The sequence below is a fragment of the Phascolarctos cinereus genome, unplaced genomic scaffold (assembly GCF_003287225.1).
Source record: "Phascolarctos cinereus isolate Bilbo 61053 unplaced genomic scaffold, phaCin_HiC Scaffold_3;HRSCAF=262, whole genome shotgun sequence".
Lineage (NCBI taxonomy): Eukaryota > Metazoa > Chordata > Mammalia > Diprotodontia > Phascolarctidae > Phascolarctos > Phascolarctos cinereus.
The window spans coordinates 76,167,941-76,744,656 of NW_027555736.1; the positions used below are offsets into that span (position 1 = coordinate 76,167,941).

General features: G+C 40.1%; 3 protein-coding genes and 1 pseudogene across 60 annotated transcripts; 2 read left to right on the forward strand and 2 right to left on the reverse strand.

The window, feature by feature from the left end:
• The first annotated feature begins 68,220 nt into the window (after positions 1-68,220).
• SORBS1 (sorbin and SH3 domain containing 1) lies at positions 68,221-375,101 on the forward strand. 50 transcript variants are annotated; one of them, XM_078150962.1, is made up of 37 exons: positions 68,424-68,502; positions 149,439-149,518; positions 173,567-173,627; positions 202,417-202,469; positions 222,898-222,950; positions 225,513-225,581; positions 229,509-229,604; positions 231,641-231,769; positions 246,523-246,549; positions 246,662-246,777; positions 254,389-255,141; positions 255,779-256,153; positions 263,829-263,973; positions 271,683-271,787; positions 279,603-279,632; positions 283,699-283,874; positions 285,595-285,658; positions 288,169-288,243; positions 288,602-288,664; positions 301,114-301,161; positions 301,279-301,408; positions 310,131-310,245; positions 315,750-315,833; positions 322,251-322,316; positions 328,332-328,381; positions 335,939-336,111; positions 338,850-338,935; positions 343,159-343,326; positions 346,393-346,439; positions 350,052-350,166; positions 350,303-350,428; positions 351,553-351,744; positions 353,787-354,554; positions 366,699-366,758; positions 367,311-367,501; positions 368,917-369,029; positions 371,868-375,101. In XM_078150962.1, the coding sequence occupies exons 5-37, from the start codon at positions 222,941-222,943 to the stop codon at positions 371,933-371,935; spliced, it is 4,833 nt and encodes a 1,610-aa protein (XP_078007088.1). In that variant the 5' UTR covers positions 68,424-68,502; positions 149,439-149,518; positions 173,567-173,627; positions 202,417-202,469; positions 222,898-222,940; the 3' UTR covers positions 371,936-375,101. The 50 variants fall into 50 exon arrangements, with proteins under 50 accessions (XP_078007091.1, XP_020852599.1, XP_078007092.1 ...); XM_078150959.1 differs by lacking the exon at positions 202,417-202,469; XM_078150960.1 differs by lacking the exons at positions 68,424-68,502; positions 202,417-202,469 and adding an exon at positions 68,592-68,748.
• A 13,081-nt stretch (positions 375,102-388,182) lies between these two features.
• Positions 388,183-434,474, forward strand: PDLIM1 (PDZ and LIM domain 1). The gene is made up of 7 exons (XM_020996812.2): positions 388,183-388,455; positions 396,352-396,503; positions 399,941-400,025; positions 415,060-415,256; positions 426,853-427,004; positions 433,281-433,398; positions 433,940-434,474. Exons 1-7 carry the CDS (start codon positions 388,360-388,362, stop codon positions 434,124-434,126), a joined length of 987 nt encoding a protein of 328 aa, XP_020852471.1. The 5' UTR covers positions 388,183-388,359; the 3' UTR covers positions 434,127-434,474.
• Positions 434,475-481,755: 47,281 nt separating this feature from the next.
• On the reverse strand, positions 481,756-505,852 carry LOC110215468 (cytochrome P450 2C19-like). Of its 9 annotated transcripts, none has more exons than XM_020997003.2 (11): positions 505,563-505,852; positions 504,199-504,343; positions 503,633-503,940; positions 501,003-501,165; positions 498,596-498,745; positions 494,057-494,217; positions 493,458-493,634; positions 489,991-490,132; positions 485,877-486,064; positions 484,865-485,006; positions 481,756-482,311 (listed from the first exon to the last, which is right to left on the reverse strand). In XM_020997003.2, exons 3-11 carry the CDS (start codon positions 503,801-503,803, stop codon positions 482,121-482,123), a joined length of 1,485 nt encoding a protein of 494 aa, XP_020852662.1. In that variant the 5' UTR covers positions 503,804-503,940; positions 504,199-504,343; positions 505,563-505,852; the 3' UTR covers positions 481,756-482,120. The 9 variants fall into 9 exon arrangements, with proteins under 9 accessions (XP_020852662.1, XP_020852664.1, XP_020852658.1 ...); XM_020997005.2 differs by having other exon boundaries at positions 503,633-503,745; positions 505,407-505,852; XM_020996999.2 differs by having other exon boundaries at positions 505,407-505,852.
• Positions 505,853-520,107: 14,255 nt separating this feature from the next.
• Positions 520,108-520,570, reverse strand: LOC144456275 (large ribosomal subunit protein uL23 pseudogene; annotated as a pseudogene).
• Between the last annotated feature and the right edge of the window lie 56,146 nt (positions 520,571-576,716).

Here is a 576,716-nt window from a genome sequence, read left to right on the forward strand (position 1 = left end):
GAACAATAAACAGAAGCAATATTGGGGGGTATACTGCATCACTTTGATAGGAGTTTGGGAAAGAGATCAAAAATCTGGCATGGAAACATGCTTTTGTGGTGATAGGGAATTTTAACTTCAGGCTCTGCTAGAATTCTCTTGAAGCCAAATGAAGAGCAACTGATGAATGTGTGACTCGCTGAAATGAAATTTTTACCCTTCAAGAGGCAGAGGAAGCAACATGCAGAACTGCCGTTCTGGATCTGATTTTAACCAAGAAAGAGATAGCTGACATAGAAATTAGAGGAACTTTAAGGGGCAAGTAGCCATTCCATCATGGAACTTGTGGTAGAGAAGAATGCTAGAAGCATGCTCAGAACAGATTTTCAAATGATCAGTAGGTAAAAACATGTATAGAAGGAAAAATAGTTGGCAATAAATACGAAAATATAACAGAGTTCTCTAAGAATGTTAAGGTTTTAAGGCCAGAAGGAAATGAGCCTAATTGCAAGTGCTATAGACACTCAAATATATTTATTTAAAAAGTCACTTTTGCAAAAAGATCAAATTAGTGATGAGTGCTACAGGGGGATGGGATAGTAAGGATGGACAACAGTGAGAACAAATTATAGTCTAAGAAAAACGATTTTTGAACTGGGAAAACTATCAGATTTGGGTAACAAGGAGTAGAAATTCCAGGCCAATGAGAAGATGGTAAGAGGACACTACACTGCCCTCATTGAGTTAGTTAGCCAGCCCAAGGGAAGTAAAAAGGGCCTTGAAAGAAATACTACTGAGCCGCTATTGATCTTTGAAAGATCTTAGAGAAAGGAGAGGTGCCACAGACCTGGAAAAGAGCACATGTCCTGGTTTCCAAAAAGGGAAGAGGGTGTAGTCTGCAAACAGTAAGTCAAGTTGAAATCCATTCCTGGCAAAATTCTAGAACACGTTGTTAAAGGAGCGGCTTGTGAGCATTTGCAGAGGGAAGCAACGGTCACTAAAACTCAGCCCAGGCTCATCAAGAATAGGTTATTACACAACTTCATTTCCTTTTCAAAAATTTTGTTTTGAATTTAAATTTTTCTTTTTTATGATTTTGAATTTGATGGACATGAATTAACATGCTTATTTCCAAATTAAAAAATAGGATGTATATGAAAATGTAATTCTATTACTCATAACTAATTTTAAAAAATTTATAACAAATTTAACATGGTCATTCCAAACTTCTCCTTGTCTATTTCTCTGAGTTCCTTTTGTTCTGTTTGGTGTATTTTTAAATATTTCCTTTGATGTTATTTTTTTCTTTTTGGGGGGCATCATTGGTTGTAAATACTTGCCTCTACACCCTTGTATTCTCCCTCAACCCACTGCCAAAAAAAAAAAAATCAGAGTAGAGTACTGGAGTCAGTAAGACCTGTCTCAGCTGACCTGTCCTCATCTGTAAAATGAAGATAATGATAGCATCTACCTCCCAGGGTTCTTGTGAGGATCATATGAGATATTTGTAAAGCACTTAACACAATGCCTGTTACAAAATAGGTGCATAATAAATGCTTCTTCCCTCTCCTTCCCCTTGCTCCTTCTCCCTCTCTTGTAACAAATAAATGTATGATCAAATACAACAGCGACACATTGAGCACCTCTGGAAATGTCTTTGTCAAAAAGTGGAAGCATGATTCATCATCTGTCTTGTGAATTTGGGGCTGGTCATAAGAGTTCTTAATTCTTTTGAAGTTGTTTTGCTTTACGATGTCATAAATTGTTCTGGTTCTTCTCACTTCACTCTGTATCAGTTCATACTGGTCCTCCCTTTTATAATTTAAAAATTTTTATAATTCAAAAATAGTCATTAACATTTATATAATGCCTACTATGTGGCAGGCACTGTGCTAAGCACTTCACAAATATCTCATTTGATCACAGTTCAATCATATTTCATCACATTTCTATGAAATAATTTGTCCAACCATTCCCCAGTTGATAGGCACCAACTTGGTTTCTAGTTGTAGCTGGAACTATAACAAAAGTGCTACCATATGATTTTTTTTTTTATCACAGTGTCAGGCACATAAAGAAAGCTTATTGATTGTTTAATTTTCCTTTCTGTATTTCTTTGATCTATTTGTGGTATAAACCTAGTAGTAGTATTAATGTACAGTTAATGTATAGTTTAATGATTCTCGGAGTATAGTTCCAAATTGGTTTCCAATATAGTTGGACCATTCCACAGCTTTGCCAATATTGCATTAGTGTCTGCCCTCCTATAATTCTTCAACAATTGTCATTTTCCTTTTTTTTATTATCATCTTTGCCAATCTTTTGAGGGTGAGGTGGAACCTCAGAGTTGTTTTAATTTTCATTTCTCATGTTAGAAGTGAATTAGAGTATTTTTTCCATGTGGCTGAAGATAGATTAGGTTTCTTTCATTGAGAACTGCCTGTTCATAGCCTTTGACTATTTATCTGTTGGGAAATAGTTCTTCTAATATGTTTAAATTGATTCCCTCTGTATCTTAGATATAAAGCCTTGATCAGAGAAACATGCTGAAAACATTTTACCTAGTTAGCTTATAAAAAAACTACTTTCCTTCCTTTTAACTATTAGCTTTTCTTTATGCAGAAGCTGTTCAACTTTATGTATTATAATCAAAGTTGCCCATTATCTCTCGTGTTCCTCTTTATTCTTTATTTGGTCAAGAATTTTTCCCCTATTTATAATTGCAAAAGGAGATATCTTTCCTTTGTCTTCTAATTTGTTTATGCTATGCCTTTTTATGTCCGGTATTGCTAAGTTCTCTTCATTTCCACTTTTTTTTCCATTATTTCTTTTGAGATCCTAGATCTTTTGCTCCTCCAGGCAAATTTTGCTATCATTTTTTTCTGGTTATGTTAAGTAATCCTTTGGTAGTTTAATTGGTATGTTACTGGATCTTGTAAATTATTTTGGTCATATTATCACTTTATTATGTTGGTCCAACCAAGAGCAATTAATATCTTTCTAATTATTTAAATCTATTTCTATAAAAAATATATTTTGCAATGGTATTCATATAATCCTTTTTTTTGTAGGCTTACTCCTAAATATCTTATACATTCTGTAGTTAATTTGAATAGAATTTCTTTTTCTATTTCTTTTTGCTTGATCTTTTTTAAAAAAAATAAAATAGAGAATGGCTAACAATTTTTGTAGATTTATTTTGTATCTTGCTACTTTATCGAAGTTGTCATTTCAGTTTATTTTAGTTGTGTCTCTAGGCTTCTCTAAACCATCATGTCATCTGCAAAAATGATTTTTTTCCTTTTTGCCTATGTTAATCCCCTCAATTTTTTCTTATCTTACTGTCATTAATAACATTTCTAGAACTATACAAAATAATAATGGTGACAATAGGCATACTTACCTTCTTCCTAATTTGATTTGATTTCTCTATTGAGAGAAATTTCTCTATTTCTCTATTCGAGGTAATGCTAGTTCTTGGTTTTAAGTAGATACTATTTATGATATTAAGGAATGGTCTATTTTTACATGCTTTTTAATGTTTTCAACCTAAAAGGGTATTATATTTTTTCAATAGCCCTTTCATCATCTCTTGATGTAATTGTGTAATTTTATTGTTTTGTTATTAAGATGGTCTATTATGGTTATAGTTATCCTAATATTTATCCAGCCTTGCATTCTGGAATAAATAAAAAAAACACTCATAGTGTATGATCTTTTAAATATATTGTAGCCTCTTCACTAATATTTTATCCAGTATTTTTTTTAAGGCAATTGGGGTTAAGTGACACACCTAGCAAGTGTCAAGTGTCTGGTCTGAGGCCGGATTTGAACTCAGGTCCTCCTGACTTCAGGGCCAGTGGTCTACCCACTGTACCACCAAGCTGCCCCTATCCAGTATTTTTGTGTTGAGATTCATTAGAGTTATTAATCTATAGATTTCTTTTTCTGCTTTAGCTCTCCCTGGTTTAGGTATCAGTATCATATTTGTGTCACAGAAGGAATTTTGTAGGAGCTCTTCTTTCCCTGTTTTTGCAAACTATTTGTAATAACATTTAAATGAATTGTCCTTTAGCTGTTTGATAGAGAGTTGGAAAAACACACATTCCAAGCAATTATGCTTTTTCTATGAAAAGAGAATCATAGAATTTAAAAACTGGAAGGAATCCTAGGCATAATCTGGACCTTTAAAGGTAACTTTTATATTTCTCTCTTGGGCATTAGCTCTCTCTCTCTCTCTCTCTCTCTCTCTCTCTCTCTCTCTCTCTCTCTCTCTCTCTCTCTCTCTCTCTCTCTCTCTCTCTCTCTCTCTCTCTCTCTCTCTCTCTCCTCTCTCTCTACGTTTTGAGAGTGCCTAATGGATGAGGCACTGCATGTGTGAGGAACAGCACAAAGGTTAGCCTGGCCAACTGACCTCCCACAGCCAGGCATTCCACCTCCCATCTCTGTACATTTGCACTGGCCGCTCTTCGTGCTTGGAATACACATTCTCCTCTACTTTATTTAAGACTTACCTCAAGCATCATCTCCTACATGAAGCCCCTCCTGACTCTCCCAGCTCCTAGTACCTTCCCTTCCTAAGCTAACTTGTATTTATTCTTTATTTATTCTGTTTATACTTATATGTGGACATGGTTTCTCCTCCAATAGAATGTAAGCTTCTTGAAGGCAGAGATTATTTCATTTTTGTCTTCATACCTTAGTGCCTAGCACAATGCCTGGCACATAGTAGGCACTTAACCAATGTTTTTGGATTGATAAAATAGGGTTTAGTGACTTAAAACAAGATTGCCATAGTACTGGCTAGATAGCACCCATTCTTGACAGGTCACAGATATAATGAGGAATCATGGGTGGTTTATTCTAAGACAGGTGTTCTTAACCTGAGTTCCGTGGACAGATTTCAAGGAATCTGTGAACTTGAATGGGGAAAAAAAAATCACATCTCTATTTTCACTAACATTTGGTTTCCTTAGTAATCGTGTGTCTTTTATTTTATGCATTTAAAAACATTATTCTGAGAAAGAATCCATAGGCTTTATCAGGCTGCCAAAGGGTTCCATGACACATAAAACAAAAATTAAGAAACCTTGCTTTTAAAGAACTTTTCTCCTATTTCTATTATTTTTTGTTGTTATTGTTGTTTTAGGCAATTGGGGTTAAGTGACTTGCCCAGGGTCACACAGCTAGAGTGTTATGTGTCTGAGGCCGGATTTGAATTCAGGTCCTCCTAACTGCAGGGTCAGTGCTCTATCTACTGCACCACCTAGCTGTCCCCCTATTTCTATTACGAGAGGCAACATGGCTCCAAGTGGAGCCTTAGAGTCAGGAAAACCAAGTTCCTATGACCAAGTTAATAATGTGTTAACCTTGTGGAGCCTCGGGACTAGAAGATTATAGCTGAGTTAGTTGCAAATCTGCATAGGTGGAGGGAGTTTCCATAGCTAGAATTCCCTACATGATGAAATCATGGATCCTAATAAAAAACAGTTCCTACACTAATCACTGGGGATACATCTGACCTTTCCATTCATTTGTCAGGGAACAAAGAGTAACAGCTTTTCTTTCAACAAATGTTTGTGTGCTCTTTTGGAGTCTGTGATTTATTTAGTCACACTGACAGACATGAAAAGGATCAGAAAGATTTCCTGGTCTTGCAGTTTAGTGCAAGGCAGAGAACACTTGACTAGAAATGAGGGCATTTGGTGTCTGGTCCCAACTCACCTACTGAATGACTGCATAACTTTCAGCAGATCACTTGAAGCCCTGGGTTTCAGTTTCCTCATATGCTGAATGAGGGGGTTGGTCCAGATTAATATCTAGGAATCCTTCCAGTTTTGAAATTCTATGGCTCTCTTTTCATAGAAAAGCACAATTGCCTGCAATGTGTGTTTGTCCGACTTTCTGCGATCAGTTGGATCTCTGAAACCAAAATCGAAGCACCTTTATTCACTCTGTTGTAGTTGTGTGAGTTATAGGACTGTGTCCAGAAGGAAATCAGCAAACTCTCCAGGACCAGCATTACAAACTCAGATCTTGTGACAGTAAGCCTCATTCTCCCTGTGTCTTCTATTTCAGTGTTAGTAGCTTAAAACAATATGCCAGCTGCCTGGAAGGGTGACTCAATGCAAGGCGTGTTGCTTACCATCTCAACACTTGGCTGCAATAGGCTTCATTAGCTTCAATAGCACGCTGTCTGAGAGGCTGCTTGAAATGATTAATTACAATTTCAGACTGCAGTTAGTTTCTGGAGAAGTATGAGACTTAATGTCCAAATTTAAAAAAAAATTAAAGTCCAATTCTTTGGCCTTCCTAAATAAAAATAGAAGGAGCTATGATTAACTTTTAAATGTTCAGATGATTATGTATTTAATAATAGAAGCCCCCAGGATCTCTAATTTTGGTTTTAATGTACTCCTTAAACAGTCAGGAACTGCAAGCTAGAATTAGGATTGCTGTAGCTTTGATTGTACCTGGACATGCCACAGGAAAAGACTCTCTGGAACTTGTTCCAAAAATCTGACTCTTTTCAGAGAGGCCCAGATTTCAAACAGAATTCCTTAACAGTACTGGGCTTTTGAATATCATAACTTCATGTAGCAAGACACCATTCCTAGACCACGAAGTGCATCACTTATGCAATTTTCATTATGACAACTTTCCAAAATATGTTTCCTTTCATCCCACCCACAGCTCCAGCAAAATAGTCATCTTCCCCAAGAAACAGGCCGATCCATTCCTAATATTACTTTAAAAAAATTTTTTTAAGTTCTACTTGTCTTTGGACTCTGTGTGTGTGTGTGTGTGTGTGTGCCTTAGCTCATTCTGGATCTTAGCTTCCCAGGAATTAGTAGAAGAATTACTTAGCCATCCTTGGCTATATGCTCTTCCTCAATCTTCTGGTCACACACTTTGTAAATCTAACTTCATCAGAGCAAAAACTAGCCATGTTGATTTTAAATGTAAAGTTTTAAGCTTAGGTTCAAAAAATCAATTTAAAAAGTACGAGGGCAGGAGCGGAGGAAAATGTGACTTGAGAGCAACTTATCTGAAAATGATTTGTGGAGGGGGGTGATATTAAGACCAAAAATTCACTATGAGTAAACTTGTATGGTAGCAAAGAAAGTTAATGTAATCTTAGGATGTATTCAGAAAAGCAGAGTGTCCAAAACTAGAGTTAATAGTGTCATTGTATTCTGCACTGATCAAACCCCTCCTGCCAGAATACTGTGTTTGGTTCTGAGCACATTTTAGGACAGTGATCCACTGGAGAAAGCTCAATCAGACAATCAATAAACATTTATTAAACACCTACTAGGGGCAGCTAAGTGGTACAGTGGGTAGAGTGCCAGGCTTGGAATCAGGAAGACACGTGTTCCTGAGTTTGAATCTGACCTCGAGACATTTACTAGACCCTGGCAAGTCACTTAACCCTGTTTGCCTTAGTTCCTCATCTGTAAAATGAACTGGAGAAGGAAATGGTAAGCCACTCCAGTATCTTTGCCAAGAAAATCCCGAATGGGGTCATGAAGAGTCAATTATGACTGAACAACAAAAATCACCTACTATGTGCTAGGCACTGTGCTAAGCACTAAGATTATGCCATATAAGGATCAGCAGAAGGAACTGGTGATATTTCACCTGGAAAAGAGAAGACAGGTAGGGAGAACTTTGTGATTTCCCCTCTCCTGTAGCTGAGATCTGCTGTCAGTCACTGATTTAGCACTGGGGGATTTCATTAATCCCAGTGATGCCTGGCTTGGCACTTGCTGTGAGAGCCATACACTTTTAGTCCCTGTAGACCTCAACCCTGCCACAGTTCAGGCAGCAGTGGAAGACTCCTGATCTCATCCAGTTACAGGGTGAATAGGCTGGTGATGCAGACATCAAAATGGCCTTCTGTGGTTACCCAAGGGGCAAGATATTAACCTAATATATCCTGCTTCCTGTAGCAAGGGCTGAAGGGCTGAGACCACACTAGACTTCCAACTTTCCATATGCAGAAATTTTGGTGGGTAGCAGGTTGGTGGTTTATTTTGGGCCATACACATTGAGAGTACTGACCGCCAGTGTCTTTTCCTGATTTCTCTCTGGTTTTCTGTTTTAAGTTACCCATTTTCACTATTTCACCACTTCTGTTTCATGATATTATGAAATTGATAGCAAAACTACTTGTTCTTTTGAGTGATTCAGGGTTTGGGGGATTTAATCTGAGTAGATTGAACCCAAACCAGTCTTTAAAAACTTGGAATTAGCCAGAAAGTCCTACAGATACATCCCAGATCTCTCCAGACTGTATGAATCAGCAGGAATGGGTGGGTAGTGATTTGAGGAGGCTTGGAAGGAGCTTCATCATCTTATATTTATCAAGGGCCTATAATGTGTCAAGCACTGTGCTAGAGGCTGGGGATATGAGTAAAATTGATGAAAAAACATTTATTAAGTGCTTACTATGATCCAGGACCTGTCCTAGGTGCTAGAGATACAGTTCCATGAATGATCAATGATCACTAGTCTCTACTGACTAAGAGCTTACATTCTGATGAAGGTAACAAGCATCACAACTGACTCTACTTTCATCATTCTTCTGCTGTTGAAGGTGTTGCTTAGCTCCAGGGAGTCCACGTGACTCCTGGAGCATTGCAGAGCCCCAGATCCTGTCAACTTAGTGTAGTGCCTACCAGTGTCAAAGTATTGTGCTTGGTTTGGGGGATAAGTTTGCAATACTTCAAGGATCTGTCGTTTCAAATGGCGTTGATACTCTCTTCATGAACACATTTCTTTGAGAGTTACTAGAGCTGGACAGTTCTTTGCCTTGTAACAAACCTAGCTTACTAGGGTTGCTCTGAACTTGAGACTATATCTTCTACCTTGATGCATTAGCATAGACTCATCTCTATGCATGGAATGCTTCCCTTTCTCATCTCCTTGGCTTCTTTCAAGGCTTTGCTTAGAAGCCACATCCTCTATGAAACCTTCTCTGATTTCCTTAGTTGTCAGTGCTCTCTACATCCTGAAATTACCTTGTCTTGACTGACTTTTATGCATATTTTATCACCCCCATAGATTATAAGCTCTTCAAGAGTTGGATCTTTCAATCCCTCGTGCCTAGCCCAAGTTTGGCACTTAGTAGGCATTTAGTAAATGTTCATTGAATTGAATTGAACCTGGTGATAAGGCTCTCCATCACTAGGCCCATAATCAGACTGTCAGCTAAGTAGGGCCTGCTGGAGCTTATGGTTCACTGTCATGGCCTTCAAGAACCTAAGAGCATCTCTGTGACATAAGTTTCTCCATCACTGGGCCCATACTCAAAGATTGCCAGCTAGGTAGGACCTTCCAGAGGTTATGGTCCACTACCATTGCCTCAGTTTTCTCACCTGTAAATGGAGATATTCCCCAGGGTCATTGTGAGGATCAAATGGCTTAATATGGGTGAAGTGCTTTGCAAACCTTAAAGCACTATATAAATGCTAGCTATTATTATTACTTTGCTTCTCTAGGCCTCAGTTCCCAATCTATAAAATGAGGGTTGGGTATTCAATGAATGAAGGGACTCAATGGCCCTTTCTATATCTAAGTATATGATCTTATGATCCTATGAGAGATTTAGAGAGGAAGGAGCCCTACCTATGATGGGCTATTGGGGGAGGTAACACAGAGGATACCTGATCTGGACCTTGAAGGATTTCTTGAAAGGATTTTGACAGGTGAAGATGCAGACAGACCTATTTCAGAGATGTAGGATACCCTATACATATAAACAGAAATGAAAGTAGGCAGTAAAGATGGTGGAACAGCTAGCTGGCTGTTTTATAGGAGCTTTCAAAATGCTCTCTTGGGTGGTAAAAACATCTCAGATCCTGAGCTTTGTCAGAAATGCTGTGAAAAGGCTTCTTTGACAAGCTCACAGGAAGAAGGTAGGGAGTGGAGCCAAGATGGCAGATTAGAGGCAGCAACCTAGCCAAACTCTCCCAATATTGTCTTCCAAACAACTTCAAAATAATGCCTCAAATAAAATTTTGGAGCAGCAGAGCCAACAAAAGGTCAGAGTAAGACATTTTTCCAGCCTAAGACAACTTAGGAGGTCAGCAGGAAAGGTCTGTGACACCAGGGTGGGGGCTGACCCAGAGCATACATGGTGACAACACTAGTGGCAGGCCTTGGAAGCAGCTGTGATAGCAGCAGCAGTAGCAGCTTTGGGACTTCTCAGCCTAGAGGCAGTCAGGAGTTTAGACAACTGGTCAGAAAGAGATTACAAGAGACCTTTTGCTGGTACTCGGTGCAGCTGCCACTGACTAACAAATCTATTGCCCATATACAGTTCTGGGTATCACTTCTGGGTTGGAGAGGAATGTGTGTGATTGATTGGTCACAAGGGAGCAGGGGCCCTGGTCACAGTCGCAGGCCAAGAGGAGCTTTGGTACTTGTGGTTTCAGGGGAACAGGCACCCCTCCTGGGTAAAGACCAGAGCACAGACCAAGAAAGCAAGAGAGCCCCTCTCCCTGGATCATACCACCTTGGAAGAACCAAAAACTTACAGACCCCTCAGAACTAGCTCTGAAAACAGAAGCTTGAAAAAGCCTGAAGCTTGGGACAGTGTCTCTCCACCCCCAGGTGAGCAGGACCCAACTTTAACACAAAGTTCAAAGTCAAGAAATAGGCTCAAAAATGAGCAAACAACAAAAAACTTGGCCCTAAAAGGCTAGAAAGGTGGCAGAGAAGACCAAGACATAAGATCAGAAGAAGACAACAGTGTGAAAAGTCCTACAATCAGAGTGTCAAAGAAAAATGCTAATTAGACACAAGCCCAACAATATAAAGGAGGCAGTGGTCAGAAGCAAAATAGACCTTTGAGGAGGGACAGAAGAAGATGAAAGATAGGATAAATAGAAGAAAGTATGATGAAGGGAAATGCACAGTTAGTAATTGTAACTGTGAATGTGAATAGATTAAGTTCACCTACAAAATGGAAGTGGATAGAGAATGGATTAGAGACCAGAGTTCAACACACAGAGTTAAAATAAGGAGATGAAGCAGAATCTATTATGCTTCAACTGAAGTACAAAAAAAAAGCAATAATGATTTTGAAAAAACAAAAGCAGAAACAGACCTAATTAAAAGAGACAATCAGAATGATGAAGTAATATAAAAAAAATTTGCAGCAAGTTTCTCTGATAAAGGCTTCTTTTCTCAAATATACAGGGAATTGAGTCAAATTTATAAAAATGAGAGTCATTCTCCAATTGATAAATTGTCAAAGGATGAACAGGCAGTTTTCAGAAGAAATCAAAGCTATCTATGGTCACATGAAAAAATGCTCTAAATCACTGTTTATTAGAGAAAGGCAAATTAAAACAACTCTGAGGTACCACTTCACGCCTATCAGAACTGACTAGAATGATGTGTGAAAACAGGTGCATTAATGAACTATTATTGGTAGAGTTGTGAACTGGTCTAACCATTCTTTTTGTTTGTTTGTTTGTTTGTTTTTTGGGGTTTTTGGTTAGGCAAGGGGGTTAATTGACTTGCCCAAGGTCACACAGCTAGTAAGTGTTATGTTTCTGAGGCTGGATTTGAACTCAGGTCCTCCTGAATCTAGGGCCAGTGCTCTAACCACTGCACCACCTAGCTGCATCTGGTGTAACCATTCTGAAGAACAATTTGGAACTATGTCTAAAGGACTATAAACTGTGCGTGCCCTGTGACCCAGAAATATTACCACTAGGTCTGTACCCCAAAGAGATCAAAGGAAAAAGACCTATATGTACAAAAATATTTATAGCAACTTTTTGTGGTGGCAAAAAATTAGAAATTGAGGGAATGCCCATAAATTAGGGAAAGGCTGAACAAGTTGTGACACATGATTGTGATGGAGTACTATTGTGCTATAAGAAATGACGAGGGGGATGGTTGCAGAAAAATATAAAAAGACCTATATGAACTGATGCAGAACTAGGAGATCACCGTACACAGTAATAGCAACATTGTAATGATAATGAACTATGAAACATTAGCTACTCTGATCAATACAATGATACAAGATAATTCCAAAAGACTCATAATGAAAATTTCTCTCCATCTCCAGAAAAAGAACTGATGAACTCTGTGTGCAAATCAAAGCATAGTTTTCTCCCTTTGACTCAGCAATACCACTTCTAGGTTTGTATCCCAAAGAGATCATAAAAATGGGAAAAGGACCCACATGTACATAAATATTTATAGCAGCTCTTTTTGTGGTGGCAAAGAATTAGAAATTGAGGGGATGCCCATCAGTTGGGGAATAGCTGAAGAAGTTGTGGTATGTGAATGTAATGGAATACTATTGCTCCATAAGAAATGGTGAGCAGGTGGATTTCAGAAAATCCTGGAAAGACTTATATGAAATGATGCTGAATGAAGTGAGCAGAACCAGAAGAACATTGTACACAGTAATAGCAACATTGTGCCATGACTGACTTTGATAGACTTAGCTCTTTTCAGAAATATAAGGATCTAAGACAATTCCAAAAGACTCATGATGGAAATGGTATCCACATCAGAGAAAGAACTATGGACTGTAAATACAGATCAAAGCATACTATTCTCTCTCTCTCTCTCTCTCTCTCTCTCTCTCTCTCTCTCTCTGTTTCTCTTTTTTGGTTTCTTCTTTCTCATAGTTTTTTCCCTTTAGTTCTAATTCTTCTTTACAACATGACTAATGGGAAATATGTTTAATATGGTTATACATGTATAGCCTATATCAGATTGCACATCGTCTTGGGGAGAGGGAAATGGAAGAAGGGGGAGAAAATTTAGAGCTCCAAATCTTATAGAAGTGCATGTTGAAAACTAAAAACAAATATATTTTTTTAAAAGTATCATTTTCTCACTTTATTTTTCTTGCTTTTTATGTTATGACTAATATGGAAATATGTTTTGCATGATTTCACATGTTAATTGCTATCATATTGCTTGTCTTCTCGGTGGATTGGGGAGGAGCAGGAGGTAGGGAGAGAACTTGGAACTCAAAATTTAAAAAAAAAATGTCAAAAGAGAAGCTCACAGGATCCTAGATCTAGAGCTGAAAGAGATCTCAGAAGCCGTAGGGTCCAACTTCCCCGTTTTACAGATGAGGAAACTGAAGCCTTGTGGAAGTTGTTTGTCCTTTATTCTCAAAGAGGACCAATGACGTCATGAAGGTGATGTCTTGACTTGTGAGTGAATTGGATTGGAGTGAGGCAGAGCTGGGCAAAGTTGTCAGCCTCATTCTTTCCTCCAGAGTCATGCAGAAATGGGATCCCATCAGTGTTGTACCCATGCAGCCAGGTAAAGGGCAGTTAGATGGTGCAGTGGATAGAATGCTGGCTCTGGAGTTAGGGGGACCTAAGTTAAAATCTAGCCTCAGACACATGTATAGCTGTGTGATCCAGGGCAAGGCACTTAACCCTGTTTGCCTCAGTTTCCTTATACATAAAATTGTCTGGAGAAGGAATAGGCCAGTATCTTTGCCAAGAAAACCCCAAATGGGGTCACAAAGAGTGGGATAGGAAAGATGCTAAGCTCAGTGTTAGATATGCTGAATTTGAGGTGTGGGCAGGATATGGAGGATAATGCTATTTTTTTCTCCTTTTGTAAGCCCACAGAGGGATGATATGAGTATTCCTCCAAGGGGTTATAGCAGTCTTGTTTCTGCTTTCCTTTAATAGCCAGAATGGGACTCATAGTTTAGTCAAGTGCCAGTGTTTTTGTCTCTTCCTGGAAAACCAAATGAAAATAAAAAAAAAAACCACCAGAGTGGGGCCTGTGGATTTTGCAAACATTGTTGTGTTATAACAGGTTAAAACCTCTGATGTTTTCATGTCAGTCCTATGGGAGATAGCCTTCATTTTTACTCCCTAAAACTTGGAGTGATCTCGGTTTTACTTTGATAATGATGAGAAGATTGGCCATCTACTACTGAATTCAGGTTTCCTTTTATTCATCTATTTCTTTGGAAGGAGCTGAAGATCCCAACATATCAAACAGTAACTACGTCTAAGAGAGTAACTGATTTTCTTTTCTACTTTATTACAATCCCATGAAGGAAAATTTAGATAACAAAAGCCCCTTCTCCTTGCTCTTTTCCCCCTCCCTCTCCTTGTCTAACTCACACCCACAACGCTTGGTCAGCCTCTCCTTTACCTTGGCTACTTTCCAATGTCCTATTTCTGTGCTCTGGGATGGACAACCTTAAAACTTGGCAGCTGCCCAGTTATGCTTTCAGGGGGTCAGTAAAGCTACCCAAAATATCCTTTATGGGGGACATGGGGGAGTCAAAAATTTCATAATTAGATCTGTATTCTTTCTGATTAAGGGTTTATCTTATAATTGTCAAAATACAAGTCTTTAGGGTCAGTAATACATCTTTCTCAGCCCTTTACAAAGCAGTATGAATAACTGACTGCTCGTGAGAAGATTTTTTAAACTAGTATAATAGATAGAGACTGCTTTTGGGTTCCGGAGAGACATGGAATTGAATCCTACCTCCAACATTTACCAGTGATATAATCATGGGGAAGTCATACTTTCTCTGAATCTCAATATCCTCATCTGTAAAATGGGAATGATAATAAAAAGTATTTACCTCACATGTTTGGGAGGATCACATGAGATGATGTTTGTGCCAGCCTTTGCTAATCTAAAAGCCTGTATAAATGTCAGCTATAGATAGTGTTATTAAAAATGCTAATAGTGGGAGGTGGAGGCACAAGGGCCCTGGACTCTTGAGAGGATGAGGGAATAAGGAGGTAGGAGGGCTACAGAAGAGGGGTAGGGTAATGAGGGTTGGGACAATTAAATCAAAAGAACAAGAAGGTGTCGTTTCTACCCTACGGAATCCCGGGAGCAGTAGACACTGATAGCTGCTGAAATGCGCAATGTTCAGCTGACATCAGCTGCACTGATGCCTGCTATGTTAGGTCCTGTGTTCAGTGTGGAGGGAGACACAAAGGGTGAAAGAGGGTGTGATTAATTCTAAGTGATTTACCAGTGGTGGAAAGAGCAGATCAGGAAGCAAGAGAATAAAAGAGCTAGTCACCAGTTAAAAGAATAGGACTTGGGTGGAGCAGAAAACTGCTGTGTGCCCCTCATTTCTGGGCCTTGGTCTTCTCCTCTGTAAAATGGGGGATTAGATTAAATGATGTCTAAAGTTCCTTCCAGCTCTCATGTCCCAGTATTCTATTATTCTAATCCCCCACCTTTAATCCATAACCCAAGTAGCTGCAGAGTACAGATGGTTGGGATCAGAAATGAGAATCTGGGGTCCCCATTCCCCTCCCAATGGTCTGGAGTTATTAGTCACTGCTCCTTTTCCCCTTTTCCCATTTTCTTGAAGGGATAGTCTTGAAACCAATTGTTATCTTCTCTCTACTCCTAGCATGGATGACTGGGACATGCCTAGAGTGTCTTTGATGCTCCCTTCCATGTAAAAGAAGCTGGGAACCCTCTTCCAAAGGAGAGTCGTGATGATGGATGATGGATGTGGGTTGGAGAGACTTTGATGCATAGGTTGTGGTCTCCTAGCCATGTGGTTGGGAGAAGTTTTTTTGAATTGCTGCATAGCTAGAAGTAAGGGTATGTGTGGTGCTTTCATAATTTACTTGGAGACCAGAGATCTGACCTTTCTCTTCAACTGTTCTCTCTTGGTTAAATCTTTTCTCTTGGTTTTGACTCCTTCACTGATGGCATCTAGTGCTACTTGGAGACCAGAGATCTGACCTTTCTCTTCAACTGTTCTCTCTTGGTTAAATCTTTTCTCTTGGTTTTGACTCCTTCACTGATGGCATCTAGTGCTACTTGGAGACCAGAGATCTGACCTTTCTCTTCAACTGTTCTCTCTTGGTTAAATCTTTTCTCTTGGTTTTGACTCCTTCATTGATGGCATCCTATGCTCAACTGTCTCTCTCTGGGCATGGCCCAGTGAAAGCAGGGATTTTTATTTGCTTCAGCATTGATCCTTTTCTTTAGGTAGAAGAATTGGAGACTGTGAACTTGTGAGTTTTGAAAGCATGACCTTCCATTTTGCCTGGGGCATCCTGGTAGCCTGAAGTTAAATCCATGCCAGATCTTACAGCACTTCCTGCAGCAATACCTCAAGGAGTAATTTTCGACCTTTGGGACCCAACTCAATGGTAGCCGAGATGAGGAGTTATCTGGCAATCATATTGCATGTGAACATGCACTTTGGGGGACCCAGTGCTATGTGGAAACTGCTGCCTGTGCCCACTCTCCTCAGAGATCAAAGTGGCATAGGGGATAATATTCCCCGAGTTGTTTGGGGGAAATGTTTGTACTTTTATTGTTGCTATTCTTTTCAAAGTAAATATCCCTTACTGGTGTGGTGGTTAAGTGGAACTGAGGCAATCATCATTGTTGTTGAACACAACTAGAGGGAAAGCATGCTGAGGAGGTTAGAAAACAGACATCCTAACCCCCCAGAACTCTGAGGGAAAAGTTGCAGCAGGAGAAGCATTTTATAGCAGAAAGGCCGGGTGTTACCTTCCTGTGAATCAAGCTGATTCATGACTAGAGTATTCCAGCATCCAGCACTTGGTGGGGTGGGTGGAGGAAGCAATCCTCTGCCAAAGAAGTGGGGGTGGGATGGAGCACATGAATCGTCCTGAGTTACAGATCCAGGGACCTTCAGGAATACCTCAGAGTATCTCTCTCTTTTTCTTTGTTTTTCTCCTCCCCCTGTCCTTTATTCCAGGCAAATGCCTGATCCAGCTTAAGTAAAGTAACAATAATTGCATTCATTTCTTTGAGCCATTTTCCATTTATGCCTACTTGCCATGTGACACAGTAACAATTCTGCCTGGCATTCAATGTGCATTTACTTTGATGAAAAGTTCTATTTGATTCCAATACCGTTCAACTTTGTGTTTGATTATAACTCTGTTCACAGCACTCAATCTAGTTTGTTGTTTACCATCATTATCGGTAAGCATTTATTAAGCACCTGTTATGTGCCAGGCTTTTGCCAAGTGCTGGTGACACAAAAAAGGCAAAAACATGGTCCCTGCCCCCCAGGAGTTCAAGTTCTGATGGGGGAGACAACATGTAGATAACTAGGTATATACCAGATATAGATGGAAGGGAATGTCAGAGGGAAGGCCCTAGCGGATGATGGAGAGGATGGCGGACCAGGAAAGATCTCCTGCAGCATGTGGGATCTGAGCTGAAGTTTGTTCTCGTGCTTGCTCTTGCTACTCAGGTTAAAAAGTTAGTGAGAACATTAGAACCTCAGAGAGTTGAGAGGATGAAGGTTGAGGGCTGCAAGGAGAGTCAGGAGATTGGTTTGCATTGGTGGCATTGGTGCCCCCATGCCTCTTGGGGGACATCCAGGCTGGTTGGCTGTGCCTTGTAGGAGGTATGAGCTTGGAAGAGCAGAGTTCAGGGGGCTGATTGTAGGGACCACGTCACAAACTCTTGGGCTGCTGTTTTGTGGTTAGGCACAGATCCATGGAAACTGAAAGTGGGTGGCTTAGAAGACAGTGTGCTAGATTGAAGGTGGGAGTGAGTTGTTCACGGTGAACTTGGAGACAGGGTTGGGCCTCTCCACAGGCAGGCAAACAGGCAACAAGCATTTAATAAGCACTTACTATATGCCAGGCACTGTGCTAAGTGTGGAAGATACAAATAGAAGCAAAAAGAAAGATAGCCCCTACCCTCAAGGAGCTTACATTCTAATGGGGGAAGACAACAGAAAAAAGGCAGCTAAAAATGGCTGGGGTGGGGTAGAGAGAGAAGGTACTCACAATTATGGTGGTGAAGGATGGAGAGTAAGATGCTCATGGGAAGGTGGGAGGAATGAGGGGAGAAGAAACATGGCCAGCCTGGGCCCTTTCCCATAATGGAGGACCCTTGAAGGAACTCACCAATGGGAGAAGGGGGACAGCATGGCAGAGGGACATTCCAGTGTGAAAAGGCCAGCAGGTAGATGATATCAAAGCATAGCTGCTATTATGAAATCCAATTCACTCTCTTTTCCTGCCTCCTGATTTGTTTGATGACTTACTGAAGTTTGATAAATACCTAAATGGCTAGTCTGGGGTACAGTGGGTTATGGTAAAGGCTCAACATTAAGACATAAGTGGGGGCCTATAGATATGTAGTAATAGATGCAAATAACTTCTTTTATTACATAGTCTAATCAAAAGATGATCAGGGTCTAAAAAAAGAATGGTGGCTGTATGAAAGGAAATAAGGGGACAGATGTAATAGATACTATGGAGGTAGAGTAGGAAAGAGAAAAAAATCAAGGATGACTCTGAGGGTGTGAACCTAGAAGACGATGGGCAAAGGACTGCCCTACAGCATGGCCCAAATGGAGTGTATTTCTTCTTAGACTTACTGCCCCTGCAAACTTTCCTATTTCAAAGCAACTGGCATTTATTGTATGTCGGGCACTGTGCTAAGCCCTAGGGATACAAAGAGAGGCAAAAGATAGTCCCTGGAGTCTAATAGGGGTACTCAGAGGAACTGAAAAGGTCAAAAAGAGAGAGTGTATAATGGGGGTTCTTAAGCTGGGGTCTCTGAACTTAAAAAAATATAGTTCTGTAACTGTATTTCAAAATAATTAATTTCCTTTTTAATCCAATTTATAAACATTATCCTGAGAACAGATCCAGAGGTAATGATAGTAATAATAACAGCTAACATTTATTTAGTGCTTACTATGTGCCAGGCACTGTGCTAAGCACTTTACAATTATCATCTCATTTCATACTCACAACAACCTTGGAAGGTAGGTGCCATTATTATCCCCATTTTACACTTAAGAAAACTGAGGCAAACAGGGGGTTAAGTGACACACACAGCTAGTAAGTGTTGGTGGCTGGGTTTGAACTTAGGTCTTCCTACTCTAGGCCCAGTGTTATATCCACTAGAATGCCAATGAAGTCTGTGTACAAAAAAAAAAAAAGTTAAGAACTCTTGGTATGCATAGAAAAAAGAAGAGAGTCCAGGATAGAGCCTTCCAGGACACCCATAGAGATGAAGGCAGGGGGACATGGTAGGAAAAAAAAACCAACCCTGGATTTGGAGTCAGAGAACTTTGGTTCAAGTACTAGGTCTGCTACTTATAACTTATGACCTTGACTTCTCTTTCAGCAGATAAATGATCACTGTTGACCTTGGATAAAGCCAAGGTCTCAGTTGCATGGTAGGGTCAGCAGCCAAATTGCAATGGATTGAAAAGCAAATGGACAGTGAGAAAGTAGAGGCAATGATCACTTAACACCCTTTTAGACCGTAAGTTTCCTAAAGGTACTGACTCTGTCTTATTTAGATTTATGTGTCCCTCCAAACCTAATACAATGGGCAGCACAAAGAAGAAACGTAACATTTGTTGAATAAACAAATGTGTGAATAAATGAATCAAGACCCACTGTCATCTTCTTTCTGTTGGTTTATGTTGTTGTTGTTATTAACTTGTTCCTCTCCATAAATCTAGCTGACCAGAATTCTAAACTATGCATCATGGAAAGAACAGTGCAGCTGAATCGTTTTCTCCTTTGCTTTGGATAATTGCTCATCCAGCTGGAATGTTTTCATCTGCCATAGCTTACTCAGGCTGACTTGTTCTTCCACTACATTTCCCCCAAATGTAATTGTGTTGTTCAGCATATACCCTAGGAGCAGTAGGTGAGGTGGCTGACTTCCTGGATTTCCCTGTTATTGACTTAGACCCTTTGATGAGTATTTGTTGTATATTTAAGTCATCTTTAAGCTATTCATGTCAAGTCCAGTTGATAATGCTTGTTTTTTGTAGCCATACCTTTCTGCATTACAGACCTATAGGGATCCTTGGTAAGTTTCATGTAGTTACATCCATAAAGCTAATGTGCTAACCACATCCAACTATTCTGCTTCCAATTTCTCAAACTAGCTTTCTGAAAAGTGCTATTGGTATTCGAAAGAGAGTATATTGGGTAGAGTGCAGACCCTGAAGTCAGGAGAACTGGATACAAATCTCAATTCAGACTTTTATTAGCCATGTCTCTCCTTTGAGCATCATTTTCCTCACCTGTAAATTAAGGATAACAGTAGCAACACCACTTACCATACAGCATTGCTGTGAAGAAAGTTATTCACATACCCTAAGGTGCTACATGACTGAGTTAACAGTTGTTTATATAGATAAAACCCACTGCCTCAAGCTCTGAGTTTATACAGTCTAGTAGTCTTGGGGTTCTGCTCCAAAAATCATATCTTTTTGATTAGTTTTCTTGTACCCAGAGTTTCTGGGTACTTCAAAATATAATTCATGTCTAATTATCCGCAGATGTGGGAACTCCTATACATGCATATATGGTGATAATGCATATCAGTATAGGACAGCCTTTATTTTACTCTACAGACAGAATGCCAAAAACAAACAAACAAATGAAAAACATTAAGGACTCATAGTAGCCCCCATGGAGTCAACATCAAGTCCACAAGTTGGACTGAATGGATAAGTGCATGTGTAATTACAGTGCACCTCTGCTCCTTCCCCCACAAGGCAACCATTAGTGGCTTCTCCCAGGAGGATGGTAGGGAGGCTGCCATTGCCTACCTTTCTCCTTCCTCTCCCCAATTCCTGGGACCTAAGCCTTCTCTTGAGCATCGAAGTGCATAGAGGAGTGAGTGCTAGAGTTGGAGCTAGGAAGACTTGAGTTTGAATCCTTCCTCAGCTACCTACTAACTGCATAAATCTGGATAAGTCACTTAATCTCTGTCTGCCTCACTTTCCTCAGCTATAAAATAGGGATAATAAAAAGTGCCTTCCTCTGAGAATTGTTGTGAGAATATAATGAAATAATTTATGTAAATCACTTTGTAAACCTTAAAGCACTATATACACATTAGCTATTATTAGCTACCTTGTCTCAGCACAGGTTTCTCTTTCTAACTGTGTAAGTTCAGGTCTCCCTGGATCTCTCCAGAGGCTGCACCTAGGATTCTCTTTTATTGGTCCACTGTAAAAGGGGAACTCCATTCAGCAATAGCCTGATCCAATCAAGTCTCCCCCAAACACAAACTGAATCTATTCATCCTCAGGTAGGGATGGTGTAAATGAATTAACTAGTTCCCAGGCCTAGGGAGTGTAGGCCCATTCACACCCTCACAGGGGAAGCAATCAGTCCCAAACAAAGGCTTACTTCCTTTTTAACCCTTAATCAAGTTGATCCTCCCCACTACATAATTTCAGAGATTGTGCTGCCTTAGCACATATCTTTCCTGATGATAGCATATAAAGATTTGAATATTTTTCTCTCTACAAACCCCATTCATGTCTGCCAACAAATTGATGTATAGCAGATTGATTCCAATTTTTTTTAAAGCATTTAGCACTATGTCAAATTCCAGTGAATCAATGACCTTGGAGTGGACAAATGCATTAATGATTAAGCTTTCTCTATTTGCTCCTTTCTTTGCCCACAAAAGCCTCCCTCCCTTCTAGTCACCTGGTTGTGAACTGAACTTGACAGAGAAACAGCAACACACTTTGAAAGGATCCCAAGTTGAGAAGGTGCTGAGCTATCTCCCAAAGGAAATAGGAGCCTACCCATCCTCCAGGTAGCTTGGTTAAAGGGAAGCAGAGGCAGCAATAGGAAAAGATGGCCAGCAACCTGAATGTCTTGCTGAGAATTCTACACCATCTAACAGAAATGCTGGTCAAGGAATGCATGCCTCTTCTTTTATCAGGCTGAACAAGGGCCCCAGGAGCATAGGATCAGAGCTTCAGAACAATCTGAGACATTATAGAGTCCAATGGTCTCATTTTACAGATGAAAAAGATGCAGACCAGAGAGGCTATGGCTTGCCCAAGGTCACACAGAGAGGAACTGGCAGAGTCAGGATGCTTTGAATTTTGGGGGGGAAAAAAGGAACATAACAAATTGTCAGGGTGTATGTGACTGTTAGGCAGTCACACATGATGCTGATCTGGACAAAACTGACATTAATGCTAGTGTTACTAATATACATGAACCAAGAAACTCAAGGAAATAAGGACACAATGAAAACAAGAACAGTTGTTTCTTGGAAGGGCAGCATAAAACAGTGGTGCAGGTATGGGATTTACTGGGAAGACAGAAGCCGTTCTTCTCATTGAAAGCTGCAATATTCTCCACCCCACTTTTGCAATACTCCCTCTGCATATCAATGAATTGCAAACATCCTAAATTATCCAAACCTGCAGCCTAACACAGAAAAAAGACAAGGAAATTGAACAGTTCTAGGAAGATGTAGATGCTTTGCTGCAGGCAAAGTCAATGGATAAGGCTATGCAAGAAGATTTCTTTGCCACCGTAGGCAGATAAATGAGCGTTTGAGAACTCTGTGTAGGCACATTTGGCAATGGCTGTAGAAATGAGAGTGGAGGCTGTCTCGGGCTGTATGTTACAAAGATGAATTATCAGGAGAAAATTTAGAGACAATGAGCTTGGAAAAGCCTGGATGGAACAATGTGGAATCACACTGATTGTGTACTGAAGGAGACACCTCATGTGACTTTAGATGTGTCTGTTGCTGGCAAAAACATCATTCATCCCCAGTCAGACCTGATTCACATGTTTTAGGTAGGAGCCCACTTGAATGGCTCTGAGAAGAGTAAAAGGAAGAAAACATCAAAAAATGCCCCCAACATGCTGTTTCCTGTGGAAATGTGCTTGTGATTGACCTATCGAAGAGGGAACTGGAATACAAGGACAAGCTTAATACAGACATGGAGTGATCAAGGGTGTAATGAAGGCAGATGGAGCATATGAGGTAAGGAAGAAAAAAATGCACTGAATAAGTGAGGAAATGTTCAAGATAAATGGGCCAAAGAGTATGGTTGAAGGCAGGAGATGGGAGCAGAGTCTAAGAAAGTCTGAAAGGGAACATGGTAAGAGAGAAAACTGAGGAAAGATTATGAAGAACTCTGGAGGGAGAAGCTATAGGGTGTAGCTTTGGAACAAATGACTTTGAAGATTAAAAAGATTTGCAAAGATGAACCAAGAGATAGAGTAACCAGTCCTCAAGAAAGGTATACTTAGCCTTCCAATATCTCACAACTCTGCAACTGCCTACTCCTTATGAGTCAAGCAACAGCCATTTTTAAAATGCCTACTATGTGCCCTGTATTGTTTTACACATAGGGTCAGGAACAGTACAAAGATAACCAGTCTCTGCCATTAAGAAGCTTACATCCTACTGGAGGCCATTACAAATATGTAGATAAGTAAATACAGAATGCATATGAAAGAGATACAAGGGGATGTGGAGGTGACCGGCAGATGGAGGAAGCATGTAGGGGGCAACAGCTGAGCTGAACCTTGAACAGAACTAGGAGTTGCAAGAGGCTGAGGTGGAGAGAGAAAGAGCATCCCAGACTTTGGGGAAAGCCTGCATGTAGAAGCTCAGGCCAGCCTGGCTAGAGCATAGAGTATGTAAGGGGAAGTCTGGAAAGATAGGCTGGAACCATATTATGAAGGAAGAACTATTCTTATTTCTATGAGTGGGATTCAGGCTGACGACAAACCAGTCATTTATTAACTTGTGCTTGTCTTCCCATCTAGAACCAAAGCCACCATAATTGGATAGAGAAAAGCAACTTTGACTTTGCAATCCTAATCAGTTTAGCCCTCACCACTAGGGGGCAATCTGGTCACAGAGACTTGGGAAAGACAGCCTTATCCAGCAAAGGGCTTTGTAAACAAACCCATGAGACTATGGTTTGATCATGTTCTGAAAACAAAATCCTCAAGAACATAATGGTGTCTGGGTACAGTAAAATATTTCCTAGGGACCCATTTCGAAAGGCCCAAATAGGCAGTATGCCATAGTGAGGGCAAAATGCCATTGTTCTCTCTGGTAGAATGTAAGCTTCTTGAGGGCAGGGCCTGGGGTGTGTGTGGGGGGGGGGTGGGTGTGATCCCCCAGTGCATAGCACAGTGTCTTGTACACTGGATCAGACGAGTAAGTTTATTCATATAGGAAACTCCCCAGTGAAAAAACTCCCTCCCCCAAAATCTAGCCACTGCTCTATAAAGCACTGTGTAAAGTAAATTGCCTAAGATCACACAGCCTATATGTGGGACTTGAACCCAGGTTTTCTTGACTTCAAGGCACTCTTTATCCTTTACACTGGCAGTGTCAAACTCAAATAGACACAGATCCCTGTGGGTAGCATATTGATTTAGAAAACTGCGAATCAACATTATTGATGCTGTATTGAATTTTTATTTATTTTGTGAACTAGTGTTCAATTACATTTTAATTTTGTTTAGCAGCACTCGAATTCTGCTGATGCAGCAAGTATGAAACCTCTGCTCTACACTATAATGCCTTGTATTACATAGCAGGCATTTAATAAATGCTTGTTGAAAATGAATGTTCTGTCAAAAGTAGTATCAGACTTGGAGTCATAAGGCCTGATTTTGAGTCCTGTTTCTAATGCTCATTCCTTGTGTGACCTTGGCCAAGTCACTTATCTTCTCAGAGTTTTAGTTTTCTCATCTGTAAAATAGGTGTAATGCTTTCACTAAGCCAACAAGTATTTATTAAGTTCCTATCATTGACAAAGCACTGTGCTAGGTAGTGGGGATATGTTTTTTTTTTCATGACATCCTAATGGAACTTTAAATTTATTATAGGCAAAATGTACTGAAAACAAGTTATAAATTAAAGTTACAATTAAAATATTTAAAGTAGGTATGTGATGAAAAAGCTTTGTAAACTGTAAAGCTGTATATAAATAAATAGGAGCTACTTATTAATGAGATGAAAATGTCCTGGGAGTATAACAACCTAGGTTCCAAAATAGTATTAAGAGAGGTTTGGACAAATACCTAGAACATAGTCTGGGAGCCTTACCTTCCAGTGTAGTGTGAGTGGGGGTGGAATGGAGAGAGAAGTAGGTCTACAATTACATTTATAGCCAAAAGTTTTTTTGGAACATGAACAGATCCAATTAAACTCAACTGCCTATGGCCATTTAGTCTTCTGTGAGTGACAGTATTATCTCAGTTTTCAGCAGGTTGGTGGAATACCATGTGAAGATAGTCTGTAGGCAGTCTAGAGGTGGAAGTCCAGGCATCAGGAGAGCCTAGAAAAAAGTAAGAGGGACCCAGCGATTCGCATTGTGGTTCTGAGACAGTCCTTGCTGGGACCATCAGGATGAAGGCAGGCATTCTAATCCTGGAGGAAACAGAATAAAGGGGGCTTGATCCCTGGAGAAGACACTCACCATATCTAGCAGATAGCTATGTTGTATGTGTGTGCATACACACAATACATGTAAATACATACATACATACATACATACATATATGTTTATATATGTATATGGTGTAGGTAAGGATGGGGTGGGGGCAGAGTTAGCTCCAGTTAGAACTGGACCACCAACAAGGGTAACAATACTGAAGTGTTTGATCCATGGTCTTTAGCATCTCTTCTGCTGTATTAGTCCCAGAATTTAACTCTGCAAGTTGGGGTTAAATGGCTTTACTTATGGGGCTGAAGGATTATGGAGGGTCAGGGAGCCAGGGCAGTCCTTACACATTCTCTTTCAATGCTCTCCCTCTTGGGTGGCCAGTGTTTTCACATTGCCCTGTGGTGTGTCCCACTGTGGCACATGAACAGATCTGCCATCATACCATGAGAAACAACTAATTACTACAGTGGATTGAGTATTGGACTTGAAATCAGAAAGGCTCTGAGTTCAAATCCTTATTCAAGACACTTACTAGCTGGGTGACCCTGGACAAGTCACTTAACCTCACTGAGCCTCAATTTCTCTACCTGTAAAATGTGGACAATAATTGCACGTACTGCTCTGTGCTGTTGTAAAGATCAAAACAGATGACATGTAAAGTGCTTTGCAAATCTTAAAGCAATATATAAATGCTCTATATTATTATTTTACCTCCTTTACCAGCATCTCCCATAAAAACTTTACTGCCCTGTCTCCTTTTTCCTACAGGGATCTACTATGTAACTTGAATAATCTGGTAGACTAATTTAAGTTAAATCCTTCATAGTTTAATGCACCACCTTGCTCCCAAACATCTCTGCATTTTAACAAAGGTCTTCAATGTCTTAATGCTAAAGAGAGATATAGGACACAGGAAGGAAGTTCATCTTAGCCACTGGCTGGACCCATTTTCAAGTAATCAGATCCTTGGTGTGCTCCAATTTTGCAAGGGGAGAAGATTGCTTGGCAGCTCTCTTAGCCTCCCACCCCTTCAGGGAGCTGAAGACTTTTAATTATTTAAAGATCCACTGGAGATACCTGATACAAATAACAGGTGCATTTGGTTTTCTAACTATTCCTAAGGCATCTTTTCTTTACCCCTCTCCCCTTCCCAGTTTCCTTATTAGCAGGCAAATTTTATGCTTCTTGTTGAAGTGAGAGATCTTTGTCTTTTTTGATTTTCTCCCTCTTTCTATCTCTCCCTTGCAGAGAGGCAACATGGGGAGATAACAAAGAATATGGCAGTGGGGGTCCAGCCTTGCCTATTGGCCAGCTGCATGACTTTGGGTCTCTTCTTCATCTGTAAATTGAGAGGGTTGTACTGTATATGATCTGAGGTCTTACATTCTATGATTTTAAGGATGTTTTTCTTTTGCATGACGTTTTGGTTTTTGGCCTGGACCATCGCACCCCTACTGTGTAAACTCCCATTGCAACCAATCCTTAACTTACAATCTTCAGGAGCTGTCTCAGGTGCTGAGAAGTTAAATGACTTGTCCAGGTTCACACAGCTAGAATGGGTGAGGGGCAGTACTTGACCTCTGGTCATCCAAAACCAAATTCAGCCTTCTAGCCACTGTTCAACATGGCCTCTCATGAAATCCTTTTGGTCTTTTTATTGCGAAATTATAAAATCCATGTTGTTTCAAGTTGAAAATAAAAGTATAAATGAAAACTTAATAAGGAATGGGATAATTGTTCCTCCTGGCAGTGTATAAATATACCCAATATATGCTTTGTCTTTAGCATACACCAGACTTAAAGTTGCACTTGCTTAACTTGGCCAATTGTTAGTAAAGTCATTAATTAGGATCATTCATAAATATTGAGAAGCAGTTTAGCATAAGGGATTGAGAGCTTGCCTCAAAGTCAGGAAGACCTGGGTAACTTTACTTAACCTCTCAATGCTCTAGGCAACTCTCAAAATAGCAGAGAAGGTTACAGACTTTACAGACTTGGCATTGGTAGGTTCCTCATCTGGGAGCTGCCCATATCAATGAAACTATGAGTCCAATCTCTACTCCTTACAAATATTAATAGCTGTCTCTGTTTATGAACATTAGCCCATGATCAGCCATTAGCCCTGGAACAGATATGCAACCCTACATCCACAGTTTCCCTTGCCCTGGCCCTCTCTCTGTGGGTATGTCCCCTTGATTTATTGTAGGGTCCATTCTCATGGAGATGAAGGAATGTCATGAAGTCTGTACTTTTCCTTTATATCTGATCAGTGTATTGGCTTTGTGGTGGATGACTCAGAAATCTTCATATGACCAACTGTTAGATTTTTATTTGATAAGAAACCTAATAGCTAATGTCCTTAAAAACGCTTGAGATTTAAGACAAAATGTATTTCTAGTCACCTCTTTTCCAGTGGATTCTCTAAGAAGAGATTATGAAGGAACTCCAGAAAAATGTATGAAAAATTTCTGGTTAGGTAGCTGGAAACAGTTTTTTTCTATGGCCAGTTTTTGTGGCTTGAGGAAAATTAAATGCACACTTGTACTGCAGCGTCTCAGAGAGAACTAGGCTGCTTCTGTCCTGAGAACTTTGCCGAAAGGTGGGTCTTCCTTTCTCATTTGTAGCAGAAGCTACATCTATGACTGAGTCTTCAGATTCTATTTCAGCAGCAGATAGTTAGGCAGTGAATAATTGAAGATGACGGAAACTGGCAAAGTAGAGTATGATGCCCAAGGAGCTATCTTGTGTATCCTCTGGTGTAAACTTCTGAATCATCTGCAAACGGCAAGTGCCAGGAGGGGGTGAGATGTTCCTGCTCCTGACACTTGTCTTGCTCTTTCCAGCTGGATGTCCTTTGTGAAGGATTCCCAGCTCTGATGTTTTCAGACACAGCAATTGCCAAACTTCTCGGCCAGGGGGTCCGGCCAGCTCTGGATAATTCAGGATGATGGAACAAAGCTCTGGCCTGGTAATCCAGAAGCACAGATACTATGCCACTCAAGCAAGTGAGTTAAAAGAATGTAGGAGACCCTTGGCATTCACAGGTAGTCCCTGGTTTTGAAAATTCTCCTGTGCCAACCAATACTCATTCTCTAAGGGATGGCTCTGGGGCCATGTGCAAAGGAAGGTTGTGGGTGTGTGTCTGCAGGCTATTCAACAAATCTAATTCCAGTTAATTTATTCCCTGGAGGACTAGCACTTAATAAATGCTTGTTGGCAGACTGACTTGGAAGAGGGGATACCTTACTCAAATCAACCAAGTTCGAAAATCACCTCAATTATTCCACTAATTTAGAATCATCTGGGTCAATTAGCCTGTCTTTCTGGGATGAGAACATTCCCAGAAATGGAGAAGTTTAAAGCTCAGGTGCTTTAATTAGATCAATGCATAAGTCTCCTCCTTAGTACATTCTCTGTCATACTGAGGGAGAGACGGTGGCCCAGGGAGGAGTAATTTTAGAGCATGGAGCATTTAGGGAGGCCATGCCAGGGTGGGATGGGGTTTGAATTATAACAGTAGCAAGAGGGCCCTCTAGAAATGGAAGGCATAAGAAGGAAGTGAAGGAGGAAGGACTGGGAAAGAATTTTCCTTAATTTATAATTGTGAACAGGGCTCTGGGTGATAACTGATGTGCACTGGAAACGATCTCATCTATTACCAGTGGAGTTGGGATGAAGTAGAAGTAACTTCTTATCCATGTGATTTTGGATCAGTCTTCACCCTTTTTGCCACTTCTTGTAAATAAAGCCAGTCTTGTCTTCTCTAAGTCAGACTTTCCATTTTAGGCTATTTTCATTCTGACTTGTCCTATGCCTACTTTGGGAGAAATTGGGGAGAAGGGAAATGGGGTGAGAAGAATAAAGAGAAGTAGAGGTGTGAATAACCCACTCTTGGCCAAAAGGATGTCAGATACGTGGTCTGACATGACCTTCTTCCCCTTGACTGCACCCACTTCCACCCTCTATGTCACTATAATGGGTACTTGAGGAGTCTTCTACTCAAGGGGACCTCTAAAATCTTTTCCCAGCAAATACCAGAGGCTCTGACATATGAAACTTGAAAATATGTCATTATTATAAATATCTATATGAAAGACAAGAAGTGCAAAACCAAGATTACTATAATCCTTGAGGATTGTAGTATGAGACATCTAGGGAGCACAGTGAGTAGAGTGCTAGAAATGGAGTTCGAATCCAGCTTCAGACATTACTTGTGATTTGATCCTAGGCAAGTCACTTAACTTAAGTCTGCCTCAGGTTCCTCATCTATAAAATGGGGATAATAACAGAATCTCCTTCTCAGGGTTGATGTGAGGATAAATTGAGATAATATCTGCAAAGTACATTGCAAACTTTAAAGTGTTAGCTATTATTACAAAAGAAGAGTACAGATTGGTAAGAAGTAGACCAGGAAGGCTGAAGTGCTGAATGAGCCGGAACTAAACACAGGCTTCTTAAGGCTACCTTGGAGCATGAAGATAGTCAGGGAAAGGGCAGATGAGTTGTTTGGAGAATACAGTGTGATGTTCTCAGAGGCCAGATAAAGTAGAGTCAAGCCAGTTCCTCTCTTGCTTCCTTTTATACCAAAAAGGGGAAAGATCATTAAACTGGAAAGAAAATAAATACAGTAAAGAAGGATTTGTAGCCCAAGATAGGTGAGGAGTTAGGGAGCACAATGGTTCATGACTCAGGGCTCAGCTTGGTCAGGTGCCAGGGTGCCGACTGATGGAAATAGCTGGTGTGGCCTCAAGTCCACGGCTGATAATGCTTGATGAGTAATCCTGAGAGAAGTGTCAGAAAATAGAAGATAAACAAATGTCTCCAGTTTTCAAACAAGTTGCAAATGCACGATCAACTCACTGGGCATTCCCTTTGCACAAAATAGATTGTTTAGGCAAATTCTTGATCATCAGTTAACAAAGAAAGAGGTAATCACTAAAAACCAAAATGGGTTAAAAAATCCCTCACAACAATCTTATTTTGTTTTTTTATAAAACAGGTAGGTATAGCAGAAGAATGCAATAAGCATCCTTTGCTTCAGCAAAATATTTGACAAAATTTCCTATGATATCTTTTTTGGATAAGATGGCAAATAGTAGGTTAGGTAGACTAATTGCCATTGGGAACTACTGCATCCAGAATTTTTAACAATAGCTTAGCACCAACCTAGAAGACAAATCTAGGGTGGAGTGCCTCAGGGCTGTATACTGGGATTTATTCAAGGTGAGTGTCCTGTTTGACGTTTATTTTCTTTCTTTCTTTCTTTCTTTCTTTCTTTCTTTCTTTTCCTTTCTTTCTTTCTTTCTTTCTTTCTTTCTATGCAATTGGGGTTAAGTGACTTGCCCAGGGTCACACAGCTAGTAAGTGTCAAGTGTTTGGTCTGAGGCTGGATTTGAACTCAGGGCTGGTGCTCTATCCACTGTGCCACCTAGCTGCCCCTCCTGTTTGACATTTTCATCATTGACTTACGATGAAGATATAGAAGGGATGGTGAGGGCAGCTAGGTGGCACAGTAGATAAAGCTCCAGCCTCGGAATCAGGAGGACCTGAGTTCAAATCCAACCTCAGACACTTGACACTTCCTAGCTGTGTGACCCTGGGCAAGTCATTTAACCCCAATTGCCTCGTCAAAAAAAAAAAAAAAGAAGGGATGGTGATCGAATCTGTAGATGACACACAGCTTGGAGGAATGCATAATATCAGAGAGGGCAGCCTTAAGGTTCCTAATGATCTGAATACACTGGTCGAAACCAATTATATAAAAAACCAATAAGAGGAAATTTAACAGGAATAATTAAGAAGTTCTGCATTAGGGTCAAAAAATCAATTCCTCAAGTATAAGATGACAGTAACCTGCCTTAGTAGCAGTAAATGTGAAAAAAAATCTGAGAGTTTTTTTGTGGAACACAAGCCTATTATAATCCCTATAATATGATGTAGCTGTTAAGAAAACTAATACAGTCTTAGAGTGCATTAATTGAAGTATACTGTCCAGATCATGGAATATAATAGTTCTACCATATTCTGTAATAGAGTAAGTCTGGAGCAGTGTGGTCTTTTGTGGGCCCCATATTTTAAGACAAACATTTTTTAAAAAACTGGGGTGCATGCAAAGGACAACCAAGATGATGAGGATATTTAAAATCCATGTCATTAATTTCTCAACCATAGCTTAAAATACAGGAATAATGAACCCTTTGCTATAAATGTAATATGCCTACCCAAGACTGATAAAAGAGTATTTCCTTGGAGTTTTGCAAATCTAATCAAAAGGGCTTTAAACTAAAAGGAAAGGGAAAGAAGAAAACCACCTATAATATCCAGAGCCCTAAAGTAGTTCCGTAGTAATGGAGAATGAGGTCTCTAGTGGAGTGCCCCAGGAATCTGAGTTTAACTCTGTGCTGTGTAACATTCTTATCAGTGACTTGGGCCAGGAAATAGGTGGTATGCTTGTCAAATGTGAAGATGATCCAAAACTAGGAGGGATACCTAACATACCAGATAATAGAATCAGGATCCAAGAAAATTTTGATGAGCTAGAATAATGCACCAAATTAAATGAGATGAATTTTAATAGGAATTGTCAAATAAAAAAGTAATTCTGTATTCTGTGCTTTAGGCACAAGTCTGCCAGAAACAATTTTATTTAATTTAACATAATTTTAATGCCCAAACATTTTTATCTTAGAGAAAGATACTCAAACTGGCATACTTCCCCCACTCCCCAGGACATGACTTTCCAAACTAAAAAAGATTTGAAGTAACATTTATAGGAATTTGGAGCAAAAAAACCCCAATATGTTAAAATACAATTTAAAGTTAAAATTCCAGAGCAGTAGTTACTACTCAGTGCTTTCTTGGACAACTCCCCTCAAAGAATGAAACAGGTTTCTGCCCTTGGATCAATATCTTAACCTGAATATAAAAGAGGATACTCACTGCCCCAAGGTAGGTCATGGGGCCAATGTCCTTAGATGGTTAAAGAAGCAAAGATCTTATCTGGACAAGAGTTAAGTTTGGTTATCATCCTTAATCCATTTCCCAAAATAAGGCCTTAACTTTTATTCTACCTGTTTTCTTAAAGGAAGAATTCTAGAAAGGGTTTTGGCTAGAGAAAATATTTTTCTTAATAATTTCAGTTGAATGAAAAGGGATGATTTTACTATGTTTTCAAAGGATGAATAAGAGTAAATTTTTACACTTGGATTCAAGAACCTATTTTCTTAAGCACAAGGTATGTTACTCATGACTAGAAAGCAGTTCATCTGAAAAACATCTAGGGGTTTTTAGGAACCACAAAGTCTGCAGCGCAATGTGGGCATCCCAAAACCCAACACAAGCTTAGGTTACCTTCAGAGAGGTATAGTGTCCAGAACATAGAAGTTAGTCAACTAACTTTTATTGAGTGGATGCTATATGTCAGTCGCAATGCTAAATGCTGGGCAATTCCAATTCTTTCTTTCTTTTTGGAATGACATTGAGGGCATTGTATTCAGTTTGGGGAGCCACATTTTAGGAAGAACATTGATAAGCTGGAGAGCATCTGGGAAGGCCACTAGGGTGGTGAAGGACATCGAGATTATCATCACTATCATCAACAGATACATATGAAGTACCTGCTATGTGCCATCTCCTTTGTGGAGCGCTGGGAATAGAAATACAATGCATAAAAGACCCCTATTCATTCACTAGGAACTTATGTTCTAATGGTCATGCTGTATGAAAATCTGTTGAAAGTCCTGGAGTGTTTAGATTGGAGAAGAGATAAGGAGTGTGTGTGGGGGGGGGAGGGGAGGGGTTAGTTGTCTTCGAGCATTTAAATGGCTTTCATCTGGAAGAAAGACTTGAGGTATTCTGCTTGGCCCTAGAAGGCATAGCTAGGAACAATGAAAGTTACAGAGAGGCACACATAGACTTGATATAAATATAAACAATATTTACAAGTGGAATGGCTTGATCTGTAAAGTAGTGAGTTCCCTCTCACTACAAATCTGCAAAGGCTGGATGTCTGCTTGTTAAGGGATTCCTCTGAGGTCCTTTTCCACTTTGAGTTCCTGGGATTCATAAGAATAGTTGAAAGAACTGAGTATGTTTAGGCCAGAGAAGAGAAAACCAAGAAATATATCATAGCTCTTAATCAAATGTTTGATAGGCTGTCATGTAGAACACAGAGCAGACTTCTGTGTTACTCCAGAAATCACAACTAAGGACCAATAATTAGAAATTCTATAGAGGCAGATTTCGCTCCACAGGAGAAAGAAGAGTGTGAAGACTGGAGCTGTCCAACAGTCGCAGGAGCTGTCCATGACTGGGGGTATTTAGCAGAAGATGGATGACCATCTGCCAGGGAGTTTGCAAAGGGGTCTCCTAGCCTTGCCAGCAGATTGGACCAGATGATTTACAAGATTCCTTCCAATTCTGAGTCTGTAATTTAGTGATTCTACAAGATGTCAAATCATTTTTCAGACTCTGCTGTCCAGAAATATAATTTCTGCTGCCCCCTGTGGACCTAACTTTTCTCTTTTCTCCCTGATCTGGACATCATTATGTTGTTTTAGGCATCCAAAGCTGAGCAACTTTCTTCTCTGACTTCCTAGTCATTCTCTTTTTTCAGTCTTTCAACTTGGGGAAGAGGGAGGCAGAAAGGGCAATGCAACAGTGAGGGAAGGAATGATCACAGACCCCTTCATGACAGGGTAGGTCTGGGTGCTATTGACAGTAACCTCATTCCCCACCACATCCTACCTTGTAGGTGATTGTCTACTTGGCCCACCCCTAAGATAGATTTTCATGGAATCATGGAGTTAGAAGGAACCTCAGAGACCCAACCTAATACACACCTGAGCAAAGCCCCTCTTTCAACATCCCCAACAAGTGGCCCCTTGGCCTTTGCTCTAAGACCTCCAGTGAAGGGGAACCTGACATCTCCTGAGGCAGCTGATCACACTTTTGGAAGGCTCTGATTGGTGGGAAGCCTTCCTGACACCGAGTCAAAAGTTTTCTCTATGCAGTTTCTGGTCCTAGTTCTGCCCTGGTTCTTTCCTTTGTCCAGGGTTGCAGAGCATATTAATGTCAGAACTGGGAATAGGACCCAGGGATATTTATTCTCAGGCCAGTGTCCTCTCGGCTGCACCTAGTTGAGCACAGGAGGTACCTGTGGTGTGCACAGGTGACTGAAAGTTGCCTTTTTAAGAAAAGTTATGATATTAGTCATTTGAAATTTGACTCAAACTGTATTGATTTACAAGAGGTGTGTGGTAGGATTCAAAGAACATCACATTGGAAATTAGAAGACCGGGGTTCAAATCCTGACTCTGTGACTTGCTCCCTGTGTTACCTAGGCCAAATCACTTAATCTCTCTGATCCCGTTTGCTCATATATATGAGTGTTGGAGTAGATGACCTCTAAGGTGTCTTATGATCCTATGTATTTATTTCCCTGTGCCCCTTTGTAGTTTCTCTAAAGCTGACTGTCTGGGCAATTTGTTTGACTGAATTTTTCATTTTTCAACTAGCTGTTTTGGTTGTATAGACACAGCCCTCACTTTCCACATCCCCTTTCAAGTTGCTATCACCAGAACTGGAAAAGGGAAAAAAAAAGGGGCTTAAAGGAATGAAAGGAAAGGGCCTTATTTCGGTGTTGGCTACAGATTTTTTACTAAAGTTTCTCACATTGTTGAAGCTGCATGGTGTAAGGCACTGGTATCAAAATCATCCCTGCAGGCCACATATTGACTTAGTTTTTAAAAATAATGTCATCTATGTTTTATTTTATATTATGTGTTTAATTATTTTTATTATATTAAAACAATGTTTTGTATTGTATTTTATTTTGTTAAGTATTTCCCAATTATGTTTTAATCTGGTTTGGGCTATACTGGGGGGTGTTGTGGGTCACCTGCTGTCACATGTTTAACAGCTTAGTATGAAGGAAAAAGTATTGGATTTGTAATCAGAGGACCTAGATTTGAATACTGGCTCTGGTACTTACTATCTCTGTGGCCTTGGACATGATATTTCCTTTCTTTGGGCCTCACTTTCCTCATCTGTAAAATAAAAGGATTAGACTAGATGATCTCTAAGGTCCCCTAGTTCTAAATCCTATGCTAAGTAAACACTGTTAAGCCTTTTGGTGATTCTACTCCTCTATCCAGAAGATTTCCCTTGCAAAATGGTGGCTCTGCCTTCTTTTCTTTAGCCTTCTGTAATTGGTCACATCCATAACCCAACAATTTTTGAGCTCACAATTAGGTCTCAGTTGCCAGTGTTCTCACATGCAAGATTGAAATCTTTAAAAGCTCTTTTTGGATGATACTATAGGAAATGCTTGTCTCTACTGGGACTTACTTGGTTTCCTTCCTGAATTTCCATCAGCTAGAAAAAATACCACTTGATCCACCCACACAACAAGAACAAGAAACAGCTTTCATAGCACCTGACCAGAATGGAAAACCCAGAATGGAACGGATCCATCTCAAGAAGGCTTTGCTGGAAGAGATATGGGGGTTTTTTTTCATTTATTCTTAAAATCTGGAAAACCCAGAGCTATTTTGTTTAATTAATAAGTGAAGGCACAAGAACGCAAACTAGGTCCAAAATTTGCAGTTGGCTTGCACAAGCATGTCATCAGCTATTATATTAATGGAAAAAACAGAGGATGAGAAGTCACAGTGTCTTCTTAGCAAGGGCAGAGTAAGAGGAGTACCTTGCATAGAGTGGATGCTTAATTACTGTGTGGAATTGGGTTGAAGAGTTGCTTTCCTGAGGCATGACTCTCAGTCAGGATAGTATTCCACCAGGCTCCCCGAGTGTCCTCAATTCTTCCTCATCCAATTTGTTAAACTAACTCCTGAATATTGAGGACAAGTCCCTGCCTTAACAGTCCTTGGGAGTCTGTGTTTTTCCAGTCTTACATATCTCTAACCCTGCTTTTCTGTCCTATTGCTGACTCTCTGTCAGCTATGATGATAAGAGTCAGGCTCCTAAGAGATGAAGGGTGAAGCTTTGTTCCTATATGACTTGGGTTGTACCTCAAGACTCCTGCCAGAGGAAATGTCATGGTAAATCAAGTCAATAAACATCTATTAAGCACTTACTATAGGCCAATCACTGTGCAAAGTCCTGGGAATACAAACAGAAGTAAACAGAAAGACAGTTCCTGTTCTCAGGGGCTTACACTCTCGTAAGGGAAGACAACCCACGAAAAGAAGCTGAAAGGGGGGTGTAGAAGGAAAAGTAAAGTCCTGAGAGTCAGGAGTGGAGCCTACCCCTTCATTCAAATGGGGGTTCTGCCAGGAACTGATGGCAAGGGCTGTCAGGGCTGAGCAAACCTTCAGGGTGAGAAGGCCAGAGGCAGAGTGAACTTCCAACACGAAAAGGATGCTCTGCCGTGGTGGGGAAAGTCCAGAGAGAAACATCAAGGCCCCTGTCTCCTGCTCCCTTCCTTACAGACAAGAGAAGCCTTAAAGAAAGGAGCATTTTTGAGTCTGAGGGACAGTCAGGGGAGCTTGCTTATTCAAAATGTGATTGGGTCTGGACTGACTTACAGGTGGGCAAGAGGCATCAGGTCACAGTTGAACGGATGCTGTAGCAGGAGCTGGAGGATCTGAGTTCAAGTGCAATGTCTGCCACTTTCCTAAAGGTGTGACCTCGGGTAAGAGATATGAATGAGTGGGATTGGGAAGGGAAGGTGAATGAACATATGGATATGCAAATGGAAGAATTATAGGTAAATATGTAACTGGTAAAGAGAAGAAATTACTTGGATAGAGAGATAGAGAGTGAAGGAGAGAGGATGGAAAGAGAATAGAAAAATAAAAGAATAAGAGTGTGTCTTTGTGCTAGAGGAAAGGGTTCTATGGGAGCATGACAATCTGAGGAAGAAAAGTGGTGCCTCAGAAGTGGTTGGCTTGGCAAGAATTAACTGGCTCAGGGATGGTTTAAGAAAAGATAGATTGACAATAGTGTAGAAGGGTAAAGTATAGAATATAGTATGGACAATAGTATAGAAGGGGAGTTGGGATGGTAGAGCTTTCAGGGATTGGAGAGAAGAAGGGAGAGAACAAGCCTTTTTATCGCCCAGGCAAGCAAACATAGGCCAGTAAACCATAAGCTACTCAAGAAAAGTACAGTGGATAGAGCACTGGACTTGGAGTCAGGAATACCCAAGTTCAAATCCAGTCTCAGACATTTCCTAAATGTATAACTGTGGGCAAGTCATTTAACCTCTGTCTGCCTCAGTTTCTTCTCTGTAAAACAGGGATGATAATAACACCTTCCTCCCAGGGTTGTTGTGAGGATAAAATGAAATAAAATTTGTAAAGCACTTTGCAAACCCTAAAGCTCTATATAAATAACTAATTTTATTATCAAGGGCAGGAAATATTTTCGTTTTTGTCTATGTATACCCAGCACTTAGCACAGTGGCTGACACATAGTAGATACTTAATAAATGCTTTCAGATTGAATTGATTCAAAGGGTAAGGAGGCATGGGAGCCATTAATAAATATGTGTGAGTAGGCTAGTAAAATTTTGGCAGCCTGGTGAATTTTATGATGATGATGGGTCTCAAAACCATGGTCCAGGCAGCTTGAGTGCTCTGTGAGTCTAGGAAAAGATTTGCATTAGCAGCAAACAAGGCTCTTTTCTCACTTTCTCAGCACTTAACAATTTTCTCCCTTCCTTTTCAATATCCTTAGGGATGATGTGCTGAACCTTTGCTAAGAGGTGATACAGAAAAAAACCAAAACAAAACCAGGCCTCTAGCTAGCCTCAGGCTCTAGTCAGTTTTTCTTCTCATTTCTTGGACAGTGGAAGCAACATAAACCAAACCCCGGTCATCCACTAGCATCTTCACCCAGATTTTAGAGCCCTAGAGTTTTCTCCATGATAGCCACAGCCCCTCTATAAATACACTCATCCCCCTAATGTTTCTTCTCTCCCTGCAGACCCAGATTCTCACTCATCAAGCACCCTAGACAAAAAGAAGTCAGCTTCACAAAGTCTTCCAGAATGTCAAAGCTAGAAGGGACCTTAAAGATCACCAACCTTCTATTTTACAGATGAAAAAAAACAGGCCAGAGAAGAGAAATGCTTAGTCCAAGGAGATAAGACAACCATTTTCATTAAGCACCTTAAATTCAATTTTTCTTTTTCCAGAGACTTTCTGAATTCTCCAAGGAATCAGCCCCTCTCTAGCTGTCATCCTGTATCTTTGGTAATTCCATTCCACTCTTTATGAGGATGGTAAGTAGAGACATATGCCAAATACGCCAGGTTTGGGGATAGAATATTGCTCATACTTACATTTCTGATAGTATTCTCTTATAGATCAACATGGACATTGTATTTGTGTTTTCTGTGTATGTCATATCCCCTCAATAGAATGAAAGTTCCTTGAGGGCAGTCACTAGTTTTTCATTTTTGTCTTTTTATCTCCAGGGTATTGCACATAGTAGATTCTTGAGAAACATTTGTTGAATTGAATTGAACTCTCAACTAGCCCTGCAGGCTGATGAACCCCAAATCTATTTCTAGTCACCAACATCTCCTGAGGTCATCTTCAACTTTCTATTAGACATTTCCACTGGAATGTCTGGGCATCACTTCAGATTTAATATGTTGAAAATTAAGTCCTCATCTTCCTGTAAAAAAATTCTGTACTTCCCTACCCCTATTTGTATTAGGGATACTGACATTTTCCAGTCACCTAGGCTTAACATTTTAGTTTTTGTCTCCTCCCTTTCTTTTGTAATGATCCACATTTGATCCATCTTCTTAACTCTCCCTTCAAAATGTATCTCAAATCTATGTCTTCCTCTTTCTGTCCTCCTTCCTTTACCTTCCTAACTTGAACTGTTATCATCTCACATCCAGCTAGGGAAGATTGAGGTGAGGAGAAGGAGAACTCTGGGATGAGGAGAATAGTAATGGCCAGGAGAACAAGAAGGATGAGGAAATGCAGCAGACCAAGGTCATGTGGTTTTAGGGGTGCCCCTCGGTCCACCAGCCCCACACTGGCACTTGCTGTTACTATGGCCTCTGCTCTGGAGGCTGACATTATGCCCACCGCTGCTGCCAGCTGCATTTCAAGATAGCCAATTAGCAATCCCAGTGAAATCAACCTATTGAAAATGAATGAAGCAAAAATAGTCCAAGCACTCTGAGGCAATACTGTCAAATGAGATAAACAGGGCACAAGCAGCAGGAAAAATCAATGGTGCATAAGTGGTTTTTCAACCCACGTTCATTTTCCTCTGCGATGTCCACAGCATCCCTTTTTCAACATTGCTATTATGATTTGGTGGTAATCAGTTGCTTCATCTGTAAAGAAGATGGGGTCGGACTTGATGAACTCTATGGTCCATAGGAGCTCTAACAGTCAATGATTCCACGAGTGTGAATTCTTATTTAAGTTTTTCTGGGCTTGGCTAATGGTATTGCTATAAGCCCTTGGGTTTTGCTGCTAACAATTGCTACCCAGCACCAGATGTTTAGTAGGTGTGACTAGAGGCATAATCAGGATGTCTTTTACCTCAAACAAAAACAGCTGTTTGTTGGGGGCAGGGAAGAAGTGGTAGCACAGGGGAGAATCCTACTGTGAGTGCACTTAGCAAGGAGAAGGTAACTTGTTTCTTAAGGAGCCTAAACCTTGTTTCTATGAGAATTAAAAGGAAGGCAGACTACAGAGCAGAGATGTCACAGAGATGATTTCCTGAGAGTGGCAGCCCTGGTAGTTGTGCCATGACCTGTAGAGACCTGAAAGGCAAGACCGAAGAATAGCAGACATCTTGAGGAGGAAGTGCTTCACCTTACCCACACCTCCTGCCAACGTCAACATCCTCTGGTAAAGCACCGTTTGTCCTGTGCTAATCATGGCTTTGGATATAACTGAACAGTATGGCTACTTCAAGATGTGTATGAATCCAAAACAGGTAAAATAAATTAGAAATAGAAATCTTAAAGTTTCTAAACATGAATTAAGCTATTTATAAACTAACAGTCTCCATTTACTAATTGATGCTAATTAATAACATGAACTATGCTATTCCCTTGTTGCATGTGTAGATCAATCAGTCAATATTTATTAAGCATCTACTATGTGCCAGGCAGTGTGCTAAGTGCTAGGGATACAAAAAGAGGCAAAAGATAGTCTTTGCCCTCAAGGAGCTCACAGTCTAATGAAGGAGACAATATGCAGACAAATATATGCAAACAAGCTATGTCCAGGACAAATAGGAAAGAGAAGGAAGGCACTAGAATTAAGAGGGGTTGGGGAAGACTTCCTATAAAAGATGGGATTTTAGGTGGGACTTAAAGGGAGCCACAGAAATCAGTAGCAGAGTTGAGGAGGGAAAGCATTCCAGGCATGGAGGACAGGCAGAGAGAATGCCTGGAGAGGAAAGATGGAGTGTTTTATTTTTGAAATAGCAAGGTGGCCAATGTCACTGGATTGAAGAGCGTATGTCAGGGAGTAAGAAGTAAGAAGACTAGAAAGGTAGGAGGAGGGTAGTTATGAAGGGCTTTGAATGTCCTTTATTCTCTTTAAAATGTTATATAGATGGGAATGCAGGGATATAGGTCAGTAGTTGACATTTTCTCAGTCATTGCATTTTTTGGGGTGGGGGAGGGACATTAGTAAAACCTGAGATATTTCCCCTATTCCTTTGTTATCTCCCCCTTCAGAGATAGTATAAGTCCCTCAAAAGCCTCTTATTCCAGGTTAGATATCTTTTATACGAACCTGATCTAATCCTGATGTTTTGGGCTTTTTTTTTTTCTGATTTGGAGGACACGCTATTTTTACCTCCTCTATAGGAACATATAAGACTATGATGTCAGAGCCACAGCATCAATAATTACAAATGCACCAAAACTCACAAATTCAAAGCAATAGAGCCCTTCACATAAGGCATGTTCCAGGGTAGTCTCTAGGCAGATTAATGTAAGTGTGATGGCTGCACTGTCTTTAGTAGTGAAAAAAGTTTGTTGTTAAAATATCTGCAGATCTTTTCCATTTTTCTTCTGTATGTTACCTTCCTTCCATCTTCATATTTCACTGGTCTAGGGATGACTTTGTGTAGTTGAACTTCTCACCAAATTTTCTTTAAACTAGTTTTATCCTTTGTTGCTTCTCTAAATTCTGTAAGGCAGCAATTGCTCATAATCTTTCATCATCCTCCATAAGACATCATAGATAAATTTCTATTTTAAAATTGTCAAGTTTGCTCATTTAGGTAATTTTAGGCTCTTTTGGTCCTCTTGATGTAGAAATGGATTTACGGTGTTTAAACTTCTGCATAAAATTATTGTAGTATGTGTCTGTGTCTTTTCTTATGTATCTATCCATCCATATCCCACTTTTTAATCATCAGTAAGGTATTTTCAAGAGGCAGGATCGAATAATTTTAATTGTCTGCCATATGTTTTTATCACTGTATTCTTTAATCTATAATAAACAAATTTTCTTTCCTTTTAGAGCTTTTCCTTTCATTATACCAATCCCTAGCCATTCATTTCAATACTGGTTGCATCTTCTCTCACACCTTCTCAAACTCTTCTTGGTCCTGGTGAGGTAATCAAAATGCTCCTTTCTTCTTATTGTTACTTCTAGATTCTCCCTCTAAAGCAATCACGCAGCATCTTCTCTTCCTTTGAAGTTGGTCCCTCCACATTTATCAACCAATCTTAATTATGATGATTTTTATCTACTGGTCTACAAGATATCCTCCTTCCTTTCTCCATGAGTTCAATTCCAGATTCTCAGTTCCTCTTTCTACTTCAACTCATGCCCTCATACTAGGGACTTCAGCATTCAAGTTGTTGTTCATTTATTTTTCACTCACGTCCAACTCTTCATGACCCTACTTGGGGTTTTTTTGACAAAGATACTGGAATGGTTTGCCATTTCCTTCTCTAGCTCATTTTACAGATGAGGAATTGAGGCAAATAGGGGTAAATGCTCTTATCCTCGATCTGGTCATCACCCACAAGTATTCCACTTTCATGTTTGAGAACTCTGAAATCCTTTCACCTGGTCATAACCATCATTCCATCTCTCCTTGTGAGTTTTTATTTCTCAACCTATTCTTCATCCACACAGCAACTTCCAGTCCTTTCACTCCCCAGCATTTTCCAGGTCATTACTCTAGCTCTGCCTATACTGTCTTCCTTTCCCAGTCCTGAGATTTTGACTTCAGTAACATCTTCTCTCAAATCCCTTGCTATCTTGTTCACTTGCTGCTCACAGCTTGCAAAACCCCAATCGTGCATTATTACACTATTTGCCTTCTGTGTTCCTATTCCCACGCTGCTGAATGGAGTTGGAGGAAGTCACACGATCATGTTGACTTTCTCTAATTGAGTCTCAATTTCATTTACCAAAGAAGCTGTTTCAAGCATTCTGTTCTCTCCCCATGCTCTTCACAGATTCCTTCCTCCCTCTGTCTCAGCCGGAGGTCTCCCCTCTTACTTTGTTGAGAAAATTGAGGCCGTTTGCTATGAGCTCCCTTTTCTCTCTGCAGAGCCCCTTGATATCATCCTCACCAACTCTGCCCCTATTTTCCTCTTTTCCCAAAATTTGTGATGAAGAGGGGCCTTTCTCTTTGACAAAGGCAACCCTTCTACATGCACTATTGATCCTATCACCTCCCATCTTCCTCAGAATATTGTTCTACTCTCACTCCTCACATTTCTCCCTGTCCAATAGTGTCTTCCTTCCTGCCTACAAACATCCCAAGTCTCCTCTACCTGTACTCTTCACTTCTCCACTAGATCTTACCATCCTGGCTAGCTAGTGCCCTAGAGCTCTCCTCCCCTTCTCAGGTAAACTCTTTGAAAAAGCCATCTACACTCATTGCCCCTACTTCCTTACCTCTCACATCCTCCTAAATTTTCTGCAACCTGGCTTCTGACATCACTTAACTAAAACTAAAACTACCGATGACTTCTTATTTACAAAATTAGATGACCTTTTCTTAATCCTCATTCTTCTTGACCTCCCAGCATTGAAGTCACTGGAATTTTGCAAGTCTTTGCAAGCATATTCCACAGTAGACTGTATCTTTATCATCACATTATTGACTGGAAAATGTAAAAATGTAAAATATGCAAGATTCCACAATGCTTTTGGTTTTTTGATTTAAAACAAAATCATCTGATTTGGTAGAGTAAAATCCCACCTAAAAGACTATGTTCTAACAAGCTGTCAATCTCCCAGGCATACACAAAAAATACGCTAGATTCCATGGAAGATATTATAATATTAGAAATAACTGTTTGCTCTCTAATCATTAATATCAGGCAAAGCATAAAATGGGAAGATGTATTCTAGCCCAAGAATGTTTACCATTCCAATAGAGGAGATTCAGTGCAGAGGCCTCCTAAAAAAGGAATCCTTGTAGATGAATAGATTCTCCAAGTGCTCCCACTTATAGATGACATTATGTTGTATGCCTCAAGTCCTGGAACTTTGCAGAACCTCCTAGACAAGATCTATGACAGCTCAAAAGAGTTTGGCCTTACCATTCATTTAAAGTGGATGATAAATGATTGCTGTCTAGATTATGACATGCAATTAGATCGTTATAGAGCTCATTCATCAATATATGCATCTTATACTGAAACCACAAATGGAGAGAGAATTGGGTCTAAAATTAAAGGAATGGGCTAAATAGTCTTTGAGAAATTGCGAATTTTCTTCATTGAATGCCAGATTTCTCTTAGAATCAAAGGGCCAAATTTTTCTTTTAAAATGTTTAACCAGAATTGTATGGCTAAAAGTCACAGACTACTGCCATTCTGGGGGTGTACAGTTATCGGAGAAGACTAGTACCCATGGTGAGAGGGCTGCCAAGCCCTTTTCAGGGCTGCTTTCCACCTTTGGTGTCCACCTGCCACCCAACTCTCCCCTGTGGCTCCAAGAAGCTATAGCACGCGCAGTGAACACACCCTAATAAACTCTTTTAGCAGATTGGCTAAGCCAGGTTGAAATTAACTGCCAGGCCCTGGTGAGTTAGAGGGGTGTCTATCCCAAGCATGTGAAGACTTCCCCTGGCAGAATGAGGGGATGAGAACAGTTTGTTGCAGTGGAACATGAAGGTGAAGGAAGCAGGTGCTGTGGAGCACTTAGAGCTTGATTAAACATTGAAGATGCCAAGGTCATCCACTGCATCCTGAGCCATCGCCATTCATCTTGACTTTTGTCTTGCCACTGGACTTCAATGAATCTGGAAGACAGAGTAAGACCTATGAGTCTGCCTCACTTACATCCAATTTATATGCCAGTCAAAAGACATCATCCATACCATTTTGCCACTTTTACCTACCTTAAAGTCCTGTGGTGACAGGAAAGTGACAAAACAGCAGGGGTGGGTACACTGGGAGCTATAGTCACAACCCTGCCCATAGGTGGCCCACACCATGGGGTCATCTTTTCACTGGACTGAACAACAGAGGAATTCAACCTGGGTGTCTGAGCAGCCTTTATAAAGGGCCACACTGCTCATCTCCTGGCATGAGGAATGGGCTGGAAAAGGTGCCCTAAAGTTATCTGCTTCACCAAACCTAATCCTGGCCTTCTTACTGAGGCAGGCAGGGATCCCACCCTGAAATCAAAACACGCACAAAAAAATGTACAAAAATTTCTGCAAAGATGATTCTTCTCACCACCACTGCATACATGCTTATGGACAACAAGAAATCCAGTAGACTTGAAAGGTGAACATCTCTTGTTACAAGAGAACTCAGCAGGTATCACATCTAAATAGCAGCCCTGAGTAAAATAAGGCTGGCAAATGATGACCAGCTCACTGAAGTTGGAGCTGGATACATGTTTTTCTGGAGTGGCCACAGTGATGGGGAGCACCACGAAGCTGGTGTAGGTTTTGCAATCAAAACTAATCTAGTCAACAAGCTAATATGCCTCCCCAAAAGAGTGAATAGCAGGCTCATGACAAGGTGATTGCCACTTGCAGGAAATCACCATGCTGCCATCATCAGTGCATATGCTCCCAGCATGACAAACCTTGATGAGGTCAAAGAAGAATTTTAGGAAGACCTGGAGGACCTCATTATCAATGTGCTGAAAGACAACAAGCTTGTAATTCTGGGTGACTTTAATGCCGAAGTAGGCACAGACTACCAGACACGGCAGGGAGTCCTTGGGAGCAATGGAGTAAGAAACAGCAAAGCAATGGTCATTTACTACTAAAGACTTGTGGATGACTTTGTCATCACCAACACTAAAGCCTAGTGGTCAAGGTGATTCGCAGGGTAGATTAGGTTGTCAGGCATAAGAAAGGAGCCTAGTAGGATGGGCTAGGCAAGTAAAATTCAATGATGCCAACTGAGGAAGATGGTACTTAAAGCCAGGCAATTGAACTCTGACCAAGTTTGATACAAACATTACCCAGAAAGTCAGGAACAGAAACATAGGGGCTAAGGACTGAATCTCTAAAGCAGCCTCAACTTGACTCAGGTCTTCCTGACTCCAGGCACAGCACTCTATCTACTGTGACATCTAGCTGTCCATGGAAAGACGTGGGAAGGGGAAAGTAGAAGTCACTGGTTACTTTGTTCTTGTATGCTGTGCAGAATCTCAGTTTATGTGCTGTGTGGCTAAGCAGGCTGGGACTTTTTCAAACATGTACAATCTTCTACAATGGGACTCTCTACGTAGCAGACTGTCTGTCACTCATGTGATGGTTATCACTTGGTAAATCTCATTATTGTTTCTAATCTTGTTATCTTAAGTCTTTTGTACATCATAGATGGTGGTGTATAGAACTTAAATTCTCAGCATGCCTTGAAAGCATGCCAATCATTAAATACATTTTGCTATGGATGGGAGGGCCTAACCTCTAAGTTTCAGAAGTGAAACTTTACTCCTTGACTTATGTAAGCATGTGAACTCTATTTTGGTGGTCAGGATAAAACTTGGACATACCACTAGTGCTGTATGTATCATGTGTGTTACACTACTAAGTAACTGGATACATGGATCTCACCACAGGCCATTTGTAGGTGTAACTATAACTTGGAGAGAGCCAAAAGATGGTTAGCATATTGCTATTAATGTCATTTCCATTAGCGTGAGAGCTCCTTGAAGGTAAAGTTTTCGCTTTTCTGTACATCTCTACCTAGGTGGTACAGTAAAGAAAGGTCTAGGCCTGTAGTCAGGAAGACCTGAGTTCAAATTTGGCTTCAGATACTTGCTAGCTATGAGACTTGGGACAAGTCACCTAACCTCTGTTTGCCTCAGTTTTCTCAACTGTAAAATAAGGATAATAATAATAACTTCTACTTCCCAATATTATTGTAATGATCAGATGAGATAATACTTGTAAAGAGCTTCACACAGTGCCTGGAAAAGAGTAAGTGCTCAATACATACTTATGGATTGATTCATTTAAATAATATATCAGAGATTACTTCCACATCTAGGCATACTATAAAACATCCAGACCTACCATTTGTTATAAAACCTACTTTACACCATGAAAAAAAAACCTGACCTCAATCATCAGAAACTTGAAATCTGGAGGAACCAGATGAACCTGATCATTCTGGTTGTAATGATGATGATGGTGGTGATGAAGCTCATCTAGGAAACTACCAAGGTGGCGATCTCCCAACTGAAGTAATCTTTCTGTCCTCAGCTCCTTATTTAATAACTCAGGTAGACTTAAATGACCTTGTTCATGATCTTAGGGCTATTATTATTCATGGTCTTAACATCCAAATATCAAGATGAACTTTTGGCTTGAAGACTAAAAGAATGGAATTTCCTTTTTTTTTCTTTCACCTCACTTAATATATTTGTTTTTCAATTACATGTAGTAACAGTTTCAACATTCACTTTTGAGTTCCAAATTTTCCCCCTCCCCAAGACAACAAGCAATCTTATATAGGTTACATGTACAATCATATTAATTGTATTTCCACATTAGTCGTGTTGTGAAAGAAGAATCAGAACAAAAAGGGAAAACCATGAGAAAGAAAAAACAAAAAAAGAAATAAAAAAATAGTATGTGCTTCAATCTGCATTCAGACTCCATAGTTCTTCCTCTGGATGTAGATAGCATTTTCCGTTACAAGACTTTTGGAATTGTCTTGGATCATTGTATTGCTGAGAAGAGCTAAGTCTATCATAGTTGATCATCACACAATGTTGCTGTTACTATGTACAATGTTTTTCTGGTTCTACTCACTTCACTCAGCGTCAGTTCATGTAAGTCTTTCCAGGTTTTTCTGAAGTCTGCCTGCTCATCATTTCTTAGAGCACAGTAGTATTCCATTACATTCATATGCCACAACTTGTTCAGCCATTCCCCAGTAAATGGACATCTCCTCAGTTTCTAATTCTTTGCCACCATGAAAAGAGCTACTATAAATATTTTTGCACATGTGGGTCCTTTTCCCTTTTTAATGATCTCTTTGGGATATAGACCCAGTAGTGGTATTGCTGGATCAAAGGTTATGCATAGTTTTGTAGCCCTTTAGGCATAGTTTCAAATTGCTCTCCTGAATGGTTGGAGTAGTTTACAACTCCACCAACTATGCATTAGTGTTCCAATTTTCCCACATCTTCTCCAACATTTATCGTTTTCCTCTTCTGTGATATTAGCCAGATTGGTGTGAGATAGTACTTCAGAGTTGTTTTAATTTGCATTTCTCTAATTAATAGTAATTTAGAATATTTTTCATATGACTATAGATAGCTTTAATTTATTCATCTGAAAACTGCCTATTCATATCCTTTGACCATTTATTTTGGGAATGACTTGTATTTTCATAAATTTGACTCTATTCTCTATATATTTGAGAAGTGAGGCCTTTATCGGAAACACTGGCTATAAAAATTGTTTCCCAGCTTTCTCCTTTCCTTCTAATCTTGGTTGCTTTGGCTTGGTTTGTGCAAAAACTTTTTAATTTAATGTAATCAAAATTATCCATTTTGCATTTTATAATGTTTTCTTTCTCTTGTTTGGTCATAAATTCTTCCCTTCTACATAGATCTAACAGGTAAACTATTCCTTGCTTTCTTAATTTGCTTATGTTATCAACCTTTATGTCTAAATCATGTACCCATTTTGACCTTATCTTGGTATATGCTGTGAGGTACTGGTCTATGCCTAGTTTCTGCTATACTATTTTCCACTTTTCCCAGCAGTTTTTGTCAAAGAGCGAGTTCTTACCCCAGAAACTGGAGTCTTTGGGTCTGTCAAACAGTAGATTACTATAGTCATTTACTACTGTGTCTTGTCTACCTAACCTATTCTACTGATCCACCACTCTATTTCACTGTATTACCAAATAGTTTTGATGACTGCTACTTTATAACATGGTTTTAGATCTGGTAACAGCTGGCTACTCCACCTTCCTTTGCATTTTTCTATTAATTCCTTTGACATTCTTGACCTTTTGTTCTTCCAGATGAACTTTGTTATTATTTTTTCTAGCTCTATCAAATTTTTTTTGGTATTTTGATTGGTATGGCACTGAATAAGTAAATTAATTTAGGTAGAATTGCCAAAGAATCAAATTTCTTGCAAGAGGACACCAAAATATGATCAAAACATGAAACTTCTCTTGAGAAGCATAAAGTTTGAAAAGTATTCTTGGCATATCTGTGGGGATCTGAAAAGGATTGCTCTTTTACTAGGATTACAACTTGGGCATACCAAATACTGTTGCTTTTTTTGTGAATGAGAAATTAAAGACAGTAAAAACAATATTAAAAAACATTGACCTCAGAGTAAAGAAGTGAATCCAGGAAAAGTCAACCACTGATTCAGTCTTGAAAATATCATTTTTTTTAAACCACTGTTGCTCATTAAACTTGGTTTAATAAAAAAAAGTTTGTCAAGGTGATAAGATAGTACAGGCTTTCTCTGAAAAATAAATTTCTAAGACTTTGAGGTTAAAATCAAAGAAGAATGGGATGGTATTTGTGGATTCTCAGAAAAGGGAAGACAAGAAAGAGAAATGTTCTGAAGAACAGTTGAATAAAGTTAAAGAAGTAGCATGGGAGCAGGTAGGTGGTGCAGTGAATAGAGCACCAGCCTTGGAGTCAGGAGGACCTGAGTTCAAATCTGGCTTCAGATACTTAACACTTATTAGCTTTGTGACCCTGGGCAAGTAACTTAACCCTGACTGCCTCACCAAAAGAAAAAAAAAGTGGCATGATAATAACTTTTTTAAGTGACCAAATGCTTTTTGGGAAACAAGGCAGAAAATTAAAATGAAGTTGCCAATAACCTCGAAGTCTCTCAAGTTATAGGATTTAACATGCTACTCAGTATCCATTTCTTGGATTCACATTTGGATTTCTTCCCAGAAAACCTAGGTGCTGTCAGCAATGAGGGCAGAGAATGCTCCACAATGGAAAAGTGATACAAGGGTACATTGAGGGCAAGTATGCCGGCTGATTACTATTGGATGGTGAATCGGTTTGTTTCACAGGCCAAATACAACAGGAAATCACCAGTGGCTACATTTTGGGTAAGTTAAACAAGCACAATTCTGTTTAGTAAAACATGATTTTTAAGAAACATAAAACCGTAATTCCTGTGAAAATGGTAGGCATTAAACTAAATCTGAAGCTATATTTGAAAGCAGCACAAAATACACCATTTGTGCGGTTCAGTCATTTTTTCAGTCCTTTCCAACTCTTTGTGACCCCATTTGGGGTTCTCTTGGCAGAGATACTGGAATGGTTTGCCATTTCCTTCTCCAGCTCATTTTAAAAATGAGGAAATTGAGGCAAAGTTAAGTGAATTGCCCGGGGTCACATAGCTAGTAAGTGTCCGAGAGAACAGGTTTGAACTTAGGTGAGTTTCCTGAATCCAAGTCCAGGGCTCTATCCACCGTACCACCTGGTGGGTGTGATGAAAAAAAATGTTTTTGTTGCCCAATTGAATTAGAAAATTTTCCCTGACATCAAGCCTATATTTACCTCTTTGCCTCCTCAACCCATTGTTGCTAGTTCTGCCCTTTAAGACCATAGAGAAGAATCTCCCCCTGCCTTCCACGTGAGGATCCTTAACATGCTTGAACACAGCTGTCATGAACGCCCCCCCACCCCCTCAAAAAACCCATCCCAACTTCTTTTCTCAAAGAAATAGCCCTCGTTTTTTCCACTGATTGTCATTTGACATGGACTCTGTCATCCTGGTTGCCCTCCCACGAATCTTCTGTAGCTTATCAGCACGCACCCTCCTGAAATGTGGAGCCCAGAAACGAACACAAAACTGACTCTGAGGAAGGCAGAGTGGAGGGCTCTACCTCTTCACTCCTGGGAGGTAGGCTTTTAAAATAGCATCCAAGGTTACATATGCTTTTTTGACTGTATGTATGATTAAATTGTATTGAGCTTGCAGTCCACTTAAACCCCCAGATCTTTTTCAGAAAATCTGCTATCTAACAATGCCCTGCCCATCTTGTACCTGAGAAGTAGGTTTCTTGATTCTAAGTGTAGGATTTTAGATTTATCCCTCTCAAATTTCATCTTACTAGCCTGCTTACTAGAATAGATGTGATGATAAACACAATACATTTCCATAGCACCTGCAAAGTCTTTCCATACACCATCTTACTTAAGCCCCACAAGAACTGTAAGTAGAAGGTGCTTTTATTATCCTCATTTTACAAATATGGAAGTTGAGGCTGAGAAGTTAAATTACTTTCCCAGGGTAACATAGCTAGCAGGTATAAATCCCGATCTATTTGACTCCACGTTCAGGGCCCCCTATCTACTCCACTATGCTGTCTCAGCTATTCAGAAGCTCATCTAAAAACTTGCAGCTTCTCCTCCTCCTCCATTTTATTTTCCTGTACTCCCAGTTTATGTGCTCCTCATTCTAGATGCATGAATGGCTGGCATCATATAAGACTCCCTTCCACCAAGACCCTCCCTGTTTCTCCCTCTGCACCCCTCCCCCAAGTCATTTCATGTTGGTTGGGGCCCCACGTCCAGGACGTTTATGGCTTTACTTTGTATGCATGACTTTCCTGGCTGGAATTTTTATTTATGCCCGGTGGTGGAAGAAAGATTCTGGGAAGGCATTTGGTGCATTAAAATGCTGCTAGAAAGAAAATGTGAATAGTTACTAGTCGTTCAAGCTTTAATTAGCTTTTTTTAGTTAATATTGCCGTAGTATTGAGGTTCATGGATAGAAGAAAAGGAATGGAAATGTGTTTTAAAAGCTGCAATAGGCAATATGAAACAGAGATGAATGGAAGTACATTTGACAGGTATATATTATACCTCTCCCAATTAGGTACATCCATAGACAACTGAACAGTTATACCTGTGGGTCAATTAGTGGATTACTGTCCTCCCAGAAGAAGGTCTCTATGGGTGTGCTGCGGAGGTCATATGTTCGTAACCTATGCACCATTTTTATCAGTGACTTGAGTGATGAACTAGAAGGTAGGCTTAGCAAATTGACAGATGCCATAAAGCTGGGGAAGGTTAACTAATATGCATACTAGATGATGGTATCAAATCACAGACTGTTAGCAATGGATCTCAGAGGCCATTTAGTCCCGTGTACCTTAAAGAGAAATCCCTACTGTTGGCAAGTGGAGAGCTAATCTCCATCAGAAGACTTCCAGTGATGGGAAATTTACCACCACCTAAGCTAGCCAATTCATCTTTCGTACAGCTCTGGTTCTCAGTTGTTAGTTGTTAGGGAGCTTGCCCCTTACATTGGGGGCTCCATCTGCCTCTCCGCAGCATCAGTGCATTGCTCCTGGTTTTTCTTCGGGGGCTGGAGCAGAGCAAGTCTAATCCTTCTTCCATCAGACGCTTCTTTAAGTACTGAAACAAAGCGGTCGTTTTTCTGTTATCTTCTTTCCGCCAGGCTAAACATGCTTAATTTCTTCAAAACAAACTTCACAAGTCATGGTATATCCTAGGTGGATGTGCCTCCGGATGTGCTCTATCTAGGTTATAAGTGTCCTTAACGTGTGATGCTCAGAACTGGATAAATGTGGCTGATCCCAGCTTCCTCTTTCAGGATACTAGGTCTCAATGAACCCTAAAGTCACGATAGCTTTTCCTTGGCTTCCATATTACTCCTTTGAAGCATAGTGAGCTTACATTTCACTAGCCCCATTCCCTTCTTAAAACATTTAAATCAGGCCAAATTACTTTATAATATCTTGGGGTTTTATTTTTTAAAATTTACATTCTTCCCCTTCCTCCAGCCCCTCCCTCATCCACTGATGATGATGATGATGATGATGATGATAATAATAGCTAACATTGATATAACACTTACCATGTGCCAGGCACTGTACTAAATACTTTGCAATTATTATCTCATTTGATCCACACAAATAGAGGTCAAATGACTTGGCAGGAGTCACACAGCTAGTAGGTGTGTGAGGCTGGATTTGAACTCAGGTCTTCCTGACTGTAGGTCTGACACTCTATATACATAGTGTCACATAGCTGCCTTGAGAAGGCAAAAAATATAATACCCATTATACATGTGAAGTTATACAAAACCATGTTTCCACATTAGCCATGTTCTGAAGGGGAAAAAAAAGCAAAAAAAAAAAAGGGAAAAAATGTTTCAATCTGCACTCTGAATCTATCAATTCTTTATCCAGAGGCAAATGGCATATTTACATGATGAGTCCTTTGGAATTGTGGTGAATCTTTATATTGATCAGAGATATTAGGTCTTTGATAGTTGCTTATCTTTACAGTATTGCTGTTACCATGTAGATTGTTCTCCTGGTTCTACTCACTTTACTTTGCATGAGTTTATATAAGTCTTCCCAGTTTTTTCTGACACCATCCCCCTTACCATATCTGATAGCACAATAGTATTCCATCACACTCAGTTTCCAATTCTTTGCTACCACAGAAAGAGTTGCTGTAAATACTTCTGTATACTGGATCCTTTTCCTTTGATCTCCTTGTGGTGTAGAACCTAGTACCAGTATTGCTTGGTCAAAGGATATGCACAATTTTATAGCCCTTTGGGTATAGTTCCAAATTGTTCTCCAAAATGGATTGTCCAGTTCACAGCTTCAACAAGAGTATATCAGTGTCCCTATTTTTCCACACACCCTTCAACATTTGTCCTTTTCATTTGCTGTCATCTTAGCCAATCTGATAGGTGTAAGAAGTTACCTCAGGCTTGTTTTAATTATTAGTAATTAGCATTTTATGTGGCTATTAATAGCTTTAATTTCATCCTCAGAAAACTGCTTGATCACAGCATTGACCATTTATCAATTGGAGAATGGCTCCTAGTTTTATAAATTTGGCTCAGTTCTCTATATATTTGAGAAATAAGACCTTTATCAGAGAAAGTTGCTGTATATCCCCCCTCTCCCAGTTTCCTGCTTTTCTTCTAATTTTGTCTGCATTAGTTTTGTTTGTGCAAAATCATTTTATGTAATCAAAATTATTCATTATGCCTCCTGTTAACCTCTCTCTCTCTTGTTTTGTCATGAACTCTTCTTTTATCCATAGATCTGACAGGGAATTTCTTCCATGTTCCTCTAATTTCCCCTAATATCACCATTTATGTCTAAATTATATACCCATTTTGAGTTTATCTTGGCATATGGTGTCAGATGTTGGCCTATGCCTAGATTCTGCCAGACTATTTCCCAGTTTTCCCATCACTTTTTGTCAAACAGATAAGTCTTTCCCCAATAGCTGGAATCTTTGTGTTTATCAAACACTAGACTACTGTGCTTACTTGCTTCTATATAGTATTTACCTAATCTATTCCATTGATTAACCACTCTATTTCTTATCTAGCAATGAATTGTTTTAAGAATTACCACTTTGTAATATAGTTTGAGATCTGGTACTGCTAGGCTCACTTTCTTCACATTTTTTTTTTCATGGATTCACTTAGTCTTGATCTTTTGCTCCTTCAGATAAATTTTTTTTAAAAAATTACTTTTTCCAGCTCCATAAAGTAGTTCTTTGGTAATTTGATTGGCATGACACTGAACAAGTAAATAAATTTAGGTAGCATTTTACCTAAGTAAACAAATTTTAGGTAGTATTTAATAGTCATTTTTATTACATTGGCTCAGCCTACCCATGAACAATTAATAGTTCTTCAATTATTTAGATCTGTTTTTTTTTTTTTGTAAAGGTGTTATGTAATTGTGTTCATATAGTTCCTGGATATGTCTTGGTAAGTAGACTCCAAAGGATTGTGTAGGTATATAGTTACTTTAAATGGAATTTCTCTTTCCACCTCTTCTTATTGGATTTTGTTGGTAATATATGGAAATGCTAATGATTTGTATGGGCTTATCTTAAATTCTGCAACTTTGCTAAAGTAGTTAATTATTTTGACTAGTTTTTCAGTTGATTTTCTAGAGTTCTCTAAGTATATCATCATATCATCTGCAAAAAATAATAGTTTTATTTCCCAATTGCTTATGCTTTTGTCTTTCTTTTTCTTGTCTTACGCTACAGTTAGCATTTCTAATACAATATTGAATAATAATGGTGATAATAAACATCTTTGCTTCACCACTGATCTTATTGGAAAGGTTTTCAGTTTATCTCCACTATAGAAAATGCTTGCTATTGGTTTTAGATAGATACTAATTATCATTTTTAAGAAAATTTTTACTTATTCCCATAATTTTTAGTGTTTTTAATAGGAATGGGTATTTTACTTTATCAAAAGCTTTTTTCTCCATCTATTGAAATAATCAGATGACCTTTGTTATCAATATGGTCAATTATGTTTATAGTTTTCCTATTATTGAACCATCCCTGTATTCCTGGTATAAATCCAGCCTTGTCATAGTGTATCTTTGTGATATATTACTGTAGTCTCCTTGCTAATATTTTATTTGAAATTTTTATATCAATATTCATTAGGCAAATTGGTCTATAGTTTTCTTTCTCTGCTTTTTCTCTCTCTGGTTTAGATGTCAAAACCATATTTGTGTCGTAGAAGGAATTTGGCAGGCTTCTTTCTTTACCTCTTTTTTTTTTTCAAATAGTTTATACAGTATTGAAATAGTTCTTTAAATGTTTGGTGGAATTTACTTGTAAATCCATCTGGTCCTGGGGGGGGTTTTCTTAGGGAGCTCATTTATGGCTCCTGCAATTTCTTTTTCTAACAGAGTGTTATTTAAGTATTCTATTTCCTCTTTTGTTAATATAGGAAATCATATTTTATAAATATTCATATATTTACTTTAGATTGTCATTTTTATTGGCATATAGTTGGGCAAAATTGCTCCTAATAATTGCTTTAATTTCATCTTTATTGGTTGTGCATTTATATTTTTCATTTTTTATACTGGTAATTTGTGTTTTCTTCTTTCTTTTTTAAAAATCATATTAGCCAATGGTTTAATCTATTTTAATGAGCTTTTTAAATAAAACTAGCTCCTAGTTTAATTTATTTTTTTTAACTTTCAACTTTATTAGTCTCTTTTAATTTGGGGGATTTCTATTTTAGTGTTTAAAGAGAGATTTTTAATTTGTTCTTTTTCTCATTTTTTTTGGTTGCATGCCCACTTCATTGATTTACTCTTTCTTTTTTTTAATTGATATAAATGTTTGGAGATACAAAATTTCCCGTAAATACTACTTTGGCTGTATCTCACAAATTTTGGTATGTTCTTTCTTTCATTGTTGTCATCCTCTTTATGAAATTATTGATAATTTTTATGATTTGTTCCTTTACCCACCCATTCTTTAGGATTACGTTAGTTTACAATTAATTTTAATCTGTACTTCAAAGGTGCTTTATGAATGTAATTTTATTGTATTATGGTCTAAAAAAGGCTATATTTAATATTTCTACTTTTTTGCATTTTTCCATGATATTTTTATGCCTTAATACATGGTCATTTGTGTGTGTGTGAAGGTGCCATGTACTCCTTTCTATTCCCAATGTTCTCCAGAGGTCTGTTATATTTGACTGTTCTGTAATTCTATTCATCTCCTTAACTTCTTGTTAATTTATGATTAAATTTATTTAGGTCAGAGAGGGGCAAATTGAAGTTTCCCACTAGTATAGTTTACTATTTCCTCCTATAATTCATTTGACATTTTCTTCAAGAATTTGAATGCTATGCCATTTAGTGCACACATCTTCAGTATTCATATTATTTCATTGTCTATGGTACCTTTTAGCAAAATGTAGTTTCTCTGATTATCTCTTTTAATGAGATCTATTTTTGCTTTGTATGAGATCATTATTGCTATCCTTGACTTTTTTTTACTTCAGCTGAAGCATAATAGTGTTCTCCAGCCTCTTATTTTAATTTTGTGTGTGTCCTTCTGTTTCAAGTATGTCTCTTGTAAGCAAAATATTGTTGGATTCTGGTTTCCAATCCATTCTGCTATCATCTTCTGTTTTAGGGTAAATTCATCCCATTCACATTCATAGTTATGATTGTTAACTGTGTATTTTCCTCCATCCTGTCCTCTTTTATCTGTTCTCATCTTTTAAAATCTTATTCCCTTCTTAGAAGTCTGTTTTGCTCCTGACCACGGCACACAATCTACCCTCCCTCTTATCACCCTACCCCCTTCTACTTCCTTTTTTGGGTAAGATAAATTTCTATATTAACCGTATGTGTGTGTGTGTGTGTGTGTGTGTGTGTGTGTGTGTGTATCTGTCTGTCTTTCTCCACACATACATAGACATATAGATATATATCCAGATATATTGTATATGTATGCATATTCTTTCCTCTTTGAACAAGTTCAGACGACAGAGAGGTTCAAGTGTTGCCCACTCCCCCACCCTAATTTCCCCCTCCATTGTAAAAATTCTTTCTTGTGTGCCTATTTTATGTGAAATAATTTCCTCCAATTTCCTCTCCCTTTCCTGTTCTCTGTATCCTTTTTTTCTCACTCTTCCATTTTTCTTTTTAAATCATCCCCAAATCATAAACTCACACCTATTCCCACTGTCTAAGTAGATTTTTAATTGCCCTGATGATAATGAATTTCTTAAGGGTTACATGTATCATCTTCCCATTCAGGAATGTAAATGGTTTAACTGTATTAAGTCCTTCGTGATTTCCTCAGTCATGTTAACCTGTTAACCTGGTTTTTGCTTCTTTTGAGTCTTGTTTTTGAATGTCAGATTTTCTATTCATTTCTGATCTTTTCATCAACAATATTTAAAAATTTTCTATTTCATCAAATATCTGTTTTCCTCCCTATAGGATTATATTCAGTTTTGCTGGATAGGTTATTCTTGGTTGTAATCACAGCTCCTTTGCCTTCTAGAATATCAGATTCCAAGCCCTCTGAACCTTTATTAAATCTTGTGTGATTCTTTTTTTTTTAATTTTTTTTAATGTTTTTTTTTCCATATGCTTTTGAGTTGAAAATTTTTCTCCCTTTTCCTCCCCCCCACCCTCCCCAAGACGGCACACAATCTGACATAGGCTTTACATTTACTTACCCATTAAACATATTTTCACATTAGTGAAGTTGTAAGTAAAAATTAAAAGCAATAAAAGGAACCATCAGAAAGATGAAATAAAACTCAACAGAAAGTAAAAATAAGTGATAGAGATGTGACTTCCATAGTTCTTTCTTTGGATGTGGACAGCATTTTCCATCCTGAGGTCTCTGGAGATGTCTTAGATCCTCGTAATGCTGAGAAGTGTTCAGTTTAACATTCTTAGTCATTGCATAACATGGCTGTTATTGTGTACAAAGTCCTCTTGGTTCTGCTCACTTCACTCAGCATCAGACCATATAAGTCTTTCCAGGTTTTTCTGAAGTCAGCATGTTCATCATTTCTTATAGCACAATAGTATTCCATTACATTCATATACCACAACTTGCTCAGCCATTCCCCAATTGATGGGCATCCTCTCAATTTCCAATTCTTTGCCACCACAAAAAGAGCTGCTATGAATATTTTTGTACATGTGGGTCCTTTTCCCATTTGTTTGATCTCTTTGGGATATAGCCCTAGAAGTGCTATTGCTGGGTCAAAGGGTATGCACATTTTTGTAGCCCTTTTAGTTCCAAATTGTTCTCCAAAATGGTTGGATCATTTTGCAACTCCACCAACAATGTATTAGTGTTCCAATTTTCCCACATCCTCTCCAACATTTATCATTTTCCTGTTTTGTCATGTTGGCCAATCTGATAGGTGTGATGTGGTACCTCAGAGTTCTTTTGATTTGCATTTCTCTAATCAATAACGATTTAGAGCATTTTTTCATATGACTATAGATGGCTTTAATTTCTTCATCTGAGAACTGTCTGTTCATATCCTTTGACCATTTATCAATTGGGGAATGGCTTGTTTGTTATAAATTTGTCTTAATTCTCATATATTTTAGAAATGAGGCCTTTATCAGAGAGACTGGTTGTAAAAATTCTTTCCCAATTTTCTACCTTCCTTCTAATCTTAGTTGCATTGGCTTTGTTTGTGCAAAAACTTTTCAATTTAATGTAATCAAAATTATCCATTTTGCTTTTCATAATGTTCTCTATCTCCTGTTTGGTCATGAATTCTTCTGTTCTGATAGGTAAACTATTCCTTGTTCTCCCAGTTTACTTATGGTATCAGCCTTTATATCTAAGTCCTGAACCCATTTTGACTTTATTTTGGTATATGGTGTGAGATTTGGGTCTATGCCTAGTTTCTGCCATACTCTTTTCCAGTTTTCCCAGCAGTTTTTTTCAAAGAGTGGGTTCTTATCCCAGAAGCTGGGGTCTTTGGATTTATCAAATAATAGATTGCTATAGTCATTGACTACTGTGTCTTGCATATTTAACCTATTCCACTGATCCACCTCCCTATTTCTTAGCCAGTATCAAGCAGTTTTGATGATTGCTGCTTTATAATACAATTTAAGATCTGGAATTGCTAGGCCACCTTCCCCTGCATTTCTTTTCATTAGTTCCTTTGATATTCTGGACCTTTTCTTTTTCCAAATGAATCTTGTTATTATTTTTTCTAACTCTATAAAATAATTTTTTGGTAGTTTGATTGGTATGGCACTGAATAAGTAAATTAGCTTAGGTAGGATTGTCATTTTTAGTATATTAGCTTGGCCTACCCATGAGCAACTGATGTTTTTCCGGTTATTTAGATCTGATTTTATTTGTGTGAAAAGTGTTTTGTAATTGTGTTCATAGAGTTCCTGGGTTTGTTTTGGTAGGTAAATCTTGTGTGATTCTGACTGTAAATCTACAACATTTGACTGGTTTCTTTCTGTCTGCTTTCTTCCTTGACTGGAAGCTCTAGAATTTGGTTATATTATTCCTGGAAGTTTTCATTTGGGGATTTTTTAAAGGAGATGATCAGTAGATTCTTTCAGTTTCTACTGCGTCCTCTGGCTCTATGATATCTCGGCAGCATTCCTTTGTAATTTCTTGAAATGTGATGTTTAGGCTCTTTTTAAAAATCATGGCTTTCAGGTAGTTCAATAATTTTAAAATTATTTCTCTTCAATATATTTTCCAGGTCAATTGTTTTTCCTATAATACATTTCCAATTTTATTCCATTTTTTCCAGGCTTTTGACTTTGTTTTATTGTTTCTCAATATCTTATAGAGTCATTAGCTTCCACTTGACCAATTCTAATTTTTAAGGAGCTATCTTCTTCAATGGTTTTTTGTGCTTCTTTTAACAAGCTGCTAATTCTGTTTTCATAATTTTCTTGCCTTGTTCTCATTTCTTTTCTCAATTTCCCCCTGTCATTCTTATTTGATTTTTAAAACATTTTTAACAATCTCTTTCTTTAGTTCATCAAGAATTTCTTGTTGAGTTTGTTTCCAGTCTTAATTTTCCCCCGAGGCTTTGCTTGTAGATATTTTCAAGTCATTGTCTTCTTCTGAGTTTGTGTCTTGCGCTTCCCTGTCATATTAGATTTTTATGGTCAGGTTCCTTTTTTTAAAAAATTGTTACTAATTTTTTCCAGATTATTTTTTAACTTTAGATTTGATGTTAGAGTTAGGTTCTAGTCACCTTTGAGAATGGGGGAATGTCTGGCCCAATCTTCTGACATTTACGTCCTGCTATTTTCACAGTGTGAGCTTTCTAAGTTTTCAGTGCTTCCACGGTGGTATGATCTGGGTAGAGGTCTGATCATTGCCCCCTGCTTTGCACTCTGGTCCTTAACCAGGTAGGGCCTTTGCTCTTGCTTACCACTGCCACCGCTCCTCTCCACCTTGGAACTGCAACTTGGACCTGGCTGATGGACAGTGGAGCTCATAAACTGTGCTTGATCCTGATCCTCTGCCAAGTACTAGCGCAGGGATTTGTCCTTGGAAACTTTTTCTGACCAGCGGTTTGGCCCCCTTACTGTGCTTGGGCACTGGGCCCACTGGTGCCATTTCCTCTGTGCTGTGCTCCCAGCCTGCTCCCACTGCAGTGTCCACAGACCTCATTATCTGTCCTCCGAAACCATCCCAAGCCGGAAAAAATGACTCACTGTGACCTTTTTGCCGGTTTTCCCACTCACAATTCAGTTTGAGCCACTTTTGAAAGTTGATTAGAGGGAAATCTCAGATAAAATGCTCACTTCACTCTGCCATTTTGACTCTGACCCCCTTTCGACTTTCTTCCTTTTTTACAGGATGGTTGCTTAGCCCCACTTCCCTCATTCTGTACCTAGGTGGCTAAGGAGTACCATGGATGTAGCACTGAGCCTGCAGTCTGTGTGATCTGAGTTCAAATCTTTCTTTAGACATTGACTAGCTTTGTACCTCTGGGCAAGGGACTTAGCACAGTTTCTGGCACATAGTAGACACTTAATAAATGGGTATTCATTCCCTTCCTCAACTGTGTCTGTGTGGTTGATTTTTTTGAATCTAAGTGTAGGACTTTACATTTTTATTAAATTTCATCTTATTATATTCAACCGACCACTCTAGCCTGTCAAGACATTTTTGCATACTGGGTTTGCAATAGCTGTTAGGCTAGCTACTATGTGTTAAGCACTAATACTAGATACCGAGAACACAAAGACAACAATGAAAGACAACCTGCCCTCAAAGAGTTTATGTTCTTTTGGGGAAAACAACATGTAGATATATAAGTAGATACAGGCAGTTTTACAGAAGAGAGTACTAATAACTAAGGAGACCAATAAAGGTTTCATATAGATGGTGATATCTGAGCTGAGTTTTAAAGGAAACAAGGGATCCTTAGAGGCAAAAGTGAGGAGGGTGTGCATTCTAGGCATGAGAGGCAGCCCGGGTAAGATGGAGCATTTGGAATGGGAATTTTATGTGTGGGGAACAGCAAGAAGACCACCCTGGCTGGACCATAGTGTGCAGGATGAGGGATAATAATAAAAAAGCTGAAGAGATGGGTTGGGGCCAGGCTACAAAGTGCTTTAAAAGCCAACTGGAGGAATTTGTATTTAATATTTAAGTCAATAGGGAGCCACTGGGATTCACTGAATAGGGGAGTCACCTGGGCAGACACACATTTTAGGAAAATCATGCCAGCAGATGTGTGCAGGATGGATGGGAACAGGGAGAGGCTTCAGTTAGGGAGGCCAGCTAAGGGGCTATCACAATAATACAGGTGAGAGAAGGTGGCTTAAACAGAGAAGGTGAGTGTGAGAGGTGAAAGAGGGGAACAGATAGGAAAAATGTTGTGGAAGTAGAAGCAGTAAGATTTGGCAAATGATCAGATAATGGGATATGGTAGAGTAAGGATTCAGGGATGACAATGAAATTGTGAACTTGGGTAACATAACTGGAAGAATGCTGGTACTACCCTTGGCAGAAATAATTAAGGTCAGAGTTTTATCGGGGGTGGGTGGGAGAAAGATTATGATTTTCTTTTGATCATGTTGAGTTTGAGATTCCTATGGGGCATAGAATTTTAAATGTCCCATAGGTAGTTGAAGATGCTTGACTGAAGTTTGGGAAAGAGACAAAGGCTAGATATGTGGGTCTGGGAATCAACTGTATTTGGAGGGTAATTGAACCCGTGGGAGTGGATGAGGTCATCAAGTGAGAGAGAGCAGAGAAAGAAAAGAGGAGGGCCCAAGGCAGAGCTTTGGGCTATACCTCAAATGAGGAGGAATGATAAGGATGATGAATCAGCAAAAGAGACAGGTGAGGTGAAAATCAAGTGAGAGCAGTGTCAGGAAAAACTTGAGATCAAAGAATATCCAGGATGTGAGAACTGTCAGCATATCTAAATGCTATAGAGAAGTCAAGAAGGATGAGGATTAAGAAAAAAAGCTCATGTCATCTGAAAACTTGATTCCTTATATGCCTTCATCTAAGTTCCTGAGAAAAATACTGAAGAACAGAGCCAAAGACAGATCCTGGGGGATTCTGTTAGAGTCTTATCCCCAAGATGACTTGGACCCATTAGTGAGTTTTCTTTGGGTTCAGTCATTCAACCAATTCCAAATTACCTTATCTGTTTATATTATCTAATCTCAAATATCTCTTCACTGAAGCAAGGCAATCTTTTTATCTCCCTAATTGATTCCTTGTCCCATTACCCTCAGAAGCGATTTGAAAGCTCTTCTCTACTACAGCGTTCCACACCTCCTTTTCCCCCTGTTATCTCGGGACCTCATCTTTTATTTGACTGAGAAAATGGAGGCCATTTGCTATGAGTTCCCTTTCTTTTCCTTCCCTTCATCTCAAAATTGAAATCATCCTCTATTCTTTCCTCTAGTCTCTGTTAGTGAGGCAGTTTTTCTCCTTGCCAAGTAAATCCCTCTACATAAGTTCTTGATCTCCTCCCCTCCCATCTTTGCAAGCAAATTGCTTCCTCAGTTACCTGCATTCTCTCTTCTATCTTCAGTTTCTCCCTGTTCATTGGTTCTTTCTCTGCTGCTTATAAACATACCCATCTCCTGCATCCTTAAAAAACCTTCACAAGACTCTACCACAACCCTTCAATCTATCATTCTATTTTTCCTCCTTTTTTAGCCAGACTCTTAGAAAAAGCTATCTACGTTCACTGCCTCCACTTCCTCTCTTCTCACTCCTTTCAGACCTTTGCAATCTGGCTTCTAACCTTATCACTTAACTAAAACTACTCTCTCTAAAGTTATCGGTGTAACAGATCTGATGGTATCTTCTCAGCTCTCCTTCCAAAATGTCTTTGCAGCATTAGGCACCACTGACCACTCTTTCCTCTCTGGGTTGTTGTGACTCTACTCTTTCCAGTTTTCCTCCTCCACCTCTGACCACTCTTTCTCAGTCTCCCTTGCTCATTCTTCATCTTTATCATTCCCAAGGTTAGCTTCATGTAAGCAGCCCATGAATTGGAAGTCACCATTCACCATAGTTACCAGGGTAGGGGAAGCTTCCTCACTCATGGGGTGTGGGTGGGACAGGGGTGTGTCACATGTTCAAAAGATAGGAAGGAGTCTATCAAATATGGAAGATGTCTCTTTCTTTAAAGTCTATGGAATGGATGTCTCTTCCTGGCTCAGAGGCCAATTCTCTTTGACATGGGCACTCCTTGCTGCTGCCATGTTGACCCATGGTGATTGCTTTATCGTCCCAGGGGAGTTCTGCTCAGCTCCATGCATACTCAATGGAGTATGTGTTCCAAGCCAACCCCCCACTCCAGAGGTGTATGCCATTCTCTTGATCTACCAGTCTAGTAACCTTGTCAGGAAAGGAAATGAGGTTAGTCTGGCATGGCCAGCTCCTGATAAAGCTATTCTAGGCTTTTAACGATTCCTACTTCCTTGTCTAAATGCTCATAAACCATCACTTTAATAATATATCCTAGACTTTTGTCAAAATTCAAGTCGGGTTCACTGGCATGTTACTGGAAAACTCCACCCTATTCTCTTTTTAGAAAATATCTGCCCATTTCCAGCTTCAAGGCACCTCTCATTCTTTCTAGTTCTTCAAAGGTCAGTGTCAATGTCTAGTAATTACACCTGTCAGTTCTTTCAGTACTTTGGGAAGTAGTTTGTTCAGGTCCAGTGATCCGAACTCATTTGAGAACACCTAGGTCCTCTCTTTCCATCTCTTCACTGACATTAAGTTTCAAATCCTTGTTAACCATTTGTGTTCAAGCCTTCCTAGTGTAAAGATCATTTTTTGGATAGACAAACACAAAATTAATAACTGACATTTATGTAGCACATTAAGGTTTGCAAGGGGCTTTACATAAATAATCTTTTCTGTGCCTCACAACTCTTGATAGGTTAAGCATGACAAGCATAAATTTTCCCCATTTTACAGATGAGGAAACTGAGGCCCAGTGTGGGCAAATGATCACAAAGTTTGTAAGTGTCAGAGGCAGGATCTGAATCTGACTTCCTAAATGTAGGTCCAGTGCTCTATCTACTATGCTACATTGCCTATCAGAGAGAAAGAATCAAAATTGTATTCTACCTTCTCTCTGAAACACCTATTATTATCAATCCATCCACCCTGAACTTTAGTCCTATCCCATTTTTGGTCTTCCTTTTGGCCCTAACATCGATTTTTGAAAAGTTCTTTCTTTTCCTGCCTCGGTTCATCCTGAGACCATGCTGTTCATTAAAATGACTTAATTTTGCTTCTATTTGTTAAAAACTTAAGTTGTCAATAAGATATTCAGTAAATTCATCCATCAGTCTTCCCTCACCCCTTATACTTGTTATTGGAATTATTTGTATTTATGCCATTAGCATTTCATCCTTGAGCACTTCCCTCCCTATCTGACTGCCTTCTGCTATGAGGTTTTATGCCATGAATTCATACCCTTTTCCTGAACACTATGAAATGACCCCTCCAAAAATCTTGAGTGTCAGGCTTTGCCCAGATTTCTTCTCATCTATCATGAATTTTTTTCCACACAGTCTCCATCACTTCTATTCTATCAAAAAAATTCAACTTTATTCAGCTTAATTAGGTCCAGAAAAGCAGTTTCTTTCATTTCCTCTACCTTTTAAAGAATGAAATTACCAAAGGCAAATCAAGAATTCATTAGCTACTTTCCATTGGTATAGTGAAGGTTCTAATAAATGAACAAATGACTTATTAATCCCTTACTACGGGCAAAGTAGCATGCCAAGTTCTGGGGGTGCAAATAGAAAAGTAAGACAGTCTCTACTCTCAAGGAATTTACATTCTAATGAGAGATGAAAACAGATTTCAGCTGTGAGTCAGATGGCCTGTCCCATGGTCCTTAAGGTACAGTAATAAAGCAGATGTCAATGCCTCCTTTTAAATGTCATTTCTATTGAAAAAATCATAGCAGTTTCTGATGCTGAATCATTTGACAGTGCCAAGGCCTTTGGTGGTAGAAATTGGCAGTAGCCAATTGTTAGCTTTTGGTGTTGGTTTCAAGTTCACAAGCATTTATGAAGCGCTGTTTTCAAGTCACTGCTAACTATACCACTGGTTGTGATTCTACCATAGTGATTTCTCCCCAGTGATGGCTTCAGGACCCAGGCTGGAAGCAGGATCAGTGGGTTGGAGGCCACTGCCATTCCCAAGGCAATTGCCAGGTTCAGGGAATTGGGCTCTCTGTCCCAAGGTGCCTTGCTCCCTCATCTGGGCTAGTTTGCCTACTTCACAGTGAGTGATTGCTTGGCAGTTGGTAGGGATGGCTGGCACCTTCTCCACAGGAGTTGTCAGCAAGTGCAAGCTGATAGCAAGTACAGGTAGGTGAATTTGTATCAGATTGACAAAGAATTTTCCTGCAATTTGAGCTGTCCAACAATGGGACCGGCTGCCTCACAAATTGTCCTTTGTCACTGGAAATTTTCAAGGGCTGCTAGTTGGACCATCTGTCAGGAATGTTATGGACAGGATCCATTGATGTGGTGAAAGATTAGACTAGATAAGATCTAAGGGACCTTCCAGATCTTCACATTCTATGATCCTGTCAATCTCCCATTTATGACTCCCTTTCAGATTAAGTCAGCCTAACAGTAAGACTCTATTGATCTGGTCCCACCCTATGCAATCAGCCTACTCCCACTGCTCCCCAATATGAACCCTTTGTTCCAGGGGGGTGTTAGTGCCTATAATCCTTTACTCTTCTCTCTCTCTCTTAATCTCTTGAGTTCCAACCTGTCTCCTCTCTGCTGATCAATATACTATGTCCCCTTCGAGGAAAAAAAAGTGATAATATATATGAAAATACATAAAAAAGCAAAAATGCTATAGGGACTGGATATTTGATTTTACTGGTATAGGGAACTCCCACATGAAGAAACTCCCTCTGCCAGCCAGGTCAGTACCATCGATGCAATTTATAGTGTTAGAGTTATCTAGAACACTGAGAGGTTAGGTGACTCACTCAAGGTCATACAGGCAGTATATGTTAAAGACAGGGCTTGAGCTCAGGTTTCCTTGGCTAACTCTCTTTGGTCTGCTATGCTGCCTCAACCATTAACTGTAGTTTGAGTGAGGGCATTCAACCAATTCAGAATGTATGTATTGCCCAGCCCAGGGGTATCTCTCTCTCTCTCTCTCTCTCTCTCTCTCTCTCTCTCTCTCTCTCTCTCTCTCTCTCTCTCTCACACACACACACACACACACACACAGAGCCCAACTAGATTAAAATGTAATTGAGAAATATTTAACAAAATAAATAAAAATGCAATAGAACACAGATAATGTTAATATATGGTTTTCTAAGCTGATATACAATCTATTATATGTTGGTTTGGTGGACTCTGTTTCCATTTGAGTTTGACACCTTTGTCACATCCCTACATGTTTTCCACAAAAATAACACGTAATACTTAACTAAAGTTAGTCAATAAACATTTATTAAATGCCTACAATGTACTAAGCACCATGCCAAGTGCTAAGGATACTTGGCTAACGTCTAGGTAAACTATGATATTTCCCTAGCCTACCATTTAATTAAGCCTGTCAAGGATCTGCACTTTTGCTGGGTCTTAATTTCTGTGATGTTCTCAGAGAAGATGTTAAGTGACCTGCCCAGGGTCACACAGCCAGGCTGTGTCAGAGGCAGGATTTGATGAACCTAGGTCTTCTAGGCTCTGAAGCCAGCTTTCTACTTATGCCCTACTGCCTCCTAAAAGTGTTTTGTAAAAGTGTTGCAAATTGCTGTGGTCCATAGAGATAGCTGGGCTTCAGAATCCGACTTTGAGTGGAAAAGACCTGGGTTTACATCTTCTTATATTTCCTAGCTGTGTGGTCTGGTCAAGTTGCTCAAGCTCTTTTAGTCTCAGGCACTTCTCGAAGACTGTAAGTCATGGAATAGTCGGGATCTGTATTGGAGCAGGTCCTGGACCCTGGTTCTTCATTCTTCAGGGCTCCTCTCAAATTCCAGAAACCTTCCTTGGCTATCCCAATGCACTATTATTTTTAGCTCAACCTATACCACAAAATCTACCACTGACGCTCCCAATCTCTTTGCAAGCCAAAGATCTTTCAATTTCCCTAAATTCTTAAGATCATAGGAGAAAGGGAGTTCTTGGTGTGTGTTTGGGGAGGGGGCAAGGAATAGGCTGACTGGAGGTATTCGCAGAGAAATCCCTGAGCCAGGGGCAGATTAGGGATGGTAATGCCTCTGAGCCGGAGGTCCTTTATCTGTAAAATGGGGATGATATATTGGCTTGATAAATACTCGCCTCAGGGGTTGTTGTGGGAGAGAACTACATGCATTGATATCATTGCTACTCAAATGTCATAATTATTAAGTATGCCATTCTTTCTGTGGGAAATGGGTTTCCATGGAGCCCTGGATGGAATCCTGGATGTGGAGTCACAGAACTTGGTTTCAAATGCCAACTCTTTCACGCACTACCAGGACTAATGCTACTTTGGGCCTCAGTTTCCTCATTTGCCAAGTGAGGGGGGTTGGATTAGATGCCCTTCTGAGGTCCCTCGGCGCTCTAAACGTGTGTCCGCTCCAGCGCCTCTCCGAGCGTTTTCACGTCCAGCCCCTGAATGCAAGGGCAGGTCCCCGTCCCAGTCCAAGTCTACGCAGGCTTGAAGGGCCAGACAGCAAAGTATTTTTAAGAGATCCCGAGTCTGGAGCCTTCACGCCAGGAAGGAGTAACAACACCCCTTCCCTCGCTTTTATCTTTGGGGAATAAACATTAGTAGCAGCAGCCCCCGAGGAGTCTGACAATGAGCCGGGGAGGCTGGGCAGGCTCGGCGGCTTCCTCGATTCCCATTGGCATCCACGCCCCTTCCTGTCACTGCCACGAGCGGAGGAAAGGACCGACTCCTCCCGCCGGCCAGGCTCGGCCCGAGTGGAGGATTCCAGATGCATGTTAATGAGGGGGAGGCCGCAGCCGCCCATTGGCCCGCGGCTCATGTGTCGGTGAAGTCAGTTCTGTGTCACAGAAAAACAGAGCAGGGCGAGCTGCAGCATGGAGTGCTAGGGGAGCAAGGGCACGGGCTTGCATCACCAAGGTAAATCCTCCTCCTTCTGCTCCTGCTCCCGCCCCGGGCTCCTGGTTGGGCTCTGCGCGCGCGCGCGCAACTTTCCCTCGGATTACTGCGGAGGGTCCTGGAGCCCCTGGGCGCGGCCCCCCACCCCCCCAGCTAGGAATCCCTTTGTCTGGAGCGCCCGGAGGAGGTGCTTTCGAAAGGCCATCTGGTGGAGGGGACTCCAGGTCCCCTTTCCCGGGGCCACAGCAGCACGTAGTATGTGGAAAGGTAAAATGATAGCCCCAGACGGGGCTCTTCTCGGGCTGCTCCCAGGGACTCCTGCGAAGACCCCGGCCGCTTGGGGAGGGAGGGGGTGTCAGTCCTCCGTGAGGAAGGTGGCAGTGGAGGGAAATGTTCATCCTGCAAAATAGATGGGTGGGGGGAGCTCCGGAGCTCGGGAGGGGTGGGTTTGCATTGTGAAGTAAAGCTGTAGGTAGAGAATTCCACACCAGCTGCAACAGAGACCGAGAGAGGCGGAATGGTTTGGGTGGGTGGATGGGAGATTCTGGTGCTAGCATCCCAGGTGTTCATTCATCGGCGTCTCCATTGATGACACGATTGTCAGCGTCGCCTGCCCGCCCTGGGCGCTGTAAACCAAGCATGCATCCCTGGGTTAGATGTTCCTTGAATACTTTGGTGGAGCAGCGAGACAGACCGACCGACAACCGACTGGACATCAGTCTCATTGCTATCATAAAGAGCTTAGTTGCACCCCGCCTCCCACCCAGAGTCCCTCTTCCCACTTGTCGGGAGGAAAGTCTTTTTTAACAGTTCATGGAGGGGAAGAAAATAATACAACTGTCTGGATTGGCAGAGCGGCTCTCAACACAATATTGCAGTTTTCTGATGTGGCCTCCCTGGTTAAATGATAGCTCCATTCCAGATATCCATCAAAGGTTGTGTCTGACTGTGCCAGTCTTCCTACTGACATGAGCTACAGAATTCTGCAGCCCTGATGCGGCCGTTGTCATCAGATGTCTTTGAAATCCACCAGTGCATGCTTTCTTTAAGGAGGGAGAGAAATTTATTGCACTATTAAATTGCCACATAAAAGTGGAAGGGGGACCCTGCTGTGCTCGGCTTGTTTCGTCAAAAGCCAGGGTTTTCTCAGCATGTTTGGGCAGAGCCTTTGAATTTCTTGAAACAGTGAGTTCTCTATGCTCTTTTTTGGTCACAAGGCCTGCTTGCCTGAATTGATTTCTGCATCAGTAGGGAAGGGATGTATTTGGAGAGCACGGTGGAAGCTGGCTGGTGTTAAAAGGGCCCCTGACCCTTCCCTCCCTCCCCTGGAAGATCAGTGAGGACAAGCCTAGCACTTACTGGGAATAATTTTTATTTTAAGCTGCCTCTCCTAGGCTTGATCTCATGTTACAAGAGTACCATTTTAACTGGGGTGGTCCTTGCTTGGTAGTGGTAGCGGTTCTGAAGATAAATTGGTAGAAAAGAATGGGATGAATGGTTTAAGTGGATTTTCTTTTTTTGGGAAGAGGATAGGAAATGAAGACACAAGGGGACAGTTTCCCCAATTGTAAAAGAGCATTTGCTAGATCTTCACATCCTCCTGATCCAGATTTCACATTACCTCTCTGCGCCTCAGTTTCCTCATCTGTGAAATGAGTGGGGTTGAACTAGATGACCTCTAAAATACTTCCATGATTCTATAATTTTTCAGGCTTCTTTGAGTTCTAACATTCTATGACTGCCTACAGAGCTCTGTGTGTGTGTGTGTGTGTGTGTGTGTGTGTGTGTGTGTGACATAGCTGGAGAGAAAGGAGTTGTGTGGATGAGCAGACCCAGTGCCTTCTCTTCTCTGTGCACCTGGGGTAGCAGGGAGGCATCTGCTTGGTAGTTAGGGTTAGGGGAAAGAGCCTTTAAGGGGAAGGCAGAAATCTCATTCTAAGTTTGGAGCACCTGGAGATGACATGAAACCCAAGCAGTTTCCCCTGGGTAAATTAGCAAATGAAAACCTCTTTGAACCTTCCCTCACTGGTACCCTCCTCTTCCCAAAGCCAGAATGCTGTAGATTTTGAGCTGGAAGGGATATCAGAAGTCACATAGTTCAACTAAGGTTTTCAGAAGGGTGGTGATTGGGATGTTTGATTGGGGTGTGGGGAGAGAAAACATTTTGGGAGTGCAGCAGCTGGAAAGAGTGTTGGTCTTAATAGTCTAGAGACCCAGGTTCAGGTCCTCCACTCTGACACTTACTAGCTAACCCTTTGACCCTGGGAAAATTACTTAACTTTTCCAATCCAGATTCTTCAGCTATAAAATGGGGGTTATAACATTGATTAGTGGGATTATTGAAGAGACACGCTATAGAAATGTGAGCTGCTATTATTATTTTAAGAGTCAGAACAAAACAAAACTTTTCAGCTCTCCTTTCTTCTGTCCATACCCTGTCTTCCCACTACAATACAATACTGTACAGACCAGGCACAGTTAGTCCTATGGAGTGTTACATTTTGCAAGCTGGGATCAGAAAAAATAGATATTTGTTGTGCAGAATGGATTGTCATCTGATTGACTGTTACATGGAAGTGGCTTTCACATACAGAGCTCTTGTTAGCCAGGATTTTATTTGTTTAGAGACTTAAGTGGGCCTAAGCAGCTAACACCCCAGGTGACAAGAGCTCTCTCTGCCAACAGTACCCTCATTTAGGGTATTCATCTGTTCAGCCGAGCCTTTTGTCATCCTTCCTCTGTAGGAGAAAAAGTGCAGGTTGGCTCAGTGAATGAAGAGTCCGAATAAAGGAAATGTTAGCCCACTGAAGCCTTTGAGCAATAGGAGCTTATTAACATCTGGTAAAAGGATTCTCTGAGTACATAGTCTTCACCTCCCTTTCCCAGTCTGGTTATCAGGGTGATTTTATGTCCTCAAAGCTAATATAACAGCTCATCATCATATGGTACTTTTACTGTTATAAAGCATTTTACATATGTTATTTTATCCTCATAGCAGCTCTGTGACATAGGTGGTACAAACATTATATCTACCCCTCTCCCCCTAATGTTACAAATTAAGTAACAGGGGCCTAAGGAGGTGAAATGATTTGCCCAAGGGTTACAGCCAAGGACAGTGAATTTGGAGTCAGAGGATCTGAGTCTCCATCCTATTTCTTATTAGCTGTGCATTTTGGGGTGATCCCTTCCCTTCTCTGGACCTCAGATTCCTTATGTGTAAAATGAAGGCTTTGAAATGAGATGATCTCTGAGATCCCTTTGGCTAGAATCCTTCATGACTAGACCAATGCTTCTTTCTTCTTTACCTTACAGCATGATGGCTCGTTGGCATGTGATTTATCACTCAGACTGGCCTTTCCCCTGGTTAGGGTGAATGAGTGAAATCTGATTGTATGGACCCCTTGTAACCATCAAAAGAGAGTCAATAGCTGGATACTAAGGACTAAGGAAGGAGAGGAGGAAAGGGGCCTGGACTTCCAAATAAGGTGCTAATAGTATGCTTCTATTGGAAGTCAAAAATATTAAAATATGTCTTTCTTATGTGATATTTATTTTCCTTATGATAAGGTTGGAGAATTTGGGTTAGGATTGGTTCACAGAAGGTCTGAATGAGTTTGGAGTCACTTTTGACATCTCAAATTAGCCCTAGACTAGTTTGAGAAGGTAAAATGGTGCCAGGGCCTCCTCAAGAATTTGACTCAGTGGGGGCCGCATAATCATCCCTTGGTGCAGCAGTAACATGGGAAGGAACAGTTGAGGGGTGGAGTAGGGGTGCTACAATTTGATAAGACAGCTCAATGTAGTTTTCAAATCAAGTCACATTTCCTTCTTTCTATGCCCTCTAAGCTGTTGTTTTCTTTGGAGTACTCAATTTCTTAATAGAAAGCTTTCAGCCGTTGTGGGTAGGGGAAAGCTTTCTTTCCAAAGATAGAATATCAGAGATGATGGTATTAAGTAGTAGGAGCCATGGACTTGGGATCGGAAAACCTGGGGGTTCAAATCCTAGCTCTGCCATTTATGAGTTAGATAACCTTTGCCTCTTCTCGACTCAATTTCCTCCAGTGTAAAATTAGGAGTGTAGATGATCTGTAAGATTGTTGTTATTGTTCGTCAAGGAGGGTGATGGCTTGACTTGCAAGTGAATTGGCTTTAAGGGAGGCAGAGATGTGCAAAGTCATCAGCCTTTCTCCTCAGGGGTCACTGGAATCCAGTGGCGAGACATAGGTCAGGATGACCGGCAAGAGCTCCCCTTCCTCCCATCTGTAAGAGGTCATTTAGTCCCATCCCCTCATTTTGCAGATTAAGAAACCAAGTCCTAGAGAGGTCATATGGGTACTTGGTAGATGCAAACCCCCGTCTTTGGACTTTATATTTGCCACTCTGCTATGTCATGCTATCTTCCTTGTGAGTCTGGTCCTAGTACTAAAAAGTCCTCTAACCTATGGCTTAAACCAACTTGATTTGATCTACTTTTCTCTGGTGATTGCTTCCGGTAGCCCATAGAATAATTTCTCCCCATGGATTCTGGGAGGCTTAATGATAATAAAAGATAATTGAAGAGCTGTGACCCGTGCTTAATCACCTACTTATCTTTTAAAATTTTAATGTTTTACTGAAATTGGCATGGAACATCAAAACAACCTACTGAACTTGCCTAGTATCTTTTTGCATTTAAATAAATGAATCTCACATATGAAACAGCCTGACAGTCCTTCCGTGACTTCCTCCAAGTGCCCATCAGGAGTCTTTCTTTGTCCATTTATTTGCCTTCCTGTTTCCTCTTCATGGTTAAGTGTATACTGGATTCTCCTCCTGCCTTGGCCTTTTTCTGCCTTTCATGATTTCACAGATATTTCCGGATCCCCTGATTATCTCTCCAATGTTAGAGATAACCCTCTGAAGCCTGTGTGAGCTTGGTGAACCTGCAGGAACCCTCTGGCACCTACTGAGCCTGGCTCCCTTTCCCTAAGCCTGTGTCTTTTTTCTGCTTCTTTTCCCCTTCCTCTTATTAACATGAGTAATAATAGCAGCTCATGTTGCGTGTGGATATCACACTTATCACACATGTTGATATCACACACATGAGGGAGGTGTGCGTCTGTGTCTATCATCATCCTCCTTTTATAGTCTAGGAAACCGAGGGTCAGAAAGATGAATTGACTTGGCCAAGGTCCCACCACTGGGACTTGGAAGAGCCAGGATTTAACCCCAGACCTCCTGACTCCATCCTTCCTTTCATTAGCAATCTACTAGTCTGTCAGTTTCTTTTCTTCCCTCTGTGGGCTTCCTTTTTCCTCTCTCCTCCACCTGCCTCCCCTTAACTAGCCATCATATAAAATTAAAGTGTATTTTGAAGTATTTGTCATATTTATTGAATGATGCTCTAGGTTTCCTGTTCTAAATTGACCAAAGCCAAATACTATCTTTTTTTTTTTTTTGCTTTGCAACCTTTCCTTTTCCCCTCTCTTTTCCTGTGGGTCCTTGAGTCTTCCTAGAAAAAAGGCTTCCCATTCTGGTTATGGTTCAAAAGGGATGTCCTCTTCTAGGAGAAGTGCTTTTTAAAAAAATCGCTTCCTCCCACTACAACATCACTCATGCAGGTCCAGAATATTGAAGCTGTTGGATGGGGGAAGGGCTGAGAGGATACTGGGGGAGAGGAGAGGCTGAGGGTTCTCCAGTCTAGGGAGGGCCCATGAAGGCAGATTTTTGTTTTGTTTTGTTTTCTTTCCTGGCCTGAATTGGCCCCTCCAGGAATAATGGCTAATCATTCATTTTATGAAAGGAGCTGGAAGCTTGGGTGGCCAGCTTCTAAAATGGGAGCTGGGCATGAGTTAGTGTGAGGGTTTTGATGTGGGAACTCAGTCACTGTGATTGCTGTGAGAAAGGATCACAAGTACTGTGTCACCCAGGGCATGCTGACAGGGGTAGAATATTGGTAACAAGAAACAGTCCTGTGGAATGGTACAGTTTGCGAGTAGGGATCAGAAAAGATAGATATTTGTTCCATAGAATGGCTTGTCATCTGATTGTTGCATGGAAGTGGGTTTCTGATACAGAGCCTTTGTTAGCCAGGACTTCATTTATTTATTTATTTGTTTATTTTTAGGCTAGGCAATAGGGTTAAGTGAGCTAGTAAGTGTTGTGTGTCTGAGGCTGTATTTGAACTCAGGACCTCCTGAATCTAGGGCCAGTGCTCTATCCACTGCGCCACCTAGCTGCCCCTAAAGACTTTATTTGTTTAAAGACATAGATGGACCTAAGCAGAGTACACCTGGGTGACAGTTTCTCAAAATGAGAAACTAAAGGGTCAGCTAGGTGGTTCGGTGGATGGGGTTCCAGCCTTGGAGTCAGGAGGACCTGGATTCAAATCTGGCCTCAGTGACTTCATGCTAGCTGTGTGACCTTGGGCAAGTCACTTAACCCTGATTGCCTCACCAAAAAAAAAAAGCAAAAATAAAATAAACATTAAAAAAAATCAGAAACTAAAGATGAATCTATTCAACTGCTATGGCTACAAGTGACCTTTGCCTCCTCTTCTGTATTCTCCTTGCTCTTTGTTGTAAATTCTCTTTTATACTTATTCTCTACTTTGTACACTGCCTAACACTGCTCCCCTCCCCCCACTAGACTGTAAACTCCCTGTGGGCAGGGACCCTCCAGTACTTATTCAACTTTTGACCTCCCCACCATATTTCTGGCTATAGTCACAGAAGGCACTGAATAAAAGTGTATTGAATGGTGAATGTTAAGACCGGCAGTCACCACTCAGATGTGATTTGATAAATCTATTTATGGAATCCTAGAAATTTGAACCTAAGACTATTTTAGAAAAAAAAGTGATCACAAGTTCTACTGGGACAGAATCACCATAAGACAATTCAATTTCAATTAAAAACAAAACAAAAAAACATTTGTTAAGTGCCTTTCATGGGCAGCCACTGTGCTATAGGTGTCAGGGGTACAGAGACAGAAGAAGGAAATAGTTCCTGCCTTCAAAGAACTTATATTCTCCTGGTGAGGGGACAAATATAACATGTACACCGTTTTAAAAATACAAAGAATATCACAGTAATGATGGTGCAGTGGGATACAGAGCTGGATCTGGAGTCAAGAAAACCTGAGTTCATCTTTGTAATCCTGGGCGTCACTTATCTGCCTTAGTTTCTTTATCTGTAAAATGGAGATAATAATAGCACCTAAGGTTGTTGTGAGGATCAAATCAGATAATATTTGTAAAGTGCTTTGTAAACCATAAAGTACTTCATAAAGTTGTTATTGTTGTTATTATCATGACCTTAATGTTTGCAAAGTGTTTTACATATATTATCATCTCATTTGATGATATCCTAACAAACCTGACCAATCCTGTTGATGATATACTGATGAAATCCTGACCAACAGACAATTGATAGTTTAATAAAGAGAGGCAGTATAGAGTTGTGGGGGGAGAAGGGTAATGGTAAGTCAGCAGGGACCTGGGTTCTTGTCAAGTCAACTAGTGTTTATTAATTGTCTGCTAAGGCATGCAGGCTTTGCTAAGCCCTGTCCTAGGTGTGCAGTCAACTAGCTGAGTTGCTTTGAGAACATCATTTACATCTCTGAGTTTTAGCTTCTCTGTCTGTAAAACAAGAGGATTGGTCTAAATGATCTCTCAGGTTCTTTCTAGTTATTCTATTCTATTCTTTCATTGATGTAGCTGTGCTTAGTTTAAAAAAAAAGAGGGAGAAAATAAAAAGTTTGTGACTCTGGCAGAAGAACCAAAGCAGATGTGGAAACTGAGGAACATAAAAGTGAAAGCCTTTATTGGTGGCTAGGGTGGGCTGATGTATGTTAGATGGTTGTCTTATGGGACTGGGAATCTTTTATGCTTTGGCATCAATTCAGAAGATACTTATAGACAGTGGCCATAGCACTAAGGAGATTGCCGTCCCCAGATAGTGTATAATGTACGTGATTTATGGGGCCTGTGTTGTTGTGGGTTCAGATGTGATTCCTCTGAGCTAGAAATAAATGGATCATATCATCTTATACTTGGGTAGGGCTTTTCACAGTTTGAAAGAATGTCCATGCCCTTTATTTCACTTCATCCTCACAGTCTGTTGTGTTATAATAAAATTATAAGGAAGAACCAATGTGTGGAAGTTAGAGGGAGTCTGATTCCTGCCCTTCTTGAGATAAGGAAGAATTTTCCAACAGCTGGAATTCACAGAATCCCAGACCACATTGGAGCTGGAGGGGACCTTAGAAGTCATACAGTCCAACCCAGTCATTTTACAGTTGAGAGCATCAAGACCTAGGGAAACGTGGTTTGTCCAAGGTCATACCATTAGGAAGTGAAGGAGCTGGGACTCTTTCAAGTCTGGCTCTCTTCCACCAAATAACATGCATCCTCCTCTGTCTAGATGTAAAATAAGCTGTCTCATGTTCGAATGGAAGTGTTTAACCACCGGCAGGGGTAGCATCTGTCAGGGATGCTGGGGAGAGGATTCCTGCCTTGGTCGAGTGGTTGGACACGACGGCATCTAAGGTCCCTTACAATTCCAAGAGCATTTGATTCAGAGAAGGATGGGTACTCATCTCATTTTACAGATGAGGAAACTGAGGTACGAATTCCATAACTCTCCCAAGGTTTCATGGGCCAGCGTAACGTGATAGATAATTTGAATCTGGGTCCAGCGTCCTCCTCTCCCGGAGCTTTGCTGGTTAAAGGGTAGCATTTACTTGTGGCTCTTTCGAGTTGTTGTTGTTGGGTTGTTTTTTTTTTAATAGGCCACTGCAGAGTGGAAAAAAAAATGTTGGCAAGGCAGACAGTGTTTATAGAACTGACCACCTACAGAGGGAATAGTAACAAAGTGTTCCAGAGCCAGGGGTTACTTCTACAAGACCTGCTCATTTTCAAATGCCTCAGCACTTAAGCCCTCAGGATTGTATTCCGGTGCTTACTTGTACCCGGGCGGCCAGGGATCGCTCTCTGGGGCAGATGGGCTTTTCCACCAGAACCTTTATCCTTTCTCAGCCTTGCTCCACAGTCTCCCTTTTCTTATATGCTCTCTTTCCTGGGGTGTCTTTCTGGAATTCAGAGCTTCCAGTGGTGCCCTGGTCAAGGGTAGAGAGAGGAAGAGGCTCTCTTTCCTAATACTTCCAACCGAGGCTAGTTGGAGGGGTAGGGAGAGACCCAGAGGAGCTACAGTTTGAAAGACTCGAAGCCCACTCTTCTTTTACAGGGAGGAGGAGAGGTGGTGATGAGAAGGGGAGTGAGGCCAGGAAGGGGCAAGCTACAGAAACTCAGAAAATCGAGCAACTGAAAAGTCTTCTAGGTTCTCTCTAGGAATCTTGGAGGTCCCCACATTTTACTAGTTCCTTCTAGCAGAATAGAATCATTCCTTGTAGAAGAATAAATCGTTGATTTGCTATAGGCCAGTATACTTGTTGACAGATGTCCCTTACCTTTCCCTGGGGGGAGGAAGGGGCAGTGCTAGGGAAATATCTAGATGACTTACATTGGTAGAGTTTCCTCACTGCTAAATTTCCTATATCAATGAAATCACAGGTCCAGTCTCTGTTTCCTAGCCCTATGATTCCCTGGGACAGGGGAGGAGTACTATCAGCCAGTCAGTCAATAAACATTTATTAAGTGCCTACTGTGTACTGGGCACTGTGCTAAGTACCAGAGATACAAGGAAAGGCAAAAGACAGTCCCAGATCTCAAGGAGCTCACAATCCAATGGGGAAGATCATAAGTAAACAAATATGCACAGACAAGCTGTGTACGGGATAAATGAGAGATAATTAAAAGAGGGGTGGCACTTTGTGAATTCTTGCTGATTTGACTCCAGCAAGGTAGACTAGTGAGCACATCCATGAATTATCCTTCCCTTTAGACTTCCGGATGAAAAACTGATGATTAATTTAATCAGTTTAACCAAAGCCTTATGCTTTGATTTCAGACATATAAATGTTGGCTTGAGCTTGGCTTCCTCATGGGGACCTTCACTGCAAAAGTCACAGGTGAAATCCTAGTACAGTAGTTTTATTTGGTAATAGCTTGTCATCAAGCAGAACCTGTTGGCTTTACAAGGCAACAATTACCTTGTTTGTAGTCGAAACAGAAGATTGGCTGATTTGCTAATTGTTCGTTCCTGGTTAGATTCCATTTTGGCTGGGACATCCATATTATTATAAGTTCCCTGAGTCTAGGATATGTTGGGTAAGGAGAGCCCAGTGATGATTCACAAGCCTATGATCTCGGTGACCTCTTCTCCCTTGTCCCACCTCTGGGCCGGCCAGGGTTGGGCTGTCAGGCTTTCAGAATGCAAGCCGTGGTGTTGATTCGACCCTGCCCGGCTTGGGTTTGGGTTTGTTGGCCAGCTTGGGGAGAGGTTCCTGTACAGGGTAAGATTCTGGACTGCAGTATAAGACAAATCAAGAGAGGTAGCATGGGGGAGGCTAGGTGGCGCAGTGGATAGAGCACCGGCCCTGAAGTCAGGAGGACCTGAATTCAAATGTGGACTCAGACCAAACACTTGACACTTACTGGCTGTGTGACCCTGGGCAAGTCACTTAACCCCAATTGCTTTAAAAAAAAGAGAGAGAGGCAGCATGGGATGGTGGATAGGGCACTGAACTTGGACTCAGAAGACCTGGGTTCAAATTCTGCCTCAAATATCCTCTGGCTATTTATCCCAGGGTGAGTCAGTTTAACCTCATTGCCTTAGTTCCATCTTCTTAAAATGAGGGTTTGGACTTGATGATTTTTAAGATCTTTCCAGCTTGAAATCTATAATGGGGAGAGAATAAGCTTTTATATAGCACCTGCTACATACTAGACACTGTGTTAAGTGCTTTTACAAATATGATCTCATTTGATCTTCACAGCACCCCTGTAACATAGGTGCTGTTATTATCCTCACTTTACAATTGAGGAAACTGAGGCAAACAGAGGGTAAGTGATTTTGCCCAGGGTCACACAGCTAGGAAGTGTCTGAGACCAGATTTGAACCCAGGTCTTCCTGACTCCAGGCCCAGTGCTGTATCCACACTCTAGCCATGAACAATGGTTTAAGACCTAAAACCTAAGAGGGATTTTTGACGTAGAAGGCCATGTTAGAAACAGATTTAAATCTAGGGTCCAAGACCTGGCTAGTGAGAGGTGAGTACTGGACTTCACCTGCCGCAGCTCCGGACCTGACAAATGACAGGCTGTCAGGGTAGAGAGAGTTATCTCCACGTGCTGAGCTTGGATGGTCCCTCTGCCCTCACTGTTCTTCCCCGCAAAGGCTAAGCTGAAAGGGCTTTAAGAGATCTAGACATTTTCTTTGTCTGACAGATGAAGAAATGGGGTGTTGTAGGGGGAGGAGCTCTGGCTAGTTTCAAACCCTACCTCTGATACAACTTGTATGACTTTGGACAAGTCACTTACCCTGGACTAGGAACTCACATTTCTATGTATCTGATTTGATCTTCACAACAACCCTGAAAAGTAGGTGTTATTATTATTAAAATCCCTATTTTACTGATGGAGAAACTGAGGTGGAAAGAGATTAAGTGACTTGCCCAGGATCACACAGCCAGTATCTGAAGTAGGATTTGAACTCATCTTCTTGATCTATCAGCATTTTGTACCACCTAGCTACTTTCAGATTTGCTTTCAGCTCTAAATCCATAATCTTTTGAAACTGAGGTCCAGATTTGCCCAAGGTCACATCAGCTCAACCAGGCCTAGGAGTTGACTCCCAGTCTGTGTTTTTTCTGAGACAACATAGGATTAAAAAGAGACAGAGGCTGGCAGTAGAACTTAAGGATGTGGGACAGCTAGGTGGCACAGTGAATAGAGCACCTGGTGTCAGGAGGACCTGAGTTCAAATCCAGCCTCAGAAATGGACCAGCTGCGTGAACCTGGGCAAGTCACAAAACCCTGAAAGTCTCAAAAAAAAAAAAGAAAAGAAAAGAAAAAAAGAAAAAAGGAGACAAAACAAAAAATAGAACTTAAGAATATACAAAGAACAAGGTGTTCCCCCCTCCTGCATATAGATAATAGGGTCCCTGGAAGAAAGCAAGCCAGTGCTTGGCAAAAAGAGGTGGAAAACCTCTAAAATAATGGTATAAAAATTGTAGCTTGAAATCTGAAAAACCCTCAGAGTTTGCACGAGGCCATTTTAGACTTGTGGATGATTTTGTGCGTTTTTTCTCTGATATTCTTGGAGCCTGGATGGTAATCTACTGGGTAAATTAATGAGCTAAAATTGGCAGGTGTGAGGGGGTGAGGCTCCTCAGGAACTTGGAAATACTAGTCATGCCTGAGCATTGATAGAAGATACTGCTTGCCTCTAAGACAGCTGTCCTTGGGAGCAGTGGGGGTGGGGCAGGGTGGGGTAGAGGGAAGAGGTTCTGGGACCAGCATGTTTCTAATTTTCAGCTATTTGGTTTTGTCTTTCATACTTAGACCCATGGGTTATTTAAACACCTATATTGAAAGGACAATTTGGGACAAATTCTCAAACTGTAGAAGGGAGATGTTTTGGTTTTGATGTATTTATCCCCATCACCTAGCACAGGGCCTTGTAGAGGAGTCTAGGCTTGGGGCAGCTAGATGGTGCAGAGAATAGAGCACTGGCCCTGGAGTCAGAAGTATCTAAGTTCAAATACAGTCTCAGACACTATCTGTGTAACCCTGGGCAAGTCACTTAACCCTGATTGTCAAAAGAAAGAAGGAAGGAAAGAAAGAAGGAAAAGACTAGGCTTAACAGAATTGAATCCAAGGACTGCAGTTTGTTCCCTTGGAAAGTAGGAGGCCAGAGGTTTATCTCCTAGTCCCAGCTCTGTCACCAAACTAGCTGGATGACCAGGTTCCTTCCTTGTCTGTAGATTGAGGGGACTGAACTAGATGACGTTTAAAGTGCCTTCCAGCTGTAAAAGTCTCTGATTGTAGAATGGGTGCCCTTAGGATCCCCAGATTTCCTCCCCGACTGGAGATGAGTGTGTATTGACTCTAATGAGTGGTGCTAATAGTAGGCTTGTGTGTATGTGTGTGTGTGTGCACGTGCATGTTTAAACCAGTTCTTTGCTTGTTTCCCTTGTCACAATATTCATGGTAAAAGGAAATGAGAAAAGACTTCAAATAACTCATTTCAGTGTCTCCAATATAGTTATTAGTGGGAGTAAGCATTGTAACCTACAAAAGTTTCCTTCTGGCTCTCAAGTCTAGGACCCTAGGATGGGATAAACCCGTTAAAGCCAGTCCCATTCTTTTCTTCAAAAAAAAAAAAAAGGAAAGGATCCCTTCTTCTCTAACCAACTCCTCTGTCTGCAGAGATGATGTCCCCTCAACTTCCCTCTGAAACATCCCAGTCTTCAAAGGGCTTGAAAAAGAGTAATCTACTGCCTTTGATCCCTGAAGATCATGGAATCTTATAAAGAGAAGGCACCTCAGTGGCAGTCTAAACCAGCCTCTTAACTTTACAGGTGAAGAAACTGAGGTCTGGACAGATTCAGTGACTTGCCCGAAATAGCACGTAGAAGACTCCAGATTTGAGTCCAGGGCCTTGCACTTACTTATTCCTTGGAGGCCCATTCTCAGAATCCCTGTCTTCTTTCTAGGCTCAGCTCAGGTGCTACCACCCTCTTGAGAACTTTCCTGATCCCCATAGTAATTAAATGTTTCATTCCCTCCTCAGATTACTTGGTCTTTATCTTCATGGAGGTAAAAAACTACACCACGGTGCTGGGGATTCAGCCCATTGACTTCAATACAGACCTAGTTGAAACAGGCTCACCCTAACTTCTTAAGACTAGTACTACCCTTGGTGTTATTTTTAAGACTCACATGTTGCCATGAGCACAGACCAAGAGCTCTTGGGCAGTTTAATTTTTAAAACAGCTTGTTAAATATTTTACGTCTTCTAACAGCAGTGTTTCTAGAGGTGATTAATTCTTCACGCCTTAAATTAAGAACGCAAGCAAAACAGCACATGTTACCACTGTTGTCAGAGTTTGTTTTTTTATGTTTCTTGGTTTTTTTTTTCTCTCTCTGTCACTGTTGTTTATAATGGAAGGGGTTGGGAAGAACAATTTCAATGATTAGTTTGAAGTAATCAAACTTATTAAAGGCTACATGGGTATCCAATTAGTGATAGAAGTTGTATCTATTTACTGGTTTTTTCACCTGGAGCAATTCGTGTTTCCTCTTTCCACCTCAGTTTCTAGATCTGTAGAAAAGTGAAGGGGATTTATCTTTGAAGGTTTTTTCCATTAAAAAAAAATTGTGATTCTTTCAGTGACTGTAGATGGAACTCCAAGGTCTTCAGATACAATTCCCTGATTCTCCTTTAAAAGAAGAGAGGAAATTATGTGGGTTCTCACCCACTATTACCTTTGGCTGAAAGATTGGTGCAATAACAAAATAGGCTGTGTCGGCTTGCCAAGCCATTTGTAAAAGGAAGTCCAGGAAGGACAGAATACAAAGTCATTTGCAAAGCAACTCAAGATGGTATTTACATTTAGGATTTGTTTTCATTTCTAGTTCTTGGGTTTAGGAGTTAAGGATATTTGGTTCAGGGAAGAACACCAGGCTGCTGTGGCTGCAGGTCCATCGTCGTCCGTTGACAGAGCCAGTTTTGGAGCAGTTACTGAGTTTGCTGTGTTTGACAGCAGCTAACCTTGTTGTAGTCCAGGGGAGGGCGAAGAAAAAGAGCACCAAGTGGGGAAAGAGGTAGGTGGCTTGTCAGACTGGTAGGTAGAAGAATGACTTTTTGAATTGCTCTCCTCCCTTCATTCCTATGGCATTGGATTCTTTTCCCCTCTTCAAATCTCTCTCTCTCTCTCCCCTCTCCCTCCTCCCCTCTCCTCTGCTCTCCTTCTCTCCTGTCCCTTTCTCTCTCCCTCCACACTTTCTCCCTCCCCTCCCCCCTCTTCTCTCTCCTCTCCTTTTCTCTCTCCCCTCCCCCGTTCCCCCTCTCCCTCTTCCTCTCCTCTCCTCTTCTCCCTCTCCCTCTTCCCTTCCCTCTCTCCCTGCCCTCCTCTCTCTCCCCTCTTACAGCCAGTTATGAGTGTCTCTAAAGCATAGCCTGCTCTTCTATATGCACTGTTTTACTGGGTCTAATCCATTTTCATAGTTTCACCTGTCAGCTGCTGATGATTTCCAAGTCTACATGTCTAGCACTGACCTCTCACATACTCCCTATGCTTCTCACCCTGCAGGGCGTTACCATTTGGATGCTCCGCTCTCATCTTAAACTCAACATGTTAAAAATGGAATTTTATCATCTTAGCCTCCAACTTGACATCCTTTTCCAACTTCACCATTACTGGGAATAGCATCGATACTCTCTGGATCCCTCAAGGTTATCACCTTGGAATTAGCTTTTATGTCTTGGATCAGAAGTCTACAATTTATTCAGCCGGTAATAGGGAGCCATTGAAGGTGATTTTGAGTAGGAGAGTGACATATGAGGGGTATATAAACAAGATTAAATGCTGTTGTATTGTAGAAGGGATAGAGTACAGGCAGGAAGACCAATTAAAAGGCTATTATAGTAGTCTAAGGGAGAGCAGGGTCTGACCTAGAACGGTTGCAGTGGAAATTGAAAGGAGAGAATAGATGCAAGAGATAATGCATGCAGGGCATGGTAGTTGTATGGGGTGGGGTCCAAGGTGACTGGGAGAATAGTGGTGCCATTAACATAAGTAGAAAAATTAGAAGAAGCAGATTTTGGGTGGGGGGGGGAAGATGATGAGTTCTCTTGGACGTGTTTTGGTTTTTCTTTTTTTGGCTAGGCAATGGGGTTAAGGGACTTGCCCATGGTCACACAGCTAGTAAGTGTTATGTGTCTGAGGCCAGATCTGAACTCAGGTCCTCCTGATTCCAGGGCCAGTTCTCTATCTGCTGTGGCACCTTGCTGCCCCTCTTGGACATGACTTTATGACTTGCTTGATATTAATAATCTTGGCATTGTTGAAGGAAGTTATCTTTGCTACCTTTTTCAAGGAATTTTGTAAGATTTTGACATTATGTATGGGAAATGCCTTGTTAGAGGAGAGCCTTTAAGGTAGTGTTTTGCTTTACTGAAGCAAATGCTTTTTTTATAGTTAAAAAAGCAGTAATCATGGCAGGATTTTCTGTTCTCTGTATACCTGTCAGTTAATGTATAACAGTGAAGACGTGCTCCATCATAGAATAGTTTGTGAATCTACCTGATTCCTTCTTATACCTTCATCAAAGATCCCTTGATGTGTATGTAGTTATTATCATCAAGTCTTTATAGAGGTTTAAAAAAATCTCTTATGATTCAACAGTTTTAAAATATTTTCTGGGTTAATTATTTTGGTAGTAATAATGAGACCTGTGAATTTTTTTCCCCTAAGGAATTGGCATCCTCCTTTTGAGATACTTTAATAATTGATTTCTCAAAGTCTTCCAGATTATGTTCCTTTCAGCCACCCAAGGTCTTTTCTTTGTAAAGTCCAAGTACTCTCCCATCTTTGTTTTCTTTAGTATCATTGCTACTTCCTCAGGTAGCATTTTAGGGTTTGTGATGTTAGAGTCTAAGTATAGTCGCTTCATTGTCATTGATGCATAGAAGAGTTAGTTTGACAGATTTTTTTTTTCAATTTTTAAATGTTTTTTGTCCTTCTAGTTTCATCCTTAACTACTCTGAGATGATCTTGATAATTAGATCACTTCCCAAGATTTCTGCCAATTTATTCTGCTTCTCACTATTTTATGAAGCAGTATAGGTCACAGTCTCCTGTCATTCTCATCCATAAGATTTACAAATGAGTTTCTAAATTGGTGTTGAGCTTGGCTGCCATATCTTTCCATTTGGCAAGCATATCAAATTGAGGCAGTTTCTATCTAGACCCTTTTGGTCTCCTTACTATTGTGCTTTACTTATTTTTTTTAAATTGGTTTAACTTTCTTAGAAAATGGTAGCAGTCTATGAGAATGTCTGTTCTTTTATTGATTTCTCATTTTCTAGCATCAGCTATTTATTGTAAAAGGTCAGGCTGAAGTTGCCCTGGTTGCTCATCGTAGTTTTTCTCATTACTGTTCCTTCCTCTGATTAGGCATTGATTTTGATCTTTATACTTAGCAAGTCCACGGTCTTGCTGTAGACAGACGGCAGATTTAGTAATGAATTTTATATCAGTAATCTGTTGTTTCCTATTTTTTAGAACATAATTAATTTTAAATAGTATGATGTTCTTGGGAGTTTGATATGGCCAGTGCCTACTGTCTTATTTCCTGAAGGAAGTATGATGTGTAGACATGAGACTTCCTGATACGCTACAGGCCTTTGGCCTCTCTGGTTTCTTACTACTGGCCTGTGTTTTTCAACATACTTTGTACTTTCCTTCCTTAGGGTCACCTTTGACATGAAGGCACTCAAAGCATATGTTGACTTAATTTGGAGGGTCTTGCTGAGTTCTTTCTAGAATTTTTCTCTTCCTCCTTTGTAATAGATGTTGGTATTTAAGTACAATTCCTTCACGATGATCTTCTTGCAGATACATTAATACTGCAACAAGAGATAGCCGAGTGTCCTGTGAAATTGTATGTTTTGTTGCCTTTGCATGCATGATAAAATTGACTCTGCTCATTCCTTGATTTCCTTCTCCAGGGAGAACCTGTGACCTATCTTTCCATTTCACTTGCTTTTGTTTTTGGTTACATGTGTGGTGAGAATGGATATACCACCGGAAGAACTTAATCATGCCAAACTTGAGATTGTTAGTCCGATTACTCATTGGTCACTGGACAAGATCTTCCATTTAGAGTACTATCAGTTAAGTTACTACTTATAGTTGGTTGAAAGATGGATGATTCTTGGCCCTCTCACCCTGTCACCATCACCGCAGAAGCAGAAGAGGGTTACACAGTACCAACGGCCATTTTCCTTTGTGTCATGTCTTCTTGTGGCCAAAGAATGCATCACCAAGTATCCAACCTACTGGTGCTGAGACTCTTTCACTTACCTGGGCTGAGTGTAGATACGGTCTGTTGAAGGAATTGTACTCAGTGTTGACGCTGGACTTCCACTGTTTAGACTTGGAGAACCCAAGGGCAGTTCCACTTAGAGTAGGTCATTTTTCCCTCTTTCATTTTACAGGTAAGGAAAATGAGTCACGGAGAGGTTTCAATTTGCCTAAAACCTCATAATGAATTGGCAGCAGAGTTAAGATTAAAACACCTCTGTGAGCAATTTTGATGGTGAATGAGGGGAGAGCCTAGGGCAGGGGTTCTTTACCTTTTTTGCATCTTGGACCTCTTTGCTCATCGGCTGAAGCCTATGGCCCTTCTCAGAATAATGCTTTTAAATGGAGAAAACATACATAGTGTTACAAACGAAACCCATTATATTAAAATATAGTTGTCAAAATGTTTTTTAGAAAAAATTTATGGGCCTCAGGTTAAGTAATCTAGGTCTAAGGGCTTTGGGCACCAAAGATGGTAAGGGAAGGGCCTCCACTGAGGCAGGGAAAGTAGGAAGGGTTTAAAACCATTCCTTCTCCCTCCCCCCACGCCATTATACTGTGAGCTCCTTGGGGGCAGGGACTGTCTTGTTGATGTTTTTTGATTGGGGTTTTGTTTTGTTTGGATTTTGCCTTTGTATCCAGGGGCTTAGCACAGTGTTTGGATGTACTTGGTATTTAATAGATATTTGTTGACTGTCTGACCAACATGGAGCAGAAAGGGGTGACTTACGATGAGACAAACTTGCCTCCTTAACTGTTTACCTACAACCAGCTTCGACTCCAAAACTTAACAAATGCTTGTGTAATAATTGTTCTGTACATGAACACACACTGATTAAATAGTCTGGGCAAGAAGAATAATTTGAAGCAGTGATAGAAATACTCTAAGTCAGAGATTAAGACATTTCCTTTGGATCTGGGCAGCAGCTCCCCAAATCAGGATCCGGATGAATTTGTTGAATAAGGCTCATGAAAAAGTGCTTTCTGAAGGTCACACGGGTTTGGTTCCTCCAGGCGTACAGCCCTGGGGCTGGGAGGAGGAAAGCCTGAGGCTTTTCTCCCAGTATAGGTGAGGAGCCTAAGGCAAATAGTCCCCCTACTTTACAGAGTAAGTCCGTGGGCTTGGAAGAGGACTGGGAGCTAACAGCAAAAATGGTATTGAGAGTTTTGGGAACCTTGGAGTTTGGAAGGTGGGAAAGCAGGTGGGCTTTGTAATGGGCCCTGTTGGGGCTATGACCCAATGGATAAGTGTATTTCTTATGTCCCTATGGTCCCCAGGCCCAGAACCCCCAGGGAGCAAGCCAACGGGCTGGGTGGAGCTGAGGCTCAGAGTCCTTGGTTCCCATAGCTCCTATCTGTTGGTGGCAAGAGAGTAAGAATTGTGAGCCGCCCCACCCAAGGCCTCTGCGAGCTGAAGCCCAAGGCCTGCAGTGCTTTGGATGTTCAACAAGAATCCTCAGACCTGTGTGTGGCAGGTGTTTTCCCCTCCCTGTTCCTCCTTATCTGTCTATGCTGCCCGCGTTTGAAATTCTCTATTAAACCTAGTACTGAGGATTCTTGATGGGCATGAAACAATTTCCATTTGAATAACTGGGGGAAATAAGGGTGCCCCAATGTTTACACTGATGGGTGGGGTCAGTAATTAGGAGAGACTGAAGAGGAGAGAGCAAGAAAAGTGTCTAGTTAGCAAGGCTGAGTGGGAGAAGGAGGAGGATTCCTAACATCATTTGAGAAGAGGATGTGAGTACACTCTCTTATGTGAGAATCTCATGACCCAGTGGGTCCAAAGCTCTATGCTTTCAGTTGCTTCCTGTCATGATAACTAACGGACTCATAAAAGATGAAGGAACCTTTCACTAGAGGATGTTCTGAGCGTAGAGAGCATAAAGACCAGACCTCTCATTTTATAGTTGAGAAAAAAGGCCTAGAGAGAGGTCAATGACTTGCCCAAGGTCACACAACTGGTGAGTGTCAGAGTCAGCACTGACACCTGGGACTCCTTCCTGACTTCCTGCCTGGTGCATTTTCTACTATGCTGGGCTGACTCCAGTTGCATAGTTTTGTTTTAAGGTAACAATGGAAACCTTTGTCGGGAAACACAGTCTGGGCATGATTAATTCTGAAAAGGGTTTGCTCTTTTTGTGTGGCATGTACTCTCCTCCCCCCTTCATTTTAACCTTTTGAAATGCCTTTGAACCAGGAGGAAAGATTCCTTAAGACCAAAGGTTAAGACCAAAGGCATGTAACAGGGTGGAAAGGAAATGGGGAGGGGGGAAGAAAAACAAAAACTGCCAAATGAATGTTAAACTCTTGGGCTTTGCGCAGAAGGTTTTGCATTTTGTTGGGACAGGAGTTCCAGCCCAGAAATACTGATTGATTTCTCAAATATATCTTAGCCCCACTGGGAAAAGGCATATCATAGAATTCTTCAGGTGCTTGTGGGGAATTTTTATTTACCCCCTAAAGTTAGGCTGAGCAGTTGACTATGTTTCCACTCAGTCACTCTGTAACTGCATAATAGGATTTGCCAAATGCGTTTGTTGACGAGGTCAAGGAAATTTTTTTGCTATTTGCCATTTTGTGGGATAGGTTTGTGTTTGTAAAAGTAGCCCTGTAAAGGCTGTTCCTCCCTACCCCCAGTCACACAGTACATGCTATTTGGATAGCTGCTACTAGTAAATAGTGTGCCTTGGTATGTCTGGATACACCAAATGATTCTGCTTTCCCAAAGAGAACTGAAAGAAAATAGAAATATAATCCAGATCCAACTGATTATGCCTTTTTCCCATAAAACTATAACTATTTAAAAATAACAATGTAAATATTTGCACACTACACAAGAAATGTTTAAGATGGTGATAAAACAAGGTAAGGTTTAAAGACACATAAGCACCTAGGGACAAGTTGAACGCCTATGATGTGTTGGAAAGATTTTTCCACCTGGAATCAAGAGACCTGGGTTCTAATCCTGATGTTGCCAGCAACTTGCTGTGTGATGTTGGCCATTTTGTCACTTCTGTGGGTCTTTGTAAAATGAAAATCCTTTCTGGCTCAAACATTCTGTGATTTGCTATGTTCACTCAACTTTAACTGTTATTATGAATGCTTAATCTAACCTTAGTCCTTCTCACTCTTTTTCAGAGTGGTATAAAACTCCATTCAGGTCAAGTAAGCATCTTTAAATACAGCCAAGAATGCTTCTGTCTGTTTAATAACATGTCTGTGAAATGGATTTTTAAAAGGTTGCTTGGACCAGACTTCGGCTCTCACAAACAGGCATTTCTCTAACTTGAAGTTAAGATTGGTAGGATAATCAACCTCGTCTATGTTTTATGAGCATCAAAAATGGTGCTGCTTCTCCTTTACTTTCCAAATGGTCTGATGAAACATTCTGGTATTCGCTTTCCTGAGACCGACATTGTTCCCTGGAATTTAAAATAGGCTGTGAATGTGCTTGATGTCAGGAAAGATAAATCTGTAAGAAGAACTGTAGTCAATACATTTCCTTTTTAAGTAGAAACAATATAAAGAGCTTAATTCAGCACTGAATAAATCTCACTTTTGTTGCCATGATTGTGTAAAACCTGAACTGCCTAATGTTTGCCCCTAACTGTTTATATTCCCCAAATGTGATTCCAGAACTCTCCCTGGCTGAGTGCTGAAAGGAAAGCCGTTTTATTCCATGTATGGCTCTATTCTCTCAGAGCTAGAAAGTTTTTCATTGTGAGTGGCAATTTCATTTTTAGATCTAGGAACGTTCTCCAGGGTTGTAGGGAAAATGGCTCACTCATTATTACCCTGATCAGAATCAAAGAATGTTAGACTTGGAAGGACCCTTTTGTAGATCATCTGATCTAACTACTTATATTTTACGTGAGGAACCGGAGGCTTGGAAAGATGGAGCAATTTGTCCCAGATTGTACACTAATAAGTTACTTTTAGATCCTTATTGGGATCCAGCTATCTTGACTCCCAGCGCAGCATACTTGTTTTGTGACCTTGGGCACATCACAGAATCATGGATTTTCTGAGTTGCAAAGTACTTAAACAGCCATCTATTCCAACACATATCTGAGAAAAAAATCCCCACTTCGTTACATCTGACAGGTGGTCATTCAATCCTTGCTTGAAGACCTCCAGTGCAGGAGAATGAACTCTGCTGTCTCTCAATGCTGTCTGTGCCACTTTGGAGTAGCTCTGATTGCTGGGACATTTTCCCTGACATCAAGCCTAAATCTGTCTCTCTGCAATTTCCTCCAATTGCTCCTAGTCTGGTCCTCTGGGACCAAAACAGAAGAATTGTAATCACTCTTCTCCATGGGAGCCTTTCTGATATTTGAAGTCAAACATCATGTTTCCCAGAGTTTTCTAGCCATCCTTCAGTTCCTTGAAGTGATTCTCCCATCCACTCTTCTGGTTGTCCTTCTTTGGGTGTGCTCTAGCTTACCAGTATTCTTCCTAAAATGTGGTTTCCAGAGCTGAATACAGTACTCCACATGTGATCTGACCAGGGCAGAGCACAGTGGTATTATTATTTCCCTGTGTCTAGAAGGTACCTCTCTTAATGCTGCCCAAGATTGAATTAGCTTTTTTCAAAAAAAATCTTTCATAGCACATAGTTTATTCATGTTGAGCGAATCCACTAAAACCCCTAGATCTTCTTCAGATAAACCATGCCTCCCCCATCTTGAACTTTTGAAGGTGATTTGTTTGAGCCCAAGACTTTAAGCTTATATCTTTTAAATTTTATCTTGTTTGATTCAACCTTTTTTTGGATGAGGCAATGATAACTGACTGTTACATATTTCTTTAAAGTGTGAGAATACTTTGTTGCATTTAATCCCCATGGCAACCTTGTGACATAGGTTTTGTGGGCGTTATTACCCCTACTTTATAGATAAGGAAGCTATTTAGCTTAATTTTCTAGTCTTTCAACATCTTTTTGGATCTTGATGATACTACCATCCAGTGTGTTAGCTGTCCTTCCTAACTCTGTGTCTTCTGCAAATTTGAAAGTGTTCTTTCGAGCCTCAGGCTTCCCATCTATAAAAGGGGATCATACTATGCTACCTGCCTCACAATATTGTTGGGAAGATGACATGTGAGAGAATGTCCATGAAGTGCTTCGTAACTGTAAAATGCTACAGAATTTTTAGTTATTCTTTCCATTCTCCTTCATGTGATAAATTGCGCATGTTATGTTTCCTGAGTTTGAGAGACTAAACTTTCTTTAGAGGGAGTTGTTTGTAGAGAACTTCCAGGATCAGTTTGCTTCCTTCTTTTATTTACTCCAGGTGATTATTTTAAGTGCTGTATGTATTTTCATAGGAATTTAGGGGTGGGAAAGAGCCTTGCTAAAAATATGGGAAAGTACATGCACATGGCCACTCTTAAATAGTAAACTCACCTAGGAAGCATTTTCATCATGAGAAGATTGATTACAAACTTCAGGTGATGGGCATGATTGGAGTGAGATTTTGTTGATCCCTATTGGCTGCATTATATTTTCTTCCTCCTTTATTTTTTCAAGACTTTTAAAATAAAGTTTTGATTAATGATTAAAAAAACAAACATTGATGCCACTTTCTAATACCTCTCTCCTTCCCTGTAGACTCCTCCAGTATAATAAAGAGCTATAGTTAAGTAAAACAAAACAATACATTACCATATCTGTCAACATATGCCTCATTCCATAGCTATAGTTTATCATCTCTCCATTTAGAGGAGGGGGATGCATTTCACCAAGCCTCCTGAAGCTTGGTCATTGCATTAGTCAGAGTTCTGATGTCTTTGGTTGTTGCTTTACACAGCATTATTGGGCAAATCGTGCTCTTGGTTCTGCTGGTTTCACTGTACATCTTCACTTTATGCATCTTCCCAAATTTCTCTGAATTCTTCATATTCATTATTTCCTACAGCCTAATAATGTTCTATTACATTCCTATTCCACAATTTGTTTAACCATGCCCCAATTAATGGACACCTCATGTTTCTGCTATATGCTCAGCACAGGACTAGGAAAGTACTTTGGGTGGTGGGGTATTCTTATGGAAATTGGGGAGAGTACAAAAGAAGACACAGATTTTGCCCTCCAAGGAGGGCAGGGACTAGAAACCAAAATATTGAGGTTCAATCATTGTATCTGTCATCAACTAGTTGTCTACCTTTGGACAATTCAATTGACTTTTCTGCTTTTCAGTGAAGGGGTTGAACTAAAGGTCTAGCTCTAGAATTCTGTGCTGCACTGATATAAAACAAATCCCTCCCAGCAGCAATAAGGTAGATGGTTGGCTTGCCACTGTTCTTTCAAGATTCATTCAAGCAGCCAGTACTTATGATAGAACCCTAGTGAATGCCTTATCTCTAGTTCTTCCTTCCTGCCACCACAGTGCAGAGGGAGTTTGTTGATGGAGGCAGTGAGCCTCCCATTCGATGACCCTTCCCATTCACCATCTCTTTTCTTTCCCTTAGAAGAGCCATAGCTGTGACCTTGAGTATGAATTTATCTCGACTCTGTTCAGTACTGAAGTGAAAGCCATTTATTTTCTTTAAAAAAATCTTATTCTTATTTCTATCTTGTTTTTATATCACATTCTTTTCTGAATCCGTCTCTCGATTGTTCTTACTTAGAAAGCGTTTCCTTGTAACAAGAATTTTAAAAGAAAGGGGAGAAAAGCATTTTAGTAGTGTGTATCTTTTTTTGGTTCTGCTTACTTTAGTCTGCATCAGATCGTGTATCTTCCTATGATTCTCTGAAATCTTCACATTCGTCATTTCTTATGGCTCAGTAATAGTCCCTTAAAGTCACTTACTAAACTTTGTTGAGCTGATCTCCTTGGTGTTTAGTTCTCTGTTACTGCAAATGCACTGCTCAGAATATTTTGGTATATATTGGCTCTTTCTGTTTTTGATCTCTTTGGGATAAATGATCTGCAGTGGTATCTCTGGATCAATGACATGAATATTTTAATCATTTTTTTGAAAGCTTGATTCTAAATTACTTTCAAAGATTGGTTGTTATCAATTAACAGCTCCACCCATACTATATGAGTGTGCCTATTTTTCTACAGCCTTCCATCATTGACCATGTTTGTCATCTTTGCCACTTTTGTAGGTGTGAAGTGAAACTGCAGTTGCTGTCATTTGCATTTCACTCTTTCTTATGATTATTAATAGTTTACTATTCTTCTGATAACTGTTTATTCATATCCTTCCACTGGGAAATGATTCTTGGTTCTATGTACTTGCTAATACCCTGTGTATCTTGGATATGAGAGCCTTATTAGAGATCTTTGATGAAAAGATTTATTCCCCATTAGCAGCTTCCCTTTTCCTAGTCGCCCTGATTGTGTTCATGCACGGGCTTTTCAGTTATATGTAAATTAAATTATCCATTTTATCTTCTGTGATTGCCTCTACCCTTTGTTTGGTTGACAATTCTCCTCTTAGCCATAGCTGTGATAAATGTCTGATCTTGTCCTCTAATAATTTTTTTAAAATGAAAGCTGTTTGCTTATATTAAAATTATAAATAGTCACATCAACATGAGCAGGGTTGGTTAATAGATAGAAGAGGCTGGAAGCCTGGACTCAAGTGCCAGCTTTGCACTTGAGTTAGAGAATCTCGGCATTGGAAGAAACTTTCCACTGAATCCTTAGAATCATTGGAAGGGATAGCACTGGACTTTGAAACCATTTTATCCATCCTCTGCCTCGCCAAGAGTCCTTCCTCCATATTGCACTAGACAAGTGGACATCATCATTGAAGACCTCCTATGAAGGAAGTTCATGAGGCAGATAGATCATTCCATTTTTTAATAGCTCTAAATGATGGGAAATTTTTTCTTATTATCAAGCTTAAATCTGCCTCTTGGTAGCATTGGCCCATTAGTTTTAGGTTTGCTTCTGGTGCCAAATAGATAAGTCTAATTCTTCATCTAAGCTTCTTTTATGTATGTATCAAGCGTTGTGCTAGGTGTTTCAGAGATGTGAAGATAGCTATCATGACCCCTGACTCCATAATCTTCTCTTCTCTAGGTAAAATGTCCAGTGTCATTAATCAGTACTCATAGGGCGTCATCTCTACATGTCTTTAGTATCTACGGTATCTCAGTGCTTACTGGTTCTTTATGTTCTTTCTAAAAAGGAACACAGTGTTCCCGTTGTGGTCTGAGTAGGGCAGAGAACAGAGGAATTATTGCCTTCCTTGTTCTGGACATTATTGCCCTCTTAATGTAGCTGAGGATAGTATTAGTTTTTGTCTTTATCTTTATGATCTTTTTTTCCCTGCCATGTCAGTCTTTTGATTCCTACACAGGAGGATAGAGTCCTTGGAAGGCAGTAGTTGCGTGAGCTCAAGTTGGACAGGTAGATTGAAACCAAACTGAAGAGGGCCCATGAGTTCCAGGAAGTCCAAAGAGTCTGGACTTTATTTGGTAGACAGTAGTGATCTGTTACAGATTTTTGGGCAGGAGTGACAAGATTAGATCTGCTGCCTTGAGAAAATTACTACTCTAGTATAGATTGGAAGAAGAGGAGACATTCCAAGGTAGTTTAAAAACCTGTTCATGTACCTCTCCAGATTGCTCTTCTTATCAACCTTTATGTTCTCTGGCTCCATCTCTGCCTCCAGAAGCCATAATAAAGCTAACCTGACAGCAGAACACATTAACTATCCTCTCTCACTGCTTCTGGTCTGGGAATCATCAGGTTTCCTCCTGTGTTCTTCATGGACATATTTGAAATATGATCCCATCAGCTCAGTAGCCAGGGAATGTTGAGAGGATCGTCTTTCTCCACACTTTTGGCATTCAAGACCCCTCTTGGTGCTCCTTTCCAATGTGTCTCAAAGAGTCTGGATCTGTATGAAAGTGAATGACAAAGAGTAGGTCCAATAAACAAGCCATTCAGAACATGTTAGCTAATGAATTGCTCACAAATATGTGATTCCTTACATTTAAAATAGTATTCCAACCAAGTTAAAATATATGAGGGCCACTGCTGAGTACAACTGAGAATTTCATATGTTGGAGTTGGAGTACCTCAAATCATGGTACATAAGTTACTGCCTTCTCTATGATCAAGATCCATCAGCACCTAACAAGTATGACTTTTGAGAACTCATTTCATACTTCCCATAGGATGTGGAAAATACTTTTTCCTGAAGATACATCATTAGGCCTTTCTAATATGCTCTTCCAATCACCATGTGAGAGACTAATTGGTATAGCAAAAAGAGCAGTGAACTGGGAGTTTGTAGGAGCATCTCCCCACCGCTTATAACTTATTGAATCATTCCAAAAATCACTGGACATATGTATTGGCTTTAGTTTTTCGCTATTACAAAAAAAGGGAATCACACGACCAGCAAGGTGATGGATCAGATAGGTAGTGAAGTGGGTAGAACACTGGACCTGGAGTTGGGAAAAATCTGGCCCTCAGATTCTTAACGGAATGTGTGACCTTGGGCAAGTCACTTAACATCTGCCTGTCTCAGTTTCCTCATCTATAAAATGGGGATCATAACAGCACCTATTACCCAGGATTGTTGTAAGGATCATATGTGACAGTATTTGTAAAATGCTTTGCAAACCTTAAAGTGCTATATAATCAGTAGCTATTATTATTATCATTATCATTATCAATCACTTTTTATAAACTTCACGCCTTCCAAGAATAGGAATAATAGCACCTATCTCCCAGGGTTGTTGAGTTCAGGATCAAATGAGTTAATAATTATAAAGTGCTTAGCACACTTGACACGTAGTAAGCACTATATGAAAGTTATTAATATTGTTATTATTAGATTTGTAGTAATTACAGCTAAAATCACATGAGGAACACATATCGTCTTACAAGGTAAAATCCTTATGAATGAACCCTGGGGAACTTTAATACTTAGAACACTCACTGAGTGCCCCTCCCCTGGCAGCCTCCACATGCCGGAGGAGGAACATAAACAAATTTGCAGGTTTGTGGTTGGAACCCAACCCTAAGGTAGAGATCCATCATATCGAGCCAATGAGGGAAAGGAAGAAGATGGGTGAGGATTTAGCCAATGTGGGAAGCTATTTTGGATTTGAAGGAAAGGGGACTGAAATCATCTGGGGCCAGTCCTGTCCCCCAGAGATTACTCAGTACGGGGACCCATGCCAGTGAACTCTGTATCTGCCTTCAAGCTGCAGCTTTGGGAGTCTGCTTCCAGCAAAGGGAGAAGGGTCAAAAAGTAATTTGATGGGGTATACACGAAAAAGGCTGAAATACCAAAGACATCAAGTGTAAAAGCCTAGCACCCAAGTAGGTGCCAACAGAGAAGATCCTAAAAATAGAAGGAAGAGTGAATAAAAACTTAAAGAGAATATAAAATTTTCCTAGAAACAATATACTATGAAAGAAAGTGAACCAGTAGTGCCTGAAAAAAGACAGAATACTGGAACAATAATAAGAAACGCCAGAATGGTTGAAAAGTGAAGTAAAATTCACGGAAGAAGAAATTAGGAATGAATATAGGTCAGAAATTGCTGCTCTCAGTGCATCAGAAAAAACTCTAGATAGGATGAAGAAACTATTGGTATTTTTGAAGTGGTAGGCCTATTTTTCCTTTTGGTAACATCTTTTAAGAAAGTCTAGTATTAGGACCCCCATATTAAATTATACAGTCACTTTAAATCTCTTATTTTGTATTTCCAGATGGCTTTCCAAGAAGATTCTATCAATGTACAATTCTACCAATGATATAATAAAATGCTTGCTTCCTTATTTTTTGATCATTATTGAATTTTAATAATTTTAAACTATCTTTTCCAGATTGATAAGTATAAAATGCTGTCTTTTTTATCTTGCATTTCTTTGCAAACCTTTCATTAGGTAGTTTGGACAATTTTGCAAGTGATTATTAACAATTTTGTCCCCTTTTCAAATATTAGAGTCTTTAATGTTTTATAATACTGGGTTAATAAAAAGTTATCCTCCCATATACATTTGGTCGGTTTTGGTATTATAAGTTCTATTCCAGTAATCAGATCTGTTTTTTTAACCTAATATCACATAGCTTAGACAATTATTCCTTTATAGCAGAGGTTCTTAACCTATAGACCACTTCTCAGAATAATGTTTTGAAGTGCATAAAATAAAATACTTAGGGCTACAAAGGAAACCAATCATATTGAAATATAGTTATCAAGATTTTTTTTTAAAAGCAAGTTCACTGACCCCAGTTTAAGAACTGTTGACTTATAGTATGTCTTTCCTAGTAGGTTCTGAATTCGCTTGATTACTGGTTTAAAAAAAAATTGGACTCTTGTCTTGGCTCTGCTACTAACTAGCTGTGTAATCTTGGGCAAATCAATTTACTCTCCTGGGTTTCATTTTCCTTATTTTGTTAAATGAGGGGGTAGGATCACATGATCTAGGAGTTTCCTTCCAGCATTGAAGTCCTGTTTTGTTTTATATGTAGAGTCATATGAAGCTAGCCAGTCTCCAGTGATTGATTTAAATCTTGAGGACCAGTAAGTGGCATAATAAAGAGCATGTTAAACCTTCTTCAAAGTGCTCATGGTCTAATTTTGTATGTTCTATCCATCACATGAGAGCAGTAGGATAATATCTGCTTATTCCTGCTCCCCCTCCTTGCAACTTAATGACATTAGCTATAGGATCATAAATTTAAAGTTGGAAGGATCTAAGGGGACATTGAATCCAACCCCCTCATTTTACAGATGAGGAAACTGAGTCATAGAAGATTAGTGACTTGTCCAGGGTCACACAGCTAGTAAGTGTTGGAGGCAGGATTTAGACCTAGTTCTTCTTGACTCCAAGGCCATTTATTCCATCCATTATACACACTACCTTTTATCTTTCGAAGTGTATCCTGAGGACCTTCTTGTTTTCTTCAAGGTCTGCATGTTTAAGTAGGTATGAACTTCTCTTTCTATTTGGACCCTTCTGCAGGTGCCCTCATGAGCACTTGGTAGCTACCATAACCCTTTGGGCAGCTTACAGGACAGTGCTCTTGGCACTTAATATTCGATTGACAAGCTAGATCTTCTGCTAAAGTCTTCCTCTAGTGCCTCAATGAGTTGTAGTCTTGGGGTTTTTGAAGCTTATGCTGCTGGAAAGTGGCCTCCAGCAAGTCTTACCAACCTGTGAAGGCTTCACCTACAGGTCTGGTGATAGGCTGTATGTTTGTCTGTGTTCTCATGACCTATCTAGTTGAATTCATAGAGCCTCATCACCAGGATGGCTTCAGGGGGATGAATTTTTGAGCCATAGCTATCTCCAGATTTGACAGAGAAGCTGCCAAATTGGCTACTTATTGAGCTAGAGAGGAACTGGGATCTGTATTAATGGAGGGAGTAGAGAACCCTAAATTATTAAAGACATTGACAACAGCTACTCATGTTACAGGATTTGAGGTTTCTTCCTTAGACCCTAAAATTCACTGCTTTCACACCTCAGTGCCCTTCTTATTGTAGTCATGGCCCCCAGATGATGGAATTTAGAATTTGAAGCAAGTCAGCATCAACAAAAAAAGAAATTCCAGAAATGGATTTTTAAAAAAATGATATGAATCAGGAATGCCATAGAGCACTGGATAGCACTTCTGAGGTTCCTCTCAACTCCAAGATTCATTCATTTACTTAAGAAACATTTATTAAGTACTTACTGCATACAAGGCACTATGCTAGATACTGGGGATATTACACAGACACTTTCTTTAAGAAGCCTGCAATCTAAAGGGGGAAAATGTACAAAAATAACTGACACAAGAAAGACTTATCCTTTTCACTTTCTCAAAGTACTTTGAGAAATTTCAGGAGGTAGAGATCACTTTTACCTAGTGTCAGGGGTGTGTCTGGGAAATAAGAGAGGGAAGAGGAGGTACCTGTTTGGGACCTTGGCAGAAAGGAGGCACTCTGGTGAAAAAGCAATGAAGGAGAAGGCAGGAGTCCATTCCAGGAATGAATGACAGTGTGTGCCAAGCAGGGGAGACAGTAAAGGGAAGCACAAAAATAAGGTATGGAGAATAATCCAGTTTGGTTGGAACATAGGTGATGGGGAGTAGTTGGAGATAAAGCTAGAAAGGGTATACCAGGTAGAACTAGGTGGAAGGCATTGAATGTCAAGATCAGGAGTTCATTCTTCATTTAGTAGGCAATTAAGAACCATTAAAGAAAGGCAAGGCATTTTTTAAGTACTTACTGTGTGCCAGGCTTTTCGCTAAGTGCTGGGGATGCTAATAAAACCAAAAAGAAAGACAGTCCCAGCCCTCTTAATGGTTTACATTCTAAAGGCAGAAGACGATACACAAAACTGATTTAACTGGTATGGGTTTGGACAAGTCATTTCCTCATTTGTAAAACTAGAAGGTGGGATTAAGTAATCTTTAAGCTTTTTTTTTTCAGTACAAAAAAGTTTCTGTGATATGCTAAATGGGAAACCTAGTCTATTGCAAAAGTTGGTGTGAATGCCACAAAAAGTCAGTTGTAGTACCCCAAAAGAAATAGGATACCAGGGATGAAAGCCACCGTGGAGGACAGAATCAACTGGTGAGTGCCTATCTTCCTTCAATGAGCAGAAGCTATTCAGACCCACAGATCTGTCTCCAAAAGGAGTTTAAAAATGGGTTAAAATACTCTGCCAAGGGGCAGCTAGGTGGTGCAGTGGATAGAGCACCAGCCTTGGAGTCAGGAGGACCTGAGTTCAAATCTGGCCTCAGACATATGACGCTTACTAGCTGTGACCCTGGGCAAGCCATTTAACCCCATTTCCTAGCCTAAATAAATAAATAAACAAGCAAACAAATAAATAAAATAATCTGCCACTCTTTCATGTGTCACTAGCTCTAAGGACTAGTCACTAATCATAGTACTCAGGTCACCAGTAATGAGGACTGGAGATCTTCTTAAAAGGCTGTGAAAAGGAAAGCACTGGGTTAGACTCTTTAAAGCAAAGGAAAAGAACGACTCTAAAATGCTTCTTTAGCTGATGGATGAGAAACATTTTTAGTGGCCACCCTTGTACCCCTTGGCATAGTTGCCTGGCTGAAATGATCCTAGGGATGTACTTTGGTAATTGAACAGGAGGAGAAGTCACACATCCACACACAGAGGAAAAAATAATGGCCAATACAGAGGTAGTAAATAGGTGGCAAGGGAGTAGTGCAAATTCACTTGGTTCTTGGAGTGCCAACAGTAAGAGCCCCCATCTCATTCCACCTTGTATCACACTTATTTCATAGGATAGGATCATAAATCTAAGTGTGGATGGGACCTCAGTGGTTATGTAGTCCAACTTCCTTATTTTATAGATGAAGAAACTGAAGCCCAGAGAAGTTAGGGGACTTGCTTAAGGGCACACAGGTAGTAAGAAGTAGAGGTGGGACCTGAACCCAGGTGGCCTGTCTTTAAAGCAGAGGTTCTTGACCTGGTTGTGTTGTCTTTGGAAGTCTGGTGAATCAGCCAATAAAAGTTTATTTAAGTGCCTAATATATCCAGGCACTGTGCTAAATGCTGAGGCTACAAAGAAATGTAAATATATGGTACATTAAAGTTAATGGAGGTGTATTTCTGGAAAGTGGATTTCTTTCAGAATTTGTTATGTAAAGTTGAATTTTCATAATGTGAATTTATGTAAAGTGAGAACTGTCTATATATTGAAACACAGTTATCAAACTATTAAAAAACAAGTTCATAAATGCCACCAACCCTGCCACAGAGCCAATGCTCATTCCACTGTGTGGAATTGTGGGTGTTACACTGTAAATTCTTTGAAGGCAGGTCTGTGTTGTTTTTTATCTTTTTAATCTCGGTGACTTCCTAGTGCTTAGCAAAGGAGGTTTAAAAAAAATTAAATTGAAATAGAGATAATTGAGATTTGAGCTGGACCTTGAATCATAGAACCTCAGAGTTGGAAGGGATCTCAGAGGTCAACTAGTCCAACTGGTACCTGAAAAAGAATCCCGGTGACATCATACTGGACAAGTGGTCATCCCATGCAGTCTTTCTAGTTGATATGTGAAGAAGACTGAGCTTTGATGACAAGGTGATGCTGTGGACTAGCTTGGACATTTAAAGAGGAAATGCACAGTTCTAACAGGGGCGAAAAATGGTGTTCACAGAGGAAAATCAAACCTGGAAACTGTGCACAAGATGTTGAAGGATCTTTTTTTTTTTTTTTTGTCTCATTGACTTCTCCTAGTGGATGTTGGGAACCCAATTTGTCAGGTAAATGACTGCCTAAATAAAGCCTTTCTCATTTGGGTGGCTGCCTTCTCATCCTCTCCGGGGGTTAGTTTCTCTGTTTTAATGGAGCTTACTTTCTGCTGGCTGTGCTAGAACCTGAGTTCTTGATTCCCTCGTCAGCATCTCTCTTAAGACGGCATCAGAAAGAATTTTCGGCTGGTAACTGTTTTCCTGCCTTCTCCATTCATTCATCTGAGAAATATACCCCCACCGCGCACAAGGTACTAGCATGCCAGACCTAGACTTCAAGGGCAACAAATGTGCCCCAAGATCCTGACTCTGACTTCTAACAGATCCCTTGGGTTCAGTCTTGGGAGTCTTTCTCACTAATAATCTCTGTGGCTCATTGGGCGCTCCCCCATGAGACCCCCTGAAAACATCAGAATCTGGCTCGTGTCCTTGAGGCTCAGAGCCCCCTGCAAGCACTGACGGTGACAAAAACATTATTCAAAGAACAGCTCTTAATAAATGCTTGAGTGTGGACCAGGGAAGGGGATCTCTGATGAGCCTCTTTTACCAAGACACTAGTCGTAGTGCCACCCCCATCCCCAACACTCTTTCAGGTGAGTTCTTCCTCCCTTTCCCTTACAGGTTTAGTCATAGTACCTGGTCAGGGTGGAGCACCTAAGGGAGCCCCAGCTATGTAAGTAAAATTTCTGGCTTGGGTGAAGTGGCAGCATTTTCATCCCCCTTCTTCCCTGCCTTCCTCTGGTTCCTTCAGATTCGCTTGCTCGGGTGTCTGGAGCTTGGCTGTCCCTCCTGGGCGCCTTTCTTGCTGTGTGTTCTTGCCTTACAGCATAGCCTTGCAGGTCCTGCAATGCTCTGAACCCTGCCCCCCAGTTGTTCATTAGATCACAAGCTCATGGATTTAGAGCTAGGAGGGAAGTTAGAGGTTATCTAGTCCAACCCCATCATTTTACAGGTGAAGGAAGTGATTTAGTCACTCAGGTGGGCAAGCACATCCTAGCATTACCATCTTTAGACTTTAAGCTCCTTGAGGACAGGGATTATCTTTTGCCTCTTTGTTATATTCCCAGTTTAGCACATTTCTTGGCAAATAATGGGTGCTTAATAAATGTTTATTGATTAATTGACCCCAGAACTTCCTCATTCCCCTCCAGGCTGCACTCTAGCCATGAACTCACCATGAACCCCATATTGGGTACCTTTGTCTCCTTCCTTACCCCACCCCCTTTCAGATGCCTTTTATGTGTTATCTTCTCCCATTAGAATATAAACTCCTTAAGAGCAGGGACTTTCCATTCCCAGAGTTTAGCACATGCCTAGTACATAGTAAAGGCTTAATAAATGTTTATTGATAAATGCTTGTTAATGTATTTCCCCAGCAGAATGGCATTTTCATTGAGCAATCCCCATGTTCCTCATGGCCTCCTCCACCCAGAAGCACCATTTTCCTTTTCCCTAATGTGCCTTTTGGGCAGCTAGGTGGCACTGTGGATAGAGTGGCAGGCCTGGATTCAGGAAGACTATCTGAGGTCAAATCTGGCCTTAGACACCTACTAGCCATGTGACCCTGGGCAAGTCACTTAATTCTGTTTGTCTCAGTTTCCATATCTGCAAAATGAGCTGGAGAAAGAAATGGCAAACCACTCCAGTATCTTTGCCAAGAAAACCCCAAATGAGGTTACAAAGAGTTGGACACAACTGAAATGATGGAACACCAACATAGTGTGCCTTCAGCTTTCTTCCGTCTCTTGCAAAGGGAGGGGGAGAAGGGACTCAAGTGTTTCGGCATGAATCCTTTCACTTCAGGCCTGGAGCTGCTAGAATCCTTTCAGAAGTGCTCAGATTCTTGCATCATGAGTCTTTTTTAAACACATTCCTTATGCACAAAGGTGAACAGAACCTGATCCTTGCCCTCAGGGAGGCTCCAGTTCAGCAGGGGAGATAATAAGAATGGCTTACAGCCTTTTTGGTCACAAATGATATTCACATGCATTACCTCACTTGATCCTCAGCACAACCTTGGGAGGTAGGTAATACAAATATTTTTTCCATTTTGCAGATAAGGAAGCTTACCTAATTCAATGCTTCAGCAGTTCATTCTCCAGCATGTGACAAAGGGGTGGAGCTGAGAATTGAATCCTCTTCAGTCTCCCATGTCTAGTATTCCTTGTATTGTGCCCTGTTGCTTTTTAAGATAAGACATGCAGGGTAGAATGGGAAATTATAACAAGAGACAATTGATCTGTTTTAATGTGTTCCCTTTTTTTTGAAAAAAAAAAGTAGGTAGTTAAAATTTATAGTTTTAGATCTCATTTCTTTGGGAAATTTTACTTATTTGATTGTCAGATTTTGGTATTGTTTATAAGAAAATATAACTTAAAATGTAATTCAGTTCAGCAGACATTTTTTTGAAAGCACATAATCTTTGCAGAGCACCAGTGCTAGGCCTGTGGATGCAAAAAATAAAATGAAGTAGAATTTCTTGCCTTCAGAGAGCTTATATTTATTGGGGAAATATAACACTTACACACTTAATACAAGGAAAATGGAAGCCAAAGAGAACATTAACAGAAGGGGACTATCTGAGCTGGTCTCATGGAAGAGGTAGCAGCTGAATTAAGTAAGCCCTAGAGAAAGAAAAGAATTCTGAGAGACTGAGATGAGGAGGAAGCAGCTAACCCAGGACCTGACAGATAGCAGGTACCAAATACATGAATGTTGTTTGATTGGGTTCATTCCATGACTGGGGCACAGCTTGGGGGAAGGCACAGAGGAAGGAGGGAGTGAGATGGAGTATTGCGTCCAACAGATGTACATTTTGCTAGGGGTTGCAGAGAAGAGAGGGGTTGTTTCCTGCTGTGTGTATCTGAGAAGACCATGAAGAAAGGGCACCTAAGCTAAGCCTTGAATGATGACGAGCTATGGGACATATGGTTTCTTCTCTTTGATTAGTTTAGGCTAATTGAAGTTTGGACTTAGCTCTCCAAAGTAGAGAATGTTCACATTGCCTACCCACTGTTATAGCTGAGGTTGGCAAGGTCTGTTGAGACTGATTTCTTCCCATATCATTATAATTGTCTTTGAAACTCTATCCTTCCTACTACAAGCAACTAATTATCCTAGGTTCATGCTCTAGTGGACCTGGGTTCTAGTCCTGCTCTACTATTTCCTAGCAATCTATTTGACTCAATTTCAATGACCCCAAGCTTACTCATCTATAAAAATGGAAGAATACTACCGTGTACCCCTCAGGGTTTTTGTGCTTTATAAATTGTAAATGGAAGCCCCATCATTACTGGGGCGCTACTCTGCCCTTCCCCTGGCTAAATGAATAAATTAAGGAATGAAACAATGAATAAACATTCATTAAGTTTTTATTACGTTTTCAACACCGTGCTAAGTGTTGGCTCTGCTCTCATGGAGCTTACATTCCAGCGGGGGAAGACAACATACATGGAGGAGTAGGGACCAAGGATGAATATTTTGATATGGGAATTCTAAGGGAGGGTGAGTAGAACCACAGGACAACTGATTGACATGCCTTTTCTAGGAGTGCTAATGTTTTTAGCGATTGATTATTGTCTTTAGAGCCAGAGGTGCAAAGTAAGGCAGGAAGGAGGTATACACGGTGCGGTGGTTGTGGCAATAAGATGACCAGGGTGCAAGCGGTTGGCAAACAGGGTTAAGTGACTTTCCCAGGGTCACACAACTAGTAAGTGTCTGAGGCAAGATTTGAGCTTAGGAAGATCAGCTTTCCTGACTTCAAGTCCAGCAGTCTATCCACTGAGCCATCTAACTGCCCACTGGCCTCAGTAGATATGGTGAACTCTCACCAATCAAGAAAGCATAGCCATGTTTCTGTTTCCTTCATATTTCCCAACCCTAGTTTGTCTAATTTTGGCTGTTATCCCATTGAAGTAGCCAACCTAACATTGGTGAGATGATTTAAAATATTAAATGACAAGAGCTGAGCCTTTCCAAAAGATCAGCCTTGACTATATATGGTTAGGAAGTCCAAAGGAAGATTGCCTGGGGGGTATCCAGCAATCAGTTACAGAAACATAAATCCCAAGGCTGTCTTCTGCAAGTGAACTCCATATCCTTACCTGAACTGGAAATGCCCAATTGTTCATTACTTTTCCAGGCTTAGGCTCTGCAATAGGGCCTTCCATGACTTTGCCAATAGCGTTTCTTGGCAGTGTGTTCACATGAGCCTGAGACTCACTCAGTCCATTCCTTGGGTTGCTTGATATTTCTTAAGGAAGAAAAAAAACCTTTTTAAACATGCAGCTCAGGTATGAGGCTGCCAGAAACACTTTCTGGGTTAGGGCAAACACTATTCACAGCTTTTCATTCCTGGATTTTCAGCATGTCTCTGGCCGTCTTCTTCTGAGTCATTATTGCTTATAATCTCATACTTGGGGGGAGGTGTTTCCATTGTCCAATTTATGAGCAAAATCTTTCAGTTCATCTTTGACAGGCTGAATTTCCACTTTGGTTCCCACCAGACCTTGTTTATAAGGTCAGAAGGGAGGTTCACAATGTTTTAATAGCTGTTGTGGTACTACTTTTATGTGTCCTCATGTTTATATTGTATCTTGAGGTACAGTTTAACAAAGTAAGTAAATAAATGCTGTACTATGCTCCGAAAAGTTTCTTATCCCTTGGATCTGAAATCCTCTTAAATGGCAAGTTCCTTCTACCTTTCTGGGCCTCAGTATCCCCTGATGTAAAATGAGGCTTTGGGAGGATAATGAGGCAGTTAGGAGGTACCTAGGGGGTGCAGTGGATAGAGAATCAGACCTGAGTTCAGATCCTTAATTCAGATACTTATTGTGTGACCATGGGTAAGTCACAGCCTCCGTAAGCCTCAGTTTCCTCATCTATAAAATGAAGATTATAATAACACCTACCTCTCAGGGTTGTTGTGAAGACCAAATGAGAGAATTTATGTTTTACAAACCTCAAAGTACTATATAAATGTTAATTATCCTTTTTACTACTAAGAATTACAAACTTAAATTTATATGCACTTTAAGGTTTATGAAGGGTTTCCCTCACATAGCTCTGTGGGGCTGACATTAATCCCATTTTATAGATAAGGACACGGAGGCTCAGCTAAGGTGAGCACATTTCCCAAAGAAACACAGCCTAGTTAAGTGTCAGAACCAGGATTTGAACCCAGGTTCCTTGACTTCAAATCCAATATTCTTCCCACAATGCTCCATGGGGGTTGAGCCATTCCTTATGTTTTGCAGTTTTCAGGCCTCTCCCTATCTTGGCCACCCTGATGAATATCCTATAGTTTGCCTTTGATAACCCTCTTAAAATGTGATGTCCAGAGCTGAATACTTTAGTTGTGGTCTGAACAGACCAACGTAAGGCAGGACTATTACTTTCCCTGATCTGGATATTATACCACTATTAATTCAGCCTAAGATTGCATTACCCTTTGGCACTGCTGTCTCATGTTAAGCCTGTGGTTGACTAAAATGCTCCGATCTATTTCATATGAACTGTTGCCAAGCCAGGTCTCCAACACAGAGAGCTGCAGAGCTGTCCCCTGACTTGTACATATGCCAGTTAATTTTTTTTCTCACAAAGTAAATATTGGCCTTTACATTATTCCCCATCAAATTTTAGTTTTTTAGGTTTTGGCCTAGCATTCAAGACTGTCAAAATCACTTTAAACCTTCATGCTATTGACTGTGGCATTAGATGTTCCTCCCAGTTATGTATTATTTGGAATTTGGATGAAATGGCCAAAGACAGGGCCTACTTGAATGCCCTTTGATCCAGGCTGGCTTTGATCCATTCATCAGTCTTCTTTGGGTTGGGTTGTTCAATAACCTTGTGAATCTAGCCCATATTTTTCCATCTTATCTACCAAAATGTCTCGGGAATCTTCATCCAGTGTTTTGCTGGAATCTGTAAACCTACTGCAGTTCCCTGAATTGCCAATTTAATAGTTCCATTTTAAAAGAAATCAGTTCATGTTGGTATAATTTTATAGAATCAAAGAATTTCAGAATTGAAAGGGATTCTCATCATGCTTCTGGTCCAAACCAGCCTTGAAAAGGAATTCCCACTACAATATATCTGAGAAGTAATCTTCCAGTCTTTACTTAGAGACCTCCAGTGGGGTAGGATATGTGGGTGGGTGGGTGGAGGGGCGGATCCACTAGAAAAAGCATTTAATTCGTATTCTGTCTGGGCCTAACTCAGGCCGTGCCCTGGGTAGTTTATGTTCAATATTGGAATGAAATGAGATACTCATATGTAGGTTGTTCGCCAGTTAACAGAAGATTTACTTAGCTGCAGCAGGAGAATAATACTCAGCGAGCATAAGCGTTGGGTTAATTCAGCTTCGAAGCACTCCCCTGCCCCTGAGTTGCTTATCTTGTCTTCCAGTCAAGCATCAGAGTGGAGCTCCTCATGGCTGTTGTGCTCATAGGTAACTAGGAAGTGAGGTCAACAGCCTAAGCCATTAGTGTCCGGAGCCCATCAAGCATTAAGGTAAAAAAGAACCCCAAACCCTGGACTGACGTAAGGAAAGATGAGGGAGGGGGTGGGGTGCTCCTGTGTGCATTGGTGGGGTGGGCCATTGCTGGTCAGCAAAGATCACTTGCTCTGGCTGGTCTACAGGCTCATGGCCTAGAGAGCAATCATGTAGTCCTCCCTCACCAAGCATACTCTCCCCTGTCTGTGCATGTGGTGTATTTTTTTGCTGCTACAGCTGCAGCTTGGGATGACTTTGCTTCTTACTTCTGTTTCTTCCCTTGGCTTCCCACCTCTCCTTCTGTTCAGAGAAGGCCCAAACCAGGGGGACACGCTAGTGATTAATTCTACCTACCTATACTCCTAGGCTTCTGCCAAGAAGGGTGTTCTGGATCCTCCTGAATCTTTGTTTTCCTATTTGTGAAGGATGGCTGAGGAAAAAAAATCTAAACTTTTTTTTCCCCACTCAGTCCAGTGGTTTTATTCATTTGTTTGTTTTGGATAATCTTTTTTTTTTTTGGTGAGGCAGTTGAAGTTAAGTGACTTGCCCAGAGTCACCATTTAGTGAGTGTTATGTGTCCGAGGCTGGATTTGAACTCGGGTCCTCCAGACTCCATCCTATCCTCATTTCCTTCTCTATCCACTGCGCCACCTAGCTGCTGCCTGTTTTAGATAATCTTGCTTTGGGGAAAAATTTTTATTCTGAATTTGACAAATACCAAATAAAAAGAGAATTTCCTTATTCTTGTAGGACTGAAGGAGAAGATTGTACAGGAAACTGCACACTTCCATTACATGGAGTTTCTTTTCTTTTTAAAGGATATAATTAATTCAATTCATGAGCTTCTCTGGATCTGACTCATCTTAATCATGATACAGGTCTGCATTACCCTTGTCAGGGCTCATCCTCTGAGAAGTCAATAGCTTATTCTATCTGAAAGGTGGCAATGCTGGAGTAACCTCTTGAAGGTGTTTAAGCGGTTTCTTAGGTGAGCCTGGCTCAGGTGAAGTAAACTGAGTCTATGAGCTCCAGTCTTGGTAGGGATTCTATTGCCTCACCCATTGTAGCCCAAAGATAGCTTCTGTCATAGCTGATTTAGCTACCTGTAAGACTTCCTGGCTTCAGTGTTCCCCTTCCCCCATCTGCTAAGGTAATGGGTCAATTTTCTGGGAATCTAGAATCTAGTCATCTAGTAATTTCTGAATTAATTAAGGCCTAAACCTGACTAGTTGGACCTTAATCTTGACCCTAGGAAAATGCTGTCTAAAAGGAGACCATGTTAGATCCTTTCCCTAAAGCCTCAAGGCTTTTTTTTCTTGCTTCTCCTAGACTCTTTCCTATCTCTCCACCCCCATAGAATGCTACCTATTGCCCCAGACCAAATACACTGGAAGCATGGTCTTGATAACATTAGTATGCTTATATCTTTAGACGTCAATATCTCTTGCTGGACTCATTTACTCAGTCTTAGGGTTGTCTTGTCTTCCGAAAAGCTGCCCTCAATTTTTCAACCCTGCATCCTTAGCGCTGAAAACTATGTGGAGTCAAGTATGATTGGCTCACCGAAGACTACCACCCTTGGCTAAACTCCAAATGAGGGGTTCATAACCTTTTTATGTCAAAGAGTCTTGTCTGGTAAATCCTATGGGCTAAAGCAGTCTGGTAAAGCCTATGGGCCTTTTGTCAGGAATATTTTTTAAATTCCTAATTGAAGGAAAGTCTACATTTTAGCTAAGTTTAACTTTATCTAGTTAATAAAAATAAATATGTATGTTTTCTCACCCAAGTTGATGGACCCCCTGAAATCCATTCACTAACCTGACATATCTTAGCTGTGGACTCCAGATTAAAAACCCTTAGGCAAGAGGAGAGCAGCAGGGCTTCATTGTGTTCATTTAAAAAAAAAGTTTTTATTATGAATTTGACAAATACCAAATAAAAAGAAAATTTCCTTGTCCTTGTAGGACAAGAGAAGATTGTACAGGAAACTGCACATTTCCATTACATGGAGTTTCTTTTCTTTTTAAAGGATATAATAAATTCAATTCATGAGCTTCTCTGGATCTGACTCATCTTAATCATGAGCCTGCCTTCCCTTCTTCTTTTGAGGTGGTCATTAAACTTCACTGCTATTTCCCTCAGATCTGAAGAGTTAATTTGGAAAGAGGTACCCTACCAACTAGGGCTGAAGCTTCTTACTCAACTCTTTTCAGTTTCTTCTAGTTTTTCATGTTGGCCCTAGGAAAGAGGCGAATGCATTCGTCAGGAGTACTGACCACGAGTGTTCCAAATCTATCTCCACAGTTCTGCTGTATTGCCATCTTGACGATACTCACCATGTCTACCTTTGTTCCTCGTCACATCTGTCCATTATCAGTATGGTTTCTCACCTCACAAACTGGCATTTCTGTTAACTTTGTTTTCCACTTTTCTAGTGTCTCTCATTTTCTTGTTATCTTCTTTGTTATCTCTTCTTTCTCTGTTATGCTCCCATTCTTCTCAATGCTTCTACCATGAGATTGAGTTGTATTGTAATCACTAGCGAATGCAGGTATTTCTTCAATTTTGTTAGTAAATCAACCCATCAGAACTTATGGTCTGCTTATGAAGTGAAGACCTGGGTAAGACTTATGCAAACACTTAAACAAATTAATATTCATTGGGATTGTCTGAACTTCGTTTCTTCAGATCTCTTCAGTTACTTTTATCCCAGTTTAGTCTTTGTAGGTTTGGGATTTTGGGGAATTAATTTCAGGCTTATACTTTATCAGTAGCAGGTGACTGAGGGTCTCAGAATTCTGAGCAGGATCTTAAAGTATAAGACAGTTCCTGGCTCCAAGAAACTTGTAGTCCCGCTGGAGAGAAGACCACATACATCAAACAGTGATTGAGACTATGTGTGTGTAATATTGAAGAATTAATGGTGTCACACAATGGGTACCAAAGTTTCTGGGAAAGGAAGAGGTGATAGCTGGAGTCATCACAGAAGATGAAGTAGCATTTGATCTGGGCCTTATAGTATGGAAACAGAACAATTGACCTCATGATCAATTTCTCTAATGAGACATGCTTTAATTTCATATTTCTATTACCAAGGAAGAAATTGGCCTTCTGGGAAGCTAATAATAAGCATTCATCAAATTTACCAGATTTTATGTATAAATGAGTGGTGCTAGCTTCTTGTAAGCATTTCTGCAGTCTTTTCTCTGTTCATGTTTTCTCATTTAAACTGCAATACTGTGGGACAGCTAGGTGGCGCAGTGGATAGAGCACCAGTCCTGAAGTCAGGAGGACCTGAGTTCAAATTTGGCCTCAGACCAAACACTTGACACTAGCTGTGTGACCCTGGGCAAGTCACTTAACCCCAATTGCCTAAAATAAACAAACAAACAAACAAATAAATAAATGATAAGCTACACTACTGCACTGTTAAAGCCCTTTATAGGGACAGTTATCTGATAACCTTCATTCCTATCTATCCTCTCCCAAGGTCTATTTCTTACCTCTGGAAATATAGGCTGAGCAATCCAGGGATGGCACTGCCATCCATCCTGCCCAGCTTCAATTTGAGAGACCCCAGTTATAGCCAGCCAAACAGCTGGCTGTGGCATGAGAATGTGATGGGAAAAGGGATTATTCACTTATTCTGCATGAATTTTTAGGGGCATTGAAAGTAACTAAAATACCAAAATGGAAAGGAAATAAAATGAATTGATAATTGAAGGGATACAGGAAAAAAAAGGGGCCACAAATCCCACAAAGTGGTTACAAATGTGAATTAGAACAGGCTAATGATGAGCAATGAAAAATATGTAAAATAAGAGAGAGTAGGCATAAATTACTAAGAAGGCAGAGCATGAACTTAGATGCAGAAGACAATGGGAATGTTCTCCTGGAGTAGGTAGGATATGAGTTGAGTTTTATGGGAAGTCAGGTATGTGAGAGTGCTTGTAAACTATAAGCTGTTTGTACCAATGTAAGTTATTCTTCATTTATTTGAGGTAAAGTTAGGTATTGTTGAGAACATAGTGTCAAGATCACCTTTGTATAAATCACTACCTACTCTAAATCTCCATCTTCCCTTTCCCTTTATACTTGCTCACATGCCCACACAAAAAGGGCTAAATGCTGGAGGAATAGTGAAAAAAGTTTTTGTTTTTTTGCTTAGAGATTAAGAGAGGACTTGAGTTCAAATCCTAGCTCTGATACTTGGACCCTTGCATGACTTTGGGCAAATCAGTTAACTTCTCTGGGCTTCAAATTCCCCCTACAAAATGCAGACTGGACCAGATGACTTCTGAAGCCCCTTTCAGCTCTAAATCTATGCTACTAGGATGTGGCTCCATCATCACTGTTTTTGTAAAGCTCATTTGGCCCCTCTCCAGCCAGAGCTGAGAGGAAAGTGGGAAAATTAGACTGGTGCCCACATATGGCCATTGCTGTGTGCTAGTCCTGGCATTATAATGTGGGTGCCATATTGGCCCATTCATTCCCAGTCTCTCCCATACTAGCCCCCAATCAGCGTAAGTCCTGGATCAGCCCACCATTATTTGGCCTAGGCAGACTGGCAGAATGAGCCAGCTCTTGCTTTGCATTTACTCAAATGGAGTTTATGACACTGTATGCATAATTCACCATGATCATGCAAATAGGCTTGTATAAGCTCATTAAAATATTTTCATGCTCATCAAATATTTGAAGGCTTGTCACAGAGTAAAAGGATTAGGCTGCTTTAGCTTGACTTCAAAAGAAAGAACTATGAAGTTATAGGAAAGCAGATGCAGGCCTAGTATAAGGAAAACTTAAGAGTTCTCTGAAAATAGAATGAGTTGCCTCAGGGATAGTGAGCTGCCCGTCACTAGAAATCTCCAAGGTGGGTGACTATTTGTCAAGGATGTGGTAGATGGGACTCATGCTTCAGGCAAACATTGGACTAGATGACCTATGAAGGTCTCTTTCCACTCTAAGGTTCAGTTTTTACAGAAGAAAAATGCATTCCCCACTACTATTCTCCATACTGTTATGATAAAGGAAATCAAATCCTTGGTTGTAGCTTGACAAACAACCTAAATTATAAAATAATACTTGGGTTTCACTGAAAATATTTATTTTATGCAATAGACGTAAAAGGTCATTGAAGAATAGAGCTCACGACATTTCAAGTGCTATCTGTGCAGTTGTTCCAAGGTTCTGGGAGGAACCCAGAAGTAAAGACTTCAGGAAAGAAAGTTTCAGAGGAGCTTGGAAGGAGAATAGCAAGAGAGGACTTGACAGTGGGGAGAGAAGGTTAAGAAATTAGTCAGCAAACAGGTAGTCACTGTATATCAGAGAATATATTTATACATATATATGCATGTAGATACATATACATAGATGTGTGTGTATATATATATTTCTATGTCCATATCATATAGATTGTTAAAGGTTAAAACCTCATGAGCTGAACTTGACATTCACTCCAGTGATACCATCAGAGGAGCTCTCTCTTCTCACTTCTTTCTGCTGCTCCAGATTCCTAATGTTAAGTTGCTGTCTAAGAACAGTGACTCTTGATTTCCTTCTATTGCTGTTTAACCTCTTTAAGACTATATAGCTTACCCATTTGGGGAGAACAAGGTAAATCTGGTATTGTTTTGCTGCCCTTTTGGCTGACCATTTGTGGTCCAGTCATTCATTCAGTCATGTCTGACTTTTTGTGACCTCCTGGACCATAGTATGCCAGGCCTTTCTATTCTCCACTATCTCTCCAGGTCTGTCCAGGCTCATGTTCATTGCTTCCATGACACTATCTATCTCATCTTCTGCTGTACCCCTTCCTTTTTTCCTTTCCTTTTTCCTTTTCCTTTCAACCTTTGCCAAAATCAGGGTCTTTCCCAATGAGTTCTATCTTCTTGTTATGTGACAAAGCTTCTGCTTTAATATTTGGCCTTTCAGTGAACAGTCTGAATTAATTTAAGTTGGTTATTATTTTTCTTTTTTAGTCCTAGGAGGCAATGGGCAACACTGTGTAGGAAACATCTGCGATATTGTGATGTTGAATTCTTAGAAATGGGACAAATGAAGTACTCCATTGTGTTCCTTTATTGTATTTCTGAGGATAAAGCAGAAAAACAGTGTCAAGGGGTCTTCTTGAGTTCTGAAAAACACTTTCCTTTCTCCCCCTCTTCTTTAGATAATTCCAAAAATCTATAAAAGGTGAACATAGATTAGTTTTAGTTAAACTGCTTCAAACCCCTTTACATAATTCCATGGGTCAGATCTTTGTGTGTGGTCTAGCCTTTTCAAATTCTGATGAGCTTGTCAGGTTATTTTCTAGGAGGATAGATTTACAGCTGGAAGGGATTTTAGATGCTGCCAAATCTAACTCTCTTGTTTTACAACTGTAGAAACTGAGGCTTAGAGATATTAAACAATTTGCTCAGGTTTACATAGCTAGTAAGTAGCAGAGTCAGGTTTTGAACCTAGATCTTCTGATCCTGAATCCAGTTCCCTTTCTACTACATCATGATTTACTTTTCAAAGTATCTACAGTTTTTTTTTTCCCTCTCTCTTTCTCTCTTTTGGAAAGTCTGTAGACAGCTCTTCTTTTATCTTAAACTTTGATTTCAAAAATAAACTTTGAAGTTGATTTCCAACAAAATTCTGAAGTGTCTGCCTAGATAAGATTGGATTTTTAGGAATTTATTTTAATTTATTTTAACTTGGAGATGTCTTCAATTTACATACCTCTGAATTGAGGAGATGATTGGTCCCTGAACATTTGAAAGATATCAATTTCTTTTATTTTTGTTCTTCGGGAGATTGAGCAGCTGCTGGCAAAGTGAGGTTGGTTTAGTCATGCCTGATTTTCTATGTGCGGTAGAAGAACAGAACACCATGGGATGAGACATTTTAGCAGTTTTAGTCCTCTTAAATTCCTGAAGGTTGCTTTTGGCAGTATCATTTATTTCATTGTTATGAAACCTTTTCCCAAAGAAAATACTGTGCTTTAAGTGGTTGCCTCTGGTGGGAATGGGAGAAAAGCCTGGCAATTCCAAGTCAATTTCAAGGTGTGACAAATACCTGAACTTTTCCTTTCCTTTCCTCTTTAATCCCACTACCATTTTTTCCTCCCTTTTCTCTATTCTCCTTCCTTTATCTTCTTAACCTCTGGGTAAATGGGTATAGGAGTCATCTGGTCATGCGGTAGGCACTCTTCTTTCAAACTTGAGGGATAATTTACAGGGACATTTTGCAAAGTAACATGTGGCAATTTTGTCCTACAATCTGCTGCTTACATAGAGTTAAAATAACTGTCAGGTTTAAGCAGGTTAGGGGTTTTCTCTCAGATCATTCTTTCTTGATACATTCTTGGTTAACCCATATCCAGCTCCTTCTCTCTTGGTCCATTGGCTCTATTAACTACTTTATTTGTTTGTTTTGGCTAGGCAGTGGGGTTAAGTGACTTGCCCAGAGTCAAACAGCTAGTTAAGTGTCAAGTGTCTGAGATTGGATTTGAACTCAGGTCCTCTATCTACTTGGCCACTCAGCTGCCCCTCTATTAACTACTTTGAACAGTAGTTTGCCCTTATTTCATATATTTGTATTCCAAAAGACCCCTGCCTTAGACCTGATGGAAGAAAGGCTAAAGAGACCTTGTAGTGTCATACTTAGTTACATCATACTTACATATACACATACATTCTTACATCATAAGATGATTCTTGTTGGGAGTGAGGAACTGCCTGCTCTTGGCCTGGGTTCTCTATGGCCTAGGGTTGTTATTATTTCTCTGGCTACTTACATTACAGTTTAGAAAATGATTTCTTTCTCAGTGGCATTTTGCAGGTTTGACATTTAGTTTAGAGCCTCTGAAAGTGCTATGGCAAAAACAGTTGAATAGTTGTAAATAATGATTAATCAGCTAATTAACAGTGCAAAGGACAATGATAACAGGTAATAAAGTCCAAAATGAGTAGCAGTGTGTAAAAAAAAAGCAAGTTGAGAATAATTTGCACACTTCTGAACCTATGCCTGCCCCCCCCTTGTCTATATGTGCATCTCTTCCTTGTGTTTTCCTCCAAGTCTATCCTACCTCCCCTGTGCTCCTTTCTCCTTGTTTGCCCTCAATTAACTATCTATAATATGGAGCCAAAAGCATTTAAAAAAATTTATTAGGTAAAGTGTGCAGTTTTAAAAGTAGATAAGTTGGCTATTTCATATTTCTCCAAGGAAGAAGCTTTGCTTCTTATTTATATATGGTCTTTAATTTTTAAAAATTTTCTGTGGATTAGTGACGTTAGATGGGGGAAAAAGAGGTTCCCCAATCCTAATTGTACTGTATGTGAATACACAAGACAGAAGTTGCATCATTCTGGGCAATTGCCATGTTATTAATCAATCAGTATTGATCAAGTATATATATATGTATACATATATGTGTGTGTATATATATATATGTGTGTGTGTATGTATACAAATATATATATATATATATATATATGTATGTATACATACACACACACATATATATATATATATATATATATGTATGTATGTATGTTGCTGTGTGCCAAACACACTCAAACCCAAACCAAACCAAACACACAAAGGCACTGAAGATGCAAATACAAAGAAGCAAACAATCTCTACTGTATAGTCAAATATTTGAATCATGACTTGGTGCTTATGAAGCCAGAGTTAATGTGTAGTAATATTCTTAAACATTTCTTTGCAAAGAAAGGCATAACCTTTCTGATGACATGCATAAATTAGTGAAGTAAAAAAAAATGCTTTGAGGTAGGAGTCACCAGCCTTTCACCCAGCTGGTGATCTCTGTTCCCTTAGTGTGCCCAGGGTAAGTTAGAATTGGGGTGGGTGGAGAAGGAAGACTGGGATCTGTGTTTTGATTCTTGTGATGGGAGACAACAGTGGGTAGTAAGTTTCACTGGTGGTATTGGCCAGGCCTGCATGCTGCTGAAAATCATGGCATCCCAAGTTGGGCATGGGTGATTATGGATAGAGAGTGAGAAGGGACCTTATAGGACATCTAGAGTAACCCTCTTATTTTATGGATGAAGAACCCAGGTTTAGCCATTCTGTAGAACAATTTGGAACTATGCCCAAATGACAATAAAACTGTGCTTATCCTTTAATCCAGCAATATCACCACTATGTCTGTACCCAAAGAGATTAAAAAAAAAGGAAAAAGGACGTATGTATACAAAATTATTTATAGCAGCTCGTTTTGTGGTGGTAAAGAATTGGAAATCAAGGGAATACTCATCAATTGGGGAATGGCTGAATAAGTTCTGGCATATGACTATGATGGAACACTATTGTGCTGTAAGAAATGATGAGGGGGTGGTTTCAGGATAAAAGAAAAAACTTGGTAAGGCTTATGTGAAATGATGCAAAGTGTACTAAAAAGAACCAGGGAATCATTGTGCATGGTAACAGCAGTGTTGTAATAATGAACAGCTCTGAAAGACTTGGCTACTCTGATCAATACAATGCTCTAACACATATGATCCATCTCCAGAGAGAACTGATGTACTCTGATTGTAATTTGAAATATAATTTTCTTGCTTTATAATTTTAATTGTTTTTTTTTTTGCTTTGTATTGTGATTTGGCTGATATGGAAATATGTTATGTATGATTTCACATATATAATTGATATATTTTTTGCCTTCCCAGTGGATGGGAGAGGGATGGGAGGGAGGAAGAGAATCTGAAAAGTGAAATTTAAAAAGAAAAGAATGTTATAAATAAATAATAACTTAAAAAAAGAACCTGAGTTTGAGAGAAGTGACTTTAAAAGTCATATAGATAATAAGTGGTTAAGGCAGGATTCAAACTCATAACCTCTGACTCAACGCTGTATCCTAACACCACAGGGTTCACAAAAACACAGAGCTCCAGAGCTGAAAGGGACCTCAGACACCATCTAGTCCAGTTTGTACTTAAACATTCAGGCTTTCTACAAAATGCCCCACAAATGGTCATCCGGCCTTTCTTTACTTTAAGACCTCTAGGGGCATGGTGTGGTGCACTGGTTAGGTTACAGGGAGGCCGAGGCTGCTGGATCAGTCAAGCTTGGGAGTTCTGAGCTGTGATAGGCTAAGCTGATTGGGCAGATGCACCAAGTTTGGTACTAACATGGTGAGCCCCTCGGGAAGGGGGACCTAAGGGGGAATGAACTAGCCCAGATGGAAATGGAGCAGATCAAAGCTCCTCTGCCAATCAGCAGTAGGATGGTGCCAATGAGATGCTGTTGCACTTCCAGCCTAGGTCAAATAGGGAGACTCAGTTTATAAAAAATAAAAATAACAATAACCTCCTAAAGTTAGTGGGGAGCTCTTAACTCCCAAGGTAGCCCAATTCCCCTTTTGGATAGCTGTAATTAATCAGAAGTTTTCCCCTCCATTGAGCCTCAGTCTGACCTTTGCTTTAGTTAATTGATTTTTCCTGCTGCAATATAACTGGAATTGGTCACTTAGTCAGTGCATACTCAGTGGTTGGCCTTATTGCCACCAGGAATTACATCATCTTAGTCATTTTTAACCTTGTATGGCTTTGTCTGTAGGAGAGGCTCTGTAGTAAATGCCTTACTTAGTTACGATGATGTAGAATTGCTTAGTTACAATGATGTAGGCGCCGAGGATAAGGAGACTGTCACAAGCAGATAAATGGCCTTCTGTTGTTTCAGTAAGCTGTTACTGTTACTCATCTTGGTTCAGATGTTAAAATCACTCTTCCTGAGCACAGTCCATAGAAGGCTGATTTGGATGAGCTGAGAGGAGGTTTGGGGGTTGATCTGTACCAGCTTACAACTCCTCTCTTTCCTTTCTCTTTCATTCACAGTGAATTCATCCCATTTTAGCTTCTGTTGGGTAGAATGACATGAGTTGCTGTTTCCTTCACTATCAGGAAACTCAAGTGTCAAGGGTCACCCATTTCCCCATGAGATGGAGCTAAGCTAAGGCCCCCTTCCCAATAATAAGTAGAGCTGTGACCTACTTAGCTCTTTAAAGTTTACAAAGGACTTTACAGGTATCATTTTGTTTGACCCCCACAACAACCCCATTTTACAAAAAGGAGAAAACTGAGGTTCAGAGCTTGTGAGGAATTTGCACAAGGTTGGCTAGTAGGTTTCTGAGGCAAGGTTCAAATACAGGCCTTCTTGTCTCTATGCCTAGCATATTCATATTCATTCTCTCTCTCTCTCCCTCCCTCCCTCCCTCCCTCCCCTTCACAAAAGGTGTCAGGTCCTGCCTTTTTACTTGTTCTCATAATCCTGACAGATGGCTTCCTGATCATTGAACTTGCAGGTCCAGGGAATCTCTTCAACCCATCTGAGCCATTTCTTCCCTCTTTATGTACGAAAACATGCTGTGAATTCTGGTCAAATTGAAGTTGTGTTGTGTTAAAAAAAATTAGTCTCAATGTAAGCCGAAGTGTTTTTGTCCTCTCCTTGCCTCACACACCCAGTTCTTGAATCATATACTTAATTATATATGACAGGTCAGAATGATAATATCTTATGTCTGTGGAGTATTTTAAGTGCCTCTTCCACCCCTCCAGACCCTACCCAGACTTCAAGACTTACCTCAGGTACCTCCTGAAGTTCACACTGGTGTTCATACTCTAAGCTGTGATAAGACACGTGGAATTTGGTGCTTAATTCTATTTTGCCATGAATGATCTTGTTTCCTGGAGGTGAGTCTTGCCTCTCCAACTAGACTGTGAGCTTCTTGAAAGTAGGGGCTGCATCTTATGCTTCTTTATCCCTAGCTGCAGGGCCTTCAACAGTGATGGGCATGTATTTGAATTGTATTTGTATTTGAAAAATATTTGTTGTTTAATAGGTTTAGCATAAGGCTTCTGACTTAGGATGTCCCCTACCAGACCCCCATAAACCAATGAATCCAAACAATGGGGGGGGGGTGTGTGTGTATGTGTGTGTGTGTGTGTGTGTGTGTGTGTGTGTGTGTGTTTGCATGCTGATTCTATTATTGACTTTTTTTAATCCCAAAGTCTTCTGCTCATAGGTCCTGTAGTTCTGGTCCTAAGCCAATGAGTTCCTAGGTAAGCACAACCCTTGGGGGGAGCCAAAGATAAGAGTAGGCCTAATCTGAAGCCAAATGTTTTAGTTTGAATTAGACTAGCTTTAAGGAATGGCGAAAGTCAAACAACGATTTTATTCCTTGCATCAATGGTTGGCAAAGGTTGGTGGCTATGATGGAGATAGCCAAGTACTAGTTACCATGCCAGCAACTTAATCATGGGACTCTGTATTGGTGTGTATGTGTGTGTGTGTGAGTGTGTCTGTGAGAGAGAGAGAGAGAGACAGAGACAGAGAGAGACGTAGAGACATAGATACACAGAGAGAGAAACAGAATGTGTGTGTGTGAGACTCATGGAGAGACAGAAAGAGGCAGAGACAGAGAGAGACACACAGAGAGAACTTTAGACTTTATAATGCATTCCTCTCTCTCTGGTTCCTGGGATATTTCTTTCCTTTTATATTTCTTTCTCTTTTTTCTTTAACTGTTATCAGATTCGGTTTTTTCAAAAAAGTTGAAGATTGTGGAGAAGCTCAGGAAACAACTCAAGAACCCAGCTTTCAAATCTTCTTGGGCAGGCAACCAGTATTTTTCTTAAATGGCTATTTCTAGCCTGGCTCACTGATGAGGTGGAATGCCAGGTCCCTATGACATGATTATGGCATTTCGTTGCCTTGTTCTGTTTCAGCTTAGAAAGATTGTATGATCTAACAGAATGATAGAACATTCGAGTATGAGGGGATGTTAGAGGTCATCTGGTCGTTTAAAAATATGAAAAAAGGAGGTCTAGAGTGGCTCAAGGGCATGGAAGGGCAGAGTTGAACCGAGAAGCCAGGTCTTCTGATGCCTAGCACTATTTCTACTGGGGAGATTTTAGTTTCTCAAACTTCCTGGTTTGGTTTTCTGCTTCTTCTTCCTCTCTCTGCCTCCTCTCTTCTCCTCCACCTCCACCCCACATCCAGTACCCTTGCTTGACTTAATTTCAGGACCCTGTCAACTCAGCTTTGGTGGATGAACTAAGTAGGGGAGTAGGAGTGGAACTTGGTGGGGAGAAAGGGATTCTGGGTAGCGAGGCAGCCAGAAATGTCATAAGTGTGCATGAGTTGGCTGGTAAAAATAGGGCTAGGTTATATTCAATAAAAAATCTGCACAACAGCATTAGCATTCAGCTTACATTTCAAAATGCTCCAGGAATAATACTGGCTGTGAAAACATTTGTCCAAAATTGGCAAAGTCCACACTGTTATCTTGGAGGGCTGAGCAGCTGCACCAACCCATGATTTGTGTCTGATTGATTGTTGTTCAGGAACATTCTGGTTCCCAGAGCCACCTGTGGGTGCTCATTGAATCCTGGGGTCTAGAATTTTGTGTGTTGTGGTGGAGTTTGAAGGGAAAAAAAAATCCCTAGCTAAGGTCTGGGTTAAATTTTAACTTGAGCACATGTGTCCATGGGCACAAATGCCTAATTTTGGTGGAGCCAATAACTAATGGAGAAAAAAAAAAACTGCTTCTGATTTTTTTAGGTTCAGGTGATAGGAGGATAGGTTTTCTCCCTGAATCACCACCATTTTAGCTACACTATAATCTCTGTTGTACAAGAAGAGTTTTGTTTATTTCAAAAACCAGCCTACACACAGGTTTGAAGCAATTCCAGATGGAACCCTTGCCTCTGTTTAAAAACTATCCAAAGACTACTCTTTTCCCCTCAATTTTTATCAGTAATGGCCTCTCTCTTCCCTTTTTCTTCTTCACGTGCTTCACGTACATGTTACGAGTACAGAATTACTAGCTACATTTGAGGACAGGTTATACAGCAGTGACAGACTTAGGGAGAGTAGGCATCCCTCCTCTTCTGGCCAATGCTTATATGCAGATGATTGTTTTGTAAATCTAGAAAGCAATGCATTGATCACTAGGATCCAGTATGGACTCACTAAGGACACATGATGGTTTTACATATTAAGATATGGAATCCATATTAGTAATCCACAGGGTTGCTAGGTCAGTAGATCATCGGAAATGCATATTTGCTTCGGTGAGGCATTTGCCAGTTTCCCAGGATTACCTTTTTGTAGGTGAGGAGGTTGAGTATGGTCTTGATTGTTAAGGGGATTTCTAGCTGGTTGAACAACATATCCAAATAATGTTGAATAATGTCTCTTTTTTTTTTTAATGCCACTGTTGAGTGAAGGGATTTGCAATTCACCAAAACCTCTAGGTTTTCATGATGAATTCTTTTCTAGCAACATCACCACCCCAAAAACTTGTACAGTTGTTTTTTCTCAAACACTAGTATCTGAGTTTACATTTATCTTTATGTAGCACATATAGGTGTTGAGACTATTCTCCCAACCCATATTAGCACTGGAAGGTTTGGTCTCCACAGCTCTGGAGGTTACTTCTTATCCTTCCAGTGTCTGGTGGTAACCCTGTGGGGTTGAAGGTAGTTATCTAATGCCATAATCTCATGAACTTCTACTATTGTGCTTCCCTCCTATGATTATGTGTTAAAACAGTCAGCCAAGGTTAGTTAGCTTTCAGAAATGGTTACTACTACAGTAATGTAGTTGTTATAAAATATCTCTTCCCAAAATCTCCGTCACACACTCCCACTAGTATCAGTTCTCTAGTCCTTCCATCTCCTTACTTTGCTCTTCCTTAAACAACTTTTCATCCTCCCTGTAACTCTTCATCCCTCTAATTCCTCCTGGTTCTCCCAGTCCGTTACTTCTTCTCTGGCCCCACTTTCTTCCTTTAACAGCCTGACACTGCTGTTAACCAATTCAACCAAGTATCACTCTCCAATCTTGACTTCCTTGTCTGATTATACTTGGTTAATCCTCCATCCTAGATCTTCTTTAATCATCACTCTTCTTTATTCGTAATACTGAGCTGCTGAATGCTTCTAGAAATTTCACCCCAGTGATGAATAGCTCTAAGACAAATTCACGTTTTCTCATCTCAATTGGGACCTCGTTACTTCATAACAAAACTCGGTTTTTTTCCTTGATTGAATCTCCCACTCCCTTCAGTAGCCGGTTTAAACTTGCTCTCTCTACAATGCTTTTCCAAATGAAACTAAAAGAGAGAGGGCACACTGTAGCTTATGCCCAGACCGATGTTCACAGAACCATAATATCGAAGACCTCAAAGACCATGTGGTCCAGTCTTTATTTAGACAAAAATCCCTTCTACAATTTATACAAGTGATCATCCAGTATTTGCTTGATGATCTTTAGTGATTGGGAATGCAGTAGTTTCGAGGGCAGCCCATTCCATTCCAACAGTCAAGAAACCACCTTCTCCTTCCCCCATACCCCCACCCAGTGGTTGTCTTTGTCAGAAGCAGGTCGTCTTATCTGCTTATGGTTATGTGTGTGGCGTGTGAAACATTTGAGGCCAACCGTATTAAGTTTCCTTTGCTCCCTTATTCCATACTTCAAAACTCTACTCAATCTTCAGCCTTTCTCTTCTCCTTCACTTTTTTTTCTAAAGAAGAGGTGGCTCTTTTCCTTGCCAAAGTCATTCCCTCTACCCATGCTCTTGATTCTATCACTTGTCGTTTTCTCTATGAACTGACCCTATTAATCAGTTCCTTTTTCACTTAATCCCATATTCAGTCATTTTCCCTGCTGCCTACAGGCATATTCAATTTGAATCCATCCCTAAAAAAACTAAACAAACAGAAAAAAACTTTCATTTGATTCTGGCTTCCCCTCAGGGTATTATACTATATCTTTCTCCTTTCATTGCCAGAGTCCTAGAGAGAATCCTGTAAGCTCACTGCTTCTACTTCCTCACCACCCACTCAGTTCTCAGCCCTTTAGAAGCTTGCTTCTGACCCCACCATGTGACTGAAACTGTTCTCTCCAAGGTTACCAGGGATCTCTGAACTACCAATGACATTTCTTCAGCATTTATCCTCATTGACCCCTCTGCAGCTTCTGTTAAAATTGAGCACTCTTTCCTGTTGGTCACTGCCTTCTGTGCTCTTGGCTTTTGTGACACTATTCTCTCCTTGTTCTAGGGTTTTCTCCCCCTTTGTTAGCTCATCCTCTATCTCCTCTCTTCTTAGCATAGGTGTCCCTGTGGGCTTTGTCCTAGGTGCTCCCCTTTTCTCTCTACTTTCCTTTCCTTGGAAATATCAGGAGCTCTCATACCTTCATTTACAGTCTCTCTCTCTCTCTCTCTCTCTCTCTCTCTCTCTCTCTCTCTCTCTCTCTCTCTCTCTGTATATCTATATATATATATAAACTCTCAAATGTTTATATACAGTTTTAATAGCTCTCCTGAAATCCAGTTCTGTGTCGCCAACCACTCATTAAACATCTCCTGAATAGGAAAGCATCTTAACTTAGTATATCCCAAACAGAGCTCATTATCTTTCAACCACAACTTGCCCTTTTGCCAAAATTCTTCTTTTACCCCTCCTCTTCCTTCTTCCTCTTCCTCTTCTTCCTCCTCTTTCTCACCACTCCCCCCACCCAACATCTCTCACATCAGTCTCTTTATTTTCACTCATACAACCCTGGTCCTTATCACATTTTGCTTGCATTGGTCTGAGAATATTGATCAAATACCTTTATTCCTAGAAAGGAAATGTTAGTAGATTGCCTAATGGTTCCATTCACCATCATCCCAGTGACTTCCCCACCCAAAACAGCCTCCCTGGTCATTACTCCCTGTATGTATTATCTGCTCCCATTGGAATGTAAGTTCCTTGAGAGCAGGGACTCTTACTTTTTGTATTTAAATCTGCAGCACTCAGCAAAATGTCTCATACGTACGTAGTAGGTGCTTACTAAATGCTTTTTCATTCACTCATTCATTAATTCATTCTATGGTCTCCAGATTGTTCTCCCAATTTCCAGTATCTACCCTGTCCATCCTTCTCAAGACTGCCAAGATAGCCTTTATAAGATACAAACCTATACTTTAATTTTCAAAGACTCCCTACTATATAAATAAAATCTTTGGGATAAAATTCATTCTCTTTAGCCTGGTATCTTCACATATTGCCTTCCATCTCCTTTTTCAGCCTCATTTTGGAATATTGTGTTTACATTCTATATTTATTTACATTCATGTAAACATTCTAATGTGTTTACATTCAGCGAATCCTGGGTTCCACAAAATCAACATTCTCTGAACCCAGAATACACTGCTTTCACCTCTCCACAACTTGGCATCATTATCATCTTTGAGGAAGCTTTTTCTGGTCTCCCCACTGAGTGTTCTTTCCCTTCTCAGTTGCCTTGCTACTCTTATTCTTCAGTAATCTCCTTGAGGGCAAGGATTATTTTGATTTTGTCATTGTATTCCCTGTCCCTGGCAATGTTCCTTGCACTTAGTAGGTGCTTAATACATTTTTGCCTTATAGAATTGAATGGGGAGGTGGCATGATATGGACTATTTCTGTGTGTTTATCTCATAATAAATACTCTGTTACTTTGCCAAAGTTATTACTTCAACCTTTTTGTTGTGCTGAGTTTTCTAGATATACAATCATGTTGCCTGCAAGAGAGGACTATTTAAACTTTTTTATTGTCATAGATTTTTCTTTTCATTTCTCTTTGATGCCTTATAACATAGCTAAATTTCTAAAAATGTCAAATAGAAATGGTCAGCCCTGTTTTATAACTGTTTTTAGAAGGAATACTTTTTTTCTCCACTGTATATAATATAAAGTCACTCTTGGTATCAGACTTTTATCATAATTAGGAGAGAGTCTTTCTTTTCTTGTATTTTTTTCATTTTTAAACTAATTGAATGCTGTATTTTATTGAAGGCTTTCTCTATATCTAATGATATAATTATATTGTTTTTCATTTCTTCTTAGATATAATTTGTTACATTACTGTGTTTACATTCTGGTTAAAAATACCACTTGGTTGTAATGGATAATTTTTTAGGTGTATTACTATGTTCTAATGATATTGGACTTTATTTTTCTTTTTAAACCTTCTCTTTGTCAGTTTTAGGGATCAGAATTATATTTGCTTTACATGGAATTGGGTAGCCCAGTATCTTTTTCTACATTTTGAAACTATTTATGTGGTATTGGAATTATTTAGTGTGTAAAAACCTGATAGAATTCACTGGCAAATCAATCTAATTTTGATGTCTTTTTTCAGGGCAGCTCTTAAAAGATCTGTCTCATTTTTCCCTTTGAAATTGAGCTATTTAAGTTGTTCACTGCTTGTTTGGTTAATTTGGGTATTGCATGTTTTTGTAATAATTTATTTCTTTTGTGTTCTCAGATCTGTTAGCATAGGAGTATATGTAGTGGTCTCTGATGATTTGAAAAAATTTCTTTTGCCCTCTTTGTGATTTTTCCTTTCACATTCCCAATTTTGGTAACTTGTTCGTCCCTCCCCCCCTTCCCCTTCTTTTTGATTATATCTTAATTGTCGACTTTGTTGGTCTTTTCAAAAAGTAGCTCTTTGATTTATTTGTCATTTCAGTTTTGTTTTCTTGTTTGCATTCTTATTCATCTTTGGTCTTGGCTATTTCTCTTGGATCTTTTTGATGTATTACTTTGTTCCTTTTCTGAAAATTTAAAGTCTCATTTTTGTTTCTCCTCACTTATATAAGCATTTAGAGCTATAAATTTGCCTCTAGGACTTGCATCCTTGAGACTTACAGTTATGTATTGTTATTACACATATATGAATATGAGTGAGTGTGTGTGTGTGTGTGTGTGTGTGTGTGTGTGTGTGTGTGTGTATGTTAGATCTAGGGTTTTTTTTAAATGCTGTATTCAGTCATAATTTTAAAAAATCATTTTGTTGGATTTATCATATTCTGATAATCAGGTTGTTCAGTTCTTTATATGATAGAATCATAGATTTAAGAGTTCTAAGAGGCCTTAGAGGACATCGAGTCTAACCCCCTAGTTTTACAAATGATGAAACTGAGTAATAGAAAAATGAAGTGACTTGTCCAGGGTTACAAAGATAGTGTCTGAGATGGGAATCAAATTTACTTAGTCTTCCTAACTCCAGGTCCAGTGCCCTAGCCACATCTCTTGGCTTTCTCTCTTTTGATGTTATATTAGGACCTTGTTTATAATTTGCCTAATGTTTTCTGATTCTAGTTCAATTTTGTCTGGAATCGTTGAGTCACTCCTGGTTTTTGTGAGCGTGGAAAGAGATTACCTGTTCAGTTTGAACCTATGTACATTTTTTTCTGGTTAAATGTTTTTTTCTTGTAAACAGTATAACTGGGCAGCTAGGTGGTACAGTGGATAGAGCACCGGCCTTGGAGTCAGGAGGACCTGAGTTCAAATCCCATTTCTGACCAGACACTTGACACTAGCTGTGTGACTCTGGGCAAGTCACTTAACCCCAATTGCCTAAACAAACAAACAAAAACCCAATATAACCACAGTTTTAAAAATCCATTCTGTAATTTTTTAATTGGTTAATTGTTATATTATTATTTGATTTATTGAAAGGGAATTTATTTCTTATGCTTATAATTTTTATTAACACAGACTCACACCTACCCTAACCAAAATTCCTATATCTTATACTATCAACTGAGTTAGTTTCTTTTATTTAGGGAGTCAACTTATTCCCCTCTTTTCACTGTATCATTTCCATTCTACTCTCTTTTTTCCCTTGTTTGTCTCTGAAATTTTTAACCATTTAGTTAATAAAATAGCTTTAAAACTTATTGCATCTAGTTATCATTTGGTTTGTCTTGGTTTAAAACAGCAAATTATTTTAAGTACCTTTTTTTTTTAAAGTGTGGTTGGTTTTCAAAGGATACTTTGAAGTGACTATACCTTTGCATGAATTCCTCAGTCCACCTGATTCATAAATGTGCATCTCTTGCCTTAGTTTTGTACAGATAATTTTCTGTTCATAGTCATATTTTAAATTCTGTATTTGTCATTTTTTTCTTCCAGGTGAAATTTATTATAATTTTAACAGATGTTCCTTGGAATATCATATCTGTTTTTCTTCTTGAGACTTCCAGGATGGTGTCCTTGTCATTGTAGTGTTATGCTTTAACAATAATGTGGCTAGGGGAGTTGTTTTTTTAAGGGCTAATTATATTTTAAGTTTGCCCCCCAACATAAGGCTCTGTGGGTTCTTTCTGTTTGTAAAATCTTGCTTTTTAAAAATAATCCTAGAAATTTTTCTTGAACAATTTCCTGTAATCTAGTGCTTAATTTTTTTCTTTTTCCAAATTTCTCCAAATCGTCAACAATCCAGAGGTTGCTGAATCTTGACTTCTCCTCTAGACCTGCCACTTGGATCTATGTGGTTTCTAAGTTGCTCAAGAATTAAAGAATTGGATGACCTTTTTCCTCCAGTTCCATGTTGTTTGAAATTTTGTTTTCAGTTGTAATAAGTCTATAGGTCAGTGCATCTATTGATTCTTTTTAGATTTTTTTAAAGTTATACTTCCATCTCATTTATTTTGAACAGTGGTTCCTCTTGATCTTTTTTGCAGCATCTTTTAATTTTAGCTTCAGTTCCTCCTGTGATTTTAAAATTTCTATTAGTGCTCTTTAAAATTTTTTTCTTTAGCTCTTAGAAGGCTAGTTTTCACTCATATTCTTTAAATGATTACTTTATCCATTTGACAACATCTTGGAATATCTTGCTTTGTTGTTGTTGTTTTTTTTTCCATCTGTACTACTTACTGTTTCAGTTGCTCCGTAATATGTATGTGTGTATTTATATGGGATGGTGTTCTTTTTAACTTCTTTTCTTTTGTAAAATTTTGTCTTACATAATTTTAGAAGATATTCCCATTATCTTTGTGTGTTGAATTTTTTTTTTTAACGAAAATGTGAAGAGTTCAGCTCCTTCACAGCCTTCCACTGTGCCATCTTGAAATGGAATCCATGTAATTTGTTCAGAGTTCATTATAAGCACTTTCCCCCCTTTCTGCCTGCTTACAGGCCATCCCTATGACAATGCGCTTTACGATTTCACCAAGAATCAAACTGAAGGTCTTTGCCCTTTAGTGTGAAAAATGTCTGTGCTTTCTCACTTTCAGAACAGAGATATTTGCTCATCTCCAGTACTATGGCAAGTATCTCTTTCTCTGTGATTTTTAAAATATTTCAAAATAGCTGCCTGGTGGTCATATCTGCAGGTTCTTTTAACACCCTGGCAGGTAGTTTGTCCAAGCCTGGTGACCTGAACTCATTGAAGACTACTAGGTATTTTCTTACCATCTCCTAATTTATTTTGTGTTTTAACTCCTTGTTAAGTAATTTTGTTCTACACCTCCCAATCTGAAGATCCTTTGCCATGATAGATAGAGAAAAGAGAAACGAGGTAAGAGTCAGTGTTGTGGATCTTCCCATCCCTTGTTCCATCTTGCCCTTGTCTCTAAGATCCCTAAAAATGTCCTTTTTATTCCTTGTTAGTTTTCCATTGTCTGTCTTTTACATTTCTGATATCACTTCTATAGAATTATTTTAGAACAAGGAAAAGAGGTAGGGAAGTGAGAAAGCTAGACAAAATACCATGTTTCTCATGTAGTTGTACTTTTATGTGGTTCAGTTGTGCCAAAAATAAGGGTCTTACCATCATTCTTACTATGCATTCAAAACTGGAAAGAGAAGTAGTTGTTGCATAATGGAAAGAACATTGCACTGAACTAGCACTGGTTCTAGTTTTCAATCTGTCCATTTCTTCTCTCTGGGCCTCAGTTTCCTTATCTGTAAAGTGAGAGAATTAAAGATGATCTCATTCAATTCTAAGAGTCTGTGGTATCTTAAAAATGAAGAAAGGATTAAATATTCTTTCTTCCTACTGCTTTTCTCACCATAGACTTAAGGTCATAGGCATGAGGGATAGTTAAATCATGGGATTGACTAGGAAAAGATACTGGTCAGCCTAAGACTGATACTGGAGCCTTAGGGAAGAGGAAAGTCAGGAATGAGATAAGAGAAGGAATGATAACAGTTGTTGATTCTCAAGGTGGGCTGTGCATCTGACCAGAAGTAGCCTAAGGACATTTAGCTATGACCTTCTCTTGGCATTAGTGGTAACAGATATATCCCATTGAGGTCAGATCACAAGGAGTCCACTAGCAGTGGGCCTAGACACGAGCTCTCAGATAAGGAAGAGAACCCACTTATGGCTCTTCTGACAAAAGCTATCATGACCCAGCATATCATGGACAGGGCTATAGTGACCTTCCCTCACCATTGAAAATGAGAAGATGAGGTCATCTACTCAGTCCCAATAAGGCATTTCTAGAAGAGTACAGATAACGAAGGCCATAAATAGAGGCCAAAGGGGTGGAGGTGGCAGTCACATGTTAGAGACAAGAGGATAAGCTCAGAGGAATGTTCTGAAACCAGGCAAGGAATCTGAGAGCAGTTTGGGCAGTGAGCAGGCTAGGAAACAGTACAGTGGGCATGCTCAGGGTCAAGCTACGTGCTTACTAGCTAAGTACTGTTTGTTTAAACTATCTGGGAGAAAGAGGCATTATCTTGAGACTGTTTAAGTTTTCATTCAGCCATTGGGGTCTCCAATTAAAAATAAGCAGAAGCAGTCTCCTTTCAGGGCCTTGTCTATAGTCATCATACAACCAGGACCCATGCCTTCCTCAGTGCCCTGAGTAAAATTTCAATGAACTAGAATTCAGCCCTCAAAAAACCAAAACTTCTTTTTCTATGCTCAACTTTTATTATGGGGGACAAAGTATAAGAAAAGGAAAACATGAATGGCAAGGAGTTTTTGAAAAAAGTGCTTGTAGAACAGGAGTTCTTAATGTGTGTGTGTGTGTGTGTGTGTGTGTGTGTGTGTGTGTGTGAGTGTGTGTGAGAGAGAGAGAGAGAGAGAGAGAGATAGACATAGACCCCTCTGAGAATCTGGTGAAACCTATGGACTTTTTATTGGAATAATGGTTTTTTGCTTACATTCATAGTTTGAGGAAATGGTAAATTTTAGTTAGAGATTAGTGAAAATGATATATTTTTTTCCCATTCAAGTTTTTAACCCCCCCCCAATCTGTCTATGGAACCCTGGTTGAGTACCCCTGTTTAGAAGATCTCCTAGAGTTAACATAGATTCAGCCTGACCATTAAATTAATTATTATTTTTTTTTTATCTATGGGACTAATGAGAAGCAACATGATGGAGTTGATAGAGGGCTGGCCTTCTCTGGAGGAAGGAAGACTGTGTCTTCCTGTCCTCCACCTGACATGTGCAAACTAATTATGTGACATTCGCCAAGTCACTCAGATCCTCTGAGTCTTAGACAACTCTCTAAGACTATAAATTACAGATCATAGTCTGTGTCCCCAGAGGAAGCCAAAGGTCTGGTAAGATGTCCTGGTTATGATAAGATATGGGAAAATATGACGTACCATTAAACGTGTAGGAGACAGTTGTCTTAAAAGACCATAAAATTGGAATGCTATTCCATGTAAGTGGACTCCTCTCCTCCTTCACATGTTCCTGGATGTTTGAGTAGGGAGGTGCTTTAGAGAGCATCTACTCCAACTCTCTCATTTTACAAAAGAGGAAACTGAGTCCCAGAGAGATGCGGTGACTTAGCCAAAGTGAGTGAGAGGCAGATCAGCAGCTGGAACCAGTGCTAGTTCTAGTGAAGCTCTTTCTATTGTATCACAGCTATGTCATTTTCCAGGAAGTCATATTTATAAAGAACAGAATCACAAAGTTGAGAAGAGATTCCACAAGCCATCTAATCCAACTGATGCCTGAAAAGAGTCCCAGCTACAACATACCCAATACATAATCACCTAGGTTTTGCTTCAAGACCTGCAGTGGGGGAGAACCCACCATATTCCAAAGCATCACAGATCACTTTTGGATAGTTTTAATTGTTAGAAAATTTTTTGTCACATCAGGACAACAAGACACTTCTCTTTGCTGGGGGTGGGAGTGAACTTCTGAAAAATTCAGCTATTACATGACAAACATTTCCTTGTTTAGCTTTCTGTTCATCTTGCTACCTATTGTATTTACTTTAAAATGCTTTTCTTCTGACTATCTTTTAGCCATTCCCCCCACCCCGCAAGAAACTGGTGCATTTTGTGGAAGATCATCAAGCCATTGCTTCTCTAATTGTCCCTGGATAGGGGGGGATAAAAATGATTTTATGGGGCAGCTGTACAGGGAGATGGGAAAAGCTCAGTATAGTGTTTGGAGCACTGAGTGTATTGCCAGTAGGATTAATCTTTGTTTTTCTTTTAATTATGATTTTGATTTATTGGAGTCCAATAGAACAATATCAGTGACGGGAGAAATAATTACAGTCTCTCTTGAAATTCTATCCTGGAAACACACCAGGGACCAGTTACTGCTTGGTGCCAAAAAACACATTAGAGCTGTTTTCTTCATGTTGTTTTTTAAAATACTTGTTTGAAATGCTAGACTTTTTGATACTGAAAGAGTGAGCATTGTTTAAGTGGGTGGAGCACTTTTTTGATCACCTCGGTCTAAACTCCTCAGCTCAGGGGTGGCCAAACTTGGGTGACCATCCAATTCTCCCTCTCTTTGGAACTTTGAGAGCCAGGAGACCTGCCTATCTGTACTTGTATTTTTGATGGTTGTTTGCCCACCCTTGATCCCTGCCCTGGGGGCTCTGGGGACAGACTGAGGAGATGGATTTACAGTTTGAAAGGTGTGGTTTATATTTGAATTTCTCCTTTTCCAGTCTCAGGTTTGGAACTTGAGCACCTTTCATAATTCCTTCCAGCTCTAACATTCCATGCTTTTATGTTCCCAGGAAAGCACATACCAATCTGTGAGCTCGGTGCTTTGATTCCTTTTAACCTCTTGTTAGTGCTTCCAGAGCTTCCATATGAACCAACGAGAAGGTATTGAGGTGTAATGGAAAGAGCATTGGTTTGGGAGTCATTGGACCTGAGTTCAAATTCCGACTCAGTGACATATTCCTGTGTGACCTTGAACAAATAACTTCATCTCTTTGTCTCAGTTTTCTCATTTGTAAAGTGAAGGGATTGATGCTAGGCATGGTGGTGAATTTCTATAATCACAGGTACTGGGGAGGCTGAATCTGGTGGTTCTCTTGAGTTGGGGAGATCTGAGCTGCTAGAGAATAAACAGGTCCTCACAAAGTCTGTCATTAATGTGGTAAGCCCTCAGGATCAGTGTGATACAGTAGAAGGAGGAATGACTTTGGTGTCAGAAAGTCTGAGTTCAAATTCTGCTCTGTCAGTAGCGGTGTGATTTTTGTATAAGTCATAAACAGTTTCTCTGGACCTCAGGTGTGACATCTGTCAAAATCTTAGTTGTAAATCTAAATCTGTGCCTAAAAGGAAAGGAATTTCTGCTCTGGGCAGGAAAGAGACATGGCCCATGCCGAATCCCACCAAAGTGTGCTAGCTGCTCTTCCCCCATCTTCCCCCCACCCCCTGCTGAGATCAGCCTGGGTCTTCTCTGTATGGGTACTCTCTGCATTCCCTCAGCTCACCTAGAGCCAGCAGTGAACTTTCAAAAGGCTTTTATTGTCGTTTAAGGAAAACAGGTAAAGAAGTATAACAACGGACTTACAGAGAGTTTCAGAATGATTGAGTTACAGAACCCAGGAACCCTATCCTAAAATCCCTGAATCTCAACAAAGATTGAATGGTATGAAACTTCAGAGACTAAACTAGCGTTCTTCTGTTTCTTTAGCCTCTGGCCTGGCTCCCTGTGGAGCTGCGGCCCTCCCTGGGTGTGTGATCACCCCACTGGTTAGTCCCCAAATGACTTTTTCCCCATCTCCCATCAGGTCACAGGGAAGCTATTGGCACTTCCCATGCATCTAGGGTCCAAGCTTGTGAGGGTTATGTTATCTGTTCCATGTGAGTCTTCCATATTAACATAGCTCACCCACCTCTCAAGAATGAATTTAATTGAAGTATCTTCCCCCTCCCCTCCACAAGGGAAATATCCAAGGATTATCACCTTGAAGTTATAGGACATATAGCTGAGGTCTTCTTTTGTGGTGGGAGGGAGGGAGAGAGAGAGACAGACAGACAGAGAGACCCAAGAGGCAGAGTGAGAGGAAGAGAGACACAGAAACAGAAGAAAGAGACAGGCAGAAACAGAGAGTGACAGATACAGAGAGACAGAAACAGAGAAACAGAGATATAGAAAGAATGCTTTAGTAATAATAGCTAGCATTTATGTAGCACGTAATATATGCTGTGCAGTCTGTTAAATGCTTCTTACAAATATTAACTCATTTGAGCATTGAGGTAAGTGTTATTATCCTCCTTTTACAGTTGATAAAGGCAGAGGATCTGCCCAGAATCACCCAGCTAATAAATGTGAGGCTGGATTTGAATTCAAGTCTCCATGACTCCACCGCAGTGCTCTAACCACTGTGCCACCTAACTGTCTTTGTAGCTTAACTGTGAACCTCAATACAGCTTCAGTTCAGGCTCACGGTTAGGTCTAGGGATACTGGTCTATGGATTCCTTTTTGTGTTTCTATGGTCCTCTCCTTTATGGGAAATACTAGCACAGAATGCAATAAAGATCCGCTTATCTTCATCTGGGGACAAAACATATTATAAAAGCACATGTTGCAAATTTAAAAAAAAAAGTTTAAAAAGTTTAAAAAATCCCTGCCTGAGTGTAAGTGATGCCAGTTTATCAGACAGTGATGGGACGGGGGAGGAGGAGGGGGAAATGTAAAGGGGATAAATTCACCAAGTTCCAGTAGCAGCAACGGTCAGGAAAATTGCAAAATTCTTTCCAGGCAGATCGTTCCTTAAGTAGGTCAGTGAGGCAGACAGGGATCTAATTGCTAGTGATCATATTCAATTAAGTGTAGCATTGACCTTCACTTGGAATTGGCTGGCCACTGGTGCACCTCTAAGAAATGCGCTGGACTCAGAAGTTCCTCAACTTTCCCGGTCCCCAACAACTTCTATTTCTCATGCTCCTTCAGCCCCTCCTTCTAGCTGAGAAAAACTATACTTCCCATCATCCCCCATGCCAATTAAGGGCTCTGCCTGAGTGATGATTAAATATAGTTTGCCCCCAATAGCAAAAGAATGGGTCGTTTCTTAATAGCAATTCCCCAGCTAATGTTATAGCAACAATAGCAATAGGGCAGGAGTAGGGAGCTCTAACCATGCTGCAGGAAGCAGTGGTCTGGGCAGAAATCACCAGATCTTCTCAAGTGAAATCTCAAGGTTAGTTAGGTCTGCTTTATCTGCTGTTTTGTTGTAGAGTAGAAAGTGTCGTGTACTTAGATTTATGAAAGCTGAGTTCAAATTCCAACTTAGTTCCAGTGTGGCCACAGACAAGGCATACATCCTTTCTGAGCCTCAGTTTTCTGCTCTTTCATATAGAGATAATCTTATAATACCTACTACTTTACTGAGCCATGGTGAGGAAAGCACATTTCCAAACTTAAAATTCTGCATAAATGTGAGTTGTTATGAATACCCTCAAATTATAGGTGCCTGGACATGTAGGGCATGAATGTCTCTTAGATGTTTAGAACTGTAGTTTTGGTGACCTACAGGACATTTCACATCTTGTGGAGCTCTTGTTCCACTCCCACCTACTTAGCATTTTAAAAATCCTCCCCCCAATGAACTGGAAGAGCCCCACTACATTTTATCAGACTCTAGTCAGGGATAAAAAGAGTATAGCCTTGCTAGAGATGAAAGCATTGACATCATCAATTTTTTTTTTTTCTGAACTGTGATTTCGTTGAAGTAGAAAGTTTCAGGTGAGGGAGCTCCTTCTACCAATGCAACTTTTTGTCTTAAAGTAATATGGAAATATGTTTTGCATGATTTCATGTGTAAAATTGATATCATATCACTTGCCTTCTCAGTGGGTGGGGGCAGGTGTGAGAGAGAGGGGGAGAATTTGGAACTCAAAATTTAAAAGAAAAGAATGTTAAAAATAAATAGATAATAAAGTTTTAAAAAATGGTGCCTGGACCACCAAGATGTTAATTGAGTTGCCCTGGGTTGGGCAGGCAGTGTGTGTCAAAAGTGGGAGGGATCTAGCTCTGTTCCCAGGGCTTTATCTACCATACCACTTTGCCTGTCATTGTTGTTATCATTTTAATAATAATAATAATGATAGCTAGCACTTATATGACACTTTAAGGTTTTCAAAGCGCTTTACATATGTTAGCTCATTTCGTTCTCACAACAGCCCTGTGAAGTAAGTGCTATCATTATCCCCATTTTACAGATGAGGAAAGCAGGCTAAGGGAGGTTGATTAATTTGCTCAGGATCAAATAGCCACGAAATATCTGAGGCAGGGTTTGAATGCAGGTTTTCATGACTTCAAGCCCACTACTCCGTCTACTACCCCACCTGCTTGCTTTTCATCTTCTTCGAGACGATGGATGAGGGGGTCTGATATGGCTTTTCTCAGACGAACATCTTGTTTCTCGAGGCAAACTGCTTTTCAGGGGTGCAGACTCTTCATCTTCTTGTGACCTGAGCACAGAAGCTGCTTGTTCCCTGTGTGACCTTGGGGAGGTCACATCCCTTTCTCATTCTTCTCTGTAAAATGAGGGATTTGGGCCAGATCATCCCTAAAGGCCCTTTAAACCTCAACACCATCAGAGAGACCCTGTGATTACTGACCACAGTCTATCAGCTGTCAGTCCAGCCCTGTGTCACTTGTCCATCGGCTCTGCTCATCAGAATTATGGAGCTGGCGAGCGGTTTTTACAAGATCTTTCCCTTCCCAAATTATCATTCCAAGTGCATTCTGAATTTCAAATAACTGCCATGAAAATTCTGTCAGAAAGAGGAAGTAATTTGCTCAGAGTCACTTGAGCATCTGGGTAGTAGTAGAGTCAAGACTAGAAGCCAGGTCCCGTGGTTCCCTAGGCATGGCTTCTTCCAGTCTGTCCAGTCCTCAGAAGCACGGGTGCTGGAAAGAGCACAGGATTAGTGATCGGGTGACCTGGGTGAGGGTCCTGGCTCTGGCATGTGTTTCCTCTGTGACCTTTGGCAAATCTGAGCCGCGGTCCCTTTCTTTGATAAATTGAAGGGCCTGCTCTGCATCATCTCTAAGGGTTTTTCCAGACTAAGCCATGCAACTTGTCTTTCTGTCTAGGATTCTGACCTCTGTTGTTCACAGTGCCAGCTTCCCTTGGTGGGGAGATTACGCTTGGGCATGTCCCTGGTGGTGGGAAATTCTTTTAATCTGGGACGGAGGAGAGCTCATTGAGGCTAGATGAGATGTTTCTAGATTCCTAGAGCTCCCACAAGCCCAGATTGCTGCTGGCTCACATCCAAGAATTAAGAACCCAGTTGGAATTTTGGTGCATCCTGGGACTCGGGGAATGCCTCTCCTCTTACACTTTGGTCCTGATTTTCAGAAGGGGATGTGGGCCTGGGGATAAATTTGCCCAGTTGGGATGTGAGCTAGTTACATAATATTGGGTTGGGGTGGGAAGTAGAATGACAAAGCTTTTTCTTAGAAACTTATCTAGGACAAAGGTCTAAACAAAGGTCTTACCAGGTACAAATGATGGGTCCAGGCCTGAGACAAGTCAAGTCACCGTACATTTATCAAATGCCTACTATGTGCCAGGCACTGTACTGGAGATACAAAGAAAGGCAAAAAGTGTTACTGCTTTCAAGGAGGTCACAGTGTAATGAAGGAAAAAACATGAAAATAATTATGCTCAAACAAGATACATAGAGAATAACTTGAAGGTGATCTCAGAGAGAAGGCAATGATTGCATTAAACCATCAACTGCCTTTGCCTGTGGAATTCCTCATCCCCTGCTGCTTAGCTGGTAAGTGTGGTCTTCTCTGGGAGAAGGACCAGCCCATGATGGGGAAGTAAGCCCAGGAAGATAGGGAGATTTGGGGGAGATGATTTAGGCAGGGGTGGGGAGCCTGCGACCTTGAGGCCATATGTGGCTCTCTAGGTCCTCAAGTTCAGCCCTTTGACTGAATCTAAACTTCACAGAATAACAAAGGGTCGCACTTGAGGACCAAAGAGCCACATGTGACCTTCAGGCCAATGTTCCCCACCCCTGAAGGGGAAAGCCCAGTACGACCAGAGCTAGGGTGCATCACAGGTGCATGTATCTTGACCTGTTGCTATCCCCTCACCATGCCCTGATTCATGTGATTATGAGTACCTTTTAAAAAAATTAAAAAATATTATCAGACTTAGTGGGAAGATGCAATGCCATGACTTCAAATTGAAGTTTTCCACTGATAGAAAAGAAATCAGCTTCAGGAAATCATTTGGCCTCTCTGGGCCTCAATTTCCTCTTCTGAAAAGTGAAGGAGGTTGAACTAGATGACCTCTTAATTCCCTTTGAGTTCAAATATGCTATGACTCAGAGAAAGAGAATGCATTCTTAAATGTGTGTCAGGGATAAGAGCATAATGTTCAGGAAAAGATTTTCATTTTCTCACTCCGGAGTCTTTGTTTGAGTCCAGGATGGAGCTAGGTTGGTACAGAGACAAATTGTAGAGCTGAGGAGCAGAAAAGCTGTAACTCGTGGGGCTAGATACCGAATGCTTCCCATTATACATGGTCCGATGGGGTGGTTTCACCCAGTATGCCATTTGCATCCTTCGTATTTGTGCTGAATGAGAAAATGACTTGTTTTAAATGGCTGAACCTCCATACAAAAATGGCACACAGATTTGAGGTTGTGGATGTCTGGCTTTCCCTGGTTTTTGGCCCCCAAAATCGTGGTTGATATTTGTAAAGATAATAATGATGATGATGATAAAAAAGTCAGTGTCACCATGAATTATCTCCAGAGAGCTTTTGTAGGAGAGGACTTTAATTTTTAAAGCTGATGAAGTGGGGGTAGAGACAGGACTGGGGTAGGCAAGGTAGACAAAAAGCCACTTGTGGACAGTGTCACACAGAAGGAAGAATTTTCAGATTCAGAGGGAGAACAATTTCAGACTTTGGGGTGAACAAGTGCTTTGTATCAGCTCTGTAACCAAGGCACTTCACATGAGTGCAAGCTGCTTTAAAGAGAGGTCTGCAACAATCTTCCACTTACACCCAATCCAGCTTGTCCATCCACTGATCTGGGCATGACAGGTCTGGCGGGTCAAAGTCCAGAGAGGAAGCAGATGGCACTTTTTGGAAAATAAGGTGTCACAGGGAACTAGGGCCATACTTCACCCAGCAATGACTACATCAGGTCATAGGGGATGCAGTTTTATAATCAGACAGTTAGGCTACATCAGTCTGCCATAGGAGTCTACGACACCAAAAAGTTTAAGAACTCTTCCCTTAGATTATAAGCTTCTTGAAGACAGAAACCATGTCTTTGTTGTTCAGTCATTTTTCAGTTACGTCCGACTCTTTGTGACCCCATTTGGGGTTTTCTTGGCAAAGATACTGGAGTGGTTTGCCATTTCCTTCTCCAGCTCATTTTACAGATGAGGAAACTGAGGCAAACAGGGTTAAGTGACTTGCCCAGGGTCACACAGCTAGTAAGTGTATAAGGCTAGATTTGAACTCAGAAAGATGAGTCCAGGCCTGGCACTCTATCCACCTTGCCACCTAGCTACCCACATCACATCTAATACTTTTTAAAATCTCTCACAATGACTGACACAATACTTCATACACAGTAGGTAATCAATAAATGTTTGTTTTGAGTTCCTTAGGAGGCATTTGAAATTACTGCTCCAGGATTTGATTGACAGGCTTAGTTTGGCCATTTGACTGGATGGTTTGCTGTGGAAAGATGGAGAACTAGCAAGGCCTAAGGTTAATTTTAAGGGTAACTGGGTCCCCTGATTAAGTTGTAGAGGCATTAAACATGATCTAGGACTTATTTGGGAAATCTGAGTTGTAAAAAGAAAAGACTTCCCAGGAATAAAGAATCATTTTAATCCAGGTTGTCTATTACAGTGAGTACAGTAATATAGTGTATCCTGGGGGTGGGGTGTGGGAGGTGGTTAATAATAAAGTCGAGGGAATGATGGCTGAGAGCTTTTTGTAGTGACTCCAGCAGCCCTTATGGTATCTTTCAGGGGTCTGGTTTCAAGAGAACCGCATGTGTAGTCAATATCCTGATGAATTAAGAGGGGCCAGAAGGGGTGAGTTAGTATTTCTTAAAATCCCCAGTATCCCACCAATGAGCTGTTGTGACGGTGGAGAGCTGTAGCCATAATGGCCATCTGGGCTGATGGGCTCTGGCAGACTATGTCTCTGTTAGACTGCAAAGTCAGACATTTCAAGCTCTAATCCCTGTAGATCTGTCAAATGTTGCTATGTGTAATTGGCCTCATCAAGGGAAGGTTTGATGTGAGAGAATGACATGTTGCTGACTTTTCTGGGTAGGAAATCATCCAAGGCTAGGCGGGGGCTGGTTCTGGTTTGTCAATAGTATGTTTGCTCATCTTCTTGAAGTAATATATCTATTTCATGCCTCATCGGCCCCCTGATCAGATAAGTAACCACAAGATGGAAATGGAAGAAGAAAAAAAAGTAGCCAGCAGAGCTTGGCCAGGTTTCAGACATAATATTGATCTGAAGTGTTCCAGTTTGTGGTAGATACAGTGTCGGCTGCTTTTGAGCTATTCCTTGAAGGCTACTTTGATGGTTAAGCATTCCTGGTCCCGAATATTATAGTTTTGTTTTGCTAGGATTAACTGCCATGAATAGAAGATACATAGGTGCCATAAGTGGTTGGACCTTGGCACTGAGACAGGATGGTCCCAGTACTTTGGATGGGAACATTGGCCTCTTCAAGATATTGGGTTGAGTTGGGGTGGGTCAGGGTCTTGGCAGAGACCCAGCTGCTTGAAAGCTGCTCTTCATCTGCTCAAGCTGAATCATCGTAAGAGAGTGCTGAAAGCATCTCTTATTTTACAGATGAGGAAACTGAGGCTCAGAGAGGGTAAATGACTTGTCAAGGTAATGTAGCTAGTAAGCATGTCAGGTGTATCACAGGAGCTATAATAAGAGAAGAGCCTGCATAACAGTGACAAGTTGCAAACTCCTAGAAATCATTGACTTCCTTTGGGTCTCTGTTGGGGCTGCCATATTAGTGATAGCCATTATCTTATCTATGTGCATTTTAACCCCTTGGGGGAGCTGCCAAGAATTCCATTTCTTCTTGTTTGAATATATATATATATGTATATATATATATATACACATACATATGTGTGTGTATGTGTATTTATATATATGTGTGTGTGTGTATGTGTATTTATATATATGGGTGTGTATATATATTTTTGTGTATATATATATATATATATATATATATATATATGGAGAGAGAGAGAGAGAGAGAGAGAGAGAGAGAGAGAGAAAGAGAGAGAGAGAGAGAGATGTAGCACCTACAGAGTCTTTCTTCTCTCTTGGGAACAGTACAGGTTTCCTTGGTTTTAGATATTCACAGCAGAAATGATGCTTAAAACCAAGGCAGAGGGAACACAGTCTTGTTTCTGGATCAGAAAGCAGCCTGAGTATGCCATTTTTTTTTTTCCATACCTGAGACAGTGTTCCATGTCTTTGACTTTGACTTTCATTCTTTGTGTCTGTCTTTAGCACTAGCCTGAAACCCAAATTCCATTTCAGTGCTTGCATCCCAAGACTCTTCTTTCCTTGTGCACCCTGCCTGGGATCCTCGGGCACCAACCTCAGCCTATATACTTGGTCTCTGAACCTTTGTCCTGGTAGCAAGGACTGATTTTAGTTTAGCTTCTTCATGCTCAGGTTTCACAGCGATCCTGTCTTCCTCTTTTGATATGAATTTGCTTCTCCCCCATATCTGTGATCTGCGTGCTGATGTATTCATTCTCAGCTAGTTCAGCTTGACTCCTTATTCTGGTCCTCCAGGCAGATCTTGTACTACAACAGGGCTGTTTATAACCTATCTTGGTGCATAGAGACCAAGCTTATGATGCTTTTGAATGGGAAGGATGATTAGGCTAGTCTGTAGGGTTTGCCAGAATGCTTTAAATGTATTAAAGTCATTTGCCGTCTCTGAACCTCAGTTTCCTCATCTGTAAAATAAGAGATGCTTTCAGCAGTTTCTACAGTGATTCAGCTTGAGCAGATGAAGAGCAGCTTTCAAGCAGCTGGGTCTCTGCCAAGACCCTGGCCCACCCCAACTCAACCCAATATCTTGTAAAGGCCAATGTTCCCATCCAAAGTACTGGGACCATCCTGTCTCAGTGGCAAGGTCCAACCACTTATGGGACTGTAAACAAATAGTTATTCAGCTCCACAAGCCATCATTGACAAAGTATAGACGCAGAGTACTGCAAAGTTCAAATGCTCTGTCAATATCCCAATATTGCATGTAAAAGGGTGTTTTCTCCTCATCTTTTATGCTCATTTTTAAAAAAAAAATTTTTTTTTAAAGAAATGCCAGATTATTTTCTTTATAAAGTAATCCCAAGGCACAAGTTCCAAGGACAATGTTTTAGTGAGGTCTTAATACATGTTATATGTCTTATGGCTTAACCTTGAATTTTTTTATTAAGCACAAATAGAACTTAAAAGCTTCTTCATTATTAAAGGGCCAAGTCAATTTCTAGCCTTGAGAAATTGATTTAGAGTAGGGAAGGACCTTAGAGATCATCTAGTCCAATTCCCTGCAGAAAGTGAGATACAGTGAGGTTGAATGACTTGCCTGAGATCAGATAAGCAGCAAATAGGAGAGGCAAGAATTAGGGCCTCTGACTCCAAGGCCTTTTGCCCATGTCACAAGGCTGCCATTGTTTGTAATATTTATTTTTCATCTCTTATCTCCTTTTTTTTAGATAAATACCATGACCTGGTGAAGGAAAGTGGCCTAGCAGTACCCGATCTCAAACTGTATTACAAAGCAGTAATTATTAAAACAATCTGGTACTGGCTAAGAAATAGAGTGGCAGATTATTGGAACAGATTAGGTACACAATACACAGTAGTAAATGACCAAAGGAATCTAGTGTTTGATAAACCCAGAGATGCAAGCTTTTGGGACAAAAACTCACTATTTGACAAAAATTCCTGGGAAAACTAGGAAGCAGTTTGGCAGAAACTAGATATAGACCAACATTCACACCATAGACCAAGATAAAGTCAAAATGAATATGTGGTTTAGACATAAAGGATAATATTATAAGCAAATCAGGGGAGCATGGCAAATTTTACCTGTCATATTAATGGAAAAGGGAAGAATTTATGAATAAACAAGAGATAGAGAACATTATGGTATGTGGAGTGGATAATTTTGATTCATTAAAGTGAAGTGTTTGCATAAACAAAGCTAATGCAGCCAAGATTAGAAGGAAAGCAGAAAACTGGGAAAACAGTTTTATGGTAAGTTTCTCCGACAAAGGCCTTATTTATTGTAATATATAAGAAAGTAAGTTATTCTGATAAATGGTCAAAGGATATATAAACAGGAAATTTTCAGAAGAAGAAATCAAAACTAGCTATAGTCATATGAAAAAATGCTCTAACTCACTATTGATTAGAGAAATGTAAATTAAAACAACTCTGAGGTAACATTTCACGCCTATCAGATTGGCTAATGTTACAGAAAAGGAAAATGACAAATATTGGTGGGGATGTGGAAAAATTGGGACACTAATGCACTGTTGGTGGAGTTGTGAACTGATCTAACCATTCTGGAGAATAATTTAGAACTATTCCGAAAAGGCTATAAAATTGTGCATCCTCTTTGACTCAGCAATACCAACACTAGGATTGTATCCCACAGAAATCAAACGAAAAGGACGTATATTTGTAGCAGCTCCTTTTGTGGTAGCATAGAAGTGGAAATTGAGGTGATACCCATCCATTGGGGAATAGCTGAACAAATTGTGATGTATAATTTTGATGGAATACTGTTGTGCTATAGAAATGATGAGCCGGATGCTTTCAGAAAAACCTGAAAAGACTTATATGAACTGATGCTGAGTGAAGTTAGCAGAACCAGCAGAACATTGTAGAAAGGAACAGCCATATTATACAGTGATCAACTGTGAATGCCTTAGCTATTCTCAGCAATACAATGATTCAGGACAGTCCTGAAGGACTTATGATAAAAAATGCTATCCACAGGGCAACTAGGTGGCACAGTGGATAGAGCACCGGCCCTGGAGTCAAGAGGACCTGAGTTCAAATTTGGCCTCAGACACATAACACTTACTAGCTGTGTGACTCTGGGCAAGTCACTTAACCCCATTGCCTAATAAAAACAAACAAACAAAAAAATGCTATCCACATCCAGAGAAAGAACTGTTGGAGTCTTGAAGCATACTTTATTTAAAAAAAAATATTTCTTTTCAGTCTTGTTTTCTTTTGTAACATGACTAATACAGAAATGTGTTTTGCATGACTGCACATACATAACCTATATCAAATTGCTTGCCATCTCAAGGAGGAGAAGGAAGGAGAAAATTTGGAACTTAAATTTTTTTAAAAAATGTTAAAATTTTAAGCAAAAAAAAATAACCTGAAAAGCATATTTCTCTCTTAATGTTCTAACTCTTAGATTTTTGGCATGAGGCAGCTAGATAGTGCAGTGAATAGAGTGCTTTGCTTGGAGTCAGGAAGACTCCTCTTCCTGAGTTCAAATCCGGCCTCAGATGCTTACTAGCCATGTGACCCTGGGCAAATCACTTAACCCTGTTTGCCTCAATTCCTCATTTGTAAAATAAGCTGAAGAAAGAAATGGCAAAACACTCTAGGATCTTTGCCAAGAAAACCCCAACCGGGGTCATGGAGAGTCAGACACAACTGAAAAAACAACTCAGCAACAGCAGTGTGATATAATGGAAAGACTCTCCCCTCCCCCGATCTTCATTGGGTTAGAAATTCTTTACAAATCAAATTTTATGAACCTTGAATACTCTGAAACAGTTTAATTGTTCTAGGATGAGATCCAAAGGACCGTTATCATTTACTGCAGACTAATGAAGGACTCTGGAATTTGGTGCAATGGTGTTGTCCTATATGTTTTTTTTTTATTAGCAAAAGAAAATGGGAGCCCCAATTAGGGATTCCAAAAGGCAGATTAAACCCTTAAAAATTAAGTTGTGTTTTCACAGAGTAACTCTCCTGACACTTTCAAGCCAATGGCTAAGAGATAGATCTGGCTAAGAAAACTCTGAGTACCATATGGACAGTCTGGGCAGTCAGATGGCCAGCCCAGGTAACAGTCTTGGTTCCCCCTCTTTTTTTTGGAAGACATCCTGGAGACTACAGTGTCTTATAGGCAACTGCAGGGCTTTGTCTGGCTTTGTGCCTCTCTTCCAAGGATCAGAAGAGGGGCACTGCTGGGTGTCAGCTAGTGCTAATCTGGCACAATTATCTGAGTTACGCTGGGATGCTGCTAGAAGACAAGCTATTCAGCAGGGCAGCGAAAGAAATGTGGTCCTCTGTTGACTGCAGGTCATGATCATCATCCCATCATATGACAGAATTTAGAATTAACAGGAACCTTGGACACCAACTTGTCCAACCCTACATTTTACACACGGGCAAAGTGAGGTCCAGAGAGGTAGAGCAATTTGCCTAAGGACATATGGGGAATCAAATGGCAGCCAGGATTTGAATTTAGACCTTAATTTCTTCACCTGTAAAATGGGGGAGGGGGTTGAATTAGATGGACCCCGAGTTCCGTTTTAACTCTAGATCTCTGTATGATCCTATGTAGAACCTGTTTCCTTAGAGTCAAATCCAAGGCTCCTTTTATTATATGCTGCTTCTCGGTTCTGTTCTCACTGAGTTGGAAGGGGCTGTAGTGTGACCAATATCAAAGTCTCATGAGTGGAAAGGAAGTTTTCTTCAGTTGTTTCTCCAAGTGAGTGGGAAGTTGGAGAGAATTTTGGAATATGTGGAACTTCCAGGGTTTGGGGCCCGCTTGAGGTTCATGAAATTGAATGAGGCCCTAGAATCTGTCATGGCTGATCTTGAGTTTCACCCCCTGGCAAGATGGATGAAGGTATGCCTTCATGGCCTTGATTGAATTTCTGTTAGTTTAGTCAGGGTAGAGCTTGTCCCATTTTCCCCGACCTGTTCTGCTGGATAAGTAGCAGCAACATGTCTTGATTCCTCAGTATAAGCAAAGCCCAGTGTGGCCATCAGGATGAGCTCATCTTTTGTAATCAGAGCTTGGCCCCCATCTAATTTAAAAACATTGCCTTGTTTCATCCCATTGAGTTCTTGACAGTCAACTACAGAGTTCAGGATCACCATTGATTACATCCTGACCATAGTGGCTACAGTGCTACTTTGGAGGTGTGACTCTGTGGCAGGTTCTTGAATACATGGGTCATAGCATGGATGACCAGGTTCATGCCACCCCACTATCAAGGCATCAACTGTCTTCCTTCCTCCATCTCTCCTTCCCTCCTGCCTTCCTTTTCCTTCCTTTCCTTCCTCCTTCCCTTCCTCCCTCCCTACTTCCTTCCTTCCTTCCTCCCTCCCTTCCTTCCTCCCTACTTTATGGATATATACCTGTCTCCCCTTTTCCCACAACCTTTTCTTATAACAACAATAATAACAAAACAACTAAGGAAAAACAATGACAAGGTATGAGACATTCTGCCCTAATCACTGTGCCCTTCTCCCAATTCTCTGCCCAGAGAGGGAGGTATATTTCATTTTCTATTCTCTGGGACAATTATTTTTTTCAATTACTCAGAATATGGCTTTCTTTTAGTAATCATTTCACTGGGTGACCAGTTTCCAACTGTGTGGCTCTTTGACTGAGGTCAGTAAAGGCCTCCTGCAGAATCTTAGTGAGAGATAGCCCTGGATATAGGCTCTGTGGGATCCTTTGGATGTAAGTCTGGAAAAAAAAGGAACCGTTAACACTTGACACTTACTAGCTGTGTGACCCTGGGCAAGTCACTTAACCCCAATTGCCTAAAAAAAAAAGGAACCTTTCCTGATTGAGCAGTCACTACCATTTGTCTATTCTACTGTCAAAGTGCTCTTGGAGAAATCATGGGTCTAGGTAAGTCTGCAGGAGTAATGGAAGGGCTGTAAGTGGTAGGAGGGCTGAGATCACTGAAAGGAAGATCCATACTTTTGCCTAAAGCATAACTACCTTCGTTTGCAAGACCTGAAGTTCCTTAGAGTTCATCTCAATGGGATGTAATGGAAAGAGTGTTGTTACTAATTTCTACTTGTATGACCCCGGGAAGTAACCTTGATTTGTTTTCTCAGCCATAAAATTGGGGGCGGGGGATGGGCAGAAATTACATGATTTCTAAGTCCTTCTCAGTCCTAAATCTATGGTCTTATGACTTTGGGTGGTGACTTCATCATTAGTACAGTAGGAATAGTTCTAGATCTGGATTCAGAGGACATAGGTTCAAAACCTAGCTCTAACATCTCTTGGGCAGCTAGGTGGCACAGTGGATAGAGCTCTGACCCTGGAGTCAGGAGGACTTGAGTTCAAATCCATCCTTAGACACGTACTAGCTTTGTGACCCTGGGCAAGTCACTTAACCGTATTTGCCTCACTTTCCTCATCTGTCAAGTGAGCTGGAGGAGGAAATGGAAAACCACTCCAGGAAACCCCAAATGGGGTCACAAAGAGTCAGACAGGGCTAATCGACTAAACAATAAAAACACCTCTTACCTATGTGGCCCTGGACAACCTTCTTCACATTTCGTTTTCTCCTCTGTGAAATGAAAGGCGTTGGAGAGATGACCTCTAAGTTCCTTTCCAGCTCAAAATGAACAGTAATCTCATTTGCTGTGATTTCTATACCATCTGCAAATATTTTTCCTTTTGGGGTGGGAGTTTAGGGACCTGGTAATTAATTTAACTCCAGAATTTGGTAGACCAGATGGCCACAAAGAATATGGAAAAATTAGTGTGAAAATCTGACCAAAGTATTTAATCCAATTTCAGGTTTGGAAGATTTTTGAACCATTATTATACTTAAACTGAGGAATTCATGGAAAGCTTCTTGTTAAGAAACAAACCTTTAGGGAAACTCAGAACAATTTAGTTAGCTTTTCCAATGGGGATCTGGTTTTCCACTCAAAGAAAGTATTATAGAATATGTAGGAGAAAGTGGGTTTGACACCTCAAGAGTACTATATTTCCTTTTGATAAAAGACCTTATGAAGTTTAATGTGGTCATGCCAGTTTTCCACAGTATCCAGACTAGTATCAGGTGGAAAGAATACTAGGCCCTACTCCCTGTTTCTCTCTGGTTTCTGGACAAACCAGCTGTTGGATCTTGGGTAAGTTCTTGACCATTTGGGGCCAGGCTTTTCTCACCTCTAAAATGAAAGTATTGGATTGGATGATCTTTAAAGTTCCTTTCTAGCCTATGCACAGGATCAGCTGTATCAGTGATGCAGATAACTGATAAAGAAATAAACATGGATGCCATCAAGCTGTGTTTTCAAATGCCTTCTCTTTCCCATAGCAACATGGGTCCATGCCAATATGTTGGAAGAGTATATAAGCCTCATTTTACAGACGTGGAAACTGAGGCCCAGGGAAGTTAAGTGATTTACCCAAGGTCATACCAGTTGGAAGTATTGGAGTTAGGATCCTCTGATTCTTTCCTTTGCACTATAATAATGCTTTGCTGTCTCTGTTCCTCTGTTCTTGCTAAATCAATGGTTTTCCTCTTCTCCTGAAGGCATAGCAAAAGACAGTACCAGCTGTAAAGAAAAGGAAAGGAAGGCAAAGAGACAGGGGCCTAGTGGGAGATTCACAGGGAAGAGATGCAGGCACCATGGTCTTTTGCCCTAAAGCATCCAAATTGGGATCAAGGTGAATCTGTCTATGTTGGTTCCTTTCTATCAAATGACTTGGAGGATAACATGCAATTTTCAAATTACAGGGGGTTCTGAATCAAGCCAGATTCTATTTTCAGATATACCCTCTCCAAAGATCCTTTAATCAGTAAACATTTATTAAGTACTGACTATATGCTAGGCACTGTGTTAAGTCCTGGGGATACAGCAAAAAAAAGTAAAAGAGCCTGCCTTCAAGGAGCTTACATTCTAAAGGCTATAGCAGGAAACTTCTTGTTCATGTGTTAATTAGGTACTCAAGTTTGTGTGAACCTTCCCATGAGTGCATAGAAAGTGGCTTATTTCCACTTGTACCAATGACTGTATGAAAATGCAAATTCTTAATCAAAATGTAATTTTGTGAAAAGAGTTTTGCTACTATTACCTTCTTTCTTTGCTGTCAAACTCCAACAGAAATCCTTTTTTAAAAATTTAAGTAGAATGCAGCATCTGAAATACGCCTGGGAAAAATACCAAGTGTGGTTATGACTTATTCCATGTTTTTGTTTTTTGATTTTAGGAGTTGAGTCCAGAGAAGTTTGTACCCGCTCTGCTCAGGCCTTCAGTCCCAATGTCTCTTACTATCACTTCTACCCATTGGTAGGTTTTATTATTTTTTTAAATGATTCTGGTGGAAAGTACCCCAATTTTTCTTGGATTATTTTTCTCCAGACCGTCTCTTTACATAGTTTGATGTCCCATTTGAGTCACATAGTACAACAGAAAGAGCACTGCATGGGGCATCAGCGGACCAAGAACTCTGCTTTACCACTGCTTGATCTGTGAGCACTGACCAATGAACGACTTCAATTCTCAGAGTCATAGCTTCCCCATCTGTAAACTGAAACTAGTCCCTATCCTTTTTACTTCACAGGATTATTTTGAGCCTGAAAAGAGTATGTGAAAGTGTTTTGAAAAGCATGAAGTGCCATAAGAACATAAAATGTTAATGCTTATCTCCAAGACTGGGAGGAGGGCTGGGCTTAAATTATCAAGAGAATGAAACTGGACCTGTGATGTCCTTGGTACAAGAAGCTCCCGGATAAGGGAATTCTCTTGACCAATGGAGGTCAGCAGCTTCTCTGCAAAGGAAAGAGTTGCCTGGGACCACACAATCAGTGTGGGTCAGAGGTATGGCTTGAACCCAGGTCTTCCAACTCTTAAGTTCCAGGTTGGACTTAGAGTCTGCCTCAGACACTTACTAGCTCTGTGACCAGGCAAGTGATTTAACCTTTCTCATCTTCAGTTTTCTCATCTATAATATGGACATAAAAATGACACCAACATCAATCACATGGTTTTGTGAAAATCAAATCAGCTAATAATTGTGCCTGATAAGTACTAAGTACTATATAAATATTATTATTATTATTATTATTATTATTATTATTAATCATTGTGAGGATCAAATGTGATGCACTTTGCAGACCTCAAGGCACCATATAAATGCTCTCTACTGTTTCCTCTCATTTTCCCTTTTCTCCAACCCACACCGGCTATTATTTCAAAGGAAGACGTTTTCTCTTGAAAGATTAATTAAACTACACTTCACAATTACCTTCCCCTTTATTTGAGGTTAGGTAAGTCCACAATTAACAAATGTTCCTCCTCCCCAGAGAGCTACTTAATTGTTCTTCACAGCAGAGGTTCATTCCTGTTTCTATGACAATTTACAGAGGTAAAAAACTCCGCTAATTGTGATGTGCGCTGAGGTCAGAGTTAGAATGTGTGAAGGAATTTAGAGCTGCTTGATGAATTGTAGACCTCTTCTGAGAACTTTGCACTTTTAATTTAGGGGAAGGTGTTCGAGGGCTGAGGGAGACAAAAATATCACCTTTCTCCAGTTGGCCGCTGTAGTAAAAAACTTAACTGTTTGACCACAGCATCTGCCTTGTTTTTGCTTTCCCCACCTGAGGTCATAGCTGCCGGTCAGCTGGGAGAGTCTGACCCAGGATGCTTGGGCTATGACCCTGTGAGGGTCATCAGTGCCTCTGGTCTTGGTAATCTCCACCAGAATTCCTCTCCCTATTCTATAATCCTCCCAATGTTGGGATTTGGGACCAATCCCTTGGGATTTGACTGGTCTCTTACTTGATGACCTTGACTCTAAGTTTTTATCCCCCTAGGCTTCAATCCAGTGTTCTAGTCTAGGGCACAACTGTGCCTGTTGTGCTACCTGTTATGTGAGGAGATTTGGTCCTTGGCAACTTGGGTGGGCTCAGAATAATGCTGTCTACAGCAGGTCTGGACTTGGGGTCAAACTGTGAAGTAGGTGAAGTGGATCCGGGGTCTTCCAAACCATTTCTGCTCAATTCCCCCATCTAATCCAATCCGCCAAGTATTCATTAAGCTCCTTCTGTGTGAAAGGTAAAGGTCAAAATTAAGTAGTTCCTGCTGTCAAGGAGTTTACATTCTACTTAGGGCACAACAGAGGGAGACACAATATGTAAACAGATAACACATGGATACAATAGTGAACATATAGGGGCAGCTAGGTGGCACAATGGATAGAGCTCTGGCCTTGGAGTCTGGAGGACCTGGGTTCAAATCCGGCCTCAGACACTTGATAATTATTAGCTGTGTGACACTGGGCAAGTCACTGAACCCCGATTGCCTCACCAAAAAGCAAAAAAAAAAATGAACACATGTGCTGTGTGGCCATAGGGGACCTGTGGTCTCACTGATGTGGCTTGTCCTTCCAACAGTGAAGATTGCAGCCTGTTAATGCCTGTCCATCTGGTGGGAAGCTCCTCCCTGGTTGCTTACAACTTGATGGTATGCATATCGTTATATATATACCAGTTTAACTTGGATAACTTTATTTAATTTCAACTTGAAAGCTTACACTTGTATGCTTGGTCTTAATTTTTTGCTTTGACCATCTACTTACAGTGGAAAAAAGTAGAGGGCACATTAACCTCAGATGTGGTTTAGAGTAGTGGATCTTAAGCTACTTAACAAGGAAATTGTTATTATTCAGTTGTGTGACCTCTATGTGACCTCATAGACTTTGTCCATGGGGTTTTCTTGGCAGAGATACTGGAATGGTTTTTCCCGTTCTGGTGCGTCCCCATTTTACAGATGAGGAACTGAGGCAAATAGGGATTAAGCCACTTGCTCAGGGTCCTATAGCTAGTAAGTATCTGAGGCTGGATTTGCACTTCCAGACTGCACACCCAGTGCTCTATCCACTACACCACTCAGCTGCCCAGGGATACTCCATATCGAAAGAGTTGTTGGAGAATATTCATAAGCCATTCGTAAGGATCCAGTCTGCTAGTGTCTTCTCCCAGCTCCCACTGGAAACAACAACAACAACGAAAACCTTAAACTTTGTATCTGCCTTACCACCACCTTGCAGGTGTTTTGTACGTGACATATGCTTACATAAATGATTGCTGAGTCATTATCTCAGGATTTAGAACCTTAGAGTTGGAAGAAGTGACTTTATGAACGAATGGAGACTCTTTTATCAACCTTTTGATTAAACGCCATCAAATCACTGACCAACTGGGAGTCACCTCACTCTAGTTCCAGTTATGATCCTAACTAACCTTGTGACTTTGGGCAAGTCATCAAGGTTCTTTCAGGTTTTTTATCTGTAAAATGAGAAGATTAAAGTGTCTATGATCACTGTAGAGTTCATCACTCTTAATATTCTGTGATGCATATCTCCACTTTTATTCTGGGAAGAAATCAGTAAAAAGAAAAAAAAAAGCAACATTTGAATCTGTTTTTTGCCTAATTTTATTCATTAGATATTTAAAGTCCTCCTGGGGGACAAGTTCCAGTTCAGCATCCTCAAATTAGCCGTGAGATTTCTGTGACCAATCACAAGGTAATGAGTTAAGAGACTCTACAATGGCAGCTTTCTAGAAACTAGACATACTTTGGCTCTGGCTCAGTTGTCCATAGTGTTAAAGGTGTCATTGGCTGCTGTAGGGCTCCTGATTATTGGAAAAGACGGATTTTTGAGTAGCTAGGTAAGATCATTTGTCATGGGCTAAGGCTTTGATTAGCCAAGACCTCATGATGAGAAAAGGAAGAAAGCAAATAAATAAATAAACAAACAAACAAACAAATAAATAAATAAATAAATGAGAAAAGTCTTTCTCAAGAGTCCCTGTTGAGGTGAACACATGGGAAAGACATTTTACTGTGAGAGTTAGCAACAAGTATGACAGAGGACTGAGATCTCCCTTCTAGCAAGTATGGAAGGCGAGCAGGATTTTGTAGTAACCTACAGAAGGTGCATTGCTGTTTCTGTCAGTGACAAATCATAGAGATGTGTGCACAAAATATAGCTTGGTCTATCATGAGAGGAAAAGGTGAAGAGGCAAGAGGAACATGCCTCTATTTTCCAGTATATTAAGGAAGAGAATGAAATGTTCTAGTAAAGAATTAAAGAGGACTTCAAAGGATTATGAAACTGGAAGGGCAGATGGAGATCCTGATCTCTGTTAGGAATTTACGGGATGGAAAAATGTGACACAGAGAAGAAATAATTAAAAAAAAAAGAGGGACCAGTGGATTGTTGGAGTTACAAAATAAACTCAAAACTCTTGTCAGAGATGGTTATAGGTGCATTCACAGAAAAGGGGATGACTTGATAATGATAGTGCACAAAATGATAAAGCAGACCCACAGGGGCCACCAAAGGATAGGATATCCAATATTGGAAAGCAGAAAAATTCCTTGCTGAGGAGGTCCATTTATCGAAGGGGGGGGGCTTCGGAAGAGAAAAGCAGATTTAGGAAGTCAACAGCTGGTTGAGAAGATGTTATCTGAGAGTGAGATTTGTATTTCTGGACCACCACTTAAGATATAGGAATGATGAGTTCTTGGCCAGAGATGAAATGCATCAAAATCCAGATAAAATATTTTTTTGTGTAGAGTCCCCTGAATCCAATCAAGAAGGTTTTTAACTGTAAATGGAAAGTGAAGAATTAATTGTTTACATGTATCTGTCAGGCCAGATACCACAGAAAAGAATAACAGTGGAGAGGAACAGTACTTCATTGGAGATAATATCTCTGTGCTCTCAAATGTCTATATACAAATGTATAAGCTAGGTGGCACAGTGGATAGAGTGCCTAGCCTGTAGTCAGGAAGACTCATCTTCCTGAGTTCAAATCTGGCTTCAGTCACTTATCGGCTATGTGATCCTGGGCAAATCACTTAACCCTGTTTGCCTCAGTTTCCTCATCTGTCAAATGAGCTGGAGAAGGAAATGGCAAACCACTCCAGTATCTTTGTCAAGAAAAACCCAAATGGGGTCACGAAGAGTCAGAGATGGCTGAAAAATGGCTGAACAACAACAACGAATGTGTTATAAAGAAAATGAGCTAGAGACCTTAATTCGAGGAAAATTTAACTACTGAGACTGGGCAGAATGGGACTCTTGACTGGAAAATGCCTTTGTAAAAGAATGCCTTATTCAAAAGGAGCAGTTTTATTTATATAAAAGGAGTGGTTGTATAATATTAAAATGGAAGAAAATTAATCATGTGAAGAAATCCGCAAACCAGAGAAGGATATGAATGAATGAATGAATGAATGAATGAATGAATGAAAGAAAGAAAAAACACATTCTTACTGTGTGTGTATTTTCCATTCTGGGGATATAAATATAAACTTGAGACAGGCCCTCCCCTCAAGGAGCTTGCTATGTTTATAGGGAAGTACAGACTAGGGAGGAGTGTTTTGGCTGGGAAAGTCACTAGCAGTGATTATAATGAGCTTTGGGGGAGGAGATTGTAACAATGGCAATATTGATTTGATTAGGAATGGAAAGTGTGATTGAAATGGTAGGGTGGATGGCCACATCATGGCAGAAATGCAAAGTGACACATGGCTAAGGCCAGCTAGATAGAGCAGGCCTTGTGAGTTACTTATCAGTTAAGACAGCATGAGACCCAGAGTGGGAGTTCCAAAGCTGAAAGGGCTAAGTCCTCCAGGGAGGGAACGATCTCTGGTCTGAGGGTAAAGCAGCAGGGCAGTTGGTGAGAAGCAACATATTCATAGTTGTACACCCAGCTAGAAGGAGAAAACAGATGAGGTTTTCAGAAAACATTGCAAACCTAACACAGAAACAAGTAGCAGTGATGGGACATTAAGACATCTCTGTTAAAAGCAGAGTTGCTGATAAATTCTGGTATTAACATAATGATCATTTCATTTTTCAAAATGTAGAATTGATGAAGATAACTATTCTGGATGTGATTTAATGAAGGAAAGAATTGGTTGCTGCCAATTAAATGTTGTCCAGATTAAAAAAAGAAAGAGTGTAATACTTAAAAATTAGAGATTTGTAACTTGTCATCAGTTTCTGGAAACATTCTAGAACATACTTTTTAAAAAATTATATATTTTTTTTAGGCAGTTGGAGTTAAGTTACTTGCCCAGGGTCACGCAGCTAGTAAGTGTCAAGTGTTTGGTCTGAGGCTGGATTTGAACTTATGTCCTCCTGACTTCAGGGCTGGTGCACTATCCACTGTACTACCCAGCTGCCCCCAGAACATACTTTTAAAGGGATCACTCACAAACATTAATTTAGAAGGGGAAGAAGGGATCACTGAGAGCTAATGTGACTTTGTCAAGAATACTTCATATCTGACTAACTATTTCACCTTATGGATAGGGTTAGTAGACTAGCAACGTGGACTAGCAGATAAGTTATTGATCTATGAATCAGGAAGACTTGAGTGCTAGCTGACCTTTTTGCTAACTGTGTGACCATGAGCAAATCACTTAACCTCTCTGAAGCTCAAGCAACTCTCTAAGATAGTAATTTATAGATTAGTTGCAATCAGCATTAGTGGAGAGAATTTCTACTCATGAAATCACAGGTCCTTGACATACTGATGAATTGGGTAGGCTGCTGTTTCAGGGGAATGTTGTATACATAGTATAAGTGGATTTGACAAAGACTTTTATGTTCTCCTCAAAGATAGGGTGTAGAGATATTGGTAGATGATAGCACGGTTACATAGATTTGGAGTTGCTTGAATGTCTAGATGCAAAAAATGTTCATTAATGGTCATTGCCACCTTGGAGAGGAATGTCTTGTGGAGCGCTCTATAAATCTAACCTTGGCTGTAGGCTGTTCTACAGTTTTTATTTTTTTTTAATTTGTTTTTTTTATCAGGGACTTGGGTGAAAGCCTGTGAAATATGCTTATCAAATTTACAGGTGACATTAAGCTGAGAGAGAGATAGCTAATATGTATAACAGATTTAAGATGTAAAAAAAAGATGCTAACAAGCCAGAATGCTGCCCTAAATCTCATAATATGAAATTTGACAGATATAAATGTTGTTTTCAGTCATTTTTCAGTCATGAGTGACTCTTCGTGACCCCGTTTGGGGTTTTCTTGGTAAAGATACTGAAGTGGTTTCCCATTTCCTTCTCCAGCTCATTTGACAGATGAGGAAACAAAGCTAAGTGACTTACCCAGGGTCACAAGGTAGTAAGTGTCTGAGGTCACATTTGAACTCAGGTCTTTGTGACTCCAGGCCCAGCTCTTTATGTACTGCGCCACCTAGCTGCCCCTAGAGATAAATAAAAAGTCCTGTAATTGGGTTAAAAAAATCCCCTTCACAAGTGCAAGATGTGGTTGATAATGGTCTTTATGGGGTTTTAGTGGATGGTAAATGCAACGTGAGTCAGCGGGGCAACATGATGGCCAAAAAAGGCAGTATAACCAGAAGTTGCATTGAGAGGAATAGTCTCTGCAAGAGGTGATAGTAACATTGTGTTCTGCCTGCTGAATAACTCATGGCATTATTTTCAGTTCTGGGTGTCATATTTTAGGAAACACATTGATAAGATGAAGAAGTCAGCCATATTGTTGAGGAGCCGATTGAGATTGTGCAGAATGGCATGGAGATGTTTAGCCTGAAGAGGAGAATACTTAGGGGGGACAGGGTCACTATCTTTAAATAATTGAAGGGTTGTCTCAGGGAGCAAGGATTAGGCTTGTCCTGCTTGACCCCAGAAGGCAGAACTCGGAGTGTTGGGCAGTGGCTGCCAAGAGGCAAATGTGGGCTTGGTGATGGAAAAAATTTCTAACAATTAGAACTACTGAAAAGTGGGATTGGCCCTGAGGGGGAGCCTTACTGGAGATCTCCAGGCAAGTATTAGATAAATATGTAGGTTATATTGTACAGGGGGATTCTTGTGCAAGTACAGGTTGGGAATAGATGGCCTCAAGTCCCTTCTGACTCTGAGGTTCTAGGAGTTAGGACCCTGTTCGTTGTCCCTGGCTTTGCCTGCCACTGTGGAAAATTTCAAACCCTTTTTTTCTATAGCTGCATCCTGCCCCTACCTGTTAATAAACTATGAGAAATCCTTCAGAGTGAGTGGACTGGATTGAATGTCAGAATGGGAGTGAGACTGGTTATTGATGGCTTCCAAAACAAAATGCCATAATTTGTAGAGCTTTTTGGATGCCCCATGAATGATGAATTTGTTGAGACCCTTGGAAGGGATTCTGCCAGGACAGTTTCAGTAAGTGGTAACTCAGTGTAGTTTCTCTTGTGACAGGTCTTATGAAGCTGTTGCATTGATGAGTGTAAATAGAGGTTTCCTTTCCCGAGGCTCTGCTAAGGGCCAAGGGGTAGTGTTCTCTTGCCAAAGCAACTGAATCATATGTCAAATCAAAATCATTCAGTGTAGCAATAACCTCTAATAGGTCTTGGCATTTCTCCAAGACTTTTTTGAACGAGCAAGCTGTTGTATCACAGCCACTGATTACATATAAAAATAAGATATTTTATTCCTTCTAGCAGCTATAATTTAGGGAGGGAAAAATACATTTTTCTTCCCCTCCACCCGCCCTAATTTCCTGGTTCCACCATAGGCTGTCTCCAAAACAAGGGGCTATCTCGACATCCTCTCCAGCAATTACAGCACATTCACAGGAAGAAGACATCTCAATAGATATATTTGATGAATTTGGCATCAGCATCATCAGATGCCTGCTTTGCAGCCATACTCTCATCATGAAATCCCTTCATCAGCAGAGAGATGAGTCATTCTTTGTTTATCTCATGCCACAAGAATTTCTCTTGTCTAAAGAGTGTAGTCACGCTTTCATCAAATATCGTTTCTGCCGAGGTAGGCTCAAAGGAATGCTCATGTCATTCTGCGCTTTCATAATGACCACCAAAGTTCATGATCCAGATAAAGCCATCGCACCTCCGAATTCCTGGGGGAAGGATTCATCCAATATGCCTCAGACAGCATAGTGGGGCCAGCCTCTGTCCTTGCCTGACAACCATTTTATAGTAGATATTCATGTTGATAACAGGGACAGGAAGTAGAGGATTTCCCTCTCTATCTTTTGTAGTCTGAATGAGATCAGGTAGTGTGGTTTTATTGTTTTTTTATATGTATTAGTTTTACTGAAAATGATGACTTGTGGATTGTGCCTAATAGGGATTGAGTACCTGGTCATTTTAAAATTCAATATGTGTTCCTAGAACTTCGTAGCAAAGAGTAAAAGTGAGAGAAGGTTCATAGATAAGGAGCTGAAGGGACTTTTGAGACTTCCTTGAGAGCAAGGGCTGTCTGTTACCTTTCTCTGTATCCTTAGCACTTAAAACTGAGCCTGACACATAGTAGGCATTTATAAAAGTTTATTGACTGACTTTCATCTAGTTTAACCACCCCCCCCGTTTTCTTGGGGAAACTGAGGCCCAGAAAGGGTAAGTGACTTTCCCAAAGTAAGTCATCTTGGCAGTTGGGGCCACAGTGAATTGAACGTTGGGCCTAGTGTCAGGAAGACCGAGTTCAAATCCAGCCCCAGAAACTTAGTAGCTAGCTGACAACTGGTAATCTGTCTGCCTCAGTTTCCTCAATTGGAAAATGGGGACAGTAACAGCACTTACCTCCTAGGATTGTTGTGAGAATTAAAGGAGATAATATTTGTAAAGTGCTTAGCACAGTGCCTGGCACACAGTAGGCACTTAATAAATTCTTATTCTCTTCCTTTTCCTTCTCTAAGGTCATACAGACAGAAGTGAGATTTGAACCCAGGTCCTCCAACTCCAGAGACAGTGCCCAATGCATTGCTAGTTTTATTTGGTTTCCCAGAAAAGGAAATCCCTCCCAACACAAATTGATAGAGTTGCTTTACAAAGACCACCACAAGAGGAAGGCAGCAATTGTAAAGGTGTATAATGTACTTTATGTTCAGCTAATTGAGAAAATTTGACATGTGAATGATAGACAGAAAACACATTGGATAAAACCACTATAAAGTAAGGATTCTTTCTACTTAGACTGTTATTTTATGGTATCTTCCTCACTGGGCTGTTGTGAGGTTCAAATGAGATAGTGGATGTAAAGCTCTTTGCAAAACTTAAGGAATTACATGTCAGTCATTATTGTGATTCCATATTAAAAGGCTCAGATGATCAAACCATTTAGATTAGAGGCAGTGCCCAGGAAAGTGGAATAATTTACTTATGAATAAATTACATGCAACACTTTTCACGTATTGATGGACTTTAAATCTGCAAAAGACATTTTAAGAAGGGGTTCATTTAAATGTCCTTGAGAATTTTGGGGTTTTTCTATTGTTTTAGAATTTCTAGAGATTTAAAATTAAGACTCTTAACTCTTTTTTTTTGGTATTTATTTAGTATTTTATTTCCCCCCAGTTATATGTATAAATAATGTTTAGTATTTGTTTTCAAAACTTTGAGTTCCAAATTCTCTCCCTTCCTTTCCCCCCTCTCCACTCCGAGAAGACAAGCAATTTGATAAAGGTTATACGTGTGTAGTCATGCAAAGCACATTCATGATAAGATGCTTGTATGCCTATTCATTTCTTTTGCAATTTTTCCATTATTGTATTATACAAATGAGCCTAAAATCTTGCTACACTTTCCTATTCTATTTTTATTCCATGATACTATGATTCTTTATCTTTCATAGGTTTCTTCTCAGTTTTATTACCATGGCCTTCTAAATCTAAACAGTAGTAGAGAAAGTCAATGAAATTTTTTTTTAATCACATTGCTCTGAAATGAATGTTTTTAATTACACACAAACACTTAGAGTTTAAATTTGAGATATGTTAAGGGTCAATGATATAATGGAATAGGAATTCTAATTTCTAATTTAGAGTATTTGTGATAATATCATGGGCCTTTTGAGAAAATTTTTTTTGCTTTTCTAATGTTACATCTGGCCAATATGAAGGGCCTAATCTTATAGGGTTCCCAGAAGTTCCTCTACCATTTCATTTAGGAACAGTAAAAATAAATGCAAGAATTAGGAAAACAGTATATACAATGACCATAAGAATATAATGTAAACAACACTAAAAAGCAGTGGAATTCATGTTCATTGCAATTACTAATTATGTTCCTGGAAGTTGAAAGATGAAACACATTCCCCAATTCTTGGGAAACAAATGGGAGAATAGGGGAGTAGGTTGTTATCTACTCTGTCAGATATGGTCCTGTGGTCAGTTGGTTTTCCTTATTTTCTTTGTTACAGGGATAATTTAGTGGAAGGGGTGAGATGGGATATATTGGGACTTGACTTGGTTTCTGTCTTCTGTTGGACAGGTTACAGATTGGTTCTTGAGAGCAAGAGAGTAGGGGATAGCTATATTTCGCTAGCTATTCCTTCAAGAAAAAAAACTTGCCACCTTCTTCTCTTTATCTGACCTAGATCATAATTGCCCATGACAATAATTACTCATGTCTAAAGCATTTTAAGGTTTGCAGAGTGTTTTCCTTACATGAACCTGCAAAGTAAGCCATGTAAGTATTATATCTTTGATAAAAAAAAAAGGCAACAATAACATTTTAACCAAAATAAAGATAACTTGAACCCACGGGGGCAGAGGGCAGTGTTGATTTAGTCTGGAAGATATCATTTAAACCTCCAAGATGCTTCTTTTAAGGTCTCTGGTAACATTTACATTTCTAGAGATAACACACTTCTTTGTAGTCTGACTTCTGACCTCATTCAACAGAAACAGCTCTTTCCTCAGTTACTAATGATCTCTCATTGCCAAATCTAATGGCCTTTTCTTGATCCTCATCCTTCTTGACCTTTCCACAGATTTTGACAGTCGCCTGATCATCCTCTTCTTGGGGATAATCTCTTTTCTCTGGATTTTTGCGACACTGCCCTCTCCTTCTTTACCTGTCTCTTCTTACCTGTTTGACCTCTCCTCTGTCTCCTTCTCTAGATCTTTATCCAGTCACACCTGCTTCCCTAAGGCTCTATTTTGGGCCCCCTTCACTTCTCCCTCTATACCATTTCACTGGTGACCATATCAACTCCTGTGGTTTTGATGATCACCTTTATGTAGATGATTCCCAGGTCTGCTTGCCAGTCCTAACCTCTCTGGTGACCCCAAGTCTTGTGTCTCCAACTGCCCTTTGGACATCTCTAACTGGATGTCCCGCAAACATCTTAAACTCAACATATTCAACACCAAATTTGTTATCTTTCCCCCAAAACTTTCTCCTCTTTTTAATTTTCCTGTTATTTTGGAGGGAACTTTGCCACAGTTTCTCCAGACGCCCAGGCTGTCATCCTTGACTACTCACTCTGTTGTTTGCACCTGTGTAACAGCTCTCATACATATCCCTGTCTCTCTTCTGACACTGCAACCACCCTGGTGTAGGACCGCATTACCTCAGGCCTGGTCTCGTGCAATACTAGTCTGTTGTTTTGGTTTCCTGGCCTCAAATCTATTCTCCACCCCAATCCATCCTTCACTTGGCCATCATATTGATCTTCCTAAAATGCAAGTCTGACCCTATCACATACACACACCCTCCATTCAATAAACTCCAGTGGCTCCCTGTAGCTTCCAAGATCAAATTTAAAACCCTCTGTTTGACTTTTGAAACTCTTTGTAACCTGGCTCCTTCCTGCCTCACTAGGCTTCTTACACCTCTGCATACTCAGATCCAGTAACACTGACGTCTTTGCTCTGAGTCACACAGGATACTCCATTTCCCAACTGAGCATTTTCCCATGCTGTCCCACATACCTGGAACTCGCTCCCTCCTCATCTCTCCCTCTTGGCTTTCTTCAGGTCTCATGTAACATCCCACCTTCTGCAAGATGCCTTTCCCAGTCCTCTTTAATCTTAATGCCTTCTTTGAGACCATCTCCAATTGATCCTGTCTATATTTCCTCCATACATATCTGTTTGCACATTGTCTCCACCATTAGACTGGGAGCTCCTTGAGGGTAGGGTTTGGTTCTTTGGATTCCCATCATCTGGCACAGTGTCTAGAACAGAGTAGATGCACCGTAAATGCTAGTTGACTAACCATCATCATCAGTGATGGAAATGAGGAAGAGGAGTTCTCTCAATGAGTAGCTCTGAAACTGCGTACGTAGAGTCAAATCTTTACCGCTTTCTGACTGCTTACATTAACTCCCATTCTGTACAGCATTTCCTCTCCTTTTATAGACTCAGTTAACTCTAAATCATTTTGGACTTGTGAAGAATATATTACCTTCCTTTTAGGTCATTTCCCTGTGTGTGACATTGGATTTTGAGTCGCTCAAGGGGACAGGCACCCTATCTTTTATTGTTCTTGTACCCTGTCACACTGTTTAATAAACACTTCTGCTGAGGCAATGAATGATTGATTTAATTTCCCCCCTTTGTGAGGAGAACAGGGATTTAAAGGTAGGGGTGCCCCTTCCTACACTCTGATTGTAGTATGGAATGGGACATGCTGACAATTAATCTACTATTAACTATGTGAAAATGAGTAGAAAGGAAAGATGGGACCTATTAGTCCTCTTCTTAGCAACCAATTATAGCTTAAAGTTACAGTGATATGTTATCTCATTCCTGTCTTGGGAGGAAGAACATATCCTGGCCTACTAAGCATCTTTCCCCTGCTTGGTTCCAAGTATGCAACCACCCTTACCTCACTGTTTCCTTTTCCTTTTCCTGGTTTGTCCCAGTTTATCTCTTGTGGGATGAGTATCAGTAACTGTTACTAAGTAAATATGGAAAGGTCTCTGGATTAGCTAATCTGAGATTAGAAATTTTGAATAGCTGAAGTTCTCCTCAAGCCTCCTCCCTTTCTCCCATCCTTGCTGCTATCTAAAGACATCCCAGCCCCTTGACACACCCAGCCTGCTAAAAAAGAGATTAGCAGATATTAATGAGAGAAGCCTTAAAAACAAAAGGCTGTGATCTGATCAGAAAAATGGAAAGAAAAAGGAGAATCTAGAATCATGACATGACTATGGTGAGATTAAAACCTCTTTGAGAGGCAGCTTGGTGTAGTGGGATGACCAGGGGAATTTGGACTCAGGACCTAAGCTTGGAACCAGATTCTGGCACAGATTCATGTCGTGACCCTTAGCTTCTCTGCTCCTCAGTTTCCCTCATTGTTAAAATGAGAAACACAATGACAGTAGCTGATGTTTCTAGTTCTTTAATCGCATTTCATCCTCAGTTAAGGGAGGTAGATTCTATAGAAGTCTAATCCCCATTTTTTTAAGATACCTAAACAACAGGGAAGTGAAATGATTTGTCCATGGTGGTAAAAATTAGTCAGAACCAGGATTGAAGGTCAGGGCTCTCCTGAGTCCAAGGCCTAAGCTCTGTCCACCACATCATACTGGGAGAATGGCACTTGCTTGACCTAACTCCCAGGTTGTTGTGTGGGAAGAGTTTTGTAAGCCTGAGAGCTGTGTATGTGTTCTTAGGAATTTTTTTTTTCAGGAAAGGGAAGGAGAATCATAGCAAGTTTGAATCATGGATTGTTACAGCTGGAAGGAACCTAAGAGATCTCTATTCTAAGCCCCTCATTTTTACAAATGAGAGGTACTTTGTAAACAAATGCTCTGATACAGGAGTTGACAGGTTGAAAGTGGCGAACAGCATGTAGTCCAGCGAGGCTGGAATGCCTGAGGGGGAATGGTGTAAAATATGGCTGGAAAAGTAAATTGGAGCCAGACTGTGAAGAGCCATGAATGCCAGAAAGCATAAGGTATCTCTATTTTATCTATTAGACAGGAGGAGACACTACCAGTATTTGAGAAGGGTAGAGAGGTGATCAAGTCTGATTTGTAGCAGCAGCTCCCGGGGCCTTAACAGTTTCAGCATGAGATTCCATGGTGTGGACACTGGTATTCCTTACAGCATGTCACCTCCATAGGTCTTCTCACGTCACTGGAAGAACTACAGCCACTACCCACCACTACTCTGAGGGCAGAATAGTGAAGCAGTAGAAAGAAATAGCAGAGCACGTACAAGCCTTTGGGTATGAGATGCTGCTATTGGACTGTGGGTGGCCATTCAGGGGGACAGATTCCCATTTCCTGCCCATGTCCTGATTTGGATGTTCTTCACTGCTTAGGTGAGGCAGGTTATTATAATTTTTTTTCTTTCTTTTTTCTTTTTTTTTGGCTAGGCAGTTGGGGTTAAGTGACTTGCCCAGAGTCACGCAGCTAGTGAGTGTTATGTGTCTGAGACCACATTTGAACTCAGGTCCTCCTGACTTCAGGGCTGGTGCTCTTATCTATTGCGCCACCTAGCTGCCCCTGAGGCAGGTTATTATTGAGTGAAACGTTATTGGGTTCTGAAACTGGATGTCTAACACAACATATCTAAAACTGAACTAATTTTCCTCCTCCATCCCCCAAAACCTTCCCTCTTTTTATCTTTCTATTGCTGTGGAGGGCACCATCCTCCTCCTAATCATCCAGGCTTACAACATCAATTCCTCAATCTTACTCACCCCCATATGTCCAATCACTTGCAAGTCTTATCAATTATACCTTCATGATGTCTCTTATATATGCTTTTTTTCTCTCCTCTGATACTGTCACCACTCTTGTATAGTGCTTCATCACCTTGTGCTTGGACTATTGCAGCTTCTGGTTGGTCTCCCTAGCCTGGAGGCAGCTAGGTGATACAGTAGATTGAAGGATGGGCCTGGAGTCAGGGAGATCTGAGTCCAAATCTGGCCTTAGACACTTAATTACTATGTGACTCTGGCCAAGTGATTTCGATCTCTCTCTGCTTTAGGGACAGCTAGGTGGTGTAGTGGATAGAGCACAGGCCCTGAAGTTAGGAGGACCTGAGTTCAAATCTAGCCTCAGACTAAACATTTCATGCTTACTAGCTGTGTGACCCTGGGCAAGTCACTTAACCCCAATTGCCTAAAAACAAAAAAACAAACAACCTCTTTCTGCTTCAGTTTCCTCAATTGTAGAATGAAAATAATAATAGCACCTACCTTTCAGGGTTGTTATGTGAATCAAAGGAAATAATACCTATTAAAGTGCTTAGCACAGTACCTGCACATAGTAGGTGTTTATTTCCCTTTCCTTCTCCTTTCCTAAGTCTCTCTCTACTTTAGCCCATCCTCCACTAAGCTATTGAAGTGACCTTCCTAAGGTGCAGGTCTGACTATGTTGCCCTGTATTAAGTTAACTCTAGTGGCTTCCCTGTCATCTCTATGATTAACTATAAAATCCTCTGGTTTTTAAAGTCCTTCATACCCTGGCCCCTTCCTACTTTTCCAGTCTTTGCTTTTTCCTTTGTATCTCTAGCACCTAGCACAGTGCTCTGCACCTAGTAGGTACTTAGTAAATATTGAATTGAATCCCTGAGTTGGGGACCTATTGGTCTTCCTACTGCCTGATAGTAGGGGGAAAAAAAAACCAAACAAACCCTGGCCTGAGCCAGCTGGATTGTGTAGGTATCTGCTTTGATGACAGCTGGACTTATACTAGGGTAAGAATTTTTTTTTTTAATATAGCCCATCCCTATGATTTTATTGGTGTAGTGAACTCCAAGAAACCTCCATCCATGCAGATCAGCCCCTGACTGGGATTTACAGTCTTGAAGAGTTGCCTGAGGCATTGAAGGGTTAAATGATGTGTTCCTGGTAACATTGGCATACTTGGAAGAGAACCAGATTTGGAGTTGGAGGACCAGGTAGATAAGGGGAATGAGGTAGATAGAGCTTACTTCATTGCTTTTGGTAAAGTATTTTGTGGGGAAGATGAAGTAAATGACTTAGGTGCTAATACAGTCGTATGGATTCACAACTGGTTGAGTGGTCAGACTGAAAGAGTGGTTGATAATGTAATGGTTCAGTGTCAGTGGAGTAGCCCAGGGAATCTGTGCTTGACCCCATGCTTTTAACATTTCTATCAGTGTCTTGGATGAAGGCATAGTTGGTTTGCTCTGCTCATCAGATTTGCAGGAGACCCAAAACTGAGAGGGGTGGTATGGCTAATGGAATGAATGACAGTCAGGATCCCTTTTGGGATTTTGACAAGCTGGCATATCTAATAAGATGAATTCAGTAGGGATAAATGTAAAGTCTTGTGCCTGGGTACAAAAAAAAATCGACTTCATAAATACAAGATTGGGGAAGCTTGGTTAGACAGCAGTTCGGAAAAAGACCTTTGGGTTTTAGTGGACTGTCATCTTAACTCGAGCCAACAGTATGATTTGACAGCCAAAACATCTTGGGCTGCGTTAAGAGAGGCAATGCTTACAGTAACAGAGAGTTGATAATCCCATAGTACTCTGCCATTGAGCATCTTCATGCAGAGTATTGGTTTCAGTTCTGGGCACCCCATTTTAAAGATATTGATAAAGTGGAGAGCAAAGGTTTCAAACACAAGGCCACCTGCCTGCAGGACTCCTTTGTGCCTGCTGCAAACAAATACAATAGAACATAGATAATGTTAATATGTGGTCTTCTGAGTCAAATATGGCCCCAGGGATCCTTGTTCAGGGTTTAGTGGGCCCTGATTTCTGTTTGAATTTGACACCACTGATGGAGAGTATCCAAAGGAAGGCAACCACAGGGGTGAAAGTTGGGCCCAAGCAAAAGGCAATCCCTGCCCTCAAGGAGCTCACAATGTAATGGGCAAATTTAGCTTAGAGAAAAGGTCAGGGGAGACATGGTGGCTGTCTTCAAGTAGTTTCAGGGCTGTCCTGGGGAGGGGGATTTGGTTTGTTCTTTTTGGCCCAAAAGAGCAAATCAGGAGCAACAAGTGGAAGTCATTCATAAAAAGGCTAATTTGGACTATGTTAGGAAAAACCATCCTAACAATCTGAGCTTTCCCTGAAAGGGAGGGGCTGTCTTGAGACGTAATGGTGGCTCTTTGGGGCGGAGGCCAGATAAACAAACGCTTGTCCAGCATGTTCTAGTGAGAATTCCTTCGTGGGTTGGATTAGAGGGACTCTAATATCTCTTCCAACTCTCAAATTCTGTGCTCTGGGTTCCAGTCCTGACTGCCACCTGCTTACTCCCTATATGTGGCTTAGAGTCAGTCATTTGAGTTCTCTTGGTTTCGGTTCTTCCATGTAGCGTTAGACAGCATTAGACTAAATAACCCCGACGTTATTTTCTTTCATCAATGAAAGTCTGTGATTTGATGGTTCTGTGACATGCCCTGGATCAGCATGGGCTGCTAGGCAGTAAAGTTTGGGAGCTGTGTGCTTTTCTGATCTAGAGTTTTGAGGAAGCTATGTAATGTGTGAGTGGCTAATTCATGGACTGGAATTCTGTATCAGAAAACGTGAAGGCAGTAGTCCCTAGAAGAATGAAAGGTGATGAATCTAGAAACACTCATTTTAAATGATAGACAGTGAATTGTTCACACAACCCATCAACTCAGATGTTTCATTAATTTAGAATGCCTTTTCCTGCAATTTTTCTCCATTGTTTTACTTGAAAATCATTAGGAACAGCTCATAGTGGCACTGGCAGTTAGGGGAATAGGGCCAGGTTTATCAAAGGTCGCATCACATTCCCACACTGATTTTATGAATGAACTTGATTGGAGGGTGGAGGCTGGGATTTTCCAGGTTCCTGGAAAACAGGACCTTGGGGTCAAGATCACCTAATGAATCCCATCCCACTGATAAAACAGGATAAAGGACCTGGACAGAAGTTGAGTTTAGGGAGAGAGTAGAGGGGCTTGAGTAGCTGGGATAAGGAAACATTTGGGATGTGTCATTTGAAGGAAGGGTGCTGAGGGAACCTTCCTTATAATTCTTCTGATAACTCCTAGATTTATAACCCAGGACAAGACTGATAACTTCTCTATTTCTCTGGCTGGGACCACCCTGTGAACTCCAGAAATGGGTTCTCCTGGCTGTGTTGAGATAAAATTAAGTCATCTTAATGTTGGAATCTGGTTTATGGGTTTCTCTATAGAAAACATCAGCCTACAGCAAAAACTAATTAATTCAGGCTCCAGTTCACGAATTAGACATTCACACATAGAATCAGAGATGTTAGAGTTGGAAGAGACTGTTGATTAAGTCTTTTAATTCAATCTTCTCATTTTACTGATGGGGAAACTGAGGTTCCCAAGAAGGATGGGGACTTGGTACTGCATGATAGACTTGGGACTAGAAACTGGGTCTCATGATCTCACTGGCTAGAACATTTTCCTTTCTCATGAGCAATTTCAGGTCCTCACCATTTTGGAAAAAAAGATTGACTCAGCAAATAAAGTATAAATAAGATTGCAGGGGGCTGTTTACTTCAGAAAAGCTGTCTTCACGCACTTTCATAACTACTTCAGCAACAGTAATTTGCATACAAACAATGAATGTGCTAATTAAAAATTCTTCTGAAGTCTTCATTAATAGCAGATCGGGCATTTACTGAGGCTTGTTTGGAAGCTGACAGAGTTGCTGAGTCTACTTAGGAAGGACTCAAATTGCATTTCTTTAAGACTATCAACTCAGATGTTTCACTGAGTGAGCATGCCTTTTCCCGCAATTATGCCCCGTTGTTTTACTCGAAAATCATCAGGAAACTTTTGCCCTCAGGGCTTCTTTCTTCCAGGTTGCACAGTCTGAGTTTCCCATAAGAGCTCCAGCCCAGCCCTTGAAAGACCTCTGTTCTCTCATCATCGTCAGTTATCCTGGAGCACCTGCTGTGTGTGAGGGATCTGGGTTTGGCTCTCTGGGGTCATGGGATAGGGTGGAGCTAGAGCGGAGAAAAGACCTTCCTTCCTCCAGGGCTTGCAGGTCAAACCAGGATTTCAGTACATGTGCTGTAGTGCAAAAGGGGAAGGAGACACAAGAAGAGTATGTGCAGATGGCAATAGAGATGGCTCCTCCATTGCTTCATTCATTCAGTCACCATTGTATGGTATAACATGTGCTGAGTGTCAGGCATTATGCAAGGTGATGGGGACACAAAGACAGAGACAAAATAATCTGTGCCTCCAGGGTTTTTGTATTCTACCAGTGGGGCATAATATATGTACGGATAGGTAAGTGGAAGTTAGAGACAAATTAAAAAAAAAATTAGCTTTTGTTTGTTTTGTTTTTGCTAGGCAATGGGGTTAAGTGACTGGGCCAGGGTCGCCCAGCTAGTAAGTATCAAGTGTCTGAGGCCGGATTTGAACTCGGGTCCTCCTGACTCCAGGGCCAGTGCTCTATCCACTGTGCCACTTAGCTGCCCCTAAAAAAATTTTTAAAGTAAAGTTAGGTGGCACGGTGGAAAGAGTGCTGGACTTCGAGTTAGGAAGACCTGAGTTCAAATCCAGCCTAAGACACTTATTAGCTGTGTGACCCTGCATGAGTTATTTAACCTTAGCCTGCCTCAGTTTCCTCATCTGTAAAATGGTGATAATAATAGCACCTACCTCCCAGGGTTGTTATGAGGGTGAAATGAGAATATTTTTAAAGTTCTTTGCAAACCTTAAAGCACTATTTAAATGCTAGTTGCTGTTATTATCATCTACATTATTATTATTATTAATTATTATTATTAATTTCTGGGTAACAGTGGTGATAGAGGAGGAGGAGAGAGCATTTATAACTGTGTGAATATGGACAGAGAAGTGACTTTACCGGATTCCTTACATTTTTAACCCAATGTACAGTTTACAAAGTACTTTCACATTCACTGTCTCTCTTGATCTTCGCAAATTCCCTGTGATCTAAGGCAGGGCAGGTAGTAATGAGTGTCTTTTACAAACAGGGAAAACTGAGGCTCATAGGAATTAAATGATTTGCTGAGGGTCGGATGCTAATTCAATTTGATACCATTTGTGGATTTGAATCCCAGGTTCCTGACACCAACTCCAGTATTCTTCCTACTACTAGCCCTTAGCTTAGCTCTCTTTTAATTATTAACACACTGTTACGTGTAAATCTAATCAGAGGAGTCTGAATGAGCTTGTATTCCATTTTGGTTCCAATTGTTACCTTCCCTGGAAGGGTACCATGATGTCTCATAGCAGTGTGGTGTGGTAGAATGAGCACCCAGGGAGGGAACTGGCAAACCTGGGTCCTGGTTCCAGCTCTATGGATTATTTGCTGTAGGATTTTAGGCAAGTCACTTTGCCTCAGTAGAACTCGTTTTCCAATGACGATAATGATCACAGGATTATAGATTTAAATCTGGAAGGGATTTTTGAGATCATGTAGTCTAACACTGTCATTTTACGTATGAGGAGACTGAGATCCAGAGAGGGGAAGTGATTTGCCTAAGATCATTATTTGATGGGAAAATGGAATTTGAACCTAGTCCTCTAACTCCAAATGTGTCACTCTATGGTCCTTTCCAGTTCTAACATTCTGTGGTTTTTCATTGCTGTTCTCAGGGAAAAATGCAAGATTTTGGAGTCATCTGAGGTCAAAGGTTGTACCAAATGGTACTGGGGAATCCCAGACTAAGGCCCATTAAAAAAAAAATTCCAATACTTTCTTGGTGATGCTATATCAAAGAATACCATGATCTCCAGAGACTCAAAATTGCTGGTGACTCAAAGATCACTTTACTTTGTGTAGGCATTATGTAGGCTGCAGAATATTACAGAATATTACCAATGATGTGCCATAAAAGACTTTATCCAGGAAGAGTCTGCTATAACTGAAAAGAAAGTAGAACAATCAAGTAGGTAATGAGAAGGATGGACAACAAATGGACAGCTGAAATACTGTAGTGATTATTGAAACATCCAGAAATCCTCCAGAGTGTTAGGTAGATAGTCTATGAAGGATTTATGAGAAGATCATGGAGACAAGTCAGAGAGGATAAGAGGCCTGATACTGTTGGAGCATGTGCACACGCCAGTGAGCTCTCAGATCCACTGAAATATCGAAGCTTTTATTCCCACTTGGGTAATTTCATTTCTGGAGCAGCATTGAAGGGAATGTGGCAATATCTTGCTAACACTTGCATGTGCCAATCAAGTGGTGCTTATTAATGTGTCCTTAGATAAAATGTCTTTATTCTCAGTCATTTTTAAAGGTGGTGAAGATGGAAGGGGTTAAATACAAATCATGTTGCATGAACCTCAAAAGGTGTGTTGGTATTTAGCCCCATTTGCTCTTTGGAATTCAATTCCTTCCTGTTGCCAAAAGAAAGTAGGGCTGATCTATTAGATCAGAATATATTCCTGTCTTCAAATCCTGGCAACAGGACGTTCTGTCCTCCAGATTTCATAGTTTGAGTTGGGTGTTGCAGGAAACTTGGCACCAGGGCTTTCTTTTCAAAATAATAAACAGAGATGTCGCCTTGGGTTTCATCTGATGAGGCTTAGATGCTCCTGCACCGTGAAGGCTGATTCATAGGCAAATGGGAACTAATAATAGTAAGTTTAAAAAAAAATTCCCCTGTTTAAATTTGTCAAGGCAAGATTCCTGTCATGTTTTGCAGGACACGACGGAATGTGTTCCTTTGATGGCGCTGTAATGACATACTAACTTCTATTTCAGGCTTGGCATGGTTAGGCTGAGCTATGTCACCTCTTGCCTTTATTCAATGGAAGGCAGAGTGTCAGAGTGAGTAGAGCTCTGGACCTGGGATCAGAAAGACCCAAGGTTAAATCTTGCATCTGGTACTAATTAGCCGAGTGATGAGCAAATCTATTTCCTCATCCGTAAAAATGGACATCATAATAATAGCCTCAGTTTCCTCATCTGTAAAAATGGGCATCATCATCATAATAGTGGTATCTGTATCACAGGGTTGCCATAAGGCTCAAATGAGATTATAGTATAGGCAAAGCATTTGTAAATTGTAAAGTGTTAACAACATAGGGTATCCCCACGGTCTCAGGTTTAAGCTGCATTGAGACTTAGGGGGCAATAGAAATTATTTTCATTATACTCATGCTATAGCTTGGCTTTGTGATGTAGCAGACAGACACTAGTCTTGGAGCTCAGAGATCTAGGTTCCAATTTTGACTCCACTACTCACTAGCTGAATGTCTTTGGATAGGTCACTCACCCTGTCACCTTGAATTTGCTCATTTGTAAAATTGGCTTCGTAATAGCTCACATTTCTTTTCAAAAAAATTTTAATGAACAAATCTATTTCTTTCCCTTCTGCCTCCCCCACTTAAATCAGAAAAAGAAGAAAAGAAAAACGATATTCTTGTAACGAATATGCTCATTCAAGCACAACAAATTGTCTGTGCCAGGGGCAGGGGACTTGCGGCCTCAAGGCCACATGTGGTACTCTAGGTCCTCAAGTGCTGCCACGGCCACATGTGGCTTTGAGGCCGCAGGTTCCCCACACTTGGGCCCAAACTTACAAATTATCTATGTTCAAATCATTTGCATCATTCTGCTCCCTGAGTCTGTCACTTCTCTTATCAATATTGTGGTTATTGAATAAATTGTTCTCCTGGTTCTGCTCACTTCACTCTGCATCAGTTCATACAAGTCTTCTCAGGTTATTCCTTAACTGTCCCTTTAATCATTTCTTACAGCATAGCAGTATTTCATTGTGTTCATATACCATACTTTGTAAGCCATTTCCTAACTGATAGGCATCTCCTTAGTGTCCAGTTTTAGTTTTTTTTGCCTCTACAAAAAGAGCTGCTATAAATACACTGGTTCCAAAAGTCTTGGTGCAGATTTCAGCTCTAAACTACTCTAAGACTTTGGGGGGACACTGTGTTTTTGTATATATGTATATTTTGTATATATGTTCGTTTTCTCCTTCTTTGTTCTGTTTGCTAGGTCATCACATTCTCACAGTACCATTTTAAAATTTAAATTTTCTTTTTTTATTTAACAAACATTTATTTTCTCTTCCACTGCCCCCTTGCACTGGGAAAAAAAAAAGAAAGAAAAAGAAAACCTTTGTAACAAGTATTCATAGTCAAGCTAAACAAATTTCTACATCAGCTGTGTTCAAAAAATGTTTATCTTATTCTGCATATTGAATCTGTCCTCTTTCTTGTCCAGAGGTGGATAACATTCTTCATCTTCAATACATTGGCAATGTCCATAGTCCTTTAAGGTTTATAACATACTTCTCTTACAACAATTCTATGAACTTGGATAATGAAAAGTGTAATTATTCCCATTTCACAGATGAGGAAACTGAGATTCAGATACTGTTAAATGACTTATCTAGGATCACATAGTAAGTGCAAGAGCTGGAATTTGAACCCAGGCCTGCTGACTCCAATTCTATCACATTTTTAAAATTTTAAACTATATTATGTTTCCTCTCACAGTCTAACTTACGACAGTGGGAGGTTTCTTACTGTAGGTAGTATGGCTCCCTAACTTACAGGCTGGTTGTGAGAGTAGAATGAGATTAATGTGCATGAAGCATTTGACAGCCCCCAAGCCTAGATAGTTGTGAGTTTTTTTTGTAATTTTTTCCCCCTTTTTTTGTTCTCTTATAGGGAACTGAAACCCATCCTCCTATAGCCTCCAGAGTCTTCTGTTGCAGATACTTTCCCCAAGGTATGCTGGCTGTCACTGATAGATTCTATATGATCATCTACCTACCCGACTTTTGTATCTGTGGTTTTCTTTCTTTGTTTCTTTGTTTTCTTTCTTTCTTTCTTTCTTTCTTTCTTTCTTTCTTTTTTTCTTTCTTTCTTTCTTTCTTTCTTTCTTTCTTTCTTTCTTTCTTCTTCTCTCTTTCTTCTCTCTCTTCTCTCTCTTTCTCTCTCTCTCTTTCTCTCTCTCTTTCTCTTTTCTCTCTTTTTTCTTCTCTCTCTTTCTTTTCTTTCTTTTCTTTCTTTCTTTCTTTCTTTCTTTTTTCTTTCTTCTTCTTTCTTTCTTTCTTTCTTTCTTTCTTTCTTCCTTTTTCCTTTCTCTCTCTTTCTTCTCTCTCTTCTTTCTTCCTTTCTCTCTTTCTTTCTTTCTTTCTTTCTTTCTTCTTTCTTTCTTTCTTTCTTCTTTCTTTCTTTCTTTTCTTTCTTTCTTTCTTTTCCTTTCTCTTTCTCTCTTCTTCTCTCTCTTTCTTCCTCTTCTTTCTTTCTTTCTTTCTTTCTTTCTTTCTTTCTTTCTTTCTTTCTTTCTTTCTTTCTTTCTTTCTTTCTTTCTTCCTCTCTCTCTCTCTCTCTCTCTCTCTCTCTCTCTCTCTCTCTCTCTCTCTCTCTCTTTCTCTCTCTCTCTTTCTCTTTCTCTCTTTCTTTTTTCCTTTCAGTTTGCCCAGTAGTATTTCTAGACGTATTTTTTTTTGGAGCTGGGGGTGGTTCTACGTGATTCAGTAACCACTCCCAAACTACTAGCTGTAATAGATGCTGCATGTAGTTAGAGAATTGTTCTTTCCTGATTGATTCCAGTATGTGACATGGAATATGAAGAAAACCAGTTACTTCTAGAATGAAGATCCAAAACACTTTGTCAGTCTTGTATAATACTAATGGAATCCTTGAGAGGCAGGATGATGTAGTGGGTAGAGGGCAACCTTGCTTTTCTTGTTGTTCTTCATTCTCAAAGAGGACCAAAATGATGTCACTGTGTTGAAGGGTCAAGGTACAGTGTGTCCAGCTCTGGCTTATCAGACCAATGCAGGCTCTGAAGGTTCTGCCGCAGGTCGGGCACAAATAGTCCTGTAAGACTGGGGTTCAAGTCCATGAATACTAGAGATTGATTTCAGATGAGTCACTTAATCTCAATGCCTCAGACTGTTCTTTAAGACTCTGTGTTACTGGTCTGTATCATTTGAGGATGTTTCTGTGTTGAGAGTGGCGTATGCCAATGAGATTACAAGTCTAGGACAATAATAACAAAGGAATCTGCACCGAAGGGCAGAATGTATAGAGTCACATTTGGCTGGGGCATACTGATAAAAAGGTGTGATGTTTATAGGATTGGGTTTGCAGACTTGCAGTTTAGTGATATTGGCACCAGGTGGCAGTAGGTGCCATAATTTCTCCAATGCTTAAGTCATCAGATAGTTAACTAAGTATGTTTTTTCTCCTTAAAAACAAACATTTTTACTTAAATGGTTAGACTTGATCATAAACAATGAAATAGACAACTTGTAAGTGCGAGCTTTTTAAGTAGTTGTATGCATAGGGAAGGCAGGTGGTGGCGCAGTGCATAGAGCACTGGGCCTGGAGTCAGCAAGATGAGTTCAAATCCCGCCTCAGACACTTACTGGATGTGTGACCCTGGGCAAGTCACTTAACCCTGTTTGCCTCTGTTTTCTTGTCTGTAGAATGATCTGGAGAAGGGAATAGCAAAGCACTCTAGTATCTGCCAAGAAAACCCCAAATGGGGACATGACTGAAACAACTGAAAAACCACAAAATATGCATAGGTACAAGTTAATACCTTTCTCATTAATCCTTAAATATTTTCAACTATAACATGATTTGGTCTTGGCTTTACCTGCAGACTTGAAATTAAGTTACTTATAACTCACCCTAAATTACAGGTTAGAATTAAATCCTTTCTGCTGCTGGCAGATGATTCTGGGAATTCAGGCCAAGTTGATAGCAAAAACTCTTCTTAGCACCTTTTCTGCGATGTAGCTCACTGACAAGTTGTTCACAGTGGCTGGATATGTATACTTGCATTTATGGACTGATGCTGTGACTGCTTCCAGCTGAAGTAATGTCCTACAGTTTGATATTTTTAAAGAGTCTTTGTTTCACGTAGTAGAAGAAACAGAGAGCTATGTGTAACACCTATCATAATTTAGGATTATGGGATTTAGAGTTCAGGATATCTTAGCAATTATGTAGGCTGACCCTTCTCATTTTTCAGGTGAGAAAGTTGAGGCCACGAAAAAATAAAATAACTTGTCCAATAGTAAACATCGGAGGCAGTGTTCAAGTTCATTGTACTGAGTCCAAGCACCAATTCTACAGCACCATGCTGCCTCATTCTATTTGAAACCTCCCCCCCAATTCCCATGGCTGATTTTCTTTAATCAGAAAGAATTATCTTTCTGCTTTACTTTTCAAGAGGAGATATGTATCCTTTTCTTCGAACAGTTATTTCCAACTCTGGTGGCATAATTGAAATTTTGCTGGAATAGAAATCAGAGGACCTGGATCCTGGTCCCAGCTCTGTGACTATTTGCTGACTATATGAACTATAGGCTTGACTTCAAAGCCACAGATAATTTCATCAGCTATAAAATAAGGGGGCTAGACTAATAATAATAGCTATATGATCTTAGACGAGTCATTTAACCTTTGTCTCTTTATCCATTAACATGAGTTTGAACATGATATCTAGAGTACATTTCAACTCTAACAATCTTATGAATCTGTGGAGATGGCAGTGAATACCTCCACCTACTAAATTATCTCCTTACCTCTCGGCAGTCTGTTTGATTATAAATTTTAAACAGGTAGTTGCAACCAGTCTCAGGTTCTGCAAAAAAGTAGGTTTAGTCAGTGATCAGAAGAAACTTTGATGTGCAAATCTCTTCCAAAATAATTTCCATTCCTTGGTCTTAGCCACTGATAACGGACACTGCCAGGGTCACACTTTGGGGATCTTTTTTCCTGATAGCTCATTGAAATCCTGACTCATGTTGAATAAAAATCAAGAGTTTGAACTCCTAACAAGTTGATTTTAATTTGAATTCGTTCCAAATTGGACATAGTAATAGGCAAAAACTCCTTCATGCCCTAGTGGACTGGTGCTATGGCTAACTCATTGTCCAAATCCCCCTGAGTTTCCGTGTCCCTAAAGCTATTTATTCAGTGACTGGATAATCACCTGGTGGGGATATTGTAAAGAGCCTTTTTGTACATCAGGTAGAATGTCAATCTAAGGTAACCTCTAAGGACCTTTTGATGATCTGTGACCTAGTGGCTAAGCCTGTGGTGATAAAATTGTATGCATTGTAAGGGTTAATAAATTTGGAGTACAAGGAAGTGGTGAACAGTCTAGGCACACAAACCCCATATCCAAGTAAAGGAGGACTGAAGGAAGTACCTACTTTTCTTCTAATCAGTCTGGGAAAGCTCTGTGGAAGAGGTAGAATTTTAGGAGCCATTGACCATGCAGAAAGCCTTTGTTTGATGGGGTTGGGAGGAGAACAAAAAAGAAATGAACATTTCAGACATTATGGTACAACTTGGATGTGGGAGTAAGATGTATTGATGAAGGAGACTTCAAGCATATGTAACCTGAGATGAGTGAAGATGGTAGTCTGGATTGGTAGAAAGAAGATGATAGAATCACAAAATTTTAGAGTTGGAAAAGACCCTTAGAGATTATCTACTCCAATGCCATCATTTTCTGGTTAATGAAACTGAGGCCCAGAGAGGTAAAATATTCTGCCCAAGGTCACACAGCTCATTAGTGGCAAAATACTGAGAATATAATTTAGGTCTTGACAAAAATGATATCATCTCAGGGTTCTGGTACTACTTATATTTGGGTCAGTATAGCATATGAATTCTGCCTTAGCATTCTGCTTAGATGTGAAGACCATAAGCCTTCAAAGCTGAATTTGTTAAGAACAAATTTTATTTTTCACAGAAATTTTGATGTACCTAGATAATTAAATGCTCTTAGCATCATTTTTTAAACATCCCTCTCTAAATTATGTGTTTCCAAGCTGTTTCCTTTTCTTCTCCCCTGCCAATTTTGGTTTGAGTTTTGAGCTTTTCATTCTATGGTATGGTATTTTTTTATAGCAGAGGACTTTTTGTACCATAAAATAAGCACATTTTTAAAAAATGTACATAAGACCTGTCTCTAGAAACATCTGGTAAGAATAAGGAATGCTTGAAAAACTATGGTGCTCAGCAATGACCTCTACCTCTTTATTAGCAGGGAGTCCCCAAAGTAAACTTTTATTTCCTGCTGCTGACACACAGAGATCCTTAACTGAAATGTTTTGCGTTGTTTCTGAAACCTGGAGGGAGACTTAAAGTGAACATTAAGGCCAGCAACCTTAGTTTGGGGGAGATAGGGTTGCTTTGAGTTATTTACCCAATATCATCCCTGGATATTTATGGTATGCTAGCCTAGGTCGCATTCCTTTTGAGCCTGTGGTAGAACTGTACTTCTTAACTCCCTCTCCCAAGCCCACTAAAACCCACGTGAACCAACCATACCTAGAGCCTAGGTCCTAGACTTTCCCTGCATACTCCTACTTCCCATTAGCAAAGTCAATACTTGTCACATCATAGGCACTATGCCACAAAGTAATTTATTTCAGAATAGCACTGAATGCCTTTAGGTTTTTTTTTAAAGCAAAACAAAACAAAAACTTGTCCCAGAAATATTCTAAACCATTTTATATTAAACCTTTTTAAAAATTTTATTTTAAATTTAAGTAATAAAACAAGCATTTCCACAACATAGTACAATAAAAAGATGATTGCATATGAAACTGTAAATCATAATGTAATGTAAATATAGTAATATGCAACTTGCTATTCCTTTCAAATATACAACAAAATTATCCTGTAAATTTCTTTTTTTTCTTCCCTCTCCCATGCTCTAGAAATGGCTACCATTAGATACAAATAGATAGAGAGAGAGAGAGATACACACATATGTGAATTATTCTATATATATATTTCTATTTATTAGTTCTTTCTCTGGATACAGGTAGCATTTTTCTTCATATATGCTTTATAGTTGATTTGGGTATTTATAAAAGTCAAAATATCTTATTTGCTCTAAGTCATTCTTAAAACAATATTGCTGTTACTGTATAATATATACATATGTGGGTATACATATACATATACATATACATATACACATACATATACATATATATTTTTGGGTGAGGCAACTGGGTTAAGTGACTTGCCCAGGATCATGTAGCTAAGTGGTGTGTCTGAGGTCAGATTTGAACTCAAGTCCTCTGGACTCCAGGGCTGTTGCTTAATCCACTGCGCCACCTAGCTGCTCCTACTGTATACAATATGAAACCTTAACTACTAGAATGCCCACAGAATAGGGTGTTCTACTTCACTGAATTTTCTGATTTTATCAAGCCTTTGTTATTAAAAAGTCATTCTAAAATGTATTGATGTACTTACCTGCCTTAGTAAATATAGTAAATATATATTAATTAATTATATATAGATTATAATATATAATTATATAAAATATATATTAATTATATATAGTATATATAGTATGCATATATTATAATATATAGTAAATATATATTAGTCAATTAATTTAGTAAATATATATTAATCTTGTCCTTCATAATCAAGGACATTAGGGTTATTTAGGTGCATCAATTCACCCAAATTGCGGAGGACACTCCTGTGCAGGATTTATGGGAGATGTTGAAAAAAGCGTCTTAGAATTGGCAGGCATGGATAGGTACAATCTGTATCATTGGGGGGATTCTCTGCATTGGTGAGATCACAGATCTCATTGTTGAATGGTCAGAGATTGTATTTCTGCACTTTGATTTTTGGTTGAAAAGAATTAAATTGGTTCTGGAGAGCTTAATTTAGGGTAAGATTTTATCATACATCAATCCACTTGAAATGCTTTGTAGAAATCACAGACTTGATATTTCTGCCTTGTATCTGTTTAGAGAAACTAGAATGACTGCTTATAGAAGTATCTATAGGTGAATGTGGGCAAGTTACCTGGGCTTTGCTTTCTTATAAAATGGGGTTGAGCTAGATGATGGGTGTGTCTAGTTTTAACTGTATATGAAATAATATTTGTAAAAAATGTTTTGTCATTATAAAGCTTGCTGCCATTATAGGAAAGTGTGTATAGTGGAGTTTTACTTATTTTTTAGAGCCGTAACTAGTATAGAACTGCTGGGATTTGTCTTAAGGTGCCAACATTTAGTGGAAGCTAATAGCATTTATCTGCCTTCAGCAGATAGAAACAACTGAGCCTAGCCTACCTAGCCCTGAGTTAGCAAGAGTTATTTTTAGTTTAAAGTCAGTATGTTTTCTCTCTGTTTCCTAGACCCCCTCTGCTTTCTCCTCCTGGTTGGCCTCTACAACAGTGGCCTCATGAACTCTTTACCCCCAGATACCAGTGTGGGGTCCTCTTTATCATCCTACCTTCCCATGGAGAAGTGCCTTGGGGGAGGGAGGAAGAATCTCTCCCAGATTGTGGTCTTGTGTTCCAAGGTCTCTCATCCTATTCACTGAAATTTGTCTTAAAAGGTTGATTGGAAAGTGTGTTTTGTACTGCTTGCCCTGGCTCCCAGAATTACTAGCTATAGCTCTGCTTGCTAAGATTAATGATCATTTTGCACCCCAGTAAACTGTAACCTACACACACTTCATCTTGTGTAGTTCTTTTCCAGGTACATCTACATCCCAAAGTAAATTTTCCTCTGAGGTTCTATCCAATTAAGCGGAGATCTCCCTCTAGTTTTAAGTTTGTGGATACTACTGCAATGTTTGGATACTGATAGAATTTAAGCTGTGAAAATTGATAAAATTGAAAGTGAACTTGTTCTATGGGCCCTGAAAATGGAAAATGATAGAAGTCGGTAAGTTTTATTCTCTAATATCAGCTCCAGGTGAGGCACTAGTTTTTATAATTGGGCCTGACTATAGCCATCATAAGTCAGTCTTAGACAACACTCGCCTCCCTGGCTCTTTGTGGGGTCAGTTGTGCCTACCCATGGAGGAATTAGATATATGATGTTGGCCCTGAAAGGCTGGATAAAATGGGGCCTTGCGTCTGGAACTGGAATTTTTTCCAACATATGCTACATGACCTGACATAATTGATTTAATCCAAAGTAGTTCTGGGATGAAAAGTGCTAGATACCACACACAGAACATTACACAGAATAGTTATTGCCACTGAGTAGTTTGCAATATAAGATAATTAGTAACATAAACATATGTGTAGATGACAGATTAAGAACCTTTGATCAATGAACACGTAGATGTTAACATTGAGATCATTAAGTGGACAAAGGGAGGTCTCTATTTCTACTATATTTTATATATAAATATTTTATATTTGCATGTTCTATGCCTATGCCTTTTCAAGGAATAGATTTTTTTAAAAAAAAATACAAATTGATATGCTACTAAAAGGTATGAAAAGAAACCATTAGTTTATTTAGTGGTTCAACCCTTGACCTCAAAACAAAATGGCAGTCGGTGAAAGTTTAACATAGATTGTAATTATACTGAATGAGGGTTTACAATTTCACAAAACCACTAGAATATGTGATGAAGGTAAGGATATTTTTGGATGGAAAACAAATTCATGTTAGAGTGGAGAGTTGCAGAGAATAGTCATGGGAGTTAAATTTTCATCCCTATCTTAGATTTTGTAGTCCAAGAAGTCAGATCCTAAGGTATTTTAACTCCCTTTGGAAAGAGTTAACCAAGAGTGCCAGACTGCAGAGGAGTTCTTAATAAACAGTTTGATGATGATTACAAACTAATTTTTTATTAATTAGTACCTCTGCTATGAGCCCTAGGCATTAATCATCACTATTTTTTCACTTGATTGAATAAAATACTACCTTTTATGACCAGAGAGAAAGGTGTCACCTTGGTTTTAAAGATCAACAGGGAAGAACATGCCACAACATTCCTTATTTCTAGTACTTACCCACCTTCATGGTCAGGAAATGCTTCCTTACATCTAATCTAAAATTCCTTCTCCCACTGGACATGCTCATTTCTGTTTGTTGGAGAGGCAGTATGATGTAAGGAAAGAGTGCTTGGAATTAGAAGAGGAATAGGTTCAAACCCCTGTGCTGATGCTTAATTAGTCATATGACCTTGGACAAGTCCCTTTATCCCTCTGGGCTTCAGTATTCTCATGTGTAAAAAGATGTAATAATACTTAAATGTTACCTACCTGTAATAGTTATTGGGAGGAAAACAGGAGAGGAATGTGAATTACCTTTATCCTCCAGAGAAGAAAGGCCTCACAGGTATGGTGCTATCCCAAGAGCTGGAGAACCAGGTTCTAAACCCACGTTATTTGCAAAACAAGGGAGATGAAGCACATGGTGCTAAGGTGGCGTCCAAGGTGCTTCCTAACGCTATCATTCTGGGATTCATAGAGGAGAAAAGTCCTTTTATAGAGTAGCATTCCAATCCTGTGGTATTTTAAGACTTTTAAAGTCATGTTACACTTTCCCAAATGGGATCCTACCTTAGCACTACTCTTAGAAGCTAGATGAAAATTAAGCCAAGGGCTAGGCAGAATGTACAGATTTTATCCTAGGAGTGGTTTTATTGGAGTCACAAATCCTTGAAATTAGCTTGTTTTCTTCTTGTTGTTTTTTTTTTTACCCTCAGAACAGAATCAGAAACGTGCAAAAGAAATTCTGATTCACTGAGAATTGAACTTTTTGTATGCCAGCTAATTGAAATCTACTCATAGAAACATATATCTAGGGCTCATAAATCTCAGAAAGCATCTAATGCGATCTTCTCATTTTACAGATTAGAAAACCGAGGCCCAGGGAGGTTAAATGATGTATCCATAGATAGTTGGGATTTGAACCCGGACTTGAGGTTTTGCTTGATTGCTTTAGGGGGACTCAGGAAAGCACAGATCTCCAAGGTCTTTTCCAGCTCTAACAATCTGTGATTACAAGAACAGTTGGTCACTGTGTTCCATAAATAACCTTTTGTACGTTCAAAAGCAGTTGTCTACCCTTGACCTTCTTTTCACTGGGTTACATTGCTCCAAGTTGTTTAATCTCGTCTAATGATTTCATTTTCAAACTTTTAATTTGCTTTTGTTGTTCTTTCTCTTCAAATTTTCCATATTCGTCTTTATATTCTGTAGCCTCAGATTCAGTTCAACATATTAGTAATTGTAACAAAATAATTTAGAGTTCTGTCAATAAAGATCTTATTATCAGGAGATTAGAGCAGCTATCTTTTCTGCTTGTGCATTCCTGGTCTGAATTAGGATGTCTTTCAAATAGAGTTGCTACACTATTTATCATTTCCAAATCTATTACTGTACTGAATTCACAAACTCATTGTGGGTCACAAAACTCTTCATAAAACGCTCCTAATTGCACTGGAAAGGCAGCTACGTGGCACAGTGAATAGAGTGCCAGGCCTGGGATCAGGAAGACTGACCTTGTGAGTTCAAATGTGACCTCAGACACTTACTAGCTGTGTGACCCTGGGCAAGTCACTTAACCCTGTTTGCCTCGGCCTCTCTATCTCTAAAATGAGCTGGAGAAGGAAAAGGCAAACCACTCTAGTATCTTTAACAAGAAAACCACAAATGGGGTCACAAGGAGTCGGACACAATTGAAAAATGACTACATAACAGCAACGACAGATTGTATTAGTGGCTTCCAATGGCTCCCTCTTTCATCAGAGTAAGTTTTTTGGGCCTAGACTTAAAATTGTTTTATTCTGATGCAATAAAGCATTCTGGGTCACAAGTGTTTGAGAAAATGGTTGCTTAGATTAAACAGTGGCACAAAGGTACATGATGAGCTCAGCTCCCTAAGGTGTCCATTGTCTACAAAGGCATGCTCAGTAACTCTGGGCAAAGGTGACTTACACAGAGATGGAGGTTCTTTCTGTCAAGTCTGAGGACCTCCTGAAGGGTAGGTAGGGTAGCCCTTCTATGCTTCTTGGACAGACCTTTCCCCTCCAGATGGCTTCCTATCTGAAAGCTTGTGTCTGTTTCCCAGATCATGCACCTCAGGGGAAGTTCCTTATCAGCCGTGGCCAGCTGCCCTGATCTTAAATTAAATTGTGGCCTACCACAATCCATTCCCTGACCCTTGGCTCTCAGTGACCTGGGCTGTGAATGGCAGTGAGATTCCAAGACCTGGCTCAGCTAATTGGGCTGAAAAACATCAAACACATAGAACAGCAGCTCCTAACCCCCATGGCCTCCAGTTTCATCAAGGCAGATGTTACTTAGGGTCCTCTCCCATCCCCAATCCTTGGGCCTCTCACAGGTCACACTAGAGGGCAATGAGAAATGTAATCACAGGACACTGTCCTAACAGCAAAATGGAAGGGTCTAATCAATTCTAGTTTACAAACAGTAAGTAAACATAGGAATCCAATGAACTGGTATTGTGCCTGTTCTATACTGGCCTGGTACCCAATATTGCTATCTGGTAACTATCCATTCTGCTGCATGTAGGCCAAAAAGTTGCTCTCCCAGCCTTTTCTGAATCAGGAGGTCTTTAGGCTAGACCTTGATCAATTAAGCCAATTACATTTCCAGCTGAGACTCAAAATCTGTTCTATTTTGACTCAATGAAGCACTCGGGGTCTTAAGTACGTGATCAAAGGGGATGCTTTACTTGGATGGCACAAAGATATATCATAAGCACTTTTCTACCTGGAGGGAAGCTCCTTATCAGCTTTTGCCAGCTGTGCAGCATGTAACCAACTCACCACACCAGGACACGCTGCCACTGATCGCTGTGTTTCTGTCATTTTCTTGGCCCCTGAGAACCATATGCATTCTTGCAACAATTCAATATTTGGTCCAGGCTGGGCTTGCCTAGAATTCTCAGAAATCTAAAGGGTCCCCTTTGAATGTTCATGCATTCAAAAATTATTTTTAATGTATAAAGGGTCCCCTAAATGTATTAATGCTTACAGGAAGAATCATGGCATAGCGTAAAGAGCATTGGCATTGAGAGTAGATGTGCCTTTGAATCCTTCCTATCGTTGCTTCTTTGTGTGACCCTCAGCAAATCTTTTCACCTCTCTTGACTTTCATCTCCTCCTCTGTGAAATAATGGAGTTAACCTTGGGGATCTCTAAAGTTCTTTCCAATGCTAATAGTCTGAGATGAGTGTATGGGTTATCCTTATGACTATCCAGGTGGCCACCAAATCCAGTGAGACAAATAGTGATCTTTAAAATACTTATTTTCATCTTGGGCCACAAAGATGGGGCAGAGCTCTATGGTGAGTTACTGTAAAGATTTGCTGTCCCACACTTTTCATGCCAGAATTTAGTCATTACAATTCACTAGCCTTGTGACCTTGGACAAGTGACCAAAGTGGGCCTACATCTTCTTATCTATAAGGTTAGAGAATTGGCCTTCTAAGGTCCCTTCCAGTAAGGGTTTTCAGTTTTATTTTCAAAAATTAGTTTTCAAAAAACAACTCTGTAGATCCACCCAGGGGAAGGGGAAGAGATAGCTTTCTATGTACATTAAGCACAACTCAAATATCTGATGATAAAGCAAATGCTACTTTCAGCATTATCGACCACATCCAACTGGCAAATTTATAATTACTATCACTGATATCTCAGTCTTTTTTCACATCCTTACAGGAATAGGTCTGGCTTCTCTGCCTCCAAAAGCCCCATTAGAGAAGAGCGAATGTGCTTGGGAGGAGATGGAATCCCTCCTTTAACTGTCAAGTAAACAAACATTTATTAAGCACCTACTGTGTTCCAGGCACTGCATTGGAGATATACAAAGAAAAGCAAAAAATCATCCCTACTTTTAAGGAGCACATAGTCTAATTGGAGGAAGCAACATGCAAACAACTATGTGAAAACAAGGTACATAGGGGATGAATTGGAGATAATGAAGGAGGTGGGGGGTTGACATAGTCAGATCTGCACTTTAGGGAGATGGATTTGGCAGCTGGATGGAGGGTGGACTGGACCTACACAGCCTAGCTATCTACTTGCCCCCAAAGACAAGGGTAGCTAATGGAGAGAGTGTAAGACTTGGTGTCTGAGCATATCTGGTTTTGAATACTGCCTCCCACACTAACTAGCTGTCTGACCTTGGGCAAATCATGACCTGTCAGTCTCAGTTTTCTAGTCTCTAAAATGGAAATAAACACACCTGTGCTGTCTCCTTCACAGAATTGTCCTGAGACTTTGATGAGATGTGTGTCATAAAGCACTTTGCCCATCATTAAGCACTACCTAAATGTTGGCTGCTGTTATTATTATCTCCATCATTGTTACTGGCATGGGGAAAACACTAGCTTTGAAGTCTGATGACTTAGGTTTCAGTCAAGGTTCTTCTTTTTGCAAAGAAGCTGTGGAAAGAGAGGCCCTGTGTTCAGATCTCACCCTTGATTCTTATTACCGAAGTGAGCTTAGACAAGTGCTTAACTTTCCTGGGTCTCAGTAGAGGAGGCATTGGACTAGATGCTCTCTGAACTCCCTTCCAGCTTTGGAGTGTATCCAGTCCCCTGTCCTTGGGCAGGTCACTCGCTTCTCTGATGCACATTTTTCCAACTGTAAACCAAGGGAATTAGACTTAAAAGTAATAAAATTATCTTAATTGTCCCTTCTACTTCTCAATCCTATGGCCAGGGAGCCCAGTTCACTTTGTCCCCCTAGAAGGTATTGAGCTCTTGCATATCCTGTCTCCCTTTCCTTCACCTACCACTCAGACTAAATATGGGAACCAGATTCTCGAACAATTTCATTTCTGCTTTCCATGTAACCTGACAAGCCCCTGGATCCATCTTCTCCTCTTCATGATCAAGTTCATTTACACGAACACGTCATGTCCTCTCTGACAAAATTCTTTCTTGACAAACTTTGGGTTCAACCTGCCCACCTCCTCTTTGGCTCCTCGCCCCCCTCTATTGTCCGTCTCTGCTGCTCTGTGTGCGATCTAAGATGAGCTGTAGAAGTTAGGGAGGGTTAATGAGAACTATAAAACACGAACGATTCATTATGGCAGACCTATTTCACTGCACAGTAATTAACCACTTATATCCTGCCAGATAGCCAACATCCATCGGCTAACCTAGGCTGTCATTGTTAGGGTTCTTAGTCTGCCTTCCAGTAGCTTAGCTCTTATATGCAGGCTCACCCTGCCAGTCCCTTTACACGTGCACCCTGTGTTTCATACAAAAAAGATGCCATGCCAGCTCATGCCTTGATCACCTGCCACCCATTACCATCACCGTCACAAGAATATGGCATAAGATGGATCCTGGATGCAGAAAAAGCATGCAAGGCATAGAATATTTTCCAGCGGCCTGGGAAAACCATTCAGAGTTCTTTCCAATTGAACCAACCCAGAAGACTAGTCAGGAGAGCCAGATCGCCATGTGCAGGACCCAGCTGAAATGAGGGCCTCCTTCCCAGCTTAGCAGGAATATGGGTGCTTCTGCAGCAGTGAAAAACTGGGTCAGGATTTGCTTGTACCCCAAGACCTGCTGCTCTTTTTCTTCATATACCCTCGCAACAACGGATGCCACTTGTCCGCGTGCCCCCCAGAGCTTGTTGCAGGATACCTTTTCCATAATCTATGTTTTTGTGAAGGAGAGACAAATGACAAAATGATCAAACCAGCGAGCATTTATTAAATGACTACTTTGTGCCATGCACTGTGCCTGGTGTAGAACACAAAGATGAAAGTGAAGCAGCCCATGCCCAGAAGGAGCTTATAGTCTAGCCAGGGTCTGTGTGTCTGTCTGTCTGTCTGTCTCTCCTCCCCTCCCTCCCCCTCCCTCCCTCCTCTCCCCTCCCCTCCCCTCCCCCCCCCCCTCCCTTCCCCTCCCTTCCCTCCCTCCCCTCCCCTCTCCTCTCCTCTCCTCTCCTCTCCCATTCTATCATCTATTCATCTGTCCATCCTTTTTCATCTATCTGCCTGTTGTTGTTGTTGAGTCATTTTTGAGTTGTGCCCAACCCTTTGTGATCCCATTTGGGGTTTTCTTGGCAAAGGTACTGGAGTAGTTTGCCATTTCCTTCTCTAGCTCATTTTATAGTTGAAGAAACTGAGGCAAAAAGCTAGGTGACTTGTCCAGAATCACACAGCTAGTAAGTATCTAAGGCTAGATTTGAACTCAGGAAGATGAGTCTTCCTGACTCTAGGCCTGGCACTCTATCCACTGTACCACCTAGCTGCCCTATCTACCTACCTATTTATCTATCATCTGTCCATCTATCCATCATCTACCTTTCTTCTGTCACCTCCCTCCCTCCCTCCCTCTCATCTGTTTATCTATGTAGGCATATAAAATATATATACAAACTTGATACAAGGTGATTTTCAAGGGAAGGCTCTGGCAGCTGGGAGGCTCAGGAGAGGCCTCTGCTAGGAGGTGGTACTTAACCTGGACCTTAAAGGAAAACCAGGATTGTGAACGAGAGACCTAAGGAGGGTGTGTATTCCAGACATGGGAGACAGCCAGTGCAATATCACAGAAGTGTGAGATGGAAAGCTGTATAGAAGGAATAACAATAAGACCTGTTTGGCTGGGCTGCAGCATGTACCCAGGGGAATAATATGCAGCTGAAGTCTGTAAAGGTAGTTTGGGGCCAGATTGTGATTTAGAACAGATCCATAATTGTTATACTTGTCCTTTCTGTAAATTTTATATTGACAGCCAACAAGGGAGGGTGGGCAGTCTTAGAGATAATCTCTAAAGCTTGAAGTAATGTGATATCTGGGCAGCTAGGTGGCATAGTGCACAGAGTGGTGGGCCTGGAATCAGGAAGACCTGAGTTCAAATCCAGCTTCAGATACTCGTTAGCTGTGTGACCTTGAGCAAGTCACTTAACCCTGTTTGCCTCAGTTTCCTCATCTGTCAAATGAGCTGGAGAAGGGAATGACAAACCACTATAGTATCTCTGCCAAGAAAACCCCAAATGGGGTCACAAAGAGTTGGATACAACTGAACAACAAATGTGATGTAGCAGAAAGCACAATGGGCTAATTGCAATGGGGTAACTATAAGTAAGGGTGGTTGTATTTTCTGTTTGGGCAGCGGTATAGTGAAAAGAACCCTGTCCCAGACTCAGATCTTACTCTTACAAACCATGTATTCTTGAACCAGTGACTTCTCTCAGGCCTTGGTTTCTCCATCTGTATAATGACGCAGATGGGAGTGATGATCTTTTAAGGCTCCCATCAGCTCTAACCTTCTGTGATCTCCTATGACGAAGGGGATGAAACGGGTAATGTCTAAGGCTGCACCATCGGTGCTAACCTCCTGTGATCTGCTCCAGTGCTGCCACTAAATTTATTTTCCTTGCCAAGGAATTTATGGAGCTCTGACTTGGTCAGCCTTTGCCTTCTTCAGCAGCTGGTTTCACTCTGACTGTTAAGGACTGTGCTCAGTTAAAATCACCAGGGCAGGGTTTCCCCCTCTGGCACCCCTCAGGAAAAGCCTTTTCTGCCTCTCTGTGTTAAATGAGTAAATGCCTACTGCTGAGGGCTGGGAAGAAAGAGCTCTCCTCTGCTTACTTATTTTGTCTCTACATTCCTGTTCCCTCCAGACCTTCCTCAGCTTGTTGGATTTCAGTCTAATTAGCCTTGGATTAGGAAAGTGAGTATTTTCCATAGGAACTGTGTGTATCCTTTGTAGTTAAACGATGGTGTTTTTTTTTTTTTCAGGAGTAATTCATAAGCTCAGAATGTTGCTTGCAGGTTGTGGTGATGGGAGGTGCTGCTTCAAGGCTCTCAGTCACCTTTCTGCAACTGATGCTCGACACAAAATGTGGGGCCTTTCAGAATTTGCCAGGTACTATTACAGGCAGCATAATTCGAGATGGATGAATGAATGAATGAGCATTTATTAAATACTCTTGGTCAGGCACTGTGTGTGATAGTAAATTGAATGCTAACCTTTTCCATTTGATTTTTTGGCTAAGGGCTAGCCGGAGCTCTGAGAGTGGAAGGTTTTTACATTTCAGGCTCCGGGGAAGAATTGATTCTCATTTTAGTTTCTCAGTCTCCTTTACTTGTATTGGGTAATATACCTTTTGTATTAGAAAACAGTTGCTTCAGAGGAAGTCTTACTCTTTTTGCATTTCTGCTATTAAATGAAAAGGAGAAAAATGTTTATAATTTTGTGCTTTTAAAACTGGTTTTGCTTCAGAAAGAGCATGTTTGTGGAACCCGACAAAATAGCAAAGCTTCCTGTAAAATGTAAGGGGCTGGATGAAGAGCTAAAAAGTTACATTTTGGGAAGGAATCTTGTTATTGTTGCATAAGTTTAAAAAAGATGCACACATGCTTACACACACGTGTGCACATACTCCTTTGACATATGTGCACGCCCATCCCTCCCCCATTCTCACACACACACACACACACACACACACACACACACACACCCTTCTCCCTCCACCATATCCTTCTGTTCTTACCACCCTTCTCTTGGGACAGCTTGAAACAGTTTCTGTTAGGAATTTCTGCAGTTCTGATTTTTAGATCTAACAAAAGATTTGAACAGTGCCTCACATATGGTAAGTGTTCAATAGATATTTGTTGAATGAATGAATGAATGACTGAATGAATGAATGAATGAATGAATGAATGAATGCTCAGGGGTGCCATGGATCTTGACCAAAAAACCATTAACTGATGATTTTGTAATTAGAGGGAAAACTTGTGCTTTTCAAACTGATTACTCATGCACTCATGTAAGGCAGCATAGTGGATGGAGAGGCAGCTTTGAAGCTGAAAAGAACTGGTTCAAGTCTCCCTTGTGACATATCCAGGCTGCGTGATCCTGGACAAGTCATTTCAGGGCATCTCCCAATGCCCTTACACAGTTCTCTATGAAGCTATGCTTTTCAGAGAAGCTGCTGAGCTACTCTGACTGTGAGGGAATTCCTTTAATTAAGTTTGTAAACCAGTGAAATCATAGCACTGTTCTTGTCTCTATGTACTCAACTATAAAATAGCACAGAGTTTAGAGCAGCTGTTAGCCTGGGGTCCATGAATTAAAAAAAAAATTTGGGAAGTGTTGCTCACTCTGGATTTGGTGATACCAACACTTATAAAGCATTCACTTTCTATTATTATTTACACAAATACCTAATATCCATTTTGCAAGTTTTAGCACCCTTTGTAGAAAGAAAACACAGTGAGGGAAACACTGGCCTACAAGTCAAATAAAATTGGTTTCCAGACCCAGGCCTGTCACTAGCTACTTGTGTTTAGGTAGGGCATATCACTTCTCTGGGTGACCATTTCCTCATCAAAGAAAAAAGGGAACTATAGGCTGGATCAGGAGCCCTTACTATCTTTTGGGCCCTGAACCCTTTTGGCGCTGTCTGTTAGAGCCTATAGACCCTACCTCGGAACAAAGTCTTTAAAGGTACAAAATAAAACACATGAGATTAGAAATGAAACTAATTATATTGAAATGCAGTTATCAAGATTTTTTTTCTAAAATGTTGCTAGATGTTAAACTCCCTGGACTAGATTAGATGATAGGCAGGATCTTTCTCAGCAACTGAGGTTCTGTGATTTTGTCATTCTAAATGAGTAATGAGGAAATATGTTCGTATTCCTCTGAGCTCTTCTTTTTATCCCAGCTGTATTTATTTCCCCAGCATGACTACTAGAATTAACACTCAGTGATACTCATGCCCTTTTCACTGCTCAGGCAATAGCAGCTTATGATGTCCATCTGGTAAGAGGGCACTTTGAGAAGATCAGGAAAGTCCTTTGCTTTTGTAACAATAAATTCTTTCTTGTTACCAGAGCACGAAACTAATGATTATTGAAAAATATTTGATCTAATCATTCAGTTCAATGTTCAAAATTAAACACTCATCCTGAAACCAGTAAGGACTATTTAACTAAACACTTCTCTAATGACTCCTTGCTACAGCCTCAGAGAGATAGGGGGTCACTTCTGTTAAGGGCAGCAAGACAGGCCTTCATCAGGAAGGAACACAGAAATTGTTCTTCTGAGATTTCCCTGTTAACTTCTGCTGAGCTGTCCTTGTTTTGTTTTATTTTGCTGGGGGTGGGGTGGGGTGGGTGGGTTGGTGATGGATTAACTTCTCTTCATAGTTAGACTCACCTATTCTTGGAGATGAGAGGCCTTCAGATTTCTTCTTCCGCAACAGACAAATCTGGTGGTCTGACGTTTTTATCTTTTAATGGGAAGAAATGTGTATATACAAAATGTCTATGTGTATATATACATATATACACACAAAATATACATATACTTGTATATATATAAAGATACATATAGAAAGGTGAGGGACTCAGGGTATGTATTGAGACATATACATAATATATACACATATAGCATATACATATGTGTGTAGTATGCATGTCTTTTTGTACATATGTGTGCATACACATGTATGTCGACATGGCCAATGCTGGAGTTCTATATGTGTTTACAACAGGGGTTTGGTTTTTCTTGCTTTCTCAATTGAAAGCTAGGATGTGGGAGGGGGGAGAACATAGGTTTCACCTATTCATTTATTTATTTTTGGTGAGGCAGTTGGGGTTAAGTGACTTGCCCAGGGTCACACAGCTAGTAAGTGTTTTGTGTCTGAGGCTGGATTTGAACTCAGGTCCTTCTCAGTCCAGGGCTGGTGCTCTATCCGCTGTGCCACCTAGCTGCCCCTGAGAACATAGATTTTAAAAATAAAATTTAATTTAATTTGAAAAGAGAAGATTCGAGATTAAGCAGAGACAATTTAAGGGTCATAGCTCTTACAGAATAACATGAGAAGTTAAAAAGTGTCCATAGGTTTAAAGTGAAAAAGAATATAAGTGAACTGCCCCAAATTTCTGAATAATGAAAATAAAACCCCAGTGAAAAGAACCCATACATTGCCTCCAGAACCAAACAGACTCACCCTTAAAACTTGAAGATCCCCAGTGGCTAAACTGAATAGTTTTGATTGCAAATAGCAAATTCTGTGCAGCCAAAAGAAAGACCTTCAAATATAAAGGAAATTAGAACAGCATATAACTGTGTTATTTGCATCTCCTTGTGGTTGTGCTTTGCCCTTCGTTCTCAAAAAGGACCATGACATCAGGGAGATGATGACATGACTTGCAATTGAGTTTGATTGGAGTGAAGGAGGGCTGTGCAAGGTCACCAGCCTCACTTTCTCCTCCAGAGCCATCTGGGTCCAGTGGCCAGATATTGGACTATGGTGATATTTTACAAAAAGCAAAAGAGCTCAGGCTAGAGCCCAAGGTGCCGGACCCTGAAAACCTGAGCCTCTGGGCAGGTCATTTACCTCTCTCAGCCTCATTTTCCTCTTCTGTAAAATGAAGGAGTTGGACTCAACCCTCTAAGATCACTTCCAGTTCTACATCTATAATCCTATGATCCTTTCTGATCAATGAAGAAAAATATGGAATGTTGAACAAAAGAGAGGCATTTGAGGCATTCATGTACAAATAAACAAAACTCAGAGATGAGAAAAATATTGAATTTTAAGTACTTCAAATGATAGACAAAAAAGGTAAATAAATATAATTACCAAGGAAATAATAAGTAGTGAAATAAATTACCTTATATTTAGTGGTTATTTTAAAGAAAGAAAAAGACTGACTGTGGGATTAAAACAATAATAACAAAGAGAGATCCTGAAATGTTTTAAAAATAAAAAACACTATAGATGGAGGTAAGGCTGTATGTAGAATTTAAAAATAGGAGAGGTGAGGAGAGAAGAGCAGATCTTACTTGTCATAGACTAAACCCCTCAACCCACTTATAGAAGGATCATTGTATCTAGTGGAACAAAATTGTAAAGTGGGAGGGTCCATAAATGGGAAGAGGCAATGGGGACTGTACCTTTATCAAATCTATGGATGAACAGTGAAGGGATATTACTATAGTTGTCTCTCAGCAAGAAGGAGAGCTGCAGGAAAATAGGGAAAGTGCCAGAAGAGATGGATTGAAACTGGGCAAATGAATGGGGAGATTCTCAGCCCAAGCAAGGGGAAGGGAAAAACCTCAATGGTGGAGGAGTTGTGTGCCTTGGAAGAGAGATGGGCAACTCACAATAGGTTTAATCAGGAGTAGGGGAGGAGGAGCCGGTGCATTGGGAAGCTACCTTCTCTGAGAAAATGTGCTTTGATGGACATCATTCTGCTCCAGGAGATTATATGAGTTTCTAGAGACAGCTGGCAGTCAGAAGAGTGGAGGGGACATGAGCGCAGAGATTAGGTGGCATGGCCACTGGGTAGAAAAAACAGTCATGTGGAGGGCGGGGGTGAGAATTAGGCTGCATGGTTTGGGATGTGGTAACGTCTGCCATGGAGCACTGCTTCTGTCTACATCACCTCATTTTTGAATTGCTGCTTCTAAAAGCAAAGAATAGCAGAAACAAAGGAGGATGAAGCTGGATCTATAAAGGCAATAAACTGATTGAAGAGGGATCGAAAACCTGCTACTTCAGAAATTTTAAAGCCATAAGGAATGCAAAGAGATTAAATAAGGAATAAAACATAGATCATAAATCAGAGAAAATTTTTTTAGAAAAGATAGGAAGGGAAGAGAATTACAAAGAGAACAAAGCAAAGAAAAACTGTTTAGAAAAAAAGGAGACTAACAAGCACAAGAAAGGGGAGGGGGATTTGAGTTAGCCACATAAGTGAAGGTGAAGAGGAAAGAGAGCAAGAAATAGATAATTAGCTAAGTAAAAGACATAGAATTCAACAATTCATATAAATCTCAAAATTAGGGAAAAGATTGACAGATGGGAGTAAGTGGAGAAGTAGGATTGCATTAAAGTAGTTTAAGCAAAACTAATCATAAGGACAAAATATTGGCTTAAAAGAGGATGGGAATAAAAAATCTAAAATAAAAAGCAATACTAAAGGCAAAAATGGAGGAAAACACAAACCTAACTCTTATAGCTTGAAATACAAATAGCTTAAATAATACAGTAGGACAAAAGAGTAGCAAAGTGTACAAGAAAACAAAATCCTACAATTGATTGTTTATAAGAAACATCAAAGAATCATAGAATCAAAATGAGATGTTAGAACAAAGTTTGTTATATGTGAGGTTAATTTTAAAAAAACAACTGGGAATTATAATGCTGCTGTCACACAAAGCAAAAATAAAAATTCACAATATCAATAAAATAAACAAGGAAACTACATTATATTCAAAGGAACCATAAGCAATAAATTAACATCAGTGAATACTAAACATATATGTACTGAATGGTACATATGTATGGGGCAGCTAGGTGGTACAGTGAGAACTGGTACCAAGATCAGGAAGATCTGAGTTCAGATCCAATCTTAGATTGGCCATCTGACCCTGGGCAAGTCACTTAACCCCTATTTGCCTCAGTTTCTCATTTGTAAAATGGGAACACACTGGAGCTGGAAATGGAAAACCACTCCAGTATCTTTGCTAAGAAAATCTCATGGACAAGTCCATGGGGCCACAAAGAGCTGGATGCCACTGAACAGCAGTAATCAAATGGTATGACATCTGAATTCAGGAAGGAAGAATTAGTTGATTTACAAAGACATAGGGAGTAATACAATAATGTGGAAGACATTAGTATTCCTTTCTCAGAGATGTACGAATCTAACAGAAAGTCAGACAAAAGAGAAAACACAGAACTGAACAAATCATTGAAGAATTTAGAGCTAGAAGATTTGTGACATCTTCTGTACATAAGGATGTAAAGAATGTACAAGTTTCTTATCACCACATGGCATCTTTGAAAAAGCAAACCATGTATTAGAGCACAGAGAAATTATAAACACATGTAAAAACGTAGAGAAGCATCTCTACAGACCCTAATATACAACAAATAGTAATTTGTATAGATAGCACAGCAAAAGACACATGCCTTTACTTCTAATTCTTCTTTACATCATGACTAATGTGAAAATATGTTTAATATGAATGTATAAGTACAGAGCCTATATCAGATTGCATGCCATCTTGGTGAGGGAGGGGAGAAAATTAAAACTCAAAATCTTATGGAAGTGAATGTTGAAAACTTAAAATAAATTAGTTATAAAAAATAAAATAAAAAAAGGAGTTGGAACAAAACTCTCACTTGAACACACACACACACACACACACACACACACACACGCGCGCGCGTGCCCCTAAATGGAGATTAAATAATGAAATCCCAAATAAGTGGGCCAAAGAATAGATCATAGAAATAATTACTAACTATGGGAAAGACATAATGATAATAAAACATTGTAAAACTTGTGGGATGCAGCTAAATATAGTTTCCAGAGGGGGAAAATATATATGTGTATATATACATATGTATATATGTATATTTATATTACTAACAACTTACCTTAGCAAAATAGAAAAAGAGAGGATTAATAAATTGAATATGCAATTAAAAATTTAGAAGGTGACCAAATAAATTCAAAGTGAACACAAAAGAGGAGAAAAGGAGGAGAAAACCAAAATATAAATCATGGAAAAGCAAAAGATATTGATAAGATTTATTTTTAAAACAGAGTCAAGAGGCCTGGGTTCTAATCGTGGCTTTTCTTCTAACTAACCATGTGATCTAGACCAAGTTTTTTAAATGTCCTGAATCTTATTTTTGTCATCTGTAAGATGATGAGGTTGCATTAGTTTTTCAAGTCCCTTGAACATTCTATAATTTCCCGTAAGTGGGGGAATTTCCCTGGCAGATCTAAATAGTTCCTTTGCCTTCCTTAGCTTTGCTTCCTGGAGCTCCCTCATCTGGTTCCCTTCCAATAGTTATGTTTCTATGGAAACCTTTATATAGCTATTTCTTCTGCTTTTCACTTCTGCTTCATGTAGAGAAAGGAAGCAGACAGTCTAAACACTAGTAAAGAAAATTATGGCCATTCCTTTAATTACTTTGAAAAGCCTAGAATGAATAGATAGCCTGTGTCCTTCTCCTGAGAGAAGATTGCTGGCTGCGAAAAGATAATCATCCCAGGGGTGTTTGGAATCTGAAAGCCGTGGGCAGATTCCCAAAAGAACACTCAACTTGAAGCTAAGGATGTAGGGTAAGGTGAGAAGGGAAAAGTGAAGGGTAAGTGGGAAAGGTATTGACATTCTTATTTGGGAATGTCACTGTTCTCCTTTTGTTGAGCATCGGAATTTTAAAGGGCGTCTGCAGTGAGATCTATGGTCGCTCAAAAGACTGGCCGCATAATCCATACAGGAAAACAAAGTGAATGAAACAGTTGCTATGACAAAAAGATATATTGACAACCCACTTAGGTATTTTACCAGTACATATATCTTGAAGACAGGCACTGAATATGGATAGTGAACTGGTCTTTAAATTGAATAAGAGGAAAAGATTTGCTTAGATCACATTTGGGAAATTGTGTGCTCCTTTCAGTGATCCCAGTGGGTATATACATATAAACTCACACGCATATTTAGCGACAATATTTTCCTGTTGACATTATATGAATAATGAAAATAACGTACAGACATTGGAATTGGGTTGCAGTGTATTATCATCAAAAGCTTTCCCACAAGAATGGTTGTAAAAGGCATAATAATCAGTGACAAGTGTGACCAAAAAAGTAAATGTAATTAGTTTGGGTATTCATAGAGCATGAGACAGGTGTATCAGCATACCTTAAAGGAGCATTTCCATTTCTCCTTCCTGGGGGAGGGCTGGTATACCCAGCCCATATGCCCATGGTAATAATGGTAGGGTAACAACAACCCAACTGCTGGTATCCGCAAAGAGTTAAAAGAACCAGAGGAAAGTCTGCAATGTGTTGTGTGTCTCCTCTCTGCAAGATTTATGGAAAGATATGGACAAAAATCAGTTAGGATGAAAAGTCATGGGTGGGTTGTGATGTGCCAGAGTAGAAAGAGTACTGGCATCATTGGGATCACTTATCTATGAATGTACTTGGCACGTAGTATGCACTTAAGAAATGCTTGCTGAAAACATGTTGAAGAATAGGCCTGATAGAATTTAACAAAATTTAAACTTTTTGACAATGAAAAAACCCAAAATTATTAACTTGATTAAAAAACAAACTTTATATGATCAAAAAAAGAAATGCTTGCTGATTGCTTAAGATTAGCGATTCTAATAAAGAGTAGTTATTTTTAAGAATAGCTTTAAAGAATATTTTTTAAGATGTGAGAAAAATTCACAGTTATGTATCTTTGTGGCCTTGAGCTGTCTGATATCATGACTTCCTAGGAACAACCTACCAGACTCCAACAGGGTTTTTGTGGGACAAAATTTCATATACCTTAAAGGGTTATCCAAATGGGAGTTTCTCCTTGTCTGAATTTATTATTAAATTTACTTTTATTAAATTAAATTAACTTCCTCCTATGGAGTAGACATTAGATTTACTCTGCTTTAGCTCTGAAGGCAGAGCTAGGATCGATAAGTGGACATTACTAAAGGAGAGTTTTTGTTTCAATATAAGAAATTCCCAGTATTTAGAGCTCTAGCAAAAGGGGTTAGCCTGCTTGATAAGTAGTAAGTTCCCTGTCATTGAAAGCCTTTAAAAAAGAAGTTGGAGTAATAGTTGTTGGGGATATTGTAGAGAGATTTTATATTTCAGGTAGAGTTTGAACCAGATGACCTCTAATATCTCGTGCAACTGTAAAATTCTGTAGTCTTCAATAAGTAGAGGAATTTCCCCTGGCTGACACTGGTTCTCTAGGTTCCCTCAGCCATTTCTAGAGTTTCCTTGGTTAAGACCCCTCAAAGTATTTTTCATCTGCTTCCTTCAACTGTATCCTAGCTACCAAAGCCTTTTCATTTGCTTGTTTCAAAGTCCTTGTTTAATTCCAGGGGTCATGCTACATTGTCTTGTATTGTTCACCATTGTTTAATTTGCCTCTCAAATTAGATATGTAAGTTCCTTGAGGCAGAAGACCAGGTCTTATGCTTGTATCCCCCAGATAGTAGATATTGATAGTGGATTTAATTCATTTGGCTAACAGATGGTTATAAAAGTATTGAATTCAGTACTACAATCATTTACTAAGTGCCCACTATAGCTAAGATACTTTAAGAGATGTTTGAGGTGTAGCTAGGTGGCCCTGTGGAGGACCTGAGTTCAAATTTGGCCTCAGACCAAACACTTAACACTTAACTAGCTGTGTGACCTTGGGCAAGTCATTTAACCTAAAAAAATTGCCAAAAAAAAAAGAAATGTTTGACAGGATACCAGGCTTCACAGTTCTTGACCTCAAGGGACTTTCAGTGTAATAAGTGGAGATATATAACAGTATTCTCCACTTTTATTCCTATGATTCCCTATAGTCACTGAGCAATCTTCTGATCCAGGATAATGAGTTCAACTCATTGACTTAATGAGTCAGGACCCTACATTATTTCTCTTTATGTCATAATTTAGGGTAAGATTTGCAGATTGGCATTTTTATGGTCCAAGTCTAAACTTGGGCACTTCTCATTTATCATTCCTTTTGGCTCATGCACCTGACCAGAATTTATTTCATATTTAGGTCTCCATAACACAAAAGAAAAGGAAAAAAGAAACAATCTCCCATGTAAGCACTCTCGCTAACTATACGTAGAATACAGGACAGGTACTATTTCACTTGATCAAAAATGGAAGAAGTTTATGCTTGAACCCACAAATAATAAAATACCTTCTTCCCCTCTATAGTGGGTTTTCATCTCTCCCTGAGACACTCAAGTGGAGCCAGAGCTTCTGAGCCATAGGTTTCATATTGGGGGCTTGCCTGGATTATTATTGATTTTTTTTTATTCTAGTTTAGACTACTAGCATTAGTAGCCTTGTAGTGATGGGGGAAAATTTAATAACATTCATTTTTTTTTCTTGGGCCTAGCATTTCTATGTTAACATTGTTTGATTTTTAGATAGTCCATTCCAGGTAAGCACCGAGGCAAGGTTAGAAGCTAGAGGAACATTGTACAATTATGTGTTGGGTGTGAGTGTAAGTAGTAGAGCTACCCTGTTAGGGGAGATATGGATTCTTACAAAGGACTGCTGTTTGGGGCAGTTCCTTAAGAATATACAAGGGGTAGCATTAAAGGAATTTCATTGTAGACTCTTTGGGGAGGAAGGGCTCTGAGATGCTAGGAAAGGTCTGCAGGAGAGAAGACAGTGAAGCTGCTTTGAGTAAATGAGTTTTCTTGATGGGGTGTTGCCTTCCTAGGTCCGCAGAGAAACACTCAGAATTGGGGCTATAGGCCAGGGTGCCTGGAGGAATATTGCACATTTTTAACTAGGGGAGAACATACATATATGTGTGTATATATTTACACACACACATACATACATATACATACATGTGAGCACACACACACACAGAAAGGGAGAGAGAAGCAAGGCTTTTCTGTACACATCCCTTAACAAGGTTTACTTCTTGTCAAGGTTAATTCCTTGTGAACAAGTATAACACTTGGGACATGATATCTCCTCTGTAAGGTATACAGTGACATTGCCCAGGATACATGTTGGCTCATGACACGGCTTCAGGGAGATTGACCAAGCTGTGCCCTTGCATTTGGTTTTTCAAAGGAAGGCCAGATACTAGTGAAGCATTCTTCCCACTTGGGACACAGAAATAACAGCCTCTCGGAGCAGAACGAGACGCAGCCTCACACATTGACTTGTTTTGTTGTGATGTACAAATTTGTTACAAAGGACAGATTCTAGGGGTGGGGATGGCAGGAAAATGACTAGTAGTAGATATACGAAAAAAACACGTAGAACGCTAGTAAAACATTTTTTAAATGCATGGAAGAAAGTGAAACCAAATCACTTAGGGCAGCTTGGTAGCACAGATTATTAATTGTTATATTTGGGGTGGCTCGTTGGTCCACTGGATAGAGCACTGGGCCTAGAGTCAGAAGGACCTGAGTTCGAGTCCTGCCTCTGGCACTTAATAGCTGTGTGACCCTGGGCAGGTTTGTCTCAGTTTCCTCTTCTGTAAAATGGGGATAACGATAGCACCTACCTTTCAGATCATTATGAGGATAAGATGATATAATAATCACATAGTATCTGGGACATAGTAAGTGCTATATAAATGTTAGCTGTCATATATGCATATTACATATCATTATTATCATTCTCAAATAGAATTTTTGTTGGTGGGATTCCTCACAATTGCCATGAGTCGTAGCTCAGAATCCTTCTTTTTTTCTTTTTGCTAGGCAGTCAGGGTTAAATGACTTGCCCAGGGTCACATAGCTAGTGAGTATCATGTGTCTGAAGTCAAATTTGAACTCAGGTCCTCCCGACTCCACAGCTAGTGTTCTCTATCTACTGCGCCACCTAGCTGCCCCTCAGAATACTTTTTTTTCCCTTCAGAATACTTTTAAGGGATTTGGAGGGGTCACTGAAATAGCCCTAATTTGTGATGCACAAAAGCAGAGACTCAGAAGTAAAGGCTGATCTAGGTCATCCTTGAAATTTCTCTGTCTTCCTTTGCTCAGACGGCATGATATTTCACACCATCCAAATATAAAATTAGCTAGACCTTTTCAAAAACCTTTTACCTCAAAGATCATTTCAAGACAAATATTAAAAATGTAAGTCTTTCACGTCCTAGTACAAAAGGGAACACAAACAAATGAAAGTTTTATTACTCCATTAAATTAAATATATGTACTTAAAAACATAGTGTACATATCATGGGTCAGAAGTTTCTTATAGAAACCTCTTGTTCTTTTTTGTACATTGAAATGTTTGTGTTTGTTCATGACTAAGTGTGTAATAAAAAAGAAAATGAAAAAAAAGAAGCCCAACCTAAGTGGATCTAGAGATTGGCTGTCTCTGGGACTTTGGATAAGTCGTTCCATTTCTCTGGTCCTAATGTTCCTCAACTCGGAATGAGAGGATTCGAAATTGATGATCTTTAAGTTCTCTCTTAAGGTCCCAGCTCTAAGTCTTTGGTCTTGGGATCCCAGGTGTTTTTATCAACCAGAGCTGAGATGGCCAAAGAAAAACTCGTGAGGTTCACACAGGCTTCAGGCTGCTGGAGGACTCTGATAGTGGCCCATGGGTCCTCTAGGGAGCCATGGGCATAAGGGAACCGGGTGGCCTCTGAGATGGCATCACACAAAGACAGAGCGGGAGCTGCCAGGACTTCTGGGCCAAGTTGGGAGCCATAGAGACTTGAGTGGGCTACTCTAGAGCAATGGAGGAGTCCCTGGATGGTGCAAACTACTAGAGAGAAAACGTGTCTCTTGGCCAAATAGGAGCTAGTGCTAAGATGTTTGAGAAGCCCCCAAAGTTGAACCAATTCCATGTAAACCTGGGGCTGTGTTTCTGGGCCAGAGAGGTTAAAGTCAAGCATCCAGAGACCAGACCCTGAAGGACATAAAGGTAACAGCCATTTTGGGTCCATTCCCTGGTAGTTCTCTCTGTTTCCATTAAGTTCATGGCATGGTTCTTTTCTTCGGTGTGTTCAATAAATGCAAACAAGAAAAGAGATCTGTTATGAACAAGGATGTAATTAATGTCTTTCACACTGTTCTTTGAAAGTTATTTCATTTTTCAGCAAAATGTCTTGACGCTTGACCTTTTGGCAGGGAAAAAGTTGATTTGTGATTAGATTATAGTTGTGAGTTGAATGTGTTTAGTCTATATATTTGCAAAAGAGCAAATGGGACCTTTTCTTGAATGGAGCCTCTGTTCCTTCTTTTCTGAATGTGCTGCATCTTTATTACATATCTGTGAGCAGTACAAGACACGGCAAATAAGCAGACTCAGGAACTTCGTGGTTCAAAAAAAGAGGTAAGCATGTACTATGGGTAAGGGCAAATATCTTTTCTGTCACGTCCCAGAAGTAGGTGGCAGCAAGACATAGGGCTTATTAGCCTGGGAATTGGGGGTGGGAACCTATGGTTCACTACGGAAAAGGGAGTAACAGAAGCCAAGAATAGAATCCCAAGAAGATACTGAGTTTCTTGTGCTGAAGTATCAAGAAGGAATGTGAATGTGCTAAATGCTGGGCTGAAGAATATGATGGAGATGCCAAAACTGAGCCAGGATGCCAAGCCAGAAATCCAAGGAGGTGGACCATATGAGACAAAGACCCAGACACAAGCTGAGATCAGCTCCCAGGAGCACCAGCTGATCAGGTAGGTGTGAAAGGTCAAGACGACAGGAAAGTGAGATACGATGCTGGAGAGTGATGCAGGCCCTTTGCAGCTTGGCTCATGCAGGCCTCCTCTCCTCTTGCTGCAATTTGGGAAGCTGATACTTCCCTGTTCCCACAGGATTCCTTCCTCTTTGGTCTCAGAGATCTCCTCACTCCTGCTTCTTTCCTTTCAGCTCTTGGGGACGAATCAGTCACGTTCGGCAGCATCTTCTTTTTCACATCAAGACAATTCAATACATATTTGAGTACTTAGTTTGTATAAGGCACTGTTTGAGGTGCTGAGTTGCTTAGGTGGCAACAACTGGACATAGTTATAATTTTAATCATCTTTTACTGTGATTAGAAATCTTTGGGGTTGTTACTGAATGTTGTAAAATTGTAAGATAGGGTTTTGTTTAGTCACTTCTGGGGAGGGAGAGGGTTGGGGTGATTCAATTTTTCTCTCTCAGTTTATGAACATGGATAGGCAGGGTAGCTGGGCCAGGACAGGTGTGAAGTATTAACTGGATCCATCTGGTGTCAGTCTTTCCAGCTTTCTGCCTAGGACCAAGCGCTAAGACCTGCCAGAAGCTAGGACTCAGTGGGAAGCATCAGAGGGGAGGCCAGACTTGAAAATGGAAAAATAAGTGGTTCTCAGTGGTATATAATATAGTAGTGAAGTGGATTGGGGAAAGGTTGAGGAATAATATTGACAATAGCTGGCATTTATATAGCACTTAAATGTTAGCAAAGTATTTTATGTATCTTCTCCTTTCATTTGACCTTCGTAACAACCTAATGAGGTGCTACAGGTATGTGTGTCTAAATTTAAAGACCTTGAATAAGTAATTGTTGTCTGCCTCAGTTTCCTCATCTGTAAAATGAGGACAATAGTAGTATCTATCTCTCAGGGTTGTTGTGAGGTTCGAATGAGATAATTTTTTTTTAAAGCATTCTGTAACTCCTAGATGCTACATATGATGTAGTGTGTGTGTGTGTGTGTGTGTGTGTGTGTGTGTGTGTGTGTTAATGCTGCTACAGTGATGATGATGATGATGACAACTAGAAAAGGCTCTGAGGTCAGGAGAATTTTCATGATTTGCCTAGAATTATACAGTCAGTAGGTGTGAAAGGTGGAATTTGTGCTCAAGTATTTCAATGATTCCAAGACCATTGATTTTTTTCCCCCTTCGCTGTGTTGCCTCTCTGGACCCATGTGAAAGGCTTGCTCTGGGATTTTGCAATGTTGTGACCATTCAGAGTAATGCGGATTGTTCTTTAGTCTCTGCACATTTATGGCAAACTAGAGTGTTTGAGTGCTGTCAAAGCAGCACAGTGGAGGGAGCGCTAGACTTGTGTGTCAGGAAGACTTAACTGTAAATTCCAGCCTTGAATACTGCCTTGCTGGGTGGCCCTGGGCAAGTCACTTAACCTCTGTCTGCTTCAGTGTCATCATCTGTAAAGTGGGAATAATAATAGCACCTACCTCCCAAGGTTTTTATGAATATCAAATGAGATTAATATCTGTAAAGTGCTTAGCAAAATGCCTACACAGTAGGCACTTAATAAATGTTTGTTTCCTCCCACCCCTCCCCCATTGGCCCTTCACAGCAAGGCTATATATAAATTTAAGCTGATGTTATCTTGAACTTACTATATGTGTAGAAGGAAAACAAAGAAGATTCCTCTCCCCTCCTCACCGTAACATTCTCAAATGAATCTGGGACTGTTTACATTTTCCTAAATTTACTAGGTTATCTGTGTGGATGGTTCTAAACTGCTGAAATTTATTATGTGATCCTATGCTTTACTTTGGCAGTGAAAACACATACATATACATATATACATATATACATAAATAATAAACACATACATATCCACGTATATCCATATACAAACTTCTTTAAAAAAATTAACCATTGACTACATTTCAGACTCTCAGTTAAAAATGAATTTTAAAGAAAACTTGAAGATTTTGGTTCCTGAGAAGTTAATGATCATAAGTGAAAATAGTTCTGCAGTGGGGTAGAAAAAGAAGTGATAATATTGTCACCTCGCAGCCCACACCACACTATTTTTAGTATAAATTTTACTTTAATTGAATTGAAAGCAAGTAAGAACTCGTTCTTCTTTTGGAAATCTGGCCCAACATTGAAGCTCTGGGGCTTTTTTTGCCTCCCTTGGAGGGATTTTTTTTTCTTCCTTATTCCTTATAAGGACCTGCACTGGAGTAGTTTGGCTTCGTTAAACAAAAGCCATTAATAATGACTAATGTAAGAATTCCACTCTTGGAGTCTTTGACCGAGGGCCTAGAATGTTTGCCCCTTGCTGGTTGACATTCTGCCTGGGGCTGCCATGATTGAAATGACAGAGTTGTTAGTGAATCCTAGTTATGTTCCTACTACAGTCTCTGGGAATTTCCTTTTAAAGTTTTAAAAGGCTGCACCATTGTAGATAAGGAATGTAGCCTTGGATTACAAAATTCTCTCTGTCTGGTCTCTCTCCCTCTCCCTCTCTCTCTCCCTCTCTTTCTCCCTCTCTCCACTCCCTCTCCCTCTCTCTCTCTGTCTCTTCCTCCTTTCTTCCCTTCCTCCTCCCTCCCTCCACACACACACACATATATGTATATATACATATATACACACACATACACACACACACACACATACATACATATGTGTATATCCTCTCTCTCTACCTCCATATCTATCTCTTCTTTCTCCTCTGTGTATCTATCTTTCCTCTCTTCTCCTTTTTCCTCCCTCTATCTGTCTGTCTCTATCTATCTATCTATCCATCCACCCATCTGTCCTCCCCCTCTACCCTCTCCCATGGCCAGTGTGTATTTGGACTCTTATAGTCCATGCATAGCATGAGACCCTCTTCATGAACAAATATGACACAGGAGAACATGGGCACAGAAGGCCACCTGGGTAAGCAGTTCTTCTAGGGCTGTGTTGCTCTGCCACACAGAGGCCACCTATATTTCCATTCTCTTCTTCTGGAGGACACAGCCAGCTTAAGCAGTATGACAGCCACTCCTAAAACACTACTAGCCCAGCTGCTTAGGTACCATCAGCTTATACAACCCTGTAAGGGCAGCCCCCACTTTAGGACCGTTGGCTATAGGCACTTGCTTTCTGATCCACAGTTGAATTGCCAACTTTCTTAACTGTAGCAACAACACATTGGAGGGATATAGAATATGGGGAAGGTCTGTGGTATCGTCCATCTGGAGAATGGTGTGGGAATTCTCTTCAAAGTAGATGGCAATTTATCCAAGACATAGGTAAGTCTCCAGGAGTTTCCTGAAGCAGATAATGGTTTAGTGACTTTTCTAGGGTCACTGGTTAGTACACATGGAAACAGGATTTGAACCTGGACCTTCCTGACTCCAATCTCAGAACTTTATCCATTATGCCAGGCTGCTTCTATAATTACAAGATGATGTAATACTATCACACCTACATAACTCTTTACAATTACAAATCACTTTTCAAACAATTTTTGAGCCTAACAATGAGCCTATAAGGCAGGCAGCATAAATGTGTTTGTCTCCATATTAAAAATGAGGAAAGAGGCCTAGAAAGGTTAAGTAGCTTGTCCCAGAGAGGTTCCTCAGCTAATTAAAGCTGATAAAAGTTTAAGTTTAAGACAGTAGAGAAAGTTGAGAGACAGATTAATTTAATCCTGTAAATTCCATTATTAGGGTTTGAGAAAGTCGGCCTAGGCTAGTGAAGGGTTCAGTAAAATATGAAATTCAGCCCTCGGCCTCTCCTTTGTGCTGGCCTGCAGCTAAGAATGGTTTTTACATTTTTAAAAAATACAATAAAACTTATCTAAATGTGTAAAAACTATGTTTAGGTCTAGAGTCACACAAAAGCAGGCAACCTGCAGAGCTGGAGACTCCTGGATAATGGGGAATTGTTTAAAGTTTTTAGGAGGAAGTAGGCATAGTGGACAGAGTACTGTATTTTGAATTAGGAAGGCCTGGTTTGAACACCACCTTTGACACTTAAAATTGTGAGTATGGGTAGGTTCCTTAAACATTTTTGATCCTCAGTTTCCTCTTCTATAAAATGGGTATAATGCTACCTATAGTGCCTACCTCACAGGTTTGTTGTAAGGCTTACGGGAGAAAAATCATAGGATCTCAGAACTAGACTAAAAGTAACCTCAGATTATATCTAATCTAATACCATTATTTTTCAGATGAAGAAACTGAGGCCTATAAAGGTTGAGTGACTTGCCCGAGGTCACAAAATAAGCATTGTAGGTGAAATACAGGTCCGGCCTTTAAATGCTATAAAACACCTAGTATTATTAATATTAACAATAATAATAATGCGTTAAGTATACGGAATGAGTCTAGTGGTAACATTTAGGATAAGGTGAAGAAGCAAAAACCCTGCAGCTCTGGTGGCTAGCAGAGGCAATACAGGATGCTAGGCCCAAGATAATCAAGGTTGGGGATAAAAGGTCATGTGCTGTTATGAAAAGAACGTTGAACTTCTGAGTCGTTTATAAAAGTCAGTGTACCTCTCTGGACTCTGGTTTCCTCATCTATAGAATGGAAATAATAATACTTGTACTACCAACCTTATAGAGTTGTTGTGAGGAAATTGATTTGTAAAGCTTAAAACATGGTATAAGTATGAGTTATTATTAATTAGCAGTTATCAGAGGGACAAGAGAGGGTGGTAGTCCTATTCTAATGTCTAATCATGATATGGAGGGCACTTGGGGTTCCTAAAAGCCATATCAGTGGATCAAAGAAATGTAGATTTGGAGCTGAAGGTCTAAATTTAATTAGAAATTTAGATCTTGGAGGTCATGGAATCACAGAATTTGAGAGTTGGAAGGGACCTTAGCAACTATCCAGTATGAGCTACACCCAAAATGAATCTTCTCTATTAACATCTCTATTAACCTCTCCAGCCTCTGTTTGAAGACCCCCTCCAAGGAGGGGGATCCTGCCACTCCTTGAGGCTCTACATTTTGCTTTTGGACAGATTTAATTGTCATCTAGTTCATTTTATAGATGTGTAAACTGAGGCCCAAATAGGTAGAGGGTGAGTAGAAAATGGAAGATCCAGGATTCAAACCCAGTTCTTCCAACTTCAAATCTAACCCTCTTTGCTGTGAACCATGGTGCCTGAGTGAAAGTTCTGGCAGTTCCCATCAAACTGAAAAAGGCCTTGAGTATGGAATAGGGTTGGAATATATTTGAGTTGTCTGAAGACTGGGTGAGCTAAGTTCAGAGAGCGTCAACAGCAGGCTGGCCATAGACTGGTGAACTTTTTCATGAAAGCAATATTTGAAGACCACCTTCTGCATTAAAGGATTATACTCAGTGTCACTGTGGGGCATGGCCCATAGACAAATAAAATTGCAGATCTTTGAAATATTGACATATTTCAAAAGAACTCCCAAATTATGTGCTGGTGGGATGGGAAAAGGTAGTGATATTGTTCACTGAGAAAGAAAGATGATCAATAACTTTGAGGGAAAAGTGATCTGCCTACAATTGTAGGTGCTAAGTAGACTTTCAGGTGGAAATAGCTCTTTTTGGCTTGGAAGAAATTAGACCAGAGATTTATGGAGGTAAGAGAAGTGATGGGGAGTAGGAGAAATCAAGAATGGAGAACCAGGACATAGCACTCATAGACTAGCTAGAAAGACACAGAGAAGAAAAATCCTTGAGGGCACGGACTGTTTTTTTTTTGGGGGGGGCGTCTTTGTGTCTCTAGTTCAAAGCGTGGTACACCTTGCCCAGAGTTACAAAGCTAATAAGTATCTGAGGCAGCATTTGAATTCGGGCCTTCCTGATTTAAATTCAGCACTGTCGATTGCCACTAAGCTGCCAGGCTCTGAGAATGTTTGGTGAAGAAAAGTGACAAGTTAGTGGTCTTGTATTCAGCAGACAGGTCAAAAAGGATTAGGGTAGTGAAGAAACCATAGGACTTGGCCATGTGCATTGGAAATCTTTCTGGGAGAGATGTGAGTTAATTGGTTACAAAGGAAACCAGATTGGAGGGGATCCAGAAGGGAATTGGAGGAAGCAGAGGATGACCCTTTTGGATGTGTTTTCCTGTGTTTCCTTCCCAAGAAAAATCAGCCTTTTCACAACCTGTTGCTTTTGTGAAGGGCTGTAAGCACTTTATTTGTCTCCTTAGTTGAGTAATCTGATTCCAAAATGCAGTCAATGGAGCTCTCAGTTTATCCTAGCTGCCCATTAAAGTAAATGTCAGTGGCTTTCTTTGTGTTTATCTTTCCGGCTTTCAATTTAGCATTAGTTCTCTTGTTCCCTGGATTGATTTTGAGGCCTGTTCAATTATGTATCCAGAAATGTCTCTCTTCTATTTCTTCAAAGGCACGGCAATAAAAGTTGGAAGGAGAATGCCTCCTAAGCAATGGGGAATCATGGTAAAAGGGAGTAGTGTGCTTCATTGCCAGAAAAGTATAACATAGGCAGTCAGTCTATCAGTTTTCTCTGGGTCTCTCTTACTCTGTCTTTTGCAGCAGCCATAACTAGGGTGGGGTGACCAAGGCTTTGCCCGCAGGTAATGAATTCTGAGAATGGCACTTGGGGTTCTGCCTACAGTGGAAATTCCAGCGTCTAGCTAGCTTGGCTATTTATCTGCACTGTTTTCAAACTTTCATGACTAGCTATGATGATTATATCATCAAACCTCAGATAATAATATCACGACCCCAATACAGCTGTATTGGCCATTAATTAGGGTCCAGATCGCTATTAAGAATGAGGCCCATGAAGTCAAGGGTTTATAATTCTGAGTGAAAGTAGCAAGACAGAAGGCAAGAGAAGTCAAGGTCAGGTTATGAAGGAAAGGTCTAGAACCCAGAGGTGGTCCACAGAAAGGAGGAAGAAAGCAAAGGAGTGGGTGTGAGGCATCAAGGGTCCAAATAGTGAGAAAGTCTAGGAAGCATTAGACCAGGGAGGAGGCCCTGGGGAGGCCTTAAGGAAGCAGCTGCACCTGGCACTGCCTCCACAGTCTGGCTCTGGCTCAAGGTTTAATCCTCATTCATCCAGCCAGCCTGCCTGCCTCTGTACTGAGGCCTCCATGCTGGAAAATATATATAAAATCAAGTTGTTAAATCATAGTAACTTAGGAATACAGTGAAAAGCCCGTGTTTACACCATCACCATTCATACTTTTCCACAATTTATGTCTTCACTCCCAAGCCACAATATTTCTTTTGGTAATGTCTTAAATCTCCCAATTTGATGAACCTCAGGTTCCATTCCTTCTTTAGAAATGGTGGCAGAAGCTAAATTGGGGATTTTTGCACCTGGGGTGGATGGAGCTCACCTGGGGTGAGCCCCTTGGGAGAGGAAGCATGCCCAGGAAAGAGCAAGGTTTCTTTGTTACCGAAAGAAGGTCAGGCTGACTGTGGCTTGGAAGAAAGGGCACCCCAGGATAAGGACACCCTTCTCAGAGAGTGGGAACTAGGTGGAGGACCTCACATATGGTGTAGCTGGAGGCTGGAAGAGGGAGCAGGAGTACGGGAAGGGAAGGGTTGGGCTTGCTTGGTTTGAAACTGACCCTAGAGCAGAATAGAGATGTCAGGCTTTCAGCCTGCAGCCAAAGGCAGCCCACAACTCCCAAAGGTGGCCAGAACTGGACTAATTGGGAATGTAATTGGGAAATATTTAACAAAATAAGTAAAAATACAGGACAACATAGATAATGTTAATTTGTGGTTTTCTAAATCAATAGGCAGCCCTCAGCAATCAGTTTCTCTTTGAGTTCAGCAGGAAGGCCGGGGAGACAGAGGGTTTAAGCAGTCTTTTTCCGAAGGCTTCTCCTCAGTGGCTCTGATGTTGGGTAGTTTTTAGCATCAACGAGAGGCACCTGTCAGCGTTTAATATCCTTGGGAGTCCTTCTCCACAGGTCGCTTCACACCCATCTTAAGAGTAAGTACTCCCAGACTTCTGACCTAATCCCTCTACTTCCCTCCCTAGAAATAATTTCAGTTTCATTCTTTTACATCATAGTTGGACACAGACGGCAGTGCCTCCCACTACCCCAAATCTGGGATCTTGGGTGGGGACAGTGTAACATTTTTTTCATGTTTGGAATTTTAGTGATTTATAGTTTGCTGAGTGAATCCTAGATTTAGAGCTGAAAAGGATCTTAGAGGTCATCGAGTCCAACCCACTCATTTTATAGACGAGGAATGTGAGGACTTGCTTAAAGTATCACAGGCAGGATTTGAACCCAGGTCTCCTGGGTCCAAATTCAACATCACACCATTACTGCCTCTCAGACATCCTATAAAGCAGGGGTCCTTAACCTTTTTTTTTTTGCCTTAGACTCCTGTGGCAAGCCTATATAGACCCCTTCTCAGAATGTTTTTAAATGCATAAGATAAAATTCATAGGATTACAAAGGAAAACAATTATATCAAAATAAGCAAATTCACAACCCATTTAAGAACCATTGCTATGGAGAGATTTCAAAGACGAGGGAACTTTATTCCTGGACCTCCAGGTGAACTTATTTCGTTTATCTGTTGACCTTGATCCTTTTTGGAAGAATCAGCATAGTTGGGAGAGAACTAACTTCAGACTGAGCTGACTGTCCTTGGCTTAGCTACACTGGGGAGAGAGCCCAGTGCCCAAGTCAACAATCCACTCTTAATTACTTTAATCCATTTTTTTTTAGGGGAACATGGATATCTCTTGCTATTCAGTTACTTTATTCTTTGTCTTCAAACCTCTTTATCTTATCTCCTGGAAGCCTGTGGTTATTTTACATCTAGTTAGAAAATCACAGACTGTTTAAGAGTCCAGAGAGACCTTAGGAATCATTTAGTCCAATGCCCTCCTTTTACTGAGGAGCCCACTGAATGGAATGTGGAAAATGAGGTCACACTCTTTCAGACCCAGTACACTGGGGCAGTGGGATCATAGATTGAGAGTTGGAAGAGATTGTAAAGGTTGTCTAGTCCAACCACTCAATTTTTTTTTCAGATGAGGAAACTGAGGACAAGAGAAGTTGGGTGACATGCCCAGGGTCACACAGGTAGTAAGTAGTAGAACTGGGTTTTGATCCTCCAAATGCAATTCTCCCTCTCCTCCCAGTTCCTCGCTATTTACTGTCCAATAGGGGGCGTGACCTATTTCTGACACTATGAATTATGCCTACAGAAAACACTGTGGTGGGATAACTGTACATCCGTGTGGCAGCCCATTGGGCCACTAAATGGCTGGTGCTGTTGTTTAGCAGCTGTTAAGTAGTTTGAGTCTCTTTAGAAATAGCCCATGAGGGAAATTCAAAGACGGCACCATTTTCTTTTTTTTAAAATTTATTTATTTATTTTTAGTTCTCAACATTCGCTTCCATAAGATTTTGAATTCTATATTTTCTCCCTATCTCTCCCTTCCACCTACCCCGAGATATAGGCTCTACATATACATTCATACTGAACCTACATTCACATTAGTCATGTTGTAAAGAAGAATTAGAACCAATGAGTGAAACCATGAGAAAGAAGAAACGAACAAAAAAAAGAGAGAGCAAATAATATGCTTCAATCTGCATTCAGACTCCATAGTTCTTTTTCTGAATGTGGACAGCATTTTCCATCATGAGTCCTTTGGAGTTGTCTTGGATCCTTGCATTGCTAAGAAGAGATAAGTCTATCAAATTTGTCGTTGCACAGTGTGGCTGTTACTGTGTACAGTGTTCTCCTGGTTCTGCTCACTTCATTTAGCATCAGTTCATTCAAGTCTTTCCAGGTTTTTCTGAAGTCGTCCACTCATCATTTCTTTCTTTTTTTTTTAATATATTTTAAAAAAATTTTATTTTTTTAAAATTTTTTTTCCATATGCTTTTGAGTTGAAAATTTTTTTCTCTCTTTTTCTCCCCCCCCTACCCTCCCCAAGATGGTGCACAATCTGACATAGGCTTTACATTTACATACCCATTAAACATATTTTCACATTAGTGAAGTTGTAAGTAAAAATTAAAACCAATAAGAGGAACCATCAGAAAGATGAAACAAAACTCAACAGAAAGTAAAAATAAGTGATAGCGATGCGACTTCCATAGTTCTTTCTTTGAATGTGGACAGCATTTTCCATCCCGAGGCCTCTGGAGATGTCTTAGATCCTTGTAATGCTGAGAAGGGTTCAGTTTAACATTCTTAGTCATTGCATAACGTGGCTGCTATTGTATACAAAGTCCTCTTGGTTCTGCTCACTTCACTCAGCATCAGACCATATAAGTCTTCCCAGGTTTTTCTGAAGTCAGCCTGTTCGTCATTTCTTATAGCACAATAGTATTCCATTACATTCATATACCACAACTTGCTCAGCCATTCCCCAATTGATGGGCACCCTCTCAATTTCCAATTCTTTGCCACCACAAAAAGAGCTGCTATGAATATTTTTGTACATGTGGGTCCTTTTCCCATTTGTTTGATCTCTTTGGGATATAGCCCTAGAAGTGCTATTGCTGGATCAAAAGGTATACTTTTGTAGCCTTTTGGGCATAATTCAAAATTGTTCTCCAAAATGGTTGGATCATTTCACAACTCCACCAACAATGTATTAGCGTTCCAATTTTCCCACATCCTCTCCAACATTTATCATTTTCCTGTTTTGTCATGTTGGCCAATCTGATAGGTGCGATGTGGTACCTCAGAGTTGTTTTGATTTGCATTTCTCTAATCAATAATGATTTAGAGCATTTTTTCATATGACTATAGATGGCTTTAATTTCTTCATCTGAGAACTGCCTGTTCATATCCTTTGACCATTTCTCAATTGGGAATGGCTTGTGTTCTTATAAATTTGTCTTAATTCTCTATATATTTTAGAAATGAGGTCTTTATCAGAGAGACTGGTTGTAAAAATTCTTTCCCAATTTTCTACCTTCCTTCTAATCTTAGTTGCATTGGCTTTGTTTGTGCAAAAACTTTTCAATTTAATGTAATCAAAATTATCTATTTTGCTTTTCATAATGTTCTGTATCTCCTGTTTGGTCATGAATTCTTCTGTTCTCCATAGATGTGATAGGTAAACTATTCCTTGTTCTCCCAGTTTACTTATGGTATCAGCCTTTATATCTAAGTCCTGAACCCATTTTGACTTTATTTTGGTATATGGTGTGAGATTTGGGTCTATGCCTAGTTTCTGCCATACTCTTTTCCAGTTTTCCTCCACTCATCATTTCTTATAGCACAATAGTATTCCATTACATTCATATACCACAACTTGTTCAGCCATTCCCCTTGATGGGCATCCCCTCAATTTCCAATTCTTTGCCACCACAAAAAGAGCTGCTACAAATATTTTTGTACATGTGTGTCCTTTTCCCATTTGTATGATCTCTTTGGAATACAGACCTAGACAGTATCATTTTCTTCATCAAGGTTTAATTATTGGCATTTTTTTAACTTTAACATTAAAAAAATAATTTTATAGTGAGTTCTGATCAGTGAAATCATTTGATATCCTTCAAGCAATGAATGTAAATATTTGTGTGCTAGATGAGCTTGTAAAACTCCTTATATCTTTTATGTATGAGCTTTGCTTCAGTGTTCTCCAAGGTATCTGTTTCCCCCCATATCCACCCTACTCCCCCAGCTGCTACCTTCTCGATATTACAACTTGCCTCTGTCGTACATACAACAAAGGGCATTTATTAAGCACCTATTATGTGCCAGGCACTGGGACTGCAAAAGCAACAATAATAATAATCCGGTTTCCAGTCATTTCTGACTCTGTGACCCCATTTGGGTTGTTCTTGGCAAAGATACTGGAGTGGATAGCCATTTCCTTCCATTTCCTTCTCCATCTCATTTGACAGAGAGGAAACAGACAAACAGGATTAAGTGACTTATCCAGGGTCACATAGCTAGTAAGTATCTGAGGCATGATTTAAACTCAAGAAGAAGAATTCTCCTGACTCCAGGCCTGCCACTCTCTCTACTCTGTGGTATAATAATAGTAGCTAACATTTATATAATGCTTTAAGGTTTGAAAAATACCTTATCTTCACAACAACCCTGGGAGGTAGTTATTATGATGCCCATTTTACACTTTAGGAAACGGAGGCAAGCAGAGCTTAGCTGACATGTCCAGGATCACTCAGCTAAGTGTCTGAGGAAGAATTTGAACTTAAGTCTTCCTAACTACTGTGCCACCTAAACTGTTTTAAGACCAGGATAAAATAGTCCCTGCCCTCAAGGAGTTTATATTCTAGTGGTGAGGAAATTACAGGAGCACCAATAAGTGAATGAAAAATGTATACAAAGCAAACACAAAGTAATTTTGGAGAGGCAAGACAGTGGGAGGAGAGGGGTAAAAATAGGCCTCCCCTAGCAGGGGACATTTGAGCTACTCTTTTGCAAATTAGTATGTTCTCCCCTGAATTAGTCTGTTCTAATCCTACAGCAAAAGCCTTCTGTCTGCCCTTTGAGCTCCAGTGACCTGTCAGATGTGGCCCTTTCTTTTTTCCTTCTTTGTCCACCTGCCTGGTGGGTCCAATTAGGAGAGTTTTCCAACAATGATCATGTTTACTGCTAGTTACCAGAACTGGAGTCCATCATGATTTGTTGGGGCTTGTTCAGGCATGCCTGAGCTGTTATCCTTTAAACAATATTTTCCTTAGATGGTTCACTCCCTTTTGGAAGCAAATTAGGTGCCTGAACCCATGTGGTGTTCTTATAATCTCCAACATGAGTAACCATAACTAACCATATAAAGCCATGCGGTGTAGACTGAAATGATACATTTTCCCACAAGGAGGCTCCATACAGATTCTTAACAGGGGCAGTATGATGTGGTAACTCATTTTCATGAGTTCAAATCTAGCCTCAGACACTTGCTAGCTGTGTCACCCTGGGCAAGTCACTTCACCCAGTTTGCCTCCGTTTCCTCATCTATAAAATGAGCTGGAGAAGGAAGTGGCAAACCACTCCAGTAGTTTTGCCGAGAAAACCCCAAATGGAGTCACAAAGAGTCAGTCACAACTGAAATGACTGAACAGCAGCAATATGGTGTGGTAGAAAAGTGTATTGAGTTTGGAGTCAGTAGACTGGGTCAGATCTTAGTCTTTGCATCTTGGGCAAGTAACTTCATATTGCTAAGCCTCAGTTTCTCCATCTGCAAATTGGATACTACGGAGGCTGTTTAAAAGAAACATTTCATAAACTATAAAGTTCAGGAGATGCAAATATAAAAACCAAGACAGTCTTTGTCCTCAAGGAGCTTATGTTTTAATAGAGGCGTAGTGGCCCAGGAGGGATGGATTGGACAGAAGTCTCAGGCATGGTGAGTGGAACCTTAGGGCACTGATTGACATGCGTGCCCTTTGCTGGAATGGTAGTGTTGATTTGATTACTCTTCCTGGATCTAGAGGTAGAGAGGGTTGGGAGGGGGATTGGGAGGGAAGTCATTAAGCTGGCAGCATGGTGGGTCTAGGTCAGGCTAGTTACAGAGAACCAGGCAGGTGGCAGAGGAGGGAGCATGTCATGAAGGTAGTTGGAAAGCAGCAGGGGAGAGGGAGTGGCCTGCTTTATTGTCTGCCTAAAAGATAGCCCTGGGTTCCTGGTGACCTTCAAGACAGAAGTTTTAGGAGAATAAAGATGCTGATTTCCCCTTTGCAATATCTTCTGAATTTGCTCCCTTCTCTTCTGACATTGTCACTACTCTAGTGCAGGCTCTCATCACCTCATCCCTGCTGCTTGGTCTGCCAACCTTGTATTACTCACTGCAATCCATGATTCAGCCACTAAAGTAATTTTTCCTAAAGCCGAGTCTGATCATATCACCCTTCCCTCTTCTCCACTGAGTAAACTCCAGTGGCTCCCTGTTGCCTCCAAGACCAAATACAAAATGCTTTATTTGGCATCCAAAGCCCTTCATTACCTAGCTCCCTCCTACCTTTCCAGTCTTTTTACACCTTATTCCTTTCCACATACTCTTCCCTTCAGTGATACTGGCCTCCTGGCTGTTCCACAAATAAGACACCCCATCTCTCTTCTCCAGGCATTTTCCCTGGCTGTCCGCCATGCCTAGATCATTCTCCCTCCAACTACTAACCTCCCTGCCTTCCTTTAAGTTCCAACTAAAATCCTACCTTCTACAGGAAACTTTCTCTGATCCCTCTAGTGCTTGTCTTCTGTTAAGTATTTCCCATCCATCTTGTATGCAGCTTGCTCTGTGTATATATATTTGTTTGCATGGTGTCTCCTCCATTAGATTGTAAGCTTCTTGAGGCCAGGGACAGTCTTTTGCCTCTTTTTGTATCCTTTAACAGGATTCTGGGCACATAGTAGACGCTTAATGTATGTTTATTGATTGATTGGGGAGTAGAAGCCATTGTTTGGGAGGTGGGTAAAGAGGGAATGAATAAGGAAGAAATGGAAGCAGCAATTATAAAACACTTGTTTATGAAATTTGTTAATGAAAGGAAAGAATAACAGGACTGTTAGTGAGTGGGGCTCATATTCAGAACCAAGTGCTGAGGATTGTGGATGGCTATTCATGTAACAGAGTAGTTTCTCCAATCTAGAAGCATATACACTGCTATCTCAAAGGTCTCCCTCACATAACTCCCTAATGTTGTCTTTTTTTTTAAACTTACAAGCATTTATTTTTTCTTTCTCCCACTTTCCTACCCCCCCCAATAAAATGAACTGAAAGAAAAGAAAAGAAAAAGCTCTTATAGCAAATATGCATAGTCAAATCAAAGCAAATTTTTTATTGGCCATGTACAAAGGTGTATGTCTCATTTTGCAACCTGAGACCATCACCTAGATTAAGAGGTAGGTAACATGGTTTGTCTTTGGTCTTCTGGAATTGTGGTTTCATTGTATTGATCAGAATTCTAAAGTCTTTCAAAATTGTTGTTGTGATTGTACATACTGTTTTTCCTAAACTTCATCCCATTATTGGGCATTATATATTGATCCGAGGAAGTCAAAGATGAAAAGAAAGAATATATATGAAAATATTCATGCTAGCATTTTTACCACAAAAAAACCAGGAAGCAAAATGGAAGCATGTTGATTAGAGAATGGTTGAGCAAGTTATGTCGATGTAAATATTGTAGAATATTATTGTGGTAGATTACTTAAAATATTTTAAAAGTTGCACAGAGGAAGGGGAGGGGAGGTGCAGAAGGGGTCAATAAAGCAATTTGTTACTACCTGGTTTTGCATATGTTTTATATATATATATATATATACATATATATATATATATATATATATATATATATATAAAACCCATGATATGTAGTAAAAATTCATAGTTTCTTATACAGTCATCTTCCTTGTTCTTCTTTATGTCATGGAGTTTTTGCAGTTGTTGATGGTTGAATAAAAACAACAAAAAGAAAGAAATATTTGCACATCATTTTCCAAGTTCTGTCCTATCAAATCCATGCCTTCCTTATAGGTACAATGATATCTCAGAGATCCAGAGCTAGTAGAGATCTTAGGGGTCCAACAATATGTAGGGGGTCCATAGCCTGCCAAAGAGGGGACATAGCCTAACCTTTAAACTAGGTGGGCCCTTCCAGCTGTAAATCTTATCCTACGACTGCATGTGTCTTCACAGAAGCTCCTTGTGAAAGTTCTCGTCAATATGCTCTCGTGTTTATCCTTCTGCTGCTGCAATTTGAATCCTTGCCCTGTTTGTATTTATCTGTGTGTCTATATTTGTGTATCTCTTCCTCCCTTCAGCCCAGATAATCATGTTTACTCTAGAGACAGGCAGCTCCATGTCAAGGAAACAGCTTCTAAACAGTCAGCATCATGTGGAGGAAGGAGCGTTGGCCTCAAGGTCAGGGCACCTGAACTGTAGTCCGGGCTTGGTCACAAACTGACTGTGGGGCCTAGGGCAAGTCCGCCTGTGTTGGGTTTCTGTTTTTCCATCTGTTTAGTGAGGGAGGAGGGAGGGGAGAAGGGTTTGTAAACCAGAGTGTTGTTGCATGTTATCTTGCTCATAAGTGTTGTGCAGAGAAATATGATAAAAATTGAGTGGCTTTCCAGTCCACGGTGTTCTCTTCAGATAAGCGCTTGTTTTCCCATAGACTACTCAGCTATTGTTCCCTATATAAAAATAACCCTACCTAATATGATGCAGTCATGGTCTGTGACTTAATTGGAGTACGGTAATTACTATTAGGAGAGGCTGCTATGGTAGAGTGGAGAGAGCACGGGTCCTAGTCAGGAAGCCTGCTGCTTCCATAACTCTTGACACATATTGGCTGTGTGACCCTGAACAAGTGCCTTAATTTGTTCCTCACTGTAGACTTATCTACTCAGTCACAGACAGATTGGTTGAGGGAGTTCCCCTACCAGGAATTCCCTGAACTGAGGAAATATCAACCCCTTTAGGTAATTACCATTTCATAAAATTTTCATTTTCCCTTTAAAATTGAGATTATTAAAAGGTTTGCTGCTGCTTTGAGTGCGATTTTATGTAGTTTTATCCCTCTCCTTTCCAAAAAATTATAGAGTAGCACAGTTACAATTTTCCAATGTGACTCAATGAACAAATACATTTTGATACATAAAAATCCAATTTACAAGCACTATGCTCACAGCTGTGCACATACATGTACACACACATATCCACACTTGAGTCTTTTCTAAGGAAAGAGGCAAACATATACTGTTCCTCACTTTGGAAGTGCAGATACCTTCTATATCAATTTGTTTGCCTTATTATTTATCATATAACTGATTTAAAAACTGGCAGAGTAGTTCCTGGAAATTTTCAACATTGGTTTTGTTATTTTTCCTTTTCATTTCTTTAGGCATCAGCCAGCTATTAACTAGAGACCTGACAGATTTATGAATACCAAGATTTATTCTATTTCAAGTGGTTCACATTTCCTCAAAGTCCAACCTAGATTACTGTTTTTAAAAACCAAATGGTATGTTGTCTGATTGTCATCCTTGCTGGCCGCTCTGTGACTTCTTGTAGCAAACAACCTATTATATCAGCAATGCTAACATCATATTTGAGATTCTGTATCTTATACTACTCTAAGTCGTCATGCTGGTGAGTTTAGCAGAAATGATTAATCTCCAGGAAGCTGTAATATCACAGCCGTTGTGTGAATGGTATCTGTGAGGCACACCACGTTGCTCATCACAGAAACCATGGCCTGGCCATCTCATAGGCTGGAGAGATCCCAGACAGTGGCAAACATTGGAAGATGAAGGGCATCAGGAACAGGAACCTGTCTTCTATTACTGTTCATGGACATTTGATCTGTGTAGCCAAGGTGGGAAGGGCATTCTGTCTGTCTTGCTACTTCCCTTACTCTCCTTTGCAGTCACTGCTCTGCTGGTGGGATCACAGAACTTAGAAATGGAAGGAAACTTAGAGATCATTTAGTCAGACTAGATGAGGAAAATGAGACATGCAGAGGTGAAATAACTTGCTCAGATTCACAGAGGTAGGAAATACCAGTTGATTCTCAAATAGTGCCAGGTGCCAGGTACCAACACTGTCGTCTTCTGATGAAGGTTGCCTCATAGCATCCATTTCTGGTAATGAGTATCCTTTGGGGGTCACTGCAATGTTTTGCAGAGAAACCTGAATAAGAGATGCAAGTCTGCCTTCGGCACAATAAAATTGTACTAATCAAGATGTTCAGGCAGTGGTGTTTTGGGGTTAATTGAATTTGCTAGTAAACTGAGCCATTGTAGTGGAGCCAAGGTGGTGGAGTAGGAGGAAGAAGTATAGCCCAGCTCTTCTGACACATCTGCACAAAGATCTAGAAAATGCATCATATCAAGTCCCAATCAGGAAATCCAAGGGGAAAAAAAATCAGAGTGAGTCATTTTTTTCCAGTGCAGGTTGCCATAGGGAGACAGAGAGGTTTGTGGACACTGGGCATTGAGTCTGGCCAGGAGAATGCCACACAGAGCATTCAGGGACTGAAAGAGGATGAGGCTATACCTTAGGGCAAGACAAAATCTCAGACCCATACCAGAACACTTCAGCCTTGTGCAGAGTACAGAAACAGTTGCCAAGTGGAAAGCTCTTGTTATTCACTACCCAGTTCTGGGTCATAGATCCAGGGCAGATTGAAGAGGGGACTTGTGATCAGGGGTTAGATCGCTTTGTCATCACTAAAAGATTACAGGCCCCCAGTCCATATATTTCTCCCAGAAGTGTGCAGAGCTCAGTCCTAACATCAAATCTAAAGTGAAGAAGTAATCTGGAAGAATGATCAAACAAAGAATCCCACCATAAAGAGCTATTATGGTGATTCCCGAGACACAAACTGAGAAGAGAAAAGCACCAAAATATGTACAAAACCTCAAGGAAAAACAAGGATTGGACACAAGTGTAATCAGAATTCCCGGAAAAGATGAAGTAAGAGATTATAAAAAAGAGCAAAAAATTATTTTAAAAACCAAATGAAAGCCCTAGAAGAGAAAAGTGGGAAAATAAATGAGAGTTATGGAAGAAAGATTTGAAAAGAGATTTAGCAGCTTAGAACAAGGTTTATAAAACCTTACCCAAGGGGGAAAAAACTCCCTAAAAATTAAAATTGACCAAATTGAAGCGAATGGCCCCATGAGACAACAAGAAATATTAAAACAAAGTCAAAAGATTTAAAAAATAGAAAAGGGGGGGTAATAAGGGTGAAGGAAATAAGTGTTTATTAAGTACCTACTATGTGTCAATGCTTACTAAGTACCAAGCACTTTACAAATACTTCATTCTATTCTCATAACAACCTTGTGAGATGGTGCTGTTGTTCCAATTTTACAGTCAAGGAAACTGAGGCAGATAGAGGTTGCCCAGAAGAGCATCTGAAGCTGGAATTAAACTCAGGTCTCCTGACTCAATCTTAGCACTCTATCCACTGTGCCACCTAGTTGCCTAGAAGAAAATGTTAGGTATCTCACAATAAAAATAAACATAGAAAATATATTAAGGAGAGCTAATTTAAGAATCATTGGACTAACTGAATTCCAGGACCAAAAAAGAGCCATCATATTTCAAAAAAAATCATAAAAGAAAATTGCCCCAACAGTCTCCTCCTCAAAGAAACCTCAAAATGAACTCTTAGGAACAATATAGCCAAAATCCAGAGCTTCCAAGTTTAAAAAAAAAATCTGAAAGTAGCTCAACAGGGATAATTCCATTATTGTGTAACCGTAGTTGGGATCATACAAGATGGCAGAGAGAATTTGGAATACCATATTCCAGAAGGCAAAAGAGTCAGGCTTACCACCAAAGATAACTTACCCAGAAAAACTGAGTATAATTCTACAATAAAAAAATGTATTTTTAATAAAACAGAAGACTTCTAAGTATTATTAATGAAAAGGTCAGTGTTGAGCAGAGTCACATATAAACATAGGAGTCAAGAGAAATATCAAAAGGGATTAAACAAGATAACTATTTATATCCTAATATGGGGATATAACATACATTTCCTCCGAACTCTATCGTTTTCACATATCAGGTCACAGAGAGAATCTAATTAGATACAGGGTCTGGAAATGGTTTCATTATGTTTTGATGATCTTAAAATGAGAATGAAATGGGAAAGATAGAGGAATACAATGGATGTAAGGGAGGGAAAAGAAGAATGGGTAAAAGTATCTTACAAAATTGAGGTATGCCCATAAGAGCCTATACAAACCACAAGGAAGGGATGGAAGGAAGAGGTGACCTTTGAAATGTACTCTCATATGAACTGGTCAAAGGAGGGAAGTATATGTACACAAAAATACATTTCACTCAACAAAGGAATAGGAAGGAAAGGAGAGAAGACAAAGGGGGAGATTAGAGGAAGGGCACATTAAAGGAAGCATTTTAAGGAAAACAGATTCTTAAACAGGACGAGAAACAAAGAGAAGGAAAAGTATAAGAGAATAATGTAGGGAAATGCATACAGCAATGATAACTGTGGATGGAATGAACTCTCTCATAAAGTGGAAGAGAATAGGCTAGATTAGTTAATCTGTGAGGTCTCTTCTAAATTTTAAGATTCTATATTCTCTAGATTCTCCCTGAAGTCTATTTTATTCCTTGAAGTTAAAAAGATTGTTTGTTTGTTTTCACAGAGAGAAAACCAGTGCCTGGCTGAAAACCAGTGCCTCTACCATCATGAGCTCTGGTAAGTCTGTTTGGAACTTTCTGGTTCTTCTTGCAAAGTAGGGTGGCTGCACAGTATTGCAGATAAGAACACTGGACTTGGAGTCAGAATTCTGCTTTATTTACTTACTAGCTGTGTGTTCCTTGGGAGTAGTTAATATTTCTCAGTCTCATTGTCCTTATCTATATTATATTACCCATAATACTTATCCCATAATTGTTTTGGGACTCTAGGGCAATAATGTGTGTAAAACACTTTGCAAACCTTAAAGTGCTATGAAAATGTCAATTATTGTCATTATGCTCCTCTGAGGCCCATGAGGCTGTTTCTTATTTCCAGTGAAATTGGCTAGCCCAAGTAGATGGGGCCCATAGCTGTTGTGAGTGTATTGGTTAAAGGGATGCTCAAAGGGAAGTATATCTTCTCCTTCATCCCCAGTGATGGAATGTGCCGTGGACATACTCCCAGTCTGCACATCTTCCTAAGATGCAAAGTGAAAGAGGAGAATGGTACGAAATACCAATGGCTTCAAGGGGGACTGCGGATATAATGTTGGTATGTGTAGAGGATGGTGTGTGGCCCATGTTTTGTCAAGCTGCAAAGATGTACCCATTTGGTTTGAAGTCAATAGATTCAGCCATCTTAGTAGCCCCAGACTGTCAGCTGTATCACAAAGGTCAGGAGTTTTCCATGGTGAGTATGCTGTAAAGAGGGTACAAGAGTGATGGAGGTAATGGTGGTAGGGTATCTGAGAAATGGAGCATTGACAATAGAAGAAGTGTTATCCCAGTCCTGGAGAGGCATCTAGAAATTGGTGGGCTTGGGCTAATTTGTTAGTAGGCATCACAGTGATTCCCAGTTAGAGAAGGGGAAAAAGGATGGATGGGGGGAAGTGGGGTGACAGCTAGGAGAACCACCACTGGGGAGCTGAGTAGGGGGTGCTGGATTTCTACTCTAAGATAATGGTTCTCAAAATCCTTCTTCTTACAACTCCATACCCAATCCTTCACCCATTCCCCCCAAAAAGGGTTGTGGTTGTAGGAGACTGTAGTATAATGGAACTTCAGTGCAATTCAACATTTATATATGTCTGGGTCTATAATTTAATTGGTATAAGAAACTTCCTCTACCAATGCAGCTCCACACTTGCTCTATAATTTATAGTCTTAGAGACTTGTCTGGGCCACTGAGAGGTTAAATAACTTTCCCACAATCACTGAGCCAGTGTGTATCAGAGTGGGGAGGACTTGAACCCAGATTATTTTACTCCAGGACCTAGTTCTCTATTCCCTTTGCTTCATGAGGATTTTGGGATCCTAGTCCTAGAGTTAGAAGGGTCTTTAGGTGCTATTGAGACCACCCTCCTCACTTATAGAGAATGTAATGGAGCCTCAGAAGGCAATAGATTTGTTTGACATTTTCATAGCACTTGTCAGAGGTGGAATTCGAACCTGGATCCTCTGACTCTAGTTGCACCTGCAGTGTGCTTTATGCTAGATAGTGGGGATAGAGAGACAAAATAAAAAAACAACAACTGATCCTTCTCCCAAGTAACTTACATTCTCCTGGATGTCTGGTGACAAAAGTCTGAGTGCTGGGTCTTCTCCTTACTAGCCATATGACAATAGGTGGGTATCAAAACCTTTCCTTATCTGTAAAATTGGAATATTACTGTTGTATTTCCCTCCCTGGGTAATTGTTTGAATTGTTTTTTTTTATTCTACTCTTGAATACACACAAAAAGGGGAGCATTTCCATGTACAAAGTAGAATAGAAAAAAGAGGATTATGTAGAAAACTACATGGCTTTATTTTTTAAAAAACAAGCTGGATTTACTGCGTATTTATTTTCAAAGCACCTCACAGGATTATTGTGAGGAAAGGACTTTGTGAACTGGGAAATGCTATGTAAATATGAACTATTATTATTTCTATATCTAGTTGAATGATCTCCTTTCCCCACCCCAAAATGCTATGAGTTGGTCTTAGGGGCTGATATCACCAAAAAAGTGTTTGTTTTAATATCCCTCATAGTATTTCAACATATTTGTTAAAGGATAGAAGGAGACTGCAGAGAGGGTGGGTCTAGATCAGAGGTGGGGAACCTTCAGCCTCAAGGCCACATGTGGTCCTCTAGGTCCTCAAATGTGGCCCTTTGACTGAATCCAAACTACACAGAACAGATCCTCTTATTAAAAACATTTGTTCTATAAAACTTGGACGCAGTCAAAAGGCTGCACCCAAGGATCTGGAAGGCCACATGTGGCCTGGAGGCCGCAGGTACCCCACCCCTGATCTAGATGGAAGAGAGTCTGGTTATTCGAGTTCATCTCCCCCTCCCCCCTCCCCAACATACACCTTCACTGCCATCTCCCAACGGATTGTTATTGGGTAACAGATTCACAGTTCCAGGTTACACAACTGTATCAGACATTCCTCTCAGTACTCTAGGAATGGTAACTCCAAGCTTAATAAACACTGTCTGAGGCAACATAGGAGTGGTTTGCAGATTGAACTGAATGTACTGCTAATCATCTCTTCTGTACTCCCTTGTTTTCTCTTGTGTTCTTTTTTTTTTTTTCAGAATGTGAAGTCGATATTTCCAAAACAGTGGTAAATGGGCTAACCTCAACCAGTAATGGTCAAGAAAAAGGTAGGGAGAATGCTGAGAACCAAGACCTACCATTGTGGGCATGGTACAGGAAAATACTTAGCAAGGAAGTATTTGTAATTTATGGTGAAGATTAAAGGGACCTTAGAATTTTGAAGGAAATCTAGACAAATTCTTTTATTTTACAGCTAAAGAAACTAAGGCATAAAAAAGGAAGGTGACTTGCCTCTAAGGTCATACCATTAAGCTAGTGGCAAAGATGGGAATAAACTCAGGTCTTTTGATTCTCACTTAGTTTATGGAGTGGTCCCCCAAGAGCCTGGCTCAATATTTCCCTTTGTGGTCTCTAAATACTTTAAAGTTTCTTATCTTTTCACCCAAACCCTGAATAGTAGAGCTAGAAGTGACCTTAGAGGTCATCTGGTCTACCCTGTTCAATTTGCAAATGAGAAAAGTGAAGTCTAGGGAAATGAAGTAACTTGCTCTGAGTTACACACCTTAAAAGTAACTGAGCCTGGCTTTGAACTCAGATTTCCAACTTCAGGTGCATGGCTTTTTTCTATTACACCACTAATCATTCTGTCATGAATCACAGAATATTCCATTTGGCAAAGAAGCTGAAATTTATACAGTCCAACTTTCTACTCAAAGAATGGAATCTCTTCACATCATCCCAACAAATGATTTATGGGACCATAGAGTTAAAATTGGAAGGGGCTTTTGAAGTCATTTTGTCCAGTTCTCCCTTTTTCAGGTGAGGAAGCTGAGGACTTGGCAGATCACAGAAGTACTGTGTAGTCTTAAAGCTTCAGGTTCAGTATGTCCACAGTGATGAGGAGTTTCCCACCTCATAGTTTTGGCTGACCCTTCTAGCCCAGTGATTTAAAAAATTATTGCCCAGATAGGCTAGGAGTCAAAAGACCCAGTCTCACCATTGGCTGAGTAAGACTTTAGGTTATCTAGTATGGTATCTCTGAATCTCATGTTCTTCAACTTTGAGATGAAAGTATTTATACACATCCCTCTCTCAAAAAGATACTGTGATGAATTGTGGTTAAATAAATGAGATATGGTATGTTTTGTCATTAAAAATAAAGTCACCAACCACAAATCTCTATTAAGAGGCATTCCCCCTCCATTCATAGTAGAACCATAAAATGTCAGTTGAAAGGGACCTTGGAACCTGTCTAATTTAGGTAGCTCATTTTCCTTATTAACAAGTAAGGAAACTGAGACCAGAGGCTCTTGCCTAAGGGTACACAATGACTTAGTGACATGATTAATGGTAATTGGTATTTGTAATGAATTGGTAGGATCCTGAGTCATTAAACAAAATTAAATTACATTCAGTGTAGTTTTGTCATGAAACATGTTATGCTCCTTTTGAGTCTTTAAGAATTAAGTTGATCACATATGAGAATGCTGTTTATCAGGATAATCACTGCATTCCTTATTTCTGCTTCTTTATGATAAAAATCCACAAGTGTTAACAACAGAGATGTCAGCTCTGCCATCAGGCTAGCACAGTAGTAGTAAGAACTATGTAGATGAATGTAGATTAGGCCCTTTTTAAAAAAATAATCAAACTGCAGACATCAGACTTTCAAAAAGTATGCTGGAAGGTTTGACATGGTTGGCTTTTGTTTGTGATGCTGTTATTCAAATTAATTTTCCTTGAGGGCCAAGGAGGTAGTTTGGCCCAAGGGAAGGGGACACGGGAAGGAGATGCAGCAGGAAGGGGCTGGTACAGGGGTGGGGAAAGTTTCTGGGGGTGTAAGGTGTTTGCTGCTAAAGCCTGGCCCTGTGGTTGCTCTCATTTACTAGTGTTAGGAGGGCTGTCCCCAGGGCTTTGAGCCAAGGTGGGAGAGGACAGAGCTGGGAAGTTCATAGGGCGGATGTAGTAGGAGGAGCCAGGGGAGAGATGCCTCAAAGCAGAGGAAGAAGCCTACAGGGAGCAGTGATGACAATAGCTTTGTACTCTGTGTGTGTGTGTGTGTGTGTGTGTGTGTGTGTGTGTGTGTTGGGGAGGGGGGTGTGCATCAGAGATCTTGCCAGCTCACTTCCAGTAGAGCCAAGGGCAGGGATGGGAGGGAAGAGAAAAGGTAGTTCATCTTCTCCCCACCTGAGTTCAGTTGGGAGCCTCAGGGAACCAAATCAGGCTAGGCAGGAGAGTGTTAGGGAAGAGAACCATTATTCTCCAGGTCAGAGCAGTCCCTCATTGGGAGGCTGGGGATGCAAATACACAGATAAGATGCTGATGCTCAAAGCTCTGTCACCTGCTGGGACCAACTCAAATGGATATAAGCTACTAGAGGGTCAGCCATGGATTGACCTTGCCCTCTCCTGTTCTTCCTTACCAATTTAGCAGAATCATCATCATCCTATTAAATAGTAACCTTGTTAAATAATAGTTGTTAACATAATAGGTTATGATTATTAATAAAGTCATTGTCGATTATTAATCAGCCAACACACACTTATTAAGCACATTGTGTCCCAGGCATTGTACTAAGTTCTGGGGCTGCAGAGGAAGACAAAAGATGGCCCCTACCCTCTATTCTGAGTCTCTGCCCTTCTCCACCCCTTTCCCACTGATTCCCCTCTGACAGCTAGTGTGCTAAGTAGTGTGGTAAGAAAATTTAAACCCCCCCCTCCCACCCCCGTTGGATGCTGGGTTGGGAGCATAAACAGATTGGTTTCCAGATCTCTCTGTCAGGTGCAATAAGAGACAGAGGAGGCAGGGGTGCCCCTTACCAGGCTTAGCATTGAATGAAGGATTTGGGTCGAATGGACAAGGAAGTACGAAAGCTAACTGAGGAAAACTGGGGCGGTGGGATTGGGAGTGGTGGTGGTTGCAGTAGCAGTAGGGAGGTGGACCCTAGATTCTCTCTTTCCCCTTTCAGTTGTCCCAGGCATGCTTGTCCAAAGCATTTCCTTCTGGGCCTTTCTCTCCAATTCAATTCATCAAGTATTTACCGAGCACCTACTGTGTGCCAAGCACTCTGCTGGGCTTTGGGGATATAAAGACAAAAAAAAAAAAGATTACCCTTGCCTTCAAAAAACTTACATTCTATGAAGGGCAGGTAGTGAGGCATACCATACATAAAAGACATGTACACAATAAATTCAAATTCATTCCAGAGACATAGCAACGAGAGGGAATCAGTGAAGCCCTCTTGTAGGAGTTGAGTCTTAAGGGGAGATAGGAGATTCCGAGAATCAGGGGAGATGAGGGAAAGTATTCTAGGCAAAGGCATGGAGATGGGAAATGGAGAGTTGTGTACCAGCAGCAGCAGGTGAGCCAGATTGGTTCGAATAGAGAATGCATGATTAGGAAGTAATGTCTAATCAGTCTGGAAAGATAGTGTCTGGCCTCAAATGCTAGACAGAAGTTTATTTTTGTTCCCAGAGGTAATGGGGACCATTGAAGCTTCCTGAGCGAGGAGTAGCATGGTCAGATGAATGCCTTAGCAATATCAGTTATGTAGTAGTTTTGTGGAAGGTGGATAGGGAAGGTGAAGAGCTATTTGGAGGAGACCCAGTAGAATATTGAATATTGAATCGGTTCAGGTGAGAGGTGATGGGGGCCCAAACTGGAGTGGTTGTGGTGTGTGTGGATATCACAGATGTAGTAGAGCCACTAGGCCTCCTCTGGTGGGGTGCCATGTTCTAGGGCAGGAATGCACTCCCCTCCCATTGACCTCCATTGTCTATCACCTTCCTGCTGTACCTTGCACTGGGAGCTGCCTGCATTTCCATGGGTGTTGTATGGAGAATTCTGCAGCTTTAATGCATGGGATCACCAGGGAAAGGGAGTTATTTTTACTTGTTGCATCTCCTACTCTTAGAATTGTTCTCTCTGTGTGTGTATGTGTAGTTTCCTCCTATTGTCATTGCTGATTTCCTCAAGTGCCTGAATGTTTCCCAAATGTTCTTTTGGGTGCACCATTTGCCCTTTTGTGTTTTCAGCTACTGACGACCCTTTACGTGCACGCTCTATTTCTGCTGTTAAAATAATTCCTGTGAAGAAAGTGACAAACTCCTCTGGCCTAGTCCTCCCTACAGGTATCTCTTCTCTCTGTGGGCATTGTGGTTTCTTCTCCACCCCCCTTCCCCTTAACCCTCCCCCCCCATCATGGATGTGTTTTACTTCTTAATCCATTCTAAGACACTTAGGCTTTCTTCACTTCCTTCTTTGCATGCTGAAGATGCTCTTTCCTTTTTCTCCTCTTCTCTGTCAGTCTGTCTCTTATCCCCTTCAATTTTTTCTCCACATAAGGGTATGTGTGAATGTGTGTGTGTGTGTGTATTTCCACGAGCCAGCAAAGTTCTGACAGTGACCAAGAGAATGAAAATTTCTTTGCCCGTGAGAAGGTGGTTCAGTTTGGGGGTTGGGTCACGGGTTCAAAATGAACCCTAGGGTGGATCTGATGGTCTGAGACACTTAGTACTACCCAGCATCTCTCATTTTTCCTATATTAGATATGAAACTCCAGGCTGGGTACAAAACTAATGAGATCTTCCAGGGATTTTCTGCATTGGGCTGAGTCTGAAGGGACTACTCTGGCTCTTCACCCTGACCCTAAACCTCCCACCCCAGGCCTGCCCTAGTGATTGTCTAGACTTGTCTCTTGTAGGTACCAAGCCATAGCCATGCCCATTAGGACATTTCCCAAAGCACATTTGCTTTACATACTCTTAAGGCTACCATGATTTCCTGCCTCTCGTGTCCAAGTTGTGAGTGCCAGAAAATGTGCTAAAGTAAAACAGCCACCAATCTTACATTGTTCAAAGATGGGTATGTGGTCAGGCTCTATAGACATTTGTCAAAGTTTATATCATTCCAAAGGGCAGAGCAAATCGATTTCCTAATTAGTTAACCTATAAATTGGCTGAACTTTCCCATCCTCCCCCTGGCTTTTTTTTTTAAATAAGAAAGAACCAGCCATGTTTTACTTGAATTTGGATGGGGTATTTGCTGTGCAGATCTGTCCTGACTCACAGTAAAACCAGCTTCTCATTGGAAATCAGAAAATGGACTCTTCTGAGTCAAAAGCAGAATAGAAATGTCTCACTTTTCTCTGACCTGGGGATGGGAAGGGAAATGGAGTTGGATAGATCAGTGCCCCCTACTCCAAATCAATGCAAACTCCCTGAAATGAATCTCAATCCCCTCTCTGATCTTGGGTCAGAAAAGGGAATAGAGGCAAAGCAGAGAATGAGGTAATTGAAGCTGACCATAACTCAACCTTGTTGAACAGAATCAACCTAACCTTCTAACCCTGTCTGCCTCAGGTCATGATCAATTCAGAGCACATTTATCGTGGCCTCTTTTAAAGTCTTTCCAAGTCAGATGATTCTTAAAGGTGTTTGGGCACTGCTTAAGGCTGTATGAAAATAAACACAGAGACAAGAGATCATGGCATCTCGGGCTCGTGCTTAGACGAGTTTGGAAGGTTTGGGGTTTCTAGATAGTTTCTTTTAAGTGACATTACTCCACTAATTCTCTTCATTTGAGGAAACTTTTAACACCCTTGAACACGATGCATTTTTTTCCACAGGTGACACTTATCTTCTGTTTAGTCTTATCCAGGATCTTGGCTATCTGGTCCTAAGAGATGTTTCTTTTCCCAACAAAAAACCCCCGAAGGATGATGGGTATTTCTTGGATTGTACAAGTCATGCATGACCTGCTCTACCAAATTAAAAGGATGGTCATGAAGCATGAAGAATCTTATTCAGTCCTTTCTCAATCTCAATAGAGAAAACACAGACTTAAAATGAATATCATCAAGGGAATAAACATGTTTACGTTTTAAAAACTGATTTAGCTCTCTGTAGGGGTCCTACATTTATTTGGATTTCACAGTTTGCCTTGATATTCCCTACCCAACCCCCACCTTCAACAAATATATTGTGAAAGCCTCCCAAGGAGAGATTTGTAGACAAAGGTTAATTTGCATCAGTAAAAGTGTTTGAAGGATTCACTGGGGTATAAATTTGTTCCATTGACTTCCAATCTGTTAGTGTTTTCTTAGCCAAGTCTACCCTGCTGCTGTTTTGCATTTTTCAGTCTTTTCCTCTGGGTCCTTTCTTTCCAGACATGGACCCTACCAAAATTTGCACTGGAAAAGGAATGGTGACCCTCCGGGCGTCTTCCACGCACAGGGAATCTCCGAGTGCCAGCCCAGTGAACCCCCAGGAGACCGGGCTCTCGGAAAGTAAGCCAGGTGCATTCTTTACTCTGGATAGAAGTAGTTCTTAAATTGAAATGGGATGATGTAGGGTGCCGTCTTGCTACTTTTTAAAGGGATCAGAAATATGTTATCTAGCTACCTTCTAGTACTCCTAGGAAGCACCTACCTCTCCAGCTGCTTTTCATTGAGTTTGGCTGCTACCATTACACAGTCTTAGATCAGTAGGTACCTCTGTGTCTCAGTGTGAATGCCAGCTGGCATTCTGGAGCTATGCCAAGTTTCTCTTTATTACTGCTAAGGGGAGGCAGGGTGCATATCTGTTGAGGACCCAGCGTTTCTGATCTCCAACTCCCAAAATGTGGGGCCTATTTAGGATGCAGCTGGGGTTGGGAGAATTGCTTTGCCAGGGCTTGGTTCTAAGGGTGGGGTAGCCCAGATCACCAGTGACCCAACCCCTGAGGAGAGCAATAGAACAAAACATTGGGCCTGGGAGGGATGGAGAATCTGGGGACCAGAGATCAATTCTAGGGTCAGCTTTGGAGGCAGGAAGAAAGGAACTGGATGGGTCAGGAAATTTGAATCTTCTCTGGAAGATGGCCAGGTCTGTAACTCAAGGGGGCCTCCCCTATTCTCCAGCCAAGGGTCCATAGAGTCCAAATATTTAAGGATTAGGAACAATATGTACTCTTATTCTGGAATAGGACTTGGCCAGAGTGGGTGGGGCAGTGGGAATGACAAGGCTAAAATCCCTCCAAGCCAGGTTATCTTTACCTTTTTTTTCTGTCATGGACCCCTTTGGCAAGCTGGTGAAACCTAAGGAATCATTCTCAGAAGAATAGTTTTAAAGGCTTGAAATAAGATATATAAGATTACAAGGGAAATTATATATATCATATATCATATAATAATATATAATAATATAATATTATCTATGTATCTATCTATCTATTAAAGTCCATGGCCTCTGAGTTAAGAATCCTTGCTTTAATCCTTCAGCTGTTTCTCAAAGGCCATGGCTTGAAGACAATTCACCATCTTGATTGCCCTCCTGGACGACAGTGCAATTTTTTCCTATTCTATGCAACATGGAGTTTAAGGTTCTTTTGCTATTTGGCAAGTCTCTGGCCAATCTCTCAGTCTTCATGGGTGCACCTCTGTTCCTCTATTATTATATATCATGGTTAACTATATCCTCCCCATTGTCACTATGTCTATGAGTTGAATTCTTTTTAAATTTTTTAACAATATTTTATTTTTTCCAATTACATGCAAAAGCATTTTAACACTAGTTTAAAAAAGTTTTTGAATTCCAAATTCTCTCTTTTCCTCCCTTTCCTCTGCCCTATCTGAGAAAGCAAGCAATTTGATATAGGTTATACACGTGCAATATATTTCCATAATATCATGTCTGAATATCTGTTCACTTTCTGTATCCTGCTCTTTCTTATTCAACAAGAAACACTATCTTTATGTAGGACAAAGGTCTTCACTTTCCTACCCAGAAGCTCCCAGTCCCTGAAATGCAGTCAGATTCCTCCTGGACTTTGCACAGTCCTCCCTCACTTAAATCCAATTCACTTGCAAGTCTTGGCATCACCTTCCTGATGCCATGGTCTTCTTTGAGAATGAAGGACAAACAACAAAAACAGTAATAGCGTCATCGATAGTGATTCTTGGCAGGCTCTGTCACGTCTTAGACGTGTACTTAAGATGGATAGCACACTTCCCAGTTTGCCACGTTACGTGTCCACATAGCCACCTCCTGTCTCTTAGTAGGGAAATAGGGACTTGGGAACAACAATGGATGTCTCAGTCTGGTTAGAATGAACCAAGTGTTTATTAAGCATCTAATACAAGACAGCTATAAGAACTGGGAATAAAAAGACAAAACAGAAACATTCTCTACCCTCAAGTAGCTTATATTCTAGTGAGGAAAGCTGCAGGTAGATTTATAATATATACAAAACTGCACAACAATAAACACATAAACACAAGATAACTTGGCAGGGGTAGCAGGGAGCAAAAACAAATTTTCAGTAAGGCAAATATGGGGCCAGTGCTTAAGGAGAAACAGCAAACTACCCAAATACAAGACGAGAAACAGCAGACAGATTAAAAACTGTGAGTAATAGAACATGATGTGCTGAAGTGAACTAGCAAGGTAGTCTGGTCACTAAAATAGTAAGTAATGATACTAAGGAACAAAAATAGGTGTGGAACATTGGGGAACAGTGAGGTTGTCCTCTTAATATACCTAGCACTGGTCCCACCCTTCCTGAGTCTTGACTGACTGTATCCTTGTCCATGCGTGAAATTGAGAAGCAATCTGTGTCACCAGAGGGCTGCCTATCTTCTTGATCTTAAATCCAGGCTCCTTGACCACTTCTGAGTTGTAGGAATAGCTTGTTGGTCCATACTTGCCTTGCACACACATGGATAGGCTCAAGGGATTGGTCAATGATAGGGTGAACCGTTGTGGGTAATCAGTCTGGTAGCAATATCTAAAATGTCCGGGAAGACTGGGTGTCAGGAAATCATCTTTGGTAAGAACCTTATGTGCCATACACTTCTTGCCCTCATAGCTTAGCCAGATACTTTTATTTAACATGATCCGTGGGACTGTAGGCTGAACTTGCTTGGGGTTGGCTCTTATTAGAATGAAGGAAGAATAAAGACAGCTCAGGCTAAGAAATTGGGCTTCTTCAATATCAGGTTCTTTTCGTGATTGCTGTTGCCATACATTAGTTCTTCTGCCAGGCTATCTGCCTGGCTTGCCCTACTCTTATGGGGTTTTCTTTGTTTCTGCTTATCTCCCAGTTGCTGACCACCCATCCAATCTTTTGTCTAACCTACCTTGAGCTATGCCTCCCAACTCCTAAGGCTCTTCCAGCTTTGGCATTGAACTTCCCACTTTGCTCTGCCCCCAATACTAATTTTTTCTTTTCCTCTGTCTGTCTGTCTGTCTGTCTGTCTGTCTGTCTCTCTTTGTCTGTCTGTCTCTCTCTCTCTCTCTCTGTCTCTCTCTCTCTCTCTGTCTCTCTCTCTCTGTCTCTCTCTGTCTGTCTGTCTATCTGTCTGTCTTTCTCTCTCTGTCTCTCTCTCTCTCTCTCTCTCTCTGTCTCTGTCTGTCTGTCTGTCTGTCTGTCTGTCTCTCTCTCTGTACTTATCTGACCTCCATCACCACTGTGGCTCTGACTCTCTTGATTTCTATTCGCTCTAATTCCTTGGTCCTAGCTCCTCCTTCACCAGGACTCCTCAACTGCACTGCAATGAATGACCCAGCCTAGGTATAAATTTTATCTTTTGTAATAATCCAGATACTTCAGAACCAATATGGTGCATATTCAGATCATTGACTGGCTAAGCAAATACTATATTAGATATCATGATACAGTGGCAAGAGTAATGAGTTTGAAGGTGGAGGACCAATATTTAAATTCTGCCTCTGTTAATATCTGTCTGACCTTGGTCAAATCACGTAACTTTTGGGAGCTTCAGCTTGGTCATCTCTAAAATGAAGTGGATGGCCCCCAAGATCTATTCCAGCTCTAAATCCTGGGATGATCCCAGGGTAAGGAGGGGGATAATGTTTTGCATATTATGACAGCAGCCCCAGTTAATTAACTAGTCTTCTCCAAGAAAAAGAAAAAAGTCATCAAAAGTGAAGGCATTGATTCTCACTGTCCCCATTTTTTCAGAGAAGTTTAACCAAGCAAAATAATGGCTCCAGTGAGAAGACTGAAAGAGTCCAGAATCAGCCTCAGCCAACAAATGCTTGATCTTCTTGTCAAGCAAAGAGACATGGCAGTCATAAACATCAGCTCAGAATATAAGCTCATCTGCAAACCAGCAGAAGGGAGGATGGCAGAAAACCATAAGTAGTATTGATTCACAAGTTACTGGGAAAAAAAACCAAACAGATGAGATTCAGCTAAGCCAGCTCAACCTGAGAGCATTTATAGATCAGATTGGAAGGACAACAACAAATAGGCATGAAATTGAGTGGTCCTGATACAGTTTTTATTGTTAGCTATTTTCATTAGTGACGATCAGGAATCCTTAGAACTGATGCAGAATGGAGAGAATGGCAATGATATTTCAGAAGATACAATTGAGAAGATTATCCAGATCTGACCAAATTATATACATAGATGGAATCTGTCCTGAAGGTGGCACAATTCTAAAGGCACTCGAGGGACCTCTCAGAGAAGGAATTCCAAAGGAGCGCAAAAGAACATAGATGGTGTTTCTTCCCGCAAAATAAAGATGACCAAGAGTAAATCCCCAACTTCTCACTCATAGGCCTCTTTTTCCCTCCCTAAGACCTTCCCTTCTCTAAAATGGTGCCTGCATGCATGGAAGGTATCTTTGATTAAAAAAAAATGTGAAGGGAACAGGTGGGTACCTTCACAGATGATTTTCAATAGCAGATCACATCTTCATGGTTGTAGAACTGGCAGAGGTTGGGAAAACATTATTGGCTCCTGCTAATACTGTTGTTTATTGATACTTATTTATTTTTAAAAATTTCTTTTGTCTTTACATTGTCTGGATTTCCCCCATATTCCTTCATTTCCACACCTAGAGAGCCATACATTATTTAAAAAAAAAAGATTTTTAAATGAAAAAGAGGAAGAGGAAGAAGAGGAAAAATTCAACAAAACCAACTAACACATTGAAAAAAATTAACATTATTTGCAACATTCCTCACCTCTGCAAAGGTGTCTTCATGTAGGATTTCTTTGGGGTCAAGTTTGTTCTTTATAATTCTGAAATATTCAATTTCATGGTTTAGTGATTGTCCTTTCCATTTTTATTTTTATTGTCGTTGTGCATATTGTTTTCCTGGTTTAGTTTCTTTCATTTTTCATTAATTAGGTTAAGTCTTTCCATGCTTCTCTGTATTTATCATACATGTCCATCCTTGCTTACAGCACAGGATTATTCCGTTACATCCATGGGCTGCAATCTGTGTAGCCTTTGAGTGACTTTGAAAATCATTTGCCTCAGGAGAACAAAATGAAGTCCAGCAGGCCCTCCTCATCCTACACAGATTGAAATTACACCATGTGACTCTGACCATAGAAACATTATTGTTGTGCAGTTATTTCAATCCTGTCTAACTCTCCATGACCCCATTCAAGGCTTTCTTGGCAAAGATACTGAATTGGTTTGCCATTTCCTTCTCCAGTTCATTTTATAGATGAGGAAACTGAAGCAAACAGGGTTAAGTGACTTACCTAGGGTCACACAGCTAGTAAGTGTCTAAGGTCAGATTTAAACTCATGAAGATGAGTCTTCCTGATTACAGGCTTGGCCCTCTATGTACTATGGTGCCCCCTGAGGCAGACAGGTTAAATGGCTTACCTAGGGTCACACAGCTAGGAAGTGTCTGAGGCCAAATTTGAACTCTGGAAGATGAATCTTCCTGACCTCAGGCCCAGCACTCTATCCACTGCACCAAATAACTGTTCAGAGATCCACTAAGTATTGATGACAAGTGAGGTATAAAACAGAGAATTATGCTTACCTAAGGTATTCATCACTATTTGGAAAGATGTTCTCGCTAGAGTCCAGATAGAAAGATTCTGTGTTAGTGGTGTGGTTCTAATGCTCCTATTTGTTGATGTGCTGTTCATTGCAATAAGTCCCAAAACACCATAGAGTCTCATCAGCAAAATGTGTAGTACTCTGGAAAAGATTGGACTAATGCTCTGAAGAAATGCAAAAAGGTGGGGAAGGGTCCATACAGACACAAATATTTCCAGCAGCTCCTTTTACAGTGGCAAAGAACTAGATACAGAGAGACTACCCATCAACAGGGCAAAGCTAAACAAATTGTGGTATACTGGAGTATTATTGGCTGTAAGAAACAATGAAAGGGACAGTTTTAGAGAACTGTCAGAAGATTTGTATGAACTGATGCAGAGTGAAGTGATCAGAAATGGGAAAGCAATTTATAAACATTTATAAAGAAATTATAAAAATTTTAAAGAAAGACATGAGACTTTTTGAGTGAAAGACTTAAGAATTCTGACAAATAGAGTAAGCAACTATTATTATAGAGGACTGATTACAAAGCATGTTACCCACCTTTTGACAAAATAGGGAGGAAGTCAAGACATACATTTTTGGACATGGCTAGTGTGAGAATTTGTTTTGCTTGACTATGCATTTGCATATTTGTTATAAAGGGGAAAAACTGGCCTTGCCATCCGCAATAGAAAAACAAAGTAAGTGGAAAATGGGTATAGCCCACATGATGGTAGAACATGCAGCTTTATGGGAAGCTCATTGAATCAGTAGCCTATTACAGGTATGTCAGATAGGCACTGTAGAAAGACAGGGGGCTTGGCCTAGAAGTAAGTAGTAAGAAGAGACTGGGCTATATCTCCTTTGGGAAATTTTACAGAGGTTTCAATGCTCCCAAATTTTATTGCCTTGATCTTTTTAACCACCAGTGTTCTCCTAGCAATGCTATATGGCTGCAGATGATGGGATATTTTGATATTACGAAAATCAAAATGACAAGTAACCAAAGAGCAATAGAAAGACATATAGTGGGTCTAAGTCGACTGTAATACATTGTCAGTGATGGCTTGTCCATGAGAAGTGGCATGAAGGAAACCATTCATCTTATGAATGTCTAGAAAATGAAATGGGTTGTTCATTTAAGGAGAATAAAAGACACCAGATAGACGTTACTATATTCTTACTCAAGAAACATTATGGTATTAGAGCAGGGGTTCTTAGTACCACTCTGGCAGTCTGGTGAAGCCTCTGGACCTCTTTTTTAGGATAATGCTTTGAAAAGCATCAAATAAAAAACATGTAGGCTTACAAAGGAAATCAATTACATTGAAATAAACTTTTCAAAATACTTTTTAAAAAAGCTATTGGACCCCCAGATTAATAACACTTGAACCAAAGGAAAGAGCTTCAATCAGTCCTTTAGGTCAGTCCCCTCGAGAGAATTCATGGAAAGATATGGAAGCAGCATAGTAGAAAAAGCACTGGTCTTAGAAGTCCTGGGATCAAGTCCTGGGATACTTGGACTTGACACTTACCAGTGAGCCGCTTAGTATTCTGCAACTACAACAAAAAAAGAATGCTAGATTTAGAATCCGAATACACAGGTGCAAATCCCAGTGTTGCTGCTTGCTAGTTGTGTTACATTGGGCAAGTCACTTAACCGACTTAGGCCTCAGTTTCCTCAGTCTGTGAAATGGAGGTGTTGGACCAGATGGCCTCTGAAGGCCCTTTCAGCGGTAGAGCTGTAATTCTCTGATGTATGAGCCTGTGATTTTGTGACAGCCCACTTCATCTCTCTGGCCTTAAGTTTCCTAATATGTAAAAATGGAGGTGGTTGGATTAGATTATCTCATATCTAAGAATCTGGGACTGGAGAACTAGATTTGTTGATTCATCAGCAAATACATTTTAGTTTATTTAGCATGAGCATGGATGGTATCTCTGAGGAATAACATCAGCTTACATTTATCCTGAGCTTTAAGGCTTACAAAGTATGTATGTTATGTCATTTGATCTTTACAACGACAGTTTTGTGACTTGGGGTGGGGAGGGGAAAAGGTGGAGAGACACATTGAGCTTTGTAAATTGCTTGAACCCTTTGACTCCTTCCCTGAAGTGGTAGCTTGACTCTAGATCATTTATTTCCGAGTTTCCCAAAATAATCAAAGGATTATAGATGATGAGTTGGAGGACTTCTTAGATGTCATCTAACCCCTTCATTTTATAGATGAGGATACTGGGCATCAGAGAATTGAAGTTGTTTGCCCAAGACCATCTAGGTTCCAGTAGTTTATTTTATATAGAAAGATGGGAAGTATTCAATGTTCTTTCTACTCCACAGCTCTACCAGATTGCTGTAGAGACCTTGGTCTTCTGACCAGAGCCCACTTCCTTCCCCTCATTCTGAGAAAGCTCTAATAACATCTGTTCCTGGTCTCTTCAGAAGCATGTTTGTGGCCCCACCCAAGAATAAGGGGAATGTTGTCTGTCTGACTTCTGATTTTTAAAATCTCATTTCCTGTCCAGATGTGGGTCCTTGAAGACCAATTTGTTGGCTCATCCTTCTTTTCTAAATTGTCTCCACCCATGTCTCTACACCAGTGCTTTTTCTTATAAAGAGGCAGAGAGCCTAAGATCTTAGTGGGTGTTAAGCTTCCTGTCTAGTTAAGATCTTGTTGCCTGATTCTCATTTCTATATTCTGACTATCATCTGCCTTCTAAAGTTATGCTTTGATTTCAATTAAGCCTGCTTTCCTCACACCAATGCTAACAGTGCACTCATCTTGAATTCTTGCCTCACCATGATTGCTCGACAGCCTCTGCATGCAAGTGAAGATTCTTGGACTCATCATTGACTTATTTCCTCAAATTAGCTTGGAAACAAGAGAAGCTTCAGAAAGAATGCCCACAGAAAATTAACACTGAAGGATTTCAAGATTCAAACAAATCACTCATTTTGATCAATGCATAAGGGAGCAAATTAATCGAACCCAGCAGGAGGGTATAAATAAGACTTGGAATGTTCAGAACTCCTCTAGTAGGGCCCATTAAGGAACTCTTGGATGCTCTACAGGAAAGCAGCAAGATTAGCTCGAAGGGAATTATCAGTAGATCCAAGAACTGATCCATGCAAAATATTTTGAACATTGAAAAAAATGGCATTGGCTCAAGGCAAAAGAGAAAGAATTGTCAACAGACCTAGGCTGAGGCCCAGAAAGGACCTTTTGTTATATGAAAACCAAGTGATGGAAAGATAAGGCAAAAGGAACTAAGCATTTTGCTAACATTTAAGGCCTCTTCAGAATTGCCAAAAACCCAAATCTAGCTATTCAAAGATTTGTCAAATGAATGGATTGACCTTTAGTGGGTTTTTAAAATCTTTTTTTATATCATGACCCCCTCTGGAAATCTCGTGGAGACTATAGCTCCTTCTCAGTATAATGTTTTAAATGCATGAGATAAAATATAAAGGATTACAAAAGAAGCCAGTGATATCGGAATACAGCTGCCAAAGTATTAAAATTAATAAGTTTAGGGATCCCAAGTTAAGAACTCCTAACTCAGATGATCTCTAAAACCTCTTCTTGCTTTAAGATTATATGATTACATCATTTCTCCCTTTATATAGAAGATAGAGCAAGTTCTGATTATAGATTAGAGAGTTACTGGAGGTTATTAGAAAGATCTGGAGAAGGAAATGGCAAACCACTCTAGGATCTTTGCCAAGAAAGCCTCAAATGGGGTCACAAAGAGTTGGACATGACTGATAAATGATAGAACAACAGGTAGAAAGATTATTTTTAAAACTTTCTGGATTAAAGATTAAATGGTTTAAAGATTCTATAAAGAGATAGGCATTGTGGTATACTAAAAAGACTACTATACCAAGAGTTGGACCCTGGACTCTAGTCCCAGCTTGCTACTGCCATATAGGTGACTGTAGGCAACCAGTTAACCTGTGAACTTTTCAGTTTTCCAATCTGTAAAATGGGGATAATAATAACTGGCCCGAAGACCTTAGTCAGTCAGTAAACATTTATTAAGCAGTTTCCACGTTCCAGGCACTGGGGATATAAAGAAAAGCAAAAGACAGTCCCTGTTTTCAAAGAGTGCACAGCCTAATGAAAGAGATAATATGCAAACAATCACGCACCAACAAGATGTATACAGGATAAATTTAAGGGGAATGGGGGAAATCTTTAAGGTTTTAGCAGGCACTTGAAGGAAGTCAATGAAGCTAAATTATTGTGAGGATCAAATGACATAGTGTATGAAAAAACACTTTGTACAGTAGGAAGCACTCTCCAGAAGTAAGGCATCTTCGTTTTTATTTTGTGCTCGTGGAACGTAGTCACAGATTACCTCAGAATGGCCCTTGGTGACAAAGGCCCTCAAAGAGAGAAGGACATAAAATAACTGGAAACAATGAAATCTTTAGCAAACAGTGGAAAAGTTTGTAAGTCAACATGATGTGCTCACCTTGAAGAGTAAGAATGGGGAGAAAATTTTAAGAGATCTTCGGGATCTTATGGTCTGGAAAATAATTATAAGGAAGGTGCTATTTGGAAACCATAGAAGCATCAACTTCATACATTTTTCCCACTGGAAAAATCCTTGTGATCAAGATTTCTTCCCCTTGTATTTTATGGTGATAACTGCAATAATAACTCATATTTACAAAGTGCTTTAAGGTTTGCAAAATGCTTTACTTCTATCTCATTTGAACTTCAAAAGAGTCCTGGGAGGGTTGGTAAGTGCTGCAAGTAATATTACCTCCATTTTATAGATGAGCAAAGTGTAAGGGCCGGAGAAACAAAGTGAATTGCCAGCATCACACAAATATTAAGCTCTACTTGGGAGATAATCCATGATGTTAGAATAATACATCATTGTATCAATAGATTGAACATCAGTGATTTCATCATAATTAGAACTCTACCATGCCTGGCACATAATAGGCACTTAATAAATGCAAGTTGAATGATACTAGCTGTGTGACCCTGGGCAAATCACTCAACCCCAATTACCTTGCCAAAAAAAAAGAAAAAGAAAAAGAAATTCAAGTTGACTGACACTGATCACAGCTCATCTGTAATTTAGTAGCTAAGTCTTTAAAAGTGTAGTTTTCTGCAGAGTAGAAGTGCACTCCCCCCCCCAAGGCAGGCACACTGACAATAGCAAATAGTGATAGTATCTTTGACCTGCCTCCTCTTCCCCATAAAATCTAACACAAAACCTTTTTAACGTCCAGCCTTTTGGAGCTAGTTTACATGTGGGGCAAGCACCCTGAAGGCATTCTTGTGCAGTATAATAATTGATATTCAACATGGTAATCCTGAGTCATCAGGAAAAGGTTATGTTGCATTTAGCATGCTTAGTTGAAGAAGGCAGAGGATAAAATTAGGAACAATGGGTGGAAATCGTAGAGAGGCAGATGGCTCAATGTAAGGAAGACCCTCCTAACAATGAGAACAGTTCTGATGTGGTCATGGATTCCCTCTGACCAGTAGTCTTCAGACAAGAGCTGGACGATCACTCGTTGGCTGTGTTGTTGAAGACAAGGTTCTTGTGAGGGGATGGATTGGGCTAGATTCCCTTTGAGTCCCATCTAACTGAGATTCTGGGAGTCTTTGATGCTCTGTGTACCGCATTTTGGAAAGATTTTCATTCAAAATTATTTAAATACAAACAAATTTTTTTTGATGGTTTAATGATTTTTAAAAAACACTCTTGTTATCCAGAAAACTGTTATTTAGAATGGTGCCTTCTCCAAAATTCTGGGTAGCTGAGGTTCTGCTTTAGTTGCTCATGGTGACATTGTCATAATTGAGAAATCAGTCAGATATAAAACACATTGTTAACTAAGTCACTACATCATTGACTTTTGAAAGGAGGAAATAAGCTAAAATTCATGGATTTTTGGCCGCCTTTCAACACTCAAGACTAATTTTGACTTTCTAATATACCTCTCTTAAGTTTAATAGAACATGGGCTTATCTTTTTCTCTTACCCTTCATGTCATCCCTTTCTCCCCATACTTCCATTCCCTTCTTGCCCTAACAAGAGGGTGTCTTTTTACTTTCCCTGAGTGTTTATTTATTGCTTAATTTCCCACATATTCCAGTTCCCCTGGAAGCCCGTTCTCGGGGGTCTTCTAGCCCCTTTGGGCTCCAAGTTGCACACAGAGGAGGTGTGGAGTACCAGCAGCAATATTTCTTCTGTTCATCTGTTTGGGAACGGGATAGACGTCATAAAGCAGAGCATGGAAGTAACAAAGATAGATAGACAAGAGACTAATAATAATAACCTGTTGTTTGTCTAACACTTTAGGCCACGCAGAGCAGTTTCACATAAATGACCTCATCTGAGGTAGGTAGGGCAGATATTCACTTGTAACAGAATCTCTGAGATTATCTCGTCCAACCCGCACCTGACCAGGCCTCACCTCTACAACATACCCCAAATGTGAACTTCTAGTCTCCATTTGAATACTCTCAGAAATGGGGAGCTTCCTACCTCCCAAGGCAGCCTATTTAACTTTTAAACTATTTTAATTGTTATAACTTTTTTTCCTTAGAAAAAAAAAACCAGAAAACGAAAAACCACGCACACAACTTAAAAGTCTAGCCGAAATCTTCCTTTCTGTGCCTTCCCCTTATTGCTTCTCTTTCTAACCCTCTAGGACTAAGTAAAATAAACTAATTCCTCCTTTTCTCGTGCTGCTTTATCTCTCTGCTGTAGCCAGTGATCCCTTTCAATTGGGTGCTGTCTTCTCTCTGGGTTTTCTTGATACTGCTCCTTCCTTTTTTTCCTTCTGTCTGTCTGACGGATCCTTTTTAATCCTTCTCCGTCCATGACAACCCTACACCTGGGGTTGTCTCTCCAGGGTCCATCTTGGGCCCTCTTTTTTTTTTTTCCTGTCTATAGCTGGTAATCTTGTCAGCTCCCATGGGTTCAATTATTACCATCCTGCAGATGATTCCCGTATCTTTTTTTCTAGCCTATGTCTCTTTCCTGAGCATCACTGTGTATTGTTTATTTTAAACTGGATATCATGCAGGTGTCTCAAACTCTACATATGTGAAGTAGAACTCGTTATCGCCCCTCTCCAACTTTCCCCTCTTCTAGACTTCCCTATTATTTCTGAGGGCACTGCTGTCCTCCCAGCCACCTAGGTTCACAGCTTCTGTATCATTCTTGACCCCTCACTCTTACTCATCCTCATATACTGAATCAGTTGCAAAACTTTGGCGTTTCTATCTTCCTAGCACCTCTCTTTTAATGTGATATTCTTGTTACTCCCACAGCCACTATCTTAGTTCAGACCCTCATTGCCTCTTGCCCGGACTATTATAAGAAGGCTAGCCCTTACTCAAGTCTCTCATCAATTCAACGCAGGCCTCATGTAGCTGCCAAAGTGTTTTTCTTAAAACACAGGCCTGACCATGACATCCCCCTTTTTCAGTTTTTTAAACCTGTATATTATATTTATATTAGCAGGATCTTTATTTCTACAGTCACTCATGCCTTTGTTGTATATAATTTTCTCTTTTTTGTGTAAATTTTTTATTTGTTTTAAACTTAAATACAAACTAAGAAAACAAAAACATTGTCATGTATACAGCAGAATATAAGAGAGGATTCAATGTAAAACAATAAATTTCCATTTCAAGAAAACCTGTATAATAAATGCTACACATTGCTTTCAAAGCTGCCTGTCTTTTCTTTGCTTCCATGTATGTTTTCTTTTTTTCTTTGCTGTGCACTTTTATTATTTTTTTTTCCTCCCTCCCTCCCCCACCCCAAAGAAGGCTAAAATTGAGCATGGATATATATACACACATATGCATAAGTGTCTATAAACACACACATATACACTCATACACATATATGTAAGACTATACTATGCTTATTTCCACTTGTCATCTGTTTCTCTGAAGGCGAATAGCATCTTCCTTCATAAATCCGAGTCATTCCATGTTTTTCTAAGTCAACCAGCTCCTACACCACAGGAATATTTCAACCCAGTCCCATCCTGAGAAATAATCTATGAAAGTCTTTTTTCCCCAGTTTTCTGCATTCCTTCTATTCTTGGCCGACCAGTTAGAATACAGCAGAGCTATAACCTCATCTGTATTTCTGTTAATATGGCCCAAGGTGATATTAGTTCCTTGGCTTGCCATATCACTCTCTTAACTCACTGAGCTTCCATTCCATTAAGTCCCTCAGATCTTTTTTGTGTCAAATATTGTCTACCCATATCATCCTTATTCTGTACTTGTGCATTTGATTTTTGAATCCAAGTGAAGACTCCCCATTAATTCCTAAACAATTTCTTCTTATTAGAATCAGCCTATCCTTGTAAAGTCTCGATTGATTAGATTTTTTTGGATCCTTTTTCTAACACTTATTGAATTAGCTATCCTTCCTTGCCGTGTAATATCCACAAATTTGACCTCATAAGTATTATTGGCAATTAGAAAAGAGGTAGCTGGGTGATGTAAATAGAAGAGGTCCAGAATTTGTAAGAAGAGATGGGGGATGGACAAGAAAGATTCGTGTAGTAGTATATTATCACAGAGAGATGGGGTGACTTAAAGTGTGATGGAAACAATAGTAGGGCAGCCAGATTTGAGGATCTATTTTTTTAGGCTAGTTAAAAATAAGGAAAAATAAGGTGGGAAAAGAGGTTCTTTAACACTTCAGATTCCACTGAGCTCCAATTTTTTGTTTCTCCCTTCCCAATCACTCACTACATCCTCTTTAAAACAAACAAAAAAACCCCCCAAAACCACATATCTGTTTGATACAGTTCTGTGAATTTGAAATGTTAGCTGAGTAGTGTTAATTAGAATTAGGAGGGTTCTTTCTTTTACTAACATCAGGCTTCAAGAGGGGAAATGTGAGTGAGTGAATTGTGCCTCTGGAGAAGAGAGTTCTGTTGCTTTTTTGTCTGCAGAAGAGGAATGTCAAGGGACAATTGTTTCTTCATTGCTATGAATGTGAGCCTTGTGTTTTCAAAGGTCAGAGACACTGAGCACATCATGGCTAGAGCTCGTTCCTATGGTAATTAGGCCATCCTGACTGAAGGCATTTTGTGTTTGAAATCAGGAAGCTGGGGTTTCTCCCTTGGTCGCAGTATATGCTGGTTTCCTGCAAACATAACCATTTGCTTTTTTCTTTTTGTTTTTTTGTTTTTTGTTTTGTTTTGTTTTTCTTGTTCTTCTTTCATCCCTCTCTGTGATACCTCTTAGGTCTGGAGCCAGAAAATTTCCCCACAGGTAAGCTTGCTTTTGAATTACCTGTCTTATTGCATTCCACTAGTGCCTATGGAAAAGCCCTCGGGAACCAGGGAGAATTCTTGGTGACCTGGAGTACTCTTTCATCTTGTAGATGAGTGGAGACTGTCCTCTAACGCGGATACCAACGGAAATGCCCAGCCTTCTTCCCTGGCTGCCAAGGGCTACCGAAGTGTGCATCCCAACCTTCCTTCTGACAACAAGTCACAGGTAGGCAGGCATGTGTCTGAGGCCTGGGTGCAGAGCTGACAAAGGGCACTGTTCTGTGCCTTGGGTTTAGAGGCACAGCTGCCTCAATTGGATAGGTCCTAATGTAAGCTTCTGGGCTGATGGAAACTCTCTCCAAGAAAAGAGTGAGGGGCTAAAGAGAAGTGAGGGTTGAATAGTTATCTAATGGTGGGGTTCGCTTATGTATACATGGGGATTTGAAATGTGCCATCCTGGTTCCTTTGATGTCCCAAAGTTTTTTGATGCTTGGAAAAAAGTTCTGGAAGAGAATATTTTAAAAAACTGTTTCAAAGCAAATGGGGAAAATAATTCAAGCTCATTTTTAATTTTATCAGTGCCTATATTTACATGAGTGGTAGTTTTGCGATCACTGTTAATTGTCTAAGGTTCAAATCAGTCAGTTAGTCAACTGACATTTATTATGTGCTAGGCACTATGTACTAGGGATACAAAGAAAGGGGAAAAAAGAGGAAGAAAAAAAGGAAAGAAAAGAAGAGAAATAGTTCCTACCTTCAAAGAACTTACATTCTACTTGGAGAAAACAACCTGTGCTCAGCTAAGTAACTATGACTCACATACGAAATAAAGGCAAAGTAATTGCCAGGAGGGGAAGCATTAACAACTGGGTAATCAGCAAAGGCCTGGTGGAGGAGATGCCATGAGCTGTCTTGAAAGGGAGCTAGAGTTTCTACAAGGGAGAGAGGAGGAGGGACGGTGTTCCAAGCGTGGAGATCTGAGAGAGGGCAACAGGCAAAGGCGTGGAGGTCGGGGATGGAATGTTATGTCCGGGGAACAACAGTAAATAGACCAGTTTGGCCAGAATGAGGAGTGTGTAAAGGAGGGGTTCTCAATCTGGAGAGGTTGGAGCCCAATTGTGAAAGGCTTTATGAGGACTGGAGCTAAGTAGAAGCTGCGGTTGGAGTTCCCATGGATCCCCCCCACCCCACTTCCTCAGATCAGGGTCTGGGCATCTGCTGGCTTTCTGTGCAGTCTCCCTGCTCTCTCACTGCTCAGTGATTGGGGTCAGTGAGAAGTAAGAATTAGCACTATAGGTAGACAATCCCAGCCACGGTTTCTATCTACAATGGAGGAGGGGAAGGGAATTGGCATTTCTGTTCCACCTATTCCAGGCACTGTGCTAAGCACTTTACAAATATTGTCTCATTTGATCTAGAAAATGATGATGTTTGAAAAGTTTAAGCTTTAACTAATAAGGAATGGTAATAATTATGCTAGGACTTGGCTCCCTCAAGCTTCTTCCTGTTCTTTCTCTCCCCACCCTTGCCAGCTGAAAAAGCCTACCTCCTGCAAGAAGCCTTCCCTAACCCCTCTTAATTCCAGGGCCTTCCTTCTCTTAATTACCTCCTATTTATCCTGTATATAGCTTTCTTTGTCTATATTTCTTTGCATGTTTCTTGTCTCCCCCATTAGATTGTAAGCTCCTTGAGGGCAGGGACTGTCTTTTGTTTATTTTTGCATCCCCACCACTAAGCACAGTGCCTGGCACATAGTAGGTGCTTAGTAAATGTTTACTGATTGATTGAACACATGAGCAATCCTTGACGAAGAAAGAAAGGCAGAACCCATTTCTGGGTATAACCTCCACATTTGTAATATGTTATTAAGAATGATGATGATGATGATAATGACGGTATGTAGCATTTACATAGCACTTTAAGGTTTGCAAGGCACTTTATTTACATCATTTCATTTAATCCTCATAACAGCCCTTGAAGGTAGGCGCTGTTATGATTATTCCCATTTTATAGATGAGTTAACTGAGGCTGAGGGAAGTTAAATAATTTGCTCAGCATCCCACAACTACTAAGTAATCTGAGGTAGGATTTTCCTGATTCCAATTCCATCTCTTTCTCCACTGTACCACCTAGATGCCTGATGTTACTTCTCCAAATGGAAGCTGTGCTTGCAAACTTCCAGCCAGTATGGCAGCAAAGTGGGTAGAGGGTGTGCAACAGCTGTCAAGAGGGGCTAGACAGCTCTGAGCTCATCTCACCCTTTTTCTGAATAACTCCGTTCCCCTCTGCAAGCTCCTTGACAGACCCCTGCTTTCTTTTTCTTTTCTTTCCCCTCGAGGACACAGACAAGTTCACACAAGGGGTGCTCAATATATATTGTCCACCACCTGGAAACTTGGCAGGTTTTTTTCTTGAGTTCCTCTCCTCTGGGGAGTTGCTTTAGTTCTGTAAACTTGGGTGAGATGGGGTTGCCCATCTCTCAGAACTTGTGAAGGTTGGTCAGAGGTCATCTACAAATTAGAGGCAATCTACAAATAATATATTTATTAAATATCTGCAGTGAGTAGAGCATCATTTTAGGTGATGGTGGCATAATGAAGTTTATATGAGACAAGAACCTGCTCTCAAGGAGTTTATAGTCTAGTAGGAGGGTATGATGCTAACACAGATTACCCTAATTACACAGCAACACAGATAATAAGTACACTGAGGGGGATTCTGGACCTCTGATTTCATTGGTTTGGGAGAACTGCAATGTGTGGAAATTCCCTTCACTGACACAGATAGGCAACTCCTCTGGAACTCATGGTTTTAGAGAGTTTCAAGGGACACTGAAGGGTTAAGTGTCTTTCCCTTAGTCCAATAGTCAGTACATGTAGGAGGTAGGAGTTCAGCTTAGGTCTTCCTGACTCCAAGTTCAGCCTTCCCTTCACTGAATCATGCTGCCTAAGAGCTTTAGAGAACTGAAAATATTTCTTAGAGCACTCTCCCACATCCCTGCCAAGTGGTGTTGAGCATCCCAAGTAAGTCAATGCTATTGTTCTTTACTCTGCTTCTGAGGAAATGAAATGAACAAGCCTTCTGCATCAAGTGGGAGAAATCTGGGATGTCTTTCTCTCCTCTTCATAGTGATGAGAGTTTGGCCACTTCCTTGGTGCCTCTGAGTTGAAATAGGTGGAATGACCATCTCCTTCTTCCTTTCTGTCTGCATGGATTAGCTGTTGAAATTAACCAATCAATGAGTATTTATTGAGTGCCTATCATGTGCTGGCAATGCATGCCAACATGCTCTGGAATTCTTAAAATTGCTTGCCACTCAATACTATCTATTTATACAGTTGAGATGATAGAAAATTACTTCCTGGCATGCCATTGTTAAGAATCATAGACTTACTGCTGAATCTCTATAGGTATCATTGTGTTAAGAATGATCGATTCATGGACTGTTGGGGTTTGAAAGGCCCCAAGAGATAATTTAATAGAACTACCATATTGTACAAGTGAGCAAACTGAGACTCAGGCAGTTGAAGTGACATGAGAAGTTAAATATATAGATGTTTACCCAATGGGTAAAGTTCTCAGTATATCATCAGATAGTCAGCTCCCTTCTTTGAACCCCTGTTTTCTCATACAAAGGGGTTTAGACTAAATAATCACTTAGATTCCTATCAGCCCTGAAAGTATGTGCTGTCTCATCTCAGTGAGCTCACACCCAGATAACAATGGCCATATCTACACTGCGGAAATGATACTATAATCTACATAGAATTTACACGCCGCATATGTACTCATACATACACGTACACATACATGCACACACACAAGCCTTAATAATTACCTTAATACCCAAAAAGACAGCTCATGAATGCTAATAGTGCCCTTTGGCGTCATAAGCAGCTGCACCAGACAAGTTATCTCAAGAGACCAAAAGTGAATGGTTGGCCTAACACAGATCTGCTTAGGAAGTGGAGAGTTAATTAAATTTCTTGATTCATTTGCATATTGGGTGGCTCTTCTACTATTACAGTATTTTATTACTTGATATTACTATTCTAGATTTATTTTGCTACCCACTCATCTGTAAAGAAATCATTGGTTTTATTAATAGATTTATTGGTAACTAATATCTAATGATTATTTAGACTAATTAATATTATTATTAATAGACATGCTGCCAATAGACTCAGTAATTTCTGAAAATACAGACTTGAGAGAGATGAGTAACAAATCTTTTTCCAAGTTTGTGTTTTTAAAATTATTTTTTAACAACAATTTATTTTCTCTCCTTCCCATCCTTCTCCTACCAGTTTGTTTTGAAGTAGGAGTGAACTCCTTGCCCCCCTTGATGCTATTGACACCCAGACAAGAGGCAAATAAAAGATGGTGACCCCTGCTGGATCCTGGGTGTAGCCTCTAAAGCTGTTCCAGGTCTCTCCAGACTCTCTGTCCCCTGCCTATCTCCTTATATGAGTAAAATAGGGACGTGGAAATTATGGGGTCAGATGGAAGAATTCTGGTGCCCTGATGTTCCAATGTATCAATTTTCCTGGCTATCCAGGTTGTGTGTCCTCTGGCAGGAGAGAGGATTGCAGAGCTGACCCAGTCATTCTTTTCCCGTGGACCCCATCACTTCTCTCATCCCCAGCCAAGGCAGTGGCTGGAAGATAGGAGATTGTCCTAGTCAATTTTGCTTGTCTGTTCCACTGGTTGATCATATTCCCTCAGAATGACTCATTCTGATTTTAGTCTAATTTACACAACCCTAAAAACTGCTGGTTGTGTGTTGGGAGCAAGTGCACCTTTCCAGTTTCAAAACACCTTAATACATTCAACCTATTTGATCTTCACAATTATTCCGTGAAGCATGTGGTGCCAATATTATTATTCTCATTTTACAAATGGTACTGAGGCTTGGGAAGGCTAAATAATTTGCCCAAATTTGCTGTCATGCAGCTAATCCCAAGGCAGATCTCCGGCCGATGCCTCCTCATTTTGAGTTTGGGGCTCTTTCTCTCCTTCACTGCTTTACTTAACCCCCTTCTTCTCCCTCCTTCTTTAATGGTACAATAAAACAGGACCATTGGCTTTAATAGTCACTGACAACCATATCCAGATCTCTGGGGAGTGTGTTTTCTAAAGAAGCAAAGAGCTATGAAGGCTTACTGCTTGATGTAATGCATCCCTGAGGCCCATATATGGGCATGGTCAAATTAAGTTAAACACTCACTGAAACTGATTTCTATCTTTGGACAAGAAGGAATCACATGTGGAGAGAAACAAGCTTAAAATGAAAGTAAACCGAGGCCGGGAGAAAAACCGCCTGCTCCCTAGCTCACTGAAGCCTTCCTAGGCCAGCCCAGAGAGCAGAAAGGGATTCCTTTTTGTATGGGAGTCAAGTTTTATATTCCTGGACATTTCCTATTTAGCATGGAAACCTTCCCCCAGACTTCATCCTGATTTTGTGGAGCTTGCAGAGTTATACCAAGGACTCTCAGCTCTTATAGAGTAATGGGGGGAAACTGCTTGTTTTGTGATCCCTGTCGTGTGGCCGTGAATTGATGACCACAGCTGCCATTGCACTGTCATAATGACCCTAGAGAGAACTGTTTGTAGTTATGTGCACCAAAACCCATAAAAAATGAGCCAAACCCTCTCTTCTTGTCAGAAGTTCCTTTAACATTCTCTAGCTCCCCTTCTACAAGCACTAATTGTTACTGTTTTTATGAACTTTAAAAGGCTGTGCCAGTAGCCTAATCCAGGCTTATATAACCTTTTTTCTTGTATTTCTTACCTTTTCTGCTGGCCCTTTGCCCAAGAACTCTGACCACAGACCTTCTGTGAGCCTGGGCCAAGGTAAAATATACCTCTTGAAGAGGAGACTGGCTTGAAAAGAGGGATAAGAGCCTACATTTTCCTACAGCCACCTTGATCATAGTCTGGGGCCTTCAGCCCAGAACCAAAGGAAGTATACTTCCTGCAATGATTCCTGACCTCCTAGCAGGATATCTAGGTGGGAAACCAATGGAGAGCTGATTGGCGAATGATCCCCTCTGAGTCACTGTGACTTCAGAGTCTAATGCATACAGCCATGAGGAACTGTTGGGTGTGGTATAGAGAGTAAGTAGGGAATATCACAGGTATACCTTTTAAATTTCTGATTGACCAATTAGATCTCACTAGCCTCAACTATTCTCATGGTGTTGACCATGGTCACTTCAGGACAGCCTTCTCCCACCTGTCTGTTTGATTAAATTGCCACCAACACCCCTAGACCTTTTTATAAGACATTGGGCAAGAAGGAGACCACATGTGCTTCATTTCAGGTCTGTCTTTCATCATTATTCTTGTTATTATTATTGATCTTGTTATCGTTAACAGGAACAACAATACCACGTTTGGTAGTAACATTTATATAGATTTTTGTGGTTTATGAAATGTTTCAGGTATTATCTCTTTGATCCTTCCAAGGCACCCCACATGGTAGGTGATGCAGAAATTATTATCCTCAGTTCAGATGAAGAAAGTAGAACTGGGAGGCTGAGTTATTTGTCCAAGGTCACATCAGAATTCACACCTAGACCCTCCAACTCCAAGTACGGTGGAATCGGAGCACTGACTATCCTATGCAGACTTAATTAATGGGTTCACATGTAAAAAAAGAGATTCCTTTTCAGTTTTGTGAGAGGTGTTTTTGCACATTGCCTAAGCTTGCTGGACTTGGAGTTAGAAAAACCTGGATTCAAATTCTAATCTCTGACACTGTATGTGCATGGGCAAATCACTAAACTTCTCTGAGACTCAGTTTATGCCACTCTCTAAGGCAGCTAAGAGCCTCAAACACTTACTAGCTGTGTGACCCTGGGCAAGTCACTTAACTGCTACCTGCCTCAGTTTCCTCAACTATAAAATGGGGATAATAATAGCACCTTCTTTGCCCAGGTGGTTCTGAGGATGAAATGAGATAATATTTGTAAAGTCCTTAGCAGTGCCTGCATATAGTAGGCACTTAATAAATGCTTGTTTCCTTCCTTCCTTCCTTCCTTCCTTCCTTCCTTCCTTCCTTCCTTCCTTCCTTCCTTCCCTCCTTCCTTCCTTCCTTCCTTCCCTCCTTCCTTCCTCATTTCTTCTTCTTCTCTGCAAAGTTACAGATAAATTGCTGTTTTCATTGATATAGGGGTGTCTTTGACAAATCAAATCCCAGATTATTGAAGTCCTTGAGTCCACGTCTTGGTAGACTTTAGTTATAACTGTGGAATACAAGTGGAGAAATTGATAGCTATCTTCTGTGAATTGGATTGGGGCCTATTGCTTCCATTCTCCTGCAAGGAAAAGAATTAATTGTATTAAGTGAGTGGTGGTGGTGGTGGGGAGAGTGGTGGAAGAAATAAGGAAAAATAAATGCATTATATTGGCCTTTAATCCCAAATACAGGCCCTTTGGGCCTTTGGTTTTGAAGAATATCTTGAGGAAAATTGTAGGCCATTCAAGCTCCATCTGGTGAGGGACTCAGTAACTTAATTGAGTGTGTCCATCCTTGGGGATGCTCCTCTGAGAATCCACTTTGTGTGAAGGTCAAGAAGATACCATCCCAAATATGCCTGGGTGAGTATGGCTAAGAACAGAAGAGTCTGACTTTTGGCAAGACTAGCATTAGAGGACCAGAAAAGGGAGCAATTGTGTTTTTTTTTTCTCGAAGCTACCCTGATCTTTGCTTTCCTAATGTCATGCTGGAAGAAAAGAAAATAACCCTTACTCATTCTAATGACCATCCTCATTCTTTCCACCCTTCCCTCTTTATTTTTTATTTTTGTATTTAATCTTGAACCCGATCCTAAAGGTTTCCTCACCTCCATGCCCTCCTCTTCCAAAAGAGCAAAGCTTTGCATGGCGACCACACGCTGAAGCTAAGGTTTCCTCATCACCAGTGCCCTTCAAGGACTGTGTGTACCTGAGTTCACCGAAGCCTTACATGCCCCAGAGTGCTTCTTTCCAGCAGCGTCCCTCCTTTCCCCCAGCTGTGCCCACCTCCCAGGTAGCCAGCACAGCTCCCAGAGTCACAGCGTATGCTAGTCAGGCATTCTTGCCTAGGAGCTCCACATACCCTGATGCATCATCCCGATACCAGAGCCCCTGGGAGGCTTCCAGGGCAGAAGATAGCCCTAATGTGAGCTCTAATCCCCATCACGAGGCAGGAAGGGATAAAAAAAAGGTCAGCAGCTTATATGTCGCTTGTTTATCCAACAACACCGGCCCCACTGCATCTGAGAACTCCCCTAGGTTTGCATGTGACCAAACCCAGAGCAACCCTTTGGAAGACCAGGTCATTGGAGCACCAGCTCTTGGCGCTGTGTCCTCCTTGCCTAGCGCTGAACCGTTACGCCTTGCTCCTCTTCCCGATCCTCCCCAGCTGTCCTTTAACACCATCAGCAGTGGTGATGCAGTTAGCCAGGGTGAAAGTCCTCTTCTGGGGACTGAGTCTCCTCTCCCAGAAGCAGTGAGACCACCTGTGCTAAGTGCCCAGATTCCTTCGGGCCAAGGGACCCTGAAGAGAAAAGAACGTTGCTTTCCACGACGGTGGTATCCGGCCAAGGCAAGGAAATGGGAATGTTTGTGCTTCCTCCCCTCCTCCCACATCTGTTCTTTATTTCTTTCTAACTGATGCAAGCAGCTAACTGACTCATGCTTCCCTTCTAATTGTTAACATTTCTGCACCTTGAAGAATGAATTTTCCTATCTAAGAAACCTCAGCACAGTATTTCCCCCCTGTGAATGTGTGCGTGTGGTGTTTGATCCACGGTCTAATACCACGTTGGGGAGACATGAAGTTACTGAGGCTTTCCAAGGGGATGGAGGAGCCCACTGCTTCACCGACTGAGCTGTCTGTGCCTGGCTGGGTGGGGGCCCTCAGAATCAGCACTTGGTGGGGTTGTTAAACATGGCCCATTTGTTGTTCTCTTGCTCTCTCTCTAACTCCCTTAGAGTTCAAGGAAATTAAAAATAGATGGATGGAAAGTAACCTTGGATGGAGTTTCTTCTGTGTCATGCAGTGTGAGGATGCCAACAAAAGTTATTGGCTTGCACTGACTGTCTCATGAACCCCGGCTGAAGGGCACTGATAAAATATTTCTGGTGGCCCATCATTGCATGTCACTTCACAACTGTGTAAATATGGAATTCCTTCTCCTGTGCCTGGCCCCTCTGCATAACGACACCCTTATTTCCCACAGGACGCTACTTCCTCCAACACAGCTCAGCCAGGGATTATAGTAGTCCCTCTGTACCTGGTTAACACAGACCAAGGGCAAGAAGGCAGATCCAGAACACCACCACCGCCTCTGGTGGCCCTGGACCGAGTCGCCACATTCCCAGCGACCACCTCCGCTGGCGCGCCTCTGACCTTTCCGACATTAGATGATTTCATTCCCCCTCGTCTGCAGAGGCGATCCCACCGTCAGCAGCCAGCCAGTCCTTCTGGCTCAGGGCCCCCTGTTAGCCAGACAGCACCGTCACTGTGCTCTCCACCTCCTCCACTGGTCCCTCCAGTCCCAGAGGCCCCGCACAGAGTCTCGAAGCCTGACCTCCCTGGAGCTGTCTCAAGTACAGTAAGCTTGCCGACGTTCCCTCCTCACGGCTTTCCTAAGTTTACCCTCCCGGCCGTAAGACAACTCTCTCTCACTGGTCTGGTCTGCTACGTTCTGAAGGGGAGGCCTTGGCTGTCGCTGCTCGCCCGACAACTGAAGCCTTGTTTGCTTTTCCTAGAGTGCATGTCTCCTGTGTTCGTTCACTTGGAACCTTGTGGCTGTTGATTATCTTCTGAAGTCTCTCTCCTTTGTCATGTTCAGAACCAGATGTTTTTAACTCTTGTTTCCTGAGCTGAATTTATAGTTCAAAGAACTCTGACTTCCTGTAAAATAAAATAAAAAAATAGATATCCAGTATTTAGAGTGCAGATTAAGCTTTATAAAGCCCTTTATATCCTTGATCCTCACAAAGGGGAAGAGAAGGAAAAGAAAAAGCACTTATATAGTGCTTACTATGTGCCAGGCACCATACTAAGTGAATATAAATAATATCTTGTTTGATCCTCACAACAGCCTTGGGAGGTAGGTGCTATTATTAGCTCCATTTTACAGTTGAAGAAGCAAAAGCAAACAGATGAAATGACTTGTCTAGGGTCACACAGCTAATAAGTGTCTGAGGCTAGATTGGAACTTGGGTCTTCTTGACTCCCAGCCCAGCACTGTATCCACTGTGCCATCTAACTGACTTCTAAACACAGGTACAATTATCCCCATTTTAAAGAGGAGGAAACAAAAGCTCAGAGATAAATAGTATAGTGCCTGGTATGTAGCAGACACTTAATAAGTGATTTTTGACTAATAATTAATGATAGCTCTTTAGTGCTTTAAGGTTGACAAAATGCTTTCCCTACATTATCTCACCTGGGCCTTACAACAGCCATGTGAGGCAAATGCTCTTATTATCATCCTCACTTTACAGATGAGGAAATTCAGCCCCAAGTGGTAAGGGAACTTGCCCAGGCTCACACAGCGGAAAGTATCAGAGGAAAGACCTGAACCTGGATCTCTCTTTACCCTCAAGTCATTGGCTCTTTCCTCCATACCCCGCTGCTGTCTGTTGTTTTGATTGAGACTGGTTGTACTCTAGGGAAGTCAATAGTTGTTCCATAGTGTCTGACTCTTCGTGACCCCATTTGGGGTTTTCTTGGCAAAGATATTGGAGTAGTTTGTCATTCCTTTTCCAGCTCATTTTACAGATGAGGAAACTGAGGCAAACAGGGTTAAATGACTTGCCCACAGTGCAAGTAGGTGTCTGAGGTTAGATTTGAACTCAGGAAAATGAGTCTTCCTGACTCTAAGCCTGACACTGTATCCACTATACCACCTAACTGCCCTATGGAAGGTCAGACAAAAATACTGTGATTGAGACTGGGGTAAGAATTTGGCCAGAGGGCAGCTAGGTGGCGCAGTGGATAGAGGACCAGCCCTGAGGTCAGGAAGACCTGAGTTCAAATCTGGCCTCAGACCAAACACTTGGCACTTACTAGCTGTGTGACCCTGGGTAAGTCACTTAATCCCAGTTGCCTAAAAACAAAACTATGTGTTTGTGGCAGCTAGGTGGTGCAATGGATAGAGCACAAGCCCTGGATTCAGGAGGACCTGAGTTCAAATGTGGCCTCAGACACATAACACTTACTAGCTGTGTGATCCTGGGCAAGTCACTTAACCCCATTGCCTAGCCAAAAAGAAAAAAAAAAGAAGAAGAAGAATTTGGCCCAAGATGAGCCAATTCCTATCAAAGGTAGAAAGGCACATCAGTGTATGCTGGGATGACCAAGACATAGATTCACTTTTGTATTAACTTAGCCTATAAATAAGCTTTCTTTGATACTTAAAAATGGCAGCAGCTGAGTGGGGAAGATAATGGAAAATGGAGGAATTCAAGGAGAGCATTGAGTTTAAATCAATAGGTGAATATGAAAGCAATGGACAAATCTTAGGGATGTGTTCTCTAGGAAGGTAGGAAATAGCTAGGACACAGCTTACGGGAATTCATTTTTATACAAGCAAATTGACTAGTGGTTAAGGTAGAGGGTTAGGGCACCTTTGGTCTCATCCATTGGGGAATACATGAAGGAGTCTGTCCTTTTTACAGCCAAGAAAACAACTCCAGTGATAGCATGGTATAGTTGATAGAGTCAGCTGGACTTAGAGTTAGAGAGACATGAGTTCAAATCCCACCTTAGACACAATAACTAAATGACTCTGGATAAGTCACTTGGACCCTCTGGACCTCAGTTTCTTCATTTGTAAAATTGAGGAGGGGGGAGTTGAACTCAATCGCCTTTTAGGTCCCTTCTAGCTTTACATCTATGATCCTATTGCGTATGTCAGAGAAGAAAGCTTGAGGGAGGATACTTTGGTTTGCTGGCTCCCCAGAGTTCCTGGGAATTGTGAGCCCCTTCAGGGTCCCCAGCATAGCTCTGGCCCTCCCATGTCGATCTAGATACCTAAGTTATCACTGCATCAGTGCTCAGCAGACATTGTTCGTTTGTGAATTCAGAGACCTTCAGGATTCTTCACCTTCCGTTTCCTACCAGAAAGGTAGAACTGAGGGATTGCTACTGCTCCCATCCCCCAGTGCCCAAGGAAGGCGCTTTCCGTGCCACTCCACTCAGAGGACACAAGAACACATAGCGATCATCACCTTAGCTGTGTAATTTTCCCAGCATGTGGCACTTTGGCCAAAAAGAGCAATTGCTTAGAGGTCAACCCGCTTAATAGTAAGCCTGTCTTCACTTGGGTAGGCTGTGGAGAGTAGATCTAGCCTATAACCAAAACCATTCTCAAACCTGGTAGAATCTGTCATGACTTAGTCACCTCTGGCATCATAGCCTTAGTTAGAGAACCCTGGGTCACTCGCCATGTTAAAATGAGGCTATAGAAAAGCATCAGCAAAACTTGAACAGGATGAGAAGGCACGGATGGATTAACACCTGCATGAGTGAAGGATACAGATACAGGAATAAGCTCAAAGATCTATTGATTTATTAAATGATGTCCCTGCACAGTGTCTGCCTATACTCACGGAGTCGTGATATCCCTTTTGGCCTCTCCAGAAGCTGTACAGATATTCCCTACAGTCAAAAGGAACTCCACATGCTTATAAAATTCCTTTCAAAGCAAGAAGAATCCTGGTAATTCACTTCCAACTCTCTTTCAGCCTGGTAAAATTACATACTTGAAAGGATAGAAGCTGCAGCATTCCACAGCCCGTTTGTGGCAACTAGAGTGGTACTGTTGATTCCCATCATGTCTGAGATACTAGAATGAAGACAAAGCTGGGCTCTTCCTCCTCCTCTGGCTAAATGACATTCAAAAATCTAGACCTGGTACTGTAGTGAGCTCTAGTCACACTTGCCACTTACTGCCTGTGTCACCTCAGGCAGGTCACTTAACTCCTAGGTCTTAAATCCCTCCTCTGTAAAATGAGGGAGCTGGATGAGATTGCTTCTGGGGTCTCTTTTGGCTCTGATGTTCTATGATCCCATGGGAAAATGAAGCTTGAAGCAGAAGTCCCTTCTGTCATCTAATCAAGTGATTAAGCAGTCATGAAAATTATGTTCAATGCTGACAAGGCTTTAAAATGAAAAAGCTTTATGTGATAAAATTAGCCTAAGTAGTTAAAGTTTAGTCATGCCATTTCCCCTATTTTTTTTTTTAGCAGAAAGCAGGAAGGAAACTTGAAAATTCAGAACATCAGGGAAATTGTAGTGACTTCCCAATTAAAAAAAAATCTCAACAAAGCAAAAAGGTCAAGGCGGCCAGCTACATAGATTCCTCTGCTAATAGAGTGGTCCTTCAGAGTCTTTGATACAGCGTAATGATTAGATCAAAGAATACTCATGAACTGGATCTACCCTGCCCAGCTAATATCCTTTGTCAGCTGCATTGAGAAGGATGGGCAGGATCAACATTAACATGCATATCATGGTGGCTGTGAAGCATTAAGATGCCTATGCCAACCTGTCTCCCCAGTCTTGCATGGGGATAATTGGAATCGGTCCTATGCATTTTGGAGACCACAAGGACAATTCACTTTTCACAAAAGTTTTTACTTCTGAAGCATTAGCTATGTGTGAGTTAAGTTTTTGGTCATAGTATCATATTTTAAATGCACCAGGGGAGCTTGATATAGAATAGAATCCTACCACAAATCCTTTTGCTAGCTGTACCATGACTTACTTGTGTGTAAGTCTGAATTTTTCCATCCAGTTTGTTGAAAGTGAGGACTCTGGTGATTATAGAGTATGGCCAGAATGAGATGGTCTTGATTTCAGAAGTTTATCTATATCCCCTGGATACAATTGGGCTTTGAATTGTCAGTGGCATGTAGTGCTGGATGTTGTTGGGTTTGGCCTCATGAGAAGGTTAAATGGAAAACAGCTTGGGTCTCCCCAATAAGTAGGTAGTGACCCAGCTCCAGTGGACTCTTGTCTTCTTCTTTTCCTTCAGTATACCTCATTAAAGTGGGTATACCTCCTAAATACACAGATTCCAATCCATCCATGTCTGCCCATCCTGTGGGATCTTTGTTCTCACTTAATATTTTTAAGTAGGAAGGAAGGAATAAACTCATGTGTTAATAGATCAAAGATATTCTGATATCTTGTAGTGAGTTGTATAGTTTTTAAAGGATAAAAACTTTAATAATAATAATTTATATAGCACTTTAAGGTATCATGCTGTGAGCTTTACCTGCATTGTTTCATTTGATTCTTATCATCACAACAAAAATAATAATAAAATGAGCTAGCATTTGTATGCTGCTTAAGGTTTATAAGGCACTATACATATGGTATTTCTTTTGATCCTTACAACAACCCTGTAAAGGTTGTGATGAAATTGAGGCTGGGAGTTTAAGTGACTTATCCAGAGACACATAACTATTAAGTACCTGAGGCAGGATTCAAACTCAGGTCTTCCTGATTCCAAGTCTAACACTGTGCCACCTGACAACTTACGCCCCCAACTTGTACGTATGATCAAAAGATCATAGATTTAGAGCGAGAAGGGATGTTAGAGGTCATCTAATCTAACTACCTCATTTTACATTTGAAGAAACTGAGGCCCAAAGAGGTTGGGACTTATCCAAGGTCACACAACTGTGTCTGTCATGGATACTGAGCCGAATTGGAACACAGATGCATTGACTAAAATGCCATCCATCCTTCTATTGTTGACTAGACTGCTTTTATGGTATTTTAAAGTATTTCTGATACTGACATGTGGATTGAGAGGTAATATGGCAGGGCGGGTGGATGGTAGGCTGGACTTGGAGAGAGGAAAACCTAGGTTCAGCTCCCAACTCTGACACATACTGGCTGTGTTGCCTTGAATAAATCATTTTATTTCTTGGTGCCCCAGGCAGCTCTATAAGCCTCTAAGTTATAAACAGGTTGCTGGTCTGTATCCATGAAGGAAGGTTCCACACTGTGTTCCCCACATTGACAAAATAATTGGTTTGGATCAATCCTAAACCCTATATTAGACATTTTCTTTTTGTGTTTTCAAGGGAAGTACTTTAAAAGTGCTAATTTTTATTGTTGTTCAGTCGTTTTTCAGTCACGTCCAACTCTTTGTGACCCCATTTGGGATTTTCTTGGCAGATACTGGAGTGGTTTGCCATTTCATTTTCTGGATCATTTTACAGATGAGGAAACTGAGGCAAACAGGGTTAAATGACTCATCTAGAGTCACACAGCTAGTAGGTGTGTCTGAAGCTGGATTTGAACTTGGGAAAATGAGTCTTCCTGCCTCTGGGCCCAGCACTCTATTCTTTGTGCCACTTAGCTGCCCTTTATTTTTTTATACAATACTTTTTATAAATAGGTACATGGTCCCTCTCAAAACGTTTTCCCCAACCTCCTCATTTTGTAGGTAAGGGAACAGAGGTTCAGAGAGAAAAACTGTCTGTGCCCAAGGATTCACTGCTAATAGGTGGCAGCAGGTGGCACAAGAACCCAAGTCTCCTAGTACCTCTTTGCACTTTGCCATGTCGCCTCAGAATGTGAAGGTCCTGCTGGGAGTTAAAGTGTTTTTATAAAATATTTATCTTCACAGTATTTTTTTTTTGGGGGGGGAGGGGGACGATGCTGAGAACTATGATTTCATGAATGTAGGTTTCTTCTTGTGTGGAAACTTCCTTCACTGATGCAAATCTACAACTCCTCTGTAATTTAGTCCTAGAGAGTTTCCTGAAACACTGGGAGGTTAAAGGATTTTCCCATGGTTACACAGAGGGAAGACTTGACCTCAAGTTCTCCTGCCTGTAAAGATGTCCCTCTATCATCTCTTCCATATTACCCTTCTTAGAAATAGGCAGAGACAGGTAGTAGGACCTCCATTTTACAGATGGAAAAACTGAGCCACCAAGAGATTACAAATCAGGACTAGGGATTAGGAGCCAACATCATGGCGTCAGTGGTTGAGGTTCATGGGCCAGGGCTCTATCCCCTGGACTTTCCAACCTTTCCAAACTAATATGATTAAGCCAGCTTATAATCTTTTAAAATCATAGGTAGATGTTCTCTGCCCAAAAATACTGGATGAAAATGCAGCATCTTCATTTATGGGATGGAAAAGCCACAATGAATCTGGATTTAGTCAGTTATTGTTCATTTATTATGCACCAATATTAGTCGTAAGCTCCGTGTCAGACACTGTGGAGAATATAAAGAGACATAAAACATAGTCTGTGTCTTCAAGCTCACAGTCTACTTGAGATCTTAATGGAGCCTATTTTAAACTCATATTCATTTTGAAAATTTTATTTTGAAACTACCTTAAGATCAATATTTTGACCTTAGGGATGCATATTCCAGATTTTTCCTATAAAGCTTTGTTAGATTTATGCATTTATTTACCCAGGGAAGCAGCTAAATCCCATTTAAGTCATTTTGAAAATTTTTTTTTATTTCCTTTTTAAAAGGCCAACTTCATCTATTGTTATCACCACACCAATTCTTAGATGGAAACTAACTTAATAGTTCTTTCTACCGGAGTCCAGGCAGGCCAGTGTCCACCATACCTAGATTTGGGTCAGGATGGCTCGTGTGTTTTTTTCATGTGATTCTTATCAACAAGATCCATCCCCCTGCAATTCTGAGGCCAATAAAAAGAGACAGAAGTCTTAGATAATTTCCAAAGCTTGGAACACAGCCCTAGAGAAGTCTTTCAGGGATGATGTGGCAGGGGTGCCCTTCTAAGGGGTGCCATTGGTTATATGCCACCCGTTCTTGGGCCAATGTGTCGATGTCACTCTGTCTTATGTTTCTCTCCATGATAGTACTAAACTTTTCTTGGTTTCCCTCACTAAGCCAGCTCTTGCCCCTGGATTTATCCATTCAAAAGTGCATGAGTTTTGCATGTTATATTGCCCTGAATTTGGATGACCTTTTCCAATAATTAGATGGATTCATGGCTTGTTTACAGGTAAAAATCGTGTCTGCTAAAACTTAAACTTACAGGTCTGTCATCACTTTCTTCATACTAATAAAACAAAAGGAAAACAATCATATTAGTATGTTTCTGATTGAAATTAACAGTGAGCCGTGTGTGCAATCAAGATGCTCTGTTTCCTTATTTCAGCTACTGCATTTCTTTTTATAACTACAGTACTCCTGGCTTTAAGTTTGTTTGTATCAGCCCCAATTTTATGCTTTTATCAGCAGTTAAAATGCATTCTTCTTTACAGGGTGCAGATTCTCTGGTAAATGAAGTTTCTTCACCCCGCGGTGGGACTGATTCCCAGATTTTCCCACCAGTCAGCAAGCCTTCATCTGCTTACCCTTCCACTACCATCGTTAATCCCACTATTGTGCTTCTGCAACACAATCGAGGTAAGGAAGCATGACACTGTGCCTCTTCATTTTAATTACAGCTGGTTTGATGCAAATGATTTCCGGGAGGCTTCCTTGCCTGCCATGATACTCTCCATGAGTGCCTTTTCCCTCTTTAGCACTGGCATTTCCACCTCCTCTGTGGCTACCTGACACTGTCTGCTAGCTCCCATGGCCTTCCTAGAAGAATAAAGCAGCCATGACAGAATGATGGCGAGTGGACTCCTGTCTACTCACACAGCTGCCATGCTGGCTCAGGCCCTTTTCACTTCATGTTTGTTGCAAAAGCTTTCTAACTGGTCTTCCTGCTTCAGATCTTTCCCCACTTCAGTCCATCTTCCACTCAGCTGCCAAAGGGATTTTTCAAAAGTGTAGGTGTGGCTGTATCGCATCCACCCCCTCCCAGCCAATAGACTGCAGTGATTTTCTTACTTCCATGATCGAATATAAACTCCTCTCTTTGGCACTGGAGGCTCTTTATAACCCGGCCCCTTCTGACCTTTCCAGACCTATTACACTGTACTGCCTCCATGGATTCTACAGTCCTCCAATACAAATCCTGACCTGTTTGCTCTTCCTCACACATAACTCTACACCCTATCTTTATGCCTTTGTGTTATCTGTCCCTTATACCTAGAATGTTTTGCCTGCTTACCTCTATTTCTAAGTTTCCTTGGTTGCCTTCAGAACTCCCCTGAAAGCCGACCTTCTTTATCCCTTACCTGTATGTCAGTTTGGATTTGTATGAGAAAAGTACTTAAACTGTTCATGCCCTTTAATCCTGCTTCCTCATTATTGGGTGTATAATTTCAGGGAGGTGAAAGACAAAAACAAAGATCTGACATACACCCAGATCATCATAACAACACACTGTGGCAGTAAAGAACAGGAAATAAGTGGGTGCCCATCAGTTGGGGAATGCCTGAAAACAAACAAAAACAAACAAACTGTGGTATATGAATATAATAGAATGTTGTTATGTTTTAAGAAATGACAGATATAAAAAATTCAAAAAGCATAGAAAGTTTTGCATTATGAGGGCACAATAAGAAAGCTAAACCAAAAGAACATAATACACAATGTCTAAATCAATATGAATAAAAAGATCACCAAAAGGAAACAGAACTCTGAGTGACTGTGAAACCAGTGATTGTTTTGGATGAATAGATAGTGAAGCCTACTCCTGTCTTCTATGGCAGAGGGATGGGGGATGATAGGACAGGAAGTCCTATACATTGCGAGTTGCTGTCACTTTTATTAGATATTTTTGCTTGTTTCCCTTGGTTACGAAGGAAGATTCAATTGGGTAAGAGAAATGATTTTATTTCCTCTTTGAAATGCCAAAGGCAGCAATAAAACATTTAAAAAAAAGGGATTGCAAGTAGCTCTATGGATATCAATCCAGTGTATGATTGTACAATTAGACATAAAAAGAGTTGACAATCAGTTATTGCAAGTAGGAATGTGGATGTTACCAGGCTCTTAGGAAGAGTTAATCAGTATAGCTGGCCACTGCAAAATTAGGAGGGTGGAATAGATGAGCCCTAATTTTACTCCTAGCTCTGAATTCTATATGCCTATGAATTCAGCTGGCAGCTAAAACAAAAAAAAATGGGAACACACTTGGTTATATATAGTTCTTGTTTTCTGAACAAATGAAGGATATAAATTTATTGGAGGGAGTTTTTCGTGGCACTAAATTTAAGCAAGAATTTATCATGTTACCTTATATAACAAACAGTTATATAACGAATGAATGAATGAATGAAAAAGCATTTATCAGGCACGTTCTGTGTTCCAAGTCTTAGGAATGCAAATACAAAAATAAGGACTATCCTTGCCCTTGAGGACTTAAATCCTAATAGGGATAGTCTACACTTATAGAAGAAGAGGGGGGTCAGGGAAGGAAGTAGATCAACACAACCTTTTCATCCAGCAGCAATGTCAGTATAGATTGAATGTTGGGAAGGTGGTGGTAGTGGTGGTGGGGGGGGAGGAAGTTGCATGTGTATAGTCATGAAGTTGATGAAGAGATGATGGGAGAGTGAAATAAAACATGGCTGGAGCCAGACCTGGATGTAATAGGTGACTAAGGCTACCACTGATCAGGATAGTGGGCGATCAGAGCTGGAGTTGCAAATGTAAAAGGGTTAAGTATTCTGGGCATTTCTGGGACCGGTGAAAGGCAGTTGGTGAGAAGATGTCTGGGGAACCATTCTTCAACTATAGCTGTGTGAAAGCCAAATATACATTCTCTGAACACTTCATATAGGCTTTCTACAAAAGCCAAAGACTTAACATTAACATTCAGTAAAGGTTCTTCTATGGGGCTCTGAGAGAGTGTGTTTTGGGTAAATTGTTTTCTAATAATCTTACTAATACAAGGCTTAGAGCTTAGAGAGCCAGACAATAAATAATAACAACAACAACAATGCTAATAATAGCTAGCCTTTATAGGATTCCTACTGTGTACCAGATACCATGCTAAGTACTTTATAAATATTATTTCATTTGATCTTCAAAACAATCCTGTAAGGTAGGTGCTATTATTTTAGCATTTTAGTATTTTATTGTTTAGAGTTGTTATAGTATAATTTAGTATTTTATGCTTGTATTTTGTATTTTATAATTGAGGGCAGCTAGATGGCACAGTGGATAGATCGCCAAAGCCTGGAGTCAGGAAGACTCAACTTCCTGAGTTCAAATCTGACTTCAGACCCTTACTAGCTGTGTTACCCTGGGCAAGTCACTTAACCCTATTTGCCTCCATTTCCTTATTTGTAAAATGAGCTGGAGAAGGAAATGGCAAACACTTCAGTGTCTTTGTGAAGAAAATCCTAAATGGGGTCACAAAGATTCGGACATGACTGAAAAACAAGTGAACAACAATTTTATAGTTGAGGAAACTGAGGCAGACAGAGGGTAGATGACTTACGCAAGGTCACATAGCTTGTGTCTGAGGACAGATCTGAACTCGGTTCTTCCCGACTCCAGATACCATGTTCTAGCCGCAGTGCCACCTGCTTTGCTTCTCATGAAGAATTACCATGACTATTGGCTTGTTTCTTTCAAATCTCATCTTTTAAAATGAATGTTGGATCACAGGCAATACCTCTCTGAGGAGTACTCTGAGTGTAGATATTCTGTGCTGATTAAAGAGGAATCCACATGTTTTAGATACCAGATGAATGGGAGGCAGAGTTAACATTCTGTTGGAAGAAGATGAGGAGCCTGGATCGTTCTCTCATCCAGATGGAGGGCCAACCCACTTTCTTGTGGAGGAGGCCTCATAAAAGGAACTTGGAACATGCTCCAAAACATGGATATATATTTGATCCGGCACATTAACAATAGATTCCATCTCCCCTTGTCTGCCTCAATAAGAAGGGCTCAGGGACCTTGGCATCCTCAGTTCACCAGAATCCAACCTGCAAGTTCTGAGCAGGACTGATTGCCTATGGTATGATATGCCTGTGCTTCATCTATTAGAATCAGGACCTACCTGGGTAAAGGTAAAGTAGTCTGGGTGTAGGTACCCTTTCTGTACTGGATAAGTTTATCTGCTCTCCATCTACTCATAGTTAGGTCATCTAGATGTGGGATTCAGTTTCTGTACCTTGAGGTCCTGGACTGGACCGGCAGAACTATTAAATATCAGATCTGAACATTTCAAGCAGGAATTATTCTTCAGTCATCTCACCTGTAAAAGAACCTCTGAATGACCGTAATAAACTATCTTATTTTGAGAACTGCATATAAAGGGGCCCTCCAGGATGAATTGCTACCAAATGCTCCCCTTTGTAGCAGAAGGAATTGACTTGTTGGATGGGGTGATTTGTATACTCCATCGACATGAAAGGAAATATCTACCAAATGCAACCACTTTTGTATAACTGATGCTCTACCAAAGTTCTACTCAGATGCTTTATTGTGGCATGAATGTGCTATTGGGGTCTTAAAGGCTCAGTGGAGCACACATTCTGCCAGGTCCTGTCAAGCGAGGAAAGGTTTGAGGATGGGTTCCTTAGTTGACCTAAGAACTAGCTTAATCAAGTTTGGGGAGAAACAGCCACCAGATTAGCTATACGTGATGGCTTTTTTTTTTAAAATCTTTTGAATTCACAGATATTCTTGAAGGATGTCTATGACGTCAGAGGGAGTTGTGGGTTAATTGTTTCAGTGGAACAAGTACTCACATGGACAAAATCATTCACCTTTAATGTATTGAAGAATGTGCTAAGAAGCTCTTTCTGATAATAACTAGTTATTGGGTCTGTTCCAGTTTGAGATAATGAAACCATGGCATAAGCATCATAGGAGGAAGGGGTTTCTTTCCATTTGAGATCATCAACTTGGGTTCTTTTTTAGCTTCTATCGATTTAAACCAGTGTTTTAAAGGGAATTGAATTACTAGGTCTACCCAGAGAGAACCTTGGAATCTACAGGATACAAGTAACTGGGGAGATCATTCAACTATATTGTTAAATGAAATAACATATCTAAATATCAGTGGATCAAAAGATAATAGATTTAGGGAAAGAGAAAGGTCATAAACATTTATTAAACACCTACTATGTGCCAAGCACTATACTATTGTAATTTACAAATATTATTTCATTTAATTTAGAGCTGGAGAAGACCTTGGTCCAACCCCTTCATTTTAATAGATGAAGAAACTAGTTTATGACCTGCCTATTCTCATTCTGGTAGTGAATACCGGAGCTAGACTTTGAACTCAGATTTCCTGATTCCATCATTCTTTCCACTGAACCACACTGCCTAGAGATATGTGCCTCTTCAGCACACTAGAAAGAACAATAAATTTGGGGGGTCAGAAGACCTGGATTTGAGTCCCAACTATCTCATTTACTAACTTTGTGACTTTGGGAAAGTGACTTCATGACATTGGCCCATCATTTCATCATCTACAAGATGAGGAGATGGGACTGGGTGATCTCCAAAGTCTTTTACAGATCTAACATTTTGTGATCTGTGATACTTTTGGAATCACTTTTGGAATCATGGGCAACTATGTGTGTAATTTATGTTAGTGGGTTACACATTTTGGATAGCTGAGCCCAAAGCTATCTATTGGCATTCTTATAATCCAGTTAAAAAAAAGATGTTTTGGGAAAAGATCAATACTTTCTAAGTCCGTTAGTGGCTTCTTCTGAGCTCTGTTTATGGTATTGTCTTCTTAAACCAGAATTTTTTATTTCTAATTCCCAGCAGTCTTAGTCAAACCAAGGGAGGGGATGACCAGTTCTCCACACCAGTATGGAGGCAGCAAAGACTGTCTTTAGCCTCTCTGTAATCTCTTAATTTATAGTTTAGGGGAAAGGTTCTCCCAGAGGACAGCATGAATGGACTGTTAAAAATTCTTTAGGCCTAAGAAAATTAATCATAGAGTTGGTGAAACTCCTGCTGCATCTTAACCTCCTTATCTTCATAATCTCTCCATTCCATTCCGGTTCCATATATATATATATATATATATATATATATATATATAGGTAGAATTAGCAAAAGCAAGATTGAATAGCAGAATAAGTTTAAGGAGGGAATGATGGCTTTTGACCCAGTTTAGGGTATTTATCTCAAGAATGAATATAAGCAATTAGAAACTGACTTTTAAATAGCTGATATAATACCGGTCCCTTGGTTAGGAATCGAAGGAACATTTCCCCTAGACTTATTCCAGAAGCTGCTCTTTAACACTGTTCAATTTCAATGCTAAATTAATTTGACAAGGCTTTTCTTTTCTTTTTTAAAAATTCAGTCAGTTATTCTTGCAAAAATGGCCCCCAGGACCATTAGAGACAGCTAGGTGGTGTAGTAGATAGTGTTGGGCCTGGAGTCAGGAAGACCTGAATTCAAAACCAGCTTCAGACACTTATAGATGTATGTCCTTGGGCAAGTCACTTAATCTCTGTCTGCCTCAGTTTCTTCACCTGTAAAATGAAGGTAATAATAGCTCCCGCCTCCCAACATTTGAATTTATGAGCATCAAATGAGATAATAGTTGTAAAGTACACAGTGCCTGTCATCTTGTTGTTTAGTCGTTTTTCAGTTGTGTCCAACTCTTTGTCACCCTCTTAGGAGTTTTCTTGGCAAAGATACTAGAATGGGAGGCAAACAGGGGTAAGTGACTTGTCCAAGGTCACATAGCCAGTACGTGTCTGAGACCAGATTTGAACTCAGGTCTTCCTGACTCCAGGCCCGGCACTCTATCCACTGTGCCACCTCACTGCCCCAATCTAGCAGACAGTAGGCACTTAAGAAATGCTTGTTCCCTTCCCTTCCCAATCCATATTCCTGATTCCTAGTCTGGTTCTCTTTGTGTGAGTCAGTGTTACTTCAGATAGATTGAGGTTAGCGGTGCTAATTCAGATGGCTGTCAAGGTGATTTCAGGTACCTATGGAATCGATATAATTAGAGGGAGCTGTACTTTAAGGCACAGCCATCATCCTCATCAGGGAGCTAAGATTGAATTGAGAAGAATGGGTTCTTATTATAGGTACCCAATCTTATAATAGGTACCCAACCAGAAATATCCTCAAGGTCAGAGCAAAATGTGGCTCTTCATCTTTAGGGCATTGAGGTTTCATGATTCCATGTTCACTAATGAATACCACTGGGGTTGGTCAGATGTCATTCATCTTGGCTGAGATGCAGGATGGCCATTCATTTCACGACTTTTGTTGGGGGAATTTCTGGGCTCCCTGGCCCAGTCCATCTGAAGAAGGAATAGACTTAATAAGGAATCATCCACATGCAAGGATAATAATAGGCAGCTAGGTGGCGTGATGGTAGAGCTGGAGTCAAGAAGTCCTGAGTTCAGATTTTACCCTGGGACACTTTGGCTGTATGACCTTAGGCAAGTCACTTAACCTCTGTCTGCCTTAATTTTCTCATCTGTCAAATGGGAAATAATAAGCACCCTGACCACCCTAGGTTAATATGTATTTGTAAGGCTCATTTCAAACCTTAAGACACTGTATAAATGCCAGCAATTATTATACCTATCTCTATAGCTTATAGATAGAAAAAATGGGATTGAGTAAAGGTCATCCTGAGCCACTGAGTCATCAGCTGAAAAAAAGATATGGAAGATAATTATACCCAGAAATGTGCTGAAGCCAGCTGGAGCCTAGCTTGTGACAGCCAGTTGTTAAATTTTCATCTCGGGCATTTGTGTATTGGAAATTGCCAAATACTGCAAATCAGGGCTTGATTTATTGTTTGTTGATTGTATAGTCTTAACAAGGTAATGGAGAAAATGTTGATGATGCAGATAAAACTTCTGTTATGGCCAAACTCCCCCCCCAAGAGCTGGTTGTTAAATATTTATCAGCACACCCCTGAGTATACCTCTGACGTAGCTACATGGCACAGTGGATAGAGCACTGGGTCTGGAGTCAGGAAGACCTCACTTCAAATAGGGCCTCAGACACTGTGAATAAGCTACTTAATCTCTGCCTCAGCTTCTTCAACCATAAAATGGGGATAATAGCAGCACCTGCCTCCTAGGTGGTAGTAATTTGAGATAACAATTAAGATAATTATTCTATGAGATAATAATCAAATGAGATAATTGCACAGTACCTGGCACATAGTAGGTGCTCTATAAATGCTTATTCGCTTTCCTTATTCCCCATATAAAACAGGGTAGTGGATCAGTATTGAAAAAGTATCTGTCTAATCGTAGATTTAGAGCTGAAAGAAGCCCCAAGAGGACATCCAGTCCAGTCTCCATCTTTTACAGATGAGGAAACTGAAGTTCAAAGGAGAAGTCCCTGGCAAGGCTGCCAAGGTAGAAGGGGGGCAAAGCTGGGATATGAACCCAGGTCTGCCAGCTATCAGCCCACTGCTCTTTTTTCTGCTGTGTTAGGTCAGAATCCACAGATAAATAGGGGCAGGCGGGGAAAGGTTCTGATTGGACACGCAATCGGGAGAGGAATGAGCAGAAGAAGAGACTGGTGGAGAAGGGTAGTAAATGAAAACATTATCAGATGAAGTTCTCTGGGCTGGGAATTGATTGGAAGGTCTCATCCTGGTGCGTATTGGTCTGTTTGTTTTAGATTATATCTCAACAGGCCGTTGTCAGCTTTGCTTTTGCATTATTGTGTCTGTAGTTTCTCCTTCCTCCTCTCTTGAGGCCATGCTGTCAGCTGTCATTTATTACTGTGGTTATTGTTTATATGCTTGTTTCTAATCTGCCCAACCACCTTTTTTATCCTTTGAAAGACATGCAGAAGAATTCAGGAGGTTTTCTTTAACTGGTTTCCAAGACTCAAGAATGCTTCCAAGTGGAAGAATGGAATCTAACATGGCATGGTCAGGATGACCATTGAGATGTCAGAGTCAGGATTCAAAGAGATCTTGAGAGATTAGAACACAAGGCTGATTCCAGCAAAATGAAACTTGATAGGAAGAAATGTAAAGTCTTTCACTTTGCTTAAAAAAATCAATTTCGCAAATACTCAACAAGGAAAGGCATGGTGGACAGCAGTTCATGTGAACATCTGGAGGTTTTAGTGGCCTGAAGCTTCAATTGACTGAAGAGTCAAAGTTGTGATGTGACAGCCAAAAAAAAAAGTAATACAGCCTTAAGCTATGTTAAGAGAGACTTAGCTTCCAGGGCTAGGGAAGTGACAATCCCACTATCCTGTGCCCTGGTTGGACCACATATGTGGTGTTCAGTTGCGGTCACCACATCTTAAAAGGGATGTTAATAAGCAGGAGATAAAATAGAAGAATGCAACAAATATGGTGAAAAGTCTTTGCCTCAGTTTCCTCATCTGTAAATTTGTAAAATGGGCATAATAGTAGTACCTATCTCTTAAAGTAGTTGTGAGGGTAAAATGAGATAGTATTTGTTTGCTTTGCAAACCTTAAAGCCCTATGTACATGCTAGCTATTATTATTATTACTAGTAGTAGTATTAAAATAGTTATACTAGTAATTGTTGTAGGAGTAGTAGTAATAATAGGAGTAGTAGTGGCAGTGGTAGTTGTCGTAGTAATAGTAGTGGTGACAATAGTAGTAGCAGTGGTAGTTGTAGTAGTAATAGTTGTAACAGTTGTAGAAATAGTAGTAGTAGTTGTAGTAGTAATAGTAGCAGTGGTAGTTGTAGTAATAGTAGTGGTAGTAGTAGTAGCAGTGGTAGTTGTAGGAGTAATAGTTGTAATAGTAGTGATAGAAGGAGTAGAAGTAGGGCAGATAGGTGGGACAGTGGATAGAGCACTTCCTGGGATCCTTAACTGTCTGAATGTGTCCACTTCCCAGCTTTTAATCCTTTTTTTTTTTTTTAGTTTTGCTGTTTCTCCAGCTAATTTTATTGTATTTTTTAAATTTTATTTTGTTTTTTATTTTTGCTAGGCAATGGGGTTAAGTGACTTGCCCAGGGTCACACAGCTAGTAAGTGTTGTGTGTCTGAGGCCGGATTTGAACTCAGGTCCTCCTGAATCCAGGGCTGGTGCTCTGTCCACTGCACCACCTAGCTGCCCCCCCACCTTTTAATCCTTAAACAAGCTTAATGTCAAGCTATACTTTGACTATTTAAGAAGACTAATGCCTCATTTGGGTAGTATTATTGGGGAATAAAATGTTCCACCTGAATGAATTTGGCAAGTTACTGAAACGTTCCGTTTTTAAGTTTGAAATTTGTTTTCACTTTAACCATTTGGGGTAAAAATCTTTCTATAATTTTCATTTCAAGGCTTTTAAAACACAATATGAAAGCAGCATATGGGAAAAATGTACCTTTTTTTGATACTTGAAGTTGTCGGTATGAATAGCTGTTTGCTGTGCTTTATCGGAGTGCCCAGAGATGCCTGACGTGTACTTGTGTGTAGAGGAGGTTTTGTTTCTACTATAGGGCCATAGCTTAATGTGCTTTCTGAATTATTGTGTCTGTAGTTTTTCTTTTCTCCTCTCTCCGGGTCATGCTGATAGCTATCACTTATTGTTAGTGTTGATACATGTATTTCTGCCTCCCCAGCCCTCTTGTAAAATATGTTTCTTCTAATCTACTGTGGGCAGAGAAACCAGATCACTAAGTTTGATCAAATTATTTCTAAAAGTAAAAAGATTCTAAGCAAGGGCCTGCAAAACCTCACAAAGCTTCAGATGCAATTTTAAGTGACATATCTGAGGAGAGGCACTGACAGCCCTTACTATCTTTATTTAGGAAAAAAAAAGTATTAAAATATTTGTTTCTAGGTGGCTCAGTGGCATGGTAGATAGAGTGCTTACCTGGAGTTAGGAAGACCTGAGTTCAAATCCTACCTCAGATACTAGCTGTGTGACCCTGGGCAAGTCACTTACTGTCTGCATCAGTTTCCCTCAACTGTAAAATGGGGATAATAATAGCACTCACCTCCTAGGGTTGTTGTGAGGATCAAATAATATTGGCTTATCATAGCATCTGGCACATAACAGGTACTTCGTAAATGCTTATTTCCTCCCACTACTGCCCTCCCAGCCCTCCCGAGACACTGACAACTTGTTCATAGGAAAAAACCTCCCTTAAAGCTTAGATGTTTGTGGAGAGGTCAGAAGCTTGCTCTCAGTGCCCCTTCTTCTATTTGATTGGCATCTAGACAACGTGATGCAATCCTTTGGGAAATATTTAATGGTGCAGTTTATAAGATTTTTACTTAAACTAGAGCCTTCCACGCCCTTGACAACTCTTGCATGTCCAAGGAACTCTGAAGCAATAATTAGAGCCAACAAACCCCAAGGTTCCAAAGCATATTTCTAAGCCATCCCTTTAGAATTCCCTTGGAAAATAAACAATTCTTTCCAAACTACACCTTGGAATTTGAAAAGACAGGTAGACTAGCTATTTGCCAGTGCAGAAAGTGTATTTCACCAGAATTTCAATGACAGTGATCCTTTCCTCTGGTGTCAAATATTCAGGACATTCATGTCTGAGGTTGGTCTTGCTTTCCCCCTCCATTGTCTCCCTCAGCCACTTATTAGCTGTGCAGCTATGTGACTCTGAGCAAGTCATGAAATCTCTCAGTGTCTCATCTTTGAAATTAAGAGTTGTTATTATTATTGTTCAGTTGTGTATGACTCTTCATGACCCCTTTAGGGGTCAAAGATACTGGAATGATTTGCCATTTCCTTCTCCAGCTCATTTTACAGATGAGGAAACTGAGGCAAACAGGGTTAAGTGACTTGCCCAGGATCATACAGCTAGTAAGTATCTGAGGCTGGATTTGAACTCAGATCTTCCTGACTCCAGGCCCAATTCTCTATCCACTGAGCCATAGTCAATAGCCTCTAAGATGCTTCTAGCTCTGAATCTATTAACAGGTGATATTAACAGGTGAAGCAGAAATCTATTTTATTGCTTATACTTACTGACTAGTGTTTTGTGTTCCCCATTTAAAAATAACTTGGGTCAAATATTTTATATTTGTCTCTCTCTTTTTTAAGTGGAAACAACAAAGCCTTAAATTAGATGGCTTTTTACTTAAGGGTGGCCCTTAGTTGATTTTTCCCACCTCTTGTTTATCAGTTACGGTCAAGGGGAAAAAAAAGGATCCTTACCCCCATGCTAAAGTGTCCAATAAACCAGTCTTTTCCCAGAGGTTCCCCTGATACTTACTAGTAGCACCTTCTTCCATGCTGGAAATGTTGCTATTGAAGAAAAGGAAACATGCAATTTCCTGTGAATTTTTCTGAATTATCTTTTCTCCTTTATTTAAACTAACTCAGATAGGAGAAGTAAGTTAGTACCCAAAGGGGAAAGCAGTTTCTTCAGGAATGTTTTTAAGTAGCCGATTGAGTCGTGAGTCAGACACACCAATGTTCTCATCCTCACTTACATTAGGAAGCCATTCCGTCACAGCGATATTGCTTGTGTCATTTGTTGGCTCTGCCTTAAATATGTAAAACCCTCCAGTCTTCACACCCGGGCACCCTTTGGTTCCTGTCTCCATCTCAAAGCCAAGATTCTAGAAGAGACTATGACCTGTGAAAACAGAATTTTGATATAGCCTGAGACCTGCTCCTGGAGCCTAGATGTAAAACTCAAGAAAAAAGCAGAAACATCCCAGTCTGTTTCTTCAGAATCTATTAGTGGTTCATTGTTGTTGTTGTTCTGTTGTTTCAGTCATGTCAGACTCTTTGTGACCCCATTTGGGGTTTTCTTGGCAAAGATACTGGAGTGGTTTGCCATTTCCTTCACCAACTCATTTTACAGATGAGGAAACTGAGGCAAACAGGGTTAGGTGACTTGCCCAGGGTCACATGGCTAGTAAGTGTCTGAGGCCCGATTTGAACTCAGGAAGATGAGTCTTCCAGACTCCAGACCTGGCATTCTATCCACTGTGCCACCTAGCAACAACATCATGTGCCAGTCACTGTGCTAAAATAATAGCTAGCATTTATATAGTGCCTTTAAGTCTTGCAAAGACACTTTATATTTGTTATCTCATGTGATCCTCACAACTCTGTGATGTAGGAGCTTATTATTATCTCCATTTTTACAGGGAAGGAAACTGAGGCAGGCAGAGATTAAGTGACTGGCCCAGGGTCACACAGCTAGTAGCTGAGGGAGGATTTTAATTCACATCTTCCATTCTCAGAGTCCAGAACTCTATCCACATGGCCACCTAGCTGCTTCAGGTCACACACTCATTGAGCAGGAAGAATTGAGGAGGACATTAGCCAATCAATCAATATTTTTTAAGTGCCTGCTCTTAGGCAGGCATTATGCTTAGCATTAGTGCTACAAAAAAGGCAAAAGACAGCCCTTATCCTCAAGGAGCTCACAGTCTAATCGAATATAGAATATTTGGGGGCCCAACTTTATGTTATTAACCATTTTGAGAACCACTACCCTCAGGCCTTTTAAAAAACAAACCATAAATGGAGATTAAGTCAGTAGACTGTCCTTAGCTTTGCTTTGGAATCTGCCCAGCTTGGCAGTGCTACTCAGCCACACACACCCTACTCATAGACACAATTTCTTAAGTGTCCCTTGAAGCAATATCTTTACCCCACTTTCCAAAACCTAGTTTAATCCTTCTAAGCGAGATTTCTCTTCTTTCAACTCTCATATAGAAAGAGTTCCTTGTAACTCAGCTCAGCTGGTACATAATGGATGAACATTTTGTCTGTGCTAGCGGAGCCTCCCCTCTGCTCTGAATTTCACAAAGCAGTTCTAAGCTTCCAGTGAACAGAAATAGCCACGTGGAATGCTTGCTCTCATAATCACAGAATTATAGAACATTACGTCTGGACTGGACCTTTGAGACCATCTGGTTCCACCTTTATTCTGCTGAGGGAGACACTGAGGCTCAGAGACAGGAGAGGGCTTGTCCAAGTTCATACAACAATGCCAGAGCTTGGATTAGAATCCTGGGTTTCTGAATTCCAGTCTTAAACACTGTACACCATCCAAATTTTCTTCTTTGAAGGCATTTCACACAAAGCAGAATGATATCTGCCTGCCTGCCTGGCCGGCCTCCTATCTATCTCTATCTCAACAATAACAACATTTTTATCCCCAAAGCATGTTATCAACACTTTCCCATTGGTTCTTCCCACAGTCCCTAATGTGGGAAGACACTGAGTAGGGAAGAGACAATTTTCCACATTTTAAAAATTTGTGAAACCAAGGCTCAGAGAGGTCAAGGGATTGGCTCCATGGTCACACAGTTTAGTGGCAGTTAGCACTCACACTCAGATTTGATTTTTTTAAAAATCTAAATCTAGTACCTTTTCGACTATAAGATGTTGACTCTCTGGAACATAGTGTTGGTTGAATAGAATATAACTGTCAAGTGGTAATCTCGTCAAGATAGATGCTTCCTAAAATTATTACTATTTACTTCAGGTCAGCTGATGATGGGCGTGAGAGCAGAGGCAAGTGGGAAGCTTTTTTAATGTTGATAAAGTGTTTACAATCTAGCATGTGCTTTATATTTATTTTTATGGTTGCTCCAACTTTAGCAATCTTTAACATTTTTAGCTAATTTAGCTGATGTTTGGCATTTCTGTGTTCACTTACTTGTACCTAGAATACTCCAAAGGGATATCTTTTAGCAAAGGGGCAAATTTTTGCATTTAGCATTTTTTTAGTAAAGGGGTAAAATTTAGCACTTGTATGTGCATACTTACTTGTATGTGTACCTAGAATACTTCAAAGAGTGGTCTAGGGCCCTCCAAAGGACTCTGGGTTCATGTGGATGACTTTTATTCCTGGGGACCTGGTCCAAGAGGGGTCGGTTTGACTCCTTGGTTTCTTATGTCCCTACCTGGATTTCTCCAGTAAAATCTCTAAAATACATCTTAGATATGATTCATATCTTGATTTCCCAAATGTAGGTGTCAGGGTACTCACTTTATAATTCAGCTATTAAGTAAGGGGCCAGCTTTTTACTTCCCACACTAAAGAAACGGTGTAAGACTCCAAGAACTCATAGAAGCCCATGAATACACATAGAAATATAGAATGCTCAAACACTTCTGGAAGGTGAAGGAAAATACTTTGTGGGAGTGGTGAACAACTATTTCCCATTCACCTCTGACTTGCAACATCTAAGCATTTACAGCAATCCTATTCAGGGTTGGCATGGTGCATATCTCCAGGCCCTTCATGGCATATCAGCTTCAGGAGCAGCCTGTCAGTGGGCCTCCTTTTTCTGAGAAATATGCTATTAAAGAAGACTTTTCCTTCTGAGAGGCCAAGTTCTCTAACTCAGGAATTTATGAACTTGGGGATTACCTACAAAGTAACCTCCAAGGCTGGAGATATCCGTTCTTGGAATTATTTATCTCTGACCTCATAAAAGGAAACAGAAAGATAAAAGAAGCTAGTCTGGAAGCCTATGTCCAGAAACTCCCCTCTCAGGCTTCCCTGGGCAAGCGCATGACTGTCACTATGTGCTTCTCCTGAAAGTCATCCTTTTCTGCTTACAGGAAGGACATCCAAAGGAAAAAGTACAAGAAAATAGTAATCCCAACTCCCTCATATAGACTGTGAAGGGGGCAGCTCCTCCATGAAGTCATGTCAGGAAGCATTTATCAAGCACCTACTATATGCCAGGCACTATCCTTCAGTAGCAGTCCATGCTCCTGAGCCTCAGTCATCTGGTCGTCAGGAGGCAGCCTCTGTCTCTGAAACCCAATTTGTAAGGCATCAATGTCCAATATCCACCTCCATGGTAGATCCCCTTCAAGTGACTGCGGCAAGGTCCATACTCTACAATCTTATCACATCCATTTAAGGGGAGACTCAGCAAATTGATCAGTGAATCCCCTGATCAATCCCCTTTGTAGTAGTATCTAGCTAATAAAATGGAGCCTTCTTGAGAGCAGGGGTTGTTTTTCATTTTATCTTTGTGCTTCCAACAACTAGCATAGTGCCTGGCACATAGCAGGTTCTTAATAAATACACATTGGAGATAGGTGTCAGAGCTTGAGCCTCACTATTATCCCCTGTAAAACCTTCTTTGGCATTTTTGGTTGTTTTTCATTTTGGCATCTGAAAATAAAGGATAGTAAAGTCTGGTGAGTTTTAGAACAAAATAACTTGTCACCAGATCTTCTTTGCCTTTCATGTACCATGTGTTTCACTCACTTTTTGCTTTTTCTTCCTTTATTACAGAGCAACAAAAACGGCTTAATAGTCTAACAGGTAAGTGGTAATCCCCTTTCCCCCCTTTCTTTCTTTCAAATGCTCCTTCTGCCAGGACAAAGTATCCCATTCTCTTTCAACTGTCAAACAGTGCCCTTGGCAACCCAGTACATTGCCCAGACTATACTGAACTATTCTTAAGATATTTCTCAGCATCTTTTCACTTATCTGTAAGAAATTAGAATTGTGTTATTATGTACAAATGAGTTATTTTTTCCTCGAAGATCATCTTATTCCTGACTAGTGAGATTTTTATAGCAGTCCTACTTCCTCCTCTCAAATTTAAATACTTTACACACTCTGGGTCTGCTGGTACCCTTGTATACATCTCTCAGCCTGAAACGTCTAGGTTACTGTACCCAAAGACCCAAAATTCACCTTAAATGATCTAGAGATTCATAACCAAAGCACGCCTCTGTTCACATGCTGCCTCATAACTCTGCTGTCTGGATTTGCTTTACTTAATTAACCAATCATGCTGTGCACTTTTGCAAACTTACTCTCTTCCCCATACTCAACTCCATCCTCACAAAAATCACCTGCAACTAACATCGACTACCAACCATAACTATTTACCAATTGTTGGCATCAGGTAAACATCTTGATGCTCTCTTATAGCATGGTAATTGGTTATTCTTATGGGCAGCTGTGAACTCTCTTCACTTTTTATGTCTAGCTACCTGCTTTTAAAATAATTCCGCAGATTCTAATATAGTCATGTCTTTGATAGGGTCCCATCACCCAATTCCTAGCTGCCAGCAAATATGATGATTAGAGTAAACCATCATGGCAAAGGATACTTCCTGGCCTTTGGTTTAAAACCTGAGCATATGACTTCTACAAATATCAAAAATGTTCAGTTGGCCTTTGACTCTTGGCAATGAAACCCTATCACAGAGAATCAAGGTCAAAGTAAGAAAAATCAGTGAGGTCATGGAGGGACCAATGAAATGTAGGACCAGATCATGATACTTCTAGGCTTGTTGCATTTGGAGGAATTACCTTTTAAATCATGCTGTCAATTTAAGGAGTTGGACTAGAGAGTCCTGAAAGCTTCCAGCTCTGAATTTTTTATCCTGATTCCATAAGAGCCAGTGGTTGTCTATACTCACTTTTAACCCCACTCTGCTGGGGTTACATCTCACTACATCTTATTGCCGTCTCACTAATAAGCTGACATGTTAAACAAAGAAACAACAGTTCTCTTAATATTATATATAGGCCTTGCCCCACATTTGTTCCCTAGTTTTAGTAACTGACAATCAGGACCACGCTGAGCTGTAATCATGCTTGATTTGATTTTGGCCTTGCCCATCTTCATATTTTTGTCTATTGCCTAACCCATTTCCTGGCCCCCAAACTAGGAAATAAAGGCTAGGGTACCGTTCAGAGGGGCCAGAGAGCTGTGAGAAGATGTTTTGTCTATGAGTTTCAAGGAAGAATGCCTTCCCACCAAGCTCAGCCATTGGGCCTATGTGCAGTGGCAGAGTTTCTAAACAAAAACGTGGTTGGTACCCCTGCATTCTGAGAGTGGATATGGTAGAAAAACATGTCAGGGGAAGGCTGAAAAGTATATTTATACTTCCCTAGGGTATACTTGCTTTGCGTCCCTGTGTTTTTTTGTGTAGGAAAAGAATTGGAGGCTTATTTGTCAACCATTTGCCAGAAAACATACAGGGAACATATAGTTTTAGGGGACAACTCTCCGGCTCTCTAGGGCATCTGTCTGCCCAGATAGCAAGAGAATCTGGTATCAAGGGAAAAGGAAGCTCCTCCTGTCTGCATAGGCCAAGAGAATGAATTATGCTGCCTTAGAAGGCCGTCTCCAAGGGGAAAGATCAAGCTGAAAATGGTTACAGTAGGCCCTCCTGGAATAAAACATTGCCAACCTTTGCCCTATGGCATTTACATTTGGAGTCCTTTCCCAGGATCCAGAAAGTAAACAGAGAAACAAACCCACTTTAAAAAAAAATATGAACTGTAAAACTGATTTTTCCCCCAGTGAAGATGAAGAAAGAATGCTTGATAAAACCAGGGATAAATATTTTGGACACTTTAAAGGATTTCTATCATAAATACAGAAAATACTCATTATAATGGTTTCAGGGTACAGAACAAACACCTGAACTGCAAACGAAGGGTGTTATGTTGGATTTTTATTGTGTGTTGTTGGGGAGTACAATCAGACCTTCAGTGTACCTTACTCCATTTAAAAACATTTCAAATTATAACTGGACATCTACTATAAATTACTCTAGGCTGTTTTTTAAGGGATAGAAGACCCTTTGAAGCATAATTATAAATTTGTCTTCAGTGCTTTCAGACCAGGGCTGCCCTTCCACTCACTTTCTGTTCATTTTTAGGGGTTTTGAATTTCTTTAGCCTAATGTTTATGGGTGATTACTGAGCTACATATATGCATGGCCATAACTAGGATGGAGCAACTAACGCTTTGTCCCAGGGTACAAAAATGTAGAGGGCACTGACAACATTCCTTTTGTGGTAGAAATGACTGACCTCACTACCTTTAGCAAGAATAATTAAGATAGGAAATAAGATAAGAAACTAGCTTTCTCCCAAATGATTCCTTTCCCTGGTCATACTCTCTCAGATGTCAGCCTCACCCTTAGTGGCCTCAAGACGTCAGACTGAGTCTGTCTTAAAAAACTGATTTGAGCATGGTTCACGATGCTTCCTAAAAAGTGCTGCTTGCTGCTTGCCACTGCCATGTTTTGTGAAGCTTGTCTTGTGTGCTAGAATTACTGGCTATAGCTCTGTCCATATGTGACTATTTTTTTTATTCATTTCCCAAAATGTTTTGCTGTCAAAGTAAGACTTTTACAAGCAGGTTATGTGATGAGAATTTTACATTTCAAATTTTAGAAATTTTATTTATCTGTTTATTGAGTGAGTGAGGCAATTGGGACTAAGTGACTTGTCCAGAGTCACACAGCTAGTGAGTGTTATGTGTCTGAGGCCAGATTTGAACTCAGGTTCTCCTGACTCCAGGGCTGGTGCTTTATCCACTGTACCACCTAGCTGCCCCAATTTTAAAAATTTTAAATTTCACAAGAAGCCACATGTTTCCAGGTGTGAACTTTTAGACACCCTACCCTGGGAGAAGAGAATGCTCGTTATTGCAGCGTGAAGGTCAGAGGTAGAGCTTTCACTAGCTCTTCACATTCCCCATAGAATCACAGTGTTGGACAGAACATCAGAAGATTTATAGTCCAATCTATACCTGAATAGAAATCTCTACAGTTTCACTGAGAAGTGGTCCTTCAGGCTTGGCAGCATGGTACTCTAGTGCAGGGGAAACCTACTCTCTCTGCAGGTAACTGATTGCACGTCAGACATCTCAGCCTGTTAGCAAGATGTTTCTTACATCAAGCCAAAATCTGCCCCCTTGTAGCTTCCACTCCTGTTGTTTCTGTTTCTGCCCTCAGTTACAAGTGAGGTGTAGGGAGGTTAAGCAACTTGGTTAAAGATCATATAAGTGCTCTGAAGCCACGATTCAAACCCAGGCCCTCTGATTCCAAATCCAGTGTTCCTTCCACTACTTATTTTAAATCTTCACATTTGCATAACACTCTAGTTTGCAGGCTGTTTTCACATACACCATAATCCATGGACCAGAAACACCTCTCTTGGTTGACATGAGTGAGGTTAAATATTTGTCCCAAATTTTAGCTGACATCCTTGCAATATGCTTAAGGAAATCCCTTTACAAGTTAAAATGTCAGTGATTAAGAGTGTGTTTGAGAACCAAACAGTCAAGCTTATTGAAGGTCATAAGGAAATTAATTATGACTGTGTAATCAGTAGAAATGGTTGTATGTCCAGCTTCTATGAGTATCTAGTTCTTCAACCTCTAGATAAAATAAGTTAAACTAAGAACTACAAGAATATAAATATTTAGGCATCAATGTTGCACCATATCCTATCTCATTTCAAAAGTTCTAGAATAAGTTGTTCAGCCTCCATAGACCTCACTTATCACTGAGGCCAGGTATTAGGAAGCATTTATGATAAAGAGAGTAATAATACAATTCCCCTTCAATTCCAGATCCCACACCAGAGAGAAGGAATGAAGAGAAGGTAGACTCAGCGCCAACGTGGGAGAAAGTTGTTCTGCCTAGCACACGACCAGATAAAACAGTAAAGGATGAAAGTAGAAGACTAGTTAAGAGCCCTCAGTGCCTAAGTGATGGTTCCATGGATGAAGTGGGCATTCCACTAAGGGTATGAGCACCTCTCTGAGACCCATTATTAAGCCAAGTCTTAAAACAAACAGTACAATATGTATGTCACCAGTTTTACACACATACTCACACACACACACACACACACACACACACCCATGTATATTTTACATTTATCTATCTGCCTATATGTATGTGGTATGTGTGACAGGAAGGATAATTAAGAAGACCTTCAGTATGGTTTCATGGCCAATCACAAAATGGTCCATAATGATTATTTCCATGTCTTCTTGTTTATAAACTATAATGACCCAACCATAAACATAGAATACATCTAGAATCCTTTTATCTTTTGAGTTTCTTTATTTAGCAAACATTTGTTAAACACCTTCTGTGTACAGCAACAAGGGTGGGGAGCCTGCGGCCTTGAGGCCACATGTGGCCCTCTAAGTCTTCAAATGCAGCCCTTTGACTGAATCCAAACGTTGCAGAACAAATCCCCAAAGACCACATGTGGTCTCAAGACTTTAGGTTCCCCATCCCTGACATAGCATCTCTTTGCTAGGTGATAAGGAGAGAAAAAGATAAATAAGAATTGTCTTAAGTTGTTTACAGTCTCTTGGAGGAGATAAGAAACAGTAAATCATAAGACAAAAATAGGATGTATTGAGTATATACAACAGGGAGTATTCAGAATAAAAAATATTCTGAAAGTTCTAAGGAAGAAAAATGATAAATTTTGACTGGGACGATCAAGGAAGGATTCATGGAATTGGAAGAATTTCCCCAGATAGATGGATACGTATAGTGACACCAAATTGTTAGGAAGTTTTTCTTGGTACCAGGTTTAAATGTGCCTGTGAACAATAGTTGCTACCCCATAATTCTTAGATCCTCCTTCTTGTGCTAAATAGAAGAAGAGTCATTGCTCTTCCACACTGCAGTCTGTCAAGAGACAACTATCATGCTGACCCCTAATTGTTCTTCTTTTCCTTTTGGGAGCTTATTCTCCATGATATCTTGCTCTAGTGCTAACTTTGGTTTTTGGGGGTAGTGTTGATGTTAATTGTGGTTCAGTAAATAGACTTCTGGATTTGGAGTGACAAAGAATTGACTCATACTTACTAACCATGTGACCCAAGGAAATTCATTCAACCTCTGTCTGCCTCAGTCTCCTTAATTGTGAAATGTAGGGAATAATAGGAGCTACCTCCCAGGATTGTTGGAAGGATAAAATGAGACAATATTTGTAAAGTGCTTTGAACAGCCTTAAAGTACTGTATAAATATGAGCTATTATTGCTGTTATGATTAACACGGGGCTTCTTCCTTGACACAACAGGGTCTCCTGCATGCTCTGAGTGCAGTGTTTATGAAAAATATGGCAACTCAAAAAGACAAGTTCAAGGGACCCCTTAACATTCCTTAACAATCATAGATCTAGAAATGTAGCTATAGCAATAAGACAAGAAAGAAATTAAAGGTATAAGCATTGACAAGGAAGAGTTTTACCTTTTTGTGAATGATATTTTAGTTTCTATTGAAAATCCGAGATAAAAAAATAAATCAAAATAGAGGTCTAACTGTAAATCATCAAGCTAAGAAAAGCAATTTAGATGGATTTGACTTTGTCATCACATATTTCAGCTTACTTTGTAGTAGCCTATGTGGTTTTTATTTCTGTAATAATCAAAAAAGTTCTAGCCATAAGATTTTGATTATATTATTTCTTTTTTTCTTTCTTTCTTTTTTTTCATCTAGAACACTGAGAGATCCAAAGACTGGTATAAGACGATGTTCAAACAGATCCACAAACTTAACAGAGGTATTGGTTTTAATTTGGTGAATCTCTCTGTCAACATTATGATTGTAATGATTAGGGTTTAGACTCGCATTTGTCCAGAGGCTAGAAGTAGGTGCTGTGTTAAGCATCTCTTTGCCATGGTGCATTCCAACATCGCAAAGAGCTGGAGAGAAAGGTCATTCGTGTAACTGCCTCAGACTTGAAGTTTGGAGTTCTGCAGTAAAGTCCTTTTTCTTAGTCACTTGTGGGATGCAGGTTTTGATGAGCAAAGTCTAAGCTTATGCACCAGCCTCCGACACACACCTGGTGGTGGGAAGCTAAGCTCTGTGACCTCCTGTTCTGTGTGCTCTTCCAGTGTGTCAGCCAGAGATGGCCATGGGGATAGAAGTGGGGAAACAATACCTTGGTTTTTGTCCTGGCTCAGTCACTAAAGCAGAGGTGTTTAACTTCTCTGTTTCCTATCCTAGTTACTCAACAATGACAATAATAATAATAACCATCATTTATATAGTTTGAGACAATATAATATGATGGCTTAGAGAGCTGACCTTGGAGCCAGGAAGATCTGAGTTCAAGTGTTGCCTTGACACGAACAAATATTATATTTGACTGTGTGACCTTCAGACAATTCATCTGATGTTCTTAGACATTCACTGATGACTATAAATGGCAGAGGAGATACCAAACTGCTTTGGTAGAGAAAATTTCCTTTATCTGGAATTCCCTATGTTAATGAAATCATAGGTCTAGTCCCTATTCATATTCATATGGGGTTTTAAAGCATACCAAGTGCTTTGGCCTCTTGTTTGAGCCTCACAATAACCCTGGGAGGTAAGCACTGCAAGGACCAAGTGTCCCCAAAACCTTAATGCAATTTTAAGTTTTAATACCTTAACACTGCACTAAGACTTTTGGGACACTCAGTATCATAACCCTTCTTTTCAGATGGGGAAACTGAGGCTCAGAGAGGTTAAGTGAGTTACCTGGATTCACAAAGTTAGGGATTTTGAACCCCCATTCTTATTTACTCCGAGTCTAGTATGCTGCCCACTGTCCCTCTTGGGGAACCTATGTTTGAATTTGTGACCAAGTGCTTCAGAAAGCATGATACAGATGAAAGTTGGTATAATTGCCACCAGTATTCTTAATTATAATTATCTCAGGCTGGACAATGGTTCTTGGCAAATTGCCTCCAGAACCAGACTTGAGTTCCCACACCAGAATACACTCGCTCACACTGGGAGCACGCTCCAGTTGGAGAAGGTCCACTTCCAACTCTAATCACACCCTGAAATGCTGACTGATAGATAGCCAGCCTGCTGAGAGAACCCCAGCATGGTGCCATATGCAGAACCTTTCCAAATCTTTGCCATATTTTCTCATGTGTTCTTAAAAAGATGACTGGCTGGAATGCTTTTTCTTTCCCAGTGGGAGGGAATGTGGGTTCTTCCAAAGGCTGGCCGTCCTACATTCCTCCTCCATGTAGCTAAGTCAAGTCCGTACCTCTGACAGTGACAGCGTTGTAGGACACCAAGTAAGCTTTTCTGTAGATAGTGCATATAAGAACTAGATCTCAAATTAATATTTTCTGTACGACCTTGAAATAATCTGCTTATGAGAGCCACTGTATTAACAACTAGCAAATACAATATTAAAAGCAAACTCAAGTGTACTTTAATTTTGCTATATAGGATGTCCCAAAAGTCTTGCTGCAGTTTTAAGCTTCGATAAGCTTTAAACAGCACTAAGACTTTTGGGACACCCTCTATTTCTACCTATCAGGATGCCCGTTCATGAGAATTGATCGTGTAAGTAAATAGATCCCTTAGCAATTAGCAAAGTCACTTTTTGTTCCCTGGACTTCTAGTCCAGTGGCACTGCCACTTTAGGCAGACCAGTGGGTGTGGTCATGGCCTCTTGGCTTCAGTCCTAACTTACATCTCTGCTTACATCCTGGCAGTGCCACTGCCCAGATGCAGAATCACAGGGGCACGAAATCCATGGAGTGTTGGATGGCAGTGCACCCATCCCAATGGGATTCTTTGATTCCCTGTGCTGTTAACTCAGCCCAAAATGAGAGGCTCTGAACAAAGCACCCTCTCTGCCCTAGGCAATAGTGATCTATCCAAGCTTTGGCAAGTTGGGAATCTGGTCATTTGCCTTATTTATAAAGTGAATGTCTTTGTGAAATATGCTATGATGTAAGTATGTTTGTATGTTAAACCCTTTCATTACCTATCATTTACTTGGGGTAATATTTTGAAACCTAGAGAAGCAGCAAAAGCTAGAAATGGTGCTTGGCTAATAATGGGAGCTGGAATTTCTCTCTCCATCTCTTTGGGCATATCCATAATTCAGACAAATGGACTGAATATTTTTCCCCCAAGAGCACTTAGGATTCTTCGGCTCTTACTAACTGAAATACAGTATGTTCCTCAATTCTAGGAATCTTTCTGAACTGTATACATATGGATTCTCAGCCGCTCATTTTCTTCCTCTATTCTTTTTCTAAAACTTGCAACTCTCTGTAGACACTCCTGAAGAAAACCCTTATTTCCCCACCTACAAATTCCCTGAACTTCCTGAAATCCAGCAAAAACCTGAAGGTACCATAAGCTTAGACATAAGCTTATCTGTTTGCTGCTCCTTATATTAATTCTTAGAGTTCTGGGCTTTATTTATTTATTTATTATTTTTAGAAATAAGATTTGGCATTTAGAATTGATTTTTTTTTTAGTCTTTTTCTGTTGACAAAAAATTTCATTTCACTCATCTGCATGATATGATCTCTAAGATGACTGAATCCTTTCTAACTTCTTAACCTGTTTTTAAGTGTGATGCCCATGTGTTCTAATAACACTAAAAGAGATAACAAAGTTACTTGAAACAGCCAACAGGGGGATTGTCAGTCTCTCTCCTTCTTAGTGGGTAATCTCAAAAATCCGCTGCTTTTCTCTGCTACAGAAGACAATCCTTACTCTCCTACCTACCAGTTTCCTGCATCTACTCCTAGTCCTAAGTCAGAAGGTAATTAAAGAAAAATCCTGTGCCTCTTTTTGTGCCAGTGGTGTGCCTTTCATTTCTCTCTCCGGGCTTTTCCCGGTTGCTAAGGGACTCTATCCCGATGATTTGCTTCTCTTTGAACCTTTTGTTTTTGTGGCATACTCTCCTTGCTCTCTGACTTTGTAACCAAGTATTTTCCTAGATTGTGTTTTTAATCTGGTTCCTTTAATGTGGTAGGCTGTGTAGTCTAACAAAGGATGCCTGGAACATCTGGGATGATAAAGCTATTCTCAGGGGACGGTGAATTGGGGCCATCACCCCAAGGCCAGGGACTTTGGGAGTGGCTGGGAAGTGAGTCATGGAGGTACCATCTTTTTTTTTTTAAATTTGATATTTTATTTTTCCCCAATTATGTATAAAAACAATTTTAAACATTCCTTCCTTAAAACTTTGCATTCCAGATTCTCTTCCTGCCTTCTTCCCTCCCCTCCTCCCCCCTCATCAAGAAGGGAAACAATTTGACATAGGTTATACATGTGCAGTCATGTAAAATATTTCCATATTGGTCATGTTGTGAAAGAAAACACAGACCAAAAACAAACAAAAAATAAAGTTAAAGATGTATGCTTCCATCTGCATTGACTCTATCAGTTTTTTCTCTGGAGCTGGATAACATTTTTCATCATAAGATGGAGGCAGCATCTAAGGAAGGAAAAGAGACAAGTGGCTTGAAGAAGACCTGAGGATTTTGTAGTCCACCAGCACCAAAGTAAAGGAGATGGGGCTTCTTCTCCCCATCCTTGAAAAGAACCCATCAGGCATTCTATCCACTCGTAGGTTTCCCTTGATGTTTTTCTTAACCTGATTTCATTTATATTAAAAATTTCTGGAAGATGGAAAGAAGTTGAGTATGGAATTCCAAAGGGCCAGTACTTGGAAGTAGGAGACATGTTATAGGGGATGTCCCAGATAGATGTATATACTTGGTTGAGGAGTAAGGAAACCTGCCAAGGGCTAAGGTGTCCATTATGTTGGGGGATGGTATCCCATGAGTAAGGATTTCCACTAGTATGGAAGATAGATAGATAGATAGATAGATAGATAGATAGATAGATAGATAGATAGATAGATAGATAGATAGATAGATGAATAGATAGATAGATAGATAGATAGATAGATAGATAGATAGATAGATGGATACATAGATAGATTGAGTATTTACTGCATGCTTACTATTTGACAGGGATATGTGTGATTTTGTTGAACTAGATAGAAGCTGATGAGAGCACACATTTGTTTTGTTTTGTTTTTTGGTCTGGCAGTGGGACGTAAGTGACCTGCCCAGGGTCACACAGCTAGTAAGTGTTATATGTCTAAGGTTGGATTTGAACTCAGGTCCTCCTGAATCCAGGGCCGGTGCTCTATTCACCGCGCCACCTAGCTGCCTCTACACGTTTGTTTTTAAAGCACCAGTTTTTAAAGTTTTTTTGGATTGTGACAATCTGGTGAAGCCTTTAGGTGCCTTCTCAGAATAATGTTTTTAAATGCATAAAATAAATTTTCTGGGGTTATAATAGGAGATTCTTGGATCTGGAAGGACTTTTCCAAGATGAAGCTTATATTAATTTATATATTTACATGTATTTACTATGTGCTAGACACTATGCAAAGCACTGGGAATACAAATAAAAGCAAAAAGAAAGGCAACAGGGCAGCTGGGTGTCCCATGGCTTTGGCCGCGGAGTCAGGAGGACCTGAGTTCAAATCTAGCCTTAGACACTTGATACTCACTAGCTGTGTGACCCTGGGCAAATCACTTAACCTCAATTGCCTGACCAAAAACAAACAAACAAACAAAAACAAAACAAAACAAAAAGAAAGGCAGCCCCCTGCAGTCAAGGAGCTTGTGTGCTAATGAGGAAAGATAGTACATAAAAGGGAACTGAAAAGTGTGTGTGGGGGGGGTGGCAAATAGTGGTATTCATGTAGGGGCAAAGTGGAGAAGTCTAGAGATTGAGGAGCAAAGTTAGGAGAGGAAGAGGATAATGGCTAGCCATCCTGAGTCCTTCCTGAAAGTGGCAGTTCTAGTTAAACACTTACCAATCAGAGGAAGAGTCTCAAGGGTGGAGGTATCTACCAAGGTGGGAAGATATTGGAGTGGTGATCGAGAGGATGAAGGATGTGACTTTTAGTAAGGCTTCTGGGATTGGTGTCAGAACAGGTTCCTTTGTGGTATTTCTGTGACAAGGATATTTGTGACATATAGGTGTAGACATAGAGATATAGATATATTGATATATTTGATGTAGATATATTTGTGATAGGGAATTTCAAAAGCAGCTGCCTGGAGGAGGGTGTTGAAGTGTTAGGCATCTCCCTCATTGGAGATCTTCACCTGAGGCCTGGATGGCCACATGTGGGAGATATTGCAGAGGGGATTTTTGGTGAAGTGCAAGCTGGATTAAATCTGTTGGTTTTCCATCCAATTCTGAGTGTGTAAACATACATAAGGACTTAACTTACTCTTGGGGTGAGCACTGTGTGCTAGAGAGTCCTGTTTTATAAAGGAAGGGTTATAAGGGGCATATACCAGAGAAGGATGTTCTCCTCTTGGGTGAGGGATGTTCTTTCTGGTGCCACCCCTAGGAATCAACATCCCGAGGAATGCCTTGGGTGACTTGGGCTGAGATGTACATGACCAAAGAACAGGGGTCTTTTTGTTTTGCTGTTTTTAATGTTCCCATTAGATGGACATGGATCCCTTTATTTCAACTTCAGTATCATATTTGACCCAGTGGAGCTAACCATCCCAGATAATCCTCTCTCTATACTCTTAATTGAATGGATCGAGTTCATTCATTCATTCATTCATTCATTCATTCATTCATTCATTCACACATGCTCCACCCCAGCCCACAGCATGCTTTGTGCCAGGTACCTCTCTAAGTGTTAGTTTTTGTTAAAGCTGGATGCTCAGTTTGGGGCACCACAGCTTGAGCAAGATGGAGAGAATCTGAAGAGATTCCAGTGAGAATAACAAGAAAAGATTAAAAGATTGAATAAGAAAGGGTATTGGCTGGAGGCCTTGAAGGTCCCTTTGCCATTTGTAGTGGATTGCTAGTCCTCTGATGGTAGCCCAGTTTGCCTGAAAACAGTGGTTCAGAGGATGTATAAAGTGTCCATTTGAGTTTTCTGATATCAGACACCGTCTCCAGAAAACCTCAGGAATAGGCATGAAATAGGCTTTAGGAAGGAAAGGCTGAGGGAACTGTCACTTAGCCTAGGGAAGGGGACAACTTCTCCCATATAAACATAGGTTACTTTTCTAAAGAAAGTGAAATAGTTATTTCTACCAAAAATTAAACAGGAAAAAGTAGGTTATATCACAGCAGAAAAGATACAGTCAATAATCAATAATAATCAAACATTTATTCAATGCCTACTGTGTGCAAGGCACTGGGCTAAAGCACTGGGGATAGAAATAATGGAAAAAAGACAGTCTCTGTACTCTAGGAACTGACAGCTCCAGGGCATGATGGAGAAATCAGAGAGAAATGAAGGAATCACAGAGGTCCCAGCTGAGAAATGAGAAGGTATTCTGAGCTGAGTTCCCTCCCTAAATGGAGGTTTGGGCATTTGTGGCTCCATCCTCCAGAGAGGCAGAGGGTGCTGATGAGGGGGAGTTCTGAGGCTGATGGGATCATCTTGCAAGGGGATGAGGTTTTCCCAATAGTGGTCTTCCTGGGGAATGGCAGAAAGATCAGAGATGTCCCAGAGTAATACAGCCAGGTAAGAAATAAGGATTTAGATATAAAAATGTTCCACCAGTAAACATTGTTGGACTTTTAGAACAAGCTTTTGGGAAATATACTTCCCTGGAGAACTCTCTAAGCCCAGGACAGACATCCATCTGGCTAGGAATCCAGTATCAGACTTGCTGAAAAGTATGTCCAATGAGACCTCCCTAATTTGGAAAGGCCTGTTTAAATTCTTTGTTGTTCAGTTGTTTCAGTTGTGTCCAACTCTTTCTGATGTCATTTGGGGTTTTCTTGGCAGAGATACTGGAGTGGTTTGGCATTTCATTCTCCAGCTCATTTTACAGATGAGGAAACTGAGGCAAACAGGATTCAGTGACTTGCCCAGGGTCACCCAGCTGATAAGTGTCTGAGGCCAGATTTAAACTCAGGAAGATGAGTCTTCCTGATTCTAGGCCAAGGACTCTAGCCCTGTGCCACCTAATGTCCTTCCTGTTTGATTTATGGGTTGTTTTTAAGAAATGCTATTTTATTATTTCCAGATATTCAGGCTCCCACCTCTGGGTTTCCGTATTAATGATCTGTGGTTTCAGGCATTATCTGGGAGTTGTGACAAAATCCAATAAGGGTAGAATGGCTTCCTTAGGTCTGGTGAACATGCTTTTCCTCAGTTGTTACTGCTAACCTAGGGTCAAAGCATTTTAGGCCTGTAAACAAAAAGCCCTGTTAGAGAACTCTAGAACCTGTCTCCCTGGAGTGGAGAAGGTATCTTATATGCTGAAACTGGAATCCAAGGGCACTATTGAATGAGTGGATCAGAATTATTTGTGATTAGCATATCAAAGCCCCACCAACCCTAGGTTGGCCTGAATTTACATTACAATGATGCTGTTTGTAACTAACCTTTTTATTCCCAAATAGCTTGAAAAGTTTATTCTAAGTAAGTTGGTTCTACTTTTCCTAGATACAAAAGTAAGCTTCAGCCTAGCTTGAGTAAAATCTAATTAGATTTAGGGAAGCCTGAGTTAATGAAGTTTTAAATCTCCTCTTCTTTTAAGAAGTGTGTGTATTGAAGTAATCACTTGAATCTGTCACCTGCCAGTTCTTGGCACCTGTTTGGTGATGAGGTATTTTGAGATAGGCCGTATTCTTGTCTCTTCCCTGTTAACTGAAGGAAGACTGTGTCACCAAAAACAAACAAACAAACAAAATATTCCTTTGGTCCTAAGAATCCTGGTGCAGTGTGAGGGTTGGGAGCAGAACTGCCTGAAAAATAACACTTAAAAAAAACCCCAAACCTTTTCTTTTACCTATAGAGCTTCTTTTAGAAGCTTTAGAACATCATCTTAAAGTTAACATTTTGCAACTGATTTTACTTTCATCTTGAGATCCACTCACTTTACTTTTGTGGTCCTTAACACGTTGCTGGTAACCTGTGGCAGACAGATTCCATTCAGAGATTCAGAGAATGCTAGAGTTCATCTTGTCCAATCCTCTTCATGCTACAGCCTCGATTTATAGGACATAGAGCTGGGAGTGACCTCCAGTCTCATTTAGTTTGAAGCTCTCATTTAACAGATGAAGAAACTGAGGCTAAGACATTCTCTGAAGATTGGTCAGTCAATAAAAATTTATTATTTTTTAAAAATTTTTTTAAAAAAATTTTTAGGCAATTGGGGTTAAGTGACTTGCCCGGGATCACACAGCTAGTAAGTGTCAAGTGTTTGGTCTGAGGTCAAATTTGAACTCAGGTCCTCCTGACTTCAGGGCCGGTGCTCTATCCACCGTGCCACCTACCTGCCCCTAAAAATTTCTTTAAAATGCCAACTATGTGTAAGCCACTGTGCCTTCTTGGCAAAGATACTGGAATGGTTTGCCCTTTCCTTCTCCAGCTCATTTTACAGATGAGGAAACTGAAGTAATCAGTTAAGTGACTTGCCCAGGGTCACACAGCTAGTATCTGAGGCAACAACATCAACATTGTGCTGGCCACTATACTAAGTTCTGGGCATACAAAGAAAGGCAAAATATTGTCCCTGCCCTCAGGGAGCTCACAGTCTAATGGGGGAGAAACATGCAGACAGCTATGTACAAATAAGCTCTCTACAGGATTAAATTGGAGATATTCAATTGAGGGAAAGACATTAGGACACAGGGGGATTGAGAAAGTGGACTTGAAGGAAGCCAGGAGACAGAGATGAGGAGAGAGAGCATTCCAGGTCTGGGGGACAGACAGGGAAAATGCCCACGTAGAGAGAGGGAGCATCTTGTGCAAGGAATGGCCAGGAGGCCAGTGTCATGGCATCACAGATAATGGAGGAGGTGTTAGGTGTAAGAAGACTTGAGGGGGAGAAGCAGGGTGTAAAAGACTTTGAACAATTGAATTTTATATTTAATTCTGGAGTTGATAGGGAGTCACTGGAGTTTATTGAGTAAGGGGGTGATGTCATCAAAATTGCACACTAGAAAATGACTTTGGCACTTAGGGGAGTGAGGAGAGACTTAGGGGTGGGAGAAGAAGTCAAGATGATAAGGCCCTGCACCAGGAAACTGGCAGTGTCAGAGGAGAGAAGGGGAGGTATATGAGATATATCACAAACGTAAAATCCTTGGCAACAGATTGGCTGATAGAGAGTGAGAAAGAGTTAGGGGGTCAAGGATGACACCTAGTTTGCAAGCCTGGGTGACTGAGAGGATGCAGATGCCTTCACCAATAAGAAAAGCTTGGAAGAGGGCAGGGTTTAGGGGGAAAGATAATGGGTTTGGTTTTGGACAGATTGAGTTTAAAATGTCTGTGGTACCTCCAGTTTGAGATGTCTAAAAGGCATTTGGAGTTACAACACTGGAGGTCAGTGGAAAGGTGAAAGCTGGATAAGCAGGTTAGAAAATCATCAGCATTGAGATGATCATTGAAGCCATGGGAGCTGATGAAATTACTGAGTGATGGAGTGTAGAAGGAAAAGAGAAGAGGGCCCAGGACAGAGTCCTGTGGGACACCCACAGTTAGGAGGCATGACCTGAATGGAATATCCAGGAAAAGAGACTGAGAAGGAGCATTCAGACTGGTGGGAGAAGAGCTAGGGCAGAGCAGGGTCCCAAAAACCGAGAGTGAAGAGAGTATGGGGAGAACAGGGTGATCAGCAGAGTCAAGGGTTACAAAAAGAAGGATGAGAATTGGGGAGAAGGCCCAAGAGACCGCAATTACAGAGGTCATGATTTCAGTCAGGCTTATTAGAGTATGTGGATGGTGAGAAAAACATTATCTAACAAAGGTGATGTCTGGAATGGACTCTAATTAGTTCATAGGCACAGCTCCTTACAAAGAAATTATGTAGCTATGTGGCATAATGGATAGAGTGCTGGGCCTGGAGTCATCTTCCTGAGTTCAAATCCAGTCTCAGACACTTACTAGTTGTGTGACCCTGGGCAAGTCACTTAACCCTGTTTGCCTCAGTTTCCTCATCTATAAAATGAACTGGAGAAGGAAATGGCAAACCACTCCAGTATCTCTGCCAAGAAAACCCCAAATGGGGTCATGAAGAATTGGACACAACTGAACAATTGCACAATAAATGGTACATTAGACAGATTTCATAGGCAACTGGGTTTAAATTCTGGTTCTTAGTATCTGTGTGAATTTAGTCAGGGCATCCCTTATACCTCAGTTTTCTCATTTGTAAAATGAGGTTGGACTAACTCATTTCTAAATTAGGTGCCATCCAAATCTAGAATAATCTCATTACTGAATAAGCATTTATTACCTCTTAGCAAACAGCATTTTTATCAGTAGAATGCACCCATTTTGTTATGAAAGTCAATGTAAAAGCAATGAATAAAAACATGAAGACTGGGGATCAGAAAGACTTAGGTTTAAATCCCACCTTGGACATTTACTAGCTTTGTGGTCATGGCCCAATCACAATTTAGCTTCCCTAAACTTCAGTTGCCTCAGTTTCCTCATCTATAAAATGGGAATCATACTACATCTACCTTACAAGGTAGGGGTGTGTGTGTGTGTCTGTGTGTGTTTTGTGAGGCTCAAGTGAGGTAATGTATATAAGGCATATTTTGGGGGAACTTTACTGGTGGTTTTTTTCAATATGGAGAATTCTGGAAGGTAACTTCCTTGACCAGTGCAAATAGGCACCTACTCTAATGAGATGTTAAATGACTTGCTTAGAGTCGAGCCAGCCCTCTACTCCATTGCTCTGTGCTGCCTATCCTAAAGCGCTTTGAAGGCCTTGAAAGAGCTACATAAATGTGAGCTATTATTATTATGCTGTAATAATAACATCATAATATAGTGTGATGTTATAACAAATTATTAGTATAATAATTTTACTATAACTAATTTATTCCATTATATGAGGCCTGTATTTGCATCTCTAAATGGCTTCCTTTGAGATATTATTAATAGCTAGCATTAATTTAACCCTTTAAGGATTACAAAGTGCTTGACATATATCATCCCATTTGATCTCTACAATGACCTATCGACACAGGTGCTATTATTATCTCCATTTTACAGATAAAGAAATTGAGACTGAGGGAGCATCTTACCCAAGGCCACCCAGCTTAAGTCGTAGTTAGTATCTGAACTCATGTCTTTCTGATTCCCAGTCCAGCACTCTTATCTCCCATGCTATCTCCCCACATATAAACAGCTAAATTATTCAAAAACAACAAAGCTAAATCAGTGACTTTGGGAGCATCAGAAGACATTATGAACTTCTATGAATGACTTGACTTGAAAAGATCTTCTGTCAATACCCTTTCCGTGCTTCAGATCCATGATATCCTCCATCTGGGCATACCCACCAATATCAAGCCTGACTCCTTCAAAGTCAGGACCAGAAGTGATTCGTCCCCTGGTGGTCAGCATGAAGATGAGCCCCTCTTAACTTGGTTGTCAGTTTATATCCTCAAGGCCCATGTTCAGGATCATAGAATTTTAGGTACTAGAGCTGGAAAACCTTTGAGATCATATAGGTCTACCTCTCCATTCCATTCATTGAGAGAGGCTGAGTGACTGACCAGTACTCTGTTGACCTGAAAGTTGGTTAAAGAGACAACAAGCTGGGTGATAAGTAAATTCATATTATTTTATTCCCATAAGTTAGCAGCATGTAGCATATTACATGGAGGCAGAGCTTTAACTCCAACTGAATCAAGCAATTTTAGCAGGATATTTAAACCCTGACTCAGGATGTCTGTGTTAACTGATAGGCAAATGTCAGAGCCAGGATACCTGTGTTTCCTTTACCACCATAGAATATCAAGATAAGAAAAGTCCCATTATTCAAGGTGGTGAGTGTCTGGGTTAAAGGCCCTGGTAGTCACAGACAGAAGAATGCTCTTCATCAGCTTTAGCTGTTGACAGGGGAAGCAGGGCTTTCTCAGTTCACTCAGGAAGAAAAGATTAATTCAGGTTTTTGGCCCTTATTGGGGCTCAGTCGATCTTAAATGATTATCAATTCAAACCCAGGTTCTCTAACTCCAAATCTAGCACCCTTTCCACTGAATCGCCCACTCATTCACTAAAACTTTTCTCACCCTTCAAGAACATAGTCACTTCCATAACATAATGAGAGCTCGGCATAGGATGCTAAATGGAAGGTATGCTGTCAGTTTAACATTTTAAGAGTATTGTTCCTACCCTTTATTAGTCAAGGCAAGCTCACATTCATTGTCATCCCTTATCTAGGCCATGGTCTCCTATGGGAGCCTATCCAAATGAGTGGTGACCTAGAGAGTTTGTTTATTTTGTTTTGTGGTGTTTCTCCTCCCCAACATCTCCTTCCACCCCATTTCTTCCCCTGCCTAACACTAGGGGTATAACAATAGGGAATGAAGGCAATATGGGGCCACCTGAGATTACTGCTAATTACAGGGTTGTCTCATAATGAAGTGGGTTAGAAAATCCTTCTTGTCTTTTCCTAGATAGGAAGTACACCTTGATACATTATCGGTGATTGATTTTTCCCAGGAATATCCAGATTTGAATTAAAAAATTCCTCTGTCAGCTCTGCAGGATTTCTAAGAATAGATTTTCTATTTGCCCAGTGGACTATTGGACATATACTGGGCCTTCTACAGAAAATGCAGCCCAGAGGAGATGCTGAGCTGTTCAGAACTTTGCCACCTTTGCCCTCCTAACAAAAAGCCCCTTAGGAGCTCTGAGCAAAGGAAGCGGAAGAGGCTTAGTCTGTTCTTCTGGACAGAGGTGAGAGTTGGGATCTTTCTCTTACTTTCACTGGAGCAGCAGGAGGAGGGAGGAGAGAGGACAAGGGGTGGTGAGTCTCTCTCTTCCTTACCCTTTTGGGGCCTCATTCAATGGTCTTTTACTCATGTCCATTCCCTCTTAATCCTTTAGGGGAAGAAAATCCCTCCCCATCTCTGAATCCCTGGCCCTCGACTTTTGCTATCCTCTGAAGTCTGCCATTCCTAAGAATCTTCCTGCTTTCAGTCCAATCTCTGTGCCTGGACATGTGTGATTAGACAGTTCTCAGAATCTCCCTGGCCCTCTAAAACTTCCTATTCTCCTCTGGGTCTCCTTCCTACCTTCTTCCCCTGGGTCACAATGTTTCTGTCCCTGCATGTATCTGTTTCTATTTTCCTAAGAGAGAGAGAGAGAGAGAGAGAGAGAGAGAGAGAGAGAGAGAGAGAGAGAGAGAGAGAGAGAGAGAGTGTGTGTGTGTGTGTGTCCCAAAGCCTTAGCCTTTGTTTCTCTCTCCCTGCCCTTTCTTCTCCTGGTCTATACTGTAAGTAGTGGTGGTGACATTAGAACCTTAGGAAAAAAAAATTAGGAAAATGCCATTGTTGCAACAGCAAAAAAAAAAATTATTTTAATAAATTTAAAGGCTTGAGATAAATGTAATCATTACATGCATAATCATTTTTACTAATGCTGGGAGTGATTATGCAAATGCATTCTCTTGACACTTACCCCATTTCTCATTTCTGATAGCTTCATGCTTTTTATGGGCCACTCATTCCTAATCCTGTCTTTGTAATAGCCATGTAGCAGCTCTGGTTATTCCAAAGAGACTCATAAAATCCTCGATAAATAAGTAATGTTTTTATGGCACTTTAATTAGAAAAATAAATATATATCCTTATAGCTTTCTTAAGAAGAGTAGTTGAGCCCACATCAAATGAGAGCAGAATATGAGGCTGTAACTCCATAAAAGCTGAAGAATTGCTAGTGTAGACAGTCACTAGTATAGACAGTGGAACCAAGCAAGTACCTAGCATATACCCAGAATCAGTATTAGCTCTTTTGATAAATCATTGGCATAAGAAATTCCACTTGAGGGTGGTATTGGATGTTTCATAACTTGAAGTGTGGTACTGTGGATAGAAAACTAGACTTGGGGTGAAAAATGGCTTGGGTTCAAATCCTGCTTCTGATACTTACTAAGCTATGTGACCCTGGGCAAGTTATTCAACCTATCTAAGCCTCAGTTAACTCCTTAGAATTTATCTGTTTATACAATGAGGGCAGCTAGGTGGCACAGTAAAGACCCATCTTTCTGAGTTCAGATCTGGCCTCAGACACTTACTAGCTGGGTGACCCTGGGCAAGTCACGTAACCCTGTTTGCCTCAGTTTTCTCATTTGTAAAATGAGCCAGGGAAAGAAATGGCAAATCACTCCAGTATCTTTGCCAAGAAAACCCCAACTAAGAGATGGATATAACTGAAACAATTAAACAGAACTGTTTCCTGTTTGTCTTGGTGAAGTGAGTTCCCACACAGGGAGTTCCCTCATGCTAATGAGATTATGTATTTTTCATTCATTTGTATATTTGTACTGAGGGGAAATAATGGAGAATTTCTATTTGAGCTGAGTCTTGGAGGAGTGGGATTTTGATGGACAGTTGTCAGGGAAGAGAGGAGGCTTCTGGGCATTTTTAGACATAAAGAATGGAATGCATTTCAGACAGGAATTCTATTCATGCTCAGGTTGGGCATTTTCCTTACAACAACACTTCTGTGAAGTATCAGTGCATTTAGTAGGATGTGAAGCTTAGAAATGCCACACCCCATCGGACTAGTTCTAGCTCAAAAAAATGCCAGTAGGTTTAATTATTTCCACTGATTGCCCAGTTTTCCCTCTTACTCAACTTTTCTCTAATGTTGGCTCAGACACACATTAGCCAGAAGTGTAGCAAGAGCCATGAACATGGCTCCATGGGGTCCTATGAAATCAGCCTGAGGTGGAACCAGAAATTCCATGGGCACATTGGGGCAGGTAGAAGACCACACTGAGGTCATGCTTAGGGTCACACAGGGGAGCAGAGCAAAGGAAAAGTGGGTAGGGGTACCTCTTGAGTCTTTTACTCCCTGACTTCCCATTACTTGACCCTGGGATTATAGCCAGGACAGGGAGCTTGATTTGACTGAATCAGCGGAAGGGCTCTCACCATTCATCCTTCAGGTATTGGTTACAGTTGCCCCTTAGCTTATGCCAAGGGCATCCCTCGAGTCTTCAGAGTGGGATTTTGGGGGAGTGATGTTCTAGTCTCATGTGTCTACACTACAAACATCTCACCTGTTTCTGTAGTGAAGCTTTTGATATTAAACCCCTTTCCTTTTGCTTTGGTTTTTCTGGCATGTCAGGATGCAATTGGGAGCAAGCTGAATTTTTTTTTTTAAATCAGATGGATTCTTTTACCTTGCTAGCTTTTAACCTACTTACGCTTTGTTTTGTTTACCAGATGATGATTCAGAGCTCTACTCCCCTCGATACTCATATTCTGAAGACTGTAAGTGACCTGGAATTACTTAGTGGAGGGTGGGGGAAGTCTGTCCTCCTTGCTCAGATTTGCTGGGGGACCTAAGAGACACACTGAATCTTGTCATCCTTTTCTTTCCCCCCATAGCAAGAATCCCCTTTTCGGTGCCTCGTTCAAAAAGTGAGATGGAGTACATCGATGCAGAGAAGGTGGTCAAGAGGTCTGCCACGCTGCCCCTACCCTCCCGCTCTACGTCTTTGAAATCGAGCCCGGAAAGGTATTTCTTCATTATTTTACTCATCATTCGCATTGCCATTGCCATTATCATCATCAAATGTTTATTGAAAATCTGTTGCATGCCAGGCACTGGTCAGACAGGAAGACTTACTGGGCATTTCTGGTGGAAAGGCCTTCTTCTGTTTTTGTAAGCCTCTTGCCAGAGCCATGCCACCTTTTTGAGTCTAAGCCATTAGGGTGGAAGGCAGCTATAAAGAAATCATCAGCCCTCTCTTTCCAAGTTCCAGAGCACTAACATGCTCTGGTAGTATGGCAATAAGAGATTTTGTAACTTTATGACGGAGAAGTACGAGACAGACTGACTCAACCCTCTGTCCCTCAGAGGCCAAAATGAGCCTTTTGCCTCCAGGTCATGAGGTGACGATACCCCATAAGGATTCCTTTCCCCTTTTCACAAAGAAAATCTTAGCTGCAAGGTTGAGTGAGTTTTAATATTTAGTTTATGGGCTGGAAGGGTGAGGGCCCAGACTGGATTTGAATTTTTAAAGGAAATGGCACCTTTAGCAAAAGGCTTGCCTTTTGTTCTAATGCTAATGTCAGACAACTGTTCATTTATGAAATGAAGGACTCACTTTTTCTGTCATATCCTGCATTTTCAGTCCTGAACATACTGTGAACATGCTGAAATATATGAGAGTTGGGGTAGGGTTTTCTCCATCTCACAGTCCAGGTACTTGACCATTTCCAAACGCTCCCAACCACAAAAACACAATCTCTCTCTCCCTCTCCATCTCTGCTCTCTCTCTTTCTCTCTCTCTCCCTTTCTCTCTCCCCCTTTGTCTCTTTGTCTCTCCCTCCTTTCCCTCTCTCTCCCTCTCTGTGTCTCTCTCTTTCCCTTTCTCCTTCTCTCTTTTCTCCTTCTGTCTCTCTCTGTCTGTGCCTCTCCGTCTCTGTCTCTCCTTCTCTCTCTGCCTCTCCCCCTCTCTTTCTCTCCCTCTCTTCTTCTCTGTCTCTGTCTCTCTGTCTCTCTCTGTCTCTCTCTCTCTCTCTCTCTCCATGCTCCCCTTCAGGAATCTCATAATCTTTCACATAGGCACACACAAGAAGGAAATTCCCAGATGTTGTCAAAGACACATCTATTTATGACCTCATGCCATAGGGTCATCACCTTGGTGATGACTCAGTCCTTTGGTGTACCCTTTGACCAAGATCTTAGGCAGCTTTCAGCACAGCCCAGTGAGCAAAGGTTCCCTAGAAACACACATAGCGTTAAGGAACACAAACATAGATACACAGAGAAAATCTCGCAGCTAATGATACCACAGATACCCCAGGATTGCATCATTTAGCAACCTCACGTGGCTCTCATGCTCTCTCCTTCCTAGTGAGACATTTAGACATTAGACACACTGTAAAGGGTGGTTTCAGGAGCCCCAGGACAGAGACCTGGGGGTGTCCCTGTCAACCTTTTTGCCTATGTGCTGCTTTTACACTCAACTGAAGAAGAGGAGAAAGGATGGTGCCTTCCTTAGGGCTGGCAACATCAGCTGCTGCCTTCCTGCTCTTCCACCTCAATTGCCCTGAGTTCATGATTTTGGTAACAGACTTCCCCTTACAGACATTCATTCTTTGAGAACAAAGTGACTTCAGTGTCAACCATTAGTAGACTCTTTACTTGCTTTATTTCTGGGCAGTTGAAGTTTTTAGCTTTCTCACAGAATAGAGTATAGGCCATATGCTTTGGTCTGGCATCCATGGACACCAGGCTTCTTTTCCAAAATTAAAAAAAAAAATGCTTCTTTGTGCATCTAAATCCTGAACCTGTACAAAGAAATGAAAGAGCTAGTTAAATAATACTGAAGGATGAAGTAGAAGCCCCATAACTTATTTTAGCTGAGACCATTCCAATTTTTTCCTGGAAAAAGTTCAATATTAGGCCTACTTTCCTTTAGCCCAGAGATTATGATCATAAAGTCTCATGCCATTTCCTCTTGGCCTTGCATTGTACCCAGAATACCTCATAGCATGGAAGCTAGGAAGGCAGTGTTACTTTGTAGTGACCACCATGCTCCCCCCCCCCCCTTAATAGGGCCATAGATAAACCACATAGGAAGTATTTCCAACTCTGGATTTAGAAGATTCTTTTCACTCTTCTCTATCCAACATTTAAGGAGAACTCTGTTTCCTGACTCAAGCTCTTCCTTCTTTATGTCTTCTCTATTGACATGTTTTGCATGGAGGTAGCCTAGGATTCCCCTGCACCATGTTTTTACCCCTGGTGGAGCCCAGATTCTGTGGTGAGGATACTGTTGTGCTATCTATGTGATAAGCACATTGACCTGCAGAGAACTAAAACCACTGAGGTCTAATAGAAGGAACACCAAACTGGGAGTCATAGAAAGGACCATATGGAGGGGGCATTGAACCAAAATTGTATGATTATGGATATAGACCCAGAAGGACCATTGGGCTCATCACCCCCATATTATTCCAATGCTCTTATTATAAAGATAAGGAAACTGAGACCCAAAGTTTCAGTGGCTTGACCAGGCCACACATTTAAAATAAGATTTGAACTTGGATCTTTTAACTCCAAGTTCACTTCTTTCTATTTTACCTTAGTGCCTCCTCTAACATGGGTTCAAATCCTACTTCTGCCACTTAAAAGTTGTATGACCCTCTCAGATCCTTTCCAGCCTAAGTCTATGATCCTATGATTCATTCTTTATGCCATCCATGGCCCAACTATGAAGTTCAAAATATGCCCACAGATAGCATGTTTCCTAGAGGTTATAACATCTCCTTGAGACCCATTCATTTGGAGAAGGTGTCACTCTTAAGTATCCTTGATCTAGAAGGATGTGAGATTCAAGAGCTTTTCATATCATGCCACTCCCACTCTAGAAGGAGATCACCACTCCTGACTGATCATCACACGTAAGACTTAGGTCTTAATCTAGCAAGACACTTTACCACAACCCACCACAGTCAAGTTTACCAGCCCTGTGAGAACACCTTATCCTAGAGCAATGACAAAAAACATCACGTTGGGTGCTTGGGTCTTCATCTGTGTTTTCAAGTAGATTACATAATTCAATCTGGGTACCTTCCTTAGACCTCACCCCAGACCTTTCCCAAAAAGGAATAAGACAGGTCCTCAAACCATTGGGAAGGCTGTGGAAGACCAACTTCCCAAATCCATGAGACATTTAACTCCTCTTGTTACATAGTGTCCAAAGAGGACAGATTTCTGAGGGCAAATCCTGAAACTAAGGGAGCAGAATACAGAGCCACTTGGGAAGAAAACCAAGATGGTCATCCATGAAACAGCCTGGTTCACATCCATAGATCTGGAAGACATCTACGAGATCTCCTTTCCCCTTGTGTAATGTGATATTTTCTGCTCCCAGTCATGTAAGAGAGAGGCAGTGTGATACAGTGGGTAGTGAGCTGCCCTAGAAGCTGAGAAAACTTGGCTTTAAGCTCTGCTTCTGACACATACTGGCAGTCTGACCATGGGCAAACTTCTCAGGACTCTAGGCAACTTTCTAAGACTATAAATTGGAGAGAAGGTTCAAAACCTGCTTTGGTAGAGAGAGTTTCCTCACCTGGGACTTCCATAAAGCAATCACATCACATCTAGTCCCTATCGCTATTCATTCAAGACTCCAGACGAATTCACATCTATTCTCTGAGGCTGCTGGTTATTTCTATTAATATCTGAACACAGGGCATCAGGATCCTCTCTTATATCCATCTATATAATTTGCTGAGTAGTGCTTTGGAGTTCTTTTGTAGAAAAAATTCCAATCTAGTTATCGGTAATTAAATTGTTAGTATTGTTTTCCAGTAAAGTGTCAAGTGCTCTAATATGACGTTAGTTAAGTGCCAGGTAGGTCCTGTGGCAGTAAAGGATGAAACCTAGTGGCATAACAGGCCTTCTTACTTTCCAGTGGTATTGTTTGCACCTGATACTAAGCTGCTGTTCTTGTAACTTTGAAGAAACTGGGGAGGTAGAAGAGAATGTAGGGAGAATTATCAACACTTATTTTTTTAAAAAAAAAAATGGTTTTCAGTGGGAGAAACAGCACCACCACCATTATCATTATTCTCATCATCAACAGTGAACATTTATTGAGCACCTACTACTCTCAGCTTAGCTCTAAGGTCAATGGAATGATTTTGAATGCCTCTACTTGCTACAGGGACATTTATCAAGAGAAAAGAAGGCATCAGTTCAGACTTCCTTGGACAGCTTTTTTAAGAGACCTGGGCCATCTAAACCATCCCCCCAAAGCCCTTCTAAATCCTAAGAAGGCAAGCAAAATTATTGTTAATTAAATGTTTAATCAATGTTTAATAGCTAGCATATTCGTTTTGAGCCAAAATTATAATATAGCTAAGATGTACTTTTTTAAGCTACTGTATTCATAGTATACTGGGGGCCCTTGTGTGATCCACATGTACAATCCAGTTTATAGGACTCAGCTCACACTTCTATTTTAAATGATTCTGGATATTTTTAATTATTGTTTACTTGCTTGTATTACCTATCATTAATCTTTTCTGTGATTTACTTGATTCCAAATCCTTCCTTGTTCAGAATATGACCCCTAATTATTATTCTTTTGAAAAAACATAATTCTCTTTATAATGCAATTTCTAGGAACACATTTTTTGTTTCTATGGCCTCAGAGTCTTCCTGGGATGTCTTGCTCTGTCAACATGACTGATGAATGACAAATGCCCATAAATTTTGCCATAACTAGACAATTGCCTGGTAAAGTGCAAATCACAGGCCTCGCTACAAATCCAATCCTTTCTTAGTAGTTTTGTTTTACTCCAATCTGAAAAAGGTACCATCCACTCCAACTCAGGAAACTGAATTTAAAGGAACCATATTAGATAGACTCTATAGGCTTTTGAAATTTTCTTCCATTAGGCAAAACCTGAGCTCTAGCCTAGTTTGTCTCAGGACACCATAGGCTCATCAGATCATAGGTTTAGAAGAAGAATGTTTTTTAGAGATCACCCAGTATAACCTCCTCATTTTATAGATGAAAAAAACTGAGGTCCCGAGAGGGAGGTAGCTCAAAAGTCAGACCATTGGTGTATGTCCCTACTATGTGAGTTCTGAATCTATTGCTTTGGGTAATGGGAGAATTAAGAAATGTCCCCACAGTCCTTCACACCACATGTTTGACATCAGGTTTAGGGTTTGATATAAGGAAGAATTTCCTAAAAATCAGAACCGTCCCACAGTAGAATTGGCTGCTTCAAGAAATAGTAGTTTTCCCCACCTTAGAGGTCTTGAGACAAAGACTAAAGGACATTCTTTTTCAGGTAAGGGCTGACTTAGACGGCCACTGAGGACCCTCCGAACTCTGAACTTCTGTGACGTTGTGAATTCTCAGTTTACCCGGTTCCTTCCAACCATACAGCTCCTTCATCCAGTGTCAAGCTGGTTCTATCATCCACTGAATACCCCAAATATACTTCCCTTTCCAGGAAGGGAAAGTGATATACAGATCACACCTTTCTTTTGAGTGTGAAAGAATGAAGTGTTATATCCTACCCAGGCAAAGGTAGAACAAGCTTTTCTGCATCTATACACCTCCATACTCTATCTTATGCTATCCCCTTTGCCTGAAATGTCTGCTCCTTACCTCTCCACCTTTGTTAATCTTAACCATCTTTTAAGGACCAATTCTTTAAGGGTAGGGACTATGCTGTAGTGGATAGGGTGTTGGATTTAAAGTCAAAAAGACCTAGGTCTGAATCTCGCCGCAGGCACTAGCTGTATTACCTTGGGCAAATACTTCCCCCCATTGGGCCTTAGTTTCCTCTTTTGTAAAATAAAAGATTTGGACTCAATGACCTTTACGGTCCCATCCAACTCTCAATCTATCATCATATGATCTTATACTTCTTAGTGTCTTCTATGGTGTCTACCTTGAGTACCTTGTATATGCTATACCCTCAATAAATGTTTGCTAAAAGACATTTTTGTGATTCCTCCAAATTCCATAATAGAAGGGAGATAATTTCTAACGATTTGTGTGACCACTTCCAATTGGACGTCCCACTACTACCTCAAACTCATTATGTCTAAAACGAATCTTTCTCCACAAACCAGTTTTTCCTGACTTATTTCTGTGTTGGGCACCACCATTCTTCCAGTCACCCAAGCTCAGAATGATTTGTGACTCCTTCTACCTGCTTTGTGCCTCACAACACTTCAGCAAGCCTGGTCAGTTTTACCTTTGCAATCCGTCGCTGCCTTCTTAACCCTACTTTCCCCCAGTCAAGTCTTGCCTTTTGCCTAGAGTGCTTTGATAGTCATCTAGCTAGCTTCCTGTCTCCAGACTCTTCTCCCTCCCCAGTCCATCACCATCACCTCCCCTGATAAAATCCCATCCGTCTTTCAAGATGTATGTCAAATGCCATCTCTTCTGGCTGTCTTCCCTGATCATTCCAGTTGACTTTCTCTTCTTCCCATCAGCAACTCCTAATTTGGCTCCTCATGTGGACCAGATCACAACCTGCCTTGTCATATAGTATTTAGGTATAGTTATTTAGGTTTAGCCACCTGCAAATTTGTTGAGGGCAGAGACCGTGTCATGTACATCTTTGTCTATCACACCATACCTAACACAGTGCCTTTCACTGTGTACACATGCTACACAATACACAATGAAGTAGACACTTCATTGATATTCATTGACTAAAGGATATTTTAAAAGCTAGTCTATTCCCTTCTCAAAATCAGCCTCTTTTCTTATCTATAAAATGGGTATAATAATACTCACACTACTGGCCTTATGGAGTTGTTGTGAAGAAAGAGCTATATAAAACATAGAAATACAAGCAATGGCACATGTATTTTATATGTCTTCATATGTTTTTTGTTTTGTGTCTAGATAGGTGTGTGATTTTATCAGTTCAGGGACTACATATTACATATGAGAGGCAATATCATATAGTGGATAATGAGCCTGGAAGTCTGGAAGACCAGAGTTAAAGGCTTGTCTCTGATTCTTGTTGTCTGCATGGTTCTGGGAGTCATAAGCTCTCTGTGCTACATGCAGCTGTCTTATCAGTTGAAGAGCCAGGTACCAGTCTATACTAGGGTAGAGAGTTTCCTATATCAATGAATTCTCTGATCTGGTCTTAAAATACCTATATTCAAATAGAGACAAATACACACACATCTATATCTGTAAAGAAATAATATATTTTACATATTGATATAAATCTACATGTATAGATCTGACATATATGTAGATGTTGTTTATCTACATATATAGGTATACAATCGTATAGCACACAGATATAATTTATATATGTTTGTGGTGACATTGATAATTGATCACTCATTAGGAACACAGGGTAAGTACAAACACACCTTCTTTTGCCCATATCCGCATGGAGTACAAATTATTTCTCAGCATTCATTCCTTTAATATTTTTAATGGCACCTACTGTGTGCAAGGCTTCCTGCTAGGTACTTTGGGGAATGCTTAGCTTTTAGTCATGCTCTGATTCCTTTATTCCTTCTCTTTCAAGGAGGTTAAAATCCCATCTGGGAGATTCAGACACAGAATCACAGAATCTCACAGTGAGAGGGGCCCTAGAAGTATCTGGTGATACAGCCTGCAGTCAGGAAGACTGGAGTTCAAACCAGACTCAGATACTCGCTAGCTGTGTGGCCTCGGGCAGGTTACTTCACCCCTGTTTACCTCAGTTTCCTCACCTGTAAAATGGGGATAATAATAGCACCTGCCTCCCAGGGTTGTTGTGACAACCAAATGAGATCCTATTTGTAAAGCACTTTGCAAATGATAAGTGCTAGCTATGACCAATAATTATTATTATTGTCCCTGACAAGCAGGCATCCTGCCTTTGCAGAAGACTTCTGTCTAATGAGGGAGGATCCACTATTCTCAGGCAACTCATTCTACTTTTAGGCAGTGCTAATTGTCAGAAAGTTATTGCTCCCATTGAGCCAAAATATTCCTCTCTGAAGCTTCTACTCATTGCTCTTTGTTCTCTGCCAGTGGAGCCAAGCAGAGCCAACCTAATCCCTTCTTCACATCAGTTAAAGCCAAAGTACACCGGTAGTGTGTTCAACACTATAAGAGAGGTCCAGATGGAGGGTGATGAGAGCTCCACATGTATGGCTGGTTAACCAGGGAAAACTGCATGGAGGAGGTAGCATTGTAGCTGGACCTTGAAGGACAGGTAGATTTTCAATGGGTGAAGATACTGAGAAATGGCATCCTAGATGGAGGGAAGGGCCTTCAGAATGGGTCTGGAGTGCTAAGAGGTGAGGGAGCATGGGGTGAACAAGACCATTTTAAGGTTTTTTTTTTTCCCCCTGCCTCACTTAAAAGTTTTCCTTCATAAGAGCAGCAGAAGCATACTATAAACTGTAAATTTGTAGATAGAAGAAAAAAACACAACTAGATTATTCTTTCTGAAATAAGCTTCTTCATTCAGATTGAAAATTGTTCAGTTAAACAAAAATTAGCCACAGGCAGACTAATATTGGTCCAAATATAACCTATTCTTTTTTCTCCAATTTGACTTGTATGAGATCAGAGCAGTAGGCTATAATCTGTTGTTTTTCAGTTCCTATCTAATTATACACATACATTTCTTTCAAAGCGATCTTATTTTAGAGATGCAGCCTGCCCATGTATTACATCCAAAAGAGATGCCATTTGCCTTGATAATGAATTGAATTGATTTTCCTTCCACAGGAATGACTGGGAGCCCCCAGATAAGAAAGTGGACACTAGAAAATACCGTGCAGAACCTAAAAGCATTTATGAATATCAGCCGGGCAAGTCCTCAGTTCTGACAAATGAAAAGATGGTAATTAGTCCACCTTATCATTCTGTTGTCTCCTTTTTCCTGATTTCTTGGACTTGAATGCATTACAAAGATGATTTATATTTTTCTGCTTATGATGGAATTGCTTTATTCAGTGGAACAATGCTTATATTAAGTATTTCTGCATTAATTTCACCTTTCCAGGACTCATGTGTAATTCTTGAAATTGTCTCCTGCTTTTAAAGAATCTTTTTTATTTGGGGGGGGGGAGGAAGGCAGGGTGGATTATTGTTCTCCCTAATGCATGAATTTACTAATTCTAATTTTTAAGAAAATGCTAATTTACTACCTGTCTTTGGTGTCATTGTTTTTTAATCCTTAGTTAATTCATTAGGTTTTCATTCTGGCCTCTTTAAATAGTTTAAAAAGTATGGCTCCTTGTTTTTAATCATGTTATCTATTTCACAGAGAGTTACTAGTGAGTTAGAAATTCAGTATTTAAAATGATGGTATGGTTAACAAAATACCCTGAGGATGAGTTTTAAATGCTGCTTCTCTATGAAGCTGTCCCTGCTTTGATATGTGTGGTTGGGGTAGGGGAAATGGGGGAGTGTAAATTCAGTGTTCTTCAGGCATCATGACTTCTCTATATAATTTCACATCTACAAGTAATTGGTGATGTAAAAATGGGATGTGTAGAAAAAGAGACCATCTTTTCAAACAAAGCCCATTCATTGAGTCTGTGAAATTGAAGAATCTAGGCAAATGGCAGGCAGGCTTGATAAAGACTCTCCCTTTGGTAATCAAACGTTAGAAAAAGTTGGTTTGTATACTGAATTGTGTAGATAAAGGAATTCAAAGGCCAGCCAAACACTTCTTGTCCCACCAAACACAGCAGTTGGCTTCCACTGCTGGAATTCCATTGTGGAATTCATGCTGGGAATATGATTTTAGGGAAACTGACCAGAGCACATATAACACAGACAGACAATAAAAATAGTCTTCTCACCATACATGTTATTTTCTTGAAATTTTTTCAGTTCATATGTTTTCAAGTAATAGGTGATTTATCTTTTACTAGAATCATCATGTGGTTAATATTAAAAAATATAATGAACAGTTTTGATTACTGCAGAAAATAGTCAACAATTCACCGAAATGATCGTAATTGTTAATATTGAGCTTTTAATATGTAAAGTGGTTATTTTAAGCAAAAAGTTCCAGAAGAACAGCTTCTATTGCTACTCGTCCTTTCTGTATTTGGAAGTTCTGTATCACAATCATATTATTTTTATCAATAGGACCAGCATGCTTTGGTGCATATGTTCCTTAAAAAAATAAATAATACTATCCAGCTATAGTACACTTTAATACCATTCCTGGCCTTCACCAAAATATTTTAGTAGGGTTAAGGAAATTTTAAATGGCACTATTTGTTCCCAAATTGTCCTGTCTTTTTCTTGAAGGTTGACCCATTTTCTGATTTTTCCCCCTCAGTTATTAGTAGCTTATGGAATCTGTTTCAGAACTGGGGGAGATAGGGAGGGTTCCTTATGTGTTATTTTCTCAGTATGCCACAAAATGGTGATACTTATTCATAAGGTAATATAGTTGCTCCTTGACCTTGCTTCCTAAGGGTTTTGTAAGTAGTATTAGAGGAAACCCCCAAGAATCAATCAGCATTGTCCTCAACTCTTTTATATGACTGCTGTAAGTTTGCATTTGAGCTCCATGTGGATCTCCTTGAGAAAGCCAGGAGCTCCTGTAAGTTTCTAGTAGCACCTAGTAATGAGGAGTATAGACTAGAAAAAAGGGCCTTTGAGAAAAGTGAGGCCTCAGTGATTTGTTCCCTACAAGCTAGCAATGCATTTAAATAGCAGTCAGTCAAAGGCATTTATTAAGCACCTACTATGTGCCAGGAACTATAAGAAAGTTAAAAAACAGTCCCTGCTCTCAAGGATCTCCAAAGCTAATGGGAGAGACAATGTTATATACTGGATAAATTGAGGGTGATCTCAGAGGGGAGGTACTAAGGTTAAGGAGGACTGGGTAAGGCTTCTTGCAGAAGATGGTACTTTGGCTGAGGCTCAAAGGATAAGCCACATTCCCCCAAGTTGAGCACTGACCTTTAAAGGAAGACCATTGGCAAGAGTGGAACATTATGATTTGAAAGGAGAAATTTCAATCCAAGGGCCATAAATATGCTATCTCTTGTGACATTTTAACCATCCCTATATTTTTGCAGTATTTGATCCTGCTGGGGTTTTGTTTTTGTTTTGTTTTTGGCAGTTCCAAATGCAACATGAATGGAGAAGTTAGGGTGTGAATTCCCCAAGTGTTCCTTTTGGCGTTCATAATCAGAGTTTTGCTATTCATTGCTGATCTTTTTTTTTAATGGGTTGACACATTGCTTATATACATATATAGGATTAAACTTTACATTCAGAATCCCATAAGTCCCTTTAAAGAGGTCCGTTTTTCCTTGATAGTCTCAGTGAACATTCCTGCTGAGTATGACATTTTTAAAATTATGTCTGGATAGACTTCTGTAAGCTATTTGTCAAAAGGTTTAGACAGGACAATCTCATGGGGCTGGGGGGTATCCTTGTTTCTGATTCTTCTCCCCATAGGTAGATATACATCTCAGCAATCCTACATGGGTGAGATTTATGGCCATCTTAGAAGGCCTTCGTAGAAATCTTCCAGCCTCCTATGATGTGAACTTCTCTCAAGTATAACAATCCTCACTTATATCTGATCCAACTCCCTTACGTTGTGACCTAAATCCCTTCCTCTTCCAAACTTGGGAGGTTGGCTGTGGTCAGTCACCATCTTCTTTGTCATGGTCCTACATGTGTTTGACATGTGGCAATCCCTCCCTTCAACCCCCCCCACCAAAAAAATAAGAAATCATTTGCTGAAACTCGTTGCTGTGTATTTTTTTCCCTTCTCTAATATATGGAAGTTATTTTGAATGCTTGTACCTTTCCTCTCCTATACTTGTCACCCACCCTACTTTAGCTTAGCATCATCTTGAAACTTAATGAGATTTGTTCCCTACTCCATCGTCCAGTTTCCTTGTTAAAATGATAAACTCGGGCTCATGCATAGGCAGCAGTACTGACACACAGCCAGGTTTGGACTTAATCTCAGAGGAGATCTGGGGTGTTTATACCAAGAAGTGGTAGCACTTTAGGGACCGTTCCAAGTTGTAGAAAGGATAAGTGCAAAAATGTGGAAGACAGTGCTTTGTACTATGGGACCTAACCCCACAGGTAGGCCAGGCAAGCATGCAGGAGTTTGGGGCCATTTTGGATTTTTTATCTTATACATAATTTGATCAAAAGCTAAGCTACAAACCACAAAATGAAATGCAGATGTTACTGCCATATGGGGAGTTTCCGTTAACATTTAGTTTCATGAATTGCTGAAATTGTTTCCCTACTGTGGGAGGGAGGACAGGCTATTATAGCCCTGTATTGACTGACATCTGACTGTAGCTTTAGCCTTACTGAATCCTGGCAGGAGAAACTTCAGTAAAAAGGAATTCTTGGGTTAGTTTTGTTAAGATAGTGGGTACCAATTGTCCTTAAAGAGTTAATGCAGCTTCCAGAAATACCTTCTTTATTCCCAGGGAATGGTTTATAAATAACATTTTGAGATGAATAAACTATATAGTAGTACTTCATGAAATGCTATTCCACAATTAGGACCTAAGCTACTCCCTTCTGAACACCTGTCTTCTCCTAAGTACTAGGCAAGTATTATTTAAATTTTGGCTTTTTTTTTTTTGCTTTACTAAAAAGAAATACTTAAATTAGGTTATTTCAGATGTCTTCTCCCTCAGGGCTTCAGAGTCAGGGCCTTAGTTAAATCAGAGAGAATTGCATGTGGCTCCAAAGAAGCCAAAATTGGGGGGTATTTGAGTAAAGGGGCCAAACTTGACTGGTATTGCTCATTACTACTGGCGGATGCTGTCTCTGTTTTCGTTAAAGGTTAGCTCAAATCCAGATAAGCTCCCATTCAAGGAAATATAGTATGTGGAAATCTGAATGTATAGACGGAAAGAATAATGGTAAAATCCTCTTAAGGATGTATGTGACATGTGTCGTGTATGAAAAGGAGTCAGCCAGAGCCATAAAGAACTTTCAAAGGATGCTAAATAAACCCATCGGTGTTTGCTAACCACTGTAAAATAGCTATTAACGAAACTAAAATTAAGAGATGCCACCTCATAACAAAATATAACAAAATATGAGAAACTTGGCATAGAAACAGAGCCATTTCAAAGGGTGAGGCAACTCATATTGCAGAGAACCCCAAAGGAATGCAATTTCAGTCACAATGTTTTAAATTTTGGTAGAGTATATATATGTTTTTTGCTTATTTTCCTTATTATTCATATTTTATCAGAAAAATTATCATTTCTTTTCTGATTTTGCAGTGTCTATGGGTTTTTTTGTATATGAATTTAATTCTACCTTGGGACCAAAACTTTCTCCACGGGAATGCATCTTTATGGTGATGGTAGCAAATGGGGAAAACATGATTAGAGTTACAGAAATTTATTCCATAGACAATTTTTCAGGAACATATTTGTTCCTCAGAAATAAGGCATTTAAATTTTATACAGAGATATAAATGATAAAATCATATTGAGGAAAATTGTCCTCCCATGAGAATTCAATAGGATGAAAAATCTAACACATACTATTTTAATATTACCCAGAAGTGACTCTCCTTTCTATTGCATTGTTATCTGTCCTGTCCAGCTTTTCTTTAACTTTTATTTTTTAAAATTAATTCCTTAATGCTTATTAGAATACAAAGAATATTGTCTGCTTCATCCCTTAAACACCTGTTTCGAAATGGGTTTTTTCCACTTGTGTCCTCTATTCCTACTTGGAAGGTCATCTTTCACTTTACTGTTTATAGGACGTGGTTTCTTGCATATTCATGTGCCATTAAAGATGCAGTATGAATTGGTGGGCTTATGTACAGTGTTACAACTAGACTTATTTCCTAACAAATGAACAAGGCTTGCAGACATCTACCAGAAATTTTCCAAACTGTGAAAAAACATTTGGTGAATATAGCTGGTTCTTGACTTTAGTTGAAAGGCTCTTTGCAAGACTGAAATAAGGATTTTTTTTCAAATTCTGAAAATATACAAAATATCAATATTATACAAGAATATTATTAGGCTCTGGGTGGGAGGGAGCCTACTCTAGTGATATCAATATGGGACTACCTAGCTATCTAGTGCATTTGCTTGGGGACTGTGATTTGAGTCACTTTCCTTGACTAGCCTCAGCTCCCCACTTTTTATAAACCTTACACCTTCCCCTTACATCTTCCAACCCATCCTCTTCCCCACTCTTCATTTCTAATAGATATCAACAATAATAGAAAAATGCTAACATTGGACATAACAGGCACATTTCAACATGGAAAGTACTGCATCTCTAATGGTCCTTTTTCCTATGTAATCTTTGCATAATGGTATCCTTCTCTTTCTTCCATTCGCCTATCACCAACTCCTGTAGACTCGGGATATAAGCCCAGAAGAGATAGATTTAAAGAATGAACCTTGGTATAAATTCTTTTCGGAATTGGAGTTTGGGAGACCGGTAAGTTTAAGAGCTTCCGTGGACCTAGCCTCCTTTTAAAATGATGCTGTAGGTGCTCATTTGCCCCAGAGTCTTAGATCTACTATTAAAGAACACAGTAAGGGTGGAGCAGCAGCATCTGACATGCCAGAAGAGATCAGACCATCATTACTGATGTATGTTAGGCATTCAAGGATGGTGAGCATCGGATGGATCTTTCTCCTATCAGGATGCCCCAAGAAGGAATTCCCAAGTCAATGATGCATAAATATGACCACAAGCACAATTTTAGATACTTTTCCCTCCATCTGTTTGGTTGACCACATCTTAGCATCCCTTGGATTTTTTAAGACAGTAAAACGCATTAAGTATGGTGAAAAGAGTGAGGAAGTTGCTGTTTTATTTTTCTTTAAAGGTTATTTTGGAGTTGGGTTGTTTTATTTTGGGTTTTTCGGGTTGTTTTAAAGGCATATGAAGTAGAGTAAGAGCAGACTGAATAAAGTGCCCCATGAATGGAAAGTGTAATGGAACTCATGTAGGCTTTATCCAAGAATGTAACACAGTTGTAGGCAAATTTAATGAGATGATGCCCATAAATCAGAGAATGAGGTTGGGAATTGGGAATTTCCACAAGTCTATTTTCAGCATGTAAAAAAAGACTTCTTAGTTGTTGCACAGAAGGGATACTAAAAGGAGGTTTCTCTCTCAGTTGGGCTACATAAACCAGAAGCTGAGAATCAAGCTTCAAATATATGTTCCCTTTACTCTTGATGGTTAAAAATTAACTTTAAAATACAAATCACTTTTGGGGATAAAATATTTCAGCTACAAAAGAAAATTTGTGGGGCAGGGAATTTAGCCTGAAAAAAAAATTGAGGGTTTTAATTAGAGTCATGCTGGTAAATGTTTAACACCTGGCCCTGGGGGTGAGGGAGAGGGAATGTGCATAGAGCACACTTTTACATTTCGTTTGCATTATTAATGTTTTCTCCATAAGCCTACAATATATAAAACAATACATCAAACCCTGATTTGTAGTATTTGCTGATTTCCAAGATGAAAATGCCCACCCTGAAAATTTGACAAGGGGCTCTCCTTGGGGTTCAGCACACCCTTTGCATTAATGAACATTTATGTGAAAATTTACTAGTCTACCATTTCCATTAATTGTGATTTGGGATGGAATTTTTATTTGTGATCAGAAGCTGATATTTTTATTTCAAAAAATGTTAAGTCTTACTATGACCTTTATCATTCACTGAGGTTTAAAAAAAACTCATTTGAGTTGACAATACCCGAAATAGTTTGACTATGCAGGCATTCTACAAACTACTAGCACCGGTTTGTGAAAACCTGATAAACATCCACCACTCCCAACCCCACATTGGAATAGACCCCAACTATGCTGGAGTGACATCTCCATCTGGTGGCCAACCTGGGGAACTGTATGCCTCAAATTCTCTACCACCTCCTTCCTTTTCAAAGGGTCTGTGCACATACAAATACTCTCTCTTTGCCCCTGCTTTTCAATCTCACAATCAATTAGTTCTACCTTCAACAATCTCTTTTTCTACTCATACATATGCTGCCTCTTTACATTCTTCCCTTTGCTTTTGAATCTTGTCTAGTCACTAAAGAAAACCTCTTTTTATCTTATCCATTCTTTCCAGTCCATTTTTGAAACAAAAAAAACCCAACCCTCTAATAAAGCTAATAAACATAATAACGATGCTGATATTATATCTGTGACAATGAAAAGGAATGATTTGAAATTTTAATTAATTAGTATGATAAAGAGTAAGGGTTATTAACCTCGAAAGTACTAAGAAATCGCCTTCCAAATTTTCAAAAAAATTCTTCTATATCTCTTCTTTTGTTATGTAAAGTCACTTTCCTCAAGCAATAGCATTCCAGATAAACTATTTCTTATTCAATTTTATTGCTTTTCCATTTTGATTATGAGCATTAGGAATTTTTTTCTACTATTTTAAGAGCAAATATATAGCAGCATTTCAATCATATTGTAAGTTAAATAGGACTTTGCAGGCTACCCTGAAAAATGAAACACCAGTTTTACCATTTTTTTTTGGGAAATTAGGGTCTGAATTCTAAAAGACATAAAAAATAAATTTTTAGGACAGAACTCACTTGAGGCCGGGAGGTGCAGTGAGTAGAGTTCTGGACTTGTATTCATGAGTATCCAACTTCAAATCCTGCCTCAGAAACTTGTGTGAGCCTGGGCTCTCAGCCTCAGTTTCCTCACTTGTAAAATGGGGATAATAATAGCACTGACCTCACAGATTTATTGTAGGAATTAAGGAGATAATATATGTAAAACACTTCGTAGACTTTAAATAAAAAAGCTTAATAATAACAATAATGTTAATAATAATAATAGCTAACATTTATATAGGGCAGCTTGGGGGTGCAGGGGACACAGCACCATACCTGGAGTCAGGAAAATTCATCTTCCTGAGTTCAAATCCAGCCTCAGACACTTACTAGCTGTGTAACTCTGGGCAAGTCACTTAATCCTATTTGCCTCAGTTTCCTCATCTGTAAAATGAGCTGGAGAAGGAAGAAGACCCCAAATATCATCACAAAGAGTTGGACACAACTGAAAATAACTGAACAACAACAAAAACATTTATATAGAACTCTTTAAAATAAGTTTTTATTGATATCTTGTGTGGTTTAAATCATCATAATTTTCCCCAGTACTATTCCCCCTTCTTCACCCAGAGAGGTAACCCATATAACAAACAGTATTTTTAAGACCAAAAAAAAAAAAAGAAGAAGAAAACCAACACAGTAGATAGATCAATACATTGAAAAAGTCTGAAAACATGTATCTTTTGTTTTTGATTTTTTTGTGTGTGGTTCTTCTTTCCAGTTTTGCTTAGTAATTTTGCATATTGTTTTCTTGGCTCTGCTCACTTCACTCTGCATCAGTTCATATAGATTTTTCCATGCTTTTCTGTAATTCATCACAGTCATAATTTCTCATGGCACAGTAATATTCTATTATTTTCATGTATAATTTGTATAGCAATTCCCCATCAAAGAATATCTACTTTGTTATCACAAAAGGTACTTCTATAAATATTTGGGAGGTTGTATATGTGTATACACTTTAAGGTTTACAAAGTACTTTACAAATATCTCATTTTTATCCTTTTAAAGATTCTGGATCATTTTATCAATGCTAGCTATAATTATTATTATTTAAAAATATAACCTATTTTTAAATTAGAGATTTTCCACCCTTCCATCCCTAATTTTTTTTTTATAAGACTAAGAAATGCTCTCCTAAAATGCCACTATTTTTCTTTAGGCTATCTGAAAAAACATTCAGTTTTTCCATTTTTACCTTCTACAGTACCTACAGTATGGCAGAAGTGGCCTCCTCCACGTGCACCCATACGCTAGTAAGGAGATTTTTAAGAGGACTCATTTTACCTTGGTGTTATTTTAGAAGATAGGGTGAGGCCTTGTTTGGTGGAACTCATCCCACCCAAACCCTAATCCTGGCTCTGCCACTAAATTGCTGCCACGTCTGTGGGCGTGTCACCGAACCTTTATTTTAGCAAAAGTAAAATAAAGGAATTAAACTAGGTAATCTCTAAGCATCTTCCATCGTTAGCTTTCTATAAAGTAGTAATGAAGACATTTTTATAACCAGGAAATATCTCCCTCAATAAGAATTATTGCAATTAATGCCCATATTGTTAACATTAGAGTTTTGTTTATTCGGTTGGTTGGTTTTGATCTGTGCCTATGTTTTTGTTTGGGGTGGGGTTTGGGAGAGAATCCTAGTTTAGAAATCCCCTCCGTGGATGCAGATCAACAATTCTGTCATTTATAATAGGAGAAAATCAGCTGGGCCACGGGGAGGTTGTGCCTTGCCCAGGGTCGGGGCAAGACTTGAACCTAGATTTTCTGCTAGTACTAACAATGCTGTATCATAAGTTATGGACAGATTGATCTGAGAAACAGAGATAATAAGTGCCGATGATAAGGAGCAACTGTAGCATATGCCTCCTATATTGTTGAGTGAAGGAGAATAATGCATATTTAGGATTATAGATTTAGAGGTAGAAGAAACTTTAGGAGGCATCACACCCAACTCAGTTTTGGAGATGAGGAAACTGAGGCACTGAGGGATTTGCCCAGGATTTAAAAGTCAGTCTTCCTGATTTCAAGTCCACTATACCATGCTGCCACTTGATAGGTGTTGAGGCAGAAAAATAAAACATCCAAATGCTCTTGGTGGGGTTTCTTATACAGTTATCCCTTCCACATCATGACTTTCCCCATCACAATTTTGATACATCAGTTTGGCATAAGAAATTAAATGGGAATTTTGGGGGAGTTTTGTGGAAACCACAGGTGACAGGCAAAAGCTAGCTGATGACATAGAAAAAGTTTAGAAACTCAGAAATGTATAAAACATATGTATAGTATTGCATAATCTCAACATATTTTATCTTTTAACACCATAATAATTCAGAGTTCTTCTCTGGTGCGAAGGGAGGGCCAAAAAATGTTATCCAGATTTTTCAGATCAAAGGTGCCCCTAATTACTCCCCCACCCCACATTGTGGAAGGGATAACTGTCTTCTCTGGTGAGCCAGCTAGTTTCCATCAGTTCCTGACTAGACTCTGAAGAACCTATCCCAGCTGGACAAAGAGTTTTTTCCCTTAGTTCAACTCCATCATAGTGGAGTTTTAAAAGGTCAGATTTTTCTAGGAATATTCCAGTAATTCATTGGATCCATGTCCCTCCAGAGATGCTGATTGCAACCCATCCACAGATTCATTGGCATTGGGATTCTTATCAGTCCTCTCATAAAGGGTCTGCGCAACACTCTAGAGATCTTCCTCTAACTTTTTTTTTCTTTTTTAAAGAAAAACAAATTCCATGGGTAAGAGTACAACCTTTTGGCTCTCCATCTATTATCTCCTGTTCTTGTTGCACGATTGGCCTAGATCTTTTCCCCAATCATACATTTGTTAGGAAATGAAGAGGAAAAGTAACAGGAAATAAGATAAGACCCATTAGCCTAAGATAATCAAATTTACATAACTACACTGATTTTTTTTTCTGTCAAGAAAAGAATGGGATAGCAAAAAAAAAAGAATAGGAGAGCTGATCTTAAGGCAAACACTGGTTGTAATGAAGCCAGAGGAGATGCAGACTTAGTAGAGCATGAGTAGAAAAACCCACAGGAAAGGGATGGGTCTAGGGTTTGCCTGCAAGTGCTAATCCCCTTCCTGCCTAGGATCACTTCTTTACCTCGGCCTCCGGAAATACTGGCCTACAAATGGCCAATCCTAGAAGTATGGCTCTTTAATATATGTTTTTACTGTGGGAGAAAAAATTAATCAAAAAATTGAAGTCTATTGCCTTGATTTCTGTTTTTAAAAAAAGGAAAACAGGGACTCCAAAGCCTTTTTCACCCCTTTCATAGAGAAGATTCAGGTCAGGGAAGGGAAAAGTTGGAGGGCAGACATTCAGCAGAGATCATGGAGGTGAGAAAGAACTACAAAAGAAGAACTGCTACCAGAAATGAGTTTTCAGCCAGAAGAGCAGTGCTGGGCGTCATTGGTACCTAAGAAGTCACAGGGCTGGCTACCAGCTTAACCCCTCATTGCCAAAAGTTTAAAGCAACCTATTGGGGAGGAGAGGGGGGAAATCCAGCAAGATTTCCTTGGGAATACTTCTCTAACATTGTACTAAAAAAACAAGGAGAAAATAGGACCAGGACCTATTTCACGGAAAAAAAAGTTTTGTTGAAATGAATCTATGAGTAGATTAAGAAAGCTCTCCATCTTCCTAATAATAATCCTGCAATAAGCTATTTTGCATAAATTGTAAAGGGATTTTTAAAAAACCTTAGCAGCAAGAAATATATGCAGCATACTTACCATAACACACTTTAAGATACATTAAATTTCCCTGCCAAGAAAGGCTTTTGAACAAAGAGTTCCAATTACCTCACATCTCTAGCCCTACGAGTTGATGGTTCATTAATGAAGTATATAGTTACTGTGGAAGGAAACGACTAATTTTAAAAAATGGGGGTTTTGGCATTGCCCTCTTTTTTGAAAGGAAAACCAGAAGTAAAAATTTTTCCTCTGAATTTTTTTTTAAATTACATTTAAAAACCAATAGTATTTTCTCCGGAGGAATACAGAATGTAGCAGACTTCCTAATAAGGGCTCCTAATCCCAAACTCTCCCTAGCCCTCTCCCTAGTTTTTCCTCCTTGATATCAACACCATAACAGACTGCCCCACTTAGTTTTGTTTTTTAATCTTCCCCTTTCTATGTTGATACAGTTCCCTTCCTGTGACCCTTTCTGTTTTAAACCAGTCTCCACGTTCTTTGTGTTGTCTTTATTCTCATTTCTTCATTTCCTCCTCTGCTTCCCATCAGCCTCCAAAAAAGATATGGGATTATACTCCTGGAGACTGCTCTATCCTTCCTAGAGAGGATAGAAAGGTAATTCTGTGCTATCTACCTATGTTATTGTGCTAAAGTGTGTGTTTGGCATTCCTTGGTTAGCGGGAGTGTGTAGTGGTGTGGCGTTTGCTTTCGTTTTTCTTTTCTGTCATTTTGTTTTAACTCATTTGCTTGGTGGTCAATCAAGTCATCGTCCAAAAGCGTGTCCATGAGGTGCACTAACCTTTAGAGAGATTTTTAGCAGTTGCTTCTTCTTTTGCTATGCAGTAGTTAGTCCCTTTGACACTTGTCTGAAGTGAGATAAAACAAGTGTTTCACAAAAGGTAGGTTTCATGGACGTGAGCGGTTGTATTTTCCAATAAGTCAGATACATTTTGGAAAACTGGGTATTTGGGATTTAAATCGTTCCCTCCAAATGCAGCGTCCTCTGTTGTCATACAGTCTACAACCAATTCCTTGTGCACTTCTGTGTTATCATCCCAACATCTCTGCTTTCTCCATCCTCCAAAGAATAATTTCGTTCTTCAGACTTAGCCTTCCATTCTTTCTTCCCCTGTGTTAAGCCAAAGCTTACTTTTCCATTCTTTTTTTCTTCTTTAACCTGGCTTATGTTGAAAGAGATCACAATCGCTATCAGACAGAGTTACAGGTTCATTTAGGAAAGAATGGAAAAGCTTAATAAAGCAACCAGTGAAAGATTATGGAAGGCATCTCCTGGCCTTTTCATTCTGTCGGCTCTTTTTCCAACTCTGTTTGCTCTTTTCATTGTGGAATGGCTTTTTAATGTGGTTCAAGTGAATGGTTCTGCTCACTGTGGAGATTGCATGGCTTTCTGGCATTCTTTTAGATTCAGGTGATTTTTAATGGATTTATTTTGAGTTTGACACTTTCTTTAAAAATTATCAGACAAGGAAACAAGAATAGGCTCAAAATTTTCCATTTTGTCCTTCTCTGCCTCTTAGCCACCCATCCTAAAGCTTCCAGAAGTGCCGCTACCTTCCCATGAGCCTCATTCTCATGTCTGATATGTAATCTACCTATGTTCCAAATGTCATTATTGGGCAGCTAGTCCTCTTGTAATTCTGTGTGTTCCCATACTCAGTCCTTACTTTTATGTTAAATCGAGAAACTTTATTGAATTCTGCTAGTGTGTAGAGCTATGCCAATTGTGAGCAGAGTAGTAGTTTATTACAAGATGAGCATGTTATGTCTTAAAAAGAAGGTCTTTCCACAAGAACTGGCCCATCTTCTCCATGGGTCAGCCAGCCTGTGATGTAGTCATCTCAGTATAGTTCAGAGTCTTTCTTATTTTTGTTTATTTTATTTTTAATTTAGGGAATGAAACAAGCATTTCCATAACATAGCATATTTTTTTAAATGACTGGTGGGGAAAGAAAAAACAAAAGATGCCCACCTGCAAATATAAGCAAAGTCCAACTTTTCAATACTCCATATTTGTCATGGGAGTTTTTGTGAAAATCTGGGAGCTTTTAGTTTAGCTATAAGTTCTGTAGCAAAGGGAGGGGGAAAGCTGTGAGAAGTAGGACTAGCATAGGGGTCTGGACTACAGCTGGAGACTTCAGGGAGAATTAGTCTGCCTGTTGTGGTAGCCACCCCTCTCCAAAAAAATCTTACTTCATAATGATTAAAGTTTTTCCCGTCATTTTGTTTTACAATCTGAAAGTCTTCCACTTTGGGGATGAATTAGGGAAAACAAGACTCCACTTTTAAAAATATAAAGACCTTGAGTAGGAGCAAGGAGGAGAGAGTTGATGGGACTATCAGTCTTTTATGTGTTAATGTGAATTGGTTTATAGATTATTTTCCAGTCTAAGATCAGCTGTTCTGAGGTAGTGAGACTTGATTTGAGCAAAATAGAGTCAGATCATTTTGGAGTTTAGCATACTTTTTGCTTTAGGGGATAAGACAAGCTTGGGTCGGGGAGGGGGGGTGCAGTGTGCCTGTGAAATTTAGATAACTGAAAGGTAGAACTGAAAATTCAACAACCCATAGAATCCCCAAAGGAAGTTTTTTTAAAAGCCTTTATTAGAAGCTGAGAACAAAGGTATGCTAAAAAAAAAATAGGAGGTGATTTTTTAAAACTACTCCATGACATACTGGCAAACCATAGCAGATATTACAGGCAAAATGGTATCTTTGTAAAGGAGGAATACTAGCTGAGATTACGAATATGGCAGGTCAAATACAAAGCAGAGGTCAGGCTTTGCCACACTCATTAAATGGTGCCAGAAGCAGGAGAAACAGGATGTTGGCAAGTTCCTAGGTGAAGCATGGCTTTGGGGACATTTAACTACCAGTGGCCAACCAACCATTCAAGGGGTCATGAATCTTGATGTTCTGGGCCAGACCTCAAGGAAGTAATCAATTGTCAAAATCCAGACCAAGGCCAAGGAGTCAGGAATCCAGGCAAGATACAGCAAAGCTTAATGAGTTACCACGTAATGAGGTCAAGAGCAGACAAGTAAGCAGGTATCCAGGGAATCATGAGAGGTGAACAAGGTGCTAACAATCTAGGCACAAGGAGGAAGATGTGTCCTATGAGCTTTTATGCTTCTTCTCTGGAAGGAGCGAGGGTCTGAATGTGGACAGCCCAGAGCCCATGGGTTTTAGCAAGGAAGTGATAAAACTGACTGACTGAGAGAGAATTGTGGCTGCAGCTGAATCTCACTCATGACTAGGGAAGGAGGTTAATGAGCTGGCACTAAAGGAGGGTCCTGATTGGTGTGCTGCCACCACTTTCCCCTTCAGCATTTGAGAAGCTCCTTTCATAGTTCCTAAAATACAGTAAGAGGTTTTTTAGAGATCTTAAAGGGAATCAGTGTGATGGTTGCTATTAGCCAATCAGGAAGCACTTATTTAGTGCCTCCTATAAGTTCCTTGAGGGCAGAGACTGATTTTACCTTTCTGTCCTCATCTCTTAGCCCAGTGCCTGGCATACAGTTGTTATTCAGTTTTCCATCTGTCTGACTCTGACTCTTCATGACCCCATTTGGGGTTTTCTTGGCAAAGATGCTGGAGTGGTTTGCCATTTCCTTCTCCAGCTCATTTGACAGATGAGGAAACTGGGGCAGAGTTAAGTGACTTGCCCCGGGTCACACAGCTAGTAAGTGTCTGAAGCCATAATTGAACTCAGGAAGATGAGTCTTTCTGACGCCAGGACCAGCACTTTATCCACTGTGCCACCTAGGTGCTCCTGGCACATAATTAATGCTTCATAAATACTTGTTAACTAACTCTAAGGCTTCATGTTAGATGTGTTGGGAAATACAAAAAAATATAAGGAGCCTTGGATTTGGAATAATAGCTTCATTGGAGCCTAGATTTAGACCTGGAAGGATCCTTGGAGGTCATGTACTCCAGTCCCCCCATTTTATGGATGAAGAACTGAGGCCCAGAGATAGGAAGTGGCTCACCCAAAGTCACATGGGAAGAGGAACTGTAACCGGAGCCCAGGCCCTCTGTACCCACATCATAGATTCTTTCCACTGCCCCAGATGCCTCTAGTTACATGACCTGGATTTGATGTCCAACTCTGCTTTCTACTGGCTCTGGGATTTGGAATAAGTAGCTTTAGCATCTCGGGGCCTTGTCTTTCTCATGTCTAAAATGAGGGAGTTAGATTAAACAATCTCTAAAGTCCTGCCTTGCTCTAAATCTTGGGGTTCTATAAGTGATGAGATAAGTCTAAAGCAAGGACCCTGCAGTCCATTAGAAGAGGCAAGACAGAGACACATGGAAAGGTAACTCATCATACAGAGCAGCCTATGGTCCATGTTTAATAAGGCAATCAGTGCTCAGAGTTCCAGGGGAAAAGAGGACCACTATGGCCTGGAGTAGTCAGCATGGGCTTCATGAAGGAAGTAGCACTCAAGGTGTGTCTTGAATGATGGGATAGGGTTTTAGCAGGTGGGAGAAACATTCCAGGCTGGATAATGGCATAAGCCCAGAAAGGTACGGTGGTGGAGATGTGCAAGTCATGGCTCTGGGGTGTGGAGAGTAGGTCAGTCTGGTTAGGTCTCAACCAGAGATGTCTCCTGACCCAACTAGTAGCATGTTCTTGCTTTGGGCTTGATCTGGTTATTCAAGAATAGGGGAAAACTGCAATTTGGTTAAAAGTCTGCATTTCCTTGACATGGAGGAAGGAAAATGTTACCCTCTTTGCAAACAGAGTCCCTTTCATACTCCTCATTTGCCATGGCTCCTAAAGGTCATTATTAGAGATTGTATAAATGAGTAGTGGGAGATAAGGGTGGAAAATTAGGTCTAGATTGCCAAGAGACTTGGCAAAATCAGACAAAACATAGTGCTTTATCCTGTAGGTGATAGAGAGCCATTGGTGATTTCTGAGTAAGGGAATGTTATTGTCAAAGCCATCTTTTAGAAAGACGATTCTGGCAAAGATGTATAGAATGGTTTGGAGAGGAAATGGACTATAGGCCATGGGATCCATTAGGAGCTACCTCAATAGCTATAATGCAGTGAAAAAGAAAGGATGAATGTAATAGATGTTTCACAGGAAGAATCAACTGGGTTTGGTGACTAATTAGATATGGGGAGGCCTCAGAGAATGATAATACTACTGACAAAAATAGGAAACCCAGGGAGAGAAATCTCTTGGTGGGGTGGGGGTAGAGAATGATAAAGACAGTTTAGGCCTGTTAAAGTTAAGTTGACATCAGCTGGATATCCACACGGATGTGTCTAGTAGGCAGTTGAGGGACTCATCTGAAGACAGAGTACAAGACTGAAGATAAAACCTGGGAGTCAGCCACAGAGACGTAGTGACTGTATCCATGTAAGAGACCATATAGGGAGAAGAGAATAGCCACTTATGGTGCATAGTAAGGGAAGGAGAATAATCTGATCATTTGCACAGAAACTTTGGTGAGAGTGTTTACTCCCCCCACCTTCCCTTGTATCTTTTCTCTTTCACTATCTCCCTTTTTCTTCCTCCCCCAAATCTCTCCCTCTATATCCCACAAACATCTCACCTACTCTCTGCCTCTCCCTTACTAGACCTTCTTTCTCTCTTCTTCACCTTATCCTAAATGTCTCTTCCTCTCCCTCTCTTTATCTTAGATATCTTTATTCCTTCATTGTCCATAATATGGAACTGAAGGGTTTAAAGAAGTATTTGTTATGCTTATTACAATTTCATATTTCTAGTTTTTTTCTTTAAGGTAGATGAATTATGACTTTATACAGGATGTCTCAAAGGTCTAAGATTTTTGAGACGCCTTGTATATTTCTCTCAAATTGAATACCCTGCCCCAAAATCCCAAATAAGTAATGAAATTGATTTTTATTTAGACATGGCTCTTGGTGATTCCTCTTCTTTATTTTTTATTTTTTGCTTGTGGGGTTGTAATCCTACATTCCCTGCCCCCAAAGGGTTCCCTACCTCTATTGAAAGAGTGTTTGTAATTATAAAAAATTTATAATTATAAAACCACATTTCTTCCTATTTCCACATTAGCAAACCTAGGAGTAGTAGCAAATGACTGCCTAAGTACCAAATAGTGTAATTTCATTCAGTTTCACCTCTGCTGAACTTCAAAAGCAGTATTAGACCATTCTAGATCTGGCCAAGGAATTGGGGTTCTCCTGAATGACTCTTCAGCTGTTTGTGCAAGTGTCCTGATCAAGGTGGTGCTGGGTATTGCCTTGTAGCGTTCTCTAATTGACCTTGTTAAGTGTCCCAGAACACATCAGTCTGTCTTTGCTGTGGAGGCAGAGGGGAGTGGCAGGGTAGATAGCTCCAGGTTGTGTATTCTGACTCAACTAGCACGTTCTAGCTTTGGGCTTGATCCAGTTACTCAAGAATAGGTGAAAAGAGCAACTTGGCTAAAAATCTGCCCTTTCCTAACAGGAAGGAAGGAAAATGTTACCCTCTTTGCAAACATGATCCCTTTCACACTCCCCATTTGTCTTGGCTCCTAGAGGTCATTATTAGAGATTGTTTAACAGAAAAAATGACTTGGCTGTTGTTTTTCCTTTGTTTAAATGTTGACCTCTCTTTTTGTACATTTACAGACTACAAGAGTCAGCCCCACTCCAGAAACGGCTGCTGAGCGTTCTGCCTAGTAAGTTGAAGATCCACTGCATGTTTTTGTTTCTAGAATGTAAAAAGTGGGGAAAGGTGGGAGTCCACCCAGGGACATTTGTCTGTTCGTTGTCTGGGATGCTTGCTCATAACTGGCTAAACCAGTCCCTTTACCATCTATTATAGTTTATTGTTCTATGGTGGTAGAGAGCCAGTATTCTACCCTGGACAGAGTGTGATACTTGGAGTCAGGAAACTCTGGGTCCTGCCTCTAACACTTACTAGCTGTGTGACCATGGGCAAGTCATTTAGACTTTCTGAGTCTTAAACACATTGTTAAGATTTATCTGTACTTACTGGTTGATCTACTAAGTTATGGATGGGTTGCTATCTGAACTGGTGAAGGGAACTCTGATGCTGCTGAAATTGAAGATCCATGGTATGGTATTACCCAATGGCAGGCTTGCCTTTAGCCTCTCTAATAGTAATAATAATTATATATATATAAAATATACACACACACATATATATATATTTATATAAATGTATATATGTTATATAGATATATATATAATATATATGTGTATGTATATATGTAATATGTATATACTCATACACATGTACATATGTGTGTATACATATGTAAATGTTTTCTAACATTGTGATGATTTTTAAAAGAAGATATTGCTTTAATATACTTTTATCTACCTCAATTTCTTAATCTTTTAAATGCTAGTTGATAGCATAGGTTAATGAAAAGAGCCCAGGGTCATATCTCACTCCAAGACAAGTTACTCCCTGTATCTAGTTCTTGTAAAATGATAAAATGAGAGGGTTGGAATAGATAATTTCTAAGAGATCTCCTAGCTCTGTGTTTCTCAGAAGCATCTTTGAGCTCTGCCATATGCTATATGAACTTGAGGACGTCCCTCTCAATACCTCTGAGCCTCTTGTTTCCTCATCTGAAAATGAGGGCTTAGAATAACACTGTCCCTAAAGTTCTTCCTAACTCTAACATACTAAGGTTCCATGCATTTGTTGCTTGTCCCTTTGAATTTAGAATCATCTAGACAAAATCCCCCTAAGTGAGGGCTGCCAGGTCCCAGAGGAGTATGGAACTGGTGAGGTTGTCAGAGAGCTGTTGTGGAGGGAAGCCCAGAGAGAGAGCGGGATTAATTCAGTTGAATAGGAATTTCCCGATGTAAACTGGGAACCAAGAAGTGAAGAATCAGACCTCCATAGATGGGACACAAGATTTAGAATGTCTGCTTGCTGGTTCTTTAATAATCTCCTAAAATGATTTCTTTGTCTCTAGTCTCCCACTCCTCCAATCCATCTCACCTCATTCATCTTCCCAAATAGAAATTGACTGTTTGTTCAAAACCGGTCTGTCGTTCCTCATGGTCAATGTGTTCTAAATTGTTCAGACTAGCGGCAGGGTGATTTTCCCCTCTAAATTATGATACATAACTCCTAAGGTACCATTCTTCAATCAGTCAATAAACATTTATGCCTTACTATGTGCCAGGTACTGTGTGCTAAGTACCAAAGATAAAAAAGAAAAAGCAAAACCAGACTTGCCCTGAAGGAGCTTGCATTCTAACTAAGTGCCTGCAAGATAAATACAGAATAGCAGGAAGGCCTGGGAAGACCAGGAAACACTTCCTGCACAAGGTTGGCGTTTGAACTGCATCTTGAAGGAAGCCAGGGAAGCTCAGAGGCAGAGGTGAGGAAGAGAGCACGTTAGACGATCCTCTGTTCTACCCCATCTCATTCTTCGCAGTGACTATTTCAAACCAAACAGTGCTGGGTTTGGATTCAGATGACCTGGGTTCAAATTCTGGCTCTGACACTTATGGTCTGCATGGCCTGAGACAAGTCAACTTATTGGTCCTCAGTTTCTCAACCTGTAAAATAAGGGAGTTGGACCAGATGGCTTCTGTGTTGCCCTCCAACGCTGCAGCTGTGATTCTGTGATGCTATGAATCCAGAGCTCCCACACTTGGCCACAGATTGCTTAGCCTCCCACTTCACTGAGAAGACTGAGGCCATGTGACAGGAGTTCCTTCCATGTCTTATATTCCTCACACCCACTCATTCCTCCTTTCCACCGACCACAGAGGAACAGCCTTTTCTACTCCTTGCTAAAGCTAATCCTCTTCCTCAGGGGTTCATAACATGAGGGTCTGTAAACTTTATAAAAAAATGTTTTGATGACTGTATTTTAATATAAATGCCACCATCTTTAGTTCTTAGGAGGCAGAAGTCTCGCTCAACAGTAGATTTACTCATCTTGGTCACTAGATGGCACTCAGGACCCTTTTTTGATATGTTCAGTCATTTTTCAGTCCTGTCTCACTCTTTCTGACCCCACTTGGGGTTTTCTTGGAAAAGATACTGGAATGGTTTCCCATTTTTTTTTCCAGCTCATTTTACAGATGAGAAAACCGAGGCAAACAAGCTTAAGTACCTGGGGTCACATAGCTAGTAAATGTCCAAGGCCAGATTTGAACTCAGGGAAATGAGTTTTCCTGACTCCAGTCCCAGCATTCTGTGCACTGCGTCGTCTAGCTGCCCCCCCCCTTTTGATTAAGGAACTGTAAAGCCCAGGTGCCCATGAGAGCAAATGGTTTTTAACAGCCCCTCTCTAACAGAATTGCAAAAGGGAAAGCAACTCAGATAGTAGACCTAGAACTGAGACACCTGAATTCTAGAGCTGCCTCTGATGCTAACTATCAGACCTCTCCAGGGCTTCAGTCATGTCATCTGTAAAATGAGGAAAGTAACTTATACCCCTCAGGGCATGGATCAGGAATAAATCTCTTAGAGCAGTCCCTTCATCTCTTAAAATCTACCTCCACAGTGGTGGACTAGGATGAAATCAGCTGATATACTTGAAATTTGTAAAATGCTAGATAAACATAAGGGTAGCTGGGTGGCCCAGTGGACAGGGTACAAGGCCTGGGGTCAGGAAGACTCAACTCCGTCAGTTCAAATCTGGCCTCAGACACTTGCCAGCTCTGTGACCCTGGGCAAGTCACATCACCCTACTTGCTTCACTTTCCTTATCTATAAAAGAAGCTGGAGAAGGAAATGGCAAACCATTCCAGTGTCTCTGCCCAGAAAACCCCAAATGGGGTCACAAAAAGTCAGACACAACTGAAAAATGACAACAACAGACAAGCATAAGTGCTTGTTATTTAATAACAGAACAGGCAAACTAACTTAATAGCAAAATATTCATTATTACACTTCCTTCCTGCATTCCCCACCTACTCTTTCCTCTTTTCCACTGGTCATAGAGAAGAGGCTGGCTCTTCCTTGGAGAGGAACATTTCTGTGTGGGGCTAGCATGGCAGCCTAGCCTTAGAACCAAGAAGACCTGAATCTTTGCACGGACACATCCAGACCTCTGTGATCACAAATGAGATAAGATCATAAAGTGCTTTTACACAGTGCTGGCATATAGTAGGTGCTTAATAAATACTCTTTCCCTTCCCCCTTCCCTTGTGACCACGGTCTCTTAACAGACTCTGTGAGCCACCAAGCGGTTTTTTTCTAAGGCTGTAAGTGACCTCAGAATTGTTGATTCGTATTGACAAGAGGAATTTTTACACCGAGTGTCCCCTGCTGATGAAGTCACAGATCTAGTTTTAAAAAAATAAGTTTTCCTTCAGTGTAATCTTCCTGACAAACAATTAGGCACTGAATTCATTTTATAATAACTATTCCTGGAATTATAACCTATAAATAAATGGAACTTACCTTCAAATGCCACCTCTCTTGTGTAACTTTCCCTGCTACTCCTAATTAGTGATAATCATTTCCCCCCTCCAACCTTGCTTTTGTTTTAAACCCTTCTGATGAACTCCTCCCATATTGCTGTTTTGAATGTGCAAGCTTGCCTCACATAACTTAAATTCTTTATTGAACTAGAGTTCCAAGTTTCAGTATTCAGTCAGGATCACTGCTTCCTAGCCACCAACTTTTATTTTAAGAAGCTAAGGTAGATTTTGCAATTTTTCTTCACATTTGGTTTCTAGTAAAACTAATACTCTAATACTAAAGACTGACATGTGCAATACATAGTCCAGGAACTGAGGAGGAGATATATCTAAATAAGACATAAGATTTGCCTTCATAGAACTTATAGTCTAGTACAGGGATTCTTTTGGGATAGCAAAGTAGAACAGTGGATAGAGTACCAGGCCTAGAATCATAAGGACCTGAGTTCAAATCTGTTTTCAAACACTAGCTATGTGCCCCTGGGCAAGTCACTTAACCCCATTTGCCTCAGTTTCCTCATCTGTAGAATGAGCCAGAGAAGGAAATGGCAAACCATTCCAATATCTCTGCTAAAAAAACCCAAAATGGGGCCATGAAGAGTTAGATACAACTGAACTACACAACAGCAGGGGTTCTTAATCTAGAATCCATGAATTGTTTTTTAAAATGTTTTGATAACTATCAAAATATAATTGGTTTTCTTTATGTTTGTATGTATTTTTACTTTAAGCATTTACAAACTTTATTCTGAGAAGGGGTCCGTGGACTTTATCAAACCGTCAAAGTGTTTCATGAAACAAAAAAATGTTTAAGAGCCCCAGTTCTAGAAGGGGTATATGATATGTATGCAAATTGGTTTAATGAATCTGCATAATGCATTCCTTTTAAGAGATTCATAGAATTGTATGTGAGGTCCTAGAGGGAAAGGTCATTATTGATAAGAGACAAATAAAGGAAAGTTCTCTGGAAGAGGTGACATTTGAGTTGGATAGGGAGGAACCCAACAAAGAGTGGGGGAGCTTGGAGGGATTCAACACATAGAATGATAACAAGGGCTCATATGGGACAATTGTAGTGGCAATAGAAGGAAAGGATGGATGCAAGAGATATTGTAGAGATAAATCAACAGGACCAGATGTTTAATCAGAAATGAGATGAAAGAGAAGGAAGAGTAAAAGATTAATATCAAGATTTCACCAATAGAATACTAGGTGAATAGTCAATAGTTGGACCTCTAATGGAAGTAGTAAAATCTGGAGGAAGAACAGGTTTAAGATGAAAGATGATAGAGGGGTAGCTAGGTGGTTCAGTAGATAGAGTACTGGCCCTGGAATCAGGAGAACCTGAGTTGAAATCTGGCCTCAGACACTTATTAGCTATGTGACCCTGGGCAAGTCACTTAACTGAAATTGCCTCAAAAGAGAGAGAGAGAGAGAGAGAGAGAGAGAGAGAGAGAGAGAGAGAGAGAGAGAGAGAGAGAGAGAGAGAGAGAGAGAGAGAGAGAGAGGAAAATATGAAAGATAAGATAGGTTTTGGCTATATTAAATTTAAAGTTATTGAAGTAACAGCCTTTTCAGAATCAAGTATAATTAGTTAATCAGTCTGTTAGAGCTAAACTCTTAAGTGCAATACAGGAAGAAAAGATAAAAGACAAAAAAAAGATACCACATGCTATTATGGTAGCTCCAATCCAACTCATTTAGATAAGCTACAATTTTTTTTAAATAGGTGTACAAAAGGAAAGACATTGTCTCAAGATGACCATCATTTCAAAAAACAAAAAAAGATAGCCATCATTTCTTAGACTAATTCCTGATATAAATGGCCACCTCTACTAGGAGACAGAAAGAACCACAAAAGAGCCTCTGCCAATAAATAGAGTCAATCCTCAACATTCACAGGTTTAACTTTTGTCACTTCGAGCATTCCCATGACTTTGTTAGTAACTTCATTTTCACTTTTGTATTGGCAGCCCTGCATATTCACAGCTATGCGCAATAGAGAAAAAAATGAGAAGTGTGATGCACAGAGCCACTGGTATCCCACTAGGCTTTTCATTGGTCTTATTCACGCTACTGTTACAAAGATTTCCTCATGCATTTATTGCATATTTTCGTTGTTTGCTTTTAAAACTCACATTTTGTCTTGTGATTGTGCTCCCAACGTGTAATGCAAGTCCTTTGGACTCTAAGCCCAAGTGTGCAAAATCAGGGATGTGGCTTAGTGAAAAAATAAAAGTGTTAAATAAACTTCATGCTGCAATGGCTGCAGCTGCTGTCAGCCACTGTTGTCCACAAGTTTAGTGTTAATGAACTGACTACTTGTTATATCTGCAAAAAAAAAAAGTATTTATGGTACTATAGATTTCATGTGTTATTAAAAGTTAATATTATCTGAATTCATTGGATTTTTTTAAGATGTTAGCATAGATGGTTACAGAATTCTAGGGAATTACTAAAAATGTTTTGCTTGTTACCAATTTTATTTTGTGTACTTCATTTTATGGGTTGTTTCATGGTTACTGTGTTGGTAAAGTGCTTATTAAAGAATTAATGCTTTGTTATAAAGAATTGCATGTAGAAAAGTATATTTTCAACAATCTCTAGCAAAAGATTACAGTTTATGGTGGTTGTGGGAACCTAACCCCCTACTTCCTACAGGTTCAATGTATCAACATTTGCATTTTTGCAAATGTTGAGGATTGGTTTGTATCTGGTCCCCTTCTCAAGTGGAAAGATAACACAGCCAAAGTGCCACATAAGTGTAGTCTAAATTCCTTACCAAGAAAGATGGTGGGTGTTTATTAGCAATAGTGCTTCATGAAACAGCAAAAGAAAAGTAACAAGGGAGAAAATGAGCTCTTAGAGAACTTGCCATGAAATCTGGCTAGACACAGAAAGACACAAATAGACATGAAATGGAACAGATCTGCCAACTTTTCTAGAGTGAGCTCTTCTCATCAGTCAAAAATGTAGAGATAACGTATTTGAATCCCACTACCTTAGTATCTGCTGTGCTATGCAAGGAAATAAATTTGCATGTAAGAAGCTATATTTGGGAAAGGCAGCTGGACCTGGCCAAATGTATATAGAAGAAAGCAATGCTGGAGGCAACATAAATTTTTTTTTGGTGGTGAGGCAGTTGGGGTTAAGTGACTTGCCCAGGGTCACACAGCTAGTAAGTATCAAGTGTCTGAGGCCAGATTTGAACTCAGATCCTCCTTACTCCAAAGCTGGTGCTTTATCCACTGCACCCCCTAGCTGCCCTGAGGCCACATCATTTTAGAGGGTCTCAGGGATTGATTTTTTAAGGTTTCTCCTGAAGGAAAAGGTTCTGAAAGGAATGAAAAATTTCATAAAAATCACCAATCAGTCTATCCCTGGCTGGGATGGCTTAAAATTTCTAAGTATTTGGTAGTGGACACTTGAAAATAAGTTCTTTGAGAGCATGCATTTTGGCAAGTTTCTTTCCTTGCCTCATCCCCAGTACCTAGCACTGTGAATTGCACATGGTAGGAACTTAAATGCTTTAACACATAGTAGGAACTTAAATAAACTGTAGCTACTCACGGGGCCACCTTCCCTATAAAAGGAATCTGTTGGTACTTCTAAATGAAAATGATTATTTTATCTGACAAACATTTCATATTCTTGCATGAAATTTTATAGAACAGATAGGTATGTGTTTATTCTTTAACTGGTAACATGCTTTCGTTTCCTCTCTTAATTTCTTTTAAAGCTGATACTAAATCTGACTTTTTAAAACCTACAATATTCTAAATCTGACTTTTTAAAAATTATAATCTTTATAGCTCATATTCACCCAATATCCATGCAGTGAAGAGAGAGTCAGAGATGGCTCCAGGGGATTCCACTGGTTTGGAGAATGAAAGACAGATTTACAAAAGTGTACTGGAAGGCGGAGACATTCCTCTCCAGGGATTAAGTGGTCTCAAGCGACCTGCTAGCACTGCTTCCACTAAAGGTAATGGGGTGAGGATGGTCAGTTTTTATTTCTCCTGCACACAAAGAATGGAAATGACAGTTGTGGTTGATCCTCAAGCAGTCAGGAGAAGTTCTGACTGGTCCAGATGTACATCCAAGCCTTTTGAGACCTCTTATGTCATATCTCCTGTTATCTTTCTGATGGTAGCAGTTTTTCTTTCTCAGTCCCCTAGCTTTGCCATTCTCTCTTTAAAAAAAAAAATCAAATCTCTCTCTCTCTGAAACCAGCTGAGTGTCCTTTTTCCCAGAAACACTTAGTGGGAGTGGGGTGGGGGGGAATGATTTTTCTTTTAGTTACCCCATTTGCACCTGCTTTGCAGCTCAGTGATTTTTATGTTGCTTTCTGACACCAAGTGAAAGAGATGCACTGATAAAAAATGAGCATGTGACCTCTCCTTTCTTCCCTGCTTCCAGCTTTTAACCTAATGGGTTGTGTTTATTTTATTCTGCATGCTTACCAGTGGATCGTAAAGGTGGGAATGCTCATATGATTTCCTCTTCTTCAGTTCATAGCCGAACCTTTCATGCTAGTGATGTGTCAGGGCCTATGTGTAAACATAAGAAGCCCCTGTCTGCAGCGAAAGCCTGCATTTCTGAGATCCTCCCTTCCAAATTCAAACCCAGGCTGTCAGCTCCAAGTGCTCTCTTGCAGGAAAAGAAGAGTGTCCTGTTGCCCCCAGAGAAGGCTCAAAGCTATGAAAACCTTTGTAGCTCCCCTGCTTCAGAGGATTCCAAAAGAACACTCCCATTGCAAGGAGGAGGAAGCATTGAAAACCTTCTTATGCGGGTGAAGCGAGAGTATGGCACCAAGTCTGGGAGTACCCAGAGCCTCCAGGATTACGGGGCCAGTGCCAGGAAGTATTGCCCCCTCTCCAGGAAGGGAGGTAGTGAATTCACGATGCTTTACAAAAATATGCACCACATTAACCGAACTGGGCTCCACCTGGGCTCCGTCTCCTCCTCCAGTGTCCGGGACCTGGCGTCCCATTTTGAATCCAGTAACCTGGGAGAAGCCAGGGGAGAGTTCCACCTCAGCCAGCAGAGCTCTGAGCACATTCCGAAACACACGGTCTCCTCACGGGTCACAGCATTTGAGCAGCTGATCCAGCGGTCCCGCTCCATGCCGTCCCTGGACTTATCAGGCCGACTGAGCAAGTCTCCTGTGCCACTGCTGTCCCACAGTGGTCTGAGTGCGGCCCGCTCTGCTGAATCCCTCCTAGAATCTCCCAAGCTGCACCATAGGGAGAAGGATATCACAGAGCACCCCACGGTGGCCTATGCTTCTCCCTCCTGCAGCAATATGGAAGAGCCAGCTTTGAATCTTAGGGCCCTTCTACCTGCTCACCCTCCCTCAGCCTGCTCAGAGGAGCTTGACCATCTTTCCACCATCTCCAATGACAGTCGGGAGGGCAGCACCAGCAGTGTGCACAGTGATTCTCAGAAACATCGGCATAACAAGTGCAAGGGTAGCTGTCCAGCATCTTACACCCGCTTCACCACCATACGGAAGCATGAGCAGCAGCAGGCCTCCAGGAGCCCTGGCTGGAGAGTGGACATGGGAGGGGACAAGAACATTGTCCTTAGAAACATCTACCTCATGGGCCCCCTGCCTTTCAGGTTGAAAAAGCCCCTCCAGTACCATGCCCGAAAGCTTCCACACAGTGACTCTTCTGGCCCAACGATGCGGCAGAAAGCAGAATCCCAAACTCATCCCCTTGGGAATGAATTCAGCCCCAAAGGGGAAGGGAAGCCCTCTGTTCCCAAGCGCCAGTCATCACTCTGTGTCCTGGAAAGGCTTAGCCAGGTCCCAGAACCCTCTCCAAAAAGAGCTGTGATTCCAGAAGACTATCTGGGCACCCTTAAACCCAGTGGCTTGGGCCCGTGTTTAGGTCCCAGCTTGGATAGGAACAACAACCCGCAAAATGACCTTGGAACACCCCCCCGAGGTGGCTTTTTGTCTCCTTTACCAGTGTGACCTCCTCCGTCTTTCCCATTTTGCTTGCCTTGTGCCCCTCCTTCCTTGTCCCTTGATGCTTGTCTCCTGGTCTGTCAATTATCACCTCTGTGTGTTGCTTGGCATTTAATCATGGCTAATAGTGGCTGCCCCTTTTGAGCAAAAATGAAACAAAAACAAAAACAAAAACAAAAATAAAAACAAAAAAAGAAAATGCATCTGTTATCCATAGAATTATCACCAAGCCCTACATTGAAAGAAAAATTGGCCACTTAGATTGCATGAGGACCATTAACAAGGGAATTCTGGAGGTTCCTATTCTTTGCCTCTGTCCAAACCCACTTGAATGAGGAGCAGCCTCTCACGTTGGCCCATGTGTGTGAATGTGTACTTTGTCCCAATAAGACCATATCGGTCTTATTAGTGGGGATGCTCATGAAAGGAGATGCTCTGTTTTTATCTCCTTTCTCAATTCACTGGTTTCCTCTATTCTCAAATGACCCCACAAGTGGATCCCAAAAAAGGTGGGAGGGAAAAGTAGAGGGAAGGAGAGGAGGCCTAATATTCAATAAGTTTGATATTTGATCTTTCCAATATTTTGGTGTTTTACCTTCCCAATATTCAATCAGTTTGATATTCATGAAAATGCCTTAAAACGTCTATTGTGGGAGAGTGTGTGGATTGCCAGGAATGTGTGCCCCCTCCTGGGTTTTTGGGAAAAAAACTCTGTGTGTTTTAACTCTGTCTGCTATGTTGTTTTGAAGATTCAGAATCACCTCGGCACTTCACCCCAGCTGAATACTTGGAAACTACTGAAGATTTTATTCGAAGGCGTCATGATGACAAAGAGGTTAGTCCCATCTCAAAGTCCCATAGCTTTTCTGAAGTAAAAATGGAAAAAGATACTAAGTATTTGGCAGATTCTGTGCCAGCCTATCTTTGTCTACAAAAGTAATTTCATTTCAAAGTGCAGATGGGGCTAAATCCCCATCTCCAAGCCTTATGTGTAACTTAGGGCAGATTACTTCCCCTCTCCAAAAAGTGGAAATATTAAGATGACTATTCACTGCTGTGACATAATAGAAAATATTGGCATTTGGTCCTAAATGCAGATCTAGGGTATAAAAATTACAAATAAGAATCCTTTTAGGGCTCCCTTTCTCCATGGTTCCCCATCCCCCTGGGAGGAGGTGAGGGGAACACTCAGGTATATAATCCATTTCTTTGTCTTTCCCCACTTCTGTTAGAGGACTGGCTTATAAAAGCAGAGGAAGCAATAATAACAATAATGGTCTGTATAAAAACTAGCTTGGGAAGATAACCTGTAACCCAGCAGAGAAGATATGCATAGAGTACAGAAAACTTAAGTAAGAAAGGGGGAAAGGAGATGCCTGGTACTTTTCACTTTGGCCCATCTAAGAATTTGCAAATAACATTACTGCTGAGAATGGGGTAAAGGGCTTTGGAAAGCAAATGAGTACTGAATGGTTCATAGTGGTGAGTCAGCACAAGATGACTGCCAGGTAAAATTACTGCAGCTGTCTAATAAAGAAGAAATTATTGGGTGAGAGGTAAAGGTGATCTCATCTGTGCTTACCACCAGTCAGATGGTATGCTGCTGTGATTGTTCTGGCTTTTACTTGCCATCGTAACAGCTTGGCTAAGATGATGTACCAGCAGTTGACCCACAAATATGATGAAAGGATTTGCATGAAACTACAAGCACACACTTAAGAATGTGTTGAGAGTAATGCCTGACCTCCCTGGCCCTCACTATCCTTATCTGTAAATTAGGAGGTGAGAGGTGGTGTGGTTTACTTTAGTGAATAGAGAGATAGCCTTGGTGCCAAAAATACCTGGATTCAAACTTTGCCCAATGCACATACTAGCCACATGTCTTTGGGCAAATCATATAAACTCTCAGAGCCTCAAACAGCAATCTTAAGGCCAAGTTACAGATGAGGACATGACCTGAAATGGAAGATGTGGGTGATTTCCAGTCTTTGAGAGGTGCTGGGATTGAGCCACAATAACAAATTGGATATTTTGCCTTTTGATAAATTAGTGGATAGAAGACTAGCGGACTGATTGAGCTACCTTAGCAAGAGTGTCAGAAAATTTGACACACAAAAACCAAGTACGTAATATTCAGGAACATGGAGGAAAAACCAGTTCGTTCAGTAATTAAGACTCTTGTTAATTAGGTGTCTCACAGGAACAGGGATTTTTACTTTGGTGAAAGTGTAATTGAAAATACTTCTATGCATGTGACACCAGTATCCTCCCATGGTCATGAATTACATGGGACCTTCAAGGACTTTTGCTGTAATAGAACTTTGTTTTAATGAGTATACCACTAAAAGTCACGGTCTTGATATGAAAGCCTGCTATTGACACCTTAAGTAAAAGAATTGCTTTTAGTCCAGTAGGACAAATAGGTATATTCATATGTACATATAATTGCTGTCCCTTTCTTCTTTCAAAAAATCTGAAACTTTTAAAAAATATTGTTTTATTTTGATGGGTGGTTTGCAAATTTGGGTGTGATGTTCTTAAAGGGCAAAGTACATGTGAATTTTGGGCAGGGGATAAGAAATGTAAAGAATTCAATTACAACTTGGTTCTCTTCTTCCTTTTTCCAGGCACAATTCAAACGATTCATGATAAAGAACTTATAATGTGTTACATCTACATGATCAGAGACCATGAAAATGTATTTGTTGTGTAGTGTAACCTGCATTAGAGAGTTTGTAGTAACCTGATCAGCAAATCGATGTTATAATGGACCATCCATGGGGCACAGAATAATAAGAATGATAATAGTCAGTCAGTTGGTTAATAAGCAGTTATTAAGCAACTGTTATGTGCCAGGTACTTTGCTAACCTGGGGGTACAAAGAAAGGAAAGAGACAGTCCCTGCTCTAAACAAGCTTATAATCTAGTGAGAGCTGACCTGTATAGTTAGCCTTACAGTTAACAAAATGCTTATCTTAGTCGATCCTTACAATAATTCCGTGAGGCATAGTCAGTGTGAGTATTATTAACCCCCTTTTACAGATGGGGAAACTGAGGTTCAGAAGTTATATGATGTACCCCAAGGGCCAGGTCATGCAAATATCAATCAATCTATCATTTAACAAGGATTATTAAGCACCTGCTGTATGCCAGGCTCTGTGCTAGGGATGAATTACAAAGGATGAAGTAAGCCCTGCCCACAAGGAGCTTATATTCTAATACCTGGGCGGGGGGAAGAACTGGGCCTGTAAACTTCATCTTCTGAGTTCAGATCCAGGGCTCCTTCCTTTACAGAACAATAGCTTTATTTCTCTTGAACCTTGATTACTATAACCAAGATTTCATCTTTATCATCAAATTTTGGTTTCAGAGCATTAAAATATGAGAGCAACAGGGCCTGTATAGTTAAAACAAATTGAATCTCATCTTGTCTAAGTGGTAGTGATATAGTTAGGTCCTGATTAGTGCAAATAGTGAATCCCATGAAGTGGTCCCTTTTATAATTATGAAAAATATGATAATTGGCTCCAGACCAATGGGAATATGTAGTGTCAATTTGAATACTGCAGCCACTTCTGGAGAGGCATTCATTTGGACCAGCTCTGAAGCTATCTGATACTGAGATCAGACCTTCTCTAGTGCAGCCTCATGGCCACGAGATAACCCTGGGCTTTCAAAGACTACACCAGTGGAGAACAAACCCTAGAAGGTCATACTAAGTGGGAAAGGCTTTATGTCTATATCCCTGTCCTCTGAGGACCAACGTAACTCAAGCTAGAGAGTATTGTTAATCACTAGGTCAGCTGCCAGGTAATGAATTTTTTCAGCCACAAAAACTCTCAAAGAACGTCTACTAAGACCTTGAAGGGATGCAATCTCTGTTGAGGGGGAAAGCCCCCACACCCATGAAATCAAAGACTCTTGAAGTAGTGAAGTGTTGAGATGAGTCATTCAGTAGGTGACATCTTGCTTGCCATATGGCAGGCTCCAGGTTTGACTTCTGACTGATGTCATGGGGCTTGCTTTGACAAAGGAAAAGCAAGTATTAAAAGTGATATAGACAATATTAGCATGGCCTCTGTATAACCATAACATGATGGTGTCAGGCTTTATCTTTGGTTGCCTGGGTAAACACATTGCTTACAAGACCAGGGTTAATAGTTTTATCTATCTGTGGGATGGTCAGTGTTGCTCTGTTGTTGTATGACCTTAGATCTTCTGATAAGCCCTCGTTAGCCATCTTGCAAATACATATTAACTGATTGTAACAAGTATGAAGAATTTGGATGGCTAGGTATAAACCCATTCCTACTTCTGGAAAAATAACTCAAAACTCATGTTCTATTGATGGTGGGTCAGGAATGCTACCTGTATAAGCAAAAGCAATATTGTTGTTAATTGCATTTATGGAATATTTTATCTCATTTAGACCACTTTCATATTTCCCTTATTTTGTCTCTAGATCAGTGGTGTCAAACTCAAATAGAAACAGGGGCCATCAAACCATACATAAAGATCCCTGTGGGCTGCGTGTTGACTTAGAAAACCACGTATCAACATTATCTATGTTCTATTATATTTTTCATTTAGTTTAAATATGGATTTTATTTAAATAATATTTATTTCAGTAATTTAAATTCTACAAATTAAAAATGAATAATTTTAATAATGTTTATATTAAATATTTCATTTATTTAAAATATTTCCCAATTACATTTTAATATGGGTCCAGCTGCAGTCAGGTATGTCATAGGCTGCTATGTGGCTCATGGACTACGTGTTTGACACCTCTGGTCTTAATGGAGAGCAAAGCCTCCCCCCAATTTTGCTTTTGTTGGTGTGATTTCATTTTGTTTTACAGTACAAATAAATTAGATTTCATTAAGTGATTAGCTTTATCAGGTTTTCTTCAAGACTAGTATTGATCAGCTAAGTGTACTCTGCTATACTAGCCAGATGGGTTTCCACAGCCTCTTTATCCTCAGTTGTTTTTGTTGGCAGTTTTCAAATTCCCAGGACCAGATATTTCATTGTCCATTTTATGCGATTTCATGGCAGAAACTTTTAGCGGACCAGAGACGGCTTAAGCGTGAACAAGAAGAAGCTGATATTGCAGCTAGACGGCACACGGGTGTTATTCCAACCCACCATCAGTTTATCACTAATGAGCGGTTTGGGGACCTCCTAAATGTAGACGATACAGCAAAGAGGAAATCTGGGTTAGAGGTCTGTTGGAGTTACCTCTGTTTGCTGCTTGACCCAAAGCCGTATTTGCCTCCTACCATGTTATCCTATAGGCCAACATTAGTTCTTCAAGCAACATCTTTCATACTGGCTTTATTTAGGCTTGCTTTGGCTCTCTTGTGGCTGGTCAATGGAAGCAATTTCTATGACGTCAGGAGCTGTGTATGTTAAAGCATGCCTTGCTGAGACCTGCTGGTACACCCTTCAATGCATGCTTTTAAGCATCAGCTATCTTTATGAGCCCAGTCCTGCATCATATCGCTATGGTATTGTTTTGTCTCTGCCTTCTGCTTAGAACTTGTATGTCTTGTTGATCCCAATGTGTGAATACCTTCTAGTTTGGCCATTCATAATTTGTGCCTTTGATCAGATGGTCCAGTGAAACTTGGGCAGGGCTATGCTACAGAAAATTATCTGGAGAATTCAAGAATTGCCCTGAATATTTGCTTGAATTTAAATTCCCCAACTGTAGAATTCACCAGAGTTGGGAAAGCTCCAGACAGTAGTTAACAACTCTGGAAAATGTTTGCATAGTTGATTCATTCCTAAAATACCTAAAATTTTAACGGCAATGAGATTTAATCCTTACAGAAGAGATAGTGAAAGAAGTCTCTTTAAGGTGATTTTCTGAAGATCTCATAGCCTTCTAAACACTAAGTGATTTAATTGTATGTATCATGTGTCATGACTCTCAAGTAGCCCTGCCAAAGATGACTGGTTTTCATTAAAAAAATATATATATATATATATATATGTGTGTATATATTTATGGCCAAAGTGATTCTAGAAGTTTGATTTGGGGAAAAAAAGGATTTGGTGATCTTTCAAGGTGAGTTACTGTGTCCATGTTGTTGACGACATCCTGTGAGGAGCAGATACATCACTGTGAAGATATGAATAACATGGATGAAGGATAAGGAACACCATGAAGGGAAGAAAGGATGTGAGGAAGGAAATAAAGGGATAAGAGAAGTGGAAATGATGGGAAGGAGAAGTTGAGGAGGGCACCAAGGAAGAGGATATCAAAGTGATGAGTACAAAATGAAATTAAATGGAAGAGGAGAGAAGGAAGGTGGCTGATGTAGAAAATGTGGCTGACTCATTAATGGGTCCATGCCTAGAGGCAGAAGAAGGGATAGCTACCATGCTACCTAGGTGCAGAAGAACCAGTTTTGGCCTCCAGGTTTCTGAATGTCCTAGTGAAGGATTTTTAAAAATCTTTCTTTGTGATGTGAGGATGTTTCAATCTACAAGCCTATCCTAATGACAATATACATACATTCACATAACCAAAAGAGGTTTCCTGTAGGCTAGTCTTGAGCAAACTTTTCTACCCTCATTTATTTTCTCACTTGAATATTTCCTGCCTCTGTTTTGGAGGAGAAAAGACTTAGCTCCTCATCTGAACACTTATTCCCCTCTGGTGGGTTTCTTAAGTTGGTCATAGCTGCAGGAGCCAGTCTGAGAGCTTGGATAGAGAAATTAGCATGTGTATGAGTGTATTTAGTGAAGCCACTTTCAAAGACATATTAGCATTGGTCAGACTGGGGAGTGGGCAGGCCTTACAGGTAGGGAAGCTTGTATAGGGAGCAGCAAATAGGTTTGCCTGGTTGAGAGATGACACTCCATAGGGAGTTAGAAGATCTGAGTTTAATTCTTGACTCTGCTATTAAATCACTATGTAACTTTGGGCAAGTTGCTTCATCTGCCTGGGCCCCAGTGTCCTCATTTGTAATATAAAGGGGTTGGACTAGATGACCCTTGAGATCTCTTCCAGCTCTACTGTTCTATGAGTCTAGAAATCTGAAAGTATAGTAAGGGATGGAGGCAATTATGAGGAAGGGTCAGGTGTAGTACTGAACAGCCTTAAACCCACAGTCAGGAGTTTGGATTCAAAATGTGAGTGAGGTGAGAGTCCCTGTTCTAAGAAGAGGAATAATTTGATTGAAATGTTTCTGTTCCTATGTGTAGGATAGATTGAAATGAAAAAGGCAGGAGTCAGGTCACAAACGTTGTAATTGTGGAGATGCGGAGGGTCAGCTCTGAGATGCAGCATGGCAAAGTAGATAGAGCACTGGCTCCGGAATCGGGAGACCTCTCCCTGCCACTAATTCACTGTGTGACTACAGGCAAGCCATTTAACTCCCTTTGGCCTCCATTTTCTCATCTGTAAAACAAAGAGGTTCAATTAAAATGACTTGTGAAGTCCCTTCCAACTCTGTATCTATGAACCTGCCAAACTATGACAAGAGCCATTTTGGAGGAAGTGTTAGTGTGACTGGATGGCAAGATTGAATGAGTAAGGTACAGGCAAGAGAAAATGGAGGATCACCTCAAGGTTATGTGTCTGAGGGATGGGACATTATTAACAGGGGTGGGAGGGGAGGGAGATAATGAGTTCTGTTTTTGACACAACTCAGTTACAATGAAAGAGGTGCATGCAGTTACATGTAGGGGAAGATGTGGAGACAGCCATGGTGCCTGGGTCCATGACCAGGGCCTTAATAAATGTTTGTTGAATGAAGCTAGGGAATCCTATGGTATAGACTACAAGAAATGCTCAAAAGAGACTGGAGATAAGGTCAAAGCTAGAAATAAAGTTGAGGGGGGCAGGTCTTACCCACTTGTATGTCATGATGAAAGTCAGACAGTTTGATGAGTGGCCCAATAAAGGTATATTAAGAATGAAGAATAGTGGACCCAGGACTCCTGGGTAGCTTGGGTCTAGCTATATCAACTAGAAATAGTCAAGTCATAAATCTGCTTTCAGGTTACCAGGTTTATCTTTAAACTTTCATATTCTATTTTCTCCAAATATGGTACTCCCACTTGGAATGTCTCATGCATGTACAAGATTTCTGACCATAGAGACAAGCATCTGCTCAGAAGGCCAGATGGCTGGAATGTTGCCCAGATTTCTGCTTTTAAAGGAAATAGCTAGGGTGCATTTTTTTTTCTGCTTCGCTTTCAGGAAAGTCACAGACTTTTGGGCTTTTCTTCTTTTTAAGAAAACCACTGTTTTAATTTGTTATTGTCTCTTGTGTTTAGATGAGACCTGCCAGAGCCAAATTTGACTTTAAAGCTCAGACACTAAAGTAAGTTTAACTGGACCTGGCTGTCAGCTGTTCCATCTGCCTACTACAGGTAGCACGTTGTCTGTAAGGCACACCTCTCCGCCCTGGGAGAAGGATATGTTGAGTGACCTAATGGATTGGCTGGGCAAAGCAATTCAATCAGAAAAATCCTTCTAGAGCAATGTAGCCAAGAGAATATGGACTACATCTACAAGGAGTTGTATTCATATAACCACTATTATGACTACTATTAACAATAATAACAATAGTAGTAATAGTAGCAATTATTATTATTATAGCTCAGTCCTATATACTGTTTTCTAGTTACAAAGCACTTTACCAAATCTTGCTCTTTTAACAATTCTGTAAAGTATATAGTGCAAATATTATCCTCATTTTACAGAGAAGAAAACAGGCTCAAAACTGGGAAATGACCTGCAGAGTTAGTAAGTATACAACCTGGGTTTTGAGTCTTGAACCCAGGTCTTCTGGCTTAAGTTTAGAACTTCTTCTAAAGTCTTGGAGCACATGATCCTAAGATCTCTGCCATAAAGAGAACCCTGGAAAGATTGTCCTCAATCATTTTATCTCTGATGACAAATTCAGATTGAGCTTAAGATTTGGGATGGTCGCTAAAGTTGAAATGCATACTTTTACTCTACCTAGCACTAATGCTAGCCCACATTTGGGGAATTGCAAGAAATCTTCCTAGAGCTATAACCTGCAATCTTGGCATTCAGAACAATTCAGTTGGGAATGAGAGAACAGAGCAAGAAGACCGTGGGGAAATTTGCCTGGAGTTCAGCTATGACAGGGGAGGAAGAGTGCCAGCTGCTAGCTTCATATTTAACTAATGATTCTTGTTAACTATGTAAAAGTGTTGTCAAAGGCCTCCAAATTTCAATGTCTTACATCGAAGTTCTGGTCTCTCCACCCTAGTTACTGCTCTGAGACACAGAGCCTCCCTGTCCTCCTCCCTTGTTAGACCCTAGAGAATGTTAACTGCAATAGAAGGAGCTATGGTCCTGGCTCCCTCCAACACTTACTGAAGCTCCCGTGTACTCACACTACTTGTGACCTTAAATCCTAATAGGTCTGGTAGTGGGGGGGTTTACTTGTATTCTACTGTCAATCCCCTCTTTCCTTGTCTACCAGTAGGAGAAAGAAATTATAGAAATGGGAAAGAAAAAATATAAAGAATATAGACTTGCCTTTTCTCACTACCTGAATTACAAGGTAGTAGATAGGGTATAGACCTAGGAGTTGGGAGAATTTCATAGTCCCATGTTTGCCATTAATGGTCATGTGCTTTTGAATAGTTTTCTCAATTTCCCCGAGCCTCAGTTTTCTCATTTTTAAAAAATGAGAGCATTGGCATATAATTTCTATAAGGTTCCTTCTGATGCTAAGGTTTTATGAAATTATTTATATAATTTTATTGTTAGTGAGGGTGGCCAAGACCAAGATGGCATAAATAAATATTTAAGCTTGATCAAGTATTTGATTTTTTTTCTTCGAATTGAAAAACTATGAATTTCATTAAGGGTTAACAAAATAATAATCTTGAATTTATATCACACTTCTAACTTCTGAGGTCTCCTCTGGTTCTAAAGCTATGATTTTTTTTTAAATTTTAAAATGCTTTCCTATTCAGGATAACCTTATGAACTATTTGTAATATACTTATAATCCTTATTTTATAGAAGAGGAAACTGAGGCAGGGGGTAGTTAAGGCAGCATGGGACAGTAAGAAAAGAAAACGCTGAACCAAAAGTTAGGAGACTTCAATTCAAGCCTGGTTCTCTCACTCACCGACTGTAGGACCTTGGACAGGTCACTGACTTCAACAGGCCTTCCTTTCGTCATCTGTAAAATGAAGAGGTTCGACTCAACTGAATTCCAAGTTCCCACCCAGGTTTAAGTCTCTGATTTGCTGATCTACAAAATAATGAAATTGGACCAAATGAACCAAACAAGCAGCAAGCATTTATTAAGTACTTATTATGTGCCAGGCACTGTGCTAGGTATATATACAAAGGCCAAGATAAATTCCCTGCCCTCAAGGAGCTTGTTTACATGTTGTCTTGCCTATTAGACTGTAAGCTCCTTGAGGGCAAGAACTGTCTTTTGCCTTTATTTGTATCTTCAGTGCTTGGCATAGTGCCTGGCGTGTAGTAGATACTTCATGAATCTTTATTGACTGATTGACTGTATTCTATAGCCAATCTCTAATGTATGTTCCAGATACAACAATCTGTGAATCCATAAGAGACTTTCCAAAGGTCATAGAGCACATTCTTGGCTAGGCTAGGAACAGAGAAATCTCCCAACTCCTAAGCAAATTCTCTTTTCACCATACCATGCTACTTCTAACAGCATAAATATGACTACCAAACACAATATATTCAGCTTAAATATTAGATTCAGAGACTCCCTCATCCCCCTTTATGATATATCCTACCCTTTGAGAGATGAGGAAAATGTAGCCCAGAGGAAATTAAAGGAGCTTTGCTCCGTACGACTAATCAGTTAGGAATAGAATCTAGGATCTGCAGTCCTAAGTTCTCAGTTCTTACTTCCAGGTCCTTACAAGATTTGGGACTGATCACCATAGCCTAGAGGATGGTAGCTCCCAGTTACTGGTGATTCTTCTCTCCCTGGGCTGGTCTTCTCCTATCAGCCTTGGAGAGAGTGAAGAAACAAGCTATACAGATCTCAGAAACAATGATTATCCCCACCTCTTCATCCCATAGCCTCTTCTTCAAGGGTCCCAAAAGAGAGTTTTAGTCATTAAGTTCATATTCTGCTGACAGATTTATGGGGTACAGAGGAAAGCACCAGGAATTGGGAGATGTGGGATCTAGTTCCAGCTCTGTTATTAATATTGTGTGAATTTAAGCAAATCATTTTGTCTCTCTGGGCCTCAGCCTCATGCCCTGTCAGCTGAGGGGGATGGACTTAATGATTAGCTCTAAATTCCTTCCAGCACTAACATTCTGCCCTTCTGTGTACCCTAACATTAGGGAGCATCCAGTGAAATCAGATATAGTATACAAGTCATGAAATGGGTTGGAAAAACAATTTACAACCAAAAGTATTGGTCATTATTGACTATTTTCTGGCTATGGAAACCTCTGAGAACACAAATCATTTTCCCACTGCTGGTCTGTGAATGCATTAAGAGAGGAATCTTGACTTTTTTTTTTGATGAAACATGGGCCTTGGGGTTAGGAAAACCTGGGTTCAAATCCTACCTAAGACACTAAGTAGCTGTGTGACTCAGGACAAGAGATTAAGTAACCTCTGTGAGCTTCATATGCCCCTCTGTAAAGTAAGGATAATAGCACTTCCTCTATAAGGTTGTTGAGAGAACCAGATGGGATAATGTATATAAAGAGCTTTACCAGCCCTAAAGAGCTAAATAAATGTAAGCTGTTACAATCATCTTATACTGGACCCTTTGAAAAACGCAAAGAATAGTGCTCATTCTATGCAGTGGAGTTCTTCATGTAAAATTGGTACACACCCTGTACTGTCATTTTATGTTCTTACCAATATCCCCTCTATCTAATGTAATAATGCTTCTTCATTTTTGAATGTCACAAAACTCTTGCAATCATGCTCTGTTGACAGAGAGCTTCCTCTGCAGAAAGGAGATATTGTTTACATCTATAAGCAAATTGATCAGAACTGGTATGAAGGAGAACATCATGGCCGTGTGGGGATCTTTCCACGGACGTACATAGAGGTATCTTCCCTCCCTCCCCTTTCTGAGATAAAGTACTGCTCATTCTAAAAATACTCTTTCTTGACAGACTGCATTGTGGATCTCCCCTCCCTCCATCCTTCTTTGTTTTCCCTGGTTTTTCTTTCCTTTCTCTCAGCTTCTTCCACCAGCAGAGAAGGCACAACCCAAAAAGATGGCGCCAATACAAGTTTTAGAATATGGAGATGCCGTGGCTAAGTTTAACTTCAATGGAGACACCCAAGTGGAGATGTCCTTCAGAAAGGTAAGACAGTCCTTCCCTCAAAGATACTTTAGGATGTCTTGGGTAGTGCCATCTCAGTGGGGAAACTGGCATCGCACTTCTGGACCAGGCTATCAGAGACCTTTGGGGCTTCCTAAACACAACATAGCTGTATAGATTGAGTTATGGGTGTTTCTCAAAGCTCAGGAAACCTCAACTAAACTCTAGCCTAGTGGCATGGCCATTATTTGCAAATTAATGTCATATTTCTGGAGCCTGAGAGTCTTAAATAGTCTTCTGTAAAGCTTATGTTTATTTATAAACTCTCCTTTTTCAAGGAACCCAAATCTCCTTTTTAAAAATTGAGATCTTTTGTTTTTACAAATCCTTCATTTCCAAACATATTCCTTCTACCTCCCCTACACAATAAACCATCCCTCGTCACAAAGAAGGGGGGGAAGGGAAGCAGTTGAGCAAAATTATTCAATACATCAGCCAAGTCTGACAGTATATGTAATGTTCCACATCCAAAGTCCCCCACCTCTGTAAATAATAATAAAAAACAACAACAACAAAAGCTAGCATTTATATAACGCTTAAGTTTTTTAAGTGCTTCACATATTTTCTCTTTTGGTTCACATGACAGCCCTGTGAGGTAGCTGCTATTATCATCATCCCCATTTTACAGATGAAGGAACTGAGGCTGAAAGGTTGAGTCATTTGCTCGGAGTCCCATTGCTAATAAGTGTCTGAGGCAAGATTTGAATTTGTGAGTTCTTGACTCCAAGTCCAGAGCTCTGTCCACTATACCACCTAGCTGCCTAAGAGAGGGAGCTGTATCTTCTTATTTAAATTCATACAGTGGAGTTAGTAAACTCCTTTTGGGCGGTAATTAAGAATAGTAGAGTTAGTTGGTAACATCATCTCTTCACTCTCATATGAAGTTTAAAAAGATAGTCTCCCTGCCATGTAGCCTTGGATTTGTGATCTACCCTCCACTAACTGGTGACTATGTTTTGTTCTTCTCCAGAACGGAGATCGCTATCTGAGCCTGAGAAAGTAGCCCTGAATAGATAGATGCCTATGGGAGGGGTCTTGCTATGGACTGGTCAGTCCTAAAGGTCAAAGGAATTTTGAGACCAGAGCTATACTATTGTTTTTCCCAGGGGGAGAGGATCACATTAATTCGACAGGTTGATGAGAACTGGTATGAAGGGCGAATCTGTGGTACCACTCGACAAGGCATCTTTCCCATTACATATGTGGATGTGATCAAGAGACCTCTGTTGAAAAACCCAGTTGATTACATTGATCTGCCATTCTCTTCTCCAAATCGAAGTACGACCGCTTCTCCCCAGGTATCTACATTTCTCCTGATCAGTTTCTGTACTTTGTAGGACAAATCTTCCATTGTGGTTCACACAGCTACCTTGGAGCCAATCCCCGAGTGCTGTAAGCAAGCTCCTCTGATGCAATTCATAAGTGAACCAAGGGTGTTTTTTGTTTCATTTTATGCATGGTTATTCTTTTTCCAGCCTCCTTCTTAAAAAACAGATGGTTTGCTTGTGAATGAATATCTGTGATTAAGATTGAATAGCTAGGGAATAAGATAAAGCTTGGGAAGTTTTCTAGGGTCTGCAAGAGTCAAATCAAATTGAAATCAGTGGGCTGATTCAGCCCAGCCCATTCCTTAATCCAGCTCCTTGACCCTTAAGTATCCCATATAGAAGGAGCTCACATTTCTAATCAATGTCACAGATACCACTTTCTAATGTGGTTTCTTTCCTTATAGGCCTGAGTGGATTTAGTATGAGGAGCAATGTTGGTGTAGAATTCTCTGAGATGTACTGCAAGGATAATCTTTATCTAGAGGAATTTGGGGGACCTCTGCTTGGCCAGCCTTGCCTCTATGGAGGAGGAATTCAGTGTCTGGGCATGTCATGAGTCTGTCTTTACTGATCACACTAATTCAATCAAATTCACTTGAAATACAAGCTGTGCTATGCCAAACCCAAGACCTTAAGTCTCAAGAAGGCTAGGAGTGAGATTGACAGTTAGTAAAATTAACTATAACCATAATTCATTGTCATGAATTAGGTTATAATGTGCATGTTCAACAGGAGGAGAGAGGAGATTTTAAAGTGGGTGGGGTGGGCAGAGTAGCAGAATTAACTGAGAAGGACATTCTCATTTCCTCATATGCTTAAAAAGGCTTCTCCTTGCCCATGAGCTCACTGATAAGCTCAAGGGAATTATTCTGATAGGTCTTCACAGTGGGGGCCCCTGCCACTTCCTGCTTGGTTGGAAAGTCTTTTAAGAAGCTTTGTAATAATTCAGGTAATTCTGTTAGATTCCACTGTTGCATAAACCTCAGTGAGAAACTCTTAGAGGAAAAGATGATTATTCAAATGACCCTCTGGAAGACTCATTTAGGACTCCCTCTGTTAGGGGAGATCAAAATCCAATAACAAAGAATCATATTAACAATATTAATAATATCACACTTGTCCGTGGTGCTTCAAGGTTTACAAGTCACTTTGCATACATTAATAACTCATTTGATCCTGACAAGCAACCTGTGAGGTAGGCTAATCAAGTATTGTTATCCCCATTTTACAGACTAGGAAACTGAGTCTCAAAGAGGGCCATAATGACATGGCCAGTAAATGGCAGAGCTATCTATAAAGCCCATGTTTTCTTAAATTCAGTGCCCTTTCCACTATACCTCTCTGCCCAAAGAATGCACCAAAACAAAGATGGCACTCCTGTGTGGATATGGAGGCTCAGGGGAGGAGTTTTGAGATATCCTTGAAAATAGTGGCTTGAGAAAGATCAGGTTCGTTAGAATTCAGATCCTTGATCTTAAAATTCTAGATCATTGGCCTGTGACAGTAAGGTAGAAAACCACTTAGTTATCCTAATCTCAAAGTCTCATTTAAAGAGGTGAGTTTTGGGTGGGTGGGTCTGTGAGGAAATGAAAGGCTCTCACTGTGCTATTTGAAACTGTCTCCAAACTAGGGGGCTAGTATTATGAGTTTTTACACTGGTGTTAAGAACATTTCCCTAAATCCCCTGGTACTTCTCCCTATCTCTCTAACCTACCCCTAATACAAACAGGTACACACAGAGTCCTTGGTGGACATCTGTCATGGTATTTCCTTTCTGATTACATACCCAGGGCAAGTACTGCAGTCCCTTTGTCCATATCTCATCCATCTTTGCTCCAAAGAGAATTTCCTTTTTGAACAATCGTGTGTGTTCTGCTTGTCTTTTCATTTCATTTCTTTTTTGGTACTTTTGGGGGCTACTTAGGGGTTTTGTGTGTGTTCTAAAATCTGATACCTTTTTTCTTTTATTTTGCTTATTTCTTCCTCTCTTTCTCTTTTTGTTTCCTCTTAAGTTTCCAAGTCATGGCAAGTGCCACTCCCCAGCACCCCAATCTCTACCTTGTTCACATCAGGTGTTGTCTCCTGAGATGCATGCCATCACCTCTGAGTGGATCTCCCTGACTGTAGGGGTTCCAGGCAGAAGTACTCCAGCTGTGACCCCACCATTGCCTCCTCTGCCAGAGACCTCTCTTTATAACACTGAATACTTTACTTCCTCAGCCTTGGCCAGTCCTACCGTTTCAGTAAGCCGTCCTCATTCTAGTATCTCAGATTGCTCTAGCCCAAGCCTTTTGGTTTCTCCGTTCCCCCCTAACCCTCACAGACCATCTTCTACCATTCACAACGTCAGTACTACCCTTCATTCAAATGAAGAAAATATTGTGTACTCACCATCCCCCAGTGTTAAATGGGATACCTTCTCCCAGCCACTGCTGGGGAACTCCAATAGTGTTATCTCTGAGCTTAGTGATGCCATTAGCAATCAAGCCAAGTTCCAACAGTGGCAAGAAGAAAACAGACAGTGTTCAAGGAAGCCTAATAAAGAGGCAGGGGAGTACTGTCCCGATGGATCCAAGATCTCTAAGAAGAGCTGCTTGAAGCCATCAGATCTGGTCAAATGTATGAGCACAGAACAGAGACTTTGCGATAACACCCTTGGGGGAAGCCCATCCTGTCAACATGTTTTCAGCCCTGTTCACAGAAATGAGGCTGGGCAAAGAGGTACCAGTGCAGGGGCCAAGCACGCTGACCAGAGAGAGAATCAGAATGGTGTGAGACAGGTAGGCCAGCAGCATGGTTTTGTGTGGGCGTGGAAACCTGAGCTTACCATTTGTTCACATGTGGCTGTCTTGCCTGTCCCCCCAGTATGGAAGTGTAGGGCATCCAATAAGCTGATAGTAAAGATTTGATGCCTTCTTTGTAGCAGGTGAAGAGGCCCAAGCCAGGAATGGGAGTACCGTCCCCCAGCACATTTAGATTTTAGGGCAGGAGAACACTGTGAGTTGATGAGCACTTTATATTTTTGTCTCTGGTAAGCATTCAGGAGATGGAACCCCACATGGTACCCATTAAGCAGGCCAGCAGGGAAGCTTTCTCCCTCTGTGTGTGGCTGTGCATTTGTGCTGTAAAGCAAAACAAAAAACATGCCTTCCTAGATACAGCTCAGCCCTCCAGCTAATTAATGCAGCTGAAAACACTTACACACACGCGCGCGCGCACGCGCTTTATTTATGGAACTCCATAATATTTGATAGACGTGTGCTGATTGACATGAAAGAGTGCTGGTTTTGGAGGCAGGGGATCTGGGTTTGAGTCCTGCCTCTGCCTTTTCATACTTGTGTGACTGTGGACAAGTCACTTACTTTCTTAGAGTCTCAGTATTTTGTTGTTTGGTCATTTCAGTCATGTCCGACTCTTTGTGACCCCATTTGGGGTTTTCTTGACAAAGATACTAGAATGGTTTGCCATTTCCTTCTCCAGCTCATTTTACAGATGAGAAACTGAGTTAAGGGTTAAGTGACTCATCCAGGGTCACGCAACTAGTAAGTATCTGAGGCCAGATTTGAACTCAGGAAGATGGGTCTTCCTGATTCCAAGTCCAGCACTCTATTCACTGTGCCACCTAGCTTTCTAGAGTCTCTGTATGCTCAACTATAAAATGAAGGAATTGTTAACTATATGCCCTCTACAATCCCTTAACAACTTTAAATCTATGTTTTGGTGAGATGGGTGTGTGAAATATATTTCCTTTGCTCAGTGTTTTTATGAGGAAGCAGCAAACAGTCCTGGTTCCCTGCCCCAGAGCACTGGACTTGGAATCAGAATAACCTGGTTTTGAGTCTTGCCTCAGACATGTAATAGCTGTGTGATCTTGGCCAAGTCACCTAGCTGCTTGTTTTATTCATGTGTGAGATGGGAATAATAATAATCCCCAGTTACCATCTAATCACATCAGCCCAACCACATTCTGAGGCAGCTCTGCTAGCTATATGCCTGGAGGTTTGGTCTGATGGGTTAGCTGCTCTGAGGGGCATCTCTTCTGGCCTGTAGGATCCTAGAGGTAACGAATGCCAGTTCTTGACCCCTCATGAAGAACACCTTCCAGAGCCAATCAAACACTCTCTGGAGGAGGCCCCCAAGCCAGTCCACTGGAGCCCTGATAAATTCCTGGGACAGGAAGTAGTCTTTCCAGATCAAGATTTAGGGCTCATCATCATGGCAAGATGTCAGACCACAGTAAGCACAGACAGATGGAGAAGCCCAGGAATGGGTGTGAGGTGTTCTGCTTTAAGTGGGTTTTGTTGTGTGCTTAATAAGTTTGATCTGGGCATGTGAGATGCTTAGAAGATGCAGAAGGTTACACTGGCTCTCTGGAAAGAGCCTGCCCCTAGCTAGCTTCCTGTCCGGGTGTAAGAGATGCTTAGAACACACAAGGGGTTACACTGGCTCTCTGGAAAGAGCCTGCCCCTAGCTAGCTTCCTGTCCGGGTGTAAGAGATGCTTAGAACACACAAGAGGTTACACTGGCTCTCTGGAAAGAGCCTGCCCCTAGCTAGCTTCCTGTCCGGGTGTAAGAGATGCTTAGAACACACAAGAGGTTACACTGGCTCTCTGGAAAGAGCCTGCCCCTAGCTAGCTTCCTCTCTGGGTATAAGAGATGCTTAGAACACACAAGAGGTTACACTGGCTCTCTGGAAAGAGCTTGCTCCTAGCTAGCTTCCTCCGATGTCCTGCTACTTTCTGCTCTCATAAGGCCTCCACTGCCTAGAGCGTGGGTTCTTAACTTTTGTGGACCCCTTCTCAGAGTAACACTTTGAAATGTATGAAATAAAATACATAGGACTACAAGGGAAACCAATTCTGTGGAAAGACAGATATCAAAATATTTTTTTGAAAGTTCAGACTCCAGGTTAAGAACCTCTCTCTGGTCTAAAAGTGCCATGTCAGGGTGCCCTGGATCACCATTGGTCCTGATTTCAGAGCCATCCCTGAAAATAGACTTTTCACTACTCACTTCCTAATTCAATTCAATAAATTATTAAGCTCTTGTTATCGATCAATCAGCAACCATTAATTAAGCACCTACTATGTGCCAGGCACTGTAGCAGGTAATGAGGACATGAATACTAAAGTCTTTGTCTGTCTTCAGGCAGTTTATATTCAGCCAGGTAAAGGGAGGTCACAGATTCAAAGTGTTCAGAGCTAAGAAACCTAGGATGTAACTGGGGAAATCAACACTCAAAGCTCAAGTCCAAAAAACCTCCAGTGGAAATGACCCACAGACTCTATACTGTTCAAGTGTCAGGATGTGGGAGTGACCCAGGGCCAAAACTAGGGCAAGGCAACTGGAGGTTGGTCCTGGGACTGTGAAATTTATAGTTTGCAAAACATTCTAATAATGATTTTAAAAGCATGCAATTTAAAATTGTGTTACATTTATATATTTTGATAGCACATGCACTCCTTTGATAATGTATAAACAGTAGAGATTAACACTAAGTTAGCAAGAATAATTTGTTATCACAAGAAGCTAACAGAGAGTATTCTACCCACTACCCTAGCTGCTTTGAGATATTCATTCTAGTGTTTCAGTCTCTTTCACCATGTCAGGGTCTCCCCTCCCATTTCGGTGAATTTGTCTTTATTTACTTATCATGTTTTTCTCATATCACAGATAACAAAATTGATTTTGGGGTTGAGTTTTGTGCTGCCTGCCCAAGGCACCAAAATTGCTAGTTATGGTTCACTTTCCCCTTTTATTCTGTAACAGTTGATGCAACAATCAGGGGCAGCTAGGTGGTGCCGTGGATAGAGCACTGGTCCTGGAGTCAGGAGGACCTGAGTTCAGATCTGGCCTCAGACACATAACTCTCACTAGCTGTGTGACTCTGGGCAAGTCACTTAACCCCAGCAGCCTCACCAAAAAACCCCCCAAAAACCAAAACCAAAACAAAACAAAAAAATCAGATGTGCAACTCAGCCTCTTTTTTCTGTGATGCTGAAACAAGCCATTTTGCTTTAAGGTTGAATACTTATGACATAAATGGAGCCACTTTGGTCTGGCAAGTCATAGGTGAGAAAGGGGAAAAAAAATCTATAAAATTATACTCCTTTGCTCATTTATTCCTTCAACAAATATTTATTGAACCGTGGTTCTTGAGTCATTCTTAAAGAAGTGGCTTGCTGTAGTAGATACAGCAGGGAGGTGACTTGGAGTCTGGAAGCCCTGGACTTTAATAACTAACTCAGACACTTTTTTAGGTGTGTAACTCTAGACAAGTCACTCAAATTCTTTGAGCCTCAGTTTGTTCGTCTGGAAAATGGGAATAATAATAGCACCCACATCACAGGGTCATTGTGAGAATCACTGAATGAATGAATGAATGAATAAAAAAGCATTTAAGTACTTACTGTGTGCCATGCACAACGCAAAGTTGTAGCATTGTTGTTCGGTCATGTCCAACACTTTGTGATCCTGTGGACCATAGTACACCAGTACTATCAGTGGGGTTTTCTTGGCAAAAATTCTAGAATGGTTTGCCATTTCCTTCTCCAGTAGATTAAGGCAAACAGGTTAAGTGACTTGTCCAGGGTTGCACAGCTAATAAGTGTTTAGCCCGGATTTGAATTCAGGTCTGGCACTCTATCCACTGTACCACCTAGCTGCCCTCCCTAAATAGCTTGATAGATTAGCTCTATGATGTCTAAAATGCTTCTTTTGTTTTGTTTTGAGATCTGTATTTTCTCTTACCAGCAGATCTAGTTCTTAAACGAAGATAGAGATTGATGAAAAGAATGGTGAATGAGGAAGCCGGAGATGTGGGTTCTAGTCCTGGCTCTGCCACTAATTGGATATATGACTTGTACAAGATTTTTCACCTCTTTTAGCCTCAGTTTTCCCATCTGTAAAATGAAGGGTCTGGACGACCTCTAAAGCCCCTTCTAGCTCTAACATTCTACTAACTAGAAACAGTGTCTGTGATTTCATTTGAGAGGAGGGAACAAGAAATATGATCTTTTGGTTGGAATGGGGGGGGTGGAGTTTATTGTAGACATCCAAGGTGGGGGCCATATGTCTTCTCTGAAGGGGAGTTTTGACTACCCAATTCTTGCATCAGCTCAAAAAGTAACATAACAAGTCAGAACTAGCAAACGAGTTCTTGGAAAGAATTAAAAGGCCATTTTGGCTGCAAACGGGAGAGAAATAAATTAATTAGGAAGTTAAAGGGAAGGGCAGTCTTGGAAACAGTCACATTATCATCATCCAATGACCACCAAGCTTCCGTTGACTATAAGGCACTGTGCAATTACAGAGCATTAGTCAGACTCATAGCTTCCATCCTTTAGGTGTCTCTATAAGCAAGACAAAACAAATAAACATAGAAAGAACATGGGGGGAAAAAAGAAATAGAAGGCACTTAAGATTCTAAAGGAAGGAAGGAGGGAAGCCAGCAAAACAAAGAGGATTAATCTCCAGAAAGCCAGCTTCTGTAAGCTTTGGGGAAACTTTAGCTAGGGGCCTGAGGGAAGGACGTTTAGGCAGTGAAAGAATCCAGAAAAACTGGATATTCTTCAAAGAAATAAACCTCTTTCTGGGCTTAAGAAGGGTACGAAAGCAGCAACTGAGCTGGCTGAATAAAGAACTCAACCGAGACAGTGTGAATGAGAATCCCCCCAACTTTGGAAGCAATGTTAGCCTACAAAAAGATGAGTATCAACGAACAGTGCATGCACTGAGGTGTGAAATTGGGAAAAGAGGAGAGAACAATAGGATGCAAATTGGGGAGCAAAGGCACATGGGAAAATATCATTAAACCAGAAGTAGCAGAAGAAAACATTTTCCTTTCACCCATTTGGAATGATGAATAGATGACACACAAAAGGCTGAAACTATGAAGTATTTAGAATACTTTTGTTGTAGCTTTCACACTGGAAAAACAAAATTAAAAAAAAAAAGTCCACAAGTATTTCAAAGCAAAAAGGATGAGAGGCCAAGGAGGTTCTCTATCAAATTTCTGTGAGGGTAGGGACTAAATTTTATTCTCCTCTGTGTCCCTACCCCGTAGATATCTAGCCTAGGGTTTTGCAAATAGATGTTTAATTGGAGAATTCAATTCAATGAGCATTTATATATATATATTCTTTTTTATTATTATTTTTAGGCAGTTGGGGTTAAGTGACTTGCCCAGGGTCACACAGCTAGTAAGTGTCAAGTGTTTGGTCTGAGATCGGATTTGAACTCATGTCCTCCTGACTTCAAGGACAGTGCTCTATCCACCGTACCATCTAGCTGTCCCCTTTGATGAGCATTTATGAAGAAAACCTACTATGTGTTAGGCACTGTGTTGGATGCTATAGATACAAAGACATGAAAAACAGCTTCTGCCCTTAGGGAGCTTATATTCTACAAGTGATGTAACATTTACAGAGATAAACAAATGTAAGATCATTTTAGGAAGGAAAGCATACAAACAGGTGCAATCAGGAAAGGTGTTGCTATTGGAGCTGGTATTCAAGCACTGTAGGAAGGAAAGGATTCTATGAGATGCAGAGGAGGGGACTGAATTCCTTGCATACAGAATAGCCTGGTCAGATGTACCAGGTTGGACATGGGATGTTGAGTCCAGGGAACAAGAAGCCAACCAGTTTGACTGGAATGTAGAGTACATGAAGGGAATGATTGTGAAATATCCAGAAAGGTAGGGCTGATCATGAAGGGCTTTCAGTGCTAAACTGAGGAGTTGATATTTTACCCTAAGGGCAACAAAGAGCTTCTTTGAGAGCAGGAGAGTGATAGGTGCTTTTGGAAAATGATTTTGGTATCTAGATTGCAGAGGGGAAAGACTGGAAGCCAGGAGTCCAATTTGGAGGCTACCTTTCTTAAGCCCAGAATTGGGTACCAGCTCTAATAGACCGTGTAAGAGGTGATAAAGGCCAGAATTGGGTGGTGGCCCTGTGGCACATGTGAAAGATGTTATGAAAGTATAATTAACAAGGGTTGGCAACCAACTGGATAGAGTGGGTAAGGAAGACAGCTGAGTTGAGGATATTACAAACATAGGTGATTGGAAGGAGGGTAGTAGAAATAAGGCTGTTGAATGAGTCATAGATTAAAAGATGTTGGATTGCAGAAAAGTCAGCTTTATATTTCCTCTTAGCTTGAGAAGGGTTCCAGTGTTTAAAATGGAAAATTCTGTAGGCTGAGGTTATGAACCAAATGCACCAAGATGGTCAGTGATTTGACCTTTCATCATCCTAAGTACAGGGGGATTCTGGCCAAGGACTTTAGGTCTTTTTTAGAGAAGTTTCAGCCTCAGAATAGTGAGGAATAAATTAATTAAGAAATTAAAGGAAAGTACAGTCTTGGAAACAGTTACTTTATTATCATCCAGTAACCACTGAGTTTATATTTAAAGCTCAAGCTAATCTGTAGGGTTTTTTCACTTGTTGACAAGGGTTCTAGAAAGATCCATGACTCTGGGATAATATAGAAACTAAATACCTCTGTGACTGTAGGCAAGTCATTTCACTTCTGGGCTTGGTTCCTCACCTTTAAAATGAGGAGCTTGAATTAGTTCACCTTTAAGCACTTTCCCAGCTTATTATCTTCTAATCCAATGATCCATGAAGATTCCCAGGAGGGACAGGGCTGAGTCTTTGGCCCAATTCGTATTGACATGAACCTGAAGGCTCAAGGTCCAGCTAGAATTAGACCAGACCTGAGATTATAACTAACTGTCAAACATCATCTCATTTCCTCTAGATTCGTAGGCTTATAGAAGTTCGGTTTAGAGATCATATGGTACAATTCACTTTTTTTTTTTTTTACAGAGGAGGTGAGATCCAGATGGGTGGAATTATCAGGAAGACTGTGTTCAAAAAGGCTTAAGGGCAAAGGATATTTAGAGGGAAGAAGAGAGAAAGAAATAGGGAGATTCAAAGAGAGAGGAAGAGAAATCTAAAGAGGAAGGGACAGGGAGATCCCCAAGTAAGGAAAGAGTGCTGTTTCTAGAGTAATTCTAGAGCCAAGGAGAAGGCAAGTTTCAAAGTTTCTCTTTCTAGTCATACCTCCTCATGACTGCCATCTGTTTGCATTGTGTCTTTTGGCTTTGAGTCACTGGAACACATGCAGAAATGTGTAGAATAGAAAGCATGCTCATCAGACTTGGAGCACCCTATTGGGGCACCAGGGGGAGGAGGAATGAGCAGCCCTTTACCAAACATGATCAGATTTCAAAATGACCTTGGTAACTTGAAGAAGTCATCTGAAGAAGAGAGAACAAAGTACCTTAAACATTAGTGCTAGGTATCTTACATGGGTAAGGCGGGGGGAAGGAAATGTTCATATCTCAGAGGGGTCTCTGTGCAAACGAAAACAATCTGGTGTAATAATATCCATAATAATAGCTAACACTAATATAGTACCTTAAGGTTTGCAAAGTGCTTTACAAATATCTCATTTGAGCCTCACAACAATCTGAGAGGTAGAGCTACTATTATTCCCATTTTATAGATGAGGAAACTGAGCCAGACAGAGGTTAAGCCTTTTGCCCAGGGTCACATAGCTAATAAGTTTCAGAGGCTGGATTTAAACTTCCTGATGCCAGGTCCAGGGCTCTATCCTCTTCACCATCTCACGGACTTAATCTTAAACATGGAAGTGATCATGATTTTCTGTATAGGTGGTGGTGCTTTTTAAAATACCTTCTTATAGAGCAATGGAACCACAAAAAAAGAGAGCAGCCCAAACATGCGGCAGGAGTCCCCAGACATTGGGTTAAAGGCAGCACACACCTCAGTAAAGAAAGCAGCTAACCCAGTGAAGAGGCCAGCGATGGCCAATGATGGCACAAGAGTGGCTTCAACACCCCCAATAGTGATGCACAAGGCAGGGGTTTCATGAGTGGGTACCAAGGGTATAATAGAGATGGTGTGTCCAAATCTCTGACTAGAGGCAGGGCGTAGTCCTCACTGGAAGGTGGGTGTTATTGGACTCCTGCTAATCAGTTGAGGATACTAACCCATTCTTTGTTTTTGCACGTATTTTAATAAAGCCTGTTGTATGTCTCTGGTTCCTCCAAATAAGTGATACCTTGTATTTGTGTGTGACACCAGATTGTGTGACCTTGGGCAAATCAAGTAACATCTTAGTGCTCTTGGCAACTCTCTAATACCTTATGTTGCAGAAGAGTTGCCAACCTGCATTGGTAGAGGGAATTTCTTCATCTGGGAGTTCCCTATACTAATGAAATCTCAGGTCCAGTCCCTAGTCCCATTGGGGCACTTAGAAAGCCTTCTTTGATCCTGGTAGATATTCTGTTAGAGAAGCAGGGTGGGTATTAGCTTATCATGTGAGAAACCTGAAGCATGGAATGGCCCTTGTTCAGGTCATCTGCCACTTAGGCTAGAATCCACATCTCTTGACTCCTGCCCAGCATTTGTACCATTCTATCACATTAATAAAGATAATTATACTGATATTGATACTTAATCGGTTATGGGTTTAGGGTGACTGGGACTGTGCCAGAATTTAGAAAGGGCAAACATTCAACACAATTCTTTCTATTATAGGAAGCCAACTATAGTAATTAATATCCCCTCCTGCTCAATTGAATGAGTCTTAATTCTCATGTTATTTTTAATTACAGAGTTAAGATTTATTTTTAACTATTTAAAATTTTTTCAATGAATAGAGATCCATTTTCTCTTTCTCCCGTCCTCCCTTCCTCATTGAAAAAAACAAGCATAAATTACAAAGTTGACTTGCTTTATGTTACTTGACCTAGGCATCAGAATCGCTGATTTCATTTCTGCTATCCATAGGCTCAGAGCTAGTAAATGATAGTCATAGAAAATCAATGCTTTGTTCACTTTGTCATTTATATTTAATTTTAGGGTTGTACAATTTATGTGCCATGTCTTTTATCATTGTTATTTCGATGTATGTAGTATCATTAACTGTTCTATAAATTGGAGTAGTGACCAGTGTCTGCTCTAAAACTTATATTTCTCCTGATCTAATATAGTGTTCTGCATATAATGGGTGCTTCATGAATGCTTGTTAAATTGAATGATAAATTGCTTTTACTGAATATAGTAGTGGCAAGAGATGAAGGAGCATTTGTAGTCTTGTGCAGTCACCTCTAAAATTGTGGCAATGAGATGTGTTGTTACCATGTTGTCTGATGTATGTAAGAATGTTCCCAGGGACAGATCCCCTTATCGGAGGTTCCAGGTATCACTAAACATTTCTTTTTTCTGTTTTGTGAGGTCATAACTCCATGTTGCCCTTTCGTGGAATCTTATTTCCGTGGGCCCAACCTTCCTTGCTCTTTTTCCTTTTGCTGTGGAGGCAGGACCAGTTCAGCCTCCAAGGGAGGTGCCCAACCTTTGAGCCAACTTGCATGGTCTACCTGTATGCCTTCATGAAGGCATCAGTCTTATTATTTAAGCACATGATCACTCCAGACCAAGAGCCCTCACTGTCTACACTTCTTATCCACATCGAGAGAGAGAGAGACAGACAGACAGACAAAGAGAGATTTCCATTAGTTGTTAGGCAGCCATTATTGACCACCATCATTGACCATCCCTGGAAAGGGTTTCTGAGGCAGAGTAGGAAGCTTTCCATCCTGAGATATTTTTAGAAAACCATTGATAGCTACCAGGTCAAAAACAGTTTAAACCAGATGAGCTTGGGCTCTCTCCTATGATTTTGTGTTTCTGATATAAAAGGTAATCCCCTGTTTTGCCTGGAAGTCTCTCACTGCATGTGTCTGGTTGCCATATATGGGGACAGGGTGGGATGGAGATGCCTGTTTTGTAGCAAAGTCTACACACATTTGAATAAATATAGGCAGAGCACCTTTGGGTATCTAGATGTGCTTGTGGAAATGTTTGAATAAAAGCATCCAAGAGCCAAGCATGATGAGTATTAAAAATTTAACCTATCACTCTGCAATTATGTAGTCACTTTAACGCTTCCTAGTATATTGACGTCAGGAAAACTCTGGAATCAGTCATTTACCAGACACTGCATGCTTCCTGTTTTTGTTTACCTTCTCTTGAGGGCCTGTGAATTGTTTTGTTGTCAGCGGTGATGGTTTTGTTATCGTTTGGGTTTTGTTCTACATTGTTTCTGTGGAGTGGAGAGGAATGAGTATTTCCCATCAGAAGACTTGGGTTTGAATCTATATTCTACTATTAACTAGCCATATGACATTCAACAAATCATTTAAACATTCTAGGCCTAATTTTCCTCATCTATAAAGCAAGAATATGTGTGTGTGTGTGTGTGTGTGTGTGTGCATGTGTGTGTGTGGAGAGAAATGGACTAAATGACCTGTAAATTCCCCCCTATCACTAAAGTTGTGATCCTACGTTCCTATAAATAAAGTCCAGAGTCACTCTCTGAAGGGGGAAAAGAGAATTACTTCTTTAAAAAACAATCCCATAGGATGCAAAATTTTTATGTTTAGAGTAAAAGTTTGCTGGGGTTTAAATGTGTCAGAAGCTTGTTTGGCTCCTTGCTTGTAACTGTAGTAACTGTCTCACAGTTGTCAAGAAGCCCATTTAGGTGTATGTTCAGGGGTGGGGAATGTATGCAAAGTGCTTTGTAAACTTTAAAGCCCTCTACTAATAGCAGTCCTTAATATCATTACTCATCTAATTGGCTTTTAGCAGATTATTCTGGACCCATTTTTTGCAGGCCACTCCATACCAATACCCCCTCATTGAGTCACTCTATGAAAATGTAAAAAGAGAGACATTTTTCTTATTGGCCATTGAGTAAGACTTCCTAGAGATTCAGATGGAATCCTTTTAGAAGAAAAAAAAAGACTGTTCTGGACCCTCTTAAAAGTTTGTACCTAGAATATAGTACTACCACCTTTTTAGGCAGAATGGGTTAATACATAAAGTACTGGCTTTGCAGTCAGAAGATGTGGTTTTGAACCTTGGTTCTTAACTACTTTTGTAACCTAGGGCAAATTATTTCACCTGTCTGGGCCTCAGTACGGGATATGGATTGGGGGGAGATTGGCCTAGATCTTCTCCAAGATCCTTTCTAGCTCTAAAAGTTATGGACTATAAGATCAGTGTAATATTTATGACCGCTACTTCCATTAATGATGTCATTGTGCTCTCCTGGTGGCTTAATTGCAAAAATGTTTCACAGAGTGAAAATGAACACAAAGTATGTCTAAAGCCATGAAATAACTAGATATGTTGTTGCAATGTTCTCACACCACACCCGTGTGCGCACACACGCACACACACACACACAAACACACATGCACGTGCATGTGTGTTTGTGTGTGTGTGTGTGTGTGTGTGTGTGTGTGTGTGTGTGTGTGTGCGTGTTTCTGGGAACAGCTCCCTTCATTGGATGTTCTACATATTACTAAATGTTTCTTTAAAAGTTGCTACTCCTTAATTCTTTTAAAAAAGATACAAAACAGCACCCTCTCCCTCAAAGGAGAGATACAAGTGGTAAGGCAGAGCTCCCTTGCCTTAATTCTCAGCTCCTCCCCATGCATCAGTCCCAGCCTTGCTCTGAGCCAAGTAGCTATGTGGACATTAGCAAGACAGAGTAACAGGTTCCACCCAATTGTTCCATCTCTCCATTCTGTCAGCATTGTAGGGCAGTGTTGTTCACTCATGGTATCCACAGCTGTTCTCAGTTTTCCATTTCATTGCCTAGTGCTTGCTCTCTAACTCTTCCCATCATTGCTTTGTGTTTCTGCAACAATAGCTGGTGGTGTGTGCAGTGTCCAGTCCATGACCATGGGCCTTGGGAGGTCTCATGGTCTTGTGAATGGGATGGGGTTTGGTCTGTGTGTTTCTGCATCACGCTCTTTATTTTGAATTCTGACCAATATGACATCTGCTAAAATGTCTCCCTTATAATTTGCTTGGTGATCACAGCCTTCACATCATTCATTGAGCACAGGACCAGATCTCACAGAGTCTGAAAAGAGCTACGTGGTAAGACTGCCTGTTGAATAAGATTGTAGCTTGTTTAAAGAGAATACTTATTCCATCAAGTGATGGCTTGTCAGCCTGTAAAGCTACTGGCTACAGGAATGATAGTACTGTGGTTTAAAAAAAAAATGCAGGTTTTAGGGCTGCAAATAAAAGAGAGGAACTTAGTAGCAATAACATGGCCACTATATGTAAGAGTGGGATTGGATTAAATTCCTTAGTGCATGACTGGGTACCTCTCCTCACCTCCCCCTCCTGAAGTTATCCTGTTTTATAACAGCTACTCCCTGCTTACAGATTCTGCTGCTGCCTCTGCCACTAGTTTGAATGTTTATACTAAATCCACCCCTTTTCTGTATCTCACCTGTTTTTCCATGCTTACACCTGGATCCCTCCTGCTCTTCACTTCTGGATATGTTGTTGCCTGGATCTTCAACTCTGTTGTTTTCCTGGACTTCATCTGGAATGTCACATCTCTTCCTATCTCTTTCTCTCTTTTTTCCCCTTGTTGACCATTTTATGGGGGTTGCTGGATTTCCTGGGGCCACCTCACAGGAAGCAGTTTGCAATGAGATCATAAACATTGCCGAAAAGTCTGTTCATTACTGCAGTACTGTTTCTCATCCTCTTGACTTTCGTCACAAGGTGTCCCCTACTGACAATAAATCATCTCTCATCATTTCTCAGCAACCTCAAGCCCAGCAGCGAAGAACCACCTCTGACAGAAGTCAGAACCTACAGGATTTGTAAGTCACTTCAGCCTGCTATATCACTACTTTATCTGGATTATAGTACAAGAACTGACTTGCTTATATGCCTGTAAGACCCTAGTACTGACAGAGAGAAAGAGAGAGAGAGAGAGAGAGAGAGAGAGAGAGAGAGAGAGAGAGAGAGAAGAGAGAGAGAGAGAGAGAGAAAGAGGAGGAGGAAAAAAGAGAGACAGAGAAACAGAGAGATTAGCTAGACTGTGTGGTGCGGCAGCAGCTACAGGGGCATTTCTGAGAATTTTGAGTAAAGTGATTCCATTTCCAAAAGATGAGAAGCCATCAATACATCCTGTCTTCACAGACCCTACAAAGAGGAGGAGAGAGGATATGTCCCTAAAGTGAAGCACTTACTTCATACCTTTCTTTTGGCCCCAAGACAAGTCCTCTAGGACAGTATTGTTGGGGGAAAGTTATCAGGAAGGTCACAGATCAGGAGATACCTTTAATTTAGAATTTTCCCTGGTATCTCAGCTAGACACTGCTTTTCTTCTATAATTAGAATTGCAAGATATGGACAGATTGTTTAGCATAGTAACTTACATTATGAATTACCACACATTTTGGACATAGTGATTTGTATTGTAAAACATGAGTTAGAATGGCATAGTAGATGGAAAGTTGGCTATAAGGTCAGCAAGACTTGGGTTCAAATCCCGCTTCTGACTTCTAGTGACTGTTGTGACCCTAGGTGAATTATTTAACCTCTTAGAGAGCCAAACAACTTTCTAAGACTTTAAGTTGTGGAATGGGTGCTGATCTGTATTGGTAGAAAGAATTTCTTCACTGGGTGTTCCTTGTACTAATAAATTACGTATCACTCCTCTCTTTCCTTTCTTGCTTTTTTCTTTCCTCTCCCCCTACATAGAAAAAAAAAAGTGCACAAAACAATGCATTAACTCACAGTTTATCTGCAACTACCAGGAGGTCATTGATCCGAGAATATAAATGGCCCAAAACATTTTTGAACTTATCTTTCTATCTGAGTGAGATCATGTTTTAAAAAATGAGACAAAATTTTAGTAGCCTTGGCTTAGATATATTAATTCATGCTTGAAGATAAGCACGGAACAATTTTTTCTATGTTGACTGTCAGGTACCTGAGTTCTCTCAGAGCAAGGCCTTCCTGGGGATATTTCCTGAAACAGCTCTCCATGACCTCATAGTCTCAGTATCATTTGTCAAAAGAGGCCTTGCCACCCGCTGCCAGTGGTAAAACAACTGTAAGTGCTAAGATACCGAGGAAGCACGTAGATTAAGCAGTTTACTTCCCTGTTGATAATAGTGAAACAATAAAAAACTAGCAAACCAATCTTTGGTTAACTAGGATGATTTTTAAAAGGACCATCTTTGAGTCATCCCAGTAGGGTTCAAGTTACAATCTCTTTTTCTTTTAGCTATAGCTACCAAGCATTATATAGCTATAAACCACAGAATGATGATGAGTTGGAACTCCGAGATGGAGATATTGTGGATGTCTTGGAAAAATGTGATGATGGTTGGTTTGTTGGTAAGTAAATTTATCATCTTTGATTTTTTTTTTTTGAGGCACTTGGAGTTAAGTGACTTGATCGGGATCACACAGCTAGTAAGTGTTATGTGTCTGAGGCTGGATTTGAACTCAGATCCTCCTGATTCCAGGGCCAGTGCTCTATCCACTGCACCATCTAGCTGACCCCCCTTTGATCTCTTTTTCATAGAATCTTAAAGTAGGTTAGAACCCTAGGGGCCATCTTATTCAACCTCCTACCCCATGGACAATCTCTGATAATGAGTCATCTTGAACCTACTTGAACAAATCCTGTGATGGAAGATTCACCACTTCCTGAGGCAGCCCATGGGGCCTCTCTGATTATTAGAAAGTTCTTTCTCATGTTGAAATTGGTCCTAAATAGACTTCCTGTAATTTATGCTCATTGGTCTAAGTTTGGCCTCCTATGGCCACACAGAATAAATCTAATCCCTTTCCCGTGTGGTTACTCTTCAAATATTTGAAGACCAGCTGCCATGCCCAGGGAAGTCATCTTTTCCATGGGTTAAACAATGGCTTCAACCACTTGTTATACGAGACAGGCTCATATCCTTTCATCATTCTTGCCACCTTCCTCTGGTTGAGCTCTGGCTTGGCCGTGTCCTTTTTTATTTCTTTTTCCTTTTTTTTGAGGCAATCAGGGTTAAGTGACTTGCCCAGGGTCACACAGCTAGTAAATGTCTGAGGCCAGATTTGAACTCCTGACTTCAGGGCCAGTGCTCTGTCCACTGCACCACTAGCTGCCCCATGGCTCTGTCCTTCTTAAAATGTGTCGTGCAGAACTGAACACAATGGTCCATTTGTTGTCTAAACAGTGAAAAGGGCAGTGGGCCTGTCACTTCTCCAGTTCCAAAGCCAAGATGTTTGGCCTTAAGTGTCTATTTTCATTTCTTTTCAACAAACTTTCACATTTCACTAAAACACCAAGTTAGTTAGTGTTCGGATATCAGCACAAGAAGTGTTGGCCTGCTGCAAGATCCAGGCACACTTCTAAAAGTTCAAATACATTATTCCTGGTCGCTAATAGATTTAATTAAAGTAAACATCTTAGTTAAAATAAACTAATGATTAGTTCTTACAAAAGAAATCCAAACTAGAACCTAAAGCTAATTAACAGTGTTGCCTGGCACTATTTTTTTGTGCAGTGTGAGTGTGTGTGTGTGTGTGTGTGTGTGTTTGTGTATGTGTATGTGCATACTTTGCCTTATAGATGTATGAATGCAAGGTCCCAAACTGCTTACTGCATTTTTAAGCTTTAACACTTTCAATAAGCTCTTATGTATTACTAACTATGTGACCCTGGGCAAGTCATTCAACTTCAAGGGCCTCACCAAGAAGAAAAAAAAAGCCGTTATTTAATAGCTTAAATAAACTGGTAAAGTTTAAAACTGCACTAAGTTTTTTGGGACTCCCTATATGTTGTGAGAGAATCAAAAATATCTAATTGGAAGTCAAGCATTAGGTCACTGAATAGTTGAGGCCTTGCCTGTGCTTGAATTTTCTCACCCCTAAAAAAAAATAGGATCAAAAAATATTTTAATATTTAATTATTTAATATTTTTTAATATTTTCTCCCTAAAGATTAAATAAAGAAAAGCAATTGAATATTTTTTAATGCCTTGAAGATAAACAATACTAGAAAATGTCATTTCTTGTGTTTTAACCCAGATTCCTGGAGGTTTCCACCTTCGCTGGAAACTCTAGATTCAAGAAGAATTTGAAACTGTATTGGGACAAAAGTTCTTGAATCTCTGAGATGTTTTCAAGTAGAGGGTCTTCTCAGATCACACACATTGGGGACCAGTTTACTCGACTACTCTGATTAAGACCACCTCTGAAGCTAAGATTAGCCAGACAAGCTCTTTACTCAGAGACATAGGAAATATCCATCCCCAATCTTAGGGGGAAGGGCAGTGATTCAGATCCAAAATGGAGGCAGCTTTGCGGCTAGACCTTTTATGGCCTATGGAGACAATCTAGGCTGACCAATAGAAGACTGAGGAAGGAATTCTGGGCTTAGGACTGGACCTTGCACAGCTCAGAGTGATTTCTCCCCCTCCAGTGAGGAAGGGTACTGAGCTAACGGGCTTTAAAATGGTATTTTTATCATGGTGATACTCTTGGTTATTTAAAATAGGAAAAAAAATACCCTCTGGTATGTAGTGGGAAGCCTGTGGAAATAAGAGTCAGACCTGAGTTCAAGTTTTGGTCCCACCACCTATTAGGAAGCAAGTCACTTAACTTAGTTTCCTCACCCATAACGTGGGAATGATTATGTATATACTGCCCACATTGTAGGATAAGTGTAAAGCTCAAATGAGATCATGGATGTGAAAGGGCCTTACAAACTGTAGAAATGTACATGATAATTTTGTTGTTTTTTGAGGGAATAGCAAGGAATATATTTGAAAGGAATAGCAGGTTGTACATAATAGATTTGCAGTTTTATGTACAATCATCTTTTTTGTTGTACTGTGTTGATGGAAATGCTTATTTTATTCCATACACTAAAAATATAATTCAAACAAAAAACAAACTGTCAAGCTCTATACAAATATCAGGCAGCACTGGCATTTGGGTATGATATGGACAGAGCACTGACCTTGAAGTCAAGAAGACTTGGTGTCCAAACCCCACCTGTGCCACTTAACTAGCTGTGATGTTACTGTAGTCTTGTCTCAGTGGTCCTGGAGCTAATTAAACTGAGCCAGGAACTCTTCCCAGAATTTGCAAAACCAAAAAGCCTGCCCCACCCAAAGTAAGAAAGTCCTACCTCCCCAACTCACACGTTCTTGTTTCCTGTTTATTTGTCTGTAGGTACTTCCAGAAGAACAAGACAGTTTGGTACTTTTCCTGGCAACTATGTAAAACCTTTATATTTATAAGAAGCCTGAGAACCCGTGATTGTTTTTTATTGGTGGATGAAACACGGAACACAAAGCAATCTCTTTATCTCAGTGTTGAATCAATAAGTCGGTTAGTGCAAGGATGAAGTAAGAAGTCTTAGAGAGACTTGGGGAAGTGTTGGATTTAAAGCATGAGCCTCCTAGGGCCTTGCACAGTGCTTGGCTCATAGCAGACTTCAGCAAATGTTTTCTTCAATGAATGAATGAATGTATGTATGTGCGAATGAACTAGGGCCCAGGTATTTGCTGGGCAGTGAGAAGCAAGCCAGACTTCTAGTTTACATAACTGCCTTTTTAAGCCCCGCTAGGCCTCCCTCTCACCTTCCTGTGGTGAGCCGACATGGAACTGAAGGAAAGACTCAAGTAGCCCCTCATCCTCTGTGTTTGGAGGCCAGTTCAGTTCTAGCTCAGTCCTAGGAGTGTTGGTCTAAGTTGTGTGAAACTGAGGGATTCATTTGATTCTGAAGCAACCCAGAGAAGACCCAAGGAAGCCAGATCTGGTCCAGTCTTACCTTAAAGTTTGGGGGTCTGATCTTTATTGAGTGCCTCTCTAATCTGCCCCAGAGCAGGTTTAGAAGACGGGCTATCCATTTGAATGCCCCAAAACTCATCAGACCAGACTTTCCAGGGCTATTCTGGACCAGACCTGTCCCAACTTGGACCCACACTCTTGAGACTCTAGTGGGAAGGATAGGGGTAGTAGAAATAAGGTACCATTCTGTGAGGGACTACACTCTTTCACCCCCATCACCTCCACACATCCCAATGTTCTGACAATAAAGCATGTAGCGTTTGCGTGTGAGAGTTGGAGGAAGTAGATCAGAGGGACACAGATTTTCATCTGATTAAAGTAAAGTTGATCTGTAGCTTATTGGGGTAACATGCAACCAGTCACTATCCATGTATACATATATATGTATATAACCTTGGAATTTTTACTAGGTTACCTTACCTTCAGAGATGCCAGGTTTTAATTTGTTTGATGACTATCACCAATATTTCCTAGCATATCATATGTAGAGCACTGGAATGTTCAAGGATATTTCTTACAGAAAACGAAGAATTGCATTCAGAGGAAACCTTCAGAGTTATTTTGATCTAGCCAAATCAATCACAAATCGCATTGCTTTGACCTGTCCTTGGAGCAGAGCAGGTAGTTGTCCTGAGCTTGTACTCTGCTGGCTGCATTTTATGCCACCATCTATTGGAGGACCAGAGTTCCTTGTCCCTCTGCCTGCATGGGAAGAGTTAATCCCTCAGAGCCAGAATCAGGGAGGGAGCCATCCAAACACTACATTTGCACCAGGCAGCCCATGACTGTGGATGCATAAATGAGGGCTAACAGAACCATATGCATGAAAGGAGTTCACTGCTGGGAAGGTAGAGTAATATCTCCTTGAGTTCACCCATTGTCCCCTCAGATATGGGTGATCCCTGGCATTGCTACAGTTCCAGTGGAGAATGTAAATACAGTAAGCTTCAGCTCTCTGGACGTATATAGTCACTCCATCATTACACTAGCCCTGTGTGTACTCTGTTGCTCCACAGTTTATTTCACCCCCTACTCCCCATATAGGACACATCCTAGGCAAAATTTGGAGGGGGTAAATAGGTCCCATTTTGTACCCCATTCCATACCTCAGTGGTGTCTTCTCACCCCCAGGGCCCTAATACTCCTCCTCTATCTTCCACCTTATAAAAACCTGTTCTCAGGAAAGAACTGACAAATTCATTCACAAAGACCTGTAAATGACTAGTAAGATTCAATCTGTTACCCCTTCCAAGGAAATTTGCACTTTAACAAGGCAAGAAGCCTTAATCAAAGGAATGAAGCTCCAGTGGGAAAACTTCAGAATTGGTAGGCGAGAAACTACCAGGCAAGGGGAGTCCGTTTGATGCCTCAGAAGTCATGCCACATGGGCAGCCACTGCCACCACATAGTAGGAATACTTTTTATTTTTGGCATCTCGCTCTGCAGGGAATGTAGTAAAAGCACATGTGTGTACATGTGCACAGGCACCCGCATGTCCATTCATTTCAGCACTATGGCATTAGGATTCACTTTGAAGTGGAAGTCTTACATTGGATAATTATTTTCCTGATCTGTTTTGGATGCAGACTGTTATTGATGCTAACTTCCAACACCTCTAGGAATACAGCTAGAGAATCAAACCAATTTGTAAAGCTACATTTCACACATAATGCCAGTGACATATATTTGTATGTCTCTGGAACCTCTAGTTTGTCTCCCATATTTTCCCATATGTTTAATAATAAGGAAAAAAACTCTAAAATTGCATCAAATTTCAGCTTCCTACATATCACAGAACAAGTAGCGTCAAAATTTCTAGTGGCTACTTTGTCTTGAGACATTTAGGAATACAAAATACTTATTTTTATGCTTATAATATTTATACAGGTTTATTAATAGCAAGTACGCCTAACTGATAGCATGATTTGCAATGCATTTTGATATCTTCCCCACGCCGTGGGGTCTAAAAATGACATCAACTGAAAAATCACTTATCTTTCGCAGTCTCTCTGGGATCACTAAAAAAAAGAAATCATATCCTCAAGAAGGGGGACTGTACATATGTATATTTGTATAGACCATGTACTTACCTTGTATAGAAAAAATAATTTTAACAATTTGAGTGAAAGGAAGACAGTAAGGAAGTCATTAAGGTCTTTTTTTTTTTTTGCATTTTTATTTAAGTGAAGGAATTCCAAGCTAACCCCTATGGATTTTTTTTTTTTTAGCACAAGAAGACACTTGTAAAATGTTACAGCTTTTAAATCATCATCATTGGGGGGAAGGGCAGTAACTCTTATCCTCATTTATGAATTTTGAAAATTTTTTCCTTTGCAGTCTTGTTTCCCTGCAGTAATATTTAGTCCTGTTGCTAGAATAGGTTAATATGCAAATTATATTCTGAAAGAAAAAATAAATGACTTTCTATGTAACCAGTTAATTTAAAGGATTGCCATTGAAACAACACGCAGAGAGCATGTACTATACAGACACAGATCTTGTGTTCATTTATTTTTCTTTATTGCAGTGGATTATGGTTTATTTGATAATAAATAGACGTGTTGAATTACTGCTACATTTCCTGTACAGATTATTTAATAAACCTTATTCCGATTTGTGTGGTACACTTTCATTCTTATCTATTAAGGTTTCTTTCTTCCCTTTCATTGCTGATTCCCAATATACATGCTGGCTTCTCCAGCTTCCTAAGTGCTATTCTAGTCTTCATTCCTTGTGATTGGGCTTCTGCTCATGTCACGCCTCTTACACTGAGAGTGACTTAGCACAGTTCCTAGTACATAGTAAGTGCTTGCTGAATGCTCATGTTTGTTGACTTATTGTGTCTCCATGGTTACCAGCGATGAGTTCTTTATGTAATTTAAGGCCTCATCCATCTCCACTTCTTTTCGCTGTGTAACATCTTGGCCACCTACTCCTAAATAAATACACTGGCCAATCACAAGATGTAAATCATGACTATCAGAGCTATATTATAAAAAAGGATTTCACTCTCCTTCCTTGGTTTCTATAATGATGCATTTAATTTTTTTTCCACCATCTTTTCTGTTTCTGGGTTTGTTCCTACTCTCTCTTCTCAGTCTCTTACCTATGGATGACTCCCAGGATTCTGTTTCTGTCTCTGTCTCTGATCTTTTCTCTCTCTGGTCTCTCCTTCTGTGGGATATGGTTACAATATGCTTCTGTGATCAAAAAGATCAAGTAAATTCGGGGCACTATTAGGAACAATGTAAATAGTAATTATCTTCACCTTCCAATAACCACCATACTTTATGAAGCCGTGGTTGGCACATCAAGAAAACAATGTAATCAAAGGCGATCTCAGTTTCCTTATTGGTAAAACAACAGTATTGATGATATCCAAGAATCATTCAGGACCAGAGAAAAATGACTAAAATAGCTGAGGGGATAAGGGACCCTGTTTTAAGTGGATGAACTAACAGGATGACAATGGCCAGGAGGAAGAAGACAATATCAAAGTCTATGGAGACTATAGAAGAAGGGATGAGTATGGATTTGACCACCAAATCCTAGAATACCACTCGATCAATAAAGGCTAAGTGCCTGCTATGTGCTAGGCATTGTACAAAGTGTTGGGGATACAAAAAGAGGCAAAAGGTAGTCCTTGCCCTCAAAAAGCTCTCAATCTATACCAGTAGTGGCTCTTACTACATAAGACTTTAATGAGGCAGTTTAAGAACAAATTGCTCATTCAGCTGCAAGGTGATCAAGGTTGAAAAAAAATATTTGAGAAGGATTTAGCTAAATTCATGGATGATAGATCCCTAAGGAGTCATTTAAGGGAAGCTAAGAAGAGAGGTAACTGGCCTACTGGATAGAAGGCTGGCCTTAGCATACCTACAGCTGAATTGCCAAAGACCAGTGAGACTAGGAGTTGGGTGAAGCTGGGTGAAATCATAGGTCTACAGAAAACAAAAATAAAAGAATGCTCAAGGTTTTGTCATTTCAAAAGCAAAAAAAAAATAGTAGAATGGGGGAGAATTCTAGAATGGGTGGGGAGAAGATAATGGCATAAGCAAAGGCCGCAGTGAGGAAATAGCTGAATGGGTACAATTTAATTCAACAACAAACATGTATTAAGTACTGATTATGTACAAAATACTGCGGTAGGTACTGGGGATACAGAGAAGAGAAAGGATACAGTCAGGAAGGAGATGACATCTACACATGTCATAATCCAAGATTGGATGCTCTAGAGGACAGGAAGACACCCAGAGAAGGGAAATCAAACTGTGGTGGGTGGGTGCCTATAGAAGGGGAGAATATGAGATTAGGCTGGAAAGGTGTGGTGGCCTACACTGTGGAGGCTCTTAAATACCAGGCTAAGAAATTTGAACTTTGTCCAGTAATCTATGGAGAGCCATTGAAGGGTCTGAGCAGAGTAGTTACCCTATCACATGTGAAAAAGAAAGATAATTTTGGCAGTGGTCTCATGGATAGTTGATTGAAAGTTGGCAGGACTGGAAGCAAGTAGACCAGCGTCTGCAATCCAGATGGTTAGAAGTGATGGTAGCAATCAGAAAAAGAAGACATCAATTCAAAAGATTTGGGAAGTATAATTGATGGGAATTGGTAACAATATGAGAGGTGAGGGATAGGAGTAAGAAAAAAAGAGGCATCAAGCGTAGATGACTGTATGTATGTTGGGGTCATTGACAAATAAGGTCAGAAAAAGGAGCAGGTTCGGCGTGTTACTAAAGAATAAATTCTTTATTGGATATGCTGAGTTGAAGGTTCTGCTGGCACGTCCAGGAGAGGGTGGGTAGTAGTCAGTCCAAAGTGTAGTAGTAGAGCTCAGGATTAGAGATTTTGACTTGGGAGGCATCAAGGTAGTAACCGAATCTGTGGAAATGAATGAGCTTACTAAGAAGAGAGTATTGGGGAAAAAAAAAAGACAAGTCAAAGATGGATTTTGGGAAATAGCCACTCAAAGGGGACAGGAGGTGGAGTTAAAGAAGGTATGATCAGAGACATAGGATGAGAACCAGGAGAATGAAGTTCCTATCTGATCCTGAGTCAGAAATGTTCATTCCTTTCTCTGACTAGCCCACTGCTAACTCCCCACACCTCCCCTACCTGGAATGCATGCAATTTAGAATCCTTTTCTTCTTTGAAGGCTCAGCTCATGTGCCACTGCCTAGGCTAAGCTTTGCCTACTCCCCACGGTGGTTAGTACTTTCTCCTTCCTTAAGCAATTGTGTCTATACTTAGCTGTTTACATGAATTCCATCATCCAGTGGAATCTAAGCTCCCATAGAGAAGGCGCTATTTTTGTTTTCTTTTTATCTCTATTGCCTAGCACATTGCTTTACACATGGTAAGAGGCAAAGGAAGGGAACAAGGATTTAGTCATCACTTATGCTATATGTCAGGCATTCACAAATGCATTCACAAGTGCTTCACAAATATCTCATTTGATCCTCACAGGAACCTCACAGGTAAGTGCTATTGTTATCCCATTTTACAGTTGAGGAAACTGAGGCACACCAGAGGTTAGGTGACTTGTTCAGGGTCACACAGCCAGTGAGTGTCTGAGGCTGAAGCTGAACTCAGGTCTTCCTGACACTGAGTCCAGCACTCTATCCACTGAACTGCCTCTAGCAGATGCTTAAAAAATGCCAGTTGATTATACTTTAAACCTCAATTTTGTACTCTAATTACAGTACGTTCTATTCTACACAATAACGATTTGATTCTATTGCATAGTTAGTATATGTCCTAATTCTCCCCTCTTGCCACTCCCTCTCATTACAAGCTCTAGGAGGTCCAGGGCCACGTCTTAATTCTCTTTAAATCTCTTCCAAGACCCAGGACAGTGTTTTGCACTTATTACATCTTGTTCAGTAATTGTTGAATGAATGATGAATTAGTGAATCATGTTCTTTCTTCCATGGAATGTTTCTCTGGGCCATTGTCAGAGACAGAACATTGGTCTTGAGGGACATTGACGGGGCCAGTGTGGAATTTATTGTTAAATTTAGTCTTATAAGTTTAGGGGTATGTCACCAGAATAGAGAGGAAGGAGACAATAGGAAAGGCCAGGAGTGGGGACCCTGAGGCCTGAGGGCCACGTGAGGAACTGCAGGCTCCCAGTTCTGTAAAATTCGGATTCAGTCAAAAGGCTGCACTTAAGGACCTAGAAGGCCACATATGGCCTTAAGGCTTCAGGTCTCCCCCCCACCCCCATCCTGATTCCCCTGGAAAGGCCCTTGATCTTCTAGAGATCAACATGGGAAGTGAAAGAATCATAGATTTAGAGGGAGAAAGAACTTTAGAGGTCGCTGAGTCCAACATCCTCCCTTTACAAATGTAGAAACTGAAGCCTAGGGAAGTAAAATGATTAACATTATAAACTGCAGGACCTACTGGAATTTATAATGGCAGGGAGGGACAGGAGGGGAGAATTAGGACATATATACAAGGACACATGGATAGAATAAATGGCATAACTGTAATTTGAACTCAGATCCATTGAAGCTCAATCCAGGACCCTGCACACTGTATCACAGCCCTGGAAAGCCTGGGACTAGATCCATCTTTATTCCCAAAATAACACGATTTAATCCAACAATTATTGAGTCTACTATGTGTGAGGCACTGTGTTTCTAGGTCCTCATCTTCTAAAATCCCATCTTCTGTTCTGCTCTTCCAATGGCCTACCCCTGTAAAGAATACTGGGAATAGCATGAGATTTATTGAGGTTCATATCCATCAGATCAAGTGAGAGATGATTTAGAAGCTGATTCAAAGGTTTGGAAGCAGCAAACCTGGGCCCTAATTATAGAAAGGTCAATTAGGCCTTTACCTGGCCTCCAGTGTGGTGAACTTTTGCACATATGGAAGAGAAGAGTGTAAGATTAGGCTGCAAAGGTCGGGTAGTGCCAGACTGGGGACGCCAGAGGCTTAGAACCTAAACTGCACCAATTCTTGGTGGTGGTGGTGGTGGTGGTTGTTCTTCTTTTTGCAAAGCAATGGGGTGATGTGACTTGCCCAGGGTCATACAGCTAGTAAGTGTCAAGTGTCTGAGGTCAAATTTGAACTCAGGTCTTCCTGAATCCAGGGCTGGTGCTTTATCCACCATGCCACCTAGCTGCCCCTCACTTAGTTCTTTAGGTCACTGCCATCATACATGAGCCTGGAAATCCTTGTTCTGTGGGAGGGAAGTGGCTAGGCAAAGGTAAGTAAGTGGGCGGGAAGATGGATGCCGAGAGAATGTGAGAAAAGTGGGTGAGGTATATGGAAGCCGCCTTGTCGCTTGGAGTCCTGACCCCATGATCTGGCAGCTCCAGGGAAGTCTGGCTCTGCTTTATGGGTGGGACTGTCCTCCCTCCACTAGAGTTATAAATAGGCCAGCCATGGTATCAACACTTGGCAGACACTTGGGGAAGGCAAACCACAAGTGAGGAAATAGATTTGGTGGGAGGAAGGGAGCTTAAGAAAGTAGACAATGGAAGGAATGAAATAATGGAGGACTATGGGAAAGTAACCCTTTATCCTTCTCAAGCACCTGAGTATTACATATATATATATACCCTCAGGGAGTCTGGGACAGCTAGGTGGAACAGAGGATAGAGCACCCAGTCTAGAATCAGGAAGACCTGAGTCAAATTGACCTGGGACACTGACTAGCTGTATGACCCTGGGCAAGTCACTTAATCCTGTTTGCCTCAGTTTCCTCATCTGTAAAATGAGCTGGAGAAGGAAATGACAAACCATTCCAGTATCTTTGCCAAGAAAACCCCAAATGTGGTCACAAAGAGTCAAACACTGAAATGACTGAACAACAAGGGAGTCTGAGCAGTAATGGGTTAAATGGTGGGGGAGAGAATGTAGGAGAGGGTCTCAAAGTGCTTGAGAGATAATGTAGAAGCCAAAGCCCCACAAGGAGCAACCGAGAGCCATAATCGGAAAAGCCTTTCTTCTCTTGCCAACGTTTTTCTCTTGTGTGGCTTCCGCCAAGGCCATGAGAAGGCACTAATCAGATGAAGGTACAGGGCAGAGACCAAGCCACCTTAGAAAGCTAAGCTCTTTCTTTGGAACTGGGAAACCTGAGCTACCAGGAGGAACTCATAGCTAAGGAGACAGGCAGCTGGGGCAAAGGTTCAGAGACAATTAAAACTGGTCTTTGTCTGCTGCAGCCACCTTATGACCAGAAGGGAGGCAGAGAAGAAAGGTTGGCTCTTTTGCAGCCTTTTCCTCCATTAGATTGTAAGCTCCTTGAGGGTAGGGACTTTTGCTTCTTTTTGGGTCCCCAGCACTTAGCACAGTGCCTGGCACATGGTAGGCCCTTAATAAATATTAGTTGATGATTGTTGTTTAGTCATTTCAGTTGTGCCTGACTCTTTGTGACTTCATTTGGGGTTTTCTTGGCAAAGATACTGGAGTGGTTTACCATTTCCTTCTCCAGCTCATTTTACAGATGAGGAACTGAGGCAAATAGGCTTAAATGACTAGCTTGGAGTCAGAAGTACGTGGCCTTGGGGAGAGCTCAGTGGCGTAGAGGGTTAAGCACCAGCCCTGGATTCAGGAGGACCTGAGTTCAAATCCAACCTCAGACACATAACACTTACTAGTTGTGTGACCCTGGGCAAGTCACTTAACCCCATTGCCTAGCCAAAAAAAAAAGTACGTGGCCTTGAATCTCAGACACTAGGTGTGTGACCTTGGACAAGTCATTTAACCTCTCAGCCTCAGTTTCCTCTGTAAAATGGGTGCAACATAGACTACCCAGGCTTCCAGGGTGTGTTAGATTTCCCTCTACGAAAAGGATTGTCTGGTACCCTTAAGGGGATTTTGGAGGTGTCTAAGCTCCCTGCAAATGTCTCCATTTTCCCATTGATGATGTTCTTCCCAAGTGTAAGGGGGTGGCCTCTTGCACCCCAGTTCTATTTAACCATCGATAGTCTCATTAGTTTTTACCCTGGAAAATTTACAAATATACAAACTTACTCTCCCAATATGTGGGAGGAATCATTCATGCCTTCCCTCCCCCCTCCCTCCCCCCCCCACCCTTTGTACCACCTGAGTCTTTGGGGAGCAGAAGAATTGTAGCTTAGCTCCTATAGAGCTCAGTCTCAGTTACAAGGCCAAAACCCTACTAGGGCTTAAGTCATAGGCATCCTGACTTCTCAAGGCTTCAGCTGGCTGTACCATCCAGTCCTCAATTATGATTCCAAGGTCACTGTGGGGAATACGGATTGCCTCCAACACCTGAAACCAAGGGGGTAAAACAACATCGTACAGAAACGAACATCCCCAGGCCCACTTCTCAGAGCGGGGAGGGAGCAGGGAAAGGGAGCACTGGTTCAGGTCATGATGTCCTTACTGTGGATGATCTGGTATCTTCACCCTTTTAGTGCAGCAGATAAGAATGGCTGAAAATAGAGTATCAGAAAGAGAAAGAAAGAATGGCTCACTTTCTCCAGTTTTAAAGATGAAGGCAAAGAAGCCATACCCACCCAAACGGTTGGGGATAAAGAGACCTCCATGTTGGACAACCTAGACACTCCAAAGAGCCCTCAAAGGAGCCTCCAAGTTAGGTGAACCGGGCATACCACATATATCCGGGTTACATGGGAATAATAAAAGCACCTACACCTCACAGGACTGTGGTGAGGATAAAATAAGATGATATCTGTAAAGCTTTTTGTGAACTTTAAAGCATCAGATAAAAGTGAGTTATGGGTGTGGCTATAGGCATGACAGGCACTACCCCAGTTATAAAAATTAGGGATTTGGGGCTAGATGAGAAGTCTGGTTGAGGTATAATTCATAGCACCCAAGTTAGGATCTGGAATCTGTACTCCATGAACCAGTTCCATGAACAAACAAAAATAATGACTTACATATGTGAACTCATTTGATCCTCACAACTCTACTATTACGTAGGTGCTGCTATTATCCCCACTTTAGAGATGAAGAAATTGAGGCTGGGAGAAGTTACAAGACTTGCCTACAAGTCACAGAGCCAGAAAGTATCTGAGATAGGGATTTTAACTTAAGTCTTTTTGACTCCAAGTACTCTTATCAATGACACCACTTAGTTAAATCTATTTCTTTCTTTTCTTCCAGTTTCATAGGAAAGGTTCCTTTTGGAGAAATCCCAATCTTGTTTCATGTGAACACCCAGCTTTATAGCACCATGACAAGTCACAGCTTCTCTGGGGTATCAGTTTTCTGATCTGTAAAATGGGGGGATCAGACATCTCCAAGGTCCATCCCTTCTCTAACGCACTGAAACCATTTGCCAGAGGTTATTTCTGTTCAGACACAGGTTGCGCCAGAAGGTTTTTGAAGTTCCTGCCAATGTTGATTCTGTGACCTTGTCTGGGATGGGAGAGGTGATGAGGGCACCCCTGATGGCAAGGTGTGCTTACAGCTCCCACTTGTTGCAGCTCTAAAGCCCAGGAAGAGCTTGTAAGGAAGTGAGAGATGTCAGGAGCAGCTCTGGACCTTGATCCCTTCCTGTCTGAGGTCACCAGAGTCACAAGAGGGATGAGGGAAGAGGTGAACAGAGCAAAACTAGTGAAATGTTGGTCCTGATGTAACCAAAGGATATTGATGATTACCAAGTTCTGAAGAATAACCGTGCCATAAAGCCTACTCCAGTCTACCTCCATGTAAAAATATGGAGGTGACCCAGGGTTCTTGATGGCTAGGAATAAGCTAAGTTACTTACAAGAAGCCCATCATCACAAGGCTGGCCACAACGTGAGGCAGGTTTTGGCCTGAGTAAATTTATTATATCCTGGAGCAGAGTGAGAAGTTTGTGAACTGTGTCCTGTGAACTAAATATACCAGTGGCTCTGTATGGACTCGTGAGGTCTCTGAGACCCTTTTTGGGAGGTCCTTAAAATCGAAACTTTTTTTTTCATAATAATACCAAAATGTCATTTGCCTTTTAAAATCCTCCTCCCATCTCCTATTGTGTGAGGCCAGATTTCCTTCATATGCTTCAATCAAAACAGCATATTGAAGAAGATTAAATGCAGAAGCATATAAGAGAATCCAGCTGTCTTCTATTAAGCCAGACATTAAAGGGGTTTGCAAAAACATATAAGACAATACCACTCCTCTCACTATTATTTTTTGGTTTGGAAAACAATTGTTTTCATGAAAATAATTTATGTTGTCATGTAAGAGTTTTAATAGTTATTTTCAAACACTTTATTGATTGTTAATCAATTAATTTAACAAATACATCTTTTTAAATTATCCATTTTAATTCCAAATAGAATAAATATAAATAGATACAGTCCATAGATGCAAAAGTTCTTTGGGGTCTACAATAATTTTTAAGAATGCAAAGGGGTCCTGAGATTAAAAAAAATTGAGAACTGTTAATCTATTCCAATAAAATGCTGGATCTTAGAGGCATAGAGTAGTGATAATGCATTAGTCTTGGAGTTAGCAATGACCTGGGGTTCAAGTCCCACTTCTGACATATACTGACAGTGTGACCCTGGGTGAGTCAGTTGCCTTAAGCAACTCCCTACATCTATAAATTATAGTATAGTTACCAATCTGCTTTGGTAAAAAGTTTCCTCCCTCGGTGAATGAAATTACAGGTTTAGACAATTAATAATAATAATAATAAAGTGACATTTCTCTAGCATTTAAAGGTTTACACACATTATCTTATTTGATCTTCACAACAACTGTGTGAGTTAGGTACTTATTAGCCCTGTTTTTATAGGGAAGGTAACTGAGACAGAGACAGGGTGCTCAGTGGCCACAGTGTCAGGGTCAGAATTCACACCCAAGTCTCTCTTGACTGAGCCTAGCATTCTTTCTATTACACATGCTATGTCTCATTCATGTAATGCTATAATGATAATAAAAATAGCACATATATATATATATATATATATATATATATACACACACACACATATGTATTTTTTTTTAATTTTTGGTGAGACCATCGGGGTTAAGTGACTTGCCAGGGTCACACAGCTAGTAAGTGTCAAGTCTCTGAGGCCAAATTTGAACTCAGGTCTTCCTGACTCCAAGACTGGAGCTCTATCCACTGCATCACCTAGCTGCCCCTGCTATATCATTCTGAAGTTTGCAAAGTAGATGTAATAATAATAGCTAGCCTTTACACAGTGCTTTAAAGTTTGCAAAGCATTTTGCAAATATTATCTCATTTGATCCTTACAGCAATCCTGAGAGGGAGGTGTTCTTATTATCCTTTTTTTTTTTTTACAGATGAGGACAGTGAGATAGACAGAGGTTAAATGACTTGCCCAGGGTCACACAGCTAGTAGTGTCTATGACTTCCTGACTTCAGATCCAGTGTTCTATCCAACCCATTGCCTAGCTGCCTATGTTAGCTCAGTTGATTCTCATGATTAGATGCTAATATTACCCCCCTCCCCCTTTTACAGATGAGAGAACTGAGGTTCACAGGATAGTGACTTACCTATACGGCCACTATATGACTGAGGCACAATTTGAAGTCCTGTCTCCCTGACTCCATGTCCAGCACTCTATCCACTATGCTTCCCTGCTGCCAGCTCTAATATCCAAAATATAAAGTATTCCCTATCTCTCTTGATGTCCACTACAGACATGGGAATTGGAGTGTTCTCTTTGAGGAAAGCGAGATGGCCAGTGTCACTGAACAGCCAGAAAGGTACAGGGGCCTGGAATTCAGATGCAGGCCAGAAACCCTTGATAGACTAGCATCCCAGGAAAAGCAACCTGGGCTGATGGGCAAACAAACTTGGCTGAAGGAGTCAGATGAAGAATGCTGGGTTGGGGATTGTTGGGTGAAGGAAACAGGCATTAGGGGGAACTATTCAATTTCTTCACGTGATTTGTATCTCCCTAATGCTCTACTTACAGTCTGTTGAAGTGCCCTCTACTCAGTACTAGGCTAGTAGTCTCCCAAGTGTGAAGTCCTGTTCAAAGATCTCCTGTTCCTGAAGCCCTAGTCAGTACTTCCTCCCTCCCTCCCTCTTTTGCCCTGTGTGAGGCTGGGAGAAGTTACAGGACTCACTGGAAGACCTTGGTTAGGGCTCTTATTTCCCCAGACCACTGGCCTAGGTTTCTTGGGACCCAGACTTGGCAGTGATGGCTTTGAGGGGGAGCTAAGACAGAAGCAGACAACATTTAGTCTTCATTATAACTGCCCCTTCTCACCTAGATCATAGAGTCAGATCTTCAAGAGACCTTGGAAAGCATGTATCTAACAACCTCATTTTCCATTTGAGGAAACTGAGCCCCAGAGATCAGAAGTGACATGCCCATAGTTTCAAAGGCGGTAAATAGAATTTGAACTCAGGTCTTCTATGGCCAAGTTCAATACTCTTTCCACCATACTGTGCTGTCTCTCTTACGTGCTATATTTTTTTGGGTGCTGTTTGCATGTTCTGTTATTTATTTTGCCTGGCTATGCACTCGGGACTTCTAGAAATAAAAGGCAACTCCGGTCCTGAGCAAAATTTTCCCCAATTGAAACCTGTGGCTGAGCATACTCAGAGAGTTGTTGTGGACCACGGAGGGATCCAATCCAGAGCTGCCACTTCTGGTTTTAACAGGGGCTGGAACAGGAAGTTGGAGGAGGGAGGGATTAGGGAGAATAGAATTTGTGGCTCGGTGCCTAATGAGCTTCCCTTGTCTGTCTTTTACTCACTGCTGTGAGAAACTGAGGCTTATTACAAAGAAACTCTGGGCCCCAAGTTGGGCTCTGTGACTCTGCTAGGGGGAGGAGGGGGAGGTCAGCACATAGGGGAAAAATAGTAAAGGAAAAGGAGGTCAAGAGGGAATGGGCAGATTAGAAGAGAGAGACACGGGAGGAGACAGGAAGTGTAGGTCATGCTTGAGTGCCACTGATATTGGTTTGCTCATATTTATTTAGCTCGTTTTCCATAAAGAGAAAAGCAGGTTCAATGGTGCGCTTAGAGAGCAGAGAAAACAGCATGATTATCCTGGAGTGCAAACCGCCTAAGAGGCCCCCTTCTGTTGTCCCAGCCCCCCCCCCCATCTATCAACTGCTTTGGGACTGAGGGGCTTGTTGCTTTTGCTTTCACAACTCCCCTGGGGGGTGGGGATGGGGAGGGGTGGAGAAGACGCAGTCAGACATCCCTCAGAACTGAGAATTTCGAGATGAGTGTAATCACGTTAACTCCGGGGTTTACAGGGACCTGGGAGTTGAGACCTGGGTTCCAAATCGGTTTTTTATTTTGTGACACATTGCCAGGGGATGAATCTGGAGCTATCTCACACCAATTTTGAATTACAGCTTTCCTAGGCCACCTCTGACCAGTTTTGACCTTCTCTCTTAGCTTCCCCAGCACCGTGCTTCCATAGACCCGGATGTCAGAAAGTGGCTGGGGCTTCACAGTGTCGGCAGCATATCTAAGGCTGAAGAAATAGGGCGTAAGTGAAAATAGGTGGGCGGGAGCCAGGTGGCAGGTTTTTTTAAACTATGCATGTGCAAAGGTTGTGGCCAGGGCACTAAGGATGTATTTACTGAGTATCAGCTATCAGCCCAAGAGTAAGCACAGTGGGTGATACACAAACATAAAACAAGATCACTGTTCTATCTCAAAAACCGAACCATTAGAAGGGATGTTTTTTAGACCTAGAAGGAACTGCCTTTTAGCCCAGCCTCCTTAATTTTATTAATTTTGTGACAAAGGACCCACAATTTGACTGATTTAGTCAATGCCTGAAGAGGGAACTCCCTTTCCCAAAGCAGATCTGCACTCCTTTTTATTATCTTATTTAGAGAGTCGCCCGAGGCACTGAAAAGTTAAGTGGCTTGCTCTGGGTCTCACCGTCAGTGTCAGGAGGGATTTGAATCCAGACTAACTGGACTGGAAGTCCAGCTGTCTAGTCACTCACTACAACACGCTGCCCATCTTCCTCTTGGTTTTACAGTTAAGGACATTGAAGCCTGGAAAGGTGGTGTCTTGCTCAAAATCACCCAGAGAATTAGAGGCAGAAACAAGGCCCGGTCCAGTGTTCTTCCCAACTTACTAAAAATTTCAAACCTCCAAGTTTACGTTTATCTTTTATTTCATTTTTCGGTCCACGGAGTTACAGCTACATTCTCAGCCGAGGCCCCTTCCTCCAGATTTCTGAACTGTTCATGCCAGTCAGGGTCACTAAATTTAGTTAAGTGCTGAATTGAAGAAGTTTTAAAGTCTAGCTAGATTGTCTTTGGGATTCAAAAAAATTAACTATAATTGTGCCTAATAGAAGTGAATGTGGGATTGAGCTCAGGAAAGATAGCTGCAGCTCTTGAAGGGTTAAAAGCCAAATACCGGTGCAACTCCACCCTTCCTCTCCCCACCCTTCCTCACCTTGCGGACCAGGCAGGGATGCGGGTCTCAGCCTGCCCGAACCTCCTGCTTAGAGCCTGGGGCTTCCTGGCCAGGGTGGAGGGGGGGGGATGCGGGGCTGGGAGGGGACAGCGGGTGCTGATGGGATCCTCCTGCGTCTCTACCATGTGCGCTCCTAAGTTACCCCAATACTGGAAAGCTCTCTTTCCTCGCCCGTATACGTCCTACGGTCGAGATGCCCCGGTTTGACCCCGACGGCCAGGACCTTGTTAGGGCCAAGAAGAGCGCGGGGGCACTAGGTCTGGGCTAGGGCGAGGGCAAAGGCAAGGGCGGGGACAGGGGCGGGAGCAGACAAGCCGGGGCTGGGCGGAGCCGCAGCTGCGGTGGCCCCAGCCCCTGCTCTGGCTCCCGCTCCAGCAAAGCTGACCCCGGTACTGAGCTGCGCTGCTCTCTTGTTGGTTCGCTCCTGTCCGCTCCCCGCTAGCTCCAAGAGCAGGGAAGTCCCTTCCCTGTTGGCCATCTCGCTTGGGCTGGGAAACATGAACACAGAGAAGATTGTCATCCAGGGGCCGGGGCCCTGGGGTTTCCGCCTCGTGGGAGGAAAGGACTTCGAGCAGCCCCTCGCCATTTCCAGGGTAAGGTCCCGACCGGGCTGCGGTGCCTGCTCCGGGGCCGTGCGAAGGCACTGGGGTGGAGAACGTGTTGGGGCTGAGCGGAGGGGACCTGGTGTAGAGAGACCGGGAGACACAGACACCGTTCCGGGAAACTTGTTGAGGCTGGGGCTCTTGGAGCCAGTAAAAGATCGGGTCCCCGGGGCTGGGGACTGTCAGGGGCACCTTCCTTTTCGCTCTTGGCCGTGGCGACGCGGACTCCCGGCTTCTCACCGTGTCCGGCAGCCACAGATTCCTGCCGTCCAGGTGCGGCTGTTGCGATCCGACCTGGGACTGCGGGCGAGCGCTTGTGTGGTGAGGAAGTGCGCTCGTGTTCGCCTCTAACTTTCCCTTCGAATGATGTCGCCGGTCTCGGGTTGGGGCAGGTTGGTGCGGATTGGGGCTTACATCCTCGGGGGAAAAGACTAAGTAACTTGGTTATCCTTACATGCCCCGAAACGGAATGACGCGGGACCCGGGTGGGTGTGCGTGACTGTCTTATCTGGTCAGTCCATCAATCACAACTATTTACCCAGCGAAAGGTTGGGGTAGGGTAGGGGTGTTGCTCCTGATCCTGGGAGTGGAACATTAATTTCCTTCCCAACTTTGCTGGATGGAGTGAGTTGACTGAAGTTTCTAAGGCACACCTGCAATTGAAGGCTGAATAACAATGTGGGTTTTCACTTCACTTCCCCCGCCCCCGTTGATTTTTTTTGTTTGTTTATTCATTTATTTGTTTATTACTGGCTTGCATCCTTTCTACTCCAGTCATTGTCCCAGCCTCCCAAGCGGGAAAGTTGTGTTACTCAAAGTGGCAAAAACTAGCTTATCTTCTACTTTCCAGCAGGAGACTTTTGGCTCCAGTGGAAAAGACCATCACTTGCTCAGGAATCATAAGTCCCGAGTTTAAATGCCGCCACCTGCGTACCTCTGAGCAAGTTCCTTAATACCATCCCCTCAGGCCTCAGTTTCCTCATCTGTAAAATGAAGATGTGTGTGTGTGTTGGGAAGTGGGTGTTGGACTACATGAACGCTGAGGATACTTCTAGTGCTAAATCCTATGCATCGTCCTCTGCTATTACATCCTCGAGCAAATCACTTAATTTCCTGGGTCCTCAGTTTCCTCATCTGTAAAATGAGGGAGGGGGTTGGACTGGATGACCTCCGTGGCCCCTTATAATTCTAAGTCATTCATGCTATGATCTTCCAGCCCATCTGTTGACTTTTTGCCAATACTCCCACCCCCACCCCCATCTCCACAGTGCTTAAGGGAGGGGGTTTTCACAATGCTTACTGATTCATCTGGGAGATTTAGCTTTAGCCTGGAACTACAAAAACTGTTCCCAAATATTTTTGAATCCCCAGGAACACATTACAGGTATCCGGCCCGAAAAAGCTCAAATGAATGCCCCTTAGACAGGCTCTGTGAGGGAGGAGGCATATAGCAGCTGGCATCAGTTGTCACAGATGGCAGTTATAAATGCCCAACAATTTTCCTGGCATTCAATGGGATGTCTGAGGTGGGGGAGGGGCAAATTAAGGTGTGGGAGGCTAAGTATATAACAGCAATGTCTTCTCCCCACCAGTACGAATCCTACATTTTGAGGTCCGATTTGAACCCACTTAAATTCCCCACAGCACCTTCACTTTACAATCTATTCCACACCAAGTGTGAAGAGCACTGAACTTGGATTCAGAAGATCTGGTGCCAAATCCTTACCCTGCCACTTAACTGCATGAACAATGGCAAATCACTCCTACTCTCTGAGCCTCAGTTTCCTCATATGTAAAAGTGGGGATTTGGCCCAGATGATCTTTCAGGTCCCTTCCAGGTCTGAGGCCTATGACTTTTCACACTCCTTGAATTTTTGTAACACTCTATATAGTCAGTACAATGAAATCTCACATTTCAAATAGGATATGCTGTATTCTCCAGCAGAATGTAAATTCCTTTGTGTAGGGACTATTTTTTGTAGCTCCAGAGCCTAGCACAGGGTCTTGAACTTAAGGGGTTGTTGGTTGTTATCTAGTTTTGTGTTGGTATACACTTATTTATAGTTAACTTTTATATGTTGTGTTTTTAAGAGTGTGGAAGCAGGAGAGGTCTATTTAATCTTTATACCTCCATTAGTATCTAGTAAGCACTTAATAACTGCTTTAGGTGAAAGAAGATATTGACTCCCTGGCCACAGTATAAGATCCCCAATGACAAAGACTGTCTGATTTTTTTTGTTCTCTTTTGTTTTTCCATGATCTTCATTTACAAACATATCCTTCCCTCTTCTCCTTCCCAGCAAGCCATCTTTTAAAACAAAGAATAAAAAAGAAAAATAAAAAAGTTCAGCAAAACCGACACCTCGGCTTCATCTGGCAGTATATGTATGTACCATTCCACACCTAGAGTCTTCCACCTTAGAGATTATTCTATATCATATCTGTGATTTTCACAGAATAGAGCTCACATAGTGCAGAGCTTATAGTAAATGTTCAGTAAATACATACTGGTTGTTTAATGGATAAATAAATGTTTGTCGAGTGAATTAATTATCTTTGTGTATTTAAATACCACTTGCATCATATTCCTATTTCTGGTACTCATGTGTGTACCTGCCATCCTTTCCTAGTTGAGTGATTTATATATGTGATACACAAAACATCTTTTAAATAGAAAGAACGATCAGGTGTCTTTCCTAATTATAGCACCATCACAAAGCATGTTAATAGATGCTTCTTATCACATGTGGTACAGGAGTAACCCAGGACAGGGGAAGGAGCCTAGCTGGCGTCTTAAAATCACAGAAACCATAGCTATCATTTACTCCCTTGAGCATTAAAGTGAGAAGGAACCTTAGAGGTCATGCAATAGACATTGTGTGCAGTTCAGTGATATAGTAGATAGTGTGATGGACTTGGAGGCAGGAAGATATAAGTTTGAATCCTGCTTCAAGTACATACAAGCTGTATGTCCTGGTTCAATCAGTTGTATGAGTTTGGGCAAGTCATATCCTCTCTGTGGTCCTCACTTTCCTCATCTGTAAAATGAAGGCAGTGAGCTCTCTAAGACTTTGAATCCGTAGCTGAAGTTGTAATTGTAGTGGTTGTAATCATAGTAGTAGTAGTAGTAGTAGTAGTAGTAGTAGTAGTAGTAGGTAGCCTGACTCTGCATCAGGGCTTATCTCTCTGCCAAGTAACTCACTGAATCACTTTCCCTCCCTGGGAATCTGTAAAATGAGCATGATAATGCCTTCATCACTCACCTTTCAATACTAATTCAAGAACCAAATGAAATAATAGAGGTAAAAGTACATTATAAATGCATGATTCTCTTTTCATTAGCAGTTTCTGATCTGTGAATATTTATATCCTCAATGACACACACATATAAATGCAATCTACTATTAGACCAGGTAAGTTTTCATATATTTTTCATCAGTGGCTGAGTGTCTGTAGCCAAAACAAAAAAGAAAAAATTACACATTTGCATTGGCTGTCATTGCCAGGGGAGAGATCATTTCTTTTCATGTAATCCAAATGGCCACCTTTTGTTGTTGTTGTTGTTTGAATTATTAAGGTAATGACCTCAATTTCCCCTTTTGCTTTCGGCTGCTTGGACTCATACCAGACTAGTCTGTGGTCGTAGGGATTTGAAGTTTAAATAGGGATATTTAGCCTTAAATTGGCAAGTTTGGGTTTTTTTTTTCTTTTTTCTCTCGCACATCAATTTCTAGTTCTTCCTCCAGACATCTTGCCTTGGACCCCTTGGAGTTAGACCCCGTTATAGCTTTTTGATATTTTGGTTGACCTGACCTGTGATTTCAACTTCTTCATGAAATTTCATCTCGTGTAATTCTTGTATACATTTTCCTATCAGTTCTCTCCAGAGCATCTAGTAATCACTTTTCTTTCATATTTTCCTTATGGCACTGTTTGCTTTCCAAATCTCTAAGATGTCTGTCTTGGTGAATTCCTTTTTCCATTTCAATCTTTCATTTCCCCCATCCTTGTTACCAGAAGCCCTGATCCTGTCCGCACCCTAGCCCAAGTGGCTGCGTAGTTTATGTTGACTGTTTTTTTCTTCTCCCAGCAACTGACAAAAGGGCAGGAAGAGGAGGGGCAAGAGATGCTGGAATGAGATTGGCAAGAGTAACATGTTGCTTGACAGTTTGGAAATCCAGCAATATAGTAATTTGTGTTTATGGTATGTGCTCTTTGCCCTGAAACCCTGAGGGCATGCTTAAAAACGGACCCCTTAAAGGTTATCAGGCCATTTCTGACTTTTAAAAAAACCCACCACCATCTTGGAATAAGTGAGCTTTGTACAACATCTCCCCAAAGGTCAATGGAGCAAGGCCCTTGTCTGAACATGAAAAAAGTAAGAAGTTTTTTTGGGAAAGTGACTGTATTTCGAAAATGCCCTCATCCTCTCATCCAGTGAAATTGGTCATCTGGGAAATATTAGCAGCAATAGCTGATCTCAGCTGCCACAAGGGGATAAAGTGAAAAGGACTGGAATAGAATGAAAGAGAAGGACCCATCAGAATAGCATTTATTCAGTGAATCTATCCCAACATTTACTGGAATGAAATTCATCAGGGCATTTTTGTGGTGATGCTCCCAGTAGCCTGGCCCCAACCCTGAAAGAGAAGGGGTCTACTCAGCATGTCTCCATTCAAGGGTCACACCAAGAAGAACATCATTATAGTATTTTAGTCTAGAAGATGATGGGCAGATGAGCTTTGCATTTGACTGAAGAGGTCACGATCTCCTTGGCAGTCATGGATGGGAAAACCACCAAGGAATTAATACAAGGCTATAGTGGGATTGTTTTCCACGCTCTGCAGATTCTCTAAGACCATGCCATGTCATTTGCTGAAGAAGGGAGGGGAGAAAACTGATATTTCCTGTATTTTACAAATGGAGGAACTAAAGTCCACATGGGTTAAGTAATTGACTTGAATTTACAAAATTTTTCTGTGACAACTTCTTCTTGACAACTTCCTTGAAAAGGGAGTGATAATTACCAGTTACAGTTAACAATGATGATTGTGTCCAGAGATTGCATTTTGAATAATTACCCAACCATTGCTTTCTGAAAAGGCTGGAACTTTAACTTTCCAAGGAAAAACCTTGGGTACCTGTCACTAGCAGACCCAATATGGGCTGACTTGCCTTTGTGAAGAAGTCTAATTGAGAGATTAGTGCAGAGTCTAGAACATCTAAATTAACAAACGATAATAAAAATCTTATGTTTACATAGCATTTAAAAGATGACATAGAATGTTCCTAATAAGAATCCGTAAGTTAGGTACTGCAAATATTTTTTATGTCCATTTTATAGATAAAAAAGGTGAGGTCCAGAGACATCACATATTTTGCCTAAAATTTCTGAGTGAGGATTCAAACCCAGGTTTTCCTGGCTTCAGTTCAGCCTTCTCCCACCGGTGGCCATGCCACAAACCAGCAAGTCTCTTAACCACTTGAAGCCTCCTCTTCTATTTCTGTAAAATGAGTGGATTGGACTAGATCAAGGGTGAGGAACCTGAGGCCCTTAAGGCCACAAGTGGCCTTCTGCGTCCTGAAGTGTGGTCTTTTGATTAAATCCAAATTTTACTGAACAAATCCAAATTTTAGGCCACAGGTTCTCCATCCCTGCACTAGATTATCTTTAGGGTTCTTTTGGCTCTGTCTGAGAACTCGTGGGAATTCTCATGAGCCTGACTGACCCTCAATAAAATAAACTGGCTGAGGGCAGGAAGGAACCATTGTCCTATTCCCCACAATACCTAAGGGGAAGAATTTTGTACAGATGAAGTGCTCAATAAAAGTTTGTTGAATTGCCTGCCCTTCGTCCAAATGCCTATAACCCATGGAGACTACTCCAAGTTGCTGGTAGAGGTGACTGTGTCTGCTGTAAGCCTTTAGCCTGGCCCCCGCCCATAGACAAGGCAATTCCAAGAGCAGATTCTCCGTTTTCTTGACTATAATGTAATAATTGCTCATATTTCTTCAGTTCATAGTTTACAAAGCACTTCCCACATAACAACCCTGTGAGGTAGGTTGGAATGTTATTACCCCATTTTACAGACTGGGAAACTGAAGGCTCCTAGACATAATCGGCAGAGCCAGGATTTGGGCCTAGGTCTTTGTACTCCATGTCTACTTCTCTTTCATGGAATTTATGGCCAAATTTAGTAGAAATAGCACTGCCTTTCCCTCTTTTCCCTTGAACATGCCTAACTACTCTTGTAGGGCGTCTCTCAAGTTAAGTCTTTGATATGTTATGTTGTAAGTTTTCATTGTCTGTGAGCATACGGAGTTTACTCAACTAGACCGTAAACTCCCAGGGCAAAGACTATGTCTTTTATTTTACATAAATATCAATAAAATTGAAAGAATATAGAACTTGGAGTCAGAAGACTTTAGGCTCAATCTCCAGCTGTGACACTGACTAGGTCAGACAAAAGGATCCCTCAGGTCTCACGTGATTCTAAGGCTCCTAGGATTGTTAGCAAGTCCACCCCCTCATTAGTTTTCTCACCTGCAGAATATTTATAACAACTGTTGTAAGTTGGTTTTGAGGAAAGCATTTTGCAAAAACCTGAAGAATTACATGAGTGTGAAACGAAAACCACAGCTGATTATTGATATGTAGTCCTTTAAGGTTTGCAAAACCATTTACATCTACTCTCTTTTGATCTTCACTACAACACTGTGAGGAAGGAACTCTTCTCCCCATTTTGTAGACAAAGAAACTGAGGCAGAGGGAAGTTAAGGGGCTCTGTCCTGGGTGGGAATCAAACTCAACTTTGGCTGGCTCCCCTCCATCCAGCAGACCAAGCTGTCTCACGTTAGATAGAAGTTCTTTCTTATGCGCTCCATGGATTGTTCCCTTCGTCATGCTCCACATCTACTAGTGGGATCAGAACAAGACAGTTTCTGTGAATCCTGGCTGGCCTTCATTCCCTCCAGAAAGAGCAAATCGAAGGACCCGAGGTGAGACCAGAGACAGCAGAGACGGCAAGAGAGACGATACCTTGTTTTCTGAGCCTTGTTCGCTTGGGTGTGTTTCAGTAACATTCTCTTGTGAGAGTGTAAGTTGGAAGAAGATATAGTGGGCCCCGACTGCTAATCCCTCCTGTCACATGGCCTGTCCCCAACCTGGGCCGGGTTTCCTTTGCTGAAGAAAAGGGAAGGTGAGATGAGCTGGCTTCTGCACAGAAGGATTCTGCTTCAACAACGGACCACTGGATGATTAAAGAGCTATTGACAGGGAGTATTATGGCTTCAAATTGCTCTGATATACTTCTTATTTGATCCTGTAATGTAGTCGTATTTTGTAGAGCACTTCCCACACAGCAGCCCTGTGAGGTAGGTTGCAATGATGTTGCCCCATTTTTATGGACTAGAAAATCACAGCTCCAATATGTTACACAGCCCTAACTGGCAGAGCCGGGATGAGTAGAAATAATGCTGTCATTCCATCCTACCTCACAATACCCTCATGAGGTAGGTAATGCAAGTATTAGCCCCATTTCACAGGCAAGGAGACCAATGCTCAGAGAAATCCAGTGACTTGCTTTAAGTTACATAACCACGGGCGGCAGATCTCAAATTTAAATTCTAAGTCTTCTCGGTTGAAAGTCAAGTATTCTTTTTGCTATCCTGCCTGCCCTGCCAGGACTAAATGAGCGTACTGATTTTACTTTTTCAGTTACTTAAACTTATAATTTTAAGCAGTTAAGTATCTTTTGAAAATTGTCTTCTATTTTAGGACAAATGACCTGCTACTCCAAATCAATGAATATTTGATCAGGAGGGAAGATAATTTATTCAGGTGTAAATAGCTCTTAATTGACTGACATGCTGTCCCCTCTTCCTCAGGTTACTCCAGGAAGCAAAGCAGCACTGGCTAATGTATGTATTGGAGATGTTATCTTGGCCATTGATGGAGAAAATACCAGCAACATGACTCACTTGGAAGCCCAGAATAAAATCAAGAGCTGCATAGATGACATAACCCTCACAGTTGGCAGGTAAGGCCTAGAAACAAATAGAATTTTCCATTCATTTCACAGAAATTTTGTAAGTTTTAATGCCAATATTCCTTCCACACATTTCTACCTCCCACTGTGTGCCAGGTATTGTGATAAAACCTAATACAAAGTTTTAAAAAATGACTTGGCACTTGCCTTCAGAGAACTTACATCCTAGCTGAAGGGGTATTGTATTGGAGGGTAGGGGATGACCCATGTATACACATCTGAATTATTCAAAATCTAGTGTGATAGGGACAAAACAGAGAGCCAGACAAATTGCTCTAGGAAGACAAGAAGTGGAAGACAACCTTCTGAGCTAAGGAGCCCTTATGGCCTGGAATCATGCCTCGCTTTGGTGAACATGTCCTCCAAATGCCCTACTAAACTGAATTTCCATGATTCTTTCTGTCCATGATACTAGCATTTGCACGTTTATAGAACTTGTCATTAGGAAATAAAATTGACGTAATTCAGAGACTCCTTTGCTGCTTTTTTGGTATAATTCTAGTAGCTTGCAATTCTACTTTACTATTTTATAATGTATAAAGAGTTGTTATATAGTTAATACAACTATCATCATCCCCTTTGAACAGAGAATAGAAAGGAGCCTTAGAACGATTAGGTCACTTGCCTTTCTAAGGGAAAAAGAGGGAAGGTAGGACTCAAAGCCAGGTCTTCCGAGTCTGAGCTATTCTCACTATAGCTTACTACCCTTGACTCTTGTCATCCTAAAGCCCATCAATTGTCTGCCCATGGTGTATCAGGATTACCAGCAAGACCAGAAGCTTAGTGTGATAGGAACAATACTGAAATAAACCAGAACATGTAACAAATACTGTCTATCACTTTCAGCATTTTCATTAAGTTCAAGTCTTGCGGTAAATGTACTTATGACGTAGAGAGTGAGGAGAGACTCATGGGAGTTGCATATGGGATGGTAGTTTGCTCCATTCTCCATTTCATCTGGGAAAGATTCATGGGGATGTGGAATTTTAGGAGCTGATAGAATCACAGGCTGTTAGAGCTGAAAGGGCCCTTAGCAGCCAAACGGTCCATTCTCCTCATTTTACAGTTGGGATATCCAGGTCCCAGAAGATGAGGAGCAGCCTGCCTAAGGTCATACAATAATGATGTGTACTTTCCCATACTCTGAATTCTTGCATCATTAACACTAACTTGAAATTGCCTCTGGTTGTCTCATGTGTGTTAGTACTATCCTGTTCAACTAGATTTGAAGCCTTGAGAATAGATTTCCTATATCTTCTACAACAGGAATGGGAAAGCTATTCTCCTATTGAGAGGCCACTGATGTAGAAAGAAAGAAAAAAAAACAGTTGAAAGCCACATAAGTAAAGAGCAACTTAATTTAGTTGTGCAGTAGAGGGAGAGAAAGATAAATTGTTGGAGAGAAAGGGAAATGTATTTCACCAATTTCTTTCTTTTTTGGAGGCAATTGAGGTGACAGGGTCACACAGAGAGTAAGTGAGGCCTGATTTGAACTCACGTCCTCCTGACTGCAGGGCTGGTGTTCTATCCATCGTGCCACTTAGCTGCCCCGATTTTTAAGACCAGGTATAGCCCAAAGTGATCAAAGGAAGAGAATAGGGAACTACATGTACAAAAGTACTTATACCAGCTATTTTTGCAATGGCAAAGAATTAGAAATTCAGGGGGTGCCCATCAATTTGGGAATGGCTAAACAAGTTATAGTTTATATATGAATGTGAAGGAATTTCACTGGGCTGTAAGAAATGATGAAGGGAACTTTGAGAGAAACCTGAGAAGACTTACATGAATTGAAAAAGAATGAAATGAGCAGAAGCAGAACAGTTTAGCAACAGCAAAGACAAACAACTTTGAAAGACTTAAAACTTGGATTAACACAATAATCAATCGTGATTCGAGGATGCTCAAGATGAAACATACTACTCACCTCCAGCTAGAGAGGTGAAGGACTCAGGGTACAAATTGATACTTTGTTTTTGGACATGACCAATTCAGAAATTTGTTTTTCTTGACTATGCATTTTGTAACAGATTTGTTGTTGTTATTGTTATTGTTTTCTTATCAATTGGGGGTTGGGGAATGGAGGTGACAGGGGAAGTAGGTGGATCTTCCTTTGAAAAAAATTTTTAATTTAAAAAATAAAGTAAAATGAAGACCAGGGAACATAAAACCAATTCAACTGATGGCGTAAATAATAAAAACATATTTCAGTTCTGTGATTTTATAAAGTGTTTTAAAATTTGCAAAGCACTTTACATATAACTGGTCCTCACAACAGTCTTGTGGTGTAAGTACTACAAATATTATCTCCATTTTAAGGTTAGGAAACCAGGCCACAAAGAGAGAGTAAGGCTTCAGGTCACCCAACTAGTGATTGGCAGAGGTGGTATTCGAGCCTTTCCTGACTTCAAGTCTTTCTACTGTACTACAGCTGTCCCCTGTGTTATGACTAATTAAGGGAGAGAGGTGGAGTGAAATGGGAAAAAGAGGGTAGAAAGACACACATCAGGAAGTTACAGTGAGGTAGACAGGTACAAGCAAAACAGATGAAGAGATCTCTAAGAACAAACATTTTTTTAAAGTAGGCAGTCACTTGCCGAGGAATTTAATTCCTACCTAAAGTATAAGATCATTAATATTTAGGGTATCTCTGCATTTTCTTTGGCAATAAACTCTTAAGTTCTGTCTCTGGCAAATAGAAAGATTTGTCCCTTACTTAGGAATGATGGTTTGATTTCATAGTCCATCATCATCATTTTGGTCTTTTTTAGGATATTGGCACTTATAAGACTTCTAAGGCTGCCATTTAAACAAATAAGCATCTGCCTACTCAAAATTCTGCATCTTTGTTGTGTTTTTGTGACTATAGGCATTAATAAACTGTATTTATCACTTCCTGGTACTTGTTTCAAGAGTCAGATGAAATTAGACTGAGTCAATTTGATCCATAGACCCTCCTCCCTATAGTATTAGTATAGGCAGCACTAGGCACGAAATACTTACTTCAGTGCATTTATTATGAAGTTCCTTGAGTCAGCTACTTCTTTGACAAACAGTCCTTACTCACAATGAGTACTTATATGTTTTAAAGGTTAGCTTTGGAATTGATGCTTTGTTTTTGCCGTGATTAAAATTTAACCTTTCTGTGTGACCCTGGGCAAGTCACTTAACCTGTGTTTGCATCAGTTTCCTCAACTGTAAATTGGAGATAATAACAGCACCTACACTGATGGGTTGTTATAAGGATCAATGAGATGCTGTTTGTAAAGCATTTAGCACAGTGCCAGGTACTAGGTGTCATATAAATGCTTGCCCCCCCCCTTCCTTGTTTCTGTCTCTCTGTCACTGAGAAGTTTATTTGTGCTTCATTATTTCTAGTCCCTACTTTTTACTTAACCCTGTGGTTGAAATAATTCCATCTGTTGCAGGAGTGAACATAAAATCTGGTCTCCCCTTGTGACAGAGGAAGGGAAACGCCATCCATACAAAATGAATTTAGCTTCTGAACCCCAAGTAAGTAGCAGTTCGTTATCACTCTCTCGTCTCTTTTCCATGTTTTTAAAGCAACAGCAGAATTCAATTCAATAAACATATATTAGGCATCTACAGTGTATAAAGTACTCTTTTATGTCTGGAGGATATAAAGGTGGAATCAAAATTGTCCCTGCCCCTGAGGAATTGATATTCTATTGATTTATAATCTGACTATATTCTAGTACCCCAGGGGTACTTGGATAGGAGTGCTCCCGGACGGTTTCTTACTGGGGCAATCTGTATCTTGTTCTTCCATTTTGGAAACTTAATCATCTGGTATTTGTCTTCTTCTTCCATTTTGGAAATTGAGGACTCATAGACCTGTAAGGGACCAAGGGAGTACGATCTCATTTTTACAACCTGCTCATTTTATAGATGTAGAACCAGAACACAGACCTGAGGTCACACAGCAAGGTAGAATCAGAGCAGGGAATAGATCCTGGGTCTGCTGAATCCTTAACTTCATATTTCTTGCCCCTGTAACTCCTGTCTTAGGGATGCATGGAAAACAGGAAAGGTGACTGTGGGACCAGAAAGAGGTAGAGGAGACTGGAGAAAAGAAAGTAGCGAGACCTACACCAAGATACAGATAGACAGACACAAGCAAAACACAGAGAGATTTAAGCATAGGTAATAAGGAAAAGTTATAATTATTTCTTAGGGAAGTTAACGAACCTAGCCTAATAAAGGACAGTCCAATATGAACTAGATTTCAGGTAAAATAATTCATGACAGTTCTAGGAAAGAAAAAGAATAATGGCTCACATTTCCATAGCATTTTAAGGTTTCCAAAGTGCTTTCATCAGAAACAAACTGTGAGGCAAGTGGGAAACTGAGGCTCAGAAACATTAAGTGACTTTCCCGTGATATTAAATGGCAGTAAGAGATTTTCTCCAACACTTATTTCCTTATTCCTGATCCAGTGCTTTTCCATACTATGGGCCAGAGACTCAGGACCTGTATAAAATAATAAGGGTGAGATTTCTAAATATCTCATGATTTCATATATTTGAGCTGGAAGGGACCTCAGAGTGAGTCATCTAGTCTAGCCCGTTCATTTTAATGGCCTTTGTAAAGTCACATGGGTAGTAAGTGGCTGCTTAGGGCCTTGAACTAAGGTCCTCTGGCTCTAAACCCTGGGCCTTTCCCCTGGGCCATCCATTTCACTGTGGCTTAATTAATCCCTTGGTCAAAATGAAATTTTTAAAAGATCAATGAATCAGGTCTCCAAATGAATCCAGTTAAAGGATAGTCGTCTATCATGTCCATATTTTGTGGCTAAATGCCAGAATAGAAATATTTTCTTTTGTTCTTCCTTCATCTTATAAGAAATCATTCTGCTCCCTCTCTGCCTCCTTTCCTCCTCTTCTTTTACCTTGTTTCTTGTTTGGACTGGTTCTCCCATCTGTTAGAGCAGATGCCAACTCAGGACAGTGAGGCCATCTGGACAATGGTCATGCCCCCTGCATCCAATTGCTTTTCCTAATTATTATTATTATTATTATTATTATTATTATTATTATTATTGTTCATGAGGCTCTTGATGGAAGAACCTGTATATTTGTTTTAGGCAAATATTTATCTTTCTGGTGAGCCGCTGAAAGACTTGGGTAATTTCTGGAAAGTGCCATAGTTAATATTGGAAATATCAACAAGGTTGGTACAGACTTTGTGAGTCAAGTGCTCTTTTCTTCAGAGAGGGATTTGTGAAAACTAATTTACAAGCTTGTTTGGTCAGGGTTAACTCCAATTGTGAAGATTATGAAATTTTGTTTAGTATAGGTGAACATTCCAGCTAGTGCTTAGCAGTGAATCAAGGTATTAGTGAGTTGCAAAATGCTGCTATCTCTTGTTAGTCGGGTCATGGCTCCCCACGTTAACCTCGCTTTAAGCGTTAATTACATTCCTGAAAAGCAGCATGAGGAAAATGAGTATTCAGTATCAGATTTTCCCTTTGATTTGCATTATTTAAGAAATCATGTCCTACAGGAAAAATATTAGCCCCAGCAGGGTAATAAAAATTGCACTTGAGAATCCCCATATTCTTTTTAAGGATCATTTTACTTCTTTGACTTCATTCTCTGACACAAACACTCTAAGGAAAAGTAGAGGCTACTTGGAGTGGTGGATAAGGGATTTGGAGTCTGGAAAAACCAGGTTCAGATCCAACCTCTAAGTCACGCAAATTGTGTGACCTTGGGCAAGTCACCTCACTAGTGTGATACAATAGAAAGAGCACTCTTTCTGGACTCCAAAGACCTGCTTCTGATAATTACAACCTTGGGCAAATCATTTCACCTCTAATCTATAAGATGAAGTGGTTGGACTAGATGACTCCTGAAATCCCCTTCAACCATAAATCTCTGCTGCTATAAATATTTAAGTCTCAGCTTCTTCATCTGTAAAATGGGGGTAATTACTTCCCTATGTATCTCATGGGGTTGTGTCAAATGATAAAGTATGTGTAAATTGTTTTGCAAATTTTAAAGCACTATATGTGAGTTATTATGTAGATGCCAGATAACAAAGACTGTCTAAGTCTTTAAAAGCACACTGGAGTTCAGGGATTCTGGCTAATATCATACAAATATTTTTTTTTGATCCAGACCTCACACTTTATTAGTGTGGGGAATTTCTACTACCTCCTAGGAGGATCAACTCTTGAGCTGCCTGGGGTATGGATGGAGAGGCTTAAGACCTTGTGTATGGCCCCTCAGCGAGTATGCAACAGGGCTGGGACTGGGAAGCCCTGTGCTGACCCTACTCCTAGCTATCTCTGCACTAGGGCCGCACTGCCTTTCTTCATATAAATAGAAAGCCTTACAGAGAAGTATTCTGTTCTATTCACTTAGTGCGCCTAAAATCATCAGATTAAACAACACACCCATGGAAGTTTCAATACTTTAAATTGGGAATATACTTCCTCATTTATTAAGTGAGGAGGCTGAGTTATATGGACTCTAAAATCTCTTCCAACTTTCAATCTATGAACCTATGAGTATCCAGAACAGACAAAGATATTCTGTATGTTATTTTCTAATTTCAGGGATTTCTTCTTTTAGTTCAAGTACTCACTTGTCATGGTATACTTCCCATAGTCCTTAACTTTACAAAATCTCCTTCCAACTATAAAAGAAAAAAAAAGTTTGAATGAGATCAGAGTCTATACATAATAAAATAGCTTAGATAGGGACCTGTTACTTTATATATTTCTAACCAACATCCCAGCTTATCTGAAATGAGAGTTGTTTTATTTCCTTGTCATTGTTGAGTTTCCTTGGAGACTGATAAATAGAAAGCCCAAACAATTACATCATCCCTGATGCAAAAGTTAGCCTTGAGATGTTCCTGAGTTCTGGGAAGGGCAATGCACACATCAGTAGACAGATACTCCCTTTATATGTGAGACAGACACATTCCTGCCATACTGGACTAATTTCACAATGTGAAATTTGATACATCGACCTCCATATCCCACCGACTTGTATTACGATCATGAGTGTGTTCCTCTGGGGGAAATGTTGGCTCCAGGACAAATGAGAGCCCCATGCATCCTGCTGTGCTGCTGGGCGGTCAAAATGAAAAGGGGAGGGAAGGAGAAATTAGAGGCAAGGCAGGCTAGCTGTGGAGCGATTGGTAGCATTGGGTTCATTGCATTAGATAAGCAAAACTCTCCACTCACCTGGCTGTAGATTTGTAAATGCCAGGCAAAGGAATAAGAGGAAGGCCGAGCTGTGGGGCCCCTCCTCCTATCCTGCTGGAAATGGGTGAAAATGCTCTTATCAATCACCTGATCCATAGCCCAGTAGGAACTCAATCAATAAACAAGCATTTATTAAGTGCTTATTACGGGCCAGACACTGTGTGAAGCATGGGGTGATTTAAAGAAAAGTAAAGATAGTTTCTGCCCTCAAGGAGCTTACAACAAGTCTGAAAAATAAAGGTCTGGATTTTATATTAAAGGAAGAAAGCTTGATTCTTTTCACAGGAACCCAGACTAAACTGAACATTGCTGAGATTTTTTTGTTTGTTTTTGCCAAAGAGAGGTCTTTTGAATTTGTTTAAATTGGGAAGATCCCCTTCCCCTAAAACATGTAGACTGCAAAAGTACTCCTTTTCTGGCTGGGTACATAGTAATCAAAGTGAAATTCAGCTTTTTAAGGTTTGTTAAAAATGACCCCTTTTCTGTAGGGTCAAGGGGTTTGATTCACATTTCAGAGCATCAGATACCATACCACCTACCTCTAGACTAGCACTGTGGGATCCATCATTATCATTCTGATCTTCCTTTGATGTGGTATTTGGGTCTCAGAACAGCATAGTACCTAACTGCATACACCCACATGCAAACAGGTCATGGGAACTCCTGGCTAAGACCAGGCCAGACAGACCTTGGCGGAGTTGGGGGTGGGGATGGTGGGGGGAGACACTAAAGAGTGAGGCCAACAGAACCGAAATGCTATCCACTTTTCAGAAGCTTGCCTCCCTTTCCCTGCTACTAAACCTCCCAAAAGATGGATCAGCTTAGACAATCCCACAGCAGTGTTGATGGCAACACTAACCTCACCTCAATTCCAAATCTTCTTTGATCCAGATGTTAGCCATTTCTAGAAGGTGGGGTGGAGGGGAGGGTGGCAGAGTTAGCAGCTGTTTGCCTCAGCACTCATTTGATGACATCCATGGGTCATCCCTACCTAGTTTGATGTGTAATGAGGCTTATTTAGTGACTGAAGGAAGGCAGATCATAGTGGTGGGTTTACAATGCTTATTGTTTACCTAGGTGCTCAGCAAATGGTGAGTGATGCATTAGCAGCTGGTCATTTCTTTCCAGGCACTATGCTTGCAATTCTGATAGCTGCCACCAGGTGGACAGTGGGGCCTATAAGGTAGTTCAGACATGGCAGGTAATTATAATTCAGGTATGACTGGATTTGTGATTTAAAACAGGAATCTCAAAAGTCTCAGAGTATTAGGCTGGCTACAATTCTTCCCCCAATCCCCCCAAAGTATTATGAGCTCTTTATGCAAATGAATACTTAGATTGGCAGGTCTTTATAAAAAGAAAATGAATTTAGATCATAAAAATAGATCAGTGTCATAACTTTATAACAAAAACATGGTTTGAATGAGACCCTTTCTTGGAGTACATAGAATATAGTCTAGTTGCTTAATTAGCTTCTTTCTATAACAATATAATCTCCATTGCAACAAAAATATAAATTTGTATAAATTTAAACAAAAATATAAATAATAGCTAACATTTATATGGCACAAAGCACTTTACAAACTTTATCTCATTCTCTATACAAGATGTTTAAAGAGGAAAGATTATTAATAGTCATAATCGCAGAATTTACGGCTAGAGAAGATCTTAGAGATCTGCTAATCTAACCTCATTTTTTAGATTAAGAAACTGGGGCCTAGAGAGAAATGACTTTCCTTTTGGGTCACAGAGATAGTAAGTGGTAGAACTGAGAGTTGAACACTGGTCTTCTGACTCCAGGATGGGTAGGTGTCGGTGGTGGATAGAATGCCCGGTCTGAAGTCAGGAAGACTCATCTTACTGAGTTCAAATCTGGCCTCAGACATTTACTAGCTATGTGACCTTGGGCAAATCGCTTCACCCTGTTTGCCTCAGTTTCCTCATCTGTAAAATAAGCTGGAAAAGGAAATGGCAAACCATTCCAGTATCTTTGCCAAGAAAACACCAAATGGGGTCACGAAGAGTTGAAACAGCTGAACAACAACAGGCTGGTTCTTAGACAAGGATGGCAGCCTACCATGGAGACTTTCCAGCTGGGCAGAACCTGCCAATCAATTAATAAGTAGCATTTGGTAAGCATCCACTCTATTCCAGGCACCATGCTTTAATAGCTGTTGATGAACCAGAGCTGCCTCCATCCTTTAGTGAAGCATCTGAGTAGGGCTTGGATAGAAGAATAGGACTCCAGTAATCTCCAGCCCTTTCCCCAAGCTCTCAGATTATGGGACAAGAGAATACAAGGATTTCAGGATACCTTCTAGACTTAAATAATATTGTTCTCTTTATGCAGTCCATCATGGGCAATGTGGTATAGTGGAAAGATTGCTAGCTTTATAGTCAGCAGACTTGGGTTTGAATCCTGATTTTGCCACTTACTATCCTTCTGTGACCTTGGATAAGTCACTTAATAATCTTTGTGGGCCTCAGTTTCCTCATCTGTAAAGCGAAGGGGTTGGATTCTACCTGTAAGGTTCCTGTTAGCTCTAAATCTATGATGATTTGATCCCATGTTCCAGCCAAACTGGTCTACTAGCTACTAACTCCCTGAATTCAATGTTCTGTCTCCCGTGTAAATAATAATAATAATAATAATAATAATAATAATAGCTAACATTTACATAGCATTTGAAGGTATACAAAGTGCTTTATAAACTATCTCATTTTATCATCACAACATCCCTGTAAGGTAGATGCTATTCGTATTCCCATTTTACAGATAAGGGAACTGAGGCAGACTGAGGTTAAATGACTTGCCCAGAGTCATACAGCTTGTAATTGTCCCAGGCAGGATTGGAACTCCGGTCTTCTTGATTCCAGGTCCAGTGCTTTATCCACTTTGCCACCTTAACTACTTCTACATGCCTTGAACGCAGTCCTTCCTCATTTCTGCCCCCTGGATCCTTGGTTCCCTCAGGGTTTAACTCAGGCACCACTTTTCGCTTCCTGCTCTGCCACCACTGTTGTACAACCAGCCTTTCAGCTCCCAGCCTACCCTGGCTGTGTTGGTGTGGTGGGTGAGAATAGTTAGTCTGGCTGTCCCTACCTTACTGTGTTTCACAGCCATCTTCCCGCCATGCCACAGCATTCCTCCTCTTTTCACCTTATCTCTTGCTTTGGGAATGGTATTGGAATCAACACTGCCATTGCTTCTGGAAAGGACATGCCAATGGAGTGCCCTGTGGCTCCTCTTGCCATCTCTTTGGCTTCTTAGACCAAAACTCCCTTGCCTAGCCACCAAGTCCACGTATGTATTATTTATATATATATTTTTATTTTTTTTATAAATTTATAATTTTATATATAATGTATATTTTTGATTTTTTTCTCTCCCTATTAGAATGCTAGCTCCTTGAAGGAAAGGACTGTCTTTTGTACTTGTATCCTCAGTACCTGATACAACAAAATAAATGCTTTTTCTTTCCCTCACTCCCCCCTCTTCCCCAGCAGTTAGTGCTTCCTCTCTCCTTAAGCTACCTTATATTTATTTACCTGTATACATTTTATATCCTGCCAATAAAAGTGAAGGGCATTCTTTATATGCTTAAAGCCTAGCACGGTGTCTGACACATTGTAGCAATTTAATAAATGTTAGGCTGAATTTCTTGGTCCCTATGATGTCATCATACCATATTCCTCCCTGTAACATCTACCCCTCAAACTTCCTTCTCATTACTCCCTTGACTTTCTCAATAAGTGTCCAGATCTTAGGATTATAGGATCACCATTTTTTCTGGAGGAATGTGAATCTCATAGGATTTAGAACCTTAAAAGGCATGTAATCCCAGCTCTTCATCTTACAACTAAGGAAACTGAGACCCAGTGACTTTACCGACGTTACACAGGTAGCAAGTAGGAAGACCAGGGTTTGATTAGAGGTCATCTGCTTTCAAATCTAGCATTCTTTTTTTTTTCCTTTTTGAAAATCTTTGTATAATGTAAACTTTCTTGTCTTTGTAAGTATAGCATGGTCAAATCTAGCATTCTTTCCATTATACTACACAGCTTCCTTGGGTATTCTGAAGTTGCTTCTTTGTTATCAAAACCTTTTTTTTTTTTAAGCTTATCTCCTCCTGGCTAATTTATCTCAGCCTTTCTGAATAGACTCCTGGCACTTCCATCTTTCTCTCCTCCTGGCACCCTAAATCTCCCTGGAATGTACTAGTGGACAATGCTGTTGTATTTCAACCCAATATATTTCATTCCAACAGCCCAAAGAATTTTCTTGACAGTTAGCACCCAGTAGAAGGATTTTACTAGGGCCCTGGGGGGGAGAAACAAAAAGGAAATGAAGCTAGAGATGAGTATAAAAGCCTGCTTATTGTGTGAAACTGTGTCAAGTTCCAGGAGGAAGAGGAGGTGGCCCTGGGTGATCTCTGAGGTCCTTCCAGCTCTAATGTTTCTCAACTCTATGAATAACTTCTTGGGAACAACTGTATTTGTAATTCCCTACATGCAGATGATTTGTACCCCAGGAAGACGGTGTGTTTTTTGAGATTCGATCAATCGACAATCAATTATTTAAGCAATGACTGTATGCCAGGCAGACACTAGTCTAGGCATTGGTCATACAAGTACAAAAGAGACAATTCCTGCTTTCAAGGACCTTAGATTCTGTGATGAGTTTCCCTTCAAATTATAGTTATTCCTGCCCTCAAAATAACTTCTTTTAAATTGGTAACTGGTTTGTTATTATTAATTAGATGACGCTGTGAAGAATGACGTAAGGAAACATGAGAGCTGTCTTAGGAGGTATGGTGGGGAAAGTTTGGGATTATCTCACCAGAATCTCGGATTTGTCCCTTCCTTTCCATCCCCACTTCCATCATTTTAAGGAAGCCTCCTAACTGGTCTTCCCATTTCTATCCTTCACACATCTGCTGCTCTTACCTCCCTGATGCTTAGTTCTAATCAATTACTCAACAGTGGCCTACGAAGTGCCAGGCGCTATGATAGGTTTTTGGTCATAGAGTCATTGATTTAGAGCTGGAAGGGACCTCCTAGTCCAACCCTCTTATTTGAAGAAGAAAAACCTATGGCCCAGTAAGGTTAAATTGGTTCCCCAGGGTTCCTCAGCTAATAAGTCCCTGAGATGGGGCTCGTATTAATTTTCAAAGCCTTTTGGGGGCTCCCTAATGTTCAGACTCCTTGCCTGGTCCAAAAGCCCTCCACTAACTGGTGCCACCTACCTTTCCAACTTGACTTCCTGTTTCCCTGTTTTCACTCTGGCCTATATCATAGCCAAATGGGACTGCCTTCTGTCCTTTTTAATACTCCCCATTTTTCCAATCTCTGTGCCTTTGTTCATGCTGTTTTCTGTGTCTAGAATGTTCTTTCCTCTTCCCTTGTGGAATCTCTGCCTCTGATTGCCCATCTTCTTGATGCTCAGTGAGCTTGTGTTAAATTAAATTGAGAATCTATAATTCCCATCTCTCCCTTCTCTCCATGTACATGTGCAAATCCCCCCTGAGTATTTCCTCATAGAATGGAAGCTAGTGGAGGGAGGGTCTTTTATTTTTGGCTTTGTATTCTCACTATCTTAGTGTTTGGCGTATATATAATAGAAGCTTACTAAATGGCCATAGGACACAGTGGGTAGTGGAATGAGCTGACCTCTGAGTCAGGAAGAGCTTTTGGTTCTTCTTTTGGTTATGATCCCAAGTAAGGCACAGAATTGCTCAGTGCCCCAGGCAAGACTAAGTTGTGCAGCTGGTATTGATTTTTTCATTGGGAATTCCTGATACCAATGAAATCCCAGGTCCATTCTCCTTCCCTATTCCAAGCTTATTGATTAATTGATTGATTGGTAGAAATAGAAGATTAACCAGACAGCAAAAGTGAACAAATACTTCCTGTTTAGGGGCTACCCTGAGTCACTATCTCCTTTAATGTTTTGAGGTTTAAAAATTTTTTCCTATTAATATGATACATTATGTTTTTCCTCATATTAGACATGTTGCAAAAAAGCAAGAAAAATAAAGTAAAAATATATATTTTGATATGATAAATTATGTTTATAGTTTTCTTTACTAGTTTTGTATTCTGAAAATAAAATAAATCCTATGTGATCATAGGGGAAAACCCTTTTATGCAGTGCCTTATCACATTTACCCAGATTTTATTTAGAGTTTGTTTGCTTTTCCATTGATGTTCATAAGTGAGATTGATATCTACTTCTATGGTGTTGACGTTTTCAGGTTTGGAGATGGAAACCAAATTTTTCTCATGAAATGAGTTAGGTAATTTATCCTCCTTTCCTATATTTTGAAAAATAGCTTAAGTGGAATTGAGATGAGTGGTTATTTAAAAGTTTGGAAAAGCTTGTAGTGAATCAATCAGGGCCAGGTACAATTTTGCGAGGAAATTCTGTGGTTTAATTCAATTTGAATGACATTTATATTTTATTGGAGGGAGGTGAGAGATAATCAGAATTAAGTAACTTACCCAGGATCATATGGCTAGTAAGTGTCTGAGGTCAGATTTGAACTCAGGTCCCCCTGATTCTAGAGCTGATGCTCTATCTCCTGCACCACCTAGCTGCCCCTCAATTTTACAAACATTTATTAAATGGCTGCTGTGTGACCAGCAATGTGCTAGGAGGTGAGGGTACAAAGACAAAAATCAAATAGACCCTGCCCTCAAGTAGCTTCCATTCTACTTAGGGATATAACATGGACACAGATAAGCAAGTATAGGTGCTTTTGAGGAGGGAGAGACCACTGGTAGTGGCTCTTGAGGCTCTTGGAAGGAAGCTTGAGATTCTAAGAGGTAAAGGTAAGGAGGGAGTCATTATAGGCATAGGAGATAGTCTGTTCAATGACATGGAGATGACCAGTAGATTGTTAAATTTAAGTAGGCTGGTAACCTGATTGTGGAGGAACTTAAATGCCGGGTTGGTCAGTCTGTAGTCCTTCTTAGAGACAGTAGGAATCCACTGAGGATATTTGAGCAGGATGGCAACATGATGAGACCTGTGTTTTAGGAATATTGCCTGGGCAGTTGTGTAGAGATTGGAAACTGAGAGACCAATGAGGAGGCTATTGTAGAAGTATAGTGATAAGGCTGAACTAGGGTAGCTACAGTATGAGTAGAAAAATGGGGATGAATTGGAAGAATGCTGTAGACATTAAGGGAGAAAAGGAGGGGTCAAAATCAGAAACTTAGATGACTGGAAAAGTGATGGTGCCCCCAAAAGAAATAAGGCAAAAAAATTTATTTTGGGCATGTTGAATTTGAGATGTTGATTGGCTATCCAGGTAGAAACATCAAGAGAAAGCTGGCAGAGCAGGACTAGAGTTCAAAAGATTAGGGAGTGATGTATAGATTTGGAAGTCAGAGATCATTAAACTCATGGGAGCTGAGGAAATCATCCAGGAAAAGAAGAAAAGGGGCCCCAAAAGAGAACCTGGTTGAGACTCTTTTGTTTAGTAGGCAAAAGAAATCAAAAAGGACTAGTGAGACAGAGAGGAAAAGAACCAAAAGACAAAAGTATCATGGAAGACAGGGTAGAAAAGGGTATTTATTAGGGGAAGTTAATTGACAACATCAGCAAGAGTAGGGAAGTCAAGTAGAATGGAGCCTAAGCACAAGCCATAGGATTTAGCAGTTGGTAATCTTGGGCGGTAAAGTGCCATGGTGGATAGAATACCAGGACTGCATTCAGACTCCTCTGTTTTACCATAGGATCAAGAATATGAAGGGAAGAGGATGAGGCCAAAGGCAGGTTTGTTGGACTGGTAGAATAGAGAAAAATGGAGGTGGCTGATGGCCACAGTGAGGATCAAGAAGTTTAAGGGTAGTGAGGCACAGGGGGAAATGGAAGGCTCCGAGAAAGATTCCAGATTTTAGGATCATGGTAGGAGCCCAGTCATGGGCAATAGTGAGATCTGGAATGTGACCATCTCTCCATGTGTAGCTGAAGTAGAGAGAAGATATAGGATCATGAGAGCCTGAGGTTGGTGAACTGGAAGTCCAGAGTGTTCAAGAGGAGATCATTCTATATACTCAATCCCTGAGTATGAGCAGGGATTGGGAATTCATTTTTTTGTGACTAATCCATGTGCTCTTGCAAACAGTGTATCCCCTTTGCCTGCCATTAATTTATCACCATATGTGAACTTCATTCATTGTAATGTTTAACATTATAGTTTTTTAAAACTTAAGGCAGAGACTGTGTTTTATTTAGCAGAATCATAAGATTGCAGGGTTGGAAGGACTATAATTTTAAAATGAACACAATTTGGCTACTTGATTTAAGGTATTCTGATAAGTGAGGTCTTTGATTTAAATTATATTTCTCTCTGCCCATTCTTGCTTTTCTGTCACTTTTTCTTTTAGGTTTTCATTGCTCTTTCTGGAACACATATGCTCAACATTGTTAGGTTTCACCATTTAATGTATCTTTTTCAATTTTCAAGTGTTCTTGCTTCATTTTTTTGTAAATTTACTTTGTCTGATTTCTGTGATGGCCATCTCAGAGACAAGCTAGACTTGAAACTACTGATCCCTAATTTTTCAGTCACTTATGTCTTTTGGCTTTAAGTGCATCTCTTGGAGGCAACAGATTGTTACATTTTGTTTTTAAATCCGGTCAGTGACTTCCTTCTTAATTGAATTCAGCCCATTTACATTTAAAGTTTTAAGTATTAGGGAATTAATAGCTGTCTTCTCTGCTGTTGCCTTCTAAACTTCTTATCAAACCAGGTTGTTTTTTGTTTTCTCTTCCTTGGCTTGGATTGTAAACTATTGATTTTCCTTCATTCCATATTCAAAAGTAACCTTATTTATTGTAAGTAGTTTCCCAATATCTTAAATAAAATATTTTATCACAACTATTTCAAATTATTTGCCATTATTTATTTTGATTAAGAGAAGCAGCGTGACATGGGTAAAGAGATAGTCTTAATGTCAAGAAGACCTGGGTTCAAGTTCACTCTCTGACACTCATCTCAGTAAATGACTTAATCTCTCAGTACCCCCAGGCAACTATATGAGACCTTAAATAGTAGGAGAGCTCAGATCTGCTTTGGTAGAGGGAATTGCACACTAGGAGTTCTCCTATACTAATGAAATCACAGATCTGGCAGAAGGAGAAAAAAGTGATTATTAATCAAAACCTTGAACTTCCTCCTAGACTCAGTACATGATGCAGATTTAGCATTTTTGTTTAATCTCCCTCCCCTTGCCCCACCCCTTATTTATATCTTGGCATCTGTAACTATTTATGAAATTGGATTTTTTCGTTGCTGTTCTCATAGCATCCGGCCTAATTCACCTATTGATTTTACTTTACAGTTGAGCTTTCTCTTTGTTAACCTTCAAAGACACTTGACTATTTCCTGTGTCTTTCATTTCCTTTAGGCTCCGTGATACTCTGCAGCTATGAGACAATATTTTTTCAGGCTTTTGAGTTCTTGAAATATTCTCCTCATCCCTTCAGAAAGATAAGTTCTCTCTTCCCGGGTAGTGTTGCTTTCCCTTCCAAGCTCTCCAGAATCTCTTGGGTGAGGTCTGAAACCTTTCTCATCCTTGTTTCTCCAAATGTTCTCTAGGAGTTTTCTCCTTCCCTCCATCGGGCTTGTGAAGCTCTACTCACAAACTCCAATGGCTTCCTATTATCTCTTAAGATCAAATACAAACTCCTATATTTGGCATTAAAAGTTCCTCACTTCCTGGGCCCTTTGTATCTTTCCAGTCCTCTTTTTAACATTACATTTTATTTCTTCAATGAATAAATATTTTATTTTCTCTCCTTCCTTCACTGAAAAAAAAAGACCAATAAACAAATAACAAATATACTTAGTCAAGCAAAACAAATTCTCATTTTGGCCACATCCAAAAAATGTGTCATTTTCTGTATATTTTGTCCCTTACCTCTCTTTCAGGGGTGGCAAGCAGGTCAGTAGTTATTTAGTCATTTTTCAGTCATGTCTGACTCTTCATGACCTTTTTTGGGGTTTTCTTGGCAAAGATGATGAAGTGGTTTGCTGTTTTCTTCTCCAGCTCATTTTACAAGTGAGGAAACTGAGGCCCAGAGAGTTTAACTGATTTGCCTAAGGTCACCCATGTGCTAAGTTGCAGACTGAAAGATGCAAACCCAGGCTCCTTGATTCCAAATCCAGGAGTCTTTCCACTACACCATGGCCGGCCCATAGTAATAGGTGCTTACTTAATAAATGCTCATTGATTGATTAACCTTGGTCATCAGTGGATATTAAAGCTGACCTTGTCAAAGAAAAAGGCCTTCCCTTCCTCACAGAACAGAGAAAAGGGGGAGAAGAATTGGGGATGATGTAGAGGGATATTATAGTATTGAACAGAGGAAAAGGTAGAGATTACAGCAAATGATCTTTGTTTCTTTTTTAGTTTGGGAGGAGGTGGTATGTAGATGGCCTTGGAGCCAGAAAGACTTGAGTTCAAGCCCCATCTCTGATTTATATATTGGTTCTGTGACTTTGGACAAGTCACTTAACCTCTCAATGACCTAAGTAATTCTATGAGACCATACATTGCAGAGAAGGTACTATCTGCACATTGGTGAAGGAAGCTCTGAATCTGAGAGTTTCCTGTGCTAATGAAATCACACAGTCTAGCTGAGTACCAACAGGTGGGCCACTTACTAGGTGACCCTGGTGACTCATGAAACAGGGAGAAACACAGTTGAGGAAGGTTGGGAAAAATAAATGAACACAAAGAAATAGAGTAAGTGGCCCACCTGCTGGTAGTCACCTAGACTGGTCCTCAGACAACAACCACAGTCTGCATATGTCTCTGGACACGGACTCGGAGCATTCTCAGCTTGGAAGAAGCCACCAGATGGGGCAGCTATGTGGCACAGTGGCTAGAGCTCTGGCCTTGGAGTCAGGAGGACCTGAGTTCAAATCCAGTCTCAGACATGTGACACTTACTAGCTGTGTGACCCTGGGCAAATCACTTAATCCTGATTGCCTCACCAAAAAAAAGTAAAACAAAAAAAAAAAGAAAAAGAAGAAGCCACTAGAACTATTGTTCAGCTGTCATAGTCTTCAAGAACCCAGGGTCACCTGAATACCATGAGGAGACATAACAAGAGAATTTTCACTGCATGTGTCCAAGTCCCTAGAAAAGTACAGAGTGATTGACTGTACATGGAGAGATTTCATTTAGTGCCAAGAACCCCTGGGTCTTTGTTTATATTATATCACATGATCCCCTCCAGTATTCCCATACCTTTATGTTCCATAACTGATTCGTTCTTTGTTCCCCTGTGTCCAGGAAGTCTTGCACATAGGAAGTGCCCACAACCGAAGCGCCATGCCTTTCTCAGCCAGCCCAGCATCCAGTGCTTCCCCTCGCATCATCACTGCCCAGTACAACAACCCGGTCAACCTCTACTCTTCAGAAAACATCTCTAACTTCAATAACGCCTTGGAGGCTAAGACAGCAGCCAGTGTAGAGCAAAACAATGGAATGTGAGTATGATCATATTCTGTCCTCTGTTTCCTGAGGCAAGGCCAGAGCGGATTGATACTTTATTCTGGAATTGGGCCTATAGGGTTATTCTAGATTTTCAATGACCTGTTAGGTTTTTTCCTCCCTGATTCTGTAGAGATACTTGTTGTGTGTTTCAAACTGGTATAGTTTTAATATCACCATATTGTCTGAGATAATGCTAGAGATCAGAGGGTTATTGATTCAGAGCTGGAATGGATGTTACAGGCCATTTAGTCCAACTTCGTGTTTTATATAACTGAGACCCAATCAATCAATAAGCATTTATTAAGTACTTGTTATATACCAGGTAGGGTGTTAAGCACTTGGGGTTATAAAAAGAGGCAAAAGACAGTCCCTTCCCTCAAAGAGCTTATAATCTAATGGGAAAGATATCATACAAAGAAATATATAGAAAGCAAGCTATATACAGGCTAAATAGAAAATAATTAACAGAGGGAAGGCACTGGAATTGAGAGGCTGGGGAAGACTTCCTGTAGAAGGTGACATTTTAGTTGGGACTTAAAGGAAGCCAGGGACGTCAATAGGGACTTGTCCAAAGTCACACAATCCTATCTGAGTTAGGATTTGAATCCATGTCTCACTAATTCCAAGTCTAGAACTTTATCTGCCACACCAGAGGTGTCAAACACATAGCATATTCATATCTAGTTGGGAAATATTTAACAAAATAAATGAAATTGCAATGAAACATAGATAATGTTAATTTGTATTTTCTAAGTCATTATGCAGCCCCCAGGGAGCCTTATGTATGGTTTGGTAGCTACCAGTTATATTTGAGTTAGATACTGCTATACTACAAAATGAGTTATTATGAACATTGGGAGGTGGGGGCAGAGATGAGGTAGTTTATATGTTTACTCTTAACTTTACTAGTAAGAATTCATAAGGTAGAGGTTTTTATAAGAGCTGAAGGGAATATCTTGGAGTTTTAGCCTTCTGGCAAAACCTATGGACCTCTTCCCAGAATAATAGTTTAAATGCACAAAATAAAATACATAGGGTTACAAATGAAACCAAATGTATTAAAATACAGTTATCAAAATATTAATAAAACAAGTTCATGAACTCCAGTGTTAAGAACTCCTGGTATAGAAAGTCAGCAATTGCTGGAAACAAAGTCAGGCAAGAAGGCATGGAGTTCTATGTGGTAGGATGGGAGTGGGGTACCTTTTGGGGATTCAATTTATTATTAGGAGCTCAGACATTTAATAAACAAAGTGTCACCCAAATGTTAGACCTGTCTTTCCCTACGCCCTGAAAGAAAAATCTCATCGTGAAAGTAACTGAAATGGCCCATGTGGAAGGGATGTTGGTCTTGGTTGGCTTTGCCTCAGGCCTTTTCTAGTTTAGTATGAGGAGGAGAAAAAGGAAATAAGCCTGTCGATAAACCATTGAAATGCTTATGATTGGGGATTAATAATTCAATAAGTGTCATGTGTGGTATGGTGGAAAGAACACTGGCTCTAGAGGGACCTATGTCCAAAATCTGCCTTTGACAACACTACCTGTGTGACCTTAGACTAGTCACCAAACCTTTGTGGCCCTCATCTGTAAAATGAAAGGGTAGACTAGATGACCTTTGAGGTCCCTCCCAGCTTTTAGATCAATGATCCTATTAAAGAGATCTGATGAATTAGGAAGTGATCTTGATACAGTTTTAGTATCACTTGGATTTTTTCTGTTTCACTAATGTCTTCCTTCTTCATCTTCCCTCATGCTGTGTCTTTCCCCCTCTTTGCCTCTGAAATGACAAAATCTAAAACTGTCTCCAAACTTTCTTTCCCACTTCCCCAAGCTTCCCTGTACGATCCTGTCCTTTTCATAACAGCCCTCCTGGTAGACATCCCTGCAAAGGAGGCTCTTTCTTCATGTCCAACCATCTTGAATAGATGATTCCTGGAGAGCTCATATGCTCTCCCTCTCTGTGGGAATGGAGTTAGCAGAGCATGCACTGCTTCCCATGCATTTTCCTCCCTCTTCTGGTCCTCTTGATAAAGAAAAGCCTAGATGCTTCTAAGAGGCAACTTTTCTCCTAATAGTCCTGCTCTGACAAGGTAATCTGGCCTGTGCTTCACTAGCTATGGCATCACCCCCAGCATGCTCTAGTCACCTCCCTCGGGATCTGTGAGAGATCTGCAGCCTGGCCCATTCTTCCTTTTTTTTCCTGTTAGCCCAGAATCTTTTGTCTCTGAGATAATGCATGGGTCGCTCCACAGGTGATGTTTGTCCTTCATCATGTGCAGTTCCAAGCTTGTGAATGCATGTCATTGTCCGTCCTGTATGAAGTCACCGTGGTGAATCCAGTCCCAGACAGCTTTGAAAATGGGAGGCATTGTTCGATGGAATGAGGAAGGCTAGGCAAGAATGAACATTGGACTCAGCAGACAGGTGTGGGTTTCAGAGCCTGTTCTCTCTCTGGGGCTCTGGTTTGAGCTTTGCATGGGTCAGTAGTGTATTAAGACGCCGGGCAGGGGCCTCTTTGATGATCTGTACTGAGCTGAGGCATCTTAGCCATTTTCCTCTGCTTCCAACATTGAAAACATAAATGCAAATTGAACCATCTAAAAAGCCAGGGTCTCATTTATTCACAAAAAACCCACTGTTCTCCCTTCTCCCACTCCAGCAATCTCTGTGGAGGGAGTTGTGCAGTATCAAGTGAATATAATAAGGGAATATGTACTCAGGTTAGGTTAGTGGGAGAGGGAAGTATCTTTTTCTGATTAGGAGCCAGAGGTTCTGGTTTTGGATCCAGACACTTCTCTAGACAAGCTGTGTGACTTATATCAAGTCATTTAATCTTTTCAATCTTCCATTTCCTCATTCAGAAAATGGGGCCAACTCTTATACTTAACCTGCCTCTTAGGGTAGTGGGAATCAAATGAGATGATAGGTGTAAAGTGCTTCTAATTAAAGTCATCAAGCATTTGTTTAAGCTCCTATTATCCACAAGGTGGATGCTGGGGATATAAAGATAAACAGTCCTTGCCCTCAAGGGGCTTATATTCTAACGAGGGGTGATAGCACATACACCTATAGGTAAATACAAGATAATTGGAGAAGGGAGAAAGCACCAAATCCCAACCTACACAATAAATGTCAAGTATTGTATTTTGTGGGTAGCTAGGAAGTACAGTGGATAGTGTCAGGCCTAGAATCAGAAAGACTCATCTTCCTGAGTTCAAATCTGGCCTCAGACACAGTAGCTGTGTGACCCTGAGCAAGTCACTTAACCCTGCTTGCCTGAGTTTCCTCATCTGTAAAAACTGAGCTGGAGAAGGAAATGGCAAACCACTCCAGTATCTTTGCCAAGAAAACCCCAAATAAGGTCATGAAGAGTTGGACACGACAGAACAACAATATTATATTGCGCAGGGCACTTTGCTGAGTAAATATAGAGACTTTGCCTTCCTTGTCCTTTGGGAACTTATACTCCCTATTTCCATGAGAGGGTATATAAACACATTTGGGTAGATGAGCTTGCTCTCTTGTAGGAATGCCTTCAACTGCCTTCTCCCAGCTTGATGTTCGAGCTCAACCAATAAAATTAAATCCATTTTGGCTTATCCACTAATGACCAGTTCCACACAGAGCCTAAACTTGGAACTCTTCTGTGTTCCTATGGATCCCATACATATAGTGAGGGCCAGTACACTCTTAGTAGATACATGATGATGGTACCAGGCAACAATCAGCTTCCCAACTGACTCTTGTTTCCTGCGTGATCTTAGGCAAGGCAATTAACTTCTCATTACCCTCAGTTACCTCATCTGCAAAAATAAAAGGGGGGGGTGCTGGAAAAGATGGCCTCTGAAGACCCTTCCAACTCTTGATTTAGGATCTTATAAACTGGGTGGTCATTTCTGCATAAATTCTTCTTCTAATGTAATAAGAATGTGCACAACAGCTCCGGTCTGCCTTGTTCCTGCACATATTTCAAAGACAGTGATTAGGCAGATTCCTGAGGAATTACAGCATCAATGCTTTGTGCCCTTTTTATTATTCTCTAATACATTTGCCTAATTCTTTATTAGAAGTTAAATCACTCTGAGAAGAAGGGAGGGGAGAAAGTGATGTGAAAAACAAAAGAGATTAATAATAATAAAAATCCATTTAGACCTTAAATGATTCATCTGGAGTCACAGCCAGTAAGTACCACAGTTAGAACTAGAACTCAGGTCCTCTAATTCCTAGTTAGAAAACAAATATTTGCATTCTTCAGGCAGCCTTAACCTGAGCACACCTTCATGCACACACATCTGACCTCAGGGAAGCCTTAAGAGGAATCCATAGTTTTGGTTTCTAAATGTCCATTTCCTTCCCTTTGGCTCAAGCAGAAAATAATATCGCCATTTTGCCCCTTTCCTTCCAGTTCCTCTAATCATTTTCCTCCCCACCCCCACCCTAGTTCCCTGGCCCACATTCAGATTCCTGATCCTTGAGGAAGTGAATAGGTTAGCCACCAGCAGGTCCCGTCTCCTCTGAAAAGTCCACATCATGGAGGATTTTTGTGATGCAGTAATTTGACAAGAAGGTGTTGTGTCACCTTGTTTGAAGGAACTACTCAGAGCTAGTCTAATCCTTCTTCCATAAGACAGTCTTTGAGAACCTTAAAGAAAACTAGCTTGAGTTGCAGCCTTAAAGACCCCTCAGCTCCTCACATAACCCAGACCTTTCCTATCCTGGTTGTCTTCTATTGGACTTGCTCCAGTTTGTCAGGACAGAAGAAACTCATGGATGTGTTTGACCAGGTCCAAGTACAAAGGGCTATTACATAGTTTATTTTGGAGACCATGTTTCTATTAGTGTAGCCTGAAATTGGACTGGGTTTTTTGGCAGCTAATTCACGTTATTGGCTTATACTGAGTCTGTAGTGAATTAAACACCCAGGTCTGGTTCTTATGAACTGTCACATACTTGAGTTGAATCATTGAATTTTTAGAATTGAATGGTCCCAAACTGGCTCTGGTCCTGGCTTTGCCACATACAACCTGTGGGACTTTACAGTTATCTTTATGAGAGTCCATCTTGTTTGTTTTGATTGGTCATTCTAGCCAGTCAAAATTATTGTTAGTGTCATAAAACCTCTATTAGCTTTCTCTCTCTTTTTTTTGTGTTCTCTACAGATTAGCTAAAGTATGTTTAAGGACTTCCTCCATGTCCATGCTAAAAGATTTGCATGGGACAGGGCTGTGCGCAGAACTGTGCTGCTCACCACTAGAGAATGCCTTACAACTTAGCATCTGTTCATCAATCAGTACTATGGTTAATCAACCAATTCTGAAGCTACCATCCATTGAATTCATAGTTCTCTTTAACCCATCTGCTTGTCTATAGCTGACAATTCTTTGTTCTCCATCTCAGCCTGGACAAGATCCTATTTCCTTGTAATAGTTCCATTATAATACACTTTTGCATTTTAAAATGATTTCCTTAGATATCTCAAATGATTTGTCTGGATTAATTGTCCAGATCTTTGATTTCATCAGTGTTAAGAACTCCCAGTAAAGACCCCCTCCACTAATCCAAATGGGCAGCCCCTCCATAATTTATAATCTTAGGAACTATAGTTGTTTGGAGGCACAAGAGATAAAAAGATTTCTCTTCCCTTCTCTTCCCCTTCCCTCTCCTCCCTTCTCTTTTTTTCCCTTCTCTTCCTTTCTCTTCCCTTCATTCCTGTCATCCCATTCTGTACTGTCCTTTTGAAATGTCAAAGGATTGTCAAAATAATTTTCAATGTCATAAAGCCTCTATTAGCTTCTCCTCTTGGCTTTGTGCTATCTGTAGATTAGATAGCATACATTTACAGTTTTCATTCAAGTCACCAAGAATTTTCCAAAAACTCTTTTCTAGTTTCTTTCCTGGAGAAAGCCCTTTCCCCTTTCCTCTCCCAGACATCTCTATCCCTGACTTTGGTCTCAAATCTCTCCTAAGTCCCCTTTTGGGAGAAGGGGATGGTGGTGATTATTCCATGAACGATTGGCATCATCATATCTTACCCAGCTCCTCTCCACTTTGTTCTTGGCTTTATGTATGGATTGCAGTGGAAGTCCTTGGGCCATTCCCTAAAATCTGGATGCTAACTCTTGCAACATCTGTTAGCAGACTGAGCATCGGCCCTAGCTGCTCTCTTTGTGGGAACATAACTAACTCTCACAAATATTACAAGCTAACCCCCTAAATAGTCTCTGTGTCATAGCTCTTCTATTGGGAGCATAATCTCTTCATTTTTTTTTTGTTTTTAAGATTTGATTTTTTCATTCCAGGCTTCTTGTCTCATTGGTTAGGCTAAGATGGGTTCTTACTGCAGCTCACCTTATGGGTAGCTTTCCACATCTGATAAGCTTCTGGGAGGACATAAGCCCCTAACACTGAAGAGATGCTTTAAATGCCTCAAATATTTTAAATACTTAAGTAATCTGTGTTATAGCAAGACTCTAAGCTTGTCTTTGAGAGAGACAGAAAATATTGATAAAGAGAATACCAATACAAGTCATCCCCCTCCCAGTGACTTAGGAACTATTATGCCAGCCCATTCTGTCCTTAAAGAGAAACAAAGATAGGTGTACCATTCCTTTGTTGAGGCTTGGCCTTTCTAAGAGCTGATAATCACAGTTTGGGGGCTGATAAGACACTGTTAAGTCTGATATCTTCTACTGGTCCAGTCACTTCTACACTCATAAAATGACATCTCTTTGAAAGGAAAAAATGTATATCTAAATACAAACTGAAAAATAATGGTAATTACACTATGCCAGAAGTTGTGTAAACACCTAAGACTTTTGTGCTTTCCCCCCCCCCACATTTTCCTAATGCATGTTTCTGGTGTTGTACATTTTCCCTAAAGTCTGTATCAGTTGAATGATTTGTCCATGTCTTCATTGCAGACATGTCTATCACAAAGTTCTTTTGTAATTCTCTCAATGTCTGTTTCATCAAACACAGCAATTTTTTTTTATGATATTGTTTCAGAAAACATAGTTTACATTCCTAAATACTGGTTTTTGCAACTCATGGATGGTTACTTGAGAGAACTTGAAAATAAGACATTAATAACAGGGAATGATGGGTCCTACAGGTCAGTGGAAAAAGCAAAAAAAAAAAGATTTGGTATCAGTGAACCTGGGTTCAAATCTTGGCTTTATTTATTTCTACCTGTGTGGCTTTGGGCAAATCACTTAACCTCCTGGGCTTCAGTTTTCCCATCTATAAAATGAAGAATTTGGGCTAGATGGTCTCTGAGGTTCCTTTCAGCTCTATATCTGTGATCCTTTGAAATGCTGTTCTGTCATTTCAGATAACTAAAAGTGAAGGAGGGAAAGAAACATTTATAAATAACCTTCTGATTAATGTTATAGGGAATGATTAAGATTCAACAGCTGGGGAAAGAAAGCAAACATCTTATTCTAAGACTAGGAATAGGGACTCTATATTCATTTGGGAAGTTGGTTAAAAAATAGGTAAATGTTTGTGACATTTTGTGTCATTTTCAAGGCTTAGCTTAAACTCTCAGCATGTTGGGCAGTAAGTAATTCTGAGTCCCAGACCCCCCACAATCTCTTCCCTGCTCCCAAACCTATAGCTACATATGCCAAAGAGACTCACAACTAACCTCAAATATTTGAAGAAGCCATGAAAGATGAACAGATCTTACTGTGTTTGTAAAAGGTAAAATTGGGACCTCTGGTTCTAATGGGTAAAAATTTTAGGGAAACAAATTTGGAATTAATTCTAGGAGGAATGGCCTAGTAATTAGAGCTATCCAACAATTAAATAGTTTATCTCATAGCATAATGAGTTCTCTGTTACTTGAGGTATTCAAAGAGAAGCTAGGTACCCCTTGGAGGTTATAAATGAGATTGATGCATCAGGCAGAGGATTGGACTAAATGATTTAAGGTTTGGTAAGCAGCAGTAACCAAAAAGAAGACAACAGTCATTTTCTATTTTTGTTTAAAGATCTGTAATTATGGTAAAAAAAAATTCATAGTTTTATGTTTCCAACAGACACCATGTAACTTGACATGATATAACTGGCAACAATCAATCTATGACAAATTGAGGGACAATGTGTTATAGTAGCTCCCCCTTAAAAAAAAAAGAAATGAAATGAATGGATACAGTTTTAAACTGCTCTGAGAGAGGGATGATATCAAGGACTCTGGAAGTAGCAGTCTTGCTATATTCTGTTCTGGTCAGACCACAAATGGATATTGTATCCAGTTCTGGGTACCACATTTTAGGAAGGACATTGAAAAGCTCAAGAGAATTTAGAGGGGGACCAGGCAAAGAGCCTCAAGAACATGCTATGAAAGGATCAGTAGAGGGATCTAGAGATCTAGAGTTTTTATCCCAAAGAAGACAAGACTCAAGGAGCACATGATAGCTACCTTCATTTAAAGGGCTTGTTTGTGGAAAAAGAGACTTGTTTTGCATGGTCCCAGTGGGAGGAGGCAGGAATGAAGTTGGGAGCTGCAAAGAGACAAATTTAGGTGGGATTGAAGGAAAAACCAACCAATTCCCCAAACCTTATTGGAGCTATCCAAAAGTGGAGTGGGATGCTTCAGGAAGAAATAGGTGCTCCCTTAATAAATAAAGGCTGGACCATTTTCCCAAATAGGTTGTAGATAGGATTTTTTTTCCCTTTTTCTGTGTGCTGGTTAGATGTTTGGATGGGCACCAAGAACCCTTCCAATTCAGAGATTCTGTGATGATTATGTGACTAGAGAACTGTGGTAAAAATTGGATGGCCTTCTTTCCCAGAAAAAGACTGGCAAATATAAAATACTCTGATAGGATGAATATTCTTTTTTTTTTTTAACATTTTTTGTAGGGTTTTTAATAATATTTTCCCCAATTGCATGAAAAAACAATTTTTAACATTCATTTAAAAAAATTGAGTTCCAAATTCTTTCCTTTTCCTCCTCCTTCCTGAGACAATAAGCAATTTGATATAGGTTATACATGTGCAGTCATGCAAAAATATTTCCATATTAGTCATGTTGTGAAAGACAACACAGACCAAGAAGAAAAAACATGCACACAAAAAAGTGAGAAATATATTTTGATCTGCATTCAGACCCCTTCAGTCAGGATTAATATTCTTACAAAAAAAGTTTGCTCATAGATTACAACTTGATGAAAATTATGTTAATATGTCTTTCCATACTTTTAAATCACAGAGCACATTTTATACTTATAAATTATCAGGAAGATCTGATGGGTGGTCATTTTGTTTTGATGGTTTATCTACTAGGTTATCTTTCCCCTGTAATATGGGGCCCACATCTAAAGAGACAGACTAGGGCTTGAGTGTAATTAGTCTCTAAAGTTTCATAGGGACATAAGGACCTGGCCCAGCCCATTTTTCCATCATGGTGCCAGTAAGGTCTCTTTTGGCCAAAAAAATATCTTTACTGTATGTATGGGGAAAAGAGAGAGCAGAGAGGTGGGAAATGGGAGGACACCAGATGATTTTGTAGTTTTCTCTTCCTCCCAGAGACCAAATAGGAAGCAGATTCTCCGTTAGGAAAATGAAGCCTGGGAGAAAAGTAAGCCTATGTCCTGTCCCATTTTGCCTTTTTGAACCTACAATATTGGGGCACAGGGAGCAGGCTGAGGGCATAATCTATTTCTCAGAAGTCTAGGACAAGAACCTACTCCCTGAGAAGTGAACTTAGAATCCTCTCATGGATATGGTCTCCTACCCCACATCATCCCAATGGAGAGGCTCCCCTCCTTCTCCTGTCACTTGCTATAGGAAGTTGGCTCCCCAGGCACATTTCTAGGAACAGGCCCAGAGTTAGCTTTTCAAACTGAAAGGGTGAAGTGGAGGGTATTGGATTTGGAGGTTCATGAGTGATCAAGAGAGTAATACCACTTCCTGGGTGCTTGGGGAAAGAATGCAGAGGGCTGCTAGCTATGGGAACTTGCCCAGGGCCAGTCATTCCCCAGTATTCCAAGACCAAGTGTTCACTTTACACTAATGATTAATTAGGGAAAGAGTGGGTGGTGCAGTAGATAGAGAGCTGGGCCTGGAGTGAGGAAGACTCATTTTTGTGAATTCAGATCTGCCCTGAGATACTTACTAGCTGTATGACCCTGAGCAAGTTACTTAACACTGTTTGCCTCAGTTTCCTTATCTGTAAAATGAGCTGGAGAAAGAAATGGCAAGCCACTCTAATGTCTTCATCAAGAAAACCTCATGAAGAATTGGACATGACTGAAATAATTGAACAATAAGTTAAGTCCTTTTAAAATGCAATGAAAAATAATATCAATCATTCACATCTTCTTGTGGATTACTTGAGTCAGATAATCAGATTGGATATTGGAGCTTTGATAGAGAAGGGAGAGAAGAAGAAGGGTGGAGACTATAGAGTTATATAACACTTACCCTACCAGAAGTCAGGCTATCTGAATTATTGTAATGCCAACTAGGTAATGGGGAGAAGAGATTATCCAATGATATTAGTTTACCAAAGAGATTTTCTTTTATTCATATGAGCATAAAGATAATCCTAGTTTTTGGTCCTTTTCCCCAAGTACCCAGAATTATAACTATGGGGCATAATGAGATTTAGCTCAAATCAGTGCGCAGTTATTAAGTGCCTACTGTGTTTGAGGCATTGAGGATGTGTTCCCTTTCCTCAAAGGCCAGAATGCCTGGTAATCTCAACTTACTTTGAGTCAGTTGTAGGAAAGAGCCTTTTCCCCATGCATTTTACTGCTATGAAGAACAAATTGTGCCCAGATGGTTCCTGTTGGGCTGCTCTTCTTGAGACAAGATTAATTTTTACTGTCACAATATCACTATACATATTGGTGGTGCAGTGCATAGAGAGCTGATCTCTAGGTCCGGATGACCCTGGGCCAGTCACTTTTCCTCTGGGTGCCCCAGGCAGCTGTCTAGCACTATTAGTTCAGAGCCTTTTCAGATCTTTGTTGATAAAAGAAATTTCATCACCAGGAGGTCCTTAACACCAATGAAATCACAGGTCCATACATCCACACATTTGCCTATGGAAAAAACCCACAGCCCATGCAACTGGACTTGAATGATATATAAAAATCTGGCTCTAAATCAGGGGTTCTTAACCTGGGTTCCATGGTCTTGTTTTTTCAACATTTTAAAAACTGTATATCAATAGAAGTGTGTCCTTTGTCATCCAATGTACTTTATCTTCTGCATTGAAAACATTCTGAGATGAGGACCATTGGTTTCACCAGACTGCCAAACGGGTCCATGACCCAAAAATAGTTAAGAACCCCTGCTCTAGATGTTGCTGGATATTTTTTTTCAGTTATCAGAAAAGGTCTGTCCCAGACTTTCTTTTAAAACTGAGTTACCGTAGCCATTTGGAAGAAGTTGTTTTCGCTTGGTTCATAACCCTAGCCAGCTAAAATTGCACACTGTTGGATGGGGAGAAAGTTTCAGCTTTCATCATGGGGGATTGTTTTTGTTTGGTATTCTGCTTCTTATTTTTGAAGGAAGGGAAGAAGATAACTTTTTAAAACTCGTGATTGCTCATTATGAATTTCCAAACATTCTTTACAGCTTAGAACACAGCCAGCCTTCAAGTAACATTGGCATAGCCAAAGATTCAGAAGTTTACAAGATGCTACAAGAGAAGCAGGAGCTAAATGAGCCACCTAAACAGTCCACCTCGTTCCTGGTTTTGCAAGAAATTCTAGAGTCTGAGGAGAAAGGTAAGCAGGGTTTGGCATTTGAACTGGTTACCCAAGGTTTTGGGGGTCATTTGTCACTTTCTTTTTTTTTAAGTGATTCTAAATTTAATATTTTGTTTCAATAAGTGTTATACATACTTGGAAGCCATTTATATTTTAATTAGTTATTTCTATAACTCTCAAATGTTATTGGCTAGCCATAATTATTAGTCTATAAATATTGCAAGGGAGGCAGGAAACTCACTTAGACCAAGTTGCAGAACATTGGCTGATGTTCATTGGTAGGGAGAGAGTTTCCTCACTGGAAATTTTCCATGTAAATGCAATTGCAGACCTGGTCCAAAAAATCCCCCAAATGTCTCAATCCATAGAATCTCATAACTTTACAGTTACCCCCTTGGAGTCTCCATCAGGATCTTTGTCTATTCCTCTTTCTTCCCTTTTCCTCTTATTAGGTCATGGTTAGTGGATACTCTAGTCATCTGATTCTACTTCTTTTGTTTTGCATTATTTCATTACATTCTTTCCAGATTAGGAGCCACTGAGCACAGAGAAGGAGTTTGCCTAAAGATTTGAAAAAGATTTAGCTTTTGTACGCAGTCACCCAAAAGTACTATTTCTACTTCAAGAAACTGGATGTTAAGCTAGATACTTCCTTTGTGTTCCCAATGTTCCATATAAATGTCTTAGGGTCACAGAACATAGAATGTTGATGTTTAAAAAGACCTTAGAAATCCTCAAATATATCTCCCTCATCTTATGGAGGAGGGAATTATGACTTAAATTGGGGAAGGGACTTGCCCAGGGTCATGCTATTAGCAAATGAGGGAACCAGTTTTCCCTCACTCATAAACTTTGTGAAGCTTTTTCCCTCATGACTTGTTTCCAATTATAAAGTTTCTCTCTCCACCCCTTCGGTTTTCTGTAAGCCCAAAGGCAGCCTTCCTGTTGGACTTGGAAAGGATGTGAAGGTCTGAGGGCAAGGAACGATGACAGATATGGTAAAAATGAATCAGAAACAAAACCCAGTCTCTCTGCTTTCCTTTTGGAGCTGAGGAAGGACAAAATGTGTGCTGTGCCCTTAGGAGAGAGAAGGGATGTGCCATCTTTCTTTCTTAAAGCAACAAAAGGAGAGTGGATCATGAGTCCTGCCTCCAAAGGTGTGAGTGTGGTCCTGTAATCATTCTTGGACCAGCCAGAGCTGGAGAGCATCAGGAACTGTTTCAGACAGGATCATCAGAACACTAGAGCCAAGGGCTCACTTGCTCCCAAATCTCTGCTCCAGTGGGTACCCACAATGATGAGCCAGGCCCTTAAGACCTCTGAGACAGACTCAAATCTCTTTCTAGGCATCTTTCCAATATTTGGGGCCCTGAAATGTGCCTCTTTGGCCTCCCTGGAGACCCTGTTTTCCTTCATCTCATGACGGGGCAGGGGTGGAGTTATAATGGAGAGAGCACTTTACTTGGAGTCAGAGGAGCTGGATTTGTATACTTGTCCTGCTACTACTCGTTTGGCCTTGGAAAAGTCATTTAACCCTTATGGTCCTCATTTTTCTTATCTACAGAATGAGTTCTAAGATCCTTTCCAGCTCCAAATCTATGATCCTATGCATTGTAAACTCTTCTGTCTCTTCCTCTCCTCCTTCTTCTCCATCACCTAATAAATAGCTCCCTTTTTCAAAGGGCACACTCTGAAGAAGGGAGGTAGTAGATCTTGGGAGAGCACCACTAAGAGAAGACCTCCTAGATCCTAGATCCTGGAATCTCTCCTAATTAGAGCCACTAAAATAGAGATGCTTAACCTTTTTTGTGTTGTCTTTGCAAGACATTTTCTCCTTCCAGCTTCATTCCCTCTTCCAACTTCTGCCCTTTAGTCCATCATCCTTCAGGCTTTTCATACCAGGGAACCTCAAACTCTACTGATAAAAATCTGCTATCCCTCTTCCCTCTTCCCTTAAAGTTCTCTCAAGAAATTCTCATTGACACTCATGTGAAATTCCTGAACAGAGTGATCTCTGACATAAACGCCGTGTCTGGCACATAGTAAATGCTTAATAAATACTTTATTGATTAAACATTCTAGCCCATCAAGGTCTTTTTGAATCTTGACGGTGTCTCCCAATATTCCCTCTCATTTTCTCAGACCCAGAAAAGAGTGAACTGTTGGCCTCTGCCTTATCTGCCACCTATTTCCTAGTTTGCTCTCTTGTTTTTCCCTCCTGGGAAACCCTTGTGGGAAAAGGTATGATATGGCAGCCACTGAGGGCAAACCATTTTCTGGGTAAGAAGCTCATTGTGTTTTGTTCTAGGGAGGGAAGAGGACAGTATTCAGGGAATTTTAGATATTCTCTTTAGAAATTAATTCTGAGGACTTCTGATTAGGTCAGCCTGGCTCCAGAACAGTGTGAAAAAAATGACTTCCTAGGAAAGGCAGTCTTCTCCTTAAAACTTGAAACTTAACTTAAAAAAATTTTTTTGACAATAATATTTCAGTATCATTGGTTTTCTTTGTAATCCTATGTATTTTATTTTATACATTTAAAAACATTTCAGAAAGGGGCCACAGGTTTTATCAGATTGCCATAGGGTTCCATGATTGAAAAATGTTAAGAATCTCTGGACCAGGGAAGGCTCAACCTCCAGGGGAAAGTCTTGCATGTAATGCAGCTAGGCACATGAAGGAAGCCAAGTAGAAAAAAAAAAGTGGAATAGACTGTTACGCAGACAGGGATCAACTCATGCTTGTGGCTGACTGAGACACACTGATGACTGCAGTCCCTTTTCTTCCTTTCATCCAGGTAGGGGGAAGTCAAGAGAATTAGGAAAGTTCTTGGAGATCATTTATTTCAACCTCCCACCCAGTACATAACCTTCACAAAGTGTAGCTGACTGGCCTGGGATTGTATGGAGTCTATCAGAAATTATGTGTGGAATTAGGAATGGGGGTGCCCTGGGGAGTAAATCACAATTTAAGACAAATAAATCTTATATCACTCCCAGACTGAAGTAATCCAAGTATACAAAATCTCAATACAACCTGGTTTCTGGGGCTTCTGTATTTCCTTAGGTTGTCGAATTTCTTAAATTACTCTTCTTTCCATCTTAGGAGACAAGGTCCTTGCAATTAGGAAATGTCTTTTAAAATAAGTTCAATTAAGCCATCCAAAGTGCCATTGAGAGTGAAAAAATAACCAGCTGTTGACTTCAGTTGAAGGCCTGAGGATTTCCAGGCTAAAGGGCTTTCCAGAGATACTAGATTTCTTTTGAATTTAAACATTCTTATTGCTTGGCACTGTAGAGAAGCTTGAACTCTCTATTATGTGGGGCATAATGGAGAGTTGGTGCCAAGTCATCTTGATTTCATCTCTACTACCTCTCCCCCCACTTCTGTCCACTTACACGGCCACCCTCTTGCTTGTTTAGACCCTCATTACCTCTCATCTAGGCTGTTATTAGGCTTCCTAATTAGCCCCCCTGTCTCCACTCTATGTGGTCTACAGTCCATTTGCTACCTAACTGCCAAATTGATATTCCTAAAGCCACCAGTCTAATGAAATCACTCCCTTGCTGAAGGAACCTTAATGGCTCCCTATTGACCCTAAGATAAATGCAAACTATGCTTTTCTGTTAAGTAAGGCCCTTCCCACTATGGTTCTACTGACTTCACACATTCTTCATTCCATTCCAACTGGCCTCCATGTTGTCCTGAGTATTTGAGTCTATCTTCTCTCTGTTCCTTTTCAAGGCTCTCCCCGTGCCTTCAATTTATTCCCTCCTCATTTCTACCTATTAGAAGCCATAGTGTCCTTCCAGCTCAGGGGCCACCTCCCACATGATAACTTTCCTGATCTATAACACATACCCCCCACATCAATTTTTAGTGACCTCAGTGTACCTGGAATTACTTTGTAAATATTTTGTGTTAATTTATCTGTATATATGTTATTCCCTACCCCAACATATCCTAACCCCACTATTCAGTAAAATATATGCCCTTGAGGACAAGAATTGTTTTCTTTACCATTTGTTAAGTAAGCATGTAATAAATACTTGTTGAATAAATGTTGAATCAAAGAACAGTAGATCAGAAGTCAGGAGACCTGGGTTCCATTCCTTGCTCTGTCCTTAGCTAGTTGCATGACCATGGAAAAGTGACTTTAACTCCCTGAGCCTGTGTCCTTTTCTTTTCTTTTTTGCCAGTGAAGGTGGGGGTGGGGGTGGGGTGGGACAGACTAGATGATCTTTAAGGTCTCTCCTAGCTATAATGAGCTATAGCTCCAGTTCCAGTAAATGGCACATTTGTGATGGAAACAGGAGACACATGACTAAATGTAGAATCCAGTTATTGTAATTCCTATCCCTCCCCCTTCCTGTGATTTTCGATGTTGGTTTATGCATTCCACAAACAACATAATCAGCCCAAGCATGTGTCACCAGACAACACATCTCTGAGAAACTTGGTTCCTTTTTATAGGCCTGTCATCCTGCATTGGCTACCAATGGGAAGTAAATGTTTCTCTGCTCACCAATGAATCAATACCATTCTTTCAATCCCAAGAAGCTCCCTAACATTAGTGTTTGTACTCACTAAGACTTTGTTTCAACAGCTGGTTTATGCTTTAGAGTTGTCCAGGTAGAGGAAATTGTTGTAGTTTCCTCCTTTTCATAGTAAAGTTGGCCAAAGATATCCTGATGTGCTAACGTCAGGGAAAAAGAGGAACGTTTTCTGGATTAACTCCCAATGCTTGAAAAAAGCATTATGCCTAGCAGTGTTCTCTGTGTGTGTGTGTGTGTGTGTGTGTGTGTGTGTGTGTGTGTGTTTCCAAGTTTTGAGTAGATAACAAGGTTACAAGAGTTTCAGACTTGTAAGGCCAAGTAAACCATCAAAAGACTTTAGTGGCTTCAGGGAGAGTTTGGTTTTGGGAAAATCATTTCCAAAGTGCTTAGCACAATGCCCAGCACTTAGCACAGTGCCTGGTATATAGTATGTACTTAATAAATGTTTATTGACTGATTTGCATCAAAGCAGATGAGTAGAAACAGATTAGATAATTAAGATTCAGAAACAATTGAACACAATAACCCCACATTTGATAAACCCAAGAATATAATTGCTAGGGGAAGGACTAATTATTTAAAGCTTCACAGAAAACTGAAAAAAACTGGAGCAGTCTGGCAGAAAATAGATCTAGGTCAGCAATTTATACAGCATGCAATAATAAACTCCAAATAGATAACTGACCTTAACATAAAAGGTCACATCATTTTTTTTAAGGTTGCTATCTTTCAGATCTATGGTTGGGGGAAAATCCATAACCATACAAAGGATGAGAGGGTACCATGAAAGACAAAGGAGATAATTTTTGTTAGCAACATGAAAAAGCTTTTGCATGAACAAAACTAACATACCTAGAATGTATTTTTTAAAACCCTGTCAATTGGAGGGGGGGAGTCTTTACATCAGGTATCTTTGATGAAAGTTTGGTATCCGCAAAACATAGAGAATTAACACATATTAGAGGGAGCTCTTTACCAATTGATAAGTGACTCAAGGATATAAATAGTTTTCAGAAAAGGAATCTCAATACTGAAAAATGTTACAAATCACTAATAATAAAAAATAAGTATTAAAAGATCTGAGGTTCCCCTGGTCGGCTGTAGATGCTGCTTCTTCCTTAATTAGCATAAGCCCATCTGATCTAGTAACTTATGAACTAGTCCAATTTCAGTCAGTACTGCCTATACCTTTAATAAACACACCAGAAACAGCAGGATCTTTCAGTTTTTTCTTCATTTGTTTGTCATGAGGGACCTAGGACTATATCATATTGCTTCAAGGCTGACCCTCAGTTGGCCCTCTATGGGTTGAGCCAATGACCAGGTATTGAACTCTTAAATCATGGCCCTATCTCAGCCTAAAAAGACCATGTTTTTCATTGCTTCAGTTTTCCTTAACTGTAAACCCTAATTCTACCTCTCCCTAGTGGCCAAGCACTGCCAAATGCTAAATAATGATTCAGATAAGAGAGTGTTGGCCTTGGAGTCAGGAAAACCTGAGGTCAAAACCCACCTCTGATATTTACTAGCTGTGGAAGCTTGCGGAAATGATATAACTTCATGGACTCTCAGTTTCCTGCCTATAAAATGGAGATGATGGGGAATGTTGTAACACCCACCTCACAAGGGTTATTAGGGCTCAGAAGAGAAAATGTGTGAAAGTATTTTGTAAACTTAAATTTTCCATATGAATGTTATTTTATTTTCCATCTTGCCTGATGTGTTCTCCACATTTAAGGGGACCCCAATAAACCTTCAGGATTCAGAAGTGTAAAGGCACCTGTTACCAAAGTTGCTGCATCAATTGGAAATGCTCAGAAGCTGCCCATGTGTGACAAATGTGGCACTGGCATCGTGTAAGTACCTACCTACCTCACCCCCATTTCATCTTGTAATGAAATCCAGAATGGGTCACCCACTTAGGTACAGATGATGCCAATGTCACACATCAAAGGTGTAGGAATGCTCTGCCAAATGGGCATCAGTTGGCAGGTGAGCACCATGGGGGAATAAGCCCTTCCCTCTTCCCCTGCCTTCACCTGACCTCAAGTTCCCTTCTCCCACATTTTCCATCATTTTTGGCTGTGAGGAAAGGTAGCTTCCATTGCCTATCAAGGAGCAAGTGTCCCAGCCCCAGGCAGGGCCCATGAGGCAATATGGTGGACAGCAGACTGATCTTAAAGATAGGAGGACATGGGTTATAGTTTTGTCTCTGAGCTGTGGGATCATGGGAGAGTCCCTTCATTTCTCTAAGCCTTAGCCTCCATGTCTTTAAAATGAGTGGGTTGGACTTGATGACCGCTGAGGTCCCTTCTGGCTCTAAATCTATGATACTGTGACCCTCATAGGATGGCAGTCACATGGATGTCCTGGACTAACAGCCCCTTTTTTTCACAGTGGCATATTTGTGAAGCTTCGAGACAAGCATCGGCACCCGGAGTGCTACGTGTGCAGTGACTGTGGGACCAACCTGAAGCAGAAGGGTCATTTCTTTGTGGAGGACTGCATCTATTGTGAAAAGCATGCCCGGGAGCGAGTGACCCCCCCTGAGGGCTATGATGTGGTCACAGTGTTTCCCAAGTAGACCAGCAGCCATGTGCACAGTAACCTTCTCTAATCCTCACTATATTTTCCTCTCTCCGGTTCCCTTTGCCTTTCTCTCCTAACGTCTCTAGCAATTGGCATGGTGTTATCATTGTGATATGAAACTTTTCTCTTTGCCTCAGCTAATGGGATATTACCCATCCCATGACACTTGCTTTCTAAATGGCGGGCATCTTGGCCTCAAGTCCTCTCAACAAACATCATGTCTTCTTGCCATACTCTACTACTATCTCCTGCAAACTGCATCAGATAGAAATTCAAAATAGGAACAAAACAAAATCTATTGGATGTGGAATTAATTTTATAGTCAATAAATGTGAAGAATTTGGCTGAGAGTATGCTATGTGTCATCATCTAACTGTGTGCCATATGGCTACAGCCAGCCCAAACTTTAAGCTGATCCTTCTGGCTCATCTACCTTTACTTTGGGGGTTCCAGACACTCCCAGGTGTCCCCTCAGAGAGAGTGAGGAAGGGGGCTGATCCCAGTAAAGCAGGTATTCACTAGAGACTCTAGGAAGTGAGATTTCTTCATGCCCCACCCCCTTTCCAAGCCCCAAGTTGAAGGTATACTGAATACCTGGAAACACCTGAAGAAAAGAATTCACGAACTATATGATTTTCAATGATCCAATTAATTCTCAGAGATACACTGTACCATAGAAATGAGGAATGTCTATATAGATTATTTGAGAGGTCTTCAGGGTTTCCAGAGGCGTGAATTTTCCTGAGCTTTACTTGAAAAGACCCAGAGCTTCCTTAAAGTGCTTCCTTGCCTTTTCACTCCTAGATACCCATGTTAAGGCATGTTAGGAGGATTAGAATCACTCCCTGACTAAAGCAGAGAGCAGAACCTTATTCCCTATTAGCCAAATTAGCCAAAGGTTTTGCCTTTTTCTCATTTAGAATAACTCCTTTTTCAGCATTTTGTAATCAATTGTTATTATTTTATTGGCCTGCCAATGGAGGCCAAGATCTGCCCCCACATCCACCCCCACTGCCCCTCCCTGACCCAGAGCAGGTGCTTACATTTAACCCCTGGACCTTGGGGGATGTGGGATTGAGTCCCATCAGGGCAGGGGTCTCCTTGGGAGCCCTACTCTTCCCAAAACATTCACTGAGGACACCTGTTCTGCTGACAGCTGACCTTCCCCTGCTTGACATATGAAGAGTACCAGGGCTTATGTGGGTGGCTAGATGAGGAGTTTCCTTGTTCTAGACCTCCAGAAAAGGGCTGAAAGTGATTCCCATCATAGGCCTGATGAGAGGATCTAGTCCCACTTCTATGGTGACCACTATGATACATAACTGATGCAACCATGCTAAATAACTTAGTGTCATTAGAGTGGGTTTTACTATTAGCACTTGCTTTCATGGGTCTGTCTATCCCAACACAGTGTGACTTTGTCCATAGACAACGAGGTTGATGGGTCATATGGGCCCCATACATGTGCCATCTGAGTGTATCCCATTCCTTTCTAGGAACCTTTTAGTACCATCTATCGATTAGATAGCAAGCATTTATTAAACACCTACTGTGTACCAGGAATCAAGGATATAAAGAAAAACGCAAAACAGCCTGCCCATGATGAGCTCACTTTCTGTTGTACATATATAAGTGCACATAAAATATGTTCAAAATAAAAGTAATCTTTAAAGGATTAGGGATGGGATAAGGCACTAGAACCTAGCATGTAGGAATAAGGACAGGCCTCATGGAGAAGGTGGCCCTTGAGCTAAGCATTGAAGGAAACTAGGGTTTCTGAGGGGCAGAGGTGAGGATATGGGGGACACATTTGGCATAGGTGTAGAGTGCATTTACTCAATTATAAGATAGGAGGTGTTCTCACAACAGGATTGCTGTCCTGTGACTGAGGTCAAAGCTGATACCACATATGTGTGACTTTGTCACACTGGGAAGCAGTGTGGCCCAGTGGCCAAAGCATTGGATTTGGAGTCAGAAGTTCTGGGTTCAAGACCTGGCTCTGTCCCTGCCTGTGTGACCTTCACCTCTGTGGTACTCAGTTCTCGCATCTGTAAAATGAGGGGGTTGGACTCAGTGACCTTCAAGATCCCTCTCAGCCCTGCATCTATGACCCTACAATCACATCAACAACATAGATATGTAACAACAACAGAGCAGTCATATGGGGCCATGCCCATGCTATATACACCTTGGCATTTCTAGCTGACAGTGGCACCAAAGGATCATGTGTGAAATAACTGAGTTGTCCTCCCCAATCATAACCTTAGGTCAAACATCCCTTAAACATGCCCAGCTTAATTAATAGTTTACTTAATTAATTACTCCTTATACAGGGCAATATCTCAAAAGCTTTGGAGTCAGAGGACCTGAGTTCAAATTACATCTCTTCTGCTTACTACCTCGTAAAGTCACTTAATGTCTCAGGGTCTGGTTTTCTCTGTCAAGTGAGGGAGTTTGACGACATCAGTTTTGTCAAACTCAAATAGAAATTCCATGGGGCTGCATATTGACTTAGAAACCCACACATTACCATTATATTTTACTACATTTTTATTTATTTGGTTAAAGCTTTCCCAATTCCATTTTAATTGGGGCTTCACTTGGAAGTTGTAGCCCAGGACAACTCAGACTAAAGGACCTCTACAATCTTTCAGTTCTAAGTGTTTGATCCTGTGAACAAGTGCTTATTTTGACTCCTCTGTGTACCTTTGTCTTCTTGCAAGTTTTCATTTTGACAAAGGACTGAATCCCTTACATTAGGTTTCTATGAAAATATGCTATAGATTGTGCCCTTTGCATTCCAACTGGCTGGTTGGATGTAAACAGCTCCTGGTTGGGATGGGGAAGGGGGAAGTCCATCTCTTAACTGAGTTCCAGCATCATGACAAGAACTGTTTGTTTCCCTTCCAAATTAAGGAGGACAGTTTCCATAAATATAATCAAGAATGTCCATGTTGACAGGCATTGCAGTATACAGGGAACTGGCCTTGGAAGTCAGGAAGACTTGGATTCAATTCTGGCTTCCGACACGAATTGGCTGTGTGACTCTTGGACATTAACTTAACCTTTCAATGCTTTTATGTAACTTTTAAGACTATAAGTTGTAGGGCAATTCATAGATGGACTATAAGTTCCATCTGTACTAGCAGAGGGGAGAACTCACTGGCAGTTCTCTACACCAATGCAATCATAGGTTCATTAAAAAAAAAAGCCATACCAGGTGATATGGTAATACCCTAAATATCAGACAAATTGTTGACACCATGCAAGCCTTGGTAAACATTGAATAGCTCTTTTTCAGACCTCTTAAAGGACAGCTCAGTTGAGAGCCTCCCCACCCAGGTTCAGCACGTTCACTCATATTGAAAAGAAGAGGAAGACTGGGACAGGACCTCTTGGCCAAAGTGTAGCCAATTTGAGTCATTCACAGAAATAGGTCAACCAGTCTCAACTAAACACTGCACTGTGGGAGGTGGTGAGATACCAGGTGGATGGTCAAGGAACATCCTATCAGTTCTAAAGGTTAATTAAAAGGGTAAATTTCCAGCCCTACTCCTTTGTAACCAGCTGATCTATTGGAGAAATCACTGGAACTCTAAAGAGCTACACTTAAGTGAGGTCGCCAAGCTCCCGCATCGCTTCCATGGCATTTCAAGGCTCCTTGCAGAAGGAATATTGGAGCAGGATCTCTTGGGTTTGCTTTAACTTCCAAAAGTTCTGTTTTAAAGGCTAAACTTGGGCACTACCAATACTGGATGTTGCTGGCCATGGATAGGGAAGGGATAAATTCTTTCTCACACACATAATTCCTGATGATAGACTCTACATATGTAGTTTCACAGCTAGGTAAGTGAGAAACAGTGAAGAGAATGTGTTTATGTTTTAATAAGTGTTTGTGTATTGTCTGGGAAACTGGCGTCTGTAAAATCAACTTGAAGTCCAAATTGGACAGCAAGGGCGCCAGGCTTTGAGTCATGAGACCTGGTTCTGGTCCCTGCTCTGCCACAGTGAGCTTTGGGGCACAGATGAATCATTTTACATCTCTTAACTTAAGTTGTGTCTTCTATAAAATGAGGAACTTGGTTTTTTTGTTTGTTTGTTTTAGGCAATTGGGGTTAAGTGACTTTCCCAGGGTCACACAGCTAGTAAGTGTTGAGTGTTTGGTCTGAGGTCAGATTTGAACTCAGGTCCTCCTGACTTCAGGGCCGGTGCTCTATCCACTGCGCCACCTAGCTGCCCCCAAAATGAGGAACTTGTAGCCAAGAAATTTAAAACTAAATCACTAATGTTCCGGCTCTTAAAAAAAAATAGCCAGACCAAAGTCTACCAGTGGTGATAATCTGTGAGTCTTTAAGGATGGTAAAAATTGTGGGTGACCTGCCATGCTGGCAGGTTTTTACATAGAGTGAGAGGTGTCATATTTTATGTAGACAGATTTTTAGAAAAGGAAGGGAAGGAACAAAAATACTTAGAAAATGGGAGATGAAAACACCTAGGCAGAAACCACAAAGACATAGAATTTTAAAGCTGAAAGGAACAGGAGATGTATCCTAGATGTGGGAGCAGTGATCTGATTGAAGAAAAATACTGGGATGGGAAGAGCTGCCACAATGTTGGTGAATAGCGTCTCCTCTAGTGTTATTTTAATTAGATGAAGAAGAAACACAGGGAAGAGTTTGGTACCTTGCTCAGTCATTATTTGTAAAATAATAATAATAATAATAATAATAATAATAATAATAATAATAATAAATAATAATGAATACAGTTAAAGGAAAGCTTTGGAACTTAGAAAATTAGTCCAGTGCAAGTAATTTGAATTTTGTCCACAAGAAATTTGAAGTATTAAAAGAGATGTTCATCAGAGTAGGTACTAGAAAGTTTTTGAACAGAAGGAATAGTATGATATAAACTGTACCATAATTCTAAGAAAATATCATGGGACTTGTTCAGGGAGAAAGAAAACTGAGATAGTTAACTGGCTACTGAATGACTCAAAATCCTTATGCTTTGTAAAATCTTAAAAAAAAATTTTAAAAAATCTTGCTCCAAATTGTATTCATCTTTCTATATTTTAATTAGGTATATAAATTATGTATGTATATACACATGTTAAATTTTATTTTTAATTAACAAAAATCTATTTTCTGTACCTCTAACCTTTCATTCAGAAAAAAGAGAAAAACAAAATTCTTATAACAAATATGCATAACCAAGAAAAATATATTCCCACATTGTCCATGTCCAAAACTATTGTCCATATCTTATTCGGCATCTTAAATTCATCACTCTTCTGTCAGGAGGTGAATAGCAAGCTTAATCATCAATCCTCTGGAATTGTAATTATACATTGTCTTGATCAGAATTCTTAAGGTTTTTCTTTTTTTTTCTTTTTTTTTTTTTGTCTATACAGTGTTGTTGTTCTTGTACAAATTGTTTTCCTGGTTCTGCTCAATTTGCTCTGTAACAGTTCATACAAGTATTCCCATATTTTTAAAACCCATCCATTTTGTCATTTCTTATGGCACAATAGTATTCTATTGCATTCATATATATCATTTTTTTTTTGGTTCAGCCACTCACCAATTGATAGGTACCCCCTTACTTTCAAGTTCTTTGTCAATACACAAAATAATTGACAAATGTTTTTGTAATTATGGGTCCTTTTCTTCTTTCTTTGTCTTTCTGGGGCATAGGACTAGTAGTGGTATTATTGAGTGAGAAGGTTATATTTATATTCAGAGATTCTATTCAGCTGTGATCTTTCTAGCAGGAATGATTGAAAGTCCTCTATTACATGAAAAATCCACTTTTATCCCTAATAAAATAATACATAATTTTCCTGAGTAATATATTCTTGGTTGTAAACTTTTATCTTTTTACCTTTTGGAATATTATATTCCATGATCTCATCTTCTTTACATTTGTAAAGTTATTTATGACACTTATTTACTCATATTTTTCCTTTAACTTGGAAGCTCTGAATTTTGGCTATGATATTCTTAGGAGTTTTTATTTTAGGCTTTCTTTCAGAAAGTGGCCAATGGGTTCTTTCTATTTTAACTTTGCCCTCCCAGCCTGGGCATTTTTAATTTATGATTTTTTGAAATATGGTATCCAGGCTATTTTTTGGATCATGGTTTTTAGTAAGTTTGAAATATTCTTAGAAAATTTCCCCTTGACCTGTTTTTTCTAGGCCAGTTGTTTTTGATAGGAGATACATTTTCTTCTATTTTTTTTTCAGGCTTTTAATTTCATTTTTATATTTCTTCTTGTCTCTTGGAGTTAGTAATTTCTGTTTGGTCAATTTTAATTTTCAAGCAGTCTGTTGTGTAAAATTGTGTACTTTTTGTATTAAGCTATGTATCTTTCTAATTCTTTCCTGTAGATTTCTTATTTCATCTGTAATATCCTCTTTTGTCTCTTGTTCCTTCTCTTCATGGAATTCTAATAGACATTGTTATCTTGGATTCTGCCCATAGTTGCTATGAAATTACTCTCTTCCTCTGGACTGGATCCTTAAAACAGTCATCTGGGTGGTGCTAATCATTAGATCTGGAATCAGAAAGACCTGAGTTTAAATTTAACCTCAAACACTTACTAGCTGAGCAACTCACTTTGCCTCTGTCTACCTCAGTTTCCTCATCTGCAAAATGGGGACAATAGCACTTACCTCACAGAGTCTTTTTAGGATACCATGAGATAATATTTGTAGAGAGCTTTGCAGACCTGAAATTGGCATAAAAATGCTAGCTATTATTATTGAAATTTCTTTATCTTCGGTGTCTTGTTTATTCATATTTCCAGCTTTTCTTCTTCAATTAGTACTTTCAGCACCAGATTCTGATTACTTCTTCATGCTTGGGTATAAAGGCATTTGCTTGGCCCTGATCTGGATTGTCTAGAGTTTCGCCACTAACATCTACTATACACAAAATGATGGCTGCTTTCAAGCTTTCTTGTATCTGTATCCTGTTATCTTTTAATGGAAAAGTATATATATATATTTTTCTAGACATATGACTCTATCATGGTCTAGTTCAGTAAAGTATAGATATCCTTCAAAAGGTTAAATTTTTTTTCCTGTTGCTCCAGTCTTCCCATAGCTCTTCCAAAGACGACGTTTTTTGCCTTTTATCATTTTTTTTTATCAATTTAATGGGTGTAGGGCAAAACCTCAGAGTTCTTTGAATTTTCATCTTTCTTATTATTAGTGATTTAGAGCATTCCCCACCTTTCCCACCCCCATCACTCTGGGTGGTTGTTGATAGTTTTCATTTCTTCTTTCGAAAACTGTCCATATCCTTTGACTACTTATGTCTTGGTGAATGACTCTTAACCGTTATTTATGTCCTGCTTTACTGAGAACCCCTAGTATGATGCCAAGTCAATTGCTGCCACCATAGTTCCCTCTCCACCATATTCCAAGATTCCCAGTGAATGGAAGAGCATAGTTATCAATGGTGATTCCTTTGTCACCTCACTCTGCAATGACTTAAAAGCTTCAGCAAAATATTTAGCAAATAAAATTCACTTTCTCAAAAAGACTCCGGATCAGGTTAGTAAATGATGGCAATTGAAGATACTTGGGCTTCAGAATCAGGAAGAGACCTGAGTTTATGATTCGTTTCTGACCAATTCTGGCTCTCTGACTGGAGGCAAATCTCTTATCTCCAACACTTAGTGAACTCTCTGAAATTAAGTCACAAAATAAGTAGCTAATCTGTACTGCTAGGGGGAATTTCCCCACCTGCAGTTCCCTGTATCCATGAAAGGTCAGGCTTTGGCCAAAAACAAAACCCACTAAGAAAACAGCACCATCTAGAAATCACCAGCCTTTGATGTGCTTCAGTCCTACACTGAACGTGCCTGGACAGTTCAACTCACAATGTGATTAGAATTTTTAGAAACCAACCAAATAAACAAACAAAAAAACCAAACCAACTATCTCCAGGTCCAAGATAACTATCATGCACCTTCTAATCACAAAGAACACCAACAGCTTAATTTTATGGGAGGCATACACATGACAGGGTGGAAAGAATGCCAGGAGGACGATCCTGGCTCTGTTTTATGCTACTTGAGAAGCACTGTCTCCAGAGTCAAACTCTACCTCTAACACTCTGTGTTATTTGGGGCAAGTCATTTAACTTCCTTGGGTCTCAGTTTCTTCATCTGTAAAATGAGGTGTTCATACCAAATGACTTCTGAAGTCGCTTCCAGCTCTGAGCCTCCGTTTTAAAATCTATAAAATAGGGATATTCATACCTAGCTAAATTTATTATGAGGATCAGATAAGATAATGTGTCTTAGCTCCCCTGTGCCTGTAAAGTTCTATCTATAGAAATGAAAGCTAATGTCATCTGTAGCTAGTCCAAGGACAAAGGAAAAAAAAGTGTTTTGTGTTTCATTTGGGTTGACCTAACACTGAAGAAACAAATTGAGACTTCTAACAACTTTGTCAAGAGAGATTCATTATACATTCATGGCTTAGGAAACTTACTCTTCATTGAAGAAGGAACCACTTCCATCTTCATGAGGGACAAGAATCAACTGAAAAACTCATATATAGCAATAAAGGCTCATCCATGAGGACTAACTTGCTGAGAGTAGGGGTTCTAATACTCAGGTAAACAGTAATAGTTTATCATCATTTCCCATGATCTCTTTCCTCTGAGTTTAAAATCCCAGGGTTTGCTTAGGCTTGGGAGGGCTTTTGGGGAAAGGAACTGAAAGGGTCTCCTCTACCTGCAGAGCAATGTTGGGAAGAGTTGTAACCCGTGTGAGTGAAGGGAGCACCCACAATGACAAAATCACAGAGCCCTGAAGGACTGAATAAAGGGAAAGAATATTTTCATCCTAGGACTTGCTTCTGTTAATTGGAAAGGAGTAGGACAGTTTACTATGAATGAAATTTATCCAAGTGCAAAAGTAATTCATATATTGTTCCCATTTTATAGGCAAGAGAATTGAGACTTAGCTAATGACTTACTCATAGTCACATAGCTAGTTGTTTCTAAGCATATGTGTTATCCAAATGTTTGGAAATAAATGTTAGTGACATTTCTTCTTTAGTCTCAATGTTTATTTTATTTTTTAGAGGCTGTTGCATACATGAAATGCAGTTAACTATGTTGGAGATTCATCTCCACTGGAAATCTTTGGACCACGGAATTTTAAAGCTTAAGGGGATTCATTTTATAGATGAGGAAACTGAGTCCCAGAGCAGTGAATTAATAACTGGAATCCAGGTTCCCTCTCAGTGCTATACAATTCCTAACGACTTCGGCAGAGTGTTCCACCCCTAGCTCCACACCACCCTGCTCCAAAGCTAACCCAGGTCCTTTCAGTTCTTGCCAGCGTAAAACAGGAAGTCAACTTTGCCATAAGTAATTTCAAGTTTATGTTACATTGTCAACAGCTCCCATGTTAGGTCATGGTAGTATATTTTTAATTGGACTTATAAAATTCAAATAGCTATTCCTCCAGGGAATTTTAAATTTCCGCATATTTGTGCCTGCTCATTGTTTAGTCACACAGTTCTTCTAGTATGCTTTTCATTTCAACTACAAGAAAGAAGTAGAGGCAGCATGGTTGAATGTATTGAGAATTGGTCCCAAAGCCCGGGAGACCTGGATTCAAGTGCTGACTGACATATGCGGGTTCTGTGATCCTGGGCAGGTCACTTAACCTCTAACTTTTCTAAGCAACTGTCTGAGACTATAAGTTGTAGAGGAGGTACTCTGACCTGAACGGACAAAGGGAGTTTTCCTCACCCAGTAGTTCACTATGCTAATAAAGCCACAGGTCCAGTTCCTATTCCCTGTAAAGTTAGAAATCAACAAAGGGCAGATTATCCAAGTATTCACCAAAGACTGGTAACTTACTCAAAGTTACAGAGCAGTCAGTGACACAATGAATTGGCATCTCAATCACCTGACATTTCTTCATTTAGCAGTTCTTCATTACTATAAGAAGGCTATCAATTGTGGGTATTTGCAGGCAAGACACAAAGGCAGGAAGGCGAATTGCAAGATGACGATTAACTTAGGATTTCCTTTCCAAGTTTCTCGTTTGAGAATGAAGCATATTTCATCCAGGGGAAGATGAGTCAAGGCAGCCCCTACTGAAAGGGGATGAAGGGCATGAGAGGCACTGACAGCTCTGTACACCCAGACAATAGGTGGGAGAGAGTGAGAGAAGAATGATCCAGGAGAAGCTGAGAGGTAGGCTTCTGTTCCCAGCGTCTGCTGAGACCCTTAGGCATGAGCTCCTGTATAGTTCCCACAGCTTTACCTCAACATACAATCCATTTTCTTTTCTTTTGCCAGTGGGGAGCATGGGAAGGAGAAAAAGTAGATTTCTGTTCATTGAAAAATAATTATAACGATGACAATGATGATGACGACGACAACAAAAAGAACTGTGTGTATTCCTTTTCCTTTCTGGTCCAGGGCTTCCCATCCAGTCCATCTCCTCTTAGTCTATGGGCTCTGCTGGCTGGAGAGTCAGCTATCTCAAAGCAGAACTAAGTCAACATCCTTCATCACTCCTTTGAAGCTCCTGACACTGCTTTACAGGGAGGGGAGCCCCTTTTAGTTCCTTTTCCCCAAAAGCAGCCCATCATGCCTAAGCAAACACTGGGATTTTAAACTCGAAGGAAAGGGATCATGACCCTAGGGAGAAAGCAGTCATCCACTTAACCCTTCAAAGACCAAGGTCATGGTTTCTCCCAGTACCTGAAGTGGTGGAGGCTCCCAGGGCAATGATGCTCAGCCTTTCTTTAGGCACCTTCAGTCACACTTCTGGGCCAATCACGCAACTCTGGTGCCTGCTTTCTGCTGCCTTTTTAGTGACCTCATGGCTGCCTCACTCCAACCAACTCCAGTGCCATCTTCAGGTTGTTATGGAGGGCACTGTCATGGAAAACACAGGCAGGAGTTGGGAAACTAACTTCCTCCCTCTACCTTTGACAGATCCAGCCATTTAAAAAATAGAGGATTTATAAAAATTTTTATTTTACCTATAAATAGAAACTTCCATAGAAGTCTTCTTCTGATGCCACCTTGTGCCCTAGGTTATATTTGTTTTGTTTTATTAATGCCTTCAATCTTGTATATGAGTCATTCCCCCATATATGCTCCCCACCTCACCTACCATTGAACCTTGTGACAAAGAAAAACAACGAAGAAAAATTTATCTCAAGTGACTGTGTCTGACTCTGTATACCAGGGGTGGGGAACCTGTGGCCTCAAGGCCACATGGGGCCCTCTAGGTCCTCAAGTGGGGCCCTTTGACTGAATCCAAACTTCATAGAACAAATCCCCTTAATAAAAAAGATTTGTTCTGTAAAACTTGGACTCAGTCAAAAGGCTGCACCCAAGGACCTAGAGGGCCATATGTGTCCTCGAGGCCGTGGGTTCTGCATCCCTGGTGTATATATTCTCCCTCTGTAATCCCCACACTTTTACTGGGAAGAGGAATCTGAATGTTTTGTCATGTGGTCTCTAGGACCATGACTCATCATTATAATGAATCTGACTTTTGCTGTCTTATCATGCTGTTTTCATTTATATTTTTGTAATCATTATGCACATTGTTTTCATGAGATGATAGATTTATAGCTAGAAGTGACTTTAGACACCATCTAGGCCCATTACCTCATTTTACAGATGAAGACACTAAGGCACAGAAAGTCTAAAGATTTGCCTAGGATCACACAAGTCATATCAGCACCAAGACTTGAAACCATGTTTTTCTGACTCCAAGACTGGTGCCACATCCCCTCCACTCTGCTGCCCTCTCCTATCACAGTGACTTATCCGGAAGATTTTCCCCCTTCCAATTCTCCTTCCTTGATCTAATCTGGAACCTTCTCCAACCAGCAGCTTCTGTAGTGAGTCCAGCTGGCAGAGGGAGAGAATAAGAGTGGAATTCAATCTTTGCAGTAAACTGAAACATGATCTTACTTCCCCACCAGGTGGGATGACCTCATCATCACTCTTCCCTGGTGGCCTGGGGCCTAGCTCTTGGGGCTACAAGTGAACAGCAAAGGCAGCCACTCCCCTATAACTGAGCATCAGCTACAGTCACTGGGGAGAGCATGAGTTTTTGCTATTGTTACTGTGGATTATCCTGATATAAAAAGTTCTCTCCTAAGCCCATGAGCTGTAATTCTCTAATTGGGCCAGAATAGTAGATATCACAAAAATGTAACTAGGGACTGGGCTTCCAGTTAATGCCAAAGATTAATGGCTTAGTGTGGATATGGCTCTGGATAAGGTCAGGGCCTCAAAGGCTGCTGATAAGTAGGGTCATAGTGGAACTTCCTGGCCTACCCTTTGAATCACCTGTCCTAATCAAGAATTACAATTATAAGATTCTACAACATTTTATAAGACTTTGGGTGACCAGTGCCTGATGGTACCTCTCAGCATTGGGCCACCAAGATGATAATACCACAGTTTTAACTTGCTATGATATAATAATGTGTCTTCCTGGCATAAAATGCTTAGACACTAGAACCCAAGAAAAATAGCTCCTGGATGAGGGACCCTCATAGGAGAGTTTTTTGAACCTTCGGGACTTTTGTATTGGGTCTGGAGAAAGAACACAAGGTCCAATTGTCTCATCACTGATGCAAAAAAAACAAAAACAAAACAAAACTGAGGCAAGTACCCCAAATCTCACTGATCTTGTCTAATGCTGCACAGACATTACTGAATATAGACTCTCATGGCTGGTATTCCATCAGTTGATGAATGACCTATATATAGCCCGAGGGACACTGGAAAGATAAGGTACTCTAACTCTCTCTACTTCTAAGCTTTAGAGCTGAAAACTCTTAAAGGTCATCTATCTAGTCCAATTCTCTCCTTTGACACAAAAGGATACAAATGCCCAGAAAGTCAGTGATTTGCCTAAATTCACATGGGGATCAGTCACAGAACTAGAGTTTAAACCAGGGTTTCCTAAGAGTTATAGATGTTGTCTTACCTGTTGCAAAGGCATGAAATAGCCCATCCTCCTGGAGTTGCCACTTTCATCTAGAAATTGGGGTGGTTCAAATAGTCTACTTGCAGAAGTCTTTCTTATCCCCAAGGACAGAACAAAAGTCAGTAATGACATTGTGGTTGTGCCCTGGAATTAACAGACACAGAAAAATAGAATGAAAAGAGTACTAAATGTTAGAGCTGGAAAAAGTACCTTAAGTACTGAGTACTCAGTTTGCTTCAATGATTTAGATCCACCCTTTTATTCTCCCACTCCCCCTTCAAACCTCAGTAAGTAATCATCTAGTCCAAATTCTTTTTTATTTTTTGCTTTTTTCTCTTTAAAAATTAAATTTTATTTTGAATCAACAAATCAATTTAATTTTTGATCAACAAAAATCCTCTTCTCCTCCACCATTGAGAAAGAAAGAAAGAAAGAAAGAAAGAAAGAAAGAAAGAAGAAAACACCTTGTTGCAAAGTATAGTTAAGGAAAACAAATTTCCCCATTGGCCACGTCCAAACAAAGTATGTCTCAGTCTTCACTCTTAAATTCACCACCTCTCTGTCAGGAGGGTAGCATGTTTCTTTATGAATCCTCTGGAAATGTAGTTGGTCATGACTCAGCCCCCTTATTTCACAAACAAGGAAACTCCAATCTAGCACTGGCTGAGGCCGAGTTACAGACAGAACCAGGAATAGATCTCCTGACTCTCAGCTCCAGCATAGTCCTTGGCACCATCCCATGCTGCTCCTCTACCCCTAAGTCAGTCTTTATCAGAAGTTCTCTAATGCTCTAACTCCACCAGCGCAGTTTGGATAAATGGGGTGTTAGTGCGCTAATGGATGACACATTTGGCAACATGGTGGTACAGGAGCTGGCACATGAACTACAAGTTTGTATTGAACCCTGGACATTAATTGAGAGCCACTGGACTTTAATGAACTGGGGTGTGACAGATCTGTGCTTTCCAGCTGAGTGGTGGCTGGATCGGGGTGTGGATGGAGCGGTGGGGGAGACTGGATTTGGAGAAAACAATAGTATGCTATTGCAAAAGTCCAGGTGAGAGGCATGAGCTAAGGTGATAGCCTTGTGTGTAGAGATAGATGCAGAGCTAAGAATAATAACAGGCATTTCTTACCATTTCTCTTGTTTGTTGTGAAAATTAGAATTTCTGCCAGCCATAGAGTGAAGTCCACGAAAATTTGCTTTCTAGTTTACAAAGTACTTTGATATCCACTCCTCAATTCAGCTTCGTAATGGCCCTGGTAAGATAGGTAGGATAGACATTATCAACTCCATTTTACATATGAGGAAAGTAAGACTCAAGTTTCACAGCCAGTTAGTGTCAGGGACAGCATTTGACCCCATGTGTTCTGATACCTAATCCACTAGGTCACCTTTCTAAGCTAAGAGCATGGGAGAGAACTTTCCCCACCTGTTGCTGTCACTGTAGTTCTTGCCCATTTCTATCTTGAGCAGTAGAGGGTAACCTATAATTCTCATCTAAAAGAAGAACTCTTTCTAGCTAGAGGAATGGAATTTGTTTTTGTATTTTACCCACAAGAGAAATTTTTGTAAATTCAGGTCTGTCTGAGAAGGTCTAGTCTAGGACAAAGACTGCTGAAATTTGATTTAGGAGATCTGGGTTGGAGCCTCAACTCTGACATGTAGTAGCCCTATGTCCATGGGTATGTCAAGTCACCTTTGTGGGCCTCCATTTCCTCATTTATAAAATTTGGGTTTGGAGGGGCAGCTAGGTGGTACAGCAGATAGAGCACCAGCTCTAGACTCAGCAGGACCCAAATTCAAATCAGGGCTCAGACACTAGCTGTATGACCCTGGGCAAGTCATTTAACCCTGATTACCTCCCTCCCCCAAAATAAATAAAAAATAAAATATGGATTTGAAGCCTGCTATGCAACCTAAATTTAATTTTATTTTAAAAAATTATTAACATTTAAAATTTTTATATCACTTTCATTTGCATATATATTCCTACCCACTCTCAGAGCCATCTCTTGTAATAAAAAAAATTAAAGGGGAGGGAGGGAAGAGCAGTCCAACAAAACTAACCAATACATCAATGGAGTCTGAAAGTATTTTTAGGTTTCCACACAAATACCCCCCACCTCTATAAAGAAGGTTCTCTGCAAAGAACCTCCTTTCCCCCTCTTTTCAGCAAGCTTGATCTCAGATGAATTTTCATGTAAGGAAACTGAGGTAGGGGGCAGCAAAGAGGATTTTCACAGCCCATTCCGAACCCCAGTCCTTCTCTTCCTGAAGCTTATGGCTACAGCTGTAGGTGCCTTGTTCTGGGCAGGCATCGAAAAGAGGTGTGGTCTGGGCATGCTGGGAGTTGTGCCCATGCTTGCTTAGAAACTGTAATTTATGACAGCCGCAGAGTGAGCTCCACGATGATTTTTTAAAAAACAAACTCAGTAGGCAATTGTGTGACCAAACTCTGCCATTGATCATTGCCCTGGGGTGTGGCTGCAAAGGATGGACATTCTCCAGGCTGGCCAGGCATGAACCTAAATAGAGTCTGGATAGAATGGGAAGTAGAAAAAAAGAGCAAAGTAAGGAGGGCCTGCTTGGGGTCAAAGTGGGCTAATAAAACCCATTGTCTTTCAGGGCACAGATAACTTTAAGTAAGGATTCTTCACTTCAGGTCTCATCCTATGTGTCAACATCTCCACTACTTCTTGAAGCCTGCGTGAGTAGGAAATTCAATAACCTGTAATAGATTTGTTAGAACTGAAATGGAATCCTGATTGTGGAGGACAGAGCAAGGACTAGAGGGTGGAAGTTGAACTGAAATGGAATCCTGATTGTGGAGGACAGAGCAAGGACTAGAGGGTGGAAGTTACAAAGACAGCAAGTTTGAAGTCAATTAGGGCTGTTCCAAAATGGAACAGGAAGGGTTAGGCAGGGAGTTATAGGGAGTTAGTTCCATGTTAGTGGACATGTGCAAAAAGCTAGATGACTGTTTCTCAGGAATGAATTAAGTGATCTTAGAGGTCTCATGTAACTAAGATAACATGCATATACACACTTAATATACACACACATTCATATATACACATGTATGTATATGGGTGTAAGTGAATATGTATGTGTGTGTGTATGTGTGTGTGCACGTATGGAAAAGATTCACCTCTGGCCTCCAGTTCTCCAAGATGCTTGCACAAATGTGGTATAATGCATAAAGTGCACAGAGTGTTGGATAAAGAGTCAAAAAGACAAACACTACATCTTTACCAAATAGATCTTTCTTTACAGGGTGGTCATGCTGCCAGGCATGGGCCAGTGGAAAGAGCAGTGAATATAGTCATAGGAACTGAGCCCAAATCCAGGCTCTGATACTTGCTAGCTGTATAACCATTAAAGTCGCGCTGAGACTTTGGGTCTTGGTTTTCTCACCTTTAAAATGAAAGAGTTGAATAAGATGGCATCTGAGGTCCCTCCTAGCTCCAGTTCCTAATTCAATCTAACTTGCTGAACATTAATTGCTTACTGTGTAAAAGATATCATTCAAGGGGAAAAAAGACAAAAAACAGAACAGCGCCTGCCCACAGGGAGCTCAGATTCTATTCTGTATTAACACTAAAGCAAATCTGTCCCTTTTTATAGATTGCTTTTGTGATAAGCTAGCACCCATTATTAGTCATATTTTGAATGAACTGTTGATATCTTTGTTTCTTCATTTTTCATTCTTCCCTTTGAGGGGAGGAACTCTAAATATGAGATCCTTGTGCAGCGACAGATGGGACATTGCACACTAGCGCTAACGAAGGAACTAATCCAGAGGGATCTTCACATTCTTCTGTAAATGAAAGTGGAAGCAGCTGCAGGCTCCCAGGTTCTTCTTAGAAAGGCAAGCAAAAGAGTTGTTTCTTTATCATGCATGTTAAAGCAACAAGAAACATGATTTAATGGACCACTGGGTCACCTCTGGTGTTACAGGACTCAGGATAAGCATTTGAAAAGAACACCACAATATCCTGTTTCCCTCCTCTGTGTCCCTGCAGTCTCTCTGTCCCACATGCCTGAAATGCCCACCCTTGTCCTCATCTCCACCACTTAGAACCTCTAGCTTCCTGCAAGGTTCAGCTCAAGCACCCCTTGATACCCCCTTCCCTCTCCTGTCCCACTGCTGGTGCCCACACCCAATAAATGACTTTGTACACATTTTGCATTGACTTTTCTGTAATTGTGTTGCTTTCCCTCACAGTAAAGTAAGCCTTGTGGGCAGGGATTGTTTAATTCTTGCCTTTGTATCTCTAGCACCAAGCAGAGCAGCTGATTAATAAATGCTTGACCAAATGACCTGATCTCTGGTAGCTGGGACCATAGTGATCCATGCCCCTTCCCAAAATCAGGGCCATTGCAAGTTGTATTTCTAACTTAGTTGGTTATGGGGCCTGTGAAAAGAAGCATTTGCTGATTGCATTTAGCAAATACCAATTCCTTGAGGTTTACATACTGACAGTGTTAGGCCATTACATTGCAGATGCCGAGCAGATGCAAAACAGGTGGTACTGGTGTGTGAAACACAGCTGGTCAAGAAGGTGGATGATGATTGCCTTGATCCTCCCTCCTTCTTCCTCCCATGCTCACATTCGGCTTTTCTGTTTTTCTGTCATAGCCCTGACAGTTTTGCGCAAGCATCTTGGAGAACTGGAGGCCAGAGGTGAAACTTTTCCATACATGCACACATGCACACACACATATATTCACATACATACATATACATATAGGCATGTGTATATTTGAATATTTGTATGTATTATGTGTGTATATGCATGTTCTCATATAAAAGGGTGTATACACTCAGACATAGATATTTGAAGGACAAGTTAAAAAAAGAAGAAACACTTCTTAAAATACAAACTTGTTGGCAAAATCATAAAGAGAAGGATGGTGCAAGATTATAAGTAATATTGCCTCACAAAATACCAAGAAGTAGTGGAAGGAAATAATAAGTTTACAGAAAACATGGTAAGAAACACGATTAAGTCAGATCATCCTAAGTACGTTTGAGGATGAAACTAGAGACAACAAACATGTGAAAAATGGAAAATACCTGTCAAGATTTCTATAATTAGTTTTGCCACCAAAGTCAGAGGAGCTACTACATTTGGACCCTAGGATCAAAGTTCCCCAGATCCATGAGGGAGTAGCAATTACACTAAATAAAACAAAGATTGAGTAATCAATGGAATTAAGCCAAGTACATGCAGAGGAGATCCATGTTAGAAGCAGCACAATTTTGAGGGCATCAAGGAATTATTTCTCAAGATATGTTAAAGAGAGGAAGATAGAAAATACTTGGAAAACTTCCAGATCTTCAAAAGCAATTGAGAAGATATCAATAACTACAACATAGATGCCTACTTTCCCTTTTATATGAGTTTTATGAGTCTGATGAATGTACAAGAAAGAAATAAGAAGACTTCCAGAAAATAATTATATGAAGACCTCATCTTTATAGTCACACAATTGATTGAAAGACACAGAGAACACAAAATACCATTTTTCTTATTGCTTGTTGACCATGAATAGCATTTGATTTTATAGGGCAAATTGTCATCGTACAGGTTATTTTCCAGCAAGGTATCATCCTTACATATGTTACAATCATACAAGATTCCTCAAAAGGAATAACATTGTTTAATGCCTCTCGCATTATTCTCATCAAATGAGGAAGCAGAACAAAACAGGGAAATCTCTTTTTCTCACAGTCTTTGCCACTGTCATGGAGGGTATCCATGGCAGAGTCCAAATTGAACGTACGTGGTATCCTCCAGGTACTTTTGTTTCCAGATACCATTGAGCTGATTGCAGCAAGCATCAAAATGTTGTAGAGCCTTCTAAATACAATTGACAATCACTTGAAAGGGTTTAATGTAATGTAAAGTTAAATGCATGAAAAATATCTTTTGTCCAGACTATACATTGTTGGAGGGCCAACTCATAGAGGTGGTTCATCATTACCTTTATCATATACAAGTTGCTGCAGATGGATGAGCTACTCCTAGAATCGAATAAGAAGAAGGCAATGGTCAGGATTGCTTTGGGAAATCAGGCAGCATTTTAACCAAACCCAGGCTTCTCCCTGAAACAAATACTAGGGAGGTGATGTGGCCGAGTGGAAAGCCTGATGAATTTGGAGACAAAGGGTTAAAAATCCTTGCTGGGCCACTTGATAAGCAGCTAGGTGGCACAGTGGATAGAGAACTGGGCCTAGAGTCAGGATAGTTCAAATCTGAGCTCAGACAACATACAAGATGGGTGAGCCTGAGTGAGTCACTTAATCTCTGCCTCAATTTCCTCATCTTTAATATGGGATAATAAAAGCAAACTGCCTCTCAGAGTGGTTGTGAAGATCAGATGAGACAATATTTGTAAAACATTTTGCAAACCTTAAAATGTCATATAAGTGTTGGTTATTACTAGTACTATAATTATTACTGTATCACTTTGCTTCTATGAGGTCCCTTCCAGCCCTAAAGCTATGATCCTATCACTTTTTAACATTAGCATTCCTCCAGTTATGTGCTTGGTTGTGAGTAGTGGATTATCAGGCTCTAAAGAATTAGTTTCAGGGGAAGAGGCAGTGGGAACCAAGAGCAGGTGTGAGACTGTCCATCTACTCACCCTCTCCCACCCTCAGATAGTGTCCATTTGTACAGGCCCTTGCTGTGTTTTCCTCCTGATTGAATGACCTACTACTGCACCATGCCTGAAGAGAAGGGCAATAGAATGATGATCTCTATCTGAAATTTTCAGCACAGGGTGAATCAGTGATAGTTTAAAACAAAGCAGCACATACCTTTAAGGAAAGGAATGAAGACATATTGCAAGACATGAGAAAGATTAGATTTAGATTAGTTAGACAACTCATTAATGGAGCAGATCCAGTGTCCTGGCTGGAGGAGAATAAAGATAGTATTAATGCTTTGCAACAACTTCACTCCTCGGGAGTAGAACCTGAAGGGACCCTCACCAAACTATGTCACAGATCTTTGGATTTGCTGTTAAGTAACAGCCTCAAAGGAGTCTTCTGAAAATTAAGACAGTATTTACCAAAAGTAGTTTCCTCTTCTTTTTTAAAATCTTTTTTAATTTAATATTTTATTTTTCCCCAATTACACATGAAAACTATTTTCAACATTCATTTCAAAATTGAGATCCAAATTCTTTCTCCCTCCCCACCCCCTCATTAAGAAGGCAAGCAATTTGATATAAAGTTATACATGTGTAATCATGTAAAACATTTCCATATTATCATGTTGCAAAACAAAACATAGACCAAAATAAAAACCAAAGAAAAATAAAGAAAGTAGAAAAAGTATACTTTGATCTGTTCCATCAGTTCTTTCTTTGGGGATGGGTAGCATTTTTCACAATAAATCCTTCAGAGTTGTCTTGGATCATTGTATTGCTCAGAATAGCTAAGTCATTCACAGCTGATCATCTTTCAATATCACTGTTACTGTGTACAGTGTTCTCCTGGTTCTAATCATTTCACTTTGCATCAGTTCATGTAAGTCTCTCCAGGTTTTTCTGAGAGTACTTAGCTCATCATTTCTTCTATCACAAGAGTATTCGATCACAATCATATACCACAGATTGTTCAGCCAATTCCCCAATTGATGGGCATCCCCTCACTTTCTAATTCTTTGCCACCAGAAAAAAAGCTGCTGTATATATTTGGGCATAGTTCCAAATTGCTCTATATAATGGTTGAATCTGTTCAAAACTCCACCAATGGCACATTAGGGTCTCAATTTTTCCACATCCCCTCCAACATTTATCATTGTCCTTTTCTCTCCTATTAGCCAATGCAATAGATGTGAGGTATTGCCTTAGTATTGTTTTAATTTGCATTTCTCCAATCAATAGTGATTTAGAGCATTTTTGTCATATGACTATAGATAGCTTTGATTTCTTCATCTGAAAACTGACTAATTTTTTAAAATCATATGTCAATTGGGGAATGTCTTTTATTTTTATAAATTTGACTAATTTCTCTATATATTTGAGAGACAAGGCCTTTATCAGAGAAACTTGCTTCAAAAATGTTTTCACAGTTATGATTGCTAACTCTATTTCCCTCCTTTATTCTATTCTCTCTTCTTTCACCCTATCCCTCCTCAAAAGTGTTTTGCTTCTGACTATTGCCTCCCCCTTCCACTCTTCTTTCTGTGAGCACCCCCCCTTCTCGTATCCCCTTGCCTTTCTACTTTCCTGTAGGGTAAGATAGGTTTCTATACCCAATTGTGTATGTTACTCCCTCATTGAGCCGATTCTGATGAGAATAAGGTTAAAATGCTCCCTGCCACCTCCCCTATCTTCCTCTCCACTGTAATAGCTCTTTCTTGACTCTTCTGTGAGATAATTTATCCCATTCTCTCTCTGTCTTTCCTTTTCTTCCAGTGCATTCCTTTTTTTCACCCCTTAATTTTAATTTTTAAAGATATTATCCCATCATATTTAACTCACACTTGTGCCCTCTGTCTATATATACTCCTTCTAACTGCTCTAATGATGAGATAGTTCTTATGAGTTACAAGTATCATCTTCCCATGTAGGAATATAAACAGTTTAACCTTATTAAGTCCATTTATGATTTCCCTTTCCTGTTTACCTTTTTATGCTTCTCTTGAGTCTTGTATGTGGAAGTCAAATTTTCTATTCAGCTCTGGTCTTTTTATCAAGAGTGCTTGAAAGTCTTCTATCTCATTCAATGTTAATTTTCCCCCCTGAAGGATTATACTCAGTTTTACTGGGTAGGTAATTCTTGGTTGTAATCCTAGCTCCTTTGCTTTCCAGAATATTATATTCCATGCCTTGCAGTTGTTTAATGTAGAAGCTGCTAAATCTTGTGTTATCCTGACTGTGGTTCCATGATACTTGAATTATTTCTTTCTGGTTTCTCGCAATGTTTTCTCATTAACCTGGGAGCTCTGAAATTAGGCTATAATGCTTCTGGGAGTTTTCATTTTGGGATCTTTTTCAGAAGGTAATTGGTGGATTCTTTCAATGCCTATTTTACCCTCTGGTTCTAGAGTATCAGAGCAGTTTTCCTTGACAATTTCTTGAAACATGATGTCTAGACTTCTTTTGATTATGGCTTTCAGGAAGTCAAATAATTTTTAAATTATGTCTCCTGTATCTATTTCCTAGGTCAGTTGTTTTTCTAATAAGATATTTCACATTGTCTTCATTCTTTCGGTTTTGTTTTATTTTTTCTTGATGTCTCATAAAGTCACTAGCTTCCACTTGCTCACTTCTAATTTTTAAGGAATTACTTTCTTCAGGGAGTTTTCTTTCTTTTCCATTTGGCCCATTCTATTTTTTAAGGAGGTCTTTTCTTCAGTAATTTTTTGTGTATCTTTTTCCATTTGGCCAGTTTTGCTCTTCAAGGCATTCTTTTCCTCATTGGCTTTTTGTACCTTTTACTATTTGGCTCAGTCTGTTTTTTAAGGTGTTCTTTTCTTTTCTTTTTTTCATTTACTCTTTATTTTTTGTGCCTCCTTTACCCAGCTGACTTGTTTTTCATTATTTTCTTGCATTGCTTTCATTTCTCTTTCCAATTTTCCCTTTACTGCTCCTACTTGATTTTTTTCTCCCATCACTGGAACTTTACTCAGACACCTTTCCAGATTGACCAGGGGGTGTGGGGAAGGGCGGTCTTCCCACATGATTGGCACATTCTTCCAAAACACAGAATCACTGCATGACAAGATGAAACAAGTTTGCCAGTGCCTAGAATAGGACATTAATGGGATCCTACTCCATAAACTATAGAAATATCCAGATGGACAATCCAGATAAAAAGTGACAAATCTCACCAATTTTGCGGACATTTTCACCACATTACAATTGTCTTTAAAATTTTCCATAGTTCATCTCCAGTGTTTCAGATTCAGCGTCTTAGGGCAATAAGAGATTCCACGGTTTGTTTTTTTTATCTTACTCTTCTACTTCAAGGAACATCTTAACTGACAGGTACACAAATGTCTATTTTACAGATAGGAAAGATAAAGAAAATGTTATTGAAAAATACCTATATGTAACTTATTCCAGAGTCTGTTTTTTTTTTAATTTCTAGATGGGTTATTCCCATAATAATTAACAAAGTAATTGGCAAAATAAAATTATCCGTAAAGAAAATTAGACCTGAAGGGAAACTTAGAACACAGACTATAGAACGTCAATGCTAATGTAATGAGTATTGCCCAGAGAGTGCCTAGTCCATGGAGCATTTGTGGATTCACTGTTCTTCATGAGTTATACAAAGCAGGCACAATATTGCCTGCCTTTAGGTCATACAAAGCATTGTGGCTTAGTAAACACACATCCAGGCATATGTCATAGATTTTTCCTCTGCCCAGTTCAGAGTCTGGACAAATACTCTATGCCCATTTCCTATTGACATAGTGGGTAGTGAAGAAAAATCTTTTAGCTGATTGTGGAGCAATATAAATCTTTTCAAAGAAAACTGAGCGGACATAAAAGATTTGAGCAGACAAACTGTTACTTTCTCTCTGGTAGTTTTTCAGTGACAAGGATAGCTAAGTGCTTCTAGATAGGGCAGGAACAGGGCCATGCTGCCATATCTTTCACCCAGCTGCCAGGTGTCCCTGAGAGCATGGTACCTTTTTTACAGTTTCTTATTTCCTCATCTTAGGTGAATACTAATCTGGAGATAGAATGAATCAGGCGATAAACTGGTGAAATTCAAAAGATCGGAAGAACCATCTCAAATGCCCTGGCCTAGAGATGACTACTATAGCTGGTAGCACCAGTAATTAGCTAGCTTGACCCAGGCCAGCATTGCATTACTACAGCAGCCAATATACCTCATCCTACAAGATGCTAGCCTGACTGAGCTAGGAAGCTTACTCAAAATTCATTCACTATGTCACTCCCAGAAGTAATATTGGTGGATATGCCCATAAATACAAGAACATCTAGTCCCAGAATGTACCATGGGATGACTTACATCCTCTACTTGACTTCCTCAGTACCTTTGTCAATAAAATTGGAATTGACTTTCCCTAAACTTTTCTTGTGCATGTTGTGTGTGTGTGTGTGTGTGTGTGTGTGTGTGTGTGTGTGTGTACATGCATATGTCTCTGTGTGTGTCTCTTACTTGATTTTTACAATAATTTTTGAGCTCTTCCATGGCCTGAGACCAATTCATATTTTTCTTGGAGGCTTTGGATATAGGAATTTTTACTTTGCTGTCTTCTTCTGAGTATATGTTTTGATCTTCCTTGTCACTACAGCAACTAACTTTCTATGGTCAGAATTTTTTTCTGTTGTTTGCTCATTTTCCTATCATATTTCCTGACTTTTAACTCTTTGCTAAAGCGGGGCTGTGCTTCTTGGGTGGAAGGCACACTGTCCCAAGTTTCAGGAGTTTTGTAGAAACTATTTTCAGAGATAATTCTAGGGACCAGTAAGTTTTCAGTTTTTCCACAGTGGTATGATCTAAGGAGAAGTGTGTTTACTATTTTCCTGGTCTATGCTCTGTGAGTGACCTGCCCTAGAGCTGTGATGAGGGTCCCTGCTCCATTGCAGCTGCAAGCTCTGATGTGGTAGTGCTCCTCCTGGCCCTGAGAGTGCCACCCAGGACTGCAAGCTGAATCTAAGTATGAGTGAGCGACAGAGTCCTACCCCCAATGCCAGCAAAGAGACCCCTGTAATCTCCTTCTGACCAGTTGTTTGACCCCCTTACCATCTATGGACTGAGAGCTCTGGAAGCACTCACTGCAGCTGCTGATTCAATCACTCCCAAGGCCTATTCCTGGTTTTCTGGGGCCTGGTCTGTGTGCTGGCTCAGTGTGCACTAGACTGAGCTCCACTCTCACCATGGTGCAATAGACCTCTCCTGCCAAACTTTTAAGTTGTCTCGGACTAGAAAATTGTTTCACCCTGTCATTTTGTGGGTTCTTCCACTACAGGATTTGTTTTAGGGCATTATTTAAAGGTCTTTGCAGGGGTTTTTGGGGGGAATTTAGGTGAGCTTGCCTTCTCTCCACTATTTTGGCTCTGCCCCTCTTTTCTTCTTTTCAACACACTGAAAGTGTAGCTCAGAATGGCATCTACAGGAATTAAACTAAATATTTAATTGGACCAACATGTAATATTTTCTTTAAGTAAAGTATAAGCTATTTGCTATAGCATTTCTTTTCTAAACCATGGTCACAAATGCTTGCTTTTATTTGGGGGCAGAGATCATAAACAAGATCTTGTGGTTCCCAGCGCCCCCACAATTACTCATTCTCATGAAGGTAGGAGCCTGGGGAGGAGCCTTCTATTTTGCTTCCCCTGTGATTCCAGGGCCCAGGATAGTGGGCTTGGTAGAGCAAATTTGGAGATCCTGATACTGGGAGTGGGATTCTCCCTTCCCCTTCTCACACTTCATGCACTCCCTCTGCCCCCATTTCCAACAATAACCTCTCTGTAATAAGATCATTGAGTCAGAGTGAGAGGACAGGACAAAGGACATGTTATTTGTGTGACCTCATTCCTTCCATTTGGGCTTCTGTAGTCTAAGAAAAGAAAATCTAGTTGGGGGGGGTAGGAAGTATGGGATAGGAGTGGGTGGTCCAGAAGCAAAGAATGGAGCAATTGAAGACATGGAGATGTCAGATCAGCCTGGAACTGATATGGGCTATGGAGAGATGTCCATTTGAAGCCTGGAAAATCATGAACTAATACATTCCATTCCAGACCCTGGTGTTCTGCAAAGGAAGCTTTCTTGCTCTCCAAATTCTTTTATCCCCAAGAGAGGAAAGTCAAAGATCTTCCTCTGTTCCTTTTGATAAGCCTCAGTTGTTAGTGAATGAAAGATCTGAGAGGGAAGTGAACATGGTGGGGAGAGATAGTGATGACCACCCCAGTTTGGATGAAGATAAGTCTTGCCTACTGTCCCTTTTGTTTTATTCTATCAATGGATGAATCAATCAACAAGCATTTATTAAGTACCTATTATATATCAGGCAGGGCTAGGTGCTAGAGATGCAAAGATAAAAATAAAACAATTCCTGTTCTTGAAGAGCTTTCATTCCATTGGAGGAGAAAATATGTACATATATGAGTGAATACAAAATAAACAAAGGCAACTTTGGAGAAGAGGGTTCTACCTGGGGGTGGAAGCACGCAGAAGCAAGAAAGGCTTCTATGTGCCATAAAACTACTGGGATCCCATACCCGTATATTGGAATCTTTATTGGTGCAAAAAGAAGAAAAATAATGAGTAAACTACCCTGATGGGGTTGGGGCAGAGCTAAAATATAATCATAGTAAAGTTGATATTTTATCAATATTTCATAAAGAGATGTAGAGGAATTCTCCTAGCATGTTGGGTGGACCCTGTGTAGAAGATTTATGAGAAGACACGAACAAGAGGTATCCACAAAAAGTGTGCACTGAACCCGTTTCAAATGTAATTGGAAAATATCTAAAAAAATAAACAAAAACACAATAAAACATTAATAAAGTTACGTTTTAAAACTAAGTCAATACGTGGCCCAAAGGAATCCGTATATATATGGTTTAATGGCCTCAGTTTTCTATTTGAGTTTGACGCCACTGATGTAAACCATTGGAGGGAGCTCTGATCTTAATGTAATCACAGATCTTTCAAAGTATCCAAGAATTGAGTGGAGGTGGCCTGAGAGAGGATTGAATTCTTTCCAGAACTGGGAGACCTCAGTTTTGGTCTCATTTCTGTTATTTATTGGCTATGTGTCTTTGGGCAAGCCCCTTGGAGTTTCAGTTTACTCATTCATAAAATAGAAATTATGCCCATTCACTGACCTCACTATTGGTAAGATCATCTGAATATTAAAGTGCTTTATAAACAACCAAGCACCATAGGAAAGTAAGTAGCTTTTCAGTTGTTGTAACTGCCATTTTAAATGGCATCTCCAATATCATAGGGAAATATACCAGGCCTCTTTTAGGCAGAAATAACCTCAGAAAAGTTCATTCATTCAAAGTGAATACCGCCTTTTCCTCATCTCCTGATCTTACTTCATTCAGATATTTCCCACACTATCTCCTCCTTTGCTCCAGTCTCTGACGAAGAGCAGAACCTTCCTGCTAAAGCCAACCCCTCTCCAGGTATCATTGATCAACTCTCCAGTTCATCTATAGCAGATTTATCACCATTAAATTTGCACTCTCTAATCTTCAAGGTTTCTTGATTTATTCCTTCTTTGCTTGATGCCTACAAACACATCTATGTCTCCCCAGCTTTAAAAAAATCCCTTCTTTATCCTAGCATCTCCACTAGCAGCTGTTCGATATCCCTCCTCCCCTTAAGGCTAAACACCTTAAGAAAACCGTCTCCACTTGGCATCTCCACTTGACCCTTCTTCTGTAATCTAGCTTCCAACCTCATCACTCAACTGAACAATCACCCTGTTATTATTATGTCCATTTTACAGATGATGAAACTGAGGCATATGGAGGTTAAATAATTTACCCAGGATCACACAATCAGCAAGTGTCTGAGGCCATATTTGAACTCAGGTCTTCCTGACTGCAGGTCCAGCATTCTAGTCACTGTCCCACGTACCTGCCTTACTGTGTGCTCTTGCATAGCTCTCCCTTCCTTCCTGTGTCACATTCCTCTCTGGCCTTCTGACACAGGACAGAATTCCCACCAATTCTCAGGATTCTTTGTTGTTTGTTTACTTTTACTCATTAAAGCACTTCGTCTGGTGTTTTCTGGAACACTCCATTCCCCTCAAGCCCTTTCACCTTCTCTTCTAGCAAGGAGACAATGTGTACTTTGTGTAAACATAGGTATTACTTCTTTCACTGACATCATTTGAGGCTTCATTATGTTGTAGAAATAATGCTGGTTTCTCTTAAGGCCAAGTAGAAGCTCTTGCAAATCCTTTCAAACTGGAAAGGCTTTGAGTGTGAGCCTGAAGACAAACAGGTCTGTTGCAGGTCTGTTGTCTAGCTTACTTTGCAGAGACTCATCACCAAACTGATAATGTAGTGATGTATTTTTTGACCAGAGCAACCTCAAAAGGCCTCTTACCAAATTGTAAAAGATTCCCAAACTGCATTGGAAGGGCAAGTCCCCACACTGATGACATCATCCCTTCTTGGAGTCTTTGATCTTGTTGGGACCACTGAGCTAAGTGAAGTTTGGGGGTGGGAAGCAGATGGGAATGGGGTCTGAAGCTGTGATTTCATCAGGGTAGGGAAACACTTGGTGAAGCAGCTTCTTTGTAGGCTCAGTACTAAGCATGATGCCTGGCACAGAATAAGCATTTAATAAATGCTTTTTGACTGACAACACCAGGGACTGTTCTCCAACTTCTAGTCTTAGGCAGTTGCTTGGGGAGCTGAGATGACTGACCCAAGGTCAGACAGCCAGCATGAAGCAATAATGAGACTTGAACCTGGGTCTTCCTGACTCTGAGGTTGACCTTCCATTCACCATACCTAACCTCCTCTCAACCATAATAACTTTCAAAAAGTACCACCAAATTCTAAACAGCTGGAGCTCTCTCCTGGGATTTTCTTAATAACAGAAATTCCAGAGGGTTTTTTTTGAATTGCTAAAGGTATTTATACATAAACTATATTTACAGAGAACTTATTCTGAATTACATATTTACATTTTTTCCTAAGAGATTCACTTTGCAAAACAAAAATTTCCACAGATACCAAATTCCTAAGAGCTCATTTTCTGTGTAAACATTTCTTTTCTTTACAAATACATCTTGTTTGTGAAGTCAAATGCTTTCTTGCTCTTCATCCCTAGTCTCCCATGCCTCTTCTTTCCATGTAGATGTTGTCTTTGTGGCTGAATCACATGCTAACTGCTTGGAATCTTGCTGTATGTCAGCATTCCCAAAGGCCCACAGGGGTTTTTTCCCCGGGGGAGTCTGCACCATTTAAAAAAAAAAACTATCTGGAAGTTTTCATATCCTTGGTTATAAATATCCTAAAGCCTTCATTCCTAACTCATGGCCCCCAGATTCCTTTGCAATTATGTATTTGGGGAGCAAATGACTGCATCATTTACCCTCTTCCTCCTGCTCCCTAGCAAAGTCTTTGCCAAAATTCTCCATATTTCCTATCACATCTGCTACTAACTCATTGTGCATGACCACCACATTACATTTTTGATTTATTTCAAATACTTCTTTGAAGAAGCAGCAAGGTGGTGCAGTGGAGAGAGTGCTGGGGCCTGCAGTCAGGGTGGTTGTGAGGATAAAATGAAATAGTATTTGTAAGGTACTTTGCAAACCTTAAAATACTATATAAATGCTCTTTACTTAATTGCTACTACTACTACTACTGCTACTGCTACTACTACTACTACTACTAATTACTGCTGCTGCTTCTACTACTGATTGTTACTACTACTACTGTTGCTACTGTTGTACTACTACATTACTAGTACTACTGCTACTGTTTCTGCTGTTACTCCACCACCACCACCACTACCACTACCACTACCACTACCACTACCACTACCACTACTACTACTACTACTACTACTACTACTACTACTACTACTACTGTTACTATTACTACTGCTGCTGCTACTACTACTGCTACTGCTACTACTACCACACTACTATTACTACTACATTACTACTACTGTCACTGCTACTATGACTATAACTGCTACTACTGCTGCTGCTGTTACTACTATACTACTACTATTAATACTAGTACTGATTCTATTAAATACTTAATTACTGTTATTTGCTTGTTTATGTGAAGGTCATAGAGAAAAATACAACCCTCAATAGATGTGAATTGGGGGAAAGGAGAGAATTAAGCAGAGTACTCCTGAAAATTGATTTCCCACCTGCCAATTGACAATAATCACTAAAGATGGGGGGGCAGATACCAAAGACAATGAGGTATTTAGGTTTTAAAGAAAGTGTAAAAGACGGATTGCATGTGATTATCCTTTCTAAGGTATGAAAAAGTTCTTCAGGTCAAAACTGATGAAATTAGAGGACAGGTAGTTATTATCTGACAAAGGATTGGCCATGTCCTGGCAGCCCTTTAAGAACTGAGACATACTCTCAAAGGAGTGTGGCAGAAGGAAAAAAGATCTGGCTAATGGAAGTACCCAGCCCACAAGAGGGAAATCCTCTCAAGATTGACCCCACAGTGGAAACTTCCTCCAAGCTCTGCTTGCTGCTTTCCAAGGGAACAGCTGACTCATCTGCTACCATCTATCTATGCCCAGGGGTCCCTATGTATGAAGAGGAGGAAGAGAACTCAGTGAGACCCCAGGATTCCATTATCTCACTTCCTGGTGAGGTTCATACTGCAGCCTAGGTCATCTGCAATTGGTTCTCTGAAATAAGACAGAATGCCCTGGGCCTCAGAAGGAGAGAACACTGACTGTATCTATATCCATGAGGGACTTGAGGTTTTCATTGAAAAACTCCATTGAATTTCTGGTCTTGATATTCAGGATGACAGAGGAGATGAAATTTTAGGGAGCTCACAAGAGGATGAATGTGGGTGGTGTCATAGGGTAATACTAACAGAGAAGATCAGGACAGAAGAAGAGAGGAGGGAGAGAGGGGGAAAGGAGGAAGGGAGGGGGAAAGAGAGAGAGGAAGAAGAAGAAGAGGAAGAAGAAGAAGAAGAAGAAAGGAGGAGGAGGAGGAGGAAGAGGAGGAGGAGGAGGAAGAGGAAGAAGAGGAGGAGGAGGAAGGGTGGAAAACAGGTACAGGGAGGTGGAAGGGAGAGACAAAGAGAGAGAGACAGGAGGGAAGGAGAGAGGCTTTAATATACGGATTTGAAATTCTTTGTCATAGAGATCACAAGCAAAGCTTTGCCTGCTTTAGGAGGAGTGGCCACCTGGGGGCATTGCTACCCCTCTAATGGGTCTAGCTTAAATTCCAGTTGACATTTATATAATACTGTTAAGATTATAAAGCATTTTATATGCATTATTTGGTTTTCCTGATTCCCTCAGGTGTTACTACTCTTTTACTACTGAAATTTATTTGTATTACTTTGAATATATTTTGTGTTTACTTATTTGCATATATAAAGGAGGTGCCTAGTTGGCTAAGCAGTTAAGAAAGTTGGATTTGAGAGTCAGAAGACTTGAATTTAAAACCTGCTTCAGACAGTGAGCAGCTATGTGAACCATGTTAAGTCATTTAACCTCTCTCAGAGTGTTTCCTCATCTGTAAAATGGGCATAATAATAGCACTTACCATACAGGGCTATTGTGAGGGTCGTGCTATATAAATGCTAACTATCCTCATCATTATTGTCATCATATTGCATTCCCCAAAAGAACAAAAGTTCCTTGAAGGAAAGGCTTATTTTGTTTTTGTATCCCCACAGTGCCTATCCCTATGGTGTTTTGCACATAGAAGATCCTTAGTTAATAGTTGTTTAATTGGATTGCATTTGGTGTAGCAAGCACAGGTATTGAGAATTACTCACTCTTCTTCATTTCCAGTAGGGAAGAGGAGAAGGAAGAAACGTAGGAAATCATTGAATGCCAGACTTATAAGATATCATTGAAGTCAACTTGTCCACCCTATACCTGAAGCTGGAATTGTCTCTATAGCATAATGTGTAAGTTCCTGCCCTGCAAAGCTAATGGATGTCGGGCATTTGAGTTTAAGCTTGGAGAGCTATTTTCATGCAGAAACACCACCATCTTGTGGACTCATAGAATATTGCGATTTCACAACTGAGAGAAAGGAAAATTAGAGGGCATGTCTTATTTTACAGAGAAGGAAATTGGGACCTAGAGAGTTAAAGTGCTTGTCTAAGGTTACATGGATATTAACTGAGCTTGGCCGTGAACCCAGGTGCTGTCCAAATCCAGTGATATTTCACAGCTATAAATTTAATTAAAGTAGTAAAGAGTCCAGGAATTTTAGCTCTGGAATGAACTTCAGAAACCATCTAGTCCAAGGATTCTTAAGCTGGGTTCTATGTACCCCCAAGGGATCTGTAGATGGATTTTCAAGGGATTTGTGAACTTGGATGAGAAAAATGTAGATAGATAGATAGACAGACAGATAGATAGAGCTTTATTTCACTTACTTCTAACTGAAATTTAGCATTTCCTTCAGTCATTTAAAAGCATTCTTCTAAGGAGAGGTCCTTGGCTTTACCATGTTTGTATCACAAGAAAAAGTAAGAACCCTACTGATTCAGCTCAGCTTCCTTACTATGCTCTTGACAAGTAGTCATTCAGCTTCTTGAGAATCTTCAAAGGGAGGGGACTCTCTGCTTTTGGGGGCAGGCCATTTCACTTTTGGGTAGTTGTAATCTCGAGGAATTTTATGAGGGACCAAAATCAACCTCTTTTGCAGCTGCCATCCATTGACTCAAGTTCTGTCCTCTGAGGCAATGCCTCCTCTATGCTTCTGATGCTCAAACACAGCCATTATGCCCCCCCCCCGAGTCTTTTCCAGGTTAAATATCTCTCATTTCTTCTGTCAGACTTTGTATGGCATGATCTCCAGTTCTTTCACCATCTTGGTTCCTTTTCTCTGGATCTCCTCCAGCTTCTCAATATCCTTCCTAAAATGTGATATCCCAAACTGAAACAGAGTATCTAGATATGGCTCAACTAGAATAGAGTATAAGGGAACTATCACCTCCCTAAATGGGGCCTGGTATAGCATTAATGTTTTTTGGGCTACCATGTCACATTGATGACTTATATTGAGTTTGCATTATGGCAAACCCTGCAGATCTTCTTATAGGAATTATTTTTTAACTCATGCCTCTCTTACCTTGTATTCCTAATGTTGATTTCTTTGAACTTAAGACTTTTTTCCTTATTAAATTTCATCTTCTTCATCCCATCATTCTAACTCTTTTGGGACCTTGGTTCACCATGCAATATGTGAGTAATCCCATCATCATATTACCGGCAGATTTGAAAAGCTTGCCTTCTGTGTCTTTATCCATTGACAAAAATATTTAAAAACATAGGGCCAAGGACAGATGCCTTAGGAGCTCTACTAGAGACTTTCCTCCAAGGTGACATCAGACTATTAACAACTGCTGTTTGGGTCCAGTTAAGGAGGCAGTTTTGAATTTACTGAACTACATTATCACGTGGCCTCTGTTTCTCCACCTTATCCACAAAGCTAGCCTAAGGCACTTTAAAAAGGCTTTGCTGAAATCATACTGTATCTGTACCATTCCAGTGACCTACTTGCCTTGTTACCCTCTCAAAAAAGGAAATGAAGTTAACTTGACATGACTTATTCTTGATGGTCACTGCTTCCTTTCTTAAGCATTCTAAACCATCATAAGCCAGCTAGAATTTTGCCAAGAATAGAAGTCCAGCTCACAGGCCTCTTTTTCTAGGCTAAACCTCTTCTCTATTTTGAAAATTGGAAAAATGCAATATTTGTCTTTTTCTAATATTTGTGCCTTTCTGATCTCTAAGATCTATTTTTAAAAAAAAAATCACTGACAAAAACATCTTCCAGTAACCTAGAGTGTGGTTTGTTCAAGGCTGGTGACTTGAACTCATTGACAGTGTTCTCTTGGCATCTTTTTTTTTTTAAATGGAGCAATTTTAATTGATATAGAAAACTCCTGATGAAGAAATTCCCTCTATCAATGCAGACAGCACCTGTTTTGTACCTTTATGGTCTTAAGGAGTTATGTGTGGCATTGAGAAGTTGTGACTTCTTTATGGTCACAGAGCCAGAATGTGCCAGATTGAGGACTTGAACCCAAGGCTTCTGGACTCCAAGATCAGCTCTCAATCCATTATGTGACAGCTGTGTTCTTTAGCATCTCCTTACTTGTCTTCAATTTCACCTTTCTGTTAATCATTTTTCTTTTCAAATACAAAGATCATTCTGCATGGAAGAAAAAAACAGAAACAAATAAGAGGTGAGTAGCTCATCCTTCAGACATCCATTATTATCATCCCCTCCATCACGAGAAGTAGTCTTTTTCTTCTTGGATTCTTCTCTTGCTTCACAAAATAGCTTTGAAAAAACCCCAAACCTTTTTGATTGTCCTTAGCATGTATCACCGATCTGCATTCATCCTGGGCTCTAGTGCCCCTGATAGTTTGCTTTCATGAGAATGTTACTTCTGCATATTCATCATCAGTTATCTGCCCCTGTTTCTACCTTCCTGTCTTGTAAATTGGAGTGGTGAGACGACTTCCCCAAGCAGTCTTTTTAAGTCATTCATTTCCCCATCAGGCTAATTTATCTTTGCATGGTGACAATTTTATTTTTGAGAGCTTCCGATCTCTCTTAAGACACTTTTATTAGTGTCTTACTATTTCCTAATGTTATTTGCTCAGGATATTAGTCCATTGAAAAATACCTATGCTCATGTTATTCAAACCCATATTATTCAAAATGTGTACAAAGTGACTTGAAAGAAAGAATGCAGTCCCCAGTAGAAAAAGGTCATCTCTGGTATTTTTGCAGAAGCCAGGTTAGCAAACAACTTTTGTGCAGTATTAATGCTAATTTTTTAGTTAAATGGAAGGAGATGGAAGCCCAAAATCCCCAATGATATCATTAGAGCATATTGTCCAGAGCATGAGAGAAAGAAATCTTATTGCACTCTGCTCTTGTCAGACCGTATTTGGAATATTGGGCTTACATTTTAGAAGGACATTGTTAAACAGAAAGGCATGTAGAGTAGTGGCCTCCAAGCTTTTTGATCACATGTTACTATCAGTAAAAAATGAATTTTGAGCACGCACCCCTGATCTGTGTCTACTTATTAATATATTAAAATAATTATGTACATTATAAAACATGTCAAATTGACATCAAAAGGACAAGACAAAGATGAGTAGGTATTTGATTCTAGCATCAATATGGAGCCACTGGCATTTATTGAATTGTTGTTGTTTTTTTTGTCCTTCATTTTTGAAGAAGACCAATCATATCACAGGGTGATGTCTTGACTTGTGAGTGAATTGGATTTATGTGAGGCAGAGTTGGGCAAAGTCATCAGCCTCACTTTCTCTTCCAGAATCATCAAAGTCCAGTGGCAAGATGGAAGTCAGGATGACCAGCAATGACCCAGGATACAGTGGATTACATTGCTGTTTTTGATGTCTGACCAAGCTCTAAGCCCTCCACAACACTTGCTTCAGCCACCTTCCTGGCTATTGGAACAAATTGTCCTCATTCAACCATTCCACCACATGCTTGGGGTGTTCATGCCCCTAACTCGCCAATGGGTTTGAGGCTACCCTCAACCTGATTTTAGCCTGTCTTTCAAGATGATTTTTTCCGTGATGTGGCCACTGCACATGATGCAGCTTCTTAGAGCCACAGATGAGAGTTGGGTGGACTCCGATGGTGGAGCTGAATAGGGGAGTGCCCTATTCAGTGACCCATGTTTTAGGAAGTCATTTTGACAACTGTGTGGAAGAAGGTTGAAGAGGGGAGAGACTTGAGGATGGAAGATCAATTAAGAGCCTATTGAAATAATCCAGATGAGAGGTGATGAGGGCCTGAGTTATGGTGACAGCTGTGTAGAGAGAGAGAAAGGAGAGAGGGTAGATGCGTGAAACATTGTGGAGGCTGAAGTGATGACTTGATAGCATTTTGAAGCACATATTGAATGCCTGACTCCAATTCTAGCACTTCCATATAATCTTTGCCATGACTTAATAAGTTTGAATTAATGTAGACTGACTATTTCCTCCTAGAAACTATGCCTTCCATTTAGGTAGCTGCCCCTAATTATGGAATAGTGCCTGATAATAGGTTTATTTTCAATACCTGAGAGCATAACTGATCATAATCAAAATCTGGCTCTAAACAATTCCTTTCTCTTCACATCCTCTGTTAGATACACACACACACACACACACACACACACACACACACACTTTGTATCTTTATGTATTAAAAAGTTTTCATTACCTTGAACTTGTGGCCTCAGTTTCTCCATCTATTTCTGACCATCTCTGGCTCTCTGTGGCCCCACTGGCTTAAGAATCTATAGAATGAAAACAGAAAACAGTAAAATCTTCTGTCGAACAACTTATCCACTAGGGTAGAAGTGAGAGCCGTTGTGGGTTCAAGGAATAATGGAGAGCCTCTGCTTCCTTGCCTTGTTCCCAGACCTGCTTCTCTGTTGTTTGGAACTCAGGAAAGCATCAAGATGGTAGCAAGCTTTCTTTAGCTCCTATAAGAGACAAACAAAACAAAACAAATCCTCCCCCCTTTCTTCCTAACATTTCTATTTCTTTTGAGGGCACCATCATCCTTCCAGTTACCCAGGTTTGCAACCCTGGCATGATCCTTTACTCTTTCCTCTCATTCGTACCAAACCAGTTACCAATATTGTTGATTCTAGCTCCACAGTATCTCTCATATTGAGTCCCTTTTTCTTCAGTCACACAGCCATCTCTCTCTCGCCTGGACTATTCCAATAGCCTCCTACTCCTCATTTTTATTATTCCAATAGGCCCCTTTGCCTCCATTCTCTCCCCTTTGCTCACCCATCCCCTACAAAGCTGTCAAAGTGACATTCCTGAAGTGCAGGTCTGACCATGCCATTCCCCTGCTTGAAGACCTCCCTGTGCTTCTAGAATAAAGTATTAATTCCTCTGTTTGGTTTTTAAAGCCCAGCACAGTTAAGCTCTAGTCTTCTTTTCCAGGTCTGCTGAACAAACTCCTTCTTCACAAACTCTGTATTTAAGCCATTCTACTCCGCCTTTTGTTCCTCTAAAAGGGGAACATCCCACATAGGACATCCCATGTCTTTGTTCAGGTTGTCCCAGGGCCCTAAATGCACTCCCTTCTCCTCTTCTCTTCTCCTCCCCTTATAATCTCTAGCTTCCCTTGAAATTCAGCTCAAGCACCCCTTCCTACAGGAAACCTGTTCTGATGCCATCAGTTGCTAATGTCTTCCCTCTAGAAATTACTTGATATCTTTTTTGTACATAATTGTTTCTGTATGTACTTTTTCTTCCATTGTTTCCTTTGCATACTTAGCACCTAGCCCAGTACCTGGTACATTATGGATAAACTTAATAAATGCTTGATGAATTGGATTGAATTGAGTCCAAAGAAAGAAGGTCTCTCGTTACGGAATTTCTTATAGAAGCCAAGGTCAACTGAACTCATGTTTGGGTTTTTTTTTTTAAATTTATAAATAGTGAGGTCCTGAGCATTAAAAGCACAAACAATCCTCTCCCTGGACAGTATTAGTGAGCCAAGATCTATAGATCATTGAATGTCAGAGCTGGATGGGACCCTAGAGGTCATTTACTCCAAACTGTTACTTGAAAAAAGACTCCCTGTACAATATCTTTGACAAGTGGTCATCCAAAAGCCAATTTAAAGACCTCAAATAGTGGGGGATACATGAGCACCTCAGGAAACCCAGTCCACTTTTAGGCAGCTCTGTTTGCCTTGGAGGCAGCTGAGTGGCTCAGTGGAGTCCAAATCCAGTTCAGGCACTTACTAGCTATGTGAGCCTGGGCAAGTCACTTAACTTTTGTTTGCCTTAATCCACTGAAGAAAGGAATGTCAAACCACTCCAGTATCTTTGCTAAGAAAACCCATGGATAGTATTGGGGTGCTATGTTTTATGGGGTCATGAAGTTAGGCATGACTAAATAACAATAGATCTTCAGGATTTGTTTGTTTTTACATCAAGGCAAACTCCCACTTGGTAAACACCTACTACATCACTGGACTCCATCCAAAATGAAAAAAATAGTCCCTGTTCTCAAAAAAACCTTATATTCTACTTAAGTGATACAACATTTATGCAGATAGGTAAATGCAAAGTAACCTGAGGAAAGTGGGCTAAGTGATTTGTCCAGGCTCACACAGCTAGTAAGTGTCTAAGGCTGGATTTGAATTCAGATGTTCCTGACTTCCAAGTCCAGTGCTCTATCCACTGTGCCACCAACTTGAACCATTATAATAGCTTCCTTTTTTAAAAAAATAATTAATTGTTTTCAATTAACAAAAAATCTATTTTTCTGCCTTTCCTAAAACCCCCAAATAAACCCCCTTTAAAACAAATCTATAAGCATCTTAAACTCAACATGTCCAAATTGTAACTCATTATCCTTCCCCCAACCCACTCTTTTCTGAACATATCTATTTCTATTGAGGTACCATCATTCTTCCAGTCACCCAAATTCTTGACCTCAAGATCATCTTTGATTCTCACTCTTTCTTACCCTTTAAATCAATCAGTTGCTAAGTCTTGTTTATTCTGTGTCCATAATATAGCTCATATTTGTCTCCTCTATTTCACCACTTTAGTTCAGCCTGTCATCACCTCAGAGGAAGAAAAGAGAGAGAAAAAGGAAGAGAGGAAGAAAAGAAGGAAGGGAGGGAAGAAGGAGGGAAGAAAAAAAGAAGGAAGGATGAAAGAAAAGAAAAGGAGGAAGAAAAGAAGGGAGGGAGGAAAGAAGAAGAAAGAAAAGAAGTAAGGGAGGGAGGAAGGAAGGAAGAAAGAAGGAAGGGAGGGAGGAAGAACAGTCAAGTAAAACAAATTCCCACATTTAGCTATGCCTAAAAATATGTTTCAAATACGTCATTGCTCTATATGGAGGTATATAGTATGCATCATTATCAGTTCTCAGGAATCGTGTTTGGCTATTGCATCGGTCAGAATTTTTTAAAGGTTTTATTGATCTTCCTGCCTCAAGTTTCTCTTCATTCCAATTTACCTTTCTCGCAATTACCAAAATGACTTTCCCAAAGTGCAGGTCTGACCATATCACTATCCTATACAATAAACTCCAATGTCTTCCTGTTATTTCCAGGATCAAATATAACCTCCTCTGTTTGGCATCCCCAGCCCTTCACAAGCTGGCCCGAGCCTACACGTCTGGCCTTGTTACACATTGCTCCCTTTCACACAGTCTATGGTCTAACTGGCCTTCTTACTGTTGCTTGTATGACATTTCCCTGTCTTCATGCCTTGTTTGTCTCCTACTCCTAAAATGCATTCTCTCCTTTGAGTGTCATCTTCATTTCTTAGGATAGATAGTTTCCTTCTGCTCTCGGCTCGGGCACTATCTTCTATATGGAGGCTAGTTGCTAGTGCCTTTTCTCCTAAAATTACATTGTATTTATTTTGTATGTACTTCTGTGTTACCTCTACCGCAATAGAATGGAAACTCTCTGACAACAGAGACTATTTTACTTTTGTCTTTGTATTCCCCATGGCTGGAATGAAGTGGGGGCTTAATAAATGCTTGTTAATCATCTATAAATAACTTTAAAAGCCAGGACAGGGAGTTTCTTTCTTCTAGAGGCAATACGCAGCCACTTCCACACCCCCACCCCCAGCTATGTTCTTCCCTTTGGGAACAGGCAGGCCAGGCAGTCTTTTCCACAGGGAAGGCTTTTGAATATTTGAAGACAGCTGTCATATTCTCTTGGGTCTTCCCTTCTCTGAACTAAACAACCCCAAGTCCTTCAAGTAATCCTAGCACAATATGGTTGCCTGTCCTCTCACTATCCTGTGGGCCCTCCTTGGGACCCACTCAGAGTTTTTTGCTGTCTTTTTAAAATGTACCTAGAATTGCTTCAGGACTAAAAGTTATGCTCAGGGGCAGATTTTGCATCTACATTTGCCTGAAGAAACTTTTCCGGACATCTATGGATTCAGTTGAAAGCTAAGAGCATTCCTTACCCCCAAAATAAAACCTCTCTTCTAAAAAACATACACACAAAATAAATTTCAACACCAAGATGGAACACTGCGATAAGCAGAAACCGTTACAACTCAGACATTGTCCTAAAGGGAGCCATGATACAAAGGAAAAGATTCTGTGGTACTTGTTCTAGAAGGAAAAACTCACAGCTGTTTATATTGACAGTCTTCGGAAAGAAAAGCAGCAAGAAGAAAACACAGCCTCCAGACCTCAGATATAAACTAAGCACCTTCGACAGGGCAGTCTCTCTGGCACCAAAGTTGCCCTTTATGTAATTACGGCTCCAGAACAGACAATAGTAGGAAGTTAATTAGTGTGGCAACTAATGCACTTGACCTCCTTCTGGGGAGCAGTTAACTCCTGTGGATAGCTATGGTTCAGTGTTTTACTCTATATTTACTCCAATAGAAAAAGGATGTTGAATCAGAATTCCTTGAGAAAACACATTTGATAAGCTACTGATTCTCCTTTTTATTCAATAAAACAACAGTAGACATGAAATGATCAGTGTTGGGAAGCCGCCCCTCCCCCCCAAAAAAAGGTAATTTGAAAAGAAATAAATTCTAAATGAAGCCCTGAGTCCAGAAAACGATTTAGTAAAGGAATTACATTTCAGTGAAACAAAGGGAAGTTTACAGAGTGACAGAGGTAATATATAAATGGTCTTAACTTGAGAAAGAGAATATTTGGGGACAAAACTAAAATATAATGAGACCTGAGGAAAATGAGGCTGCACTGCGTTGCTTGGAGAAAGTGGGACAAAAGTCACAATTCTAGTGTCCCTTCTCTGGCTAGTATAGGTGTGGCTATTTGCATAAAAAAAAGAATCTGAGGGGATGGGAGTTAAAACAATTTCCTTATTGCAGCAACTTTTCCTTTTCGGGAAATAGAACCCTGAAGATACTTATCTTAGCCAGGGGTTATGATATAACTTAAGAATTAAAACTGACTTTCTAACCATTTAGATGACAGTTGAATTGAGGACTAAAAGAAGACAGTAGAAGAGAGAGTAGTTAAAAGAAAAGTGAAAACACAATTTCTAAGAAAAGCCAAAGAGCAAATGATTTCAATCTAGCCTCTGAATAGAGGTGGAATCTAAGGGGAAGAGTTTCTAAACTTTCTAAGATCTTACTGAAAAAGGTGACAAGAGCTTCATGTATATTTCCTGAGAAAATCTGCTGAGAAGAGCTACAGAAAGCTTCACAGTCATTGGCTGAGAAGGGACTAAAGAGAGATATGGGTTTCACTACCAGGGAGAGGCTTCCTGACCACAGCACTTTCAGGAGAGGAAGGATTACATAGCAGGAGGTTCTGAAGATAGTACTTAAACTGAGGATTATAGTTTAGGCACTGTCTGAGGCTGAAAGATCAGGCTAGCATTTTCTAAGTAGGAAGCTTTTACAAACCTTTTCATCGCTCTTCAAACCTCTCATGTTGGGGGCAGCTAGGTGGTGCAGTGGATAGAGCACTGGCCCTGGAGTCAGGAGGACCTGAGTTCAAATCTGACCTCAGACACACGATGCTCTCTAGTTGTGTGACCCTGCGCAAGTCACTAAACCCCAACTGTCTAGCCAGAAGAAAAAAACCCAAACAAACAAAAAAAACCCTCTCATGTTTCCCACTTTACCAACCTCTCAGATGACAACTTTGTCTCATATTGATAAAAATTAGCTCATTCACCACAAGCTCTCTCTTCTTCTCTTTTCCTCTTTCCACATCACTCAGTTGTTTTCCAACACTATCTCCTCCTTTTCCTGTGTAACAAGAAGGAACCCTTCTCTTAGCCAAGGCAAGGCCCTTTGCAGTCACACATGATCCCTTTCCATCCCACCTACTGTGGTAGATTTTCTTCCATCATCCCCACACTCTTACTAATCTTCAATCTCTCCTCGTTTACTAACTGCTTCTCTATTGTCCACAAATCAGCTGAAGTTTCCCCTAGCGTAAAAACCAAAACCAAAACAAAACCTCACCCGGCACTTCCCTTCTTTTTAAATTCATTTCTCAGTGCTCCTCATCCCTAGCCTAAAATTCCTCTGTGTTGTGAGAGAAAAGTAACAAATCTGCTTCTTCCCATATTGTTGGAAGCAGGTCATGCAAGGGGATGCACTGGAAAGACTATTGAATTTGGAGGTAGGGGACCAGGGTCAAAATCTCAGCCCTCAAATCCCAGTCACTCAGCCCCTCTGGCCTCTAAGACCCCTTCTAGTTCTACAATTTCTACAGGAATAGAAAATCCTTCCTTTTGCTGAATTCTGGAAGTAAGAGAAGTGGAAGAAGATATGAGACTGATAGTTCAGAGGGCATGCTAATGAGCAGCTTCAATCCCCAACCTCTTCTTTTCCCTGAACATTCACGCCCAAACATTCTTGCTCCCCACCCCTGTTTCTTGAAGAGTAGGACCCCACAGTATGAGATTGTTGTTGAGGCAGCTCCTCCTGAGTCTGCATAATTCTCTGTCCCACCTAATACCTGACCCTCCCATTGTCTTTCACTACACACATATTGGGCATCACTGTAGCCACCTTCCACTTCCTGCAGGGAAGTGCTCACTAAGCTGGTGTCCAGAAAGGATTCAGGTCTTCAAGGTCCTCAAATGGCTATGGAAGGCAATATTTTCCACTTCTGTATTCTTTCATATTTTACCTAGATGCCATAAGGAATCATGATAGAGAGGAAAGAATGCTGGATTTGTCAGATAACTCAAGTTTAAATCCTATCTCTGCCAAGCACCACCTGGGTAACTTTGGGCAAGATATGTGATCTCTCTGGGTTCCATTTTCCTCATCTGTAAAATGAGAAGATTGGATGAGGTGACCTCTAAGGTCCCCTTTAGTTCTATATATCTGATCCTGTAGAAGGTTGAAAACTTACTCTATCCAGACTGCTTAGGGACTCCTGGAATTCCTGTTTCTTATATTAATGAAAGGCAACATGGTAAAGAGAGCTGTCTTCACAGTCAGGAATCCCTGGATTTAAATCCCACCACTGAGCTATACTCATTGTGTTATCCTGGGCAGGTCACTTAACCTCTCAGAGCACTAGATAGCTTCTATGACTCTAAATTACAGACGAGGTGCAGACATGCTTTGGTAGAGGGATTTTTCTTACCTGGGAGTTCTCCAAACCTATGAACTCACAGGTCCATTGCCTATCCCTATGTGAATCTATTGGAGATGTAAAATAGAAAGGTACCATGATTCCTAGTTGAGGTGTACAGATGCCACCAAAAATAACTCAGACCTCACCTCTCTACTCCTATATTTGGAATCAGCTTTTTGCCCAAATCTTTATTTCCCCATGACCTTTATCACGATCAAGTTGCCTACTCTTTACTTTTTTCTTAAGTTGATTAAATTTAATAGAGATAAATTAAAAGTCATATGCTCAACTTTAAAAAATCAACTGTACTGCAATAGGATGGAGAAAATAGCTAGACAATTCATATGAAAATATGGAAAGATCCAGTGGGCTTAGTGGGCCCCAAGTTTAGTATGAGTGAGCAATGGGATAGATTGCATTGATCCAAATATTCATATATTATATCATTAATATACATATTCCTTGTATTATTCATATATTCAATATATTATTCATCATATATGTTCATTATATTATTCATATATTATATCAAATATTCATTATTTGTGCCCAACTTGTGGTAGAGCTTTCCAAGCTCATAATGGTCTGATCAGCCATAGTCAGACACACCGTACCTTGACCCCAATGTAGTGATGTCATTTTGGTTCTCTTTGAGCACAAACCAGGTTGCATTAATAGAGGCAGAGTATCCAAAATGAGGAGAAGGTGGCTTCACTGTACTGCATAATCATTACCACATCTGAAGTATAGTACCCACTTCCTGTCTAGCACATTTTAGGGAGGACATTGACAAAATGAAGCACGTTCAGCAGAGGACAACACAGATGTTGAGAGCCCTAGAAACCACGTTCTAAGAGGGTCAGTTGAAGGAATTTGGGATGTTTAGCTCACAGAGTCTGGAATGTTTAGCCCGGTGAATAAAAGATTTGGAATATAACAGCTACTTTAAAGCATGTGAAAGGCTGTCTGGAAGAAGGACTAGACCTGTTCTGTTAGACTCAGGGAGCAGAACTAGATGTAGTGGGTAAAAGTCATGGTTAGGCAGGGTGGATGTAATCTTTGTGAGCTGCCTCAGTTTCCCATCATTGGAGATCTTCATGTAGGGACCAGACGATGATTTGTGAGCATTGTAAAGGAGATTCCTGTTCAAGAACTAGTTGAACTGGATGACCCCTGAGATCTTTCCAATTGAGATTCTATTTATTATTGTATTTACTGAATCAAATTATATGCTCTTCTCATTAATTTCAAAGCAAACATTTTCTAATTTTTTTTATTTATTTCTCTTTCTTTTCTCAATTTAAAGTTGCTTGTTCTTATTTTCTGTGGTATTCCATTGATTTTTGCAAATCAAATAACCTGTTTATATCCTTCAAATTTTTTTTGTAGGAATGCTTCAAATGCCTCTCTTTTATTGAACATCCATATTTTTTCATCTATGATTAGACTTAGATTTGTAGGGCATGTCACTTTGGGTTGCATCTGGAGCATCTTTTCTTTTTGGAATATATTATTTCATTCCTTTCTGTTGTTTCTAGTGGGTACTGAATGGTATTGTGTTAGCCTAATTTCTTTTCCTTTGTATTCAAAGGTATTTCTCTTACTTGTTTGCAGAATCTGTTGCATGCTGAGTTGCAACTTTGAAAATACATTAGATGATGAGCTGTGAATGGCATTTCTATTCTCAGCAATACAATGATCCAAGACAGCTCTGAAGGACTTATGATGAAAAATTCTATCCAACCCCAAAGAACTGATGGTGTCTGAATACAGACTGAAGCACCCTTTTTTTTTTTTACTTTATTTTTCTTGAGGTTTTTTTTGTCTATGTTTTCTTTCACAACATGGCTATTACAGATATGTTTTGCATGATTACATATGTATAACTTATATCAACTTGCTTGCCTTCTCAGTGCGGGTGGGGGTGGGTAGGGAGGAAGGGAGAGAATTCGGAACTCAAAGTTTTAAAAATAAATGTTAATTGTTTTTACATGTAACTGGGGAAAAATAAAATACTAAACAAAAAGAAAGAAAAATACATTAGGTAAAAGGGGAAGGGAATGAACATTTATATAGTGCCTACTCTGTGCCAGGTAGTATGCTAACAGCTTTTTACAAATATTGTCTCATTTAATCGTCACAGCAATCCTGGGAGGTAGGTGCTATTATTATCCCCATTTTACAGGTGAGGGAACTGAGGCAAATATAGGTTAAGTGATTTATGCTGGATCACGCATCTAGTAAGCTTTTGAGGTCAAATTTGAACTCTGGGCTTCCTGCCTCTAGTCCCAGCACTATGTCCATTGTGCTATCAGCTGCTTCTGGAAAGGAGGGTGTGGGCCATGAACTCCTGGAATCAAGGATGCAGTGCCAGCAAACCTCTCCTATACCTACTCAAAATCCCGGCAAACTAGGCTCAAACATTTAGAACTGGAAGAAATCTCAGTGATCACCTTATCCAGGACTTCTTAACCTTTTCTGTGTCATGGCACCCTTTAGCAGTCTGATAATGCCTCTGAGCTTTACCTTTCTCAGAATAATGTTTCTAAATAATGGAAGGCAATGCCAAATTTCAGGCAGAAGTTAGTGAAAATAAAGATGTAATTTTTCTTTTTGAATTCAAATTCACAGACTCCTCTGAATTCTATTCACAGATCCTTTGGGGGTACAAAGCATCCAGATTAAGAACCCTTGAACTAGATTTTGGAAGTCATTCTAGATCTAAAATTCTGGGATTCATTCTACCCTTAATTAAATGAAATACACAGGATTTCAATTCAATTGTAATAGACAAATTATTTTTAAAAAACCCAAGTTTAGAGATCCCAGCTTAAGACCCCCTGAATCCAATCTCCTCATTCTACACATGAGGAAACCAAAGCCCAGAGACATGAAGTAATTTGTCTAAGCCACACAAATAGTAATGGATAGACCTGGGTTTTGAGCACCATACTTGGTACTCTTTCCACTATAAGAAAGCAAGAAAGTAAGTGGGGCAGATGTAGGATGTGACAGGACCACTTTTCTTCCCTCTCTTTTACTGATCTTTCATTCACCTTTCACGCCCTAACTTTATTGAAGCTACTTGATGTCAGAGGTATAAATTTAACTTGAAGAAATTTGTCCCAAAATATAATATTCCAGAGGTGTAAGCTGTGGACATTTTGTAGGCCATTGTAGCTAAACTATATTCAGTGATATTTATATTTCTATGTATTTATAGACTAAATATTTATTTATAAATAAATATGTAAAAATACTTATAGCCTAAAAAGGCTAACGTATTTTGTATATGTTCTCATAAGATGAGACAGCCTGCTCAATACATATCAAAACAATCAGCTACTGAGAGCCTCCTTTGTGCCCAGTATTGTGTAGGAACCATAAGTACAAAATATGGTCCTTGACCACAAGAGCCTAACATTCTAGTTAGAGAGAAAATAATAATAGCTAGCATTTACGTCGTTGTTGTTGTTGTTGTTTGTCCTTCATTCTCAAAGAAGACCATGACATCAGGGGGGTGATGCCATGACATACAAGTGAAATGAGTTTAAGTGAAGGAGGGCTGTGCAAAGTCACCAGTCTCACTCCCTTCTGGAGCCATCTGGGTCTAGTGGCAAGATATAGATCAGGACAAGTGGTGATGGGTCTGGATACAGTGGGAGACCTTGGGTATTTTAAGCTAAGGTCTTTAACAGGTCTCAGTTTGATTGAGGGAATGTCCACTTAATGATTAAGGCTAGGTAAGAAATGAGGCAGAGAATGGCCTCATTTACCTAGTCAAAAAAAAAATCTGGGAGGGGAAGATCCTCAGGGTTTCTGGCCAAAACAGAAACAATTTGCTGTTTTCATTCACTCTGAGCCAATCAAAGCCCAAACATTGACCAAGTGGGCCAATCAATGAGAGTCAGAGTGATCTGGGTTTAAGGCATGGTCCTTAAGAAAAAAAAAATCTAACCTGTAATCCTCAAGATATCTCAGAGGTTTCAATGATCAAAATTTATATTCCTTTGGGCAGAGCAACAGTAGGTAAGGGTATGATATTCTATGTGGACAGAAGGAAAGGAAAAGAAAGAAAGAAAGAGAGAGAGAAAGAAAGAAAAAGAGAGAGAAAGGAAGAAAGAAAGAAAGGAAAGAAGAGAGAGAAAGAAAGAGAGAAAGGAAGAAAGAAAGAGAAAGAAAGAAAGAAAGAGAAAGAAAGAAAGAAAGAAAAAAGAAAGGAAGGAAGGAAGGAAAGAAGGAAGGAGGGAAGGAAGGAAGGAAGGAAGGAAAGAAGGAAGGAAGGAAGGAAGGAAGGAAGGAAGGAGCTGTGTTGACCAAATGGCCAGTTCCAGTTGGGTCCCCAGTAGGGCAGCATATACTATATAACTCACAGAGGTTGTTGTTTGTCCCTCCTTCTCGCAGAGGACCATGACAGCAGGGAGGTGATGCCATGACTTGCAAGTGAATTGGATTTAAGTGAGGGAGGGCTGTGCAAAGTCACCAGCCTCACTTTCTCCTCTGAAGCCATCTGGGTCCAGCGGCAAGATACAGATCAGGACAATTGGAAATGGCCCCAGATGCAGTGAGACTGTCATCTCCTCTGATCTTCATAACAACCAAAGTAGATGCGTACTATTATTAACTCCCTTTTACAGAAGAACAAACAGAAGTTGAGATATTAAGGGACTTGACCAGGGCCAAAAAGCTATGTAAGTGGCTGAGGCAAGATGTGAACCCAGGTCTTCCTGATTCCAAGTCTGGCACACTATCCACCATGCCATCTATTTGCCCAGGGGATGAGACTGAAATATTTGAATATAAATACATAAAATATTTTAAATAAAAGCAAGCAAAACAAAATGAGTATACAATTAAATGTTATATTGTGATCATAAGTGCAAAGGAATTCAGAGGGATGTGGTATCTGAGTTGATCTTTAAGGATGGGTAGTATATCAATAGGGGAAGATGAAGAGTGGGAGGAAATACCCTGGGGAACAGGAATATTTCACAGGAGCAAAAACACTGGGGCAAGGAACCTGAGAAATGTTGGGAGGGGATGGTTTGTAATTCATTTTTATTAAAACCAAAGGGAGCAGTTAGAAATCAGGCTGGAAAAGTACATGTGGCCCAAGTCATGGAAGGCTTTAAATGCCAGGCAAGAAAATGAGTATAATGTGTGCACAAGACAGAAGGCACTATAACCACCAGTAGAGGGGTGCTCCTTTATGTGCTCTTGGAAGATAGGAAGCAGATCTCATAAGAGGGTGGCACATGGTTGAACCCATTGGCAACTGGGGTAATGTCAATGTCTTTGGGGTCAATGACAGGCTTCAAGGTGAAATTTTGTAAGATGGTGGTGAAAAAAAGAAACAATTCCATCTGAGCCAGGCTTTCACCAACACATGCCCTTTTTCCTGAAAGAGACAAATGGAGATTATAAGCATTGACTTGGAAGTCTTTTAGGATAGGACACTGTTTCAAGGCAGCCATAACCACTAGAACTATAGCTAATAGTAATATAGCTCTTTATGGCTTATAAGACCATTTACATATGTGATCTCATTTAATCCTCAGAACAACCCTGCAATGTAGATTCTATTATTATCCCCATTTTGTAGATGGGGAAACTGAGGCTGACAGATGATAATGGCTTGTTGAGTGTTAACAGAGTTACTAACAGAGTTAGTAAATACCTAAGGCAGGATTTGAACTTAGATCTTCCTGACTTCAAACCCAATGATTTAGGTGGCACAGTGGATTGAGCACTGGACCTAGAGTCAGGAAGACCTGAGTTCAAATGCTATCTCAGATATTTTACTACCTGTGTGACCCTGGGCAGGTCACTTAACCTCTGTCTGCCTCAGTTTCTTCATCCGTGTAATGGGAGTAATAATAATAGCACTCAGCTCCAAGGAGTATTGTGAGAGTAAAATAAGATATTAGTAAATCTGAAAGGGCTACATAAATGTTAGTTATTGGCATAAATTATTGTTATTGTTGTTGTTGTTATACACCATACAAAGCTTCATTCCATACCATTGACACGGGAGTGAGGATTGAGTGCATTCTTTCCTCTCTAGTGCAAGGACACCAATTGGTACATCTACCCTTATTCTATGCGTCTTGCTTGTAGGTAACTAAACCCTTCAGTTAACTCAGGGCTTGGATGACAATTAACATTCCATCATGTTGCCTCCTGAAACTCCAACCTATTCTCCAATAGGAGGGGAGTCCCTTCCATTTAATTTCCCTAAATTCAGCTCTTTTATGCCAGAGTTAAACCTGGGACTTTAAACTCAGAGTTCACCACCCCAGAGCAAGAAGACAGCTACCAGCTACAGCTCCACAAACCAGATGCCTGGCTACTGTTTCTGCTGTTAGTGGGGAAAGGTCACAAGAACTGTGATCAGCTCTTCCTTTGTCACCTCCTTTGTCACTGCTTTGGGGCAGGCAACACAGTCCTGAGACCTGCTTCTTGTTCCCTGTTCAGTGCTGATCGAAGCTATCTGCCTCTTATCAGCCCTCCTCCCTCCTAATCCCAATTATAACCCAGTAGGAAATTGTTCTTAAAAATACAGGTCAGAGTCAGGCAGCTGCCTCTTAACCGTCATCTCCACTAAACTTTAGTCCAAGTCTTAGGCTCTCAGACACTTCTGTAAATTTTCCATCTTTTTCTTTCCCAATATAGGAACCTCCCCAACTAGCTGTTCCTGAAAAGTGAATGCAAAAAGAGTAGAGCTCAAACTGAAATATTGTCTCCCTTCGATTCTGATTTTATATTTGTTTTTTATTTAATTTCCAATTAATAAAATTTTGTCATTTAAACTTTTTTCTTTTTAATAATAATAGATAATATTTACATAGTGCTTACTATATGCAAGGTACAATGCTAAGCACTTTACAATTATTATCTGATTTTATCTTCACAACAACTTTGAGAAGCATTTGCTATTCTCCCTCTTTTATAGAGGAGAAAACTGAGGCAAACAGAGGGGGGTTGCAAGGGCCCTCACTGAACTAAAGGGAACAGTTGTTGGCTCATGACTGACAATTGGCTGTAGTCATGGGGGAGATCATAGACTGGCCCTTTCCTGCTGGTAGTTACCTTGTTATCAATGGATTCATCCTAGAATAGGAATTCGAAGGACAAAGACAAGGTCTGTTGCTGGTGTTCTATCCCAATGGAGGACCATAACAATGTAGGTATCCAGGAAGAGGGCTCCAAGAAGGGCACTCCAAAGAGCAATGAGTGTGATATTAGATGAGGTCAGAGTCTTAGTGGCAGAGGTACAAAAGTAGGGTGGTAGTGAGGACTCCTTAGAATGCCCTTCAAACTCATCTGTCAGAGTCAAGAATCACTGTGATGTTCTAAAGACACTAAGATAGGACTCTAGGTGAGTAGTGCCTGATGGCACCTGAGCAATGGACCATTGAGAAAACCTTGTCATATCCCTCAGCTCGCTGAGGTACCATAGTGTGCCCCACAGGCAAAAAATGCTTAGAAAACCATGCCTGAAAGAAGATCCTGGCTGAGAAATCTTTGCAGGACAGTTTCAGTCCTTTGGGGACATAGATAATAGATTTGGAGGGAAGACACACTGGCCACTGTTCTGAGCTCTTCCTTTCTTGTAGAAAAACTGGGGCAACTGCCCAAAGTCCCACTGATTTTGCACAGCACTGATCAAACATGGCTGGAAATAGGTTTCCACACTTAACATCACTTCTAATGATGACTTGTAGCCCAAGCAAGAATGGAAGGATAAGAACCTATCCTCACCTTATTCCTAACATTTAGAGGCAAAAGAGAGCCTAGAGTTCATCTAGTCTAAAACCTCATTTGAAATCTTAGGAAACTGAAGCTCACAGATGTCAAGGAATTTGCTCAAGGTCACACAGGTTGTAAATGGGATTGGAACTCAGGTCCTCTAAGATACATAGATACACAGATTTTGAAACATTTGCCTTGCCTGTTGCAAAAGGTACAAAATAGTCTGTTTTCTTAAAGTTGCCCCTTTCATCCAGGAAATGGTGTGGGTCAAACTGGTCTGGATTGGGGAACTCTTCATTGTCATATAGAACAGAAGTCAGTAATGGTATTACGGTTGTGCCCTGGAATGAACAGAAACAGATAATTTGAATGATAGAAGACAAGTCCTAGAATGTTAGAATTGGAAAGGACCATAGAAATCATCTAGTCCAATTTTTCCCTTCCTTTCCCCCTCTCCTGCATTTACAAGCAAACAAACTAGGGGCCAGCATTGGGTGAGGCCAAGACCAGAACCTTGGTGTCCTGACTCCCAGACTTATCCTAGTTGATCACATCATACCAGAAGACCCCAAAGTCAGTATGCAGACAGATGCAGTCTTGGTCCCTGTAGGGCAAAACCAGGGTCAATAGGTGGGAGTTACAAGGAGGAAGAATTCAATTCAACAAACATTAAGTGCCTACAGTATATGGGCACTGTAATTTAAGGAGAATTTTGACAACTAGACACGGAATGGGCTGCCTAGTTTGGTGGTATGATACTAGCAGAAGCTAGAAGAGCTTTTGTCTGGGATTTAACCAGATGACTGTTGTACTATAATCCTGGGATTCTCTAATTTTCTAGGAGACAGTATAAATGCTGGTGTGGAGCTTTAATTAGAAATGATTTCACTGGGGACAAAAATAATTGGGAGCATGGCAGTGATGGGACACAGGACACTCCAACCATGGGTTCAGATATGCCAACTGTGTGGGCAATCCAGCCCTCATCCAAAAAATGGTTGAGGGGGAAGGCAGGCCAGTACAGAGATGTCACAGCAATGGGATTGTAGCTGCTGGGACATCAGAGAACTGCCATGAAAGGCATGAAGACAGTGGTTGCTTCAGGGAGGAAATGTATCACCCTTCCCTCACTCTAAGGAAAAATCCCATTCCTTTGTTGCTAGTTATGGCTCCCTTCTTTTATTATATTCGATAAATGACATACTTCTTACCTTGGGGATGAGGTATTGTCTGAACTGAATGTCTTCTGTTACTGCATGAGGCACGCTGGCAGGGACGAGGTCAATGTATCTCTGTATTTCATGGATCACAGCATTGGTATAAGGCATATTGCTTCTGTCTTTCATGCTGGGACTTTGGTTTTGGCCAATCACTTGGTCAATTTCTTCATGGATTTTTTCTGTCACAATAGGAATAAGAATTCATGTAAAAAGTGGGGAGAAAGACATGACATCTCCCCCGGTTTCTCTGACCTCTCACCTAGAATTACATAGGAAATAAAATGCTACTGAATCTACCCCTTAATGGGCAAATTAAGAGTTCCATTTCAGTCAAGGGTCTATGGGAAGCACATAAATTCTGTGCCCGTCAGAGCTCAGGCTTCAAGTTGTCCTTACACAAATACAAAACAGGCAGCATTGGATAAGAAGGTAATAAGGCCAGATTCAGTGGATTCAAGTGGTTTCTCCATACAGCTGGATGAGTATCTGAGAACTGGGATGTTCCAGTTCTTTCTAAACCATGGTGATCTGGCCCCACTACATCATTCAGTTATGCAGAGTTCTACCCCAAACATCATAAAAATGGGAAAAGGACCCAAATGTACAAAAATATTTCTAGCATCTCTTTTTTGGTGGCAAAGAATTGGAAATTGAAGGGATGCCCACTAATTGGGAATGATTAAACAAATTGTGGAATATGAACATAATGGAATACTATTTTGCTATAAGAAATGATGAGCAGGCAGAATTCTGAAGACCTGGAAAGACTTATATGAACTGATGCTGAGTGAAATGAGCAGAAGCAGGACAACATTGTACAGAGTAACAGCCACTTTGTGCAATGACTGACTTTGATAGACAGCTCTTCTCAGCAATGCAAGGATCTAAGACAAAAGACTCATGATGGAAAATGCTATCTACAGCCAGAGAAAGAACTTTGGAGTCTGAATGCAGATAGAAGCATACTATTTGTGCGTGCGCTCTCTCTCTCTCTCTCTCTCTCTTTTTCTTTTGTTTTGTTTCTTCTTTCTTGTACTTCCTCCCATTGGTTCTAACTCTTCTTTACAACATTACTAATGTGAAAATATGTTTAATATGAATGTATACGTAGAGCCCATATCAGATTGCATGCCTTCTTCGGGAGGGTAAAGGGGAAGGAGGTGGAGAAAATTTAAAACTTAAAAACTTATGGAAGTGAATGTTGAAAACTAAAAATAAATACATTAATTAAAAAAAAGAAAGAACACAAGGGCTAAATATTTTAATTATGTACATACATCAAGTTTCATGGATACCTTTGTTTTAATATCATAGTTATTTTCAGATATATTGCTATACTACCGTCAGGGAGTTTTCCTTTTAAAAAAGGAACAATTTAAGCCAAACTAAATGCATATGCAGCATTCCAAACCCAGTGAAAGGAAGAAGGCCCATTTCCTTATTACTTCTCCAGAGGTGAAATTGGCTATTACACTTTCACAGCATGTAGCTTCATTTTAGTGTTCTTTGCAATTCTTTTACTGTACACCAGTAGAATGCGTACAATAAGGGCTGCATATATTAGAAATAACTGGTCTGACCTAACAATAAAATATATAACCTATATGAAGAAGTGGAGGAAGACCTAAATAAGTAGAGAAAACTTCAAGGTTCTTGGATAAGTCAGTTCAAAATGCTAAAACAAAAACAAAACAACAAAACAATATTCCCTAAACAAATTCAGAGATTTAATGTGCTACCAATTTTTTTTAAATGAGTTCATTGTACAATTGTACATATTATAATCCTATCTCTGTCCACTGGAGTTGAGTCACTTTTGAGCTCACTCCTGCCTGTTTGTTTTTTCAAATCCACTAAACTAGAGACCCTTCCCAGGTTAAGCTTTTCAACTCTAAACTTATCATCATGTTGCTAATTCAAGCCTAGACTGACTCTACCTCCTCCTTCAGCCTCCTCTCCCCTATGATTAGAGGATGTGAGCCTGTAGTACCAAACTCCTCCCAATGCCTTCCTTTATAAAAGGTAGAAACTGAACTTTTGGCTAACTCCACTCTGCCTTTGCTGCCCTTCCTGATTTATTCAACTCCCCACTGGTGTTTCCCTATCCCACTCCCCTTTTCTGCCTCCTTTTGTGTATTGTCTCCCCACATTAGATTGTAAGCTCCTTGAGAGCAGAAACTGTATTTCTTTTTATTAATTGTATTCCTAGTATACCTGGTACTTAGTAGGCATTTAATAAATGTTTTTTGGATTGGATATATGTCTTACCATGTCTCTCTGAATTCCCCATATTCAATAGTTTTTCATGGCATTCATAGGCTATAATTTGCCTACTCCTTCTTTGAGTCATGGACACAAACCTAGATTTTCCCTTTTTTAAAATGAATGGTATGACAGCTGAATTGCTATGTCATAAATCTCTCTTTAATTTCATCAATGTTTATCTTTACAGGGAAGCCATGTCCTAAGTAGTCAATATTTTTATTTAAACTAAGTCTAACTTTTTATAGGTTGCTTTTGGCATAAGCATGACACCACTGTGAACTGACTGTATTTTTAATATGTTGTAAGTTTCATTGGTCATTCATCATTTAGTCTTCTGTTTGAGGAAAAGAAGTGTGGTAGGCAGAAAAAGCATTATTTTCTATTTTCTGGAATTGGAATGTGGCTTTGAGTTCTACAATTTACTAGATGTGCAACCTTGGGCAAGTCACCTAGCCTCAATAGACCTCAATTTTCTCATCTATAAAATGGGGGTAACTTTTGCATTGACCTTACCACAATGTGAAGTTTTTGTAATGTTAATGAAAAAACATTATTGTTAAAAAGAGGCCCTATTGATAGTAACAAAAAACATTAAATACCTAACAATTAACTCATTTATCTACACATTTGTCTCAATTCATTAACACACATTTAGGTTTCTGATGCTGAAAGGAATAAGTGGATGCAGTGAATCTCCCAATCCCTTTGAATCCCCAAAGCATTGATTAGGGACTCCAAAAGATATGTACCTGGAAAATTATCATCTAATACCTTGTATGCAGCTAAGTAGCTCAGTGAAAACAGCACTAGGCCTCTAATCAGGAAGACCTGAGCTCAAATCTGGCCTCAGACACTTATTAGTTATGTGATTCTGGGCAGTTCACTTAATCTCGGTTTGCCTTAATGTATTGGAGAAGGAAATGGAAAACCACTCCGGTTTCTTTGCCAAGAAAACTCCAAATAGGGTCACAAAGAATCAGATACAACTGAACAGCAACAACATTTTTTGGGGGACAGCTAGGTGGTGCAATGGATAGAGCACTGAGCTTGGAATCAGAAAGACTCATCTTCCTGAGTTCAAATCTGGCCTCAGATACTTGCTACTTGGGCGACCCTGGGCAAGGCACTTAACTCTGTTTGCCTCAGTTTCTTTATCTGTGAAATGAACTGGAGAAGGAAATGACAAACCACTCCAGTATCTTTGCCAAGAAAACCCCAAATGGGACCACAAAGAATTGGACATGACTGAAGAATGATTGAGTAACAAAACCTATTAGTGTTTGCAATGTGTCTACTGTATCTCTTCTATAGAGCATAAGCCTTGTAACTTACTTGTAAGTAATAATGAGTAGTCATAATAGGAACAATTCACAAGTGAATAGCACATGGCATAGTGAGTAGAAGACCAGTCCTAAAATCAAGAGGACATGGATTCAAGTCTTGCCTCTGAAACATATTGGCTATATGATCCTGGGCAAGTCACATAACTTTTCAGAGTACCAGGGAAGTCTCTTTGGCTATAAATTACAGTTGAGCTGCTAACCTGCATTTGTGCAGGGAATAATCATATATGAAATGCTCCCCACTAATGAAATCACAGTTTTGCACCCTCTTATCCCTTTACTTAAGAAAAAAAAAGGTCAGAAGTTAGTGTTTTATAGTTCACAAAGTGCTGGGATAGATAGAAAGGTAATGAACTTGAAGACACAATAACTAATATTTAATACATTAAGTATCAACAGAAACTATTCCAAACAGAGTCTCAGCAGTGCTGGCCATGAGCCTCTTTCTTCCTAACTTTTATTCTGCATTTTATTCTGCATATTATCTGTCCACTTACTTGTGATATGAGGGTACTTCAGCAGAAGCAGGAAGCCATATCTCAGAGTGGTGCTGGTGGTCTCCGTCCCAGCTCCAAAGAGATCAAGAGTGGTTTGGGTTAAGTTTTCAATGGTAAACTCAGACTGTGGGTTTTGCTTTTCCTAGGAATAATTTGACACAATTAGTTAATAAATATATGAACTAGATTAGATCTGAGTTATACAACCCAGAATGGAGCAGGGTGATGGCAAATATCTTGTGAATTTGGCTAATCCAGACACTGCAGACCTTTCCCCAACCCCTTCAAATATGTAGAGAAAAAATTAGGCAAATGGTATTGAGTAACTTAATAAGTTTGGAATAAAATGATAATATTCATCTAGTGCTGTATACAAGGTTCTATCAAATACTTCATCTTACCTGATCCTCATTAAAATCTGGTGGGAGGGGCAGCATGTTATTGTCCATAGAGAGTGGCTATCCTTGGAGTCAGGAAAACCTGGGTCTGAACTCAGATATACACTATCTAGGGCACCCTTGGCAAATCGCTTCACCTCTCAGGGCATGAGGCAGATTTTTAAGTGACCAGTGCTCAAAAGGGGCCAATGATAGGAATAAGGCCAGTGCTAGCTGCTGAGGGCACCTGGGTAATACAGTGGATAGAGAACCAGGCCTGGAGTCAGGAAGACAAGTTTATGTCTGGCCTCAGACACATTCTAGCTCTGTGACCCTAGGCAAGTCATTTAACCTCTGTTGGCCTCAGTTACCTTATATGTAATGTGAGGATAACAATAGCACCTACCTCCCAGGGTTGTTGTGAGGATCACATGAGATGATAATTGTAAAGTGCTTAGCACAGTGCCTGGCCCAGAGTATGAGTTATATAAATGTTAGTTATTATTATTTATTATCGTTGCCCCTGAATCATCCTTAGCCATGTCTCAGAAGGTCAAATGACAACAGCTTGGCTGAAGAAATACCAGGCTCAGGATCAGGAGAGCTGGGTTCTGGTCCCTGAGCTGACACTAATTTCAGATCTCTGTTTCTCTTCTGTAACTTGGAGATGTTGTTCTCTAAAATCCTTTCCAGCTCTAGTAGTCTGTGGGTCTGTGGTATTTGGGCTCCGTTGGATTCCACCTCAGCACAGCCTCAATTTCAGTTAAACATGAAGGAGCCTTCTCCTGTGACATTGGCCATTCCCCTCCTCTGTCTCCATTTCCTCCTCTAAAATGAAGGGATTGTACTAGATGATCTTGTCAAGATATTAGGAGACCCCATATTTCCAGTGCTAAGGCCCAGCAAACAATCTGTGCCCTGAGCCTGGCATAACAACAATCCTTTGAGCTCACCCTGTGGATGATCTCAGCCATAGCAAAATCCCAGAATTGTTTTCATATGATTATTGTACTACTTTGACCAGCACCAGGTGTTCTCTGAGCTTGGACAAGCACTTGCTGTATCTGTGTTCTGGTCATGAAGCACTGCTATGGCCTCTCCTTTGGTTTCCAGAGGATGGCCAAGGTAGAGAGTTGTATAGTATGGTATAGTACAGTATAGTATAGTATAGTATAGTATAGTATAGTAGTATAGTATAGTATAGTATAGTATAGTATGGTATGGCATGGCATGGCATGGCATGGCATGGCATGGCATGGCATGGCATGGCATGGTATAGTGTAGTATAGTATAGTATAGTATAGTATAGTGTGTTGTGGTGTGTTGTGGTGTGGTGTGGTATGGTATAGCATAGACTACAATCCCCTCACATGGCCATCTGATGGTAAGATTCAGGTTAAAAAATATTTTTGTTTTAAGAATTTTATTTGCTACAAAGTATGATACTATAGATTTCATGTGCTATGAAAAATAAACATTGTTTGAAGTCAACATCTCTCTCTTTCTCTTTGTGTTTTATTAAGATGTTAGGACAAAAAAGTCACAAAATTCTAGGGAATTACTAGTGAGAAAAAGTTTTGCATATAACTTGTGAACTGAATTTTATGGGTTATTTCATGGTTACTGTGCTAAGAAAAGTGCATATTATCAGAGTAATGTTTTGCTATCAACAATTATATGCAGAAAAGTATATTTTCAGCAATCTTTTGTGAAAGATTATAGTTTTCGGTAGTCATGGGAACCTAATCCCCTATTTCTTATAATTTTAGTGCATCAACATTCATGTTTTTTTACTTTTAAACCATTATCTAGGAACATTACCCCCACAGAAGTTGAGAAATGACTATACACACATATACATATAGCCATAGAATGATGATAGATAGACGATAGATAGACAAATTGTTGTTGTTATTACTCAGTCATGTCCGACTCTTTGGGGTTTTCTTGGCATTTCCTTTTCTACTACAGTTTACAGATGAGGAGACTTGAGGTTTATAGGGTTAAATGACTGGTCCAGGGTTACACAGCTAATAAGTGTCTGAGACAAGATTTGGACTCAGGAAAATTAGTCTTGACTCCAGGCTCAACATTCTATCCACTGCACCACCTAGATGCCCATAAAAAGATATAGATATAGGTATCCATACATGTATATACATACAAATATTTTTACATACATACCTTTATGTATATATATATGTGTGTGTGTGTGTGTGTGTATATGTGAATATATGCATGTATGTATGTATATATATGTATATCTCCCCTAGGGAGGTTTCTTGTAAGACAAGTGCAAAGTAAACCCTTACCTTAGCACCTAGTTAGCAATAGTTATTAATTAGAAAAGGGTCACCATATATCATGCCTCCTTTCTCTGAGAGTAATTTCTTCAGCAATGGCCTGGTGGTGTCCCTGGGTCTCTGCCCACAGGAGCTGGTGTCCTGAAGTCTCTTTCGTCTGTCACAAAGATATATTTATTCCTCCCCCCAAAGCTGATGGTATATTTTGTATTGCAGTAGATAGCACTGGCCTTGGGGGCAAAAATGTCCAGGTACAGTTCTGGTAAGGGGGGATTCTATCACAGAATTTGTCATAATTGCCAGGACTCTCTCAGGTTGTCTTCCAACTACTCTGTATATATCTTGTACAAATTAATTATCAACAAGTCTCCCCCTCCCCATTTTAATGCAAACTGAAGGGACTGATTTTGCTTTTTTGTTTTATTACCTCAGTGCAGTTAGCATTTTATAAATACTTGTTGACTGACTGATATAAAGGCTTCTTATAACAGATCATGTCAAGGATCCTGTGAACTTAAATGGGAAAAAATACAGTTTTATTTTCACTAGACTCTAACTGAAATTTAGTATTTCAATTATTTAAAAACATTAGGAGAAGGGGTCCCTATACTTCACCAGGCTGTCAAAAGGGTCCATAGCACAAAATAAGGTTATGAATCTATGTTCTAGATTTAATAAATACTCATTTACTCTCATTTGTGTGTGCATATGAGTACCACTGGGAAGAACACCACCCTTGGTCCTTCTCCAAGACAATTGAACTGAAGACTTGCTGCTTCCGCCCTACCTGCTCCATTTTCATCAGGAAACAGTCAATGAAGTCCCGAGGGTCATTGGCATCTAGGGTTTCTTGATGCTCTTTAACTCTCTCCAAAACAAAGTCACTCAAGTGATGAAAATTTTTGATTAATTTATGATGAACTCCTGGGAGATAATGGACTAGAGATGGGAAAGAATTGTAGACCTAAAAAGTGAAAAGATTCACACAACTCTTTTTTTTTTGTCCTGGATAGACAAGATAAGTCCTTACTCTTGAATACAAGTTGTATTTAGAAGAGGAAACTCATTGGGTAGGCAGAACTCCCTGAGGCAAAGTGTGGGAGAGTAAAATGGTAACCTCTCTTTTCACTTCCCCCAAACCTCTAAAATCAATTTAGGTCCCACCCTCTGTCTCTAGGGCTTCTTTAGTACTTTATCGGGATAAACTACTTAAATAACAAAATACTACAATACTTTTACCGGAGAGGGCATTGGATGTAGAATCAGGATGAACCGGGTTCTAACATGACCCCCGACACATTAGTAGTGGGATCCAATCAAGTCACTTATCTTCTGTTGCCCTGAGTTTTCTCATATATAAAATGGGGATGAGAATATTGGCCTCACCTGTATCCATGGGGAGCTGAGAATCCTGACGTTTTCATTTAAAAGCTCCATTAAATATAGAAATTTCTGATCTTGATAGTCAAAACGTTTCTGGAAAACAACTGAGCAGATGACATTGCAGGGGGCAGACCCAAGGATGATGGTGGGGTCACAAGGCAGTCCTAAAGAATGGGAAAGATTGGGAAAGAGAGAAACTTAACATTAGCTTGAAATTAATTTTCACTGAAACTGCAAGAGAAGGTTGATGTGCCCAACAAATATAGATTTCACCTTAGCTGATACTGTTAAAGTTATAGGCAGTTTGTGTGTTTAACCACCAGATGGCATTATTTCCCACTAGCTTGATCTTATTCGTGAAAAGAATGCAACTCTGTTAAGTCCCACTGGGATGCAAAGAAATGGTGTTTAAAAAGTCCATGCCTTCAAACTCCTTGCAATCTAATGTAGAAGGCATTGTGTATATAAATAGGTACATATAAGAAATCTATACGTATGTATACATGCACACTCACATATGATGAAAGGTAATGTCAGAGGGCAGTTAGGTGGTGCTGTGGATAGAGTGTTATGCCTGAAATTAGGAAGACTTATCTTCTTGAGTTCAAATCTTGCTTCAGACACTTACTAGCTGTGTGACCCTGGGGAAATTGTTTAACCCTGTTTGCCTCAGTTTCCTCACCTGCAAAATGAGCTGGAAAAGGAAATGGCAAACCACTCCAGCATCTTTGCCATGAAAACCCCAAATGGGGTCACAAAGAGTTGGACATGACTGAAATGACTACAACAATAAAAATCTCAGAAAAGACATTAGTAGCTTGGGGTGGGGAAGATGGAAAGACTTCCTGCTAAAGCCAGCATGTGAACGGAACCTTTTTTTTTCTACTTGTTTTTTTTTTTACATTTTTTATTAGAACTTAAATACGTAATAAGAAAAGAAAAAGAAACACATCATAAACTTTTATATTAAAACTTAAATATGCAAAAGAAAAAATTTCATGTGCACCGCAGAACATAAGAGATGATTGAAAATATATAGCAATAAATTTCCATTTCAAGGAACACTGTATATTAAATACTACATGTTGTGTCCATGTGAGCTGAATCTTGAAGAGAGTCAGGGATTCTTTAAGAGGGGGAAGTGATGACCAGCATAGTGAGTGAAGAACAGCAAATGGGACAGTATGGCTAGAGAGTAGAGGATGGGGAGAGGAGGAATGTGCAAGAAAACTGAAAGAATTAGCAAGGGTCAAGGTTGTGAGCAGCTCATAATGCTGTACAGAGGAATTTATATTTGATCCTAGAGGTAATGGTAAGACATTGGAATGCTGAACAATTGAATAGAAGGAAGTAATCGGGTCATACCTTTGCTTGAGGAAAATCACCTTGGCAGCTATGTGGAGGATGGATTAGATTGGGGACAGATTATTAATTTTCATTTATTGTTATTACTTAATTATAATTTAGTTATCATTAAGAGATTATTGCAATAGTCCATGAGAGAGGTGATAAGAATCAAAAGTAAGGTGATGAGATGAGACAGATGTGAGCTGTGTTGTGAACATAGAATCAATAAGACTTGACAACTGATTGGATGTGAGGGAAATTAAAGGGTTAAAAATAACGCCAAGATTGAGAACTGGAGTGATTAGAAATAGGGAAGTTCAGAAAAGGCATAGTTTTTTGTTTGTTTTTGTGAGGGGGAAGATGATAAGTTTCGTTTTACACATATTGAGTTTGTGACATCTACAGGATATACAGTCTGAAATGTCTAGGAGAGAGTTGGTGATGTGGAACTGAAGCCCAGGAAAGAGACTAGACATATACATACAGTCAACCCTCAGTTCATACATTTAACTTTGTGACTTCACACAATAGCACGATTTTATCAGTTACTCCATTTTCATTTGTGTTGGCAACAGCCCACCTTTGTGGCTATATGCAGCCCTACTAGGTGCTTCATTGGTCTTATTCATCCTACTATTGTAGAATAAAGAGCTCTCCATGCATTCATTGCATGTTTTCATTGTTTGCCTTTAAAACTCAAGTTTTGTGTTCTAGTTATGCCCCCAAAGTATAATGCAAGTTCTTTGAGCTCCAAGGTGATGTTAAGACCTTGCTGGTTTCAGTATCTTCTACTAGCAGTGACTTAAACTCCACAATCTCTTCCTTGGTTTTCAGAGGGCAGACAAGATAGAGAGGTTCACAGAAGTATGATATAAGGTATAGCACCCCTACATCACCATCTGACAGTAGAAGGTGAGATTCAGGTTAAAAATGTTTTAGTTTTAAGAATTTTATTTGTTGTATAGTATTTATGATACTATAGATGTCATGGGTTATGAAAAGTGAATATTGTCTGAAATCAATGTTATTGTTGTTTTTTAAATTTAGATGTTAGCACAAAAGGTCACAGAATTCTAGGGAATTACTAGCAAGAAAAAGTTTTGCATGTTACCAATTTTATTTTAGGGTGGCTAGGTAGCACAGTGGATAGAGTAGCAGCCCTAGAGTCAGGAGGACCTGAGTTCAAATCCAGCCTCAGACACTAGCTGTGTGACCCTGGATAAATCACTTAAGCCTGTTTGCCTCAGTTTCCTCAGCTGTCAAATGAGGTGGAGAAGGAAACAACAAACCACTCCAATATCTTTGCCAAGAAAACCCCAAATGGGGTAACAGAAAATTGGACAAGACTGAAATGACTCAACAACAAAATTTCATTTTGTGTACTGCATATTGTGGGTTATTTCATTGTTACTTTGTTAGGAAAAATACATATTATCCGAATTAATATTTTGTTGTCAAGAATTGTATGCAAAAAATCTCTCATATTCAGTAATCTCTTGTGAAAGATTACAGTTTTTGGTGGCACTGGGAACCTAACCTCCTATTTCACACAGGTTTAATGCCTTTTTTACTTTCACACTGTTTTCTAGGAACATTACCCTTGCTGCAAAAGTTGAGGATTGTCTGCCTATACATCTTTGAATCATCCGCATAGATATGATAACTGAACCCATGGGGAGCTGAGGAAGTCACCAAGTAAAAGTAAAGAAAGAAAAGAGAAGAAGGCTGAGGTAAAAACTCTGGGGTACATCCACAGTTAGTGGACTGAAGATCTGAGAACAGAGGACTGAGAAGAAGTGATCAGAGAAGTAGGAGGAGGGAATGGGGGGGACAGAGAGAGAGAGAGAGAGAGAGAGAGAGAAGAGAGAGAGAGAGAGAGAGAGAGAGAGAGACAGAAAAAGACAGAGACAGAGAGACAGAGACAGAGAAACAGAGAAACAGAGAAACAGCCTTAGTCTTTCTGTGGAGCTACGGTCAAGCATCTGTAACTGCCTCTTGGACATCTCCAAGTGGATGTCCCATAAGAACTTCAAACTCAATAGGAGCAAGACAGAATTCATTCTTTCCCCCAAAACTCTCTCCTCTACCAAGCTCCCAGATTACTGTTGAGTACACCACCATCCTCTCAGTTACCATGTTCCACAACCTTGGGATCATTCTCAACTCCTCATTCTTAATTCACATATCCAATCTCTTGCCAAATCTCATTATTTCTAGACTTATAACAATCTCTCACATATGTTCCCTTCTCTTTGCTCATACAGGCACAACCCTAGTTCAGGCTCCTATAACAACTTTCAGGAGCTATTGTAGAAGCCTTCTAATTGGTATTCCTGCCTCAAGTCTCTCCCCATTCCAATACATCTTCAATTTGGCAGCCAAGGGGATTTTTCTGAAGCATGCATCAGACCATGTCACTGCCCTGTTCATTCTGATGGCTCTGTATTACCTCTAGGATCAAATATAAAATTTGTTTGGCATTTAGAGCTCTTCATCACCTGGCCCCTTCCTACCTTCCCATCTCCTCATACTTTACTCTCTTTCCCTCACTTTATGATCCAAGGAAACTGGCCCAGCTGTAGTTCCTCACACATATCAATCTATCTCCTGACCCTATGTCTTCAATGCTCTATCTCCCCACCTCTGCCTTTTAGTTTCGCTGGACTTCTTCAAGATTCACCCCAAATCCCATCTTCTTTGGCCTTCCCTGGTCCCTCCAGCTTGAAAATGTCTTACCCTTTCAGATTACCTTCACCTACTCTGTGTACATCACACAAATAGCTAGTTAATTAGATGTTGCCTTCCCTTCAGAATATATGCTCTTTGAGGACAAGGATTTTGGGGTGTCCAGCAGGGAGACAGTTTTCTTTATAGTCCTTGCAGTTAGCATACTGCCTGGCACATAGTGTGTACTTAATCAATGCCTGTTGATTGACTTTCCAGCTCACTTTCACCCCCCAAAAGTCAATGTGAACTTTAACCAGTGGTTCTTGCATTATGACTCTTCTCTTGCCTCCACCCTCTAAAGCTATCAGAGATTACCACAGAGTTCAGAGTAGAATAGACCTGAAAAGGCCACACACCCAAGGTGGGTGTAAATTACAGTAAATCTTTTAAGCTCAACTTTGATCCATATGAGTCATTAGAGAAATAATATTTGCTATGATTAATGATGAGAAGTAAACAAACACCAACCTTTTGTTTTTTTTAACTCCTCCACCAGGCACTTGGCCTCTTCTTGGACTCGCTCTTCAATGCTCCTTTTTCCCATCCCAAAATTCCTCAGGGTTGTAAGTGAAAAGCGGCGAATTTGCTTCCATCTCTCTCCATTACTGAAAAGGAGTCCTATGAGGGAGAGTAGAGAGAAAATAGAAAAAAAAATTTCTGAACTGAATTCTGAGAGGAAAATAAATGGGAGAGAAAATGGGACCAACTCCAGCAATCATGAATATAAGCACCTTTAGTTTCAACAACTCTCCCTGCCCCTCAAAGTCTTTTATTCTCTCACCCCCAATAAAGCTCATGCTCAAGGGCTCATGGCCCAGAATCTGGGTTCTAGAAGAACAGGATAGGGTGTGGGGAAGGATTGCCCAATTTGCTTCTTTCCCTCTCAGCTGTGTTTTCTGCCCCATTACATACATCCCACACCATACTCATCCACCACCATGGCCACCTTGGGCAATCCTACAATCTCATCCTACTTCTGGCAAGAAGAGGCCATCAAGCTGAAGTCCAGAATGGATTCAGGTTGTCCCTGAAGGTTTTAGAATAGGTATCAAATACATTAATCTTATTTCTCTACTTCTGCATCTTTTAGCCCAGAGGATCAAAGGGATTGTGCTACTTTTTGAGGCAGGCTAAAGTCCTAATCTTCCTAGACTACACTGGGGACCAGAGAGGGAACTTTTTTTTTGTATTTTGTGGGTTCCCAGATTTGTGAATCAAAGGAATTCTTTTCACATGGTATTCCTGTATTTTTGTAAGTGTCTCATGATATCCTTGGGGCCAAGATAAAAGAAGACATTGGTCAGATTGCTCAGATTGTTGGAAGTTCAGCTAGAGGAGACTGATCTGGATGCATATCCCACCTTTGCTGTGTGAGTGTATTTAATGATTCAGTCCTGAGCTCTCTTCCTTTTTTTCCTCTCTCCTTTCTTTATCAGTGATCTCCTTAGCTTCCATAATCTCCATGATCTATGATTTTTACATAGCTTCTTTCCAAAGCTACATATCTAGCTCTCAATCTCTCTCCTGAGCTCCTAACCCACATCAACAAATACTTGCTGGACACCTCCATCTAGATGTCCCATAAACATTTGAAACTAAAAATGCCCAAAATAGAATTCAGAATTTTCTACCACAAACATACACCTCCCTTATTTCCACTGGGGGCACCACCATCCTTTCATGCTATTTTCTCATGTTCATAATCCTTGAGTCAGTCTTTAATTCTTCACTCTCCACTCTTCTGGAAGCTAGGTGGCACTGTGGATAGAGCAAGGGGCTTCAAGTCAAGAAGACATGTGTTCAAATCCAACCTCAGACACTTATTAGCTGTGTGATCCTGGTCAAATCACTTAAACTTGATTTGCCTCAGTTTGCTCAACCATAAAATGAGGATAATAATGTCACTAATCTCCCAAGGTTGTTGTGAAGATCAAATGAGATAACATTTTTGAAGCATTTATCGTAATGCTTGGCACACAGGTGCCTAATAAAAGCTTATTCCCTTACCATTCACCTCCGCCATCTAGCTGTTATCAAGTCTTGTCCAGTTTATCCTCACAACATATCTTGCATCTATCTTCTCTTCACTCACAAAGCCACCACTTTAGTTCAGGCCCTCACCACCTCTGGTCTGGAGTATTGCATTAAACTCTTAATTGGCCTCCCTGAATCCAGACTCCTTTCTGATCTGAACTCCACACAGCCACCAAAGTGACATTCCTAAAGCACAGATCTGACTAGGTCACTCCCCTCCTCAGTAAGCTCAAGTAGCTCCTTATTGCCTTTGGGATCAAAATTTCTTCTACTTAGTATTTAAAGCTATTCATTACTTGCTTCCAACCTACTTTTCTAGGCATATTACACAACATTTGCTTTCACATACTGTAAGGTCTAACCAAAATGGGCTTCTTGTTTGTCAAATATGACATTCTATCTCTTATTTCCATGGCTTTGCATAGCCTGCCTTGAATGCTCTTTTCTTATCAATCACTTCTTGGAACACTTACCTTTCTGTGAGACTTACTCTGAATGTCCCCTCCTACAAGAAGTCTTCTCTGATTACCTCAGTTGTTTGTGCTTTCCTATAAACCCCAAGTTTCTTTGTGCTTATTTTGTATAGGTCTTTATTTATTTGCATGCACCCCACCCCCACCCTACATAATAGAATGTAAGCTCCTTGAGAAGGGCTGAGACTATCTTATTTCTGGTTTTGTATCTTTTATGCCCAGCACAGTATCTGACATACAGCAAGCACTTAATAAATATTCATTCAATTGAACTGTTATGTAAAAGTTCTCTATTTTCTTGGAATCCTATTTTTCTACATTCCTCATTTTTATCTGCATTCTCTGCCCTACATTGAGCAGAAACATACCCAATCCCTTGTTAATGGTATCAGACACTGGGAAACTTCCTCTGCCAGCAAATGCATCTCCATGACCAATCAGAGCTTCCTTAATTGCTTTATGTCCATGTAACACGATAGCACGCTCAGAACCCAAGTACAGAGTGAATACTGGGCCATAAGTTTTTGCCAGCTGTAAGAGGAAATGTAGAAGGCAATTTGATCAATTTGATAATAAACAGCTTGGACTGACATTGCTAATCTCATTGCAGAAATTTTCAACTCATTAATAACTCCATCATGATATCTTTGACATTTATATCAAAGAGAGTCCAAGGAAGACATGCACTTTGCCCAGAATGCAAATGGTTGAAAAGCTGAAAGCTGTGGAGTAGCAAACAGCAAAATGGCTGGTGAGGTGTAGTTTATGCCCCTAGAGCAGAGTCTTCAACTTCCTCCTTAACTCTGCCTCTCAGAATATCGAGTTTCCTTTAAAACTGAGCCCATGTATCATCTCCTATGGGAAGCATTTCCTGATTTCCAAAGTAGTTATCATTTCCTCCCTCTTTAAAAAATTATAATGCATCTTCTTAGTTATTTATACGATGCATTCTTTCATTAGAATCTAAGCTCCTCTTCACGTTGTCCTCCACTCTCAAATCCCAAACCTTCTGCCCTATATGCACTCATGATTTGCCAAATCCCAACATTGGATTACTTTTATTGCCTGCCTTCTCTGCTCCTGCTCATATCCTCTTGAATAGAACTGGAGGAAGTAATACAACTAAACAAACTTGGTAAATTATAAACTTGTGTTATCTAACTTCAACTGAGCATTCACTGTAGTAAAATAATCCTTTTTTTCCTCCTTGATTGATTCCCTATCTAACTCCTCACAGCAGCTAAACCAAAACCTTCTCTTCTCTCCTCAAGTCTCTCACATTTCCCTCTACCCATTTTCAGCTAGAGAAAGTAAAGGATCTTGCCTTCTATTTTACCAAGAAAATTGGTAAGCATCTCATTTACCATGAGCTACCTCTTCTCCTCTTCTTTTTCATCTCAAAATTCAAAATGTTCTCTCCCACTCTGCCCTCCTTTCTCCCAGTCTCTGAAAATCAGACAGCTTTTCTTCTTGTCAAGCTCTATATATGTGCCCTTGACTCCATCCCTTTCTGTTTTCTCCACAGATTGCAATCTCAATTGGTCTCTCTCAGCCTCAAGTCTTTCTTCTCCAATTCACCCTCCTCTTAGTGTCTAAAGAGATTTTTACTGAAGTATAGGTCTGACCATATTACCCCTTTACTCAATATGCTTCACTGTTACCCATGGGATCAAATATAAAGTTACTAGCTGACATTTAAATCTCTTCACAGCTTGGCCCCTTTTGACCTTTTGAGTCTTCCTGTACTTAACTGCCCTAAATTCACTCTATAATTCACTCTCCACTGGCCTACCTGCCATTCCTCACTGTCTTTTTCCTGACATAATGGATTTGAACTAAGTGTTCTCAATTTCCTGGAATGCTCTCCTTCCTTCCCTCTGCCTCGTGGCTTCTCTGGTGTCCTTCAAGATTCTTTTCAAATCCTACCTTCCTCAGGAGTCCTCTCCCATCCCCAGCCCCTTCCCATCAACCACTGTTAGTACCTTCCCTCTGAAATTACTTTCCATTGATGATCTATATGTATGTATATGCACATCTCTGTCTGTCTGTCTGTCTCTATCTCTCTGTCTCTCTCTCTCTTCTTCCCTTCTACCTTTCCTCCCTCCCTCCCTCCCTCCCTCATTATTTTCCTGTTTCTCCTGTTGGATGTGAGCTCTTTGAGCTTAATAGAGGCTTTTGATCAATTGATTGACCTCTCCTCAGTAGGTATCCCAGCATTTTAGGATCATAGGTTTAAAGCTGAAAGGATTTTAAAAATCACCTAATAAAGGTCTACTGTTAAATATTCAATTCAAATCAATAAATAGTCCTTACATTTGTATTATGTACCAAGTGCTGTGCTAGCCACTAGCTCTCTTTATAGAGAAGTCTCTGGAGGGAAACAAAGGCTCTGGAAAGATGAAGACATGTAGAGGAACTGATACCTTAATCATGTCCCTTTCTCAGCTTGCCTCCCAAGAGACTTCAAGGAATTTCCCCCTGAATGAGATTGAGGACTCTCTCACTCAGTTGAATTGAGATTTCTTGCTCCCAGTGGGAGAACTAATTCACTGCCTATTGTGTGGTACATTCTCATCTGTGTAACTTCTCAGATTTCCATTTGCTATTGGATTGGATAAATGGGTTGTTTGTTATTCACTCTGTGTGATGGTCTTTGTGTAAGTGGTATTTGGTGAAAAAGGAGTCAAAATTTTGGATATAGCTTGGGGCACTCATTTTCTGTCATTGAATATCAATCAGGAGAACAGCTTGAATCTAAAGTTTCCCTGGGCTAAAAATAATTAATCGAGTAGATGGGTATAATTCTACCTCAGAACCTGCTCTCTGAATAGAGCAGAGCAGCTAGCCTTGTGGTACCAATCTGTCTGCCTGGCAAGAATCAAATTCTCTCTGGGAGAAGGTAAGTAAGGGTTAGCCTAGAAGTATCTATTTATGTCTCCTTGTAAGCCACATTTAAACAAACTGTGTGGACACACACACTCTACATATAAATACTTACCAGGCAAAAGGATTTATTGATATTCTTAGTATCTAACTGCAGCATATTTCCAATAATTGGAAGAGGAGTAGGCCCAGGTGGGAACTTTCCTTTTCCATAGCCCTTTCTCCATACTGAAATGAGAAGCAGACAGAGTACCAGGCTAAGTGCAGTGACCACAGATGGATCCATGGGATTTTTTCCTTACTGCTGCAACACTGGAGAGTTTAGAATCCCAAGCTTATGAGAAATACACAGGAGATCAGCAAGCCAACAACTACATGTTGTCTTGGGCAATTATGGTTTTACTTCTCATGGACTTCGACCTGCTGGTAAAGATAAAAAGGTGAGAGAGTCCTTTAATTTATTTTGAATTTTTGATGGAGACCATATCTACATAGTCAATTACTTGGTAACAAACTGTCTCTGAGAAATGGCCATTCATTACCTGGTCATTTTTAAATGATAAAGTTATTTATTTGAAAGAAATTCCTGAAGCAAGGTACTAGCTAGAGGTGGGAGACAACAGAAGGGCTTGTTTTTTTTTTTTAAATCCTCTATTTATATCTTTTGCTTTTATATCTCACCTTCCTTCCCTCCCCAGAGAGCCATCCCTTAAAGCAGACTATAAGTGTGTATGTGTGTGGGGAGGGGGAGGGATCCATTCAGCAAAACCACCACATCAGCCAAGTCTGACAGTATACGCTGTGTTCCATAGCCATTGTCTGAACTCTGCAAAGAAGAGAAGGAGAATTTCTTTTTCCAGGGTCAAGCTTGATCTATATAATTATACAGTGTTCAGTTTAGTTTTTGTGGTTATTATTCTTTTGGTTTACATTGTTGTATTATGCATATTAAGTTCTGCTTGCTTCACTTCGCATCAGTTCATGTCACTCCTTGCTTCTCGATATTCTTCATAATTATCATTTCTTAAGGTGCATTGATAATCCACTTCATCATGTATCACAACTTATTAGCTATTACCCAATTACTGACATCTACTTTGTCTCCATTTCTTTATTACAACAAAAAGCGCTGCTATAAAGATTTTTATGTAGTTGGCATTCCAATAGAAGAATGAATTCTCAGAACTGTCCCCAGTGGCTATGGGCCATTATAAAAGGTGACATTTATCTTTGATACGTTTTAAAAATCATTCTCCTTATCAGTTTCTTTCTAAAAAAGATAGATTTTTATATCTTTTGTTTTTACATCACCTAGATTTCCCCCCTCCCAGATATCAATCACTTACTTTTAAGAAATCCCTTAACTTTTAAGAGGAAAAATATCAGCAAAACTGACCAATATATGGGAAGAAAAATCTGAGGTGATATGCAATATTCCACCAGCATGGATCCCTCCCCCAACTCCTGAAAGGAGGTGGCAAGGTCTTTGGGTGGAGCTTGCTCACTATAATTTCGTAATATTCATCTTCTGATCTGTTTTATGTTTGTCCTTTCCATTTACATTGATGGTTTCTGGTTTAAATGAATACTTTAACGGGAGTGGGGTAGGACTCTGAGGAATTGCATACACACTGCGATACCAGGAGAGGTGAAATGACTTGCCCCAGGCCACAGAAGAAGCACAGACTCCAAATCCAGCCCCTCCTTTAAATTTCATCGCGTTGTATTTACGTTAGCAATCTCGCGGTGTTCTTTTTTAAAGCCATTGAGAAAAGTACTCTATGGCCATAGAAATGGGTTGTTATTAATCTAAGCCTGTTCTCTTCGGAAAGAAACCAGGGATCAGAGGTTTTGAGCTATCAGAAAGGGGTATTAGAAACACCACGTACCATTTCCTCTTTAATTGTGATTTAGCCAAGTCACAGAGCTAAGCCGATGGGTAAGGGTGCAGATGAAGGTCCTCTGACTTCAGATCCAGAGTTTTACACTTTATCACCGACCAGCCATTCCCTCTTAGCAAAAGGGCGGGTACCCTATGCACTGACCTGTGTACTTCTCTGCTAAACCTGGTTCTCCACTCTCTCTCTCTGTGAATGTGGGACCCACACCAACTTCCGGCTAATTCAGATGCTAAATAGAAGCAAATCTATTCTCCTTCTCTCCAAGACTAGGCTTCACCATGTCTTCTTTTGCTCTTTTCGTTTCAGTATCTCCGCTTCCTTCCCAAGCATCCGGATTTCTAAACTACTACCAACACACGAAATCTCGACCAATAGGACCGAGATTGCCTTTGACCTTAATCCTGGGGCTTTAACTGGTCGTCTCCTGAAGTTAGGCGAAACAGAACAGGACAGAACAAAACAGCACAGCAAAAGGGAGTTGGGAGGGGTTAGGAGGGTGAAGGGAGAGGCGGTGTTTATTCATTAAGTCACACTAGCCTCCACACTAGATTGAACAAACTAACTTCCCAAAGAACTATTGGGATTTTCAGGCGGAGAAACTTTGATCTAATTCGTGGTGGTGTCACGGAAAGACCTCTGAATTCTAATTCATAAATCTCAGACCCTGAAGGGATTTTAAAGGCTACTAGTCATGACATCCCTGGCAAGCATTCATCTATCTTCTGCTTGCAAACCTCTGTTGATAGAGAGCCCACGCCCCCCTCTACTCTCTTTTGGAGAGCTCTAATTGTTAGGAAGTGTTACTATGTTGCATAATTTCATATTGCTTTCAAGTCTGATAGACATTTTATGCTTTCATCACAGTAGTGGAAAAAAAAATGTTGAGCAGTTCAGGACCAAGAACAGATTCCCTGGGACCCTTTCCAGTTGACATCTTCCTATTAATGATTACTTTTGGAATATGGTCACTCAAGCAGCTCTGAATCTACATAACTATTGTATCACCTAGCCCAAATCTTTCCATCTTGTCCCCAAGGGTAACCTAAGGGATTTTGTCAAATATATATACTATTGACACATATGTCTACATCTGCATCTATATATATCAACAACATTCCCCAATCATCCTGGATTATAACTATGGAATCATCTGTTATTCTTTTTCTTTATCAATTTAATTTAGTTTTTATTCTGCACTTAGGCACCAAAACAAACAAACAAACAAACAGGCATTTCTATATATAAAGTAGATCAGATTCTATATGGTTTCACAGATCTCAGTTACAGGCAGCTCCCTTTTTAAAGTCCATAAAATATCTGTTACCTTTTAAACTTTACTACTTTGTCTTTCTGAACTTCCTTTTTATCTTCTGTGCTTTTTCTGTTAAATGACTCTTCTTTAGGGTAGAACAACACTATCATTACAGGCATACCTCAGAGATATTGGAAGTTCAGTTCCAAACCACCACAATACAGCAAACATTTCAATAAAGTGAGTCATACAAATTTTTTTGTTTCTCAGTGCATATAAAAGTTATATTTATACTATACTGTAGTTTATTAAATGTGAAATTGTATTATGTCAAAAACATATATACCTCAATTTAAAAATACTTTATTGCTAAAAAAATGTTAACCATCATCTAAGCCATCAGTGAGTCATAATCTTTTTATTGGTGGAAGGTCTTGCCTGGATGTTGATGGCTGCTGATTGATCAGGGTGGTGGTTGCTGAAGGTTTGTGTGGTTGTGGAAATTTCTTGAAGTAAGACAACAATGAAGTTTGCCACCATCGATTGACTCTTCCTTTAGTGAAAGAGTTTTCCATAGCATGTGATGTTATTTGATAGCATTTTACCCACAATAAAACTTCTTTCAAAATTGGAATAAATCTTCTCAGACCCTGTCTCTGTTTTATGAACTAAGTTTATGTAGTATTCTTCAATATCATTGTGTCTCAGGGAATAGGAAGGCCCAAGGAAAAGGAAAGCAATACAAGGGAATGGCCAGTCAGTGGAGCAGTCAGAACACATAAAACATTTATTGGCTAAGTTTGCTGTCTTATGTGGGCATGGTTAGTGGTGCCCCAACACAATTACGATAGTAACATCAAAGATCACTGAATACAGATCACCATAACAGATATAATAATTTTAAAAAGTTTGAAATGTGAGAATTACCCAAATGTGACACAGAGATGTGATATGAGCACATGCTGTTGGAAGAATGGTGCTGATGGACTTGTTCAGTGCAGGGTTGCCACATACCTTCAATTTGGAAACAACAATAACAACAACATCTTTGAAGTACAATAAAGCAAAGTGTAATAAAAAAGAGGTATACCTGTACTATCCTATCTCTTCAATTCCTTCCCATACCTCACTAAAAGAATAAAATCCTTGCAACTTATAGCATAGTCAAGCAAACTGAATCCATGCTTTGGCCATGTCCAAAAATGTGTCCCATTCTGTACCTTGAGGCCATTAACTTTGTCGGGAGGAAGGTTCATCACTGATCCTTTAGACTTGTGGTTGATCATTGAATGGATTAGAGTTCTTAGTCTTTCAAAATTTCTTTCCTTTACAATGTTATTGTTACTGTACAAATTTTTACTTTATAAAATGGTTCTGTACTTTGGATAGAGCAGCTTTAATTGCATGATCAGTTTGGAAACCAGATTGCAAAGGATTGAGAATTAATGAAAAGACAGCAAAAGGAAACAGTAAATGGCATCAGCTTACTTCCCAGGCTCCTCTGAAATGGACATTTCTTTCAAAACAAGAATATTACATTATATTCATATACTGTGATTTGTTCAGCCATTCTTCTTGATGGGTACTTCCTCTGCTTCCAGTAATTTGCTAAAACAAAAAGAACTGCTATAAATATCTTTGTCCATATGAATATTCTTTGTTATCATTTCATCTCTTTGGGATATTGGCCTGGGTAATCAAAGGGCATGTATAATTTGATAACTTTTGGGGTATAGTTCCAAATTGCTTTCCAGAATGGAAAGGACCGTTTGACTGTTATTCCAACAGTGTGTTGGTATGCTTGTTTCCCCATATAAAGTATAAACTTAGAGTTGTTTTCATTTCAATTTCCCCCTTAGTGATTTGGAGCATTTTCTCATATGGCTCTTGGTAACTTGGATTTCTTCATTTGACAATTTGCTATTAGTATCTTGTCCAAATATATTGAAAAATGGTTCTTAGACTTACAAATTTGAAATAATTCTTTACATAGCTTGTAGATTAGGCCCCTATTAGAGAAACTTGCTAGAAAAAATTCCTCCATTTGTCTCCTTTCTAACTTCACTAACTTTGTTTAAATTTTATATAATCATTGTCAATTTTCTATGATCCTATCTATCCTGTTTTTGGTCATGGACTCTTCCTGTCTGTGATTATGAAAGGTATTTCCTTCTTTCCTCCTCTAATATGTTCATGATGAGTCCCTTTTATATATAGGTCATGTATCCATTGGGAGTGGATCCTGGTATGTAGTGTGAGATATTCATTTAAACTTAATTTCTCTCAGACTTCTTTCTAACTTTCCCAGAAGTTTTTAGTGAATAGTATTTACCCCAGAGTTAGAGTATTTGAGTTTCTTAAATAAATACTAGTATGTTGCTTTTGTATATTGTATACCTAATCTATTGGACAGACAAATTTCATTATTTTTTTCAGTTCTATAAGGTAATCTTCCAATAGTTTCATTGCTATGGAACTGAATAAGTAAATTAGCTTAGGTAGTATTGTTATTTTATCAGATTAGATTGGCCATTGAAATATAACCATGTACCATCATCTTCCCAATTATTTAAGTCTTTATTTCTATAAAGGTGATTTGCAGTTGTATTTCCCCATTTTATTTTTCTTGTCTTGTTGCTATTTCTAGCATTATATCATATAATAATTGTGATAATGGATACCCTTGCTTTACTGCTGATCTTATTGGAAGTGACTCTAGCTTATCTCCATTACATATCATACAGGCTTTTGGTCTTAATATTATTTACCATATAAAGCAAATTTTCATTTATTTTCATGCTTTTTATGTTTGGTCAAATCCTTTTCTGCATCTCAATGCAATCATGTCATTTTAATTATTTTCGTTTTTAATATGGCCTGGTATGTTTTCTTAATGTTAAGCCAATCCTGTATGACTGGTATGACTAATATTCCTTCTGCCTCACTCTCTTAGAGCAAGGCCAGATACAGCCCTACTCCCCTTAGGATTCTACTGGTACCACGGAAGGGACAGAGTATGTCTACATAGCAGATACTGTGATAAGCAAGGTATTATTACCCTCATTTTATAGTTGAGGAAAGTGAGGCAACAGAGATTAAGTGATTTGCCTAGGGTCACACAGATCTGATGCAAGATTTGAACTCCAGTCTTCCTGACTCCAGCCCCAACATTCTATCCACTATACCATCAGCTTGCCTCTGACATTAGTAATTTGGTTTTCCTCTCTCTTTTTCAATCATACTGGCTAATGATTTGTTTATTTTTATTGACTTAAACAGCTAATTTGTATTTGCTACTTCATTTGTCCTTTAAATTTTGTTAATTTAACATTTGATATTCAGAATTTCAGTTTTGTTTAGCTGATGATTGTTTCTTACATGCAGTTTTCTAGGTGGTTAAACTGATAGTGGTTTTTTTTTTTAGTTGTGTGCCCAATTAATGGATGTGTTATTTCTCTTTTGTTAGTGGGAATGTTCAAAGACATAAAATATCCTCAAAGGATTGCTTTGGCTGCATCAAAAAAAAAGTTTCAACAAGCTGTTTCACTGTTGTCACTTTATTTGAGGAAATGATCTATTGTTTTTATGATTTGTTATTTGACCCATGAATTCTTTGTTGTTGTTTAGTATTTTCACTTGTATCTGATTCTTTGTAACTCTACTTGGAAGAGATACTAGAATGCTTTGCCATTTCCTTCTCCAGATTATTTGACAGATGAGGAAACTGAGGTAAACAGGATTAAGTGACTTGCCCAGGGTCACCAGTTAGTAAGTGTCTGAGGCCAGATTTGAACTCAGGAAATTAGGGCTTGATGTATTGTTTTGTTGTTTGTCTAGACCAGGGGTGGGGAGCCTGCCACCTCAAGGCCACATGTGGTCCTCTAGATCCTCAAGTGCAGTGCTTTAACTGAATCCAAACTTCACAAAACAAATCCCCTTAATAAAAGGATTTGTTCTGTAAAACTTGGACTCAATCAAAAAATCACACCCAAGGACCTATAAGGCCACATGAGGCCTTGAGGCTGCAGGTTCCCCACCCCTGGTCTAGACATTAAAGTGGTGGAAAAGATGTTAAACTTACATACAGTTATCCCTTCCACTTTGTGGGAGTCAAGTCTTCATAAAATTTTTGCCCTTCCCATCATACCAGAGAAGAATTCTGAATTATTATGATGTTAAAAGATAGACTATGTTGGTATTATACAATACTATATACATATATATATATATATATACATATACATATATATATATGTACATATATATATATATATACATATATATATATATATATATATATATATATATATATATGCATTTCTGAGTTTCAAAACTTTTCCTTTGTCATCTGCTAGCCTTTGTGTGTCATCTGTAGCTTCTACAAAACTCCCCCAAATTCCCATTTAATTTCTTACATCAATCCAGGATATACTGAAATCCCAATGTGGAAAGTCACAATATGGAAGGGATAACTGTATTAAGCTTAAAAGTGTGTTTTGTGTACATTTTTTTCCCGAGAGTCAATTGTTAGATATTTACTAGCACACTCCTTTTTATACCTATTCTTGATGAAATCACTATGGCATCTCTTCCTTTTTTAAGTGATCATTCAATATTTATCTAATTTTTTCATAGGAATTGAAATCAAGCTCATTGGCCCTTTGTTTGCACTCTGTTCTCTTCCCTTTTATGGAAACTGGAACCTCTTCCAGTCCTTCCACAACTCTACAATTTTTTGATGCTCACACCTGGTCCTTTAGTATCTGAGAAGGCAGTTCTTCTGGGCCTGGCGATTTGAATGATCAAGGGTCAACTAGATCATCTTTTACTACCTTGACTACTTATTTTGTTTTTTGTTTTTGCTTTTTGCTAGGCAATGGGGTTAAGTGACTTGCCTAGGGTCACACAGCTAGTCAGTGTTATGTGTCAGAGGCTGGATTTGAACTCAGGTCCTCCTGAATCCAGGGCTGGCACTCTATCCACTGCACCACCCAGCTGCCCTTGACTACTTATTTTGGATATCAGTTGCCTGGTAGTAATTTTTCTTGTGCTGTTTGAAGTCCACAGATCATTCTCTTTGTCAGAAAAGACAGAAACAAAATAAAATGATCTGCCACATCCAGCCTTCATTTGAAGACCTCTTGTGAGAGGGTACCCATTATCTCCCAGGGTAACCCAGTATACTGTTTTACAATTCACTTGTTTGGAAGTTCATCTTACTTTGAACAATATTGCTAACTTTTAATTTCTATACATTTCTTCTAATTATGCTTTTAAAGGACTAAATAAATAATGAGCTAGGAAATTTGAATAAAAATCCACAATAAGAAAGATAAATAATAAAGATGATGAGGGAAAGCAAATATTTTTAGGAAAAAAAGTAAATAAAATGAAAATTTAAAAGCTAATGAACATAACAAGGTGAAAGGGAGGAGAGGAAAAAGGATTCTACTTGCCTACTTAATAGAGAGGAAAAAAAGCGAGAAGAATCAAATAATTAGGTTAAAAGCAAGAAAAAAAGGAAGCAAAATTCCAAAACTAGGGGAAAGAATTATAAATAGGAAGGGGCAGGGCTTGAGGATGAAGGGAAGAGAGATAGTGAAAGTAGGGTTGCCTTAAGATTGTTAACTGAAGAGATATAGTACTCTGTTTATAGAGAAAGTTGTAAGGGGGATCCCAATTTGAAAAAAAAATTAGAGATAAATGGAGAAAAATATAAACTGAAGTTTCATAACCTTAATGTGGATGGTTGTAACCCCTCGGAGCCCTAGGATTTTGAGATTAATAAACAAGTATTGGTTTTAATTTTAAAATCTCCTCCTGCATTACTTCCCAATAAATGTATCAGGTGATCCTTAGACACTTGAAATTCACATTAAATTTTTTCTTTCTTAGAAGTGTACATTTTTGAATACTTTTGCAGAATAAGCCTGTTTCATACATATTAAAAGTTTTGAACGATGTGTCCACTTTCCTTGATTATTTTCCTCAAAACATCATCATAATAATAGCACTTCTATAGAACCTACTATGGACCAGGCACTGCACTAAGAACTTTACAAACATTTTCTCTTTAATCTCATAACAACTCTAAAAGGTAGATGTTATTGCTATCCCCATTTTACAGTTGAGAAAATTGAGACAAAAAGAGTTTAAGTGACTTTTTCAAGGTCACACAGCTAGGAAGTGTCTGAGACCAAATTTGAACTCAGATTCATGCTGATTCTGAGACCAGAACTCTATCCACTGTGCCCATAAATGCATAGATTAACATGAATAAGCTTCCATGCGCTCCTCTGCACAGGGCTTTTCTCTGCTAATTTTAACTTTATGCAGTTGGTCTCTGCTTCTCTCTATCTCTCTCTACCTTTGTGTCTCTTATTCTGTCTGTATCCCCTCTGACTTTGTCTCTGTATTTCTGTCTTTTATTGTCTCTATCTCTCTCTTGCTCTGTTTCTATGTCTCTTACTGTCTATCCATGAATGACATCTGTATAGTTACCTACCTACCTACATCCATCTATCCGTAAATCCATACATCCATACATATGCTAATAATTAGGACTAGCACAGCTGAGTGTGCCTGTGTGACTATTCAGAGAAAAGTCATTGGCCAAAGGACTGCATCTTGTATCAGAAAGAGTCTCAGTGTGGTTTTACAATGAGCATGTGTGACTCACAATTAGCAGCTCATGGAACTGATCAATCCCCACAATAGCAAATGAACTCTATTGGGTGGCATCACCCCCGTCAACACTTCTTCCTGTACTGAGGGGCTCATAGAGATGTGTAGACTTCTAGTTCAGGATCTACACTGTCAGAAGCAGACAGCAGATTGGGTCCTTTTTGCTTTTCAATTTTTTTTTATTTTTTTACTTCAAGCCTGGATTCAGTTGAGGGAGGGTAGGAGGAAACTTGAACACGGTATTTCCATAAATGATTGTGATCTGAAAACAAAAGGCATTAATGAAAAGATGTTGAGTGAAATGTGTGAACTTCCCCCATCAGGACACTACCATTGCTCAGAAGGTACTGGATTTTATGTCAGGCTCCTGCTTTTCCTACTCCAGAGTCAACCCTACCAGGCCCAAGGTATAGATACAGAATCAAATATCCTTTTACCACTACCTCCGTTAAATAATTCAGCCTTCCTGGAGAGTGTGATAAAAAGTCCCTTTTTTCTATGCACTCCATGGTCCAGGCAACCTAAAAGCATCTCTGTCCTCCAAAAAGACCTTGAGCTTTATAGCATGTATGCCTCTGCTCAGTAATTAGAGTAGGCAGTGAAATACATTGTGAGCAACTGAAGTTCCAGCACCTTGATAGATATGCTAAAAGATCTTTGATTCTTTACCCATTACTGGTGGATAATTATGCGTCAATATAAGAGAAAGACTTTGCCCACAAGAAGTTTATAGTCTAGTTAGAGACACAAGATGAAAAAGACAACCACACCTGAAAGAAGAATCAACAATTCAAAACACCTGAATAACCCAGTATTAAATTGCACAGAACTGAAAATAAGGAAGTCATGGGAATGTGGCATGGGAATTGTGACTGTAGAAATGGCCAAGATTTCATCAGGTGGAAATAATGAGGGAAGAGGAAATATTGCAGGCACAGGGAAAGGCAAAAGTGAAGATATACTGAGGCAATATGCTTGGGGATTGTGATAAACAGCAAGTCATCTAGTTTAACAAAACTCAAAGGGAATAGTGGGAGATTTACCTTTAAAGATGGGCCAAAATAATATACAGCTTTGAATGTTAGGCAAAGGAATATATCCCATGTCTTCATGACATATAGAGGAGAAACAAAATGGCAGCTAGAACCAGAGTGGGGGTCTTCGCATGCATTAGGTGCAGAGGGGGCAGTTTGTCCATCCCACTGGCAACTAGGGTGACATGAATACCTTCTGGGTCAATGAGAAGCTGCAAGGTAAAATTCTATAAGATGGTAGTAAAGAACAGAAATAATTCCACCCAAATGAGGCCCTTGTCAACACATATCCATTTTCCCAAAAGACACAAATGTAAGGAGTTTAAATGTAAAGTTCTTAGACATATAGGTTTTCTAGGCCATGGCTTCTGAGCTGTGAATTCCCCAACCCCACCCAGTGGCATTAGGTAGAAGACACTGAGTATGCCTCTGCTCTGAAGTTCAAGCCTTCACATCCCATCCATCTACCCTAAGAAAGCAGGTCCTAATGGCTAGAGAATTAGCCTTTTGGTCGACTCTCTGAGCAAGGAGCCAAAAGATTTGAATTCTCTGAAGCTCCAGCTCCTGCTGTGTTGCAAGAGAATCTTTCTCTTGTTCTTGACTTTCAAATCAGTCTTCTTGACCTAGAGTAAGGTCTGGCATTACAAACTCACACTAAAGGAATCACAGCCCCAGGCAACAAAGAGCCACTAAAGCAAAGACCTAGGATGTGGGTAATCTTAGTGCCTGAAGCAGTGGGAGATGACAGGGCAATGAAGGCCATATCCACTTTGGTGCCTTCAGTCATACTTCTGGGTGACAATCACAGCTCTATAGTCTACTCCCTGCTTCTTCCTCAGTACCATCCAGTCACTGGCCTGAAACTACTCAACCAAGGCTCATCCTGGAGCCTCAGCTCTAACTGGGTGGGGAACTGCTGTGGAGGCCACAGGGTAGAGACTGGTGGCTGACAACCTCCACCTCTGACAACCAACACTCAATTGCCTCTTGGCATATAAGCAACAGCTTTATATAACACAAAATACTCAGAGGTGGAAGGATAGACACTCTATGGTAGTGAATTCTGTACTAATGAGGCCCCATAAAAATGTAAATGGCTGGGAATATCCAGATTCCTTTGCCTCAGTCAGGAATCAAATATCTTTAATATTTCAAACTCCAAGAAAGATTAAATGTCTTTGATAGGACCTGATCACTGGGCCTTTCAAAAAACATCATCCCTTACAATCAGGCTTGATAAGGTACAGGGATATAACCTGACGGCATAATGACTCAGAGATTCCCACCTGAAACAGATATAGGTCTTTGCTAACTTTACCTCTTAAAATGATTTTCATTCCTTTGGATGCTTTAGATATGGATCTAGGGCCAGATATGCCAGCCAACTCTGTGATCTCTATCATTTGGATTAACTGAAGCAACTTTTCAAAATTCCACTGATCTGTTATTTCAAGTGGTGACTCATGCTATCTCCAATCTACTACTACTTCAACTGTTTCCTTTGAAATATGAGAGAAGTGAAGCCCACAAAGATGAAGCAATTCAATGAAAGACATACAGGGAAGAAGTAATAGAGTTGAAGCTTGAATTTAACTTCTCTGAGCTATTAATCCAACTTGGACATATGAATTTAGATGAACTTGTCCCGTATGTTGAAAAAGGCATTAATGAGTCTCTCCTCTTAGAGTTGCTACTTTTGTCCAAGATGTGATCTGGGTCAAAACAGTCTAGGTTGAGAAACTCTCAGTTGTCATCTGGAAGATAATTCAATAATGATATTATGGTTGTAGCCTGAAATGAACATATAGAAAGAAATTATAACATGAGAATGCTCAAATGTTAAAGTTTGAAGGAACCCTAAAGATCATGTATTCCAATCCTCACCTTTCTCAAATAAAGTGAGGGTCAGACTTGCCCAAAATTGTGAAGTGAGTAAACACACAACTTAAATATAAAAGGTTACATTATTTAAAAAATATAGGTAAATAGGAGAGACATTGCATAAATATGATCAGGAGAATTTATAACTAGAGAAGGGATATAGTTGATCATAAAAGATAAAACTGAAAACTTTGACAAAATTATAAAGCCTTTGCTTTTGAAACAAATGCAGCTAGATTTAGAAGAGAAACAGTTATTGGCAGGCAAATATTCACAACAAAGATCTTTACTAAGCATCTGATATTCAAGCTACCTGAAGAATATGTAAAAATTATATCTCTTCCAAAATAGCCTCAACATTTTTTGCCCCTTAGATCAGGGGCAATCCCTTAACAAAGAATCTCCTTCCCAGTTCTGTGTTGCTAAGCACTTATGTTCTACACATGATATATGATTTTTGCTCATATTAGCCATCATACTTAATTACAGGCACAGTAGATTAGTATAGTAATATATAAATAATCGGACAGCAAAATTATACCAGAAAATCATCTATCTTATAAAGGAAATAATATTAGAATATTTTATTTTTAAAAACCACATTTCTATAGTGAATCCTTGTCACTTGAGGTTATACAACAAATCCAGAATGGAGAACATATCCAGGTAGACCGTGTCAATGCAAATGGCACCTCAATGAATCGTGGATGAGCCCCTGCTGTAAAAGTCCAGGCATGCCAATGCAACCCATCCGTGCTGGAAGTTCAATCTGTGGGCGTGGAATCCAATGTATCATACAATCCATACACCCTTCATTTTCTTTCTCTGGGCTTGCTCGTTCATCCAAATCTGACCTCACCCTGGCACCCTTGGGAAGTTTTCCCAACGGCAGAACCGGACATTTTTACCAAGTTGCTGTGACTCACTATCAAGGAGCTACAAATACTTCCGGAACATGGAGGAATATATTCTTGCTATTCACTGCCACAGCTGCTGAGTTTCCACCAATGTGTTTCCCATTTATATTAAGCAGTCATAATGGCACTAATAACTCTTTTTCATATATAGTTTAAAAAAATTAATGTGACTTGCTTAATCAGAATATAAACCACAAAAATGAGCATTTTCATATTTGTAAAAGAACACAGAGTACTCTATGTAAAATCATTAATCTCATTTTATAGATTAAAATTATTTTATTCCAAAATTAACAAATACCAAATAAAATGGCCATTTCCAGATACAGAGTAGAATTGAAAATAGAATTGCTCATGAAACCTCAGATCTCTACTGCATATATCTTCCTTTTATTTTTCAATGTATAATTACTTCAAGCTGTAGTTTTCTATGGTGTCCTGCTTGTCTATACTTTTTTCTGATCTTCATTATGTCACCTACCAGTAACTTAGAAAAAAGATGCCATCATGATTGTCTCTTCATTCCTTTCTTTTTTTCTTTTATTTTGGTTGCTCTATCCTTATTTCCTCTTGCCCTCCTCTCACTGAACCTTAACTGTACAAAGAGAAAAAGGAAATTAAAGTTCTTGTAATAAAAATGCAAAGCCAAGTAAAACAAACTCTCACACTGGCATTGTCCAAAAATATATTTTATTCTATAACTAGTCAATCAACTCTCATGTGATTTCTCATCATGCTTCGTCACCAGTCCTTCAGAATCATGAGAGTTGCATTGATCAGAATCCAAATTATTTTGATGATTACCACTTTGTAATACAACTTGAGATCTGGTACAGCTAAGCCACACTTCCTTCATATTTTTTTCCTGTTGATTCCCTTGATATTCTTGACCCTTTTGTTCTTCCAGATGAATTTTGTTATTTTTTTCTCACTCTATAAAACAATTTGTTGGTGGTTTGATTGGTATGTCACGGAATAAGTAAATTAATTTAGGTAGAATTGTCATTTTTATTATACTGGTTTGGCCTACACCTGAGCATTTAATAGTTTCCAATTTTCTAGATATGATTTTCTATGTATAAAAAATGTTTTGTAATTGTGTTCAATAGTTCCTGGGTTTGTTTTGGCAGGCATGCTCCCCAAGTATTTTATATCACCAGCAATAATTTTAAATGGATTTTTTCTTTCTATGGACTTTGTTAGTAATATATGGAGATGCTAATGATTTATGTGAGTTTATTTTATATCCTGCAACTTTACTAAAATTGCTAATTATTTCTGCTAGTTTTTAAGTTGATTCTCTAAATACACTGTCATACCATCTGCAAAGAATGATAGTTTTGTTTCTTTGTTGCATATTCTAACTGCTTCAATTTCCTTTTTCTTCTTTTATTGCTATAGCTAGCATGCCTGGCAGAATATTGAATAATAGTGGTGATAATGGGCATCCTTGCTTCACCCCAGATCTTGTCGGTAAAGCTTCTAGCTTATCCCCATTATAGATAATGCTTGCCAATGGTTCTAGATGGATATTTTCATTTTAAGGAAAATTCCTATGCTTTCTAGTGTTTTTAAGAAGAATGAGTGTTGTATTTTGTCAAAAGCTTTTTCTGCAACTATCAAGATAATCATATGGTTTTTGTTGTTTTTGTTATTGATTTGGACAATTATGCTAATAGTCTTCCTAATATTGAACTAGCTTTGCATTCCTGGTATAAATCCCACCAGGTTATAGTGTATGATCTTTTTGATATATTGCTGTAATCTCCTTGCTAATACATTATTTACAATTTTTGCATCAATATTCATTAGGGAAATAGTGTAGAGTTTTCTTTCTGTGCTTTTTGCTCTTCCTGGTTTAGATACACAATAAACACCATATTTGTATCATAAAAGGAATTTGGTAGAGCTCCTTTTGTGTGTTTATTTTTCCAAATGGGTTATATAGTATTAAAGCAGCAAGATGGCACAGCGGATAGAGCACTAGAGTTGGAGTCAAGAAGACTCATCTTTATGAGTTCAAATCTGGCCTCAGACACTTACTAGCTGTGTGACCCTGAGCAAGTTACTTAATCCTGTTTGCCTCAGTTTCTCACCTGTAAAAGGAGCTGGAGAAGGACATGGCAAACTACTCCAGTATCCTTGCCAAGAAAACCCAAAAATGGGGTCATAAAGAGTTGGAGAAAATTGAAAAATGACTGAACAAAAACATAAATGATATTGAAATCAATTGTTCTTTAAACATTTGGTAGAATTCACTTGTGAATGCATCTAGTCCTGGCAATTTTTTCTTGGAGAACTCATTTATGGCTTTTAAATATTAAATATTTTAAATTTTACATATGGGTTATTCAAGTATTCCTCTTCTGTTACTCTGGGAAATTTATATTTTTGTAAATATTCCTCCTCTTTTGGATTGTTAGACTGATTGTTATATGATTAGGCAAAATAGCTCTTAATAATCGCTTTAATTTCATTTTCATTAGTGGTGAATTCACTATTTTCATTTTCGATACTGGTAATTTGGTTTTCTTCTTTTTTTTTAAATCAAATTAACCTGCTCATCTGTTTTATTTGTTTTTCCCCCACAAACCAGCTCCTAGTTTTATTTATTTATTCAATGGTTTTCTCACTTTCAATTTTATTAATCTCTCCTTTCACTTTCAGAATTTTTAATTTGATGTTTAATTGGGGATTTTTAATTTGTTCTTTTTCTAGTTTTTTTCTAGTTGTATGACCAATTCATTGATTTGGTCTTTGTTTTTCAGTGTAAGGTTTAGAGATACAATTTTTTCCCTAATTGCTACTTTGTCTATATTTCCTATAAATTCTGGCAAGTTGTCTCATTGTTGTCATTCTTTTTTCTTTTTTTAAACTGGGAAACTTTTTATGGTAGGTGGAGTGGGATAACTGGATACAGTTTACATGATTCCAATTTTGTTGGCAGCATCTAAAGCATCATAGTCTGGAGTAAGTCAAACATACGAAAATAGGCTTTCTTCTCTCCATCAGGCCGGATCAGTGTAATGACCTTAGCCACATCAATGTCATACAGCTTCTTTACCACCTGCTTGATCTGATGCTTGTTGGCTTTGACATCCACAATGAAAACCAGAGTGTTATTGTCCTCAGTCTTCTTCATAGTGGACTCAATAGTCAAGGGAAACTTAATGATGGCATAGCAGTCAAGCTTGTTCCTCTGAGGGGCACTTTTCTGAGGATATTTGGATTGCCCTCAGTCTTAGTGTCTTGGATTGCTGGAATGTGGAAGATGTTCAGATCTTCTTTTTGTGGCTTTGAACACCTTTCAACATTGCTCTCTTGGCCTTCAAGGCCTTGGACTTAGCATTTGACAACCACTTCCTTCTTCACCTTTGGTGCCATCTTGGGTGAAAGGGACCATTGTCATTCTTTTTAATGAAATTTATTGTTTCCTTGATTTGTTCAATTCCTTAGGATTAAATTATTTAGTTTCCAATCAATTTTAATCTGTTTCTATAGTTTTTATTGCATGTAATCTTTATTGCATTATGATCTGAAAAAGAATGTATTTAATATTTCTGTTTTTCTGAATTTGGTTGTGAAGTTTTTTATGTCCTAATACATGATCAGATTTTATGTAAGTGCCATGTGTCAATGAGAAAAGTTATACTTTCTATTCCCATTCAATTTTCTCCAGAAGTCTATCATATCCAACTTTTCTAAAATTCTGTTATCTCATTAACTTTTTTCTGTTTTTCGTTCTTGTTGTTGTTAGATTTATCTAGTTCCGAGAGGAGAGAGTTGTTGTTTCCCCTCCCCCTCCAGTATATATTTACTATCTATTTCCTCCTATAAATCATTTAACTTCTCCTTTAAGAATTCAGATCCTATACTAATTGGTACATATATGTTTAATATTGATATTACTTTATTGTCTATGCTGCCTTTTAGCAGGATATAATTTCCTTCCTTATCTCTTTTAATTAGATCTATTTTTGCTTTTGTTTTGTCAGGATTGCTACCCCTGCCTTTTTTTTTTTTTGCTTCAGCTGAAGCATAATATATTGTACTCCAGCCTTTTACTTTTACCCTGGATGTATCCCTCCATTTCAAATGTTTCTTATAAACAACATATTGTAGGATTATGATTTTTAATCCATTCTGATATTCACTTCCATTTTATGGGAGAGCTCATCCCATTCACATTCACAGTTATAATTACTACCTGTGTCTTTCTTTCCATCCTATCCCCTGTTATTAACTATGCATTTCCCTTCTTCCCATTTTTCCTGGTTTATAATTCTTTCTCACTCCTTTTACCCTGTCCCTCCACAAAAATGTTTTGCTGAGAAAAAGGTTTATTCCTTTCTATTCCTATTCAATTTTCTCCAGAGGTCAACCATATCTAATTTTTCCAAAATTCTATTCACCTCCTTAAATTCTTTCTTGTGTATTTTGTGGTTAGATTTATCTGGTTCAGAGAGGGGGAGGTTGTTTATGTTTTTCTTTTTCTGTTTATGTTTTTCTTTATCCTTTCTCCCTTTATCTTCTCACTAGAGTTTTGCTTTTGACTACTGCCTCCCTCAATCTGCCCTTCTTTCTATCCCCCCTCCACTTTTTTATTTCACCGTTCCCCTCCAATTGCCTATAGGGCAAGCTAGATTTCTATATCTGAGTATGTTATTCCCACTTTGAGCCAAACCCAATGAGAGTAAAAAGAACCTGCAAAAAAATTGACCATGTGCTAGGGCATAAAACCCTCACAATCCAGTGTAGAAAGGCAGAAATATTAAATGCATCATTTTTAGATCATGATACAATAAAAATCATACCTAATAAAGAGCCATGGAAAGATAGACTAAAAATTAATTGGAAACTGAATAATCTAATCCTAAGGAATTAGTGGGTTAAACAACAAATTATAGAAACAATCAATAACTTCATACAAGAGAATGACAATAATTAGACAACATACCAAAACTTATGGGATGCAGCAAAAGCAGTTCTTAAGGGAAATTTTATATCTCTAAATGCTGACATCAATAAAATAGAGAAAGAAGAGATCAATGAATTGGGCATGCAACTAAAAAAGCTAGAAAAAGAACAAATTAAAAATCCCCATTTGAAATTAAGAAAACTAGTGAACTAATAAATAAAACTAAGAGCTGATTTTATGAAAAAAAAACAATAAAATAGATTAACCTTTGGTTAATTTGTTTTTTTTTAAAAGAAAGAAGAAAACCAAATTACCAGTATCAAAAATTAAAAGGGTGAATTCACCACCAATGAAGTGGAAATTAAAACAATAATTAAGAAATATTTTGCTTAACTTTATGCCAATTAAATTGAAACATTTTCACAAGCAATGCCAACGCAACCAAGATGAGAAGGGAAGCAAAAAACTGGGAAAGAATTTTTATAGCCAGTGTCTCTGATGAAGGCCTGATTTCTAAAATATATAGAGAATTAGGTCAAATCTACAAGAATAAGAGCTTTAGTTTCACTAACTCCCTTAATGCTTGGTGGCAGCTCCCACATAACTTGTTCTGTGCCCTCCTCTCAGCTCCTACACCCCTGTATCATCAACAACATTGCTCCCCAGTGCAAAGCCATCTGACCTTAACATCAAAGACACTTGTGAAGGCAGAGATCAAAGAGAAGTTGAGGAAGACTGACTTAGGGGCAGAGAGGAAGCATGGTCTGATGCAAAGAACTGGGGCACGATTAGAAGCCAGAAGACCTCGATTCTAGCACTAACTCCATCACTAGCTTGCTAGCAGGTATTTAGTAGTGCTGGTCCTTTGTTTTTATGTTGATAAAATGAGGGGGTTTGGTCCAAGAATAAGGTCCCTTCCAACTCAAACATTCTAGGATTATTACTATACCATTGAATTTTTTCTTTTTTATTTTCTTTCCAGGGCACTACCATATTAACATCGTTGACCTCTGTTCTGTATGATGAGAAAGTGTTCCCCAATGCACAGCAGTTTGATCCAGGTCACTTCCTGGATGAAAGTGGCAACTTTAAGAAGAGTGACTATTTCATGCCTTTTTCAATAGGTAAGATAAGTCTCCCTAAATCTGTACACCAAAGATGAGTAGAGATCTTTGAGGACCTAGGTTCTAATCCCAGATCTGTGACTTCACAGAGCCATAGAATTTCAGAGTTGGAAGGGTCTGAAAAAGAATCCCTTCTTCATCATATCACGAAAGTGGTCAACCAGATTTCACTTAAGGACATTTAGTGATAGGAAGGTGACCACCTCATAAGACAGCCCATTCCACTTTGAGAAAGCTAAAATTGTTAGAAAGATTTTATAACATTCATCTCAAATCTACCTCTTGGCAACTTCTCAACTTAAATTCTCTGCATTGCTCTTAATTCTGTAGTTTGAGGACAAGTAGGACTAGTCTAATTCCTCCTCCATATAATAGCCCTTTAAATTCTTGAATACAACTATCATGAGTCTTCTCTCTGCTCTTCCACCTCCTGATCCTTCCTTCTCCAGGATAAACACTCTCAGATCCTTTAACCTACTTTTTAAAATTTTTAAATTTTTTTGGCATTGCTTTACATATTTAAATTATTTTATTTATTTTATTTTTAATTTATGGGGATTAAATAAGCATTTTCATAACATAGTATAATAAGACTGCACATGAAACTACAAATCTATTATGTATAACAAGCTATTCCTTTTAAAGGTATCATGTAAATTTCTTTTTTTACTTTCCCCCCTTCATGTCCTCCCCTCTCCCAGAGATAGTTACTGTTAGACACAAATATGTATGTAATTATATCCGTATATATGTATTATATATATATATGTAAAGTCATTCTATACATACCTCTATTTATCAATTCTTTCTCTGGGTGCAGATAGTGTCTTTCTTCATATGTCCTTTATAGTGAATTTGGGTATTTATAATTGTCAAAATGACTTATTTGCTCAAAATTCTTAAAATAGCAATACTGCTGTTTCTGTATACAATGTTCTCTTGGTTCTGCTTATTTCACTCTTCATTATTTTGTGTAATTCTTTCCATGTCTTTCTGAGATCATTGAGCTCATCATTTAAATCATTCTTTAACTCATTCTTAAGACCCATCATCATCTGGGTTGCTGTCCAGCTAATCTATTTCGTTCCTAAAATATGGCACCAGAAATGAACACAGTACTCCAGGGATCTGACCAGGGAAGGAAACAGTGGAACCTCTACCTTTTCATGTCTACACACTATACTTCTCTTAATGAAGCCTAAGATGACATTAACTTACTTGGCTGCCATATCATTCTATTGGTCTATGGTGCAATCCATTGTCATTTCCAAGTCTTTTTTAGCCAAATTGCTATTTAGCCATTTTTCACTTAACCTTTTACTTGTGGGATTGATTTTTGGAGTCGAAAAATGAAATTTTTCACTTAATGCTTATTCACTTTCATACAGTTAGACTGAGCACAATGTTCCAGCCTGCTAAGAGCTCTTTGAAATTTCTCACTCATTTAGTATGTTTGCTTTCCCTCCCTGTCATCTATGTTATCTGCATCATTTGACAAGCATGCCTTTTATGTTTTTAACCAAATATTGAACAGAACAAAGATAAGTCCAGACCTTTGGAACATTCCACTGACAGTCTTTCAAGCTGACTCTGACTAATTAATAATTATTCTTTGCTGTCAGCAACTCAATTAGCTTTGAATCCCCATAAATATTCAATCATTTAGCCTACATAGAGGCAGTTGGAGAGATAGTGGATAGAGCCCTGGACATGGAGTCAGGAAGACCTGGGTTCAGATCTGACCTCAGACACTTAGTAGCTGTGTGACCCTGGGCAAGTTACTTAACCTCTTTTTGTTTCCCATCTGTAGAATGATGATAATAGCACTTTTTGCAAGGTTATTGTGAGAATGAAATAAGATAATATTTGTACAAGTGCTTTGCACAATGCCTGGCACAGAGTTAGCATCATATAAATGCTTATTTCCTCTTTCACATAGCTTTCTACCTTTTCCACAAGGATAACATGGAAGACTCTGTCAAATACTGTGCTAAAATCTAGGTGTACAATAACCAGCATTCCTGTTCTCTGCCAGCATAGTTATTCTGTCAAAAGAAGGGCTAAAGTTAGTTTGGAATGATCTGTTATTGATAGAGCCATGCTAGCTCTCTGTGGTCATTGCCTCATTTTCTAACCACCCCATTCGACAGTATATAACTGAATTTTTACAGGAGTTGAACTAAGTTCACCGGGCTTTGGTTGCAAGACTGTATTCTTGGCCCTGCCCTCTTTTTTTCTTTTCAAAATTGGGACATTTGTGTTCTAAGCCTGAGTTTCTTTCATGAACTGTTCACAAAAATTTGAAGTTTGCCAGAGTGACTTAGTCATTGTATTTGCTGGTTCTTTCAGCCCTCAAGGAAATGGTTCATCTGAGCCTTATGACTTGAGTTCATATTTTGAGTTCATATTGTCCCTTGTGAGAGTGGGTAAGTCACTTCATCTTTCTGAGCCTCAGCATTTTTATGTATCAAATGAGGGCAAGTGGATTTGGTCACATCTAAGGTCCTGGCCAATCCTGAATCATATTAAAAAGGTAGAGAGAATTTTTTATTTTTCCAGTACTGCCTAAGCAATGAGACCTGATATAACACCTAGATTACTGGAATTTGGAACAATTCTCTTTTTTGTGTGTTTATTTCCCTCCCCCCCTGCAAGTAAAACAGAATGGAAACAGTAGATAACTGTATTCTGCCTCCAGACTCACCACTAATACCCCTGGACTAGCAAAAACTGTTCTCTGAGGTATCCTCAGCCAAGAGTCACACCTAGACAGCCCAAGTCCTTGAACCCAAGAGCTTTAGGAATAGCAGTGTCCCCTAAAACACCAAGCCTGTTGCCAGACAAGCCCCTGTAAATATCATTGAGGGAAGCAATTATTGTTGAGAATAGGCTTACCTTCATTGTTACCACCAGCAACAACTGCTGACCAAGTGCCACCAACAGACAGATGAGCACAAGAACCCTGGGAATATCAGTGACCCCAATACCTAGACCACTGAACCTTCTAACCAAGTCCTCCCAGCCATCATCTAGAGAAGCAGCTCCTATGGAGAAGGGGCCAGCCATCCCTACCAATGACCAGCCAACTGCCACATAAAGGGCAGGCAAGCCATCCTCACTGAAGCAACATGGTACCCTGAGAGAAAGACAGGAGGCAGCATATGCCAGGCAAATGAAACCACTACCACCATCTTGACCACCAACTCTCCTCAGACCCTGATGAGGAGAGCCCAGGACTGTGAACACAAGAGCCTTTAGAGTAGTAATATTTCCTGCCCAATGCCCCTATCCATCATCATGGAGAGCATCCCCTGGGCAGATGCAGCCTGGTAACTCCTCCTGCAGGAGCTACAGCCACGGCCCCTGAAGACTCAGAAAAAAAAGTTCTTATGCCCAAAGTCCTTTTCACTGTCAAAGGATTCAGCATCAAAAATGGATATGATTTTGTCCATGAAAATGACATTAAAGAAGAAATGTGCTTTGCTACTGCCCCCTAAGAACTACAGCACCTTTCCATCTGACTTGCAGCTGAGACCTTCCCTATGTGTTGTCTCCCCACAATTAGAATACGAACTCCTTGAGAGCAGGGACTATCTTACTTTTCTATTTGTATCCCAGGGACTTAGCACAGGGCTTTTGCACATGGTAAATACTCATTCATCCATTCCTTGGGTACAATTTTCTAACAAAGTGTGGCAGCAAGAATTGACTTCGTCATTACCTACATAGCTGGGCTTAGCTCTTCAAAAAGATCAAAGAAATTTAGTTCTACCCCATGAGTCAAGTAAATGAAGTCATTAAAATGAAGAAATGGGTGATATTATCTCAATGACCTGTCACTCCAACGCCAGTATGCATCAATCATCTGAAGCCCTACTTTAGAGTTTTGAGGTATCAGAAATTTGATCCCTGACTAGGACAAGTACGTCCAACAGTTAATCCCTAGATTCCTCACTGTCTAAGGCCATGCTTACGTAAGGGAACTTACTATTTGAACTTTCACCACTAATCTGGGGGAACCTATGTAAATGAATGACAATACTGATAAATCAAGTTAGCAATATCAGTGTTGGAGGTTGTCAGGAAGCTGCACTGTGTCTGCGCTCTTCATGGCAGTGCCTTGCCTCTCTGGGGCTGAGGCTGAGGCTGAGGCTGAGGAGGGGGGTAAGGATGAATGGTTAGTGGCAGGTGGCTGGATTGGCACTAAGCAGGAAGTAAGGAGCATGTCCTGGAACTGTGTTGACTGCCCAGAATAGTAACTGAGTAATGACTGATTTAATGACAAAGCATTTATTAAGCACTTACTATGTGCCATGCACTGTTTTATGCACTGAGAATATGCATTTGAGAACAAAGATAGTTCAGATAATTCCTGCCCTCAAGAATCTTGCATTCAGTGGAGGAAACAACACACAGTGGGGTGGTGGTCAGAGAAGGGAATGTTGTTCCAGAGATCTGCAGGAAAGGTGAATGAGGTCATGGGGCAATAACACACTAGACCTCACACTAAAGATGAATTTTCACCCAACCTGAAATTAACCACAGACCCCTTGGGGTAGACCTCAGTCTGAACCTCTGCTTTAGAAAGACTTTACTTCCTGCCTGATGTTTTCAATAGAAACAGTTATACTTCAACATTTGAAAGCATCTTTGATTTCATGTGTGGAGGCCTTCCCTTTACCAACACAGAATCCAGCCCTTATGTATCATAGTAGACAGTTTCATGAGTCGCTGTGCCCAAAACAATCCATGTGTAGTAGTCTGCATTTTAGTAAAGAGCTTTTTTTCAACTTGGGTAGGCTGATCTTCAGATTCTAAATCTACAGTCTGTTGCCAGGCTCATATGCTAACAGCAAGAACTACATGGTGTGGCTGGGTCTTTGCTCCTTAGCTGACATCCTGGAGAGGATGATTTTCCCTCTGTGAATGTCAAATTCTTCTTTTCTTTTTCACACACTCTCCAACCTTTATCTAGTGCTAATTTCCTGGGCTGCCATCCTACCAGGGTCCTACAGTTACCCAACCCTTTCTTGGAAGGGAGGGTGCATGCCTTCCATCTATGCTAAGTGGACTGCCCACCAACATACTACATGGTTTGGAAACCCATGCTATTCAGGATATCTAGATATAGTGGCAGCCAGCCATGACAGACTTGCCCTTCATCCTCCCTATTCCTTATCCCCCTCTGTCCTCTCTTTCCACCATATTCTGTGGCACCTTCCTTTATTATTTCAGTGGAAAGATCATGCACTTTATAGTCAGCGGACCTGAGCTTGAATTCCAGCTATGCTACCCATGTGAGCTCAGGAAGTTATCTCATCTCTCTGGGCCTCAGCTTTTTCCTCTGTACACTAAAGAGTGCTAGATAGATGACCGCTTAAGTCAATGAGAGCTTGATATTGGTTATCTTAATCCTCCTCTATCTCTTCTTCTCAAATTCCTTTCATCTTCTGTGTCTCACTGCAACTTTCTCCTGAAGACAACACATCTCTTGCCACTCTTTCCATTCATTACTGGCTGTTTCTTCTCCTTCTCCTTCTCCTTCTCCTTCTCCTTCTCCTTCTCCTTCTCCTTCTCCTTCTCCTTCTCCTTCTCCTTCTCCTTCTCCTTCTCCTTCTCCTTCTCCTTCTCCTCCTCCTCCTCCTCCTCCTACTTCTTCTCCTTCTCTGTCTTCTTCTTTTCCCTGTCTCTCTGTCTCTGTCTCTGTCTCTGTCTCTCTCTCTTCCTCTCCTTACCTCCACAGTAGTTACAGTTCCTCCAGGGTATTGACTCTGGTATAGTCAGTCAGCAAGACATCTGATAAGGAGGCTGTGGAGGAAGTGGTGAGAAAAGAAAGAGACTTTCCAAATGGGAACTGAAAATCATTTGTTTGTTATTCCCCTCCACCATTGGCACTAATAGGAGCCATGACTTGGGCTTTGTGGGTTTGAGTATGGATGAATTTGCAGTCTTTCTGAGTCTTTGATAACCTTACACAAAATTAAAATCCCAGTACTTGTTTTGGCCCTGGAGGGCTGATTTAGAAAGAGGCAACTGAGAGGGGCTCACTTACATACCTACATAGCTGGGCTTGGCCCTTCAAAAGAGCCAAGAAATTCTTGGTTCTACCCTATGAGTTAAGTGGAAAATGGAATCCCCAGACATTAGGGCCCATGGACTAAGGGAGAAGGATTACATGAGGTGCCCTAGAGCAGAAAGGACAGGCACAGTTATAGTTCTTGACCCAGTAGTAATGGGTGGTGGTGAGGTAGCAAAAACTAGTAGGAGTGGGCTGAATCAAGTAGGAATCTATGAGTGTCATCTGTTTGCATTTGTCTCTTTCAGGAAAACAGATATGTGTTAGTGATGGCCTGGCTCGGATGGAGTTATTTCTGGTTTTTACCACCATCTTACAGAATTTCACCTTGAAGTCTCTCATTGACCCAAAAGATATTGATGCCACCCCAATTGCCACTGGATTTGGCTGTGTAGTTCCTCCTTATGAGCTCTATTTTCTACCTTCTCTGTGAAGTAGGTGAAGACCATGTTTGACTTCAGCCACTCAAGTCTTGTTTTACTGTCCTGTAAACAATGGTAATTTTCTCTTGCCTGGCATTCAAAGTTCTCCATGTTTTGGTCTTATGTTTTAATCTTTTTTTCAGCCTAGTCTCTGACTATTCCTTTTGCCTTTGGCCATACTAGATCACTTGCTATAAGAGTCTTTCATGGGAGGGAAGTCTAAAATGGAAAAAGCATCTATGAATACAACATCATCTCTCTTGTTATAGTAGTGATTGTTCAGTCTCCATGGGGCCCCTAATCTGGAGATGTATGCCATTATTTTTACTTCTTATTTGGTCTGCTTCTGGTATGTAGAAGAATCTCTGGTCCAGTGAAATGGGTGAGCTCCTTCCCATTTTTTCTCTAGACAACCAGGTAGGTTCATAAATTCCTAGATTGTTTTGGAACACAATGAGAGGAGACATATACACATATATTAATATGCATAATACATTATGTACATATTGTCGGGGATTTATAATTCTCATATTAATTGATATGATATTTGTAATGATTATACTAACTACCTAGATTTATTGGAACTCCCCTGTTTCCCAGCAGATTCTGGCTTTAGAGCCAGAAGCACAGCCAACACCTTGCAGGAGAAAGTTGTTATTGTTTGTCCTTCATTCTTGAAGAGGACCATGGTATCAGGAAGGTGATGCCATGACTTGCAGGTGAATTGTATTTAAGTGAGAGAAGACTGTACAAAGTTACCAGCCTCACTTTCTCCTCTGGAGTCATCTGGGCCCAGCATTAAGATATAAATCAGGATGACTGGAGATGGCCTCTGTAGCAGAAAGTGATCAATTGAGAATCTCCTGACATGCTAACAATTCATGAATTCCTGAGCTTGTAACCACCAAGTGAACTGAATCAAAGGCTGCTGCATTCCTGTTCCCACCACACTAACTCTGGTTCTATACCCCACTGAATAATCACAAGGCTCAATGACCCTTAAGACTTGAGACAATCAACTTAAGCACTGTTCCCATGGGACTCAAGAACACCTGTACTGTCCTAAGATTTCCTGTACATGTGGCCTTACAGTGGGAATTGTTTGCTTAAGACCTAGGAATGATTGTGTTGTGATCTCACAGGTTTTTTTTATGTATATAAGCTCTACCTCTGCTCCAGCTTGAGAAGCCCCTCTTTTCAGAGGAGCTTCCATTTAAAAATCTGCCTTCCTCACTCTGAAATTAATTAAACTCCTACTTGATTCCTGACACATCTGTTTCTAGCTTTCTTTGTTTTGCTACAGCCATTCATAGGTAAGAGACTAGTCCAGTCTGGACTACATTTAAAATTATTTTTTATACACACACATGTACATATTCCCAGACATGTATGTATGTATGTATGTATGTATGTATGTACACAATACATATATACACATGTGCATGTATATGTGAGTGTGTATATACATATATGTGTATATATACATATACATGTATATACACATATATATGCACATATATACATATATACATACATATATATACATATGTGTGTATATATATATATATATATATATAGTGAAAGAGAGAAGCTTGTATATACAAGCCTACTGAAGAACAAGATATGCATACACAAAGGAGGTTATAGAAAGTAACACTTATTAAAAGATAAGAGAAAGGAGAAAATACAAATTATATCTGTATGCATCTGTATCTGTATTGCTATATGCTAGATGGTCCTATAGGCAGAGTGCTTGGTCTGGAGTAAAGAAGACCTGAGTTTAAATCTACCTTCAGAATCTTACTAGCTATGTGACCTAGGGCAATTCATTTAACCTCTGTTTGCTTCATTTTCCCAAACTATAAAATGGAAATAATAATGCACCTACCTTGAAGAGCTGACATATAGTAGGTGCTACATAAATGCTATTGCCTTCCCTTCCTCCCTCTCATTCCATTCACTTCCTGATCATTCCCACAGGACTCAACAACAGCTATATTGTCCCAAAAATGCTGTACATGTAGGCTTGCTATGGGAACTATTTGTTCAAGACCTAAGAATGATTGTGTTGTGATCTACCCCCTCCTCGTGGTTTTTTATGCATATAAGCTCTACTTGTGCCCCAGGTTGAGAAGCCTCTCTTTTCACTTTGCAAACCTGCCTTCCTCACTGTGAACCTAATTAAAATTCTACTTGATTCTTGACACTCCTGTCTCTAGCTTGCATTGTTCAGCTATAGCCATTCACAGGTTAGAGACTAATCCTATCTGGACTATATTTAAAGTTATTTTTAATATACATATTCATACACATATATGTATGTATGTGTATATGTGTGTATACACATATATATGGAGGGTGGGGGAAGGCATATACAAGCTTACCTAAAAACAAGATATGCATACATAAAAAAGGTTAGAGAAACTAACACTTGTTAAAAGATAAGAGAAAGTAGAAAAGAAAAATTACATATGTGTGCATCTATATTTATATCGACATATACTAGATAGCCCTATAAATACAGTGCTGGGTCTGGACTAAAGAAGACCTGAGTTCAAATCTAGCTTCAGAATCTTACTAACTGTGTGACCCTGGGCAAGTCACTTAACCTCTGTTTGCTTCATTTTCCTCAACTTTAAAATGGAAATAATAATGCACCTACCTTGAAAGGTTGACATACAATAGGTGCTACATAAATGCTATTCCCTTCCCTTCCTCACCCCCCCCCCCAACCCATTCACTTTCTGACCAGTCATGGGGACTAGTATGGCAATCTCTGGTTTAAGTTCATGACTTACCCTATCTCAATCCCTTCAAACAGTCTCTAAACTTTAAGATTTGTTACCTTAATAAATCATTTTCATTATAACCTGCCCAGCTGGATATGACAGTTTAAACTGTCATATCCAGCTGGGCAGGTTGTAATGGAAATCTGAACTTAGAGAGGTGATAGAGAAGAGGGTACAGATGTAAGAGATATTAGACAGGGGTTTGTTCCTTTGGACAATGTCATTTGACGATTGATTGAAAGAACTGTCAATGTTTAAATTGAAGGAGAAAAGAACAAGACCGAATATGAAGGTCTCCAACTATTTGAAAGGTTGTCATTTGGAAGAGGGATTAAAGCTTATTCTGCTTAGCCCCAGAGGGCAGAACCTGTAGCAATGGAAGGTAACTGGAGAGATACAGAGTTTGATGTAGGGGAAAACTTGTAAACAAACAGAGCTATCCAATGGAATAAGCTTTCTGAGACAGTTTATTATTAGTTTTCAACATTCACTTCCATAAGCTTTGGAGTTTAAAATTTTCTGTGCCTCTCTACCCTTCCCCCTCACCAAGAGAACATGCAATCTAATATACGTTCTCCATATACATTCATATTAAACATTTTTCACATTAGTCATGGCATAAAGAAGAATTACAACGAATGGGAGAAACCACAAGAAAGAAGGAACAAAACAAAACAAAACAGAGAGTCAGAGAGAGAAAGAGAGAGAGAGAGGGAGAGAGAGAGAGAGAGAGAGAGAGAGAGAGAGAGAGAGAGAGAGGAGAGAGAGAGAGAGAGAGAGAGTGTACAAATAGTATGCTTTGATCTGTATTCAGATTCCAAAGTTCTTTCTCTGGATGTGGATAGCATTTTCCATCATGAGTCTTTTGGAGTTGTCTTAGAACATTGCATAGCTGAGAAGAGTTAAGTCTATCAAAGTTAGTCATCACACAATGTAGCTGTTAGTATGTACAATGTTCTCCAGGTTCTTCTCATTTCACTCAGTATCAGTTCATATGAGTCTTTCCAGGTTTTTCTGAACTCGGCCTGCTCATCATTTCTTATAGCACATTAGTATTTCATTATATTCATATACCACAACTTGTTCAGCCATTCCTCAGTAGATGGATATTTTCTCTATTTCCAATTCTTTGCCACCACAAAAAGAGCTGCTATAAATATTTTTGTACATGTGGGTCATTTTCCCATTTTTATGATCTCTTTGGGTTACAGCCCTAGAAGTGGTATTGCTGGGTCAAAGGGTATGCACATTTTTATAGCCCTTTGGGCATAGTTCCAAATTACTTTCCAGAATGGTTGGATCCCTTCAGATTCCACTAACAATACATTAGTGTTCCAATTTTCTCACATCTTGTCCAGCATTTATAATTTTCCTGTTTTGTCATGTTGGCCAATCTGATAGGTGTGATGTGGCATCTCAGAGCTGTTTTGATTTGCATTTCTCTAATCAATAGTGATTTAGAACATTTTTTATATGACTCTAAATAGCTTCAATTTCTTCCTCTGAAAATTGGCTGTTCACATCCTTTGACCATTTGTCAATTGGGGAATGACTCTTACTCTTTGGAATTGTAGCAGATGTTCAGGAGACTTGAGGAATTGCCTCCCTTTAGTTGTCAAGATAAGAAGAACACCAGCTACAATGTATCTAACAAAGCATTACCCACATTTTTAATGAAGACTTCCATTGGGGGAGTACCTAGTACTCCCCAAGGTAACACATTTCTCTCTGGGATAGCTCTAATTGTTAAAAACCTCAACTTACCTCTTTGCAACTTCATTCATTTCTCCTAATTCTGTCCTCTGGGATCAAGTGGCATAAATCTAATCATTCCTTCACATGATAACTCTTCAAAAACTTGAAGACTGATGTTAAATCTTCCCTTCTCTGAGTTAACATCCCAAGTTCTTTCAAATGATCCTTATACAGCAGGATCTCAAGGCCCTGAACCTTCCTGGTTAAATTCCACTGAACAGCTTCCATCACACAACAGTGTTCTATCTAGAATGCAGCAGTTTGAACTGAACATAATAACCACAGATGAAGTCCAACAAGAGCAGAGTTTGGAGGGACCACTGCCTCCCTATCCTGGACACTATGCTTCTCTTAAAGAGGACTCAGAATCAAGAAGAATTGAGTTCAAGTCCTTCTCTGGCACATTTATTTTGTGCAATCCTGGAAAGTCACCTAGCTCCTCACTGTCCCAGGAAACTCTCTAAGAGCAAAACTGCATACCAATCTGCACTGAAGTTCCTTGGTAGGAGCTACTTATATCAATAAAATCATAGGTCAAGTTCCATATACATACATACATACACATATATGCATGCATACATATATACACATAGATATATATGTACACATACATATGTGTTGCTGTATCTAGATACATACATCATAGTTCTTTCAGCTTTCACATTGTGCTGCTGATTCATAGTGTAGCCCACTAAAACTCCCAAATCATTTTTTGGACACATTATTATATAGTCATGCCTTTCTCATCCTAAGCTTGTGAAACTAAATTTTTTTTAGCACAAATGTAAGACTTTATATTACCTTTGTTTAGTGTACCAAGCGGGCAATTGGATGGAGATTCTAATATTTTGGCTACCCAAATAAACAAACAGTCAGATCTAGAAAAGTTTTGCACAGATTGACTTGGCAATGGTTTTAAAACAACAACTATGCCTTTGACATCCACCATGCTACAATGTAGTGAAAGGGAATTGTCATGAAATACTCCAGGCCAGCTAGGCACAAGCTTAAATAAAGGAGGGGAAGAAAGAAATCATTTGTTTCCATGCCTAAGAAAAGATAAGCTATTAAGGGTATTCTTAAGTTCAAAGGCCGGGAGAATCAAGTCCACTGTATTTTAGGAAATAGACATAAAGAAAAATAAAGATTGCCCAATCAATGTACAGACAAAGGATTTGAACAGGCAGTTTTCAAGGGAAAAATTCCAAGTTATTAATAACCATATTTTAAAATGCTCCAAAGCACTAATAATTAGGGAAATCCAAAGTGAAAAAAAAATTCTAGGATTCTACCTTATACCATCAAATAAGCGAAGCTGACTGAAAAGGAAAATAACAAATGCTGGAGGGGCTGTGGAAAAACAAGCACATTAATACAATGTTAGTGAAACTGTGATGTGCTCCAGTCATTCGGGAAAGCAATTTGGAGCTATGCCCACCAAGTCACTAAACTGTATGTATCCTTTGACATAGCAACCAATTATCCTCCCCCCTGTTCCCCCAAAAAAGTCAGAGAAAGGAGAAAAGGACTCATTTGTACCAAATGTTTGTAACAGCTCTTCTTGTGGTAGCAAAGAACTGGAAACTAAAGGAGTGCTTATCAATTGGGGAATGGTTGAATAAATTTTGGTGTGAATGTGATAGAATACAACTAGGCTCTAAGAAATGATGAGGGGGATAGTTTCAGAGAAACCTTGTAAGACTTATATGAACTGATACAGAATGAAGTGAGCAGAGCCAGGAGAAGACTATATAACAATAACATTGCAAATACAAACAACTTTGAAAGACTTAAGAACGCTGGTCAATACAATGGGAAACCATAATTCCAGAGGTTCCATGGTGAAGCAGGTTACCCACCTCCTGACAGAGAGAGATGATGTTTTGAGGGTAAAGACTGAGATGTTTACTTTTTTGGACACAGAGAACACTGTGCACATATATTACAAGGATTTTGTTTTTCTTTTTTTTTTTCCACTGAGAATAAGGGAAAGGTGGGAGGAAGAGAAAAATATATTATTTGTTGAAAAAAAAAAAGAAATACCTGGCTTTCTTTGTGTCCTTAACACAATGCTTGACATATAGTAAACACTTAATAAATGTCCATTGACTGACTTTTTTAAATCTAAAAAAAGAAAAATAAGAATTCATAGTTCTAGCCCTGACTTTCAGGCTTTATAGATTCCCACATGTCAAAATGTATGCTAATTCTCAGACCCTGTGCCAGTAGTAAGTACTGACAATGTGTATTACTTTGTAAGAACCAAAATGAAATCTGGCCCTTGGAGAGCAGAAATAAAACCAATTATTAGAAGTTATAAAAAAAGCAGATTTTAAATGTATAAATGGAATAATTTTCTGCTGATTTTACTTGTTAAAAAATGGAATGGGCTGCCTGGCCAGGTAGGATATATACTGTCAGTGAATATCTATAAGCAGAGGCTTATTATCGCTTCTCAGGGGTAAGGATTGGACTACCACACCTCTGAGCTCTCTTTTATCTCCGTGATTCAAGGATTCTATAATTTACTAAGAGGTAGCATAGGTCAAAGAAACACTGACCTTGGGGATGACATATTGTCTGAGCTGAGCGCCTTGTTTTGCTGCGTGGGGCGGGTTAGAGGGGGTTAAATCAGTGTGTCTCTGTATCTCACGTACCACAGCATCAGTGTAAGGCACACTGCTTTTGTCCTTCATGGAAGGACTTCGGTTTTGGCCAAGCACGTGGTCAATTTCTTCATGGATTTTATCTATGATAGGAATAAAAATGATCTTAAGAGTGAAGAAGGAGGAAAAACACATTTCCCATGATTTTTCTGGTCAGTCATTCAGAGATACCTCTGGAAACATGCACTCAATCCTCTCTCTCTCTCTCTTTTTTTTTTTGGTGAGGCAATGGGGGTTAAGTGACTTGCCCAGGGTCACACAGCTAGAAAGTATTAAGTGTGTGAAGCTGGATGTGAACTCAGGTCCTCCTGACTCCAAGGCCAGAGCTCTATTCACTGCGCCACCCTAGCTGCCTTTTCAATCCTCTCTTTACTAGAAAATATAGTTACATTTAATCTCTTGGGGAACCAGAAAGTCTACAGGCCCTAACGCAACTAAGTCAAATGCCCTCAGAGTACAGGTCTTGAGCTGTCTTTAAACAAATGCAGGCTTTTGGTAGGATTACACAGGGCCATCACATTGGTTGGGTCCAAGTTACATCTCTTCATAGTGTGTGTGAATAGCAGGGAATTCAGATTTGTCAGTTCCGCCTACTGGTAGGACTAGTTACATTTGCTACAAGGAAAGAAACCCAAGCTAAGAATAAATCTGACATTCCTTGGCTAAATGGGCCTTCTTGCCCTACTAATTATTCAACACAAGAGATAGACATTGTTTATGAATATTATGAATATAAAATCCTTACTTGTCATTCAAAGCCTTTCACAAACTGACCCCTTCCTCCTTTTCTAGTCTTCTTAAACCTAACTCCTCCACAGATCCTCTGCAATCCAGTGATACTAGTCTTCATGCTATTCCTTAAACACAGTCCCCTCTCTCTCCTGACTTCACATTTTTTCACTGTCTGTCCTCTATGCTTGGAATGCTCTCCTTCCTCAAGCCTCCTCCTGGATTCCCTGGCTTCCTTCAAGATTTGGAGCAAATCCTATTTTCTGCAAGAGACATTGTCCATATTCCCATATCCCCTACCCCAATGGCTTATGTCCCCCTTTGAGATTGCCCTCAGTTACACTGCATTTATCTAGCATGTACATAGCTGTTTGAATGTCTCCTCTCCCATCAGAAGAAAAGCCCCTTGAGGGGCTTTTTGTCCTTGTTGTTTTTTTGCCTTTCTTTGTATCTCCAGCACTTAGCGCAGCAACTACTACACATAAATACCTAATAAATACATATGACTGACTGACTGACTGTCATGCTGTAAATCCCTATCCAAGTAGATCAGTTAGGTTATAGCTAGGTTGACCTTTACATGGTGACTATGTTACAAAATATCATCAACATATTAAAGCAGTTCTTACTTTTGCCAGTTGCTTTCAAAGTGAACAAGTCTCCATTTTAAGTACATTATATTTTAAATATGTTGGTGCTATTTTAATATGCTGCTATCATCGGTCATTCATTATTCTTCTCTTTGAGGGGAAGTAGTATAGGGAGAAGACTGGACTTTTCCTATAGTTTCAAGAACTGAGTTCTAGTCTCAATCCTACCATTAACTAGACATTTGGAAACTTATTCTTTTAGACCTCAAGCTCCTCATCTGTAAAATGGAACTGCCTCATTGATCTCACAGGACTGACCAGATGTCCAAATGAAGATTTAGGTGCATTCCTCATAGTACCATCAAAACTCAACAAAACACAAAAAGAAATCAAATTCAGAAATAGAAATAGTATAAAACAGAGCAGACCAACTCTTCCTACTGGTCCTATGTGTCAAGTGTACTAGGCAAGGGGGCAATAGTGGGGAGACAGAAAGAAGTGAGCAGACAGCCTTAGAAAGAGTACCAAGAGATGTGGCGTCTTCAGAAAAAAGCTGGGTTCCATTGCGACTCAGAAGAAAGAAGGAATTTGAGAAGAGATAGAGGATAATTAGGATAATCAATGTTGAGCTATCAGCAACTTTAGTGATCACCTAGTCTAATACCCCTCAGTGTGCAGAGGAAGAAGTGGAGGCTCATAGAGGTGAGATGACTTCCTAAGGTTTACACAGGGAGCAGAGCTGGAATTCAAATACAAGTCTCTTTACTCTAAAGCTGGTGATCTTTCCACTGAAATATTAAAGGAAGATGCCACAGAGTATAGCGGAAAGAGAGGCAGATCAATAGGGAATAAGGAGGGCTAAGGGCAAGTTTATCATGGGTGATTGCCAGCTGATTCTAGACATGTTGCATAGCATGGATTCTCAGACCAGGTAGCATATTGGTGAGCAGTCCACTTAGCATAGATGGTAAGGCCTACACCACCACTTCCAGGAAGGGGTTTGGTGACTGTAGAACACTGGTAGGATGGCAGCCCAGGCAACTAGAACTAGATAGGGGTTGTGGTTAAATGTGAAGAAGAGAAGAGTCATCAGCCCCAGGATATCAGCAAAGGGTCAAAAACACAGCTTCAAGTATAGGCCTAGCAACAGACTATAGATCCAGACTCCGCAGAACAGTCTTTCCAGATTTAAAGAAAGCCATCACCAAAATGTAGACTACTAAAGATGATTTTTTTTTAGCCACAGCGATTTATGAAACTCTCTACGAAGATGTATAAGAGCTGAACTCTGCTTTGGTAAAGGGAATACCTCCACAAACAAAATCAAAGATGCTTTCAAATATTGACCACTGTTACTGTGAATATAAGGTAGGAAGTAAAGTTTTCTTAAAGCAGGGGTTCTTAGCCTGGAGTCCATACCAAGGGGTCTGTGGTTAGATTTCACAGTGGGATAACATTTTTTTTTCATCTTTATTTTAATATACTTGGTTTCTTTGGTAATGTTACATATTTTGTTTGATGCATTTAAAAACTTTATTCTGAGAAAAGACTTCACCAGACTGCCAAAGGAATTCACAACACATACATAAAGGGTTAAGTATCTCTGTCCTATGGGAAATAATGTAGCTTCTAGACCCTCCCTCAACGGACTTCAAAAGACTGTGATTAAACCATTGTGAGAACATTCTACCATTAATGTGATCTCTCCATAAATACAGGATCATAGCTTCTCCACATACTAGTAGACACTTTCATAAATTCCTATGAACAACAGCAAGAAAAAAGTCACAGGATCACAGATTTAATCCTAAAAGGTACCTTAGAGGCCATCTAGCCCAATCCCTTCATTTTACAGTTGAGGAAATGAGGCCAAGAAAGGATAACTTGCTCAGGGTTACATAACTAATAAGTGAGGTGGGATTTGAACCCAGTGCTTTCTGACTCCAAGGTAAAACCACCTTCCAATTCTGAGAACCTCTCCAAACATAGCCAGAATGGTACCCAAGTAAGAGAAACATGGTCTGTCACTGGGTCTGTACTCAAAAGCCTTCCCAGCTTAATCAGACTTTCTGGAGCTTGCACTCTTCCTTATGACATTGAGGTCCCAGGGCCATCTACATACCAAATATTTTAATGAAATATTTTAAGGTAATAATAACAATAATACTAAAAACATTGTACAATTGCATGGTGATTTTTTTTAGTTCATGCAGTGGTCTCCCTGCAATAACCATAGAAGAAGGGAACAAATTTGAACACGTGACAGCTAATGTTAGATACGTGAAAACAGCAACGGAAAGTTTTGTAAGCTGAGTCTCAACAGAGCCACAAGTCCCTCATTCGATGACTTTCCTTTTGAGTTTTGTTATCATTTTTATGGATCAATATACCTGCAATTTCAGGATGTTTTAGCAGAAGCAGAAGTCCATATTTCAGAGTGGTACTAGCTGTCTCTGATCCTGCAATAAATAGGTCAGATACTGTTTGGGCCAAGTTTTCTATGGTAAATGCAATCTCTTGGTTTTGCTTTTCCTAAGGATAATTTGATAAAATTGATTTATAAATACCTTATTTCGATTAAGTATACAAATGAACCAAAAATGAAGAAAGAAGTTGGAAACAGACATAAAATGTATCCAATGCATGTATTCCATGCCCTTCAAAAACAATTTTGGAAGAATTTTGTGAAATAAACAGGATTTATTAGCTTAGTAAATCAGAATGAAAAATAAAGTACAGGAGCAGCTAGGTGGCACAGTGGATAAAGGACTAGCCCTGGAATCAATAGGACCTGAGTTCAAATTTGCTTCAGAAATTTACTAGCTATGTGATCCTGGGCAAGTCACTTAATCCTGATTTCCTCAAAAAAAAAAAGTAAAAAAAAATAACTCATATATATATATATATAATTATTTATACAAAGCCCTTCTACACATATCATTTCACCTAATCTTCATAAAATTGTGACTTTTAGGTAGAACATTACCAATTTCTTTTTATAGAGGCTAAAGAAATTCCCAAATGTCTCACACATAGTAAATGCTGGACTCAGAGCTCAAAAACAGCTTTTGCTGACTCCCATATTCACTACCTTTTCTACCATATAAGGTAGTCTCTTTAAAATAGTCCCATTACTCCTGCTTCCTGATATGTTAATATGAAGGAAAATGATTTATTTATGACTACAACTGAATAAAGCATAAATACTCCAAGGACTGAAGATTAGAATATGGAAATAGGAGATAGGTGCTATAGAATCCAATTTAATTCATGTTAACAAGTACTCACTGTGTTAGGTGCAGGAGGGAAGACAAAAAAAAAGAATATGAAACTCTCCCTACTCTCAAAGTGGTTATAACCATGTGAGAGAAATAGACTCCCATTCATAAAATAATTATATGTATATGTATATGTATATGTATATGTACATATATGTATAGTATGAATATATATGTGTATGTGTGTGTATATATATATATATATATATACACATATATCTACATCTATATCTGTATCTGTATCTGTATCTATATCTATATCTATATCTATCTCTATCTCTATCTCTATCTCTATCTCTATCTCTATCTCTATCTCTATCTATACCTATGACTTCCACTCATGAAACCATCCTTCTGGGATTTTGTGCCAGATTATTTTATAGAAGGAATTGAAAGAACAAAGAGGTCAATATGTATATATCTTGAGGAAAGCATAGTTCAGGAAGAAGGATTTAAGTTGGACCTTGAAAAATGAGAAATATTTGTTAAGGGCTAGAAAAGGCATGGAGAATTATGAGAAACTAGACTGGAAGATTCTTCGGGGGGGAGTAGCGGAGGTAAGGTTGAATAAAAAAGGTAGGCCACGTTAAAAACAAAAACTTAAATGAATAAGATAAGGATTTCTTATTTCCTTTTCTCTTTTCAAAAACCTAAAATGATTTCTTTTTACATATATAATTGTGGTGTGAGTGGTGTTATGAGGAGGCTAAACTGGCAGCGTTATTTTACAAGGTAGGTTGGATCAAGAAACCTTGGTGACAGGAAGACCAATCAGGAGATACCTCAAATTGATCAGAGAAAGAGGGAAATGGCCCATATGTTCTCAACCGTATTTATAGCAACTGTTTTTGCCTTGGCAAAAAACTGGACACTAGTGGTGTCCATCAACTTGGCAATGACTGAATACATGATGGTATAAGAATGCAATATAATACTATTTTGTCATAAGAAATAAGAATGGGTTAAGAGAAACCTGGGAAGACTTGTATGAACCTACACAATGAAATGGGCAGAAGCAAAAGAGTGCTTTATACAACTAACAACAATACCATAAAGACAAACAACTTTGAAACCAAGTGCACCAAACATTTCCTTCTCCATAATCTTGAACTTGAAATTCTACTCTCTGCTCATAATCGCCTATCCTTTTCTCCCTCATTCTGCCTTACTGCTGCTGAATCTATTGTTCATCCTCACAGTATCTTCCAGTCACTCCATTCTTTCCTCTTCTCTTTGTCCATCACCCCTGTGCTGGCCTCATTTTCTTCCTTTTACAGTACTAACTCTGTAATTAATCAGTTCAACAAAGCATCGGCTTCCACCCTTAAATTTGTTGCCCCCAACTTTATGTCATTATTTTTTTTATCATTCTTCCTTGTGTCATCACCAGAATTTGCCTTCTCTGTCCATACTGAGAAAATCAAGCAATGTGCTGAGAGGATTAAATTCATAGTATCTCTGTCAAAAAGAATTGGTTACTAATGGGTGCTCATCAACTGAGAAAGGGTTGAACAAGTTATGACATATGAACACATTGGAAAACTTTTGTACTCTAAGAAATGGTGAAAGAGATGGCTTTAGAGAAATCTAATGCAAAGTGAAATGAGCAGAACCAGAAGAACCATTTACATAGTAACAACAGTAGTGTAAAGACAAACAAATTTGAAAGATTTAGGAACACTGATCAACAAAAGAAGGGAGCACAGCTTGGGAGGTTTCATCATGAAATATGTTACTATCTCCAGATAGACAGGTGATGGACTCAGAGTACAGACTAAGGCCTTTTTGTTGTTATTCTTGTTTTGGATAATTTTTTTTTTGTTTCACTACACTTTTTTGTTACTGGTTTTTTTTCCCTTGCTTTTTCAATAGGGCAGGAGAGTAGGAGGGAGAAAATTCAGACATAAAAATAAAATAAAATTGAATTTAAAAAATAAAATTAAAATAAATAGATAAATGAAAATAATGTTGGAAAGAGAATAGGACCTACCTCACACGGTTGTTGTAAGAATGAAATTAAATAAATAAAATGCTTTGTAAACTGGAAAAAATAAAACAGGACACTATTTGTAACAGGCTGGGCAAAAAATGATGAGTCCTGCACTAAGGTAGATAATGCAAGTGGAGGAAGCATATATGAAGATGTGGGTAGAGGAAGCATGCATGAAAATACTCTTGGAGTTAGATACTGGGTGACCCTGTTATATAAGTCATTCTTCTTGGAATTTAATGGGCACATATAAGCCCTCTAGAATCATCCACGCAACCCAAGACATGCAGCCAAACCAACTAATGACTCTTGTTACATCCAGTGTTCAGGCTTAGCTTTGGGGACAAGAAATAAAAGACTTAGGCGGAAAACCTTGAATGGCTTCCCGCAATTGACAAGATCCCACATTTTTCATAAACCACCCTGTCGGGGTCTCAGCTACCTATGTCTCTGTGGAAATAGGGAGATCCTGGAAACTGTTCATCAGCCAGTTGCTAGGAAGTTCCCATGATCACTTCCATAATACACACTTATTCCAATTATGTATCCTTGCTTAAATGAATTTTATCATTGGAGAGAGAAAAAAAGTTAACAGTGACCAACACCTTACTCTATCCCACATGATTGCCAAAAAAAAGTAAGCGATAGCATATGGAGTTCCTAATGCCTGATGCCCCTTCCCAATTGCACAAACTCTAGTGTCCCATCACTTTCCAGTATATTTTTTCTCTAATTACCAGCTGGAACTCCTCCTGCAAGATGCCATGCCTCATCTCTTGATTCCCTCTTTGTCCAGATATACCTTATGTCTTCCTACAGTTTCTTCTCCAAGTGAAAGGAAATAACAGTGTCACTTTTAGAGTCACTGAGTTCCTTCATATCTCAGTACTTAAGGCCCATGTAAGCAGGTGCTGTGAATTGGTCTGTCCATTCTGGAGAGCAATGGAACTATGGAACTATGTCTGAAAAGCTAAGGAACATGGTCCCACAACCGGTGAAAGAGGTGAAATTCAACTCCAAATTCTGTGCTCTGGCTGGCAAGTCTGACTAGCAAAGTCCAAAATATGGACTCCAAAGTCAGTGTTCTTTCTACCACACCACACTACTTGCCTTGTCAAAATCTGTTTCCCCTAGGTGTGGCAGCCCACACCTGTAATCCCAGATACCTAGAAGTCTGAAACTGGCAAATTTCTTGAGCTTAGAAGTTCTAATCAACAGTGAGCTAAGTCAATTGGGTTTAGAATTAATGTGATGAGTCTTCAGGAAGGGGAGAGGAGAGGAATGACCTTTTTGCCTAAATAAAGAGGGTGAACTAATCCAGAAAGGAAATGGAACAGGTCAAAACTCTCCTGCAAATCAGTGGTGGGTTCAGCCCATTAAGTAGCCTTTGCATCTTATCCCCTATCTATGAAATTCAATCTTTTCTTTTAAAGGCTGCTTCCACCATCTTCTAATACCTCCATCATTCTTTTCTCACCCTCACTCCCCACATCTACTCCATTTCTAAGTACTTTTATTTCTCATTGTATCTCTTACATACATTGAAAACTGAACTCCTTACTTTCCACACCCCCCAAACCCTCTCTTCTTGTTAACTTCCCTACTACTATTAAGGGTACTACTATTCTCCCAATGACCCAGTCTCACAACTTGAGCATTATCCTCAACTTCTTACCTTCTCATACTCCCCCAAATCCAATCTGTTGCCAAGGCCAGTCAATTTTGCCTTCCTAGCATCTCAGGCATACCCCCCTTCTCTCTTCTTACATTGGCACCACTTAGGTGAAGGCTCTCATTAGCTCTCTCCTAGACTATTAACGATAGACTTTTGATTCATTCAAATCAAATGGTCAGTCAGCAACCATTTATTAGACACAACTGTTACGTGTTAGGCAGGTACCGTTCTAGCACTGAAGATGTGAAGAGGGCAAAGGATAGTCCCTGTTCTCAAGGAACTTACAGCATGCAAACAACTATGTAGCAACAAACTATATATAATCTCAGAGGGAGAAAGGGGAATCAGAAAAGCCTTCATATAGAAAGGGAAGTATACTTAGCACTTACTTTCAAACCCACCCCCACACAAACACACAATTCCCTGATCAATTCTTAAAACCACTATGCTGGGAACTTAGGGGGATCCAGATAACATCCTTCTGTTCTCCAACATATTAGCTGTTCCTTCTGGATGCAGACCATCTGTAAATTTGACAAGCATTTCACCTCTGCCTTTATTCAACTCATTGATAGAAATGTTGAATAGCTTGTATTAGAATGAGATGTACTCAGGGAACAAGTAGGCCAATCTGGTTGTAATGCAGAGGGCATTAAGGGAAATAATTTGAAATGAGACAGAAAGTTAGGCTGGAGCCAGGTTATGGTAACAGGGACACACTGGAGCTTTGAACAAAACAGTGACATGGACAAACCAGTCATATTAACAGCAGGTATGTAAACAATCTATTGGAGTGAGGCAATAAGGGCAGAGAGACCATTGAGAAACAATGTATGGTAGGTAAGGGTTCTGGTGATAAGAACCTGAATTAGACTGGAAATCAGATGACTGAAGAAAAAGTTGCCAATAATGTTGTAGAGGTAGAATGAATAGGACTTGGCAACTCATTGGATATGAGGCAAGAGTGAAGGAAATTAAATTATGATTGGGAAAACACTGGTGTCCTCAACAAAAAGAGGGAAGTTTGGAGGAGGAACACATTGAAAGATAAAAATAATAAATTAAGTTTCAGACATTTTGAATTTGAGATGCAAATAGGACATCCAGATAGACTTCCTATAGGCAACTGGTGATTCAGGACTAAAACTGAGGAGAGATAAGAGCTAGAAGTATAGATCTGGAAGTTAGCTGTGCCTAGAATCCATGGGTTCACATGATATACCCAAGAGAGAGAAGATGGAAAAAGAAGAAAATATCTTGGTATAAGATAGGGTCCATAACACACACACATACACACACACACACACACACACACACACACACACACACACACACACACGACTAGAGCACTGGCTATGGGGTGATCCAATGAACCAATCCACTGAGATTAGTTAAGTAGAAGCTGGAGTGTACAATGAAATGGAAGTCAGAGTAGGACAGAGTCCCTAACAGGAAGGGGTGGCCACCAGGATCAACAGCTGTACAACAGCTGGAAGATGAGAATTTAGACAAAGCCAAAGATTTAGTAAACAAAAGATTGTTGGTAACATCAACAGAGTAAATCAATAAAATACTAAGGTCAAGACAGAGATTTGCAAATTATTAAAAAGTGACTGAAAGGGGATGAATTTATTTTAGATGATTCATTCTCAGAATATGGCAATAAAAGAGGAAAGAGAGGAGAAGATGATAGCTTGAAAGGATGGTTAAGTGAAGATTTTTTTCAAGGATGTGGGAGACCTGAGCATGTTTGTAAGTAATGAGGAAGGAGCCAGCAATTTGGAAGAGACTGAACAAGAGGAGAAAAGTAAAAAGGATAACCTCAGAAAGGAGAAAAAACTCCAAACACTGGAACAACAAGGGGAAGGATAGGTGAGACGGTGGAAAGGTTTGTTCTAAATACCCTGAGGTTGAGATCATCTTCTGGGGTACCCAAAGCAGCCACATTTTCACCTAGTGGAAGTTTTCTAAAGAACTAGCAGTGTTGTCATGAAGAAATAATCATCGTTTACAAGCCATACAAATCTGGGATTATTCCGCCATTGCAAAGATTTCACGTGTATGTGTTCCTGTTTCATGTCTACAGGGGTATGCTGATATTGCTCTACTGCATTTACTTGTTTGTTTTTTCATTAGGAAGCTATTCCTAGTAAAATATTCTAGTGTAGAAGAGTATGCAAAATTAGATTATGACCAAACCATGACAGTATTCTGTTATCTCCTAGCTCCCATCCTTTCCTATATGCACATACACATATGCTAATTTTGTGTTTTACACTTTCAAAAACAGCTTTCACAAAGAAATCGTGGCATTGGCTTATGTACCAATTTATGCACTCTTCTGGTGTCTTATGGTCTCATAGATTTAGGAATACATAGAATAATAATAGTTAATATTTATATAGCTCTTACTATGTGCCAAGTACTATGTTAAGTACCTTATTCAATTTCATTTGCTCCTTACAACAATCCTGGGAGAAAGGTGTTGTTATTATCTCCATTTCACAGATGAAGAAACCGGGCACAAAGAGGTTAAATGACTTACTATGGGCCACAGAATTGATAAGTATCTGAGGCTGGATTTGAACTGAAGTCTTCCTGAACCCAGGCATTGAGCTCTATTCCCTGTGCCACCTAGCATCTGAAGAAGAAGGAAGAACACCCTTCTACTGAACCTCTTAGAGTAGAGTGGGAGATGGAGGAGGTGGGCACACTGACCTTTACCTTTCTCAACTTACATTTGAATAACTGGAAGAGTAAAGCAAAGTTCTTTGTAGTCTCCTCAAATGTCCCCTGCCAGATCTTGCTCAGACCCATCCTGTCTTGAACTGTGTCATAGCTGGAAAGGATGATGATAATGTCCAGGTTCAGGATCCCAGCTGTAACCCTTCTACCAAGACTCTTCTCTGGGATCACTTTCCTAAAGTAGGCCATCCCATCTCACTAGTCTTGGAAATATGGCATATAGACCTTATATAGTCTACTATTCTCTATCAGTGTGATGATCCTTGTAAGCATTTAGTGGTCTTCCTGGACTTTGCATACAAGAAGGTAAAGTTTGTTCTTAAACACAAAATAGAGACAGCTAGGTAGGGAAGTGCATAGATTGCTGGATGTGGAGTCAGGAAGACCTGAGTTCAAATCTCACCTCAGATAGTTATTCATTGTGTGACCATGGGCACGACATTTAACTTCACATACCTCAATTTCCTCATCTGTAAAAAGGGTGACTCTGTGTTCTGCAATGCTATGCTCCAAAGAAGGCTATGCCCCAAAGACTAGGCTCTTGACAGGTTCTGTTGCCCAAGAACCAGCTTAGTGAAATACAAAGAGAATCATCTGGAAGGTGACCACTGAGTAATGAATCATTTGGCTATGGAAATCCATGAAGTAAACCATGATGTTCATAAGTCTTGTGAATACATGCCCCTCTTGTTTCTGCAATGATGGTGGGCAGAGGTGGGACAGAAGGCAATTGTCATAGAGCTGGGACTAACCCCCTAGGCTTTTGACTGTTGGCTCAGTCTTCTTTCCATCACTGTCTTCCCCACATGCCCAATGTAAACCCATCAGAAGTGCTACATGATGTCCCCTGTCTTTTTTCTCTCAGTAGTTTCTAGTCTTCAGGGCTTCCAGGAATGATCACAGGGTTTCATAATCTTGTACCAGAACAAGACTGAAAGATCAAACACTCCCCATGTAGTTGGTGATTACAATACATTTCTTGAAACTGCCTCGGTCTGAGAACTAACAACTTTAATGAGAGAAATGACAACTTTTCCTAAGATTAGTGATGTAAAAAAACAAATAAAATAAAATTTAAAAGTAAGTATAAAGTAAATGAATAGCACCAACCATTTGCTTTTTAAATTCTTCCACCAGGAACTTTGCCTCTTCTTGGACTCGCTCCTCAATGCTCCTCTCCCCCATCCATTCCTCAGAGTAGCTAGAGAGAAGTGCTGCATTTGCTTCCATTTCTCTCCACTGCTGAAAACTAATCCTAAGAGGAGGATCAGAGAAAGAAGAACAGGGAATTCCTCCATATTCCTCCTATTTCCAGCAGGAATAGAAATGGGGAGAAAATGGGACCAATACTCTAGCAGGCATGGAAGTGAATAGACTTAGAAGTTTAGACTTAGAAGTTCCTTTGTGTCTCTTACCCTAAAGAGTCCAGGCACAAGGATTATTGGCCACCCCAATTCCTGTTTGGGGATGATGGGTATAAGTGTGGTAGTTCTCAGTTTGCTTTCTCCTCTATCAGCATTGTTCCCTTTTCCATCTCAAACTCCAGTCCCCCTTCACCCACCATAATCATAAATGCATTGGATAATCAGGTACTCCCATCTTCCTTATTATAAAGGAATAGCCATAAATCTGGAGGACAGGCTGAATGTATTTTTTAAGACTCCAAATGACTATGGAGTAAATTAACTTCATGTCAATATCTCTGTATCTTTTGGTCCAGGAGTTGAAATGCCTTTGGAGAAAAGTTGAAGTTCTAGGTTCTCTATTCTATGAAAAGACCAGAATAGACAACTGTTCTTAATATTTTTGTGAGTTATTAAAGGTATATTCTGGCAAGTCATCATAAAGAGAGCTGCTTTCTTTGATATCTATTAGCCATCTCTGTAATTAAAAAAACAAAATACAACTGCATGTATCTGGCGAGACAGACTTCCTATGATAAGGCATAGACCCTAATGTCCTATAAACAAGGTGCCTTGTCTGAATCATCCACCCTCTTTGTATTCTCTGAAAGAGATTCGTTTGTAAGAACTTGGAACAGGTGGCCCCTAAGGGTCAGAATGGGTATCACGTCAGCTTCAACCTCATTTTATTTTCTGATGTGGTCGTTAGGCTAATAGACCCAGGAAATTCCTTGATATATTATACCTGAATTTCAGTAATGCATTTGAAAATGTTTTTCATGATATATTTAGGAAGGAGATGAAGGAGAAGACAGGTCAGACTGCCAAAAGGTCAATATCAAGGTTATCAAGAGCAAGACATACAAGTTTAGGGTGAGTTTCCAATAAAGAAAAACCAACATGGGTATGAGACTATCGACCATTAGTCCTCTGGATAAAAAAAAATCAAAATAATCTTGGCCAACTAAAAGATGAAATGGATGAATGGACATTTGAGAATGACAGTGATTACCAAGAAGGTTGTATCAAAATATATAAGCTGGGTGGGTGAGAAAGTTTATCTTCTTTTCCTCTGGGTCTTTGCCTTCCTTCCTCCTTCTGTATTGTCCATGGCCACCATTTCTCTCTCATCCCACCCCTTTTGGTACTTTTATCTTTACTTCTATCTTTTTCTCTCTACTTCAACTAGAAATTATTTAGATAAGAGCTAAGGATAGAAAGATAGTCTTTACACCACCCTATCCTCCCTAGTGTGTCCCTGATTTAGGAGATTTGGTTAGAAATGTTCTTTTCCCCATTTTGTTTTATCTAGTTTCCCCATTCTATAGCAAGAGGAAACATACCCAAACCTTTGCTAACAGCATTAGCAACTGGGAAACTTCCTCTGGCAGCAAACTCTTCTCCATGATCAATCAGAGCTTCTTTCACTGCCTCGTACCCATATATCACAACAACAGGCTTGGAAACAATGTACAGAGTAAACACTGGACCCTAGCTTTTCACCAGCTGTGGGAAGAGAGGCAGACACATTGACCGTTACCACCAAACTGGCTGTGTAAACAGCTTGGTTTATCACTGATGATCTCGTTGGAAAAGTTTTCAATACATTAGCAGCCCCTTCAAAACATTTTTGATGCTTATAATGGAAAGGATCCAAGTGAAACACATGCCCGACCCAGGATCCAGATGGGCCAAAAGCAAAAAATCCCATTCCTTTCTGTGGGGTAGCAGCCAGCAGTAGGATGGTTAATGAAAGACGTCAAGATTCTATCCTTCCTAGGAAAGGAAGGAGTTTGGTTTCTTTTTTTTTCTGAATCTGTAAAAACACCTGAGCTGAGGAAAAGAGAGAATGCTATTAGTGAAATCTTGAACCAGGGGAGGCAGGGCTAGCCAGGCCTCTTTCCCCACTGGAAATCCCACAAACCAATACAATGAGATCATTAGAGTTAGAGCCAGAAGGGACTTCAGAGATCATGTAATCCATTCATCTAATGTTGCACATGCGGAAGCTCAAAGAGCAGTTTGAAGGCTTACCAGGTCATAATGATTATATTACATGGCTATAAAGCACTTTCATTTATGTTAACTTCATTCGATCTTCACACACAACCCTATGAGGCAGATAGGACCCTAATGCACAATTTCCCTCTTACACACAAAGAAACTACAAAGGCTCAGAGAGATGAAATCACTTTCCAAGGACACAAGGCTAAGAAGTGTAAGAGCCTGGACTTGAACCCAGGTCTTTCTAATTCTGTGTCTAATCTTCTTCCTATTACCCAAGGGTGCCTCTCAAAGGCTTTGAGAGCTATAGGGTCTAGATCTTGATCTAGGGATACTCAAGAGTTCAGAACTGGCTGATGTTCCTGAGCCCAGGCTTGCTTTCAGCCAGGTACACTTAGGATTACACACAAGCATGAAGGCTGCACACAGAGGTTATATATGTCAGTGCTCCTGTGGAGGCTTGTGCAGGGAAAACATCTACACTCTGATCCCTGAATGTTTGCAGAACCCTTTCTTTTCCCCCAGCAATTAAGAACAATCAAACTCATGAAATACTCTCTTTTTGCCTATGATGGTGATGGGCTGTCTCCAAAGTTAGTAATCCTCCCTTAATTGCCTTTTCTCAATTCTTGTTTTTCTCAATCCTTGTTCTTCTCAACCTCTCTGTAGCCTTTGACATTGTCAATCATGCTATCCTCCTTGATATTCTCTTTTCTCTAGGTTTTCAGAACACCATTCTTTCCTGGTTCTTCTCCTACCTATTTGACCACTCCTTCTCATTCTTCTTGGGGCAGCTAGGTGGCACAGTGGATAGGGTTCCAGGCCTGGAACCAGGAAGACTTGAATTCAAATCTGACCTTAGACAATTTCTAGCTGTGTGACCCTAGGGAAGTCACTTAACATTTTCTACCTCAGTATCTTCATCTGTAAAATGAGTTGGAGAAGAAATGGCAAACTACTCCAATATTTCTCCAAGAAAACCCCAAACGGGGTCACAAAGAGTTGGACATAACTGAAATGACTAAACCGCAATCTCATTCCATTCTGCTGGATCCTCATTCAGGTCACACCCTCTAACCATAGGTGTCCCTCAGGGTTTGGTCCTAGGTCCTCTTTTCTTCTCCCTCCATACTACTTCACTTGGTGATCTTATCAGCTCCCATGGATTTAATTACCATCTCTGTGCTGATGATTCTCAAATCTACCTATCCTTCCCTAATCTCCATATTGACTTTCAATCTCCAACTGCCTTTCAAACATCTCAAACTGGATGGCCAATAGGCATCTTAATCACTATATGTCCAAGACATGTTATCCTTCCTCTGCCTTCCCCACCCTAACTTCTTTATTACTTCAAAGAGCAACACCATCTTCCTAGCCCCTCAAGCTCACTACTTTGGAGTCATTCTGGATTCTCCCTTATCTCTCACCTCCCATATCCAAGCTGTTGCCAAGACATGATGATTTTACCTTTGCATATCTCTCTAATAGGCCCTCCTCTCTTCTCTGATACAGCCACCACATCAAGACCACAGCCTAATGGGTCTACCTGATGCAAGTCTATCTCACTCTATTCCAGCCTCCATTGAGCCAACAAAATGATTTTCCTAAAATACAGGTTCAACTATGTCACTCTTCTATTCAATAAATTCCCTATTGCCTCCAGGATCAAATGCAAAATCCTTAGTTTGGGATTCAAAGCTCTTCACAATATAACACCTGTCCCCTGCCTTTCTAGTCTTCTTACATCTTACTCCTTACCACACACTCTTTGATCCCATGACACTGGCCTCCTTACTCTTTCATGAAAAAGACACTCCAACTCTCAACTCCAGACATTTTCTCTGGCTGCCTGTTGTGTGCCTGGATGCTCTCTCTTCTCATCTCTGCCAACTGGCTTCCATAATTTCCTTTAAGTCTCAACTAAAATCTTCTCATTGACAGGAAACCTCACCCAATAACTTTTATTTCTACTGCCTTGCCTCTTTTAATTATCTCCTATTTATCTTTTGCATATCTTGTCTGTGCATATGTGTTTAGTTTTTATCTCCCTCATTGGTTTTGAGCTCCTTGAGAGCAGGGACTATCTTTCCCCTCTTTTTGTATTGCTTGGCACATAGTAAGCACTTAATAAATGTTTATTGACTGACTTCACTGATAGAGATGGCTCCTTGAACTTTCAAGCCAAGAGAAAGCAATTGAAATATTCTGACACTCATGCCTTCAAGAATGTGTAGCAATTATCCTCAATTACTTGATATATACAGACTCCTACTAGAACCCAGTAACACCTAGCCAAAGCTGATTCACTAGATCCTTCCAGCCACAGCATAGCTATGAATCAAAATATGGATCAAATAACACAAAAGCTAGCTTCTAAAATCCTTAGTATGATGTGTTTGAACACACAGTCTCCAGAAACAAAGGATGCTAAAAGCCAGGACCAGAATAGCTTTTTTAAAAAGATAATGCTAACTTAGTGAGCCAAAGGATTTGATGATATCCTTAGAGTCTAACTGCAGCATATTTCCAACAATTGGAAAGAGAACAGGGCCAGGTGGAAGCTGTACTTTTCCATGACTCTTTCTCAATGATGAAATGAAAAGCAAACAGGAAGTACAGAGAACCAGGCCAAGAGCAGTGACCACATATGGTTCCATGAGAGCGCTTCCTTAATCCTAATGCAATGGAGGTCTGAGAATCCAAAGTCTGTGAAAACCGCAAATACAAGATCAATTAGCCAATAATGCCTCCTTCTTTAAGATAAAATGTGGTTTCACTGCCAAAGGACCTTGGCTTGCTAGTCTCTTAATTATCCCTTGTGCCATTATTATTGTTTTTTTGGTATTTTTTCAGAGCAAAACTATGATTTCCTTCCTACATGACATGTCAGTAGCATCATCTTTAACTTAATAGTGCCAGAGACAATGGGCCATTGAAAGGTTAAAGTTACCTTCTCGTGGTTACCTAACTCTTCCCTGACCCAGCCTTCATTAACTCCACTCATGCAGACTAGACATACATGGCCAGTATATGACAAAGGCAGGGCTTAAAACTTGACCCCAAGGCCAATCTACTGTCCACTCTGCTAATCTACCTCTCTTCTCTTTAAATATGGCCCATGTGAATACATTGAGGATTTTGCATTTGGGTTTTCATTTTGTCCACCATGTGCAAAAATCATAAAAAATTTAAAAGGCTGGGTCAGGGAAGAGATGTTGATGAACAAACAGCTCCCAGGTTTCTCCCTTCTCACTTGTACTCATAATCCTGACTCCCCCTGTGGAAGAGGGAGAGGTCAAGTCTCCTATGACCTATAGAACAAGTCTCACTCCCTTGGGCAAAGGCAAAAAGGTATTTTGGGCCAGTGTCTGGAAATCTAATATGGCAAAGCTCAACTGGGCTGAATGGCTTCTAAAGTCCCTTTCAGCTCTAAATTTCTTTGATACTTTCTCTAATTCGATTCACTGAGACTGCGGAAGAGGGAATGAGGAGGGCACCAGGCAGGTATATGCATAGACAGGCAGAGCAGGAAGACATTGTTTTCAGACTATCTGGCATTGTCAGGATCCTTAGGGAACACAGTGCTGACAATTGTGGCACTTTTCATTCCCGTGAGACTGAGAGCTGAATCTTAAGAATTGAATCAAAATAATCTTTTCTCTCAACTCTTTTACCTACTCAAGGAGCAGAAGGCAGTTTTCTTCCCTGTTTCTTCAATGATTCAGGGTTCATTCTGAGTAAGAAGGGAGGAAATGGAATAAGGAGTAGTGTGTCGAGGATAATGTAAGAATAATTTAATGAGATAAGAGAGGTGCTGAAAATGCTGGGGGAGGAGGTGGGAGTGTGTGAGAGGAGACTGAGTTAGTGAAGAGTGCTGTACTTGGAGTTAGAAGACCTGTGTGTTTAAATTCTGGTTCTGCTGCTTGGCCAAAGACAAGTCACTGCTCCTGTCTGAGCCTCACTTTTCACATCTTCAGAATGGCGGTTTGCACCATGGACCTCACAGGGTTGTAAAGAGGAAAGTACTTTGTTGCTTTAGTGATATATTATTACTGGTCTGAAACTGGTTTTTGTTGTTTGAGTTTTGTTTTGTTTGTTTTTCCTCCAAGAAGGATCACAGGATCATGAATTTTAGACTCAAAGCCACTGAGTCTTCAGTAGCGACCACCTCCTTTAATTTGAGGCCCAACAAAGTTAAATGAGTTGGCCCAGATACCAGGTGGCATAGCCACACTAACCAGGTTCTCTGATTTAAAATTCAACCCCTTTCCACCACAACCGCGGGGGAAAGAAGATCAGCCCTTCCGTGGAAGGAAGTTGCCACCGGCAGCCAGAACTAACCTGGGGTTCCCCGCGTCCTTCCTGCCTGATGCCGGGTGAGCCGCACTGGCTCCTGGGTCCCTCTCGGAAGCTGTCCAATTCTCCTCATTCTGATAAGGCTCTCAGCTACAGCAGCCTGGCTTCACAGCATGTATTCCTTCTGAAGTTCCTGGGTTCCGGGCTACTTCTCCTAGCTGGAATTTGGACTAAAAGGACCGATCCCCACCCTGGACTGCCCCCAAGTCAGCTGCAATTAACCTATTATCTCCCGGAAAGTAACCTCGAAGCCCAGAGACAAAAGGCAGAATGGAGAAAAAAGAGGAGATAGTGTTAGCATAAGCCCATCTTCCCAAACTTCTAACCTAAATGATTCCTGGGACAGGGAAATCCGGTCAAAGAGGAGGAATCACACAGAACTTGTTCGGGATGGTGAAGGAACCTCAGAGGACAAGTAGTCTATTTAACCACTAATCCCTCCTGCAGCCTCAGTGGCTAGTCTTCTTGTCTCTTCTTGAAGACTTCCGACCATGAAGAAATCAATCCCCGCCCTCCCCCCTCACCCCCTAGAAGCAGCCCGTTTCACTTTTGGATAGTTCTAATTAGGAAGTGTTTGCTAACCCTTGCAGCTTCACGTCAGCAATCAATCATTTATTAGGCAGCTAATATTGCGCTAGGCACTGTGCTGCTTAAAAAGACAAAAGTGAAACAGCCTTTGGTCCCCAAGATCTTACGTTCTATCAAAGAAAATAGCACGTTCATACCTAATATGTAGATATGGCTGATGGCAAATAGGAGGAGAGCATGAAGCTGAGGGGCTTAGGAAAAACTTCATGTAGAAGCTTAAATGAAATAGTAACAGCTGGCACTTCTATAGCATTGTAAGTTTTCCAGAGCACTTTTCATGTATTATCTCGTTGATCCTCACAACAATACTGGGTGATAGGTGCTATTGTGAATCTTCTTAGTCATAGGAGAGATTATGAACCAATGATCCCAGCTCTAACCAACTTGGGGAAACCTATTGTTAAATTTTCAGTGTGAGCATTTACAGAAATCTGTAATTTTACAAATCAGGGCTTGATTTTTTTGTTTTGTTGATTGCCTAGATTTAAGAAACTGCTAAATATTAGGGATAAATTTAAAAATATGTATGCATACTTTTTTTTCCCTGGAGAGCCTGGTTGTTAAATATTTACTATTGCATCCCCTGTATTACTCTATAAACACTGCTTGATTTCTGGACTGCAATAGAAGACTTACAGAATGATCATCACCAGACGGGCCCCAAAAAGTCCAGTGGGAATTGTGTGAACAGAAAGTTCACCTCCATGTGGGCCAGGGGAGGGAGGAGATAAATGGCTATGAATTCACCACAAACCAACCAGGAACAAAAGAATTTTGTTTGAGTTGTCTAAGAATGCCTCATTCCTACAGCTACCTGAAGTGGCCCTTTGTGTAGCAGATGGAACTGTGGGGCCTGAGTTTCCATGTATTTTCCAAAATGTACCACCTAGAAATGAGCACAATAATCCTGTGCTTTGTTCACAATACAGTAAAATTTTGAGTCGTAAATACAATGACTCTCAATGCAGATGAAGATCATCATTTTACCTTTCGTGGCTACCGTATCCGGCTGTTGGTTATTCAGTTTGCACTCTCCTACAGATCTGCTTCATATACACTGTTTTGCAATCATGAGTTCTCCATCTTACATTTGTAAATTTTATTTTTGACTGAAATATATTTTACTCTTTGCTCTATGAAATTTCTGACTAGTTCCAACTTGATGGTCTAGTCTGTCAAGATCTTTCTAGATCCTGACTTTATCATAGAATATACTCATTATTCTTCCCAGCTTTGTGTCATCTGCAAACTTGATAAGCATGGTATTTATGCCTTTTTCCAAATCACTGATAAAAATGTTAAACAGAAGGGGGTGAAACACAGATCCCTGAAGATCTCCACTACAGCCCGTCTTCCAAGGTGACATTGACTGTACTCACACCCTCTCTTTCCCAAACCCAGAGCTGGGCTGGTTCCCCACTTCTGAGGCTGACTGATGGCCCTCAGCTCCCAGCGTCTCACCATATTGGTGCCTGACAGTGAGGACACCCAATCAACTTTAACCTTTCTGCACCTCTTTGTTGTTGTTCAGTCATGTCCAACTCTTCATGATCCTGTTTTTGTTTTTTCAATTTTTCATGGTCAAAGTTATTTATTTCAATATATTCTGTCCCTAAGAATTAATTAGAAGAACCATTTTACCATACGTGCCTGTGAAGTTAATTCCTGGGGCCATCCAAATGTTGAGTTTTGGAGGCCAGTCCACTTTGTTATTCTGGCCAAAATGTATACCATCAGGGTTTCTCTTGTCTATTGATTGCTTCCAATCCAGATGTTCAAATAGTCTTTCTTCCTCAAAATGAGTTCAAAGCAGTTGGTTCAGGCATTCTGGGGTCTGTACCTCTCCTACATCCTCTCTTTTTGTATCTTCTGGCAAACAATTAGTGCCTAATAAACGCTTAAGGAGTTACTGGCACCTGCTCCAGGCCAGAAGATTAGATCTTTTTGGTGAAGGGTTCTCCCAAATGTAACCAACATCAGCCTCTTTGCTACAATGTGTTGAGCACAACTAGTTCACTCGGCTACAGAGCCTACCTAGGGCCTAGGATTTCCCAATCACCCGATGAATCAAGACCAATTTGATCTTCTATCTCAAATGCACATTGATGACAGGGGAGGCAGGATGGAAGCAATTCCATTTAATTTTAACAAAGCATTCATTTAAGTAGTAAAGTAACAGGAACTTCTTAAGTTACAATAACGTAGAGCTCATGCTGTGCACATCCTGTGCACTTATCTGACTGCAATCACAGATAAACGCCTAATGACCATACAATAACTAGGGGAGTTAAAGATTGTTAAAGATCCACATAATGGAGCACCAAACCAGCTGACCTTTGTTCATAGATCAGTCACCTGAGAGGGGCCTTTGCCCATCAGTGAGACCTCATGAACATCCTGTGGCCTTCTACATCTTTACAGATCCCCAACAATGTTTCTGCCTCCTAAGCCAAAGAGAATTAGACTGATCACTTTGCCCACCATAGCCCTTCTGATAGTTGGAGGTAGGGGTGTACTATTCATGGGGTTTTCTTGGCAAAGATAATTGGAGTGGTTTGTCATTTCCTTTTCCAGTGGATTAAGGCAAAAAGAGGTTAAGTCACACAGCTAATAAATGTCTGAGGTCAAATTTGAACTCAGGTCTTCCTGACCCCTGGCCTAGTGCTCTATCCACTGTGCCACCTAGCTACCTCCTCAGACTCCTAAATTCAAGCAGTCCACCAGCTTTAGCCTCCTGGTAGCAGGGATTACAGCTGTGTGCCACCACATTCAGCATCTTTTCCACAAGAATAGCAACAGACTTTGTCCATAAATTTAAAATAAAATGAACTGTGGTGTATTTTATTATTTATGCATTTGGTTTATTGTATTAGTATCTAGAATATCTTTTTTTACTTTATCATTAAATAAATGAGTATGTTTAAGATCTAAAAAAATACAATAAAATAAATTTTTTTTAAAAGAGAGAGACTTCGTCAAATGCTTTCCTCAAGTCTAGGTTAATTGTAGCTACTGCACTCCCCCAGTGTACCTGTGTAGTGATCCAGTCAAAAAAAAAAAAAAGAAACAATCTGGCAAAATCTGTTCTTTTTTTTCAATCAATTTATTTTTAGTTTTCAAAAGATCTGTTCTTGAAGAAGCTATGCTAGCTCCTTGTGATCACTGGTTTTATAAATGTTCACTAACAACACATTTGAGAAATGAGAGTGAGGAAGGGAGAGAGAAAAGCAAAGCAAAAAGGTTTCTGTTAGAAATCAAAGTCATGCTTGCTGGACTTTAGATTGCAAAAGCCATTCTCTACCCTTTTCTGAAATGTTGAATGTTCTCCCTTCCCCAGATCTTACTACCTTTCCTATTCTTGATCTTTCAAAGATCTCTAACAATAGCTCTGCAATCATATCTGCTAGTCCTTTCGGAGCCTGGTAGCAATCTTGTCACCTCCTTTATCCAACCCTTTCTCTTCCCTGGCAAGGTGACCACCCCAATCCAAACCCTTATCACCTCTCACAGGCACTATTCCCATAGCATCCGAACTGGGATCTCTACATTAAGTTTTTCTCCTCTCCAACCCATTCTCCATTCAGCTGCCAGACCGACATTCCTAAAACATGAGTCGGATGTTTGTCCTCTACTCAAGAATGTTTAGGGTCTCTCTATTACTTCTAAGACAAAATACCAGCTGCTGTGTTTGGCACAAAAAGTCCTTTGTAATCTGACTTCATTCTACCTTTCCAGATTAAAATCTGTTTAGGAATCTATTACTCCACCTCACACGTTCACATCCCAGCCAAACCCTTCAAAATGCATTGCCTGCATTTTGCATGTACTTCCCTGTGTGTGTATTCTCCTCAGCCCCAGAACAATTTAAATTCCTTGAGGGATGGGACTATTTTGGTTTTATCTCTGCATGCATCTTGCCTAGCACACTGTGTGGCACATACAGATACTTAGTAAAGGCATATTCAATTGAATTAAATAGAAAGGGAAATGAACAGCTCTTTAAATGTCACTCTACTTAGCTCAGGCATCAACTCCTTATTGATCATTCTCATTATGTCCTTTCAAGTTTAAAGATCTGATTCTCATTGAAAGAGAATCAAAAACAAAATAAAAATCCTATCTCCAATATTTAGCCATTGCCTGAAGGTTTCTAGTAAGGAGTAACACATTAGCTCAAGAAGCAGTTCATTCCATTGTTGGCTAGCTCTCATCTAATTAACATGCCTAATTAAGAGGTTTTCCCCTTCTTTAAGTCACATGACCCTCTGCAATTTCTACCCATTGTTCCTGGTTCTGTCCTCTGAGACTAGCCAGGATAAATGCAATTTCTCTTCCAAACGACAGTGCTTCAAAAGTTGGTGACTCCCAATCAGTCTTAATCTTCTCTTCCCCAGGTTAAATGTCTCTAGTTCCTTTAATAGATTTCCATATGGCATGATCCCTAATACCAGATTCTGATAGCTTTTCATCTGTCCTCCCTTCTCTACTACTACCCTAATACAGGCTCTCATTACTAGCTGTCTCATTCAGGTGGTTTAAAGTTCAGAGCACACCTTAAAGCTTGGAGACTGTACTGGGGAGGCTGTCATGTACTTAAGCAAAGGGCTGGCCTACTGGCAGCCCTGAATAATTGGAAGTGAATAGTGACTCTTTGTTTAGAACAATGGATGACATATTTCAACCTAATGTTCTGATTTGAAACAAATGAGCGCAGTTAGGAGAGTGTGTATGTATTAAAGGGGAGCATTGTTGGTAACCCTGTCTTTAACAAGATTTCTGTATTTTCTTTTTTCTTTCTTTTTTTTTTTTAAAGTCAATTGGGGTTAAGTGACTTGCCCAGGGTTACACAACTAGTAAGTGTTAAGTGTTAGGTCTGAGGCTGGATTTGAACTCAAGTCCTCCTGACTTCAAGGCCGGTGCTCTATCTACTGCACTACCTAGCTGCCCCCAAGATTTCTATATTTTCTATCTGCATATTCTATTCTCTAGTAGGCTTCTATATGCCATCATCTAATGTTTGTATGTGTGTACATATGTATGTACATATGTATGCATATATATATACACACAAATAAACATATACACATATATATGGCTTCTATATATATACACACATATATCTCTTATAATTTATTAGCAAAACCTAGCAATATGTGTCACCTGATTTTCCAAAGACAAGAGTGGAAGATCACCCTTTCCACTGATCTAGAGTAGAGATTTTAAGCTTTTCATGTAATAAAACTTTTTCTCAGTCTCGTGAAGTCTATAGACTTCTCCAAATAGTGTTTTTAAGCCCATGAAAGAAATTGGATTGTAACATAAGCTAGTTATATTGAAGTCGTTTTCAAAATATGAAAAGACTAAGTTCAGATTAAGAACACCTGTTAGAGATTGTTCTATGTAACACACACATGCCTATTATTGAGTTAGATTAAATGTGTGCAATTCAGGACTGCAAGCACCATGGAGATTAGTCAATTACCGTTGCAGCTAGTAATATAAAACTAGCAATTGTACTCATGGTCGCTTCTTCCTCTAGGGAGACTATGATGTACATGGACAACAAAAAGTTCACAGGCTTTCCCTGTAATGAACTTTGACCAGGAAGGAATTGGATTTCCCACTTGAACAAGATTCCTGCATACCCTAGGGTCAAGAATCCTAAGTCCCAGGGGGCAGCTTTGTGGCTGATAGGGATTGAATATCAGTCATTTTTTTTTCTTCTATCCTTATTAAATGATTCAGCTCTTTAGTAAGTGTCCCTTGAATGTGTCTCATGCTTTTAGTATACATGCTTCTATTCTGTAATTAGAATAGGCAGGTAAATATTGTGAACTACTGAGTTGGCAGCAAGGTAGTGTATGTGCTGAGGGGGCATCATCTGGGGCATTTGAGGAATAGGATTGCTCCTTACCCATTGCTGGTGAATAATTATATACAAGTGTAAAACATTTCCCCTGCCAATAAGGCGCTTACAATGTAATTAGGGATACAAGATGAAAAAGACTACAGCACATGTGAAACCAGAACAAATGGATGGGTATATAATTGAGTGTTAATTTGTATAGTAACGAGTAAATGGAGATATGACATGTGAATTGTGATTTGAAAGTGGGTAAGAGTTAAACCAGTAGAGTTGAATAAAGGAAATATTTCAGGCACAGGGAGTGCCTGGAGAATTTTGGAGTGAGGTTAGGGGGAGCAGGGAATCTATTTTGTCAAAAGTCAGAGGAAGTAATGGGAGACTGAGCTAGGAAGGTAGTTTGAATTGAAATTGCAGAGGACTTTCATTGCCAGGCCAGGGAATGAGTGTAGCATATTCCTAGACACTAGAGAAGTTGGAGTGCCTCACATGTTTTGGGAAGGGAGGAAGCAAAGCTTAAACGAAGGGAGGATTTTGCTAAATCCACTGGCAATTGGGGTGGTATCAATATTGAATGGGATGTCCCAGTGAAGACTTCTCGGTGTAATTTAGGTAATGAGTTCAGAAGGTAGTGTGAGAAATGAAGTCTCAGAAGTGAAGGCTCCTCAAAGGGTCAAATAATTCTTGATTATTACTTTCAAAAATCCCCCCCCCCACTTAGACCTTATTTTTAAGCACTTAACAGAAAGAATAAGCCCTGCTCCACCCCCAACCTTAGCTTCTGGCCTCTTTTCCTTGTCTTTGAATTTCGGGCCTGGAATGTAAGCCTCACCTCCCAGTTAAGAGGATAGGAAGAAACTTTCAAGCTTAGAATGTAAGCTCACCCCCAGTTAAGGGGGTAAAAGGTATAGTGGTGGGTGGAAACTTGTTTACCTGGTGGGTGGAGGCTTGTTTACATAGTGGGCGGAGATTTGCTTTCATAAGGCGGCCCCTGTTACTCTCTCTCTCTCTCTCTCTCTCTCTCCACATGTATGGAAAGAGCAGACAGTCATCTCTCGAGATTGTAATAAAGGTAACCTTTGCTTTCCACCTTGAGAAGTCTCTGAGTTTAATTTGGGTTGGGGTAGCTGTCCCACACAATATCTTTTGGGTCAATTGGAGATTTCAAGGTAAAATTCTGTAAGACGGTAGTAAAAACCAGAAATAATTCCATCTGAGCCAGGCCCTCACCAGCACATATCTGTTTTCCTGAAAGAAAGAAATGAAAAGATTTGCTATTTGTGGAGTTGTAAGTCATCTAGAAAAGTGGTCTTGCAATTAAATAGAAACAGGGGCCACTAAACCATATATAAGGATTCTGTGGTTGCATATTGACTTAGGAAACCCCATGTTCGCATTATCTACGTTCTATTGTGTTTTTTTTTATTTTGTTACATATTTCCCAATTACATTTTATTCTGGTTCCTGCTGCACCCAAGAATGCTGAGGGCAGTGTATTTGGCACCTCTACTCTAGACCACTCCTGCTGATTTATAGGTTCCCCTCTACTACCCAGTGGCATTCCTAGAAGACTATTCTTTCCTTTCCTCTCTGTTACCCACTTAGCCCACCACTCCTTACCCCAGGGAGACTCAGCCCTTTGGCCCACTTTCAGTGCAGGGTTAGAAGTAAATGCTTTCTTAGTTCTTTCAAAGCCCTTATCCTACTCTGTAGAAGGAGAGCTCTCTCACTGTAAATCAGTCTTCCTGAAACTCAGAGATAAAGAATAATTGCCCCCAAGGAGAGAACAGAGCCAACCACTCAACTCCACAAAGACAAGCTCCTTTTAATAACTGTGGTGAGAGAGGGTGCTAGGGCAATGATGCTCAGTTCCCCTTTGGGTAGCTTCAGTCACAATTCTGGACAGGCAATACAGATCTGGAATCAACTTCCCGCTTGGTGCCAACTCATGGCCTGTCTCTTTTCCAGTCCAGTAGTACTATCAAGGACAACTGCCCCCAAACCTATCAATTGAAGTGTTCCTTCAATTGATGATGTATGATCCAAGGAGCATTGAAAAGGTAAGGAACTCTTGCCACCCTCCTTCTAGGATTTAATACTGCAAGAGACCTTAGTGATAAGCTATTTGAACTACTTCTTTGACATATGATATAACTGAATCCTAGAGTGGTGAATTGACTTGAACAAGAACACAGAGGTAATAAGTAGCAAAGTTAGACTGGAACCCATGTTGCCTGAGCTGTTGATCCATCTTTGCTGCACATATTTAGATGAATTTGTCTTACCTGTTGAAAAAGGCATGAAATAGTCACTCTTCTTAAAGTTGCCACTTTCATCCAGGAAGTGTCCTAGGTTAGGGAACTCTTCCTTGTCATATAGAACAGAAATCAGTAATGGTATTATGGTAGTGCCCTAAAATGAAGAGATATAGATAAATAGAATTAGAAAATAAGAATCTTACAATGTCAATACTGAAATGGACTGATGGAGTGCTTGGGTGTTTGTACTGAGACCCCAATTCCAAGACTATATTTCTCCCTAGCTTCAGAAACACTATCCTTGCCAGTTTCTCCCTAGCCCAAGGACACTATGCCTAGCAGTTGCTCACGTGTGGGCCTCAGCAACACACTTATCTCTCTCCCTGGAGCAGTTACAAACCACACCTGTAAGAATTATTAGTTTGAACTTGCTTTGTACTGGCTCATGAAGATATTCGTACCCACTGGACTATCTATACCAACTCTCTACCTCATTATCTGCATCCTGGACTCCTCATGTGTATCTTAGACTTAGGACATCTATATACTCCCTACATCTATCTTGTCAAACAAGACGTTATTGGTGGCAGACTGGACAACCCTCAGGACCACTAGTTAACTTAGTGACATAGCAGACCTAAAAGAAATGACACCCTGTAGCCCCTCTTTGGGCTTTTCCTGGTGAACTCTGGGTAAAATGTCTGTACAGTAGAGACCTTAATAAAAATTTCATCCTGAAAAAGGTAGAAGCAACATGGAAGAAGTCCATTCTAGATCTGATTTTCCCCAACAAGGAGGAGCTGGTTGCTGAGATGGAAATGATGATGTTATGATAACCTTGGGTAAAATGTTAGTATCTTATCTTAGAATGTAATAGAGGAGAAAAAAGCCAAGCACACCCTTTCCCTCTGTGACCAATACAAATAAGAGTTCTAATCTAAGTTGTGATATTTGCTACCTTTGACACCTTGGGCAAGTCCTTTCATATCTCTGAGCCTCAGATTGTCTTTAAAGTGAGGAGGGTGGTGAAAAAAAAATTAAACTGAGTGGTGTCTAATTGTGCTTATGAAGATTGGCCTTGAAAAAAAAAATGAAAAATGCACCTTCCTCCCTTCTTTGCAGAAATGGGGGCCAATGGTTATAGAATTTTACATATGTATCAAATCTGTCTGAAGTGTTAGATAGTTTTACTGAACTGTTTTTTTTCCTTTCCTTTCTATACTTTATTAGGGAAGTGGGAAGAGTTATATATTCACAAATGAAAGTGATAAATATAAAAGCCAGGTATAATTTAACATAAACCCTAGATTATAGGAGAGGAGATTTCAAACACCTCAGAGGAAGAATAAGTAAGCTCCCACTAATTAAAATTCTAGAAAGGAAGTTAATCAAAGAGGGGTAGGAAGCTCTCAAAAATGAAATCCTGGTGGTACAAAGAAAAACAGTTCTGATGGGAAAAAAGACAGTTACCAGAAAGTATCAGTGTAGATACCTACTCAGGAAACTCAGCAAATAACTTAGATTGTTAAAAGAAATAAACAAAAGATGGAAGAAAAAAAACAGGTAAAGGAAGATTGTTAGGGTTCTATAAGAAAGGCAAGAGGGGTTAAACAGCCAGTGGCAAAAGTGAGTTTATTGTAAGCAAAGCAGGAAAGAAAATGGCCCCTTTGGGCTACTTGATACCCTCCTGTTGGCTTTAAGGAGTTTATTTTGGATGGAAAGGTCTGGATTCAGTCACAATTGTTCTGAGCCACAAATTAGGAAAATTCCTAATACTTAATAAAAGGCTGGGCTCTCTGCCTATCTTTAGACTTACATCTATCACTAGATATCCCCTGGCCTCTTTGTGGTTAAGATAAAATTCAGTTAACTGAAACATGTTTGAAACCAAAAAGCAGACTGTATTAATGATATCTCTTGTTGCTCATCCTTCATTTTCAAAGAGAACCAATGGCATCACTGGTGATGTCTTGACTTGAATTGGATTTAAGTGAGGCAGAGTTACACTAAGTCATGACACTCACTCACTCTCCAGAGTCATGGAAGTCCAGTGGCAGGATAAAAGCCAAGATAACTCCAGATGGTCCAGGGTGCAGTGGATGACTTTGTCATCTTTGATGTCTGACTAAGCTCTAAGTCCTCTATAGTGTCTGCTTCTGCTGCCCTCATAGCCACCGAAACAAATTTCTTCGTCTATAAATTCACAATTTCACATGATTGGAGTAGATAACCCACTACCTCACTGACATATTTGAAGTCCATTGATTACCCTCAACCTGGTTTAAGTTCATTTGCTGAGATGGTTTATTGCAGTGTGGAAAAAGCTGACTTTCCTGGGACTTCCCTCAGCCTGGATCTTCCATTGCAAGATTCTTATAGAGCCAACAACTCTCCTTGATATCTCCTATGTCTATCATAGCTCAATCCTGCCTATGTTCCATGCTTGCTCCAACCTCTCCATTCCAAAGGCTCAGCATGGCTTTCCCCAATTATGAGACAACTTCTCTCTTTTTTTTTAAAATTGAAATTGCTTAGGGTACAACCCAGGATCTCACATAATGGCTTTAATTGATTCAAGGAGGTGTACAGACACCTGTTCACACTCAGTTGATTCTTTGATTCAATCAAAAGTGTTTACACCTATTCAAGGCACCCTAGCCAAATGCAAGGACATCAATGCCACCTTGCAGTGGTAAACCTTAGAGTGATGTTGGTGAGGATAACAAAGAACAACAAAAGGGTTGGGAGTGCTAGCTATAGTGTGGGGGGAAAGGAGGTCAAAGAAAGAATGAGACTGCTCTGAACGGATTGATGATAATAGTAACAGGCAACAAGTGATGGAAAGCAGCTGGGTGGCACAGTGTACTGTGCCTGAAGTCAGGAAGATTCATCCTTGTGAGTTCAAATCTGGCCTCATACACATTAGCTGTTCGACCCTGGTCAAGTCTCTTAACCCTGTATGTCTTAGTTTCTTATCTATAAAATAAGCTGCAGAAGGAAATGGAAAATTACTCCAATATTTTTGCCAAGAAAACCCCAGAAGGAGTCACAAAGAGTCAGACATGACTGAAGCAACTCTGTAACAGCAATAACAAGAAGAAATGAAGCAGAAGTTCTCAATTCTCATTTAGCTTGAATTTTCTCTTGCAAGGACAATGATACTTGTACTGGAAAGGACAAAAAGTATAATTATGGTTAATAGAGATTTGTCAGCCAAGATAAGAAAGGAGATAGTATGAAAACACCTAGAGCTACCCTTGTTGAGTTCAAGTCACCAGGTACAGGTGACACCTTTAGGTACTGAAAAAGCTGATGGATATGACTGAGTCACAGAATTGAAGATGCACCAAGCTGGAAGCAATTTCAGAGGCCATCTAGTTCCAGTCCAACTTCAATTCTGAAAAAAGATCCCTCTGCTTCAGATTCAACAAGTTAATTGGCTGATTATCTCCAGTAAGGGGTCTCTCCTGACACAGTCTGTTCTACTATGGGGAGGCACAAATTGTGAGGAAATTTTCTCCTGCATCAAGCCTAAATTTGCTTCTTTTCAGTTTCCATCTGTTATTCCCAGTTCTGCCTTCTGGGTCCAGGCAAAACAAGTCTAGTCTGTCTTCCAAATGACAGCCCCTTCAACAATTTCAAGTCACCTGTACTGTCCTTCATAGATCCTCTTTTTTCTAGGCCAAGATCCCCAATTCCTTCAGCTAATCTTAAAATGGAAGAGAGAGAGAGAGAGAGAGAGGGAGAGAGAGAGAGAGAGAGACAGAGAGACAGAGAATGTGTCAAGCAAGACAAACCACAAGTTACCATTGAACCCCAGTGGGGACAGGCAGTGTCCCAGGGTCCAAAAACCCAGCAAATTATGGTGCCTCTCAGATCATTGATACCCTACTTTCACCTTAATCTCCACAGCCATCATCAAGGGGAACAACCATTACAGAGAAGAAGCCCACCAATTCCACCATCATCATCGGCTGACCATCATGTCAGCCTAAGAATCCTGAAAATAGCAGTGTCTCTCAGGCCACCAAGTGTCTACCAGGCTGGCTCCCAAAGCCATTTTCCATGGGAGGAGGGAGGGGAACCAATTTTGGAAATAACTGTCAGTTGCTTCTGTAAGTGCTTTAACGTTCACTTTGTCAGAAGCCACAGCTACTAAGGACCCAGAAAAGAAAATTCATACCACCAAGAACTGTCACCAGATTTTTAGTTTCTTGAAGGCAAGGACTATTTTTTTTGCCTCTTTTTGTATCATCAGCACTTAGTAAAGTGTCTGGCACATAGTAGACACTTAAATGTTTTTGACTGATTGATCAAAGTCCTTAGCATTAGCTAAGAGGAATGGTAAGATGAACTGAAGATTTTTTAAAGATGGAGAAGACATGGACATTTCTAGAGATATCAGGGAAGGAACCAGTATATAGGGAAAGATTGGAGATGAGAGAGAGTTGGAATGATAGTAGGGGAAATCTGTTAGAGACAACTCTATGGGATGGGCTCAAGGGAGCATGTAGAGGGGTTTGCTTTGGTAAGGAAAAAGACAATTTCTTTATCAGAGACAGAAATGAAGGATGAGGTAGTGGGGGAAGATATCTGAATGATGTAAAATGAGGAGGAGGGGAGAAAGGAAAGCTCATGGAAAGTGCAATCAATTTTTTCTAATGAAGTATGAGGTGAGGCCCCAGCTCATGGGATGGAGAGAGAAGGTGCCATGGGAATCTTAAAGATAAGGCTTGGAACAGCCACTGTGAAAGCTAAGATAATAAATCTATAATGGGGGTCTGATGCTTCCTCAGAATTCTTCAGATGGCATGTACAATTGGAGGATGCTATGGACAGAAGAGCAACTGTCCATGTGGGAGATGCTATGGAGCAGCCTCCAGAATTGTAATGATGTGTAAAGGAAGTGTCTTGGAGAAACAGGCTATGGAGCACATGCAGGTATTCTGCAAGTGTCTCTGGTTGGCTAACCACATGTTGAAGAAGAGACTTCTTAGCTTGACTCTGGCATCATTTAAATGGACGTGTTTCACCTCCAGTCTTTCTGTCCCATTTATTTCTGGTGATCTCAGTGACTCCTTCACTCATGGCATCTGATGAAGGGAGTAGAATTACTGACCTTGAACATTTTGAAAGGTTGAGAGAGAAAGTCACAGGAATGCAGGAGTGAGAGCCCAGGCTGAGTCAGGCCAGCTGAATCAGTGCCTCAAGGAGCAAAGAAAACTTCACAGTCTCCACTCATTGAAAGTGAGACAAGGATACATACGGCAGAGATGTAGACTTTAGGTGTAAACGTGGTGGGAATGATTCTATGTAGGAACTGAGTCAAGTTGATCCTATATCCACCAGAGACTGAGGTGATGAAGGGGAGAGTATGCCCTACAGGCACTGGGGAAAATGCTTGTTCTGGCTATGTCTTTAAAGAAAATATCTTTTTAAAAAGCTGATTGGTATTAAGTAGTTAAATGGAACTAAGTGCTAGATAATGGCCTCTAACAATGGTGGAAACACAAGTAATGTGAGGCTCAGATGGGTGGCAATAGAGAAAAAGCTATCCCAAACCCCTCAGTGTACCCTGCAACCACAAGGGGAAATGGAGCTAGTCTGCCTGGCCTCAAGAGAGTGAGCATTCATGCCACAAATCAATCATGGAGGAGTGGAATGATTGCTTTACTGCAGCGAGTGTCCAGTTGATATTAGACAACATAATTCATGTTATACTGCTGGGAGAAACATTTCTGACCTTAGGGATTAGGTATTGTCTGAACTTAGTATCTCATGTCACTGAATGGGTCAGATTGGCTGGGACCAGATCAATACATCTTTGTATCTCATGGATCACAGCATCTGTGTAAGGCATGCTGTTTCTGTCCTTCAAGCAGGGACTTTGGTTTTGGCCAATCACACAGTCAATTTCTTCATGAATTTTATCTGTTGTGACAGAAATAAAAATTTATTTTTAAAGTGAGGATGAAATTTTTTTATCTCCATCAGTTTCTCTGATCTCTTTTACCTGAGCTCCAGTAGCAAAAATTCAACTGACTCTCCCTATTTATGGGAAAATGAAGAGTTAAATTTCAGTCTCTTGACCCAGTGGAGAATTCATTTAGATTCCAACAAGGATTGTAAGTCCCATATCCTCAAAGCATAGGCCTCAAAATGTCCAGAGACAAGTATAGGACAAATGATATTTGGGTAAGGAAGCAGTGAGAACATGAAACGGGGCTGGGACTGAGCAAAATATGACCAATAAATTCACAAGAGTCTAAGTTACTTATTTACAGAGTTATGTGAATGACAGGCAATCCAGTTGTGCTAACTCCTACAACAGGTCAATCACATAAGCCACAGCAACATGGCCCTTCTGAATCATTCTACTATCCAGTCTGCTGCAGAGAATTAGACCTAGTCTAAGAGTAATCCTCTGTATTTTTTTTGATAGAACACTGTTTCTGGATTCAGAGAACTTATGGTTCAAATGCCACCATGGTCCCTTTCCTAATTGTATGCTTGAGCAAGTAATCTAATTCAGGCTTCAGTTTCCTCATCTGTAAGACAAGAGGGGTGGATGAGATGATCATATGACTTAATGGTCCTCTTTCTTCTACTTAGTAATCAACACTAATGCTAGATATTATTTATGAATAGTATCACAGTCATACTACCATGTAATAAGTTACTATCTGTTAGATCTGTCTCTGTACAGGGAGGTGATGCTTCAAAATATAAGTCTCATTTTCTACAAATTGTTTCAGCCTAATGAGCCCTCATTATAAGTTGGTCTTATTTTAAATAGACCATTGGCAGGATTGGTTAATTATCATTTATTCTGATGTTTAAGGGAAAGTAAGAACATTGAGTGGAAATGAAAAAATAACTAACATTCACACAGAGCTTTAAGTTTGTGAAATGCTATTTTATATATACACCGCCTTTTTACATCTATTTATCTATTTATATGCATATGTACATATACATATACTATCTCATTTGATTCTCAATACTTCTTAGTGACAAAAGTATCACAGGTATTAGTACCACCATTTTACAGATGAGGAAATGGAGGTTCATGGATTTTAAGTAATTTCTCCATGATCACATAGCTATTAAATGTCAGAAGCCAGATGTGAACCTTGGTTTCCTTTATACTTTTTCTTTTAAAAGACAATAAACTCTTTCAAAGGTACTAGACTCTTGATTGGAAGATCTGGGGTCTAGGTCTGGATTTGCCACTTAATCACTATGTAACATTAGGAAAAAGATTCTTTGGGGACTTAGTTTCTCCATGTAAAAAATAGGGATAAGACCTACCCTTCCAACCTCAGAAGTTGTTTTAAGGTCACTTGTATATAAAAGTACTTTCTTTGTACTACCAAAAACAAGAAAATATCATTTAAAAATTGGTCCCTATTGTAGACAACACATATAAAATCATACATGAAATTTAAGTGAAACTATCATAATATTTGTAAAACTACAGTGTTTTAGGTGCAAAAGATCTACATAACTATTATATCAGTGTAGCAAAAGTGATAATATTAATTAAATTAATTCATAGCTTTAATGCAAAATCAACAAAAATATCAATTAGTTTCTTTGTAGAACTAGATTTAAACATGATGAATATTATATGGAACTGAAGGGCAAGAATATGAAGGGTTAATTTTAAAAATAAAAGTGGATGAAAATGGACTTTCCTCTCCAGGTTGCAAAACATGTTGTTATAACTCGTTAAATTACACCTCATTAAAAATTCCTGGTACTAAATGGAAAAGTAAGATAAGATAAAAGAATAGAGATTTCAGAATTTAGAACTAAACACTTGTAAGTACTAGTGTCTGATAAATTTGTTGACTATAAAAACTGAGGGAATTGTTCATTTAATAATAACATCATGAATGACTCCATGAGAGTAGGGATTGTGTCATTTTTCATCAAGCACCCCTTTACCCCCCCCCAAGATCTTGCATATATAAGGGATAGATAGGAAGAGGGGCTATATCTGTAATTTCATTGACATGGGGAACTCCCAAATGATTGAGGGAAACCTCCTCTCTCAATGTAGGCTTCCATTTTGCAGTTAATGGTCTCAGGAGGGTTACTATCTAAAGCACTTAGAGGCTAAATGAGTTACCCATCATTACACTGTTAGTATTGTTCATTTACGGATAAGTGATATACAGGGTAACTAGAAGGTAATCTTAGAATGAAGGTACTGGGGTAGGGGAGTGGAATCTGGAAAGGCGTTTTGCAGAAAACAAAATTTGAGTTAGGTTGAAAGAAGCCAGAGATGTGGAGATGAGGAGGGAGAAATTCCAGGCATAGACATAGACAACCAACTACTGAAAAAGCATGGAGTTGGAAGATGGCATATTGAATTTGAAGAATTGCAAAAAGGTTAGTGTTGTTGGATTATAGATCATACCAAGGAGAGAAAAGTATAAGAAGACTGAAAAGATAGGAAGAGGGCAGGTTATGAAGGACTTTAAAAGTCAAGGAGAGGATTTTATAGTTGATCCTGAAAGTAATAGGGAAGCACTGTCATTTATTAAGTTAGGGGAGTGACATGGTCAGACTTGCCCTTTAGTAGGACCACTTGGGCAGCTGAATGGTGGATGGACTAGTGTGAGAAGAGAATTGATATTTACTTTTGGTATGGATTTTGTATTTATATATACTATATGCATACTACTTTTTACTATGTGCTATGCACTGTAGTAAAGTGCTGGGAACCAAAAGAAAGGCAAAAAAAACCAGGGTCCCTTCCCTCAAGGAGCTCATATTCTAATGGAGGATATAATATGCATATGCTGTTTCCCTCCACTTAATGTAAGCATTTAAAGGTCTACAATTCTATTTTTATATTTTATCTCTCTCTGGCTTATGTGTCAATACCATATTTGTTTCACAGAAAGAATTTGGAAGGGTGTCTCCTCATTTTTTAAAGTTTGATAGAATTGAATTGCATGGTTCTGGAATTTTCCTTTAAGGGTTCATTTTTACCTTGTTCAATTAATTTTTTTTAATACTGGGTTTTTTAATAATGTATTTCATCTGTTAAACTGGTTATTTTACATTTGTGTTAAGTATTCATCTATTTCATCTAAGTTACTGGTTTTAATGGAATATAATTGGGAAAAATTGTTTCTTACACATTTGTTAAAATTTCCTCTTACATTGTGAATATTCCTTTTTCAGTTTTATATAAGCAATTTCATTTTCCTCTCTTCCTTAATCAGACTAGCTGTTCATTAATGTTTTTTCCCAGAAATAGTTCATTGTATTTATCAGTTCAATGGGTCTTTTTGCTTTCAATTTAGATAATCTTTTCTTTTACTTTCAAAATTTCTACTTTGATGTTTAGTTGGGGGGGGTAAGTAATTTACTTTTCTAGTTTTTTTTAGTGGCATCCCACGTTTGTTTGATTTGGTTTTTCTCTCTTTTGTTAATGAAAATATTTGGAGATATATAATTTCCCCTTAAGATTTTCTTAGCTGTACCATATCAGTTTTAGCATTTTGTCTCATTATTGGCATATTTCATCAAATTTTTTTATTGTTTTTATGATTTTTTATCCTACCAGTTCTTGAGAATTATGCTGTTTCCAGTTATTTTCAATTCTTATGAACTGCCTGTTCATATCCTTTGACTATTTGTCAGTTGTGGAATGACTCAAAATCTTATAGATATTACAAAGTTCTTTATATATTTGAGATATGAGACCTTTATCTGAGAAACTTTCTATAAAAATTTCCCCAATTTTCTGCTTTCCTTCAGATCTTGTTTACATTTGTTTTATTTGTACAAAACCTTTTTTAATTTAATGTAATAAAAATTATTCATTTTATACCTCACTCTTCTCTCTCTCTCTTTTCTTCATAAATTGTTGTCCTATCCATAAGACTGATAAGTAATATGTTCCACGTTCTTGATAAGTAATACGTTCCATGTTCTTCAAATTTTCTTGTAATATCTCTTTTTATATCTAGGTCATGTATCAATTTTGACCACATCTTGGTAACTGGTGTAAGATATTGGTGTATGTGCAGGTTCACTAGGAACCCTGCCCACTTCTATTGGCATTACGATAAAATTTGCCCCTTGACTGGAAGATAATTTGAATGCATGAATTCATTCCAGGCAGACTCTGTCATGTACCCTAACATTTCAGGGTTCCTAACAATCCAAAACCATGTCATTTAGGTGGCCCATTATGGGGACCTGTCTGGCCCCCTCAAGTCCTTCTCCAGTCAAGACCAGAAGTTATGTAAGCCTCCTTTCTCTCTATCCCTTTCTCACTCTACAGTTGGGGATGCTATCCAAGCTCCTACAATGGCTTGGAGGTGCTTTTGAGCCTGTCTCAGGCTCCAGTGGATCAGACAGTTCAGTTCAAAGCCTTCTCAGACCCAGGGAGACTTTCCACCACACAGGGGACAACCTATTTGGAAGCATATGCCCAATTCTCTCAATTCTTTAGGACACTGGGGAATTGACTGACTGTAAGTGCTTTTGGTTTCCTGAGGAAAAGAAATGGGCAAATCTTCCTCTATACCCTGGGATCCTACTTCTCTTCTGGCTTCATGAGGGGATTCCCAGTTCCCACACCTGTACCTGCCAGATCCCCCTTCTCTTCTGGCCTCAAGGTCACCAGATCCTCAGTCTCACAGCCAGACTCAGCAGGACTTTCCCAAGATTTGCCCGTAGGTTATCTTTTACAGAACTGGAAAAAGCTCAGTTTCCAAGATCCTGAAAAGGAATGCTTTGTGCCTGGCCTGAATATGATCTAGAGGACTAAGAAAAATCATCTGATCTGTGCAGGGGATTTCCAACAAGGCTCTCTGAGCTTTTGGATATTCCCTGTCATTATCTGTATCACCTTACCTGTTTGTGATGTTAATTTGGTCTGCATTTATCTCTGTGTGGTGAGAGTGAGTGTTTATGTGTACTGTAATATTCTATAAGGTTTAAAATGTAGCCAGTCAGCAAGAGAAGCCTCTAAGGACTATAGCTGCTTGGAACACCTCTTTCTCCTTCTCTCCCTCCTCTCTCCCTCCCTGATTGCAGCAGCCTTAGAGGAGTAGGGGATGAGACAAAGAAGGAGAAAGAAAAATTTTCATTGTTTAGGTTATATGATTGATAAGGGCAAAAAGAGGAGGGTTAAGAGAAATGTCAGATCAGAATTAGAAAGTAATAAGATATGTGCAGTTTTAAAGGGGCTTTAATCAAAGTCCACCAGACAGAAAGTAGATAGAAGGAAGGGAAGAAAGTTTACACATATAGGAATGAAAGGAGCATGGGTAGAAAGAAGGGCATAATTTATTTGCACAAACAGTGTGAACAGATGGTTTGAGAGTAAATGGTTTGAAAACTTTTGGAAAGAAAAAAGTTACTGATTAAAAACTCTCTCTCTCTCTCTCTCTCTCTCTCTCTCTCTCTCTCTCCATTCAAACTCTGGTCAAGTTCTGAATGTGGAAAAACAGTTAGGGGAAAAAGAAAGGGGGAACCTTTTCCCCTCACATCAAAAAAGGCAGATTGCCTAGTACTCAACCACTTTCTGCCTCACATAAAGAGAAAAGGTTTTGTATAACATGACTTCAACTATTCAGTCTCCTGCAAAATGGGAACAAATTTGGCTTACAAGATCTTAAAAGAGACACCTTGAAAGTGAAGCCTTGAAGCTCTCCAGTACTTGATAGAAGGAGCTAGGCGCCAAGTGTTTTCCCAGAGGTCCCAAGTCACCTGTCTGGCAAGTTCAATGTCCCACTCTAAGCTTTTAAAGGGTACACATAGAAGTGAAGTTTATTGGAGTAAAAGTTCAAAAAAAATTCTTAAGATTCTTCTTTCTGTATTCCTAGCTCTTACCAGATTAAGGCTACAGTGAAAAGTTAAAACAGCTAAAAAAATCTTAGTAGATTTTGGGGTTTTGAGGTTGATCATTTGAAACACCTTCTTATACTCCAGGTCACCCACTTCCCCTATTCTCTTTCATTGAGGAAAGAGGGTATCTCAGTTCTAAGATTGCAAACAGCCCTTGTTTTCCTGTTAACCCCTCTCATCCCAGATCAGATTAAGAGCAGAGAATGCTGGAGAATGCTAGGGGATTTGGTCACCGTTGAATTCACCCTTTCCCACCTGGTGAAAGGAAGGAGGAGGGAGGGGCAGCAGCTAGAGCAGGTAGCACCACTGGCAACAGCCCTGGTTCCCTGGGCACCCTGCAGCCTGCCTGGAAAGCCTGAAAGTATCACCCAGGTTCAGCACATCCTGCTCATCCCCCATCTACATCTGCATCCTGCATCTG

Coding starts and splice junctions, on each gene's coding strand:
- SORBS1 (XM_078150965.1), top strand. CDS start 68,354: ATGCATGTTAATGAGGGGGAGGCCGCAGCCGCCCATTGGCCCGCGGCT. Junction 315,834..322,250: donor AATTGGAGTTTGGGAGACCG/GTAAGTTTAAGA, acceptor GCTTCCCATCAG/CCTCCAAAAAAGATATGGGA. Junction 322,317..328,331: donor TTCCTAGAGAGGATAGAAAG/GTAATTCTGTGC, acceptor GTACATTTACAG/ACTACAAGAGTCAGCCCCAC.
- PDLIM1 (XM_020996812.2), top strand. CDS start 388,360: ATGAACACAGAGAAGATTGTCATCCAGGGGCCGGGGCCCTGGGGTTTC. Junction 400,026..415,059: donor ATTTAGCTTCTGAACCCCAA/GTAAGTAGCAGT, acceptor CCCTGTGTCCAG/GAAGTCTTGCACATAGGAAG. Junction 415,257..426,852: donor GTAGAGCAAAACAATGGAAT/GTGAGTATGATC, acceptor CATTCTTTACAG/CTTAGAACACAGCCAGCCTT.
- LOC110215468 (XM_020997004.2), bottom strand. CDS start 503,803: ATGGATCCATCTGTGGTCACTGCACTTAGCCTGGTACTCTGTCTGCTT. Junction 501,166..503,632: donor TCAATAAATCCTTTTGCCTG/GTAAGTATTTAT, acceptor TTCCTCTTACAG/CTGGCAAAAACTTATGGCCC. Junction 485,007..485,876: donor GACAATACCTCATCCCCAAG/GTAAGAAGTATG, acceptor TGTTCATTCCAG/GGCACAACCGTAATACCATT.